This window comes from Schistocerca gregaria, chromosome X (assembly GCF_023897955.1).
Source record: "Schistocerca gregaria isolate iqSchGreg1 chromosome X, iqSchGreg1.2, whole genome shotgun sequence".
Taxonomy (NCBI): Eukaryota; Metazoa; Arthropoda; class Insecta; order Orthoptera; family Acrididae; genus Schistocerca; species Schistocerca gregaria.
Window position 1 is genome coordinate 624,559,928 of NC_064931.1, and position 489,709 is coordinate 625,049,636.

Genomic DNA, 489,709 nt, shown 5'->3' on the forward strand with positions numbered 1-489,709 from the left:
GACCACAGCACCTCTCTCCAACCGGTACGCTCTACTTTACCTGGCATAGCTGACTTAGTGTGGTGTGATGAATCGACTGGTACATTGCAGCCATTCATTCCTAAGCCCCTACAACGCCAGGTCTTTGACAAACTACACACATTAGCACACCCCAGTGTCAAATCTTCCACCCGTCTGGTTGCTGAACGGTTTGTCTGGAGAGACATGCGCCGCGACTGTCAGTCTTGGGCAAGGGCATGCATGTTGTGTCAACAGAACAAAGTTTCCAGGCACACTTCCCCACCCCTTGGCTGTTTTGCCCAACCGCCAGGCCGGTTTCACCATGTTCATGTTGACCTCGTAGGCCCTTTGCCCCCCTCCGAGGGTTTCTGTTACTTGTTTACAGCTATTGACAGGATGACTCGGTGGACTGAGGCTGTGCCTATTCCAAACATTACCTCTGAGACAGTAAGTCAAGCATTCTTAGATTCATAGATCTCTAGATTTGGCTCACCTGTTTACCTCACCACTGACCAGGGGCAGCAATTCAAGTCTTCAGTTTTCTCTGACTTATGTAAAATGTGTGGTATTGTCAAAATTCATACTTCTGCATACCACCCCCAAAGCAATGGGCTTGTCGAGCGATGGCATCACACCTTAAAGTCTGCCCTGCGTTGCCATGAGTCACTATGGACAGAGGCACTGCCCTTCATGCTTCTTGGCCTTCGTGTGACTTTAAAGGAAGACCTCAAGGGTTCCGTAGCCGAGTTTGTGTGTGGCCAACCTCTGGTTTTGCCTGGAGAATTAGTCACTCCCACCCCACTTCCATGGCCCTCTGAACTCCCTTCACTTCTCGAGCGGGTGTGCTTCCACTGCAGCAAAATTCAGCCGCCACCTCCAGCTGCTCATACACCTCCGCGCGTGTACGTACCACGCACGCTAGACTTCAATCAAAGCCCCACTTCGGTCGCCTTACACAGGTCCTTACAAGGTAGTCAAACGCTCTGAGAATAACATGGATCTCCTCATAAAAGACTCTGTAACCGCGGTCTCACTCAACCGATTGAAACCAGCTTTCATTGAGCCTCAGGTGAACCTCCCTGATTCTGCCCCTATTTCTCCCACTCCTGCTTCAAGCGGCCATCAATCTTCCCATACCATGCATTCTGGTATTGATTCTCCACAGCGTGCTTCTCTGCCGAGCACTGCTCCTTCTCCTCGTTCACCTAATTCAAGTGGCCAATCTTTTCAGGGCTTCACTCCTCACAGTCCTCGCAGTCAAACTGCCAACCACTCAGATTCTACCATAGTGTTACCATCTTCGTGTGACAGCTCATTGTCATGCCGTTCAATCCACGCTGGCTCCTCGTTGCCTTCGATCACACTCCCTCATCTGTCAGCTGATCGCCCGAGGTTGTCTCCTGCGCAGTCCAGTGCACCTGCCACCCCCCACTTAGCAGATGCTTCCCCCTGCCGCTTTAAATTGAGCAGAAGTGCTGCATGTTGCAATTTGCGTGCCTTTGTTAGGCTGACGAAGTGCTGGCTGGCGAAGTGCTACACCTCCACTCCAGGACGGGACGTCGTCTTCAGCCGCCGGCGTCACTTGCTGACTTTGCCGTCGACGTACCTGGGTTGCACCCTCCGGTCTCCTACCAGTCGACCGCTTCCGCCTGATGCAGAAGAACTGTATGTTACCTTCCTAACGTCTCAACCCCCCCCCCCCCCCATTTACAGGAATGTGCTCCATACTGTGCAGGGGAGGCTATGTAGCGTAGAGCGCCATAAATATCGATATTCGTTCAGTGCGTAAGTGTGCTATCTTTGAGGAGATGGCTTTGGGGCAGGATGTTGGACGCTAACGGCAGTCAGCCTCAGGACTCGTATCTGTGTAGAAGCTAAGTGTGAATAAATCTGTATTTGAGAGAATTCTAGTTGTTTACCTACAACTATTCTATATTCCTTCCCTCAACTCAAAAGTGAGTTTAATTACATTATAACTAATTAATGGAAAATCTCATATAAAGATGTGAAACAATTACTAACAAAGAGATAGAGGGGCTGGCCAGTACTTACCTCAGCTCAGTACAGCCGATAGAAACACAAAAAACAACCGAAAATTTAAGCTCCTAGCTTTCGGAATAAATGTTCCTTCATCAGGGAGGAGAGAGGGGAAAGAAAGGGAAGAAGGGAAAGTGGATTTAGTTACTCACAACCCAGGTTATGAAGCAACAGGGAAAGGAAAACAGGGAAGGTAGCAAGGATGGAGGCAGGCCGACAACATGACAACAACGACCCGTGTGCAAAGAGGAGATAAGTGCCATACGTGACTAGTCATGGCCCAGTTCAATAGCAGTTTCATAACTAGCTATTTGGATAGATACATCTACTCTAGTTACTTCACGTGCAATCTATATGTAGCACCAACTTGTGACTGGATATACCAAAGAAGATTCATTATTTCGTATGTTGCCCTTTACTTGTGACCTGTCTGTGTAATTGTCAAAGTTAAGTATTGTCTCTTTTCATTTTGTAATAAAAATCATTAATATGATTCCTAGACTGGACATAATACACATTTCAGTTCCTAATACACATTTCACTTAGTTCGCCTTAGAAATTGTTCAGTGGGGTAGGAGCAAACCACCAATATGTAATTTATGTTCATTTTAAACTATACTTTATTAGCTGTTAAATGTTTTGTAGTTGTTGTAAGCTGTTGAAGATATGTGTTCCTGGTAATGGATGGCTTTCAGGACCGAAGTCAGTACTTTATGTTGTTATGAAGACTGTTCTTATTTCAGATATTGATCCATGAACTGTGCTGATTGTTTGAAATAGACACGTGCTATCTATGGCAAATTTCATTATGTAATAAATATACTGAGCTGCAGTATGTGAGAGACCTCTTATGTAGGATGGGATTTTATTTTCTAAATTTTACATTTTAGTTGGACAAAGCAGCTAGCAGAAGTAATTTGCTCCCTTAAGCAGCACTGCACAATACAGTGAGATGTTTCCCATGCAGGCATCAGTAAGAAATATACCATATGGTGTGGTAGTGAGCCAGTGGAGTGAGGAGATGTGAGACATGAGAAAGAATCTTCCCTAGTGATCTATACAGTGGTGACCCATCAGTACTCAAGCATGGGATCTAAAATTTTGCCTTAATAAATATTACAGATCAGAGCTCACCTTTGGCAGAGTAAACGCTAGGACGAGCCTAGTTGTCATTAGAGCTCTGATGCAACAACATCACTATGGAGTAAACCCATTAATTGTGAAAACAAATGAAAATTATTCCCCTACCAATCACATGCTGTATGATGCTCTTATCAGTTGGTGATGGGTTGGTAATCTAAGTCTGTTCTCTATACTAGTTATCTGAAATATGCTCTCAATTTTTTGTAATTTTTTTGGTGAATTGCTTCAACTATGTAATCACAAACTGTTTCACTGTGTTTGTTTATAAAGTCACCACAATTACATCCCAGAATTTATTACAAATAAATTACTTACCAGCACTCTCAAAGTTTAGTCATACAGGTCACCTTCTCACATTTCCAAAATCCAAAGTGCTACAAGAGCTGCTTTAAGGGACTACTTCAATGAGAGATCTATGGAGAATGGGTGGGGGAAAGTCCTACATGCAACTGATTAAGGTAATCCAGGGAAGGGTTGACTTAACTTTTGCAGTCTCGAGGGGGAAGGAGTGCCCAATTGTACTGTACTGTCTATGCCACTTTCTATGGACTCATGTCTAAATTGAGAAAAATTTATGGAGGTTTGGTACCATGAGGGGATCTTGTAAGAAGTTACTACACCCAGTTCTTTGAACACACCTTTTCTGGAAGTTTTTGCATTAACACAATGAATAATTCATATAACCAGCTTCTGGATCAGGAAAATTTCAGTTTGCCTTAATGAATTACCAGAAAATAGAATACTTTATGATATTGAGGAATGAAATTAAATAAATTAAGGTATGCCAGTTTTTTTTTTTAATAAAGTATCTTTGTGTTAAAACATTAACATTGCAAACAAAGATTTGTTTACAATTTTCAGCAGCTTTGGTGTATGATGTCCCCAACTGAATTAACTATCAAGTTTTAATCCCAAGAGTTTAACACTGTTTGCCAACATGTCATTTTATTCTATGATTATTTTGAGTGGATAAATCTTACAGGTTCTGAACTGAATACAACAGTTGCAACAACTGCTCATTTTTTCCCAAAATTCTTCTTATGAATTTTTTTTTATTTGCCAAGATTGCTATGTTAATACATTAGTGGATTACTAGTTTTGGCGATATAAATTCCCATCTGCAGATCTACAAAAGAAAATACACCAAGTGTACAGGCTTAAAGCAATATGAAATATGCAGTACGGCACACACAAAAACTCAATGACAAAAACTTATGTGTTCATATAGCTGGACAGTGGTAGGTACATCCTACAACTAATGGAAGCAGTCTGTTGCTAGAATATATAAAGTGCTGCAAGATAATACATTTCATAAAAGTCTGTTCATATTGTAGAGTTGCTAACCAGTCTTTTAACAAAAGTAATGAGAAATGAGAAAGCCAGTGTGAAGTACTGAATTAGTAGTGCAGGCCGGTAGCAATAGTGTGCCAACATGCAGGTCAAAATAACATGTGTGTAAGGGTATTGAGAGATGAGGCTAGATGCTCACAGTGAAAAACTGTGCCATAAAGCAGAAATAAATGTAGCAGGTGTGTCGATGCCACCACACCAGGGCTAGTTTTTTCTTCTGGGTGATGTAACTAGGTGCCGGGGCTTAGTGAAACTAATGCACCTCAGACTGACAAAAATATATCCTAATTTTGAGGCAGAAGCACTCTCATTACCAGAGTTCAACAGCAGCACCATGATGCCATGATGTCAGGTCCAGTCAGGAAGATGACACTGGTCTGCACCTGTTGCCTTCAGCACTAAGTTCCTCGGGTCTTAGTGTCACAGAACCATCAACCTGCTAACTGTACCTGCTGCCGCCAGCACTGAGTTCCTTTCCTGGGACTTAGTGTTACAGTGCAAGCTGCCATCCCACACCTGGCAGAGAGCAGTAGGTCAAATCCTGTACATAGCAGTCTCCGCGCCACAGCAGTGGATGTGTGCAGAGCCATGGTGTTACTCCAGGTGCCATTGCCAATTGAGAAGTAGCACACCGCTGATCTCACAGCCGTGACCTACAGAGACTGCTGGGTGCCCACAGATCTGCCATCAGCAGCACAGGCTGCCTGCACAGCATCTTCTCACCAGGCAGAATCCTCTGTCCATAGATCAGTGCTGAACTGGGTCAACAAAGTGAAGTGTGTTCTGCCTTGCTGAACCACAAGAAAGCATGTATCAAAATTTTAGAACGCGTTCTTCATTGTCAGCAGTGTTTTCACTGGGCCCTCTGGCCCATCAACACCACCACTCACTGCTCAATGTGCAACTGAACTCTACAGTGTGATGCCAGGGGAGGCAACATCATCACAATCAACAGTGGAGAGTGTACCCCCACCTCTAATGCAACATATGAGTCACGGCCTACAATATTGTAATTTGAGGTGAGTGAGATTATTTTCTTCTTTTGTGGTGACAATAAAGGAGTCGAGAATTAGGGGAATGATAATAACAGGGTTACTTTTATACCACTGGAGGAACCAGTGGACATTTTGGACATGTGACAAGACAGTGTAGAGTGTCCATGTGGTTCATGATTAGGCAAATGAAATAAGTTGGTGGTATAGCTAGCCACAGAAGAGTCTACCTGGTTTATTGTTGGATTGTTATTTCTGTGTAGTTTCGGGAGTGTAATTCCGTGTCATGAAAATGAATAATGGTAAGGCAATGGCAAAAACAGAGACACAAGATTGCAACAATGTGGTCTTTTGTGAGTAAGGTAGCTCAGTTACGGGCAGAGAAAATAGTTTCAGATAATAAACTAGTGGAGAAAAATTTCGTTATAGAAGTTTAAAAGTCACAAACTGATGTAGTGGATTCTGCTGTTGCTAACCTTGTTTCTCTCTTTTCTGGATGGTTGTCTGAGGATGTGTTAGTATTTGTGGAGGTTCTCTGGTCATTGGCTGAGTTGGTAAGATAAGTCATTATTACAGATAGCAAGGTTACATTTAGCAATAAAAGTGAAGTCATTTGCACAGTACACAGAGGTGCTGCACTCGCGGTACAAGAAAGATTGGGAGAATGAGGACAGGCAAAAGTTAGTAGAGATTCATACTGCTGTAAAAAGAGTGATGTGCAAAGCATACAACCACTTCCACCGTCATACCTTAGCAAAAGCTCTTGCTGAAAACCCAAGGAAATTCTGGTCTTATGTAAAATCGGTGAGCAGGTTGAAGGCTTCCATCCAGTCACTCACTGATCAGTCTGGCCTGGCACTGGAAGACAGCAAAACGAAAGCTGAAATTTTAAATTTAGCATTTGAGAAATCTTTCATGCAGGAGGATCATACAAACATACTACCGTTTGAGTCTCATACAGATTCCTGTATGGAGGACATAGAGTACCTGGGGCTGTGAAGCAGCTGAATCGGTTGAAAATAAATAAATTGCCAGGTCCTGATGGGATTCCAATTCGGTTTTACAGAGAGTACTCTACTGCATTGGCTCCTTACTTAGCTTGCATTTATCATGAATCTCTTGCCCAACATAAAGTCCCGAGCGACTGGAAAGAAGCACAGATGACACATGTATATAAGAATGGTAGAAAAACGGATCCTCAAAATTACAGACCAATATCTACATCTACATCTACATCTTCATTTATACTCCACAAGCCACCCAATGGTGTGTGGCAGAGGGCACTTTATGTGCCACTGTCATTACCTCCTTTTCCAGTTCCAGTCGGGTATGGTTCATGGGAAGAACGACTGCCGGAAAGCCTCCGTGCGTGCTCGAATATCCTTAACATCGGTTTGTTGCAGGATTCTCAAACATATTCTCAGTTTGAATATAATGAATTTCCTTGAGACAGAGAAGTTACTGTCCATGCATCAGTATGGTTTTAGAAAGCATCGCTCCTGCGAAATGCAACTTGCCCTTTTTTCACATGATATCTTACGAACCATGGATGAAGGGTATCAGACAGATGCCATATTCCTTGACTTCCAGAAAGCATTTGACTTGGTGCCCCACTGCAGACTCCTGATTAAGGTATGAGCATATGGGATTGGTTCCCAAATATGCGAGTGGCTTGAAGACTTCTTAAGTAATAGAACCCAGTATGTTGTCGTCGATGGTGAGTGTTCATTGGAGGTGACCGTATCTTTTGGATAGGGTGGATAGCAATGAGCGGCTATTTGCTGATGCTGTGGTGTACAGGAAGGTGTCGTCGTTGAGTGACTGTAGAAGGATACAAGATGACTTGGACAGGATTTTTGATTGGTGTATTGAATGGCAGCTAACTCAAAATATAGATAAATGTAAGTTAATGCAAATGAATAGGAAAAAGAATCCCATAATGTTTGAATACTCCATTAGTAGTGTAGCACTTGACACAGTCATGTTGATTAAATATTTGGGTGTAACAGTGCAGAGCGATATGACGTGGGACAAGCATGTAATGGCAGTTGTGGGGAAGGCGGATAGTAGTCTTTGGTTCATTGGTAGAATTTTGGGAAGCTGTGGTTCATCTGTAAAGGAGACTGCTTATAAAACACTAATACGTCCTACTCTTGAGTACTGCTTGAGCATTTGGGATCCCTATCAGGTCAGATTGAGGGAGGACATAGAAGCAATTCAGAGGCGGGCTGCTAGATTTGTTACTGATAGGTTTGATCATCATGCAAGTGTTACGGAAATGCTTCAGGAACTTGGGTGGGAGTCTCTGGAGGAAAGGAGGCATTCTTTTCATGAATCACTACTGAGGAAATTTAGAGAACCAGTATTTGAGGCTGGCTACAATACAATTTTACTGCTGCCAACTTATATTTCACAGAAAGACCACGAAGATAAGATAAGAGAGATTAGGGCTTGTGCAGAGGCATATAGGCAGTCATTTTTCCCTCGTTCTGTTTGGGAGTGGAACAGGGAGAGTAGACGCTAGTTGTGGAATGAGGTACCCTCTGCCATGCACCGTATGGTGGATTGTGGAGTATGTATGTATATGTAGATGTAGATGTACATATAGACAGTGACTTAAAGATCAACTCAGATGGGGACTGAGACAAAAATGTAAGAAACAGAACAACATAAACTTATTCTGTGAGCAGTTGCTTGTGGTTTCCAAAATACATAATGAACCACCAAAAGACTTTGTAGATTGGATTAGGAAACTGAATGTATATACTTATGAGTTGATGCAGAGTGAGGAGGTACATGAAGTTTTCATGCAGGAAGTTGAGCAAAGTTTTCTTGGTGCTTTTCTAAGAGGTTCAACACTAGGGTGTGTGCTGGAGCACCTGAAGATCTCAACACATTTCTTGGATTAGCTTTGGAGTATGAGGAAACTAATGTGTCAACAGGTGTGAGGGATCAGAGAAATGTGTTCGTGTCAAAATGCAGAGGCAATGCTATCAGCCATGAAGAGGTAATAGGGATGGTGTGGACTCCTGCTGATTTAATAATGGTAATTGCAGGAGTGGTCTGGTGGGTAAGAAGTACCAGTTAAGCTTAAGAGGGAATGCCAGAGCTTCCAGAGTAGTTTCCAGTAAAGGTGTATGCAGTAAAAATGAATACCAAGGCAGAATATGCCATAGTGAGTGTGGTAGATAATAGGGAGTATAAAGTTTTGTTGGACACAGGGATGCATGTGTCAGTGATCTCAAGAAAGTTAGTAAGTAGGAGGCATTTGAATCCACTACATTAATAGTTGCATGGAGTAGGGGATAATGTTATACAATCATTGGCGTTAGTAATAATTATTTTTGTTTATTTTGTACAACCAAGTTTGGGCAATGTGTGGAAGTGGTGTCTTATGCAAGCGGGGGCTATAGCATGATCCTAGGATTGGGCTTTCTGCACTAATATTATGTTGTGATTGACCTACAGTGATGTATAGTGCAGCCTAGTGGGAACACATTCTGACAAGGGCAGCTGTTGTCAGTGTTGATCTGTAATGGGGAGCATCTGGTGTACAGGAAAATCCAGTTGAACCATGAGTAATGACACTTAGGCTTAGTGTGCATGACTGTGTGTCAAGTGGAACCAGGAAATCACTGTGGGTGAATGCAAAGCCTGACTTACCAAATGATGTGTCATGTATAGTGGAACTGCTGGAGTATACTGAGGTATTGTATGCAGAGGGTTGTTTGGTGAGGCGTATTGTACACATTCAAGAGAGGGACAGAGGAGAGGTAGTACCCATAAATGTGGTTAATTTTGGCACTGTGGAGGTTAAGTTGTTGAAGGGAGAATTTTTGGATACAGTGGAGATTTCGGATGAGGAAGAGTGCCATACGGAAGGTGTAGGTTATAAGAGGGCACAGGTTGCTGTTAGGACTGGAACTAAAATGTAGGAAACAGGACAATGTGAAAGTGTTAGGACTGTTCTGCCAAACACCAGCAGGTAATAGTTTTGTGCTGACAATAAGAGACAATTTTTCTTATTACATTGAGATAGTGCTGATGTTGGAACAACAGACAGTGACATTCATGCAAGCATCAGTTGATAGGTGGGCACTGAAGTTTGGGGTGCCAGAGACAATAATTACAGACTACGGAATGATCATAATGTCAGACCTGATAAAGAGATGTATTATTAAAAGTAAAAAAAATTAAGAACTAGTCCAGTTTACCTGCACACTAAAAGAAGGACAAAATGAGGTCATTGGGGAATTAGGAAGATGCTTAGTTATTATTTGAATGCCAACTATTTGGACTGGCACACATATACTTAAAAAAAACAAAGATGAATAATGAAGGAATTATCTGAATGGTATGGGAATCAGTAGACATAATTTATACATACAGACAAATGTACTATTGCAGTTTCAGACAAACTTAATGATTTATTCAAGAGAAAGAGCTTCAAAAATGGCTCTGAGCGCTATGGGACTTAACATCTGAGGTCATCAGTAACCTAGAACTTAGAACTACTTAACCCTAACTAACCTAAGGTCATCACAAACATCCATGTCCGAGGCAGGATTTGAACCTGCGACCGCAGCGTTCGCGTGGTTTCAGACTGAAGCACCTAGAACCGCTCGACCACACCGGCCAACAAAGAGCTTCACAAATAAAGGAAGTCCATAATGTGTTGGTCAACCTCTGGCTCTTTTGTGAGCAGTTATTCAGCTTAGCATTGGTTGATAGAGACATTGGATATCCTTCTGTGGGATATAGTGCTAAATCTTGAGCTGGTTGGAGGGCCTTGCCCATTATGCTCCAAATACTCTCAACTGGAGAGAGATCTGGTGATCTTGCTGGACAAAGTAGGATTTGGCAAGCACAAAGACAAGCAGCAAAAACTCTAATTATCTTGCTGAAATACACTCCTGGAAATTGAAATAAGAACACCGTGAATTCATTGTCCCAGGAAGGGGAAACTTTATTGACACATTCCTGGGGTCAGATACATCACATGATCACACTGACAGAACCACAGGCACATAGACACAGGCAACAGAGCATGCACAATGTCGGAACTAGTACAGTGTATATCCACCTTTCGCAGCAATGCAGGCTGCTATTCTCCCATGGAGACGATCGTAGAGATGCTGGATGTAGTCCTGTGGAACGGCTTGCCATGACATTTCCACCTGGTGCCTCAGTTGGACCAGCGTTCGTGCTGGACGTGCAGACCGCGTGAGACGACGCTTCATCCAGTCCCAAACATGCTCAATGGGGGACAGATCCGGAGATCTTGCTGGCCAGGGTAGTTGACTTACACCTTCTAGAGCACGTTGGGTGGCACGGTATACATGCGGACGCGCATTGTCCTGTTGGAACAGCAAGTTCCCTTGCCGGTCTAGGAATGGTAGAACGATGGGTTCGATGATGGTTTGGATGTACCGTGCACTATTTAGTGTCCCCTCAACGATCACCAGAGGTGTACGGCCAGTGTAGGAGATCGCTCCCCACACCATGATGCCGGGTGTTGGCCCTGTGTGCCTCGGTCGTATGCAGTCCTGATTGTGGCGCTCACCTGCACGGCGCCAAACACGCATACGACCATCATTGGCTTCAAGGCAGAAGCGACTCTCATCGCTGAAGACGACACATCTCCATTCGTCCCTCCATTCACGCCTGTCACGACACCACTGGAGGCGGGCTGCACGATGTTGGGGCGTGAGTGGAAGACAGCCTAACGGTGTGCGGGACCGTAGCCCAGCTTCATGGAGACGGTTGCAAATGGTCCTCGCTGATACCCCAGGAGCAACAGTGTACCTAATTTGCTGGGAATTGGCAGTGCGGTCCCCTACGGCACTGCGTAGGATCCTACGGTCTTGGCGTGCATCCGTGCATCACTGCGGTCCGGTCCTGGGTCGACGGGCACGTGCACCTTCCGCCGACCACTGGCGACAACATTGATGTACTGTGGAGACCTCACGCCCCACGTGTTGAGCAATTAGCAATTCGGCGGTACGTTCACCCGGCCTCCCGCATGCCCACTATACGCCCTCGCTCAAAGTCCATCAACTGCACATATGGTTCACGTCCATGCTGTCGCAGCATGCTACCAGTGTTAAAGACTGCGATGGAGCTCCGTATGCCACGGCAAACTGGCTGACACTGACGGCAGCGGTGCACAAATGCTGCACAGCTAGCGCCATTCAATGGCCAACACCGTGGTTCTTGGTGTGTCCGCTGTGCCGTGTGTGTGATCATTGCTCGTACAGCCCTCTTGCAGTGTCCGGAGCAAGTATGGTAGGTCTGACACACCGGTGTCAATGTGTTCTTTTTTCCATTTCCAGGAGTGTATAAGCCAGGATCTCTTGCAATGAAAGACAACAAAACGGGGCATAAAATATCATCAACATACCATTGTCCTGCAATGGTGCCATGGATGATGACCAAAGGGGTCCTGCTATGAAATGAAATGGCACCCAAGATCATCACTGCTGGATGTCAGGCCATATGATGGGCGACAGTGAAGTTGGTATACCACCACTCTCTGAAGCATCTCCAGATATGTCGCAGCCCGAAATCTTATTGACTTGAGTAGAATTGTCTTGAGTGATGAGTCCCTCTTCAAACTGAGCCCCACTGACCAGTGAAGACATGTCTGGAGTTGCCGAGTACAGTGGTAGGATGTCAACCTAACTGTCATCCATCATATGGCCTGATATCCAAGAGTGATGGTCTGGGGTGTCATTTCATTTCATAGCAGGACACTTTTCTTCTCATGCACAGCACCCTTACAGTGCAGCAATATGTTGACAATACAGGGTGGCCTGTTTTGTTGCCTTTCATGGCAGACCAACCTGAGCATATGTTTCAGCAAGATAATACCTGCCTGCCCATGGTAAGTGTTTCCATTGCTTTGTGTTTGCCAAACTCTACCTTGGCCAACAAGGTCAGTGGGTCTCTACCCAGTTGAGAACCTTTGGAGCATTATGGGCAGGGCCCCCCAACTAGTTTGGGATTTTTTGATCTAACATGCCAATTGGACAGAGTTTGCACAGTATCCTTCAAGAGGATATCAATAACTCTATAATTCAATACCAAGCCAAATAACTGCTTGCATAAGGGCCAGAGGTGAACTAACGCCTGACTGACTTGCCCAGTATGATCCAATTTTTCTGAAATTGTAACTGGTTGTTTGTCTGCACACGTACATCACATTTGCTGATTTTCATCCTGGTTCAATTATTCCTTCATGATGTTTTTTTTAATTTTTTTTAATTTTTTTAATTTTTTATTTTTTTTATTTTTAGAGTACATTTATGCTTTGTAGTGAGTGCGTATAACTCCATACTGCACACCAGCAAAGGGTTGTTGCCATTTGAGGTGGTGTATAGCAAGAAGGTGCCATCACCTTTCATCGTGATTAGACAGAAAGGAGGCACAAATGGATAGTCAGTCACAAAATTTGCAAGGACGGCATGGAAGAAGGTGATAACATTATCCCAGTGTAAAGTAGGCTAGTGGACAATGTTGTTGACTCTATATACTCTGAATGAGAAAATGAAAATTTTTCCAAGCCCCGTACCAAGTAACTTAAATCATATCACCAGTAAATATGAGGTTACAGCAGTTGCCAATGGGGTCAATGATGTGCATTTCAGGTGTCTACAACCATTCAAGAGTGCACCAGAAGCATTACACAAGAGGTATTGAGGAAGTTGAGGAAGGAGACAAGAAAGAACAAACATTAAAATGAGGAACAGGAAGTTGAGGTCCCTGTACCTCATCATCAGTATTTGTTGAGGCTGAGGAAGTAGTTAATTTTTATGTTGTATTTTTGTGATTTTGGGTATTTTTCTGTCAGTGTGTTGTATAAGTTATTTCAGATAACATTACATGTTTATGTTAAGTGTGACCAGCAGGCTTCTGAGGGGAGGGAAGGTGATAATGGTCCCTTCCTCAGGTTGCCATAGGTAAGAAGATAAGAAGAAGGGTACTACTTTTGGCAGTGCTGTTCCTCTTTGCCAGGGGCAGAGTGAGGGTGCTCCAGGATCATCACCTGGATCAAGTAGTTCTATTTTCCAGGTAACAAGACATAGCATTATCGAGTCACAGATGGTCACTGGGCTTAGTATTTAATGTATGGGCATTGCAAAACAAAATAAAGAGGATGGAGGAGGTATTTTTGGGGGTACAACTATTAGCAAAGAGTAACAGAGTGCTTAAAATGGCTCTAAGCACTATGGGACTTAACATCTGAGGTCATCTGTCCACTAGACTTAGAACTACTTAAACCTAACTAACCTAAGGACATCACACACATCCATGCCCAAGGCAGGATTCGAACCTGTGACCGTAGCAGCAGCACGGTTCCAGACTGAAGCGCCTAGAACCGCTCGGCCACAGCTGCTGGCCAGAGTGCTTATGGAGATATGAAAGCTACATAGGAAGCTGCTCAAATCATATGCATGATTGAGAGAGCAGGTGCAAGATGTGATTGGAATGGTGCTGCAAAAGACAATGAGGGTAAGAAGGGGGTGGATAGTAGGCAGAAGTAGAATGCTGAAGACCATGTTCAGGACATGAAATGCAAGATTTGTGCATAAATCAAACAGAACAGCAGAAGCCATGAGGAGGATATCAGAGGTGAATAAAGTAACTATGGTGTGGCATTATACACATGTTGGGAACTTGAAGAATAGCATCTTCAACAACACATGTGTGCTTCAACAGCTTACTAAGGAAATCGGATATTATTCCAGAGCCTCAGCTAGCACCCTAAATCAGAATTTGGAGGCAGTTCAAGCATGGATGCAAATATTAGATGTAACAATAACAATGACAAGACTATTGCAGTCACTGGGGATAGTATCTTGGACACAAGAATGAAGTTGGCTAATTTGCAGGAAGCCATTCATCACGCACTATGTGGGCAGTTAAGTATGGTTTTGCTGTCAACTGAGCAGTATCTGAGGGGGTTGAGAATGCTGCAAGGAGAATTACTGCCAGAACTGCAATTAGGAGTCAAGCTGAGCAACCAGAACTTGCCATTCTACTACCATGGAACAACGGTGTGTGTGACAAAAGATAATGCATGGTTGTACTTATCACTGAATTTGCCAATACAATAGCCAGTAAGCATGCATTGTTTAAATGTTTCACAGTACATGCCTATTCAGAGAAGCTCATGGCAGTTGGGAGATTCATGGAAGTAAGAAAGGAGGGGCTGTTACTATTGGCAGAAAGTGAGTATTAACACAAGGTCATACCTGAATGTCAACAATGCCAGAGCAGGGGCTTACCATAAGCCCAACTCATGAGATTGTGACCTGTGGAAGTACATGCATCTTGCAGTTGTTCGGGGATAGAGCAGTTGGGTTCTCCATGCCAAAAAGCTGGTGACAGAACCACAGCCATATTTTCAGAGACTGTGTTTGCATTGAGTGTACTCAGTATACGATGGCATAGAGGAGTTTACTAGTTGCTATGAGCAGGAAAAGCTCATTGGAGCAAGAGATTTGGAATTACAAGACAGTGGATTGTTGTGCAGAGAGACCATGTATGATATCATGGGTCCTACATTTCATTTACCAGCTACAATGATGGGAGTTATTCTCTTGGATGTTACACAGCCACTGCTGTACTGATCAGACAAAGTTCAAGAGATGTTGGCCAAACGAAACCTTACCTTCCTATGACACCTGGGAGCCAAGTGTGGACCCTTCACTAAGTCAGTTGATAGCCACATGGGAGATGTGGATCACTGCACAACAGTTTTTGCAGCTTGTGGAACAGTACTGGGATGGTACATGACAGGTAACCATGAACTTCAGTGTCATAATTCCTAGCACCAGTGCAACTCTGATTTTGATCTGCCTATTTTTTATGTATCTGAAATGATGACCCATGTAGAAACCTGTCAAGTGAGCAAGGGACAAAAAATTGATTTTGAAGCTGGAGATTAGCATTTACTTGTATAGTAGTTAAGAATAGCCAATGCAATAACAAGAACTAGGTTTACAGATTAAGGGCAAAGGTAATTTCAATAGAGGAACAGGCCAAAGCCAAACCCAAGGGACCAGATCGTGTCCTTGGAGGGGATAGTGCATTGTCGTTATCCAGTCTTTTAACAATCACAGTAAGAAGCAGTGTGAAAGCCAACATGAAGTACTGCATTAAGCTGCAGACTGGTAGCCACAGTGTGGCGGCATGTGTGTCAAAATAACATGTACATAAGGGGATTGCAAGATGTAATGAACCAGGCTTGGTGGAAAACTGGACCATACAGCATTAATAACCATAGCGGATGGATCCATGTGACCACAACAGGGTAAGTCTCTTGTTATGGATGCAGTGACTAGCTGTCAAGTCTTGGTGAAATAAATATGCCTTGAAGCAATATCAATCTGTCTAAATTTTGATGCAGAAGCATTATTATTGCTCGAGATGAGCAACACCACAATGATGCCAGGACTATGTAGGACTGTGATTTGACTGGGCATCACCAGCAAGAGCCATGGGACTGGGACCAGGCTGTGATTGCCAGCACCAGTACTAAATTCCTCAGGACTTAGGGCTGCAGCACTGTCAACTTGCCATATGCACTTGCTGCCATGAGCACTGAGTCTCCCACTTCCCTTTTGGGACATAGTTCTGTCTCATTCCAACCAGAGAGCAACAGGTCAGCCTCCACACACACAACTGTGTCCACACTGCTGCAGTAAATATGTGTCGAGCTGAGGGGCCATTCCAGATGCCATTGCCAGCGAAGAAGTAGCACATCCTTGACACCGCAACTGTGGTCTAAAGAAGCTGCTAGACTTCCACAGGCCTACTGTCAGTAAAGCAGGGTGCCTACACAGCATTCTGTCACCAGGTCAAAAGCTAGCATCCATACCTTAATACTGCCCAGAGTCAACAGAGTGAGGTGTGTCCTGCTCTGCTGAGCTACAAAAAAGCATGTCAAAGCTAAATAAAGTATTCTTTATTGTTCGCAGTGTTCCCACTGGGTCCTCTGGCCCATCATCATCACTGCTCACCCCTCTGAGTGCAACTGCATACATCAATATGGATGGATACAATCCAAAGTCAGAATGCAATAATGAATACATGTAATGAAATCTATATGATGTTTGCAGCCCCAGATTATAACACATAAGCCATTTAAATCAATATATGTCATAGCTGACAACATATGCTTTCCCCAACTATGAGTTAACCAAGTTGCTTGGTAAAAAATTGAAATACTCATATGTCTTTAAAAATCCCATCAATGTAAAAAATTGCTATGAGTTCACAAAGTTCTTTCAAAGTGCTCCTGTATCACATTTTCACTCTAGTGTCCTTTTACACAACTACACTAAGGAAAAAAAACATTGCAGCACAAAGAAGGAGTTGTGTGACATAAATGAAAGTTGGAAGGTGTATTTCTACATCTGAAAGATGATGTCTATTCAGGTTTCATGCCAGCTGCGTAAGAATGGCACTCTAGCACCGCTATGAGGATGCAAATCAGGTTTGCTTTAAATACACTCTGTAATAGCTATGAGCATTAGTTACCTTTGAGATTGGATGTGGTGAGGTGATGTTAGTCAAGAATGCCTTGAAGATGACAAAGATGCTATTATCAGCACATCACTGACTTTAAACAAGGTCATGTAATTGAGCTGTGGCAAGCTAGGCATCCCTTCCAAATACTGCAGAAAGACTTGGTAGAAATGTAGCCACTGTACATGATTGGTTGCAAGGGTGATCACAAGAAGACTGGGCACAGACAGCCACAAGGCACTACCGGAGGGAAGAATAATCATGTTCAGAGTATGGCTCTGGCACAATGTACTTCATCTCCAGCAGCAATTTCAGCAGCAGGTGGCACCAGACAAACACAACAAACTCTTGCAAGCTGATTACTTCAAGGACAGCTCTATGCCAAATGCCCTGTAACTTGGAGTCAACCAACCACAAACAACTGCCATGTGTGACTTCAGTGGTGTCAAGTGAGAGCTCATCGAAGAGAAGGGTTGAGGCCTGTTGTATTTTCTGATGAATGCTGGTTCTTCTTTGGTGCCAGTGATGGCCATGTGTTGGTTTGAAGGGGGCCAGCTGAGGGCCTGCAACCAACCTGTCGGTGTACTAGAAATATTGGACCTACACCTGGAATTATGACCTGGGTGTGACTTCATATGACAGCAGGAACACTCTCGTGGTTATCCCACACATCCTGACTGCAAATCTGTATGTCAGTCCTGTTATTCAACCTGTTGTGCTGCTTTTCATTAAAAGATTCTAAGGTGTACTTTCCAACAGTATATCACTTGCCCACACACTGTTAATGTAACCCATCATGCTCTGTAGTGTTGACATGGCCCTTGGCCTGCTCGATCACCACATCTGTCTCCTGTCCAGCACATATGGGACATCATAGATTGACAACTCCAGTGTCATCCACAACCAGCATTAACCATCCAAATGTTGATGGACTGAGTGCAACAGGCATGGAAATCCATCCCACGAACTGACATCCAGTACCTGCACAACACAATGCATGCACATTTTTGTGCTTGCATCCAACATTCTGTCAATTACACATGTTATAAATATGGCAGAATTTCACATTTGCAATGGATTTTATTGCACATACATTATCCTGTGATCTTTCAATATTAATCACTTAAATAAGTCACCTAGACAAAGATATTTCTGAAATTTCAGTACTCTACACTAATTATTTTTTGGTGTAGCAATTTTTTCCATCTGTGTGATGTATGTACAAATGTACGTATAAATGAGCTCTTAGATGTCATTAAAGATAATTTGTTATCCACAAAAAAGCTTAGACAAAGAGAAATAGGACTTAATTGAGCTACCTGAAATGCCTATGTCATTTAACTATTTCGAATTTAACAACAATATTTACTATCAAGTAGGAGGATTAACAATGGGTAATAGCTTAGCTGGTACATTGTCAGAAATTTCTGTCAACCATTTAGAAAATAAATAGTTTCTCAAATATATTTGTGTCATGGCAAAAACATTATATTACAAATGATGTGTTGATGGTGTAATAGTCCTTTATAATGGTACTGTTAATAAGCCACATGACTATCTACTGATGCTGAACATCAGAGATTCCAGGATAAAGTTCACTTTAGAACCTGAAGGTGACATCTCTATAAACTGTTTAGATCTAACTGTTTCTAAATTAACTATTTGAAGGGTGGGCATCATTGTAGCCTACCACAAAAGTTTAGGTAGAAATTTAAAAAATCAACGTATTTAGTATCCCGTCCATTCACATTCTTAGTAGTTTTGCTTTCTGACCTGATCCCACACAGGCATCATTGGTTTACAGCTACTTTCAAGAGTAATTGCACATGTGTCAAGACTGCCTGCAATGGCTTGCTGCTACAACAATGAGTAAACTACTGTGCTAACCTACAAGAAGGAGAATGCACCACCAACAGACACACACAATAACACCTTGTTCCTAGCATTTGTAAATTATTTAAGCTGTCAAAGATAGTACTTAGGTCTTCACCTGTCTCATGTATGTGACAGAAAATCATGTAGCATTCACCAACAGAGTGATGTCTATAATTATAACACACAGTAAGAAAACATTGTCATCCCAAGCTATTGACTCTCCATGACATGGGACAGTTTTCCAACAGTAGCTATTAAAATGTTCAACTATTGAAATATTAAAATGAAGTTCATAGACTTGGTGAAATTTTGGGGAAAGATGTTGCAAAATCCATGCCAAAAACCAATGTAGAGTTTAAATGAGTTATTTGATAGTGAAATAGCAAATTCCTCTCCCTAAACAATGCACTACCATAACAAATGAAGTGAATATGTACTTGTTAAAATTTTCTCACTCTATATATCATTAAGCGTTATGATATACTTATGCAAATTTGTTCTGTATTACTATGCATACTTATGCTAATTTGTTTTTGTATTATGACATTTGTGTACTCTTAACCTCATAACACTGATGCAGTCTGTCCAGTCTTGAATGATGAACAATGTCTGTGTGGCTACGGCTAACCACATATTTTTCTCAGTTTAGCATTCAGAGGCGATAATCCTCTCAACTAACCAACAAAGTGTTGACTAAAGTTTGAGTAGATGGCAGGAGAATCACAGTGCAGTACTTGTGCCACATATTTACAATACATGCTGATCTTCCATGCATTATTGGCATTATTCGTGGAAGTGTAATGCATTTCTCTCTGTAGTTCTTCTTTATAGGGTTATTTTTGGTACATAATTGTTCATATTTATGTGTTGCCCTTCCATAAATCTACAAGTACACTGCTTCTTATTTGAATAGCATTTTCTATAAGTCAGACTGATTTCTGTGTGGTTTGTGAAACTAACTGCTGCCCTTCTTCTCCATCCAGTATGTCTCACCAAAAAAGAAAAACAGAGGAAGAATTTTACTCAATATAAGTTGACCAAATTCCTTCTAGTGACAACAGTGTTGACAGTCATGAAAGTGATAATAATGACCTGAAATTCACTACAGTTTGTGCAAGTTCTAGTCTAATTTACAGTCATGTGTTGAGCAGTAGTGATTCTGAGGATAACAGTGAAAGTGATGAAAAAGTGAAAACAATGCAGTGCTGCTCACTCTTCTATCAAGTGCTGGCCATGTGCCATTATTTATTGGACAAATTGGTCTGGTTGCAGAAATAAAGAACAAACAGAACCTACAGCCAGTTGACTTATATTGTAAGGTTTTAATTAAACATTTATAAACTACATAGCATTCGAAATCAATATGTATGCAACACAGACAGGCAGATCTTACAGCTCCCCAACAAACATGAAATAAACACTTTTACTGGAACAGATCTTCACATGGGAACCACTAAAAAACTTAGCTACGGAGATTACCAGAGCACTGATCCTCATCTTAGTGAAAATTTTTCATTTATTTTTTTCTATCCCTCCATAGACAATATAGATTGTATGGATGTTGTCAACAAGTACATATATGTGATACAGGTACTAAGGTATATAAATTGCATTTCCTAAACATAAACTAAAATTATTTGTCTTACTGTGTTTCATGATTATACTTGATGTACTACTCTGTTACTGAACATACCAAAGAAAGCCCCTAGTTCAGTACTTAAACAGTCACATTGTCAATGAAATTTTACCTACTTTCCAAATAACTTTTTAGGCTATGTCTGAAGGCATGTATTTCACTTCTGTCTTTTATATTCAGTGGAAGTTTGTTGAATAGTTTAAGTCCATTGTATAGTGTATAGTACACTATTCTGTGTTTTTGTTTTTTCTGCTCAAATGCAGGTGGTGACTTGATTTGGTTTCATGTTCATGTAGGGAACTGTTAGTTGGGTACTGATTGATATTTTTCTTTATGTGAATCACTGTTTGAAAATTGTATTCACAGGTAAGTCAAGATTCCCATAGATTTAAAAAACTCATCATATAATTATTAATTTTTGTCATCATTCACTTGCCGCAAAAGACCAATAAGGTAAAATCCTAATTGGTTTCTCTATAAATGTCGACTGTGTAGTTTACCTCTAATGGCAATTCTGTTATATATTTGTAATATATTTTGTATGATGTGATCTGTTAAAATACATCTACTATATTTCATTTTTAAAAAAGAATAAAATAAATCTATGAATATTTCTACGTTATCGGCCGTCATCTGTGACACTTTGTAACATGCTGTATCTCTTTACATACAATTTGTATAATTCTTCCATGATAATTACTTGGTTCATATTAATGTTGATGTTAAATTACCTTTGTTAATTCTAATGCTATACAAATGTGGGACACAATTACATTATTTCTAATTAATACCATACCTTCTGATGGTACCTCTCAGCATTTAGCATTTCTGTTGTACTCTAGGTCTAGTCATGAGCTACTCTATCATAGCCAACATGGCATTACATCATGAAACCACATTAAATGGCATGTGTCTGTTTTATTCATGCCATATGATTTCCAAGTTAAACGTACATTATGGTTGCATATGTGGCATGCTCCCTCCCCCCCCCCCCCCCCCCCCCGCCCCCATGAACCATAGACCATGCCATTGGTGGGGAGGCTTGCATGCATCAGCGATAAAGATAGCCATACCATAGGTGCAACCACAACTGAGTGGTATCTGTTGAGAGGCCAGACAAACATGTGGCTCATGAAGAGGGGTAGCAGCCTTTTCAGTAGTTGCAGGAGCAACAGTCTGGATGATTGACTGATCTGGCCTCCTAACACTAACAAAAACAGCCTTGCTGTGCTGGTACTGCGAACGGCTGAAAGCAAGGGGAAACTATGCCCGTAATTTTTCCTGAGTGCATGCAGCTTTACTGTGTGGTTAAATGATGATGGTGTCCTCTTGGGTAAAATATTCTGGAGGTAAAATAGTCCCCCATTCGGATCTCCGGGTGGGGACTACTCAAGAGGACGTCATCATCAGGAGAAAGAAAACTGACATTCTATGGATCGGACCATGGAATGTCAGATCCCTTAATTGGGCAGGTAGGTTAGAAAATTTAAAAAGGGAAATGTATAGGTTAAGGTTAGATATAGTGGGAATTAGTGAAGTTCGGTGGCAGGAGGGACAAGACTTCTGGTAAGGTGAATACAGTGTTATAAATACAAAATCAAATAGGGGTAATGAAGGAGTTGGTTTAACAATGAATAAAAAAATAGGAGTGTGGGTAAGTTACTACAAGCAGCACAGTGAATGCCTTATTGTGGCCAAGATAGACACAAAGCCAATGCCTACTACAGTAGCACAAGTTTATATGACAACTAGCTCTGCAGATGATGAAGAAATTGAAGAAATGTATGATGAGATAAAAGAAATTATTCTGATAGTGAAGGGAGGCAAAAATTTAATAGTCATGAGTGACTGGAATTCGATAGTAGGAAAAGGAAGAGAAGGAAACATAGTAGGTGAATATGGATTGGGGGTAAGAAATGAAAGAGGAAGCTGCCTGGTAGAATTTTGCACAGAACAGAACTTAATCATAGCTAACACTTGGTTCAAGAATCATAAAAGAAGGTTGTATACATGGAAAAAGTCTGGAGAAACTGACAGCTTTCAGATAGATTATATAATGGTAAGACAGAGATTTAGGAACCAGGTATTAAATTTTAAGACATTTCCAGAGACAGATGTGGACCCTGACCACAATCTATTGGTTATGAACTGTAGATTAAAACTGAAGAAACAGCAAAAAGATAGCAATTTAAGGAGATGGAACCAGGATAAGCTGACTAAACCAGAGGTTGTACAGAGTTTCAGGGAGAGCATAAGGGAACAATTGACAAGAATAGGGGAAAGAAATACAGTAGAAGAAGAATGGATAGCTTTGAGGGATGAAGTAGTGAAGGCAGCAGAGGATTGAGTAGGTAAAAAGATGAGGGCTAGTAGAAATCCTTGGGTAAGAGAAGAAATATTGAATTTAATTGATGAAAGGAGAAAATATAAAAATGCAGTAAATGAAGCACGCAGAAAGGAATACAAACGTCTCAAAAATGAGATCGACAGGAAGTGCAAAATGGCTAAGCAGGGATGGCTAGAGGACAAATGTAGGTATGTAGAGGCTTATCTCACTAGGGGTAAGATAGATACTGCCTACAGTAAAATTAAAGAGACCTTTGGAGAAAAGAGAACCACTTGTATGAATATGAAGAGCCCAGATGGAAACCCAGTTCTAAGCAAAGATGGGAAAGCAGAAAGGTGGAAGCAGTATATAGAGGGTCTATACAAGGGCGATGTACTTGAGGGCAATATTAAGGAAACTGAAGAGGATGTAGATGAAGATGAAATGGGAGATATGATACTGCATGAAGCGTTTGACAGAGCACTGAAAGACCTAAGTCAGAACAAGGCTCCAGGAGTAGACAACATTCCATTAGAAGTACTGACAGCCTTGGGAGAGCCAGTCCTGACAAAACTCTACCATCTGATGAGCAAACTGTATGAGACAGACGAAATACCCTCAGACTTCAAGAAGAATGTAATAATTCCAATTCCAAAGAAAGCAGGTATTGACAGATGTGAAAATTACCAAACTACTAGCTTAATAAGTCACAGCTGCAAAATACTAATGCATATTCTTTATAGATGAATGGAAAAACTGGTAGAAGCTGACCTCGGGGAAGATCAGTTTGGATCCCGTAGAAATGATGGAACATGTGAGGCAATACTGACCTCACGACGTATCTTAGAAAATAGATTAAGGAAAGGTAAACCTACGTTTCTAGTATTTGTAGACTTAGAGAAAGCTTTTGACAATGTTGACTGGAATACTCTCTTTCAAATTCTGAAGGTGGCAGGGGTAAAACACAGGGAGCGAAAGGCTATTTACAATTTGTACAGAAACCAGATGGGGTATGAAAGGGAAGCAGTGGTTGGGAAGGGAGTGAAACAGGGTTGTAGCCTCTCCCCCATGTTATTCAATCTGTATATTGAGCAAGCAGTGAAGGAAACAAAAGAAAAATTCAGAGTATGTATTAAAATCCATGGAGAAGAAATAAAAACTTTGAGGTTTGCCGATGACATTTTAATTCTGTCAGAGACAGCATTGGAATTGGAAGACCAGTTGAACGGAATGGACAGTGTCTTGAAAGGAGGATATAAGATGAACATCAATAAAAGCAAAATGAGGATAATTCAAATGTATTCGAGTTAAATCAGGTGATGCTGAGGGAATTAGATTAGGAAATGAGACAGTCAAAGTAGTAAAGGAGTTTTGCTATTTGGGGAGCAAAGTAACTGATGATGATCAAAGTAGAGAGGATATAAAATGTAGACTGGCAATGGCAAGGAAAGCGTTTCTGAAGAAGAGAAATTTGTTAAAATCAAGTATAGATTTAAGTGTCAGGAAGTCGATTCTGAAAGTATTTGTATGGAGTGTAGCCATGTATGGAAGAGAAACATGGACGATAAATAGTTTGGGCAAGAATAGAATAGAAGCTTTCGAAATGTGGTGCTACAGAAGAATCCTGAAGATTATATGGGTAGATCACATAACTAATGAGGAGGTATTGAATAGAATTGAGGAGAAGTGGAGTTTGTGGCACAAATTGACTAGAAAAAGGGATCGGTTGGTAGCGCATATTCTGAGGCATCAAGGGATCACCAATTTAGTATTGGAATGCAGTGTGGAGGGAGACCAAGAGATGAATACACTAAGCAGATTCAGAAGGATGTAGGCTGCAGTAAGTACTGGGAGATGAAGCAGCTTGCACACGATAGAGTAGCATGGAGAGCTGCATCAAACCAGTCTCAGGATTGAAGACCACAATAACAACAACAACAACGCGGTATTTTATTGTAATTCCTCAAATGTCTTATAGTAGGTTTGTATTTAATTTTATTTTAAAGGTCTATCTGTTATTGTATTTTGACTTTGGATTGCATCTTTCAATATGAACAGACTTTTACAATATTTATTATCTTAAAACACATTGTATGTTTGTCTTGTGACAGAGTGGTTTAAATCACAATATAATGTAACTATAACTGCCCAGTTGTATGGCTATGTAATTTTTTTGTCACTGTATTTTGTGTAGACCCTACAATCTTTTTTGTAATGCATTTAGCCTGTAACTGTAGCATATTCTCTTTTATAGATCTGAAAATGGCTATATCAACTGTTGAAAATAGTGATCAACTAATATGTTAACATAGTGATCTTGGCAAATAAATAAAAGTTTTCATAAGAAGGCTACAGTACAAATTTATATATCACCCCCTTGCACTGACTGAATATGTCAAATAATCTCAATTGAATTAACTGTGTACAACCTTTTAATAATGTCCACAAAAGCTTTATCAGTAGCTCTCTCTGAAACTACATTTTATTCACTGTATATGTCAATGCCTGTATCATCTACAAACAAAACAAATGTATCATCTGGTAATTTTATTGTCGAAAATTTGTTAATATAAACAAAAAAAGGAATTGTTCCAAAAAGGAATCTTGTGTGACACGCAAGTAGTTTGTTTCCATTTGGATAAATATCAACAACTTAATGGAGGACTCTTCCATATTGAGATTTTGCTTCAAGAATTTCATAGAATTTTATGTGATCTCAGAATATTCTAATTTACTTAATTTGATTTGATTTATTATTGGTCCTGTAGATCATACAATTTCTACAGTAAAGCACATCATGATATAGGACAAGTCAATTTGAAAAATTATGTTAAGATGGTATATGACAAGAGATGACAGTAGTGGCACATAACTCACATAGCAGAATGCATACATGATATATAGACAAAATATAAAAAAAAAAGGTGGTGTATGATGAGAGATGATGGTGGTGCATACTGCACATAGCAGAATACATATAAGAGATACAGACAGAATATGAATAACAAACAATAATTAAATTATCTTACTAAGTAGAAATATCTACAATTGAATATACAGCTTATTACAAGTAATTAAAATATTGTGGCACATAGTTCACATAGTAGAATACATATATGAGATACAGACAGAATATAGATAAGATACAATTAAATTATCTTACTAAGTAGACACATCTACAACTGAATAAACAGCTTATTTTAATTAATTAAAATTTTGTTTCAAGAAATTCATGTACGGAATAGAAACAGTGATTTAGTAGCAATTCCTTTAATTTAATTCTCATTATTTTTGGGTTTTTGCTTGTTTTTATGTCTGTTGGGAGGTGGTTGTATGTTTTAGTGCCCATACATTTAACCCCATTCACATATAATTTTGTGTTGTGGGCTATAATTTGTAACTGTGTTTTGTTTTTGGTGTCATGTGTGTGGCTGCCTGCATTTCTGTCGAGGGCGTCCAAGTGCTGTACCTGTAAAACAAGCTAGTTCCAATATATAGAGGCATGGCAGTGGCAGGGTTTTTCGCTGTTGAAATAGTGGTTTACAGTTTTCAGTTAATTTTTTTTTTCATTTCATTATTCTTATTACTTGTTTTTGTAACCTGAAAATTGTGAGAGAATCAGAGCTATTTTCCCACAAGATTAGGCCATAGCTCGAGACAGACTCAAACAGGGCATCGTACACCAGCTTCAAGGTATCTACACTGGCTGTGTCTTTTAATGATCATAATAGATAGCAGGTTTTACTGAGCTTTTATGACAATGCCTCAATATGTGATTTCCAATTTAGTGTGTTACTGATGGTAAGTCCAAGAAATTTGGTGTCCTCCCTGTTCATAATGTCACCTTTGTCAGTAACTATAACTGCATTGAAGGGGGTTAGAGTTTGACTAGTATGGAAGTTCATACTTACAGTTTCTTGAGTGTTTATGAGTAGTCTATTTGCTTCAAATCCTACTGTAAATGACTAGTAGTATCATTAACTGCATCTTGCAATGTGTCACCTCTATGGGTTATCAGGATATTTGTGTCATCTGCATACAGAAAGTAGCTGACATTTGGTATGTGTTCTGGGAGATCATTTATGAACAATATGAAAAGAACAGGGCCAAGGACAGATCCATGAGGGACGCCATTTGTTGTATGTAGTATATCTGACGTGCAGTGCCTGAATGTCTCTGATTTTCTTATTTCTACATATTGCTTTCTTTGACTAAGGTGGCTATGGAGCCAATTGTGGGCCTCACCTCTAATCCCATACTTATGGAGTTTCATAAGCAGCAGTTTGTGGTCGACCATGTCAAAGGCCTTGGACTGATCAATAAATATACCGACAGCAAGTTATTTATGGTCAACAAAACTTGAGCACTTTTCTAGAAATGCATACAGAGCATGTGTGATGTGTAGTGGACCTATTTTTCATAAATTTGTATTGAGAAGATGTGATTATGTTGTTAGCATTTAAACATAATTCTAATCTAGTTAACATACAGTATTCAAATATTTTTGAGAAGGCAGATAGTATGGCGATTGGCTTATAGTTTATCATGTCCGTTTCCTCTCCCTTCTTGTAGAGAGGTATAATTTTAGCAAGCTTTAGCTGGTTTGGAAATGTTCCCTCTAGAAATGACGTATTTATGATATTTGACAGGGGTCCACTGATGTAATTTGAACACTTATGAAATAAGAAGCAGGTTATCAGATCATGTACTGCAGAATAAATCTTTTTGACTCTTTTTTTTAATAATATCTTCAATTTCATGTGGTGTTGTAGGAGATAGGAAAAAGGAGTTCAGAGGAGTATTATTTTTGAGACAAGAGTGTGCAGTGTTTTGAGAGTTAATCAGGAGATTTGTGGGAAGAGAGTGAACAGTATTTGAAGAGTTGGTTAGGAGATTTGTGGAAATTTCTGAAAAATAGCTGTTGAATTTATTGGCAATTTTATGTGCATTTTCAGTCTTTTGTCCTTCTATATTTAGTGTGATTTTATCCTCTATCCTTAAATTTCTACCAGTCTGTTCATTTACTATACCCATGGTCTTACATTTGTTGGAAGAGCACCTAATTGTTTTATCATTATGAGCTTTTTAGCCCATTTGATAACTCTCCTGTACGTGTTTTTGTAATTTTTATAGTATACTTGAACTCTTTGGATTTGCCACTGTCCAGTTTGCTAAGTCTGTACAGCAGGCTAATTTTTCTGACAAAGTTTTAATACCTTTTGTGACACAAGCATTCTTTTTTTTTTTTGTTAGTGATAGTCTTTGTTTTCTCTGGGAAATGGCAATTAAAGTAATATTCGAATATCTGCAGAAAATTGTCATATTTTTGATTTGTTGTTGAGGAAGTAAATACACTTTGCAAGTCTTCTTTCTCTAAGCTAAGTACAAAGTTGTTTATGTTGCTATCACTGTTTAATAACTGTTTCTCCTGTTGGGAGTACATTGAGTGGTGGATTAAACTATATTGTTAGTGCACTGTAATCTGAAAAACCATCATCTATAATTTTTACAGTGCAATCAGTGTTAGTAGCAACCTGACCAAGACAGCTGTTTAATCTCGTAGGACCTATAACTTTCATAGGTTGAATGAGATGATTAAATTTACTAATTGGGACTTTTGAGCAGATTCTTCAAGGAAATCAATGTTGAGATCACCACATATTATTATATTCTTTGTGTTGTTGTGACAAGCTTTAGATTAGATTAGTTTTTCGTTCCATAGATCTGTGCTGAGAAGATCCTCAGGGATGTGGCCTCTTGCAGTTTTCCTACGAGAAATCATTGGAATATACCAGGAGATTCTAATTTATTGTCTAATGAATTCAGTACAGTACCAGAGCACCTATATATAAATAGCCTTATCAATGTCAAAACTTTTTAGAAATTGCAACTTCATTGTTGAGACGTTACTTGTGGTCAGTCACATGGTTAAGAAGCTGCTCATATATGAACTTTTCTAAAATTTTTGAAATAAAAGACAAAACTGTGAATAAAATACAATATGAAGAAAACAATCAGCCACTTATGTGGGATAAGTAACTTACCTTTCTCGAAAAGATGTTGGGTAGTAGCAGTGGCAGCTCATGTGTATACATTCTGGGTATTAACAAATTTTTAGGTTCAAATAAATATGAGTGTGACATTAACAGCATTTTCTGTATAACAGTTATCCTTATCAACATATTTATACAACTACAGCCACTGCCAATAATAATAATAATAATAATAATAATAATAATGATAATAATAATAATAATAATAATAATAATAATAATAATGATAATAATAACAGCAAAAATGATAATAACAATTTTATAACTTGTTTGAAAAAAGAGAGAATTGTTTTTGTGGAATTTTGTTGTTTTGTTCATAATTGTACATAATTAAGTACAGTTTAGAGCAAAAAAGATATGGTGTTTAAGCTTTTGCTACTCTCTGTTCCACATTTTTGTGTAAGTGGGAGTTCCCATGCTTTTTTATTTTCTTGGGCAAATGTACAAAAGCCCTAACACATGTATTAGTTAACAAATTAACTTCTGGGCTGAAAATCAGACATTCTTATGTTGCAACAACGCAACTTCAGCTTATTATAAACTTCTTTGTTAAATATAACTAACATGTCCCACTTTACATGCAGTGCATCAGTTCTGAAGCTTGTCACATCTGACCGCCACACAGTACAAGCATTGATAGAAGCTGAAAATCTTCATGTCAATAGAAAAGAAAAACAATATGTGACAAAAAGAATTACCAATGATGACAATGTTAAAGATTTCAACAGTTTGCTGTAAAGCCTCAATGGGGTGAAAAAAACAGCATTACCTTCAGTGATTTTTCATCAGATTTTTATTATTGCTTCAATGTCTCATGTCCAGAAATGACCTTTACAGTAAATGACTGCAAAAAGATACAAAAAAACTGTATAAATCATGAAGTAAAAACAGCAAGAGAGAAACTTAGACTTTTCCAATATGGGATGATAAATAATAACAATAATAACAGACTAAAGGTAGAATTTAAGAACTATCAGGATTACTATAAAGATCTTCTGCTAGAAACTAAAAGTAAATATGTAGCCACAATGTTAAGAAACTCTACTAACACAGGTTTAGCTGTTTGGAAAGTAATAAATAGCTTTAGGGATTGTAAGGACAGATCAACAAGTGATTTTACTATAAACCATAAAGGGCATATCATGAAATGTCAATGTCAGATTGCAAATGTTTTTGATGAGTACTTTTCTTCTCTTGTAAAATCTGTCAATGACCATTTTAAGAATCTTCAGCATAGATATATGGGCATTCCAATCAAACAAAGCATATACTTGGCCCCAACCAATAACAAGGAAGTCAAAAACATAGTAATGTCATTAAAAAATACAAAATCAGCAGGGTCTGATGGATTGTCTATCAGTACACTGAAAAGATGCATAGACAACATATCTGATGCCATGGCCACAGCAGTAAATGATGTAATTGCACCAGGTTGTTTCCCAGATAGTCTAAAGACAGCACATGTAACCCCGATTTACAAGAAAGGTGATAAATCTAAAATTGAAAACTACTGCCCCATCTCAATCTTACCTGCATTTTCTAAGGTAGTTGAGGAAGTTATTTATACTAGACTAATGACATTCCTGAGTCAACACAATTTAATATTCGAAAATCAGAATGGCTTTATGAAAAACAAGTCAACATCAGTAGCAGCAGCACAATTAATAGACAAAATAATAACGGCCATAGAGAACAAGGAGTATGTAACTGGAGTATTCCTTGATCTAGAAAAAGCTTTTGATTGTGTCAACATCGCCATATTACTTGACAAGCTGTGGAACCTGGGTATCAGAGGAACTGGCTACGAGCTAATGAAATCGTATATGAGCAACAGCAAACAATTTGTCTTGCTTAAAACAAACAGTGGGTCGTACAAACCTAAAATTACTGATATCAAATATGGAGTACCTCAAGGTTCTGTCTTGGAACCCCTTCTTTTCTTGATTTATGTTAACAATATACAGTATTGTTCTCCTAACTGTACAAAAATATTGTATGCAAATGACACATCAATAGTGTGTAAATAAAAAGACTATGACAGTCTGGAGGTACTGTGCAATAGCATAACTAATGAAATTTTAATGAAAACTGTCTAAATGTAAGTGCTTCAAAGACTGCAATGATGGAATTTAACACAAGGAAACAAATAGGATTTGACATGAAATTATCCATAGGAAATGACACTGTAGAAAAGGAAAAATGGACAAAGTTCTTGGGAATTACAATCCAGGACAGCCTCGAATGGGATACATATTGATTCCTTAGCATGTAAGGTGTCGAAGAATGTATTTGCTATAAATATGATTAGCATATATTGTAAGGACTCATGGGTACTAAAAACTGCTTATCATCCCCTATTCTCATCAAACTTAAACTATGCTGTAGAAATATGGGGTGCAACAACTCAAGCCAACCTAAGTACATTACTAATACTACAGAAAAAAGTTATCAGAATTATCTGTGGTGCCAAACCTCGAAATCATGTCGGAATCTGTTCCCAAAATTAGGTGTGCTTACCATTATAGGTGTATACATATTGAAAGTTACATTGCTTGTGAAAACAATAAATCCAAATTTCAACTGTGACCTGCACCAGTACAATACAAAGCAAAAGTTCAGATACCATGTAAATAGTCACAGAACAGATTTATATGAAAAAAAATGCACTTCATGCTGGACTGAAGCTAGCCAATGGCCTACCAAAAAGTCACACAACCCCTCCTACTAACAAATTAAAAGATCAGCTAAAGAGAATTCTAATTGAAAACCCTTTTTATTCCCTAGATGAGTATTATATTTGTATGAAAAGTGCTTCATAAGTATGTCAAGCTCATAGTTTTAAGTAACCTACAACTAATATAATGTTGATAAAAACAATATTTGTAATATTGTGATTGTAAACTACCAAATGCAAACTCCATCAAAATGTAAAATTTATTAATACAAACAAATCTTTAGTTTGTAATTTATAAACTGACGTATTCAGAAGAATAATCTGAATGATCTCCTCAAACTGTATTATTTCTAGGGACTGTAGCTGATTATTCAATGTTGAATAAATATTATTATTATTATTATTATTATTATCGTTATTATTATTATGTTCACTAGCAGTCACCCTTGTTTGATTTTATCACTTTCTCAGCCAATGGTTCTGATCTGGGAGCCCCTAGTTCCTTTGCAGCTAACATTTCCTGGTAGTTTTCTTTTCTGTTAGCACTTAAAATGGATTCAACAGAGTTCATGTTGACACTGCTCATGGAAGCTGATTTCTGCACAGTTAACAACCAACTCCAAACACCAACTGCTGTTTGGGGAAATGATTAAATTCAAGTAGTACTGTCTACCAACATGGTCACTTGACTAGAATACAAATGAGGCAGTGAGAACCATAAGGGCTAAAATCACAGCATCATTGATCCCACATTTAAGTGAATATCAGAGAAACCAGTGAGACAGCTTTTCACGAATGTTCACATATGCAATGTGGGTCTACAGCACAGATAATTCTGACCCACCATAAGAAGCTCAGATGTCAGAAGCACGAATAAATGCTACAATCTCACAATCAATGACAATGTGTTTTATGATTCTTTGTACCTCAAATGGATTACTGTATGATCAAATCCAAACCTTAAAATCTATATCTATATCTACATCTACATCCATACTCCGCAAGCCACCTGACGGTGTGTGGCAGAGGGTACCCTGAGTACCTCTATCGGTTCTGCCTTCTATTCCAGTCTCGTATTGTTCGTGGAAAGAAGGATTGTCGGTATGCTCCTGTGTGGGCTCTAATCTCTCTTATTTTATCTTCATGGTCTCTTCGCGAGATATACATAGGAGGGAGCAACATACTGCTTGACTCTTCGGTGAAGGGCTGTTCTCAAAACTTTAACAAAAGCCTGTACCGAGCTACTGAACGTCTCTCCTGCAGAGTCTTCCACTGGAGTTTATCTATCATCTCCTTAACGCTTTCACGATTACTAAATGATCCTGTACCGAAGTGCGCTGCTCTCTGTTGGATCTTCTCTATCTCTTCTATCAACCCTATCTGGTATGGATCCCACACTACTGAGCAGTACTCAAGCAGTGGGCGAACAAGCGTACTGTAACCTACTTCCTTTGTTCTCGGATTGCATTTCCTTAGGATTCTTCCAATAAATCTCAGTCTGGCATCTGCTGTACCGGCGATCACCTTTATATGATCATTCCATTTTAAATCACTCCTAATGCGTACTCCCAGACAATTTATGGAATTAACTGCTTCCAGTTGCTGACCTGCTATTTTGTAGCTAAATGATAAGGGATCTATCTTTCTATGTATTCACAGCACATTACACTTGTCTACATTGAGATTCAATTGCCATTCCCTTCACCATGCGTCAATTCGCTGCAGATCCTCCTGCATTTCAGTACAATTTTCCATTGTTACAACCTCTCAATACACCACAGCATCATCTGCAAAAAGCCTCAGTGAACTTCCGATGTCATCCACCAGGTCATTTATGTATATTGTGAATAGCAACGGTCCTATGACACTCCCCTGCGACACACCTGAAATCACTCTTACTTCAGAAGACTTCTCTCCATTGAGAATGACATGCTGCGTCCTGTTATCTAGGAACTCCTCAATCCAATCACACAATTGGTCTGATAGTCTGTATGCTCTTACTTTGTTCATTAAACGACTGTAGGGAACTATATCGAACACTATATATACTATATCCCATTCAGAACCCCACAAAATATGATTTTGTTTTAGTATGTAACTGTAACATATACTGGCATCCAATCTACTTTTAATATATAATGAGTGAATTAGCTTGTCTGAGGAGTCTGTGGTACCATCTAGTGGGATTTATGCTAAGTGAACAGGGATAAAAGTCTGCTACAGTGTGCTACCACCTTGGGGCATTGACATAAACTTGTAGTTGAGCCGTAAAGACTAATTGTGCAACTGTGAGCCGTGCATGTTTTTTTGTCAAATGCGTTGTTGTGACTCGCTGATCATTCGAAGTGCCGCCGCGCGATTACGCGCGTCGTCTACATGCGGCGCTGTCTGCCAGCCATGCAGCAGCCGCGCCACCTAACCGGTCAGCCAGCCAGTGGCCGCTGGACTTGGACTCAGTGTTTATTCGAATGTTACCTTGTTCACATGTCTTGCTTTGTCAACTTGCTCAGTGACTTATATGTGTTCAACTTGACGTTATAACAATTGGCGACGAGGATGGGATTTTTCCTTTTCATCGTTGATCCACAGGTTTCCATTGCTACTGCCGAGCAACTATTGCAAGGTCTCATTGAACAGCAAACGCTTCTAACATCGGCGATTCGCGATTTCGTCGCGGCATCAAATGCGGGGCGTTTCTCGTCGTTGTCTATACCCCCTTTTCCTCCTCAAGACGAGACGGCGGAAGACTGGTCTGATTACGAAGAACGTCTTCGACAGCACTTCTTGGCATTTCATGTCGCGGACGAATGAACATGTAAGTCTCTGTTCCTTTCATGGATTTCACCTTAAATGTATCGGTTGTTGCCGCAATTGGCTCCTTTGAAAGATTCTGCGTCTTTGTCCTTTGCCTTTCGTGTTGCATTTTATCGTTGTCAAAAACAACCCCATCAATCCTATCGCGTTTGGGCTGCTGAACTTCACGGCCTCAGTCGAAAGTGTCAATTTGTTACTGACGTTCCCAAAGAATCCAATGCCGATTCCATGACACGGAATGCTATTATCCGGTCGGCGCCCGATAAAGAGATTCGGCAACGTGCCCTTCAGTTGGCAAATCCGACTCTAGATGAAGTCCTATCCATCGCGCAGTCTTCTGAAATTTTTCGCGCCGCTGGGGCGCAAATAGAGGCGTGGGGTGACGTAGGGGAAATACAAACCACTGTGCGCTGTTGACGACGCGTGCGATGCATCCCCGTCGGCCGACGTGGCCGCTGTGCGCTCCCACGCGCAGCCTCGGCCTAACCGTAAACAACCCTCTAAGAAACTGCAGCAAAACCCACGGCAACTTCCTTCATGTCCACGGTGTTTTACGAAACATTCAAGAGAGGACTGTCCCCAACACTGGGCCGTGTGTCAGAATTGCAAAAAGAAGGGTCATGTGTCTGCCGTTTGCAAATCCGCCCGCATACATGATGTTCATGACCGTGACGCTGATTCTGCTTCTGTGTTGTCTGTCAATTGCACCTCCTCCCTTTCAGGAAAGTTATTCCTCACTGCCCAAATCCTTGGTCGAGATGTTCGCATGCAGGTGGATACCGGTTCTTCTGCCACTATAATTAATTATCAGACGTATCTTCAGTTGGGTTCTCCAATCCTGTCACCTGTCACTCGGCAATTACGGACGTACAATAAACAAAAGATTTCTCTCTTGGGACAATTTAATGCTGAGGTATCTTACAAATCCGTCGTTCGCACTGTTCCCATATTTGTGGTCGACCAGAGCGAGGCAGAAAATCTTTTTGGTTTCGATGCCTTTCGCGTTTTGGGGTTCTCCATAGATGACTCATTCAATATCGTCTGTGATGCTATCCTTTATGCTCAACTGGATTCCTTGTCGACGACATTTTCGTCCCTTTTTTCTCCAGAGTTAGGCCGTGCAAACGACTTTGAAGCTCATATCACGCTCAAACCCACTGCTCGGCCTAAGTTTTTTCGGGCTCGGCCCATTCCTGTGGCCCTTTGTGATGGGGTAAAACGGGAGCTGGATCGTCTCACTACTTCAGGGGCCTTGCTTCCTGTCACTTCCAGCGTGTGGTCCTCTCCTGTCGTTGTCGTTGCTAAGCCTAATGGTGATATTCGTCTCTGTGGCGATTTTAAGGCCACTGTAAATGCACAATGCCTCATCGACACTTATCCTATGCCCCGTCCTGAAGAATTGTTCTCTAAACTTGTGGGTGGCCAGTATATTTCTAAAATTGACCTGTCGGAAGATTATCAACAACTTTCTCTCGACGCTGCTTCCCGGAGGTTTCTGGTCCTTAACACGCCTTTCGGCCTCTATCAATTCCAACGATTGCCTTTCGGAGTTGCCAGCGCCCCTGCTCTCTTTCAGCGATTCTTGGAACAATTATTGCCCCGTCCCTGGCTGTATAAATAACATGGACGACATTATTGTTACTGGTTCCACCACTGAAGAACATTTTCGGAACCTCAGCACACTTTTTCATGTCTTACAGACTGCTGGTCTTAAGTGTAATCTTCAGAAGTCAAAATTTTTTCAGGTATCTATCACGTACTTGGGGGTTTCAACTCTCTCGGGATGGTATTCGGCCCCTTAAGCAAACTGTCGCTGCAATCGATGCCATTCCTCGCCCTACATCTGTCAAGGAGCTGCAGGCCGCCTTGGGGAAAATAGCATACTATCACAAGTTTTTACCGTCTACTGCTTCGGTGGCTCAGCCGTTGCGTCACCTGTTCATAAAAACGTGCCTTTTCACTGGTCCGCGTCATGCGATGCGGCTTTCCAGAAATTGAAGACTATGCTGAAACAGGCCCCGTGCCTGGCTACTTATCAACCTGACCAACATCTTGTTCTTGCCACGGACGCCTCTCAATACGGGGTCGGTGCAGTCCTTGCGCACCGTTTTTCTGACGGCTCTGAGCAACCGATTGCTTATGCCTCCAAAACACTCACGGATGCCCAACAAAAGTATTCTCAAATTGAAAAAGAAACTTTGGCCACTATTTATGCTCTTCATAAGTTTGGCGTTTTCCTCTATGGATCCAAATTTCATCTTGTTACGGATCACAAACCACTTGTTTGTTTCAACCATCATTGTCACTTCCCGACAAGGCTGCACACCGCCTCCAGTGTTGGGCTCTTTACTTGTCTCGTTTCAATTATGAGATACATTTCCGACCAACGGCTCAACATGCGAATGCTGATGCACTGTGTCGCCTTCCCATGAGTCCTGATCTGGCATTCGATAGGGACGAACTTTTTTCTCCTGGATGTTGCCGAGCAGTGGGTTGTGGAGGGATTCCCTATCACCGGGGACCGGCTGGCACCTGCTACGGGTTCTGATCCTACTCTCTCCCGGGTTTTACGCTGTATTTAGAAGGGGTGACTAGCTCGTCCGTCCGCTAAGACTTCTGACCCATTGCGGAACTACCACGCTTTGCGCTACTGCCTCACGGCTAGGGATGGTGTAATCCTCCTTTCCACCGACAATGCTTCGCCACATGTTGTGGTACCCGCATCTTTGCGTGCTTCGGTCTTGCGCCTCCTTCACCAAGGGCACTGGGGTGTGCCTCGCACAAAATCTCTGGCGCGCCGTCATGTGTACTGGCCTGGCATCGACTCTGAAATAGCACACATGGTCGCTGCCTGCGGCCCTTGTGCGTCACAGGCCGCTACCACAAAGTCACCTTTGTCACCGTGGCCTTCGCTTGAGACGCCCTGGGAGTGCATTCATGCTGACTTCGCGGGACCTTTCTTAGGTACTTATTGGCTCCCCGTAATTGACGCCTACTCTAACTTTCCTTTCATTGTCCGTTGCATGTCGCAGGAACCGCAGCAACCACAAGTGCTCTCGACCGCATTTTTTCTTTGCAAGGCCTTCCCTCTAATCTTGTTACTGATAATGGTCCGCAATTTGCCTCTTCCGAATTTGCGGATTTTTGTGCTCGTCACGGCGTTATGCATGTCACGGCCCCTCCATTCCTTCCACAATCAAACGGTGAGTCTCAAAGACTGGTCCACTCATTTAAGGTTCACATGCGGAAACTCCTGACTTCTTCTGCTGCTGATGATGCGCTTCTCCAGTTTTTGGCTTCTTACCGTTTCACCCCAATGGGCGACAACAGCCCGGCGGAGCTCTTACATGGCCGACAGCCCCACACGCTGCTTTATCTTCTGCAGCCTTCCACCTCAAGGCCGCGGGTGCCTTCGCTTGGATGGTTCACTGCCAACAACCTTGTCTGGGTACAGGGATATGGCAGGCAGGCAAAATGGAGTCCGGGCCGCATCTTAAGACACTGTGGCCGACGCCTGTATGAAATCCAGACACACGGGTCTTGCAGTGTCATTCGGACCAGCTTTGGCCTCATATGCCGGCAACGCCTGTTCTGGATGCCGTTACACCACCTTCGACTCTACCTGACACTCGGGATCTTGGCATCTTGCATTACTCACACCGCAGCCCTCCCACCTTCATCTCGGTGCCAGTACAAGAATGGACGCCACCAGGAGAAAGAAGTGCCCATGCAGGAACTGGATGACCATCATCTGTCGGAGCCGATCTACTCTCCTCCTCCTCCTCCTCCTCCTCCTCCTCCTCCTCCTCCTCCTCCTCCTCCTCCTCCTCCTCCTCCTCCTCCTAATACGGACGCCGACACATCATCCATGTCTCCTGTTATATCAACTGGACTTGCTGCAATGGGCAGATTGGTGAATGGGGCCCCAGCCGATTCGACCCCCTATGTCTCCTGTCATCTCGACCTGGTATCATCGGGGACACTTCCATCCATACGGTAAGCCTCCTCGTCGAGACTTTACGACCAGTCAAACAACACCTATGGATATTAGCACTCCACAGGCCACCCCCATCAAGACCAGTGCAAAAATTTCAAAGTGGGGAAAAGTGTTGTGACTCGCCAATCATTCAAAGTGCCGCCACGTGATTACGCACATCGTCTACATGCGGCGCTGTCTGCCAGCCATGCAGCAGCTGCGCCACCTAAGTGGTCAGCCAGCCAGTGGCCACTAGACTTGGACTGAGTGTTCATTCGAATGTAACCTTGTTCACATGTCTTGCTTTGTCAACTTGCTCAGTGACTTATGTGTTGTCATTCTGAAATATGTGTTCAACTTGATGTTATAACATGTCAATATATTTGACCCAAAACGCAATTACATCTCGCCAATTGGGCATGTGCAAAAGCTCCATAAAACATGCAAAACTGAAGATGTGTTTGTGACCCTAATGCCAAATTTGAGGCTAGAGGAGTAACAATGTACCATAGTACAGTAGATTTAGTGCTGTGTACTTCAGATTACTGCATCCACATTATGTTTAATAACATTCAAAGAAACATAACTAGTAAATCCACAAGGTTTCAAAAGTTAGGGTGTTCACTTCCTCTTTTGTTGTTACACAACAGACACCACTAAGTAGTAGCAGTATGACCACCAAATTGGTGATATTAACAGTGATATATTATCTACTTAGTTTACCCAAAAAGGCAAGGAAGATGGCCAGTTATAGTATCGTCCTGGCTTTCATCTCAAGTGATTTATGCTTAACCACATAAAATACAAGTTAAGAGAATTGAAATTTTTCCTCCAGTATAATAATCCAGAGCCTCAACTACTGTATCATCCTGCTATGTAAAAACACAGCATTAAATAACTCTGTAAAAGTAAATGCAAGAAAAATGAGCCTGGGAATAAAGCTATACCAAGAATGATAACAGAATAATTTGGAGGGTTGGTGGACACTGAAGATAAACTGTCTTTACTAAAAGGACAGACCAGCTATGCTACAATAATTTCAATATTTGAATTATATTTAAACAAATAACAGCAAGCAATGGTTACAATCTGGCCTCAATGGACTCTGTACTGTGCAATAACTGGTCTCCACTCTTCTTTACTCCCTGTGCAACCCACCATCTCTGTATGTCAGTAAATAGAGAATAGCTTCACATTTAGGAAAATTTTCAATGTGGCTTGAAATCTTAAATGTAGGAACTTAAAATCTTTTTACATGTACAACACTGACACATTTCACCTGATAAGCGCAGCACGCCAGCTTTGGGGAAAAGTGGAATATATAGAATCACTTGTGATTGTGGAAAACTTTATCTAGGCCCATTTCGCACGACAATATCAGTCTCCTTGAAGGAACACCATGAGAGTTGGATATCCAGAAAAGGAGACTCTACCTTTGCAAGTGAAGGCCACAGTCACATGTTTGTGTGGCCAGAGACATTGAGCATAAATGTTTTAAATGTGTGTGCCTTTGGCACACAGTATTTAAGTTATAGCCCAGCAAGATGTTACAGCCAACGAATATAGATCATGTTACACATGGTCAGATCATTGGCAGATTAAAATCTGTCTACAATCTATGCGAGTTTGCCTGAAAGATGCCTGTTTTGATTTCATCACTCTACAGATGGTTGAAGGAGGAAAGAAACATTAAATTGTAACATCAACATGGTTGACCACATGTGTTAAGGACCCAAAGGTGTTCAGTCAGCACAGCAGCAACTGCCTTGAATAGAGACCTAGTGATAGCCTCTGGGCCATTCATTGCCCACCAAACAATGTCTTGTCAGCTTTGAGAGGTCGCTCTGTGTACTTGTAAACTCACCAGATACATTGCCCTCAGATAAATACAGTGGTTGGCTCAGGAACTGAGGGAGAATCGTAAGATGTGTATTGGAACAGTGGCACAAATGGACTGGAATTAGAGCAAGGGGCAATGCAGCAAGTTCATAGTTTTGGAGTCACCAGCAGATGTCCTGTAGGTGTGCAGAGATGAAAAGCAAAATTGTTACAATAAAAGGACACCATACAAGGATCAACTGAATGAGGCAGTGTAATTGTTAAGATAGTGACCTCATACTTGGTAGGCTTTGGTTTTCTGTGTCCAGTCATCCTGATTTTAGTTTTCTGTTTTCCTAAATCATTTTAAGACAAATAGTGGGATGGATCCTTCATCAAGAGCATAGTCAACCACCTGTCCCACCCTCTTAAAAGCATACTTATATAGTTCTGTGTATGCATATTTTAGCTATTTATTGTCACAATATTACGATGACAAATACAGTATCTTTGTAAGATTACCTGTGAATGAATAAATACATAAAAAATAAAATGTGGCATACTCTGTACAAGACTACAGAGGTCAGCCTGTGGTGTACATTCCCATTCTCCAATGAAAGCCTTTGAGAGTTCTTGGAAAGTCTGTGGTGGAAGAGGATAGCCACAAACATGTATTTTAAGCATGTTCCACATACACACTGACACATTGCAGTATTCCACCTGTACAGTTGACAACCAGTCTCTCACAGCAATGTCACAGGTACTTACATACCACGTGACAAGTCTGCATCACAACCACAGCCACTAGGTGGCCCTAGCTGCACCACCAGAGGTTGCAGACTGGGGGGGAACCTATTTGCATCCACAGCTCATGTGAGGTAAAGTAGTTTCTCTGATATCCTACCACACAGTGGTATTTAGGCCCGCACTCTGCTATGCAGTGGCAGTTCACTTCAAGCCAGAGCTTCAGACGGGTATCTGCTCCATTATGACACTGTTGCCTGGTGCTAACCATCTTCCTCCTTGATGGACACCGCCTGACCAAGTACAAGACTTGAGCAAAGGCAGTTGTGGGTGTCAATTGTGTTTGGTTCATTGGAGCAGATGAGCACACTATTTTTTTCCAGTAAACTACATTTGTGGAAATTTTGTGACTTTAGTTCTGTCTACTGTGGATTCTTTAGCCGCAACAAGGTTTATTTAGGACTTACATGTAGGCCAATAGAACTGGTTAGTAACTTGCGAGGGCCATCATCAACTTTTGTGTTCAGTGGCTGAAACTTTGAATATGACTTCACAGCTTCTTATCACCCTGCAATACATGCAGCATGCTTTTCAATCCATGGCCCATGTGGTGACCACATTGTCTCCAGGGCCGCCTAGTTCTCCAATCACATCTTCCATGATGATGTTCTTCACTAGAGCTTTGGTATTCCCACCTTTTGACCGCAAACTCGGATCATGGGTTAACTACATAGTGCACAGGGAGCAACACTTCTTGGTCCATGGCTCCCTCTGGTAATAAGCAGCAGCTTGAATTCTTGTTAGCTTACACAAGACCTGAGATATAGGAACTGGTACAACAACTGAATCCGAAAGTTGAACTCCACACCATTCCTTATGACTGGGTCAAGACCTGTGTGCGTGCTTATTTTGATTTCCAAGTGCACATCGCCATGACCCACCATAAATTCTTCAGCTACCACAAATTCACTGAACAATCCTACAGGTAATGGATTGGCCAGATTCAGGGCCTCTCACAAGATTCATTTCATGTGCCAGAATCTGTCCTGCCAAAGGTCTTATGCAGCCACCTCAGGGGCAGATGTGATATTGGTGGACTTCCTGGGTGATACACTTCAGGAGGACTTTTTAAAATTAAAGGCCCCCCCCTCTCATGTTTGTTTCTCATCAGGGCTTTTGAGCAGTTGGTGCATTCTGTGAGAGCACTGCATGACTAGTCTCAGGTATTTACCACTAGACTCATCCATCATTGCTGCCACGTGCCACAACCCTAGCACTGTCCCCAACAATTGCTGTCCTGTAGCCAGTGTTTTCATGTCACATACCCATAATCAATGTCATTATCAGTGGGCAAAATGTACAGCGTGTGGTAAATCAGGTCGCAGGATGGAAATTTCAGTCCAACAAAACGTTGGTAGACTAAACATATGTTGATCTGCCATCTGGTGAAACAGTGGCTGGAGACAAGCCTATTCCCAACGTCACTCATGTACAATCAGTGTTTCCCCCCCTCCACTATGAGTCTTTCCCTGGCAGTCTCCATTGCTGGTGTCTCTCAGCTTGCAAATTTACATGGGTTCCTTGACCAAAATCATTGATTGGCACTCCTACCAGCAGGTAGGTGCCCTGCCCTCCAGCCTATGGCTTTCCAGATGTGATCATGTGTAATGGCATCGTCCATTTTTTGGGCCAATTCATGGCTACCATCCAGTATGGTGCCCACTCCATCAAGGTACACATCATAGTGGTGGAGTTCCTGGGGGTTGTACATTTATAGGGTGTGGATGTATTGAGCATGCTGGGCCTTAAGAGCCATGATTCCACACCTAATGTCCATTTCCTCAGCATGTTATAGCTACTGGAAAATTTGTTTACCCATTTAATTAAGTGTTTTTGCCAACCAACTGAGGCTTCAAAGGTTTTGAGACCATATAACTCTGCTCCCATCTGCTGTCCCCAAATTTTCCACAGTGGATAATGTGCCCTGCACCCTCTGTGACATGCTGTGCTTTGAACTTCAGCATTTGTGAGTGAAAGGCATTCTTACCCGAGTCTCTAATAGTCTGTGGGCAAGAAGACAAATGGCCCCTTGCAAATCTGTGGGGATTTCTCAAACATGATCAACTCCCAATCCATGGTAGAAACCTCTTCAAAGAACTGGGTATACTGACTACTGCCTCTCAGTATATTTACTCCTTAATAATGGAACGAAAAACTAATCTAATCTAATCTAATCTAATCTAAATCTAATCTAACTCCTACCCCATCCCTAAAATTGATATTTTGATCCAATTCATGGATAGTATTATTTCTTGCCAAGATTGATCTGAAGAATGCCTAACTCAAGCTCCCCTTGGATGCGGATTCCTGACAGAAACTGGTCATCAGTACATCATTTGGCCTTTATCAACATAACTGCCTCCTAACTGGAATAGCCAGCAGCCTGTCCATTTTTCAACATTATTTAGAAACTCTGATAAATGAAGTTCCATGTGCAGAAAAGTACCTAGGTGACATCATCGTCACTGACACCAATGTTGTGGACCTTGCCAAGGACTTAGACATTGTTCTCCATTCTTTGAGATGCAAACCTTCAGTGCAATAAGGACAAGCACAGTTTTGTTTTTGTTGAGCAACTCAAATAATTGGGTCACATATTCAGGGTAGGAGGCATTTGTCCCACCACATAATATTTGGAGGTAATTGAACTGTTGCCCCTGCCCAGTGATGTTAAATTATTACCAAAAATTCATTCCCTGAGCAGCAGCCATAGGGGAAGCCCTCCACAATCTCCTCTGGAAAAATGACAAGTGGAAATGGACTCCTGCATGTGCCAAGGCTTTTGGGGAACTGAAACAGACCCTCCTCTGCCCCTCTTGCCTCACTGCATATGATCCCTCCCTCCCACTCATTCTTGCTACAGACACATCCAATTATGGGGTAGGTGAGGTTTTGTCCCATATTGTCCACAGAGTGGAATGGCACATTGCTTTCATTCCAAAGACCCTTCATTGGCCCAACACCATTATAGCCAAATTGAGGAGGACCCACTGGCCATAATCTTCAGCCTCAAAAGTTTCTCAATCACATCTATGGGAGACCATTTACGTTACTCACAGATCAAACGCCACTGTTGCCACTTTTTAACACTTCCGCATTCCTTCCCACTAAGACAGCGCATCACCTTCAGCATTGGGGGCTATTTTTGTAAGCCAGTAACTATGACATCCAATACTGCTCCACCAACCAGCATCCTAGTGTGGATCTTTTGGCTCACCTCTACGTCAGGACCCAGATTTTTATGGGAACCTGGAGGTGAGGTTTAACTTGGACAGTGAGGCAGAAGTTGCTCTTGTTGCTCTTGTTGCTCTTGTTGCTCTTGTTGCTCTTGTTGCTCTTGTTGCTCTTGTTGCTCTTGTTGCTCTTGTTGCTCTTGTTGCTCTTGTTGCTCTTGTTGCTCTTGTTGCTCTTGTTGCTCTTGTTGCTCTTGTTGCTCTTGTTGCTCTTGTTGCTCTTGTTGCTCTTGTTGCTCTTGTTGCTCTTGTTGCTCTTGTTGCTCTTGTTGCTCTTGTTGCTCTTGTTGCTCTTGTTGCTCTTGTTGCTCTTGTTGCTCTTGTTGCCTCCCTCTAGACCCATCGCTGGTGGCCTGACACTCCATGAATGACCCAGTCATTAGAAAGCTTTTGCACCTGGTCCAGTAGGGGTGGCCTGCAGATTGCTTCAGCCTCACTGACCTAGATGTCCAAGCTTACTGTTGTCTACTCTGTATGGCACTCTCCTTCTACAGGGTGCGAACCAGGTGAGTGAAGAAGGCGGGGGGGGGGGGGGGGTTGTCATCAGGCATTTGACTCATCTGCTCATCTACTGGCAAGGTATTGATGCAGCAATCACTCACCTGGTGGCCATGTGTGCCAACTGTCACTGCAAGAAAGCCACGTTGCCAAGCCACTTCTTACCATGGCCAGATCCTTTAGTGCCTTGCTTTCACCTCCACCTGGATTTTGCTGGATCATTCCCAGGCCATACCAGACTCATGGTGGTGGATGCTGGTACTGGTTTTCCCTATGTGTGGTACCTCTTCCAATCATACCATTCGGACCTTGGCCATAATCTTTTCCATCAAGGGCTGCCAGAAACTCTGTTCATGGGTAATGGGCTTCAATTTACTGCCAATGAATTTCGTTCCTTTTGTGAAGTGAAAGGCATTCAGTTGCCTCCTACTGCCCCATTCCATCTGGCTTCCAATGGTCTAGCAAAACATTTTGTTCACATGTTTAAGACACAATTAGCAAAGCTCCTTCCCCATCACCCTCTAGATGAAGCCATAACATTATTTCTTACTTCCTATTGTTCCACATCTCAGAATGGAACCTGCCCTGTTGAGAAATTGCAAGGTCAGCCTGACCCATTCAAACTCTCCCTCATTCATCCACTGATCTCTCCCCTATGACTCCACAAACACCTTCACCTTCAGTATGTTCTTTGGGATCCTGTTTGGTCCCTCGTCCCTCCTTTTTTTAAAGGGGGGGGGGGGATCATGGCTCCTGGTGATGGTCACAAAACACCTTGGTAGGACCACAGCAGAAGTCACCCTATCCACCAATATGGTCTGCTGTATGCATGTTAACCAGTTATGGCAAAGTGTGGGCACCATTACACATATGGAAGACTTTCTGCCTGTTGCTGTTCCGGATTCTTGAGGACACACACAACCACAATATGGCATCCAGTGGTCCTCCCATGCACCCCAGCACCTGATACTCCAGTCAAGCCCATATTCCCGGAACTGACACCCATGGATGTGGACAGCATTGTGGCCACCTTGCTGCCTGCTGGCAATGTCTGGGAACCGCCCAAGGATGTCAGTATGGCTGTACTCTCTCTGCCCCGGCCCTGGCTGGGGGGTTGGAGGAGGTGGAGGGGTGAAATGTTGCAACATTTTGCCTGTATGGCCGGCAACCTGTCTGACACAACAATTTCATGGATTGGCTATATGACATGCAACCACTCTGCAACAGAACACAGTATTGCAGCAGTTCCACTAGGAGGCCCTAGCAGTGCCATCAGGGGTCAGGGACCAGGGTGGAGGGCACCCATTTCCATCTGCAACCCATGTGATCTAAAATAGTTCTTCTGAAATTCTGCATCACAACAGTATTTAGACATGTGCACTGTCAGGCAGAAGCAGTTCATGCCAAGCCAGAGCTACAGACAAACATCCACTCCACTACAGTACCATTGCCTGGTACCGACCAACAGCCTCCTTGACGGACACCACCTGGCCTCTGTAGCTCTGGCAATGATCCAGTCTCCACAATTGAATGTCATAACCGGGTTCACCAATTCTGGTAGAATGTTGACTGTATCACTGTACATGTACTAAACGTATACTCTTGTTGAACTTGGATGTGCAGCTGTAGAACTTTGTAAATAATGGTTTAAGGAAATCTTGAACAAGTATGAGACTTTGAGTTGTTGAGCAAAGGTCTTCAGCTTGCCAGTAATTTTTGAGTGTTTATTATGTTTGGTTCATCAGAGCACACGAACATACTATTTTTTCAATAAACCATATTTGTAGAAAATTAGCAACTTAAATTCCACCTATAGTGGATTCTTTTTGTGTGATGGGGTTCAGTTTGTGACTCACCAAAATGGAAAGCACTGAGACACAGGTACTCACTTGATTTGATTTTGATAGGGAAGCTAAAACAGCTTTGGTCTAACCCACCACAGCCTGCACTAAAACCGAATATATCTAGTAAAGCCAACCATTGCCCTCAAATAGTGCAAGGAGTCCCTTTACCAGTTTTTGTTAGACACAATTTCTTCAAGTCTAGTTGTCCCGAAGATTCTGTATCTTTTGCTCACCAGTGCCATGCATTCAAAGGTTAGGTGTGATAAAGTTTCTTCATCCTCATCACAGAACCTACATTTAAGGTCTTCTTCCCTTATACCCATTGTGTGTAGAAGTTTTTTGAAATTCCAATGGCTGATCAGTCCAGTCATGAGTTTAATCTCTTTCCTGTTCAATCTCAGGATTACAGAGCTTCTTTTAAAAACATGGCTTAGGCATCATTACCTTACCATGGTTTTGTTTATGGAGCTAGGTCCAATATTCTATGTGTTGTTTCCTTAGCCGGTTCTGTAGTTCTAGTTTGATCATAGCCTTGGTGTATGTCATGACATGTTCTGATCCAATAAATGGAGTCATCGCCCCCATCCTGGCCAATCTGTCAGCTTGTTCATTGCCACAGATACCTGAGTGGTCAGGGACCTGAACTACATTTACCTATTGCTTCCCGCTAGCTCCACCAGAGCCCTGTGGCATCCTGCAACAATCTTAGGTCTTGTTGCAGGAGCTGCCAGTGATTTCAGGGCTGCCTAGCTGTCTGAATAGATGTAGATGCTACAGTCCTTATAGCACCTACACATATTCTCCTCCACACATGCCCTGATTGCAGTAATTTCAGCTTGGAATACTGAGTCCAGTTTTCCTAGAGAGATTTATGTATTTATTTATTTATTTATTTATTTATTTATTTATTTATTTATTTATTTATTTATTTATTTATTTATTTATTTATTTATTTATTTATTTATTTATTTATTTATTTATTTATTTATTTATTTATTTATTTATTTATTTATTTATTTATTTATTTATTTATTTATTTATTTATTTATTTATTTATTTATTTATTTATTTATTTATTTATTTATTTATTTATTTATTTATTTATTTATTTATTTACACGTCAAGTTCCGTAGGACCAAATTGAGGAGCAAATCTCAAAGGTCATGGAACGTGTCAGTACATGAACTTACAACAAAAGTAATAACAGAGAAAACTAAATGTTCATGAACCTGAAAAAGTCAGTTCATACATTTAAGCGAACGTTATCAACAATACAATAAGAATTAGCTTAATTTTTCAAGGAACTCCTCGACAGAATAGGAGGAGTGACCCATGAGGAAACTCTTCAGTTTCGATTTGAAAGCGCATGGATTACTGCTAAGATTTTTGAATTTGAGTGGCAGCTTAATGAAAATGGATGCAGCAGTATACTGCACACCTTTTTGCACAAGAGTTAAGGAAGTCCGATCCAAATGGAGGTTTGATTTCTGCCGAGTATTAACCGAGTGAAAGCTGCTTATTGTTGGTACGACAGTAAGGAATATACATATTGAGAGGCCAATGTCAAAATACCCAAACTCGTGAAAAGAGGTCGGCAAGAAGTTCGTGAACTCGCACTACTTATTGCCCGAACCGCCCATTTCTGAGTCAAAAATATCCTTTCAGAATGGGAAGAGTTACCCCAAAACATAACACCATATGACATAAGTGAATGAAAATAACCAAAGTAGACTAATTTACGTGTCGAAATATCACTCACTTTCGATACCGTTTGAATAGTGAAAATGGCAGTATTAAGTCTTTGAACAAGATCCTGAACGTGGGCTTTCCACGACAGCTTACTATCTGTCTGAAAACCTAGGAATTTGAACTGTTCAGTTTCACTAATCATATGCCCGTTCTGTGAGATTAAAATGTCAGGTTTTGTTGAATTGTGTGTTAGGAACTGTAAACTGAGTCTTACTGTGATTTAACGTTAGTTTATTTTCTACAAGCCATGAACTGAGGTCATGTACTGCTCTACTTGAAACCGGGTCAATGTTGCACACAACATCCTTCACTACCAAGGTAGTGTCATCAGCAAACATAAATGTTTTAGAACTACCCATAATACTAGAGGGCATATCATTTATATAAATAAGGAACAGGAGCGACCCCAACATTTATCTCTGGGGCACCACCCACTTGACAGTACCCCACTCAGATCCCACATCACGGCCGTTATCAACATTGTGAATAATTACCTTTTGTTGTCTGTTGCTAAGGTAATAGGTGAACCAATTGTGGGCTACTCCCCTTACTCTGTAATGGTCCAACTTCTGGAGCAATATTGTGTGATCAACACAGTCAAATGCCTTAGTTAAATCAAAAAATACGCCAAGCGTTCGAAACTTTTTGTTTAGCCCATCCTGTACCTCACAAAGAAAAGAGAATATAGCATTTTCAGTTGTCAAACGACTTCTAAAGCCAAACTGTACATTTGATAGCAAATCGTGTGATATAAAATGATCAATTAACCTTACGTACACAGCCTTTTTGATAACTTTTACAAACACTGATGGAATAGAAATAGGTCTAAAATTATCTACATTATCCCTTTCTCCCTTTTTATAAAGCGGCTTTACTACTGAGTACTTTAATCGCTCAGGAAACTGACCATTCCTAAAGGAAAAATTACAAATATGGCTAAATAAAGGGCTAACATGTGCAGCACAGTACTTTAATATTCTACTAGACACTCCATCATAACCATGAGAGTCCTTAGTCTTCAGTGATTTGATTATTGTCTTAATCTCCCTCTTGTCTGTATCACAGAGGAGTATTTCAGACCTCAATCTCGGAAAGGCATTTGCTAAGAAATTTATATGATTTCCTGTAGATACTAAATTTTTATTTAATTCACCAGCAATGCTCAGAAAATGGTTGTTAAATACTGTACACCTATCTGATTTATCAGTAACATAATTATTACTGCAAACTGACTTTATATTGTCAACCTTGTGCTGCTGACCAGACACTTCCTTCACAATTGACCATATGGCTTTAATTTTATCCTGTGAATTAGCCATTCTATTTGCATATCACATACTTTTTGCCTTGCTAATAACATTTTTAAGCACCTTACAATACTGTTTGTAATGGGCTACTGTAGCTTGATTGTGACTACTTCTAACATTTTTATATAATTCCCGCTTTGTTCTACATGATATCCTTATTCCACTAGTCAGCCAACTGGGCTGTCCATTACTGCTAGTACCCCGTTTAGAATGTTCTAATGGAAAGCAACTCTCAAAGAGCATGAGAAATGTGTTATGGAAAGCATTGTATTTATCATCTATATTATTGGCACTATATACATCGTGCCACTCTTGTTCCTTGACAAGTTTTAATCCAACAGCAATAGAGAGTTTTTCAAGTTTCCTACGTAGTTTGTAAGTAAATATGACATTGGTTAGAGTGCAAAAACCTTTTATTGTTAAAATGTGTGCATCATGGTCTGAAAGGCCAATTTACCCTTTTACTAACAGAATGCCCGTCTAGTAATGAAGAATGAATAAAAATATTGTCTATGACTGTGCTACTGTTCCCCTGCACCCTAGTTGGAAAAAACACAGTTTGCATCAGATCATATGAATTTAGGAGATCTACCAACATCCTATTTTTTGCACAGTCATGTACAAAATTAATATTGAAGTCACCACATAGAACTACTTTCTGGTACTTCCTACAAAGTGAATCAAGAACCCCCTCTAGCTTAAGCAAAAATGCTCTGAATTCGGAGTTAGGGGACCTATAAACAACAGCAACTAGAACTTTAGCTCCACTAAATTCAATTAATGCTGCACAACTTTCAAATATCTGTTCAGTGCAGTGTCGTGATACATCTATGGACTCAAATGAAATACTGTTTTTTACGTACAGAGCCACTCCCCCACCCCGCAAGGAACTCCTTGAGAAACAGCCAGCTAATCTGTAGCCTGGTAAAGGAAGCCTCTGAATTATCAAATTATTTAAGTGGTGCTCTGATATACCAATAACTTCAGTTAACATCTATTAGCAGTTCACTAACTTTATCTCTAATACCTCTCATATTTTGATGAAATATGCTAATTCTTTCTCTACTGGGAAACATTACATCCTCTGGAGGTGAGCCCTTAGTTAGAGGCACTTCCTTTAAGCAGGTATACCTATCAGCTGACTTCAGTCTAGAAAAGGTGCAGCTCTAACACCAACTACTATAGGAATTTTTCCATGAGTGATACCACCACCACCACCACCACCACCACCACCACCCACTACACTGTCACCTATAAGCTTAGCCAGCCTCCCTTTCCCATACCTATTGAGGTGCAGACCATGCCTAATGGAACCCCATCTACTGATAGACCCAACTGGCACCACTGAGATGTGATCCATGCCCTCCGCCATCAGTGCCCTCCCCAGCTCCACATTAACGCGCCTAACAGCCACATTAAGGTGAGGCCGATCATGACGCTGAAACAGTTGCATGAAATGCACATTAGTACCACCAGTTTGAGTAGCTATCTTAACCAAGTCACCACTGACATCATATCCCCTGTCCCTATTGAGACTCTTCCCTGCTCCACCCACTATCACTACCTGATCCTCTTTTGTAAAATTCTTACATAACTCCCCTAAGCTTTCAGTCACCTGAACCAACCCTGCACTAGGCTTCACAATGATGCCCTCCAGTCTTGGCTGAACCCCGTGCACCCCTGCCCCAATGCCTTGGTCTGAATTCGGCCATCGGTGAACCAAATAATGTCCCCTGTATGGTGTAAAACTGTTTTTTCCCATTGCTCCCTGCTCTCAATTATTACATCGTAAGGCTTGTTGAAGCAGTTGGGAGTTATTACATAGTCGGCCAGCATTTCCTCAGCCATTCCTATGTTTACCTCACTCACTATCTTAGTATGTAATTCTGGATATCACAATGAGATCAAGTTTTTACCAGTTTTAAGTCTGAAGGCCCAGCTGCTGCCTTCATCTTGACCCAAAGGTGTAGTGGAGGCATGTCCAGCATGGCTTCCATCCCGGTAGTTGGTGTGCTGCTAATTCTGCCTGTTATGGCTAAGCAGGCCAGTCTCTGCACCTTAGCAAGCTACTTTCTTCCACCCACTACAGTACAGTAGGAAATCCTAGGTCTAACCACCATGATGTATATCCAGTGCATACCTCTGGCACTTAGGCCTCAGTTTTTACCACAAGCCCTTCTGGTGGTGGCTAGAGTACCTTTTGCCTTGGAGCAGATGCTCTTAATGTGAGGGGTCCATATTAGTTTCTCATCTAAGGTTACCCTTAGATATTTCACTATCCCCTTCACAGGTAGACTTTCATTGAAGAGCTTTAGACTCCAACTTGAATATTGGATAACACTTCTTCATCAATGGCATCAAAACAGTCTTCTTATGACTAACCCTTAGACCCTGTTTAATGTGCCAGTCTTGCACAATGTCCAATGCACCTTGTGCCATATTTCTAATTGTGTCAGCAAATTTGCCAGGTATCACTACGACAAGGTCATCTGTGTATCCTTGGCAAAAACATTGTCTGGAATTTAGTTCCTCAATGAACTCATTCACCACTATATTCCACAATAAAGGGGACAGAGCTCCTCCTTGTGGTTAACCTCTAGTGGTGTTAATTACCATCTTTCATTCATCATGGTAGCCTCTACCTTCCTTCCACTAAGCATGGCCCTGGTCCACCTACATATAGTGGTCCCTAGGTCATGCACCTCTGCTGCCCTTACCGTGCAATCGTAGGTTGTGTAACTGAAGGCCCTCTCAATGTCCAGGAAGATGCCTAGGGCTATTTCTTCGAAGTGAAATGCTTTCTCCACCTTCCCAACGAGCTGGTGGAGATGTGTCTCACATGATTTACCTGGTTGATATGCATGTTGGTTTGAATGTAGAGGGGCCCCTAATTAGCCTCCCTCTAACATATACATTAACCAGTTTTTCCAATGTTTTAAGACTGAAGAAAGACAGACTGATGGGTCTCATATCCTAATATAATATAATATAATATAATATATAATCAACTCTCCCTGGTTTTGGAATGAAGACAACCTTCACTGCCCTCCAAGCATTAGGAATGATTCCTACTGCTAAGCCAACCCTGAATAACCTGCATAAGATTCCTATGAGATTCTCTCCTGCCTGTTGTAGGAAAACTGGAAAGATTCCATCTGGGTCAGGCGACTTGAAAGGTTGGAATGTTCCCACCGCCCATTGGATTTTATTGAAGTCCACACACTCCTTGGCCAATTCCCAGTCCTTTCTTAAAGTGCCTGAGAACCATTGTCTCTCTGGGGTCACATTTTGGTCCAGCAGGGCATATTGAGGAAAGTGAGTTTTGAGATGATGTTCCAGCATCTCATGTGCTGTCTTTGTATATTCCCCATCCTCCTTCCTCAATGTACCTCATGGATTGGTTGGGACTCTAGTGAGGATTCTGTGGATTTTGGCTTGAGCAGCCATGCTCTCCACTTCCTTGCAGAATACCTTCCAGGGTGGCTCCTTTGCTTGTCTAATTGCAAGGGTTGACAAGGGCCCCACAATATTTTGCCCATTGTCCTTTATGTCTCACAAGATTAAACAGACTTTGTACTTGTTTTCTTTGCATTTCCAAATTATTATTCCACCAAGGCACACTCCTGTTTGTGCACTTCTTGGTGAATGTGCAGCTGTCCTGATATGTGGTCACTATGGCAGAGGCGACAGCTTCTGCTACTTCCTCTAGCTCTACTGGATTCTTTATCGAGATTTTAATTTCTGATAAGCTTAAGTCAATGTCCCTCCTATATGTCTCCCAGTCTGTTTTCATGGGATTCCTCTAGGCCATGGTCTGTCTGATTCCCATTTCAACCTTGAATTTAATGTACATGTGGTCCGATGAGGCTGGCTCTAACGCCACATGCCATTGTTTGACATAGTTGCCCATCATCATGGAACTGAAGGTTATGTCAATTACTTCTTCCCTTCTGCTATTTCTGAATGTAGGTTCATGCCCCTATTCAGGACTTCCAAGTTGTTATCTAAGAGAAATTCAAGAAGGTACTCGCCTCTACTGTTGGTGTCCTTGCTGCCTCACACTAGGTTGTGGGCATTGGCGTCACATCCAACCAACGGTTGATCACCTTGCTGATGGCAAGCTTCTATCAGTCTCCTCACCTCCAGAGGAAGAGGAGAGCTGTCTTTGTAAGGAAGGTATGCTGATGCCAAAACAATTTCCCTCACGATACCTTCCTGACATTGCTGCATTCTGATGGTCACTATGTCTCTGGAGCAGAAATCCATCATTAACATGAAAGAAATGCCAAAATTCCATTTCTTACATAAATGCATGTCTTGACTTTCTTTTATTTCTAGTACTTCTGCAGATTAATCTGCAGCACCTCCAGTCCCTGCCTTGCTGCCATAATTGCCTTTGAGGTCTTTGATAACTCTAATGGTGACCTTCGAGAACCCTAAAAACAATTTCAGGTCTTGCTCTCGCATCACCTTCAGTGTCTTCTCTCCGACCTCCACAACCAGGGTTTGTCCTTCTGGTACCACCTTCTGATTGATTACTCTCCAGTCCTCTGTCAAGAGTTTTAGGTTCTGCATCCCTATTTTTTTGAACAGAGTCTTAGGGGAGACATCCAGTGTCTGATGTGCCGTCTTTGTATATTCCCCATCCTCCTTCCTCAATGTACCTCCTGGATTGGTTGGTACTCTAACGAGGATTCTGTGAAGTTTGGCTTGAGCAGCCCATATTGATACCTTTGCGGTCTTAAGAAGCTCTGCTACCTTATTGACCTGCAGCTTCACATCCTCCCATGGGGATATCATGGACACCGTCTCCTTAAGCCATTCCACCGTGTGCACCCCACCACAGATCAAAATGACACCATGAACTAGATAGACCATCCTGAAGTTGGGTCCTGGAGTGCGTCCCCCCAATCTTTTCAAAGAGGGCCATCTGTAAAAGTTCCTCCTGCTGTGAGGTGACAGCTACCAGTGGATAGCCTTCCTGGATAACTGCCATCTTAAAGACTGAGACAGTAGTACTATAGGTCTGTTTCCCTATTTCTTGCCTCAGCGTTTTCTGGGCTCACTTATCCAGGTAGGAGGGAGTCTTGGATTCCTCCCTTATCCTCTAGCTGCCTGTCTTCAAGGTTGTGGGGTCTGCAGACCCCTTCCACCTGGCACAGTTTTTTCTTGGGGGCTCTGAGGCTCAAGCCCTTTCAATTTCCTCCTCTTGTCTTGGGGAAGCCATTCTTCCCTTTCTTTTTGTCTCTGTTCCCTGAGGAGTTTCCTCCTCTGAGCCCCAGACAAGGCTTTAATCTTGATCTGGTCCAACCTCTCAGTTGTAGTTCCCACTTCTGGCACAGGTCTAGACCCTGATTCAGTAGTGGTAATGCCTTCCATTGGTCCTGAACACAATGTTTTTGTGTCTGAGGTCTCAGTTTGCCCCTCAGTTTGCTTTAATTTATTTTCTATAGTTGTGTCCATCTTGGTCCCATGAGATTTGAGGATCTAAATGGTCCACACCACAAATATCCCACATGGTGTAAGGCTACTTACTCAGGGAGGTCGCCCAGTATCCCTGAGGTTCCATTTACAACATATCTTTCCATGTGCTGGGCACCCCTCAGCATGTATTGTGTCACACCTTGGGTTGGGAAAGGCAATTAGATAAGGACTAGGAGTGGATAGGGAAGATGGGACATTGTGGGATACTCCTAGTCTGATCCATCAACTAAGGCCTTTGCGGCAGTAGGTCCTCTACCTTTGGCATAGTCCTCAGCATCACACAGGTACACAAGCCTCTCCACCTGCACGGACAGTGCTTTGTCGAGCTGGTGTCTCCCGGAGAGGCTGGTACTCACTTCCTTCTGATGGGTCACCTGAGACTGTAAGACATAACATGAGCCATAGATGGTGGATAATTTTAGTTTTTGCCTACATTGAAAGCAAAGATCTCAAGCCATGCAATGAGATCACAGGTACTGCCTGTACTAAAATAGATTTAACATACCAGACATTGATACATGTGTTTCCTAGTCCTTCTGAACAGTGTATATTGTTAAATGCATACATCTACAATACACCTCACACACACACACACACACACACACACACACACACACACACACACACACACACACACACACACACACACACACAAAAAAAAATATGTTTAAATAACTTTCTTAAGAGTGCCACAGCCTTGTGTCAAATGGAAGATGCCCTTTATTAAACAATGTTTTAATGTGTGGAAGCTTCAGACCAGTACGGAATATTTTACCTGTGTTAAAAGAAAAGTGAGCATAAAAGAGACAAGTCTGTCTAATGGCAGAACTCGAATGCAAGTGCATAGCTATCTAGTGGAAATTAATTAATTTGTCAAAAGGAAATCATTTTTAGTAATGATGGGAAGAGGTAAGTTTGGAACATATCAGGAACTATATCTTGAGACAGAAAATGTAATTGTTTATAAGGAGAAGTGAGTAAAACATGGAACATTATGAATTGCTGCACTATTGTTAATAAACTTTGCTAATTCTTAGAGGAGTACACTTTACTTTCAAATATTGACACAGAAGAGGAAAGTGCAAGTGTTAAGGATGTCAGAGAAAAGTGACAAAATAAAAGCAAGAAGATTTATTTTAAGATAGTTGCAGAAAACACTGGGAAGAAAAAGATATCAAAAATACATTAAATATTCGAGATTCATTGTGGTTTGTATGAGCAGCAAGCCAAACTATTTCTCATAATATGTAAGACAAAATATATAGCATGAATTTTGCTGTTCCAGTAACTGACAACTGGAAATTGACCAATACTTTTCTGTGCATTCAACTGTGAATTGTTTTTAAAAAGTTAGACTAAGCTCTGTGAGGGCCAAGCTCTTAATAATTGATTTTGAGTTGAGGTTAATAACTGGCCATTTAAAACATAGTTGTACCAGTACCATATCTGAAAGTGCAAAATTTTATATCTATAGTTTTATTAACCTTACATAAACCAATCTGCTCCCTTTGGAAAGAGTTTGTTTTACAGGATAATTAGTTCCTGTAATTAATGAGAGAACCATTGTCAACTTGTTGCAGATCAGTGATCTTCAAGAGTACCAGAATGCCAGCTCCAGAGAGCTTCCTTCACAATAGTGGCTACACGAAATTAGACATAAGTGACTTCAAACCCACCACTATATTTGTTTATACAGTGTAAAAACAGAATCTTTAGGCTAGATAATGAACAAACATGGACAAACTAAATGAACATTAATAGCATTTTCTACAAGATATAAGTAACAGTACAGCTCTGAATATCAATTACATTAGCAGCACACAAATCTCTCATGCAGTGAGAGTTTTACTGTCATACAATATAATGGAGCAGTGTTAACATTAGAGTTACACATTGAGTAATACATTTGTGTCCAAAAGTAGAGCAACAAAGCACTATTTCCCCGCCCTGTATCTAATGCATGATATATTCACAGAAAATGTCGTCTGATATCTGTACAATCATCTTCTGCACGGAAGATGGCATTCTGGTCAATGGACAACCTCATTAGTAATGACATTAGGACACCTATCAAATGGAGTAATGCCTACTGGGTAGTCCCACATCCACAATCACTGTTCAGTCACAGATGGTGCAGTATGGCACAGAGAAGACGCCTACCAGACTCTCTGAGGTTGAAGGCCACAGGAAAAATGGAAGCAGGACAACTGCAAACTGATGTGGTTCAATGGCTTAATGTGAATCATTCCATTGTTTCTCGACTGTGATTACAGTTTATAAGAGACCGAAACTGTATCCCTAAGACCAGGGCAAGGCCAACCGTGCATGACATCTGAAAGAGAGGACTGTTATTTGGGTGTAAGGGCATTTCATTACCACCTTAGTACTGCAGGACAACTGGCATCTGACCTTTCAGCATCACTAAATGTGATGTATGGTGTACAGAAGACTTTGGCAGAGTGGCCTTTATTGTCAGAGACCTGCTGTCTAGAGTGGAGTCATCAATATTCCTCCTGGATGGTACAATAGTGGGCCAATTTGCTATTTATAGATGAGTCCTGATTTGGTCTGGAGAGTGATTCTTGTCGGGCTTGAATCTGGACGCGACATAGAACATGATTTCAGAGTCCAAACATTGTGGAAAGAGACTGCTATACAGGAGGATTCCTAATGGTGTGGGCAGGGATTATGTTGATTGCTGGAACACCTTTTCATGAAATTGTATAGGTGAATCAGCAAGGTTTAACTGCTGTCAGGTATTGTGACAAGATCTTGGGACCTCAGTACAATTTTTGTGAAGTGCTGCATGCCTAGACTTCATATTGATGGATGATATTGACCTCATGGAAAATAGGTGGTTGTTTTTTTTTTTTTCTGGAAAGGATAATATTGCTCCCATGGTGTGGCCTGCTCGCTCTCCCAATTTGAATCACTTACAGCATGCCTGGGATGCACTAGAGATATGGGTTGCATCATGTCAGCACCCATTAACCATTCTTGAAGATTTGTGAGCAAGCCTGAAGAAAGAATGGGTGTTACTGCCTCAATAAGAGATTGATGACATCATTCACAGCATGCCTCATTATTTATAGGGCTGCACTGCTGCCAGAGACAGTCTCATCCCATACTGCACACATAAACCAGAATCAGAATGTGTGTGCAAATCTGTAAAGCTAGAAAAAATGAACATTTTTGTCTTCTGTTATACATGTCATAGTTATTTATGTTGTGTATCCTTTACATTGATTCTACTTTATTGTCACCTGTTTATACTGTTTTGTGGCAAAATAAAGGCAACTTTGCTAAATTTCTGTTTTTTGCTTTAATTTTGGACATCAGTGTAAGACAATTTCCCACTCTTTTCCTGTAGTTTGACATTGCAATAATAATTTTTTTAAATACTTTCAAGGAAGTGTTAAACAAGATTACAGACAACAATAACTTTTGCTAGAACAAGTGAGATTACTGATAGGACTTGCTGTGAAGCATAAATGTAGCTTACATTTAACTGACAGCAACAGTGAGTTTAGAACCAATACAGAAGTGATATCATTGACTACACTGAAGTGCTAATCAGCATTATAAGTAATGAACTCCAGTTAAGATACACAGCATCATATGCAACAAGCCTTTACCACCATAAACATTTTGTTACAAGTACCTCTGCTCACTTACTGTTAGCATAATCATTTTTTCAAACATAACTGAATTACTTGTCCAGATACCAGCTTTTAACAGCAAACATTTAACCATTAGTAACTATCATTGCAGTAAACCTTTGTAGCTTTTATATATTTATTTCTAAGTATGCATATACCTTGTATTCATTGTTCTGTAAGAGTGATTGGAAGTGTGTATTCTGCATTGATCATCTTGTTCAGGTATACAGAGAAAAACTAGCTGCCAGATAATGTCATAGATACATTCATTCAGACTGGAAGCATTCTACATTAATCTTTGTTGATCCATTATGGACTGTGGGGACAATTGCTGACATGTATTTCTTGATACAATAATATACCAACAGCAGAATGTATTGTAGAAATTTATTTTAGCAACTTCTTCTGTGCAACCAGTTTCGGCATTACATTGATGCCATCTTCAGGCCCCACACACATTGTCGTAAAATTGCTATACATGGTAGGACCCATATAATTGGGTCCATGAATCAAATCACTGTGCAACAGCTTTTGGTGGCCAGGCAACACAGACTGGGGAGGTTTGCAAACATCAATGCTACTCAGCAGCCACCTGGCACCAGCCAATCACAGAGAGTCCTGGGATCAACTCAGAGAGCCTGTAGAGCATCTGTAGCCATCATGGAGCACACTAGCCAAACTCCCAGTCATAAGACACCAGAGCTAACATGCTACTTGGTCACCAAGGATGTCAACACCATTAGCTACTGGTTTGGTGCCTCAGCATTCCACTACAAAGACATCACACACTGTCTTTGAGGTGTGGGCTGCACCTGAAACTATAACTGTATTGATGTATGAAGTCATTGGTCAATAAATAAAGCACAGACTACTTAAGCATTCTTGTTACTGCTCCTGCTGCAGTACTGGAGAACCCATCCCACATGCAGTGTTGCAGTTAGAAATAGCTGAGGTGCAACACTGTTGTCAGAAGGGTTATAGCCTGTGAGGAACATAGTGGAGTGATGATCTGCAGCAACTCTTCCATGTTGCAAGTGAAGATGAACTGTTTTCCATGTGGTATGGGTGGACACAGTGTCTAATTGCCCAGATCATACTCTAAGGGATTAGAGAGCCATATTGAGTATTCGATTTTTAAAAGTGGGTGTCTTTAGTATTTTAAATGTTACAGTAAGGAAGCAGATGGAGATTTACTAATGGTTATGCATACTCAGCACCAACCATGAGTTCCATTGTGTAGTAAGAATTAGTTTTATATGTGTTCAGTGGCAGGAAACCCACTGACGTGTTGGTGAATAGATCCTTTCTTGTCCAGTTGTCTTTTTTCTTGTGGATTTAGGATTTGTAATGGATGAATCAGTGGTTAAGACCTTACTGAATTTGATAGTGCAAATGTAGTCAGATGGACAGTATAGAGCCATGCAAGCAATTTGATGCATCAAGAATGATAGAAGGGAACATTTCTTGTCCATTATATTGGTACCCAACCAGTTCCACTACCTAGTCTCTACTTCTTCAGATTAAGCAGATATGATATGTTGGCACTCATAGACAACCTGTTACCAGCTGCAAAGTTAGAATGTTTGTAAGAAGAAGAACAAGTTAAACAATATGTTGTTAAGAGGAGGAGAGTCTATCAAAAACCATGTGGACAGAGTTAGGAAGCTAAATGTCAACAAATACAAGTTGATGAGTAATGATGGTACAACCAGGTCTTCCAGCAGGTAGAACAGAGGGCATTAAAGATTCAGCTGGGTTGTTGCCCAGTGTAACAGGTACAAGCAGAATTCCCTACAAACTTAATGACACCATAGCTATTACAACTGTGTTAGAGGAGATAGATGCAGTGGACCAAATTTGGAATAGGAAGGAAATTTTAACCACGGTAGTTAATTGTTACAGCTATGGATGGATTGGCCACATACAGTGGGAATGCTGTGAACTGCAGTGTAGGAAATATGGCTAAATATAGCATTAGGAACAGGTATTCAGGCAGAATTCTAGCAGAGAGTGTGAGTGGAGAATGCAGGGTGGGTACGGTAACCCATTGTTAAGTGAAAATGAAAGAAACATAGGTTTTTATTGGACATGGGATCACAGGAGTCCATGGCAAGGTTGGACCTCATGCAGATAGGAGGTTGGGCCCACCATGATGTGAGCTAAGTGGAGTGAATGGGAATTATGTACACTGTATTGTTTCAGCTGTATCAAGTTTTCAGATGGGGTCAAAAATTTCACAGATTATATGGAAGTTTTGTCTCATGTAGACAGTGGTTACCGCACAAGCTTAGTGTTACATTTGTTGCTTGAGTATTATGCTAGAATTTCCCTTGATCAGTGCATGGTAGAACTCAATAGGACGCTGTTCCATTTGAGAGAAACTGTTGACACATCCATACTGTCACAACATTCATCTCCATCTCAAAGAAAACCAGCTAAAATGTGTGGAAGGCCACTAAAGAGTAATTTGCATGATAATGTACCACAAGGTACAGGGAAACTACTGTGGTTAAGCAGAGGAACCACTATAACAGCAAATGCAAATTGCATATCGGGGAGCCACTTCAGGTAATTGCAAAATTAGATACAGCATTGTGTTTTGTATGCAGTAGTGTAGTGTGAATCCAGAAGATGGATGGTGGGCAGGTAGTACCTGTTTTGATATATAATTATGGGTTCATATATGTGGAATTGACCACCTATTTCGATATCTTACAGGAAGGAGATTTAGACAGAGTGGATTCAGACCTTGAGCTTAAGCAATCCAGCAGTTCAGCTGCATTACAGGAGAAAACAGCATACTTCTTGGAAGAAACAGAGAAGATGGTGATGGAGCAGTCATTTTTTGAATATGGGGATCTTATTAATCCTTGTGGGTCTTTCCCTGCAATCCCAGTGACACAGAACAGAATTCCAACTGGGAATAATCTGCATGTGTACTGTATGCAGTACAATATACATCACTAGTGATGGAAGAATTCATCAACTCACAGTTACGACATGATATTATTGAAGAAAGTTTGGGAGTGCCTGTGATGAATCCCTGACAGAAACGTTCAGATGGGATGAGTGCATATCACTTTTGTTGTGACTATTTGTGCTTTAACAAATGTACAGTTATAGATGCATATCTTAATCTGATTATAAGAGGAACATTGAATAACCTGGGGCCATTGCAGATATTTTCCTAACACGGATCTGCAAAAGGCTGGTAGTTAGAGGCAGCATCAGAGAATCATCCAACAAGAGTATTTTCATTACTACCAGACACTGTCAGTATCAAAGTATGCCATTTGGTTTGAAAAACACACTCGTGCGTTATCCCTCCCTATGAAAGTTCCACATTGAGCAGCAGTGTGCTCCATTACGCATCACTGAGAAATGCTTCATTGGTCACACTTCTCCATGCATGGCCCACTGTTAAGATTGTAGGCTGCCTCTGCAAACACATGCTTCAAACCACAGTGACTGGCCACCCAGAATGTACAGCAACACCAGCTACTGGTTAAATTAACTATGCAGCCTTATTTAATGCCACTACTGACGTCTACAAGCTAGTTCTCATCATGCTATGTCCTACTCTGTCTGCCCCAATAGCTGAACAGTCAGTGTGACGGACTGCCATCCTAAGGAGCCCAGGTTCGATTCCCGCTGGGGTCAGGGATTTTCTCTGCTCAGGGACTGGGTGTTGTGTTGTCTTCATCATCATTCGATCTCCATCGCCCAATGTAGCATCGAATGTAATAAGACTTCCACCATGGTGCCCAGACCTGCCCCATAAGGGGCCTCCCGGCCAGTGATGCTAAATGGTCATTTCCATTTCCATTATGTCCTACTCCACAATTCAGGAGTGTTACGCTGTTGGTGGAGCTGTTTGATGTTTATTTGGCTGTGCTCTGGTCTTAGACTCTGAATGCTATACAGGAACTTGGACTTCAGTGTTCAGTAGGCTTAATATTTCAGTGGACTAGTGATTTCACCAGAATTCTGCATTTCACTTTTGCTTCCTGGACATTGGTATAATCACCATCATTTTATATAATTTTCCATGAAGTGTTCAGCTACAACTTGGCACTTGGTAACAGAATTACTTGTATCAGTGCTGTGTCAATAAACTGTAGAGCAGCGATATATTTATTGTGTCATTCTTGGTTATAACACAATAAAATGGTGATGAGCCAGCAACCATCTACATTGGAAGCTCTACTCACACAACTTATTCATCAGCAGGACGAGAACCAGAAACTGCTACTGCATACCCTCCAGTCACTTCTTCAAAGCTTACTGCGGATGCAAGCAACACAGCATGTGCTGGCTTTTGCTGCCTTCGATGAGGCTTTAGAGGATTGAAAAGCCTATGAATCAAGATTACTGGAGAATTTCCATGCATTAAAGGTAACTGACGCCAGCCTCATGAAATCTTTGTTTTTGTCTTGGTCAAAACTTGAGATTAACTGGCTACTGTGCAAATCGGCCCCCTTATCGAAGCCTTCAGAGCTTACGTTTTCAAATATTTGTTTGCTGCTGACTAAATATTACCAGCAACATACCCATGTTATTTTCTCCTGGGTAACATTTTACCAATACAAAAAACAGCGAAACCAGACTGATACAGACTGGGCCACAGAGTTGCAAGGTTTAGGATGAAAATGTCATTTTGTTACCCCTATAAATAAGGAGTCATATGCAGAAGAAATAATCAGGGATGTGATCATTTGGGGTACTCTAGACAGGCAAGAAACTTGAGACGTGGATCGACATAGCAGCTATTAATGTAAACACATCTGAGCCAGCAGCCAATAGCCACACCAGTGGTGATTTGGACATAGCAGCAGTACAGGCAGGGATGCCTTACCGTTAACCAACAATGTCCTCCATCCCACTCAAACCAATCAAGCGGGTCTTGGGTATCAGAATGATTGCCGTCATGTCCGTATTGTTTCAGAAAACATCAACGTGAAGACCATCCAGACCAATAGGCCTATTGCCAAAACTGTTCTGCCAATGGCTATTTAGTTTCTACATGTCATAAGGCCCGTCAGGCAAGACAGCCTCTTGCCCACCAGATGGATATTAATCTGATAGCTGCTATAGACCATCAGGAGACCTCAAATAAGCTTTTCATAGAAGTGCAAATTGCAGATAAACCAGGTCAGTTACAAGTAGACACTGGTACAGCCATGAGCATTCTGAATTATGGTACCTATTTGAAACTTGGACCTCCTCCCTTACAAGAAACAAAGAGAAATCTAATGGTGTATAATAAACATACCATCCCATGACATGGCCAAGTTTGAACTGCCAACAACATATCATAATGTCACTTGCCACATCACCTTCTTATTCATTAACATTGATTCCACTGAGAACTTGTTTGGACTTGACTCCTTTCAGGCATTTGGATTTTCAATAGATGATTCTGTGAATATGGTGCCTGAAGATGTTCCATACTCAGACACAGAGACACTGTGCCAGGACTATAAGGACTTGTTCATCCCAGAACTCAGGACTGCAAAGTATTTTGAGGCACACATTGCCTTGAAACATAATGCACATCCTTGGTACTTTCAAAGCCCAGGCACTTCTTTTAGCTCTCAGAGACCAAGTAAAGGAAGAACTGGATTGCGTAATGGCAATTGGAGTTCTAGAACCTATTCCTTCTAGTCAATGGGCTACCCCATTAGTCATAGTGCAAAAGCCATAGGAGAAGATCTACTTGTGCAGCAATTTAAAGTGACTTTGAATGTCCAGGCAGAGATTGACACATATCTCATTCTGAAGCCGGAAGAATTAATGTCAACATTAAAAGGTGTAAACTTCTTCTCTGAAAGAGATCTCATGAATGCATACCTACAACTTCCCTTGATACAGACTCTCAACAGCTTCTTACACTTAACATGCCACACAGACTTTATCACTTGATACACCTAATGTTTGGGACAGCAAGTGCCCCTGCCATTTTTAAATGGTTTTTGGAACAATTAGCACTCAAAGTGGACAGATGGATAAATGACGTAATTGGATTAATGACATCATTGTAACAGGGAGAACCACGGAGGAACGTCTTTGCAGCCAGCCACTGTGGCTGATCAGTTCTAGGCGCCTCAGTCCAGAACTGCACTGCTGCTATGGTCGCAGTTTCGAATCCTGTATTGGGCATGGATGTGTGTGTTGTCCTTGGGTTAGTTAGGTTTAAGTAGTTCTAAGTCTAGGGGAATGATGACCTCAGATATTAAGTCCCATAGTGTTAGAGCCATTTGAACCACTTTGGAACACCTTCACAATCTGAAATCTTTATTTAGCATCTCAAGGAAGGCTAGCTTAAAATGCAGAAAAGAAAAATGTTGTTTTTCCAACTTCAGATTGAATACCCCGACCACATCATTCCAGTTCAGGCATTCATCCTCTGGATAAACATATCAAAGCCATAATCAAACTTCCCAGACCAACAATGCTTAAGAAACTTCCTTCCTTTCTGGAGAACATATTGTATTATCGAAAGTTCTTACTCACAGCAGCAACAAAAACTGTCCACTTGTCCCAGTTTTGCAGAAAAACGGGTGTCTTTCCAGTGGACACCTGCTTGCGAGTGCATCTTCCACAGGCTGAAATCCCAGTTGTTGACAGTTCTGAGCCTCACAGGTTTTGATCCAACAAAACAGATAGTTATTGCAACAGACACATCTGATACAGGCTTCAGAGTGGTCCTGGCACACAGGGAGGTTGATGGCGCTGAGCACCCTGTGGCCTTTGCATCAAAAACATTGACTGGCACTCAGTGCAGGTACTTCCAAATAGAAAAAGAAGTACTAGCTATCATCTTCACATTAAAGAAATTTCACAGTTTTGTTTCTGGCACAAAGTTTCACCTTTTCACAGACCATAAACTGCTGATCTTATTCAATCCAGCAGCAAAGATTCCAGACAGGACTGCTCACTGTCTCCTGCACTGGGCTTTGTTTTTGGCACACTGCCAGTATGAGATTCACTTCCACAATGTGACTGAACATGTCAATGCTAATGCCCTCTTCTGCCTCCCATGAGGACCCAATCCAGAGTTCAACAAAGAAGAAATTCTGTGTTTTTTTTCACATAGGCGAAGAAGTACAAGCCACCGTAATTTTTTTTTTCTTTTCTTCCCCCCCCCCCCCCCCCCCCCCCCCCCCCCCCCCCCTGTTACCAGCCCCTTGGTCACAGTTGCAACCGGTAATGACAAGTTACTTCAAAAAGTGCTGAGTTACATGCTTTGTGGATGGCCTGAATGACAGTCTCCCAAGGCTTCCGAGGCATTATGTCAGTCCTTTAATGTCCTCCATCAGCTCATGCTGATCAGCAAAATAATTGTACTTGTTTCCAATGAGAAACACTCACAAGTAGTCACTCCTTATTCTTTACATTGACGCATCCTGAAACTATTGCATCAAGGTCACTCGTGGGGTATCCAGAACTAAACTCCTGGCTTGCAGGTTCACTTACTGGCTGGGCCTGAATGAGGCAATTGAATGACTCTTCCAAACATGTCCATCCTGCCGAAGCCTGCAGAGAGCCACACGTCATTCATTTGCTTCTTGGCCACCATGTGCTAGGCCTTGGGAGTGGGTACACATTGATGTTGCAGGGCCAGTGTTAAATGACATGTTCTTGATAGTGATTGATGCCTACTCCCAATTTTCATACAATGTTTGCTACAGTGCCATGTCAACCACCAACACCATCACAGCCTTAGAAACAATTTTTGTGACTGATGTTCTGCCAGAAATGCTCATAAATGACAATGGTCCACAGTTCCATAGTGAGGAGTTATGTGGCTTCTGTGCCCAGCATGGCATTTGTCACATACCAATGCCCCCCTTCCATCCACAATCTGATGGGTCCACACTTTCAAAACTCACATGAAGAAGTAACTCCAGGATCACTCCTCTGATGCATCACTAACTTTTTTTTCTGAGCAGTTACAGGTCCACACCCACTGCAGACAAAAGTCTTGTGGAACTTCTCCACGACTGGCAGCCCTGGACCCTCTTGAGCCCGCTCATGCTGACACCATGGCCAACACCACCATTACCAGCTTCCAAGTTTTGCCGTGGAACCTTGGTGTGGGTGAAAGGATTTGGCCAGCAAGCAGCCTGGATTCCAGGAACAATCGTCCAGCACCAGTGCCAGAAGGTTTTCTGGTTGCAGCTTCCAGACCAGAAGATTCTGCTATATACCAATCAACTTTGTCCCCACCTAGTCCTTTCCGTCCTCCTCTCTGTACCATCGTTATGAGTTACCTAGTTCCCATCCTGCCCCAAGCCACATACCACCAGAGTTATACATACCTTCTGCCCACAGTCAGCTGACTAACACCACACCCCAACAAGAGCAACTTATCCCAGACGTGGCCCAGCCCCAGAGGCTGCCCTTCCCAGACCATGAGAGGTCGCCTGGTAACCTAGCATGAGTAATTCCAGATGAAGATGAAGACATGCCGCTGGCTCCTCCTGCTCTGTTGCTGATATCAGCTGGGGTGTTATCATCCATATGCCCCTGTGCCCTGAGTCCCTAATAATGCTGAAGACTTGGAGGAGGACCCCATGGTTCATTCGCAGCACATGCTTCCCCAAGGGGGAAGGGGTGTGGTATCTACCACTATTAAAGCTGTGCGCTGAGCAGTGGAGTGCTCCATTATGTGTGGTCATGAAACACATTGATGGCCACAAATCTCTGTGTGCTGCCTGCTTCTAACATCGCAGGATGCCTTTGTGTGCACACGCTTCAAACCACAGCAATTTGCCACCCATAACACTCAGGGATTGGCCATCCAGAATATACAGTGATCCCAGCTGCTGGCTCCATTAGCTATGGAGCCTTATGTAATGCCATTACTGACGTCTACAAACCAGTTCTCATCATGGTATGTCCTACTCTGGACCTGCTGTTTGATGTTGATTTGGCTGCGCTCTGGACTTATACTTTGAATGCTATACTGGAACTTGGACTTCAAAATTCAACAGGGTTAGTATGTCAACAGACTAGTGACTTTGCTGGAATTCTGCATTTCACTTGCAGTTCCTGGACACTGGTATAACCACCATCAATTTACGTGATTTTCCATAATGTGTTCAGTTACAACTTGGTGCTTGGTAACAGAATTATTTGTATTAGTGTTGTGTCAATAAACCATAGAACGGTGATATATTTATTGTGTTATTCCTGGTTATAACAACTGGCCACATGTCAGTGGCTATTGGACAAGATATTTCAGATATTAAAACCTAGACAATATGTGGTATACTTAGATGATGCAATTGTCTTTGCCAGTAACATGAGAGAGCATTTATTGTGGTTGTTGGAAGTGTTTGTGCAGCTGTGTATGACACACCTTATCCTCAGTCTGGAACAGTCTCTTTGCACTGGATGAAGTACAGTATTTAGGAAATTTAGTCATGGAGTCCAGATGGACCCGAGGATAATGAAAACCACACAGTATTTTCCAACACTGTGTATGGAAAAGTGTTGCAGTCTTTATTTTCCTGGTGAGTTATTACTGAAAGTTTGTAACAAAATTTGCAGAAATAGCATTACTGCTCACTCATCTACTGAAGAAAGGAATGAAATTTCAGTAGCCAGTGAAGTACAAACATGCACTGATGTGTTCAACCAGTCCAAGCAGATGTTAACACATGGACCAATATTAGTTTTTCCCAATCACAAAAGGAGTTTGTTCTATCATGTGAAGTGAGTGACCATGTGCTCATCTGTGTATTAAATTAGGAAATGGACAGGGCAGAACATACAGTTACATATGTCATGCCAGTTAACCCTGCAGTAGTTGCACACAGACTGTTAGTCTGCATGGATGAATTTTTTTTTTTTTTTTTTTTTTTCATTTTAATCTTGTTGGGCCCATGTATCACATAACCTGTGTACCTTCCTACAATCAGCAGTACTACATTACTCCTTTTTTTCATTTGTATTTGAGTAGCAGTAGTGAAATGGTCAACAGTTGTGGATTCACAGTCCCACGCAAGCAACAGCGTTCTGTATAATTTGCGGTGTTGGCTTTAGGAGTATTAGTAAAAGCTAAGCCATTATGGCCATATTACTGTTAATTCTCAAGGGGTTTCTTATTATTGAAGTGTTACCATTTATTAGTTACATTGTATAGTTAGAACCAGGTTAGTTAATTATTTTATTTATATATTTTTTGCAGAATGGATGCAGATGAAAGTGTGTGTGAAAGAATTAGAAAGTTGCTAGCTGAGGTTCTGACAGAAAGTGATCAGGAAGGTGACTATAATGGCTAATGTGAAGAAAGTGTAGATGAGGTAGAAGAGCAATCTGAGAATTCAGATACACAACAAGAGGTGTCTTGATGATGAAGATGCCATTGACATCACAGATGGTCCAGTAATGAAATCCTAAACTCAGATTGGAATGTATACCGCAGAGACAGGCTGGACAGTGAAGGGCAAGGCGTGTTTATAGCGATAATAAGTGCAATGGTATCGAAGGAAATTGACGGAGATCCAAAATGTGAAATGATTTGGGTTAAGGTCGCACTTAAAGCAGGCTCAAACATGGTAATTGGATGTCTCTATAGGCCCCCGGGCTCAGCAGCTGTTGTTATAGTTCTGGGTGGAGATTTTTATTTGCCTGATATAGACTGGGAGACCCAAACATTCATAACGGGTGGCAGGGACAAAGAATCCAGTGAATTTTTTTAAGGTTCTTTATCTGAGAAGTATCTTCAGCAGTTAAACAGAGAACCGACTCGTGGTGATAACATATTAGACCTTCTGGTGACAAACAGACCCGAACTCTTTGAAACAGTTAATGCAGAACAGGGAATCAGCTATCATAAAACGGTTACTGCATCAATTATTTTAGCCATATATAGAAATATTAAAAAGGTAGGAAGATTTTTCTGTTTAGCAAAAGTGACAAAAAGCAGATTACAGAGTACCTGATGGCTCAACACAAAAGTTTTGTCTCAAGTACAGATAGTGTTGAGGATCAGTGGACATAGTTCAAAACCATCATACAATATGCATTAGATGAGTATGTGCCAAGCAAGATCGTAAGAGATGGGAAAGAGCCACCGTGGTACAACAACCGAGTTAGAAAACTGCTGGTGAAGCAAAGGGAACTTCAGAGCAAACATAAACATAGCCAAAGCCTTGCAGACAAACAAAAATTACGCGAAGCGAAATGTAGTGTGAGGAGGGCTATGCAAGAGGTGTTCAATGAATTCGAAAGTAAAGTTCTATGTAGTGACTTGGCAGAAAATCCTAAGAAATTTTGGTCTTACGTCAAAGCGGTTGGTGGATCAAAACAAAATGTCCAGACACTCTGCGACTAAAATGGTACTGAAGCAGAGGATGACAGACTAAAGGCCGAAATACTAAATGTCTTCTTCCAAAGCTGTTTCACAGAGGAAGACTGCACTGTAGTTCCTTCTCTAGATTGTCGCACAGATGACAAAATGGTAGATATCGAAATAGATGACAGAGTGATAGAGAAACAATTAAAATCACTCAAAAGAGGAAAGGCCGCTGGACCTGATGGGATACCAGTTCGATTTTACACAGAGTACGCGAAGGAACTTGCCCCCCTTCTTGCAGCGGTGTACCATAGGTCTCTAGAAGAGCGAAGCATTCCAAAGGATTGGAAAAGGGCACAGGTCATCCCCATTTTCGAGAAGGGACGTCAAACTAATGTGCAGAACTATAGACCTATATCTCTAACGTCTAACGTCGATCAGTTGTAGAATTTTGGAACACGTATTATGTTCGAGTATAATGACTTTTCTGGAGACTAGAAATCTACTCTGTAGGAATCAGCATGGATTTCGAAAAAGACGGTCGTGTGAAACCCAGCTCGCGCTATTCGACCACGAGACTCAGAGGGCCATAGACACGAGTTCACAGGTAGATGCCGTGTTTCTTGACTTCCGCAAGGTGTTCGATACAGTTCCTCACAGTCGTTTAATGAACAAAGTAAGAGCATATGGACTATCAGACCAATTGTGTGATTGGATTGAGGAGTTCTTAGATAACAGAATACAGCATGTCATTCTCAATGGAGAGAAGTCTTCCGAAGTAAGAGTGATTTCAGGTGTGCCACAGGGCTTTTGTCAAAGTTTTGAGAACATACCTTCACCGAAGAGTCAAGCAGTATATTGCTCCCTCCTATGTATATCTCGTGAAGAGACCATGAGGATAAAATCAGAGAGATTAGAGCCCACAAGAAGCATACCGACAGTTCTTCTTTCCACGAGCAGTACGAGACTGGAATAGAGGGGAGAACCGATAGAGGTACTCAGGGTACCCTCCGCCACACTCCGTCAGGTGGCTTGCAGAGTATGGATGTAGATGTAGATGTAGATATGTTGAAAAAGATCAGATTATGAAGTGAAATAAACATGTACCTCCAAAAAATGTGAAAACCAGATCCAAAAACATAACAACTCATCTTCCTGGTGTAAGGCCTACTGTAAAACATCTGAAAATGTAAACTGAAATTTGAAAGCACTTTTTTTACTGATGATATTATCAGCACAATAGTAGAAAGCACGAACCTGTTTATCGAGTCCCATAGGGGTAAATTTTCCAGAGACTGGGACTGCAACACTATGAATACAAGTGAAATTCAAGCTCTAATATCTGGCTGGAATGGTGATGTCTAACCATCTAAATGCACACAATCTGAGGATGACTGATGGCAGAGGAGTAGAAATTTTCAGGCTCACCATGTCACTATCCAGATTTCACTTTCTCCTCAGATCTCTGAGGTTTAACGACAAGTTAACAAGAGAAAAAAAGATTGAAATATGACAAGTTAGCTCCAACAAGAAATACTTTCGACATATTTGTCCAGAATATCAAAACAGTGTATACTCTTTTTGCATACATCACAATAGATGAGAAGTCATGAGGGATTTCAAGCCAGTTGTCAGATTAGACAGTATATACCTAGCGAACTGAACAAATATGGAACAAAAATATTTCCTCTTTGTGACGCCAAGACATATTACACTATTGATATGGAAGTGTATGTCGGAATGCAACCAGAGAAGCCATATTATGTAAGTAATAATCTAGCTGCTGTAGTTCAGAGACTGTGCACCTCCATCAATGGAACTGGCAGGAACACCACAGTGGATAACTGGTTTACCAGTGTTCAGTCAGCTGGAATTCTGAAAAATTATTTTTGGCTAACTTTATTAGACAAAAAAGGAGAGTGGGGGGATTGGGACTCGCCACTTGAATTTATTAAGTCAAGCAAGCATCAAAAGGGTTCTAATATGTTTACCTTCAGAAAATCTTGCACTCTTGTGTCGAATATTCCTAAGAAAGGCAAAAATGTTGTACCAGTATCCAGTCTTCACCATGATGACAGTGTTGACATGAAGACAGTCAAAGCAGAAATGATAGTCACGTTTAACACAATGAAAAGGGGCAAAAACATGTGTGACAAGTTGTGTGCTGTCTACAGTTGCACAAGACACATTTGCCATGAGTACAGCTGCTGCAAATGTACAAAATATCTCAGATTGGAACATGAAAATGTTATTTGTTCAGAATGTTTAAAAATGGAAGACTGAACTATATAAACTGAAGAACTGTTGCAACCAATGTGTGTCTTTCATCCTGTTATAATAATAATAATTATTATTATTATTACATATATTACCAGCCTTTATCAGACCCCATGAAGCATTTATGACTACTTGTTTTTCCTGTTCTTCCAGTACTCTTTCATTCATTAGCTAAAAGCCCTCTTCCTTTCTTTGGTCCTCTTTGGCCTTTAGGTGCTGTCTTCTCTGACATTACTTCCCACTTGTGTATTTTGAGTCTATAGACGCTTTTGTCTGAATCTACATGTGCTTTTTCCAGAGCAATTTTGATTTGTGCCATCCAAGGTGTAGTACTTTTGAGCCTTTATATGTATCTGAGTATTCTGTTGGCGAGTCTGGTCTGTGGGAGTCTGCTGATGTGCCTGTAAAATTTTAATTGCCTTTTTCTTATGTCTGCTGCAAGGTTGGACAACTTCTCTGTGGTGTCTCTGAAGTGAAGCTTGTACCCTTCGTCTGTGAGTTTTGGTCTAATGATATTTTCCTAATAATTTTTCTTTCCTCTGTGAGGATTTTCTCTAGGTCACCCTTGGTGTGTAGCGTCAGTGTCTTGCAGTCATGTAGCACCTCAGGTTTGATTACAGTATTTTAGTGACAAATTTTGATGCAGGTGGACAGTCATTTTTTCTTGTAGATATCCTGTGTTTGGTATCTTCAGTAACCTGGTGCCCTGCATGATTTTCTCCTTTCCTGTCAGTTCGAACACTTCTCCCAGGTATTTAAAATGTGTTACTCTGTTGATCTTGCCACATTTTGTGTTTAAATTCAGTAGGTTGAATTTCATGCAGAGGAACTTTGTTTTTTGGGACAAGATCTGTAGCCTTGCTTTTTCTGCACACTCTTCGAATGCTTCTACCTGCCTGATTGCTGTGATTTTGTTGTCTGCAAGTAGTGCCAGGTTGTCTGCGAAGGCTAAACAGCCAACTTCCAGTTCATAATTGAGTTGTCCTAGTCGCACTGCCTTCCAGTATCCTTGTAAGTTCAGCTCTTTCTCCCATTCTTTAATGACTTTGTCCAATACTAGGTTGACGAGGAGTTGTGAGAGACGATCACCTTGACGGACACTTGTCCTAATCTTAAAGGGTTCAGAGATTTCCCCCCCTAAATTTAACTTTTGATGTGTTTTTCAGTGTCCATTTGATCAGTCGCAGTGTCTTGTTGTCCAAACATTGTTCGTCTAGGATGTTTAACAATGACTGTTGGTCAACTGAGTCCTATGCTTTCTTAAAGTCAATGAAAGGGCATATGACTAGAGTATTTCTGAGGGTTTTGATTTTCAGCATAGTCTTCAAGTTGAAGATTTGTTCTGCACAGGATCGACCAGGTCAGAAGCCCACATGGTACTCGCCAATCTTGTGTTCCAGCTGGCCCTGTGTCCTTTTGAGTAGGCATGCTGAAAGGTTCTTGTAATTGATTTGAAGTAGGGACATTCCTCTGTAATTTTTTGCGTCTGTGTAGTCACCATTTTTACATAATGGATGAATCAGTGTGCACTTCCAGTCATCTGGCAGCTTTTCTAATGTCCACATGTCTGTGATAATCTGTGTGAGTTCTCTAAGTGAGTTTGGTCCGAGGTTTTTCAGTAGTTCAGCCACTATACCATCTCCACCAGATGTTGTATTGTTTTTTAGTTTGAGGATGCGTCTGTGGACCTCCTCTTGTGTCGGGGGATAGAGAGTGTGTGTGCTTCTCTGCTGGTTCTTCCTCCAGAAATCTCTCTGTGGGTTCTGGGAAATTCAGAAGTTCTGAGAAATACTGTGCCAGCACCTTGCAGTTATCGTAATTTGTCAGTGCCAATTTTCCATTACTTTTTCTGAAGCAGACATTCAGTGGTGTGTATCCTCGGATTTGCCCTACAAATGTCCCATAGAAATCTCTTGTATTGTAGTAATGGAAGTTTCCCTCTATGGAGTCCAATTTTTCTTTCATGAATTTTCTCTTGGCTTGTCTGATAATTTTTGCGGTTGTTTTGTGTGTTTCGTTGAATGCCTGTAACATTTCTGGGGACTTTTTGTTATTGTATTTCTGGTATGCAACTTTCCTTGTGGCCAGTGAATTCTCACAGTCAGTGTCCCACCAAGGGTGTTTGGTGTTCTTCTTCAGAGGAACGATGTCTTGTGCTTTTTCTGTGATTTTTCGGTGGAAATTTTGAGTCATTTACATGTTGTTTTTCCCACGCTTCTTTCACTCCAGAGTCTGTGATCTTCTTTGCGTCAAATTTTGGTAAGGGTATTTTCTTACTGGAAGTTCTATTTGGGGTGAATTGGGCTTTGACAAGTGTGAGGTAATGATCCGAGTCAATGTTGGCTCCCCTGCGTACCTGGATATTGTGGATCTCTTTCTGTACTGGGTATGAGACTGCCAAATGCTCGATTTGCAACTCACCTAACTCCTGGACTGGTGAGCACCAGGTTTTCTGAGGGATGTCAACATGAGCTTGACGTTGTTCTGTTCCCAGAGCTCTATGAGCTGTGTGCCATTTTTGTTAGTAAATTTATGCGCTCAAAAATTTCTGACTGTTTTCATGTGTTGTTTTTCTCTGCCGATCTGTACATTCAAGTCACCCAGGAGGAGTTTGACATCATCTCTGGGGACTTTGGACATCACTATCTTGAGGGTCAGCCAGAATTTTCTGTGGAAAATGGGTTTTTCTCATTACTCTCGGTCGTGGGGGCATGTGCGTCGACAATGTGTACTTTTTGCTGGTGCTCTGAACCCGCATAGTCATCAGTCGGTTGTTTACTTCTGTAACTCCTTTTATGGATTAGACTATGGTCTTGTGAACCATGAAGACCATCACCAGCAGTGGAGTGCCTTTGGCAATGTGCCTGTTAGTTTTGCTTCTGAAGATGTGGTATTTGCCGTAGTCCATGGTGTCTTTGTCTGTGATGCATGTCTCCTGGTGTGCAACGATTAGAATCTTCTGTCTATCAAGTTCTGTCACAAGGCTGTGCACCTTCGAGGCCATATGAGAGTGTTACTGTTAAGAGTCCCAAAGTATGTTGTTGTCTCGAGTGGGAGTTTGCCAGAGAATTCTGATTTACTCTGTTTTCTGAGCCTGGGTCCCCCAGAATCTGAATGCATTTTCAAAAGTGAAACTGACAAGTGCATTGCCACAGGCTTCACTACTGGGGATGGCCTTCATGGTTCACAAAACTGTAATTAAGTCCATAAAAGAAGTTACACCAGTAAACAACTGACTGATGACTATGTGGGTTCAGTGCGCCAACAAAAAGTACACACTGATCAACACTCACGCCACCACTAACCAAAGTAACAAGAAAGACCCACAGGCCACAGAAAAATTCTGGTCGACCCTCGAGAAAGTGACATGCAAAAGTCCCCAGAGATCATGTCAGACTCCTCCTGGATGATCTTAATGCACAGTTGTCGTCTGCTGGTGGATGGATTGGTTAACACATGGGGTATTGCTGTTATTACTTGCACGAGCCATGGTTACTTGTAAGCATCCCCGTTTTCATATAATAAATTTGTGCAGTGCTAAATCTGGTAAATAAATGTCGTAACATATTCAGAAACTTACCATTTGTGAGTTAACAAACATTGCACTCTCAGTTAAATATATGGCCGAAAGAGTCAGCCTACAGGAATTGTGAAATGAGCCCTGTTGTCCAGGATCGCATGACACAAAGGACGCAGCTTCACTACGAGATGGGGAAATTCACAGGCGTCTATTGTCTGTTGAGGCCTAAGCACTGTAGTGTGCAAGTGAGACAGACGAGAACCTACATCATAGGGAAACCCAGTAGAAGCCATTTGTGACCAAGGAGATGTAGCAGTATTAAACATGGCGGACCTAAGATCGGCTATAATGGGAAACATTTCTGGAAACTATTTAATTCTGTAGTAATGCAGGGAATAGAGCCACAGTAATTTTAATCTACCATCCTTCATAAAATTTCAGGGTGATCCTAATAAAACTTGAATATTGAGCATATATATAATAGTTTTGGATTTACTGTTAAACTGAAATTAACAAATATTGTAACAAAGACCTGAAATGCTAAAGTCTGATCGCTTTGGTCGATCTTAACGATCGATATTTCATACAGAAGAGCATCATTAAAATGACAAACGTTGTCAATACCAACTCTGTGACTTTATTTGTTTGAAAGATATAGTAAATTTAAATTATCAGTATTTTCAGTTAAGCATCAGATCACCATTTCCTCCACACAAAACATACTGAACGATGACAGCATGACACCTTATTGAATCATTAGCTACAGGACTCCACACAAAACATACTGACTGATGACAGCATGAAACCTTATTGAATCATTAGCTAAAAGAATATCTGTTGTTAAGTTTAGTGCATAATAGTTACTTTTGTTCTTTATTTATTCATCAGAAAGCACACTGATGCAAGGCTATTGGCTGTGACATTCATAGTTAAGAAGGAAATTGTATTGGTTCTATGTAAAAGAATTTAACAATGAATATTATTATTACTTTATTTAGAACGTGAAAGTGGTTAAGCTTTGGTTATTTAAATATATTACATTTTAAAATAATGTAGAATAAGCTGTAGCCAATCAGATGGATGGCTTCAGGAAAGGGAACTGCCCTAGTCAGCTCAGCGAGGATATTCAACATGCAGAAAACGTGGCCGGGGACAGGCAGAAAGACAGTGCTGGTGCAGACGCGAAAGCGGATAGTTTGGCTGGAGACACCATAGGGTACAGTTCGGATTGAGACATGATAGCAGACAGTCGGTCTTTAAGCAGTCAGGAAGTGAAACAGCTTAGAAAATTTTGCATTGTGTGGTATCGCAGGACTTTGTCTCTGAACAGCAAGCAGCTGGGTGCCTGGTGTGAACTCTAACTTTTTGCGTAGATAACTTGTATTTTGGGATGAGATTGTGAATGATCGAACTGTGTCAAATGGATATGTGCTCTAGTGTAACAGTAACACTACATACAACGACTTTTGCAATTAGTTTGCTTTCTGAATAAACATTATTTTAACTAAATCGCAAATGTGTGGGCTACATCATTTACCATTTAAGGGGCATTAATTTTATTCCCGATATTATTATTACTGTTGTTATGTATTATGTTAACTTTGTATTTTGCAAACTTGTCATCAGACAGGCGATTTAAGCAAAAGGTCACAAGTGTCTAATTTAGGGCGCGTAATGTGACACTTGCGGTTCAACCCCTAGATGAGTTGGAGCCAAGACATTTCGACGACGAGGAACTGCATGTGAGCCTGAAAATCTTTGGGATGTTGGCTCACACATTTTAGTGAAACTGGACATAATTTATAGCTTTATAAAAGGTATATACTTAGCACATTAGAATTAAAAATAGTAAATTGCTTTTTCTCATTTACTTTGATTTATAAGTAAAAATCAACAATGTTTATCCCCATGTGGACTGACAGTCTATAGGAACTACTAATGGTATGAAACATGACAGGACTATGGCAGGGTTAAATAAAGTAGAAATAAATTCTCTGTGACTGAGAAATATGTGCTGCGTCTCACATATTGAATAATGTATCTTCAATGTCATTTGTGTGACTGAATGTTTAAGGTCATAATAGACCGTATAACTTTGAAATCACTATTAGGATTTAAATTTCTAGCCAATGGCTAAATATGCTGGGCAGTGACACTCAGAGACTTTGATTTTAAGGTGATTCATCAGTTCATCAGCCTTGCACATCACATGGAAATGTTGATGGCCTGAGTCAGGAAACGTGTGTGTTACATCGCGTAGCTATCACCTCTATGGGATGGCAAAAGGTACAGGTTGTTAATTTACAAGACAGCCATAGTTCATTGTGCATGACGGTTTATTATGGAAACAAAAAATAGCTCGGAGTCCATATTGTGGTACCATGTACACTGCAGAATGAAGTGTTAAAACAGATACATGATCATGTATTGGCAGGGCATGGAAATCATAGAACAACATAGTGATGTATAACTGAAGATGTATAACTGAGTGGGCACATAATTCAGGATATTCTGCTGTGTGTGCGGAACTGTGTCCTACATGTGCAACAAGCTGAATTAAGTCATCAGTGCATTCCACTGCAGAGATTACTAGAGCCCAGCAAACTACTTGAGATTATCAGGTTGGACATCTTAGATCCTTTTGGCCAAATACTGGCAGGGAATCATAATGTATTAATAATCAATAATTTTTCTCTCTATTTGCCAATGGTAGCTATTTCAAATCAATGAGTCAAGATGATGGCACAAGCCACTGTTAATAACTGGGTTTTGAAATTAGGTACATTGATTACAAGTCAGGATACCAATTTCATCTCAGAATTAATGAATCAGCTCTGTCATTTGTTACACATTAAATAAATTAAGAACAAATGCATTAGACCTGCAAACAAATTGCAGAACAGAATGGGTTTAGCTCATGATAAGGAAGATATTGTGTCATAATATCAGCTGTTATCATGGTGACTAGTGTACTCTGTAACCTTACATAGTAACTGTGTACAATTTGAAAGTGCATGAAAGAACAGGAATCCTATTATAAAAATTAGCGTATGAATGGAAGGTGCCATCACGATTTCAGACAGTGAAATCCAAATTGAGGGAAAATGGAGTATCAGTGGAAATTATGAGAAAATCTTAAGAATAGTATGGCACCAAGTGGAAAAGGTAAACATGAATGCCACAGAACAGCAGGAGCAAATGGGACAACAGAATGCCAAGTTACCTATATACTGTGTAGGGTAATGGGTGATGTTAATGAGCCCTCACACCTCAAAAGTGAAAAAAAAAAAAAAAAAATACACTCCTGGAAATGGAAAAAAGAACACATTGACACCGGTGTGTCAGACCCACCATACTTGCTCCGGACACTGCGAGAGGGCTGTACAAGCAATGATCACACGCACGGCACAGCGGACACACCAGGAACCGCGGTGTTGGCCGTCGAATGGCCCTAGCTGCGCAGCATTTGTGCACCGCCGCCGTCAGTGTCAGCCAGTTTGCCGTGGCATATGGAGCTCCATCGCAGTCTTTAACACTGGTAGCATGCCGCGACAGCGTCGACGTGAACCGTATGTGCAGTTGACGGACTTTGAGCGAGGGCGTATAGTGGGCATGCGGGAGGCCGGGTGGACGTACCGCCGAATTGCTCAACACGTGGGACGTGAGGTCTCCACAGTACATCGATGTTGTCGCCAGTGGTTGGCGGAAGGTGCACGTTCCCGTCGACCTGGGACCGGACCGCAGCGACACACGGATGCACGCCAAGACCGTAGGATCCTACGCAGTGCCGTAGGGGACCGCACCGCCACTTGCCAGCAAATTAGGGACACTTGCTCCTGGGGTATCGGCGAGGACCATTCGCAACCGTCTCCATGAAGCTGGGCTACGGTTCCGTACACCGTTAGGCCGTCTTCCGCTCACGCCCCAACATCGTGCAGCCCGCCTCCAGTGGTGTCGCGACAGGCGTGAATGGAGGGACGAATGGAGACGTGTCATCTTCAGCGATGAGAGTCGCTTCTGCCTTGGTGCCAATGATGGTCGTATGCGTGTTTGGCGCCGTGCAGGTGAGCGCCACAATCAGGACTGCATACGACCGAGGCACACAGGGCCAACACCCAGCATCATGGTGTGGGGAGCGATCTCCTACACTGGCCGTACACCTCTGGTGATCGTCGAGGGGACACTGAATAGTGCACGGTACATCCAAACCGTCATCGAACCCATCGTTCTACCATTCCTAGACTGGCAAGGGAACTTGCTGTTCCAACAGGACAATGCACGTCCGCATGTATCCCGTGCCACCCAACGTGCTCTAGAAGGTGTAAGTCAACTACCCTGGCCAGCAAGATCTCCGGATCTGTCCCCCATTGAGCATGTTTGGGACTGGATGAAGCGTCGTCTCACGCGGTCTGCACGTCCAGCATGAACGCTGGTCCAACTGAGGCGCCAGGTGGAAATGGCATGGCAAGCCGTTCCACAGGACTACATCCAGCATCTCTACGATCGTCTCCATGGGAGAATAGCAGCCTGCATTGCTGCGAAAGGTGGATATACACTGTACTAGTGCCAACATTGTGCATGCTCTGTTGCCTGTGTCTATGTGCCTGTGGTTCTGTCAGTGTGATCATGTGATGTATCTGACCCCAGGAATGTGTCAATAAAGTTTCCCCTTCCTGGGACAATGAATTCACGGTGTTCTTATTTCAATTTCCAGGAGTGTATATGCTTGTTAGGAAAGTCCAAACCAAGTGGTTAAGATGAACTCACTGGTGAATGTACAGTTTCCGCTTCCTACTCGCACCACCGCCATCCATGTTGGACATGTTTGACCCTTTCAGGGTGTCCTGGAGGCTTTATCACTGCTATCAGCATTGGTCTCTGAAGAAAGTGAGGGAGGAAGAGTAAGAAGGGAGAAGAGGGGTGACAAGATTAGCAAGCCACTCACATGCAGCCTATGTGTACTTTCCAGAATGAAATTTTCCCTCTGCAGTGGAGTGTGTGCTGATACGAAACTACCTGGCAGACTTGGAAAGTTCGAGATCAGGTACTGGCAGAAGCAAAGCTGTGAGGACAGGGTGTGAGTTGTGCTTGGGTAGCTCAGTCGGTAGAGCACTTGCCCACAAAAGGCAAAGGTCCCGAGTTCGAATCTCTGTCCGGCACACAATTTTAATCTGCCACGAAGTTTTATGTGTACTTTGTCATACCCACTAAGATCAACAGATAGGCCAGCATAGAGATGACCTGGTTTCATTTTTCCCTTCCTTAGGCAATGACCCCATAAAGATGGCCAGGAGAAGCATCATGCTATGATTCTGCTGCACCTCTAGAGCTACAGATGGATGGGTTGTCTGCAGATAAGAAGACTCACGCATGCACAAAAGCTGTGTTAATGCCAGAATGTGCACACTATGGTACACCCCTCCATGATGTTCCAGACATTCTTGGTGACATCTGAAACTTAACTATTCTTCAGGGAAACAGATGCATGGGGATGCCCACAGAACATCCTTGGCCACTGCCCATATTTTCAAGGATTATGGTTCTGAACCTAACATATCCTTTACTATATCTACCTGATAAACCATCTGAAAACCTGCCAGCCAAGAATCTAACTTAGCTAAATGCTACCTTGATACCTTTATATTTAGCAATACTCAACAGGAATCAACAATGACTCATGGTAATGCGTATTTCAGCCTTGGAAACTTTCTTAAACTTAGCCACTGCTTATGTAGCCATCAGTGGAGAATCATTTGCCTACCTGATCTTCCAGTCAATTACCTACCAAAACAGAGGGCCAAAAACAAAGTGTAAGCATAAGTGACAGGACAGTCTGGGTGTACCAGTCACCATGTTCTCAGTATTGGAGTGTTTAGTGAAGAACAGCAGACAGTTATAAAGTGTAAAAGCTGTAAATATTGATATGGGAGAGAGTGCACTGCAAGGGCAAGGAAGATTGTAGAAACTGAAGTACAATGTCGTTTTCACCTGTTCACTTGTTCGGCATCAGCCAGGAATTTATAGGATTGGATTCTCCCACTGGAGGAAGAGTGAAGTGGGCTAAACAGCAAGCAGGCTTTCACATATGGACAAGTAATATGCAGGCCAATCGCAGCTTTAATTCTGCAGCAGGGGGCTATAACAACCCTAATGAAAGCTGTCATCAGGTAGCCACAAATCAGCCATCCTGTATTCTGTCATTGGTGGCTGGCTGTATTGCTACATTTTATAGCACAACAAAACATTTACACAGTGCAGTAAATGATGAGAGACTATCTCCTATGGAAAGAAACCCAGGCAGAGAGAGTATAGATGCTTTTGACTCGGCCAACAAAATCATTCTGCTTCCTATATTTGACTGGTGCACTCTCCTTGCCAGTCACCAGTTGACTGTATGGCAAGATACATAGGCCTCATTGAGCAGCATCACAACATCAACTACTAGTCAGAGCTACTGGTTTATAAGCCACCAACCAATCTTGATGGTTGTAGTCTTTGAACAGGGCCAACCACGACAATGCTGCTCAGTGGCCACCATTACCTGATGAAATGGCCATCACCAAGTGTACCATATTCAGCCTGGAGAGCATGCATGCTTTCTGCCACCTATTGTGGGGCATGAGTGATGCACAACAATCAGCTGGTTGGCCTTGTGGCACTAGAGCTGACATTATTTTACTAGCAATGACCCTGCCAACTTTGCACTGCCTTCGCATTTTGCCACATGTATGTCACACACTGTCTGTGAGACAGACTATACTAACAGCCACCACTGAACTGCTGCTGGGAGTCAACAGTCAATAAGTTAAGAACAAATTGCTTGTGCATTCTTGACACTGGACTCACCACAGTACTGGAGAACCCACGCTATATGCAGCACTGGAGTGAAAAGGCTGTGTGTTAAGATTAAATTAAACTTCCACAAACATATTATCTACAGCTCAGTGGCTATATCCAATTAAATGATTGTCACTAAGAATATATTAGCACAACATAGATGAGGATAAGACTAAACAATATGAAACAATAACGACAGGAACAGTTTGACAAGTCATTCTTCACCTTGTTCCTAAATGTTGGTTTTATAGTTTGCAGTGCCCAAATAAGCTTACACATCATACGGCCTTTTCCATACTGTGAAACACAGAGCAGAGTATGAGATGGTGTTGCAGGGCATTGCATGCTTTATATGGGACTTATTGTTGCTTTATGATGAGCATTATTTAAACAGTTTAGGTAGCTTTGTGGTTTTCTAACAATAACACCATCTTTCAAGATTATGATTCCCATATTCATTGTGAGAGGTCTGTACAGACGTGAACTGACGAACATGGTGACCCATAATATCACTAATTTGAACATTATCAATCATTTGTAGTCAGTTTAGGAGTAGAGAATCTGGTGTGGATTTGCATCTCATTTTCACTGAGAGAACTAATTGCTACAGTGGGTGATTAATAATACAAAATTAGGAAACCGTACACGAGATGTATGCACACATACTATGAATTTCAGTTACAATTCATTATTCATTATGTTCATCGAACTTTTCCTGCTTTCTTGTTAACTATTATACTTATAACTTCTGTTACAAATAGTGTTTACTTTAGAGTATGGTATGATTAGCTTACCAGAAGTGTTTCAATTGTTTCATTCATCCAACAAACATAAAATAATACTGTGTATATAAAGATGTCAAAGAATGTTTCATGTAGATAACAGTCAGTATCTATATTTACTCAAAAAATAGATATTAGCACTTGTGATCAGGGAAGAAAGCAGCTCATATCAGAATCTAATTTTTCTAACCTATAAAGGTTTAAAATGTAGCTGTAACTGCATCTTAATAAATAGGGAATACAATAATTTCACTGTACTGCTTAATTTAGAGAGAACACTGCCTTCTGATTCATAAAACAAAATTTGTTATTGGATTAGAGCAATGTGTTCAATATATTTTAAAAGTTCATGGGTCTACAGTGAGTATAATGATAAAGAATGACATATTAACCCAGTTTAAATGTATCATGTTCTGTATACCTGTGCTTACTGATATTTTTCATAACATATCATCTGCATATCCACTGTAAACTAACAAAGAAAAAAATGAACCGTAAAAAGACTGATTTATTTATCACTTGAGATACAAAAGCCTACCATTAGTGAGGAGCATAAAGAAAATCAAAGATCTAGAATAGGCCTGGTTAGTCCTTCTCCTTAAAATTTCCATAGTACAAACATTATCTGTGAAAATGTCTTTTTTATATAATAGAAATTTAACACTGGTGGTCATACACATATATCTTATACTACCCAGTAACATAATACATAATATTCCCCTTGTACTGCACAACAACAAAGCAGGATCTAAAAATTTGTAAAAAAAAACTTTACTAATAACTGTCTTTAAGAATAACATCCAATCAGTAAATATGAAGGTGGGAAATCAAAGAAATATATGTTTGAGTTACCAGAGTAAGTTCTGAATATCAAAACTGTCTGATGTGGTTTTCAAACTACAGGAACAATAATTCAAACTCTTATCAGCAGATGACTACAACACAAAAGTTTTCAAAAAGGCACACATACTAAAATTACTTAACAAAGATTAATATGTACAGAAACTTGGTAAAACAAAGATGCATCAACAAAATCTCAGTTCCACACCCCTCTCCCCCCCCCCCCCCAAAAAAAAACAATAATGTAACACATAGAAATGAAGATAATACTGTCGGCAATATAATCTATTATACATAAACCTTCCATCTGTAATGGATTTCACATCAGTAACTGCATGGATCATTAGTAGATTACCAACAATTAAAAATAAATGTTCCTTATTTTCACATGAAGAAGTACATGACACAGAGTCCCTAAATGGTTCTGTCAAATAAACAAGGATTTTTATTCTCAGTTTTGATTACAACATTTTGCGATAATTGTTCTCTCCAAGAATCAAGGTAGCAGTTCCTTGCCAATAAAATCATACTGTCCATAAGCCCCAAGAGGCATAAACTGAGTGGGATGTTCTTCCTCTGTCTGAACATGTCTCTTCCTGCGCACTGGTTTAGTAGAACCTCGGCAACGTAGAGCAAATTTTAGTTCTGCAGCCATCTCAGAGCAGATAGATGACTGCAACAACAGAAAATCAAATACATTGTAACAGTATTTTATTATAATGACTTCAAGATTTAAAAATCAGTATAATAGTTTTAGCTAAACATAAAAAAATAAACAGGTTGAAGGGCAGCATAATTTCCGTAACAGTTTATGTAAAAAGAGTGTTTTCTAAAATTCATTATGTGTATACATCTAAGCCTTCATTAGAAATGTAAAATAAACATTTAAACATTGTCTTCAATGCTCACTGCTACAGGAATTATGCTTTGTGAAGTACCAGTCCTCATTCACCTAATACATGAAATAGTTAACAGTGACTATGTCAGCTCAATGAATGAACTAAATAACTGAGATAAGAAATTTAATTTAATTTCTTTATTAATGCAAAATATTTACAGATTAAGGGACATGCCATTTGTTTATTAATTCATAAACAAAATCTATTAATAAACCAAATTTATCAGAGAACAAAACTTCAATTGTCAAGCTACGATTCAGTGGCATCAACATCTACCTTAACTTAGTTAAGTTTCTCGAATAAGATCAATTGTACATTACAGATTCTTGTTTACTGTGATCTACTGAATGCTTTCTTATTTGTTTTTTTTCTCAGAGTATAGTTTTCATTTATTATTAATACAATAAATTCATGAGGTATTGTGAACACATTTTTGTAAATACATTTTATGAGAAAGACACCACCACATACTGCCACAAGAAACTTAATAACTTTAAGCTTTGTGAGGAAAAAAACTAACATATGTCATTTATTTTCTGTTTGTGATGGTGAAAATGAGGAACCTAGAATGTGATATAGAAACTTGTAGAGACGGTACATCATACTATGAAAAATGAAGAGATGAGAAAATAAAATCACACAAACAGAAATATAAGGATTCAGCTTTCAACCCAACTCAGCCTTTTTATAAACTGAGAAAGTTAGTTCTGATTAGTATTAACATGCAGTTGTGGAGGGACATGCATAAAAATCCTTTTAATCATTCTTTCAACTAATGAGAAAGAGTATGTTCCTCAGTAGGGTTTCTATTAACTGTGTACAACATTGTGTTTTGTGTTGCCCTTAAAGTTGCAGTGATATCTTCAATATGCATTATTTTATCTGTTCTAACTTAATTTTGTATACACACAAAAAGCACAGAGGCAAATGATTTAGTGCCTTATGTGACGAGTACAAAATGTTCACTTTCCGATAATCATCAGACTACAGAAATATTTTATATTTACTGCTGAATTAAGTAAGACTTTACAGATAATTTAAATTGTAAGATGTCTGATGGCAGTTAATATTATGGAAGTTTTAACCTCAGAGGTTGACAACATATGACTTGGAAACAATTTGTGTCAAATTCAGGAACAATGCTTACTTTGTTTCACATACACATTATATATAGATATAAGAAAAATGAACTGTATTGCAACCACTTATGAAACATCAGTATGTATAGTGCTAAATTAGTTGAAGGACAAGTCTTTGCTATTCTCTCACTAATAAAAATTTGAAGAAATTGAAAATTGTAACTAAATACAGGTAGGATAATATTGGATATGGAAAGAGCCACATGACTGTTCAGAGGTATATATGAATTAAGGTTTCTGACTGGTAAATGAAAATTTGAGACCTAAAATCAGGACACTTGAAAAGGTATGAAAATAGTTCTTACAGCTGGCATTAAGAATGTGTGACTTTTGGACAAATTAGGTAAATTATTTAAAAGACTGACTGTATTACACATACATTCACCAAATAAAAATCTGCAATAATTTAATCAAAATCTTATGTTTTCTCTAATTGCATTTTATTTGTGTAGCTTTCAAACATACAGTGGAAATGGACAATGTCCTTTATATACAGACACTCATCTGTACAAATCTGTTCAAAACAGAAGATATATATCACAAGCAGAAACAAGAACTTTTACACTTTCTGTCATTACAGATTAAATTAATTATCTTTATACAACATTCTACCTGCTAAAATTACTTATAGTTGAAAAATTAATCCTTTATTTTGTTGCCAGCAGTATTTGTAGCTAACAGTACGCCTGATACAAAGCTTTCTGCATTGTTTTGGCACCTATATTTTAGCCAACCAATCACTTTTGTTTTCCTTTACATATTCTTTGAAGTGCCAGAATGCATATATACCTCCTATTCTTACCTTGACTTCTTATTCCATTACTCAAAGTATATGCTGAAGCTCACATGTAATGTGAGTAGATTTAACATGGGAACGAGTAAGTCAGTTACACAAAAGACATAAGATACATCTGGAAGAGTAAATGTAAATAACACTTGTCAAGGACACTCTTCAATGTATTTCTATTATTTAGGTATGTATTTATAAACAGAGCTCTAGGTAACAAGAGAAAACTAATATTATCACTTTTTACAGACCATTTCTAGTCACTGCATGAATTACTATATCCTTATGGTTTTTACTTCAGGATCTTCGTATTTAGCCTTATGAGGATAAAGTGCATAAATGTTTAATGTTCGGACCATAAACTCTTTGATTTTCTTAAATTACTGCTCATAGACACAGAAAAGAACACTTAAGAATGAAACAGATTAAGAAAAAACTTCATGGCATTGCCAGACAACTTAAGATGGTTTATAGGGAGGTTAGTGGGAAAAAAAGGACAAATGAGCACAGAACTGATACATAAAGTTTTCAGAACAAACAGACAAGCAAATAAGTAATACAGAAATGATGGAAAGCAACATACAAATTAAATAAGCATAGTAAAAGAAACATTTAACAGTTGCTCTAAAATCAACAATAAACAGAACACATGATGCACACACTATTATAATGAACAAGAAATGTCAATGAACTGTGTTATTCTTTATTAATATCCTTTACTTTGTCCTATAATTGTCACAGAAAACTGAAAACATTAAACGAAATGTTTACTTTATTGTAAACTGCAGTACATTCCTCCAAATATTAGTAGATGGGCTCTGAGGCTTATTGCACAGACAGAAATATCTTACCAGAATATTTTTCATCTGCATGTTGGCTAATGTGCATTTTAACTATTTTGAGTATTCTAGCAATGCACAAGCTAAGATTCAGTTAGAAAATGTAAGGTCTGTCAAGTCATTCTGTTAATGCACATTAAGAATTTGATAGAGCATACTTACAAAACATAAGAGTAAATGTGCCATCATGTTATTTTAAACTATTCTTCTGGTCCACAATGTAGGAACCTTACTTATTTAGCTTCTTGCAAAGGGGTGTGGAGCTAATACTTAAACAGGATACCATAACACAAGAAATTAAAGTAGATTTCCTTCTCAAGTTGAGTGTTACAGAAATCATTTTCTTTATTCATCATGATTAACATATGCATTTAATCTAAACATTACTGCACAATTAAAACTGTAAAGAACCGATCAGATATGAAGATCTGATTGTCAGCTCCTCAGCTGCTAAAGGATGCTTTACCAACTGAAGTATGCCTCCCACTCTACAGATTTTATTTTGGTTTTGTATCATCTCACACTATACGGGCACAAAATATAGAACCACCACGTACACTCTGTCCACTAACAGCATAAGAAAATGACTGAAATTTAATCTCCAGTTGTCAGTTAAATATTTTCCCAGTACTGGAAAAAATGGTTTAAAAAACATATCATTGTCTTTGCTATCAATTTATCAGAAAAGTACATCTCACCTGTTGTTTGACATCTTTCCATATCTTTATGTGTGATTTGCAGTTCTTGCAGGTCAAACAAAAAAATTAGGTGAACTCTACTTTGGTGAAAATTAATGAAGTAGTACTAAAAAGTAAAGAAGTATTTTTCTACCATGTTAAGTTCTTGCAAACTATCCTTCTTTCAACTACAAACTAGATTTTTTTTAACTACAAACAAAATGCATTTTGCTTCCATAGAATAACTGAGGTTCAACAATGCCATAATAATATTAAGCTCAAATCTAACAGTAATGGCAATAAAAATAAAAATTCATGAGATATTTAAAGACAGTCAAAACAAGTCTAAGTCCTATGGAATATTCTCTGTACACTACTGCCAGCATAACATCTCTCTGTAGACAGCTGGTTCCAGTCTCACACTATGTGCTTTGTCCCTTATATAAGAAAAACACTGTTAGACAGAAGAAATTTCATGAATAATATTGGAGCTGGAGCAGAAACATTATCCACCCTATAGCCAATAGAGGAACTGCAACATGCATATGTTCTTCAAGCAGAACATGACTTTGTTCAGTAGACATAATATGCTGCATCAGTGAAAGGTTTCTTACAGCCAATGGAACAACTTTCATGACAAAAAGACTGATAGTTCTTATACTAAGATGCTGCAGAAATATGATTGTAGTAGGGTAGGTAGCAACTAAAATGTGACTACTTGCATGACAACTGAAATTATAATTGCTGTTACTGTTGCTGCTATTTTGGGGCTGATGACATGAAGCAATTTCATAGTTAATAATATTTGCTCATATGAGCTAGATCATGATATATAAATGCAAATTCATCTGTATCTGAAATTCTGATATCAAGCTAACATTCACTCATTGATGATTAACTATAGCCTTTTCTGTGAAATACATGGGAAATCATCACAATTAAAGACAAAGCCCCATGGAGCACCTTATGATAAAAACAGTATGCCTACTGTAGAAGTGAAGCATCTCTGTGTGAGTGATTGAATGCCTACATTAGACATATTTCATTATCTCTGCACCTATGCATTACTTACAATTTCACAAATACAGCAAACAAAAAATTGTAAATATTTCCTGTGAAATGTAAAATGAAAGTATTTACTCCTTTCAAATTTAAAAATGACTCATTAAATTTCAACTGTGCCATGCCTTGTTATGAATGTAAGTGAAAGGTAGTAAAGGATGTGGTGGCAGGGGTGGATTCCAACAAAGAGGAAGGTTTGAATATTACATTGTACACACAAGCTTACTTACAATCGATAAAAATATTTATTCTGCTTTTACTGTATTAAAATTTTATTGCAAAACAGAAACAAAGCTACTTGAAGTTGACAGGTACGTGGTACCTACCTTACTGTAATGGTTATTCCTTTGTACAACACACACAGGAAGATATTTCAAAGTTTGATTACAAAAACATGTTTTGCTTGAAAGTAGTGAGCAGCTAAGTATCCTTTTTTACAATAAAAAATGCAAACACGGAGAATGTTAAATAATGCAGTTCATTACAACCAGTAACAGAAACCAGAATTGGGCAATAACACCATGCAAAAGCACTCGCTAAATTGGGAGCTGTCAGAATCTTGGATTCTGTTTTTAAGAATACTTAAGAAATGAACATTCTGCTCATGACGTAAGATTTAATATCTTTGGCTTCAGTGTTGTATTTGGAATTACACATACTGTTTGGTACTGAAACACCTGTGATTCTTCTTAAATCTATTTTCATTCATCAGAGCTAAATTTAATTTCTTTTTTTTTTTCTTGCATTAATTCTCCAACAGAATTACTATTTGCATACTAATTTGACCCCAACAGTTGTATTTACAATTTTAATAAAACTGTATAAGATCATCTATCTAAGAGCAGTTTTTATTTGCCATTACAACTTGAATGCTGTTGTACTAATTTAGAGGAAATACTAACTCTTCCTATTAAGTATATGTGTTGGATACTGGATAGTGATGTCCCTGAAGAAACATATATAAAGGTTTGCAATGTTCTCAGGTGTGAATTTCATGCACATAATGTGTACCTGTGGTTTAGCCATAAGGATGTATCCTTTTAATCAAACTTTTTCCATTCTACCTGATAAGTAAATCTGATAACCAAAATATTAGTAATGACTTTACAGAGATAGCAGGTCATGCTACAACTGAGGCAGAGTTTAAGGAAATCTTCTTGTGTTCTTGGATATATAAAATAAGCTGATAACAGTTCAACCTAACATTTATAAACTTCTGAACATTTCACTTTCAGACAAAATACTCACTGGTTTTATTTACAATTTTGTGCACTGCTTTACAGAAAAACAAACTTTATTTTTTACACTGAGGTATAATTCACCTATTAGATCCACTGGTGACAATTTCATAAAATTTTCAGTTTAACAGTAATCTAATGGGTCTAATGTAATAGGATGATGGGTAAAAGGTTATTAGGAGAAAATAAAAATAGACAAGAACTGTAGAAGATTTCCTTAACTTCATTTGTTGAGAAAGCCTTTGATTAGAGAGAATATTTGTTTGGAAGGAAGTACCTGTGGGCTTCATTTAAGATCTTCTACAGAGTATTACTGAGTTGTATAAATCCGTGAGGTATATTTTGGACTAGGCTTCTTCTGTTGGATCTGTAAGCAGTAGTTCAATCATTTAAGACCAGGTGAACTTAACAGTCATTTAACGGGTTTAATTTAGTGGAAAGGTGGCTAGAACAATACTGGGTATAAGCAAAATCAAATAGAAATTATGCTACAACAAAATAATGATGGTAAGTATGACTTATTTTTATTCCTGTCATAACATCACCAAGGTATGGAGTAACTGTACCAACCATAATGAATTTTGTACTAGCTAATTCATGAATTCCTGTGTGTGTCATACATAAGGAATGATTCTTCTAGTTAACTGCATGCACATAATACAGAACTACATTATCATGTGCGTCTTACAACTTATTTATAGTTAGACAGACTATATGTCAACAAAAGTTTCTTGCTTTTTTCCTTTACTTTTACATGCTGTACAGTGTCAAACTTATATAACTGAGCAGTTTTATTTGTTAATAGATATTTATCAAATAAGTAACAAGATGCTAAAAAAGAGGTCTAATTTTATAAATAGGGAAATAAAATAATTTTAAAAAATCTTGAAGGGTACAGCAGAATAGAAGTCACTAATGTGTTTTTCATATAAGTGCGATTTTTTAAAAAATATATTCAAAGTTAATTTATGACTATTGCTAAATGTTGATCCAGTCACACATTTTACATAATGATCAAAGCATCTTTCTGGTAAATAAATGAGAGAATATCTGGTATCTATACTTTTGTTTAACTGCAACCAAATAGTGTGAGTAATTAGACAGATATTGAATATATATGTCAAATTCATATATTTCATTATTTTTGGATACTATTTCTTTGGCTGATCTGGAATTTCTTAATTGTAAATCATAATTTTGTCTCATGTGTCACCTGGAACTTTACTTGTTAAGTATGTTCGGATGTCTCATTTTGTGAAAATGATTTGTTGAGGCATCATTGTTTGTTCTGTTACTAACACAGTACTGTGTTTACTGTTATATTGATGTTTACAAGCTCAACTTATTGCAATCATGGTCTTGCAAATTAATAGAACAATATGAATTTCTCTCATCTTATAATAGTAAAGTTAGTAGGCTGAAAACTTTTCAGCTCTTATGTGGTCAGAATCCACATGTCAACTAATGAAATCTGTGACTAGAAATGTTACAAATGTTTCCAGTTGGGAAAAATTTTGTATGCTACGTTTACACTGTGTAGAATAAAAATTATAGCCAAAATTTTAATGGCTTGAATGAGCAACTACTATTTCAAAGATGCTGCATAAAATTTGTGGAATATGGAATGTTAATTATTAGCTTATACTGTACCACTGGCTGTTCAGCTGCATGTGCATTTCCAGACAAATTTGAAACTTTGTTGACAAATCTGAAACATTGTTGAGTAGGCTTCAGACAGAAAAGTTATATAAAAAGACTATTTGTGCTCACTCCAACATAAGTATAAGAGATGATGGCAGACTTGCCATTTCTTTGAAGGAGTTGGTATCTACAAGCAGCCTAGCATTAAATTTTAGCAAGCACAGTAGAGTAACAGAATCTGCTGCAAAAAGTACAGACAATGTTGTAAGCTGTATCAGTTATGTTGGCACAGAAAAGTTCATTTTAGACTTGGGGATATCTGAACAGCCAGCCATTTTGTCTCACAGCCAAATTTAAATAAAACCTATACTGCGAAAAGAGCCAGGAACACTGTCAACAAAATATGAATACATTTATTCCAGAATGAATGAAACTTCTTGGTCATTCAGCAAGCAGTGTTTGGTCCAACTACAGCACTTTTGTATGAGAATTAATGAGTATATTCAACAAATGTTTCCCCTCCAAATACAGTAGAACAAACTCTCAGACAGCTAAAGTCATCAAGGATTACAAACATGGAACTGTACATGGAAACAAAGAACAACTATTATGTGAGGTTTCTCATATATGTAAGCAAATACAAAACAATATTTGACAGAGTTGTTAAAAACAGAATGCAGCACACTTCTGAAGAATATAAATTTACTCATGTATCCTCTCATGAAGTGGTTAGCATTAAAATCCCTAAAAAATGTGAAATGTATGGACTGGAATTAAATTCCAACAAAAGCAATCAAATCAGGATTTGCACACCAACTTTGCAACATAAGAAATCACTCATTTGATGAGTGTTACTTCCCAATTAGCTGAAATATGTGAAAGTTTGACCTATTCAAAAAGGGGCTGACTGGCTGTGACAGTAAATTTCCTCCCAGTATCAAGACTACCAATTTTTTCTGAGGTATCTGAGAGGACATCACATAACCAGTTAGGAAAGTATGGGGTGTCCATAATCAAAGTACAAGTTTCAAAATGCCATAGAAAGAGAACCACTGCTCAGAATGATGTCAAATTTGAACACCATATTATTGACAGAGGGGAAAATGTCATAGGAGAAAAAGAAAAATTTTACCAATAGACAGTGCTTTAAGCACCAGAATATATTGACAGATGTATGGCACACAACTGATCTCAGTTTGTGTGTGAGATGTCCATCATGACTGCCTCCATGAAGGATCATGTGCTCCTGATAAAACTCTTTTAAAAGAATGGTGACTGTGTGTCAGTAGCCCTGTAGAAGTTCCCCACACTCCAGGCTACAAAAAAGGCATTGTCTGATGTCTGCTAAGGGTCTGCAGAAAGAGATTACAAAATTTGAAAAGCTGGTCCTTTTGTACTGCAATTTGGTGAAGGGAGGAAAGTAGCTGACCTAATGTCTGTCAAAGATGTGAACACAGCACTGCAGAGGGGGTCTAGTGGTGGTGTGCAAACATGGAGTGCACAGGGAATTGCACATTGAACAGGATGGATGGTGTATAGGGCAGCCCGAACCACAACCATCATATTATGATTCATCTGTCATTTGTAGCTGATTCCATTTACACTAAGACACTTACAACACCATCTATTGCTGAAATACCGATTTTTTGTTTTTGTTACATGACATTTCCACCTCTGCGAGTAACATGCTGTTCAAATTTGATGTCATTCTGAACAGTGGTTCCCAATCTAAGGCATTTTCTAACTGGAACTTTGATTGGGGACACCCTGTATTATAAAATGTAAATTGCAGAAAATACAATAATTAATAAGCAGTGTAGGAGTCTTCACAAACAATTTTAAGTAGTGGTCAGTGTTACTGATAACTGAGAAGTTTGTCTATGGACAGACTTTTGATAGTACTAACCACATGTTCTAAAAATATATCAGGAAAAAGTTTCTGGAGACGGTGAGCAATAAGTAGGGACAGGAAAATTTTGTGAAAACGACAACATGAAATATAGTGCAAAACTAAGGGCTTGTAGCAAATTAACATGAAATCATCTTCCTTACAAGATTTTAAGAAAATTTGTAATTTTGCTGAATAAAAATTTTATAACTGTGAAGTTGTCAGTTTACTAATATTTCTAACTGATAGTTATTGTATGTTAAAAATGCAGTTTGACTTCCAATCTTTCTCAAGTCTTAAGATTGTGTATAATGTTAAAGTGACAGTTCAACTACTGAGTAATGAACTTTGATGTGATGATGAAAACAACACTGAATAAATAAATAAATAAAAATCTCACCAAATTTGCCAAAAATTAACACCAAATTTGCCAAAAAACAAGCACTAATTTGGTGAAAACAACACTGAATCTGGCAAAACTGCAGAAAATTTGGAGGCAAAAACAACCAGATTTTTCAAAAACAGCAGCAAATTTTTTAAAGACATATTGGATTAAAAGGAGACCTTGAATTTGGCAAAAAAAACAATGGTGAATTTGGCAAAAATTACATTGAATTCATCAAGAAACACACAGACTTTGGAAAAAAGAATCTGGAAAAAAAGGCATGTTGCAAAAAGTAACACCGAATGTGCCCAAAAATAACATCAAATTTGCCACAAAAATAACATTTAAATTGTCTGTAAAAAAAGAAAATAAATAAATAAAAATAAATAAATAAAAAAATTCCTGTCCATACTAAACATGGCAGAAAACATGCCAGAGACACAAGAAGGGATAATCATCAAAAGATGAAGTATGTGATTTAAGAATTATTGTTGAAAATCTGAACCAGACAAATCATTAAGTGCTGTTCGGTGATTTTGTTATGAACCCTGCTATGTATCAACATATCTATGTGCTGATACTGCCACTGACCATAAATCAATTAGTGTAAGTGTTAACTTCATGAGAAAAATCACACTGTAACTAAATGAAAGTAAGAGCTACAAAAATATCAAAATTGGTGACAGACTACATATGAAAACAGAAAAATGAACAGCTCTAAAATCAGTAACAAATGTTATTGGATTCACACATGAATGAACATACCATAAAAATTATGAATAGTATTAAGCCACTGAACTTAAGATAAGATGGAACAAGTCATGATCTGAACTGGGTTTGGTTATTTTGATCTGGGCTTTGAATGACTCAGGAACTTTTACTATTTGCAGATATTTAATGCTCCTCTTTTTCTTCAGACAAAAAACTGTGAGTGTCAATTTCTAGACATTATTTTGGGTTGTTTTACATGCTGCATTCACGACAGTTGAACAAGTCAACTGAACAAACAAAATCAAGAAGCCAAAACTATTTCTTTAAGTCAGAGTGCATAATTTTTCTGACCTCAGACATGGAAGTGTGTACTTTCAGATGTAGGTGTTTGACTTCACATTTCAACAGTTGGCAGAGAATGACAAGGAAATATTTTAACTTTCTTGTATTTTCACACAGATTCTTCAAAATTAAATGAGTCATGGCTGGTTGTTCATGGAAAATTCACTATGTACATAATTGTTTGAAAAGTGTTAATACAATTTCAGGCTTTAAATTTTGAAGCAAGGGAAGTTAATATCAATGAAAGAAATAACTGAACACCAGTAGTTCTTGTTTCATTAAAAGAGTATCTTTTTATGTTTACCTTAATAATAAAAAGAGAGAAAATATAGATATTTGATGTGAAACCAGATTGAATACCAAACAGCAACTGAGAAACAGAGATAACTTATGATTCCTAAAGTGACACCTTCACTCCACCAAATTGGAAATGAAAATGGTTTTCTTTGAAATTGAGTCTACAACTCAGAAAAAACTACAAAGAGAAAGTCCATCAACCAAGGATCATAGTGTGATCAGATGTAAGGTTAGTGATAATCTAGCTCATTCAGTGTTGTTGCCATGATCCTGTTGTATGTTGCATTCACTACTGTTGAGTCGCAGGACAGTGGGCCTATGTCATATGTCTGTCTGTCATGCTCATGTGAAGTTTCCATACATGCTTTAAGTTTCAACCCATTCAGATATACCAGTGAACTCATTTCTCCCACTGAATTTCACAGTACTAGATTTCCACCTTTCACTACTAACTGCAATGTAGTCTGGGCTTTACCAGCTTGTTTATCATGAAGTTTCATTGTGTGGCACAAAATTATGGAGTGTGTACTGATACTTTGTTCCAAGCTTTTGCAAGTTTATAATTTAAGGAATTTAATTTTTTTTAGATCAGTCATAATAATGTATACGCAGCTTCAATACAGTTTCCACAAATCAGTGCTTGCATGTTGGCCATCTATGAGTTCTGATTGTTGATTATTTGAATTATGGTAGAAATATGAAACAGTGGTTACTTATCTCTCCCCACTTAGTGAAGACAAGAATAAAAGACTCTTGTCACTTGGCAAGTTTTGTTGTATATGCAGCCTAAGTAACTAGTGATCCGAAACTGTTATTTCAATTGTATGGTGAAAAGAATTGTTATCTGTAAACAGTGGTTTTTTCTTGCTACATAAATGGAGTTAATAAGAGTAAATTGTGACAAGTAATTTTAGTGAACTGAGTAATGTTAATTATGTCCCTCAGCTACTGGTTCAAAAATCAAGCCAATTGCATCTGCTAATGCTTAAATTGGTGAAATAGAATTTTATGACACTACCTTCTCATATTGAAGTAGAATAATATATATTTTTTAAATCTGAGTTCATAGTGCTGAACAGGTCCCCTGCAGTTCATCTGTGCTACAGCCCTGCCTACATATGACACATATGGCCAGGGTTTGGAGGCAGAAATGGCATACTGATGGAATAGAACATATTTAATTTTGGACATACCATACAATACCCCTTTAGGAATCCAGAAAATTTAGAAAATATTGTGGTCCATCCTTACACCACTCATGCTTCCAACTGATATAACCTATTCCATCAGAAGCAGGGCCACATTCAAAATCAGCCACATCATTTTACAGCATCATTCTAACAACTGCATAAAATTTTACATGGACATGACTAGCATCCAACTATACTCTTATTATTTGTCACTATCAAAGTGTGCCCAATGATAAGTTTGGCCACCTACTGGTAGAAATGCTGTTCACAGCAACAAGGTCAGCTTGAGCATCTGCTTCACTGTTTAGGCTATGTAGTGGTCCAACCCCTTGTCCTCCTTTGCTCCCACCACCCCACCTCAGTCTTTTAGTTTTCCTGGCTTCAGTCAGCACTAGTCCCTATTCTGGATTTGCCTCAGTCTTTGATCCCACCTCTATCTTTGCCCCCTTGCACCCACCCCAACCCCTCCTCACCCATTCCAACTTCATATTTATTAGCTGTCTAGGCCTATGTACCGTCATTCATCAGTGGTCCTCTATCTTACCTGCCCCCCCCCCCCTTTTCCAGTCAAAATTAACTTCAACAGCACTAACTGGTATGCAACATGCAACTGACCCTGCTTACATCTGAATGGGCATTCAGTTCTCACATAATTCTCTTCCCTTACTGTCTTTTAAGTTTCAAGCTGCCACTGACTTTCCCTACCCCTACCCATTGGCACCACCATGTTTATCTCTCTCTCTCTCTCTCTCTCTCTCTCTCTCTCTCTCTCTCTCTCTCTCTCTCTCTCTCTCTCTCTCTCTCTCTCTCTCTCTCTCTCTCTCTCGATGGCTTGTACAATTTGTGTGATCTGATATCCTATTAGGCCAAATTGTAAAGAAATGAGGAAAAACATTTACACTGGAATTAGACAAGATATCTTCACATTTTATACTCTTTCTCAGTACAAAGTGAGAGTCCAGGTACAGTAAGTGAAGGAAAATATATTAATTTACATGTATTTCCTTTCATGCTGTCTGAATTTAAATTGTTTAAATTATTTGCATTTTATTTTTTTCTTAAATATAAGCATTTTCTACAAGCTGTTTGTATACTCCTCTCTACTCACATGTAATAAAAATTCATTAATTTGATATGCAAAAGAAAAGAACTGAGTTGCACATTTAGGACTGTGATGAATGCAATTTAAATGACACACCATGCAGGAAAAATTATCTCCACTTAAACATATGACAATGAAGGGGCAGGTGGTGCACAACTCTCAGACACTCACTTTCAACTTTCAATGAAGAAAGCTGCTGTACAGTACTGAAGGAAAATATTTACATAAGTTTTTTTTTTGCACCAGTAATAATTTTCAGAATGTTTTTAACTTATACAAAGCAGTATGATATTCAACAAACTTGTTAATCCTAAATACAAACATAAATCATGTACCTACAGTTATTAACATTGGCAATGATGGATGATTACCAAGCAAATTACTTTGACAAGTTGAGATAATACGTGGAAAAACCATATGACTTTGATGACAGAAAATGCAACCACTATAGTAGATGCATTTAAAAAAACAGCAGTGATATAGTACAATATATTTTTAATGTTGTTAAATTTTCCATGAAATGTGGGGATTCCATTTGTGGGGACATATAAAGTACAAATACAAGACAATGTTACAAGACTTCTTTGTCAGTGCACAACAAAGTACTACAAAATACTGAATTTCTTTACATCTGAAAGTTCACAAAAACAAGGCTCAATGGGATAATTGCATAGTGGTATTCTAAAGACTTGATGTTAAAGTCACTTTTTTTTGCTAGGGAATAAAAAGAATGTATTGATCTGGTTGGTTGGAAGTTAAGGAACTAAACAGCGAGGTTATCAGTTAGATATATGTACTGAAGCGGCCTGCTAAGTGAAAAATGAATACAAGGACAGTTGCAAATTTCCACAGTTGCTTCTTACCATGAGCCAAAAATCGAAAATAATTCACTGGTTACAAGACAAATTCATGCAGATAAAAATTGGCTCTGAATCTATTGAAAGCAGAGAAATAACAGTAATCATGATGTACTACTGTAATATTGCTATGCATTTGCAAATCTGCATTATTGAGATTCCTATTATACAAAGATTCTATTCTCTTTTCATTTCCCAACACAATATCAAATATAAGCTGCCAGTCTTACTGTAAAAAAGAACTTCACTTATTGCCATCTCACTACTGTTTCTTTCATGTAACGGTTTTCTGGCATGGTTATCCTCTTGCTAAATCTAACAGTAATATTTTTTTGACATTTGCATTCACTAGCAACAGCTAAATATCCTTGTGATAACAACATTACACCTGAGACAGTGCAAAGAAACTATCTGCAAAACATGCATACTTGCTACAATACAATGTTTTAGACGTATTACAAAATCAGCTATAAAAAGGGTGCAATTCATCAAAATATCCACAGTTATGGATATATTAATCTAATTTTAAAACTTCACATATTGCTCTTCCAGAAGTACTGCTGAATTTACTGGTCAAATACTCACTTTCCATTCCCCAGTCACTCAACAGGCAGGTTGCAACAAAGACATGGCACATCTAAGACTTACCAAATACTTCCATAAAAGAGATAAGCCACTTTTCCAGTGTATTTTATAATGCTGAATAATTTAATACCAATTTAATACCAAACACTATGTGGTTATCTGATAGAAGAAAGGCAACCACCAAATAATTTAAATAATGGTCGTATGAATTTGAAATAAGTCCTCTCTATATTGCAGTGCCAGCTATTTACTGTTTAGCTATCCATATGAATGTATATGTCATTCCGGAATTCATTTTGTGACTTCTTCTTACTTGTAAACTGAAAACGTACATAATTTCTCTCCTTCCATATTTTTATTCTGTCATAAATAGTGGTGCTTCAGGCACATTTCAGTTGGATTTAAATCCTTTGCAAATCTAAATCTATGTGAGATATCTCTGTTACAGACTTCGTTACATCTCACCTAATGTGTAAAACCATCATTAACTGGAGTAAAATAAGTTTCATTTACTACAGAATTTCCAGATAACTTAGAACCTCTGTACCCTGCTAAATCTCTTAAATGTTCCTGATTTTCTCATTATTAATCCTGATCAGCACACATTTATACCATTTCCTATTGTCATTGCTGTATACTGCTTTGTGTGGACTATCAGTTATCAAAGAAAAATATATGTTTATCTGTTTTTCATCGTGACGTGTATACTTCTCTCAAGCAATTAGTATCGTAATTCACACAAGTTACATATTATTTTTATTTATACCAACATATTTATTCATACATTATTAACAAATGCTAATGATTTTTTTAAGGAAAAAGACCTTTCTTTTATGTATCTTGCAGAATGTTCCTCACCCTTTCTTCAACAGCTACTTTTCGTGACTTCCAGACAAACTCGCAAACAGCAATCACACAAGCAACACCCATGCCACCCATCAGCACAACAAAAACACCTCCAACATTGGCCAGTCCAAGCTCGTTTGCTGTGCTGCTGCTCTTGGAGGTGTCATCCTAAGGAACAACATAAAAACTGATATAATAGAACTCATAATTTTGGATAAAAGAGGATATTAAACAGCGTATAAATTTGGATCTTCACATTTAATGATTTTCTGACAGGGAAAAATTACACATAGTAGGGCAGCTGGAACTTCATGTGTACATTTTTTGTAATATGATAAGGTGAACTTTTGTATGATGTAACAGTTAATGCATCATATTAATCAACAAAATTTTATAACCCAATTGAGAAAAATGTTGACGTTGTAAGAGACAAGGGAGCTGGCTATCACTTGTCTTCAGGAGGTGAAACTCAAGGTGCAGGTTTAATGCAGACACTTTAATGTGGGATTTGGCCAATAGAATAAACAAATGAGAAATTATACTGTCATGAGGAGGAAAGAGTTGAGGGGGAACAAGTCCCACTTTCCCCTCATAGGGCTGGGAGTCTATACCCAGTGATCTGTGCTGCTGTGAAAGCACTGGTGCGAGGTCATAGCAATTGCCAATACTATCTGTTGTTGTGGGTGTCATACTCCAATTCTGTGATGAATGAGGACTAGTGCTTCACTCAGTTCAAAATCCAAAAACAACAATGAATGCATGGTAGAAAGCAAAGTGGAGTACACAAAGCATCCAGTAAATGGTGTCAGGCAATTGTTTGTTGAGATTGGGTTGTGTCCTAAATGAGGTAGAACAGGGCTGACCCCAGACCAGTATCATACACAACCATAGTTCAAAACAACACCACCTCAAGCTGCTATGTTAAAGTGTTCACATAATAATAAAATCATTTGAAAAGAAAAGAACGGGTCTGAGAACTAAACATTCCTTCAGAGAGGAAAGAGAGACTGGTTGGGAAAGTTGGAAAACAAGGACAGCAATTTAGATAGGGTCTAACCAGCATTTTTGTCCATATGGGATTTTAAAAAAATTGGGTGACCTAAGGAAAAAACAGAAAAATTGAACAGTGAAATTGCATGGTATGATTGACACTTCTGAGATAATTATTTTGTTCCTGATTTTACTACTTCTTTCATTCATCAGCATTTGATATCATAAAAATTCCATTTTTAAATACTTGAAGCTTATCTTAATCTTAAAATGAGATCACATTTGTGACATTTTCCCAGTTTCATTATTTTTACACTACTTGAATTCATCAGATAATGATTCTGATTATTTAGCACTTTCAGAAATATTTGGTGTTTTATGCTCACAATTTTGAAGTAACATTGTGGGATTTCTTATTCTTTTCAACAGTTTTTTATTTCCAAGAGCATGTTCAATTAATCTTTTATAGTTAATGTCAAGAAGAAGATAAAACAAACTAAAGTTCAAGAGCTAGAAACGCTCATAAAATTAATAATAAGTTTGGAGTTATACCATAGATATTCAATTTATTATAATGACTGTGCAACAAATTACAGTGTAAATGTTGGCTATTACATACTCGACATGTCCCACCACCACGTTTTTCTTTCCACCAGCGTGTTTTCAGTATGTGCAACTTTCCCTCTTCTTGCAACTTCAAAATAGCTCCGCTTATAGCAGTGCGATATGGAGAATCTGCAATTAAATTGAAACTGTATGTTTTGAATTCTCTATTTTAACAAAGAGTGATGGCAATGAAAATAATCAATTATTGACAAAATTATTTAATTGGGTAGATGACAAACCTATTCACCAAGCGGTGCCAGAACACACACATAAATTGCAGTTGTATCAGGCAAGCTTTTGGAACCAGTGGCTTCTTCTTCAGGCAGAAGGGTTGATGGGGAAGGAAGAGATGTGAAGGAAAAGGGCGGGAGAGGTCTAGGAAAAGGGGTAGTTTTCGGGAAAGTCACAAAGAACTGCGGGGCCGGGGAGACTTACCATAAGGGATGAGAAGGAAAGACTGGGGACTGCATAGGACGAGATTTGAAAATCTGAGAGTTTAAGGGTGGAAGACAGCATAACATGCAGGCAGAGATTACTGCTTGAATATCATGTATGAGTTAATAAGAGTGAAACGCTACGTGCATTGTACATAACAGAGATGGAAGGGGGTGGTGGTGAAAAATAGACCGTTAGGACAATGAAATGTGTAGTAAACTAAAACAGAGTGAAGGAAAGAGTAGTTACAGTGAAGAAATGCTGATATGGAAGAAATTGATGCAAATTAAGGCCAAGTTGGTGGTGAGATCAAAAGGATGTGTTGTAATGCTAGTTCCCACCTGGGAGCTTCTGAGAAACTGGTGTCTTGGGGAAGAATCCAGATGGCGTTTGTGGTGAAACAGGCACCAAGGTCACGATTGTCATGTTGTAGAGGCAGATTTCAAATGGTTTTGTCATTATTTTGATTGTTACTTTAGTATATTTTGTTACATTAAATTGATTGTTATGGAAGTGGTAGGGTACATGTGTAACGAATAAAATATCCCAGAACTAGAAAGTGTATGTGTAACTAATTAATGGAAAATCTCATATAAAGATGTGAAACAATTACTAACAAAGAGATAGAGGGGCTGGCCAGTACTTACCTCAGCTCAGTACAGCCGATAGAAACACAAAAAACAACCGAAAATTTAAGTTCCTAGCTTTCGGAATAAATGTTCCTTCATCAGGGAGGAGAGAGGGGAAAGAAAGGGAAGAAGGGAAAGTTTCCCTTCTTCCCTTTCTTTCCCCTCTCTCCTCCCTGATGAAGGAACATTTATTCCGAAAGCTAGGAACTTAAATTTTCGGTTGTTTTTTGTGTTTCTATCGGCTGTACTGAGCTGAGGTAAGTACTGGCCAGCCCCTCTATCTCTTTGTTAGAAAGTGTATGTGTAGGTAGATTTATCTGAGGCAGTTAAATAAAGTGTCCGAAGTCACCCCATGGATTGGGGTGACTACGGACATATGTGTTTTTTAAATCTCTGTCCGAAGTTACAGTATATAGAGGGCAAATTCGGACCGTTACTGCCTTTTTTAATATTTTATGTGCATTTTATTTGATTTTGGTGACATTTTACACATTTTAATGTAGCTCTTTGTTACAAATAAGTGATATGGAATGAAATAATGAATTTTATACATTACAGATAAGTTCTGCACGAGCTCATTTAATATTTTCGCGTAAGCAAACAGAAAGATCTTCTGACTGTCGTTTGAGGAATAAATGCACCCATTTTTCTCCTGGCGAATTATTATGAAATTTCTTCTCTTTTCGGCAGATTTATCAAGGTAGCCTTTAACTAAATATCTAATATCCAGTTTAGTCAAGAGAAATCCCCTATGTGCAGCTGTGAAGATACCTTGCTTCAACGGTTCTTCTTCTTCTTCTTTATTCAGCACTGGCTGTCCTCCCATTTTCTTGGGATGTGCTTTCTGCACTTTATTTTGTAGGGTTGATTTAGGTATACCATACAAATCACACGCTTTTCTGTACGATAATTTACCACTCTGAATATCATGAAAAGCTTTATCTAAAAGTTCAGGGTCATAATTACAGCATACTGTAGCACCTCTTCTGCTCTTATACATTCTTGGCATTGTCTGAAATCACCCCACACAGAACACAGTTTTACAAAAACTGTCATTATTTTATAACCTTGCCCGAGAAACTTGACAAACTTTTACAGAAATTGTCTCAATGCTGTTAACTACTGAACGCGTCGACAATTAAAGTTACAACAACTTCCCATTCGGTGCAACAATAGAAAGTTTCCACTTTACGATAATGCATGGATTTTTAACACTGAGACTGTTCGTCAATTATTCACCTAGGGAAACAATTGACGCAAAATAAAAGTTGTCAAAAGCAATAAATGCAATCTTGTGCTTAAAATAACTGTGCATGGGTGTTAACACAAGTAACTCTTTGTTTCTATGCAGTGGCAAAGAGCAAATAAACCATACTGTCCGAATTCACCCCTGTGTCCAAAATCATTGACAGTACATGTTTTGCCAGTTACAAGGCTGTTATAGGTGGTGGTAGGAAGGTGCATAGGGAAAGTCTTGCAGTGGGGACGCTCACAGGGGTAGTAGGCACAGGGTAGGGAGATGGGTGCAGAAGGAGGATAGGAAGTGACAAGAATATTGCAGAGATTGGGAGGGCAACAGAAAGATATTGTAGGTGTCAAAATGTAAGTTGCCATCCTTTACCTCCCATACAGCCTTGGCATCTGAGGGAAACACATTTGTTTGGACGCAGACTCATTACAGCAATACACCATCATTCTCACTTCAATCTTCACTACACGTAATTACCCCACCAGCCTAATTAAAAAGCAAGTTTCCTGGGCCACCACATCCAATCCTGATACTGCCCATCCCTCCAAAAAACAACTTTGGAGCACACCACTGCTGACATTGCTGGTCTGGAATGTGTTAATCAGCAACATCGACAGGGCCATGACTTCCTACAATCATGTCCTGAAATGAGATCCATTCTGTCTGAAAGTTTGACCACCACACCTAGAATAGCTATCCATCACCCTTCCAATCTCAACAAATACTCTTGTCAGACCCTATGCTCCTTCTGCACCCATTTCCCTGCCCTACGGCTCCAACCCCTGGGACCATACCCACTGCAAGACATGCCCTATGCACCCTCCTACCAACCCCTGTAACAGCCCTTTAACTGGTAAAACATATACTATCAAACGGAGAGCCACCTGAGAAATGACACATGTAATATACCTGCTGTTATACAACACTGTATGGCCTTTTACATCGGCATGACTACCACTAAATTATCAATTAGGATGAATGGGCATAGGCAGAGGGTGTATACTGGCAACTCACAATATCATGTTGCAGAGCATGCTCTACAATATGACAATTGTGACCTTGGTGTCTGTTTCACCACACACACCATCTGGATTATTCCCCAAGACACCAGTTTCTCAGCAGTCAGCAGGTGGGAACTAGCACTACAACACGTCCTTTGTTCTCGCCACCTACCTGGCCTTAATTTACATTAATTTCTTCTGCTCAGCATTTCTTCACTGTAACTACTCTTTGCTTCACTCCGTTTTAGTTTTGTACATCTTTCATTGTCTCATCAATCTATTTTTCACCACCCCCTTCCATCTCTGTTACATACAATGTACTTAGCTTTTCACTATTATTAATTCCTGCACAATGTTTAAGCAGTAATCTCTGTCTGCATGTTATGTTGTCTTCCACCTTTAAGCTCTCAGGTTTTCAAATCTTGTTCAATGCAGTCCCCAACAATCAATCTCTCCTTCTCATCCTGTATGGTAAGTCTCCTCTGACCCACGGTTCTGGGTGACTTTCCCAAATCTACCCCCTTTCCTAATCTCTCTAGTCCTTTCCCTTCACCCCTCTTCCTTCCCCTTCAACCCTTCTGCCTGAAGAAGGGGCCACTGGCTCCAAAAGCTTACCAATTACAATTGTCTTTTATGTTATTGTTTTGCTGCTGCTTGGTTGGGCCACTGGCTCCAAAAGCTTACCAATTACAATTGTCTTTTATGTTATTGTTTTGCTGCTGCTTGGTTAATAGAATTTTTATCTACCCAGTTAAATAAAAGGGTGATGACAGTATGCTGCGCCTATAAAAAACTGAAAGAAACTGATGGTATTACACTATAAGATTAGTAGTAAACTTCCAGAGCCTGCCAAATCATTTTAATATCTAAGCACTATGAAAAAAATAAAACATGGTACAAGCAAGTTAAATAAGTAATTGGTAGTGCCACTAGAATACTCTGATTTGAAGAGAGGATTCTCAAAAAGTGTGATATATCAGTAATCAAAATGCATACAAGATATTAATATGACATATTCTAAAGTACCCCATCAGTGTTTGGAATTCTTATCTACTAGGTATGACAGCAGACATCAAAGGTATTCAAGAACTGTTAGGATCGTATTTCATATCATGGAATAATTTAAATGCTCAGCGAATTTAAAAGAGAATCTTTGAAAGAATGTGATTATTCAACAAAGTCTAGCCAACATTTCTGTTGCTTGTGTTATGTATGCTGCATAAGTGCCACAGGAGTAAAGTAAGAGAGATTGGGAAACATACTGTGGCATACAGACAGTCGTCTTTCTCCCACTCCATATGCAAATGTGACAGGACAGTAAAATGTTAATATTCATATAAAGTACCCTTCATCATACATTCTACAATATCTTGTTGTGTATAAATGAATCTGTGCCAAATATGTTGTTCCCACATCCCACCTCAGATAAATGATGCACAAGCAATTTGAAGAATGATGTTACATTTGACCATGCCATTACATTAGATGCAGACAAAAGGGGTACACAGATTCTTCCCCAGTAAGGGGGGTGGGTTGGGGTGGGGTGTGGGGGGGGGGGGGGGATGGGAAGGGGGGATGGAGTTGGGTAGTGGCTTTTAAAAATGCCACTGGGAATGGCAACCCCATCATAATACCATCATATACATGGGTGTGGTTCTCTGTAAAATAGGAGAAGTCTCCTCCCACCATTGGCTGGATAAAGGGCACCAGTAAGGAAGGATGTAAGTTGTATGTAGTATCATAGGTTATCAGTATTGCCAGAGCTGGTGCCTTGAAGCTTCTTGTGGGTGCTGTGGCTTTGAACATTGCCACCAGTGAAGAATCTTTGGGCTGCTGACCAATGGGGAGTTCCAGGATGGTGTTATAAGTGGCGATCACCTGGGTGTCAGTCTCTGCTGCTACTTCTACTTCTATATGTAGTTCTCTGCTTCTAGTGAGAGTTCTGTGTTGCTAGTTGGTGCTAAACATTACTCCAAGTTGTTGACAGTTAGCTCTGCTGGCAAACATTCAGTGCATATAGATGCATGCCCAGTGTCAGACTTCTGCTTATTGTTAGTCACTAACAAGTTTTCAACAATGTAGCAGTTCTTCAGAATAAGTTGAGTGCATTACATTTATTCAAACTGCATTTGTGTCAAATAATCTTTTGCTTGCCTGTCCAGATTCCTATGGCAATACATTCTTTGCCACCTTCCACACATTTGTCATTAGCGACAAGGGCATTACGGTTGCCAACGTACAACACAGCATTGTAGTTGTGATGATGTTTATGGGGCGCTCATCAGTGCCCATAGAATACACAATTTTTACACTGTGCAATTTTTTACACAGTCCAGTCTACCCACTCTCACAAATGGTGATGATTAAATGATGAGGACAACACAAACACCCAGTCCCTGGGCAGGGAAAATCCCCAACCCAGCTGGGAATCAAACCCGGGACCCCATGATCCAGAGGTAGCAACGGTAGTTACCTGACCATGAGCTGCAGACGTACAACACAGCACTGCAGTATTAAACTGGAATGCATTCTTATCATTTCTCTGCATATAGGTAGTCTGCTGATAACAAACATAGGATATGTTATTGTACAATAAGGAACAGCAGCTTTTATCACATTAACTGTGCCTTCCTTTAAGAAGATTTCACTAGATTTCTTTACTGACTTCACTGACAAGACAAAGGACAATTTAACTTTATATGTATACATGTAAGAGGTACACATATATCAGATATTTTAATCACATAGTAAAATGATTTAATGTAATCTTTACACTCATGATAGCATTCAACAGATACCAAGCAGGCTACCTATGAAATGTACTCACTGTCTTCCCAAACCAGAAATCCAGTACATTCTGGACATTCATCTTCAGACATGTATTAGTCATGTTTATGAGAATGCATAATTCCGACTCCCTGTGAAGTCTTAACATGGCTGCACATCGAGCTCCCACTGGAAAGATTGTCTTTATACACTAGCACATTCAGGCTACTGCATGCAGCCTACCTCCTCAAATTAAGCCAACACCTCCACAGTCATCTCCTCAATCCTCAAGCCATTATCACTTCAATATGCTTGTCATTTTGTGTGCACTCTTCTATCACACCAAAATTATCCATCCAGTGATATATGCTGCAATTACGAATTCATGTCTCACTCTCAAATTGTGTCCTATGGGATACATCCTCTTCCCAACTGCATCAGCACTTCGGTGCTTGAAGTACAGACTGCTCTTATAGTCTTCTTTTTTTCTGTTATGATTTCATTGCTTTCTCTTGTTGTCTCCTGATATTCACAATTTTCCTGTTTATATTTATTTATTGTTACTATTTTTAATGTTTCCCTGAGTTCATTTTTCCATTTCTTGCTTTCTTAATAACTGTTCATTTTCTGGCTTATCTCAGGTAACTGCTTGTTCTCTTCTTCTTAATCCTGCGTACGAATAACCTCTATCTATCCTGTCTATATGAACCCCCTCTGTATTTCTGTACTGCTGTTCTGCTACCTTCTCCTTCCTACTCTTTGCAATCTCCCATAGCCTTTCTCTCTCCAGTCCTTAATTACTACCAACAACATGAACCACACAATGTAACACCAAAAGGGTCTCTCTCTCTCTCTCTCTCTCTCTCTCTCTCTCTCTCTCTCTCTCTCCCTCTCTCTCTCTCTCTCTCCCTCCCCCCCCTTTCCCTCCCTGTGTATACGCATGCATGTGTGTGGGGGGGGGGGGGTGGGGGGGGGGGGGCACGCACATGCAGAAATGTGACTAAAAACAGTTACAGGCACTTTGTGTCCAATCACCACCACCCTTTATCTGTTTCAAGTATCATTTATTTGAGATGACAACACTTTGATCCAGACTTACCTTGGACTTATTTTGAACTCCTGTGGTTATAATGTCATTACAAATTTTATCGAGTTACTGGTTTTTGCATGAACTTCTCTTCAGACTGTTTAGCTATGTTACTACAACAGCTGTGCTTGCATTTGAACTGGGAGATAGCGATCACCACATGTACTTGCTTGAAAGTGTTCCAGTAAATACATTCTGCATAGTTAGAAAATTGGTGATGAGATCAAATGGCATCAAGAATAGATGTGGAACAGCAACAACAGCATTGACACAAGCTATTGTACCAACAGAAGAAGCAACTGGAACAACAGAAGAAGCAATAGCAACATCAGAAGCAACAGGAACAATGTTAGAAGAACCACAAGCAGCTGATGGACGCAACACATGCAAATCAGCTACACTAATCCCTCTGTATACGTCTGGTGCCTATGTTCCCAGTTTTGTTGCAATCTAGCAGTAAACTAATGGTTTATGGTATAAGGGGCGTTTGAACAGTCTGTGTAAAAATAAAAACTAGTTACGTGTTTGGGGTAAACCTTTCTCATTTTTTGACATAGTGCGGGTAAGCTACTACAAACAGCATAGTGAACGCATTATTGTGGCCAAGACACGAAGCCCACGCCTAATACAATAGTACAAGTTTATATGCCAACTAGCTCTGCAGATGATGAAGAAATTGAAGAAATGTACGATGAAATAAAAGAAATTATTCAGATAGTGAAGGGAGATGAAAATTTAATAGTAATGGGTGACTGGAATTCGAGTGTAGGAAAAGGGAGAGAAGGAAACATAGTAGGTGAATATGGATTGGGGCTAAGAAATGAAAGAGGAAGCCGCCTAGTAGAATTTTGCACAGAGCACAACTTAATCATAGCTAACACTTGGTTTAAGAATCATGAAAGAAGGTTGTATACATGGAAGAACCCTGGAGATACTAAAAGGTATCAGATAGATTATATAATGGCAAGACAGAGATTTAGGAACCAGGTTTTAAATTGTAAGACATTTCCAGGTGCAGATGTGAACTCAGACCACAATCTGTTGGTTATGACCAGTAGATTAAAGCTGAAGAAACTGCAAAAATGTGGGAAATGAAGGAGATGGGACCTGGATAAACTGAAAGAACCAGAGGTTGTACAGAGTTTCAGGGAGAGCATAAGGGAACAATTGGCAGGAATAGGGGAAAGAAATACAGTAGAAGAAGAATGGGTAGCTTTGAGGGATGAAATAGTGAAGTCAGCAGAGGATCAAGTAGGTAAAATGACGAGGGCTAGTATAAATCCTAGGGTAACAAAAGAGATAATGAAATTAATTGATGAAAGGATAAAATACAAAAATGCAGTAAATGAAGAAGGGAAAAAGGAATACAAATGTCTCAAAAATTAGATCGACAGGAAGTGCAAAATGGCTAAACAGGGATAGCTAGAGGACAAATGTAAGGTTGTAGAGGCTTATCTCACTAGGGGTAAGATAGATACTGCCTACAGGAAAATTAAAGAGACCTTTGGAGAAAAGAGAACCACTTGTATGAATATCAAGAGCTCAGATGGAAACCCAGTTCTAATCAAATAAGGGAAAGCAGAAAGGTGGAAGAAGTATATAGAGGGTCTATACAAGGGCGATGTACTTGAGGACAATATTATGGAAATGGAAGAGGATGTAGATGAAGATGAAATGGGAGATATGATAATGCATGAAGAGTTTGACAGAGCACTGACAGACCTGAGTCGAAACAAGGCCCCGGGAGTAAACAATATTCCATTAAAACTACTGACAGCCTTGGGAGAGCCAGTACTGACAAAACTCTACCGTCTGGTGAGCAAGATGTATGAGACAGGCAAAATACCCTCAGACTTCAAGAAGAATATAATAATTCCAATCCCAAAGAAAGCAGGTGTTGACAGATGCGAAAATTACCAAACTATCAGTTTAATAAGTCACAGCTGCATAATACTAACACGAATTCTTTACAGATGAATGGAAAAACTGGTAGAAGCTGACCTCGGGGAAGATCAGTTTGGATTCCGTAGAAATGTTGGAACACATGAGGCAATACTGACTCTACGGCTTATCTTAGAAAATAGATTAAGGAAAGGCAAACCTATGTTTCTAGCATTTGTAGACTTAGAGAAAGCTTTTGACAATGTTGATTGTAATACTCTCATTCAAATTCTGAAGGTGGCAGGGTTAAAAAACAGGGAGCGAAAGGCTATTCACAATTTGTACAGAAAGCAGATGGCAGCTATAAGAGTCAAGGAACATGAAAGGGAAGCAGTGGTTGGGAAGGGAATGAGACAGGGTTGTACCCTATGCCCGTTGTTATTCAATCTGAATATTGAGCAGGCAATAAAGGAAACAAAAGAAGAGTTCAGAGTAGGTATTAAAATCCATGGAGAAGAAATAAAAACTTTGAGGTTCGCTGATGACATTGTAATTCTGTCAGAGACAGCAAGGGACTTGGAAGAGCAGTTGAACGGAATGGACAGTGTCTTGAAAGGAGGGTATAAGATGAACATAAAAAAAAGCAAAACGAGCATAATGGAATGTAATTGAATTAAGTCGGGTGATGCTGAGGCAATTAGATTAGGAAATGAGACACTTAAAGTAGTAAAGGAGTTTTGCTATTTGGGGAGTAAAATAACTGATGATGGTTGAAGTAGAGAGGATACAAAATGTAGACTGGCAATGGTAAGGAAAGTGTTTGTGAAGAAGAAAAATTTGTTAACATCGAGTATAGATTTAAATGTCAGGAAGTCGTTTCTTAAAGTATTTGTATGGAGTGTACCCACATATGGAAGTGAAACGTGGACGATAAATAGTTTAGACAAGAAGAGAACAGAAACTTTCAAAATGTAGTGCTACAGAAGAATGCTGAAGATTAGATGGGTAGATCACACAACTAATGAGAAGGTATTGAATAGAATTGGGGAGAAGAGGAGCTTGTGGCAAAACTTGACTAGAAGAAGGGATCGATTGGTAGGACATGTTCTGAGACATCGAGGGATCACAAATTTAGTATTGGAGGGCAGTGCGAAGGGTAAAAATCATAGAGGGAGACCAAAAGATGAATACACTAAGCAGATCAGAAGGATGTAGGCTGCAGTAGGTACTGGGAGATGAAGAAGCTTGCCCAGGATAGATTAGCATGGAGAGCTGCATCAAACCAGTCTCAGGATTGAAGACCACAACAACAAAAGTCTCTTTTTAGACTTATACACTTTGTCCAACACTGTTCTAATTTGTTGATCCCTTCCAAATAATAGGAATTGTCCAAGTCTGGAAAATAGCTATTAGTTGCTGCAATCAACTCCTCATTTGAATAAAATCTTTGTCCCACCAGCCATTTCTTCAAATCGGGGAACAAATAGTGGTTCGAGGGACACAATTCTGGAGAATAGGGAGGATGTGAAATGAATTGGAATCTTATTTCCAATAATTTTGCAACCACGGCTGCTGAGGTGTGTGCTGGTGTATTTTCGTGATGGAAAAGGACTTATTTGCAGTCCAATCGCTGGAGTTTTTCTTGCAGCTCGATTTTCAGACTGTCCAATAACAATGAATAATATGCACCTGTAATAGTTTTACCTTTTTCCAGATCGTCCCTTGTGAATTCCAACAGACAGTCGCCATAACCTTTCCAGCTGAAGGAATGGTCTTTGCCTTTTTTGGTGCAGATTCTCCCTTGGTAAGCTGTTGTTTAGATTGTTGTTTGGTCTCAGGACTATAGTAATGTACCCATGTTTCATCCACAGTGACGAAACAATGCTTAAAGTCCTGTGGATTCTTCAAATGGTTCAAATGGCTCTGAGCACTATGGGATTTAACATCTGAGGTCATCAGTTCCTTAGAACTTAGAACTACTCAAACATAACTAACTGAAGGACATCACACACATCCATGCCCGATGCAGGATTCGAACCTGCGACCGTAGCAGTCGCACGATTCCAGACTGAAGCACCTAGAACCCCTCGGCCACAGCGGCCGGCTGCGGATTCTTCCTGAACAGCTGCAAACAATCCTTGCAACACTTCACATGATTCCATTTTGAATCAAGCGTGAGCAATCGCGGAACCCATCTTGTGGATAGCTTTCTCATGTCCAAATGTTTATGCAAAATATTATGTACCCATTCATTCGAGATGCCCACAGCACTAGCAATATCATGCACCTTAAATATTCTGTCATCCATCACCATATCATGGATTTTATCAATGATTTTTGGAGTCGTAACCTCCACAGGGCATCCAAAACGTTCAGCATAACTTGTGCCCATATGGCCACTCCAAAAATTTTGAAACCACTTATAAACTGTTCAAATTGAAGGTGCAGAATCACTGTAATGTTGATCAAGCTTCTCTTTAGTCCCCTGTGGCTTTTTGCCTTGCATATTCTTTTTTTTGTCCATTTTTCGGCAATCACTCAACTTCCTTGATGCACACGAATGCCAAGCACAAAGAAATAGACCAATATGGCTGAAACGTGGTGTGCCTTCTTTCCAAAGATGCTATTAACTATACACAACCTCGATACGTGCTGGTGGTGCAATCTCTCGGACTTTGCATGGATGTTTCAAACTCCCCTTGCAACTACCTTTTCTGGCCTATACCAGCATAAAGAACTGCCCTTTTACATTGCAAGTGCACCAGTACTGATCCAATGACATTTGGAAAAACTGATGATGTAAGTACTATCATATGTCTACATCTACATGATTACTCTGCTATTCACAATAAAGTGTCAGGCAGAGGGTTCAATGGACCAACTTCAAGCTGTGTCTCTACCGTTCCACTCTTGAATAGTGGACGGGAAAAATGAGCACTTAAATTTTTCTGTGGAAGCCTGATTTCTCTTGTTCTATTGTGATGATCATTTCTCCCTATGTAGGTGAGTGGCAACAGAATGTTTTTGCTGTCAAAGGAGAGAACTGGTGATTGAAATTTCATGAGAAGATAAGATCCCACTGCAATGAAAAATGCCTTTGTATTAATTATTGCCACTCCAATACATGTATCATGTCAGTGGCACTATCTTCCCTATTTCGCGATAGTACGAAATGAGCCACCCTTCTTTGAACTTTTTCGATGTCATCTGTCAGTCCCACCTGATGTGGATCCCATACCGCACAGCAGTACTCCAGAATAGGGCAGACAAGTGTGGTGTAAGCGCAGTCTTTTTAGTAGGCCTGTTGCACCTTCTAAGTGTTCTGACAATGAATGACAGTCTTTGGTTTGCTCTACCCACAATATTATCTATGTGATTGTTCCAATTTAGGTTATTTGTAATTGTAATACATAAGCATTTAGTTGAATTTACAACTGTAAGATTTGTGTGACTTATCGTGTAACCCAAGTTTAGCGGATTTCCTTTAGTATTTATGTGAATAACTTCACACTTTTCTTTATTCAGGGTCAATTTCCACTTATTGCACCATACAGATATCTTATCTAAACCATTTTGCAATTCATTTTGGTCACCTGATGACTTTACAACATGGTAAATGGCAGCATAATTTGCAAACAATCTAATAAGGTTACCCAGATTGTCTCCTATATCATTAATATAGATTACGAAAAATGGAGGGCCTATAACACTTCTTTGAGGAACACTGAATATTACTTCTGTTTTACTCGATGACTTTCCATCTATTATTACAAACCGTGATCTTTCTGACAGGAAATCACAAATCAAGTTACAAAACTGAGGCAATGTGCCATAGGCACACAGATTGGTTAGAAGAAAATTGTGAGGAATGGTGTCAAAAGCCTCCTGGAAATCTAAATCTATACATAATCTATTTGGATGACGAAGTTTTTCTTGGGTCCAATAAAAAAGAATAGTTCTCAAATCTGTATCTCTAATTCAGGAAACTGTAGACAACTTGGGTCAAGTGCAGCTTACAAAAAGCATATTTTTCCAAACAGAAGTAGAATATCTAGGCCACCATGCTCAATAAAGATGGTATCTGTCCTATGGAACAACATTTAGAAGCAAATGAAAAGATCCAAATACCCAAGAATATAAAATGAGTGACAACCTTTCATGGGTAAAAAAATGGTTATGTGAAATTTATTTCACTTACAGCTACCACTGCCTATGTGCTAAACTAGCTAGGAAAGATGGAGAAACAGTTAAAGTGGGCAACAGCCTGTGAGGGGGCCTACAATAAACTATAATGTTTACTAGAATTAGAATGTTCATAATAAGCCATTCAGTATATTTTGATGCAGTGGCCCTTGTCAATATTAATTACCAACACTTAGTCTACAATTATGTATGACTACTTGAAGCAATGATACTAGTAGATTTATTTACAGGTGTGTAAATGCAGAATTCTTTTATGATCATTAGATATATTTTTACTGAAAAGTACAGCTACTCAATGAGCAAGTCTTGAAAATCACTGTCCATGAGTTCATCAAGTGTGTAATATTCTTGCTCTTTTAATAACATTTCTAAAACTTTTTTAAAATTGTGTAAGGCAGTCAGATGAGCTGCTTTGGCAAATTGTTGAAGAATTTCAGGCTCATATGTTTATGGATATTGCATGTGTGAAACAGTCTTCAGTATGGTAAATCTATCATGTGGCTACTTCTGGTATTATGCAAATGAACATTTTCCTTAGTATAAATTTTCTTTGGCATAAATTAGTGAACTACGGATGTAAAAGGTGGGGACTGTCATAATGGTATGTCATCTAAAATGACTTCTACAAGTATCTCTTAGAGGCAAACCTAGAATACACCTAACAGCTTTCTTCTGCAAGTCAGCTCTGTTGCATTTTCCCACAACAGTATTCCATATTGCAGCTGTGAGTGGAAGAATGTATAATAAGAGTATAGTTGCAGATTCTTACTGACATTCTGTCTTAATTTGTGTAGTAAAAATATCATTCTTGCTAGTTTGCTGCTTAAGTAATTTGTGTGTCCATCTCATGGTAGTCACTTACTGATCAAAACCGAAGTAATTCCACATTTTTATTCTCAGACTTCATTGCTAAGGGACTGAAATAAAGTTCTTCTCGTTTTGTTTTGCTTATGGACAACTGGTTAGCCAGACACCAGTGATTAGTCATCTCTATTTATAAGTTTACACCTGTTGTTACCAGTATGATATCAGCAGCATAGATCATGTTCTCACTTGGAATATGACTTGAGAAACAATTTGTATAAACAATCAAGAGAAAGGGTCCAAGAGCCAACCCCTGTGGGATTCCACATTTTATTTTATGCATCTATGATGCCTGATTATTTGCTTATACTTTCTGTGTGACACTATGTCAAAGACTTTCCTCAAGTCTATAAGTGTAGCACATGTAGCTTGTCTCTTTTTCCAACAGCATCACATATCATATCTAACATATTTCCTGTTGCTTCCACTGTTGACAGATCTGATCTAAAGCCAAACTGGTTTGCAGTCAATAACCTGTTGTTTTCAAAAGAGTCACATATTTATGTATACAGATTTCCATTATTATTCACACAACTGAGATTGGTCTATGGTCACTATGGAGGCACATTCCTCCTTTCTTAAACACTGACAGTCTAACAGTGATTTTAAGTGCTACAGGGAAAATACTATCTGCCACAATTCTGTTGGCTAGAAAAAGCAATGGAATTTTAATTTCATCTGCTATGCTCTCTATGATGAGCTGCTTATTTCATAATAGTGCCCTGTTTAAGAATTTCCAAACTTGTTAATTGCTTTGCTAATATTGTAAGGAGTAATTTTAGACCATGAGATTGTAGTTATATTTTTTTGTTTGGGGTACAAGTGTCTCAGCAATTGAGCTGTTGTTGCAGCTTGAATGATGACAGCTTGTACAGTTTGCGAAGAATTCATCCAATACATTTGAGTCAATGGCAATGGTATTACCTTTCTTGGATTGATTTATTTCACTTTTAATTACATTCCATGCTGCATGACTACTATTTTTAGATTTCAAAATATAGCTATCATTTCTTTTAAACTTGGCTATTTTAATTTCAGTTTTGTAGACATGTTTGAGTTTTGTGTATATTTTCTAAACTTCACCACTATTCACAGACCTTTCTTTAGCTATGAGAAGCAGCATTCTTATTATATTCACTGTCATAGTATTCCATATTTTCAGTATTTTGTGGTCTACATTTAACAATTTTAATATTGTTTTTATATATGGTTGGACAGTTGCTATTTAGTAAATGCTGAACAGTGCCATAGCAACAAAGTAATGAATTCATCAACAGATCGCTCAGTAGTCAAGTTAAAGGAGCAGTTCACTGATTTGAATCGCCTCATCATATTTTCAATGAGGGTTGTGTACTTTACAAAGGTTTTGGTACATTCAAAGAGTGACTGTCTTATTTTTGGACATAGTTCTTCATTATCAGATGCCCTAATTTAACCACACTACATTCTTCTACAGAGTATTTATTCTCACTGGTGATTATGTTGTCTAGGTATGATCCTTGCCTTGTTGGTTGTTCATTGATGCAGTACAGATTATGTGATTTAAATGAATTTATTAAATGAGATACATTTTTTTCATTTTTCCCTTAAGCCTATGCTATTTCTCCAGGCTTGAAGTTTGTGATGTCTATAACTTGAAACTAATTTTATTAGTATACCTACAAAAGCTTTTTCATCAGTTCCTGGTGTATGACAGAACGGTATTAAATGAACAGCATAACGCCACCTTATTCCTATTACCATTTACTCCCAATCAGTCCTCAATCTAGGTAGCCGATGCATCCCCCTGTAGTACAAGGATCGTCTTGTCCCAAAAGAATGCCAAGGAAGTGTAAACATTGATTGTTTATTTTAATTTCAGTTTTGTAGACTTGTTTGAGTTTTGTGTACATTTTCTAAACTTCACCACTATTCATAGACCTTTCTTTAGCTATGAGTAGCAGCATTATTATAGTATTCACTGTCATAGCATACCATGTTTTTAGTGTTTTGTGGTCTGCATTTAACAACTTTAATATTGTTTTTATATATGGTTGGACAGTTGCTATTTAGTATATGTTGAACAGTGCCTCAGCAGCAAAGTAATGAATTTATCAACAGATCTCTCAGTAGTCAAGTTAAAGGAGCAGTCCTAAATAGGGATAATTCAGTATGCACAATAGGTTATCAGAGCAGGAATCACAGCACTGATAGTTTGTTACTCAGTAATTAGTGCCACTAAATCTATTGATAGCCCATCAGTTATTGTGGCAATTCTGATGCATTTCATCTCCTCTAAGCTATTTCTGTAGTGTTTGACAGAGGGGATGGCTTTGTTTCCTTACAAGTTAGCAGTACAGAATTTCATGCAAAACTTTCCCACAATTCCATCAATTCCCTGTTGTGGACTCTCTTCCATTTGCAAATACAAGTCCTCCATCTCCTACATCAAAGTAAATGGAAAATGTCCTGTACAAAAACCACTGTGTGGTGACATGTGTACTGGATGAGGTTGATGAGGACATGGAGCAACAGATGTGTGTACCCAACGTGCCAAACATCAACTGGCTCCTGAAAAGATATCTTCCAAATGGAACAAGATGTATTTGGACTCTGCAGTGCCTTTACGCAGTACAGTGAGGCTCACAGTATTGAACACTTGTCTGAGCCTCTTCAGCCCTTATTTGGTAACAAGAAGGTGGCTTTCTGTTTCAGTCCTACTGATTTGTCTATTTATAATTCTCTCTGACACTTTGCTTCAAAAGTACTGTGACACCAAAGGAAGTTTTTTAGAGGTGCAATTAAAAATAAAAGAAAAAATTAAAAGAGTGCAAAATGGGTTATGGTAAAGTTTTGATTATTACACACACATTTTTGGACTTACTTGGTGGCATGGCAATTCCGTAGCCTTTTGAATCCAAAAGTCCTCCTACTTGGGTCAGCTCACAGTTCCGTTCAATAACATACTCTATTGATGTTGATTCCATTAGAAAAGCATAACTGCCTTTTCCTTTCACAACACGGTCCACTCCTTCAACATTTGAGCTTGTAAAAACGCTTGGACGAGCAGACTCCATGAATGACCACATCCTCTGGTACGTTGAAAAATTGGAATCCTAAAACAAGATGTAGATATCCTTGAAATCAAGTGTAAAGTGGTAAATATGTTAAAAATGTTCCTGAAATTATGAAAGTTTTGATGTACCATCATGCACTCACTACTAAAACACTTAAATAAGAATAAATTTAACAGACAAACAATACTGAAAATTGACATACAGTGTTGCTGTGTGTAATTATGTTATGAATGGATGTGTCAAATAGCCACACTGTCAATAATGCTGCTAGATAAGTGAAGTAAGTGATTACAAAACCCTCAATATGCCAGTTATTTAAAGACAGTTACCCCACAGTGAACATGAATATGCACCCAAAATGCCACAAAGACACATCTGAAAAGAGCCTGAAGGAGATTAAATCATTGAATTCAATGGCAGCTGATCAGTTATTAGAAATTCACTTCAGTGATTCCAATTGTATTTTCTTCTAATGTTGAAAACTTTGCAAATATAATGGAATGTATGGGTGTTAGAAGAGACTGGCACAATACTATGTGAGTTGATGCAGTATCTGACCTCAGCTATGTAAGAACCACTAAGAATTGTTATGCACCATTAGCCATGAGAAAGTTAGTGTCTGCCAGCAATATAATATAACATTATGTGAGCCAGAGATGGACATTAGTCAAGAAGGTGCCGATAGGAAAGTGTAGGAACGTTTTTATCTTGTCAAGAAAGCAAAAAAACAAACAGTTTTTCATGTAAGGAATGTGAAAAATGAGTGATGAAGGGTATTTTGTTTGTCAAGTGCAAATACTGGTTGCACTAAAAGCGTACAAAAGTGAACCTAAAATTCATCAGTGATGATGTTCCATGGACATGCTACATTTGTTTATGAGTTGGAACAGCCTATCTTGTAAGTACAGTGGACTCAAAAAACGAAATTATAAAGTTGCTGCAAAAGGACATTGAGGCATTAAATACTGAAACAGTGACTATAAAAAAAGAAAAAGATAGATTAATACTGGGAAAACAGGCATGTGCTTGTCTGGAGGTGAGTGACACACACTGTCAATCAGAAGTGGTTTCAGGTGTAAGAGGAACTGTTGGTGCCAGTTATTTTATATCCACGACAACCACTTTCTGAGTGAAAGTTGTGATGATGCGAACTGCATGCAGTGGTCATTTGGAATCAAGTACTTTGCAAAAGGCCATTTCTCACAGCAACACATATGGAATTTTATCTTCAGTGGGCCAAAAAATATAAAAACTGGACAGTAGCTGACTGGAATCATGTAGGGTGGTCTGACAAGTTAGAATCTTGGCGTATTTCAATTACTGTAAGGCTCTGAGTGCACTGACCATCCAATAAGACATTTAACCCACAGTGTGTGGGGGAGGTAGTCCATGCCGGAGGTGGTTCTGTGATTTTTCAGGTTGTTTTTTGTAACTACACCTAGTCCCACTCACTAAATTTACCATGAGCATAATCTGATAGGTTTATTTCAATATTCTTGGTGTTGAAGTGTTGCCCTTCCTCCTCTATCTTCATGATGAGCATGCTCTGGAGTTTCCCATCTTCCAAGATGACAACAGTTATGTCCACAGGGCTGCATGCACACATTCCTTGTATGATGAACACTTAGGTAACCTATTGTAGCTTGAATCGTCCACCAGATAACCTAATTTTAATCCCACGTGAAATGGATGAAACTATTGGAAATGTGTGACAAAACCTAGTAACCAACATCTTCACTATTTGATAGCTCTATGGGATCCAAACATCAGAGCAACTTCATTTGAACATGACATAACTAAAGGAAGTAGTGGACACTCTTTCTCACAAAACACATACCATTACCACAGCTAGAGGTGGTCTTATATGGTATTTGCATGATGTTTCCTGTGGCTGAACAATTTTTTGTCTGGCATGCTTACATTCCATCATGAGTGGGGTTTCAACTATCTGTTCTAGGTAGTCTTCAGAAAAGGCAGCTAGTAATGTTTCACAGAGTATCATGTCACATCAACCAATGGCAAAACTACAATTTCCCTAACAAACAGTTGGATGATTAATGTCCCCTCTGATGATTTCAGTATGATCGGGGAACTTATGAAGTAGCAAACTGGAGTTTCTCTGCAGCTTTTTGTTACATCTGGGGGTGTGCATGGTGGCCGATGCAAGGATCCAGTTATATGTTTATGCTCTCCCTGCTACCCAGTCTGCCCCAAACAGTCTCACATGCAGCTTCAGTTTCTTTCTCAGTAGATTTGGGTTTCTTGTCTACACCACATCAATTTTCTAAATATCACTGATATCAATTTCAGAGCTTTAACCAGCTTTCTGTGCCAACAACTTTACCACAGTAGTAACACCGGCTCCTGCCAGATCACCGAAGTTAAACACTGCTGTCCTGCGCTAGCACTTGGATGGCTGACTATCCTGTCTACCGAGTGCTGTTGGCAAGTGGGGTGTACTCAGCCCTTGTGAGGAAAAATGAGGAGCTACTTGACTGAGCAGTACTGGCTCTGGTCTCGGAAACTGAGATATGGCCGGGAAAGTGATGTGCTGACCACGTTCCCCTCCATATCTGCATGCCTGTGGACTGATGATGACATAGTGGTCGATTGGTACCGTTAGGCCTTCATGGCCTGTTCGGGTAGGGTTTAGTTTAGTTTTACCCAGTTTTTTGTACATAGTATTATGTGACCTCCAAAGCTTTTCAGGAGTACTTCAAATTCTGGAACTTTGATGCGATGCTTTTGCAATCTACCATGAGGATTTTAATACTCTTGCCTATGGAGGGAGTGGGGAGGACACTCCTTTCGTCATACACTAACACTTCTGGACCTCCTACAAGTGTTGTTTTCTGGGCTGGATGGAGAGTCACCTAATCTAAAAAACCTAAATAAGCACCCAACACATGGTCAGCTACCTGGGCAGTAGTCTCTGATGTATAGCTCACATTTGAGCCATTTAGGGGAATCATAGAGTTTTCAACCCTATGGCATATGTCTAGGAAGTCACAGTTTAGCTTGTAACAGGACCTTCAAAGGTCTTCTGCTCAGCTATGAGCGTGGTGGTGATGATCAGTTCTAGGGGCAATGCTACAGACTGTAAGCTTTGTAGAAACTGTTAGCCATCCTGGTACTCTTGACCTTCTCTGCTATGCAGTAGAATGATCCAAGTATGACCTCAGAGCCTAGGTGCCAGGCATTTTTTGTTCCAACATGTGCCTTAATCTGCAATTGGTTGGATACTGTTGCCTCAATGACTGTCAAAACAGTTTTCTCAGCATGTCAATGAAGCCCCAGACACACAGACTGAGTGCACAAGATGTTCCTCCCTACCCCTCGCTGCAATTTCTCATTAGTCACCTGATGTTTTAAGTGCCGTTGATTAATAGCCCAATACCCTCTTGCATTTGCCTTCCCTTAACACAGGATAACCAAGTTTTCTAACAAGTGGATTGAGTCTCACTGGCCTAGTTTTGGTCTCAGTGGAAGACAGAGCCTCGAACTTGTTGACATGGAGGAAGGGTTAACACCTTGATTTCTCCCTGGTCCCTGTCTCTCCTGTAAGGGGCCCTGGACCTGCCATCGGCATGGCACTCACAATCGAGTGGATGGTTAGTGATAGATTCTTTACTTTCTGTAGAGGAGATAAAATCAATGAGAGAAGATAGTACTTGGGGTACCTCTGGTGTCTCCGATACATGACTCTTGGTAGCCCTCCTAACACACCTATTTGCAGCAGCTTCCAATTTGTTGATGGTAGTCAGGGGGATTTCCAGCTGCTTATGAACATCAGTTAACTCATTCTGCGGCTGAGAACTGCATACACAATGGTGCTGCACTGTGGCTGGTGCAATATTTTACAGAACAGTAAACAAAGCTTGCAGATCCTCTTTTCATTTATGGCTCTGGTGTGCTATATGTTTTATCAATTGCCTTTAAAAACTGGAGTGATTAATAGCTGAAAAGAGATATCTATTGTGACAACTGGAAAACCTCAATAAAATTAGTAATTAGTAATTAGGTTATGTTCACTAACAAACTAGAAAATAAAATTAATTTGCACGTTGCTGATGCGCCGGCCTCGCGCCGAGCCAAGCGGGTTGCGTAACCAGCTGGCTAGGCGCCCAGCAGGCAGTGCAGCACTATGCTTTGTTAATTTTTTCGAACTGTTGCATCCTTGAGCCCCCGGTTCGAGATGTACTCTTGTCCAGTAAATGGCTGATGCTACAGATCACACTTTATTAATAATTATAGTACAAAGTTACATCACCAGTTAGAGTTACATTTTCAGCAAGTACACCAAGTCTTTTCATCCATACATGTAGGTGTGCATGTCTGCTGGTGCGCCGGCAAGAGTGAACCATCCACTTCCAGTATTCCCTGTGCCAGCATCGAGACTAAAATTAACTCTACATCCACAGAAAAATATAGGTCCATTCAATATAACACTTTGTGTGGTTCCATTTGTGCCAAATTTATTTTCGAGGCTTAATATGTGTTTGTATCCAGGCATGCGGTGAAAAAATTAACAAAGCATAGTGCCGCACTGCCCGCTGGGCACCGAGCCGGCTGGTTATGCAACCCGCTTGGCTCGGCACCAGGCCAGCGCACAAGCACACGCGCACACCTAGAACAACTAGTGTGCGCGTCCGGCATAATGCCAGCATGCTGGTGCCTGCAGAGTATAAGTCCCTTATCATCTCCGTTACGTAACCAAGGTCTTTCGCTCCCTATACAAGTGGACAGTGCACGCCAGTGGAATCATTCCGCTGTGAGCTTTATCTGCAACAGCATTGAAGCACTATGCCGCGTCGACGTGTGTATCGTCAACGCCACCACCTCATGCCTGTCTACAAACACATATTAAGCCTCAAAAATAAACTTGGCACAAATGGAACCGCACAAAGTGTTATATTGAATGGGCCTATATTTTTCTGTGGATGTTGAGTTAATTTTAGTCTCGATGCTGACACAGGGAATACTGGAAGTGGATGGTTCACCCTTGCTATTGTTCGATGTCTACAAACACATATTAAGCCTTGAAAATAAACTTGGCACAAATGGACCCGCAAAAAGTGTTATATTGAATGGACCTATATTTTTCCGTGGATGTCGAGTTAATTTTAGTCTCGATCCAGGGAATACTGGAAGTGGATGGTTCACCCTTGCTATTGTTTGATGTGAGACTGCCTAGAACAACTAGCATGCGCATCCAGGATAAGCCATTTTGACCAAAAATAAATTTTATAATGTTGAAAAACTAACATCGGCGTGTACCCTATATTTTTACTGCTATGATGATGGTGATGATATACACTTCTGTCAAAAGAAAAAAAAAAACTAAATAGAACATGATATGTTAGTAATAATATATGCTACAGTAACTTTAAATCAGCAGCACTCATTTACTACCAAATACCTTACACCCGACACACATTGTTTCAAAAAATTCTTAAAAATACATATATAACATTTGGGAACTATTGTTTTTGAATGAGGGTACTCTCATCTCAAGATTTTAAAAAGCACAAATTAAGTTTGCTATTAACAATAAAACAAATTTTTCATGGCACCCACAGCTGTTCAAAAACACACAATATATCAACATATACACAAAGTATGGCACAACAGATAAAATATTACGTGAAAATGGCATGAACAGCAGAACAGTAGACTATAAAATTTTGAACTGTACTTTTCTGCCACATATGATCATACACAAAAGGAAAGCCAAAACTTGGCTTATATATTTAAATAAATGGGTGAAATGTACAGATCTGTTTTACTTAGCTAAGTTTGCGGCACCCTCTACACTAGTGTGTCAAACTCAGTTTACACAGTCAAAATTGTGAAAATTGTGGAGCACTGAGAAAGCACGTCTTCTGGTTATGGCAGTTAACAATGCACTGTTACTGTTTTTTAATGTTTGGTGGTGAAGCAGATGATGGTGATAACGATAATGATGCTGATGCTGGGTACCTATTTCAGCCAGATACAGATAATGATTGTGTCGGCCAGCTAAGAACTCAACTTGTGTAAGCTACACCCACACTTCAATAAGGCACCTTACTCAACCTGCTCCAGAGCAGCTCATTTATGAGCTATGTACACACTTGCTCCATAGAACAAATAAAAACAGGAATTGTACAGTTTGGTACATATATAATATATGGTCAAATATATTCCGATACTGCAGTGCATGCATGTCCAAATGAACAGGCACTGTGGAAACTACAGCTGTTCTGAAATAGATGAAATGTATTCACAATCGTGAATATGGGAAACCTTCAGCTGCATTATGGAATGGGAAAACTTCAGCTGTATTATGAAATGGTCCAACACAAATTTTCAATTTGGTCATTCCATTTTGCAGCTGAAAGTCGGCCATATTCGCAACTGTGAATACAATTCATGCATCATTTCTATTCTGTGCATTCATATCAGATTTACATCCAAAGAGTATTGCTAGTTGTAAAGAAGAATGATGGAGTCTAATTTTGAATTTTTTGCATGTGAAGTAAAACTGAAGTATGCTCTGTTAGCTGCTGATTATTTTGCCTTGATATTGATGTAAAAGCTATGGTACTCACAAGAGATGTTTTACAAGTATTTAAAGATGCCCATTCCTTAGAATATAAAATTAATGGCTATTAAAGGTGCCATTCAATTTCACTAGCTACTGGTGACCATAAACTCTTTTCCTTTCTCATTGATTTGCTATACTGTTTTTGTCCCACTTGCTGTAAATGCAAACTGCATCAAGGAAGGAAAATGAAAGGACGATTTAGGTGTAACAAATTGTCAAAAATGTCATCACTAGATAAGGAAGTCAAGCCGAAGGAGAGGGAAGAGAAGTAGCTGCAGTATTTTCAAAGGAAGTATTCTGGCATTTGCAATTAATCAATTTAGAAAAACCACAAGAAATTTGAACCCCACTGCTCTATAATGAAAGTCCAGTGCTGTAAACTCTTGTCCATATCAGTAACGTATGACAATAAAACTTTGAGTGTTTTCACTGACCCATTATCTGTGTGGACAGCACCTACTTTTATTAATCTTGGTTGATGATTTTAGAATTCTCTGTTGGGCTTTCCTGGTATTAGATTGAAGGATATTGGAGACTAGGCATTTCTTTGTGTGATGCCAGTTTTGACCATGGAATACTCAAAATCTCCTTCACAGATTTTTCCTTTGCAGAATATTTGTCAAAGACATGTCGGTTATCCAAACCAGCAACTGAAATTCTTGAAATATTATTGTCATTATGCAGAATTGGTATTTTACTTATTCACAGATTGAATAGATAGCCACATTATACAAAATCCACATTTTAAATATTTCTTTACTTTGATTACACATTTTTCTATCTTAATTCAACTGCACCATTTAACTTTTTACCAGCCTTATGATCAAAGAGGAAAAAATTGTAGGGAGTTTAAAACGGTAAGTATTTATGTAACATAAAGATTAATAATTCAATATTTTTTTGCTGTGAACTGAAATAACTCACCCTAAAAAATGCTGCTGTTGATCCACCTCTGAGAGCACCATATTTTATTTTTGTTTGTTTTGCTAAGTCTTCCGCACTCTCAATTGGAGAATCCATTCGCTCAACAGTAAGGAAAGCTGCTAAGTTGGCTGTGTAGGATGATATCATAATTAAGGTAAAAAACCACCACATTCCAGCAACCATCCGTGTTGAAACTGCCCTAAAAATATATGATATAGTCACTGGTACAACAGCATAATGAATGAACCTAAAAGTTAGATACACACTCAGGAGCAACTGAATTAGAGTTACTTTCATTGCTAGAGGGTTCCTCCCACTATGGCACATTGTGACTGGACTGGAATGTCATTGTAACTTGTCCTGCCAATTGGTGTTTCATCTGAGCACAAGATGAGAAAGATACATGCTATTGGTGCATTTACCACACATTTTAGATGCTCAGTGCATATGACATTATCTCTAGAGCTATGCAGCATTGAGCTTTTCACGTGGCCTCATATTGAGAGTTACCGATTCAGAGAAAAATTAGTGCCACTAGTGTCGGCTGCCATGGGCTACAATGTCCTGATGATAGGAATTTCCAGCACGTATCATTGATTTTAACAGAAGATAGATGGGTGAGAGTGTGGAAAGTTACTCACCCAGTCTATGAGTAGTTACATCTTTGGTTTCTGCATGGTACTCCATAGACACAGGGTACTGTGCAACATATTTACAGCTGCTCACCATACATCACAGGACATAAAGATAAGTGTGAGCACTGGAAGACTGCCAATCATAGAGAAAAGTCATGGTACAAGTCGGTACAAACTAATGACAGAGTATAAGCATATTAAAACTCACTTTGGCAGAATGGTAACAGTCAGGTTTCTGATTAAGTTGTTCTCATGTGTTGGTCATTTACATGGGACCAAATATATCCAAGATTGTCCATGACCAATGAATGATACAAAAATCAACAGTGTAATCATGTGCACCATTTGTTTGTCTATAGCTCTTTCCTGTCCCTCTCCCCATCCTACCCTCCACCAAATGTGACTTGTGCCTACAGTAACACAACTCAGCACTGTATTATTCCTAACTTGTTCAGTGTAGGTTGAAGAACTCCCCTTCAGACATGAAGGTGTTAACAAGGCTCACTAAGGAGAAATGAGGTGCTACATGTTACTAGATAGGTGTCTCTAATTCAATTGCTCATCAGTAAGTCAAAGTTGCAAAGAGTCTTTCAAAGAAAATAAAATCAACAGAAGTGATCTGTTAAAATAAGATGTTTTAAAAGGTTGTACTATCTTTAAATATTGTATTATCATCATTATGCATTACTAAATTTCTGGTATAGTTTTAGGCAACACAAAACTGTGGTGCAGAAATCACCTACGAGACTATTTCTCTGCCAACACTGTCTTCCTTTTGTTACAAACAGAAAGGAACAAACGAGTATTAATTTAAAATGATAAGCAGACTTTCAAGAAAGCTTAAAATAGGTTATGAAGTGTGGAAATATACTCCAGATGTTCATAATTTTAATCTATTTATTATTATTATTATTATAACTGATCTCTGTAATCATTAAATATTTATTTTCATAAAATTATAACTTGGAATGGAAGTTCACATGCAATAATAGCTTGTGTGGGCAATATATGCTAACTGATCAATTTTTCAACAATTTTTATGATATTTCTCAAGAACAGAAATGACAAGTTATATCAATACTGTATATATTATGTCAGTGTTTTATAGTAAATAGGAAAATTACCTAGTACAATTATAGCTTTTACATTGTGAGTAAAAATGTGTGAAACATGCTACAATGTTCTACAGAAATAAAAATTAAAAGGGGTAGAACTGTAAGAATGCAAAAAATACTGGTTGGTTATTTTACAAAGGTACTTGTAAACATTATTATCATTAAATGTGAAGTTGTTACCATGGATACAGCTTATGACCAGTTACATTCTACTGATCAAATTATTTTACATTGTCACATGAATAAGATGATCCTGAAATGGTTCTAGACACTTTTCCTTGACAATATAACCATAATTCTTTTCATAAAACCAGTTGTTAAAAGTATCATGGAATTAATAAAGCATGGATAATATATGCAGTTTCATGAACTCAATTCTGTGGGAGTGTCTCTATTTAAAATCTTTTCTTATCAAGTCTGTTGTGAAGCCACATCAAAGGATGTAGCATAACCTTACTTGGGAGCTATATCAGAACCTTGCTGCATCAGGCTACCAATCGTGAACCATAGTGAATTCAACAGACTGAACTGGTTCTCCAATACATCAGGCTCATCATTGCAAGGGTGAGGATTGTCCCACTCATAAGGACTGAATCTGCAAGGAAAAATAATAAAATATCATGCAAAAATGCAGAGTAAGCACGACCTTCGGAGCAACAGCATACAAAGTTCCACTTCGCCCCACTGAGTGAGTTCATTAATTAACAATTAAATTATGATTCAGGATAATATTCTCATTGATGTATAACCATGACATTTTTGAATGCACAGAAATCTCTTTGTGTGACAAAGGTTCCTATTAGTCTAAGTAAATATGATGTAATAGCTGGCACCAATGTTGTAGAGATCTGTGAAGTTGTGGAACTTTTTGTGTTGCTTACGAAGGACGTGCATTCTAGAGCTTACTTGGGCAAGAAGTCACAACCCTGTTGCATTAATGAGCCAATGGCGAACCACATGCAGTTGAGTAGAGTGAACTGATTCTCCAGGTGATCTGGATCAGGGTTGCAAGGATGGGGATTCTGCCATTCATATGGAGTGAACCTGAAAAATTACTTTGTGCTATACACAGCACCATAGTTACCTTCTACAGTAATACTTTAATTATTAGATTCAGCTCAACACTCTTCAAGGGAAGAATTAAACAATAAACAACAAAGTAATAAAATATTAACTGCAAAAGATCTCTATGTGCTATTGTGAGGTACAAATAAACTTCACCTGAATTACATTATTTATAAAGAAAACATTACTTCCCTGAATTTTGTATTTTGTTACAATTATGTTGCAGATATGGTGAAGATGCCTTCTTATTTAAGATTATTCATCCAGCTTTCCCTTCAAAATATGAAAAACTTACGAAGTCTCCTTTCTCTGCTTTCAAAATGAATGTATATATCCCTTGACAATAATCATTAATAATACTGTATGTGTACTATAATCAGATTAATAAGAAAATAACATGAGCATAAAAATGCATAGCTTCACTCTGCTTAATATCTTTGTTAATATGCGCATGAGGTAGTAAGAAATAAGGCCACAAAAGCTATGAAATGTGGTTGAACAGCGCTCATAAAAAAAGTAATCTTTAAAATTTTTAACTTTACCTATTGTCAATGGCAGGCAGATATACTTTTCAATTGTGATTTTCAAATGCAGCAAAATACATGACTCACAGAGTGGAAAGTCATTCTTTGTGTGTTGCAGAAAACAGATAGAAAGGAAAAAAACATATGTAGTTCATACCTGTCACTAAACCACTTCAATAGTGCATACATTTTGAATTCCTACATTTCAGTAGTATTTTCAGAGGCCAATGACACACTGTGTTTCACTTAGATGCGATATGTACTGAACTTGGCTTTTTCTGCAAGTCAAAATGGTAGAGTTACTGCGGATCTTGAATGAAGTGCTGGAGTGTCTCTATAAAGTACTTCCTGCTAAGTTTTTAACAAAAGTATATCACAAATTATCTGATGCTGAAGGCATAAAATGACTTTTCTATATTAGTCCATTTGCTCAAGCACTAGAATGATACTGCTGCGTTCCTTCTCATAAGAAATTATGTAGAAATTGACATAATGGATGATAGATAATAATGTGAATGGAAGATTAAATTAGAAGAATTCATGGTGAGCCCTGGAAGAGGCCTTCATTCAACAGCAGATAATGATGACAATGGTGATGAAGATGATTAGCACAATACTGTTCTTTCATTAACAGCAACTTCACACCTCACTGCTCACATGTCATCTACTGAATTTATTTAATTCCTCTTAAATATCTATGTTTCTTCATATTCATTTGGTTGCATAATATAGACACACACCCATATAATAATAATAAAAACATTGTTTAAACTTGATGTACACTCAGAAAGATGAAAAGATTATAATTAGCATTGAAAGAAAATAGAAATATTTACTACAGCTAGCAGTAATAAAAAAGATGCAGATCTGCAGAAATTTAGTTTCCAAAAACAACTATCCCCTTATCAAAAGCTAAGGGAAAAAAAACAAAAAGAGAACATGTAGGAAGCAACAGGTGTTACACATTGAAGATATGTTATTCATAGTCCCTAGTGAGGCATTAGTCCTCTCTTACTTACTTGCTTGCTTCCTTTCTGTCACTGCCACCACACTTAGCTTTATTTCCCTTTACTCATCTTGTAAAAGATCACAGTCAAAAATATTTCATGTATGTGAGAGTAACTTTTAATATTAATTACTTTTAGTCAATTATTTCAGCATCTCTCAATATGTTCCACATACCTAATTGGGGGAGGGGAAGGGGAGGGGGGAAATCCTAAAAAGCAGATTGACTGAGTGGAGGTATAAATTAATGAAAAGAAAAAACTATTGTTAGCAGTTTTCTACATCCATGGAACACATTTACCATGATATCAGATAGACCATCACATTACAGGTTAAGGATGAAAACATAACAGGTATTTACATACTTACAGATGTAGTCTGACATTTGCTCTGATAATATATGCTAATTATAAACAAGAGTTAACAATATATCACATATGTCACATGCTTAAGGAATAGTCATATTTTGCTTATAGTTAAAAGACTTAATAAGTGCTTTACATTAGTAAGAGAGTATCTACCTGAAAAAAATCTGTAGCTTTTCAGCATATTTTTCACCTATTTCAACCACATATGTATACTGACAACTATTGAGTGGTAATGGTTAGATTAGATTGGATTAATACTTGTTCCATAGATCATGAATACAACACTTCGTAATGATGTGGAACGTGTCAGGTTAATGTAAGATGTCTGTACAAGATATTACATTACACAAAATATTTGTTGAAACTAATGCTTAAGTTAGTTTTTTTCCCTCCCTTAATTTATATCTAAAAATTCAGCCAATGAGTAGAAGGAGTTGTCATCTAGAAATTCTTTTAATTTATTTTTAAATGTTGGTTGACTATCTGTCAGGCTTTTGATGCTGTTTGGTAGGTGACCAAAGACTTTTATGGCAGCATAATTTACCCCCTTCAGATTTAACCCTGCATAGTGAAGATCATCCTTTCTCCTGGTGTTATAGCTATGCACACTGCTATTACTTTTGAACTGGGCTGGATTATTAACAACAAATTTCATAAGTGAATATATATACTGTGAGGTTACTGTGAGGATCCCTAGATCCTTAAATATATGTCTGCAAGATGACCGTGGGTGGGCTCCAGCAATTATTCTGATTACACGTTTTTGAGCAATGAATACTTTTCTACTCAATGATGAATTACCCCAGAATATGATACCATATGAAAGCAGTGAATGAAAGTAGGCATAGTAAGCTAATTTGCTGAGATTCTTATCACCAAAATTTGCAATAACCCTAATAGCATACGTAGCCGAACTCAGACGTTTCAGCAGACCATCAATGTGTTGCTTCCAGTTTAACCTCTCATCAATGGACACACCTAAAAATTTTGAAAATTCTACCTTAGCTACAGACTTCTGTTGAAAGTCTATATTTATTACTGGAGTTGTGCCATTTACTGTACGGAACTGTATATACTGTGTTTTATCAAAATTTAAAGAGAGTCCGTTTGCTGAGAACCACTTAATAATTTTGCAAAAAACATCATTTACAATTACATCACTTAGTTCTTGGTTTTTGGATGTTATTACTATACTTGTATCATCAGCAAAAAGAACTAACTCTGCATCTTCATCAATATGGAATGGTAAGTCATTAATGTATATCAAGAACAGTAAAGGACCTAAGACCGAACCCTGTGGGACCCCATGCTTGATAGCCCCCCCCCCCCCCCCCCCCCCCCAGTTTGAGGAATCAGCTGTTGTATTAACATTACATGAACCACTTATTTCAACTTTCTGCATTCTTCCAGTTAAGTATGAATTAAACCATTTGTACACTGCCCCCCTCAAACCATAATGATTTAGCTTATCTAAAAGAATTCCATAATTTACATCGTCAAAGGCCTTTGAGAGATCACAAAAAATACCAATGGGTGATGTCCAGTTACTCAGAGCATTTAATATTTGATCAGTGAAAGCGTATATATAGCATTTTCTGTTGAGAAGCCTTTCTGAAAACCAAACTGACATTTTGTTAGTACTTTATTTTTACATATATGGGAGGCTACTCTTGAATACCTTACTTTCTCAAAAATTTTTGATAGAGCTGTCAGAAGAGAGATTGGGCGATAGTTGTTGACATCCGACGTATCCCCCTTTTTATGCAATGGTTTTACAATGGCATATTTCAGTCTATCTAGTTATTGTCTACTGTATGGATGGAGCACATTTTAAAATAGGCACTCTTTCTTACAGTGTTGCTGGAGATTTCCACTCACAGTCCAAATGTCTGGATTGAAAAAGTGACTGACAAAATTCACTTAAAATAATTTTTTGCATTTCCAAAGTTGCCTACACACCTGCTTCATACCTGTGCAGAATTGGTTAAAATATTTTGTTAAGAACAAAATACTCACTTTCTATCCTATACAGAATTCTGGGTGCATTTGGAAATAATTTCTCTTTTGTGCTGTTATCTTGAATACCACCAACCAGATGAAAATAGTATTTCACAGAGGCTCCTCTCCATACCTTGACCTACTTTCACCCCTTGGAGAATGTATATAGAGTGTATAGGGTGCTTGGAAATTACCATTACAGACTTCTAGGATTAGCTGATGTCACTTAGCTTGACACCTGTCCTACCTTCATGACCTGGTCCGAGCCTCATTCACATGTCTATGAGCATTAGACATTAGAGCAACATTTGCAGCATACACCAACATGACCCTTCTGTGTGACAAAGCTTGCAGTAAAGGAAGAACTGTTCGTTGCCTTTATAAAGATCACTATCCACAATGCCTGACTCCTTCGCATACCCTTTTTGCCCCATTTACACAATGGCTTTGAGAAAGGGGTACCTTCACTGTCAGCAAGCATAACTGTGGTGATCCAAGGAGATGCCACACTTATGAATTGGGAAAATGTTTGTGAAAACTTATTAAGTTTCCTTCTTGTTTCTTTTGTTATTAATGAATGTAACTGTAAAACAGGTTATGTACTAAGTCACATTTAATAAATTACTTGAAAAAGTCATTTTATCAACAAGTTTTCAAATGGTTGTAGCACAGAACACAGGTTCTTATTCAAAATACACTATGTGATTAAAAGTACCCAGACACCTGGCTGAAAATGATTTACAAGTTTGTGGTGCCCTCCATCAGTAATGCTGAAATTCAATATGGTTGTGGCCCACCCTTAGCCTTAATGATAGGTTCCACTCTCGCAGGCACATGGTCAATCTGGTGCTGGAAGGTTTCTTGGGGAATGGCAGCCCATTCTTCACGTAGAGGTGCCCTGAGGAGAGGTATCGAAAGATGCAATCACCATCCCCGAATTGCTCTTCAACAGTGGGAAGCAAGAAGGTGCTTAAAATATCAATGTACGCCTGTGTTGTGATAGTGCCACACAAAATAACAAGGGGTGCAAGCCCCTTGATGAAAAACATAACCACATCATAATACCACCGCCTCCGAACTTTACTGTTGGCACTACACATGCTGGCAAATGACGTTCACTGGGCACATAGCCGCACCCTGCCTTTGAATCGCCACATTGTGTACCATGATTTGTCACTCCACACAACATTTTTTCCCTGTTCAATTATCCTATGTTTACCCTCCTTACACCAAGCGAGGCATCATTTGGCATTTACAAGCATGATGTGTGGCTTATGAGCAGCTGCTTGACCATGAAATCCAAGTTTTCTTACCTCCCGCCTAACTGTCATAGTACTTGCAGTGGATTCTGATGCAGTTTGGAATTCCTGTGTGATGGTCTGGGTAGATGTCTGCCTATTAAACATTACAACCCTCTTCAACTGTTGGCAGACTGTGTCAGTCAACAGACAAAGTTGACCTGTATGCTTCTGTGCTGTCCCTTCACATTTCCACTTCACTACCACATTGGAAACAGTGGACCTAGGGATGTTTAGGAGTGTGGAAATCTTGCATACAGACGTATGACACAAGTGACACCCAGTCACCTGACCACGTTTGAAGTCTGTGAGTTCCAAGGAGCACCCCATTCTGCTCTCTCACGATGTCTAATTACTACAGAGGTCAGTGATATGGAGTACCTGCCAGTAGGTGACAGCACAATGCACCTAATATGGAAGAACATATGTTTTTTGGTGTGTCCGGAAACTTGTGATCACATAGTGTATTATGTACACACTCCCCTCTACAAGTCCTAGAAGTCTGCAATGGGAATTTCTGAACACCTTGTATAGTAGACAATGGTTTAGTCAGATTCCATGGGTTGTTCTACAGAGTTCCACAGTGTAGCAACATAAACCTTCCTGACATAGCCTTGTACTAAATTAGAACCCTTGTTTGAAAACCTAAACACAAAACAATGAAAATTTCATTCTGTTATCAAAGATAACCTATTTCTGAACATTATATTCTACTGCAGTGGCATATCAAAATACTTTCTGAAGCAGATGTTTTCAGGCTGACTGGATACTGAGTATGCATGAAAATTTTCCAATTATCACTTCCCAGAGCAACTTGTTTTTAAATGTAATATTATATTTTATTCAGTGATGAAATATCAATTTTGTACAGCCGACTTTGCTAGCGATGGTTCACTGTCTACATACGCTCTCATTTGCAGAGACGACAGTTTAGCATAGCCTTCAGCTATGTCGTTTGCTACGATCTTGCAAGGCGCCATATTAAGTTACTATAATAACTTCAAGAATGTATTCTGAACAGATAATATTGTGAATCATGTGCCATCAAGAGAAACTTTCATCACTAATGGATTAAAGTTAAGTATCAAACTAATTATGTCCGCTTTCTGAATTCTCATTCCTTGTCATGTTCCAGACCTCACGTCAGTATAGTTCTTCCCTCCTCACGCTAGCCTACTTGAGCTAAAACACGTGCATTTCAGGCTCCACTCTTAACACAGTGTTGGCTCTTCTGATAACAAAAAAATCAGCTGTATTTAAACACTACTAACTAATCTTCACTAACTGATGTGCTTTACTGCTGTCAATAGTTCCACTAAAAAGCCTTGCTATGCATCTGCTTCAGCATTGTATTGCATTTACTGGTTTTAGTGCAATTATTAGTTCAAAAAATGTTCATAATGATGCATTTTATTCAAGTAACAGTTTGTTTAAAGCTCTGTAAGTTTGAGAACAATCTGTGTTAGGCACTTCATTGACCTACATTATGTCATTCATTGGAATAGTGCAAATATAATAGACAGTAGCTGGAGTCTCTATTACTCACAAATAAAAAATATGATTTATAAAAAATCCAGAAAACAAGCCAACTTCATGAAAAATCCCAAAACACTTGTAAGTAAAATTCATATGTGACCATACCTTGTTTCTGCATCTGTAGCCATGAATAATGTAAAAAGTTTGGTTTGAAAACCATAGTGGTTTACTAGGTATTGTCCTATTACAGGTGGTATGCTATGCTTTCCTCTGACATCTGAATTAACTTACTCATCAAGTTATTGGCGGGAGTACAGTTTAATATGACCTCTGACCCTGGTGCAACTTGGCTTTTTTCACATTAACATACCTTGCCAGATAGGAAGGTTTTGATAAGTGAGAGATGAATTTCCTACAGCTGACTAGGAATCAAACTCTCAATCTTTGGATCTTGTTCTTGTACTTTATGACTGATCCACAAAGAAAGAATGCTTGTACTCTTCTGTAAATCTGAAGAAGATACCTAGTCCTGAATTTTATTTCAGTGCATTACTAATGTATGACTTATATAATTTTTAACACATTTTGTTTGTTAAAATGGGGTGGGGTGGATTTTGCTTTATGGTGCTCAACATCAATGTTACTACTGCACATTCTTGGTTAATGTACATGTGCATGTATTTATATTTACTTGTGAAATGGGACAGTTAGAAAGAATTATTACTGACTTGCATATAGTTTTTAGGACATCCTTCTGGAGCTCAACATTCTTCAAACTTCTGTGTATGAAAAAATGTTTAATCTCAATGAATTCATGATTCCTCACAGGAAAATATGTATAAGCCAATCAGCAATCAGAGAAATGCAAGCAAATGCCATTTCGATAGGATCATGAAACCTGATTTTTGATGGATGACTCTGGCCTAAATCACAAACACACTGGCAGCAATGAACACCTCGGGTGTAGCACTAAGAATGAGTATCATAATGAATTTTATTTAAATTAAAGTTTTTTATAAAAATATTTAAATTAGTACACTAATAAATAATAAAAGTAATTACCTGGCAAGTATAAATAGCAGGACTGAAACTCCTAGGTAAGCAGTTGCCATGTATATCCATACATCCAGAGATAAGGGAGACAAAAATGAAAACAAATTTGGTGGCTGTTTTATTGGTTTGCGATAGAGTATACTGATACCTGCAAATAATCAAATTTAAGTTAGATACACACCAATTTTATAACTTTTGCCATTCAGTAATGTTTTCTCACAAATGAAGTGAACATATATAAATAAAACAGTTAAGTTTATAATACGTGTCCCATAAATACAGTGTATATAGGTGCAATGAATGAGTCAAAAGCATCCAGTTCCCACTGACAGAGTTCTAAGTCAAGGTTCTCAGATTCATGTATGCTCATTAGTAGTGTGCATGTCATCATCTCTCCAGGTAGCACAGATATTTATAATTCAGAGACTGAATGTAATTAAAGCAGAACCAAAATTTTGATAAGGTACATTAGTCAAAGACATTACTGTCTTATTTATGCAGTACAGCACAAAAAATTTACCTTTTCTAAATTATTAAATCATGGCAAAACAAAAATTAACTGTAATGTAGTAGCAACAATTGGATGTTGAGAAACAGTCATAAAATGAGAGACTATATGATACATGAATTTGGATGGCAATCATTAAACAAAGGTGTTGTTATGTAAACAAAGTCGAGTGGGGAGAAGGGGAAGGAAGGAAAAGGAAAGGTGATTTTCATTGTAACAGGTTCTTATAATGAATTTCAATCACCAAGTTTCTCCTCAGAGTGTGAAAATATCTTGTTGTTGGGCACCTACACAGGGAGATATGATCACCACAATAACATAAAAGAAATCATGGAAAGGTTTAAGTGTCATTTCCCCATATACTGTTTGAGATTGGAACAGCAGAGAAATAGCTTGAATGTTATTCAATAAAGCCTCTCCAACACACTTAATTGTGAACTGCAGAGTAATCATGTACATGTAGAGGAGATGTATATTTAGATGTAGATGTAGACTACATAGTATTAATATTTTCTCACCATTTCCATTCATACTGACTAGTCAAAATTTGTCATAGGAGCTTGTGCACACTTACTGGTAGCCATGTTTGCATATTGTAGCCATGTTTGCATATTTGAAATGTGCTTTTAATTAATTGCTTCTCTCCCGTTTTTGCCACAAAACCTCATTTAAAGTTTCCCTCATTAATTTCTTACTTTTCTAAGCCATCTATTTCTGCCTTCTATAGGTCACGATAACACTGCAACTCTTATTAATTATTGTCCTCCCTTGATCTATCTGTCTGAAAAAAAGAAATCATCTTCAGTGTAACACTTCAACAGAGCAATAGATTTTGTTTAGATGTATCTGTATGCAGTATGATGAAAAGCTGAAGTTTGACTGATGCACAATATCTCTGTTGCGATTGCGAATATAAAACTGTATCTGATAGCAGGATTTTTAATTCATAACATTTGAACTTGCTGCTATACTTCTTTTCCTTCAATGTTTGTCCCATTTGGGTAGGGTCAACTAATAATGACTGACTATCCATCTACAATTTACTAATTATTTTTATTCTGTGGCTTGAAGCTCACCATTTTGCCACCAATATCAGTTACTGTAATGAGGGAAACTCAAATACTCCACCTTTCTGTATAATATGTAAATTTTGTTCTGCATATAAATTCATACTTCACCATATACCCAACTGTATATTGTGTTTCTGAGATGAAATGAGAAGATAGCCTAATATTTGTCTATACAAGGGTAAAAAACTTAAGGAAACCCATACTCAGTCTGGTTTGTGAACCAAATCATTAATTAATATTTTTGCGACAAGTTGAAATTCTGCAGGACTCAAGCTCAGAACCCTTATCTTTATTGGACAGTACACTATTAATCCCCACCCCCATGAACCATGTACCTTGCCATTGGTGGGGAGGCTTGCATGCCTCAACAATACAGATAGCCGTACCGTAGGTGCAACCACAGCGGAGGGGTATCTGTTGAGAGGCCAGACAAACGTGTGGTTCCTGAAGAGGGGCAGCAGCCTTTTCAGTAGTTGCAGGGGCAACAGTCTGGATGATTCACTGATCTGGCCTTGTAACACTAACCAAAATGGCCTTGCTGTTCTGGTACTGTGAACGGCTGAAAGCAAGGGGAAACTACAGCCGTAATTTTTCCCGAGAGCATGCTGCTTTACTGTATGATTAAATAATGATGGTGTCCTCTTGGGTAAAATATTCTGCAGGTCAAATAGTCCCCCATTCGGATCTCCAGGCGGGGACTGCTCAAGAGGACATCGTTATCAGGAGAAAGAAACATGTTCTACGGATCGGAGTGTGGAATGTCAGATCCCTTAATCAGGCAGATAGGTTAGAAAATTTAAAAATGGTAATGGATATGTTAGAGTTAGATATAGTGGGAATTAGTGAAGTTCGGTGGCAGGAGAAACAAAACTTTTGGTCAGGTGAATACAGGGTTATAAATACAAAATCAAATAGGGGTGATGCAGGAGTAGGTTTATAATGAATAAAAAAACAGGAGTGTGGGTAAGCTGCTACAAACATAATAGTGAATGCATTATTGTGGCCAAGATAGAAACGAAGCCCATGCCTACTACAGCAGCACAAGTTTACATGCCAACTAGCTCCGCAGATGACAAAGAAATTGATGAAATGTATGATGAGATAAAAGAAATTATTCAGGTAGTGAAGGGAGACGGAAATTTAATAGTCATGGGTGACTGGAATTGGAGGTAGGAAAAGGGAGAAAAGGAAACATAGTAGGTGAATATGGATTTGGGGTAAGAAATGAAAGAGGAAGCCGCCTGGTAGAATTTTGCACAGAGCACAACTTAATCATAGCTAACACTTGGTTCAAGAATCATGAAAGAAGGTTGTATACATGGAAGAACCCTGGAGATACTAAAAGGTATCAGATAGATGATATAAAGGCAAGACAGAGATTTAGGAACCAGGTTTTAAATTTTAAGACATTTCCAGGTGCAGATGTGAACTCAGACCACAATCTATTGGTTATGAACTGTAGATTAAAACTGAAGAAACTGCAAAAAGGTGGGAATGTATGGAGATGGGACCTGGATAAACTGAAAGAACCAGAGGTTGTACAGAGTTTCAGGGAGAGCATAAGGGAACAACTAACAGGAAAGGAGGAAACAAATACAGTAGAAGACGAATGGGTAGCTTTGAGGGATGAAATAGTGAAGTCAGCAGAGGATCAAGTAGGTAAAATGACGAGGGCTAGTATAAATCCTAGGGTAACAGAAGAGATAATGAAATTAATTGATGAAAGGAGAAAATACAAAAATGCAGTAAATGAAGCAGGCAAAAAGGAATACAAATGTCTCAAAAATTAGATGGAGGACAAATATAAGGTTGTAGAGGCTTATCTCACTAGGGGTAAGATAGATACTGCCTACAGGAAAATTAAAGAGACCTTTGGAGAAAAGAGAACCACTTGTATGAATATCAAAAGCTCAGATGGAAACCACGTTCTAAGCAAAGAAGGGAAAGCAGAATGGTGGAAGTAGTATATAGAGGGTCTATACAAGGGTGATGTGCTCATGTACTTGAGGAGAATGTTATGGAAATGGAAGAGAATACAGATGAAGAGGAAATGGGAGATACGATACTGCATGAAGAGTTTGACAGAGCACTGAAAGAACTGAGTCAAAACAAGGCCACGGGAGTAGACAACATTCTATTAGAAGTATTGACAGCCTTGGGAGAGCCAGTGCTGACAAAACTCTACCATCTGGTGAGCAAAATGTATGAGACCGGCGAAATTCCCTCAGACTTCAAGAAGAATATAATAATTCGAATCCCAAAGAAAGCAGGTGTTGACAGATGTGAAAATTACCAAACTATCAGTTTAATAAGTCACAGCCGCAAAATACTAACATGAATTTTTTACAGACGAATGGAAAAACTGGTAGAAGCTGACCTCGGGGAAGATCAGTTTGGATTCCGTAGAAATGTTGGAACACATGAGGCAATACTGACCCTACGACTTATCTTAGAAAATAGATTAAGGAAAGGCAAACCTATGTTTCTAGCATTTGTAGACTTAGAGAAAGCTTTTAACAATGATGTCTGGAATACTCTCTTTCAAATTCCGGAGGTGGCAGGGGTAAAATACAAGGAGCGAAAGGCTATTTGCAATTTCTATGGAAACCAGTTTGCAGTTATAAGAGTCGAGGGGTATGAAAGGGGAGCACTCGTAGGGAAGGGAGTGAGACAGGGTTGTAGCCTATCCCCGATGTTATTCAATCTGTATATTGAGCAAGCAGTAAAGGAAACAAAAGAAAAATTTGGAGTAGGTATTAAAATCCATGGAGAAGAAATAAAAACTTTGAGGTTTGCCAATGACATTGTAATTCTGTCAAAGACAGCAAAGGAATTAGAAGAGCAGTTGAATGGAATGGACAGTGTCTTGAGAGGAGTATATAAGATGAACATCAACAAAAGCAAAACGAGGCTAATGGAATGTAGTCGAATTAAGTTGGGTGATGCTGAGGGAATTAGATTAGGAAATGAGACACTTAAAGTAGTAAAGGAGTTTTGCTATTTGAGGAGCAAAATAACTGATGATGGTAGAAGTAGAGAAGATATAAAATGTAGACTGTCAATGGCAAGGAAAGCGTTTCTGAAGAAGAAAAATTTGTTTAACTCGAGTATAGATTGAAGTGTCAGGAAGTCATTTCTGAAAGTATTTGTATGGAGTGTAGCCATGTATGGAAGTAAAACATGGACGATAAATAGTTTGGACAAGAAGAGAATAGAAGCATTCGAAATGTGGTGCTACAGAAGAATGCTGAAGATTAGATGGGTAGATCACATAACTAATGAGGAGGTATTGAATAGAATTGGGGAGAAGAGGAGTTTATGGCACAACTTGACAAGAAGAAGGGACTGGTTGGTAGGACATGTTCTGAGGCATCAAGGGATCACAATTTTAGCATTGGAGGGCAGTGTGGAGGGTAAAAAACATAGAGGGAGGCCAAGAGATGAATACATTAAGTAGATTCAGAAGGATGTAGGTTGCAGTAAGCACTGGGAGATGGAGAAGCTTGCACAGGATATGGTAGCATGGAGAGCTGCATCAAACTGGTCTCAGGACTGGAGATAACAGCAACAACAACAACAAGTCATTGAAGGCTTCATGCATTGTTCTCTTCACAGCCAAATGCCTTTCATTCAATATGTCTCTATATCTATAGCTCTCTGCTTTGTTTTACACCTATTATGTGGTAATCCCCGCTTTTTGGAGTTTCTTTACATTGAGTGAATATCATGGAGGATCTCTCCCATCACATAATGTTCTACTGGGTACATATCTATTCAGTGCTTGGTCAAGTATTCTTTCAAAATTGAATCATTGATGCTCTATGTGCTCCTATCCTGAGCTACAAGTTTTAAGTTCCTCACTGAGATATGACACTACTGCTTCTTCATCTAGTTTACTGGACATATAAATATTGCTACTTATTTTAGATGGCCTTTGTGCTTCGGTAATCATTGTTGTTACACCTGCCTCATGGTCACTGATACCAATTTCGATGTAAACATCCTCAACGAGGTCAGGTCTCTTTGTTGTCATTAGACCTAACTTCTATCCATCATGGGTGGCATCCTGAATCATGTTTTACAGGTAGTTCTCAGAGAAGGCATTTAGTAATTTTTCACACAATGTAATGTCATTACCCTCACAAAACTGTAACTATCCCAGTTGATTGTTGGATAATTAAAGTTATGTCTGATGATTATAGTATGATTGGGAATTTACCCACTATTGGACTGAGGTTTTCTCAAAAACTTTCTCCGACACTTTGTTGTGAAGGGTTTGGCAGTTAACCACTAGGATTTTAATACTATCACCTGTGGGGAGACACTTCTTTGGATTTTGCACTAATATTTATGGGTCTCCTACAGTTGTCATTATCTGGACCAGATGCAAAATTGCTTAATCTAAAAAAAAAAAAAAAAAAAAGACATGTGTGCACCCCACATACAGTCAGCTACCTGGGTAGCAGGTTCTGCACATCTGGTCCACTTAGGTGGACCCTACACTTCTCAAACCTATGGAGCAAATGCAGGAAGTCAGAGCCTAAACATCAGAGAATTTTTGCAATCTCTGGTTCAAGACTTCCGTTCAACTCAGAACCAGGGACCATGATCTAGTATGGAGACAATGCTCCAGGTTGTGAGTTTCTTTGAAACTATGTGAGTGAAGCTGGTATTTTTGAGCTTCTCTGACAGACACTAGAATGGTCCAAGTATGACCTCAAGACCAGACATCAGGTATCATGTGTCCCATCCCAATGTGTGCCACAATGTGCAGCTGGTTACATCCTGATCCCACAATAACTGTTGCGATAGTCTTTTTCAACATGTTGAATGAGGCCCACACACATACACACTGAGTGCAATTGGTGTTCCTTCCGATACCAGTCATTTCCCTAAGTAGCAGCATAATTCTCCACACATTCCAACTGCCAACGATTATTAGATCCTAGTCCTTTGTGTTTGCCTCCCCTTGACAAGAGACTCAGTACATTTTACAACAGGTGAAGTGAGTCTCACTGGCTCAGTTTCAGCCATGGGTGCTGATACCCCAGGGCAAGACAATATTCAAGGTCAAGAGGTACCACAGAGCTCAACTATCAAGTATCTGAGAGTAACACTGGATTGGACCCTTTTCTCATTCATGCCTCAATCTATTCTGTCATCTATTGTATTGATACCTGAACAGATTCATTACTGTCATTTTTGAAGATCAAGATTAAAGTTTCATTACTATGGTACAATTTCAGTGTGCATCGCGAGGTGAAAAGCCTTCTGCCCTACAGGCACCTTGGTTCACTGATATGAGAGCTTTAGGGCTTGCACAAACCCTTTATGCTCAATTGTCATGTTTAGCAAGTGAAACTAAAACTGACAGCATGCCTGGGAAGGGGGCATAATCATGGAACTTTGATGGTAGTGAGGTTTTGTTTCAAAGCCAGGACAGACACAACACCAGCATCTAGGCACTGAAAGGAAAGCTGCATACCATTAGGTTCCGCAATCATGGTAATATCTGTCAGGCTACTAACACATCTAGTTAACAGTTAAGCCTTAGTTTCATACAGCAATGAAATTGTGACTAGCACTTGCAGTTGAAGAAAAGCTAGGATGCTGTGTGGTGTGCTGGACTGCAGAACTGAAGGATTAAATTGACAAAAGAAACAATAATTAAATGTTTTTGCTTTCCTTGGTTACCCTCCTTCCTTCCTGCATCTTAATATTCAGTACACACATTCATAGTTGGTTGAGAAAAAGTAAAGAGTTTTATTTTGTAACTGGTTAACACAGTGCCCAAAGTTAATGATGTACTATGTTAATATGATGATAGAAATAATGAATCCTGAGGTTTATAATATAAGTAATAATGTGAAGATGATTAATGATAAAGGTTAAGTGAACAAGTTGTATCAGAATATTCTGTTTTGAGCAAAATGACTAATAAAACTTTTTATTTTGTTTTACTTTCTGCTATTACCTCCAGAAAGCAGCAAATGGTAGTCAAGTATTAAGGGATGATAATTTACCACAACACATGAAGCTAATGAGCATAAGGATTATAATATGACTAATAATGTGAAGATGAAGTGCACAAGTATTAAAAGATCCTTTATAATTTATGTGTGTAACTTTCTGTCGTTATTGTCAGTATATGCAGAAAGATACAGGTATAACAAAGATGGTTATGTAGTGAGTTACCAGTAAAAAAAAAAAAGTTACTTCTGCAGTGTTGAAATAAGAAAGCTTTCAGTCATTCTGCAGCCCCTGCGAACACAATGCTACAAGTAGAGGACCACATGGCTAAAACGCATGGTCTTGCACACACCTGTCATATTTTTTATAAGCAATACCACTCAAGAACATGTTGGCACCACCCCTCCTTCACACTCTCTTCAACCATAACATGCATGGCAGCCATTGCTGCTGCGTGTCATTACCAGCCATGCCTCCCCACCTACTACTCGCAGCACACTAGTGTCAAGTTTTTAACCGGGAGTGGAATAGCTGCAACAGGTGAGCACCCTGCTGCCTCATGCCTCTCATCTCACACCTCAGTTCAGTAGAAGCTATGATAACTATCAGTGTTCTGTGAGGATCATAACTGTCAGTGCCCCAGCCCCATGTGACTTGAACTCTGATAAGCCACACAACAATTAAGATTTCTTGTAATTCTTACCTTCCTATTTTGAAGTTTACATTTAGTAAGTAAGACCTAAATACGCACTTGCTTTGGTTACTGTATTATGTGAAATGTCAACTATCACACCTGTGCGTGCTATTTGGAATAGCATGTGCCATAAATTTTTCATGTACATCTGATGTAACAGAACAACAATAAATTGTTGTAGTGTGTGTAAGCATATTGTTTTGTTCATGTTTTAGGAGTAACACAGCATTGTTTAGCTGTTGATGTGTTTTGTATCTCAATTTTTAAGCAACTGAAGGCAGTAAATTTGTGTTGGCATGGACCAACATAAATAGAATTTTGTATTTTTTAATTGTGCACCATTTCTTGCTTTTCTGATCTGAACTTTTGTATTTTTAAGTTGACATTCACAGCTTATCTGAAAACAGTTTATTAATGTTCACTGCATTTGAGTGACATGTAATTTTTCATGAATACTCAAAGTAATACTGGACCCTCAGTATGTTCCTCCCCAATTCCTAAATGCACATGTGTAGGATTCAAACAGATCTTATGAATATTGTGTGTGTGTGTGTGTGTGTGTGTGTGTGTGTGTGTGTGTGTGTGGAGGGGGGAGGGCATTAATTTTTACAGGTTAACTTCATTTGCCACACTAGCTAATTATGTAATATTACATAGTAATACATTCATTGTTACCTCTACAAATATTATCATTCTCATGTCGGCTGATTTGTGGGTATGAATAGTATTTGTAGTGTGTACAGTAATTGGAGTTGAGAAATCAGTGAACAGAGCAGCACTATCTTTTTACATTACAGAACAAATTCTTGGCTAGAATGTATAAACAAGACAGTTTTGTAGGTGAATGACAAACTGAATAAGGTTGTGCTGTTTTAAACAGATTGCCCTGGTATTCAGGACGACTCAGTTTTTAATAAACATCTGGCCATTCTGATGTATGTTTTCCTTGGATTTCCTAAATTGCTTCAAGTAAATGCTATGATGGTTCTTCCTATGCGGTCATAGTTACGTACTTGACCCACTCTTGTTGAACTAAAGCTTTAAGTATGTAAATGCCTGTATAAATGATACATAATTTTTTATCTAGTTTGAAACTGTAACCCATGATATGTCCAGTGTCTTTGTAGATGTGTGTCCACGGATGAATATAATTACTACTACTACTACTACTTACTACAAATACATTTTCTTTCCTTTCCTGGAAAAAAATCTCGAACACTATCATTGTCTTTCAATATGACAATGGCCAAGTTCAGAGGGCTGTACAGATATATTCCTGATTTGTCAAACACTCAGGACACCTTAAAGCACCTTGAATGGCTTGCTAAATCACCTGATCTTAATCCCATAAAAAATACCTGACTCCATCTGGAACAGCAGATGAAACATAATCACCACCATTCCCACAGTTTCGTAGCTTTACTGTTTACAATTTGGTGACTTCAGCAGGACAGGGCATATCTAAAGAAACTTGTGGACTCAGTTCCTCACCAAATTGAAGTCATTATCAAGGATAGAGATGGTGTTACATGGTATTAGTATGATGTTTCCTAAGGATGACTAATTTCATGCCTGATGTGCTTAGCTGGTCATATTGGAGTACATGTTTTCCCTTGTAGGTCTGCGACTTTATTGCCATGGGTAATGTTTTACACTCAGGAGGCTTGAAAAGCAATCACTTTGCAAATACACTACAAATTTCATTTTCTTGATAAGCCTTACACTACTGCTAATTAGAGTCTCCTCATCATACAGTGCTACCCCACATCACAAAAAATTAAACATCTACTAAAAATGTAGAAATCACTATGGAGCACTGATGTAGTGATGACAGCCAACCTATGGGCCATTCAAGTTAATAGTCACTGCTTAAGTTGATGACCCAGTGGATGAGCTTGCTGCTCGTTACAGTACAATTAATTTTAACACTTACTTTTCAACTAACCCCCACCTCAAAAACAAACTCTCTTTGGAACTGTAGCTCAAGTAAATCCTTCTGTTTGACATGATCCCTGGCCTGAAATCACAGTTTTTCTACCTCTGTCCCTGGTTCTCCTTCCGTCACTGATCCTCCATCTCTTCTTTCATCTCTTGTTCTGATTCAATCCCTCACATTTACTGGTTTTTGAGTTTCCACTTTCTTTCATTTTTTCTTATTATTGTCTTATAATGTCTACTTTTATTCAGTTTATCTTCTTCCTTTGTTTTTTTATCCTCCTTCCACCTCCCCTTTCTCTCTCTCTATACTATCCCTTGCACTATCTCAGTGTTCCTTGACTAGTCCTGCATAAAATATATGTTCCTCATACAAAATTAAATCTACAGGACCAAATTAAAAACTCAGATCAGATACCTTTTTCTGTACTGGTGCATAAATGCTTATGTTTCATGGCCCTTAATTACTGCATCTCTGTGGTTACATGCATCCTCTCTACCATGTTTGCTTGTCTAACTTATTCTATTTTCCTCTCCTCTACTCTTCCTTGCTCCATTCCCCACACCCCAAAATTTATTGCAACCAATCACAGTACAGCATTTGAAATCCATTTACATCTGTGTGTCTGCTCTGAAGAAAGGGATTATAAAGCCTAAGTTGGTCATAATTAGTACTTTTCATAAGCCATTCCACCACTACTTTCAGTTGGTGTTATGACTTAGTATGTAGGATGAGCACTAAAAGCATATGCAGTAATATAACACTTGTAAATAGTTCTCTCTAATTGGGATATTAACACTATACAAAAGATTTGCTTCAAAAAGTAATTCATGTGTTTCACGTTTGAGCATTAATGTAAGTACCACTCAAGATCGAAACTGAATCATATCATATATTGAAAGGAGGGGGGATATCTTGATGACCAGTACTACAATGACACAAGCATCTTAAACAGGCAACAGATTGAATCTAATGAATGAAGGCACTGTATGTATGAGCTTGGACAGGAACTCTGCCAAATAATTTGTGGTTGTGTGCACACCAGCTTCCATGTCAGAAATGAAGAAGGATCACGCCAAATGCAACATGAACAATTACTTTGAAAAGAACTAATAACGATGAAAGCACAACTTAAACAAATTAAGTGAACTCTGAATAAACTGCATTTTCAGATGTCAGGTCCGTGTATGCAGTGTAGTTTCTCATTCTGACATAAGACAATAATAAATTGCAATTAAAATGTTGAACTTCTGAAATATTTTAGTGTGCTATAACATCATAGTATGTTTTGGGTGGCCTTGTTACGTCTGGAGAGGGTAAAGGATCTAAATATGTAAAGGTTAGGGCACAAAAATAAAAGCACAACTTACCAAGATTCATGAATGGCATCGTGAAGTCCACTGCTTGCTCTCGGTCATATGTAATTGTCAGATCAGCAATGGCTAAGTCAGCTTTCTGAAATGTCATTAACTTTTATTACTATGACTGTCACAGAAAATAAAATTTAAAATGGTGTGACACAATTCATTACCTGATCAAGGAGTTCTTTCATCATTCCATCCCATTCCTTAGTTTCAGAATTGTATGATCCATATCTACCATCAGGTACTAGTTTGAATGTGTAATTGAAACACAATATGTTTGCTATCTCGTGTATTAGGTCTATTCCATATCCTTCAAACTGAGCATTTCCTGTAAGTTTCTCACTTGACTCTTTCCTCATGCAATATGGAGAACTCTGCAATTCAAATACACATGAAACTGTACTGAAAAACATCCATATGAATCAGTATATAAGCAGATATAAAAGGTATTTGCTTGCAAATTAAGTACATACTAAAGAAAAAGATAAGTCTAGAAATCAACCTTGTATAAGCTATTCAACGATCACATGTCTGAAGCACAAGGAATCATTTTACACAGTTTTTTTTTTAAATTCATAAGTTCCCTTTAACAATGTTTAACATGGTATACAATGTCGTAAAATGTTTAGTTCATTAATTATCCTTTTATAGTTTCATTTTCTCCTGTTAATACACACAAGATTAGTAAAATCAAGCAATGGAAAATCCAGGATGGAATGTAACAATATTATGAGAAGAATAGTGGCTACTCACCATGTGGCAGAGGTGCTGAGACACAGATAGGCACAACAAAAAGACTGTTAGAAAGTGAGCTTCCAGCCTACGAGCCCTTCTTCAAAATTAGACACACACACGGCATTTGTGGTTTTGTTGAGTGAAAGCTCACTTTCCGACAGTCATTTTGTTGTGCTTATCTGCGACTTAGAGCATCTCCACTATACAGTGAGTAGCAACTATCCTCTTCATAATATTGCAAGATTGGTACAGTAGTGTTCATGTTTAAAAATAATTAAAAAACAAAGAAAGAATTTGTATTACAGTCATGTGTTGTACTATAAAGGTAATAGATGATGAAACCTCCAGGCAGAATAAAACTGTGGGCTGAACCTGGAACATTGCCTCTTACAGGAAATGTTCTGACTGACTGAACTTTCAGGCACAATATACAATTCAGCTTCACAGCTTTACTTTCACCAGCACCTCTCTCCTACTCTTCAAACATTGCAGAAGTTCTCCTGCATACCTTGTTGGACTAGCACTCCTGGGAGGTATGAAGGTATGATTTTGCAGGGAAACATTATCCATGGCCTGGGAGATGGCTTTTAGAATGACTTTTTCATTCTCTGGAGTGTGCATTGTTTCGAAACTTTCTGGGACATTAAAACTGTGCTCTGGTCTGGCACACAGATTCAGTCTACCAAGAAATTTTGATACAGTGTGGATTTTGCTGCAGAGGGAAAAGGCTCATTATGTTATCAGTGGCTTTTTATCAGCTCACTCAGATACTACAATAAACACTCAAATTTCCCCCCTCCCCCTCCCCCCCAAAAAAACCTATACAAACTTTCTTTAAAAATCAGTTTACAATTTCAAATGCTGCTAATAAAAGTAAATTTTAATGTTTTTAGATGCTCAAATGTTTCATATATAATGTGTGATCAGTTAGGGACAATCAGTTACTGAGTTGGCTTCCCCATGCTGACATTATATTACACAGGACTTTTCCATTAAATTGAGTCTTTGTAAAGTTGAAAGCAATATAAAATATTTACCCAAATGCTATGTATCAGTACAGCTCAGTTCATCATCATGCCACATCTATGTATTAAGTCAATACCTAAGTGAATTTTGTAATTAAGCATACTTTCAATTTTTGCTCTTTAATATCCCAAAATTTTGAATACACCTCTTGTGTCTATTATGTGTTATCAAATTTATAGGAAGTTACATCAGAGTAAGCAAATCTTTTTCAACTTTTGAAAGGAACATTAACTTAGGACTATTTAAAAGAGCAGTGAAAGTGGTCACCAAGAAAAATAGTTTTGAAAGTCTCTCTCACGTATTGCAGTGACTGTTATTAAAGTGTAGCACATGTCTATCCCCTTCAACAAAAACCCACCAATGAACAGAAAATCAGCTATGTGTGTGTTTTTTATGATGGTAGCACAAGCTTTTATTTACAACCATTTCAATTTGCTTCTTCAATAAACAAATAATGTTGTGCTTGGAAACTGAACTTATATTCTCAAAGAAGTCGCTTAGAGACTTCCACTGGCCTTCTAGATATGTCAGTGGCTTTCCTAGAATAGTTCAGGCAAAGAGTTCTTGGAAAATTCAGAAATGAGAAGCACAAATTAATATTTAGTTAATATTTTGGATAAAAATAAACTAGATAAATTGAAATGTTGCCAGCAATTTAGCCTCTAAATCATCTGCACCCAAAGAAACTTTAAAAGTAAATAATATGAAATAAAAATATGATAATTTATTAAATTTATGCAATAATGTGAGATCTTTATTGTATTGACTCACTAAACAATAAACAACTGACTCTGTTACTTTGTGCATGGTATCACGTTATCATTTTATGAACAATCATGGACTTTTCATTACTATTACAACAGTACTGCAAAGTGTTCATTCTCTTCATGGAATATATGAGGTATGTTAGATAATATTTTAAAAAATGGATTAAATGAAATTGGTCAAATCATCTTTCAGTAATTTCTGTTTAGCTAGTGACATTTCAAGCTTCAAAGTCTCATGAAACAAGATTCCATAAAATAGTGACAAAAGTGTTTGAGACACAGACTGCCGTGCCTTTTCTAAGTAATAACCTAATGGTAAAAGGGAACAAATATCGACTGCAAATATCACAATCTAAAAATAAATATTAAATTAATGAATACCATTCTAAAGTAACCTTCTGTAGATCTTACTTTGATATAGAGTGGATCAGTTGAATAGAGTTTTTGTTTCTCTCACACTGTAACAGTTAATAAAAATTTGTACATGAGATAATGATGCTGAAGAAGTCATGGGCTTTCTTGCTAGCAATATGATAAATGAAGAGCTCATGTGTGTAAATATTGTGAAATGATGATGGGAGCAAATCTATCCACAAATGATGTCCATCTCAATTATAAGAACATCATTCATGCATACAGGGTTGTCATTTTCTCATATACACAGGACATCTCAACCACCAGTTACTGCCAAATCTTAAGCTTGATTCAGTAATGGATCTCCTTTAAGTATTTAATCTGTCATGTCATCATCTATATTTGTTGTGATGCTAGTAAGTACTTTTCTTGCATTGTACCCAAACTGCATCAGTATTAGAGATTACCAAATAACCATTCTTTCCTCAGTAACAGCATTCAAAGGATTAATAAAGCATTATAGTGCACAAACATTTTTCGGCTGCTTCCAGAAAGTATTCAGATATATAGTAAACTATGTGTTAATACTAGGTATAAATATTACTAGTTTCTCCAAGACAATTTAAATTTTGAATTGAATTACATCTCAGCTCAAAATAAAAGTTGTGAGTACTGAATTAAAATTATTGATAACAGCTGCACCATGTACAATCTGACACATACACAAGGCATATTACGAGTGCTTTGAATAAATTGGATAATACCTTGTAGATAGTGAAGTTCTTATTTGGGCTTGTTAGTAAATTTCCAAGACTTCTTTAACTTGCAGAATTTTAAATGCTTGATTAGACCTGATATAACATACTTTTAGTATGTGATCAAACCTTATAGAATGAGACAAGGACTGTGCAGGCTCAAGAATACTTTCTGCCCAAGTCATTGCCATAAACTTGTTCAAAAATTATGGAATAACAGACATTGTACAGTTCCTTCTATGAAGGTGACTGTGACACTTTAGGAGTGGGGATTCTTCCATGTAATATTTCTCGATCCAGAATTCTTATATCAATTGGTGAACTCTTGGATGTTACCACACCAAAGTGTCTAAATAAATAAGGTAAAAATTTCACATAAAATTAATGTGGCACCGCTAACACAGATCACTTTAAGGGCCACTTAAACCTTCATACATTACAAATAACTTAAAGATTTGTGAACATTTTGTGCTAAATGTGATCAAAGGTCATCAGCTGTAACATTTTATAATATGTTTATAATCCACACTTTTCCTTGTTCCTATATTACAAATATGTTCACAAATTAGCCTATTTCAAGTGTAAGTGAAATACATTTTATTGTTTTTACTGCTTTGCAGTTTAGCATGAAATTAAGAGTATGTAAAAACATTTAATGTCTAAAATTTAGAATACCAGCTAATGTCTCACCTTTACATACACAAAATACATGAAAGCAGTGTTATAAAACTGTACTGTCACATGTAAGTGCATAAGAGCTGATCCTCAGCAAGATACACATAATCTGTAGTATTAGGCCTGCCACTTGGATAGCATCCAGAGGTTCAGTATACAACATGTAAGTGATTTTCTGATGTTCAGAATATTATGCTAAAGTATTACACATCCCACAACACTACAACCTACTATTTAGAATGTTAAAGATACGGCAGAAAAAGCATAGACCCTAATACTTTGTAACATATTCAACAGAAATCCCAAGGAAGTTCAGTAAGTCCCATTGTCTCAGTAATTTATACTTGAATAATAGAGCACAGAATTTATAAAGTATCCATTTACTGCCTTACATTGTTATTTTTCAAAAGTTCACGCATTATTCATTTACTTTTGCAATGTTTTACACCTAGAATATAGTACTTGATTAGTTAAGAAACCATAGTGAGTGAAACTGTGCAAAACTGCACCATGACACACTTTTGTGTGTGTGTGTGTGTGTGTGTGTGTGTGTGTGTGTGTGTGTGTGGTGTAGAATACAGCCAGTGTTAAAAGCAAATAAGCTGTAATGCATGTTTGTCACCTGGTTATACAGACTGAATAATGCTATCTTGTACACCTAAGATACTGTGACATATATATTCATTTCTATTTGACCCACTAAATTACTGGAGCTTGAGTTGAAAGACAGAATAAACAGAATGTCATTGGTTTCAGTGATCATCCACTAAAACAACAATGGCACAAGTTTTGACAAATCAGTTAATGATTTTTCATTAAACTAAGACTAAGTTTCATTCCAGGCTCTAGCAGTTGGTGAAGTAGTAGGTCAAGAATAAATATGATAATGATTTAGGTGAAGAATACCAAGCTATGTTATGCTCTGCAATCTAGGTTAAGGAGGTTTAGGAGGCTGACCTACAATCAGATAGGTGAACTGTTACTTACGGTGGAGAAATGAGTATTGGAGATGCTACCCCCAACAAGGCCATGCAAAATAAAACATTGTGGCATTCAAATCAGCCCACATATTGACAAATGTTCAATTTCTATTAAATGTTTAAGTTGTTCCTCCAGGCACCATATGCAGTATCTTGAATTGTTTGGCTATCATTTAGAAAATCTTGTGCAGTCAAGGTGTCAAGATAAGAAAATGAATGCTTAAAACAATTTAAGTCTTTGATAGCAGTGCGTATTTTCAGTGCTTGTAAGAACAGAATCTTGAAGAAAGAAATAAGAAAAGTCCTAAATAATTACAAATAAACAACCTACTATACTCACAAGAATTGTGGTAACAACAAATGTCTTATTTTGTAGGCTCTCAACAATCTGTGTGTAGACTTCACCATATGTTCGAGTGAAGTTGACACCTTCAGTAGAATTCCAGGTACCAATCTTCTTCAGACCATCTTTATTGAGTTCAACAATGTCTAACAAGAAGTTACTACGGAATCCCTGATTATCAAATTTTATGACACCTGTCAGACCTTGCATTTCAACCTAAAACAACACATGGTAGTGCTCTGTAAATATTAGTGTAAGATACATTATGAATTTAACATGCAAAATATATTCATAATCTGTTAATTTGATTTCAGTTTTTTGATGAAATGCCTTGATTGTAAGATTGTTGTTAAACTGTAATAATAAGGAACGATTAAAAAGTTTCCATTTGAATGACACACAGTCCACAATTGGTATGCCAACCAGGCAAAATCACTGTGTGCAATCAGGCAATCTCCCTCTGATGCACCAGGTTGAAAATACCTGTTTCGTAAAACCCCATGTCTTGCTGTGCAAAGAAGTCTGTAACTGCCTGCTGCACATCCTCATATGACAGGACAACCCTGCAATGCTGTTTTTAAGGGACTGAAGGCATGATAAGCACAAGCACATGGGGAGTATCAGGACTACAGGGAGGCTGCCAGAGTGTCTCCCACATTATTTGGGACAACTTCTGTGTTACAATGTTTGTGATATGGGATTGACCAGCATCTTGTGTGAAATTGCCGCCAGCATGTAACTTGGTGCACCATTCCACAATGTTAGTTTTTGAGACACATGCTGTCCCTTACACAGTCTTCAATCTTCGATGTATGTCCATCGGTGTTTATCCTATGGTAGTCAAGAAAAGAATAACAGCACATAGGTCCTGTCTGGACACTAATGTCGCCATAATTCATGTTTCCGCATTTACTGCCTGCACCTCGGAAAGACACGAATGCCACACCAGATCCTTGACTATTTGTAGGTGCTTATATGTCCACGTTGCAGTCATGGTAAGTTGGATATATGCTGCAGCAATGCCTTCAGATGGAAACTTTTTGATTGTCCCTTATATTTTGAAACTTTTTCATTTCCCTGTCTTCAAAAGTAGTTCAGTTACCTGTGACAAATTGTATTGGGTTCAAGTATGAAGAGAGCAAAACATATGAAAAGTTAAGTGAAACATTTAAGGGCATCTAACTTTAAATACACTCTACTTTCTGATATTAAGTTAAAGGGCAGATGAATATAATTATATGTTCAGACTGCCTTCACAGTCTTCCAATTACTTGTGTGTAGACTGAACACTCTATAGTTGTCTTACAGTACCATCTGTAAGATATAATGCTGTTAATTTTTCCTCTCAAGTTTCAGTACATATTTTAAAAAATCTGTATATTTCAAATATGAAAACTTGTATGTAACAATGACAGCCTACTTGCTCCTAACAAGTTATTTACATCACAATCATAAAATTTATTTCTGTTTCTCATGCTGTACAATTTTGATAACAAATACAAGACAATAAAATTCTACAAAAGGAAGTGAACTTACAATTTTCATATAATTGATTAAGCTGTATCCATGTTGCCATGTATCAACTGCATCACAGCTAAGAGGCTTAATGTCAATCCTTTGACTGCTGTCAAGGTCATGAAGGGCCTTGGCAAATAGATGAACTGCATCATACATCAGCGCTGTTTCTGTCTGTCAACAGAATATTAAGCTTTGAATTAACAAATTAATATTCACGTTTATTTATATGTAAAAAATTAATAACTCACTGAACATCTTATATTCATACTCACTTCTGTCTAAATGAAAAAGTATATTTTAATTCAGAAATGAATGTAGGTTGCACTTTACATTTATTGGCAATATGAAACTGTATTACATTTTAGATAGTGGAGGCAGAGTTGGTGTTTCAAATCACAGCATTATAGATGCATGTATCATCAAAAAACTTGCATACAAGACTTAGGCTTCCATTCTGCCGAGGATGAAATACAGTTCCTAGATTGACAGAGTGGTGTACAACTTTTGTGTGCATTAAATGCAATGTCGAATTATAAGGAACTTTTCAACTCTATGATCGTGGTATTTTATTGCAAATATCAGATGAAGAAATGGGAGCATTCGCAGTTTTAAATTAGTTGTTGACATTTTCTTTAATTACTTTGTATTTTATAAGAAGACACGTCTTTTCTTATATATTTTACGTAGTGCTTAATGCTCCTTCAAACGTAATGTCATTAAAGTTTGAAGTAATTACACACCTTACAACGAAGCAAGCTGGAACTGATACCATCAGCTCATATTTCACTCTTGCCAAACAATCGATTTTTTCCCCATTTATATTAGGTTGGTGCATATCGTCGCGTCATCCCATATGTTTAATAAACGCAACAGATCCACATAACAGACTTTAGTCATAAATAATATATTCTCCTTCACTATTTAAAACACAGTCTTCTACCGCTGAGGTCTCTTCGATTCCGCGACTGTGGAAGTCAAGTGGTTTTGAGTTGAAGAACTCGTCGAGCCATGTTCGGTGCGCATTTTTCATCCGGAATGGAAGTTCCTTGAAGATTATTCGACAAGGAGCGGAAAATGTGAAGATCCGAGGGCGCACGATCAGGTGAGTATGGTGGGTGCTGAATGACTTCCCAACCAACACCCATATAATGTTTTATGTCAGTCTAGCAGAATGGGGGCGGTCGCCTTTAAGATTATTCGACAAGGAGGGGAAAATGTGAAAACCTGAGGGCGGATGATCAGGTGAATATGGTGGGTGCGGAATGACTTCCCAACCAACACCTGTATAATATTTTATGTCAGTCTAGCAGAATGGGGGTGGTCGTTATCGTGGAGCAACATCACGCAGTCTTCCTGGCCGTTGTTCTCGGATTGCGTCTGTAAGATGTCTCAGATGTTGACAATAAATGACAGCAGTGATGGTTACACCTCGAGGGAGCAATGCGTCGGTGTTCCATCAGATGCATAACATTATCTTTTATGGGTGCGTGCAGATCTTGGTAAGGGGAAGTGCTCCTTTGTTTGGGCTCAACCATTCCTTCCTTTTCCTTATGTTACCGTAAGGACACCGTTTCTCGTTACCAGTAACAATACAGCATAGGAATGTTCGGTGTTGTTCAAAAGCCAACTGATGAAGCAGAGATGCACATATGGACACTCACTGGTTGTTGACTAATGGAACGGGGTACAGAACCACTGCAGGCAAATATCGCACGATGGTGGATAGATAACAGTTCATCATATCTGCCAGTTCTCGTGTAGACTGTTGATTGGTTGGTTGTTTGGGGAAGGAAACCAGACAGCGAGGTCATCGGTCTCATCGGATTAAGGAAGGAACTCGGCCGTGCCCTTTCACAGGAACCATCCCGGCATTTGCCTGGAGCGATTTACGGAAACCACGGAAAACCCAAACCAGGATGGCCGGACGCGGGATTGAACCTTCGTCCTCCCGAATGCGAGTCCAGTGTGCTAGCCACTGCGCCACCTCGCTCGGTCGAGTAGACTGTGCTCCCTTGTATTGATAGGATATGTACATCGTAATGTATATTTTCTGACGAAATACATGCAGTATAAAGTGTTTCTCGATAAATAAACTACTGGCATGGATCATTGTGCATTAATGCGTTAAAACGATTTTCATCTAACCCCGAAGGTCTTCCTGAACGTGATGAGTCATTAATGTCATAACGATCCTCCTTACACTGAGAAAAACGTTTTCTTGCAGTTCTCTGTCCAATGGCATTCTCATACACGGTGCAAATGTTTCTAGCTGCCCTTTCTGTTGTCACCCCTTTACTGAACTCAAACAGAAGTATATGTCGGAAATGTTCCGATGTCCACCACTTGGCACTCCATTTTATATCCTCCACTGCTCCACACATCATTTTCAAATAACAATACGACAACATGTAAACTCAACAGCAACAGTGAAGCACAAATACAAAATGACAATCGTGAAAAATAAACATACAGCAACCGGAATACCAACATGCAAAACAAAAACGCTACGAACTTATGCATCAACCTAATATTTCAGCTGGGGTATACTACATTTACTGAAAACTGCAAAAAACCTATAAATAAAGCATTCGCACTTAGATTTATTATTCTGGCTTTTCCTTTCAATGTACTGATTCCATGAGTGAAACTGGTTTTGCTATGGATCATGTTAATTAAAAAACATCTGAAAACTTTGATACAATTACTATACGAGACAGAGAATTTACACTGAGATAATCAACAGGATCCGAAGTAGCGACACTGTTAATTGGAATGCACACATTCTACTCTTTCTGATAACATGTTTTGATTTGCCGTACAAAATCAAATTAAAAGATATATGTAGTTAAAGTTCGCTATCAACGATACTTACTATTGTCTTCTGTGTCATAAGACCTATTTAACTCTCGATTTCATGCATATACTTTTGTAGATCTAATTTTTCTGCATTGAATGATATCCTTCATTAAGCAGTTAAGCCACAAATTTAAAACTTGATTAAAGTAATATAATGCATTATCTATTTGAATATGGTTGCCACACGTGTAGCTACGGAATTCCCAACTCGGATGTATACTATGGTTCTGTTGTTTTTATATTTTTGTAGACCACAACATATTTCATAAATCAACTTACTGTTAATCCTTAAATCCCACCTTATGTAGCAAAACTTAACATAGCCATTATTCAAATGGTTATGCAGTTTCTGAAATAACAACTTATTCATACGTCAGTCTTTAAAGTCAGACGACATTTAAAATATTCAACTGCGACCGACTAGTAGCTGCGTAAAATCTATGTTGGAGTTCGCAGTGAGCCCCAATTGAGCGAGAAATGTGCAACACCTACAGGGATTGGACAAAAATACGGACACACCGCAAAGACTGCTTTGTCGGATTTGAGCACTGTCGGCACCTGCGCAGTGTTTTCGAAAGGCTCCAAGTGGCAGTCGTGGTCACAACAGTGTTCTGTGTACTTGTCAGTGTGTTATGCTGGAGCTAAGTCAATTCGAACGCAATAAACAAGTCCTCAATCAGTCTTGGTTGTCCCGTACTCTTCCCCTTGCAAAGACAGATAGTGTCTTCAAACTGATGAAAGCATCTACGGATATTGTTAATCACTTGGAAGATTACAATGGAACTCAATACGAAACACACGTTGTATTTTAACAACAGATGCAGTCCTTGCAAGTTGTGTGCACTGATTGCCCTCTTTGCTACTAGCGCGTTCTAACGGAAGACACAGGAAACAGCGCTTGTGCACTGGTGGAAAAACAAAACTGTTTTGAGTTGCTGTTTCAAATGGTTCAAATGGCTCTGAGCACTACGGGATTTAACATCCGGGGTCATCAGTCCCCTAGAACTTAGAACTACTTAAACCTATCTAACCTAAGGACGTCACACACATCCATGCCCAAGGCAGCAATAGAACCTGCGACTGTAGCAGTCGCGCGGTTCCAAAGCGCCTAGAATCGCTCGGTCACAGCGGCCGGCTTGCTCTTTCATTTGATGTGATTTGTAATTGAAAGTTGAATGCAATAAATGCCGTAGAGCCCTAAAACCTCCATATTCATTTTGAAACACCCGGTATTACTTTTTAATAGATGTGTATTATAGAATACATTAGGATTTTTCTCGGTTACATTCAACGGTGGACTTCGGAAAATGCGAGTGAAATATTAAAAGTCAGTAGTATAGCCCTCCTCAGTATTAAGCGCTTCTGAATGCATCTTGATGAACACGAAGGGTCCAATCAGTAAATTAAAGTTCAAGGAACGGAAAATCGTGAGGACAATACTAGGGCCAATAAGAGAAGAAGATGGCATCTACAGAATCAGACACAACAGTGAGCTGTAGCCTAGCATCTCCAAAAAGACGTAATCACATCTATAAAGAAAAGGCGACTGGCTTTCTATTGATATTTCATTCGCATAAACACCTGCAGACTCACGAACAGGATCTTCACCACCACAGTTAGAGGGAAAGCCTCTAAGAACAAATGGACTACCACAGTGAAATCAGATCTAGAGCAACTTGAAATTCCGTTAGAAACGATATAGGACTGCTCCAAATTCCGGAAGATCATTCTACAAGAGATGTTCCCAGTGTGCCTTATCAGAAAAAGAGCAGAGCGAAGTGAACGGAGGAGAGGGAGCTTAGTCACAGCTAGAAAATGGAAGCTTTCTGGGCTAAGAAGAAACAGAATACCCGTGTAAAGTGTCGAAGCGAGCAACGCACAATTACCCAGTCAGATTTTCATAAGATTTCAAAGTGGTGAAAATATTGCCAACATGTTTTACATGTTCACCAGTGTAAAACTGTGCACTTGACGAAACGCAGAAAAGTAGTATCTTATTGCTGCAACATCAATAAGACGAAGATGGAATCAGTGAACTCGTACAAATGCCTGAATCTAAATATTTGTAGGGTGTAAGTATGCTGTTTAGGTTTTTATGTTGGTAATGCCACGTAGCGCTTTGTACGAAAATCACTGGCTGTGCTGTGTGCAGTCTGTGGCTGGCTTTGACTGTTGTTTGCTATTGTAGTGTTGGGCAGTTGGCTGTTAAAAGCGCGTAGCGTTGCGCAGTTGGAGGTGAGCCGCCAGCAGACGTGGATGTGGGGAGCGAGACGGCGGAGTTTTGAGAGCGGATGATCTGGACGTGTGTCCATCATCATCATCATCATCATCATTTAAGACTGATTATGCCTTTCAGCGTTCAGTCTGGAGCAAAGCCCCCTTATAAAATTCCTCAATGATCCCCTATTCAGTGCTAACATTGCTGCCTCTTCTGATGTTAAACCTATTACTTCAAAATCATTCTTAACCGAATCGCGAATCGAGGTACCTTCTCCTTGGTCTGCCCCGACTCCGCCTACCCTCTACTGCTGAACCCATGAGTCTCTTGGGTAACCTTGCTTCTCCCATGCGTGTAACATGACCCCACCATCTAAGCCTGTTCGCCCTGACTCCTACATCTATAGAGTTCATTCCCAGTTTTTCTTTGATTTCCTCATTGTGGACACCCTCCTGCCATTGTTCCCATCTACTAGTACCTGTAATCATCCTAGCTACTTTCATATCCGTAACCTCAACCTTACTCATAAGGTAACCTGAATCTACTCAGCTTTCGCTACCATACAACAAAGTTGGTCGAAAGATTGAACAGTGCACAGATAACTTAGTCTTGATACTGACTTCCTTCTTGCAGAAGAGAGTAGATCGTAGCTGAGCACTCACTGCATTAGCTTTGCTACACCTCGCTTCCAGTTGTTTCACTATGTTGCCATCCTGTGAGAAAATGCATCCTAAGTACTTGAAACCGTCCACCTGTTCTAACTTTGTTCCTCCCATTTGGCACTCAATCCGTTTATATCTCTTTCCCACTGACATTACTTTCGTTTTGGAGATGCTAATCTTCATGCCATAGTCCTTACATTTCTGATCTAGTTCTGAAATATTACTTTGCAAACTTTCAATCGAATCTCTCATCACAACTAAGTCATCCGCATATGCAAGACTGCTTATTTTGTGTTCACATATCTTAATCTCACCCAGCCATCCTATTGTTTTCAACATATGATCCATAAATAATATGAACAACAATGGAGACAGGTTGCAGCCTTGTCTTACCCCTGAAACTACTCTGAACCGTGAACTCAATTTACCGTCAACTCTAACTGCTGCCTGACTATCCATGTAAAGACCTTTAATTGCTTGCAAAAGTTTGCCTCCTATTTCATAATCTCGTAGAACAGACAATAACTTCCTCCTAGTAACCCGGTCATATGCCTTTTCTAGATCTATAAAGCATAGATACAATTCCCTGTTCCACTCATAACACTTCTCCATTATTTGCCGTAAGCTAAAGATCTGGTCCTGACAACCTCTATGAGGCCTAAACCCACACTGATTTTCATCCAATTGGTCCTCAACTAATACTCGCACTTACCTTTCAACAATACCTGAGAAGATTTTACCCACAACGCTGATTAAAGAGATACCTCTGTAGTTGTTACAATCTTTTCTGTTTCCATGTTTAAAGATTGGTGTGATTACTGCTTTTGTCCAGTCTGATGGAATCTGTCGCGACTCCCAGGCCATTTCAATTATCCTGTGTAGCCATTTAAGACCTGACATTCCACTGTATTTGATGAGTTCCGACTTAATTTCATCCACCCCAGCTGCTTTATTACATTGCAATCTATTGACCATTTTCTCCACTTCTTCAAATGTGATCCTATTTCCATCATCATTCCTATCCCATTCTACCTCGAAATCTGAAACATTACTGATCGTATTTTCACCTACATTGAGCAACTCCTCAAAATATTCCCTCCATCTGCCCAAGGCATCCACAGGATTCACCAGTAGTTTTCTTGACCTGTCCAAAATACTTGTCATTTCATTATTACCTCCGTTTCGAAGACTGCTAATTACACTCCAGAATGGTTTTCCAGCAAAATGGTTCAAATGGCTCTGAGCACTATGGGACTTAACATCTATGGTCATCAGTACCCTAGAACTTATAACTACTTAAACCTAACTAACCTAAGGACAACACAACACCCAGCCATCACGAGGCAGAGAAAATCGCTGATCCCGCCGGGAATCGAACCCGGGAACCCGGACGCGGGAAGTGAGAACGCTACCGCACGACCACGAGATGCGGGCTGGTTTTCCAGCAGCTTGACCCATAGTCTCCAACCTGTTTCCAAAGTCTTCCCAAGATATCTGCTTGGATGCTGCAATTATCTGTTTGGCTTTGTTTCTTTCTTCAACATAACTTTCTCTGTCTACCTGAGTTCCAGTATGTAGCCATTTTTGATACGCCTTCTTTTTCCTTTTACAGGCTGCCTTGACTGTGTCATTCCACCAAGCTGTTTGTTTCATCCTACTTTTACACAATACTGTTCCAAGACATTCTTTAGCCACTTCTAGTACTGTTTCCCTGTACCTTGTCCATACCTTTTCCAATGACTGAAATTGACTACTTTCAAGTAACTGGTACGTTTCTGAGATCGCTGTTATGTACTTGTGCCTGATTTCCTTATCCTGAAGTTTCTCCACTCTTATCCTCCTGCATATGGACCTGACCTCCTGCACTTTCGGCCTCATAATCCCAATTTCACTGCAGATTAAATAATGATCAGTGTCATCAAAGAATCCCCTGAATACACGTGTGTCCCTCACAGCCTTCCTGGATTCCTGATCTGTTATTATATAGTCAATGACAGATCTGGTTCCCCTGCCTTCCCACGTATACCGGTGAATGTTCTGATGTTTAAAAAAGGAGTTTGTGATTACTAAGCCCATACTGGCACAGAAATCCCAGAGTTGTTTCCCGTTCCTGTTGGCCTCCACATCCTCTCCAAATTTACCCATAACCTTTTCATACCCTTCTGTTCGATTTCCAATCCTGGCGTTAAAATCACCCATGAGCAGAACACTGTCCTTGTCCTTTACTCTAACAACTACATCACTGAGTGCCTCATAAAAACCATCCATCTTATCTTGATCTGTCCTTTCACAATGCGAATATACTGACACAATCCTAATTTTCTTTCTAGATACTGTCAAATCTATCCACATCAGTCGTTCGATTACGTACCTTATTGCAAGTACGCTGGGTTCCATTTCTTTCCTGCTGTAAAGCCCTACACCCCATTGTGCTATTCCTGCTTTGACTCCTGACAGGTAGACCTTGTATTCTCCCACTTCCTCTTCTTTCTCACCCCTTACCCGAATGTCATTAACAGCTAAAACGTCCAGCTCCATCTTACTTGCAGCCTCTGCCAGCTCTACGTTCTTCCCAGAGTAGCCCCCATTGACATTAATAGCTCCCCATCTCATTACCATTTGTTTGCCAAGTCGTATCTTAGGAGTCCCTGATTTGTCAGTTAGAGGTGGGACTCCATCAGAGACAGTAAATTTGTAAGACTGGATGTGATGAACTACTATATATATATTGAGACTTTTGAAGACTATTAGGTAGTTTGAATCTTTTATTTAGATGGCAGAAGTGGCGCTCGCTGTATTGCAGTAGTTCGAGTAACGAAGATTTTTGTGAGGTAAGTAATTTGTGAAACGTATAGGTTAATGTTAGTCAGGGCCATTCTTTTGTAGGGATTTTTGAAAGTCAGATTGCGTTGCGCTAAAAATATTGTGTGTCAGTTTAAGCAGTCATTTATAATTTTTCTAAGGGGTCGGTTCATATGTCGACCCTTAGCCGAGGATACCTCATTGGAATCTTCTGATTTTTTCTTTTAGTTTGTGTAATTAGTGTAGCTTTTGTTTATTGCTAGCGCGTAATTGTAGAGAGAATCTCCTTTGTAGTTGTAGTCTTTCATTGTTGTACAGTAAAACATTTGTGGCAGGCATGTAGATCTGCACCAAGTATTTCGCAGCTGCACTAGCAATTAACGAGATATTATTTTCAGTGCTATGTTAATGTGTTTTTTTTTATTTTGCTCTTCAAATTGTGTTTTTCTGTGTTATCGTGTGAAATATTGCGACAATAATGGCGTGTGAAAAACGTAATACTAGGCTCCAAAGTAAATTGAGAATTTGTCAGCAGCTCGTGGTCGTGCGGTAGCGTTCTCGCTTCTCGCTGTCGGGTTCCCGGGTTCGATTCCCGGCGCGGTCAGGGATTTTCTCTGCCTATTGATGACTGGGTGTTGTGTGATGTCCTTAGGTTAGTTAGGTTTGTGTAGTTCTAAGTTCTAGGGGACTGATGCCCATAGATGTTAAGTCCCATAGTGCTCAGAGCAATTTGAAGCATTTTTTTTTTTTAATTGAGAAATGATAGTGACGACGAGCGTAGCTTATCAGCACCACCGTGTAATGAATTAGCAGATATTCAAAGTAGTAATTTGGTAACTGTGCATATGGAAATAGAGCGGGCGGCAAATAATGGTGTAGCCAGTGGAACAATTAGTGAACAGGGAAGCACTATCGATCGATCGGTCGGCAACAGCTCGCCTCAGGAATCCGAAATGACAGGACACAATCTTGCAAATAGTATAGAGTCAGGTTTTGCGTCCTCACCGTTTTCTCAAATAAGTCAAGACACATTTTCTGCTTTTCAAAATACGAATATTGCCGGTTCAAATGCACTGCCGAATAGCACTGAGGAACATGTTTCAGACACCAGTGCATTGTTACTACAGTTAATGCAACAAATGATACAAAGGCTACAAAAGTTAGACATAACGCTTGAACAAAATCAGAAACAAATGGGACAAAATCTTCAAAAGTTAGACACAATGGAACAAAATCAGAGACAAACAAAGCAAAAGTTAGACACAATGGAACAAAATCTTCAACAGTTAGACGCAATGGAACAAAATCAAGAACAGTCACAGCAACAGCTTCAAAAGTTAGACACCACGCTTGAACAAACACGTGAAGGTTTAACTGCTGAGTTACTTAAAATCGAATCTAAATGTCAAAAAGTCAGTAATGACGTAAAAACACAAATTTGTGAGCATTTTAAACCTATTTTTTCGCGTCATGAAAATGCATTACAAAATCACGAAGCAGCCATAAAAGAACTGCAAACTATTGTTCATGAAAATCACGACACCGTACAAGCTAAAATTGACTCAGCTGCATCTACCGATTCGGTTACGCAACTTGCAAAAACTCAGGAAAACGTAAAGGACACAGTAGATACGATTTCAACACAAATGGACACTCTGAATCTTGGTTCAGGAAAACACAATGAGGAAATCAGTTCATTATCGGAGAAAGTAGCGGAACTTTCGGATCAGTCAACTAACTTATCTACAAAGGTAGATGATGATCTGAATGACACAAGCCCCATAGCCTTCACTGACACAGAAGAGTATGAACAAATTCGAAAATTCAAACAAAATCAAAATCAAATTAATACACAGTACAAAAGAGAAATCCGGGAAGTACAAGATCAGTTGACACAGGTAATACAAGAATTACATATTTCAGAGGACACTCGCTCTCCAATACGGGAAGAGGGACATAGAAATACGGAACAGCCACAAAATAATAACACAGGGCACTTCGGAAATTATGAAAGAAATTGGCAAAGCGCACTGAATTTTGAGATGGAACCGCCGAAACGAAGTAACAATGACCGGTATGCGACTCGCCGACATGATGATTTTGACTATAAGCTCTTCGTTACCAAACATAAGTTCAAAACATTTAAGAGGCACTACAGTAGCAAAAAACAATGAAAACCAGCCACAGACTGCACACAGCACAGCCAGTGATTTTCGTACAGAGCGCTACGTGGCGTTACCAACATAAAAACCTGAACAGCCTACTTACAAGGGTTATGAAATGGAACGATCATGCAAGCTTAATTGTAGGCAGGACAGGTGGCAGACGTCGACCTCCTACAAAGGTAACTGCTTACAAATCACTTGTGCGTCCCATCTTAAAATACTATCCATATCAAATCAGACTAACAAGGTACACTGAACATATACAAAGAAGGGAGGCACGAATTGTCAGAGAGAGTTGTTTGAAAAATGGGAGAGCATCATAGAAATGTCGAAAAACCTGAATCGGCAGACTCTGGAAGACAGACTCCAATTACTTTTAAGGTTTCGAGAAATAGTAAAAAAGTAAAGTTTCGCGTACTGACGCCGATCGACCGCCGTGTCATCCTCTACCTCCATTGTCATCATTGGATGCAATGTGGAGGGGCATACTGGTCTCCGGTTGTCGGGTTTCTTGACCTTGGAGCGCTAGTAATCGTTCGAGTAGCTCATCAGCTGGCCTCACGACGCTGTCTGCTGCCAGTACCAGTCCTCCCATTATGGAAAAATCCCTGGCAGTACCGCAGTAACGGGAATCGGAACCCGGATCTTCCGCATGGCAGTCAGCTTCTCTGAACACTCATATACGGAGATGGACTCGTAGAAACCGTATAGACAGGACAGACTAATTACAACATGCACAGATGCAATAAAGCAGTATTCCTTCTCGTGCTCCATACGCAATTGGAACAGGAAGAATCATATGCTACCATGCTAAGTACTCTCTGCCGTGCACTTAACAGTTGTTCGTAAAGTAAGTGTGTGGACGTAGACTGCTTAACCTAAAACTGTGAACTGAGCCTACGACATCATTTGAATTTATATCCTACCCTACACTGGTCTTTCCAGGCATTTGCTTGACTTGACGGAAGCCACTATTGAGTCTTTAAATCCTGGAGTCCTAGGTTACTATGAGTTTTCGTTGGTGAAGTGTACAAGTTCATACACTGACAGAAAAAAAATTGCAACGCTAAGACGGAGTTGTGCGATATGAACGAAAATTGGTAAGCATGTTTCTATACCTGAAAGAAGACGCCTATTGAGATTTCGCGCCAGTCGCATAAGAGTGGCATTAGTAGCGCCACTATGAGGATGCACATCAGGTTTGTTTTAAATATACGCTGTAACGGTCGTGAGTGTTGGTTAACTTTGAGACTGTATGTGGTGAGTTGATGTTAGACAAGAATGCCTTTAAACAGACAAAGACGCCACTATAAACACCTGACTGAGTCTGAACGAAGTCGCATAATAGGGCTACGGAAAGCTGGATGTTCCTTTTGTGATACTGCAGAAAGATTTGGCAGGAATGTATCCATTGTAGATTATTGCCAGCAGTGGTGGTCACGAGAATGTACGGCTCCGAGAACAGCGGGCTCCGGAAGGCCACAGGGCACTACCGTCGTGTTCGGCGTATGGATCTGGTGCATCGTACTGCATCTACAGCAGCAATTTGAGCAGCAGTTGGCGTCACAGTGACATAAGACCTGTTACAAATCGATTACTTCAAGGACAGCTCCGAGCCAGGCGCCCTGTAGCGTACATGCCACTGACCCCAAACCACCCCCATTTGCGACTTCAGTAGTGTCAAGCGAGAGCTCATTGGAGGGCAGGGTGGGGGTCTGTTGTGTTTTCTGATGACAGCTGGTTCTGCCTCGATGCCAGTGATGGCCGTGTGTTGGCTAGAAGGAAGACAGCTGAGGGCATGCAGCCAATCTGTCTGAGGGCTAGACACACTGGATCTACACCTGAATTTATCTTTTCGAATGCGATTTCGTATGAGAGAAGGAGCTCTGTCACGGTTATCCCACTCACCTGAGCTTCAAATATGTGCGTCAATCTGGTGATTCGACCTGGTGGGCTCCCGTTCATGAACAGCATTCCAGGGGATATTTTCCAAGAGGATAACGCTAGCTCAGATAACACTGTTGTAACCCAACATGATCTACAAAGTGTCGATATGTTGCCTTGGCCTGCTCTATCACCAGATCCGTCTCCAATTGAACATATAGGGGATATATATACCGGATGACAACTGCAAAGTCATCCACAAACAGCATTAGCCGTCCCTGTATTGACTGACCAAGCATAAAAGGTACGGAAGTCCAGCCCCCAACCTGACATCCGGTACCTGTACAACACAATGCTTGCATTTCAATATTTGCAATGTCTTATCTCGCGCTTTCATTAAGCTTTGATCTTGTTATATTAATCACGTAAGTGTGTTACATAGACAAATTTATTCTCGAATTTTCATTACTCTACATTAATTATTTTTGGGTGCTGTGGTTTTTTTTCCATAAGTGTGTTTCTCTGCGTTAGGGGTCTGTTACACGTTGAGTGTTTAACGTTCCGTCAGAAGGGCTGTCACTAGAGGCAGATGTGACACGCATAGGCAAGGAAATAGGCTGTGTTCTTTTCAAAGAAACCCTCCTGGCATAGGCTTTAAGTGCTTCAGGCAAACAGCTGGAAACCTAAATGTGGATGGCTGGACAGGGATTTGAACGAATCTCGTCCAGTATGCGAGTCGAAATCCGACTGGATAATACAACAAGTTTCTTAAACATAACACTTCCTCACTGATAATCGTATGTCTGTAGATTGAAGCTAGTTAGATTTGGGTTTTAAATTCGATTTAATTCATTTTTTAATCAGACTTCTGTGCCATAAAAACTTATCGAAAGGCAAGAAACAGTGAATCGATCTAGTTACTTTCATTTCGTCAACCACTAGGGATCACACGTCGTGCACCATCGCACAAGAACGCGTTATTTTCCTCAAGAGAAGAAATATGGCGAAGTCGTGAAGATACTAACAGTGTACCTGCAGCTCGCAGAGACACATAAGCAATAATTATTTCTACATTCCCTATGTCAAAAATTAGACTTTTAAGAAAGTACAGTATATCTTCGAGCAAATTGTGTTTTAAGGCCTTCTAGCGACCTGTTTTTAGTACTATGATTTTCTACAACATTTCTCAGTTTGGAATGACGGAAGAGACTGGAAATGTTTAAAGAACGTCGTACATTTCGCTATGTATTTTTAATCTCTAAGAAAATTTCAGCGATATGATAGAAACACCTTGAGAATTGCTCAGGCACCACGAGCAGAGCAACTCATAAAATTCCAAGAATGTGTCTTCGTAGTGTATTAAGAACTAGCACTTCCACTCCACAGGTACATTCATGAGCAGCTGAATTGATTGAACCTATCTAGGAGCTTGTGGCATTCCCTTTCGCCTGACGATGCTGCTGCCGCATCGTGGCGTGGGCTCAGCGTTAGCGTTCGGGAGCCATCCTCACCCACTTCCGCTCAACTGTCGTTCACAATCGCGGAGATAGTTTGTACCTGGATGCGCAATCAGGCGGCGATCCAAGTGTGTTCTGTAGGATGCATGGCAAGTGAACGGGGCCCACATAGGCACTGTATTAGTCGTGGAGCGTTTGTCGAACAATTCTGATAAATGTCAGATACGAGTGCATGGTGTACTGTCTTGCTATAGATATGGATGGCTTGCGAAGTGCTTCAGGCGAACAACCGGATGCACAAGATCGGAAAGTCAGTATCATTTACCTGCAAGAGACGACGACAGGTACATCAGGGTTACTATTTCATCCCATATTAACATTACTTGCACAAAAATCCTTCCACCACCAACATGGAAAAGTTTACTGTTGAAAAGCTAGTTGAATCGCATCATGTGATTTTTGGCGTACGTGCATCAACGTATAGCGCTATTCGTCAGTTCAGATGACCTCTCCAAGGGAGTAACATAAGCGTCATGGTGAGATGAGCCGTTTCTCTCCCTCACAGCAGATATCCATGAGGGGCGTTTGAAAAGTCCGTGCAAAAATAAAACTACTTACGTGTTTGGGGTAAACTTCTTTTATTTTTCGACATAGTCTCCTTTTAGACTTATATACTTCGTCTAACGCTTTTCTAATTTGTTGATCCCTTCCGAATAATAGGAATTGTCCAAGTCTGCAAAATAGCTATTAGTCGCTGCAATCACCTCCTCGTTTGAATAAAATCTTTGTCCCGCCAGCCATTTCTTTAAACTGGGGAAAAACAGTAGTCCGAAGGAGCCAAGTCTGGAGAATAGGGTGGATGTGAAACGAGTTGGAATCCCATTTCCATTAATTTTGCGACCACAGCTGCTGAGGTGTGTGCTGGTGCATTGTCGCGATGGAAAAGGACATTTTTGCGGTCCAGTCACTGGCGTTTTTTTGCAGCTCGGTTTTCAAACGGTCCAATAACGATGAATAATATGCACCTGTAATAGTTTTACCCTTTTCCAGATAGTCGATGAGGATTATCCCTTGCGACTCCCAAAAGACATTCGCCATAATCTTTCCGGCAGAAGGAATGGTCTTCGCCTTTTTTGGTGCAGATTCTCCATCGGTAACGCCTTTTTTAGGTTGTTGTTTGGTCTCAAGAGTATAGTAATGTATCCATGTTTCATCCACAGTGGCGAAGAGGCGCTAGTCCTGCGGATTCTTCAAATAGTTCAAATGGCTCTGAGCACTATGGGACTTAACATCTGAGGTCATCAGTCCCCTACAACTTAGAACTGCCTAAATCTAACTAACCGAAGGACGTCACACACATCCATGCCTGAGGCACGATTCAAACTTGCGACCGTAGCAGTCGCGCGGTTACGGACTGCAGCGCTTAGAACCGCTCGGCTACAACTGCCGGCTGCGGATTCTTCCTGAACAGCTGCAAACAATCCTTGCAACACTTCACACGATTCCATTTTTGGTCAAGCGCGAGCAATCGCGGAACCCATCTTGCGGATAGATTTTTCTTGTCCAAATGTTTATCCAAATTTTATGTACCAGTTCATTCGAGATGCCCACAGCACTAGCAATCTCACGCGCCTAAACACTTCTGTCATCCATTACCGTATCAAGGATTTTACCAATGATTTCTGGAGCAGTAACTTCCACAGGGCGTCCAGAACGTTCAGCATAACTTGTGCCCATATGGTAACTCCGAAAATTTTGAAACCACTTATAAATTGTTCTAATCGAATGTTTTTCAAGCTTCTCTTTAGTCCCCTGAGGCATTTTGCCTTTTATAAAGTAATGTTTAATCACCACACGAATCTCTTTTTCGTCCAGGTTTTGACAGTCACTCAACTTCCTTGATTCACACGAATTTCAAACACAAAGAAATAGAGCAATATGGCTGAAACTTGGTGTGCGTTCTTTCCAAAGAAGCTACTAACTAAACATGACCTCGATACTCGCCGGTGGTGCAATCTCTCAGACTTTGCACGGACTTTTCAAACACCCCTCATATGAATCAATTGGCCGTGAGTGCACATGGAACAGCTAACACAGTGATGAAACTGGGGTATTTATGGCTGCAAAAAAGGCATGTATTTGTCTTGGGGCATGCGTCGGAAAATGCACTGACGTGCAAAACTGAGAGAAGGAAGTAACTTTCGTATGATGTGACTCTGCCAAGTAATGTAGCTCGATGAAACTTGGACCATACACAGGAAGAACTGCTACAGTGTAGTACGGAAGGTAATTGGATATGCCATGAGACGAGCAGAAATTACACTTTTATTCAAAGATTGATGATGGCCCCATGGCCATTACAAATGGCGGGTCACTACGGGCGGCAATGCATGCTGTGCAACGTACTCAGATGCTGGCCACAAGGTTTGTAAGATGTTCTTGTGGTAGGGAGTTCCATGACTCCACCAGCGCGGTTGGCAACGCTGAATTGTCGTTGGTGCACGTGGACGCGCTGCAAGATTCTCCATCTGCGCTGTTGAATGCTGTCTCGCATTGTCACCCATAAAAATACAGTCTGAGCCGAATACACCCCTGAAAAGACGCACGTGGCGAAGGAGTACAGAGACACAATAACGTTGAGCGGAGAGTGCACCGTGCTTAAAGGTTTGGAGGACAGTATGCCGAAGCAGCAATATGTTTACCCACACCATAACACCGGAATCACCAAAACTATCACGTTTGACAGTGTTACTCGGTGCATTACGTGTTCTCGCCTCTCGTCCTATGAATATTGGTGGTCCAGATGTTATGGAGTGGGCAGGCATAATACATAAGGGTACTCCAAAATCTTTGACGCTGCAGTCACTGGGCAATGTGACACTGTACTCCTTCCCATGTGCGCCTTTTCAGGAATGCATTCGGCCCTGACTGCATTTTTATGAATGAAAATGAGCGACCGCATCGAATAGCACAAGTGAAGGAACTCTCGAAACGAGAGGATATTCGTTGAGTGAACGAGTGTTTCAGTTCTCCCGGCATAAATACCGTCTAGCACGTGTGGGGTGCGTGGGGATCCGCTTTGCAGCACATTCAAGTACACCAATGACCATCCAGCAGCCGTCAACGACTTTGGTGGAGGAATGGAACGCCCTACCACAAGAACTCCTTACAACCCTTGTGGCCAGCATGGGAATACGTTGCGCAGCATACATTGCCGTCCGTAGTTATCACATGCTCTGTTAAGAACCATGTCTCTATTCAGAGGGCAGTCATAAATCGCGGTGACTTCAGTGTAATTATTGTGTTTATTTCTTCGTCTCATCGTCTCATTGCGCTTTCATTTCAGTTACAGTGTAGCAGTTCTTTCTATGAGTGATCCAGATTTCACGAGCTATTTTACTTGGCAGTGAAACATCATACAAAAGTTACTTTCGTCCTTAGGTTTTGAACACCAGTGTAGGAAGGGTAGAGACTTACGTTCGTTCCTTGACGGGGTAACGAGGCTTAATAAGAGTACGGGAAGGAAGCAGCCGTTGTCTTATTTAAAGAAAAAATCAGGATAAATTTCTACTATTATTCTCCAGAATGTGAGTCCTACAGTGTCACCTATACTAACGTTCGAAAGTTAATAATAATCAGAAAACGATGAAACAGAGATGAGACAATATCAATAATCACTCTTAATGAGCTGTGGCCGAGCGGTTCTAGGCGCTTCAGTCCGGAACCGCGCTGCTGCTACGGTCGTAGGTTCGAATCCTGCTTCGGGCATGGATGTGTGTGATGTCCTTAGGTTAGTTAGGTTTAATTAGTTCTACGTCTAGGGAATTGATGACCTCAGGTGTTAAGTCCCATGGTGCTTAGAGACATTTGAACCATTTTGAACCCTTAATGACCGTCCAAATACCCTCAGATACCAGACTTACACTCTTTGTATGGGGAAGTAGTATTCCATGATTTTTAATGGGCCTTTCATTCAAAGATGTTGAAACGTTATGTATTACACACGTAATATTTCAGTCGTGTCTGCACATTCATTATGAGTAGAGTATGATGCCACAAAGACTCCCTCTGGTCCCTACTTTGAGAACCGTCCAAGCAGGCCAGGCATAGATATCGGCACTGTTGGAGATACCATCATGTTTCATGTCAGGTCTTTGACAGCGGTTCGAACCAATAAAAGTTTTCACTTGGCCAGTACAAGGTCTACCAAGAATATACAGTTACAGAAATAGTTTTGGAAGAGAACAGTTTGGTGTTGATGGTGTCCTGGTGTCGGGAAGCATGTCATAGGATGTACTTATGAAGCTCTTCATTTCGGTAGCAGATGGGACGAATATTGTTAACACCTTAATGAACAGAGAAGTACTGCAGCTGCATATCGGAGATCTTATAGGAGCAATTGTTCCGACTTCCTGTTCGAGAGTGATAACTCTTGCCAATATTGAGCTGCCCTAGTAAATGAATTTTTCACAGTTGAAGATACGCAGCGGGTAGACTGCCCAGATGTGTCTATGGACCTGAGTCGTTAGGAGTATGTCTGTAGTGGATTGGGGAGACGAATTGCAGCCTGCCAGAGACCAGTTCCAGGTTCGGCGTAGCTCTTACACGGGAGTGGGATAGACTCTCCAATAGGCCTCTTGAACAACATCACAGTCAGTATGACACGTTACTGCCGGACGGGCGTGGCACTTAGCGGTAATAACATCCAAATTAACTGCCCGTTACTGCGAAAGCAATTTCCCGGTTTTATTACTGTTTAAAAAATGCGTTTATCTTCGATTTAAAAACTTTTATAATTAAATGTTCTGGACGCTTTTGTACGTTAAGTGTCTTATGATTAAACTTAACGTTTTTCGGTAACCTTCCAGAGACGTTGTCGAGCAAATATGCTCCCATTTTCGGATCATGTTTAGCTCTTGGACACAAGTGTACATGGATGCTGACTGCGAATCAGAAACGAAAGGGGGGGGGGGATATTATCAGAAGTATATTGCCCCCCTCTCCCTCCCCCTCCCGTTGCCTTTCCAGACATAATCGTTAATGAAATTCTTACATGCAATTAGGGACTGAAAAAATTAGTCTTGCTTGTGTTTACCGGTTCTTGTGAACAATGGGTAGTGTTTTAGTGTCTTGAAGCAGATCAGACACAGACTGTAGCCTCGGTATTCGTTACTGAACCCAGTTTTTGTAGAATTGATATCACTTAAGGTATTACAATTTTGTGCGGAATTCATCCGTTATAAAAGGTTACTACTTACCCTTATTGGACCCATGTCTGCTTTCCGGCCATAGCTGCCGTAGCCCCAATCACGGATAACTTTCTTTATTTCTGGCTTCTCTGGATCCACAAGACGAAATGCGGTGATATTAGTACCGCCGTATTTGAATTCTTCCAGGTCGACACTATGAAGATCCTGAAGCAAAGGTTATGTTTAATTTCAAGGTTTTGTACATCTTGTGCATTGTTGCCATGAGTAATCTAAACACAAGCTCTTAAAAAAGGAAGGAAAAAATCACTTAGAGATAAACTAACGGCAGTGACAATTACTCAACCACTGAAGATTATGTTTTTACTTTCATTTTAGAGTCTGTCTAATGAAAACGAAACAGATGGAAACAAGGGTGGCAAACTGTTTATTATTTCAAAAGTAGTTGCCATAATTGTTAATCAGTTATCCCACTGTGAGACAAGACGGTTAATGCCTTTAAGTAAAGGTGTTTGCGGTTGCCTACGGAAACATGATTGTTTCCCGGCGTGTACCTCTTCGCTCGAAGCAAATCGGAGGCGAATGTCTTTCTTCAGGGTTCCGAAAATATGTAAATCGTAGGGGGAGAGGTTGGAATTGTATGGAGATTGTGTAAGGGCTCCCCAAAGAAACTTTTGCAGCGTACTCGAAAAAGCCTTAGCAAGAGATGAGCCCGCCCACACACATCCTCTTACACATCCTCCATACAATCCCAGTCTCTTCCCATGTGATTTCCATATTTTGGTGGCCCTAAAGGAAGACATTCGTGGCCGTCGTTATGCTTCGGACGAAGAGATGCACGCCTGGGTATAATCATGGTTCCATAGGCAACTGCAAACATTTTCCCACGAAGGAATTGACCAGCTTGTCCTAAAGTGGAATAAATGTATTAACAGTTATGTCGTTGACTTTTGGAATAATAAACAGTTTACTTTCTTTATCCATTTATCTCGTTGTCATCTGACTGCACCTTATATTTTGTGAAACATAGTACATACTCGTATTCCAAGCTAAAAATCTTGAAAGTTTTTTATCTGCAATTGGATGCTAGCGAAGGACTGAGTGTATACTCGGATGCAGTTAACCGTGGGATTCATAATGTCTGGACATACATGCCAGCAATGAAGAAGTGATCAAATATGTCTGTGTTAAAATTACTTAGAACTGAGAATAATGACAAGCTGCACAAAGTATGCAGATACTCTAAGACTACCTTTTGTTTTTTCGTAACATGCTTTACTGTTATTATGGTTAACAGAAGAGTTTGTGAATTCTCTAAAGTTTGTAGCAAATCAGTAAGTGCTCTTGTTCTCAAATACTGGATGAATGTAGTCAGGATATTTGTAAGCGGTGTGTTACGCTGCCTCAAGACATATGTACAGTTTAAAACTATAATGCTCTACTGGCCATTAAAACTGCTACACCACGAAGATGACGTGCTAAAGACGCGAAAGTTAACCGACAGGAAGAAGATACTGTGATTTGCAAATGATTAGCTTTTCAGAGCATTCACACAAGGTTGGCGCCGGTGGCGACACCTACAACGTGCTGACATGAGGAAAGTTTCCAACCGATTTCTCATACACAAACAGCAGTTGACCGGCGTTGCCTGGTGAAACGTTGTTGTGATGCCTCGTGTAAGGAGGAGAAATGCGTACGATCAAGTTTCCGACTTTGATAAAGTTCGGATTATAGCCTATCGCGATTGCGGTTTATCGTATCACGACATTGCTGCTCGCGTTGGTCGAGATACAATGACTGTTAGCAGAATATGGAATCGATGGGCTCAGGAGGGTAATACGGAACGCCGTGCTGGATCCCATCGGCCTCGTATCACTAGCAGTCGAGATGACAGGCATCTTATCCGCATGGCTGTAACGGATCGTGCAGTCACGTCTCGATTCCTGAATCAACAGAGGGGGACGTTTGCAAGACAACAACCATCTGCACGAACAGTTCGACGACGTTTGCAGCAGCGTGGACTGTCAGCTCGGAGACAATGGCTGCGGTTACCCTTGACACTGCATCACAGACAGGAGCGCCTGCGATGGTGTACTCAGCGGCGAACCTCTGTGGAGCAATGGCAAAACGTCATTTTTTCGGATGAATCCAGGTTCTGTTTACAGCATCATGATGGTCGCATCCGTGTTTGGCGACATCGCTGTGAACGCACATTGGAAGCGTGTATTTGTCATCGCCATACTGGCGTATCACCCGGCGTGATGGTATGGGGTGCCATTGGTTACACGTCTCGGTCACCTCTTGTTCGTATTGACGGCACTTACATTTCAGATGTTTTACGACCCGTGGCTCTACCCTTCATTCTATCCCTGCGAAACCCTACATTTAAGCAGGATAATGCACGGTCGCATGTTGCAGGTCCTGTACGGGCCTTTCTGGATACAGAAAATGTGCGACTGCTGCCCTAGCCAGCACATTCTCCAGATCTCTCACCAATTGAAAACGTCTGGTCAATGGTGGTTCGTCACAATACGGCAGTCAGTACTCTTGATGAACTGTGGTACCGTGTTGAAGTTGCATGGGCAGCTGTACCTGTACACGCCATCCAAGCTCTGTTTGACTCAATGCCCAAGCGTATCAAGGCCGTTATTACGGCACTAGGTGGTTGTTCTGGGTACTGATTTCTCAGGATCTATGCACCCAAATTGCGTGAAATTGTGTTCACGCGTCACTTATATTATAATATATTTGTCCAATGAATACCTGTTTATCATCTGCATTTCTCTTTGGTGTAGCAATTTTTATGGCCAGTAGTGTACTTGTCTTATTGTGATGAACTTCTCACATAATATAATGCCTTTTAATTAGCAAATTACGTCAGCAATTTCATTTTTAAAAATTTTGTCACTATATGAACTACCGAAAAATAAATTTTCGTGTCCCTGGAAGCCTTGAGATAGGCAACCTGCAACTGGGTGTGGGTACTGTGCTCGTTGCTTACAAGGTTAAGTCCCCAACGCACCCTCTTCAAATTTTGTGGTAAGATGGCCCAGTGGAGAGCCCGTCAAAAATTGAATAGAGATGAAGAGCGAATTCAGGGAAAAGTTGTAATGAACTGTGAAAAAAGAAGCAAAACAGAATCAGTGAACGTTCCTAGCTCAACGGTGCGCAACATCGAGCGATATTGAATAGCCCAATATATATATATTTTTCAAAATAATGAACTGTCCGTCCTGGCATTGAAGTGTCTGTTCGCTGTATTCGAACCGCTTTGGAACTTTTGTCTCTTACATTCCCCTTGTTGCAACATAGTTCACACGGGTTTTTCTGTTGTTTCCATTTCTGTCAGAGGTCTACGTAGCATCTCACCTGCTCTCACTATTTATAACATTCGCCGGCAGTTGTGACCAAGCGGTTCTAGGCGCTTCAGTCCGGAACCGCGCTGCTGCTACGGTCGCAGGATCGAATCCTGCCTCGGGCATGGATGTGTGTGATGTACTTAGGTTATTTCGGTTTAAGTAGTTCTAAGTCTAGGGGACTGATGACCACAGATGTTAAGTCTCATAGTGCTTAGCGCCATTTGAACCATTTTATTATAACGTTTACTTGCGATGGTAATATATTTTTACCAAATAACTCATATTCTATAACCAATGTATAGTACGACAATTGCCAAGACTACAGAAGGAGAACAGACACGTCAAACGACAAGACGGAAAGTTCATAATTTTGCGAAAAAAAGGGCGCGAGGGAAGCATTAACACGGATCTCCGGCTTTGTAGCCGAACACCGTGACCACACAATTACAATGCGGTGGTTCTTACAATTCTTTCGTTGTTGCACATATTGTGCTTGGACCGTTCACTGTTTCTATTTTGCTTCTTTTTTCACAGTTTAGTCCACCGTTTTACTGTTTTCACCCTTGATCTGTGTTCAAGTTTTGACGGGCTATCCACTGATCCATCTTAGTAATACAGATGATTAGCAGAGTCCATATGTTTAAGATGTTTGGAAGTGATAGGACTTCAGTAAGGTTTTGTAACCAGATGGGCACATACCAAAATTTAGCGCTGCAAGATATACTGAGGCGATAAAAGTCATGGGATAACGATAAAGTACAGATATGTACAGATCGCTGTGGCACCGCGAACACGAGGTATAAAAGGGCGATGTATTGGCGAAGCTGTCATCTGTTCTCGGGTGATTAATGCTAAGAAGTTTACGACGCGATTATGGCCGCACCGTGGCAATTAACAGATGGTAGTTGGAGATAGGCTATGGGACGTCAGTTTCGGAAATCATTAGGGAATTCAGTATTCCGAGATCCACAGTGTCAAGAGTGCTCCGGGAATACCAAATTTCAAGAATTACCTCTCACCACCGAAGGCCTTCACTTAACGACCGAGAGCAGTGGTGTTTGCTTAGAGTTGTCAGTGCTAACAGACAAGCAACACTGCTCGCAATAACCGCAGAAATCTATGTGGGACGTACGACGAACGTATCAGTTAGGAAAGTGCGGCTAAATGAGGTGTTAATGGGCTACAGAAGCAGATGACTGACGCGAGTGCCTTTGCTTACAGTACATTACCTACAGCGCCTCTACTGGCCTCGTGGCCATATCGGTTGGACGTTAGACGACTGGAAAACTGTGGTCTGGTCAGATGAGTGGCGATTTCAATTGGTAAGAGCTGATAGTAGGCTTAAAGTGTGGTGCCAACCCCACAAAACCATGGACACAAGTTGACAACAAGGCACTGTACAAGTTGGCGGTGGTTCCATAACGGTGTGGGCTGTGTTTACGTGGAATGGACTGCATCCTCTGGTCCAACTAAACCGAAAATTGACTTAGAATGGTTATGTTCGGCCACTTGTTCTCAAACAACGGTGGAATTTTTACGAATGACAGTGCACCATGTCACTGGATCACAATTGTTCACGACTGATTTGAAGAACATACTTGACAATCGAGCGAATGAATTGGCCATCAATATGGCCCGAGATGAATCTCATCGAACATTTACAGGACATTATCGGGAGATCTGTTGGTGCACAAAATCTTGCACTGGCAACATTTTCGCAGTTATGGAAGGCTATAGAGGCAGAGCTACTCAATTTTTCAGAAGCGAAGTTCTAACGACTTGTTGAGTCCATGCCACGTCGAGCTGCTGTACTACGCCGGGCAAAACGAGATCCGACACGATATTAGGAAGTATCCCATTACTCTTTTCATCTCATTGCACATTTACATACGGTTACTGAAGCTCAAGGTGAAATTGATTTTATTGCGACTTTGGGCGAAAGTTGTCAAGTGATAACATAACATAGGACGTAGAGTGAGAACAGCGAGGATTTGCAATGTGCCGTTTGAGGACCGGCAGACACATTTTAGGACGCTTATACGAAGTATGCCATTGTGTACCAGTTAAACAGAAGCAATGAGCCACAATCACCCACTTGAATGTGAACAACGGCATCCACGTATTACGGTCTGATCTCAGAAAACATGCACCACCTTAGGTAGAAATGGACACCAAGGCGCTACTTGTTTATGAGGACCAGCCCAGGAAACGTGTCCTGTGTGTCGACACTGTTTAGTTCCAGGCATAATTTCCACAACTTAAATCCAATAAACCTCCCACATTGAGTGGTATCTCAACAAAGCGGGTCTATCTGTATGTTGCGAAAAAAATGGAAACTGTGAATATCCGTCTCCTGTAAGCGAGATACCGGACATGGTGTCGATAGAACTCGCCCCAAATTGTCTATGTGTACAATGGCCCAATCATCTGCAACAAACGAAGTTCGTACTTTAAAGGAAAACCTCGCCATTTCTCAGCCGTTCGCAGCGCATACGAGACACAGTGACGAAACATCGCTCCCTCAATCAAAGTCTGATACGGTAACCAAACATTTCTCTTCCTAGCTTCACTTATTCTAAAGTTTTCCTTTAACGGCTAAGTCGATCTTATAGGCAATGTTGTTTGAAAGTTTATCCATAATTAAGAAACCTCCATCTACGTCTAAGAATCCTCTTATCACAGTCCAGCCAAGGTTTGGAATACAAAGAGCGAGAAGGCAAACACTTGAGAAATACGCGTAGTGTCAATCTCTTGAGTGATCAAGGACCTACAACCGACGATCTGTAGAAGACGCACAAGGAATTTATACGGGCACTCACTTCTTAGAAATCGTCTCCTGTCTCCTGTCTTCATAGTTCAAACCCCAGACCTCAAATATGGCCCCAAAATAGAACAGGCTGACGATGTACTCTCCTAATCGCATACAAGCTTATATTTAGCAGAGTTACCGTATGACATCAATCAATCTTCACAGAATCTCGGTGCCTATGTCACGATTGCAATCGTGACATAATATCTGCGAGTTATAAATTGACAAATTTGTATTGTACGAGGTCACTACAAGAAAAAAATTAAAATATGACGGGGTCTGAATGTGTTTTAAATATAGGCACTGAAGCCGGAATGGCGACGTTATATGCTGAACTGCTCGCGATGTGCCCTCGATCCCTCGGGAAGAGGTATTGCCTGTAATTTTCGTAGCATTCGCATTTTTAACACTAGTACATGCGCACCTCGGATATCAACATGAAAGCCATTCGAAAGTCCTTTTTCAGAGAGGAAATGATTCATTTACTTCCCAATTTGCGCTCGCCATCCATCGTCGCAGGTGATTTTAATTGTATGGCCCATCAGTGCGAACAGACCCCAAATTTTAATTGCTGTGCAGAACTGGTATCTCTAATTCTTAATTTGCATTTACACAACTTTTGGCGAGAGCACCACCCACATGAAATCGCCTATAAATACATCTCAGAACGGGCAGCAAGTCGATCTCTCAGTATTTATGCCGAGAATGATTTGTTTAAACACGTCACTTCAAGTGAACACTAACCTGTCACTTTTCCTGACCACTCCACGTAACACCTTGTAATCAGTCAACGAAAATAACCGTTTTACGAAGAATGTGACATATGGTGTTTTAATTTAAGTCACCTCATCAACGTTCAATTATATTTAATTATCATGGATTTATGCAGTGCTTGTAATGCAAATTCTTCGAATTTCTAAACAGTCATAAACAGTATGTGCATGGTCTGTAGAGTTTACCGTACTCCCGTGGTCACCCAACTCCCCGGATTAAAACCCAATCGAGAATCTGTCGATTGAGCTGTTGGCTTCATGGATCCTCATCCGAGAAGCCTGGCGCAGGCGTTGTGGTCGACATGGCTCGATATCCATCTTTCCAGAATCTCAGTGACTCTTTCTGCACGTCCGCGCTGCAAAAGGTGGTCATTCAGGCTTGTGACAGGCGGTAACATTTATGTGAATGGACCGTGTAAAAGGGTATAAACGGAGGGCAATAGATAGCGCCACATATCCCGAGCTCACTGACTGTTGAGTCTTGCTCACTCGTCTCGTATAGGGTGCCTAAAGGATGCTGCATTCTCGGAATGCTATACAACAATTCAAGCAAATAACATTAGCAGTGTTATTTCTATAAAGCAAATTGACAGAACTTTAATGTACAAAGGCGTCTCAAGCGATGGTTGACATGCAACATAAATCTGAGTCCTGGCTGTACACAATGTTCAGGCAAGTCTGACACACAGTTTGTGGATCACTATTAACTGTTCTCATAGCACTCTCTGCTAGGCCGTGCTAATACTCCGCGAGTACTTTCCACTAATGCCCGTATACTGAGCCGATCTGAGCGGCCAAGGCTGGCAGGAGCGCCGCTTATAGTTACTTGGGCTTTAGGGCGCTCCGACCGCTACGGTCGCAGGTTCGAATCCTGCCTCGGGCATGGATGTGTGTGATGTCCTTAGGTTAGTCAGGTTTAAGTAGTTCTAAGTTCTAGGGGCTGATGACCTCAGCAGTTGAGTCCCATAAAATGCTCAGAGTCATTTGAACCATTTAGGGCGCTCCTGTCGTTGTGCGGTCCTATTGCGCGCACCATTGGCCGACGTCGTTTCACCGCCTTCTCTGGTCTTGCGTTCTTCGTCTTCGTTCCAGCGCTTGTGGTTTCGCCAGAACACTGACTAACCTAAAATTTATTTGATGACAAGGGAATAAGTATGTCTTTCATGGCGAAATAAAGCGACATATCCCAACTGATTACACGGGGGGAGGGGGGGAGTGAACAAAAATATGAAAAGACCAAAAGCACAGCACATTAGATTACCTAATACAGGGGTTGGAAAACCGTTGGCATTCTAAACGGCTTCCATTCGTTTCAGAGTGGGTAAATACAGGTCTGTGCGGTTTTCAATGGAATCTTATATCTGCAAAATAGTGGAAAGAGCAGGTAACGATGATGGAGGTGGTTAAGGATCATGCACCCGTATCTCCAAAGAAGACCATAAAGGTTCAATAATATTGAGATCTTGTGACTGTGGTGGCCAGCATAGATGTGACATTTGATCCTCGTGGTCACAAAACCTGTCCTGGATGGTGCTAGATGTGTGAATAGGGGCCGGCCGGTTCTAGGCGCTGCAGTCTGGAACCGCGCGACCGCTACAGTCGCATGTTCGAAACCTGCCTCGGGCATGGATGTGTGTGATGTCCTTATGTTAGTTAGGTTTAAGTAGTTCTAAGTTCTAGGGGACTGATGGCCTCAGAAGTTAAGTCCCATAGTGCTCAGAGCTACTTGAATCATTTATGTGTGAATAGGGGCCCTGAAGTCCTGAAACATAGCATCACCACTGAGGAACAAACACAACACCATGGGATCCACCTCATCAGCCAAAATGGACGTATAACCCTTGGCAGTAATTCGGCCTTACAGGATAACGACGTGGCATGTGGAATACCATAATACAATTATCCAAATCATCATCAAAGCCTCGCCATGTTTCACACTTGTGACGTAATCTCTGTCAGAAGTTGAAAACAGTACGAAATAAGACTCATCTGGTCAAATGACTTTCTTCCATTGCTCCATAGCCCACGTTGACACAACGTTTTCCTGTTATGGGAAATAGCATTACTGACGTGCGGCTTTGCAGTTCCAGCTCACCCTGCAATTCCGTGCTTCTGCAGCCCTCTTTGTGTTGTTTTGGTGCTGAAAGGATTCGTTAGTACGACATTCAGCTCTGCAGCGACTTTTGCAGCTGTCGTCCACTTATTTTTCGTCACAATCACCTTCAGTTACAATCAGTTACGATCACCCAACACGCACTTTCGTTCTCAATGTGACAGTGGTCCGATGTTGCACTACATGGGAACATGAGGGCGGACATACTGGTCGTCAAAGTTCCAGTCGGCCACGTCTGACTATCACAGAAGAAGATCGCTGTACTGTGTGTGTGTGAATTCCTAAGGGACCAAACTACTGAGGTCATCGGTCCCTAGACTTACACACTGCTTAAACTAACTTATGCTAATAACAACACACACACACACACACACACACACACACACACACACACACACACACACACACACACACAACACACACACACACACCCATGCATGAGGGAGGATTCGAACCTCCGGCGGGGGAGGGGCCGCGCAGTCCGTGACATGGCGCCTCAAACCGCGGGGCTACTCCACGCAGCGCTGTATTGTGCACCAGACACATTGTACCCGCTTCACGATGCCCATCATTGCAGTCATCCACACGACACAGATACACACTTGACACTTCATAACAGATCGGAGGCAGACAACGACAAACTATCTACACTATGCTTTTCTACATGACGGAAATGTATTTCCGCGTCTGCTCGCAGCGCTCATTTACTGAGTAAAGAACTAAATTTGACTTGCGGTTTCCGTATTCAAATGCTATCTAATGACGTTAAAAATACATATCGTTTTATTTTTAAACAGCCGCTCCTGGTTGAATATGCCTGTAATTAGAAAAAAATTAGCAGTATTAATGACTAGTGTAGTACACGGAAGTGACGGGGTACTTATGTATACCAATCTAGTCCATCTCTTCCTTCCCCCTCTCACTGGCCACCTCCTCCTCCACCTCATCTTGTACATCTCCTTCTCCCCTACTGTCTACCTCATCCACTCCCACACTCTATCCATTTACTCTTGCCTCTCTCTCTGTTCATCTCCTCCACACCCTCTCACTGTCCATCTGATCCTCCCCCTTCTCTCATCCCATCTGCTCCTCCGCCCTTCGTCCATCGTATGCTCCACCTCTAAGTCCACCTTCTTCTTCCCTGTTCCTCTGTTCATCTCTTCCTCCCTCTTACCATGTCCATCACCTCCTTCCCCTCTCCCTGTTGATCATCTCGTCCCCTCCATCATCTCGTCACCCCTAATAAGTCCATCTCTTCCTCCCTTGTGTCTCTGTCCTTCTTCTTCTCTCCCTCTGTCTGTCTACCTGCTCTGTCTCCCTGTACATCACTTCCTGTTCCCTCTGTCTATCTATCTCTTCCAGCCCCTCTTTCTGTCCATCTCCTTCTCTTTCCTTTCTTTGTCCATCTACTCTTCCTCCCTCTCCTTAACCATCTCTTCCTCTTCAGTTTCTCTGTCCATTTCCTCCTATCCTCTCTGTGCATCCCTTCCTTCCCCTCTCTGCCTACCTCCCCCACCCACTCTTCTCCTCTTCCTTTCTCTATCCATTTCCCTTTTTCTGTCCACTTCTTCCTCCCACTCTCTCTGTCCATCTCCTCCTACCCTTGTCTGTGTTGATCTCCTCCTTCCCCTTCTCTGTTTGTCCATCTCCTCTCCCTCCTTCTCCATTGACATTATCAGCCCCAACCCAGTGGAGGTTGCTGATTGTTACGACGACAGTTTTTTTCCAGATATTAAATAATATGTGTCGAAATTCGAAATCGATGCAGGAGTTTAGGAAGAGCTTTTTACACGCGGCTTTGCCTGCGTTTGCGCTTGTCACATATGTTTAGTAGAAAATTTAGTCATATTTGTACACATATTTCGCCCTGAAGTTTCATTGTCACGCAGCTCAGTGTTTATGTCCTCATATCTCCTGAACTATTCGTCGCACATTCATATAATTTTGCAGGTACATCCACTGCTATATGTGGCTACTGTCTGCGAAAAGTGTTACAAACGAAGTTAGTAGTAAAGAAGGAATAAATTAAAACGTTATGCACGACGAGCCAGTTTTCCACGCATCTCCGTGTTTCTGACATTATATCTCGTGAACTATGTGTTGTAAAATCATGTATTTTAGCAGGTACACTCCGGGGTATATTTGAATACTGTATGCAAAATGTTTCCCGAACAGAATTAGTAGTAAATGAGTAATAAATTATAACTTCGCATCTGATGTGGCAGTTTTACTGCATGAACAACGAAAATGTAGTAAGCGATAAACCTTTTTCCTTTTTTCGTTTTGTGGTATCGTGTAGGTTTGAAACTATGGGTAAAGTTAGTTGCAAGTCAGGAAATGCTTTCATTCTCAAATGTTGGATGAATATAATGTGGCTATTTACACGTCGTGAGCTACGATACTTTTTCACCCTCAGTCCCACGCTGGTTCATACCCTCCCCAGTGATTCTTTCCAGACAGTAAACGATACGTTTGGTTGAAATCAGTCCAGTGGTTTAGAAGGAGAATTGGAACATGCATATATACACATATGTAAACATCCACAGTTATAATTTAAAAAATATTAAGGTCCCATGACACCTTACAAAGAAATGTTAACAATAATACGTTTTCATATTGATATAAGTCTTATATTTTAACATTACAAGACTAATTATATTATAATAAAAATCAGTATTAAAAATCAGTATTTACCAATGAGGTTATTAGGTAGCTGTGGTAATCACTCATCATTCCAATTTGTTGTGCTTGCTTGAGTACGTCGTATATCCGTGATGTGGAGCAGTCGAGCACAATATGAGATTCTGCCGAATTTTTTATTTGTTTTAGCAATGGCCTGAAACAGAAAAATTTGCTATCATAGTATCATGTTTCTATGACTAAAGAAACTGTAATGTTTTGTTTCTGTATTTGATAGTCTTGGAAAATTGCAGCATGCGACCACAGACAGGAAGAAATATTAATACCCTTAAAAACAAGTTGGATGCTTCGCGAAAGATAAGTAGTTCAAATGAAATTTATCTGAAATCTCCAAAAACGAAAACTCCTTGCTAATGAAAATTGCGCGTATGTTTTGTTGTATGTCTCTTACATTGGGTCGAGCTCTGCCACTACACTAATCATCCATCACGACGAAAGAACTACCAGAGTCATTTTTGGTATATGTCAGATTTATTTATATAAACAAGTGACTGCTTTCATAAATGAAACAGCTGGGAGAGTTTACGTTTCTTATTTTGAGATATGTTATATATGTAATTGGTCTGAAGAGAAACACGAAGACGATATACTGTTTGATACTGAGTTCAAGAAGAACAACATTCACTTCCAACGACGTTCCAATGTACTCAATATTCACAATATCACACTTCGCTGATTGTGCTCAGTTACTGATTATAGCAATCCATCCTCCATATTGACAATCCTTTTGGTGCACCAAACTGATAAATTAATTTATTACCTTCAAACATATTTTGAAATCGAAGATAAAGTCTTTGCCTGACCTCTTTTTCATTTTGTTTATGTTGTGGCTTTTTTTCTGCATTTTGGGTAAGTTTCATATCATTGGAAGTATAACGTTTTGAACCATCTTTATTTTTCTACTTTGTAGAAAAAGACTATTTAAGAGGGGGAAAGAAAACATAAATGAGAACACTATATGAGCATGGGGTATGTTATTGATGGTTGATCATCGACTGTATTTTGTGTCAAGCAGGACTGCTGCAATTTTCTAAGCCGTCGCCTACAAGTTTGACAATTGCACATATGTAGTCACTGAAAGAGACTTCATCTTACCGACGACTCTGGGCATACAAGATGAAACAGAACTCCAGCGAAAAAAGTCCGAACGTGTGAGCCGTGACAGTGATGCTTACAGCCAGTCAGACAGAGGCACGGTGCGTTTCGTATCAGTGAGCGTGCTCTCCGTCTGTAGTACGGGTAAGGCGTGCGATCTGTCTGGGTTTGACAGAGGGCAGATTGTGATGGCCCGGAGGCCCTGCACGAGCATTTCGGAAACTGCACGACTTGTTGAGTGTTCGAGAAATGCTGTCATGTGTGTCTTCATCACGTGGCGAAACCACGTCCAGACGTTGTGGGGTTGGGAGGCCACCACTCATTACAGATGTCGTACATTTTTAAACAGACGCAAAATCCCCAAGATTGGCGATCTTTTACAGAAGCTCGAAATTTGCCGCGTAGTTCATGCGAGATGTTTATAACAGTTTCCACAACGAAACTTTGTCTCGCAGCCAGGCAGAAAATCCAAAGAGATACTGGTCGTATGTGAAGTATGATAGCGGCAAGAAACAATCAATGCCTTCTCGGCTCGATAACAATGGAGATACTATCGAAGACAGTGCTGCCAAAGCAGAGTTACTAAACACAGCCTTCCGAAATACCTTCACAAAAGAAGACGAAGTAAATATTTCAGAATTCAAATCGAGAACAGTTGCCAACATGAGTAACGTAGAAGTAAATATACTCGGAGTAATGAAACAACTCAAATCACTTAATAAAAGCAAGTCTTCTGGTCCAGACTGTATAACAATTAGGTTCCTTTCGGAGTATGCTGATGCATTAGCTCCATACTTAACAATCATATACAACAGTTAGCTCGACGAAAGATCCGTACCCAAAGACTGGAAAGTTGCACAGGTCACACCAATATTCAAGAAAGGTAGTAGGAGTACTCCACTAAATTATAGGCCCATATCGTTAACGTCGATATGCAGCAGGATTTTAGAACATTATGAATTACGTCGAAAGAAACGGTCTATTGACACACAGTCAACATGGATTTAGAAAACATCGTTCCTGTGAAACACAACTAGCTCTTTATCCACATGAAGTGCTGAGTGCTATTGACAAGGGATTTCAGATCGATTGCGTATTCCTGGATTTCCGGAAGGCTTTTGACACTATATCACACAAGCGGCTCGTAGTGAAATTGCGTGCGTATGGAATATCGACTCAGTTATGTGACTGGATTTCCAATTTTTCTGTCAGAGAGGTCACAGTGCGTAGTAATTGACGGAAAGTCATCGAGTAAAACAGAAGTGACTGCAGGCGTTCCCCAGATAGTGTTATAGGCCCTTTGCTATTCCTTATCTATATAAACGATTGGGAGACAATCTGAGCAGCCGTCTTCGGTTTTTTGCAGATGACGATATCGTTTATCAACTAATAAAGTCAACAGAAGATCAAAACGATTTAGAAAAAATATCTGAATGGTGCGAAAAGTGGCAGTTGACCCTAAATAACTAAAAGTGTGAGGTCATCCATATGAGTGCTAAAAGGAACTCGTTAAACTTCGGTTACACAATAAATCAGTCTAATCTAAAAGCTGTAAATTCAACTCAGTACCTAGGTATTACAATTACGAACAACTTAAATTGGAAAGAACTTATAGAATATGTTGTGGGGAAGGCTAACCAAAGACTGCGTTTTATTGGCAGGACACTTAGAAAATGTAACAGACCTACTAAGGAGACTGCCTACACAACGCTTGTCCGTGCTCTTTTAGAATACTTCTGCGCGGTGTGGGATCCTTACCAGATAGGATTGACGGAGTACATCGAAAAAGTTCAAAGAAAGGCAGCACGTTTTGTATTATCGCGAAATATGGGAGAGAGTGTCACAGAAATGATGCAGGATTTGGGCTGGAAATCATTAAAAGAAAGGCGTTTTTCGTTCCAACGGAATCTTCTCACGAAATTCCAGTCACCAACTTTCTCCTCCGAATGCGAAAATCCGGTCGTGGTGGCCGAGCGGTTCTAGGCGCTACAGTCTGGAACCGCGCGACCGCTACAGTCGCAGGTTCGAATCCTGCCTCGGGCATGGCGTGTGTGATGTCCTTAGGTTAGTTAGGTTTAAGTAGTTCTAAGTTCTAGGGACTGATGACCTCAGATGTTAAGTCCTATAGTGCTCAGAGCCATTTGAACCATTTTTTTGAATACGAAAATATTTTGTTGACACCGACCTACATAGGAAGAAACGATCACCAAGATAAAATAAGGGAAATCAGAGCTCGAACGGAAAGATATAGGTGTTCATTCTTTCCGCGTGTTATACGAGATTGGAATAATAGAGAATTTTTAAGGCGGTTCGATGAACCCTCTGCCAGGCACTTAAATGTGATTTGCAGAGTATCCATGTAGATGTAGGCATCGTAGGCTGGGCAGACTGTTAAAACAGGACAGGCAGTGAACTGTGGCGGAAGTAACATCAGACCTTAATTCTGGGCAGAATACAAGTGCGTCTGAACACACAGTGCACCGAACACTCCTAGTGATGGGCCTCCGTAGCCGACCACCTATGCATGTGACAACGTTAATACTATGACATAGGCAGCTGCGACAGAAATGGGCACGTGACCATAAGCACTGGTCGCTGACGCAATGGCAGAGCATTTCATAGCGGGCGGCGGCTCTAATTTGCTTTGGGAAACATTCACGTGGGCATCTGTGGGTCCAGTGTATCTCGTGCAAGGTACCATGACGGCCAAGGAGTATCGTACACTGGTTGCAGACCACGTCCACCCTTACATGATGATCATGATTTCCGACGGCAGTGGCATTTGTCAGCACGATAATGCGCCACGTCACGAGGCCAGGAGTGTGATGGAGGGGTTCGCGGGACGCAGTGGCGAGTTCCCGTTGATGTGCTGTTCCCCCAACTCACTAGATCTGAATCTGTTCGGACACATCTGGGATGTGATTGATCGTGGCGTCAGAGCTAATCGTCCCCCTTTCCGGGAATTTATGGGAATTAGATAACTTGTGTGTGCAAATGTGGTGCCAACTCCCTCCAGCGGCTTACCAAGGCCTCGCTGCTTCCATGCAACGACGCGTCGACGCTGTTATCAGCGCCAAATGTGGACATATCCGCTATTAGGCAGGTGATCATAATATTCTGACTGATCACTGTAAAAGTTAGACACAATTTGTGAGAGCAGACACCTTTGACAACTAGATGGTGGACTAGTCCAAGGGATGGACAATCAGGCAAACAAAAGTAGTCCATCGAAAAACCACATTTTATGAGAGTAGGAACGAAGCGAGAATTATTTCAGAGAGCGTTCTGGAACAATTTCCATTGGAGGAACCAGTGTAGGATGGTATAATTTTGATAAGAAAATGGCCACTAAAGTGTCTTGTCTGACTTCACAAAAAACCAAAATGTTATGAGTAGGAGTGATATACCGTTCTGTAAACGATAACAAGATGGAGCTTCGCTGAGGTAGGGTCTATGTTAGACGGCGGTCCACTTTAGTTACACCATAAGCTTTGTATTAGTTCATTTAAAAAAAAATGGTTCAAATAGTTCTAAGCACTATGGGACTTACCTTCTGAGGCCATCAGTTCCCTAGAACTTAGAACTACTTACACCTAACTGACCTAAGGACATCACACACACCCATGTCCGAGGCAGGATTCGAACCTGTGACTGTAGCGGTCGCGCGGTTCCAGACTGGAGCCCCTAGAACCGTTCGGCCACCCCGGCCGGCTATTTCTTCATTTGATGTTAAGTCTGAATACATACAATCACATAGGCAGTGATTTTAATTGGTGGTTAAAAGTGTGATTTTGCTGGTGACAGTGTGTGCATGTTTAGTTATATTTAGGTTAATTGAACAGAGATTATGGTGCATCATATGTTGTCCCCCAACCAAATGTCGGTAAGTTGGAAGATGTTAATTACCTAGTTGTGGGTCAGTGTTGTGATAGATTATCGCTGAAGGTCCGGGCAATCGCAGAGGGTGGGCTTACTGGTAGTTGGGAGCTCCAATGTTAGGCGCGTAATGGGGCCCCTTAGGGATACGGCGGCTAAGGAGGGGAAGAAATCCAGTGTGCACTCCGTGTGCATTCCGGGAGGAGTCATTCCTGATGTGGAAGGGGTCCTTCCGGATGCCATGAAGAGCACAGGGTGCAGCCAGCTGCAGGTGGTGGCACATGTCGGCACTAATGACGTGTGTCGCTTTGGATCTGAGGAAATTCTCTCTGGATTCCAGCGGCTATCTGATTTGGTGAAGGCTGCCGGTCTTGCTTACGAGATGAAGGCAGAGCTCACCATCTGCAGCATCGTTGACAGAACCGACTGCGGACCTTTGGTGCAGAGCCGGGTGGAGGGTCTGGATCAGAGGCTCAGACGGTTTTGCGACCGTATTGGCTGCAGATTCCTTGACTTGCTCCATAGGGTGGTGGGGTTTCGGATTCCGCTGAATAGGTCAGGAGTTCACTACACTCAGCTGGCAGCTACACGGGTAGCGGAGGCTGTGTGGCGTGGACTGGGCGGTTTTTTAGGTTAGAAGGCCTCGGGAAAGTGCGGGATGGGCTGCAATATCAAAGGGTGCTTGGCAATTACAGGACGTGCTTGGATCAAGGAACAGTCGGAATTATAGTTGTAAATTGTTGTAGTTGCGCTGGAAAAGTCCCTGAGCTTCAAGTGCTAATAGAAAGCACAGAAGCTGATATCGTTATAGGTACAGAAAGCTGGCTAAAGCCTGAAATAAGTTCTGCAGAAATTTTTACGAAGTCCCAGACGGTGTTCAGGAAAGATAGATTAGGCAGAATTGGTGGTGGAGTGTTTGTGTCTGTCAGTAGTGGTTTATCTTGTAATGAAGTCGAAGTAGATACTCCGTGCGAATTGGTATGGGTGGAGGTTATACTTAACAGCCGAATTAAGTTAATAATTGGCTCCTTCTACCGACCCCCAGACTCCGATGATACAGTTGCGGAACAGTTCAGAGAAAGTTTGAGTCTCGTAACAAATAAATACCCCACTCATACGGTTACAGTTGGTGGGGACTTCAACCTACCCTCGGTATGTTGGCAAAAATACTTGTTCAAAACCGGTGGTAGGCAGAAAACGTCTTCCGAGATTGTCCTCAATGCTTTCTCCGAAAATTATTTCGAGCAGTTAGTCCACGAACCCGAGCGAATTGTAAATAGTTTCGAAAACACACTTGACCTCTTAGCCACAAACAATCCAGAGCTGATAGAGAGCATCATGACTGATACAGGGATTAGTGATCACAAGGTCGTTGTAGCTAGGCTCAATACCATTTCTTCCAAATCCATCAGAAACAAACGCAAAATAATTTTATTTAAAAAAGCGGATAAAGTGTCACTAGACGCCTTCCTAAAAGACAATTTCCATTCCTTACGAACTGACTATGCGAATGTAGACGAGATGTGGCTCAAATTCAAAGATATAGTAGCAACAGCAATTGAGATATTCATACCTCATAAATTGGTAAGAGATGGGACGGATCCCCCGTGGTACACAAAAAAGTCCGAACGCTATTGCAGAGGCAACGGAAAAAGCATGCGAAGTTCAGAAGAACGCGAAATCCCGAAGATGGGCTAAAATTTACAGACGAGCGAAATTTGGCACGTACTTCGATGCGAGATGCCTTTAATAGGTTCCACAACGAAACATTGTCTCGAAATTTAGTAGAAAATCCGAAGAAATTCTGGTCGTAGTGGCAAGACGCAGTCAATACCTTCGCTGCGCAGTGCCGATGGTACTGTTATCGACGACTGTGCCGCTAAAGCGGAGTTATTGAACACAATTTTCCGAAATTCCTTCACCAGGGAAGACGAATGGAATATTCCAGCATTTGAAACACGAACATCTGCTAGCATGAGTTTCTTAGAAGTAGATACCTTAGGGGTTGCGAAGCAACTCAAATCGCTTGATACGGGCAAGTCTTCAGGTCCAGATTGTATACCGATTAGGTTCCTTTCAGATTACGCTGATACTATAGCTTCCTACTTAGCACTCATATACAACCGCTCGCTCACCGATAGATCTGTACCTACAGATTGGAAAATTGCGCAGGTCGCACCAGTGTTCAAGAAGGGTAGTAGGAGTAATCCATTTAACTACAGACCTATATCATTGACGTCGGTTTGCAGTAGGGTTTTGGAGGATATACTGTATTCAAACATTATGAATCATCTCGAAGGGAACGATCTATTGACACGTAATCAGCATGGCTTCAGAAAACATCGCTCTTGTGCAACGCAGCTAGCTCTTTATTCGCACGAAGTAATGGCCGCTATCGACAGGGGATCTCAAGTTGATTCCGTATTTCTAGATTTCCGGAAAGCTTTTGACACCGTTCCTCACAAGCGACTTCTAATCAAGCTGCGGAGCTATGGGGTATCGTCTCAGTTGTGCGAGTGGATTCGTGATTTCCTGTCAGGAAGGTCGCAGTTCGTAGTAATAGACGGCAAATCATCGAGTAAAACTGAAGTGATATCAGGTGTTCCCCAGGGAAGCGTCCTGGGACCTCTGCTGTTCCTGATCTGTATAAATGACCTGGGTGACAATCTGAGCAGTTCTCTTAGATTGTTCGCAGATGATGCTGTAATTTACCGTCTAGTAAGGTCATCCGAAGACCAGTATCAGTTGCAAAGCGATTTAGAAAAGATTGCTGTATGGTGTGTCAGGTGGCAGTTGACGCTAAATAACGAAAAGTGTGAGATGATCTACATGAGTTCCAAAAGAAATCCGTTGGAATTCGATTACTCGATAAATAGTACAATTCTCAAGGCTGTCAATTCAACTAAGTACCTGGGTGTTAAAATTACGAACAACTTCAGTTGGAAGGACCACATAGATAATATTGTCAGGAAGGCGAGCCAAAGGTTGCGTTTCATTGGTAGGACACTTAGAAGATGCAACAAGTCCACTAAAGAGACAGCTTACACTACACTCGTTCGTCCTCTGTTAGAATATTGCTGCGTGGTGTGGGATCCTTACCAGGTGGGATTGACGGAGGACATCGAAAGGGTGCAAAAAAGGGCAGCTCGTTTTGTATTATCACGGTATAGGGGAGAGAGTGTGGCAGATATGGTACACGAGTTGGGATGGAAGTCATTACAGCATAGACGTTTTTCGTCGCGGCGAGACCTTTTTACGAAATTTCAGTCACCAACTTTCTCTTCCGAATGCGAAAATATTTTATTGAGCCCAACCTACATAGGTAGGAATGATCATCAAAATAAAATAAGAGAAATCAGAGCTCGAACAGAAAGGTTTAGGTGTTCAAATGGTTCAAATGGCTCTGAGCACTATGAGACTTAACTTCTGAGGTCATCAGTCCCCAGAATTTAGAACTACTTAAACCTAACTGACCTAAGGACATCACACACATCCATGCCCGAAGCAGGATTCGAAACTGCGACCGTAGCGGTCGCGCGGTTCCAGACTGTAGCGCCTAGAACCGCTCGGCCACCCCGGCCGGCGGTAAACTTCTTTTGTGTCGTGCACAAACTGTGCGAATCATTGCCGGCAGATCTAAAACTATATTGTCGGTTCATTTCTAAATCCCGCGTAGAAGAACAACAAAGTGACGGTAATAGTATGTGCACGTAGCTGAATCACTAGGGTGGAATTGACTTGTCGGTCGGAATTAGTCTCAGTCGCGCAAGCTCCTTGAATTCTGGAGACTGCTGTTGTCATATTTGAATAAATGTTGTGACGTATGTACGCCAACTTAACTGGAGGAAAGCGGCCTAAATAATATATCTAATTTTACTAGACTAATTTGTTGTTTCTTTAATGGTGTACAGACAGCTTCTGAAGAGTTGCGTTCATGCCAGCTTGAACCAGGTTTCACGTGTGGGAGAGCAGGGTGAGAATATCGGCATCACGGGAAAGGGCAGGTAGGTTCACAGTTCAGGTATGTGCGACTGGGCTTCAAGTAACGCTGCCTCAGATGGTAGGTCTGTGTTGCAATTACGAGGGTAATCCCAAAAGTAAGGTCTCCAATTTGTTTATAAGTACATAGACCTGTTTATTTCTACAATGGCTTACATCAGTTTACAGCTTGAACATTTAGCTATTTTTCGACATAATCACCATTTCTGTCGATGCATTTTTGTAGACACTGTGGCAGTTTTTGTATGCCCATGTCATACCAGCTCGCCGCCATGCTGTTCAGAAAGTTATGAACCTCTTCTTTCACCTCGTCATCGGAGCTGAATCGCTTTCCGGCCAAATGTTGTTTTAACCTATGGAACAGGTGATAGTCACTGGGCGCCAAGTCAGGACTATAGGGTGGGTGAGTGATTATGTTCCAATGATACTGTTTCAGGAGAGCAACGGTTTGCCGAGCGAAGTGTGGGCGAGCGTTGTCATGGAGAATGTGTACGCCCTTGCTCATCATTCCTCTTCTCCGGTTCTGAATTGCCCATTTGAGTTTTTTCAGAGTCTCACTGTACCTTCAGCGTTAATTGTGGTCCCAGTGGGCATAAACTCGACCAACAATACCCCTTTTCGATCCCAGAAAACGGTTGTCATGACTTTACCGGCAGACTGTGTTTAAATTTCCGCGGCTTTGGCGAAGAAGGATGCCGCCACTGGCGTGATTGTTGCTTTGTAACAGGTGTAAAGTGGTATGCCCAGGTTTCGTCATCCGTGACAATTGAGCCCAGAAAGTTGTCCTGTTCGGCTGCAAGGCGGTGAAGAAATGGGTGGGATGCATCAACTCCTTGCCACATGTGGTCCTCAGTCAGCATGCGTGGCACCCATCTTGCGCACAACTTCCGGTAGTTCAATGTTTCCGATAAAATTCTGTCAGCGGTGCTTCGGGAAACCTCAGGAATCAAGGTGCATAGATCATCCAGGGTGATCCGCCGATCTTCACACATGCTTTGCTCAACCTTCAACACTGCCTCCTCAGAAACTGACGGTCTCCCGCTACTTTGTTCGTCGTGAATTTCGGTCCGACCAGCTGTAAACTCTCTACACCACTTACGAACATTTTTCACATCCATGCACGACTCACCATACACTTCAGTCAGTTGGTGATGGATTTCAATCGGCGCAGTGCCCTTTGCGTTCAAAAACCGAATAACTGCTCGCAATTCGCACTTGAGGGTAACATCCAACGGGAGCTCCATTCTCAACGGCTTCCAAGCCAAGACTGAGCGCCTCAGCGCGGCGTGCGCATGTTCACACACAGCGCGTGAAGCACTCTTCATAACAGTGTGACCAACTACCACACAAACAGAGCTCTGTACTAATAAAAAAATAGGAGATCTTACTTTTGGGAATACCCTCGTAAGCCACACACCCCTGTTAGTCCTCCGCTTACAGTGTCTGCTAGGTTGTTCTATATTACGTTACAGAAGTGAATTTTTGGCTGGTTCTTCCTCTTGCTTTAAATCGATATATGTACAGTGCTGGTATAATTAATCTATGAAGTTACGTGTGGCAGACTGTTATTCTAATTACAATCAAAATTCATAACCAAGGGGAAGTAAACGATGTTCTGTGTCATTCAGGCATATTTTCTGAGTATCTTTGTATGAGGCATCCTTAGTCTCTGTTGATTTGTTGCAGAGTAATAATGTAATTATGATTTATTCGGTTGTTACCGTAATTACCTTTGTCTCCATTGGAATACGTTCACAAAAGCGGAAAAGCCTATAAAGGATGTTTCTCGTAGGTGTCTACGTACAGGTGCAAAAGTACCGTGACCTGCTTGTGCCGCCCCGGCCGCTGTGGCAGAGCGTTTCTAGGCGCCTCAGTCTGGTACCGCGCTGCTGCTACGATCGCAGGTTCGAATCCTGCCTCGGGCATGGATGTGTGTGATGTCCTTAGGTTAGTTAGGTTTAAGTAATTCCAGTCTAGGGGACTGATAACCTTAGAAGTTAAGTCCCATAGTGCTCAGAACCATATGAACCATTTTTTTGTTAAGTCCCACAGTGACTGTTCGACTATCAGTGGCGGTTGCTATGTAAGAGCACAGGAACACATAAACACCCTAACTTCTGATATTTGCGGTTTTATTGGTTATTTTTCTTTGAACGCTGTTAAACGTAACATAGATGCAATAATCTGAAATATACACACTTAAATCTACCGCGCTGTGCAGCATTGCTACTGTAGACTCTGTAAAATTTGGCATCAGTGTCGCTAGCACATCTTCAGTAGCGCACGTTTTGAGGAGCTTTTGCGCATGCGCAACTAGCGTAACGTAATTGCTTTATAGGTTCATGGCGTGCACTCAAAGTTTACATCAGTGCCACCAGATGGTAGCACTTTGCACCAGACATACATCCCCGTTCGCTAATGCCCCTATATGATAGCACATTCTTCAGATACGTCAATTCACTCACTATATCGTAAAATTAGATCGGACGCCAGTATATGTTATAGTTGGAAAACCCAAAACCTATTTTGCGGGTTTCCGAATGTGTTACAGTATATTAAGCTTTGGATTTTATCATACATTTCTCAACAACGAAAAGGATAAAAACCTTTCTTCGAAATACAGTGACGGAGAATAGGCTTTCAGCATTGGCAACACTTGCAATTGACAAAAAAGTTGTGAATGATACAACATACTCCAATCATAACGTGGTCGAGACATTTGCGCGATTTAAAAGTAGATGCATGGCTTTTCTTTATGAATATGCAGTTGGTCATGCAGCAGTACAGTTTTCTCTATTTAACGTGTAGCTGCAGTGCAGTGTAACGTGTATTAACATTAATTTTTGTGTTCAGTAAATGGAAGGACAGGAAATTTCATAAGAGGAAATTATGTTATTTTTCTGCTTCAGAAGATGAGACTTGGTGAAGAGTAATACTTTAGTAATACCGTATTAGTACTTGGCTGACGAAACTGAGAATAGCGAAAGCTTCACAGTATGTCGTTCTGGTCCTAAACCGTACTTAATTATGTATAAAACAACAACATTCCATAAAACCAATTCTTCCTTTCGTCAGACATGTTATGCATCATATTATTATTATTATTATTATTATTATTACTGGATGCAGCTGCAGTTGTATCAAATTGTTAAAATCGTAACTGTTATACAGCATGTCATATTTCACACTTCCAAATTTGTTATAGTGTAAAAATTTGTGGCCACCCAAAATGTATACTAACGAGCCGCCACTGTCAACTATGCATCCATAGCCATACACCATACGGTAGCTTTAGGAGTTCAGATGTAGATGTAAATGTCTGCGAAGAAGGAAAATTTTGCAGTTATACTACTGAAAATATTCTTGGAAAACTTAAAGCCAACAGTTCCGTGCGACTTAATGTACTTCACCATTTGTAAAACACCTCTCTCCTATAAATCGATACTTTGAACAGCGGTCAGAGAGAATTACACCAAAATGCAACATTTCGATATCGATAAGTTTAAAAGTAAATATCTTAAGCAGGAAAGGGAGGAGAAAAAATGAGGATGATATTAGTTGCAGGGACTTCACATTTTGCGAACCCATCATCTGTGTTGACATTTATGTGCCTGCACTCCTGAAATGTAATGGACGATAAAGCGGATATTCATCTACTTACATGAATCTCAATCTATTTGCATAGAAACTTGGGGAATATTAAAAATGAATTCCCTGAAGCAGTAGTACTACAATAATGAAGTTTAATTCAGATGTGAAATAAGTTCTGCACAGTAGACGACCATAGTCACATATGGACAAATTTTCTAGTTTAACTATGTCAGTATATTTCGGAGCTCAAACAGATACAGGCGGTTCTGCAGTCGTACTTAGAGAATATGACAGAGGAGTAGGATGTTTGCATCGAGCTATATTCACTCGTTGTTGCAGCTTTTTTGGCAATGCAGAAGGGCCCAGACACTGTTCCATCGAATTCTTCACATGCTCAATGGATGACAGGTTTGACGATTGTGAGTCTATGGGGCTATTACGACTGTCTTGAAGGTATTTTCAGTAGTATAACTGCAAACGTTTCCTTCTTCGCAGGCATTTACATCTGCATCTGAACTTCTAAAGCCACCGTAGGGTGTGTGGCTATGGATGCATAGTTGGCAGTGGCGGCTCGTTGGCATACATTTTGCAGTATGTATGTGCGCAGTTTCGTGTTTGTCGTATCCAACAGGTGTATCTGTATTTGAGCGCAAAGGCGTTAGCTTTTCTTTCACGTAGAGTATGTCCAGATCGTAGCTTGTGCCTTACTAAATGTCGGATTATTTTCAGTCTAAAGAGTTAGTGTTGATGATGGCATAACTTCGAGCTTTATGGTCCAAAGACACCAGGCGAGCTACTGCCTCTTGTAGTTCAGCCATAACAGAAACGCTATGATTGATATTCTGCTCTTGTAGCCGGTAACAATAAGTAACATACTACGCTGTCGAATACTTGTCTTCTAGCTCATGCTTTTGTATTCTGGTATTACGTTATCCTACGTAACTTGTACATTGCTTCCTGAAGTCCTTGCTAGTTGCAGTTATTCACGATCATCGTGCAGATCCAGTATAAATAGTAATACTCCTATCGCGATAACCGCGGTGTACAAATGATATCAGGAATCGATGAAGGTTTAATGATTCACAATTACGAAGAGGGAGTGTCCTACCTGTTTGGCAGTTAGTATCACGCTTTGTTAAACTGCGTTAATTTAATGCTTTCAATAGAATTAATGAGAGAATGGTGACAGATACGAGTATTCTCAAACTTCTGAATGCATCTAAGGTTAATTTCACTATGACTGTCTTTTCTGACTATCGGAAATCTGTCTTTTCTGACTATCGGTCATAACGTACTAAGTTTATTCACCTACTTTATTACGTGTCGGTCCCACAGTGCCGCTAATAAGACACCCTTTCATTTACTACACACACATTTTATTTAATACTTTCTTACAAAATAGATTTGACTGTAAATCATTAAATTTCACGTCCATATTAGCACTTCAGCGGGTTGGGTTCTTTTATTACTTTCATAACAACGTATCTTTCATCTCTTCTTTTAACACAAATTCGCAACTATATTAAAAAATTTACTTCTGTTTCTCACAGACGCCGAGCCACCATCACATCTGATCCGCTACAAAATAAGAATACCACAGCCTACTAGCAGAATAGTGGCCTGGTATTCCCATAGCGACATAGCGACGCCATACTAGGTCATTCGTTAACACGGGAGCTGTTCTCACGGCAGCTCAATGGGTACGACCACTCGTTTGTCATCGGTTTCCCTTGAGGATACTCGTTACTATGGAAACTGTCAACATTTTATCTTCAAGCTTTGTCACTCTCTCAAACAGGTATAGGCGAAAGAGCTTCAAGTCTATGTGGTATATACCGCGCGGGATTAGCCGAGCGGTCTTGGGCGCTGCAGTCATGCACAGTGTGGCTGGTCCCGGCGGAGTTTCGAGTCCTCCCTCGAGCATGGGTGTGTGTGTTTGTTCTTAGGTTAATTTAGGTTAAGTAGTGTGTAAGCTTAGGGACTGATGATCTTAACAGTTAAGTCCCATAAGGTTTCACACACGTTTGAACATTTTTTTTAAATGTGGTATATACCCACTTACACCGTCACAACGCTGCGCGCAGTGTACGGGTCCTCTGAGAACCTAACTTACAGATATTTCTGTAACCTTTCATAACTTGAAATTCAGATTTTACTTGAACACACCGTACCCAGAAGCTTTGAAAAGTCAAAGCTAAATGTCAATATTTACTTCAGTTTCCTCCACCTGATATTTACTTCAGTTTCCTCCACCTGATTATGGCATTCCTTTCCTGTGGCTAACGCTTCAAGTGTGTTCTGCGCCGACGCCTGCGTTGGGGAGCGTGGTCTGTACCCTTGGAGCAATGTTCAGTGCCTCTGGTATTTAACTGCCGGCGTATCGCTTTACTTCATTCGAACATGTTTACGTCCGAGATCAGAAATGCATGCGCCGGCGGTAAAATGGTGGTCCTAAGCGGCTCAATAATTATCTGAGACACTTTAAAAAACTGGAGACGTAAGGGCACAAAACCGTTGGGAATGTGTGGTGCTATTTCCTTTGCGTGACGACTTCCCACTACGAGATGCACGTACATTTCGAGAACCCAGAAGTTCTCCGCATAACAAGCTGAACTTTTCTTACAAACACACCGACTGAGGTAGTAGAGTGTAGAGGTGCCTCTTCGTTTCCATTGTACGTGTCGCATGCTAAATTTAGTATTACTTTCTTAAATCACTCAAAGGTAATGCAAGAAACAGTTCGAAACTAAGATTAAAGGAATTCAAATCACGGAGGCGTGTTCGCCGACAAGCCACAGAGAGTCGTTTTGAAGAAAGCATCCACCCAGGCATGCAGCAACCCGAGCCAGGCAACTCTCGCGTGGAATGCTGCCAGGAACCAATGTTTTTCATCCGTACTCTGTACACCACGGCTACTACTAGCAGAATCTATCACGTCAACGACAAGCTGAATATTTCTGACGGCATCGTGTCACATTGCCAACATGAAGCACACTCATATCAACAACAATGTTTGGCACGCAAAAGTATTGTCATTGCATAACAGGCCATCACTCGGTAACGGGAATGTCTTCTTTTGGCACATTACATGCTTGTTGATTGTGGCTCCTCTGATAACTATTTAGACCGATTCTGGAGCCGAAATCGCTTCCACAAATTTATGCTTATACTGATCACCGCAAGCTGACGGTTGATTCTTCGAATGACCAGTAATTCCTCCGTTGCTTGCCGCTTATCGATTTCATGCATATGAAGTTCCAGTTCGTTCGAATATCGTGCATCGTCATGAACAAACGGACACCTCATTGTCGATAACATATTGTAGCTTCTCATTTTTCAGTACTCATCAATCATTTATGCATGCTGCACTTCAGCGCTTCTTTATACTCTACATGCTGTTCTCCCTGGATACCTTGTGCGTCCTTTGCACCCAAGCAAATGATTTGCTTGGGAAGACGACACTCCGTTATACGAACCACATGACCAGCTGACATTTGATTATTTCCGGCTCAATGCTGCTGAATTTGCTTCTTCGAGGACAATGTTGTTTGTTCATCGATTCTGCCATTGTATTTTTAAGGATTTTTTCCATGTAGCTCTGATGAAATTCCTTGAAAAAAATTTCAAGCCTCCTACAGGTGGCCGTAATTTAGGTTTAGTATTGCAATATACTGGAATACGTACAGCTTAGTCCGAATGCTGACGTCATGATTATAGAAAGTTCTTTCCTCTAAGGGACCGAAAACTATTCTGGCCCATTTTTTTATTTGTTTGGCTTGGGTTTATTGAACCCTGCTGCCAATAGTTTGGTATGTATGTATGAATATACAGGGTGATTGCGTGATAATGTTAAAGACTTTCAGAGATTATGGACAAGGATAAATGTACAAAATTGAGGTAAGGTTATCTGTACCGGAAACGAACGAGTCGAAAGTTATAAGCAGCGACCTCTGATAGTGGAATACGTGTACCGGTACTGTTGTTGCTAAGATGTAGGGTAGGCAACTTTCAGAGGTGGTAGTATGGACCAAAGCAAGAAAATGGTCTCTAAAAGGCATACCATAAGGGCTATGAGCACTTCTTCACATTCAAGAAATCGTTCACACAGGAGAACCGTGCAAACATACCGTCATTTGACTGTCGGACAGACTCCCGCATGGACGACATAGAAATAAGCATACCTGGAGTAGAGAAACAACTGAAAGATATGAAAACAACTGAATCACCAGGTCCGGGTGGAATCCCAGTACGCTTTTACAAAGAGTATTCTAAGGCATTGGCCCCTTACCTAGCTTGCATTTATCGTGAATCTCTCGCCCAGCACAAAGTTCCAAGAGACTGGAAAAAAGCATAGGTGACTCCAGTATATAAGGAAGGTAAAAGAACGGAACCGCAAAATTACAGCCCAATATCCCTAACTTCTGTTTGCTGCAGAATCCTTCAACATATTCTCAGCTGGAATATAATAAACCTTCGCTCGTGCGAAACTCAGCTCGCCCTTTTCTCACATGATATACTGAGAACTATGGATGAAGGGCAACAGGTAGATTCCATACGTCTAGATTTCCGGAAAGCGTTTGACACGGTGCCCATTGCAGGCTGTTAACGAAGGTACAAGCATATGGAATAAGTTCACAGATATGTGAGTGGCTCGAAGCAGAGACAATGGTATCATCAGGTGTGCCACAGGGAAGTGTGATAGGACCACTGTTGTTCTCTATATACATAAATGATTTGGTGGACAGTGTGGGAAGCAGTCTGCAATTGTTTGCTGATGATGCCGTGGTGTACGGTAAGGTGTGAATTTGAGTGACTGTAGGAAGATTCAAAACGACTTAGACAAAATTTCCTGTGATGAATGGCAACTAGCCCTAAATATGGAAAATAAGTTAATGTGGATGGGTAGGAAGAAAAAACCCATAATATTCGGATACAGTATTGCTAGTGTCCTGCTTGACAAAGTCAAGTCGTTTAAATATCTGGGTGTAACACTGAAAAGCGATATGAGGTGGAACGAGCATGTGAAAACTGTGGTAGGGAAGGCAAATGGTCAACTTCGGTTTATTGGGAGAAATTCAGGAAAGAGTGGTTCACCTGTAAAGGACACCGCACATACGACGCTGGTGTGAGTATTGCTCGAGTGTTTGGGATTCGTACCAGGACTGATTGAAGGAATAGATCGAAGCAATTCAGAGGCAGGCTGCTAGGGTTGTTACCGGTAGGTTCGAACAACACGTAAGTCTTATGGAGATGCTTCGGGAACTCAAATGGGAGTCCCTGGAGAGAAGGAAACGTTCTTTTCGAGAAACACTATAGAGAAAATTTAGAGAACGGGCATTTAGAGCTGACTGCCGAACGATTCTGCTGACGCCAACATAAATCGCGCGTAAGGATCACGAAGATAAGATACGAGAAATTAGGGCTCATACGGAGGCGTACGGACGGTAGACTACAGGGTAGCCTCCGCCACGCACCTTACGGTGGCTTGCGGAGTATGTATGTAGATGTGGATGTAGATGGAGATATATTTCACACTAGCGAAGATGAACAAGTGCATATGGCTACCCAGGTATGCATTTTAGAACACATGTTTACTAGACTTTTTTCTTGTCCTAGTACATACCACTTGTGCACGTTGCATACCCTACATTCTTAGAAAAAACGGTATCGTTACATGTATTCTACTGTCAGATGCATCAGAATGATTTTCATCTACATCTGCATTTATATACATACTCCGCAAGCCACCGTACGGTGCGTGGCGGAAGGTAATCTGTATCACAACTAGTCATTTCCTTTCGTGTTTCACTCGCAGTTACAGCTAAGGAAAAACTACTATCTATACGCCTTCGTATGATCCATAATTTCTCGTATCTTATCTTCCTGGTCCCTACGCGAAATGTATGTTGGCGGAAGTAGGATCGTTCTGCAGTCAGCTTAAAATGCCGGTTCTCTAAACATTCTATAGGGATTCCCAATTGAACACCCAAAGCATATCCCTAACACCTGCATGCTAATCGAACCTGCCGGCAACAAATCTAGCAGTTCACCTCTGAATTGTTTCAATGATGATAAGGTTTGGTTTGTGGGGCTCTCAGCGGCACGGTCATCAGCGCCCGTACAAAGTTCCAGTTGTTACACAGTCCGTATTTTTACACAGTCCAATCTAGCCACTGTCGCGAATGATGATGATGATGATGAAATGATGAGGACAACAGAAACACTCAGTCCCCGGGCAGAGAAAATCCCCAACCCGGCCAGGAATGGAAGCCAGGACCCTGTGATCCAGAGGCAGCAACGCTAGACACTAGACCACGAGCTGCGGACGAATTGCTTCTCTAAAATTCTCCCACACTTCCTTAAACTTCTCCCAATAAACCGAAGTCGACCATTCGCCTTCCCTATCTCAATTCTCACATGCTCTTCCAATTCGTATCGCTTCGCAACGTAATGCCCAGATACTTAAACGACGTGACCGTGTCAAACAGGACACTACTATTGCTGTTACCGAACATTACGGGTTTATTTTTCCTATTCAACCGCATTAAGATACATTTTTCTATGTTAAGAGCAAACCGCCATTCACCACACCAAGTAGAAATTTGGTCTAGGTCATCTTGTATCGACCTACAGTCACTTAAGTTCGACACTTTCCTGTAGACCACAGCATCATCAGTAAACAACCGCAGATTACTGCCCACCCTGTTTGCCAGATCATTTAGGTATACAGAAAGTAGCAACAGTCCTATTACACGTCCCTGGTGCACTCCTGATGTTACCCGTGTTTCTAATGAATACTCGCCATTGCGGACAACATACTGGACCCTATTACTTAAGAAGTCTTCGAATTAGTCGCGTATCTGGGAGCCTATTCCGTATGCACGTACCTTCGTTAACAGTCTGCAGTGGGGCACCATGTCGAATGCTTTTCAGAAATCTATAAATATGGAATCAGCTTGTTACCCTTCATCCATAGTCCGAAGTGTATCATATGAGAAAAGAGCAAGTTGGGTTACGCATGAGCGGTGCTTTCTAAAGCCGTGCTGATTCGTGGACATTAGCTTTTTGATCTCTAGGAAATTTATTATATTATAAATCAGAATATTCTCTAGAATTCTGCAGCTAACCGATGTTAAGGGCATTGATCAGCAATTTTTGGGTCCGTTCTTCTACACTTCTTATATACAGGGGTCACCTGCGCTTTTTCCAGTCGCTTGGAACTTTGCCATGGTCGAGAGATTTGCGGTAAATGCAAACTAAGTAATGGTTCAAATGGCTCTGAGCACTATGGGACTGAAGGGCCTAGAACCGCTCGGCTCTAAGTAAGGGGCCAATGACATAGAGTACTCCTTATAAAAATGAAATGGGATTCCATCCGGACCCGGCGAATTATTTATTTTCAACTCTTTCACTTATTTCTCTACGCCAGGGATGGTTATTACAGTGTCACCCATACGGGAATCTGTGCGATGTTCAAGAGACGGTACGTTTGTAGGATTCTCCTGCGTGAACGATTTCTTAAACGAGGAATTTAAAACTTCGGCCTTCCTTTTGCTGTATTCTACTGCCAAAAAAAGACTGGTCAACGAGTGAGTGAATGGAAGCCTTAGACATGCTTAGCGACTTTACGGGGGACCAGAATTTTTTCGGGTTGTCCGTCTGATCTTTCGCCAAGGTATGACGGTGGTAGCTGTTGTATGCTTTACGAGTAGATCTTTTCACAGACGCACGAATCTCTGCTAATCCTTAGGTGCCGTCATTTGCATGTCCTCTTTTGAACCGAGAGTGTAACAGCCTTAGCTTCCTTAGCATTTTCCGAATTTCCTTATAAAAACCCCTGCGGCACTCTTCCGTCCTTAATCCACTTCTAGGCACATATTGGTCCAGAGCACGATTTACAACCTATTTAAACTTTGCTCGCAATCCCTCTGTGATCCTCATTCTGGAAATAAATGATTGCAGTACATTGTCTAAGTGAGATGCTAACAACAGCTTATCTGCTCTTTCTAGCAGAAACACTCCCTTTGTCCTCTTGACTAGTTTATTAACTTTCGTAACCATAGTCGCTATGCTATCACGATCAGTAATCCCCGTCTCTATACTGACGCCATCGATGAGGTCTGGCCTGTCTGTAGCTACAAGATCCAAGGTACTTCCATTGCGTGTTGGATGCAGACTTAGCTTCTCAAGACAGTTTTCGGAAAACGTGTTCAAAAGTACTTCACAAAATTCTCTCTCTCTGTACCACCTGCAGTGAATCCATACACGTCTCAGTCTATTCTCAGAAGGTTAAGCTCACCCCTAACTGGTAGTGCATGATGGGGGTATTTATGCACAACTGACCATAGACTTTCTTTGAATTACTCTAGAACTGTCACAGTGAAGTCGGGCGGTCGGTAAAAGCATCCAACAATTAACTTGCTTTCACCTAGACCTATTATACGCAACCAGATAACTTCACTATCTCATTCAGTTTCAACCTCAGTAGAAAAAATATTTTTGTAGCATGCAGTGAACACTCATCCTGTTACGGCGTCTAATCTATCCTTCCGATAAACATTCCAAAACTCGCTAAATATCTCAGAGCTCTTTACTTCAGGTTTTAGCCATCGCAAGACCCAAGAATAATTTGAGATTGAGAACTTTCAGGGAAGGCAGTAAATTCGAGAACTTTGTTACGAATACTTCGAGATTTTACTGATACAATTTTTACAGTCGATCTGTCTTTGCTCTGAACGTGCCGTCGCCTATAACTTCGATGTTCTGTAGCGTCGTTAGATGACGTTTCTGGAGATGGGTTGCCATGTTAAAACCTGATCTGTAATTCCCGTCCGCAACCTCTAAAAATATGTAACATGAATTGTGAAACATCCTGTATACGGAGAAATCGCAATATAAATAGTTAGAACAGTGATGATATATTATTTTACAATTTCCACATAGGGGCACTGCTTATAGCTAACGAATCTATGCTAGATCTCAGATTCAACGTTTGCACTTATTAATAAGTGCCTGTCGACGTATTAATAATACTGCTGTCAAAGTAGGGAGAATGTTCTGCGCTCTACTGAAACTCGCCATTTATTGTGATGGTAAGAGACACTTTTTGATAAAGTGAGGCACGTTGGGATATGGGGCTTCTTGATGCTGATTGTAGACCAATGCTTTTATTGTCATTTAAAAGCATGTAGAATATCCAGTAGAGCATATTCTGAGTTGGCCAAAATTACTTTTCTATCAGTGTACTGGACGTCAAGAACTCTAGTTGAAGAAAACCATATCCTGGTCCTTCATATTTTGAGGTCTAGTAATCCTCCGTCAGTCCTTTACCCAATTTCTAGATCTGGTGGTGATGATGTTACAATATGGATGCTTGCAGCAAGAAAAAATGAAAATAACGTGGGAGCAATTCCACATTCCTGTTTAACACTTGTGACAATTTGAAACGATTTTCCTTGTCGGTTACTGGAGTGACTAATGTCCTCCATGAAGGAAAGAAGCAAGGAAGATTAGGGTTCAACGTCCCCTCAACAACGAGGTTATCAGAGACGAAGCACAAGTTCATTTTCAGGTTATCTTACAACAGCTGAAGAACCTTACTGTATTCCTGTTAGCAGCCAAGTGCTGATTTATTCGTAGCTACTTTTGGAAACACTAAATTACACTTATGAAAAAAAAATCCCAACACCAAGAAGGAGTTGTGCGACATAAACGAAAGATGATAGGCGCATTTCTTCATCTGAAAGATGAGGTCTGTTCAAATTTCGGGCCAGTGGCACAAGAGTGGAACTAGTAGCACCACTATGATGCAAATCAGCTTTGCTTCAAATACACGCTCTAACGGTAGTGAGGGTGACTTACTTGTGAGACTGGACGTGCTGAGTTATGTTAATCAAGAAAGACTTTAAACCGACAAAGACCTCATTATCGATGCCTCACTGAATTTGAACTAGGTTTTGTAATAGGGCTACGAGAAGCTGGATGTTCCTTATTCGGTATTACAGAAAGAATTGGCAGGAATGTAGCCACTGTACATGACTGCAGGCAGCGGTGGTCACTAGAATGTACAGAGCTCTGGATGTCCACGTCTCACTATCGAGAGGGAAGACCATAGTGTTTGGCGTATGGCTCTGGCGCATCGTAATGCATTTGCAGCAGAAATCTGAGCAGCAGTTGGCGTCAAAGTGGGACAACGAACTGTTAGAAATGGGTTACTTCCAGGACAGCTCGGAGCCATACACCTTGTATCTTGCGTTCCACTGACTCCAAAACACCGGTATTTGCGACTTGAATAGTGTCAAGCAAGAGCTCGTTGGAGGGCAGGGTGAAAGTTTGTGATGTTTTCTGATGAAAGCTGGTTCTGCTTCGGTGCCAGTGATGGCTGTGTTGGTTAGAAGGAGGCTAGCTTAGAGGCTGCAACCAAACCTTCTGTGTGCTAGACACACTGGACTTACAAATGGAGTTGTGATCTACTGCGCGGTTCCGTATGACAGCAGGAATACACTCGTGGTTATCCCACGGACCCTCACTGCAAATTTGTACATGAGGCTGGTGATTCGACATGTTTTGCTGTCAATCTTGAGCAGCAGTCAAGGGGATGTTTTCCAACAGGATAACGCTCATACGCGTACCGCTGTTATAACCCAACATGCTCCACAGGGTCTTGACATGTTACCTTGGCCAGCTCGATCACCAGATCTTTCCCAATCGTGCACTTATAGGACATCATCAGACGAAAACTATAGCGTCGTCCTCAAACAGCATTAGCCGCCCCAGTATTGACCGACCAAGTGCAACGGGCATGAAACTCCATTCCACAAACTGACATCTGATTATTAATGTAGCAGCATTTCACATCTGCGATGGCTTATCTCGCGCTTAACCTGTGACCTTGCAATGTTAATCACTTAAATATGTTACTTAAACAAGTGTATTCCTGAAGTTTCATTACTCTACATTAATTGGTTTTTGATGTTGTGATTTTTTTTGCATCGTTGTGTGTCTGTCTACAATTGAGCCAGACGAAAGAAAGAACATGAGAAGTCTACAACTAACAGAAGTCATGTGTCAAGACTCAGTACTAGATGTAGTCCAAACACAAGTTTGAAACAAAAGATGTGAATGTGACAGATTTTCGTGGGCAATTGTAGGACAACACTGGTATCACAGATGTAAGGTCCATCTTTTTCTCTGAGTATAATGAATGTGTCAAGTATGTTCTGCGCCATATGGATGACGGCAGCCAAGTGAGATGGAGCCGTGAATAAGACACTGAACTCGCATTCGATAGGAGCCAATATTTAGCCAACAGGCGAGATAAGAGCTGGTGGTGCAGAGTTTCTGATCGCCATTCTGTGAACTATTCTGTGGGCGTTAGGAAAGCAATGTATAGCTCCTCCGGCACACCCATGACACCATTAGAACACTGTAGAGCTGAAACAAAGTTTCCTGTTTGAAAATTAATTTAGTTTCCCATCCGACAGTGAGTCAGGTGTCTCAACCAATTCGGTACCTCGGTCTGTAAGTATTTGTGAGGGATGTTTCTCAGTCCACAGAAGGACGAAAGTCTTCAGTTACTTTGAAGAGGTGTAACCGCTGAAGAAGTGTACCCGCATGTATGCATCATGTAGCGACGTGGGAATTCACATAATTGCCTCTATTAATTACTTATATCTAATAAATGGAGATTTAACCGCTTATGACGATGTATACTTAGAAAAATCTGTACAAAAACTTATACAGAGTGTCCTAGAAATTTTGCGGTAAACTTCGAAGGTTTGTAGTGCAAGTCTTGAGGAACAAACTGGGGATAGTAGTCCGTGTCTGAAAAAGTCATCCAAAGACGCTATGGAGCATCGAATTTACAGGAGTCGGCTCCTGCCTCTGGGTCACCCCATCGGCTGCAAATGTATCTTTGTACGCTGACGAAATGTATGCTGAGCGTCTCGCAATGTCTTTCGTTACTCAGCGTTCGCGACTGATTGTCACAATCGTCAACGGAGAAGATGGAGCTACCTGCTGCATAGACAAGCTTTGTCTTCCGTGAATGCGATGCTCTGTTGGCTCAGTGGATGTTTCAGAGTCGGGTTTCCATCCGAAGTTTATTTTTCTCCTGGAATTTTCTAAAATATCCCGTTTTTTCGGTATTCAAAAGAAAAGTAAACTGTGTCAGCGAAGTCACATTTGCTGCTGAAGTTTTGGGCTAACGGCAGGCGTCGACACCTATAGTTTCGACGCTCTGTAGCGTCGTTGGATGACGTTTCCAGACACTGGTTCATGTCCTCAATTCTTTCTTCAAGACACTCTACAGCCTCTCGAAATTTACTGTAACATTTCTGGGACACTCTGTAGAAATGCCCAATGGAGAGAAAGTCTCAGTGCTAAAGTTGTATGAAATTCCCATCGAATAATGTAATGTGTGACACATATACCAGGAATTTGGAGCTGAACTGATTATCGTACAGTGTCGTGAGTGAGAGGTTGTCGTCGACTACATCAGACACGAAGCAAGCGCCTTACACTACACAGGGTGAATCAGAACATCACCGACAAACTTTCAGAGGCTGTTCATGGATACCTTCTGAGTCTTTTGGTACATGGACTAACAGTCTCTGGCGGCTCGTTACAGAGTAATAATGTAATTACGATTTATGCGGTTTGTTACCGAAATGACTCTTGTTTCTGTGAAAATATTTTCACACATTGAAGAAGCCTGTAGTTCACAATGATAAAAATATACCACACGCAACACAGAACACGGAGTAACACAGTAACCCTCAGACGAAACACGTACGCTTGTACCAAAATGTGTCCAGTCTGTTCTGACAGTGTACAGCACAGCACCTGACAGACGCAGAACGGTTCCCTTACAGGTACTGTTCGAAATTTCGACCACCGTGATCACGGCAGAGTGAACAGCGGCGTGCCATCGACTGTCCTACACGCCCAAGAATTCCAGAAGTTTACTACTTCGGAGGCTACGATAATCCTAAGAACCAGGTTCGTGAGAGCACCGACTGGAGTCTCGCAAAGTAGGCCCTTCATATGCCACCAGAAGTAGTAGTCCATTGGTGCCATGTCTCTTGATAGAACTGGCCACGGAACAGGACCATTGCGACAAATCCATTGTCGTCCAAACTGTACTTCAATGTGGTACGGTTCCAAACATCGAATGCAAAGTATGCAGGCTCTGTTGTAATGAAATCACATAAGCTGAGCTATTCTCAGTGGCACATCTTCTAGGAACTGTGGGAGGACACGCTGAAGGAAGTAAACAAGGGCTAATCACACAGTTGTTGACAAGACCAGCCCATACACTCACAACAAACGTCTGTTGATTGGTTCGACACACCATTGGGTATGGATTTCTGTCATCTCATACATGGCTATTCCTACTGTTGAACATGCCCTCTCTTGCAATCATAGCCTTGCCTATAAACAATACGAGAGCAAGAAAACTTTTTTCTTGGATATTGCTGTAGGAACGGATTAATAATCATCACTCTAAATGGGAAGTCCACTGGCTGTAATGATTCTACATTCTGTGGATACGGGTGCAATTGATGTTCATGTAAGACTCTCAAAACAGCAAAGCAGTAGACTGACTTGAGTTCAGTTCGTGCAACGCACCGACTACTAGAGACAGGATTGTCATGAATCGCGTGTAATACATTTTGTGACCTCCCCTTCTCTCTTATCTCCGTTTCCTTCGCTGATCTGTCCTCTTCTTTCTTCCTTCTTCGTACCGCGGCTATATCTCACGGATTACATCGCAGAAATGTAGTGAGAAGGGGCGCATGTGTGTGGTGGTTCACGACATCGTAGTGCTGTGTGGGAGCATCACTCGTGCCTCTGGTTTGAGAAGACTGACGACTGAAGTACGAACATTTCTCAAAAGAAAAACAGGTATGTACTCTCTTTTCTTTTAAAACTATAAATAGTAGCGTAGCTAGTACTATCTATCGTTCTACTAAACTGAATGAGCGCGACACCACTGATAAAGTTTCAACCTCGAAAGAAGTTTATTAATACCAATTAGCTGAAATAAAAAAAACATCCAATCAAGAAGTCACTCAAGAGTAATTAGTGTCTAATGTGTGTGTATTGGTCATTAATACTTAAAAGATGGTTTCAATAAGTCTATCACTGTCCGTTTATGAGTTACTAAGCAACGTATCAACAAGCTGTCTATGCAATGATTAATATTTGTCGTATCCCGACAGTAAATCGCTACTGGCTTGCTTTAAGCATCAAGACGATTACTATGTCGCTCATATAAGTCTTTGATAGTTATTATGAAGCTAATGTTCGTAAATTGCGGTTAATGTTACTGAATCGCACACACAATGATAAGGCCCGATATCCAGCCGCGTATCTTAAACTCCGCCGATATTTGAGAATTCGCGCGCGATTTGTTTGCAACAAAGTCGGGCCGTGGTTCCCTAGAATAATTTTTAAATCAACTGCGGGTTGTAAATTAACAATTCTATGCCCATTCATGAAAGTTACAGCAGATCAGCTCTCGACGACTACTTGATCGCGTACTCGAGCAACACGGAAGTTTTTGTTTTTACAAAGAGAAAATATACCATGCATAATGGAACAAGGTTAGTTGCTATGTCAAAACATATTTATATCTATCTCATTAAAACTAATTACCTATTAAATTTTGCACATAATTAAATTCTTTGCTCTGTAAATAATCAATAAAATTTACAAATGAATGACATGTATAAAAAAAATCTCAAGTTGATATGATGTCATAGGTCACTACTGGTTTCGACTCCCCTACACTCACGTGACGCAAAGTGGATCCGACTAATAGAACATATACGTGTAATGTAAAAATTTCTGCCATACCCGTTGTTCTGGTATGTCTTACACAGTCAGTATTTTGCATTCCAATACGGAAGGATCCAGTTTATCATAAAACTCTATGCACAGACGCAAAAGTGGTTGCCTTCGGTGCGGAAACAGCTCAGCTCAGCATATCGTCGCTGTGCTGCTCCTCCGTTGCCGGCCGCGGTGGTCTCGCGGTTCTAGGCGCGCAGTCCGGAACCGTGCGACTGCTACGGTCGCAGGTGCGAATGCTGCCTCGGGGGTGGATGTGTGTGATGTCCTTAGGTTAGTTAGGTTTAAGTAGTTCTAAGTTCTAGGGGACTGATGACCGCAGCAGTTGAGTCCCATAGTGCTCAGAACCATTTGAACCATTTTTTTTTTGTTCCTCCGTTGCATTTAGCGATCCCATGCAAGAGGTTCATATCGCCCATCTCTTCATCAATAAACTTGTCCATAGTACTGCTGTGTATCCATGTTAATACACAACTAACACCACCGGAAAACAAAAACCTGGGCAGACCGAGCACTACTGAATCCAAACTTGAGCGCAATGAGATAAGGAGGGCATTTCTGTAGTCAACAGCAGGAACCGTGAGCGGACGGAAGCAAGAAAGCGCATAACGTAGACCTTTGCACTGTTGGCCACATTTTCAGTCCAATACAGGTAAAATGCTAATTGGGGCAAGAAATCAGACGAAATGAAATATCGCTATAACGGGCCATTGGAGACTGTGGATCCCTTGCACCAAAGAACTCAGAAGTTATCCCTGAACAACCCCCGAAAATTTGTCTGTGGAGCTCTGGTTCAGCCTTTATACGTCTGCAGCAGTCAATAGGATACGCTGTCCAACGTGACATCAGAATTTAATTTAAGAGCTACTAGACGTGCTTCTGAAGGACCAGTGTTAGTTTCTGTTGGGTATGAGGATAGTAGACTTTTGCCTAGCATATATTTCAAAAATTTCAGTGAGCCTATTCAATAATTTCAACATACTTATTAATAATGTGTCGTTTGGCCCACAACATAATACACGCCATAATATGACGTTCTGAAAAGGAAAGGTCTAGACTAGCCGCAATAAGTTTAATATCGTTTATTACGACAGCTGTATCGGTTTAAATGCCGTTCTCAAGTAACGTCTAGTTTCATTTGACGACCATATTGCAATATAAGCAGTATGGACGTCAAATGAAACAAGATGTCACTTGAAATTGGAAATAAAGCCGAAACAGCTGTAGTAATAAAGAATATTAACCTTAGTACGGCTAGCATGGAACTTTCCTTTAAAGCAAAGAAAAAACTTCGGAATAAGTTTGTATCAAAATGCCGACAAACCAAGGGAAACAAATACCCACGAAAGAAAAAAGTACATCTAGGGTTTATAATTTTTACGATAACACACTAAAAAGTTGTCACTGAACAATATATATAAAACTTTTAGTCACATCAATAAAAAATGATTAATTCAGGATGATTTCCTCAAGAGATTAAAATGTACTATTAGGGCTGTCCACAAGAGAGGTGATCCCTAACAGTTTCTTTCTTCAGATAATGTTCCAGAGTGTTTGGTAAGTCAATTCCTGTCCAAATTGTCGTAGCTATTGATACGTGTACTGGACACATAGGAATATCTTTAAGTATACATTATCGCATAACCAAGGGATTATTTCCGTGTTAACCATAATATTCTATTCTAGAAGTTATGTTTTTATGGAATACCTGTTTCGGCAAATGCCTATTTCGTTCTTATTTAACAAAAAATGCAGAAAACTGCACCATGGTGTGCAAGCAATTCATAGAAGGACGCTACATCACCTGTATTGAGAGAAATTGCGATGACGTCCCACAAGATTTCATCCTGGGCCTCTCACTGCTCTTTCTCCGTGTTAGGAGCGACCTAACATTTCATTTGAATGAAGATACAAGATTTCTCCCTTTTGCCCACGATTGCTGTAAAACTGAACATAGAAGCATTAAAAGAAAAACAGAAAATTATGTTTTCAGACAAAGCACATACTAGAACGTTTGGCTTTATCTAAAATGACCTACTCTGATGTTGGCGTCGATTGCATGTTCTCCTAGTTTTCGTCCCACATGTCGCCGATATTCAACCCAGTTCGTCTTGGTGGTGCTAAGGCGGCTTGTGTCTGGGTTGAGTTGAACTGCCGTTGAGAATAACTCGGGAAGGTGGTTAGTAAAATGCGCATGTATGACCTCTGCTGAAGTTAGTTTTGGGATTCCATTAAAGAGACAGATATCGAGGACATCTGGCACACTTCTGTTGCAAGGGTAGGTGGTGGGTTTGGACATGCAATCATTCTGTTGCCTTTAGTAGGATGCGGCCGCTGTGCGTGATTGTCCTGGAGTGCTGCAACGTATACGTTACAGTACCGCCAACAGTATTGGTCAGAAACAACCAACTGAAGCTCCCCAGGGCTTCATACCCGTTCGAATGTAGACTGCGCTCTGTACCGTAGATGAGTGGAAAATGAGGGGATATGACTGTGTGGAGTGTAACTGTTTGCTCAGTTTGAAATGTGTGTTAGCCGCGAAAGCGTCGTGTGAGGGTCTCCGTAGGACGTGTTTGTAGCCAATTTGAAGTTTTCTGGCCTAATGAAATGATAAGATTCGCGGGTCGAAGTAGCAGATTTTGTACAGAGTTCGATGGATTTCTTCTTGATGATGTGATAGATGGATGGTTTCCTAACGTGTGTGTTGAGAGTATAGTGGGCTGCGTCCGTTACAATACCGAAAACATTGTTCTGAGCAGACTGTTTACTGAGTGCGTCGACAGCCACTGAGTATACTCCGAACTATACAAGATGACCGGAAGTATGATGGCACGTCAAATAGTCAGTTTCGCGTTGTCAGAAAGTGCGTCACTCTAGAAGAGCGGATAAAATAGGTAAAACAGACAACCCTTATTGGCCATACTATTTATGGCGCGACCGGCAAGTCATTCTCTTGTCTATGGTGCGACAAATATATCTAAACCAAATTCTTTCCACAAATATTGTGAGTTGGCAGTTAGGGAGCAAGAGCCTGGAGCTGAACAGAGTTGCTTGGCTCTTGTTATGATTGATTTTCATCTTTCTGACAGTGCACCAATTGATGATTTTGCCCAGATGTCTCCGGACGTACCTAACAATGTAACTGAGGTTGTGGCAGTACTAGAATTGTGCAGTGTCATCAGCGTACAGGGCTGTTTTCTCTCCCACCTCCTAGGCTATGGCGATGATGTGGATAGAATACAACACAGGTCCCAGAACTGAACCCTGTGGTACCCCATCCAGCACGGGTTTTATACTGCTGCAATGCTGCCCGTATCTGACGAAGAACGCCCCCATCAGGAACGAATCAAGCATCTTTAGGATATGTCCTAGACAACCAATGGAATTCAATGTACATATCAAGCCATCATTCCAGACGTGATAAAAACCTTTTTTGTGTCAAGGAATACACCCCCTGTGCCCTCCTCCCTGACTCTTCGCTGTAAAAATACACTCGACCAAGCGCAGGGCCTGAAAGATAGTGGTGTGCTCGGCGCGGAGTCCATACTGTCTGTGGTAGAATTTCTTAAGTGACTACACTACAACACGATCCAGAATTTTAAGAATGAAATAAAGGAGTGAGATGGGTCTAAGATGGGCATATAGTTTACAGGAAATTGCAGATTTTGCTGAGGCTTGGAAAGGGTAATAATTATAGCTGTCTTCCACGCCAACTGAAAATAGGATAGAGAAGTGGAAGTGAGTAGGAGGGGAATGGCTTGGAGAAGGAGATGTTTGAGAAGAGGAGCCCGAATACGATCGGAACCAAGTGCTTTGTGGTTGGCCTGACGTTTGATAAGAGCACACACAGTCACCTCATCCAGTGCGTCAAATATCCTATCCGCCCGTTCTGCGCTCAGTTGAGTTACGCGCCCAAGAAACAATGTTCCCTGCCGCTCACTAGCATCATTATTGAGGACTTAAGATGGGACTAGTTACTCGAGCCATCTGGCCATAATTTCCGCTTTGACGTCGTCGGCGTTGGCTAGATCGTGTTCACTGTGGAGCGGAATTACTAAAGTGGTTGGCTTCTACCGTTGCTTAGTCAAAGCAAAAATTTTCCCGAGTCTGTCGTTAGTTTCTGCGAATCCAAGCATTTCATGCTGGCTGCGAACTCTGCGCTGGCTCAGAGCCTTCTTGACATGGACCTTAAGATGCCTCAGCGTTCTTCGATGAGCAGGGTCGCAAAATCGCTACCACTGCCGTTGCGTCGTGCGTTTGGTAACGACGAGGAAAAATTTGGAAATCTGTGGTAAAGTCTTATGGGACCAAACTGCTGAGGTCATCGGTCCCAAAGCTTGCGCACTACTTAATCTAATTTAAAGTAATTTACGCTAAGGACAACACAAAGACACTCATGCCCGAGGGACGACTCGAGCCTCCGACGCGGGGAGGCGCACGGACCGTGAGAAGACGGCCTGCGCGCGTCTACCCCGCGCGGCAGCGATGAGGTGATTGATTTCTAGAGAAAGGTCCCAAGTGCTAAGATCGGTAGCTAGCTAGCCTGCCACTACTCTCGCGATAACAGGCATGGAGGACTTGCATGAAATACATAACAGCCGAGGCCAATTCACTTCCAATACGAGCTTGTGGGAGATCCTCTACGTATTGCCCTACCAACTCATTATAATGTTTTATGACAGAAGTAGGTGTCTCCATCCTATCGACGTAGTCTTAGACACTGGCAAAGTCTAGGACAGTCAAATTATGGTCAGAGTTTAGCTCATTATTTACAGAAGCTGAAGTCCGCAAATTCAAGCTTTTCATTAAAAGAAAATGTTCATATGTGTGTGAAATCTTATGGGACTTAACTGCTAAGGTCATCAGTCCCAAAACCTACACACTACTTAACCTAAATTATCCTAAGGGAAAACACACACACCCATACCCGAGGGAGGACACGAATCTCCACCGGGACCAGCCGCACAGTCCATGACTGCAGCGCCGCACACCGCTCGGCTAATCCCGCGCGGCAAGCTTTTCATAACATAGATGTCCTGAATATCTGGTCTATACTGCGAACTGCGAGGAATATCGGTCGATTCGCCAGGCACCACGATACTTCATGTCACTGACTGAGACACCGATCTCATAGAGGCTGCAGAAAATGCGTCAGAAGCTATCAGTGCTGTCCTTCCGTTAATATAACCTGGTGCCCAAGATTAAGGCAACAAATAGAAATTTTGCGGGGTTGCGTTTAATTTGTCACATAACAGTATAAATAGGTGATAGTAAAGTAGACACAATGTAAAGAATACAGATCGTAAGTAACTGCAACATGCATAAGGGTATCCAAAAATGTACTTCGTTTTTCCCAGCTTAACGTATTTGCACATACATTCCGACAACTGTTTAATGTACTCAGTAGGGGTGTGACCACCTCTTGCAGCAATACAGGCCTGACAACGACGGGGCATGCTGTGAATGATGTCACAAGTCTCATGTTAAGGCAATAACGCCCATTCTTCCTGCAGAGCTGCTCAGAAGCCTTGGAGAATGGTTGGTGGATGCTGACGTGACGCAACCCGTCTCCTTACTGCATCCAAGACATGTGCTGTGGGATTCGAATCGAGGGAGCGAGCAGCCCACGCCATACATGCAATATCTTCTGTTTCCAAGAAAACATCAACTACCCGTGCTCTATGAGGGCGAGCATTATCGTCCATTAGTATGAAGTGTGGACCCACAGCAGCTCGGAGCAACCGCACATGAGGTCCCAAGATCTTGCACGATACCTGACAGCTGTTAAAACTTTCCGATTCACTCGTAAAATTTCATAAAGACGTGTCTGTGTGGTCAACATAAACCCTGTCCACAACATTAAGAATCCTCCTCGATACTGGTCTCTTTCTGCAATGTTTGGGTCCAGAAATCATGTTCCACGTTCCATCCAGATGTGAATCCAGCGAGAATCATTCTCCAGACCAAATCGGGACTCATCTGTGAAGATAACATTGGCCCACTGTTCGACCGTCCAAATGACAGGTTGACGACTGCACTCTAGACGATCCCTTCTGTGAAGTCGCGTCATAAGTACACATACAGCAGGTCTCCAACAGTAAAGGCCACTCTGCCGAAGCCTTATGTACACCGTTTGCCTCGATGCAACACGTCCAGTGGATGCTGCGAGATCGGATGCCAGTTTCAGTGTACCGTTGTGTCCTTACAGCCAAATAACAGTCATCTCTTTCTGATGTCACACGTGGTCAGTCCTGCCTTGGTCTTCGGGATACAGTGTTGGTCTCTATAATCTGTCGCCACATCCTAAAAACAACAGAACGGTTCACATTAAGCCATCTGGCCACATCAGTTTGCGACTGTACTGCTTCCATTCTTCTTATGACCCTCAATCGCAGAGAGGCTTCTCTGTGCCACACTGCACCGTCTGTGACTGTGTGTACACAGATTGTGGATCTGGGACTACCCAACAAACACTACACTGTTTGATAGGCGTCCTGACGCCATAATTGACCGGACTGCCATCTTCTGTGCAGAACATGATCGTATGGACATCTGTTGACAGTTTGTATGATTATACAGTGAATTAGACACAGGACGGGAAAATACGGTTTGTTGCTTTAATTTTGGACTCCAGTGTACCTTACCGATTACTTCTCGAAAAGGCTGCGAGGGTGTGAATACCAGTCGTTACAAGACAGACTATGTGTGGTATCGATAGCTACGTTGCCACAACGTAGGTGCGCTCTGCTAGGTTGGCACTACGACACCGACACCGACGACAGCGCCCTCTAGCCGGCGCTGTGCAGCTCTACGAGCGCCGCTCCGGATTCTGCCCGTTTGAGTTCGAGTGGATGACCAAGCTACATTGTTTCTGCTTCATAGTGGGCGATCGTTTGTAACTTGATGTACGGCTTCGCGCCTACGTGCTCATCTCAGCCGAATTTAAGTACATGGTAAAACCGTTTTTATTTGCAGTACCAGGTGTTCTACCTCACCTGCTCCTCCTAGCTTCCTACATTTGGCCTACCCTCAGTTTTCAGGAGAAGACCCACGCGCCGCCTTCCAGGCGGGATACAGAACTATGCACAAAAATGGCTGCGTTTCTCAGTGCTTGTACGTAGGCAACTTCAGAAAGTAAGTTACACATATCTTTCCACGCTAAGATCATTGCGCATCAAGAGTGCTGCATTTTCGCATTGTCAAAAGACAGAACCTCTTCCAGTTCCATGCAGACATTGTTATGCTGGGTACTGAGAATAGGTGCATCTTAGGGTGCGAATGAAATGACACGGCAACTGAAAACGTACTCCAAGGCTGAAGTACGCAGGACAGTATGATTCTTGTGGGCAAAGCGTAAGAAACAAGAGGCGTAGAAAATTAAGCAAAGACGGTCTTCTCCTGCATATGACAATTTAACACCCCACACATCGCGCACAACACAAGCTTTGCTTCAACGTGTTCGATGGGAGATTTTGAAGCATCTTCCAGATTTTGAACCATTCTATTTCTTCCTTTCGGCAAGCTGAAAGAAGAACACCTGAGGGAAAGAAATTTTCCAACGTTGAGGACGTTCACACAACGGTTCTCGAATAGCTACATGAACATGGAGCGGATTTCTGTCGTCTAGGAACAGAACGACCGGTAGAACGTTCCGACCATTGTTTGCAGAGACCTGGTGACTTTGTTAAAAAAATAGTATCATCTGTCAGTGTCACTTTGACGTGTATTGCAGCACTCAATAAAAATTACTTGGTCTGCCATAATAATGTGGAACTTACTATTTTAAGTCTCCTCGTAGATATAAATATTGAAGACTTAGCTCTTACAATGAGGTAGTTTTAACGAGACTTGAGACGCGTGAGACACTGTCGGACGCAGAAACGTGTAATGAAAGAAATAGCAGCTTACCGATAATCTGTGCCTTCGCCTAGCTGACGCACGGCTATCGGGAACTCGGAAGGCCCGTGGGCCTTCAGCAGCTCCTGCAGGCGCACCAATCCTTCATTGTTCTCGTAGATAATTGTGAATGACTTCCAGCCCCATGCTCTGACCAAGTCTACGTACGCCTGGAACAGAAATATTGGTATCTGGCACAGAAACTAACATATTTTGAGTTGCGGAACAAAAACACTTACTTCTACAAATCTAAGAAAAAGCACAAATGTAACACTAAATTAAAAATTCTAGTTTGATGAAAGTTAGTCAAGGCACACAGCAAATGGTGCGATGTGGATAAGGTACACCACAGTAAGAATTAATCCCACAACTCAAATTATATTGGAATTTGCAAAATGCAAAATTTAGTTCAGCGAAAGTAATCTAAGCTGTATGACTGCTTCGAGCAACAATCGAGTGCAGTACTGTTAACAACAGTATCTAAGGATGAGTTCCTTAGCAAGTGAATACAATTCTTCTCGAAAAAAAACACGTCTTAGGGCGGCAAGGGTCTACGAACAGAATCCGAAATACAGTTTATGGGATTCTCTCGGGAAATTGCACATGTCACTCCATGCACTGAATTGTTTACTAATGAAGATATTTGTACCTGAGATGACCCTTACAAAGGAGAGGGTTGTCGTTTCGTAGGATGAAATCATCACCGACTTTGTCGTCACAGAGACATACATAAGCATCAAGCATGTCATCTCTATATACCTGCTCAGTCCCGATTAAATTTGGAAAGACATGGAAGTTTTTCCTCCAAATTTAACATACACCACCTTACACTTAAAAATTGTCTAATTTAAGAAATGTTTCTTTATACAGGTAAACGTAAGAAACGTTACCCCTCCAGTGAGTATAGGAACATGTTTCATTTCATTATCGTCCAGGGAGTTACAACAACGAGCTGTAACTTTTTAAATAGACCATTAATCTCTTTTATCGTGTAGCTAATGTATTTAAACTAAGGGTTTACACATTATTTCAATCAAAATTATTTCATTTTTAGTTAGGGAACTAGGAACGTTCACAGTTTTAGGGATGGATGCTTCATGCTGCGTGTCTACACAATTGGCTGTGTTGGTAGCTAATCTGGTAGTGGAGTGTTATTTACACCACTGGTCATTAAAATTGCTACACAAGAAGAAATGCAGATGATAAACGGGTATTCATTGGACAAATATATTACACTAGCACTGACATGTGATTACATTTTCACGCAATTTGGGTTCATAGATCCTGAGAAATCAGTACCCAGAACAACCACCTCTGGCCGTAATAACGGCCTTGATACGCCTGGGTATTGAGTCAATCAAAGCTTGGATGGCGTGTACAGGTACAGCTGTCAATGCACCTTCAACACGATACCACAGTTCATCAAGAGTGATGACTGGCGTATTGTGACGAGCCAGTTGCTCGGCGACCATTGACCAGACGTTTTCAATTGGTGAGAGATCTGGAGAAATTCCTCGCCAGGGCAGCAGTCGAAAATTTTCTGTATACAGAAAGGCCTGTACAGGACCTGCAACATGCGGTCGTGCATTATCCTGCTGAAATGTAGGGTTTCGCAGGGATCGAATGAAGAGTAAAGCCACGGGTCTTAACACATCTGTATGTAACGTCCACTGTTCAAAGTGCCGTCATTGCTAACAAGAGGTGACCGAGACATGTAACCAATGGCACCCCGTACCATCACGCCGGGTGATACGGCAGTATGACGATAACGAAAACACGTTCACCGTGATGTCGCCAATCACGAATGAGACCATCATGATGCTGTAAACAGAACCTGGATTCATCCGAAAAAACGACGTTTCGCCATTCGTGCACCCATAAGGTGCCTGTCATCTCGAGTGCTAGTGATACGAGGCCGTTGGGATCCAGCACGGCGTTCCGTATTACCCTCCTGAACCCACCGATTCCATATTCTACTAACATTCATTGGATCTCGACCAACGCGAGCAGCAACGTCGCGATACGATAAACGGCAATCGCGATAGGTACAATCCGACCTTTTTTTAAGTCGGAAACGTGATGGTATGCGTTTCTCCTCCTTACACGAGGCATCACAACAACTTTTCACCAGGCAACGCCAGTCAACTGCTGTTTGTGTATGAGAAATCGGTTGGATACTTTCCTCATGTTAGCACGTTGTAGGTGTCGCCACCGGCGTCAGCCTTGTGTAAATGCTCTGAAAAGCTAATCATTTGCATATCACAGCATCTTCTTCCTGTCGGTTAAATTTCGCATCTGTAGCACGTCATCTTCGTGGTGTAGCAATTTTAATGGCCACTACTGTAAGTCAGTTTTTCAGAAGACTGACAATTTTCTTGGATGCACAATTCTAAACGAACTGTGCGCGAAAAGGAGCAACAAGCTGGGTGTGATTTTTATACCTCTTGCGAACAGAAACCAGACTGTCGCCATGTTTTTTAATTGTCTGTCTACTATGTTACTTGTCTGATTCCTGTGTATTTTATCAGCATTGTCAACCCTTTGCTTTATGTTTTAACTTTCCACAATTTTCCGCCGTTTTACAATTTAAGTCACTTTTTTATCGCCTGCTTTTATTGTTTTTTCTCTTCTTCTTACGTTTTAAAAAGTCTGTAGGCTGCAGAGCAGCGTACCAAGCTGCTGCCAGTAAAGGGAAAAAAAGGAGGAACAAGCTTCGGCGATGCGTTTTTTGAAGTCGCCTAGGGGTTGTAGATTCGGTAATATTCGTATGATTTTGGAAAAAAACGATATTTCTTTAAAAGAGCCAGTGACTGGTTTATTATAAACTTTTGTTTACTTCTTGACAGAACTATTTTCTTTGACACATTTGCGATCTGTTTTGGCCATAATTGTCATCATCAGATGCGATAAGAAAAAGATTTATATTTAAATCTTAAAGCAATTAGCAATATTTTTACTAGGTCTACACGCGAGCCAAGTAAAGTGCCAATTAAATACATGGGAATTATAGGTAAAAGTGGCATTTGGTGAATATATGTTCATGCACTGTGAAACTAAATGTAAAACCAGAAATCAAGGAATTATATAGATAGAAATAAGTGTACTTTTCTTTCCCTAGGCTTACGGTAGATGCGTATGTACTGTATAAGTCAATCTCTACTTTTGAAAAGCGTAAAGTATGACAAATGTAACGATAATATCACAATCAGTTACTAGAAAAATATAAAAATAGAGTGCAGGTTCTTAAATCAATAAACTAATATTTAAGAACGGAGTAAGGACTTTGCTATAAAAGTAACAAAAAAGCAGTTCTTATAGTAACAATTTCCGCCCGCTGACGGCGCTGCACTTCTGAGCGCTAGATGTCTACGCCACTGCCCAAAACTTAGAAATGAAATGAAATGTCCTGTGGTTAAAGACTCCAGTCGGGTAGACCAGTCGCTTGGCACAAGTCGGTTTGGTTGACGCCACATGGGCGACCTGGGGATCAATGAGGATAATATGATAATTAAGACAACAGAATTCCCCGTCCCTGAGCGGAGAAAATCCCAAACCCAGACGGGACTCGAACCCACTCACCATTTTTTCTTTTTTTTTTTTTGTTATTGGTAGTTGTATTTGCTCAGAGCGGACGTCTCATGGCACCCGTTCTAGTTCATCTATGATCCAATCACTCAATTTTTTTTTACTACGGGGGCAACCAGCCCTTTGACAGAAAACTCTGAATTACCATGACGGCTACGGAGGTGGACAAAGGTTAGACGAGACGTTACGGAGTGGACGGCAAGGGAGGCATCCTGCTGTAGCTCGCTGGCAATCTTCTTGCGGCTGCGAGCCGGCCGCGGTGGTCTCGCGGTTCTAGGCGCGCAGTCCGGAGCCGTGCGACTGCTACGGTCGCAGGTTCGAATCCTGCCTCGGGCATGGATGTGTGTGATGTCCTTAGGTTAGTTAGGTTTAAGTAGTTCTAAGTTCTAGGGGACTAATGACCACAGCAGTTGAGTCCCATAGTGCTGAGAGCCATTTGAACCATTTTGCGGCTGCGAGGTGCATTTACATTCTCAGAGCAGATGCTAGCATCAAGTGACGGCACGGCCCGAACTGCAGTGAGTCGCTTAGAAACCCCAACATCAATTGGAGCATGTATGTAGAACTCAGTGACGCCCTAAACTGAACTGATCGTCATAAATATTAAAATATGCATCTGTGGCAAACTTGTTCTACTCATTGAGGAGTTTTTCTGGTTCACTCCATTTCGTAATATGAATCTCACGTTCTTCCAAAATGTCCAGCCGTTTGCTTTCTTATAGTTGCTCGTCAGCATTATCAATATTATATCTCTTTTCATGCGTCTGGAAACCTAGCACGTCCGGACGAAACAGCTTTTTTCTCAACCACTGAATGATATTTTACACATTCCAGATTTCCCATATTAATTATTCATATTTCGCAAGTGATTATGCACTATTGTTTATAATTTATCTGATTTCGTGAACGTAATTTTAACACCATTTCTGCAGAATATGTGCTCTGTTCTATTTAGTGTTTTGCCTGTATATTTCAGAGCGTCATACTTTATCGTTTGTACATATAGTTTAGTCCTCTTCTTTACATTCTTTTTAATTTTGTTATATATGATATTTACTATTTCGGGGTCATATTCGTTTGCAAAGGCGAGCTGTCTTGAATTGCCGAGTTCTTTCTTCAATTCTGCTGTACATAATGGAAGTCGTATTATTCTATATATCATTGAGTAAGAGTATACTTGTTTCTGACGTATTGGTTGATTGGAATGAGCTTTGACAATCAAGACCGTATTTGTCGCCTTCCTAAATATTTGAAATGCATGGCTGCCATTTTGTCACAAGCTCTCATATCTAGAACATTTATCTTTCGGTGTACTTCATGTTCTGTAGTGAATTTCTTCTTACAATGCGTACTTCTCAATCTTTTATCCATGTTTTCAGTTTTCATTTTGTTGCCTCTGTAAATAATGACTCAGTAATCAACCTATCTTTTATAGTATACCGTGTTGCTAACAATGTCCGGATTCACCTCCAAAAAAGTCTTCTCTATGTGGTTAACAAAAATATCTGCTATTCTTGCCAATGAGCAGTTTCCTATAGTAAGTTCATCGCCTTGTTCGTAACATTTATTGTTCACAGAAAATAGTTACATAACGGAACAGTCTGTAGCATATCTATCAGTTCTACAACTTTAACTTGGCATAGGCGTTTGTTGCATGGAAGGTTTATTTTTATAATATAACTAAGGGTTCTTCAGTTCTAATATTGGTTCGTGAGTTCCCGATATCTCTTCAGGCGAAAGTAACACCACCTGGAATCTCGCTACCTTTTATTTCTTGGTCGAAGGTCGCACTGTTATTAATATCCTAGGTTTTTTCATAAAAATTGCTTTCAATATTTCGGTGAGCTCCCTATTAATTTTATATGTAGGGCAGTCTGTTTTATTAACTATCGGCGTGGTTGATTTCTTTTCTTTATGCAGTTTAATTTGTGCCCTCAGAAGAGGTGTAGGTGTGTTTATAGACTTTAGGTACTTTCTATCTTTATGTGAAAAGAGAAAATTCAAATTATCTGTCTTCTTGTTCAGTTCTTCCTGGAATCTCTTTGTCGGTCCTTTTTGACCCCTGCAACATTATTCTTCATAAAGAATTCTTCTGTCTTTTGAATTCAATCGTTGTAATTGTGTTCACGATATTAGATAATATACCTCTAATACACCTCCTAAGGGTCGTCAGTCTTATTTTCTCTGCCGTTTCGGTAGATATTTACAATCTCGTTTTTGCATTGTGTAGCTGCAGTCAGCGCAGACAATTACTGCTCGTCACGTCTATCATGCGGCCCCCAGTGTCACCAGAAAGTGTCGGTTTGCTTCCCATTACAAACAAAATTATTTTTAAATCCCAATTTTACGTGTCCATTCCATAGTGTGTCTAGTCAGATGTTTGTTTTGTCGATGTGTGTGTGTGTGTGTGTGTGTGTGTGTGTGTGTGTGTGTATGTGTGTGTGTTAACAAGAGCAGTAAATAAAACACGAAAACACGACACCGCGCGGGTTAGTCTTGTCATGGTCCGCGCTGCTCGCCCCCCCCCCCCCCCCCCCTCCACCCGTCCCGTTGGAGGTTTGAGTCCTCCCTCGGGCATGGGTGTGCGTGTCTCTCTTAGCGTAACTTAGTTTAAGTTACATCAAGTAGCGTGTAAGCTTAGGGACCGATGACCTCAGTAGTTTGGTCCCATTAGATCTTACCACAAATTTTCCAAAGTAAAACACGAAGAATGAACAATAAAAGCAGCAGCGATTCAGTAGCTCTGCTTGCTTGGCGGTAGCAGTTAGCGAGGGCTGGAGTAATGTTATTCATTGTATTCTATTGGCCCTATTCATACACACCGATAAAACAAATGTCCCATTAGACAAATCTGGAATCGCTCTATCGAATGAGCACGAAAATTCTGCTTTAAAAACCATTTTGTTTGCAACGAGAAATAAACCGACTCTTTTCGTCGGCAGTGGGTGTCGCACGAAAGGCGTGATGAGCACAATTCGTCTGGGGTGACTCCAGCTACTCAGTGCAGAATATTACATTTCAAATATCTGTCGAAGCAACAGAGAAAATGCGTCTGACGACTTTTGGCAGAGTCACCCTGTATAAACACGAGTGCATCATAACGTCAGAATAATAAATATGGGAAATCGGGGTCTATAAAATGTCATGTAGTGGCTGCGAAGAAAGCTATATCTTTTTAAGCTTACCATGCGCGGATGCATAAGAATCGGTAACTGTTTATTCAACTTAAAAAGTTGCATTGGCGTGATATGCTGGTCCTTTAGCGTGAGATTTAAAGAGCACGTCTATGCCGGAAGTAGCAAAGCACTAGGCTTGCGTATGCATGAGACGGGACATAATATTGGTAGGACTGACGAGCAACTACAAATTTGATATTAAGTTGAAAAAAGTGAACGATTAGACATTTTAGGAGAAATGGAGATTTATGTTATTAACAGGAAGGAACCAGACAAAATCATCAATGAACAGAATAAGTTTGTAACAGATGCATGTTTTTATATTTATGATCCTCAGTTCAGTTTAGGGAGTCGTTGGGTTTTATATACATACATGCTCCAACTGGTGACGGGGCCTCTCTGCGACCGAATGCTGTACTGTGCTGTCCGGGCCGCGCCGTCAACAGGCTATTTTCCTGTGTTAAAAATATGTTTTGGACTGTTGTTATTCTCACAACATATCTGTTATTTTAATGTAATTAAAGCTTAAAAAATCATTAAATATCAAGGTCTGGTCACGTGATATAAAACGGTCCGTTATTGGTTGAATCTCTGGCGACGTCACAGGCCAGGAAGAAGACTGAGGTATACTGGTGTTACAGGAGCGTTAGCCAAAGTTACGAGGTTTTTATGTACTTTTACTGCGAAAAGTTTACCTATATAGAGATGAAGAACGCAATTACTACTTTTAAGTAACAATAGAAAGGAATTTGGCGAACGTCGATAGTTGAAGCCTTGCAAAGTTGATGCGTTTATTCTCCACCCATCTAGAGCGGCGATATGTGCAACGACGGACGTTCTTTTTCCTGCACCCTGCAACATCATTAAACTCGTTCAAAACTAAGAAACTGTAAAACTTTTGCAAATGGGGTAATATATTGTAACTAGATAGTCGACTATTAGTGATGAGCTAAGACCAAAAGCACAACAAAATTATTCTTGGCAAAACTTAGTGCTGACTTCCTGTGTAGACGACGCTCAGAAGAGACAATACATCTACTAGGCGTTCCGTGGCGCAACGGATAGCGCATTTGGCTTCAGTGAAAGAGGTCATGTGCTAGAATCCTGGAAGAGTCACATATTTCAAAAAGTTTTACATCAAATACGAAACTGGCATTAGCGAGAACTCATTGTAGCAGTTGTTTCGATTGCGGGATGTATTACATATAGATTCACATTAATATTAGTCTGAGAAACGGACAACAGAGGACAAATGGATTTACTTTGCGAACAAACAATTCACTTTTTTGGAAAGCATTGCTAGTGGCGAAGATATTACCATACGTCCACAGTATAATGTGGTGTAGGACGATGAAGTTGGACGGAGAGATATACGTACAATAAGCAGGTTACGCAAACGTAAGGGCTGTGATGTTTGTGAGTGTAAACTAACGTTAGCGTCTGAAGCAGACTTATTTCATCTTTATGTAAGACGGTGAAATGAGAAAGTTTAAACAATAAGGATCCTACTTAGACAGTACGAAGATAAAACCATTGTTTCTAAAAAAGTAAAAAGTGTGTGGTCACATTAACTAGAAAATATATTTTTTGAAAGTGATGTGTGATGAAGTTTTGTAATTGTGATTCGATTTTCATGTGGGACGACAGTCAAGTCGTTTTATAAAAATGTTCTTTTGGGTGAGGTTCTAAACAGCGATCTATGGATATTGTCTTATAACATTCGGCGGTTTAACGCTCTAACAACTGAGCTATCGAATAACTGAGGTGTAGTTAGGTAAAACGACAATATGAAATAGGTGTTTAATTTCGTTAAATGACGCTATACTTCGTTTTAACAGTGGAAAAGTATATTTTGGAGATAAGTTAATGTTAACTTCACAGGGCAACACATTTTTAAGTATGTGAGTGAACTTCGTCGACGTGGTTCCAATTTTCCGGTACAGTGCATCCACATTTTACGCACCTTCTCATTTCTGGGACACTCAGAAACGGCTTTTAAGGAGTTTTTGTAGGTGTATTTGTACTGTGTGGTATTACATACCATTTTAATACATTTTCCGGGACGTAAATTCCAAAACGAGACATTACTGTGAATTACCGTTATGACAGTAAGAGCAGCGAGCTAACCAGTGATGTGACGGGCACCACATGATTCGAATGGGGCGTTTCAGCGGGCGTTCAAATTATTTGAAATTCATTTCCGCTTTTATTAAAGAATACTAAAATTCAAGAGGAAAAAAGCATGATAGGAGCATAAAAGACATAATTAATCATTTAAGTCTGTTTCTAGATAATAATCAAATAACCTATTGCTAGCATCTGCCCAACAAATGAAAACGCACCTAGCAGCCAGAAGAAGAGTACCAGCGAGTTACAGCAAAATGCCGCCCTTGTCGTCCAGACCGTATCGTCTGTCTAAGTTTATGGGCAGTAGCTTAAACATCTAGCAGCCAGAACTGAATCGGTATCAGCTGCCGGAAATTTTTACTATAAGGACTGCTCTTTTGTTTCTTTTATTGTGATGACTTTATTCAGTTCCAAACATATGGTTTTATTGATATTGCGAACTGTACTCTATTTTTGTATTTTACGAACAACTGAATTATTATTGTAGTATTTATCATTATTATGGTTTCCGGTTGTAAGGATTGTCTTACACAGAGCGAATGCATCTGAAGTAAAGAGAAAGGAAAGAAGAGTACACTTAGTTGTACCTACAGTTCACAATTCCTTGAGTTTTGGTTTTACGTTCAGTTTGAAAACACATGAACATGTGTTCACCGAATTTTGCTTTAGATATGATCCACATGTATTTGGATTGCACTTTATTTAGTTAGGTTGGTTGGTTAGTTAGTTAGTCATGAGTTCCATTGATCAAGCAAGATTAGTTCACAAGAAGAACTAGTAACATTATTGATAATTGCTTTAAAGTTATAATATAATGAAGAGGCAAAGAAACTGGTAAATCTGCCTAATATCATGTAGGGGACACACGAGCGTGCAGCAGTGCCGCAATACGACGTGGCATGACTCGACTAATGTCTGAAGTAATGCTGACAGAGCTCCTGCAGAGCTGTCCATAAATCCATAACGAGGGGGTAGAGATCTCTTCTTAACAGCACGTTCCAAGGCATCCCAGATATGCTCAATAGTTTTCACGTCTGGAGAATTTCGTGGCCATTGGAAGTGTTTAAACTCATTAAACTCAGAAAAGTGTTCCTGGAGCCACTCTGTAGCAATTCTTGACATGTGGGGTTTCGCATTGTCCTACTGGAATTGGCGAAGTCCGTCGGAATGCACAATGGACATAAATGAATGCAGGTGATCTGACAGGATGCTTAAGTACGTTTTACCTGCGAGAGTCGTACCTAGACGTGTCTTTGTCGCTTCAGTGTATAAACTTTTTTAATTTTTGTAGCATCTGCAGATGACCATTGTGGCCTAAACCGGCAAGAAACAAATAAAACTTTATACACATGATTCTTTATATATCCACAAAAAAATCATATGTTAAGTTACAGAGAAAAAGCCTTATGTGAAACATCCGGCAAGTATTCGTTTCGCAGGTGCTGGATGAATGGAAATCAGTTTAAAATTTTCGTCGCATCAAAACACACTTGCTGCCACTTTGCAAGTTAACTCGAGACTCATTGTAGATATGACTGTCACCCACTAGTTTGGATCCTAGTTGCTACGGTGGCATGTCCACTGCAAATGCTTCCTCCTATCATGAGTGGTAATTCGTCTTTTTTGATCTTCAAGATGCTTTCAGCCTACATGTCTGTATAGTACCACACTTACTATGACTAAAGTAAGGACAGATCGTAGTTGGAATGGAGTCATGGTGATATTCCTTCATCTGTGCAATAGCAAACATTGGCCACTGGAGTGCGGCGAGGCACTTTCCACACTGAATACCGAACCTTAGGTAAGAAGTTGTCGCTTTAGTCTGTGAACAACAGGAATACGGTCGCTTAAGCGCCTGGCCAAGCCATTTCCGTTTGGGATTGACCTGCTTCCAACCCGCCAAAGGCGATTCATCGCTGTTGATACGTCGATAACACACTGCCAAATTCGCCATCCCTTGCCATGTCTTGCTTCACTCTGCCAGAACTAACTGCCATGTTGCAGACAAATACACGAGCACCTGCTATGATACGAGTGAAATTAACCACCGTTGGTAAGAAATTTTGTGGTAAGTTCCTATGTGACCAAACTGCTGAGGTCATCAGTCCCTAAGCTTACACACTATTTAATCTAACTTAAATGAACTTACGCTAAGGACAACACATACACCCATGCCCGAGGGAGGACTCGAATCTCCGTCGGAGGGAGCTGCGCGAACCGTGTCAAGGAGCCTGAGACCGCGCAGCTACCCCGCGCGGGTGGTAGGTATTTGCTTATGTATTGTAGCACTATGCTGGTAGTTCTCTCAACCTCCGTGTTCATTGTTTAAGGGGTTTCACAGCTATTGATGTTTATGCTATCCGTTCTAGTTTATTTAAATCACTGTAATTTATTGTGTCATCTAACTTGATGATCCTCAACTCCTTTAAGCGATTAGGTCCCGGCGACAGTGAGGTCATTAGAGACGACAACTGGCTGAGGCGTTAAAATGCGGGAGGAAAATGGTTCTGACTTGTAAAGTGAACCTCCCTTCTCTGAGCTTCAACTGCGGAGGCCACTGAAGATTAGAAGAAAGTATATAATTACACCTTTCTGTCTTACCTCAAGCTATAAGTCGGATAGGCCTTTTCCTATCTGATTTTGGTAATTAATGATATGAATAAACACAGTATGTAAAGATTATATAATAACATAATGAAATTATAGTACAACATCTCACTGACTACAAATTATGGCTATTAAAGATTATACCGTGAAACTGTACATCCTGAGAATAATATAACTGCACAAGTCACTCTTCCTGTGAGAAATACCACGCGTTTCCTTCCAGTTAGCAAGTGCTGAGCTATCTAATTGCTAGTCACTGCACGCACTGCAAGCACTGCACGTGTTACTTACCCACAGAAACTTCCGGTAGAAATTGTGACGTTCAAAATCATACCATTCTTTTTCGTTCAAGTTTCTGGTTCAGTTTCTAATGTAGTACGTAACATGCGCTGACTCAGACATCTCACGCCTAGGGTTGTTGCTAGTGCAAATGCTCACACTCTAGGACGGGTTATGATGTAAGTTGATATGTGTAAAATTATGTGGGAGGAAGACGATCCTACCTCGTGGCACCATAGCCTGCCGAACACCATGGTGCGAACAGACGTGTAATGCCTTCCACTCCTTGTACTTTATTGCTGATAACTTCAGAACTCCAAAGACTGGATGATATCATACTATTGGCCATTAAAATTGTTACACAAAGAAGAAATGCAGATAATAAACGGGTATTCATTGGACAAATATATTATACAAGAACTGACATATGATTACATTTTCACGCGATTTGGGGTAGCAGTCGAACATTTTGTGTATCTAGAAAGGCCCGTACAGGACCTTCAACATGCAGTCGTGCATTATCCTGCTGAAATGTAGGGTTTCGCAAGGATCGAATGAAGGGTAGAGCCAGGGGTCGTAACACATCTGAAATGTAACGTCCACTGTTCAAAGTGCCGTCAATGCGAACAAGAGGTGACCGAGACGTGTAACCAATTACACCCCTACCATCACGCCGGGTGATACGCCAGTATTGCGATGACGAATACACGCTTCCAATGTGCATTCACCGCGATGTCGCCAAACACGGATGCGACCATCATGATGCTATAAACAGAACCTGGATTCATCCGAAAAAATGACGTCTTGCCATTGCTGCACCGAGGTTCGTCGCTGAGTACACCATCGCAGGCGCTCCTGTCTGTGTTGCAGCGTCAAGGGTAATCGCAACCATGGTCTCCACGCTGATAGTCCATGCTGCGGCAAACGTCGACACGCTGTCGAACTGTTTGTGCAGAGGGTTGTTGTCTTGCAAACGTCCCCATCTGTTGACTCAGGGATCGAGACGTTGCTGCACGATCTGTTACAGCCATGCGGATAAGATGCCTGTCATCTCGACTGCTAGTGATACAAGGCCATTGGGATCCAGCACGGCGTTCCGTATTACCCTCCTGAACCCACCGATTCCATATTCTGCTAAGAGTCATTGGATCTCGACCAACGCGAGCAGCAGTGTCGTGATACGATAAACCGCAATCGTGATAGGCTACAATCCGACCTTTATCAAAGTCGGAAACGTGATGGTACGTATTTCTCCTCCTTACACGGGGCATCACAACAACGTTTCACCAGGCAACACCGGTCAACTGATGTTTGTGTATGAGAAATCGGTTGGAAACTTTACTCATGTCAGCACGTTGTAGGTGTCGCCACCGGCGTCAACCTTGTGTAAATGTTCTGAAAAGCTAATCATTTGCATATCACAGAATCTTTTTCCTGTCGGTTAAATTACACATCTGTACCACGTCAGCCGGCCAGGGTGGCCGAGCGGTCCTGGGAGCTACAGTCTGGACCCGCGCGACCGCTACGGCCGAAGGTTCGAATCCTGCCACGGGCATGGATGTATGTGATGTCCTTAGGTTAGTTAGGTTTAAGTACTTCTAAGTTCTAGGGGACTGATGACCTCAGAAGTTAGGTCTCATAGTGCTCAGAACCATTTGAATCATTTTTTTGTAGCACGTCATCTTCGTGGTGTAGCAATTTTAATGGCCAGTAGTGTATATATTTCAGGTAATAAAACTTAACTAACTTCACTTGAATTGTACTGGATTGCGGAGGATTTAGTCCGTCTTTCTTTTTAACACATGGTCGTGCTTATTATAACATAATATCAGATACATAAAATCATAAATAATACGGAGGTAACTTATGATAACTGAAAGTGCCTACGTAGCAAATGAGAACTATGAACTGAGTAACTGATAACAATGTAATTCGATAAATAAATATGAATGAAAAGATTATGAAACCAACTTCTGAGAATCATCAGCATGCTATTATTTCGTAGTCTAAGGAAACAGATGTAACCTTCCATGGAGAAAATAGCTAATATTGAAAAATGATTCAAATGGCTCTGAGCACTATGAGACTGAGGTCTCACATAGACTTAACTTATGAGGTCATCAGTCCCCTAGAACGTAGAACTACTTAAACCTAACTAACTTAAGGACATCACACACATCCATGCCCGAGGCAGGATTCGAACATGTGACCGTAGCGGTCGCGCGGTTCCAGACTGAAGCGCCTAGAACTGCTTGGCCACAGCGGCCGGCAATATTGAAAACATCAGTGAACTGTTTACAGAGATATCCTGAAAATGCTAACTATTACGGCTGATAGCAGAGAAATGCCATTGCAATGATGTACCTTTTGACATAAAACGCAGATCGGACTGCTTTCTCATTTGGGAGTAGGGATTTAGGTTAAGATTATGTATCATCTTGGTCATTAAAATCTTTGATTTGTTGCAACGCTGTTCTGTAACAATACAATAATCCGTTCTTGTATTACTCAGCTGTTGAGATATTGACTAAATTAAACAATATGTATTAAAATTTCATTAGAAAACTGACTACGGAAAAGCGTAAAACATTAGGAGGCCACACGTCTTACATGAGGTTCGAAAAGATGAACTTTCAATCTCATGTGATCCTCTACGACCATGAGAACCTAAATAAAGGCTGGTAAGAACAGTCTTTAGACCGTTCTGTACTGCGTACAATAGAGGAAAAGTGCGGAGTCGAAGACTATATCAGCATGGCACTGCACCCGGTCATAAACAGCACCTGTGAGGCATTTTTTTGTGGAGAATATTATTCCTGAAATGGACTGTCATGCCCATAGTCCCGACCAGAACCTAACAGAACTCGTGTGGGATGAGTCAAAACGTTGACTTCACTCCAGATCCCCACGTCAAACACAGCTATCTTCTCTCGTTTCGGCTCTTGAGGAAGAACGGGCTGGCATTCCTCCACAGACATTACGACACTTCACTGAATGCGCCGCCAGCAGAGGTAAAGCTCGTCATGAAGGCGTGGGTGGACCCTCACCACATTAATGACCACTAACAGGTGTTCAGATACTTTTGATCAGTCTATGTACGAGTGTGTGTTGTGTGTGTGTGTGTGTTTGTGTGTAAGTGTGTGTGTGTGTGTGTGTGTGCACGCGCTCTGATATCAGGGGAAGTGGAATCATTGTTCAATGTTTAATTCTCGTGGCCATCGACGTATACACTGAGATAACAAAAGTCATTTGATTGTGGTATGCACGTATATTGATGGCGGAGGTGTTGTTTGTACTCAGTTAAAAATGGCTCTGAGCACTATGGGACTCAACTTCTGAGGTCATTAGTCCCCTAGAACTTAGAACTAGTTAAACCTAACTAACCTAAGGACATCACACACATTCATGCCCGAGGCAGGATTCGTACCTCCGACCGTAGCGGTCTCGCGGTTCCAGACTGCAGCGCCTAGAACCGCATGGCTACTGCGGCCGGCTGTACTCAGTTAATTCACGTGAAAAGGTTTCCGACGTGATTTTGGCCGCACGACGAGAAATTAACAGACTTCGAACGAGGAATGGTAGTTGTTGCTGCGTTCCATTTCAGAAACCGTTCAGGAATTTAATATTCCGAGATCCTCGGTGTCAAAAGTGTGTCGAGAGTATCACATTTCAGGCATTACAAAAAATGGTTCAGATGGCTCTCAGCACTATGGGACTTAACATCTGAAGTCATCAGCCCCCTAGACTTAGAACTACTTAAACCTAACTAGCTTAAGAACATCACACACATCCATGCCTGAGGCAGGATTGGAACCTGTGACCGTAGCAGCAGCGCGGCTTCGGACTGAAGCGCCTACAACCGCTCGGCCACAGCGGCCGGCTTCAGTCATTGCCTCTCTCCACGGACAACACAGTGGCCAAATGTATTCAGTTAACGACCGAGAGCCGTGTTGTTTGCGTAGAATTGTCAGTACTAACAGGCCAACAACACTGGTTGCATAACCACAGAAGTCTATGTGGGACGTACGACGAGCGTATCCGTTCCCACAGTGGGGCGAAAATTGGAGTTAATGCGTTATGGCAGCGGACGACCGACGCGAGGGTTTTGCTGACAGCATGACACCGTCTTCAGCTTCTCTCCTGGATCCGTGACCATATCGGTTGACCTTAGACGACTGGAAAACCGTGGCCTTGTCAGGTGAGTCCCAATTTCTGTTGGTAAGAGCTGATGGTAGGTTTCAAATGTGGCGCAGACCCCACGAAGCTATGGCCCCATATTGTCAACCAGGCACTGTACAAGTTTGTGATGGCTCCATAATGGTGTGAGCTCTGTTTGCTTGGAATGGATTGTGTCCTCTGTTCCAACTAAACCTGTCATTGACTGGAGATGGAAATGTTCGGCTACTTGGAGACCATTTGCAGCCATTCATGGACTTCATGTTCCCAAACAACTATGGACGGTTTATGGATGACAATGCAGCAGGTGTGCGGGCCGCAGTTGTTTGTGATTGGTTTGAAGAACATTCTGGTCAGTTTGAGTGAATGATTTGGCCAACCAGATAGTCTGACATGAATCCTATCCAACATTTATGGGACATAAATCCATGCCAAATGGAGCTACTGCACTACGCCGGGAAAAAGGAGGTCCGATACGGTATTAAAAGATATCCGAAGGTTTTTGTCACCTCAGTGTATATTTCAACTGATTTAATAACAGAAGGACCATCTCGACTGTCCACTGCTGTGTAATGTAAAACAGAAGCTTACTGACCTTGGACAGGGCTGTGGGGTGCGGGTAGAGGTTGACGAGGCAGCTCTCTCTACGGAGGCGATAGTCCCAGCGCGTCTCCAGATGGGGGATCTCCATGGTGTCACAGATGGACTGCACGTGGCTCGCCGTCTGGCCAGATTGGGGCCCAAAGATGGCCGCCACGCCGCTCCGAAGCAGGTGGCACACTGCACAGTAACATAAACATAAACACTGAACTTTTTTTGGGTTGAAGTACTGCGACAAAAGCATGGAAAGAATAAGTAAAATCAGTTATCTGATGGCGTTATGTCATGTAGAGTAGCTTTATGATTACTGAAATATAATTAAAGAGTAATCTAATTGTATCAATATATTGGAACACTTACATAAAGTTGCCAGGTGTAACGATGAACGCGGTACCAAGAGTAAAAATAGTGCTAACATTTTAAAAATGTCTCTACGTGATTCCTCGGATGGTGACGACAAAGAAAAGCAGTATATTGTTTTCGTTTTACATCTTTAACATTTGAACATTTCAGTAACAAAAATACAAGTGGATCGTAATCATCTAGGCGTATGGACGTCCTTGAGTGCATTCAGCTGCATAGCACAGTCAGTTAGTGCTATCTTATGAACATAAATGACGTGTAATTAAGTTCTGAACTATGGGCGGGTGCTCATTTACCTACCATAAATAATTCTCTATCAAAAATAATTATGTGTCAGCAGAACGAGAAATGCGTTGTTTCCATGCTACGAGTAGTAGCATCACATTTTTCTTTTTCTAAATTTGCCTTCGACATCACGTCCATATACCCAATTCACTAATTATATGGAAGTGCCAGTTTGTTTTTGCTCGGAAAAGTTACACCATAAGAATTTTTTTCTCTTTCGTTTACAATCATCTTACACATCTTAGAAACATGCAAGTTAAAGATTGCGCGAACTAACGATACATTAACAATCTACACCCATGTCAAGGCGGAAATTTAACCCGAGGTATTCACTTTTGACTTCAGTGAAGAAGTCTGAGGACATGGAGGTTGGTATAGATCAGTGTCCATATAACGTAGGGAATCACTATGTACGATAGTTTATACAGACAGATATCACGAGGATTTCGGATTCAGGTCGTCAACAGAAACACAAAAGATACAGTACAACGGAATATATTGACATACGTATAAATTACAAAAACGTAGTAAGTACGTGATGGCATTCCTAAAGAAACTTCAACTTTCTGAAATTGCGGAAGACCGTATCTTCATCTAACTTAACTATTCCGTGAAAACAAAAATAAAGATAATTAAGGTGTAGCTTTCCGTCGACAACGACGTAATTGCGAACTGAACAGAAGCCGAGGTTGGACAAGTATAAAGATGGAAATCGAATATGTCCTTTTCAGTGGTATTATCCCAATATTCGACATCATTGATTTAGAGAATACATTCGACCACGGCATAATACTTCAGGAAATTTTACCTTTTCTGAAAAACACAATTCTCCGATAAGGGATGCAAATTCTGCAGACTAAAAGATGATGGAATGGCGTTTCTTTATTCGACGGAAACCCATCAACCTTATTCCACTTGCCTCCACGTAACCGATGCGCAATCTTACGTCGACTGGTGCGACATCATGGCGTCTTATGTATCACTGCCACTTATATTACTTCCCCGTTTTGTTAAATAATTCTTTGGTATCTGATTCGCGGATGACTGACATGATCGCTAGGTAGTACGGTGTCGACATGGGCGTTACGAAGGAATGATGTTTTCTCAGAATAAGAACGATTAACGAATTTGTCTATCACGATACCTTATCACCATAAGTCATCGTTCTAGGGGGGGCATAACGTTGTGCTAATCGCATAACTGATAATTTGAGTCTGCAGTACGCGGTTGGTAAAGTTCGTCTGAAACTGGAATTAGTTTTTCGCAGAAATCGAATGGCGATTTTCATATCATTGTGATGGAGATTAATGACGCATGTAGAAGACTAAAGCAAAGGCTATTTTCCCCAAATTTTTTGACTATATGCTGAATTTGCATGTAAATTAGCAGAAATCTGACACCAATTTACAGTGGTAGTCTCTGCTGTTGTCTTCTTAATCAGCGCACCAAACAAAAAATTAGCCACCCCTACGAAAAATCACACGAATACCTCATAGCATGCCTCTAGTTTTGATAATAGCCTCAAGAGGGTCCACAGGTTTCTTCAAGTATGTCATATTCAGCAGAAGCGACTCCTTGATGATTAAAAACCATAGAGCCATCAAACTGCGCGAATGTTGACTTGCCATTTTAAACGCTGTTCTGGAGTCCAGGACATTTTCTATGGGATTAAGATCGGGTGATATAGCGGGCCATTCGAGATGAGACATGGTATCTGTGGGTTCGTCAAATCAGGAACGTGTGCGCCCAGCCCTATGAACACGGCTGTTCTCATCTTGGAAGACTCGAGTGCCAACAGAATGCTCATCATGAAGACGTATAAGAAAAAGCAACACTTGGTCACCGAGAACGTTGAAACAAACTACCTCTTCCACGGTGACTGTACACTAAATGAGGGGGCCCAAGTCGTGGTGTGAAAAATACCATGAAAACATCACAGAACCACCTCCGACCGGAACTACACCCTCCGCACATTTGAGTTAAACACCTCATGGGGGCATCAATGCAGTCGACGCCTTGCATTATTTGACAGTTGGCAAATTCGAGTCTCGTCGGACTACTCTACACGCCACTAGTCAGCTGCTGTTCAGTTCCCACGTTGTTTGGCCCAATGAAAACAGGCATTTACATGTGCCGCTGTGGGCAACGGCTTCTAGCGTAGTACATGACTACAAATGTCCATTTCTTGCAGTTACCTTCACAAAGTTCACACGAAAACTGGTTGGATGGACCTACATTCTTTGGCAGCAGCATGTGCTATCGCGTTTGAAACAGAATGTTATTGAAAAGGCATAACACTCGTCTCCTGTCGCTATCGGTTGGACCCTGTTCCTGACAGCTGTCCGTACGCCCTGTTACACGGCTGCGAATGGTTGATCATTCCTAATAGCCACGTTTTACTGCCCGTGTTGATGCACCAACAAATCGAGCAACTGCACTATGGTGTGGTCATGGATACGTCCAAACTTGAAAGCTCCTTTTTGCCATTCTGTCACTTCTCCACGTCGACCAGTCTTAATGCACTGATTCCACATAACAGATGGGCACATACAAACCATTTCGCTACCACGTCTTACGTGAGTGGTGAATGTTCAAATGACCGCCTAGTACCAATTCTTTGCCATCTACCGTTCTCCGGGCAGACCGGTATTCTTGTTGAAGGGGGTGACTAAACTCATTCTCACACGTAAAGAGCAAAGCCTCGACAATGAATTAAAGATATTGGATTTTGAATTGGGGTGTTAAACGCGTGAGAGACAGTCTCCACCAATCTGCACTGCACAACAGAAGTATACTCCGCAAGCCACCCTACGGTGCGTGGAGGACGGAACTCTGTACCACTTGCTTCCCAGTTCCTAATTTCTCGTATCTTGTCTTCGCGGTCCGTACGCGGCATGTGTGTTGGTGGTAGCAGAAACGTTCTGTAGTCAACTTCAGACACCGGTTGTCTAAATGTTCTCAATAGTGTTCATCGAAAAGAACGTCGCTTTCCCTCCAGGTATTCACTTTTCCATTGCGACATATAAATTTGAAATTTGGCTCAAAGGTACCTAGAAACTTCCTCTGTGATAATGCGAGACCGCTCTCGGGCTCGACGCTTTAAACAGCTAGATGTCGACACACGCATTAAAGAGGCCAGAGCTCAGACGTTCGTGTGAGGTGTAATGTGGGTAATGTGAATTAACGATGTCACGTTGGCACCAAATTTCACAGAAATTCTGTTCAACGCCACTATCGACGTGTCGCACGATGGGAAGGTCGTCACACCGCCTCTTACCCCCATTTCATCCCTTTTCTTGACACTTCCACGACGGAGGTTAGAACAGCTACGGCCAGCGTTGAAACCTTGTATGTGACCAAGGAAAACATTTCAGACACACCGCTGTGTAGAATCTACATGAAAAGAGCTCCTAGAGTGGCATAAAGGGAATCAATAAAACCACCTCTTCTCTTGAGGCGTTAACTCCCACACATTTTGCAGTCGTAAACGGCAGTTCACATTGCGATGAACAAAGGACTTGACAACCTTTGATACGGATGACACTATCGTACGTTTCAGACCTTGTATAAAGGCACTGTGGGCTGCATCCCCAATGAACGTGATCGCAGCCCTTTGGTGTGCAGGGCGACCTTAAGTTTTGCTCTCGCGTACAGGCTGGAACCACAAGGGACCGTTCAAAACCGTTCGACAAAACTAGAACGTGATCGAAGCAGCAAAGGATGGTTATGCTTCTCAAGCCTCCTGTTTCCCGCTCTCCTGTGGCTTGATCATGAGGGAGTGAAACTTTAACATGTGCGTGAGTAAAACGGCAAAGGCTGCTCCTGGGACCTAGGGTGGGAAAGACAAACCGGTTAAAACTGATACCGGTATTTTAGTACCGAATAATCGGCGTTTTTTAAATTTGTTTGGCTTCGGTTATAACAAGTGTTTTATTTTTTACTAATAACCGGGTAAAAAAACCGCAGTGTCACTTAGGCATAGTAACATTCCTTAAATATTTGGTTTTTAAATGAACTAAATAAAAATAAATTTTTTCTGCATAAAATTTCCATTGCTTTGAAATATTGCGTTGTAATAGACAGTGGGAAAAGCTTCAGTACTATTTTAATAACGCCTACAGCAACGAGCAACAAGCACATTGCGTAAGAGTTGGTACATCGTTGCTGAGACAGTAATGTACCTGTTACCATGTAGCGTGGCCTATTAGAGGGTATAAGCGCAAGAATTGACCCATATGATATACATGGTAGTTCCTCACTATCGAAGTCGAACTTCAGATGTGTTACAGAATGGCGCTATCCCTAGTCTGGAAGTATTTTACATAATATGATATCAACACTCTATTTGCTTTAAAAGATTAAAAATGGGAGGAGCCACAACAAACCAGTAATATCATATAAGTATTAAACTTAAAGCTTAACAATTCATTCGTAGTTTAAGGTAAAAATAGAAAGTAGCTGATCTGATGCCTGTGTTTGCATATTATGTCTTCATCTGCTTGTAGCTCTTGAAAATGAGCAAATTAACATGAAAAATAGTTTTTCAAGCTCATTTTTAACCCTTTATCGTTGACTATTCGTAATGTCCAAATAGTGGTACAATTCTTAATTAGAACATGATTTTTCATCAGAGTATGAATAAATTAGAACCGATAAGAGAATACTGGTGGTATTCAACCACTTGTCACTTTACGAGAAAAGAAGCGATCGGTGGATGGACTAAATTTTCTTTTATTTGCTTATATAATTTAATATTTAGATTTTATGTGTCTCAAAACTGAGGGAGTAAGAATTTTTCAGTCTTTGTTCGACTCCTGTGTTTATTACAGGAAATAATCGGAATAAAAAACCGAAAATTGGTTATTTCAGAAATCGGTTATTTTGTTATTTTGAGTGGTATTAACAGTCAGGTTAAACTGTTGTTAAAAATCGATATAACCGAAAACCAGTTGTTTCATTGACAACCGCCAACCCTACTAAGACTCCCAGTTCGGTAACACCCTCGGTACGACCCATGCAACTACACTACTGCCATTAAAATTGCTACACCAAGAAAAAATGCAGATGATAAACGGGTATTCATTGGACAGATATATTACACCAGAACTGACATGTGACTACATTTCCACGCAATTTCGGTGCATAGATCCTGAGAAATCAGTACCCAGAACAACCACCTCTGGCCGTAATAATGGCCTTGATACGCCTGGGCATTGAGTCGAACAGAGCTTGGATGGCATGTACAGGTACAGCTGCCCATGCAGCCTCAACACGATACCACAGTTCATCAAGATTAGTGACTGGCGTATTGTTGCTCGGCCACCATTGACCAGACGTTTTCCATTGGTGAGAGATCTGAAGAATGTGCCGGCCAGGCTAGCAGTTGACCATTTTCTGTATCCACAAAGGCCCGTACAGGACCTGCAACATGCGGTCGTGCATTATCGTGCTGAAATGTATGGTTTCGCAGGGATCGAATAAAGGGTAAAGCCACGGGTCGCAACACATCTGAAATGTAACGTCAACTGTTCAAAGTGCCGACAATGCGAACAAGAGGTGACCGAGACGTGTAACCAATGGCACCCCAAACCATCACGCCGGGTGATACGCCAATATGGCGATGACGAACACACGCTTCCAATGTGCGTTCGCCGCAATGTCGACAAACACGTATGAAACCATCATGAAGCTGTAAACAGAACCTGGATTCATCCGAAAAAATGACGTTTTGCCATTCGTGCACCCAGGTTCGTCGTTGAGTACACCACCGAAGGCGCTCCTGTCTGTGATGCAGCGTCAAGGGTAACCACAGTCATGGTCACCGAGCTGATAGTCCATGCTGCTGCAAACGTCGTCGAACTGTTCGTGCAGATGGCTGTTGTCTTGCAAACGTCCCCATCTGTTGACTCTGGGATCGAGACGTGGCTGCACGATCCGTTACAGCCATGCGGATAAGATGCCTGTCATCTCGACTGCTAGTGATACGAGGGCGTTGGGGTCCAGCACGGCAATCCGTATTACCCTCGTGAACCCACCGATTCCGTATTCTGCTAACAGTCATTGGATCTCGACCGATGCGAGCAGCAATGTCGCGATACGATAAATCGCAATCGCGATAGGCTACAATCCGACCTTTATCAAAGTCGGAAACGTGATGGTACGCATTTCTCCTCCTTACACGAGGCATCACAACAACGTTTCACCAGGCAACGCCGGTTAACTGCTGTTTGTGTACGAGAAATCGGTTGGAAACTTTCCTCATGTCTGCACGTTGTAGGTGTCTCCTCTGTAAAGCTAATCATTTGCATATCACAGCATCTTTTTCCTGTCGGTTAAATTTCGCGTCTGTAGCTCGACATCTTCGTGGTACAGCAATTTTAATAGCCAGTAGTATATATTGAGCCAGTTTCAGATTACCTGTCAAAGAACAGGGGAGCTGGAAAAGCAAAAGCACTCGTTTTTGTTTCAGATAGCGCTCCAATTTGGTCGAATGGTTTTGAACGCTCCCTTCTGTTTATACACTGTACACCAGAGCAAAAGCTGTGGTCGCAGTGCACTTCAGAGAAGTGGTGCAATCACGTTCAGTGGGACTGTTAGTCCACGATGGCCTTAGAGAAGGGATGAAGTGTCAGTGGAGTGTAAGGAGAAGGGTTGGAGTGTCCGTGGGGTGTCATTACAGTCAAAGATGGTCAAGAACGTTGACCTGTTGCTCATTGCCCTTCAAATTGTCGCTTTCGACCGCAAAATGGTTTTCATTTACGTTTTGTTGCCACGCCGTTAGGTGCTTTAATGTCGTTTCTGAGAGATGGTGTATGTGGAACGTTTTCCTCTTTCATCGATAAGAAAACCGCATGATTTCAATGATGGCTGTCGCGGTTCTAACCTCCAAGACGGAGAAGCCGAAAGGAAGTGTGAAAGTCGCAGCACTCTTCGTATAGTGTGGCACATCGACTGTGGCGTTGGTCTGAATTCTTCTGAAATTTTGTTCCAGTGTGACATCATTAACCCACCCAACACCTCAGATGAACGTCTGAGCTCAACTTTTTACATATGTGCCCACACCTTGCTGTTTGACGCGTAGCCGAGCTCGAAAGGTGAAATCGCAGGGCGCCACACCTTTGCATAATTTCAGAGGAAGGTGGTTTGAGCCAGACTTCCCTCTTACACCTCGCAATCGGGAAATAATTACACGGTTTCGAAAAAGTGATCCTTTAATTTTGGTTCGCGGGGTATATTATTAAACGGTTAACGTGGGGAAGAGTCCCAGTTGCAGGTAGCCTAACTAAGGGGCGACAAAAATTTGTTGACCGAATTTAAAAATTTAAAATGCTATCATAACATATTCATTAATAACTATAAACTTACGTTACTGGTTTAACAAAATAAATCAAGTATTACAGTTAGAATCTGAGTATATGCCGCGAGGCAGCGTAACTGACGAAGCGCAAATTACTCAGAATGTGTTAATCCAGTATTTGAGAATGAGAGCAGTTAGCAAATATGCTTACATGGATGGATATGGTGTCTGTTCTGCAGCCGTCTAGAACGAAATTAGAATTGTATTAATACCTTCAGCTGGTAACTGGCGTTGATATATATCAACGGGGACAGGTGGAAATGTGTGCCCCGACCGGGACTCGAACCCGAGATCTGCTGCTTCCTTAGCAGACGCTCTATCCATCTGAGCGATCGAGGGCACAGAGGATAGAGCGACTGCAGGGTCTATCTTGCCTCCCGCGAGTCCCACATTCCCACCTTGTATGTCCACACACTACATTCGCAGCGTCCCACCCCAACACACTCATTACTAGTGGAAGACATTCTGACGAAGTCCGGTAAGAGTTCGGGGAATATGTGTGCATCCGCACAAAGGAAGATGGTCATGGCCGGTGTTGCCTGAACTATATAATTATATGGATATCCGAAAGAACAGACACCATATCCATTTCTTCTACTGTGCGGATGCACACATATTCCCCGAACTCTTATGGGACTTGGTAAGAATGTCTTCCACGACTAATGAGTGTGTTGGGGTGGGACACTACGAACGTACTGTGTGGACATTCAAGGTGAGAGTGTGGGTCTCGCGAGAGGCCTGCGCGAGATAGTCCCTGCAGTCGCGCTGTCCTCTGTGCCCTCGCTGGCGCAGATGGATAGAGCGTCTGCCACGTAAGCAGGAGATCCCGGGTTCGAGTCCGGGTCGGGGCATACATTTTCACCTGTCCCCGTTGATATCTATGAACGCCAGTTAGTAGCTGAGGGTATTATTACAATTCTAATTCAGTTAGGAAATGGTTCAAATGGCTCTGAGCACTATGGAACTTAACATCTGAGATCACCAGTCCCCTAGAACTTAGAACTACTTAAACCTAACTAACCTAAGGACATCACACACATCCATGTCCGAGGCGGGATTCGAAACTGCGACTGCAGCGGTCGCGAGGTTCCGGACTGAAGTGCCTAGACCCGCTCGGCCACAGCGGCCAGCAGCAGTTAGCAACTTTGAACAACTTTACACATTATTTCTAACCTTTACAACACTTTTCCTCCCCGACACACATGGTAAAATTAAAAAAAAAGTTTATCGCTTACAAAATGTTCACTTTTCATGTAGTAGAAGTGCAGAATCCGACATGCCGTTTTAATCTGTTATTTCTTTACTATTTACTCTATTCGCAATGAATGTTGCATGCAGTATCCACTTATACCACTCAATGTAACTGTACAATTATATGCTTGTACGACGAGTAGTTCGGAAGATATGACGTTTTATACGTGGCAGTTCGGAGGTGGGGTTTTACTAGTGATAAAGAAATGCTGAAGTTTCACGACGATTTAAATAATGTGGAAGAGCACAGGCGATTTTGGTAGTCGCAGTGTAATGCCTACCTCTTTTGGAGGCATGGAAGCTGTCCTGTGGAGATATCTTCTCGATCTGTGCAGAGAGCCGTGATCGGGGCAGCACGCTGCGGTCGGCGTTCAGTCGGTCTACGGCGTACCGGAACGCCACCTCCTGCCGGTCGTCCGCCGGGTGGAACAGCCCCCCTGTCGCACCAAGAAACGCTCAGCAATTACATGTTCACAGTACACGGTAGTAGAATACAGTGATAATAAACTTAAACTGCTATTGCTGAGAAAGACTCAGAGACAGAGAGAGAGAGGGAGAGAGAGAGAGAGAGAGAGAGAGAGAGAGAGAGAGAGAGATGGTAAACATAAAGGGCCTTTGTTAGATCGGCTGCACTCTTCTTGAACTTACGATGCTGCTGAGCTACGTTTGTATGCATCCAGTCATTTAGCAGTCTATGACTGCATAAGAGTGAAACCTTAGCTTAATTTAGTTTAGTTTAGTGTCCTGCATTGCACATATTCTGTCGATCATATTCGCAACAACTCGCCATGGTGTGGAAAGTGTCAATAGTTTTACCAATAACTCACATTATCCTTGTGACAGTATTACTAGAAGCTGACCACTTACACGAATGGATCTTTTAAATCTTACTTTACTGCAGAATTTCAAAAATATAACCTAACCGCATACAACCTTCTTCTTCTATCAACGATTTCGGCCATCTGCGGACTTCGTTATGTGACTGCCTCATGATTCTGTCTTCTTTCATGATTTTCTGTCTATCAGTTCAAAAATTCATCTAGGGAGTATAAGGAGTTGAGTTGTTATGGAGAGACGATTTCACTTTGTTTTTAGAGCATAGCTTCAGTTCACAAGGAAAGTGGACGAATGCTTTTGTAGCTGCATAACTTCCTTCTTTATGTGGAACAGTAAGGTTAAGTTCATTATAGTGGAGGCCGTTTTGTTCTTAGTGTTACATTTATGAATGATAATATTATTTTCAAATAATACTTCATTGTTCATTATAAATTTCGTAATACAGTAAATGTATTGTTGAAGCTGTTGCCAATATGCACCTTTTTTTTTAAACACTTGGGTGCATGAAGTTCAAGAGTGGACACCAGATATTATCCGTACAGGATCTTGGATATCATGAATTCCTTTTGTCTATGAGTAGAACTACCCACGAAAATTATTCCTTATAACATCAGTGAAAGGAAGTACGCAAAGTAAGCTACAGGAATTTTCAGCAATCCATTTGATTTATTTCCTGTTCCCCTGCTGTTATCTGTAATTGATTATGAAAAATCTTACCTCGTACAGAACAGAGCAATGTGTGTAAGTTAAGAAATTGATTATTTACCGAGTAGCAGTTAATTCAGCTTCTGAATGTTTTTCACTGTCGCTACCTAGTTTGAAGTGAAACTTCTAGGAATTTCTAAGAAAACTGCCAAGAAGCATTACGTTAGCTACAGTGGGCCAGTAAGCGTAGTGTGGTGACATATAAGTTATAGCAATATGTGCATAAAATGATTGCGAGACAGGGTAGCTGTGCTCAGCAAGAAGTGCATTGCTCAGCGGTAATGGATGGAGTGGGAGGGGTGATGTCACCCCATCAGGGAAGAAAATCCATGTTATGAGCTATGTGAATTGGGGCTGGGTAATAGGTGAACTAATGCACCCCAGCATCGTATTAATAGCTTTGAGTTTTGAGACGGATCATTCTGAGTCCTGACTCTCCACCAAGACGCCACGGCCATGTTAGACGATGTGGTACCATCAGCTGCAGCCACAATTTCGAGACCAGATTGAACTAGGTGCTTTCTGCCTAAGTCTCCCCTGTCAGACTTCATTCAACAGCGCCATCAATCTACTGTCCGTACCTTGCGCCGCCAGACTTCTGCCAGAGGACAGTGGGTCTTGTCCCGAGCACGGCAGTCTTCCCTCATCTCTGTGGTGGGTGTGAGTTGGGCCATAATCTCCTGGGAGCGGGCGTTCAACAACAAAATGCAGTCGCAGCCAAAAGAAGAAATGCTCTGCTGACGTCAGGGTCTTAGGCCACTAAGGAATAAGGGGAATAGCTCACAATTGGTTCACCTCATACTTTAGCAACAGGCAGCAAAAGGTCATTATTCACAATGTTGATAACGGCTGTGATGTGGGATCTGAGTGGGGTACCAAGTGAGGGGTGCCCCAGGGATCAGCGTTGGGGTCGCTCCTGTTCCTTATTTATATAAATGTTATGCCCTCTAGTATTATGGGTAACTCTAAAATATTTATGTTTGCTGATGACACTAGCTTGGTAGTAAAGGATGTTGTGTGCAACATTGACTTGGTTTCAAGTAGTGCAGTACATGACCTCAGTTCATGGCTTACAGAAAATAAACTAACGTTAAATCACAGTAAGACTCAGTTTTTACAGTTTCTAACACACAATTCAACAAAACCTGATGTTTTAATCTCACAGAACAGGCATATGATTAGTGAAACTGAACCGTTCATATTCCTAGGTGTTCAGATAGATAGTAAGCTGTCGTGGAAAGCACACGTTCAGGATCTTGTTCAAAGACTTAATACTGCCATTTTCACTATTCGAACGGTATCAAAAGTGAGTGATACTTCGACACGTAAATTAGTCTACTTTGCTTATTTTCATTCACGTATGTCGTATGGTATTATGTTTTGGGATAACTCTTCCCATTTTAGAAGGATATTTTTGGCTCAGGAACGGGCGGTTCGGGCAATAAGTGGTGTGAGTTCACGAACCTCTTGTCGACCTCTGTTCACGAGTCTGGGTATTTTGACATTGGCCTCTCAATATGTATATTCCTTATTGTCGTTTTTTGTTACCAATATTAGTTTATTTCCAAGAATAAGCAGCTTTCACTCGGTTAATACTCGGCAGAAATCAAACCTCCATTTGGATCCGACTTCCTTAACTCTTGTGCAAAAAGGTGTGCAGTACACTGCTGCATCCATTTTCAGTAAGCTGCCACTCTAATTCAAAAATCTTAGCAGTAATCCACGCGCTTTCAAATCGAAACTGAAGAGTTTCCTCATGGGTCACTCCTTCTATTCTGTCGAGGAGTTCCTTGAAAAATTAAGCTGATTCTTATTGTATTGCTGATAGCGTTTACTTAAACTTATGGACTGACTTTTTTTCAGGTTCATGAACATTTATTTTTATCTGTTATTACTTTTATGTTGTAAGTTCATGTACTGACACGTTCCATGATCTTGGAGATTTGCTCCTCAATTTGCTCCTACGAAACTTGACGTGTAAGTGAAAAATAAATAAAAAAATAACAGCTCACCGATGGCTGCTCGGTCTCACCTCAGCAACAAAGGACACTGACACGTGCACCTCATCGCTGGAGCGGAAGCCAGTCGCCTGCGGAACGTCGCCGGCTTGCCGCACCAGAATGATATGTGACTCCTTCACATTGTCGAGGAAGAGATGTGTAATTGTAGCTTAATAAAATATTTCTCTCGACGACCAGTCTATCACTCCAACGCTCACCTAGAGAGTGGCGCCAGAAATCGGCATCACACCGAAAAACTCATTCATTGCTTTTCCTGCTGTTGCAGTTCTGTTGGGCTTCATTATGTTGCAAACATCAGCAAAGGGGACTATTTGTGTTTTGTAAATGTAAGATGGAGAGTCATTTATATATACGATATTGCATTGCCTGTGTTTAAAAGAGCGGTGCATTGTTCCTTCGGAGATGCACGCATGTATGAAAGAGCAGGCACTGCAGCGAGTTCAGCCGTTAGGAAATACGTATAGTGTATTCGTAGTTGAGAATACGAATAACTATCAGCTGTATAAGGGAATGACGACAATGAAAAATTGTGTCGAACCGGGACTCAACCTGGATTTCCCACTTTTCGCGAGTGGTCGCCATAAGTGCTTTGGCTATCCGTGCTTGACTCACAGCCGGACCCGAATTTCAATACGTCGTCGTCCCTGCGTCACAACTTGCTCATGCATGTCCGAACGAACGTATCGTTCTTTTAACAACACATACACTGCAGTATCGTATTTATCCACCGATACCAGGCAGCGACTTCCAAGTAAAATGTCCTCCCCTGTACAGGAATTACATAATGTGTGTACGACTACAGGTTGTGAAGTAGGAGCAACGATATATGGAAGTTTGGGTCTGGCCGTGATTCGCGTATGGATGGCCAAAGTGGTTAAGGCGACCGCTCGCGGAAAGCGCGAAATCCAGTTTCGAGTTCCGGTCCAACAAAACTTTTCACTGTTGTCATTCCCTTCTCAGCTGAGGTTTATTCGTTATCGCAACTACGAATACATTTCATGTATATCATTTATATATAAATACGAGAACAAGAGTGGTCCCAAAATGGTGCTATGAGGAGCGACAGTAGTAACTTGTCCCCACTTGAAAGAAGATGCATTATGAGAGCTGCATGAGCTGCCTAACATGGCTCTTTGTTCCCTGTCAGTTAAATATGAAGTGAACTATTTACTCATATTTTTAGATACACCAAAAGAATATTGATTTGCATTCTACTATTGTATTTTTACAGTTAAATGGCTTTTGAAATAATGGGAAACGGTGCCATGAATCAGTGTAATATGAATGAAGAAAGGAAGTGTCCATGACTTTTATGAAGGAGCCCACGTTGTTTCTTGGCTTGAGCTAAATTATCAAAGAATCATATTCACTATGGTAAGCCCCATCCAGCAATAACACGCCATTACTGGAAGCTGTACTTAGAAACGTGTAAATTTGGACCAGTGGAAGTTTGTTGACTGGAGATTAAAATCTTGTAGTGGAAATGAAATCAGAAAATGGTCAACGATAATCTGCTCGATCAGGAAGCATGTAATGCCCAAAAATTTATTATTTTATGTGCTTATGATAGATGTCAGCGAGAGAGGATGAGTGCACAGACTAAGAATATTTGACGAATTTCTAGTGATATTTGATGGTTAGGAAGTTGTGTCAGACACGCACAGTCATTTTAGAATGTAGAGGGTTTTCCGTAGTGAGCGAATATTGGTTTATCGTAACAAGAATTACAGGAATGATTTAAAACTTTCGCAATGCAGCGATCTATGTGTAAGAATTACACGTAGTGAATAATATGTGTAAGGGGCATGTTATTATGTATTGACATGATTAATCCCGCGATCTTCTCAAATACATAATACTCAATGAAAGCCGTCGCTGTGGATTAGTTATCAGTCCAATGACGGACAGTGCTCATCTTAATGTAGTACATCCCAATCAGTTAATCGATACTAAAAGGATGATTGTGTCGCTCCATGGGGTAAAGTTAAGCTTGTGGGCCTTTATTTTATCGAAGCAACTAGCGAATTCCGTCGAAGTTGTACAGTGCTGACTGATAGGTCACTAAACCGATAACAGGCAAGCAGACTAAGAAATTAGCAAACAAGAAGAGCTGTTAGCCATAGTGGCATTGGAGAAATCACAAGCTCAGAGAAGCAAAAGTTAGAAAGTCCTTGTCACTTAAGAGACCAGTAAGTGATTTCCTTTGGTTTATGATTTAAATTCTGAGAGAAAGCTTCAAATACTGCTAAATTTTACTATAATCTCCTTATATCGACCTGGTCTGTCCATAAGGCACGTCATTAACATTCAGTTTAAGACTGTGGCAACACTCTATAGGAAAGTGTTCAGTAAATTACCTTAACGGCAAAGATGAATGGTTTTATGTACAAATAAGTTACCATAATGGAAGGAGAGGGGTGAATGAAGAATAAGAATGTGATACACTATTTGAACAAAGATGAAATTCAGCTGCACAAAAATCATCATCAGCTCTTACCAACTGAAATCGGGGTTCATCTGACCAGGGCACTGCTTTCCACTTTACTGGTTTCGACAGTTTAATTATAAAATTTTTAATGCCCAGATCACATTTAAATAAGGTGATTAAAATATGATGACGAGCTGTCGGTTTGAAGAAACAACTACTTTCAGAACTATAAAAAAGTCAAATACAGAAAACTGACTTAGAAGAACCTCTTTTCTATACAGTATTGAGGACAGCACACAGTACAAAGGTGAAACCTAATGCTTTCGTAAAAAATTGCATTTTATGACATTGTAGGTACAAAGCCATCATATACACTGACATGAATAAAGTCGTAGGATACCTCCTAATATCGTGCCGGACCTCCTTTTGCACGGTGTAGTGCAGCAACTCGACGTGGCACTGGCTCAACAAGTCGTTGGAAGTCCCCTGTAGAAATATTGAGCCATGCTGTCTATAGACACATCCCTAACTGCGAAAGTGTTGCCGGTGCAGGGTTTTGTACACGAACTGACCTCGCGATTATGTCCCATAAACGTTTGTTAGGATTTATGTCGGGCGATTTGGGTGCCCAAATCATTCTCTCGAATTCCCAGAATGTTCTTCAGACCAATCGCGAACAATTATGGCCCGTTGACGTGGCACGTTACCATACATAGAAATTCCATCGTCAGATGGGAACATGAGTCCATGAATGGCTGCATATGGTCTCCCAGTAGCCGAACGTAACAATTTACAGTCAATGATCGGTCCATTTGGACTAGAGGACCCAGTCCGTTTCATTTAAATACAGACAACACCATTAAGGAGACATCACGACTAGCTTGCCCAGGGCCTTGTTGACAACTTGGGTGCATAGCTTCGTGGAGTCTGCGGCGCACTCGAACCCTACCATCAGCTCTTAGCAACTGAAATCGGGGCTAATCTGACAAGACCAAGGTTTTCCAGTTGTCTATGGTCCAACCGATATGACCAAGAGCCTAGGGGAGGAGCTGAAGGCGATGTTGCCTTGTTCTCAAAGGCACATGCGTCGGTTGTGTACTGCCATAGCTCATTAACGCCAAATTTCGCCGCAATGTCCTAATGGATACGTTCGTCGTACGTCCAACATTGATTTCACGCAGAGCTGCTCGTCTGTTAGCACTGACAACTCTACGCAAACGCCGTTGCTCTCGGTCGTTAAGTTAAGGCCGTCGGCCGCTCCGCTGCGTTGTCCGCGGTGAGAGGTAGTGACAGAAAATTGGTATTCTCGGCACACTCTAGACACTGTGGATCTCAGAATATTAAATTCCCTAACGATTTCCGAAACGGAATGTCCCAAGTGTCTAGCTCCATCTACCATTTCACCTTCACAATCTGTAAATTCCTGACGTGCTGTCATAACAACATCGGAAACCTTTTCACATGAATCACTTGAGTACAAATGACAGATCCGCCGATGCACTGCCCTTTTATAACTTGTGTACACGATAATACCGTCTTCTGTATACTCGTATGTGCATGTCGCTATCCCATGACTTTCGTCACCTCAGTGTATACAAAATGAATGTGTACCGCAGTCGAATTTACAGTGTTACACCGACAAACTTTTTTATGCTTTTAATATAGCCTACCTTGCACCTATTCAATGTTGGCTGAGTATAAACTGGGTGTTGCAGTAAAAACCATCATGCAGTACCTTGCATTTGTGTAGAAAACAACATGAATAAGAAAGTTGATGGTAACAGCATCAACGAAATTGATCCAGGCTGTACACATGTAAGAATGGACAAAAGAAACAAAAACCTTAGCAAAATTTTTCAGCATACCAGATAATCTTAACTTCAAATGACTGAAAGAGGCAGTATTAAAAAGCTAAAAACCTGTTGTACATTGTTTAAATGCCAACACTTGGCGTACTGAACAAATATCCCACATAACTGTTATTTGAAAATGAATACACAAATTCCAGTGTTATACCTATTATTTTAAAGATACCATACTCGTACAATATGCAGGTTGAAGAAATTGGTCATATCAGCAAAAAACACATCAATAATTAACTTGCAATTGTATGAAAGGCAGCGAAAAAAGCTTTAATGCAACGGCACAAAAATTGAGAGCGATTTTACACCATTAAGAAACGAACCAGATAACAGTAGCAAATGGAACCTGAAGTTAAAAAGCATTAACAAAATAGGGGGAAGAACATACAATGATTGACAAAATCGTAGTCAATTATAAAATACAAAATGGCCATCGCTAAAGCACGAAACGTATCGACAATGAAATAAAATGCTTCACGTCCACCCGGACAGGCTTCACGATCCCCATTCAGTGTCAAAACTTAACTGACCTCTGCACGCACTCTTGCAGCCATGAAAGAACTACATCCATGTTCCGTACATATTCACAGGACATGTACATTAGTATGTTCTGCAGAAACGATTAGCATTTCAGTCACCTCGGTTCAGCATGTGCCCTGTTGTCTAGTAGGCACAGGGTCCGTCATGGGCCCTGATAACTTGTTCCTTGCGTGATAGTATCGAAGTGTATCAGGAGCGAATAGTGTGATATGGTGTAGCCATCCATGGTGCATTCACCTGGTTCCAAAGTTCATCTGTGGTGGTTGGCATTGGGTCACAGTGCTCCACTTGTCGTTTCACCATTTCCCACTCGTTTTCGACTGGCGACATGTCTGGTAATCTGGCGGGACGGGGGAAAAGACTGACATTCTGTGAAACCAAGAAGGCACTTATTGGTGCAGCAACATGTGGTCGTGCATTGCCCTGCTGAAAAATGAAGTCTGGGGTGTTGTGCAGAAAGGGTATGGCTACGAGTAGCAGGATGTCATTCGCGTAGGTAACACTGGTCACAGCGCTCTGGACACGCACCACCTGTGATTTCTGGTTGTACCCGATAGCACCCCACACCATAAGGTCTTGGGTTGGCGCTGTATGTCTTGTGCGAATGCAGTCACTGTGATCTGCATCTACATCTACATCTACAGCCATACGCCGCAAGCCACCTGTCGGTGTGTGGCGGAGGGTACCCTGAGTACCTCTATCGGTTCCCCCTTCTATTCCAGTCCCCTATTGTACGTGGAAAGAAGGATTGTCGGTATGCTTCTGTGTGGGCTCTAATCTCACTGATTTTATCCTCATGGTCTCTTCGCGAGATATACGTAGGAGGGAGCAATATACTGCTTGACTCTTCGGTGAAGGTATGTTCTCGAAACTTTAACAAAAGCCCGTACCGAGCTACTGAGCGTCTCTCCTGCACAGTCTTCCACTGGAGTTTATCTATCATCTCCGTAACGCTTTCGCGATTACTAAATGATCCTGTAACGAAGCGCGCTGCTCTCTGTTGGATCTTCTCTATCTCTTCTATCAACCCTATCTGGTGCGGATCCCACACTGCTGAGCAGTATTCAAGCAGTGGGCGAACAAGCGTATTGTAAGCTACTTCCTTTGTTGTCGGATTGCATTTCCTTAGGATTCTTCCAATGAATCTCAGTCTGGTATCTGCTTTACCGACGATCAACTTTATATGATCATTCCATTTTAAATCACTCCTAATGCGTACTCCCAGATAATTTATGGAATTAACTGCTTCCAGTTGCTGACCTGCTATTTTGTAGCTAAATGATAAGGAACCTATCTTTCTATGTATTCGCATTACATTACACTTGTCTACATTGAGATTCAATTGCCATTCCGTGCACCATGCGTCAATTCGCTGCAGATCCTCCTGCATTTCAGTACAATTTTCCATTGTTGCAACCTCTCGATACACCACAGCATCATCTACAAAAAGCCTCAGTGAACTTCCGATGTCATCCACCAGGTCATTTATGTATATTGTGATGCCGATCCCCCTGTCCGCGGCGAACCAAAATGCGCCCATCATTATCAAATAAACAGAACCTGGATTCGTCTGAAAAAGCTATTAAGCAAGGTGGCGCAGTGGTTAGCACACTGATCTCTCATTCGGGAAGGAAACGGTTCCGGCCATCCTGATTTAGGTTTCCCGTGATTTACCTAAATCACTTCAGCCAAATGCCGTGATGGTTCCTTTGATAGGGCACGGCCAGTTTCCTTCCCCATCCTTCCCTAATACGAGCTTGTGCTCCGTCTCTAATGATCTCGTTGACGAAGGGACGTTAAACAAAAAAATGGTTCAAATGGCTCTAAGCACTATAGGACTTAGCATCTTAGGTCATCAGTCCCCTAGATGTAGAACTACTTGAACCTAAATAACCTAAGGGCATCACACACATCCGTGCCCGAGGTAGGATTCGAACCTGCGACCGTAGCAGCAGCGCGGTTCCAGACTGAAACGCCTAGAACCGCTCGCCCACAGCGGTCGCCAACGTTAAACACAAATCTTCTCCTCCGAAAACACTATCTGATGCCATTTCAGTTGCCAGTGACGTCGTTCCGTACACCATTGCCATCTAGCATATCTCTACACATTCGCCAAAAGTGAGCAGAATAGTGGACGACACCCACGTAACCCATGCTGTAATAAACGGCGACGGACTGTCACCCCTGATAGTGTATGATGAGTTCCACTGTTGCGCCAGAGCCAAGGAGGACGCAGATCTATCCTGCAATGCCATTTCAATGAGCTGTCGATCTTCTCGGGGAGATACCTTAGGGGTTGCGAAGCAACTCAAATCGCTTGACACGGGCAAGTCTTCAGGTCCAGATTGTATACAAATTAGGTTCCTTTCAGATTACGCTGATACTATAGCTCCCTACTTAGCACTCATATACAACCGCTCGCTCACCGATAGATCTGTACCTACAGATTGGAAAATTGCGCAGGTCGCACCAGTGTTCAAGAAGGGTAGTAGGAGTAATCCATTTAACTACAGACCTATATCATTGACGTCGGTTAGCAGTAGGGTTTTGGAGCATATACTGTATTCAAACATTATGAATCACCTCGAAGGGAACGATCTATTGACACGTAATCAGCATGGCTTCAGAAAACATCGCTCTTGTGCAACGCAGCTAGCTCTTAATTCGCACGAAGTAATGGCCGCTATCGACAGGGGATCTCAAATTGATTCCGTGTTTCTAGATTTCCGGAAAGCTTTTGACACCGTTCCTCACAAGCGACTTCCAATCAGGCTGCGGAGCTATGGGGTATCGTCTCAGTTATGCGACTGGATTCGTGATTTCCTGTCAGGAAGGTCGCAGTTCGTAGTAATAGACGGCAAATCATCGAGTAAAACTGAAGTGATATCAGGTGTTCCCCAGGGAAGCGTCCTGGGACCTCTACTGTTCCTGATCTATATAAATGACCTGGGTGACAATCTGAGCAGTTCTCTTAGACTGTTCGCAGATGATGCTGTAATTTACCGTCTAGTAAGGTCATCCGAAGACCAGTATCAGCTGCAAAGCGATTTAGAAAAGATTGCTGTATGGTGTGTCAGGTGGCAGTTGACGCTAAATAACGAAAAGTGTGAGATGATCCACATGAGTTCCAAAAGAAATCCGTTGGAATTCGATTACTCGATAAATAGTACAATTCTCAAGGCTGTCAATTCAACTAAGTACCTGGGTGTTAAAATTACTAACAACTTCAGTTGGAAGGACCACATAGATAATATTGTCGGGAAGGCGAGCCAAAGGTTGCGTTTCATTGGCAGGACACTTAGAAGATGCAACAAGTCCACTAAAGAGACAGCTTACACTACACTCGTTCGTCCTCTGTTAGAATATTGCTGCGCGGTGTGGGATCCTTACCAGGTGGGATTGACGGAGGACATCGAAAGGGTGCAAAAAAGGGCAACTCATTTTGTATTATCACGTTATAGGGGAGAGAGTGTGGCAGATATGATACACGAGTTGGGATGGAAGTCATTACAGCATAGACGTTTTTCGTCGCGGCGAGGCCTTTTTACGAAATTTCAGTCACCAACTTTCTCTTCCGAATGCGAAAATATTTTGTTGGGCCCAACCTACATAGGTAGGAATGACCATCAAAATAAAATAAGAGAAATCAGAGCTCGAACAGAAAGGTTTAGGTGTTCGTTTTTCCCGCTCGCTGTTCGGGAGTGGAATAGTAGAGAGATAGTATGATTGTGGTTCGATGAACCCTCTGCCAAGCACTTAAATGTGAATTGCAGAGTAGTCATGTAGATGTAGATGGTGTGGGTAGTACGACCTGACCCATCTCGTCGTGTTCTACGGCCTCCCGCGAACCATTCTGCACACACCCGTTGCACTGCCGAAAAACTTCGTCCCACACGAGCAGCAATTTCTCAGAGGGATGCACCACATTCTCGCATGCCAATAATGCGCTGTCTTTCAGACTCACTGATTTTTCGGTAGGGTTCGCGCATACGCCTGCGAGGCATCTGTACGTCTGCTCAAGTCACACTGATCCATTACCTTCTGTCTGTAGTGACAACGAACGCCACAGGCATGTGTTACGGGTATGTGGTGTAGCCCCGCGATATCGATATTCACCTTAAACAAGCTGGTCGACGTGATTCAAATGCTAATCATTTCTGCAGAACTTACTAATGTACATGTCCTATGAGTATGAACGTCCTGTCTCTTGCCGTTCAAGGTGTTCTGTTTTTTGAACATGAGTGTAAAAAGATAAAGAAAGATCGTTTCTTCTATTCCTGATAATGTCAGGCTTTACTAATAATCTCTCATCTTCAGAAGTTTGAAATAGGCGCTAATCATAGGTAAGCCGACATCAAATAAGGATCAGACGATAGTGTTCTACGAAGACTCGGCAAAATATAGATAAAAACAGTATATTAAAAACATATGTACAGAAATTGAACGACAGAGAAGTGTAACAGGTGTGTTTAAACAAATTTAAAATAGCTAAGCATGGAACAACAATGTACCTTCATTACCACTCAGTAGTGTCATATCACAAAAGAAACAAAATATATAAGATGAGTAGCAAGCAGCAGAATGTCAAATTGCAAATCACGCATAATATACGAGACGAATGTCAACGAACATATTGAGGACATGGCGAGAATTTGTCGTGACTATATACAAAGTAGGAGCGTTACTGTTGACAGGACCTTAATAAAAGTATGGAACAGTGGGAGCCTTATAAAACGACATAAAATGGTTAACATGAATATGTATATAGACACTTAAACTTTGGATCCAGTGTTAAACAAACAAACAAGTAAAAAATATCATTAGACGTAAAGCGAGCTATGCAAAGTCAGGTAAAACGTTCTATTTTGTTATGAGACAATGGTGGTGCCATGGGCCAATGGAGATTCGTTGAAGTTTTCAGTATTTTGGAGAGGAGGCTGGCCCCCAGAAGCGAGTTTGCAGAAAACCCAATTAACTGAACTGCCCTCGGGGTACGCTGCCTGAGAGTGGAGACCGCTGACCCGGGAGCGTGGGAGAGGCTTCAGCACCAGTTTACAAGTTCACTTCGTGTGGATCCCTTGCCTCTAGCTCATTTATTTATTTGTTTATTTACATGTCAAGTTCCGAAGGACCAAACTGAGGAGCATTTGTTGAGTAAGTGCTCATGAAAACGGGTCTTCTAAGCCGTCCCTGTCTGTCCTATGTAAAAACTAGGACATCTGTTGTATTAAATTTTATATATCCAACATTTGAAATATTTGTCGATTGTAACTCTCCCATTATGTATGAAAAACAGCTTCCATTTTCATCTACACGATTACTCTGAAATTTACCATTAAGTGCTTGGCAGAAGGTTTATCGAAACACCTTCAAGCCATTTATCTACTGTTCCATTCTCAAACGGCGCATGGGAAAAACGTGCTTTTACCTTTCTGTACGAGCACAGATTTCTCTTATTTTATCATGATGATCGTTTCTCCAACAAAATATTTTCGCAGTCGGAGGAAAAGTCAGTGACTGAAATTTCACGAGAAGAATCTGCCACAAAGAGAAACGCCTTTGTTTTAATGATTATTCAGGTATCACGTCCGTGCCACTATCACCCCTATGTCGAGATAACAGGGAACTAGCTGCTCGTCTTTGGTGCTTTTCGGTGTCCTCCGTCAGTCCAAACCGACGCGGATCCCAAATCGCGCAGCAATACTGCAGCAGACTGAGGACAAGCTTGATGTAAGTAGTCTCTTTGTTAGACCGACTGCATTTTCTAAGTGTTCTCCAATATATCATAGTCTTTTGTTTGCTTTCTCCACAATTATCTACGTGATCGGTCCAACTAAAGTTACTTCCAATTGTAGTCCCTAAGTTTTTAGTTGAATTTAAAGCCTTTAGATTTATATGATTTATCGAGTAACCGAAATTTAGCGGATTACTCCTGTTTCCTTTCTTGGATATTGGTTTGGCCTGTGCATCTTTCCAGTCTTTAGGTACAGATCTTTCGACGAGATAGCGGTTGTGAATGATTGATAAGTATGGATCTATTGCATCAGCATACACTGAAAGGAACCTGATTGGTGTACAATCTGGAGCGGAGACCTCGCATTTATTAAGTGATTTAAGACGCTCCGATACACCGAGAATATATACTCCCATGTTACTCATGTTGCAGGTGTCGTTGATATGAGATCTGGAATATTTACTTCGTATTCTTAGTGACATTATCAGTGGTAATATTGTCTAAACAACGTAGACATCCGATATGAAAGAGATTGTAAAATGTTTCTTCATAGTAAGGTCATCTTTAGTAGGTAAAGAAGAATCAGTGTTCCTATTAGTTTTCGCTTTTTAAAGTTCTTGTACAAGGGTTGCCTGATACCCGTTGTTGATGGCAATATACTTAAGATTATTAAGTTCAGTGGCACTAGAGAAGGTGTTAGGGGGACCTCAAACATAAGGTCAATCAAAGCATAAAAAAATACCAGTTTGCGCCTAAAAGTGTGACAAGAAGAATCATGAATATAGTTATTTTTCGTAGTACGTTTCCTCTAGTTATCAAAGCTAATTTTTTTCGTCTATCAAACGCAATTTCAAGTCGATTAAGCTAAATTCATGACACTGATTTTCTATATTGTATGCAAATTTGATTTTTCATCATATTCAAAGGATATGTGAATGACTTCATATCTCTTTGAGACTCTGAACTGCTACCACCCGAAAATCAGATTTACGTACGAAACAAAAAATCGATGTCATGAACTATAAAGCTATACTGGTTTTCATTTACTAGGGTTTAGTCAGCATTTTTATGAGCTACAGGCAAGGGTTCCACACGAAGTGAAGTTGTAAGCCCGTAATGGAGCCTCTCGTACGCTGCCTGGTCGGCGGTCTCCATTCCCTGGCATCGTATCTGGAGTGCAGCTCACTTGCGTTTTCTCCAATGTCTCATTCGACGGCCGACCTTGTCTCCAAGATACTGAAAAATTATATATCACAAGGAGTAGCTGTGACTATAACGTTCTTATCTTCCGTTATTCTCACAACAGTCATCTTATCTCGTGTACAGATTATAACATGCCACTGGAAGTAAGTTTGGAAAAGGGGAGGGTGCTGGGTGTCGTAACGCCTACTCAGTTCTATATTTGCAATCACTGTTGAAACCACGCTACGGCATCCGCTTGCTCATTCACCTTTAATCAGTGATGTAATTTTTGGTCAGCAGTTTTCATTGTCACATTGTTATCCACAACATGATACAAGCCCGGCAGTCTACCGTGATACACTAGCCAAGCCTTAGAATGAAAGGAGAGTGGAGTAGCAGCTTACCGATGCGGATGACTTCCGGCAGCGCGCTCGCCAACGGCAGCAGCGCAAGGAGCGCCACCAACATGGCGCCGCGCTGCTGCCACCCTCCCTACGCCTCCAGCACCGCCTGCAACACACACACACACACAAGGGATTGAAGCAAATTAATGTGGCCTTCGGGTAGCGCGGGGTGGGTCAAGCTTCCCTCTCCCTCTAGGTACTTACAACCACAGAGATGCTGGTCGCTTCGTGCAACTTGAATTGTACGATACAAGGGGAGCGAAATATGGAGTTATCTGATTTGCCTAAAAATAGTAAGTTTTATGTTGATGAACCAAAGCTGTGTCTTTCTGATTCGACTTTGAGGAATATATATATATATATATATATATATATATATATATATATATATATATAACCCGCACCATATAGCAACACGTCACAGCCTGATAAAACACCTGTTTTCTTTTCGTTATTGCCGACACTTATTGTGATGAAACTTCCTGGCAAATTAAAACTGTGTGCCGGACCGGGACTCCAACTCGTGACCTTTGCCTTTTGCGGGCAAGTGCTCTACCAACCGAGCTATCCATGCACTACTCACGCCCCCCCCCCCCCCCCCCCCCCCCACACAGCTTTGCTTATTGTGATGCTTCAAAGCACCGTACAACACCAAGCATATTTTGGAAAGTTTGCAGTGGAAAATGTAGCCACTGGGCAGTTTACATTTGGCGTGTTTTGCGCAATAAATTTCTGCGTACGAAATATAGCTGACGTGTAGAAACGGTTTTTAGCGGTGGAAGGAAAGTAATACCCCTTGGAGATTGACGGCCACGAGGTTGGAACCTACGAGCCACAAGTGCGGCTATTGCCTTCTGCTATGTGGAGTTCAGAGAAGCCTCCAGTTCCTCTTTTTAGTATCCTGCGAATAGAAACCGAAAATTGAAATGAAAGAAAAACCTAATGAAATGAAAAGAAATCGGGAGTCACCAGCCCTTGACACTAACCATAGGTTTTAAGGATCCGTACCTCCAGTCAGTATAAATGGAACTCTGATACGTAGGATCACTTTGTTGTCTGTCTGTCTATCTGACTGTTAAGAGTCCTTTTTACAGGAACGGGGTAGAGATATCAAGTTGAAATTTATTTCACATTCTAAGGTCTATGGCCACTTGTCGATGTAAAAAATGTATGTTATTTCGTCTATGATATCAAAGGATACGGCCATTTACGTCACATATGTTGATACTAACAAACTTAAGTCTCAAGACCTGTAGGATACTTGTTGGTTCACAGTATAAGTACAGGAAAAACGCCGAAAATTGTTAATTTGTAATTATATCACACGGAAAAGAGATTTTTGTCTTTACTCAGGAACTGGTAGACTCATTAAATTGAAACTTATGTGACATACTAAGATCTATGACCCCTTGGCGATGCAAAAAATTTAAATTTAACAATAATGCTGTCAAAAGATAATGCCATTTACGTCACATATTCTGATACCCGCACACTCACTCATCAAAACCTACAAGGAACTTCCTGAAAGTAGGCAAGAAGCTTGGTTTCACAGTACAAGTAAAGGAAAAAAAATCCGAAAACTCTTGTTTATAGTTAATCATACAAAAAACTACTTTTTCTGCTAGTTGTTATCCGACTGTCCGTCTGTGAAGAACATTATCTCTATGCCACGTACTTGTCAAAATATGTAAGATTCTAGGTGAATGCAATGAAAAGATACGGCCAGTTATGTTACATGTTTTGACAGGTACGTGACTCAACTTCTGAGGTCATTAGTCACCTATAACGTAGAACTAATTAAACCTAACTGACCTAAGGACATCACACACATCCATGTCCGAGGCAGGATTCGAACCTGCGACCGTAGCGGCCTCGCGGTTCCAGACTGCAGCGCCTAGAAGATGCCTTCCCGTCCTTCGCCACGGCAAAGGCTCCTCAACTTACTTCTAAGCTTTGTGTTTGCGCACAAATTGGTACTGCGTTACACAGAGTGCCGTACCGTCATCGTCGTCAACTTGACGCTTCCGATTATGCCTGAAAAAATCGATTTTTCCGATACGTTCGATACCACTGGCAATAACAGAACACCTTGTACTATAGAAAAGTTTTCCGTTCTCTACTTCCTAAGGGTTAATTCGCTCTGGGCGCCACGGAGCGGAACGTCAAATTAGTCGATAAGGCATTTAAAATGGCGGCATCCACTCAAACAACCAAAATAACGGAACGGAGCAGGACGTCAGCGTCTAGGATTCTCGGGATGAAAGTTTTGCCATCGTCGTCGGAAGCGGGAGGAGAGCCGCGTTGTCTTCTAACATCGAAAGTTACCCCATTATCGCCGCTCACACTCACGTTATAGTGGTGGATTTTAAGCGTTTTCCCCTTCTTTATCTTCATTTAACCGTCTGCTTTTTTTAGTGAAACTTTGCCAAGATTCCATGAGAACTTACAATGGGTGTTCGCCACAAAAGAGACACAACATGTAAACGCGAAAAAGATTTGCATTTTACAATCCCATGACAAAGGAAAACCTACAATTTGCATAAATAAGAACATAAACTGATGAAACGGCTTTCATCAAAAATTCTTTTTAACAACAAACATGAATAAGAAGAACAGTTATTTTGACGTTATCTGGTATTTAGAAAGAAAAAAAAAAGCATAATTAATGTTCCGGCGTATCGGCAAGTGCCGGCACGACGACCAAGGACGGAAGAGCAGAGAGGGCTGTGAGACGACGTCAGCCAATAGTACGCTGACAGACCCCTCTCTAGGATGACACCGAAACAGGAGCGGCATCTAGGCCAAGAGAATACAAGCGGCTCTCGACCTGGCCGCACCCGAGTTGACGTCGAGCCGTCCTACGAACGCTACAGCAGTGACTTACGAACTGCATTGTTTTGCTTGCATTGAAATTGTATAAACTTTAGTATATTGATTGCATGATTATTTGCATGTCGCCATTTGCTTGAGACACAACTTTGTGAATACGGAAAGTTAAGTATTGTTATTTATCTTACTGTAATAAACTCTATTAATACCATTTGCTTGAATTGTTGTCTAGCGATCCGAGAAAGCAGGTTTCTTAGGCATCTTATAATAGACGACTGTGTTGAACACAACAATTAACAAAATAAAAAGGCGCTAAGTGTTTCATTCAAAAAATTGTTAAATATGTTTCTACGTACATACAGCGTTAACTCATAAGTACGAGGTTTGGAGCTTTAATAGTGGCAACTACACTCCTGGAAATGGAAAAAGAACAAATTGACACCGGTGTGTCAGACCCATCATACTTGCTCCGGACATTGCGAGAGGGCTGTACAAGCAATGATCACACGCACGGCACAACGGACACACCAGGAACCGCGGTGTTGGCCGTCGAATGGCGCTAGCTGCGCAGCATTTGTGCACCGCCGCCGTCAGTGTCAGCCAGTTTGCCGTGGCATACGGAGCTCCATCGCAGTCTTTAACACTGGTAGCATGCCGCGACAGCGTGGACGTGAACCGTATGTGCACTTGACGGACTTTGAGCGAGGGCGTATAGTGGGCATGCGGGAGGCCGGGTGGACGTACCGCCGAATTGCTCAACACGTGGGGCGTGAGGTCTCCACAGTACATCGATGTTGTCGCCAGTGGTCGGCGGAAGGTGCACGTGCCCGTCGACCTGGGACCGAACCGCAGCGACGCACGGATGCACGCCAAGACCGTAGGATCCTACGCAGTGCCGTAGGTGACCGCACCGCCACTTCCCAGCAAATTACGGACACTGTTGCTCCTGGGCTATCGGCGAGGACCATTCGCAACCGTCTCCATGAAGCTGGGCTACGGTCCCGCACACCGTTAGGCTGTCTTCCGCTCACGCCCCAACATCGTGCAGCCCGCCTCCTGTGGTGTCGCGACAGGTGTGAATGGAGGGACGAATGCAGACGTGTCGTCTTCAGCGATGTGAGTCGCTTCTGCCTTGGTGCCAATGACGGTCGTATGCGTGTTTGGCGCCGTGCAGGTGAGCGCCACAATCAGGACTGCATACGACCGAGGCACACAAGGCCCACACCCGGCATCATGGTGTGGGGAGCAATCTCCTACACTGGCCGTACACCTCTGGTGATCGTCGAGGGGACACTGAGTAGTGCACGGTACATCCAAACCGTCATCGAACCCATCGTTCTACCATTCCTAGACCGGCAAGGGAACTTGCTGTTCCAACAGGACAATGCACGTCCACATGTATCCCGTGCCACCCAACGTGCTCTAGAAGGTGTAAGTCAACTACCCTGGCCAGCAAGACCTCCGGATCTGTCCCCCATTGAGCATGTTTGGGACTGGATGAAGCGTCGTCTCACACGGTCTGCACGTCCAGCACGAACGCTGGTCCAACTGAGGCGCCAGGTGGAAATGGCATGGCAAGCCGTTCCACAGGACTACATCCAGCATCTCTACGATCGTCTCCATGGGAGAATAGCAGCCTGCATTGCTGCGAAAGGTGGATATACACAGTACTAGTGCCGACATTGTGCATGCTCTGTTGCCTGTGTCTATGTGCCTGTGGTTCTGTCAGTGTGATCATGTGATGTATCTGACCCCATGAATGTGTCAATAAAGTTCCCCCTTCCTGATACAATGAATTCACGGTGTTCTTATTTCAATTTCCAGGAGTGTATTTATTTACGGCTCGTACAAAATAGATACGTGTTTCAAAGTTTACTGATCTTCAAAGTAGTCATCAGCAGTGTGTATAAACCGTTGCCAGCGATGTGGAAGTCGTAAGATACTCTGAGCAGTGACAGTTGTGTTGACAGTTCGAGTGGCGCGGTCTGTTGCCCGACTAATTTGTAGCAGTTCTGAAGCGAATGCCGTGAAGGATTTCCTTCAGTTTAGAAATCGAGTCGAACTCACGAGGGCTTAAGTCAGTGGAGTGCAGTAGGTGGTATAACACTTAGCAGCCCCATCAGTCAAACAAATCAGTAACAGTTTGCACTGTACGTGCTTGAGCATTGTCCTGGAAAATGATGGTCAGGTCTTGCAGAAAGTGTCATCACTTCGGTCTCTAAGCTGGTCGTAGGTTGTATTCCAAAAATGATCAGCATAGAGACAGAAGTGATGGCGTACGTGGAGACAGTGTTTGCGCGGCAGTTGCCCACATAGTGTACTGAGGCGGAATAGGGGGAACCAGCCCGCATTCGCCGTGGCAGATGGAAAACCTCCTTAAAAACTATCCACAGGCTGGCCGACAGTAAACTGCCGGGCGGATTCGTGCTGGGGAGCAGCGCGTTCGACTGCGCGGTTAGCAACGCCTTTAATTACTATTAACAATAACAATTTCCACACCTTCCATCCCACTGTGGTGTGCCCCAAGGCTCCGCCCTCCCACCTCTCCTTTATCTCTTCTACAGTGCCAATATGCTCAAACCACACCCACCAGGCCCTCCTTCAATACACTGATGACACTGCTTTTATCACCCTCTACCCTACACTCCTTAAGCTCCAACTGTCCCTCCAAAGCCACCTCTATTTCAACCAATGGTTCCACAAGATCAACTCCTCCAAAACCCAGGCAATAATTAATGGACGAACAACTGCAGTTTTCCCCCTCAGTGATTTGTACTTCACCACTTGCAACCGTCCTGTCCAGTTAAATAATGTGCTAAAATACCTTTGAATAACCGGCAACTAACATGCAAACCTAAAATAGTAACCATCCAACCGAAAGCCCACAATAAACTTAAACTACTACCTGGTCGAACTTGAGAATTAAACGCCTCCACTATTGTCTACACCTACAAAATCTTGCTCCGATCCCCCCCCCCCCCCCCCCCCGTCCTCGACCTTCCCTACCATATGCAAATTTCGTATGAACATCTGCTCCTACTACGTTTAATCAGTCTCTCTAAATCCTTGAATGTCATGCATTCCACATTGTTTTCAGCATCCGTTTACCTTCCCCCACGTAGATCATCTAGCACCCAATAATATTTCCATCCCTCCTCGCCCACATCGAACACTTCGTGTAGCCTATGTTATCTGAAAACTAGATTCCAATAACATCATCGTTTCTCCTCTGATCACGAAGCTCGGTATGCTGCCACGCCTTTAGTAACACATCTAATCATATGTACTGCTACAAAAACTCCTTAACGTATCCCAACTCTACTTCCATAAACTCTTTCTACCTAACAATAAAAATCAATCCCAATATTTATTTATCCTACCAACTATAACTCGTCCCCACCTATACTGCTCCTCATCAGGGCTCGCCCTCCCCCCCGTCCCCCATCCCTCTCCATTTCTCCCCATACACTCTGCCCTCCCTCTCCCTATCTGCTATTCTCTTGATAGAGCAGCTCTGCCCACCTGTCAAACTCCTCCTCACTTAATATCTTTCCACTGTCCACTCCAGCACCCAATTTTATCTCCATAGTTACTACCAGTGGACCCCTATATCTTTCACCCACACATTCCACCCTTAGAGAACACCCCATTCCACCCAGTACAGATCTTTCAGTTTTTGGTAATGGTGCGGTGCTTCATTTTAATGAACATCTCCACCCTTTTCAACGTGTTTTAAATATCTATTTTATCTTTACCTTTGTCTTTTTTATTTTAATGTTAAAATATGAATAAGAACAACAATGTAATTTAGTAGGAGGAAACATTCATCTTCTTATAGATTTTCAAAAGTTCTAGAATTTGCATCGTTATTCTTGTTTGGTGTGTTTGTTTATATTGTTAAAGCTTTTGTCCGAAGTGTGGGGTGTTGTACCGCTGACAGCCCATATCGAGCCCACAGGGAGCGAGGGGAAGAAATAACAAACTTAGACTCCGTCCGAACATCCATCCAAGTGCTAGACAATCCCGACAGCTCTACACTTCTGTGATCTGACGGGAGCCGGTGTTACCACTGGGAAAAGACCGCTTGCAGATGATAACGCTAAAGGAAAAAAAAAGAAGCCGCATCTGGTCGCAAGTTGTAAGTTTAAGTTCCCCATAGATATTTACTTAATCGTGTAATCATACAGTAATGGGCCTTTCTCCCTATTTATGCGAAGACGTGACATTGTTTTTACCTTTAGGGTCAACTGCTAATCACTGTACTAAGTGTGGATCCTCTAAAGGTCTTCCTACATTTTGAGAACTTCCGTACGTCACCCTGACACTGTTCATGAGACTGATACAAAGCCAAAGCTCTACGGTGTCAATAATAGGATTCATAGCTTCATTTCAGTTCAGTATGTTGCTGTTGGTACAGCTGTTGCTACTGCAAGGTCTACGTATACGCACTGAGTGGTAATAAATCATGGGAAGGACCTGTGACACTAGTCGGTCATTGTCTGAAGAACTCTTTGCGGTGCATGTATCTCCTCACGTTCCTGGTAGAAATGATTTCTATATCTACATCTACATATACACTCTGCGAACGACTATGAAGTGCCTGATGGAGGGTATGTCCCGATAACCCAGTTATTACGGGTTTCACGTTCCATTCACTTATGGAGCACGGGAAGAATGATTATTTAACTGCCGCTGCGCGTGTTGTGATTAATCTAATCTTGTCCTCAGAATCTCTATGGCAGCGATATATACGAGATTATTGTGTATTCCTAGAGTCATCATTTAAAGCCCGTTTTTGGAACCTGGTTAGTACACTTTCTCGAGTTAGACGGAAACTATCTTCAAGAGACTTCCAGTTCAATTGCTTCACCATCTCTGTGACACTCTCCCGCGTGTCAACAGATCTGTGATCATTCGTGCCGCCCTCTTCTTTATACGTTCAAACTCCCCTGCTAGCTCCATCTTGTACGGGTCACACGCACTTGAGAAATTTACGTAGCTTGTGTTCTTATGGCTAGCCTTACTGCCTCTGGATCGCGGAGTCCCGGGTTCGATTCCCAGCAGGACTGGAGATTTTCTCTGCCCGGGGATTGGATATTTGTGTTGCCGCCATCATTTCATCATCATTCGTGACAGTGACTAGATTGGATTGTGAAAACAATTGGATTGTGTCAAAATTGGGACTCTGTACGGGCGTTGATGGCTGCGCAGTTGAGAGCCCTACAAACCAAACATCATCATCATCAACACATGAGAAATATTCTAAGACAGGTCTCACGTGGGATTTGTAAGCAGTCTGTTGGTCCACTCATTGGATTTCCTTAATATTCAACCAATAAACCGAAGTCTGTTACCTGCTATACCTACGACAGAGAATATGTATTCGTTACATTTAATGTCCTTAGTGTTACACCTAGGTATTTGTATGAGCTTACAGATTCCAAATCTGGACTTACTGATATTGTCTTTACAGGATACTAGGTTTTTTCGATTTATAAAGTACGCCATTTCCATACATTGAAACTGGTGATGATTTGATGAGGAGTAGCCCTTTTTTCGCCTTGTATAGTTCTGCAGACGGGACGTGACTTCAGCTCGCTAAATATTTTTAGTGGTCCTGTGTTTGAAAACATTGTCTGTGCGTTACTAAAGATCTATTCTTTACAAATTGTTGATGTCGGGAAATGTGAGTTTCTGTGTAATCTTAGATATACTATGTCCTATGCGCATTGCATCGATTATCATCCCACGTTCAATGTCGGCTAAATCATGACGTAGTGCCATATTCACTACAGACGCGACTGCAACAGACTGCTCGCTTATCGTGTCTACAATTGCGCTACACACAACATGTATCCGCAATAGTCTCGCGTCATACTCTTCACATCTTCGACTGGGACAATCATTTTCGTTACATTAGTAGCCATTTAAAATGAGAGCGAAAGTGAATGTTGAGGTATCTGTAAACAGGTGCTGAGGTGATTTCAGTATTGCTTCGAAAACTAAAACAGACAAATAAACAGAGCTAATAATTATCGATTCATTTACAGTCAAGCTCAATGATGATATCAATGTCGGCGTGGACACTTATTTCCTAGTCGCCGTGCATTGCTTTTAATTCGTAGAAATACTTCTGTTTTTCTGCATCTTACCTGCAAGACGTGGGGGGCCGTCGTCGTTTGGGATATAGGCTTCCGTAGTAACTTTCTGTTGACGGCCTTCGATGTCTGCTCCTCTGAAGTGTTTCAAGCAGCAGTCACACGTGTTTTGCTGAAATGCAAAGACTGCATCTGTAGCCTGTTATCTGCAACTCTCTCGTTAGTAGCTGACGGCCTGAAAATGATCAACAAGAAACAAACTTTAATCCACATAATTAGTAGCATGGCGCAGCAAAACACAATCGCTATAAGAAACTTGCACAAAATAAAATGAAAGCATAAAACTGTAATTTCATTTGTTGCTGATATCAGTCAGTCTCCTAAATGCAATCACCGATTGTACACGATTCAGATGATATCCCTACTACTGTAAGTGCAGCCAAAACTCTGTTGAGAGAGAATCTGCTTTGAGAATAAATGATGAAGTGGTGTTTCAGTGTATTATCTGTTCCTTATGTATCCATCTGTGACTCGATAATAGATTATACGACGGGACAGAAAACACCATGTGTAGAGTAACTCATAAGAAAAAGAAAAAATAACGGTTGGTTAACTGTGGATTTGGGAGGAAAGGGGACGAAATTCCGACTTTTCCTCAAGCTATTTAGGGAAAGAGAGAGAAATATATCTAGATGGCTGGACGGGAATTTGAACCCCACTACTTCCGAATGTCAGTCTCGAGTCCGAACACTACTCCACCGCACTCGGTTTCGACGTCAGATTTGGAATTAACGTTTCTTTAAAAAAAACTGGTTTTGCTTGAGAACGCACACGTTTAAATACACGTACAAGCTCCCAAAGATGCACTCATTTTGCGTCTCGCACAGGGAAACGGTTCTCTCCGCCAGGGTTGCCTGATCGTGTTGACAAATACCTATCCAGTCACTACTACGCATTAGTCGGTGAACAGGAAAAACACATAACTTAAACAAAACAAATACTTTATTCATGAATAATAGAACTTAATTTTGAATCACCGATAACGCATACGTTTCGAAACTACCTCATTTGCGAATGAAAACTGATGAGAGCGTGGTCTCGAGCGCACTTCTATCATTTGTGACGCGCACATTATGCGTAACTTTTTAGAATAATTCGCTCTAGATCAGTTCCGTACAACAAATATAATCGTACCAACAATTGATACAGCACATCAATGGGAGTCAGCAAACAGGGCAGAATACTTAAACTTGATGAAAACTCGAACTGCAAGAAGGTTATTACTGAGCTGTTCAAACAATTATGTTCAACTGCTATTTCTCTTTAAATAATTGCTAGTTTTTGAAACAAATGAATCAGCCTCCTAACATATTTTTCCAATCTCCACTCTATATTATCTTACGGAAAACTTTACTGCGATAACTCATCACTTAGAAAAAAGAATTGATCGTACAAAAGGGAACAGTAAGGATAATATGAGGTGTTCACTTGAGTCATCTTGTACCTCTTCAACGAATTAGACATTTTAACTGCACTTTCCCAGTATATATATTCACTAATAAAATTCGCCATAAATAATCCATCACAATTTCAGAAGAATAATGATGCCCATAACTACAAATCAATAAGAAAAATGATCTTTATTGCACAATATTAAAGCTATTGGTGAGTCACAAAGGAGTTCAGTATGCAGCAGTAAAAATTTCTGATCAATTGCCAAACAACAAAAACTGTCGTTCAGGTAACAGAGCAAGTTTTAACACAACAATAAAATCATTTCTTTTCGAAACTCCTTTTATTCCATAAACAAATTTATGTTTAAAAACTAGTAGCCTTTAAAAAAATCATTAGTTTAAACTGTAGTTGCAAGAGTAAGACTGAAAACTGGTATGTTCATTAATGTTACAGTTATGTTAAAACTAATCATGCATATAAGTCCTATAAACTGACTAGTTCTTCAACACACAGATTTAAAAAATCGTTAAAAAGATCTATGGAACACGTCACTAACTAACTTTTGTTTCATTACATTTTGTCATATTAATTCTTAGGCTACGATTGTCACTGGACGCTGTAATTAAGAACATCCGTAATATAAAAATTAGATGTATTGTGTGTACATTAACTATCAACAAAACATGGTTCAAATGGCTCTGAGCACTATGGGACTTAACATCTGAGGTCATCAGTACCCTAGAACTTAGAACCACTTAAACCTAACTAGTCTAAGGACATGACACACATCCATGCGCGAGGCAGGATTCGAACCTGCGACCGTAGCGGTCGCGCGGTTCCAGACTGAAGCGCCTAGAACCGCTCGGCCACTCCGGCCGGCAACTATCAACAAAATTAAAACCTCTTCCACCAAGTGTAAAGATTCTAAACAAAGTTCACTGAATGGCTACATTTTTGGGAGGGTAGGAAACAATGCGTAGTAAACGTATTTTTTATTCTTATAGAAATAGGTTCAAATGGCTCTGAGCACTATGGGACTCAACTGCTGTGGTCGTTAGTCCCCTAGAACTTAGAACTATTTAAACCTAACTAACCTAAGGACATCACACACATCCATGCCCGAGGCAGGATTCGAACCTGCGACCGTAGCAGACGCACGGTTCCGGACTGCGAGCCTAGAACCGCGAGACCACCGCGGCCGGCTATAGAAATAGGCCTTTGTATTTTGTGATTAAGCACAAGTTTTGTGTGGTCCTTTGCTCTTTTATTAATACTCAGTCTTTTCTTCTTTTTTTTTTTAGACGGTAACGTAAACGTAAATTTTTTTCTCCACCGAAAACACTTTTCGCTATCAGTGGTCTGTTTTAATGATGAGGTGATTACGGAAAAACAAAAGAGCATGCTGAGATGGTGCCCCTTGAACTCCTTTTCAATTCTGTGGCTTTCACATAAAGCATATGGTAGCCACATCTTGCGTAGGCAACTTCAACGCTATTCGGGCAAGGTTATTGTCGTGCTTTCTCAAATAGTACTCCGCCTGTAAACAGCACTAAAGCCATCATGCGCTCATGCTACTTACTTTGCTACCCTCTTACAATAAAAAAATACAGTAATTTATTTCTTTTGATACATAACACACCACGGCATTTAACACACATACTGCAATTTTTTTCCAAATATAAGAAATTAAAAGTTAATTTACAAACACAACGTTTCAATAACAGCTAACAAAAGGTGAATAATTTTCTAGCAACTAAGAACACCCCTACAAACATGTGCTTAATTTAATGTTACACACACTGACATAAAGATACAAGAATTATGATACTGAACATTTTATATTCAAGCTTCGACGATAATGAAGAGCGTTGAATTGGTCCAGATTTTACTTCTGTAGTATCTTGCTTTGTGGATGAGAAATATAGCAGAAATGTCACTGATTTGCGTTAGACTCCTTACTGACAATACGTTAGGCCACCCAGAAATTGGATTCTGTTCATGACTCCTGGTAGCAATGTATGCAGGTGCCATTATTAGAAAGCAAGTCGCTTCTTGCGATTACATCGTGAAATGGCAATAGTTAATTAATCGGAAAAAGAATAAATAGAAAGCCTGTTTCCATTTCCTATTATACAGGATACAATACGTTTCTTTTTTTCCTTATGCGGTGGTTCAAGTGGTTGAAATGGCTCTCAGCACTATGGGACTTACCTCTGAGGTAATTAGTCCCCAAGAACTTAGAACTACTTAAACTTAACTAACCTAACGACAACACACACATCCATGCCCGAGGCAGGATTCGAACCTGCGACCGCAGCGGTCGCGCGACTCCAGACTATAGCGCTCGGCCACCCCGGCCGGCTATGCGGTGGTGACTGATGCACTAAAACCGGTGGCAATAAATAGTCATAATTGCGTACCTATATTCACTGAGTTCATTCTGGTGTCAGTGATGAAATACAATATAGAACAGAAATTTGTTGTTCAGTTTCATATTGAAGCGCACTGAAAATTCGTTTTTTAATTATAAAAAGCATTTTTTAACAACGTGATTCGCCCTAACAGTGTTCTTGAGAGCGAAGTGATGTGCCTATAATTTATTTACGTAGTTAGTTTCCACTTAAGAAAATCTGTTGACACCAAATATGACAATAACAGCATTTCCTTGTCCATCGCCGGTAGCTGAGTGGCCAGCGCGACATAATGTCAATCCTAAGGGCCCGGGTTTGATTCCCGGCTGGGTCGGAGATTTTCTCCGCTCAGGAACAGGGTGTTGTGTTGTCCTAATTATCATCATTTCATCCCCATCGACGCGCAAGTCGCCGAAGTGGCGTCAAATCGAAAGACTTGCACCCGGCGAACGGTCTATCCGACGGGATGCCCAAGTCACACTGCAACGTTTACTTATATCAAGGTATCTTTATGGAGTAGCAAATAAACTGCATGATAAGGAATCGGCCAATTAAAACACGAAACTTTACAGCAGTATGGAAAATGAGGATAAACAGTACATGTGCCTCCTCCATCAGTTACTCTCTCCAAATAACTTACACAGTTAGATAAAAAAGTGAAACACCAAGAAAACATGGTCGGGCATCAGTGTAACTTCTTCGTACATGTACACACCACTGGTGGTTGTGTAAAATATTAAGAGTGACAGGTAGAATGACAACCACAAAACGTTAGTGTTGCTCGTGTTTAGTGTTGTTACCACTCCTGGTAGGGGATATAAGGGGCGAGAACAGCGTCGGACATTGAGTGATCACTGTGAAGTTCGCTGAGATGCAAGACAGCGTTACTTGCGTCTGACAGAGTTTGAAATAGACCTCTTTGTTGGTCTCCGTTCAGCAGGCTGGTCGAATTGTGGAATGTGCGCATCTGTGGGGCACATCGATGTGACAGTGGTCTGATGCTGGACTACATAGGAAGGTGTTGGTAGGCATATTCGTCGTCAAGGCTACAGTCTACCACGTCCATTCACAACAAGGGACGACCGCAGCACCAAGCGCATCATAATCCCTTCACATCAGGGCGTGCCAATCGAGAGCGGGTCACGAACTCACTACAGTATTCTGTGTCATCCTGCACTATGGTCGGAGACTAGCAGCAGCCCGACTACGGAGTTACCATCCCATGTGTAGGCTATGTAGACAAATGGGTGTGTTTGGAGTGGTGCCGTGACTGGGAAGTATTGACTGCTCATGAATGGCATCATCACACTGTGTTTAGCGATGAATTGCGGTTCTGCACAACATTGGATTGACCAACAACAGGGCGTATGGTGGCGATCTGAAGGGGGTCTTATTCTTCCAATATTCTGTAGAGGCACAGCGGTGTACTCCTGGCGTCATGTTGTGGGATACCATTGGATATAACTTGATCTCTCAATTGGTAATGATTGGGAGAGTTCCAATGGCACCAGCTCAGAAGACCGCTGCGCTCAAGTAACAAGGAACAGATACTAAAATTGTGGACCAGCTTGTCTTAGGAGAGGATACAATGGTTTTATGTCTCCTTTCCAAACTATACTACTGGCCATTAAAATTGCTACACGACGAAGATGACGTGCTACAGACGTGAAATTTAACCGATAGGAAGAAGATGGTGTCATATGCAAACGAATAGCTTTTCAGAGCATTCACACAAGGTTGGCGCCGGTGGCGACTCCCACAACGCCTATCGCGATTGCCGTTTATCGGACCGCGACATTGCTTCTCGCCTTGGTCGAGATCCGATGACTGTTAGCAGAATATGGAATAGTGGGTTCAGGAGGGTAATACGGAACGGCGTGCTAGATTCCAACGACCTCGTATCACTAGCAGTCGAGATGACAGGCATCTTATCAGCATGGCTGTAACGGATCAGCAGCCATGTCTCGATCCCTGAGTCAACAGATGGGGACATTTGCAAGACAACAACCATCTGCACGAACAGTTCAACGACGTTTGCTGCAGCATGGACTGTCAGCTCGGAGACCCTGGCTGCGGATACCCTTGACGCTGCATCACAGACAGGAGCGCCTGCGATGGAGTACTCAACGACGAACCTGGGTGCACGAATGGCAAAACATCATTTTTTCGGATGAATCCAGGTTCTGTTTACAGCATCATGATTTTCTCATCCGTGTTTGGCGACATCGCGTTGAACGCACATTGCAAGCGTGTATTCGTCATCACCATACTGGCGTATCACCCGGCGTGATGGTTATGGGGTGCCATTGGTTACACGTGTCGGTCACCTCTTGTTTGCACTGACAGCACTTTGAACAGTGGACGTTACATTTCAGATGTGTTACGACCCGTGGCTCTACCCTTCATTCGATCCCTGTGAAACCCTACATTCCAGCACGACAATGCACTACCGCATGTTGCAGGTCCTGTACAGGCCTTTCTGGATACAGAAAATGTTAGACTGCTGCTCTGGCCAACACATTCTCCAGATCTCTCACCAATTGAAAACGCCTGGTGAATGGTGGCCGAGCAACTAGCTCGTCCCAATACGCCAGTCACTACTCTTGATGAACTGTGGTATCGTGTTGAAGCTGCATGGGCCACTGTACGTGTACACGGCATCGATGCTCTGTTTGACTCAATTCCCAGACATATCAGGGCCGTTATTAAGGTCAGAGGTGGTTGTTCTGGGTACTGATTTCTTAGGATCTATGCACCCAAATTGCGCGAAAATCACACATGTCAGTTGTAATATAATATATTTGTCCAATGAATATCCATTTATCATCTGCATTTCTTTTTGGTGTAGCAATTTTAATGGCCAGTAGTGTATATCAGTGCATTCATCTAGGCTAGAAGGGGTGCAACATTATAGTGACAAGTGGGCTCATATCGCCAAGTTCTTTGTAACTTTGACTCGAATTGTAACTGTGCTATCATAGATCGATAATACACCACTTGTGTCCCACAGTTGGTAACGGCAACGAAAGTTTCTGTCAGAGGTCGATAGCGGTAATGCAGGACCTGGCGGACCCGATGGAGCACACCCATTGAGCCATATCTCCAGTGTCTCCATGCCGTGAGCTCTCTCTCTGCCGCCGCAATATGAGATAGTCGGAGACAGCCCCACACCCTTTCCGCAGCGAGGCACGGCCCAGCGCTGACCGAACCGACTCACATTCCCTACTGGAGGGGACACAGTCCAGACGTGTTAGACATGGCTCTCATCAAGGGCATAACTACGACACTCGACGTTGCCGTTGAAAACGATCTGTCCTCAGATCACCAACCCGTTATACTGTACATTCAAGAAACACTGCAGCACATGGATCAACGCAGGATGTTAGACTACAGGCGCACGAATTGGACGCTGTTCAAGGAAACGCTTGAAAGTCGTATCCCACCCACCCACGCGATTAACGATGCAGCTCAGATTGATGAGATAGTTGAAATCCTTACCAGCGCCGTCCAAGACGCAATTGCCGACACCATACCGATCCGCAGACCACAACAACACAGTGCTGCCCTGCCCTAGGTGATCCTGGGCCTTATCTCAATGAGGAACCGCCTCAGGAGATATAGGCAGCGTACCAGGCGCCAGCACTTCAAACAGCACATGAACAGGCTCTAGGGAATAATCCAGGACAAAATACAAACATTTAAACACAACAGTGGAACCAGAAACTCGAAGGGCTGGACACCACGCGACCTGGCGTGTGGCAGATGGCCCGACACTTCACCATGAGACACTGTACACACCCACGCTACAAAGGCCTGACGGACCGGCATATTCTGCGGAAGAAAAAGCCGCAGCGTCATGCACACCGAACCTGGATCCCTCAGACCCAGCGTTCACACTTGCGACCAACCAGGTCACAAGCATCCTGGCGCAAGTAGCGACAAGCTAGCACAGCTGAAGTCAAATGGGCCATCATGTATACCACCGCTAGGAATGCCCCCTAGTCACGATGGCATTCAAAACCGTATCCTCCAGGTGTTCACGGACAAATGAAATGATTGATATGGCTCTAAGCACTAGGGGGCTTAACTACTGAGGTCATCAGTCCCCTAGAACTTAGAACTACTTGAACCTAACTAACCTAAGGACAGCACACACATCCATGCCCGAGGCAGGATTCGAACCTACGACCGTAGCGGTCGCGCGGTTCCAGACTGTAGCACCTAGAACCGCCGGCTTCACGGACAAAGCAGTAGACTACCTCACACACATCACCAATGCCATACTTAAACACCAACACTTCCCCGCCTTTTGGACGACGGCCATGGTCCTGATGTTCAGGAAGCCGGGGAAAGACCACTCGCTCCCACAAAATTAACGACCCATCAGTCTGCTGAGCGCGCTCAGCAAGATCGATGAGAAGATAATACTGAAACGACTCACCAGGCACTGTATCACAAACAACACCCTGACACCGGAGCAATTCGGTTTCAGGAATCACCACTCAACAACACAACAACTCCTCCGCGTGGTTGAATCCATAACACACGGATACAACACAAACGAAGCAGGATTCGAACCTGCGACCGTAGCTGTCGCGCGGTTCCAGACTGTAGCGCCTACTACCGCTCGGCCACCCCGGCCGGCAACAAAGTACTCAGAATCATAAGCAACGCTCCGCGCTACACACGCACCGCGGACCTTCACCGGGAATATCGGCTAGATATCATCTTGCAGGTATTCAAAAAGCTCTCCACATGACTGTACAATAACACGAGACACTCGCGCAACCCGTTTATCCTTTCTCTGGGTAACTACGACCACAACCATACTTGGAAACACAATAGGCCAAAGACACTATTGGCAAGGAACTAAACATCTATGGTCCATAGCACGCTAACACGACAATACTGGCGAGCCCCTGCAACACAGCTACTACTGGTAACCCCAGATGCTCGACACGCCGAAAAACAGGCAACCGCAGGGAAACCGTACTGTACACAGCATGCAACCCAGCCACACACACACCCTACACTGTGAGCTGATCTATGACCGATCGGCCACTAATGTATGACGACATTGAACTGTTACAGGGACGTAGCAACTGCAACAATCCCCACAACGAGCTTCCGCAACGACAGAGGTAACGATGCACGATACCTCGCACTGTCGCAGAGGTTTTTTTCCCTTGGCGCTTGCCTTGGCACTTTTTTTCCTCTGCCCTTACAACCGCTACCCTTCGATCGCTTTCGTCCACTTTGTATCTCCTGATGGACCATGTTAATGAGTAATCTTACCCAGACGCATGGAAAACATCACAGCCCACATCCTTTGACTCCTGACCAAAAACTAACATGTTATACGGAGGTGACAGTAGAACTTTCGGTTTGGTCACCACGTTGGTGTGGGCGTGGAGGGGCCCCATCCTTAGTCAAAAAGCCCAGTCGCAATGGAGCCGCCACCAAGATGCAGCCCAGCCACTGTCACTTGTGCATTAGTTAAGAGAGCCTCACCCTACGATGCTCTTGTTTCCATTGTATTAGCTGGACTTTATTGCTACAGGTTCATTTTTAAAGAGTATTCATACGCTTTGAGAAAGCTACAAGTTAATTAAGGCTTCTGTTTACTATATTTACTTCTTCGCTAATCATTTCTGCTCCTGTCCAGCTTTCCTACGACGACAGCTGCTACATCACTCTGTAGCGCACCTCTCCTTACCATTGTGTACGAAGTAGTACACAACAGCAATCACTGAAATAGCTTCACACATCTTATCAACCGGTGAAGTTTCATTTCGTTGCCTCCTCCTCCCTCTGCATACTTCACTTTCTTTTGTCAGGCAATTCCTAAGCTCAAATACTTTGAGGTTGAGCTTGGAGTGACTAGATAACACAACAGCACAGAAACAGTGTGAAAATACACACTCAACATTTTATATACACTTGACTTCAATATTTATCATTTGTACGGCGCTTCTTTGCAGCAAAAAACCACTTGAAAATGGCCTGATATAAAGGCTTAAACTGTGAATCTGTGAAGTTACCAACAGTAGCTGGAGCAGTTTCTCATTGACCTAATCGTTTACATAATCTGCCTCCGTATCTGAGTGGCCAATGAAGATGGCTGCCATGCGGAGGACGCGGGTTCGATTCCCAATACTGCCAAGACTTTTCCTTGATGGGAGGACTGGTACGGGGTGTAATCAGAGTCGTGATGCCAAATGAGGAGGTATGTAAGCAAGTAGTAGCGGTTCCACGGTAAGGAAAGTCTGCAAAACGGCAGGAAGAGCTGTGTGCTGTCCACATACCACTCCAAAACGCACATACATGACGCTGCAAGGCAAAGGAGGACACGGCGGTCAGTAGACATCCCTTATACCTCCACAGCCTGGCGAGGAGCTCGTTTCCTCTATCATTTACATATCCACTGAGGATGTGTACGTGTACGACGTTACACTCAACGTCCGACCATGTCTCCTGGGTGCTACGCCCTTTTCCTCAGGCAGAGTATTATCGCTCACAATTTAGTATAATAATATTGTGGAAACTGTCTGGATATACTACCAGATCCTCATACACATGGCGTCTGCAACATGTGGATTTGCATTCTTTTGTGTGATGTTGTTATGAAAATTTTAAATTAAGTATGAAACACTTTTTTATTTTTTATACAAACCAAGATAGTGCAGAAAGCCAGTGCATACGTCAGAACTCCCAAAACATCAGAGACAATATTGCACGGAGACCCAGCGAAGTTCTGGACTCATATCCGAGAGAAATGGGTTCAACACCCAACGTGAAATCCAGATTCAGGTTTTCTGTCGTTTCCCTAAATCAATTGAGGTGAATGTCGCTGGGATGGTTCCTTTAAAATAGACACGACCGATTCCTCCCCATTCATTTCCTATCCGTCTCTAATGATGTTGTTTTCATTGGACACTAATTTCCTTCCTTTCCACTGTCCTAGATCCAGTTCAAAAAAATGTTCAAATGTGTGTGAAATCTTATGCGACTTAACTGCAAAAGTCATCAGTCCCTAAGCTTACACACTACTTAACCTAAATTGTCCTAAGGACAAACACACACACACACACACGCCCGAGGGAGGACTCAAACCTCCGCCGGGACCAGCCGCACAGTCCACGACTGTAGCGCCTTACACCGCCTAGATCCAGTGTCGTGATGTCCGCAGATAATAGTAGTAAGAACATTCCTATTGAAAAATAAAACAGCAAAGTGGTTTACAGAATGTTTGAGGAGGAACAGCATTTCGGTACCTGGAACAGTCCCTTTATGGATATACCTCGCGAGAAGGGAGACTGAGAAGACGTAAAATACTACTGAGTATTCGTCTTCTCTTCGCATTGTACACGATATTAACATAAATTATCACCAAACGTTTGGGAAAAATTTAGTTTTAATCAAACGAAGGAGCAAACTGACATTATATGTGGATATAACGTAACAGTCCATTTCGCAAGTTGTGAATAGAGTTATAGAAGGGAGAAACAAGTATGAATTACCATTTAAAATGAGAATCATCGATTCTGTCAAAATTTTTGATTCAAGTGCAACAGAATCTGTATTATAAGAAAATCTGCTTAGTATACTGAAAAACAGGTACATCGATGCTACAACGTCCTGTAGACCTCATTATGATAGAAAGGAATCCAGGCTTGGGTCAGGCCCCCACTCAAGTAGGTTGCGTGTCACCAAAACTATTCTCAGCAGTCATAGAGAAAGTTTTGACATACGAAGGACGAATATGTGTAAATGGAACGTATCTGAATCACCTTTTTCCTTGTTGACGTTGTGCTGCTTGCCTCTAATGCTGGTAAACTTCAACAGAGAGTGGAAGAACAGAAAATTAAAAGTAACTTAATTCTTTAGGGAAACTAAACAGTCGTTTCAAAACTAGCTTTACGATTTGTCTGACGCAGAATGTTTCTAATGAGAATGAGTCACCAGTTTTCATTTATACGGTATGACGTAGACTTACAATGCGAAAATAATTCAAAAACTGCGGTTTGCTCAGAAGCCAATGGAGAAACAGATATCTAGAATAGCTGAGAGAAACGGAAAAAAAGGATCGGGTAACAGGATGGTGTGGAATATGTAATTATGAGTGTTATCCGGAAAGAAATCAGAATGAGTGGAACATGTAAACAGGAAAACTGATAACAAATACCCGTAGGAAGTTATTTGCTGGAATGTAAGAGTGAGGAAAGACAATATCACGACCTAATGGACATGTGGTACATCGCATTTAAAAATATGCAGAAACTATGTGGATGTGTATGACTGAAGACCGTAATAAGTGGATAAGCCTGAAGTAATCCTTCATTTAGCATTGTCTGATGAATGGCTGCTTCGTAGAACGATCAGTTTATCTGGCGAAGGACACCTCCCAATGCAGAAATACAAAAAGACCGGTGATATATAAATATTGTCTGCTGCGATAACAATTTCCTCAGATTTGTGATCCTACCCACTGTCGTAGCCGACGTCGCAAACGCAGGACTGTGCGGTGGAGCTCAATTCTGAGATAGCCAATTCGAAACATGGCGGTGGAAAAAAAATTCACAACCGGTATTTGATCTGCAAGGGGAAGAGTGGTGGAAGCGTCCGGTTCCTGATCACCAAACGATGTGACAATATCCTGGAATCAATTCTTAATCATTCCACAGTCTCTAATGGACGTGTGGTTTGTAACACCGTTGGTAGTGATCATCCCGTAGGATGGGGACGCTAACATCGACAACACCAGTGATCTGTTAGGGAGGAGTAGGCTATGTGTGATGCGAAAAGTGGCAATTCACCGTGTACAACAAAAAATGTGAGGTCCTCCACATAAGTGCTAAAAAGAAAGCCGTTACATTTCGGTCAGACAATAAACTACACATATTTTAAGGTTATCGGTTCAACTAAATACCTAGAGGTCGCAGTTACGAACAATTTAAACTACAAACATTGCTTAGAAAATATTGTGGGGAATGATAACCGAAGACTGAGTATCATGGGCCATACACTTAGAAGGTGCAAAAAGTCTACTGAAGAGATTTCCTACACTACACTTGTCCGTCCTCTTCTCTAGTATTGCTGCACGGTAAGGGATTCGTACCAGATAGGACTGACGTGGGAGATCGAAAAACTTCAATGGCTTCAGCTCGTTTAATATTATAACGAAATATGGAAGAAAGAGCCTCAGATATGATTAGCTAGAAAGTTAGCAGTCATTAAAATGAGGCTTGTTTCATTGTGGTGAGATCTTTTCACGAAACTTCAATCATCATCTTTCTTCTCGAATGCAAAAATAAAGGGTAGTTATAATCAAACTTTTTTTGCTTGAGCCAGTGTAGACGGAAAATTATTTACTGTGTGGGTACCCAAGTTTATAGGAATGATTTTCAAACTGGGCGCTGCAGGATTTGCGTTGTTAGCAGTGTTAGTGCCAGTGTTAGTTGACATTATACTGGCATGGAGACAATGGATTGAAATACAAGCATCAGCGTGATTTACAGCTGCAGACAGTCAATATTGATCTGGGAAAGGTGATCAGGGCTTTACTGGTAAAGCTGTTACATCCAAACAAAAGCAATGGTGCTTCCGGTCGTCGCGATTATCGAAGCAGTAAAGGAATACGGATTGGTCGTCTTTCCGCTCCAGGATTGTAGAACATGATTCTGAAGTTAACTGGCGATCTGGGAAACACTCCTCAGTGAGGCCGACAGCCAATTGCGCCACAAATTGTTGAAGAAGTTATTTTTGCCATGAGTGAGAATACTGGATTCACTGTGCGATCTTCAAACTGTGCACGAACTGTGTACGACAACCGAACGTTCCGTTGTCTATCGTTGTTTCGGGCGACAGTAGAGCAATCTCTTGTGCCGTTCCAGGCTGTCGTGAATGTAGATGGTCGACACACTGAGCAAAGTTTGTAACCTGGAACGTAAACATGGTACGCAAATACTAAATGCTGCTCTCTCATGTGCGAATTAAAATATGTTTCTTTCAGTGGTTTATTACCTCTCTTACGCCTGTCCTTACAAAAGTTTTCACAAGGTTTTATTGTCCTACGATCACAAGCTCTTCATGGGGACCCTCTGAAGTAGCGAAAGTTTAAATATACTGACGCTGTATTTTATGGACTCCGACTAGCGAAGGGAGAAATGGCCATCGTGATGACATAGGAGAAATAGAGCTCGTACGGAAAGATTTAGGTGCTCATTTTTCACAAGGGATATTCGAAGGTGGAACGGTAGAGAAAAAGTCTGAAAGGGGTTGTACGGACCTCCTGCCAAACACTTAAGAGTGAATTTCAGAGTAATCATATAGATTTAAATGTTTCGGAAATAGGTTCCACCCTCTTCCTCCTCCTCGTTCAAAACAACACAAACACAACAAAACACTGTTATATGTACTCATCACAGCCATCCACACGACACAGATACACAGTTGATACCCACTTGATTCTTTGCAACAGATTGGAGAAAGGAAACGAAAAACGTCTTCCACCTTGCTCAAGACGGAAACGCAGTATTCCCGTACCTGCTCCCAACGCTTATTTAGTTAGTACTTAAGGCTATCTGGGTGTGGCTAGGGCCTTCTCTCAGGTAGACCGATGGCCTGGTGCAAGTCCTTTTTATTAACGCCTCTGCGGTGACTTGCGTGTCGTCATAATGAAGTGATGATGAGGAAAACATAACACCCAGTACCCGAGTGGAGAAAATCTCCGACCCGGCTGGGAAATCTAACCCTGGCCCCTCGCATGGCATTCTGCGACGCTGACCACTCAGCTATGGAGGCCGACATTTCGTTAGTATGAGACACTTTGATTAAATGCGAATACCATCAAAGCTTCTTTTTGACTTTACTAGGTGATGAATATGTTGTGATATTTGACTGTGTTCGTTCCAAAGCCAATCTGCACCACGAACTAGTTCATGTAAGAAAAAGAAAAAAAATGGCTCTAAGCACTATGGACTTAACATCTGAGGTCATCAGTCCCCTAGACTTAGAACTAATTAAACCTAACTAACCTAAGGACATCACACACATCCATGCCCGAGGCAGGATTCGAACCTGCGACCGTAGCAGCAGCGCGGTTCCGGACTGAAGTGCCTAAAACCGCTCGGCCACAGCGGACGGCTCAGAAAAAGACAGTACTATAATTTATCAAGGAAATTAGTCCCTACAGTTTTATTTAAACATTATTTCTACCTGGGTGTTGACACGATGCAGTTATCCAACCTGCTATACTCCAGTATTATATTATTTCTCGGCGTAGAAAGCGATGTTTTAGTCTACACAATCACACAGTTTACACCGACCTGTATCAATATACTGTCAGGATACTGATCGCTATAAACTATGAAACTGCGCAGACCAGATGATGCTGTCGGTCTGATGATAGTACCATACTTGTCTGTGATGTCCTGTAGTTGCATGATAGGATGCAATGAGACTATTAGCCGTTCTTCAAGTAATTCACCTTCCTTCAGAACAGTTGCATATTGTAGCAGCATGAGGCAGGCACAGAAAGAATAACGAATGTCCATACATGTTTTGTTGAGAAATCTGGAGATTTTCAGACTGTGGCAGTTGACCGCGTTCGCTGAAGTGAAAGTGGAGGAACATTTTTATAACGTCATAAAGAGATATTATTGTCCTCACGATGTCCATCTGCAAATAACAGGGTACGGTTATTAAAATTAATAGATCAATATTTATCTTGTAGTCACCATTACATTTGCTGAAAAGACGCTAAGTTGAGTAGCTTATATTCGAGGACATAGAGATGTTCTCCACGATAGTACTATCTGTCCTTTCACGTTTACCCTGTCTTTGAAACCCAGAGGTCCTATTTTGTCGTGCAACTTAGAGTTCCTTGTGGTCTGGAATTGTGTTTGCCCTCCACCCCAACATCCGAATACAGAGCAGTAATTACATAATCAGTTACGTAATTACTACAGCGTGGGTTGGTGTTGCAATGCAATCAGTCGTCTGTCAAGGTCTTTAAGACAGTGTTCTATGCGTCATGGCTTAGCACGACACACCCAAAATTTTGAGCAGAATCACAATGAATAGTTTACGGGTGCAGTGGGGCAGCTTCTTCGTGCAAACCTCTAGTTTGTCATTCCAGGAGGCACTTGTAGAAAATAGTTACCACTGAGTTGTTTTTGAATTTCGATTAACGCCAAATCTACAAGAGATAAAAATTGTACTGAGAGTCGGTTTTAAGTAATCGCAGCTGTTCAACGAGTTGGCTGCAAAAGATTCGACAGTAAAAATATATTTTAACGTTGTTGCACATTTCACCATGTTTGCTGAAGTGAAGGCAGAGGAATATTTCTATAACGTCGGGGAGGGATACTGTCTAGAGCTATTCCTATCTGACCCGTAATGTTACTCCTAAAGTAGTGAGTAAAATAGACAAAATGAGTTAACTTTATTACAGATGCAACTTCAAAATTTGTAGTCTTTAACGTAAAAGTGATAGAACAATAATATTTAGGAAGATCTGTGGCATATGGAAGACAATGTGAACGTACACAGAAAAAAGTTAATTTCATTGTTTAACATGTTATGCTTTTATTGACAGTATAAGATGGCGAACAAGGAAAATCGGGTACATATTCTTTCTAAGTACTGAATTATATGTACTCAATCATTTCTGCCTCAGTGTGATCACACACTGGTAGTAACCACACTACATATTTAAGAGACATAACCATGCACAAGACGAGGTTGAAACTCAAGAAATCTTCTTTACGAGACAAAGACGCTATCCCAATACCTTAGAGGGTAGGCATAAGATAAGAAAGAGCATGAAAGTTTTTATGACCCTGAACTAAAGCAATTTGGGACGCTGGGGTGCGTTTCTTACAGAGCCAAGAAATATAACGAAGGTGAAAAAGTTTGTAGCTTGAGAACCTAAAATCCCAGTGGAAGAGATTTATAATACAGTACAAGGCATCCCTATATCAAAGACTAATTCAGTATTACACTGGTGCACGAACTGTAAGGTCGAAAGTAACTTTCGCATGATGTGTCACTTAGAAAGCAACACAGTTAGATGAAACTTGCAGCATACATACTGCACAGTATAGTAGAAAAGGTAACTGAAAAAATACGCAATGAGACGAACAGAAATGACACTTCTATTCAAAGTCAATAATTAAGACGAAATCATCTTAATTGATGATGGTTCCCCGGACATTAAAAAAAGCGGGACATGATTCTTTCGTAGGGTGTGCGATCACCACGGAGAGCAATGTATGCTTTGCGTCGTGCTGATATGCCCACCATAAATTGGTAGGGAGTTCTCGTAGGAGAGCGTTCCGTTCCTCCACAAGTACGGTTGATGGTCTTCGGTGCATGTGGATGTGCTGTAATACACCTCTCCAACGCATCCCACACGAAGTCGATGGAACAGATGTCGGGGGAACGGGAAGGACATACCATTCGCCGAATATGCTCTCGTTCCAAGAGCTCCTCCGCCTGCATGGTTACAGGCGGTCGCGCATTGTCATCCATATGAAGGAAATCAGAGCTGAACGCACCTCTGAAAGATGCACACGGGGAAGGACTAAAGTATATAGTGACGAGTGTGTGTTCCATGTTCAAACATTTTGAGGTCACCACACCTATGCAACATTATGTCTCCGCAAGTCAATATTGTACAATAATCAGTTTCGGGCCTGCGCCCATCGTCAGATGGCAGCGAGTTTCTCGTACAAATTTCACATTTTTGTGTTGAAGAAAGGTTTTTCATTATACCGAGTGATAAAAAAGTCAGTATAAATTTGAAAACTGAGTAAATCACGGAATAATGTTGACAGAGAGGTACAAATTGACACACATGCTTGGAATGACATGGGGTTTTAATAGAAGAAAAAGAAATATAAAAGTTAAAAAAAATGTCCGACAGATGGCGTTTCATCTGATCAGAATAGCAATAATTAGCATAACAAAGTAAAGACAAAGCAAAGATGATGTTCTTTACAGGAAATGCTCAATATGTCCACCATCATTCGTCAACAATAGCTGTAGTCGAGGACCAATGTTGTGAACAGCACTGTAAAGCATCTCCGGAGTGATGGTGAAGCATTGGCGTCGGATGTTGTCTTTCAGCATCCCTAGAGATGTTGGTCGATCACGACACAGTGGCGACTTCAGGTAACCCCAAAGCCAATAATCGCACGGACTGAGGTCTGGGGACCTGTGAGGCCAAGCAAGACGAAAGTCGCGGCTGAGCACACGATCATCACCAAACGACGCGCATCTGTCGGACATTTTGTGATTTTTTTTGTTCTGATAAAACCCCATGTCATTCCAAGCACGTGTGTCAATTTTTACCTCTCTATCTACATTATTCCGTGGTTTATTAAGTTTTCGAATTAATACAGACTTTTTGATCACCCGGTACTTCCCAGTTTGGGGGTCTGGAACATTGATAAGCGACATACTGAACGTATGATTTTTTTCTATTTATTCACCGAGATTATGGACAGGCGTTTTTTTTATTCTAGTCAGCAAGTCGCTATGTACACCGGTGTGCAAGGTTATTCCCAAGTACCTTCTGGCTCCCAGAAGACGGGCGCGCAAAAACTGCAAGAAATACAGAAAAATGATACATATCATTGGATAGAGCATCTCTCCAATTTTCGATTCGTAATCCATGGCATGGGGCAGCTGCACTAGGGGGAGATGAGTCAGAAGAAGCAGACAAATCATCCGTTCCATGCTGTCGCATTGAATTAGTTCGCAACAGTAGACAGGCAACCCAATCAACATATTTCCAAAGCGGATTTCTGTCGCGCGTTCCTCGTAAATTCGTGTCACTGAAATGCAAGCAGATATTGACATTTGCTGCGTCACAGACGGCGCCCATGGCGACTACCTGTAACGTGAGTTAAAGACTTGAAGAGATGTCCTGCTCTGTACATTGATACGTGTCTACTTTCTCTGTGTTTTTAGTTTTTACGCAGTTCCTCTTATGAAATCTCAGAGGTACTTACGAACAACCCTGCATGTCTCAAAACAGCTGCAAGTTTGTACGTGTGAATTTTCCTTGCTTCAGCCATGGAGGTGTAAACTCTAGGACGACCCAGCATAAATTCCTGTGCTATACAGAACATGTTCACCCATACTACAGTTCACCCAAAATGCAATTCTGGTATCAACAACAAGTCCAGGTAGCCTATCCATTGCTATAGAAACCCTATCAACATTTTGCCACATCAAAAATAAATCCTTCTCGAATGCAAAGTATTATCCGCAAAGTGATTTTATTTATTCATTTCCAAATTACAGCTGTTTATTCTTAGAGACAGAATCCCAACATTTTCATACACAGCTAGAAACAGTTATAACTGCTTGTAAATTCCCTAGTCGTTGCCACGAAACTACATTAAAGGTGCCATAGTTTCATCGCAATACCAGAATTCGGAATTGTACAATGCAATGAGAGTAATGTTACAATAGTAAGTTATACTTCCTCCAAATGTCAATAGTATTTTCTAGACCTTACTAAAACGTTTGGCTGATCCAGCTGAACTACTTTGATTATTATTGACTCTACATTTAAAAGAAAATTTTTTGTAAAGCACAAATAGTCATACACAGTCCTAAATAAGTTTTAACGTTAAAATTAAGTGCATGGTGCAATGAGTCAAACAAAAACTTTTTGTTATGAATGATTGCTTCCAAAAATAGTGTTAACGTAGTTAATTTCAGATGTAGCAATTTTTTTTATCTGAGCACTGTTCACTTTTGGAACTGTAGTAGATTACTTATGAAGTTCCATTTTTTTCAGAATCATTACAACTGCCACTCTAGCGTAATGCAGTTTTGTTCCTTTGTGGCCCACTTACGTGAACACACATCTACTTCACAATTTAGGTTTTCACTGTTCGTTCTCATTAATGCAATACTTTAATATAACAAGTTATTTACCTGGTAGTTTCACAGCTGAAAACGTTTCGGGATATAGGAATTGAAAATTGGTAGTTAATAATGGTTCAACAATAACCGTTCCTATGTTAAAAATTATAGGCATATATAATTCATAGCAATTTATGAACAATCAGTTATAGAAGTAATTTTCTTAATTTGATTCAGTTCAGGCGACACAACTGCATTTCATTACGTTGGTCATTGACTACCAGGTGCAACGCTTTCATAATGTTCCTCCTTTCACGCAGTTAGAGCTTCCTTGTCCGATATTAGCCATTATTTTTCTGTCTGGTTGTAGTGGTTTACTGATTCTGAACAAAAAACTTCATATCGACGTATGCCCTATTCCGAATGGCTGGCGAGATAGAACACATTTAATATCACTTTTGTACGTTTTTCGTGAATAACTCGAGAACTGCACCCCCCTGCGAAAACTTGTCACAGTACAAAAATAAACTATATTAAATTTCCTACAAAAAAGGTCGTATTAATTTTTTTGTCTATAACTAATGGTTTGTGCGAAGAGAGCGAGAGAACGTCGAAAAACTCTCTCGACGCGCATGCGCTATATCTTACGTAGTTTCAGTAGGCCAATTTGAGGTAGTTCCCCGACTTGATAGACTACAAGCGTCTCGTATCAAACTGTTCATCTCAACTTGCTCCCTCAATGTTCTACCTCAAATTGGAAAATAAGGTGGTTGGTCTAACACTGGAATGCTGCACTTAGCTGAAAACCTCTTACCAGACAATGCGGTATGAGCCGGGGCGTTGTCTTGATGCAGAACCACAACTTGTTTCTCTACAATTCTTGTCGTTTTCTCCTTTTTTATTATTTTCTCACTTAGTCGGGCAAGAACCTCAAGGTAGTAATGTTAATTAGCAGTTTAACCTTCAGGAATCAAGTTAAGATACGCAATTCCATGGTATCGAAAATAAAATCATCATCGCTTTGAATCTTGCTTTGGCCATCCAGCTTTTTTCACTCTCAGTGAAGTTGGGATCTTCTAACGCATGGACTGGCACTTCGTTTCCGGATGATAAGTGAAAAACCATGATTCATCACATGTTACTGTTGTTCACAAGAAATTAGGCTCATTTTAAGTTGTGTTCAAAGTATCAATAGAAATGCTTTCACGAGCTTCTTTTTGGTCAATGGTGAAAATTTTCGGCCCGGTTTTGTCTTGTTAAGCTGGTTATGCAAAATTTGCCTTAGGCATTATATGTCAATTCATACAGTTTCAGCAGTTGGACCGAGCGGGGTGGCGCAGTGGTTAGCACACTGGACTCGCATTCGGGAGGACAACGGTTTAATCCCGTCTCCAGCCATCCTGATTTAGGTTCTCCGTGAATTCCCTAAATCGCTTCAGGCAAATGCCGGGATGGTTCCTTTGAAAGGGCACGGCCGATTTCCTTCCCCATCCTTCCCTAACCCGAGCTCGCGCTCCGTCTCTAATAACTTCGTTGTCGACGGGACGTTAAAAAACACTAACCTAACTTTCAGCAGTTGGTTGGATACTCAGCCAACCGTCAGATCGAACCCGATTACCTACTATTTCGATATTTCCATCCAGTTTTGACGTTGTAGGGCTACCCGGGCGTGAGTCATCTTCAACACCTTATCGGCCATCTTGGAAACGCTTGAACCATTCAAAACCCCGCGTATGTGATAAACAGCCTTCACCGTACAATTCTTTTAGTAAAAGATTGGTTTCAGTAGCAGTTTTTCCAAGTTTCATGTGCAACTTCACGACAAGTCGTTGCTCTATTATTATTCTTGCCAATTTTCCCGCAAAACAGAATAACAGGTCTTACAGAAACGAAAGCCACGGCCACATTGATTTTTCTGCAGACACCAGAGACGCCACATTCAATTGAGAACGCTTCACGTTTCACGGCTATTGGTGTTTCATCTTTGGCCCATGCGTACTTATTATCTGGCAGCAGCAGTCCCGTTATTTTATAGCCACCCCGAGTATACAACAAGTAAAAATAGTTTATTTTCCCGATGAGGCTAGTTCTACAATTAATCCAAACATACATACAGTAAAAAATAAACGGTAAACAATATTCTTAAAAGTATTGTTGATTGGCTTACAGCAAATGGTCTCTCTCACAACTTCAAAAAGTCGCTACATCTTCAGTTACGCACATCAATTCTCAGTGTAACACATGGTGATGAAACAGTAATTATGGTGGAAACTTAAAAATATTTAAGTGTACGCATTGATGAGAATTTAAACTGGAGAAAACACATTTTGGAACAACTTAGTTCAGCCACATTTGCACTTGGATCATTGCAAATCTTGACGAGAGACAAATCTGTTAAGTTAACGTATTTTTCTTGATTTAAGTCAATAATGTCATACGATGTAATGTTTTGGGGAACAGATCTTTGTTGTTCAAAATCGGGCTGTAAGAATAATATGCGGTGCTTACTTACGATTATGTTGTAGACATCTGTTTAAGGAGTTAGGCAGTTTGACTATTGCTTCACAACACGTTTATTCCCTCACGAAGTTTGTTGTAAATAACACTGCAATTCGAAAGGAACAATGACGTACGTATTCGATGAGATTTCGGGATTGCAGCCGGATCACGTTGACTTCTTGCCACGATATTTCGGCTGGCAATCGTCCAGCCATCTTCAGGTGAGTGTGCGTCACTGGAGACTGCAAGTTCCGGGAGTCAGCTTTATAGCAAAAATTGGCGCGAAAACGCATGCGCATTGGCCACCGTCACAGGAGCGTCCTCTGTCGAAGTCCGCGCCCTCTGGAGCTACTGTTCTATCTTTGGAGCGCAGGCACATGCGTAAAGGTGAAAACTACATGTCCGCCCTCTGTCGGAATGCGCGCCCGCGTCGCTAAAACAGACGTCAGATGTCGCTAGACGTGTCATTTAGAATAAACCGTCTTCTCTCAGAGGAAATTAGAGAGATCACCGGGTCCCAAGCCTTGTCCAGTTGAAAACCGCCGTCACGATTTATAAGATTTTGCGCTAGGCGTATCTCCACAGATTCTTTAATAACGGAATCCCAAAAAGTTTTCGCTGGGGCCAAGATTTTCGTGGCCGAAAATTCCATAGCGTGTCCTGTGGTAATACAATGCTCAGCTACGGCCGACTTACTGGGCTGCAAAAGGCGAGTGTGGCGTTCGTGTTCAACGCACCTTTCATGTACTGTGCGCGTCGTCTGACCGATGTAAGCTTTGCCACACTGGCAAGGAATTTTATAGATTCCGGCCTTCCGCAGACCCAGATCGTCCTTTACCGAACCGAGAAGGGCACTAATCTTCGCCGGTGGCCGGAAGATTACTTTTACTTGATGTTTCCTTAGGATCCTGCCTATTTTAGATGAAAGGTTGCCGGCGTATGGAAGGAACGCCCTGGACCTGAAAAGCTCCTTATCTTCTTGATGTGAGTGGTCACGTTTCTTCCTTTTTAGCGCTGCTCTAATCTGATGTGGAGAGTAACCATTACCTCTGAACACCGACTCTAAATGTTCCAGCTCCTTTGTAAGGCTGTCTCCATCAGAAACAACATGAGCCCGGTGCACCAACGTTCTAAGGACACCAGTAGTTTGTGAAGGATGATGACAACTCGACGCTTGCAGGTAGAGGTCCGTATGTGTGGGCTTACGGTAGACAGAATGCCCTAATGACCCGTCCACTCTCTTGGTAACCAAGACGTCCAAAAACGGCAAGCAACCATCCTTCTCTATTTCCATCGTGAACTGGATGTTATTGTGGATTGCATTCAGATGCTGCAAGAACCGTGACAGTTCTTCTTCACCATGGGGCCACACTACAAAAGTGTCATCTACGTACCGCCAGAATACACTCGGTTTAAGTTCTGCCGAATCTAGTGCCCTTTCCTCAAAGTCTTCCATAAAAAAGTTTGCTACCAAAGGCGAGAGAGGACTTCCCATGGCAACACCGTCAGTCTGCTCAAAATACTCGTTATTAAATAAAAAGTAGGTTGAGGAAAGGACGTGATGGAAAAGTGCTGTTATGTCGGCCGTGAACTTATTGCTGATGAGAGACAAAGAGTCCATAAGAGGAACCTTAGTGAAAAGTGAGATGACGTCGAAGCTGACTAGTAAGTCAGTTTCACTGAGCCGAAGTGACTTTAGTCTACTAATAAAGTCAGCCGAATTGCGAACATGATGCGCACACTTCCCCACAAAAGGTCTCAGTAGAGAGGCGAGATGTGTCGCCAAATCATACGTGGGGGCGTCGATATTACTGACGATCGGCCGTAAAGGAACCTCTTTCTTATGGATCTTCGGAAGACCGTATAACCTGGGTGGCACAGAACTGTGAGTTCTTAGTCTTTTCGCCACTTCTTGCGGAATAGAAGAAGAATTCAGCAGTGCTGATGTTTTCCTTTCCACTTTCGCTGTGGGGTCTTTGCCAATCTTCGCTCCTACGCCGAGGACCCTGCCTTTAACTGATTTTATTAGTGCTGTTGAGGAAGCTGTAAGACCTCTTCCTAGTGATACTGCAGAAGAAATTAGACGTGAAACCTGCCGTGCACTCACGAAAGCTCCACGTCAGAAGAGCAACATTTCTGCCATGGAAAGGGCCGCATTACGAAAGCTACGAGAAGATCCTCATACAGTGATCTTACCAGCGGATAAGGGAAACGCTACAGTGCTTTTGCCACGTGAGGTCTATAATCAGATTTACAACTTGCTGAATGAACCAATGTATCGGAAGATTGGCAAAGACCCCACAGCGAAAGTGGAAAGGAAAACATCAGCACTGCTGAATTCTTCTTCTATTCCGCAAGAAGTGGCGAAAAGACTAAGACCTCACAGTTCTGTGCCACCCAGGTTATACGGTCTTCCGATGATCCATAAGAAAGAGGTTCCTTTACGGCCGATCGTCAGTAATATCGACGCCCCCACGTATGATTTGGCGACACATCTCGCCTCTCTACTGAGACCTTTTGTGGGGAAGTGTGCGCATCATGTTCGCAATTCGGCTGACTTTATTAGTAGACTAAAGTCACTTCGGCTCAGTGAAACTGACTTACTAGTCAGCTTCGACGTCATCTCACTTTTCACTAAGGTTCCTCTTATGGACTCTTTGTCTCTCATCAGCAATAAGTTCACGGCCGACATAACAGCACTTTTCCATCACGTCCTTTCCTCAACCTACTTTTTATTTAATAACGAGTATTTTGAGCAGACTGACAGTGTTGCCATGGGAAGTCCTCTCTCGCCTTTGGTAGCAAACTTTTTTATGGAAGACTTTGAGGAAAGGGCACTAGATTCGGCAGAACTTAAACCGAGTGTATTCTGGCGGTACGTAGATGACACTTTTGTAGTGTGGCCCCATGGTGAAGAAGAACTGTCACGGTTCTTGCAGCATCTGAATGCAATCCACAATAACATCCAGTTCACGATGGAAATAGAGAAGGATGGTTGCTTGCCGTTTTTGGACGTCTTGGTTACCAAGAGAGTGGACGGGTCATTAGGGCATTCTGTCTACCGTAAGCCCACACATACGGACCTCTACCTGCAAGCGTCGAGTTGTCATCATCCTTCACAAACTACTGGTGTCCTTAGAACGTTGGTGCACCGGGCTCATGTTGTTTCTGATGGAGACAGCCTTACAAAGGAGCTGGAACATTTAGAGTCGGTGTTCAGAGGTAATGGTTACTCTCCACATCAGATTAGAGCAGCGCTAAAAAGGAAGAAACGTGACCACTCACATCAAGAAGATAAGGAGCTTTTCAGGTCCAGGGCGTTCCTTCCATACGCCGGCAACCTTTCATCTAAAATAGGCAGGATCCTAAGGAAACATCAAGTAAAAGTAATCTTCCGGCCACCGGCGAAGATTAGTGCCCTTCTCGGTTCGGTAAAGGACGATCTGGGTCTGCGGAAGGCCGGAATCTATAAAATTCCTTGCCAGTGTGGCAAAGCTTACATCGGTCAGACGACGCGCACAGTACATGAAAGGTGCGTTGAACACGAACGCCACACTCGCCTTTTGCAGCCCAGTAAGTCGGCCGTAGCTGAGCATTGTATTACCACAGGACACGCTATGGAATTTTCGGCCACGAAAATCTTGGCCCCAGCGAAAACTTTTTGGGATTCCGTTATTAAAGAATCTGTGGAGATACGCCTAGCGCAAAATCTTATAAATCGTGACGGCGGTTTTCAACTGGACAAGGCTTGGGACCCGGTGATCTCTCTAATTTCCTCTGAGAGAAGACGGTTTATTCTAAATGACACGTCTAGCGACATCTGACGTCTGTTTTAGCGACGCGGGCGCGCATTCCGACAGAGGGCGGACATGTAGTTTTCACCTTTACGCATGTGCCTGCGCTCCAAAGATAGAACAGTAGCTCCAGAGGGCGCGGACTTCGACAGAGGACGCTCCTGTGACGGTGGCCAATGCGCATGCGTTTTCGCGCCAATTTTTGCTATAAAGCTGACTCCCGGAACTTGCAGTCTCCCTCCTTCACCTCACTCACCTCCTCTCCGAACAACTCAATTCCCGTCGTTCCGCCATCTTCCTTTCCCTCGACCTCGAACGCGCATATGACCGTGTGTGGCATTCCGGTCTCCTTTTCAAGCTCCAAACCTTTGCTCTTCCTCTCAACTATGTCCGTCTGGTCGCTTCCTTCCTTTCCCACCGTCCTTCCTATGTCACCATCCACAACACTGATTCCTACACCTTCTACCCCTCCGCCGGTGTGCCCCAAGGTTCCGTCCTTTCCCCTCTTCTCTACCTCCTTTACACGGCAGACATGCCTCCACCTGCACCTCCCCTACACCTTCTCCAGTACGCCGATGACACTGCCTTCCTTGCCCTCGCTCCCACCCTGCAACGCTCCCAGCACCTTCTCCAATCCTATCTTGACCGGTTCACCACTTGGTGTAACCAGTGGTTGCTCAAGGTCAATCCTTCCAAGACCCAGGCGATCATTGTAGGCAAAACCACTCGTTCCTTCCGTCTCCTTGATTTCTATCTTACTATTTATGGCCGTCCCATCACCCTCACACCTACTCTCAAGTACCTTGGTGTCACCCTCGACCGTCGCCTCTCCTGGAACCCACATCTCCGGACGATCCAAGCCAAGGCACGCTCCCGCCTCCGCCTCCTTAAGCTCCTTTCTGGCCGTACATGGGGTCTGGACCCTTCCACCATCCTCTACACCTACAAGTCCCTCATCCGTCCTATCCTTTGCTATGCTCATCCCGCCTGGATCTCTGCCCCTCCTACCTTCTACAAGTCCATTCAGATCCTAGAACGCCATGCGCTCCGCCTCGCCTATCGCATCCGTCTCCCTTCCCCCACGCGGATCCTCTATGACCTGATTCCCTTCCCGCACCTCCTCCTTTTCCTCGAACGGTTACGGATCCTCTACACCTCCCGCAAGCTTGATCCTCCACACCCTCTTGTCTCTCCCATCCTCTCCCACCCCAACCCGCTGCCGCGCCTGCATTCCTATATCCCACCTGCTCTCCATCTTTACACCCTCCACACCCTCTCCCTCGGTGGCTTCCGTCAACTCCCCCTCCCTGATGATGCCCTCCTCCCCTCCATCTACCCCTCCTACCAACTTTGAGCCTTACCTTCCCTCTCCTCTCCTTTTCCTGTGGGCACCCTCTCTCCCTTCTCTCCCTCCCTCCCCTCCCCTTTCTCCTTGGGCTTCCACTCCCCCTACCCTCCCCCTTCTCCTCCATCCCTCTCCTCCACTGGCATCTTCCCCTCCCCCTCTCTCTCCTCTTCCCCACACCTTTTCCCCTTGGCAGGCCACGACTCTGCTGTCTTCCATCGGTTACTTTCATCGTCCTACGCCGAAGACCATCGCATGTGTTTGTGCCTCGACTCTCCTGCAGTGTGTTTGTGTTTCGTCGTTTGTGCTCCGCTGGTTCACGTGTGGCCATCTGCCATCTGCGTTTGTGCACCGTGTTTCTCCGCTTTTATCCATTGTGCTACGCACGTGACCGACTCCGTTTTAACTCTGTTTTGTCTACTGTTTGTACCCCGCCGACTTGATTGTTTTTATATCTCACTCATCTCTGTTCTGTGTATACTCTGAGGCCGAAGAGCGGCATACTTGGTCCGCTGCCGGCCTACCTGTTTGTCACAGGTATTAAAATCACAATAAAGGAAAAAAAAAAAAAAAAAAAAACTTGCAGTCTCCAGTGACGCACACTCACCTGAAGATGGCTGGACGATTGCCAGCCGAAATATCGTGGCAAGAAGTCAACGTGATCCGGCTGCAATCCCGAAATCTCATCGAATACTCAGTACGCCGGGAAAACTTCAAGAATCACAATGACGTACGTAATTACACATCCAGGAGAAAAAAAGTCATTCATTATTCTACATTAAGGTTGGCTTTAGCGTAAAAAGTAGTGCACAATGCTGCCACCTAAATTTTTGATCACGTACCCAGTGATATAAAGTATCTGATAAAAAGGAAAGTTAAATTTGAAAACAAAATTTTCTTTTGGACAATTTCTTCTCTTCCGTAGAAGAGTTTCTATTTTTGTAATGTGAACAAGGTGATGGACACTGATTAACAATTTATATCTGTATTTTAAAAAGTAGAAAAAGGGTAACGAGTTCGAGTCTCGGTCCGGCACACAAATTTAATCTGACAGGAAGTTTCATATCAGCGCACACTCCGCTGTAGAGTGAAAATTTCATTCTAGAAATGGTGCATATAATCGACGGCAAGTGAAACAAACTTCATTAATAGAAAACGTAATGTACAAGAATGTTTAATTTTGTGTTTGCAGCGACACTCTTACATTATACATTTCAGCATGAAACGATATAGAACCAGTCTATGTAATATGTAAACGGACCACTCGCAAGGCAATAGCTCTGTATGGAAGTACGCACAGAGAAATAAAAACAGCACACTTAACTCAGTGGCAGACAATCCTTTACTTAAAATTAAAACAGCCTAGAAAGTATGAAACGAGATATTGTTTATCTGAGTCACTGATTAAGAGGGCAACCATGAACGCCTTTCCTAATTTATAACGTATGGACTGTGCATAGAAACGGATACTGTAGAAAACTGAACAACCGTTTTACTATGGTACCAGAAAAGTTTTTTTTTTTCAATTACACGTTTCTAATAACCATCTGCGCCTAGTGCGTATTCATTCACAACACATTTACTCTTCTCAGACATCGTTCATTCTCGGAATGCTGCTATGCGTTTATCAATGAACGCCATCCTTGAGGCCGTCTTTATTAGACGGAAAAGAAACATTTGTTTTATCGACAAAATCGATTAGACGATGTCTTTAGAGCACTGAAAGTTTTGGTAATTGTAGCTCAATGTGTATTCGGACTAGTTAATAGACGAAAACCACTTTGCCACGTTCTCTGTCAGGAGAATACATGGATTGCGGATTTAGAGTGATTCTTTTGTCATTGCAAGTTGTCTATAGAGGGAACCAGTTGGCTTTGAAATCTATAGCATGTAAATTTGGAATTAATCAGTATAGCTGAGTGGAAAAAGAAAACTGCAAATACGGACATAAAAATATAGCTTTTTCCCCTCGAGATCTTAATCAGAAGACTTTCCCACCGTCCTCTATCATCAGGGAAGCAAGAAAAATAACAACAAAAAATCGCACAAACTCTTTCCAATAAGCTGTTTTTTTATGTCAGCTCACTCATGACAAATTTTCGCTCTCTTGCTTAGTGTTTGTTTTTTGGAAAAGGAAAGTGCCTTAAAGCAAGGCTTGTTAATTGCAAAACTTGATGGCCATCATTTTCATTGCAGGCTGAAAATCTCAGAATTTGTTCAATGGCGGTAAAACTCATTTCAAAATCATACAGTTACGACTGGAGTAAGCGCGCAAGCCTTTCCTTAGTTGCATGTAATGGCGCTTTCTATAACAAATTATTCTCTTCTCGGTAATCGAAGCAATTTTCACATGATGTAACTACGCAACTGATCGTATGTTCTTCTATATTAATATATCTCTATTCTTTGGAGTTTCGTGTAGACTGTAAAATGAAGGAATGAAGCTTAAACTTTACCATCTCGTTGCCGCCGATGTCATATTAGCTGGAGAATTAGATGAAGGACGCTAGGGCGTTATTAGCGGCTGTGACGGATTTAAGGAACTATACCGGCTTTCTTCTGAAGTGATTTAGATTACACGGAAAATCTTAATGATGATAGACGGTGGAAGGTTTGAATCGTTAATGCAAGTTAAGTGTCTCGTTTGGACACTAGAGCAAATGCATGAAACCAAGTTTCATGAATAATAACGACGTTTTCGTAATTTTCTTCCTTTTGGTAATACGAGAGCGTTTGAAGCAAGTTGGCTGTTCATATATTTTCGAATTCAACTCTCAGCATTTCCAGAGCCCAACAAGTATTAGATTTACTAAAATAAAGATTTAAGGTGATGTTATATTCAGTGTTGTTTAGGAGGTCAGCAATTTCAGCTCTAGTAGGGTAGCATCTTATTTCAGAATCCTTCATTATAAACCTTTTCAAAGATAAACTTACGTTCAATGTACAAAGCATATGGAGTACTTCCGTTTATTTATGAAGTAACAAGAGGTTCTGTTAGGTTTTATTTGAGATTTGTGCATTACATAAATGTTTCTTTTAAACTTTAAGTATCTGAGGTGTAAAGAGATCATTGTAGTACCTTGTAATGGATTTTCGTCCGATTGATTTTCACTGAAAAACTCCATCCAGGAAAATGTTTCAGCAAGATGGCCCATCTTCGTGGTTTATCGTGTGTAATAATTTATGCATTACATAAACGTTTCTTTTAAACTTTATGTATCTGAGGTGTAAAGAGATCATTCTAGTACCTTGTAATGTATTTTCGTCCAGTTGATTTTCACTGGAAAACTCCATCCAGGAAAATGTTTCAGTAAGATGGCCCATCTTCGTGGTTTATCGTGTGTAATAGCCAAGTGGCGACGGTGAATCCTCGTATACCCACAGATCACTCGTAATTAATTTCCAGTTTACATATTTACTTTTAACATAGGATCATAATCATAATTTGATGCCATGACATGCATATGGAAAGGGGCTGCAGTCTCTAAATAACGGATAACTTTCAGTAGCATCACGTGGACCTGAGTTTGAAAGCGGGTGGCAGAATCCGCGCCGTTGCCTTCTGAGACGCGGTGGCTGCCGCGGCGCGTCAGACCGGTCGATGGCAGGATCTTCTGATTTCCGTCTGGCTGGGGAAAGGAAATTACGACGTCTGGCCGGAGCCGTCAATATCCGCCGACAGGCCTATTGCATTTGGTGATCTTCCCGCACACATCCCAGCGTCCTGAAGCCGTAGCGAACGAGAAACATAAGCAACACAAAAGAAAGAAAGACACTAGTTAAAATGATTCCACATTCGACATCATCTTTGCCAACACACTTTACGTATAAAGGATAATGATACTAATTTCCAGTTAATCGATTTCCTACGAAATCCACCTGCATTGTTACGCTTGCCTTGCGTTAGTTATATTCTATTGTACTGTATACCAGCTAGGTACAAGCCAAGACATCAGATTCAGGTAGAAGTACACAGCGATTCAAAGTGTGTGGAAGTCTTTGTAACTCTATATTTTGTAACACCGAGCATAAAAATATGACCTCAGCTCTGTCCCAAAGCTTTATGGCTCACGTCGACGCACAATGTAGATACTCTGGCGTCAGTCCTATTCTATACAAATCCATTCAATCAGTTACGGTGAGATGGCGTTGATGCAGCAAAAGTCGCTGTGAAAGGAGGGTCGTATTCGTTACCTGTCAAGGAAACGGCAGTAAGAAACCAATTTCCCGCGGATTTGGCGAGAAGTGTGGTCATGTGTTTCGTGGTTGTATCTTCGAGTGATGAAAGCCAATTCATCTTTCTGGCAGATGTGACCTTAGGTACCGAAGGACATTCGTCTTACAATGAATTAAGGTTCGTCTTACGGAAAAATGAACTTCCAGTCCTCTTCTTCCACTATTAAGTGGCAGCATCAGTCAGTGTACGATGATTTAAAGGTACATGTGTAGTGTCCAGATCTCTAGAAAAACAATTTAAAAAAATGTGTGGCTGGGGCCTCACGTATGGTAGACCGTTCGCTGGGTGCAAGTACACTCCTGGAAATTGAAATAAGAACACTGTGAATTCATTGTCCCAGGAAGGGGAAACTTTATTGACACATTCCTGGGGTCAGATACATCACATGATCACACTGACAGAACCACAGGCACATAGACACAGGCAACAGAGCATGCACAATGTCGGCACTAGTACAGTGTATATCCACCTTTCGCAGCAATGCAGGCTGCTATTCTCCCATGGAGACGATCGTAGAGATGCTGGATGTAGTCCTGTGGAACGGCTTGCCATGCCATTTCCACCTGGCGCCTCAGTTGGACCAGCGTTCGTGCTGGACGTGCAGACCGCGTGAGACGACGTTTCATCCAGTCCCAAACATGCTCAATGGGGGACAGATCCAGAGATCTTGCTGGCCAGGGTAGTTGACTTACACCTTCTAGAGCACGTTGGGTGGCACGGGATACATGCGGACTTGCATTGTCCTGTTGGAACAGCAAGTTCCCTTGCCGGTCTAGGAATGGTAGAACGATAGGTTCGATGACCGTTTGGATGTACCGTGCACTATTCAGTGTCCCCACGACGATCACCAGAGGTGTACGGCCAGTGTAGGAGATCGCTCCCCACACCATGATGCCGGGTGTTGGCCCTGTGTGCCTCGGTCGTATGCAGTCCTGATTGTGGCGCTCACCTGCACGGCGCCAAACACGCATACGACCATCATTGGCACCAAGGCAGAAGCGACTCTCATCGCTGAAGACGATACGTCTCCATTCGTCCCTCCATTCACGCCTGTCGCGACACCACTGGAGGCGGGCTGCACGATGTTGGGGCGTGAGCGGAAGACGGCCTAACGGTGTGCGGGACCGTAGCCCAGCTTCATGGAGACGGTTGCGAATGGTCCTCGCCGATACCCCAGGAGCAACAGTGTCCCTTATTTGCTGGGAAGTGACGGTGCGGTCCCCTACGGCATTGCGTAGGATCCTACGGTCTTGGCGTGCATCCGTGCGTCGCTGCGGTCCGGTCCCAGGTCGACGGGCACGTGCACCTTCCGCCGACCACTGGCGACAACATCGATGTACTGTGGAGACCTCACGCCCCACGCATTGAGCAATTCGGCGGTACGTCCACCCGGCCTCCCGCATGCCCACTATACGCCCTCGCTCAAAGTCCGTCAACTGCACATACGGTTCACGTCCACGCTGTCGCGGCATGCTACGAGTGTTAAAGACTGCGATGGAGCTCCGTATGCCACAGCAAACTGGCTGACACTGACGGCGGCGGTGCACAAATGCTGCGCAGCTAGTGCCATTCGACGGCCAACACCGCGGTTCCTGGTGTGCCCGCTGTGCCATGCGTGTGATCATTGCTTGTACAGCCCTCTCGCAGTGTCCCGAGCAAGTATGGCGGGTCTGAGACACCGGTGTCAATGTGTTCTTTTTTCCATTTCCAGGAGTGTATGATCGCTTGCAGTTCGTTCGGATCTCATCTACCACTGCGTGGAACATTCCAGCTACACGGCGGGCTGTGAAAGGCACTCCATAGGTAGTTTTCGAAATATTGTCGATATCTAGTGTGCCCGGAAATAGCATGATGTCTTTCTTGCAAATACAGCCAGAAGTCAAGTAAATTCTTGTGTCCGTCACGACAGAGGTAATGGACTGCATGTCCACGTATCCAGGTGACGGAGTTGGTTCGAGTCTTGGGGTAAAATGTCTTATCAGGAAACAATAACGTGCATGCAGATATATGCTCCGGCCTAACTCGCAAGAGATAAGCCAGCATCTGCCGCACAAGGTGCCAAACCGGTTCCGCCTCTCCACAGCTGAGGCGGTGCTCGTCAGAATCTACTGTATTACAACGCACACAATTGGGAGATTCTGCCATGTTGATATTGTAGAGACGTTCTTGCGTCACCAGCTTCCCATTAACGACTACGTACCATTGGGAAACAACATCGGAATCAAGCATGGCATCGTGTACAGTTTTCCACACCACGCGCCACCGTACGTCAGGATATTTTAGTTCGACCACATTGAGGGGGCGGCGTTGCAGCATGTCGTTATATAGGCGCCGAGTTGTGGCCATTCGTGGTGTCGTGAGCGCTACACTGCAATAATTTTGTTCTAAATAGAAACGTCCTACATAAAAGAGGGGCGTTGGGATGTTCTGTAGTGGCACGGGCGCTCTTAGTGAAGCAGGTCGTACGCCGTCAGAAGCAGACTCGTGAGGCTCGTAGGACAAAGGTGCAGCAAACATAAATGTGAGCTAATATTAAGGGCAATGGGCCTATCATGGACGTTTACTAGGCCGAGACCACCTTTTTCCGTGAGGAGGGTAAGAGATACGTATCTGGTCTTCAGTAACATACCAGCGGTGACGAAGTATCCCAACGCTGCCATAATGCTACGAGCCAAGGATATCGGAATGGGTAGCGTTTGGGCAACGTGCGGTATGCGGGACGCAAGAACCACTCACCTACCGGGGTTATGTAGCGTTTTATTCAGTCAGTAAGATCGTCATGCTTGCTAATCCATGCAATCTGCTAGAGGCGGTGTTGCCAAATGTGTTCTTCGTTTGGTTAGCTGAAATCGTACAAAAATCCACGAGAAATCATTGGACGGTAGCGAGGATCCATCCTGCATTCATTCACCTAGGTGGGCTCTTGTTTGCGGGTACTCGACGAAAGAAACATTCCGAAAATCTGTGTGACACCCTACCGCCTCACAGATATAGTGCTGCAGAGTGTAGTGGTGTAGAATAATAGTTAAGAGACATTCATAACGTGCAGAAGTTAAGGGTTCGAATCTCCTCAGGCCCACCGTTGTAGCCGAGCGGTTCTAGGCGCTTCCGTCTGGAACCGCGCGACTACTACGGCCGCAGGCTCGAATCCTGCCTCGGTGTCTGATGTCCTTAGGTTAGTTTGGTTTAAGTAGTTCTAAGTTCAAATGTCTCTGAGCACTATGCGACTTAACTTCTGAGGTCATCAGTCGCCTATAACTTAGAACTAATAAAACCTAACTAACCTAAGAACATCACAGACATCCATGCCCGAGGCAGGATTCGAACCTGCGACCGTAGCGGTCGCTCGGCTCCAGACTGGAGCGCCTGGAACCGCACGGCCACTCCGGCCAGCCTAGTTCTAATTTCTAGGGGACTGAGGAACTCAGATGTTAAGTCCCATAGTGCTCAGAGCCATTTGAACCATTTTCGAATCTCTTCAAGTGATTTGAAATTTTTATTTGACATTCGTTTTTGAAATTTCTTTGATTATTATATGGATGCAATTAATTTCTTTAAATGTAATTTTTTTTGTAATTTATACTTCTTTGTCTACTTCATTTTAATCATCTCGTTTCATCTATCTCCATTCTTTCTTCTTTTTATTGTTTTATCCATCTGAATATTTGTGGAAGTGATTTGGACTATTTTTATTCGTTTATCATAACACTGAAACATTTGAAATTGGTCATCTATCGGTTGAAGATCAAAATACAAAGTAATATATTTCCACTACTGTGCAATGGTGTCAAAACTGTATTCATCATTACAAGATGTGGGTGTTCTGAATGATAATCGTCATACAAATATTTAAAACTTGAATTTTTGTTGTAATATGGAAAAATAACACCCTCCTTTAGAAACCTGGAATTCCGATGCATTGATTTAAGCAACACAGGGGATATTGATTCTGAGAGGTATAGCTCTCTTCCACAAATGCTTTCGTATCACGTACAGTTCTACAATGTGAGTATCCTGTAGCGACAAATCAAGGGATGTATTTTACCGAGTTTAGTTTTCAGACTTAATGTAAGAAAGTCGGATTAACTTGACTTATGCCCAGCCAATTACCAATGGCCCTCGAGCTGGTAGGAGGATCTGCCGACAACCTTAACAAAAACATTTTCTTCAAATTGAATGGTCCGCATGTAGCGCTGTCGGTCAGTGTCAACCTTGCTCACAGCAAAATTTTCGGTCTTCCATAACCGGCTATCAACCACTACAAATGTTTTAGCACATGTAATAACGCAGTTCGGACCTCTTGCAGTGTAAATTGTTCCGGCCTTCAGTGCATTTTGAACGGCAGCACCGTACGCTAAATGTGTGGAAGTGTGTGTCATCCCTAACTACGCCATTGTCCCATCGCACCTCATTCCGTGTAAATTCGCAGCTAAAAGAACCCTTCTGACAACGATCTGTTACTTCAATACCATTTCCCCAAGCGAAAGACTACTTCATAAAAGTCTGCTACACAAGCTGAGAGGCGTACTGCCAGCTGTTCTGACACCGTAGGCGGTAGTGCACGAATACCAGAGTTGGTGGCTCGGGTCGATCCCTGCTACCGTCAAATCAATAATTTTTGTATCACTGTCTTTTTAGGTTTGAAGAAACTAAACGAAGAGCACACTTGGCCACATCACATCTGGCAGGCTGCGGGCGACGACCTGCTGGCTAATTTTGATACTAAATCTCTTAACTCGGAAACGGTGCGACATATTGAACGTTTTCCTTAACAGTTTTTTCACAGTGCAGCCTCCCCAAAAACGTTGCAAGCATTTCATACTGCTTCTGACCGCCTTGTCTAGAACAGGGGAAATGCAAACTGTGCGCTGTCTTCAGAAGAATCACAATATCTTAAGTTCTCCAGTAGTTTTAAGGGCAAACGTATATACTTAAAGGCCCAGTGCTTTAAGTGAAGACTCCCTCTTTTAGAATCGATGAAAATGTCGGGTTAGGAACTTCAAAGTGAAGGTCAGACATACCAGTACCAATTTATAACGCGTGAGGACAAATGGTTCTAATGGCTCGAAGCACTATGGAACTTAACATCTGACGTCATCAGTCCCATAGACTTAGAACAACTCAAACCTAACTAACCTAAGGATATCACACACATCCATGCCCGAGGCTGGATTCGAACCTGCGACCGTAATAGCAGCGCGGTTCCGGACTGAAATGCCTAGAACCGCTCGGTCACAGCAGTCGGCCTCGTGAGGACAGAATGCCTAGCTACAGTTAGAACTTACAAGCCTCCAGTGTAACAGGTAGTTGAGTGATAAGTTTCATCATGAAGTAAGTCGTGTAGGCTCGAATAAAATTTTTCTTCAACATAAATTTCCACAACTTTTCAAGTTTGCAGATACGACTACGTCGATGGCTGGACTTACATATTTGCGCTATCAACTTTTTTTCACAATAAGGAGAAATGAATCAACCCACAGAAGCTCACTGATAGACTTCAATTTAGAAGATTATCTTCGAATCAGCAGTGCTCAAAAAGTGGTAACAGATCTTGATGCATTAATGAAAAGCAAAACAAGTCCGCCCCTGGTAGGTGAGTGGTCAGCGCTACGGAATGTGATACCTAACGGCCCGGGTTCGATACCCGGCTGGGTCGAAGATTTTCTGCGCTCAGGGACTGGTTGTTGTGTTGTCATCATCATCATTTCATCCCCATCGACACGCAAGTCGCCAAAGTGGCGTCACCTCGAAAGTCTTGCACCGACGGGAGGCCCTAGCCACACGTCATTTCCATTTAACAGTTTAAATTAGTCCGAAGGTGAAATTCGACATATGGATGATCAGTCATAACAAATATCGCGTTTAGCACTTAGCTGCCCCATGTTTTTCGCCCCATCAGCAAAAAGAAATTTGTTTCGTTTTTATTGTCATTTTTCAACACGAAAGATCAAGAAAGGCATTAATCGGCCCCCGTGAAATGACACTCGCCGTAGAACGTTTAGCGGCCGTAGAACATACCGGTTGACAACAGTTTCTCGTGCCGAGCTGCCTCGTTCCAATCGGCCCTCCCCTTCCTTCCCCTAGGCAAGGCAGTGGATGCACCGGTTCCGTAAGATCACCGAAGTTAAGCGCTGTCAGGCGTGGTCGGCACTTGAAGGGATGACCACCCAGGCCGCCATGCGCTGTTGCTATTTCTTGGGGTGCACTCAGCCTCGTGATGCCAATTGAGGAGCTACTCGACCGAATAGTAGCGGCTCCAGTCAAAGAAAACCATCATAACGACCGGGAGAGCGGTGTGCTGACCACATGCCCCTCTTATCCTCACCTGAGGATGACACGGCGGTCGGATGATCCCGATGGGCCACTTGTGGCCTGCAGACGGACTGCTTGTGCTTCCTTCCCCTACCAATTCCATTACTCGCCGTGTACAAGGCGAAAACTCATTGCTGAGGCATAACCGCGAGCTAGCTCCCACGAGCAGATCCGTAATACTACGTGTATTTTACCAACATTTGTACGTTTGCAGTGACGTTGTTTCATGAAAAATCCGTGCTGTAACGGACAGAGTAACGGACGACAGTAGACGAAGGGATGATGTGCGTACTCGCACCGCGGATGGCTCAGGCGGCAGGAAGCTTGCTGCAGCAGCGGCGCTGCAAATGACAGACACATCCCGCCCGCCACGTCATATCGCGTGGCTTGCCCCCTTGGCTTCTACGGGGTATAAAGGAAGGAGGAACACGACGACGATAGGATTCCTTGCTTTGTGCGCTAAATGTTCCACCTCTCACCTACTAGCCATACTTGCGCCGGCATACGTCACAACGGGTTCGGTTTATATGCTGGACACACTCCAGATTGTTTTCGTGTTACGTTGGACGCTTAGCTTTTGCACTGTACATGATTTTGATTTCCGATAGGAAACTCAGTAAATGTTGTACATATAAAGTGTTTTGTATCCACATTACAACAACCTCTCCATTTTAAATTAACAGCAACCTTTACTCAGACAGCTTAAACTCACTTTAATAGGTTTAATCACTGATTAGCAGAAAAAAGTATTCAAAGGTCAAAAAAAGCTACAACACTAAGCATATATGGGTATCTCACAAATAGGGCATCACTACGAGCAGGGTGCCAATAGCTGAAGTAAAATTACAGAAATGTAAAAGCGTGACTTTTTAAATCTCACGAGTAACATATCAGTGAATCATAACAGGAAACTCATTCTACTACCTGCGTTGAACAACTTGCATGAGTCATGAAATGGAGTGATTGCGTAGACTCAGCGGCAGATTTCTGCTCATTGGTGCGATACGGGGAAAATGCAGTCGACTAACCACGTGTGCGTCCCATATTACAAGGGGAGGGTCTGACATGCGGGCCACCGATTTTGATCAATTGTTGCAAGGACGTGCTATATCAAATACAAAGACACAGGTGATTCGGTTTTTTCCTACATTCTCCCGATTTGTTGAAAAAATGGAGGTCAAAGTTGATGATTCAAAATCGTATTTTCAAAGCTATACATCGAATGATCTTCCAAAGTTAAACATTTTTATTAATATTATTTTGTATATGCTGAATCTTGTGAGCTCTGCCGTCGTTGATGGTATTTATATTAATATGAAATGCAGCCCAAGTTAATAATCTTCGAATTATTAGCGTCTTTGTGTTTTTATGCTGTTGCTTGTGTACCCGTCGTTCTACGCGTCTACTAGAGCAGAATCGGTGGTCGAGCGGTCGAGACGTTAGACTACCAGTCGACTAACCCGAATTCGATTGTTGGTCGTGCCTTTTCTTTGCTTCGATGTTTTTTTTTTTTGTACATCTGATAATATTCTTATTATCAGAATATTTTTCTTTGCCATTTTTCGAAGTGAAACATCTGGAGGTGTGATTAATGCTCAAATAAGTACATATAATGCATTTACAGTTATTTTCATCGAGAGACATAGTACAAAAATACACCTAAAGTATATTATTGTGTAATCCTAACTGATATTCTATTCGTGAGCGTTTTCATAATCAGTGCAGTGAAACTAATCATAGAAAGAGGCAAAACGTAAATATTTCTCTCACCATCCTCAACACGTGAACGAAATCTCGGCACATTGACGCATGCTCCGGTACATTGTTCGTGTAAAACATATGTGATTCACGTGGGTAAACACGGTTCTATCAGATTCAATATGGATGCGTATCAGGTGTGTAAATGTAATACCTTGAAAGACAGACGGGGACGAATGTTTATGTATCAACCCATGAATTTTGATAGCATCCACCCTGTCTTGTAATTATCTACTCTGCCGTGATGACGCATAATTTTGAAGTCATGTGATGAAATCCTTTACCTGCTGAAAAAGTAAACGTCACACAATCGGCAAAGAGAGGTACATTTCAATGGTATCACTTTCACAGTGCTGGTCGGTTGAGCATCATCACATACGGCAGTCCTATGAAGTGGTTCAAATGGCTCTGAGCACTATGGGACTTAACTTCTAAGGTCATCAGTCCCCTAGAACTTAGAACTAATTAAACGTAACTAACCTAAGGACATACCACACATCCAAGCCCGAGGCAGGATTCGAACCTGCGACCGTAGCGGTCACGCGGTTACAGACTGTAGTGCCTAGAACCGCTCGGCCACTCCGGCCGGCGCAGTCCTATTATAACGCGTCATGATGTCTGTTGTGCAGCGAGCTACGTTAATTTAAGTATTAACTGTATTTTTCTTACTTGTCACTTCTTCCGTGTGTTTTTGCTTTTGGAAATTTTAATTGTCGAATGCTAGTAATAGTGTTCCATAGATTTCTCGTTTGTTTTGAATACAGTCAGAGAGAGAGTCTCTTTAGTCAGCCACAGTGCCAGTAGTGTTAGTGTTAGTGTTTGTTTTGAATACAGTCCAGAGAAAGGTAGTGCTACTTTCATTGTTTTCTACAAGAAATGTCTAGTAACCACAGTTTAGTCAACTATCAGCCGCCTTTAGTGAATTAGCAGTCTAGTTAAAAGTTGATTAACTCTCTACAGTAAATTGATTTTTTAGGATGGATAGGATGTGTGACTGCTGTGTACAGATGCAGGAGGAGCTGGTCACTGTTCGCGAACAGCTGAACGCGTTGATGGCCGCAGTCAGCCGTCTTCAGGCTGCTGCCTCGGAGTGTAGCGGCAGTGGGGAGTCTGGTGCGTCGCAGGGTACACCCCAGGTGTTACATGCTTCCCTGATGTCGCGACATCTTCGCGGGTACCGGGCGCGGTTGGGCCACCCTCTATCCAAGGGGAGTGGCGGGTTCAGTGGCGTTCGCGGCGCACGAGGCGGAGGGTCAATGTGGAGGCTGGCCGTGTGACATCGCCCACTCTGCCTGTGAGTGGACGTGTGGCCACTCCTTCAGCAAGGTCCGAGCAGGCACACGGGGGGAGTGGTTTAGTAGTGAATAGGGAGCTCCAACGTTAGGCGGGTGATTAAGCCCCTTAGGGAAATAGCGGAAAGGTCGGGGAAGAAGGCCAGTGTTCACTCTGTCTGCTTGCCGGGGGTCTCATCCGAGATGTGGAGGAGGCCCTGCCGGCGGCGATGGAGAGCACTGGCGGCACCTGACTGCAAATTGTTGCTCATGTCGGCACCAATGACTCCTGCCGTCTGGGTTCAGAGGTCATCCTCAGTTCGTACAGGTGGCTGGCGGAGTTGGTGAAGGCGGAAAGCCTTGATCTCGGGGTGGAATCTGAGCTAACTATTTGTAGTATCGTTCAAGAACCGATCGCGGTCCTCTGGTTTGGAGCCGAGTGGAAGGCTTAAACCAGAGGCTCAGACGTTTCTGCGGAGATCTGGGGTGCAAATTTCTCGACCTCCGCTATCAGGTGGAGAAATGTAGGGTCCCCATGAATAGGTCAGGCGTGCAATACACTCAGGAAGCGGCTACAAGGGTAGCGGAGTACGTGTGGAGTGCACATGTGGGTTTTTTAGGTTAGAGAATTCCCCCCCCCCCCCCACCCCCTAGGGCCGGCAAGACGCCTCCGGAAAAGCGGCAAGGTAGGAGTAGGCAAAATGCTACAGGGAATAACAATATTAATGTGCTAATAGTAAACTGGAGGAGCGTCCATAGAAAGGTCCCAGAACTGCTCTCTTTAATAAACGGCCACAATGCCCACATAGTATTAGGGGCAGAAAGTTGGCTGAAACCAGATGTAAACAGTAATGAAATTCTAAACTCAGATTGGAATGTATACCGCAGAGACAGGGTGGACAGTGAAGGGGGAGGCGTGTTTATAGCGATAAGAAGTGCAATAGTATCGAAGTAAATTGACGGAGATCCGAAATTTGAAATAATTTGGGTGAAGGTCAGGGTTAAAGCAGGCTCAGACATGGTAACTGGATGTCTCTATAGGCCCCCTGGCTGAGCAGCTGTTGTGGTTGAGCACCTGAAGGATAATTTGGAAAGTATTTCGAGTAGATTTCCCCACCATGTTATAGTTCTGGGTGGAGATTTTAATTTGCCGGATATAGACTGGGACACTCAAACGTTTATAACGGGTGACAGGGACAAAGAATCCAGTGAAATTTTATTAAGTGCTTTATCTGAAAACAACCTTGAACAGTTGAACAGAGAACCGACTCGTGACGATAACATATTAGACCTTCTGGTGATAAACAGACCCGAACTATTTGAAACAGTTACCGTAGAACAGGGAATTAGCGATCATAAAGCGTTACTGCACCGATGATTTCAGCCGTAAATAGAGATATTAAAAAAGGTAGGAAGGTTTTACTGTTTAGCAAAAGTGATAAAAAGCAGATTTCCGAGTACCTGACGGCTCAACACAGAAGTTTTTTCCAGTACAGATAGTGTTGAGGATCAGTGGACAAAGTTCAAAACCATCGTACGATATGCGTTAGATGAGTATGTGCCAAGCAAGATCGTAAGAGATGGAAAAGAGCCACCGTGGTACAATAAACGAGTTAGAAAACTGCTGCGGAAGCAAAGGGTACTTCACAGCAAACATAAACATAGTCAAAGCCTTGCAGACAAACAAAAATTACGTGAAGCGAAATGTAGTGTGAGGAGGGCTATGCGAGAGGCGTTCAATGAATTCGAAAGTAATGTTCTATGTACTGACTTGGCAGAAAATCCTAAGAAATTTTGGTCTTATGTCAAAGCGGTAGGTGGATCAAAACAAAATGTCCAGACACACTGTAACCAAGATGGTATTGAAACAGAGGATGACAAACTAAAGGCCGAAATACTAAATGCCTTTTTCCAAAGCTATTTCACAGAGGAAGACTGCGCTGTAGTTCCTTCTCTAGAGTGTTGCACAGATGACAAAATGTTAGATATCGAAATAGACGAAAGAGGGACAGAGAAACAATTAAAATCGCTCAAAAGAGGAAAGGCCGCTGGACCTGATGGGATACCAGTTCGATTTTACACAGAGTACGCGAAGGAACTTGGCCCCCCCCCCCTTTCTTGTAGCGGTGTACTGTAGGTCTCTAGAAGAGCGTAGCGTTCCAAAGGATTGGAAAAGGGCACAGGTCATCCCCGTTTTCAAGAAGGGACGTCGAACAGATGTGCAGAACTATAAACCTATATCTCTAACGTCGATCAGTTGTAGAATTTTGGAACACGTATTATGTTCGAGTATAATGACTTTTCTGGAGACTAGAAATCTACTCTGAAGGAATCAGCATGGGTTTCGAAAAAGACGCGCTATTCGTCCACGAGACTCAGAGGGCCATAGACACGGGTTCCCAGGTAGATGCCGTGTTTCTTGGCTTCCGCAAGGCGTTCGGTACAGTTCCCCACAGTCGTTTAATGAACAAAGTAAGAGCAAATGGACTATCAGACCAATTGTGTGATTGGATTGAAGAGTTCCTAGATAACAGAACGCAGCATGTCATTCTCAATGGAGAGAAGTCTTCCGGAGTAAGAGTGATTTCAGGTGTGCCGCAGGGGAGTGTCGTAGGACCGTTGCTATTCACAATATACACAAATGACCTTGTGGATGATATCGGAGGTTAACTGAGGCTTTTTGCGGATGATGCTGTGGTATATCGAGAGGTTGTAACAATGGAAAATTGTACTGAAACGCAGGCGGATCTGCAGCGAATTGACGCATGGTGCAGGGAATGGCAACTGAATCTAAATGTAGACGAGTGTAATGTGCTGCAAATACACAGAAAGAAAGATCCCTTATCATTTAGTTACAATATAGCAGGTCAGCACCTGGAAGCAGCCGGCAGCGGTGGTCTAGCGGTTCAGGCGCTCAGTCCGGAACCGCTCGACTGCTACGGTTGCAGGTTCGAATCCTGCCTCGGGCATGGATGTGTGTGATGTCCTTAGGTTAGTTAGGTTTACGTAGTTCTAAGTTCTAGGGGACTGATGACCACAGATGTTAAGTCCCATAGTGCTCAGAGCCATTTGAACCATTTTTGAACTGGAAGCAGTTAATTCCATAAATTATTTGGGAGTAGGCATTTGGAGTGATTCAAAGTGGAATGATTATATAAAGTTGATCGTCGGTAAAGCAGATGCCAGACTGAGATTCATTGATAGAATCCTAAGGAAATGCAATCCGATAAGAAAGGAAGTAGGTTACAGTACCCTTGTTTGCCTACTGCTTGAATACTGCTCAGTAGTGTGGGATCCGTACCAGGTAGGGTTGCCAGAAGAGATAGAGAAGAGCCAACGGAGAGCAGCTCGCTTCGTTACAGGATCATTTAGTAATCGCGAAAGCGTTACGGAGATGATTGACAAACTCCAGTGGAAGACTCTGCAGGATAGAGGCTCAGTAGCTCGGTACGGGCTTTTGGTGAAGTTTAGAGAACATACCTTCACCGAGGAGTCAGGCAGTATATTGCTCCCATCTACGTATACCTCGCGAAGAGACCATGAGGATAAAATCAGAGAGATTAGAGCCCACACAGAGGCATACCGGCAGTCCTTCTTTCCACGTACGATACGAGACTGGAGTAGAAGAGAAACCGATAGAGGTACTCAAGGTACCCTCCGCCACACAGCGTCAGGTGGCTTGCGGAGTGTAGATGTAGATGTTAGTTTGGCCACCCCATGAATGGAGTATCAGGAAAAATTTATTTTGTTGCACATAAAGTCTCACAATGTGATTTAAATACGATTGATACAGTTGGGAGGTCAACTGTCTCGATTCTAAACACATGACGAATACGTTTCCAAACTGCCTCTGGAAAATTTAAACTTCTTGAGTTACCCATGGACCGAATTTTTCATTGGGTTCTTGCAAACACAAGAACACTGTCGGCAGCAGTTTTCCGGATACAGTAATGGAACACTGCGCAGTGTACGAGTGTGTAACTTTATTCACACTATCAGCTGCAACAAAGTTTTCTTCACGCCTCGATGTGTCAACGTACATTTTATATTGATACGATATTAACATTCTGTTTGGTTGGTGTTTATGACAAAATCTCGGTCATAGGCTGCAATCAAGGCTTTGATCTGTCGTTGAAAGGGCTCGGCAGCTTCAAGTGCTTTTTCAATCGATGTCACTTCTTTCTAGCAAACGCATCTTGTGACATGACGTTGGCATCGTCTATGTATCGCTTTGAACCTCTTTGCCCACGATCATGATGCACTCAACTGAAAATCACTCTCCTCTCATTGATACTGCGTACGTGCTACTATCGCCCATTGCTGAAGAGTTGTTACTGTAACGTGTTTTGCACGTTCTTTGGCGAATCTTTTTATCGACAGCATTTAACTAATCAACTCTCGATCCTCCCTTTTGAATGTCTGTTTCCCATCTCTTCAATAAGTTCTTTATCGTTCAGCTTGAAGTTGCTTCTCTGGTCTGCAATGTTTTCAGACTCCAGCTAGGATGTCGCTGACGACCAATGGGACTTGCTTCCACACGTTACGTCTCTTTGATTCTGATTCCTACCCTGAATCTTCATCTTCTCGCCTGATTTCGCAGGTGATGGAGTTGATTCATATGAATCGTTGGTGATACTGGTACTTGCAATATAATGTGGAAGAGCTTGGTTTCATTGTCATAGGCAACATCTTCGACTGCTACATAAATCATTTCTCAGTGGCTAATCCAAAACAGTTGACACATTTCTTTGCTGTTTAACCGAGTTCTTTCAGAGATTTTAGAGCAAAGCCATTCTGTCGAAATAAATCCGAGAAAACTTGTGTGGCGTCAGTGAGTTCTTGTTTGCTTTCTTCGCTCATGTTTTCACCGATATAGGCATAGCTGAACTTCAAATTCCGCTGGCGAACTTGTCGAAGGTTGTCGATTCCTCACCATTTCGATAGTTCACTTACACACGTCGACAGTGATATACAGCAGTTTGATCGAGTTGCATTCACTCGCCAAGGAGCTCTCATGTGGACTCTGAATTCGTGAAGAGCACTGGATAGCAGACCGCCTCGATCGCCAACTCGATTTGTTAGACGCGTAGATTAGATTAAGTTTTCATTCCATAGACCAAAAAATGGGATGATTATTGTGAGTATGGAACATGTCAGAAAGTATAACACAAAAAATATAGAACTTCTGAATATAATGCTCTCTTCCCTGATCATTTGCCAAGATATGTCAATACATTACAATAAACTGGAAATGCTAATATTTACAGAATTAATACAGTGTCTGAATGAAATGTTGCTATGCTCTTTTGCTAAACTCATCGTACAAAAAACACCTAATCTTGACTGCTGTGACCAAGTGCTGTAAATACTGAAACCAAACGCACACCGTGCGACTGTCGCCGACGGAGGTTCGAGTCCTCCCTTGGGCATGGGTGTGTGTGTGTTGTCCTTACCGTAAGTTAGTTCAAGTTAGATTAAGTAGTATGTAAGCTTAGGGACCGATGAGCCCAGCAGTTTGGTCCCATAAGACCTTACCACAAATTTCCATTTCCAAACGCAAATTTTCACTTAAGGAGGTTTAACAGTCCGTGTTAAAATAGTCATCTGTAGAGTAGAAGTAGTTTCCTACCAAAAAGTCTTTCAATCTCTGTTTAAAATATGCTTTATTTGAAACCAAGTTTTTAATGGTTCCTGGCAATTTACTGAAAATGTGTTTTCCTGAGTTATGGACCTCTTTTTGGTTCAAGGTAAGTGATTTTAGGTCTTTATGTAGATTGTTCTTATTCCTAACATTGGTAGTATGTACCGGTATTGAGCTATTGTTTGGAAACAGAGGCATATAATTTGCAACAAATTTCATTAAGGAATAAATATACTGAGAAGCGGTGGTTAGAATATCTGGTTCCTTGAACAGGTGTCTACATGATTTTCTCGAATCTACACCACAAATGAGTCTTACTATACGCTTTTGCACTCTAGAAACTTCTGCTCGGTTTGACGAGTTACACCACCATAATATGATCGCGTATGACATAATAGAATGAAAGTATGCAAGTTTCTTTTATCTTTATATCTCCTACATCTTACATCATTCACACATCAAATACCGACTTATTTAGGCGCTTCAGGAGTTCTGTGGTATGCTCTCCCCAACTGAATTTTTTAATGAGTTGTAACCTTGGAAATTGAACACTGTCATCCTCTTCTATCTGCGTGTCTTCATGTGTCATATGCATGCTGGAAGGCAATCTCTTACAGTTTCTGAACTTTATAAAGTGGATCTTTTCAAAGTTTAATGACAGTGAATTAGCTTTAAACCATTTACTAATGCCAGTGAAAATTTGAACAGCAGCCATTTCTAAATCTGTACTTGACTTGCTATTGAAATGTTTGTATCATCTGCAAACAAAACAAACTTAACATTTGGCTATGTAACAGACGGGTATCATTAACGTACACAAGAAAAAGCAACGGACCCAAGATGGAAACTTGAGGAACACCACAAGTAAATAATTCTCAATCAGCTGAAGACATTGCTTACCCCACTGGTATTTCGCAACAACACGCTTTGTTTCCTGTTAGTTAGATAAGACTCGGACCATTTTGCAGCACTGTCAGTGACACCATAATATTCCAATTTACTTAAGAGAATGCTGTGATTCACACAGTCAGGGGCTCAAAGGCTTTTGGCAGGTCACAGAATTTTTATATAACGAATTAAGTACATACTTACTATACGTGTAAATAACCGAACTGTGACATGGACAACATATTATTTGCAGTCAGATGATTAAGAAGACGCTTGGACACAATCATTTCAAATGTTTTTGAAAAAGACGAAAAAAGTTAAATTTGTCGATAGTTTGGCGGTATCTCTTTATCGCCCTTCTTGTAAAGAGGCTTAACTTCAGCCGTGGAATGACGAGTAGTCTACCAAGTCTACAGCACAAGAAACAAAAACGTTAATAATTCGAATATGATTAACTTTTGATATCATAGTATATTAATAATAAATGTTTGTTTTTCGACGATGTTTCAATGTATAGCATTGAAAATACGATTTTCCGTCATCAGATTTGACCGCGATTTTTTCTAAAACAGGTCAGTGTCCAGAAAAAAGCCGAAAAACGTGTCTTTTCTATTTTTGATATAGAACGTCCTTGCAAAAGTTGAACAAAATCTGTGACCGACATTTCAGATCCTCTCCTTGTTAGAATAGGCCTCAAGTGCCCGAGACTCATACTAAATAGGACTAACTGGGGACAGTGAATGTGTGTAGAGGATGGCCGCACGAAAGGCTCAGGTTGGTTTACCTCACGAGAGATGGTCACGGAAATGTTTAAAACCTTGAATTGGCAGACAGCTGGAGAGAGACGCCAGTTATCCCATGAAAGCCTACTCTGAAGGATACGAGAACCACTATTACGCGAAGAATGTAGAGATATTCTCCGTCTCTAAATGTCACTGACGCAGGGATCGTGAAGGCAGGATTAGACTAATTACATCACCCACAAAGCCATCCATATAGTCGATTTCCCCACGCTTCATATGCGATTGGAACGATATGAAAATCTACGTGTAGTGCAATGCTAACTACCAACTGTCACGCATTTCATAATTGCGCGCAGAGTATGCATGCAGAAGCTTCTGTGATGCATTCCTTCCGCGCAGGGCTGTAATTGCTGCGACGGAGCAGTTACAGAAGCATGGAGCCGAAGCGTCCCGCCGGCTGAGTAAACGTCAAGTTATCCGGCAAAAGGAACTCACCGTTGACCCAGGACGGAGTGCAAACAGAAGCCCTCTCTAAAGTGCGAAATCGGTCTGGCGGCAGAGGAGAGATCAGGCACGGGAGGGCAATCGACGTATCAGGGCCTCTCGGAGTTTCGCCGAGTGGCAGGCTCACTTCCTGCGGAGCAGAGTTTGCGGACAAGTTTGTCGCTGTGAGTTATAACACTTGTCTCCTGAAATTGATTGGGTTAAATGCATTAACTGGTCGGGGCAAATCCCATGGCCTAAACATATTTCCTAACTGCGGCCGCGTTTTCTGCTTATTAAATACTCAACATCAGCTAAAACAATTTTTTATATTCTTTTAGCATTTTCCGATTTTCTGAACTAGAGGAATTTGTTATCTTTACTCACTTACTTACTTGCTTTATATGTGGCTAGGTCGTTATTGACTATACGCCTGCTATACGAGCCTCTTTCATTTCTTTGTGTCGATTGTATTACTTGCCTCTTTGATGTTGATGTGCCTCTTAGCTGTGTGCTCCTGGATGTTATATCGCCATCTAATTCCGGGTCTTCCTCTTCCACTATTGACCTGGAGGATGCTCTTCTAGATAGTCTCCATCATTCTTGGTGTGTGTCCAGCCAAATTAAACCTTCTCTTCTTTGACATTTCAACGACGTTATGGGGTCTGTAGAGCTCTCATAATTCTCCATTTTTTCTTATTCTCCGTTTCCCGTTGGTTTAATTACATACAGGACTAAAACTTTTCCCTGGTATGCTTCCTTTCTAAACACTCTGTGCAAAATAACTGAATGATCACTTTTTTTTAGACCACATCATTTTCCTCTATTGCGACACATAAGTGTGAAATTGGGCTCGAAGGTGGCTACAACCTTCCTCTGTTATAACGCAAAAGCATGACCTTGAGACGTCTATGTCTGGCTCGGTGATGTGTCAAATAGGTGTCCACACAAGTGAAAGCAGCATCTGACTCAGAATTTTATATGAGACTGAAGTAGATTTGATGATTTTAAAGTGGCAAAAAATTTGTCTCCGTTTGGCTCGGCGCACACGGAAAGTCTGCAGTGAAAAAAAGCGTAGGGCTCAGAATTTTATGTGAGGTTTAAGGTGGGCTTATGATGTAAAATAGGCAATAAATTTCACCACAATTCTGCCCTGCAGCACCGCGGACGTGTTACACGATGCGAATGTCTTCAGACCCCTCTTCTGTTGACAGCTCTGCGATGGAGTTGAGAACCGCGACGCCGATCGTTATAAACATTCTGTTTTCTTATTGGTGGCCGAGGAAAACATTTCAGATACACCGCTGCTCAGAACTGACATGAGAAGGCCCTAGGAGGTGGCATAAATGGTGACAGTGAAAGCACTACTTGCCTCAGCACATTGATTCTCACACATTTCGTGGTCGAAAACGACAGTTTGCAGTGCTGTGAGCCGCCGGACGACGTTCTTAACAACGTTAACACCTCCCGTCCCCTCCCCAGAAGATTCAACCCTTCTCAAAGAACACCATGGGGCTGCAACTCCACTGAAAGCGGTCTGACCCCTATGGGGTTCAGTGCGAGCACAATTTATGGTATAAGTTTAAGTGAAAAATTTAAAACATTTATAGAATCTGGTAGAAGACTTCATTAAAAATAGCAAATATTTTTTCAGACTTTTAAAATGTAAAGTAACTGACTAAATTACGAAGGTGAGCATAAATAACTTAAAGCCCTTCCCACCCACCCACCATGGTATTGCGAATTGCAACATTACGAATGCGGCATATAACAAGTGGGAATTTAGTCTCACATGTACTACATTTTTTTAGTTACATCTGTTTAAAATTAACGTTTTGTCGTACATGTTAAAAAAGTTTTCGGTCGCTTGAAATACACTGCTTGTCACTGAAATTAGCATTTCAGTGGATGCACACAAAAAATGGTTCAAATGTCTCTGAGCGCTATGGGACTTAACTGCTGTGGTCATCAGTCCCCTAGAACTTAGAGCTACTTAAACCTAACGAAACTAAGGACATCACACACATCGATGCCCGAGGCAGGATTTGAACCTGCGGCAACAAAACAGATACGAGTAACTTCATTATCATTCTGCATACAACAAAAGATATTGAGTGAGGTTTTAATTCTGAAATCGCATTTGAAAGAAGGTTCTCGGGGGATCATTTTGATATTTTATGCGTAAGATGGAAAAGCATCAATCAGCGCATGTCGCAATTCGACACCGGTAGGATTGTGTGCTATCGAGACTGTGATTTCTTGTTGTGTAGCAGTTATATTTTCAACGTGCTAAGCCAGGTGGATGTGCCCTATCTTCGAAGTCCCGGTGGCATTATCTTTGAACAAGGTATTGCAGTGATGCAATTTGTCTGTTCTGTACAGACATACCTCAGGTCTCTCAGCTACTGAAAATATCTGGCCATGGGTTGCTGAGAAATTGTTACGTCACCACTAGCCAGCCACGGTGATTAATAAACTCTGAAGTGGAGCTGAAGCACCATGGAATGATGTACGTCTATATTTATATAAGCCAGGTTAGAGAAATTTAGTCTGCCAGAGGTGTCAGCTCTCTGTACTAAATTTCTCCATCTGTAAATCCCCAGATCACCAACAAATTTAATCAGGAATTTCTCTTACTGTAGTGTTTATACCACGAGGTGACAAAAGTCATGGGATGCCTCCTAATATCGTGTCGGACCTCTTTTTGCTGGGCGTAGTGCAACAACCACGACGTGGCACGCACTCAACAAGTCGTTGGAACTTCTCTGCAAAAATATTGGGCCAGGCTGCCTCCGTAGCCATGCGTAATTGCGAAAGTGTTTCCGGAGAGGGATTTTGTGCACGAACTTATCTTTCGATTATGTCTCATAAATGTTCGATGGGATTCATGCCGGGCGATGTGGGTGGCAGTATCATTCGCTCGAATTGTCCAAAATGTTCTTCATACCGATCGCCATCAATTGTGGCCTGGTGACATGGCGCATTGTCACCTATAAAAGTTCCATCGTTGTTACGTAACATGATGTTCATGAATGGCTGCAAATGGTCCACAAGTAGCCGAACATTGCCATGTGCAGTCAACGGTCGGTTCAGTTGGACCAGAGGATCGAGCATATTCCATGTAAACACAGTCCACACCATTAGGGAGCCAGCACCAGCTTGCACAGTGCCTTGTTGATAACTTGGGTGCATGGCTTCGTGGGGTATGTGCCACACTCGAACCCTACCATCAGCCTTTATCAACTGAAATGATGAGTTATCTGACCAGGCCTAGGTTTTAAAGTTGTGTAGAGTGCAACTGATATGGTCACGACCCCAGGTAAGGCGTTTTAGGCGATATCGTGCTGTTAGCAAACGCACTAGTGTCGGCCGTCTGCCGCCATAGCCCATTAACGCCAAATTCCACCACACTTTCCTAACAGATATGTTAATCGTACGTCCCACATTGACTTCTGCGTTGCTTCACGCAGTGTTGCTTGTCTATTTGCATTTACAACTCTACACGAACGCAGCTGATTTCGGTCTTTAAGTGAAGACTGTCGGCCACTGTGATATCCATGGTGAGAGGCTCGGCTCTGAGCACTATGAGACTTAACATCTTAGGTCATCAGTCCCCTAGAACTTAGAACTCCTTAAACCTAACTAACCTAAGGACAACACACACATCCATACCCGAGGCAGGATTCGAACCTGCGACCGTAGCAGGACTGAGCGTCTAGAACCGCTAGACCACCACGGCCGGCATGGTGAGAGGTAATGGCTGCAATTTGGTACTCTCGTCTCACTTTTGACACATTGGGTCTCTGAATATTGAATTCCATAACAATTTCCGAAATGGAATGTGCCATGCATCTAACTCAAACTATCATTCCGTGTCAATGTCTGTTAATTCCTGTCGTGTGGCCATAGTCACTCGCAAACTTAGTCACATGAATCACCTGAGTACAAGTGGCAGCTCCGCCAACGCACTACCCTTTTATACCTTATGTACGCGGTACTACCGCCATCTATACATCTGCATATCGCTATCTCGTGACGTTTGTCAGCTCGGTGCTCTCAACAGGCAAAATATTGTAGATTGCCATTGTAAGTAGGCTGTTTAGGTTTTCTATATTGGTAACGCCACGTAGCGCTCTGTATGAAAATCACTGGCTGTGCTGTGTGCAGTCAGTGGCTCGGTGGCATTGTTGTAATACTCGCCATTGTAGTGTTGGGCAGATGGATGTGAACAGCGCGTAGCGTTGCGCAGTTGGAGGTGAGCCGCCAGCAGTGGTGGATGAGGGGAGAGAGAAGGCAGAGTTTTGAAATTTGTAAGACTGGATGTCATGAACTGCTATATACATTATGACTTTTGAACACTATTGAGGTAAATACATTGTTTGTTCTCTATCAAAATCTTTCATTTGCTAACTATCCCTATCAGTAGTTAGTGCCTTCCGTAGTTTGAATCTTTTATTTAGCTGGCAGTAGTGGCGCTCGCTGCATTGTAGTAGTTCGAGTAACGAAGATTTTTAGTGAGGTAAGTGATTTGTGAAAGGTATAGGTTAATGTTAGTCAGGACCATTCTTTTGTAGGGATTTTTGAAAGTCTGATTGCGTTGCGCTAAAAATATTGTGTGTCAGTTTAAGCACAGTAATTCATTAATTGTCCAAAGGGGATGTTTCACTATCATTCCTTGTGTTCCACTTTTAGTGGCCAGTGGTGTACACTCCAGTGGTTAGTGGGGCGATACACTTAAAAGACAGTCCATATCATTTAAAAGTACGGAATTAACATTTACCTCAACAACGAAAACGTAAAAGGACTTGTGGTGCCAAAGATAACGGAAAACATGGATGCCATAGTAACAATCTACATCTACATGGATACTCTGCAAATCATATTTAAGTGCCTGGTAGAGGGTTCATCAAACCACCTTCACAATTCTCTATTATTCTAAAATCGTATAGACCGCAGAAAGAAAGAACACCTATATCTTTCCGTACGAGCTCTGATTTCACTTATTTTATCTTGGTGATCGTTTCTCCCTATGTAGGCTTGTGTCAACAAACATTTTCGCAATCGGAGGAGAAAGTTGGTGATTGGAATTTCGTGAGAAGATTCCGTCGCAACGAGAAACGCCTTTCTTTTACTGACTTTTACTGCGACTCTCTCTCCCATATTTCGCGATAATACAAAACGTGCTGCCCTTCTTTGAACTTTTTCGATGTACTCCGTCAGTCCTATCTGGTAAGGATCACACACCGCGCAGTAGTATTCTAAAAGTGGACGGACAAGCGTAGTGTAGGCAGCCTCCTTAGTAGATCTGTTACATTTTCTAACAGGATGCAGCGTCATCCACAAACAGTTTTAACCGTCCTGTACTAACCGACCAAGTGCAACAGACATGGAACTCCACCTAACAAACTGACATGCATGTTTGCGTGCATGAATTCAACAGTCTGATGGTTACATGGTTACACCGGTTATTAATGTACTAGCGTTTCACATTTGCAATGGCTTATCTCGCACTTGCATTGCCTTGTGATCTTGCAGTGTTAATACTTACGCATGTTACATAAACAAATGCGTTCTTGAAATGTCATTACTCTACAGTAGTTATTTTTTGGTGTTGCGACTTTTTTCCGTCAGTGAACGACAGCTTGTCCAGTCCCTAGAGAGAATGGTAATACTGTAAAACGGAGATCAGTCAGCGGAACTGATGACCAAAAAAGGAAGTATTCAGCCGTACTGATTCACGTAATATGAACGCATAGATGTAACGTGACCAAGCTGCCATAGCATCGACGGAATGGTTTTTGCATCTTAATGATGGCCGAAGTTTCCACGAGCGTTCTGAGTAAATCTGATTTGATCTACACATGGTTGCTTTCAAAGCGATGGGTCCACACATGTGCAATAAAATGGTAGAAATTCACGCACTGCAACTAATGACGAAGTGAAGCCGACAAAGAACTGCAATGAAATGAGGCTGGGAGAGTATCTCTCCATGGTTTTGTAACCTCAGGTGTAGCATTGCAGTTTGCCTTATGCGACAGAAAAAGTTCCCTATAACCAACTTTACTAGGTGTGGGCATACAAACGGTTCTGTCAGCCTTCGATCAGTATGGCAACTCGGCCTCTTGGCGCCCAGGTTGCTGACCCTGTGGTGGCACCAATCCTCCAAATGAAGTTGGGACTAGTGTCTTTACACATCACAACGAACGCAGCTTCAGACTGAAAGTAAAGGCCCAGAATTCATACAGATTTTCGCCATCGTGCGTATTATCTGAAAACGTTTTGCATCACCCCTGTTCCCAGAACTACTGAAGATAGACGTTGATTGTGGATATTGTATCACAGACACAGTCCCTTTGACTGTTCAGAGATGTCACTAAAACCGGATGAAGATGTAAACAACCATGCGTGAGCAGCGCCTATTAGACGGAGGGAGTCTGACAGCCGACCAGTTCGAGTCGCTCCACCAGGAAGAAGGCACACGGCTTGTGTTGTCTGTAGTTCAACCATGACTAGACGTTCAATACCGCGTATCAATCGCGTCCGCATAGTTACTTTGAGCCAGGAAGAACTCTCAATAAGGGAAGAGTCCAGGCTTCTCGGAGTGAACCAAAGCGATGTTGTTCGTACACGGAGGAGATACAGAGACAGGGACTGTCGATGACATGCCTCGCTCAGGCCGCCCAAGGGCTACTACTGCAGTGGATGACCGTTACCTACGGATTATGTCTCGAAGGGACCCTGACAGCAACGCCACCATGTTGATTAATGCTTTTCGTGCAGCCACAGGACGTCGTGTTACGACTCAAACTGTGCGCAACAGGCTGCTGGGTGCGCACCTTCACTCCCGACATCCATGGCTAGTTCCATCTTTGCAATCACGACACCATGCAGCGCGATACAGATAGACCCAACAACATGCCGAATGGACCTCTCAGGATTGGCATCACGTTCTCTTCACCGACGAGTGTCGCATATGCCTTCAACCAGACAATCGTCAGATATATGTTTGGAGGCAACCCGGTCAGGATGAACGCCTAACACACACTGCCCAGCGGGTGCAGCAAGGTGGAGGTTCCCTGCTGTTATGGGGTGGCATTATGTGGGCAACCATATCGGCAGCATATTGGCGAGGCATTCGTCTTCATGGACGACAATTCGCGCCCCCCATCGTGCATATCTTGTGAATGGCTGCCTTCAGGATAACGACACGGCTCGACTAGAGCGGCCAGCATGTTCTCCAGACATGAACTCTATCGAACATCCCTGGGATATAGTGAAAATGGCTGTTCATGGACGACGTGACCCACAAAACCACTCTGAGGGATCTACGCCGAATCGCCGTTGAGGAGTGGGACAATGTGGACCAACAGTGCCTTTATGAACTTGTGGGCAGTATGTCACGACGAATACAGGCATGCATCAATGCAAGATGACGTGCTACTGGGTATTAGAGGTACCGGTGTGTACAGCAGTCTGGACCACCACTTTTGAAGGTCTCCCTGTACGGTGATACAACATGCAATGTGTGGTTTTCATGAGCAATAAAAAGGGCGGAAAAGATGTTCATGTTGATCTCTATTCCAATTTCCTGTACAGGATACGGATCTCTCGAAACTTAGGTGATGCAAAATTTTTTTGATGTGTGTATTTACGTCACATAGGGATGATGAGCAGGTGCATGATGTTATACAATAAGCTAGAGGGTTATGAAAAACAATGTAGTTCTTCCTTTCTGCTAGTTTTACAATCTGACAGACTCAATACATGAGACAAATCACGAGACTCTGACGTTATTGTCTCGAAAATTTGAGTGGGTTGCTTATCCCGCCAAACTTTATTATTTGTTTCAATCGACACATTTTTACAATATATAGATAATTATTATTTAACATAAATCTTTCTTATCAATTGCCGGCCGCGGTGGTCTCGCGGTTCTAGGCGCGCAGTCCGGAACCGTGCGACTGCTACGGTCGCAGGTTCGAATCCTGCCTCGGGCATGGATGTGTGTGATGTTCTTAGGTTAGTTAGGTTTAAGTAGTTCTAAGTTCTAGGGGACTAATAACCACAGCAGTTGAGACCCATAGTGCTCAGAGCCATTTGAACCATTTCTTATCAATTGACGCATTGTAGGAAAGAAGGGATGGACAAATTCACAATAACGAAAACAAATAAACTAATATTCTTAATTAATAATATCGTTAAAGGTGAATCAAAATTTTTGGCTGTGGCGATGAAGAGCTATCGTGATTTTCGCGTACAGAGCTTAAATGATATCACAGTTGTTGTTGTGGTCTTCAGTCCTGAGACTGGTTAGATGCAGCTCTCCATGCTAATCTATCCTGTGCAAACTTCTTCATCTCCCAGAACCCACTGCAACCTACATCCTTCTGAATCTGCTTAGTGTATTCATCTCTTAGTCTCCCTCTACGATTATTACCCCCCGCGCTGCCCTCCAGTACTAAATTGGTGATCCCTTGATGCCTCAGAACATGTCCTACCAACCGATCCCTACTTCTAGTCAAGTTGTGCCACTAGCTCCTCTTCTCCCCAATCCTATTCAATACCTACTCATTAGTTATGTGATCTACCCACCTAATCTTCAACATTCTTCTGTAGCACCACATTTCGAAAGCTTCTATTCTCTTCTTGTCCAAACTAGTTATCGTCCATGTTTCACTTCCATACATGGCTACGCTCCATACAAATACTTTCAGAAACGACGTGTTGACACTTAAATCTATACTCGATGTTAACAAATTTCTCTTCTTCAGAAACGCTTTCCTTGCCATTGCCAGTCTACATTTTATATCCTCTCTACTTCGACCATCATCAGTTATTTTGCTCCCCAAATAGCAAAACTCCTTTACTACTATAAGTGTCTCATTTCCTAATCTAATTCCCTCAGCATCACCCGACTTAATTCGACTACATTCCATTATTCTCGTTTTGCTTTTGTTAATGTTCATCTTATATCCTCCTTTCAAGACACTATCCATTCCGTTCAACTGCTCTTCCAAGTCCTTTGCTGTCTCTGACAGAATTACGATGTCATTGGCGAACCGCAAAGTTTTTATTTCTTCTCCATGGATTTTAATACCTACTCCAAATTTTTCTTTTGTTTCCTTTACTGCTTGCTCAATATACAGATTGAATAACATCGGGGATAGACTACAACCCTGCCTCACTCCCTTCCCAACCACTGCTTCCCTTTCGTGTCCCTCGACTCTTATAACTGCCAACTGGTTTCTGTACAAATTGTAAAGAGCCTTTCGCTCCCTGTATTTTACCCCTACCACCTTCAGAATTTGAAAGAGGGTATTCCAGTCAATATTGTCAAAAGCTTTCTCTAACTCTACAAATGCTAGAAACGTAGGTTTGCCCTTCCTTAATCTACCTTCTAAGATAAGTCGTAGGGTCAGTATTGCCTCACGTGTTCCAACATTTCTACGGAATCCAAACTGATCTTCCCCGAGGTCGGCTTCTACTAGTTTTTCCATTCGTCTGTAAAGAATTCGTGTTAGTATTTTGCAGCTGTGACTTATTAAACTGATAGTTCGGTAATTTTGACATCTGTCAACACCTGCTTTCTTTGGGATTGGAATTATTATATTCTTCTTGAAGTCTGAGGGTATTTCGCCTGTCTCATACATCTTGCTCACCAGATGGTAGAGTTTTGTCAGGACTGGCTCTCCCAAGGCCGTCAGTAGTTCCAATGGAATGCTGTCTACTCCGGGGGCCTTGTTTCGACTCAGGTCTTTCAGTGCTCTGTCAAACTCTTCACGCAGTATCGTATATCCCATTTCGTCTTTATCTACATCCTCTTCCATTTCCATAATATTGTCCTCAAGTACATCGCCATTGTATAGACCCTCTATATACTCCTTCCACCTTTCTGCTTTCCCTTCTTTGCTTAGAACGTGGTTTCCATCTGAGGTCTGGATGTTCATACAAGTGGTTCTCTTATCTCCAAAGGTCTCTTTAATTTTCCTGTAGGCAGTACCTATCTTACCCCTAGTGAGATAAGCCTCTACGTCCTTACGTTTTTCCTGTAGCCATCCCTGCTTAGCCATTTTGCACTTTCTGTCGATCTCATTTTTGAGACGTCTGTATTCCTTTTTGACTGCTTCATTTACTGCATTTTTATATTTTCTCCTTTCATCAATTAAAACCAATATTTCTTCAGTTACCCAAGGATTTCTACTAGCCCTCGTCTTTTTATCTACTTCATCCTCTGCTGCCTTCACTACTTCATCCCTCAAAGCTACCCATTCTTCTTCTACTGTATTTCTTTCCCCCATTCCTGCCAATTGCTCCCTTATGCTCTCCCTGAAACTCTGTACAACCTCTGGTTCTTTTAGTTTATCCATGTATCTCCTTAAATTACCATCTTTTTGCAGTTTCTTCAGTTTTAATCTACAGGTCATAACCAATAGATTGTGGTCAGAGTCCACATCTGCCCCTGGAAATGTCTTACAATTTAAAACCTGGTTCCTAAATCTCTGTCTTACCATTATATAATCTATGTGACACCTTTTAGTATCTCCAGGCTTCTTCCATGTATACAGCCTTCTTTTATGATTCTTGAACCAAGTGTTACCTATGATTAAATTGCGCTCTGTGCAAAATTCTGCCAGGCGGCTTCCTCTTTCATTTCTTTGCCCCAGTCCATATTCACCTACTACGTTTCCTTCTCTCCCTTTTCCTACTACCGAATTCCAGTCACCCATGACTATTGAATTTTCATCTCCCTTCACTATGTGAATAATTTCTTTTATTTGATCATACATTTCTTCAATTTCTTCGTCATCTGCAGAGCTAGTTGGCATATAAAATTGTACTACTGTAGTATTTGTGGGCTTCGTATCTATCTTGGCCACAATAATGCGTTCACTATGTTGTTTGTAGTAGCTTACCCGCAATCCTATTTTCCTATTCATTATTAAACCTACTGCTGCATTACCCCTATTTGATTTTGTGTTTATAACCCTGTAGTCACCTGACCAGAAGTCTTGTTCCTCCTGCCACCGAACTTCACTAATTCCCACTATATCTAACTTTAACCTATCCATTTACCTTTTTAAATTTTCTAACCTACCTGCCCGATTAAGGGATCTGACATTCCACGCTCCGATCCGTAGAACGCCAGTTTTCTTTCTCCTGATAACGACATCCTCTTGAGTAGTCCCCGCCCGGAGATCCGAATGGGGGACTATTTTACCTCAGGAATATTTTACCCAAGAGGACGCCATCATCATTTAACCATACAGTAAAGCTGCATGCCATCGGGAAAAGTTACGGCCGTAGTTTCCCCTTGCTTTCAGCCGTTCGCAGTACCAGCACAGCAAGGCCGTTTTGGTTATTGTTACAAGGCCAGATCAGTCAATCAGCCAGACTGTTGCCCGTGCAACTACTGAAAAGGCTGCTGCCCCTCTTCAGGAACCACAAGTTTGTCTGGCCTCTCAACCGATACCCCTCCGTTGTGGTTGCACCTACGGTACGGCTATCTGTATCGCTGAGGCACGCAAGCCTCCCCAACAACGGCAAGGTCCATGGTTCATGGGGGGATATCACAGAAAATACAAAATTTCCCAACGCGACTTTCGCATGGAGATATTTAAGAATATTATCGAAAATCTAAATCTAGATAGCAAAAGGCACGAAGAGGTGGCTCATTATAGTGTTGTGCTGCGCCAGTTTTAATTAAAGAGACAGTGAACAGAATACTAAAAAGCAACTGCGTGGTGTCAAAGCCGAGACCTTGGAAACTGGTATAGTACGCGAAAGTAAAAGTGACGAGCACTAATTAGACTGCTGTTAGGCCTGCAATTGGCAATTCTTGTTGTCAGCCAATTACTAGAGCGACAGCCGGCATTGATGTGCAAATGGCTAGCTAGAACTGTCTCTCAAAGAATTCCTGCCATTTTGTGCGGACTTTATTGCAATGACTGTAATATCTCACGTTGAGAAATGAGAAGGAGCGATCTGCTTTATTTGATAATAACACTTCTGAAGCCAAGGTAACATAAATAATTATTTACTTTCGACAATCGGTTTCGACTGGCGTTGTTGTCATCTTCTGGTCTTCAAAAATGTTTGTCACAATACGTGTTCTTGTGAGTGGAAACTTCAACCAAGTAGTCATATTAGGCGAAAATGTGCTACATTTTATGCAGTAGTATGACAACTTGACATGAGATTCCAACTCACAATGAACACGTTTTGTAACAAACATTTTTGAAGATCAGAAGATGACAGCAAAGCCTGTAGAAACCGGCTGTCGAAATTAATAAGTATTTGCGCGATCTTGACTGTAGAAAGATCATTACCAAGTTTTTTCAATGCTTTTGGCAATTGGCTATTAACCCGATTACACTGTAACTAAATATAATAACTGTAGTGTAAAAGGAAGAGACCTGCATCGATTTACGTTACCATGGAGCGCTGAGTCGATGGGCGAAATTAATGTGCCTGAAAACTATTGGCTTCCGTGACCAAGGCCTATAAAGTGTGACAGAACGCTAGGAGTTTGGAACAAGTAGTATTGCATAAAGTTTCATTCAACATTAGAGTACGGACGAGATAAATAACGATAAGCTTTTACTATCTCTCCGTTATGATCCAATATTCCGTCTTGTAATTTATGTAAGTTTATTTGAGTTGGCATTTCTGATTACCAAACTTACGTGACAAGCCAATTGCTGTCTGTCCTGTTTTGCAGTCTACTTACTTTAAAAAAAGGAGAAATTTGCTGCTCTGGGTGAAAATTGTACTGACTGAAAGCAAATGTGGGGCGGGGAGCTTGATTTCTTCAGAGGGAATACATCTGCAAACATAAATCGTTTGGCAATGGGAGAACTGAGGAATTTGAAAAGTGATTGGTAGGACATCCATCTCTTTCACCAGATTTGGAACCTTCTAACTTCGTGTTGCTACAACATCGAAAGGAATGTGTTGCTGGGGAACATTTGTTTCAAATGGAAAAGCTCTGAAAGTCTTCGGTGCGTATTTTATAGACGGCAGGGAATCGCATTTCACTGGAAGAAATGTTGGGCGAAAGGAATTAACCTAAAGGAGAACTGCATCGACAAACAACAGCTTTTTGCTCTCAAGGCTCAACAAGTCACTGCGAGAGAGAAATTTTCGCATTACCACCGCACTAACGCGCTTAATAGTTCGCACTATTTTCTCAATTTTTTTTATATCCACACATTTCCTCAATATCTCTAGAGTCACTGAGTTGTTTTTTTTTGTACGAGAAAAGAATAGGTACCAGCATCGGATATCCCACTTTCGTTCCACTGACTGTACTCGCTCTCGAGAGGACCACCGTTCCAGTCGCTGTCGGTCATCCAGAATCAGATTCTTCGAGGTTTTCCTAAGCAACGCGAGACGCTTGGCAGGAAGGTTTCCTTGAATTGTTAGGCCGATTTCTTTTCTCATCCTTGCACAATAACTTGGTCATCGACAGGAGTTTAAAGCCTATTTTACCTTATTTGCTTGCTTCAATGTACCCTCCATCATAGAACCACGAACATGAGTGTCGAAACAATCATTAGAATATAATTTACTGCAAAATTTGTCCGTTGTTCATCGTGTATCTCTTAAACGATATCTACATCTACAGCTACATCTTTACTCTGCAAACCACTATGAACTGCATAGCAAAAATTACTTCACACCATACCACGTTTAAGTTTTCTTCATGTTGTGTTGAAGTGTAGAGCGCGGGAAGAATGATTTATGAAATGCATCTTGGAGCGTTGTATTCAGTGTAATCCTGTCTGTCTTCGTGTTCCCTCAATACTGTTTGCTGAAATTTTGTACGTAGGATTTCTTGCTATAGTTGGCTCCTATCTTCGAGCAACTGCCAGTTAAGGTTTCTGGGCTTCTTAGTAACGCTATCACATGAGAGAAATAAACATTTTTTCTCCCTGCTTGGCCTACAGCATATATGAGACCAAAACATGACGTTTTTATACAAACCGACTCGCAGTTAGCTGCAAAATATTTTATTTAGCTTGTGCTTGTCGCATTTTCTTACCACAAGCTCGCATGCTTCTGTCTCGTGTATCTGTTGATGCTAGAGTTAATATAGCTTGTCTGAGTGTATGTATGTATGTATTAAACCGTGGACCAAGAAACGACGTAGAGGCTGCGTCCCGCCGTAGCCCTCAGTGCTTCACAAGCCTACAACAGGCTACAACAGTCCACCCACCCCACCGCCGCCCCACACCAGCCCAGAGTTATTGTGGCTCGGTCCCCAGTGGACCCGCCGGGAACGTGTCATACCAGACGAGTGTAACCCAAAATGTTTGCATGGTAGAATAATTATGGTGTTCGAGTACGTGGAAACGGTGTTTGCGCAGCAATCGCCGACACAGTGTAACTGATATCAAGATGGTATCAGTTCTTTCGGAAATGTCCGAAAGAACTGATACCATCGGTGACCATTCAGGGGTCTAGAATGAAATGGTAATTAAATCAAGACCCTACGCTGCCGACAGGCGTTGATATACATCAGCAGGGACAGTTGAAAATGTATGCCCTGTCCGGTATCCGAACCCGGGCTCTCCTGCTTACATGGCAGACTCTCTATCCATCTAAGCCACCGAGGGCACGGAGGATAGCGCGACTGCAGGGAGTAATTCTTTGCACGCTCCCCGTGAGACCCAAATTCCCAACTAAATGTCCACACACTACATTCGTAGTGCCCTGCCCATTACACTTACTCGCGGCAGACGTTTTCGATGTTGTGACAGTTAATACTGATTTGTCACCAGTAGTGAGAACAGTTAGGTGTTACATATGCACACTATCGTGTACTTCATAGGTTATAGCACTATGTTTTACACTGAATGAGCATAGGTTTTCCTAAGAAATAAGGTGTTTTCATCTATAAGAATTATGCAGGTTTCTATATAAAATAAAAAATGGATACATCAAAATAACGAAAAGAAGAGAAAATTAAAAAAAAACTAGACAAGCTTTATTCGTTTGTGCTTCGAATTTTGTATATTTTTTGTTTTGTTTCTTGTAATATTTAGAATGTTCTGTTGTATACTCCGTGGTGTCAAAGAGTCAGTGTCCATGCTAACTTGTATGTGTACATGTTCTGCCTTATTGTGCTATGTGTTCACCGGTAATTTTTTTTAACGCTGCAAACAGTATTTTGTAGTTTTTAAGGACTTTTATTATTACGCTTGATTTTCTGTGGTGTCAGCTATAGTATACCTTGATATACACCACATGTGTGCTCATTTTTAACATGCATGGGCTCGAAGATAGCATTAATGAGACACCAAAACTGATCGCCTAAATAAAATAAATTATGAAAACATACGGCTGCTTGGCAATTTTTCTTTGCAAAAATTTCCATGTGTGCTCACAATAGCACACCAACAGCAAACCAGCTTCGTTTCCGAGATGCTCGTTCCTAGGAGTCGAGCCAATAATTACAATTTGTTCCATGTCAAAGTCGCTTCTGTCAGTGGATATTCGCTAGAATAGCTCCCCGTTCGTATCTGCTCTGTTTATATTCTTTCCTTACTGTGATACGTTCCCGCAACGCCACCAGGTAGCAGGAAATATTGCGGTCGGCAGTGGTCATAATGATTCAGCTCACCAGTATATGTCGTAAGTTGTGTAAATTAGATGTATCTGATTTCTGAAATGATGAAAACGTCAAAACTAGAGTTTTTTGAGCAATCCAGTAGTGTCTTGTTGTTTTAATCCCTATAAGGACACAGGGTACTTGTTTGATCGATGTTTTGTGAAAATCAACACCTATTTCCTTCATCCACTATTTCTTTTGTATATGTTTTATAGCTTTGTAGATTATCACAGTTAACGCAGAATACCTTCTAAACAATTTGTATATATTTTCAACAAGTTAGGATATGCTGACGTTTATAAATAACCATAATTGAAAAAGTAATGGAAAAGATTTTCTAAAATGCTTTTTCAAATTCAGGTAACCTTTAACGAAATAATACAATGTGAAGTAGACAGAATTTTATCAGATTTATATAATATTTTCGCTGTGGCACTAGACCCATTTAATTCCATACATTAAGCTTAAGAACCAGAATAAAAATTACCATATCTTACATTTTAATTTTAAGCAAATTTTTTTTATTTAAAAATATCATCTCTCAATAATTTAATCGCACTTGTAATAACGTCAAGGTCTACCACATAGGTATAGACAATCGAAAGTTACAGAAAAAAATTGTTCACTGTTATATAAACTTATGCAGGTATGTGAACCTAAATTCGAGAAAGTACAGCTTGCAGGAAATTGCGAAATAAGCTTTCTGCAATAATAACTATTAAATTATTTTCTTGTATGAGCTTACTAGGCGGATAAATACATTTTAAGTAATTAAATACATTACTGCTTAAAATAAATTGTATCTCCCCAGCAGCAGAATTCTGCAACGTTACGCGTAAAATTCTGTTGGTGCGGGGGGAGGGGGGGGGGGGGGTGCGGGGTTAGGGGGGGGGGGAGTGTGATATTGTGATATATTTTCATAATCAGTTTTTGATTATCGTAGCATCTTATTTGTTAAACGAAGTAGCGAAATGTAATTAATGTGATGTTGTAGACTGTCTGAAAGTAACTCAACAACAAACTAGTAGAAAAACTTTCGAACCCACTATAAACAGCATCACAGTTAACACAAAAATTCGAATTATCCGTGAAGAACTGATAAATTGTTTCCCCTCAATAGTATGGATTGCTTTTTTTGTAGACTAGTTACCCTTGCATTTTCTTTTATTGAATTTATTGATGTGTGGTGTAGTTAGTATTTATTGCAAACTAATGAACACAATAAATTTCAGTAGGATGTAAACAAAACACTTCACCAAATCGAAAATAAAACAGGAGCAAAGATGATCAGTTACAGATACTGGAAACCATATCGATGCGAACACCTTAAAAAAGAAATCTAACTGCTAGCCACATGGGCAAATAACTCTCCTCGCAGAGGGGCGTGGGGTGATATATAGCCGAGTAGGTGGGGACTGGAACGGTGGCGCAGCGTCGTTATTCTTCATTTGGAAGAGGCGGCGCAGCGCTGCGATCGCACACGCCTCGCAGGCCGGAAATTGGCCGCGCAGCCGGCAGCCCGCGGTCACCGGCCCTGGGGAGGATGCCGTAAAGAAAGCCCCCAGCTGAAAGTCGCACAAGTCGCGAGTAATGAAGAACACAGAAGGAAGCACATCATATAGGTACAGACCTCATCGGCAAATAAAATTGCTGTTGTTGGCCTTTCCTGACAACTTCGGAGGTTATCAAGGATAAAATACAGAGAGTGTACAGATTTCTGTGCACATTGTATAGATACCAGATCGCCGGCTTTAAGAGTCGAAAGGAAACAAAAGAGAATTTTGAAAAAGGAGGTGGAGTTCAGGGAGAAAAATGAAAACTTTGGGGTTTTCCGATGTTCTACATCTACATCCACATCTACATCCATACTCCGCAAGCCCCCTGACGGTGTGTGGCGGAGGGTACCTTGAGTACCTATATCGGTTCTCCCTTCTATTCCAGTCTCGTATTGTTCGCGGAAAGAAGGATTGTCGGTATGCCTCTGCGTGGGCTCTAATCTCTCTGATTTTATCCTCATGGTCTCTTCGCGAGATATACGTAGGAGGGAGCAATATACTGCTTGACTCCTCGGTGAAGGTATGTTCTACTTCAACAAAAGCCCGAGCTACTGAGCGTCTCTCCTGCAGAGTCTTCCACTGGAGTTCATCTATCATCTCCGTAACGCTTTCGCGATTACTATTGATCCTGTAACGAAGCGCGCTGCTCTCCGTTGGATCTTCTCTATCTCTTCTGTCAACCCTATCTGGTACGGATCCCACACTAGTGAGCAGTGTTCAAACAGTGTTCAAGCACTCCTAATGCGTACTCCCAGATAATTCATGGAATTAACTTCTCCCAGTTGCTGTCCTGCTATATTGTAGCTAAATTATAGTTCAAAAGGGTATGATCATCGGCTTTCGGGCCAAGGGTGGAAGCATTTCCGAAAAGGCTATGTTTGTAAAATGTTCGCATGCCGCTGTGGTTAAAATATATCCCGCGTGACAAAATGGCGCTATCCAAAACCGGCGCTGAGGCAAGTGTCGTACACCACGGGTCATAGATGATGGCTGAGGAGACTTATAGAGCGAATCGACGCTCCACTGTTTGGCAGCTGACCGCCCAGATTAACCAAAATGCCACCAACAGTGTCTACTGAACTACCGTTCAGCGAACGTCACTGTATAGAGGCCTCCGCAGAAGGCGCCTGGTACCGCATATGGACATTTACTGAGTGTCGTCAGGTGGCATTTTCAGATGATCATACAATGAAAGCTTTCACGACCGGATGTTTCAGCTGCCGAGAATTCTTCCGTGTTGTATGGCAGTGGTCCATGGAACTCTTCTATTCCTGATGTTTCGTCCAAAGCTACGATGGAAATCTTCGAAGGTCCTCCTGGTAGTGCTAGTCTTGCCGACTGACGACCTGGACGTCGAAGAACGGCCTAAATACCGTGGAAAGTGAGGCGTGGTCTGGATTTCAAGTGATAGCAGAGATGAACCGTGTCAAGGATAAAATATAACTATCGATCATAGTACGTCAAAGATAAAAACTTCTCATCGATTCTGTAGAGCCACTGTGCATATATCGCTGAGTTTCATAGCTTCTTCTTTTCTATTAAAATTATCACCATGTTTATAGATTTCGAAGGTTTCTCTATATAGCAGTGGATAATAGTTCTTCATAGTACATAAAACTTCAGTTTCCGAAAATTTCATTACGTGATCACCCCACTGAAGAGTATATTCCGCCATGGAGACTTGTCTATTTTCCCTAGTCGGCAAAGAGTTTTATGCTCCTTCAACCTTGTATTCACACTTCTCTTTGTAGTTCCAATGTAGATGAACCACGTTTTATGATACATCAGAAAGATGACCGTTGGCGTGCACGACGTGAAACATTTGAAAGCAAACACTGTGCAAAAATCTTCAGAAGGGTCCAGGCCGGAGAAGGGAGCGTTATGGTCTGAGGAATGTTTTCGTGGCATTCACTGGGTGATCTGGTCATTCTGCGAGGCAGAATGGATGAAGACCAGTGTGCACCTCAAATGGATCTGAGCACTATGGGACTCAACTGCTGTGGTCATCAGTCCCCTAGAACTTAGAACTACTTAAACCTAACTAACCTAAGGACAACACACACATCCATGCCCGAGACAGGATTCGAACCTGCGACCGTAGCAGTCGCACGGTTCCGGACTGCGCGCCTAGAACCGCGAGACCACCGCGGCCGGCCAGTGTGCATCTGTCCTTGGGGACTATGTCTACCCGTACATGCAGTTTGTTTTTCCTCGGCACTATGACATTTATCAGCAGGACAATGCAACGCGTCAGACACCTCTCAGTGTACGGGTGTGGTTCGAACAGAACCCGGATGAGCTTACCGTACTCCCCATGCAACCGGATTGAAACCAGTCGAGAACTGTGGGACCACCTTGATTGGGCTGTTGCGTCGTGGATCCTCAACCGAGAAACATAGCTTAGCTGTCCACGGAACTGCAATCGGTGTGGTTCCACATCCCTGTCGGTACCTTCCACAACCTCACTGCCTGTCTTGCTGCGCGTCTCTCAGCGGTCCACTCTGCTAAAGACTGTTATTCAGGCTTTTGACAGGTGGTTACAGTAATGTGACTGGGAAGTGTATAATGGTATGAGGAGTCGAATGAAGACAATAATAGAGAATAAATCAGTGAATACAGTAGGTCTCTCCACGGTGTTTAATGTAAAAGAAGACGCCAAAAAAGGACAATATACAGAATGCTTACGAAATTCGAAGTGCGTTAAGTAAAGCCACAACGACTATTGACTCTGACTGCGCAAAATACAAGCGGAATTGGTTGGGGACGTGACGTGATGTTGACGATATGGATGGTACGAGTGCCGCTATTTTATGTGACCTCCCTTTCATCGGCGAACGCCAGGTTATATATGCGTACAGAAGGAAGTAAACGCCGGAAACTCTGAGTACATAATTTGGTAGACTTCCTCGGAAGGTGATATCATGTAGCACATCTAGGGACAGGACAACAGACCAACGAAAAACACGTTTGGCGGCACAGTATCTGGAGGGGCGCTTGTGTTTCTGCATATCCATTTCATTCTGAATATTTCTTAAGCTGCTTTTCCGGATATTTATTAAAAAAGATTGTTTCTGTGTGCGTCATTTCATTATGTTGTTGAGTAGCAAAGTTATTTTCGGAACTACGTTTTTCTGCATAAAAGTGTGTGTTTGCTAAAAGTTATTGTGTGACTATACATGGTGTAAGTGAACGATGGTTTTAGAGGCCTAGTACATCCATAAAACCCTCATCAAGTACTAAACCCTAGAACACCACTCAAACCCTCGTCAATTACTGAACTGCGTAATTATTTTGTACTGTATTAAAATATACACGCCGGCCGCGGTGGTCTCGCTGTTCCAGGCGCGCAGTCCGGAGCCGTGCGACTGCTACGGTCGCAGGTTCGAATCCTGCCTCGGGCATGGATGTGTGTGATGTCGTTAGGTTAGTTAGGTTTAAGTAGTTCTAAGTTCTAGGGGACTGATGACTACAGCAGTTGAGTCCCATAGTACTCAGAGCCATTTTTTTGAAAATATGCACCATATTATTTACGCTTAAATTATAAGTTCCTAATGAGATACGAACATGTAAAGTATTCACCATGCCTCAGAGCTATATTTTTTTCTCCGAGAGTCCCTACTTCATTTCGTGAATAACAAATGCTTCGTTTTATTTTGACTATCTATTCATGAATCCTTCATTCAATTCTCACAGTAATTATTTCAAAATACTGATATTCCCATAGTTAAATGAATGCTAAGAAAGCATCGAATTGACCTAAAGTTGGATCAGCAGCAGAAGGTACTTTTTTTCATTGTCGGAGGGGATATTGGACTTTCTTTAAACAACATTTTTCCTGGAGCCATTGAATATTACTTTCCCACATCATCATTTTCTCCCTCTACAAATACTACATATGGAACCATTGTCGGTTAACTGATATTATTATCTCTGCTAGCAGAATTTATATTGCCAGGGCATGTGTTACTTCCTGCATTAGAGGCCACTGTGGCCACCGAAATGTCCAAGTCCTAACTACCCGACTGTTGGGGTGTATGCTGCCCATTGCAGTGGCTATTTACTGAATTAGCACACAAGCCACTGTCTAAGGCAACGACTTCCACTGTGTAGGCGAAACTTGCAGGATCACCTGTATCAACATCCACTACAACCTTGCTACTATGCGTGTCATTTGCCTTTGCGTTCTTTGGCGCATTTGAATCAGGATTAGCTAGCAGTTTGGTGATGGTGATCGGCATCTTGATTTTTGTCGCTGGGTGATGTGTGCCAGAGATTGCGACTAGACAGTTGTATTATGTGAAAGATGTACCATTTAGATCTGATAATTGTGAGGACAGCGATCGTGAAAGCGCTTTTCCGCGGTACCCGACTTACTTTGGTAAGTAATATGCACTGTTGGTGGATACTGAATCATGACTAGATCGACGATATGGTCCGTATGCAGTGTCATAAACTACCCCTGGCCTGTATCGACAAGGACCACGTTTAGTTTCCACTTAAGCTGAAGCCGCTGAGAGCAGCCTCCCAGCTTAACACTTGTTAATTTCAAGGAGGAACACGTAACGAACGCGTGAACCTTGACACACTACTGTTACACGAGGAAAAATGTACTACCGCGCACTAAGCTAGCTGCGATGTTGACTCTTCCGTGTTTCAGCGACGAATGCATTGTGTATCTACTTATAATGCAGTTGTCTGAGTGTGCCAGCCAAGCGTCGTCTTGAGTAACTACACGCCTGAAAATTGAAATAAGAACACCGTGAATTCATTGTCCCAGGAAGGGGAAACTTTATTGACACATTCCTGGGGTCAGATACATCACATGATCACACTGACAGAACCACAGGCACATAGACACAGGCAACAGAGCATGCACAATGTCGGCACTAGTACAGTGTATATCCACCCTTCGCAGCAATGCAGGCTGCTATTCTCCCATGGAGACGATCGTAGAGATGCTGGATGTAGTCCTGTGGAACGGCTTGCCATGCCATTTCCACCTGGCGCCTCAGTTGGACCAGCGTTCGTGCTGGACGTACAGACCGCGTGAGACGACGCTTCATCCAGTCCCAAACATGCTCAATGGGGGACAGATCCGGAGATCTTGCTGGCCAGGGTAGTTGACTTACACCTTCTAGAGCACGTTGGGTGGCACGGGATACATGCGGACGTGCATTGTCCTGTTGGAACAGCAAGTTCCCTTGCCGGTCGAGGAATGGTAGAACGATGGGTTCGATGACGGTTTGGATGTACCGTGCACTATTCAGTGTCCCCTCGACGATCACCAGAGGTGTACGGCCAGTGTAGGAGATCGCTCCCCACACCATGATGCCGGGTGTTGGCCCTGTGTGCCTCGGTCATATGCAGTCCTGATTGTGGCGCTCACCTGCACGGCGACAAACACGCATACGACCATCATTGGCACCAAGGCAGAAGCGACTCTCATCGCTGAAGACGACACGTCTCCATTCGTCCCTCCATTCACGCCTGTCGCGACACCACTGGAGGCGGGCTGCACAATGTTGGGGCGTGAGCGGAAGACGGCCTAACGGTGTGCGGGACCGTAGCCCAGCTTCATGGAGACGGTTGCGAATGGTCCTCGCCGATACCCCAGGAGCAACAGTGTCCCTAATTTGCTGGGAAGTGGCGGTGCGGTCCCCTATGGCACTGCGTAGGATCCTACGGTCTTGGCGTGCATCCGTGCGTCGCTGCGGTCCGGTCCCAGGTCGACGGGCACGTGCACCTTCCACCGACCACTGGCGACAACATCGATTTACTGTGGAGACCTCACGCCCCACGTGTTGAGCAATTCGGCGGTACGTCCACCCGGCCTCCCGCATGCCCACTATACGCCCTCTCTCAAAGTCCGTCAACTGCACATACGGTTCACGTCCACGCTGTCGCGGCATGCTACCAGTGTTAAAGACTGCGATGGAGCTCCGTATGCCACGGGAAACTGGCTGACACTGACGGCGGCGGTGCACAAATGCTGCGCAGATAGCGCCATTCGACTGCCAACACCGCGGTTCCTGGTGTGTCCGCTGTGCCGTGCGTGTGTTCATTGCTTGTACAGCCCTCTCGCAGTGTCCGGAGCAAGTATGGTGGGTCTGACACACCGGTGTCAATGTGTTCTTTTTTCCATTTCCAGGAGTGTATAACATGGAGGCGACGAAGCGGTACTAAAACGTGACAGAAAAGACTTTCTGAATGTATGCCTAATGAGGCTATTACATTAGATGTTCCAGATGTCAGGAGAAGAGCAAAATGATTTTTTTTTAAAAACAGGTGCGAAAAAACCGGTTACAAAAAGTGGTTCAAATGGCTCTGAGCACTATGGGACTCAACTGCTGTGGTCATCAGTCTCCTAGAACTTAGAACTACTTAAACCTAACTAACCTAAGGACATCACACACATCCATGCCCGAGGCAGGATTCGAACCTGCGATCGTAGCAGTCGCGCGGTTCCGGACTGAGCGCCTAGAACCGCGAGACCACCGCGGCCGGCCTGGTTACAATTATTTATATTACTATATCGGGGGATCAGAAACAGTGCGAAAAACTTGTAAGGGTGTTGAAGGGCAGGATGGGGTGAGAAATAATAATTAGGAAAAATATTAAATACGTTGTGCCGTTTACGATTTCATTAGCATTGAAGTTAGCCAACCAGACAGTTGTGCGCACAATGGCAAGCGCCCCTCCAGAGACGGTGTCGCCAAACGTGTTTTTCGTTTCGTTTGCTTATATCGTACAAGAGAGCGATATGGGGCGGTAGTACGAATCGAAAACGGGCCAAAGGCTGAATATTCACTTACGCTATCATCTACGCCATGACAACAATGACATCTGGCGTGTCGCTTGAATTTGCGAGCTTAACAGCCTGATAGGCTGCCTTCAATGTTAATTAACTCGGAAACGGTGCAATGTATCGAACGCTTTCTTTACAATTATTTATCAGCATAACCTAATCTGCAACACCTTTACAAGCTTTTCACTCTGTTTCTGACCTCTTTGTATAAAAACATGTCTTTGTTTAATGTTGTTACTAAAAAACTCTAAAAGTACCGGCTCTATTAACTTCAAATGTTTACATGATGCTCTGATAATCATTCAGGCGGACATCGTCTGTATATTTTGTAATATGTATGATATACAAATGTATATATAATATATAAAGGCGATAATTGCTTGCAAAAATTTCTGAAAGTTCTTGACTGATTTACGGCTGATTTCTATACGATACACTAATAAACACTCAGACAGATGTAGGCTGTATATTTCTTTAAACGACAGTAAACAGTGTTTCTGTTAAAACAGACAATGCTTTGCTGTGAAAATGTGCTGTTTCATTTTCTTTCTCACTATGATAATAAGGCTTGTAAACCATTAGACAAACTGTTTTCCCCAAACATATTCTTTCTCCTTATATACAGCTTTAAACAAAAATTACATACACAACACTGTGCTGTTTTGTTATATTCCTCGCCGTCTTTTTCACAGAAAGCAGCAAAGTTGTATTTTTCGCTTATCGGCTGATGATTAGAATACTACTACGGAATCTGAGTTGTTCGACAGTTTGCGATCCTACCTATTCGCAGATTAAAATTGTGCCACTGCCAATGGAGGTGACTGTGGGACTAGATGTTATTGGAAGAGTTCTTAGAGCGTGCAGTGACATCAAATGTACTACGGCCATCTGTCTTGAACTAGTACTGGGTCATGAATGAAGATAGCCAACGAAGAATTATGATTTTCCAACTTAGCAGATCATAAAATCATTTATTCATGAGATCTGATCATGGTGTTCAGAGATCCTTCATGTGTGTGTGTGTGTGTGTGTGTGTGTGTGTGTGTGAGAGAGAGAGAGAGAGAGAGAGAGAGAGAGAGAGAGAGAGAGAGAGAGAGAGAGGCCTCACATGCGGGCCGCAGTATGGCCGATCATTTTGACCTTAACTGTGAAGTGGAGGACAATACGATCAGCTTCTCACGTCAAATTGAATAATAGGCACTCTGTTAGATTCACTTAACTAAGGAGTGGCTCATTTTCTGCAATACAGTGGCGTGGCACAATGTCGCCTTACAAGTGGATAGATAGTTCAACTATCTACCCGTCGCCTTACGATTGTGAATGTGTGTGTGTCTGTAATGCACGTGTATTACTATAATGCATGACTTCGCAATGTCACATGTTTAGAAATGCGTAGTGAAATCCATATAAAATGTAGTGGTGGCTAGGACAAATTTTTGTTTCATGTCCGAGGAAACTCCAAAAAGTAATTTACTCCTCTCACCAAACACTAAAATCAGTGCGCAACAAGAATAGCGCATTGTCAGAAGAGAGTGCAAGTTCTCGGCTGCCTGGAAACACATTTCTGCTGCGGTAAGGATAATTGATGCAGTGCAGCACAGTTTGGGAGAGAAGTAACTCGGTAACTGGAAACGTACTCCAAAACCGAAGCGCGTGAACAATGTAATACTTGGGGGCAACACGTCCAAATTTAACACAGACTCATACTAAAATTCGGGGGGGGGGGGGGTGATGTGGACCAAAGGCGATGTCACATTTAGCTATAGTGAAATGGTGACAACAATTTGAACAAGGCGGCACAGACGCTTGATCGGAAGGGAAAGAAATCAACATTTAGCACAGACGACATTTTCAGGGCAGTCGACGAACTGATTCGCAGCAATCGCTGATTTTCCGACGATGAGGATGTTCACACAGAAGTTCTCGAATGGCACCGAAGCCAAAGAGCGCGTTTCTATCGTCTAGGAGCTGAGCGATTGATAGAACTTTCAGCCCATTGTTAACAGAAACTTAGTGAATACGTTGAAAAACAGTGTCACGTACCTGTGTCACTTTGAAAAATGACTCTGAGCACTATGGGACTTAACTTCTAAGGTCATCAGTCCCCTACAACTTAGAACTACTTAAACCTAACTAACCTAAGGACATCACACACCCATGCCCGAGGCACGATTCGAACCTGCGACCGTAGCGGTCACGCGGTTCCAGACTGTAGCGCCTAGAACCGCTTGGCCACTCCAGCCGGCTGTGTCACTTTGAAGTGCCAGTGCAGCGTTCAATGAAACTTCCATCGACGACCATAATAACGTGTAACTTTTTGAAGTTCCGTCGTACATAAAAGGTCTTCCACGATTTCCATCTTTTTGTTAGTGATTATCGATTACGGAGCCATGCATTTTACAAATTGGGTGAATTTAGCGTTGAGATGGCACAGAAAACTCTCGTGTAATTTATATAATTTATAAGACGCCGTTGTCGTTCCCAACAAAGCGACTGACTCTCACTTCGTTGCAGATAACCCCGGAAAGAAACCATCCTCGCACTCCCCTTCACCTATTTAAGGAAAAGAACGGAAAGCCCATTGCAGACGGCTAGCTCCTACAGAACGCGAGCCCTATGTTCTAGACATTACATCACTCACTATTCTTTAATCTTTCTACCCAACAGTCATATTTCAGCAGCAAAAGTTCAGAAACGAAAGTCACTCTTATTCATAGTTTAAACATAATTTTACACGCAAGCTGAATGTTGTACTGTAAGGATTACCCACAACAAAAGGCTATAAAATTCTCAAGTAAATCTACTAAATAAGCAAATTGTTGATTACCTCAATTCAGTGTTTAGTTTTCGACAGGAATATTCGTAATATAAAAAACGAGATTTTACTTGAACGCAGCGCGTAGTTGGTCGCTTTTTGCCCTTCCAGTGCCGCGCGATAGATGCTGTCACCCACTGTTCGATCGAAGGACGGCAAATTCCCGCTAGCGAGGGAACTGAAATTTCATTAACAGGTTGAGTGAAGATTCTAATTGGAATGAGATTGGTTTCCGGCACCTTCCCGATTCTCGGTCGTTTCAGATGATTGCAAACTCCAACCATATCTGCATTTGTTTTACGTTGTAGAGCCTGAATGATACCTTTTTTCTCAGCAAATAATAACTGATAACTATTTGTATAAACTATTTGATGTAAAGCAAATGATTTAACTTTTCCTGTTTCCTGAGTCACACTAATTTCTTTTAGTTCTTTTAACGAGTAAAAATCTGTTTTTTATAAATGATCTCATGACACGGTTTCCTGTGCTACATTTCCCCTTCCGCGTTTACTGCACATTGTTGGATAAAAAACTGACATGTAAGTAATATTTAACATTTTAGGTATCAGTCTTTTTTGAATTATCAGGTAACTTTGACACGGCAGTACGCTGCTATCTTAAGAGCTGTATATAAGTATTTTACCTTGGCGTAAATATAGCAATGTTATACATTCTTTTTTTATACCTACGTGCAGGCTACATAACGCCGCATCTGGCCAAAAGGAATACAAATCTCAATTTAAACATCCAAGCCTAGCTATATTTAATTTAACGCACTCGAAGATCTTAGGTGTTCGAGTTAACTTAACAATAAAATATCTGATGTAGATGTTGTCGTGATTTAGTGGCATTCCTGTATAGCCACAGACCGCACTATCATAGGTAACATAGAAAAAATAAAATTAAGTAATATATTTGATTTACAGCATTGTTAATCAAATATCTCATATCACTTTGGAAAGCAAAAAATATTATATGTAAAGAATTAATTGAAAGAAAACAGAATGTGTGAAAAGGAAAGATCATCCTGAAAGTAACTATAGTTTTATGAATCATTTGCATTTAGCTCTGTGAAAGATCGGTGGCTGATTTTTATAAGGATAAACCGTTCGGAATGGCAGTCACATGTGTGGTCTGGTGGGTGATCCGTTTTCCTGTCACTGAAACTAACAGAAAGAGAAGTTAAATCAAAAGATCTGTAGGTTCACATAATAAGTAAATCAATGGTTGGTGAATGGCTAATGTTGTTAATTTCAGCACGTAATAATGATTAAATGGGAAAATTATTTGGCGTGACGGTCCACAGTGACTGAAAAAGATCTCAAACTGTTCATAAACAGTTAACAAAGAACAGGCGTTACATGATGACTTTCTCGCGTCTACAATGGTAATAGCTCTCAGCGGATAGTTATCTACGACGGAGATATATAGAAATAGACAACGAATTACGATAACAGTTTCAGTAAATAACGATAAATTAAAAAAAAAAACATTAGGCCGGCCGGAGTGGCCGAGCCGTTCTAGGCGCTTCAGACTGGAACCGCGAGACCGCTACGGTCGCAGGTTCGAATCCTGCCTCGGACATGGATGTGTGTGATATCCTTAGGTTAGTTAGGTTTAAGTAGTTCTAAGTTCTAAGGGACTGATGACCTCAGATGTTAAGAATCGTAGTGGTCAGAGCCATTTGAACCATAGAAAACATTGTTTCACACAGAAAGAGTTGTAGTTGACGATTGTGTATTTTCCATGCTGGTGATTTAGTTTTCAGATATCTTGTGCAGTCGTTCTCAAAAGTGTCCGAACGACCTGAATTGCATTTCTCCTGATTCGTATTCAACCCACATAACGCAGCTGTCTAGCAGGTTCTTTAATCGCCCCTTGGTACAGTCGTTTGATTATTAAAAATGGTTCCAACAAGTCACCACTAGAAAACACTGCTCTGTATTGCACTAACTCAAGATGTAAAGTAATACCACGATACTACAAATATCAGGGAACACCTTATCACAGATAAGGCTGTCCGTAAGGCTTGTAAGCTCACATTTATTGCAATAAATGACATACCTGAAATGTCACCACTCTCATTATTTCGTCAGATAGGTAATGCACGTAGTAAGTTCGTCGTATTCATGATTTCCTCTTCAAAGTAACATACCGTACTTGTTATTTAACACAAAATGACATTAAAAATTTAAGTTATTCACGAGAAGCTAGTTGAGAATGTCTATGAACTTCAAATGACATTGCGGACTGGGAATCGAACCACACACATATCAAATGGCTCTGAGCACTATGGCACTTAACATCTGTGGTCATCGGTCCCACAGAACTTAGAACTACTTAAACCTAACTAACCTAAGGACATCACACTCATCCATACCCTAGGCAGGATTCGAACCTGCGACCGTAGCGGTCACGCGGTTCCAGGCTGAAGCGCCTAGAACCGCACGGCCACACCGACCGGCACCCACACATATCGTTGTTGATTACACACAAAGAGACATCAGCTACCGAATTTTTCTCCACCAGTAGCTCGGAATAATATCCTTCAACTCACAGTGATCTCTCAAATAGTTCTGTGTCTCACTGGGAGTCAAAAACGTCAGATATCGTTAGTGTTGACAACGAATGAAAATGCATTAAAAATCAAAATTGTTAGTCATCAGAAGATCGGTTTTCTCATGCTAGAGCTTGATAATACATAATGAAAACCTTAGCGCCGGGCCAGGATTCGAACCCATTCACGTGCAATAGGTGGCGATGTTGAGGAATCTGCAGTTTCGAACAAACAACAAATTGTAGGCGAGCTGTATTGTTACGAAGGGATCAAATTCCGCGTTAAGGGCGCTCTTAGTTGCATTCCCAGTTCAGAACCAATTTAATCGACACACAGAAGCTCAAATAAAAGATGGAATTAGTGTCCTGTGACCATACATAGCGTTTGCTTCGTCACTAGAAATAAATAGCCAGTATTAGAAAGGTTACTGGTGATAGAGTTTCTACATGTTGCCACTCCTGACTTTATTGTGGTTCAACGTAACGTGTACTTGGTAGAGAAGGAATATCGTGTTTAATGTGAACTTCAGACCACAATGCCATTATACCTTCTTCACTTGGCGTAGCCAGAAGAGAATAGAATCTGCCTCTCCCTATCAAGAATCATCGGCAGAAGTTGGAATCGAACCCAGACCATCAGCATATGAACCTATCATCAATCCAACAGGCCACCAAATGCTCTCCTCATTGACTCATTTCTCTATCTTAACACCGGTGCGGCACACTCGATAAGAATTCTGACACACAGGCTCCCTGTAGTGGTTTGCAGCATGTTCAGTACATTCATTTACTTGGTTGACCGAATCGCTATGAACTAGCTGCCTCGGGTATCCAGTGCATAAATTCGACTCTATTTTGTAATCACCGAAATAAATTCACGTAACTGCCACCTACACAGAATCCAACAGTGTAGGATGCAGAAATTTAAATAGGAAGTGTTCCTTTCCATTGGAGCTACTCTATTGCGCTATCTGTTTGTTGAAACCGTTGTGCAGTACAAAAGAAAAGCTGTAACTGTCTGTATCTCAGAAGTCTTGATCCGGCCATATGCATTATCTCACACCACTGTGGAATGTGGAAGTTCGGGAGGAACTGTTGTAGACTTTTGGAACTGCTGTAGCTAGCTGTGTGACAGCTAGAGGCGTGACGGTAAGTGTCTCGCACTGTCGGTAAGACGTCGCGAGTTCTATTACATTTGCTGCTACTTTTTTTTTTAAACGCAATTCTGCTGTCTGCTGAAGTGATTAGTTTAATGGAATTTTGAACATAATTACCTTCACTTTTCAACGCAGAATTGTCACATGTGGAAAAAGGGCTAACTTCTGTGACATTTTGTTCTTTTCACGTTTTAATAGACGGCCAGGCAGCAGATGCGTCTCGAAGCTTTTGTATTATGTATGGAGAGAGCGCATCGCGCCAGAAAAGTCAGTAAAGTCGTCTGGTAGTGGCATTTTATTCTTATTCAAACCTTGTTTGACAGCTTTAACTCAGAACAAGTTTTATACACGCATGTAGTCAATAAACTGCATGTGCATTGTCAGACTGTTATAGATAACATCAGAAAATTCGCATATATCGTTGATGCTTAATTTCTCATGTTTAGTATTGTTTTAACAACACTAAAACAAACCTTACGAAAATTGTGCACTGTATTATAAGAAATGAAATAAAACTACCCACGATAACCTTTGGACGAAAGTCTGTTTTAATAAGCGTGCCTCTATCGGACCGAATTAGTAAAATACTACTCACTTGGATTTCGATTGGGCCTATGTTTAATTGGTATTCTGTGTCATACTCAACAGGTATGCAAATGTGGCATTTCATAACTAATGTTATGCATTCCTAGAAACCCCAAATTTGCTTGTCAGTAGCGGGAAGAGGTGTTACCTGTTGTGCAGCATTGTAAGTTTTTCACCATTGCACTATGAGCTGAAAGTATTTCCTTGCGATTTACTAATCAATTGATTTCCTTCACACTTATCACCCAGGCATGTGAGCCTTAAGTGATGAACAATATTGAATTTCGTATCGTTGACGGTCGATTCGAATTTCTTTAGAGACGCTTGTATCATGAAGCAGCTTGGCAGTCAGAAAGCCGAGATCTATGACCATTAACACAACTTACTGAGTCGAGCTACCAAGAGGATTTGATGTGTAAAGGATTTCTTCTGATTTCGTTATAGAATTTTCTCTGGAAATTCACAGCTCCATAAAATAAACCACAAAAAAAAAGATCACACACGCTAGCCCCTACCACGTTTAGAACTGACGACTCCTTCAACTGTTGCAATATGAGACACGGGCAGTACCACGGGGCTACCGACACAGTGCTGCCAGTACGCCACTCTCATCATGATATTCGTCGCTCAGCCTCATAAAGCATCGTGAAAGGTATTAAAAGTTGTCACTTATGTGAAGAATACCATTTCTTTAAGGAAAAAATTGAATTTTCTGTCTAAGTGTCTTAGTTTACATGAGGGTTATATAGCACGAGTCATTCAAATGGAAAGGGAATATCAAGTGAATTTAGTGAGTCAATTCAGTACCATACGCGGAAGTGATTGCACTGTCAGAGTGTTGCCAAATGTTTGTGACGATGTTGCCAATTCCCAGCTGTGCTAGGAACAGCTCTGTAGCGTTATAGGAGGAGAATCCCGTGCTCGTGTCATAGGAGGATACGGAGAGGAGGCGCGGGGTTTGGTTAGTATGCAGCGTTTTCTCCTACCAGTTGTGTCAAACATTCAGGCGTGTAATCTTCCATCACAATAACAGCTTCCCACAAAATATACACGAATAAAACTTACCTTGTTACTTTGTGACAGAAGATTATTTCAATACAATAAAAAGTCTTTGGAAATCAACTTTGCCCACCTGTCACGAAAAGTAAGATAACAAACACTTTGCACCTCGAAATCGATTGCATCTATGTGCAGTCTTGTGATCATACAAGTAGAATTTCATGAATTGCAAGAAAATGTAGAAAAAATGTTGGTGGGAATGGAAGCTGTAAGAAACACAGTTAACTAATTATACTGTACCACGTAATAATCAATTCATTTGAAAATTCAGAAGAGAAGGAACTAAAAATTATGCCCAAATGGTTCAAATGGCTCTGAGCACTATGGGACTTAACATCTATGGTCATCAGTCCCCTAGAACTTAGAACTACTTAAACCTAACTAACCTAAGGACATCACACAACAACCAGCCATCACGAGGAAGAGAAAATCCCTGACCCCGCCGGGAATCGAACCCGGGAACCCGGGCGTGGGAAGCGAGAACGCTACCGCACGACCACGAGATGCAAAATGATGCCCATTAAGACAGAAAATAAAGGGCAAATGCGGGCACTGTGCTGATCTGCGCTATTTCATCTTCAGATCTATACAAATAATGTATACTAACCAGTGTATTCATTGCTTTCGTAATGATTCCCTCTTGTTTAGTCTTCTAAAGATGAACTGGATCCACACCCATGAATCTGATTGTTTCTTTGTGTCCTTCCATCTACTATCTTTGTGTGTTACTGTTCGGTGTTCAAAAAGCAAAATATTATGCCTGCTCCCATGAGGTATTAAAACGAGGTCGCAAGAAGGCTAAAGAATTATAATCAAAAGACAGTGAGACGCCAATTTGTCTGTCCTCATGGTGTTAAGTCGACAGAAATAGTCGGATGTTATTGCCTGCATCACCGGCATCCCGGCATCCCGTTGTCGTCTTCTCTTATTGAGATTTTCATATTATCCTGAACACAAGACGCCGAGATAAATGTGTGTATTCTCCGTGACGAAACATCCCACATTCCATTCATCCTGTTCCATTCATTACGTGCATCGGCAGCAACGAGTGATAGGAAAGCTGTTGTAAGAAAACGAATAACAATAACAATGGTAGTAATAACAAATCAATAATCAGAGATGTTTACTGCATTACAGACGATTAACAAAATAACTAAGAAAGGCTGAGTGTTTAATTGGTGCACTGCCTAGGTGTTCTTACCTCTCTGTTGCTGAATTCTGTTCGGGTTGTTTGCAGAGAGAAAAGAAAGAACCCTGTAGCCATACATATCGTTAGTACGACGAGATATTATCTATCAACTATCCTTGCCATACATCACGAGACGAACATGGCGTCACTGAGCTGATATTTGAAATACATTTCTGTTTGGTCTCTCTGTCTGTCTGTCTGTCTCTCTCTCTCTCTCTCTCTCTCTCTCTCTCTCTCTCTCTCTCTCTCTCTCTCTCTCTTTCTCTTTCTTTTTCCTTTTATTTTTGGAGGAAAGCTCCGAGAATCGCGAATAATAAGCAAGTAGGCATATAACTTGTTTACATTTATTTTCATCGGGATACATAATGCAAAAATACAACTTTTAAGTGCATTAATGCGTAATTCCAGTTATTTACAGTCTATTCGTGAGCTTGCTCGCATTCAGTGGGGTGAAACCTATCACAGAAGCAAGCAAAACACAAATATTTCTTACACCATGCGCAGCACACAAACGAAACCTCGCTGCACTGACGTGTTGTTCGATATATTGCACGGAAAACATATCTTATTCATGTTCCTAAATACAGCTCTATCAGATATCAGTTTGGATGCGTTCTAAGTGTATAAAGTATACCTTGAAATACGCAGAAAGGCACATAGAGGTATTCGACTGAAACATAGCCATGATCAGGATTCTAACAGGGCTCGATAGCCCCGTCGTCGACCACCCTGACATCTCGAACGGTGACAGTGCTCGTCCGGTTACTTACGTTTACTGGTATCAAAGCTACAACATGAAAACACAAATATGTTAATAACCCGAAGATCATTAATTTTGGAACACATAGAAAGTAAAGCAGTCATCAGTCGGAAAAGTTGTTTGAACACCACAGTGCTTTAATAGGCACGGTCTTGTTGGAGGTGGTATGCCGTTGCTTTCCTCCGACCTTTGAGTTGACTTACCTAGCCAGTTGTCAGTATGGAACCACGTGACCGCTACGGTCGCAGGTTCGAATCCTGCCTAGGGCATGGATGTGTGTGATGTCCTTAGGTTAGTTAGGTTTAAGTAGCTCTAGGTTCTAGGGGACTGATGACCACAGATGCTAAGTCCCATAGTGCTCAGAGCCATTTGACATGTGTGGGGTTCGATTCCCAGTCTGCACTGAACTCTTCTTCATATTTTTTCTAGTTCATACATTCTCACATGTCGCTGCTGGTGTAACAAACTCATATTTAACGTTCGTTTTCTCTAGAATATAACAACGATAGGTGCCGGGTTGTAGTCCGGGGAAGGAAAAAAAATTTATGTTTCGTCTCGTCATTTTAGTTAAAACATCTAGCTTCTGCCGAGAAAATCCGATATGTCACAGTTGATTGTGCTTCGATAACAATCCGATTAGGTTCTGGGTTCCACTCCCTGTCCAGCACAAAGCTTTACCCCACGGTATTTTAAGTAAGTTACTTGTGAAGAAGCAATACGTAACATCCCCCGTAGTTCGTTAACAGGGACAATAGGTGCTGGGTAGGAATTCGCGTCCGTTAAAAATGTTTACGTTATATATTTTAAAGTTGATATTTGCTAACTGATACTGTCTAAAATCGAGGTATATCACTTTCTGTATGCCTAGTCAGGAATGACTTAATTTCCGTCAGTCACGAAATCTTAGTCTGCATGACCTGGGTTTGAATCCATATGCAGAACGAGGCCGTTCGTCGTGCCATTTGAAGTTCATACACATTCTCAACTAGCTTCTCGTGAATAACTTAAATTTTTAATGTCATTTTGTGTTAAATAACAAGTACGGTATGTTACTTTGAAAAGGAAATCACGAATACGACGAACTTTCTACGTGCATTACCTATCTGACGTAATAATGAGAGTGGTAACATTTCAGGTATGTCATTTATTGCAATAAATGTGAGCTTACAAGCCTTAAGGACAGTCTTATCTGTGATAAGGTGTTCCCTGATATTTGTAGTGTCGTGGTATTACTTTACATCTTGAGTTATTTGCGACACAGAGCAGTGTTTTCCAGTGGTGACTTGTTGGAACCATTTTCAATAGTCAAACGACTGTACCAAGGGACGATTATAGGACCTACTAGACAGCTGCGTTATGCGGGTTGTATGAGAATCAGGCGAAATGCAATTCGGGTCGTTCGGATACTTTTGAGCACGACTGTACATGATCTTCGTCTCTGGCTTCCTTCACGTAGGCGAAACCCACGAACATGAGAAACAGCGGCAGTTTCGGCGCAGATCAGACACCATCCTTCCTCTGAACCTCATCTCTCGACAACTGACTAAGAAGTTGGTTAAGAGAACATACGGACTCAAATAAAAGCAGTGAGGTTCAGCACTCTGCGCACCCACTTCGTGAGAAGGTTGATTGGTGATAATTGGATTTTGGAACAGTTTGACTTGTTAATATAGAATCAAAAGGAAAAATCTAAATTATGGAAGTTAACATAATCTGCTTTAACAAATACCTAGCCGTACTCTAAATACAGGTCCAAGTGACTATTTCTACAAAAATATTACTTTTTACATAAGGTCCCCCCTTTCCCCACAAACACACACACATCCAAACGAGGCACGCATGGGATTATACTATCAAACATCAGTAGTGCAAATTTCTTAGGTTTGTGGAAAGTTCTTGTGATCTGATACAAAATGCTTTGTTCCGTACTTCTGTCAGCAGTCATAATTCTTGCTTCCGTGGAATACCGCCCACATTCCTACATATGTAATTATTCTTGGGTCGTTTACATATTTAAAAACACATAAATACACAAGGAGCTTTTTAGCAGTTTATGCGACTTATAGGGTGCTCAGGAGACAGGGAGAGCCACAGTTTCAAGAGAATTCAGACAATGGTCTGTTGACACTTGGACACTTTTATCTCATATGTATTGTGTGCAGGGAATGGTCCTGACACTCAACTTACTCTTTACACAGTCACACATTGTTTATTACCTCGTGACTGATCCAGTGTTCTACCGGTACTCTGAGGGTGAGAAACCCTTCATTGGAGCCTTGATAATTTACATGCTATAGTATAATCATCATCACTTGAAACTGACAGCTAGATAAAATCCTCTTCTGGACTTTCACATGCATTACAGTCTTTGACTGTACTCATTCATATGTTTCCTGCAGGTTTTTTAATGTAATTTACAAACTTCTCGCTCTTTTCTTATCTCTTGGAATCCAACATAAAAGTTCCACGGTCCATCCACCATCCATACACGTGGTTTCATTATCTGCCCACCTCCATATCATTTCATTACTGTTATGTCTGCCAATAATTTTCAACATGCATCTGTTCATTAATCGCAGAGTAGTCATCAACTTTTAAATGGTTTTCGCATTAAAAGTCTGTGTTTAAGTGGCGTAAGTCAATACTGCTAAAATACACTGGTTTTAATTTTTTTTCTTCACAAACACATCGGAAGTGTACTTTTTAAAACCGTATTAGTTTCCCAAAAAGTGCTCGAGGTCATTTACTTATTTATTTTCCTGTCGATACAGTCATTCTCTCAATTGCTATAAATACATGTGGAATTGTCAGACTGATGGGAACTGTTTATTGGTAATTCAATTTTTTTCAGTTCTATCGTTCCGACAAAGCAGAACTATGTCTCACTGCACAGCCGTGGCTGGGCTGGGGTCAGCGCGACACCGGACGTTACTGGTTATCTCCACTTAACACACCCTCCGTCTGCATGAATAGCCCTCTCATAGCGAGTGCTATCACGCCACGATTACAAATTGCCCGCCAGCAGCCAATCAGAGGGCTGTGAATGGTCACGTGAGGGACGCAGGGCGGACTGGCGAGAACGCACCGGCACCAGCGAGACGTTCTATTGTCAGCCAGCGGTCGACGCTACCACATCACCTTCCTTGCACTGGCGCCATACCTTCATCACGCCAACAGCGAATCCTGCACGCCTGCGTCAGTTACGTGTGACGGAACGCACCTTTCGGTCCTGCTTGCGAAAGCAGGTTGCAGTTAGTTACCGCCATACAATTTTGAGGTAAGAGAGCTGGCTATTCGCCTTAGCCTGTAATGAATTGGACATATCCTTAACCTTACTTGGCGCGTAGTCGTGCCCGCAGATACCACACTGCGTGGGTGGCAGCGCCGCTATGCTCCGTCTGCAGATGGCCCCTTTGCCGCGCCGGCACATTCTCTAGGCAAGCGCAGCCGTCGCCTTGCCGTGGCCGAGTCTCTGCCACAGTCACTGCACTCCCCGACGCGGGATGCCGGTCGCCGTGTCTTAGCCTCGCTTTGAGGGTCCAGGCCACCACCTCTGCTGCCTACGCGCCATCGTCAACATCGACGCCGACGCTTCGTGCCGTGTTGACGACCTCGATGACGCCACCGCCTTCAAGCCGCTCCGACTCATCGGGGAAAGTGTTAAGTAAGTCTCGCTGGCCACGCGAGCTTACTCTCATCTGTCGCCGCTTTTCTGCGAGCTGCCGTCGCTGGGAGTCATTCTGGACCGGTTTCAGTTTTGATTTTATTGTGACCACTCTTTTGTAAAAGCTTTTGTCGTCTTTAAGAAATCATTTGTCCCATATTTTGTAACCGTGCCTGATAACGCGCTCTGCGGCGAATCGACCGCAGGAACGGTATGAGGCAGCTGCTGCTGGAAATTTTAACATAGACGCTACCGCTGCTCTACATGAGCAAGTCAGTGTCTTAACTTTTCCAAACCTAGCGTTAGAGGAACAGCTTGCTTAAGCCTCGCGCCTAGGAGAAAATAAACAAACTGCAAATTTTCGGGTAAACTGACTGAAAATGTTACCACCTTTTTATAAATTGTCCAAGATGTAGGATGCACTTGTTCTTGGCTCCCTATTGGATGTGGCAAAACTGAAGCTGTCAGATGATGCACGCACGGCAGAGCGTTAGTTCGACAAAAGAGGAGTCATCTATTACACAGACCGTTTATCCATCTTACTGCAAAAGCCAGATGAGGAGTTTAAAGCTTTTGCCGACCGAATACGAGCAGTATCATTCCACATACTGGCTAGGACGGGATAATACCTATAATGAAATCCTAATTGAAGTGGCTGAATCAAGACATATTGGTGTATCCATTAGAATAATAAATCCTCAGATAGTGGCATCATGTACTTCACTGCACGAGGCAGTTACATTAGCTTTGTTGCGCGAGGAAGCTGGACGTTTTGTTTCAACTCCACATCTACAACTACATCAACATCTACATGATTACTCTGCAGTTCACACTTAAGTGCCTATCAGAGGGCCCACTCTCGAGTGGCGCGTGGGAAAAATGAACGCTTAAATCTTTCAGTTCGAGCTATGATTTCTCTTATTTTATTATCATGATCATTTCTCCTTTCGTAGATGCGTGTCAACAAAATATTTTTGCATTCGGAAGAGAAAGTCGATGATTGAAATTTCATAAACAGATTTCTCCTCAAAGAAATATGCCTTTGTTTTCGTAACTGCCACCCCAACATGCGTATCATGTCAATGACACTCTCACCCCTATTGCGCAATGACACGAAACGAGCTACCCTTCTTTGCACTTTTTCGATGTCCTCCGTCAGTCCTACCTGGTAAGGATTCCACACCGCGCAGCAATATTCCAGCAGAGACGGACAAGTGTAATGTAGGCTGTCTCTTTAGTGGGTTTGCCGCATCTGCTAAGTGTTCTGCCAACAAAGCGCAGTCTTTGTTTCGCCTTCCCCAGAATATTATCTATGTGGTCTTTTCAATTTAAATTGCTCGTGATTTTAATTCCTAGGTATTTAGTCGAATTGACAGCCCTTAGATTTGTGCGATTTATCGTATACCCAAAATTTATCGGATTTCTTTTAGTACCCATGTGGATGACCTCGCACTTTTCTTTGTTTAAGGCCAATTGCCACTTTTCACACCATACAGAAATTCTCTCTAGATCATTTAGTAATTGGAATTGATCATCTTATGATTTTACTAGACGGTAAATTACAGCGTCATCTGAAAACATCTAAGTTTTCCAGTCTTTAGGAACAGACGTTTCGTCAAGTGAGCGGTTGTATGAGATTGATAAGAAAGGCGCTATTGTGTCTGCATACTCTGAGAGGTACCTGATTGGTATACCATCTTGACCAGAAGACTTGCCTTTCTTAAGTGATTTGAATTGTTTGTCAACACCTCAGATATCTACTTTTATGTCACTCATGCTAACAGCTGTTCTGGTTTAGAATTCTGGAATATTTACTTCGCCTTCTTTCGTGAAGGAATTACGGAAAACTGTATTTAGTAACTCCGCCTTAGTGGCACCATCATCGATAGCGCTTTCATCGCTATCGCGCAGTGACGGTATTGATTGTTTTGCCACTGGAGTACTTTACATACGACCAGAAACTCTTTGGGTTTTCTACCATATTTTGAGACAATGTTACATTGTGGAAACTATTAAAATCATCTCGCATTGACGTCGGCACTAAATTTCGAGCTTCCGTGAAACTTAGCCAGTCATGGGGATTTTGCGTTCTTCTGAATTTGGCATGCTTTTTTCGTTGCTTCTGCAACAGTGTTCTGACGTTTTGTGTATCATGGTGGATCAGTTCCGTTTCTTATTAACTTATGCGGTATGAATCTATCTCCGTCCCGCAGTGATGAGCAACGCCTTGATCTTGTAAACACACAAATGGCAAGCGCTGTGGGAAGCCAATCGATAAAGCAGAGCGCAGTCGCGCACCGTGTTGTACCAAATGACAAGAGGTAGGTCACATCACTAAGGAGTTCCCAGAGAATGGGAGGCAAATTTCTCAGCAGCGAAATTCTCCGCGTAATTGTGTGCTAAATGGGAGACAACAGTGGGAAAATGGCAGGGGCGTGGGTGCTGCAAATCCTGTCCAGTATGGAAATGTATATGAGGTCCTACAAGGCAGGATCAGGGAAAGGACTGTCAGAGCATTAGTAGGAACGGGGACTCAAATTAGTTTTGTAACTTTGCAGATGGACGATAAAAAATGGTTTCGATATGAAAGTTATGATTCTCTGCCTCGTGATGACTGGGTGTTGTGTGATGTCCATAGGTTAGCTGGGTTTAAGTAGTTCTAAGTTCTAGGGGACTGATGACCATAGATGTTAAGTCCCATAGTGCTCAGAGCCATTTGATTTTTGAAAGTTATGAGAACATGCAGACGGCATTTCGATATCATTTTAGGGAACGTCTTTATGAATCGTTTTCAGGTGGAACTGTGTGATTTAGTGAGGCAACTCACAGCTTTGACAGTAAGCGCGCACCCAGGGCCGGTTTAAGGCCCGAGCGACTCAAGCTGCTGCTTGGAGCGCCATCCTGACAAGGGAACCTCCCCATCGCACCCCCCTCAGATTTAGATTTAAGTTGGCACACTGGATAGGCCTTGAAAAACTGAACACAGATCAATCGAGAAAACAGGAAGAAGTTGTGTGGAACTATGAAAAAAATGAGCAAAATATACAAACTGAGTAGTCCATGAGCAAGATAGGCAACATCAAGGATAATGTAACTCAGGAGCGCCGTGGTCCCGTGGTTAGCGTGAGCAGCTACGGAACGAGAAGTCCTTGCTTCAAGTTTTCCCTCGAGCGAAAAGTTTAATTTTTTAGTTTCAGACAATTGTCAAAGTTCAGGCACTCACACACAATCAACTTCGCTCTCCAAAATTCCAGGACATGTTCTGATTTGCTTGGACATATGCAGGATTTGACGGTCTACACAGGGAAATATTTGAAAACGTTAAAAACATATGTTTTGACGAAGCACAGGGAAAACTGTGCAACTGCGAAACTGTTGCATTCATTTATTGCAGTTTATGTGACAAACTCTTATGTTTTCATTACTTTTTTGGGAGTGATTATCACATCCACAATAAAACCTAAATCGGGCAAGGTAGAAGAATCTTTTTACCCATTCGCCAAGTGTACAAGTTAGGTGGGTCGACAACATATTCCTGTCATGTGACGCACATGCCGTCACCAGTGTCGTGTAAAATATATCAGACGTGTTTTCCTGCGGAGGAATCGGTTGACCTATGACCTTGCAATCAAATGTTTTCGGTTCCCATTGGAGAGGAACGTCCTTTCGTCTATTAATCGCACGGTTTTGCGCTGCGGTCGCAAAACACAGACTCTAAACTTATTACATTGAACAGAGACGTCAATGAACGAACGGACAGATCATAACTTTGCGAAAATAATGAAAGTAAACTTTTCGTTCTAGGGAAGACTTGAACCAAGGACCTCTTGTTTAACAGCTGCTCACGATAACCACGGGACCACAGCGCTCCTGAGCTCACATTATCCTTGCTGTTCTCTATCTTTCGCATGGACTACTCAGTTTTTATATTTTGCTTATTTTTTTCATAGTTCCACACAACTTCTTCTTGTTTTCTCGATTGATCTGTGTTCAGTTTTTTAAGGCCTATCCACTGTGCTAACTTATAACTAATTCTGAGGGGGGTGCTATGGGGAGGTTCCCTTGTGAGAGGGGCACCAATGGCATCACAGTTGTATAATGTAAACTGAAGGTAGAGAGAGGAGAAAGGAAGGGTAAGAGAAGGAAGAAACTAGTGATGTCGGCTGCATCGGGAATTTATGCGGAATCACCGACGATGAGTGAAAAATGTGCTGGAGAGTGATTCGAATCTGGAATCTCCGATTTGCTAGACAGTTACGTTAACCACTGCGCCACCCGGACACAGTGTATACTGCAGTTGCACGGACTACCTCTGCACGCCTTCCGGCCGACCCACATTCCCACCCAGGGCCATCTGTCCTCAGCCCAGTCCATATCCTCCATGTTCGCTACTTTGAGATTCCCGTAGGAGGTCGAACGTATTGGTGGATTTATTGCCCATACAGGCGAATCTATTATATGAATGCGCAACACGTTCATGTAGCAATTGTATGATTTCTATACACGATGTAACACAGTAGTTACAGCTGCTTGGGAGGCCAAACTGAGAGGAGAGTGGAGGGCGCCCAAGTGCAGAAGTTGTATACATAATGTTGGGTTGGCAGAAGAGCCAACACCGTGTTACTAGAGGAGGCCGAAATCGACGCGTTTGAGCTCACGAAGGCTGGCGTGAGGAGGGCAGAACTATACTGTCGTGAGGTCTGGAACATGACAAGGAATGAGAATTCAGAAAACGGACGTAATTATTTTCATACTTAGCTTTAATCCATTAATGATGAACGTCGCTCTTGACGGTACATAGTTCACAATATTGTCTGTTCAGAATTCATTCTAATTACTGAGTATGGCTCCTTGCTAGGTCGTAGCAAGTGACGTAGCTGAAGGCTATGCTAAACTATCGTCTCGGCAAATGAGAGCGTAAGTAGACAGTGAACCATCGCTAGCAAAGTCGGCTGTACAACTGGGCGAGTGCTAGTGAGTCTTTCTAGACTAGACCTGCCGTGTGGCGGCGCTCGGTCTGCAATCACTGATAGTGGCGACACGCGGGTCCGACGTATACTAACGGACCGCGGCCGGTTTAAAGGCTACCACCTAGCAAGTGTGGTGTCTGGCGGTGACACCACACATAACATATCACATTTACTAGCAGAGTCGGACACCGGTGAAAGTGTTCGAGGGAAGAAAGGTTGAGGAAGCGGGAGCCAAATGATAAGTCGCTTGTGTGCAGCAGTATTCTCAAACGAGTTCTGCACGCGCCTCAGTCGCGAGGAATTTGTGATGTGAGACCTCCTCCACAGGCTCGGAAAGAACCGTGTACGTGGGCGTTAAAAAACTAGCACCCTTGTTAACAATCATCCGTAGTACAGAAAGGGTTCTCTGGATCGATGTCAGGGACCGAATACCGCCAAGATTGAGCTTTCTAGTTGATCCGCTCAGTCAGAACGATATTCTGAACAGGTTGCAGATTCATCTAAAAAGAAGTATTAGTGAAACTAAGGGCGCGCAAGAAGTTTTTCGTTTTGGTTGTCTACAGATAGTTTTGGACAAAGATATACTGAGATGAGGTTGGAATCCATGTGATCCCGTTGCGTGCAGCGAACGTTGAATATAGAGAGAGAATCTAGAAAAAAAACAGCAATCTATCACGAAATCCGTCGTTTTATGACAGCACATCTAGTTTTCAAACATTAAATAGCCATCCTCGGTGATAAAAATTACAAAACAGAGAATCAGGGAGAAATACAGGGTGTTGCAAAAAGGTACGGCCAAACTTTCAGGAAACATTCTTCACACACAAAGAAAGAAAATATTTTATGTGGACATGTGTCCGGAAACGCTTACTTTCCATGTCAGAGCTCATTTTATTACTTCTCTTCAAATTACATTAATTATGGAATGGAAAAACGCAGCAACAGAACGTATCAGCTTGACTTCAAACACTTTGTTACACGAAATGTTCAAAATGTCCTCCGTTAGCGAGGATACATGCTCCACTCTCCGCCACATGGAATCCCTGATGCGCTGATGCAGCCCTGGAGAATGGCGTATTGTATCACAGCCGTCCACAATACGAGCACGAAGAGTCTCTACATTGGTACCGGGGTTGCGTAGACAAGAGCTTTCAAATGCCCCCATAAATGAAAGTCAAGAGGGTTGAGGCTAGGAGAGTGTGGAGGCCATGGAATTGGTCCGCCTCTACCAATCCATCGGTCACCGAATCTGTTGTTGAGAAGCGTACGAACACTTCGACTGAAATGTGCAGGAGGTCCATCGTGCATGAACCACATGTTGTGTCGTACTTGTAAAGGCACATGTTCTAGCAGCACAGGTAGAGTATCCCGTATGAAATCATGATAACGTGCTCCATTGAGCGTAGGTGGACGAAACTAAAATGAGCTCTAACATGGAAATTAAGCGTTTCCGGACACATGTCCACATAACATCTTTTCTTTATTTGTGTGTGAGGAATCTTTCCTGAAAGTTTGGCCGTACCTTTTTGTAACACCCTGTATAAGATAACTTACACCGATCGTAAGTGCAGACATAAACACCACACAGTTACATACCATGTAACAAGAGGCGACATTATTCTAAATGGAAATGAAATGAAATGAGCGTGTGGCATTGTTGGCCGGGAGGCCCTATCCTGGGTAGTTTGGCCGCCAAGTGCAAGACTTATTGCAGTCGACGCCACATTGGGCGACTTGCGTGCCGATGCTGAGGATGGAATGATGATGAGGACAACACAACACCCAGTCCTAGAGCGGAGAAAATCTCCAACCCGGCAGGGAATCGAACCTGGGCCCGCTTGCATGGGAGGCAAGCACTTTAGCACCCAGGTACGCAGGCGGACGATTAGTCCTAAGTTTCAACAATATTAGTGTAGAGCTGACAGGAGTCTAACATGAACTGAAGCACAGTTTACATGGTTGAAGATGAAGAAAAAGTGACGTCAGATCCATGTGGTGCCCTCTCTCGAGGTGCCAGTGGATAGTAACATGATAGTAAAACTATATAATTTAAATTTTTTGAATGTATTGAACAATAAAACCACAAATAATCGTTAAACATGGAAAGCAAATCACTTTCTTTTCTTTATTTCATCCACCCCCACGCCACATGGACAGGGGATAGGCTGTCAGTAGATACAATTTGCCGCTCTTCAGCCACACGAGAGGAACGTTTAATAAAACGTAGTATAAAAGTTGGAAATGCCGGTTGGCAAAATAAATGTTTCGTACAATAAAAAGGGAGCTCGAGTTACATAAGATAAAATATAAACGGTTGATTCGGTGATTAATTAAAATATAGACTCAGATGAATGGAAAATGGGTGTCACACACGTATATATAAAAACAGCTAGACAATTGCATAAAGTAAAACGGAAAGGCCGATGTGTGACTGATTAAAAGCGATACATACACTGATGAGCCAAAACATCAGTAGCTTCTTTGTCCGTCTTGGATGCTAAATACAGCAGTAATTCTGCGTATCAAGGATCCGACAGTTTGTTAGTAGGTTTGTGGAGGTATGTATCTTTAGATATCTACACACAGTTCATGCAACTCGTGTAAATAACAGGCCGCTGATTTGCGTATGCCGTAAAAAAAATGAAATGAGCATGTGGCATTGTTGGTTGCGAGGCCCCGTCTGGGGCAGTTTGGCCGCCAAGAGCAAGTCTTATTTCAGTCGACGCCACAGTGGGCGACTTGCGTGCCGGTGAAGGAGATGAAATGATGAGGACAACACAAAACCCAGTATACGAGAGGAGACAACCTCCATCCCGGCTGGGAATAGAACCCGGGCCCGCTGCATGGGAGGCAAAAGCACGCAACCACTCAGCTAAGCAGGCGGACTGCGTACGCGGTGATGGCACCCGATGGCGAAAACAATGGGTTCTATAAGTTTTAGGTCACGAGAATTTGGTCGCCGAGACCTCAACGTGAGTTCACTATAATGCTCATCAAACCACTGTAGCACGGTTATGGCTCCGAGACGTGGACAATTATACTGCTGAAAGATGACATCGCCTTCGGGGAAGATATCAAGTATGAAGTGATCCAGGTGGTTCGCAGCTGTCATTGTGAGTTCGATTACTACCACAGGTCCCATGCAAGGGCAGGAGCATGTCTCCCATAGCATAATACTGCTCTCACCAGCCTGCGTCCGTGGCACGCTGCACGTTTTGAGCCGCTGACCTAGTGTAGCAAAAATGTGACTCAGCCGAAGAGCCGACACGTTTCCATTGATCGATGGTCCCGTTCCAACTGCAATCGTACTTGACTATGTCCTTGGCTCAACATGCGAACGCTTAGGAGTGGTGTACTGGGAATATACATGTTCAACAATGTACGATGATTGGTGTGTTCCAAAACACTTGTGCGTGCACCAGCATTGTGCTCTTTTCGCAGAGATGCCACAGATCACCATCTATCTTACTTTACAGAGCAGATAAGCCTCCAAAACACACGTTCTGCGAAGAGTCGTGTACATCCAACCATTTACACCTAGTGGTAGTTTCGCTGTCCTACCTCTTTCCGTAGAATTACACGACAGTAGCACATGAACATTCGACCAACTTCATCGTTTTCGTGGTATTGTATCACAGGCTCTGCGTAATAATAATCTGCCCTTTGCCAAAGTCGGTTATCTCGATGGATTTCCCCATTTACAGCCCATATCTTCGCTAGGGACATCCTGCGTCTGTGTGTGCCCCGCTTACATACTTTTGTTACCACTTCCAGTGCTCGCAACGCCAACGGGCGGCATCCAACGTCAAGGTGGGGAGTGATCTCAATGTTTTGACCGATCAGTGTAGATGACTGAAGAGATGAGTGGATGTAGACTACCAAGGAGATGGTTATCTTTCTTGTTTTCTTTATTGCTATTTCATCCCCCACGCGCCATACGAGCCGGGGTGGGGGTCAACCAGTGATACAATACTCGGCTCTTCAGCCAAGAGTATCCATAAGAAGATAGCATGGGTGGTAGAAAAATAACAAAATAAGGGCTCTTTAAATTTTAAGTTAAAAGGATTAATGACGTACAGCTAAATGGATGAAGAGTATATTCAATTTAAAGACACAGTTGCGAAGAGGTGAAATTCTTCTGTGAAAAAACACTGGAGTACTGCACTTTTCACTTAACATCTGAGGGACCTGCGCTGGATGAAAAAGTATTCTAAGAGGATAGAATACGTTTCATAGACATTCGGGGGGCTGTGGGTGAAGAGATAGGGCTATGTTAGGTGGGGAAACTATGGAGATGATAGGTAGGAGGTGAAGCATATAGTGTGTGTGCAGACAGTGGGAAGGGCAGGGGGTGGGGAGGAGTAACGGTGTGTCAAGAGGGGAAAGGTAACGTGAGAACGTAGCATTTAAAATTAAGTCACATGTGTGGAGCCGTAAACATAGCCTTCTCAATGACAGTAAGGTCAGGATAGTAAGTCAGCTATGTTTGCATTACAAACTAATGAAAGAGGATCCATTTTCAGTTCAATACAACACGAAAAATACAATGTTAAAATAATGTACCAAAGTAATTAAAATTTATAGGAAATAAGAAAGGTTCGATCAATCAGGGTGCGTTCTCTCTAACATCTTGTAGCTCGTAAAAATATATTAGCGCTATCTCCGGGTTTACAATATAAATAAAGTGACAATATCGAAAGGTGGCGCATAAAACTTAACAAATAAGTAAAATAAAGGAATGTAACAGAGTGATGGAAAATAAAATATGTTCTGGACTTACATACTCGTAAATCGCGAAACCGACCAAGAAAAAAGATAACCACGTTTTAGTACTATTTTCATGCCCCCAGAAGCAAATAAAAATATAAACAGTGGTATATTAAGGTAAAAGGGCATTCACAAAAAGTATGATGTGCCGACTTGAATTGTCTAAGAAATTTCAGATTCGATATATACTACCAATGAGACCTGTATTATGGCGATAACTGAAACATCGGCAATACATTACGTAATGAGACAGATCTCGTTGTGGGATATAAATCAACAGTGTGACACTTTCAACTGACGTTTAATTTATTACTTAGTGAGATACTGTAGTCTTTCATTGGGCGAAAACAGTAACAAAGTAAATAATAAGAAAGTACTCTAATATTGACCTGTTAATCGGCCAAATAAAGTAGTTGCATGGGAATGGACATATGACATGGCGTAACCAGTGGCCACTCAAAATGAATCCTTTCAAGACACAAGCAACCATCGTAGGTCGTACCACTAGCTCCTTCCGGCCCCTTGATTTTTCCCTTACCCTCTGCGCCTGTCCTGTCCGCCTCTCCCCCACCCTCACTTACCTTGGTGTCACCAGTGACCGTAACCTCACCTGGATCCCTCATCTCCGCTCTCTCCAATCCAAAGCTCACAACTGCCTCCGCCTCCTTAAGCTCCTTACTGGCCAGACATGGGGGTTGAACCCCTCTACCATCCTTCACACCTACAAATCCTTAATCCCTCCATCTTCTGTTATGCAAGTCCTGCCTGGATATCCGCCCCCCCCCCTTTCAAATTCTATAAGTCCCTCCAGATCATCGAGCATGCACTCTGCCTTGCCTTCCATATGCGCCTCCCATCCCCCATGCGGATACTCTATGACCTGGTTCCTTTCCCCCATCTACTCCTTTTCCTCGAACAGATCTGAGACCTCTACACTTCCCGCCGACTTGCCCCCCCCCCCCACCCCCCCACCCCCCCACCCCCACTTCCTCTGGTTGCTACTCTCCTCTCCAACCCCTGTCTGCTGCTGCGCCTTTACTGTTGTGTCTGCCCTACCCTCCACCTCTACATCCTTCTTCTCCTTTGCCAAGGTTGCTTCCGTCAACTCCCCCCACCTGGATGGTGCCCTCTCTCCTTCCATTTATCCCTCCTATCAACTCTGATCCTCACCTCACCCTCCTTCCCTCTGTCCTTCCTATGGGCCTCCCTCTCCTCCACTTTCCACCCTGTTTTTTCCCTGCCTACCTTCCCTTTGACTCCTTTCTCTCCCATGAGTCCTTTTTCTTTCCCCTCCACTGCCTTCCCCACTCCTTACCACATCCTCCCTGCCTCCCCTTTTCTGTGTCCTCTACCTCCATCGGCTCCCACCTTTTTTTGCCTTTCCTGTCCTCCCCCCCCCCCTTTTTTTGCCCTCATCTGTCCAGGTCCTCCCCCCCCCCCCTCCCCCCCCCATATGCCTTCATACTCTATAGTGCAGTGTTTCTGTGAGTGTTCAGTGTTGTGCATCCCAATTTTTAAGTGTTGTGAACAGCTACTATACTGTCGCTAGGTGTGTTTTTAGTTGTTGTGAACAGAAACCAGACTGTCGCCATGTTTTTTAATTGTGCCTTTCTATTTACTATGTGTTTTAATCAGCATCACTGACCCTTTGTTTTATATTTTCTTCGCAACTCTTTTGCCATGTTTCTGTTTTTAACAGTCGCCATTTTATCACCTGCATTTATTGTTATGATATCTCCTAATTCAGTTTTTTAACTTTTTGTAGGCTACAGAGCAGTGTATTATGCTGCTGCAGGGAGAAATCGAAATCCAATAAAGGGAAAATAACAGATGTATGGAACTTAGGTTGGTTGGCCCAATCTTTTTATAAGATGGTCTTTATCATAATGATCTGCTCATTGAGTGAACAGGCGACAGAGGATCTCTTGTGACGAAAAATCTCCAACCTCCCCCATCTATGTGTGATGCAAAAACTTAACATGTCACAATCGAGCTGGAATTGCAAATCAGCTTTGGAGCTTTGGATCAGGTGAGGTGCAAAATTTGATTTTTCTGCTGCAGCCCTCCGCTCGAGCATTTTATGTTCACTGGACCGAATTTAGCCTCTGCGTCCGATTTGTCCACTGTAACACGAGTCGCAATCGGGACACAGTATTTTATATGCTCCCGATTCGTTTAGGATATTTTTCTTATCTACACTATTATCCAAAAACAACCTATAGTTATTATTAGTTGGAAAAGAAGTGATAATTTTATCCTTATTGAAAATTAGTGCAATTATTGTGCGAGTGACCCCGTAGTACGGCAGTGAAGTGTACGTCTTGTTAACGTCTTCACTCCGCGGGTTCGAATATCCCGTAGCTCTGGTTTATTGTTGTCTTATTAGCATTTTTTGTAAATATTAAGTGTATAATTATCACGGCAATTATTCGTTTTTGTGATATAGGTAATTGTGTCAAGTTTTAATTCGTGCTCTTTTTGAGAAAGTTGTAATTTGAACAACCTGTTAAAAGCAACGTTAAAGAAAGCGTTTTTGTGCTGGTGTGCGTGGTTTGAACCATAATTTACTTTGCAGTCCGTATAAGTTTTTTTAAAGAAATATGCCAAAATAGTGTTTACCATATACGTTTTTGATATTTTGGTCCAGGAAATTAATGACCCTTCTATTCCAATTTCACACGTAAATTTAATTTTTTCATGTAACTCATTGAATTTATTTATCACTTACATGATTTCCTCGTCATTACCTATCTGCAAAAGGGTGTCGTCCACATACACCTCAATCAGCAGAAGAGTATCACCCACATAACTGAAGTAATACACAGTTTTTCTCGCTAAATTGGGATTCTCTTAAGGAAGTTATTTTCAAAATGGTTAATAAAAATGGTAGCCACAACGCGTGAGATACCACTGCCCATACTTAGGCCATCTTTCTGATAGTACACTTCATTCTTGGGCTTAAGGTAATTTTAGTTTAAAATTAAAGAAAGCATATCAAGGAACTCATCATCTTCAGCTTGTGATGATTTTTTCTGGACCAGAATGTTTTGCCGAATAATAATCATAATATTCTCAATTGGTACATTTGTAAGAGGTTAACAGTATCCAGGTATACAAATTTCATGTGGACAAATTATTGTCGTCAGTTGGTAACTAGTTTTAATATTAATGACTAACTAGGTAATGTGTTTTCAGAAATTTTAAGCATTTGCGGGCGACTTCAGTAGAAGGACTACCAGAATGGTCAACCACAGACCTCACAGGAAGGTGCTCTTTATGAACTTTAAGCTGTACCCTTAAAGAAGGGATTCGCGGATTCATGACTTTCAGTCGCTGTTATCATTTAGTTTCTTTAATGGCTCTACAGTTAAGTGTTTATCAATCCTGGGTACACCTTACTCACCGAAGAATTCTTTGTTTTGTTAATGTAGTAGGTTGTCTTTATAATGACAATCGAGCTACGTTTCTCTGGCTCCGTGATTATCGCCAGCGTTTCCGTTAGCTGCTGACTTATGCACTTGAGTATCACCATATCCGTCTTGCGACTCATATGTGATCTATTAGACTCCTTTGTGATAATATTCTTCACTATTTTGATAAAATTTAGAAACTTTTAAACTGTCAGTTGCACGTTTCAACTGGGTAATAGTGTCTGAGGATACTACTCAACAACAGTTGGCCGCAGGGATAATTGACCCTTCTGCAAGCCCATGGCTGTCGCCTATTGCCACGATACCCAAAAAGTCAATAAACGGGAACTAATTCTATCGTCTATGCGTTGATATCGGAGCAGGAAATAAGGCCACGACCACGGTACACTGCGTCGACTAAAATCTGGAAGGAGTAGGGAACTGTAGGTATTTTACCACCCTTGATATGTGGTTATCACCAAATTCCGAATGCGCCGCAGGACAGACCAAACACAGCATTTGTGGTTACCTCAGGGTCGTATGAGTTTCTACACATGCCCTTCGGTCTACGAAATGCACCTGCCGCTTTCCAGAGATTCGTTGATTTGTTGCTAAGAGGCTTAAAAGTTACTACGTGTCTTGTGTGTTGATAATATAATTGTTGCGAGAACTACTGAGGAACTTGTGGAGGGCCTGAGAAATGTATTGTCAAGGTTGCAGAGTGCAGAGCTGAGATTAAAGGTAGAGAAATGTTCTTTGGCACAGTCACAGATCTAGTATCTGGGACATATTACCATTTCAGAGGGGGTTAAGCCGGGTCCATAATTAGCAGAAGCAGTAAAGTTTTCCAATACCCAATAATGTGAAAGAGCTGCAATCTTTTCTTGGTCTTGCAATTATTACCGCCGTTTCGTGAATGACTATGCCATGATCTCTAAACTTTTAGCAAATTTGTCAAAGGAAGTTACAGTGTTTGAGTGGACAGAAGAGTGTGCCGTGAGAAATATCAAAAATGTTTTGACCGGTTCACGTATTTTTAAGGATTCTCGGAAACCCCGTTACAAATTCCTAGGACGTGTACAGGGGAGTGAGTACATAATACTTTAAATAGGACACCATGTTCGGAAACGTACCATTTCCGTGCTATAGCCGTTTGAAAACATGTTCGCTTGGTAGGTATACAACAGGGTTGCCATGGCGCAAGGTGGTTACGTGGGATCGGCTGAAGTCACTTGGCTTCTATCCTACCTCTGTAACAAGGTTCGAGCCTCGTTCACGTGTCTGTGAGTGTTAGAGGAACGTGGTTAGGTACACGTCTGCAGAATACCCCGACGTGGTCCTTTTGAATGGCAAAGCTCGTGGTAGTGGAAGAGCAGCTCGTCACCTTTACCAATATTCCCCACAACGGCCGACTCCATCGCATACCATTTTCGCCACAATTACGCACCGACTTCAAGAAAGAATGCCTTCACCGTCGACAGGCTTGACTGTGGTGCTCCAAGGAGATGCCGCGCGCAGGAACTGAAAGAGGCCGTATTGCATGACGTTGAAGAGAACCAGTCAACGAATGCAAGAGCATTTTTTTGGCCATTAAGGTGTGAAACTGTAAAACAAGTGATGTACTGAGTTACGCCGAATCAGTTATTTGTAAATGTGGTAGCGTTACCAACATGTTTTCTAATGGTTGTAGCACGGAAACGCTACGTTGCTGGACATGGGTTGCAATTAAAAATATTATCAACTTGCTCCCCTCTACAAGTCCTAGAAATTTGTAACGGAAATTTCCAAACACCTTGTATACAGGTTTTGAGAGATGTTTTATTCTTTCTACTGACACCTCGGATTACGGTGTTGGTGCTGTTCTTAGACAGAAATATAATGGTGAGCAAAGGCCCAAGGTTTATTCCTCACGCCAGATAAAACAAGCGGAAAGAAATTGCACTACCACTGAGAGAGAGATGCTAGCATCTATCTTTGGGTGAACTGTTTCAAATGTTATTTGTATGGAAGCAAATTTTCTTTGGTCCCTGACCACGCTGCTGTTTTGTGGATGCTCAGTTTTAAGGACCCCAATAGTCGTTAAACTCGTTGGGCGTTAAAACTATCAGAGTATTATTATGAAGTGCACCACAGACTGGACCGTTTACATCAGGCCGAATAGAGAGCACCGAATAGAGAGAGCGAATCACTTCCTGCTTCGTCCACTGCCAAACGTTCCGCGCCGCAAAGGAACTTTTGCGTGTACTGTTGACACAGGTACCATCAATATTAATTGAAAACCAAGGCGACACGAAGTTAGTTTCACTAAAATTGTGAACTGTGCTATAAAAATAATTATCCCAGGAGGAACCCCTGAATATAATTGCGAACCTCTGCCATTAACTATTTGGTACCAACGATTCGCTGTTGTCTGAATCACTTTGCTTGCGTTTGGCGGATTGTTTAGTGTTGACCGTAGCCATAAGTCCTTATGGTTTGTATTCGGTACTTAAACTCAGGGCTAATTTCAAAACTTAAGTGTACAGTTTAAGATCAATGAATAGAAGACTATGGGCAGTGGATTCTTCTTAGTCTTGCAGAGAGAATGATTCTTAACCTCTGTTAAGCCCCTAAGTGGTCGACAATTTTCCATATTCAGAGCTCTTTTCCGTCATTAGTTGCAGGAATTCAACGGAGGTTCATAATTATATTTGTGAAGACAGTCGCTACGACATGTCTATTCTGAACACCGTTGGGTGTGGAGAGAGGCGAACACCAGAATCATGCGCTGAAGTGTGGATGCCACTTGAAATCACTCCGATTATAATTCTTTTGCATATGTGAACTTTGTTCGCAACTGAAATACATTTCGAAATCGCTACAGTACTCGTAATCAAATACAATGTTTATCCTCCTTCTGACTTGAAAGCCGAAGATTTTCCACAATGAAACGAGATATTGTGTTGCTCTATTCGTCATTCCCAAGTCAAGCGCTCAGACTTTGACTATAGTATTTCGAATAAATGTCAATGTGAATTTGAGTGACCTTCCACGGATACTGACCCGGTGGATATGGAACACAGAAGAAGACAATTCCTGTTTAAGTTGCCGTGACCTTTTCAGTTGTTAATTATTAGCCAGTTAAACTTAGTATCACTTTTGGTTTCTTTTATGCACAATTATGTGAGAGAATTTGGTGGCTGATTTCTGATAACTTTAATCTGGTTGCGAATGGCAGACGTCTGTTCGGTCACAAACGCACACGTTGTATAGCGCGGATGTTTCGCAGAAGACACACTTTCTCCGACGAAATTTTAGAAAAAAAGTGAATGAAACTCGTCACATCAAAACTGTTGTTTACGTGCGGAGGTAGCACTTTACTTTGTCTGGTAGTGGTTCCTCGGTTACCTTGCTGTTCGACCACGGGACCCACAATTCTCTGTAGTAACAAACGCAGTAAGTTGCTGTCACTATTAGGTTCCCATCCAGCCTGTGCCTTCAAACGTCAACACACCACCAGTAACCTGCAAACCCCATTCCTGTATGTTAATATGATTGTGGGAGATTATCAGTAAACGTATCTGAATTTCGCGTTCCTTTACATCTGCGAAGTTAAAACTGCTCCTCCGCCTTGGTGAACTGTACAGAACCCGTGGGACGTAAGCCACAAGCTGAAAGCATAGGCGGGCCGCTATCGGTTCAGATATGCACGGACAGGCGCGGCTGAGCTGCGCGCCTAGGTCACCCTCATACGTCACATACTCAGGCGTTCAGCGTGCTAGTCAACTGCCGTTGTTCATCTTACTGATAAAACCGCTCCCATACGTCGATTGCTATTACTTCCCTAGTTTTTCGGAAGCAATTTGTGCTATCGTATTTGATCCTTTTCGAAGGAAACTACTTAACGTCACTATAAACAGCACTGAGATGTTGTTGTTGTTGTTGTTGTGGTCTTCAGTCCTGAGACTGGTTTGATGCAGCTCTCCATGCTACTCTATCCTGTGCAACCTTCTTCATCTCCCAGTACTTACTGCAACCTACATCCTTCTGAATCTGCTTAGTGTATTCATCTCTTGGTCTCCCTCTACGATTTTTACCCTCCACGCTGCCCTCCAATGCTAAATTTGTGATCCCTTGATGCCTCAGAACATGTCCTACCAACCGATCCCTTCTTCTAGTCAAGTTGTGCCACAAGCTCCTCCTCTCCCCAATTCTATTCAATACCTCCTTATTAGTTATGTGATCTACCCATATAATCTTCAGCATTCTTCTGTAGCACAACATTTCGAAAGCTTCTATTCTCTTCTTGTCCAAACTATTTATCGTCCATGTTTCACTTCCATACCTGGCTACACTCCACACAAATACTTTCAGAAACGACTTCCTGACACTTAAATCTATACTCGATGTTAACAAATTTCTCTTCTTCAGAAACGCTTTCCTTGCCATTGCCAGTCTACATTTTATGTTTCTCTACTTCGACCATCATCAGTTATTTTGCTCCCCAAATAACAAAACTCCTTTACCACTTTAAGTGTCTCATTTCCTAATCTAATTCCCTCAGCATCACCCGACTTAATTCGACTACATTCCATTATCCTCGTTTTGCTTTTGTTAATGTTCATCTTATATGCCCCTTTCAAGACACTGTCCATTCCGTTCAACTGCTCTTCCAAGTCCTTTGCTGTCTCTGACAGAATTACAATGTCATCGGCGAACCTCAAAGTTTTTATTTCTTCTCCATGGATTTTAATACGTACTCCGAATTTTTCTTTTGTTTCCTTTATTGCTTGCTCACTATACAGATTGAACAACATCGGGGAGAGACTACAACCCTGTCTCACTCCCTTCCCAACCACTGCTTCCCTTTCATGCCCCTCGACTCTTATAACTGCCATCTGGTTTCTGTACAAATTGTAAATAGCCTTTCGCTCCCTGTATTTTACCCCTGCCACCTTCAGAATTTGAAAGAGAGTATTCCAGTCAACAGTGTCAAAAGCTTTCTCTAAGTCTACAAATGCTAGAAACGTAGGTTGGCCCTTCCTTAATCTAGCTTCTTATGCAGCTATAATTCACAAGTCAGTAAATGAGGTTCAGTCACGTCTGTGTGTCGCCTGGCTGCTGCCTAATGCAAGGACAGTTTTCCCGTATACAATCTAGTATTACAACGCCTACCGTCCTTTCATATATGCTCACAGAAACACCGCAGAGGCATTCACATCTCCAGACCAAAATTTTGTCTACGCGATGCTAAGTTTACCGTAAGTACTGCCGCTGTGACGTATTTTACTGTTAAACAAATTACATTACTATGAGAAGCAATCTGCTTATATTAAACGGAACACTGTTAAGAAATGACTTTATGCACGTACAATTCAAAGGTCAGTAAATCAGATTTAGTAACGTGTGTGTGTCCCCTGACTGCTGCCCAGTATAGGACCGTTTTATGGTAACCTATCGAGTATTACAACGTCTACTGTCACTTCAGACGTGCTCACTGAACCGCCACAGGGGCACTGACATCATCACTAGACAAAATTTTGTCTATTATTATTATTATTATCCTCTGTAACTTACGTTATTGCTAAACAAATTATGTAATTATGAGAAGCAATCTGCCGATTTTAAGCGGAACGCCAGTAACGAATCACTTCACGTCGGTACATTCCAGTAGTTACGCATTTTATTGTGAACAACAGAGTAATCATGTGGATGTTGATGTAGTAAATGACATTAGGTCACGTCTGCGTGTCCCCTGGCTGCTGCCCAGTGTAGGACCGTTCTACTGTTTCTACTGTTACCAATCGAGTATTAAAACGCTTACTGTCACTTGACACGTGCTCACTGAACCGCCAATGGGGCACTGACATCATCACCAGACAAAATTTTATCTATTATAATTATCCACTGTAACTTACATTATTGTTGAAACAATTACGTAATTATGAGAAGCAACCTGCGGATTTTAAGTGGAACGCTGTTAACCGATCACTTCATCAGGTACAACTCAGTAAATAAGATTCAGTCACGTCTGCGTGTCCCCTGGCTGCTTCCCAGTGTAGGACCATTCTACTGTTACCAATCGAGTATTAAAACGCTTACCGTAACTTCACACGTGCTCACTGAACCGCCACAGGGGCACTGACAAGTGTTGCGATGTCGGTGGGTCGAACCAGAGACTCCAAATGGCACAGTTGAAGCCGGGACTCACCGCGCCGTATTTTGTCCGGAGGCTAAGCACGTTCAAGTGCGTCAAGGGGCAGTGCAGAGTGATACAGCGGTATTCGGTAACATTTGTTTATTCCGATAATTTACAGTACTCGATGGGTGAAGCGCAGTGTCGGCGCGCCGCCCATGCGCTGTCCCGCGAGTCCAGCCGTCTCAGCAGACTCCTGGTATTCCGCTTCTGCCGTCATCAAGGCCACCCTGCTGGAAGTCGGCCGCGTTCTCCTGGTCGCTGTCCGCCGATGCGTTGTGACTTGCACCGCTCTGCTGCCCACGATTCCGGAGACTGCTAGAGTCCCTGGTCCTCGCCGCCCTCTGCCCCGTTTGGCCTGCTCTGTCCGACCGTGGAACGGAGGTGGGTGTACTGGTCACCCGTGGCCCTCGAGCCATCGCTGTTCCCAGGACAGGACCGGACTCGAACCCGCGCCATCCTGGATGCTGTGCCGCAACTCGCCGCTAGTGGTGCTGGCTGGATGCCAACACCCACCGCCACCTCTGGCACTGTTGCAGCGCTGCTGTGCCTCCAACGGCGTACTCCTCCTCCACTACACCTGGTGAGAAGCGAACGTGGCCCGTAGACTCGAGTGGAACCGAGGCCCTCCTGGACCCACTGCAGACCACTATTACTGCCTCCTACCGGCAGACTGTGCGATCTCTAAGTTCCAGGCTGCCGTTCCGTCCAGCTCTATCCCTGGAGGCGGAATATAGCCGGAACAAGTACATATAAACGAAGTAAGCGTAGACAACACAGGTCCGTCCTGTCGCTCGACTGACCTGGCACACTCTGTCCCAAGCTATTTTTTTTTCTTTATTGATTTTTAATTCCCCCCGAAGGGGGCGGGCTGGCAGCAGCTTTGTACGCTGCTCGACAGCCTACAGACTTTTTTTTAAAAAAAACGGAAGAAGAAAAGAAACAAGAAAAACAGGCGATAAAACAGTGACTTACAGTGTAAAATGGCGGAAAAATGCGGAAAGTTAAAACAGAAAGCAAAAGGGGTTGGCAATATTAATAAAAGACACAGGAATCAGACAAGTAACATAGTACACACACAATTAAAAAACAGGGCGACAGTCTGGTTTCTATTTGCAAGAGATAAAAACCACACCCAACGACAGTATGATGGCCGTTCGCAACACTTCCCAAAAAACACAACACGGAACACTCACTGTAAAACACTGCACGAAAATGGCGGCACAAAGATGACACTCCCGAGCCAAAGGCAGATGGGGGGGGGGGGGGGGGGGGTCCTGGAGGAGGGGAACACAAGGAGGGAGGAAGGAAAATACGAAAAGGGGGGGGGACCAAGGAGGGAGAGGACTCATAAAGGGGGAGAGGGGTAGGGCAGACGCGAGAGGGAATGAGAAGAGGCAGATGAGGGAAATGTAAAAGGACTCAGGGGAGAGAAGGGGGCAGAGAGAGGGGAGGTGGGGAAAAAAGAGGATGGAAGGGGGGAGAGGGAGCCCGGGAAAAGGACAGAGGAAAGGAGGGGGAGTGAGGATCAGAGTTGATAGGAGGGATAAATGGAGGGAGAGAGGGCATCATCTGGGAGAGGGAGTTGATGGAAGCCACCTTAGGAAAGCCCAAGCTAAAATTCCGGTCTATTTATATTGGTTTCTGCCTTGCTTCTGACGTAGTATCAGAGAGAGACAGAAACTATGCCAGGGATAAATTCCCACACGTCAGCCATTTACAAATCACCACTGTTGGTTCTGGTCTAGTGCCCCACCTCATACGTCGCAATAACTTAAAGCACCGGTGCAGTTCCCTGCCTCATTGTTGCTCCATTGAAAACAAATCATGCGTGCAATATCACAGCTCCGCACTCGTGAGTGCCATGTTTACCTTGCCTGGCCTGCTGGCTGTCGGCTGTTACTACACTCTGTCAGCGGCTCCAGATTTCATCGCCCAACCGCGCCTTCATTGTATTTTGAGCAAATTTCCCTTTCTCTAGACTAGGACTGACACCAGCACAGCTCAAGGTTTTGTCTGTGATGCAACGTTTAACAGAAGTATTATCCTCAGTAACTTATATTATTGTTAAAAAACAACATAATGATGATAAACAATCAGCCGAATTTAGGCGGAATGCGGTAAATGAATCACTTCATGCAGATATAATTCAGTAGCTACTAAATAAGATTCAGTCACATCTGTGTGTCCCCTGGCTGCAGCCCAGCGTAGGACAGCTTAACTGTTACCACTCGAGTATTGCAGCGCCTGCTGTCACTTCACACGTTCTCACTGAGCCGCCAAAGGGACTCTGACATCTTCACCAGACAAAATACTGTCCACTTCTTTTATCCGCTGTAACATACTTTATTTCTACACAATTTATGTAATTATGAGAAGCAAATCTGCCGATTTTAAGCCGAACACCAATAACGAATCACTTCACGTCGGTACATTCCAGTAGTTACGCATTTTATTGTGAATAGCAGAGTAATCATGTAGATGTTAATGTAGTGACAGAGATTAGGTCACATCTGGGTGTCCCCTGGCTGTTGAACAGTGTAGGACAGTTTTACTGTTGCCACTAGAGTATTAAGACGCCTACCGTCACTTCACACAAGCTCACTGAACGGCCACAGGGGTATTGACATCATAACCAGACAAACTTTGTCTATGCGATGCAACGTGTAACAGAATTATTATCTGCTGTCACTTGTATTATTGTTAAAAGAAATTACATAATGATGAAAAGCAATATGCCGATTTTAAACACATCGTTGTTAACGAATCACTTAATGCAGGTACAATTCGGTAGCTAGTAAATGAGATTCAGTCACGTCTGTGAGTCCTGTGGCTGCTTGCCTGTGTATTACCGGATTACTGTTACCACTCGTGTATTACAATGCCCACCATTACTTCACACGTGCACACTGAACCACAACAGGTGCACTGACAACGTCACCAGGCGAGGTTTTGTCTATGCGAAGCAACGTTTAGCTGAAGTATTACCCACTGTAACTTGTGTTATTGATAAACAAAAAACGTGATGATGAGAAGTAATCTGCTGATTTTATGCGGAAGGTGGATAATGATTCACATCACGCAGGTAGAATTCAGTAGCTACTAAATGAGACACAGTCACGACTGTGTGTCCCTCACTGCTATCCAGTGTACGACCGTTCTACTGTCACCAGTCGAATATTACAACGCCTTCATACGTTCACCCTGAACCGCCACAGGGGCACTGACATCATCACCAGACAATTTTTCCTAATTCTTGTTATCAGCTTTAATTTGTATTATGGTTAAACAAAGTACATAATGATGACAAGTAGTCTGCCGATATTTATGCGGAACGCGGGTAACGATTCGCTTCATGCAAGAAGAATTCAGTAGATAGTAAATGAGAATCAGTGACTTCTGGGTGTCCCCTGGCTGCTGCCCAGTGTAGGACAGTTTTACTGTTACCACTCGAGTGTTACAATGCTTACCGACACTTCACACATTCTCCCTGAGTCGCCCCAGGGGCATTGACATGTTCAATAGACAAAACATTGTCTATTATTAATATCCACTGTAACTTATATTATTGTTAAGAAATGTATGTAATTATGAGAAGTGATCTGCCAATTAAATGTGGAACGCCGTTAACGAATCACTTCACTCAGGTTCAATTCAGTGGCTACTAAATGAGATTCAGTCACATCTGTGTGTCCCATGACTGCTGCCCAGTGTACAGTACCTCTCGAGTATTCCAAAGCCAACTGTGACTTTGCACGTCTCACTGAACTAACGCTGGGGCAATGACATCATCGCCAGACAAATATTTGCCTATACGTTGCAATGTTTAGCAGAAGTACAATTCGCTGTAACTTGTATTATTGTTAAAATAATGACATAATGATGAGAAGCAAACTGACGTTTTTAAGCGGATCTCTCTTAACGAATCACTTCATGCAGATACAATTCAACATTTAGTAAATGTGATTTACTCACATCTGTGTGTCCCCAGAAGGTTGCCCGCTGTAGGACTGTATTACTGTTACCTCTCGAGAATTACAACGCCTATTGTGACTGTGCACATTCTCACTAAACTAACATAGGGCAGTGACATAATCACCAGACAAATATTTGTCTATGAGATGCATCGTTCAACAGAACTACTATCTGCATAACTTGTATTATTGTTAAACACATTACATAATGACGTATTGGGTTACAGGAGTTCTGCTAGATATCAGAGTCATACTTGGACGATATTTCGGTAGCGTAACTCGTGACCTTCATCATGTGCGACCTGAGACTACTCCTCGAGTGGACCTGGTTCAATATTTATGCCTGTGGCCTTCCCCCTATATCAGGCGCTCCCTCTGCGGTCCGTGCCCGCTCACTGGGATCTTGTGGAGCATTGCCTTCCCTTTTCCGTCCGCTGCAGTCCTGGGTGTTTTCTTTCCGGTCCGCGCCCATCATTCCCAATTCTGGGAATTCCATCTTCGGTCTGGTGCCCCTTTAACTCTGTATGGGGAACTTTCTCCATGACCACGCCTTCAGTTCATGAGATTATTTGTCACTTTTATCTCTATTGACTCCCTTATAACACTGTCCCAAAATCTGGCGTCTGTGCTATAAACTTGGTTTCTTCATAATTCATGGCATGACCTAGTTCTAGGCAGTGTTCAGCAATGGCTGATTTTGTTGCCTGTCTTAATCGGGTGCACCCCTGATGTTCCTTGCACCTGATATCTACTGTTCTTGTCGTCTGGTCAATGTAGGACATGCCACATTGGCAAGGTATATTATAAATCCCTTGTTCCCGTAAACCCAGGTCGTCCTTGACATTTCCCACCAGTGAGCTGACCTTGTTGCAGGACAGAAAACACACTTGATATTGTGTTTACGGAGGATCCTACTAATTCTGACAAAAATAGAGCCAGCATAAGGCAAATATGCCACCTTCTTTGCTTCATGATACTCCGCTTCTTGGACTTCAGCTGTAGTGGCTTGTTGGAGTGCCATCTCAATTTTTTTCGGTGTATATCCATTTTTGCAGAACCCTGTTTTGAGAACTCCTATTTCTGTCGGTAGACGTTCTTGATCTGACAAGGCGCATGCTCTGTGGACCAATGTCTTAAGAACACCGATCTTCTGTGCAGGGTGGTGACAGCTGCTAACCTGCAGATTTCAGTGTGTGTGGGTTTTCGATACACACTGTGGCCAATTGATCCATCTGCTTTCCTTTTTACTAGTACATCCAGAAACAGCAGCTGGCCATTCTTCTCCTCTTCTAGGGTGAACGTGATATTCGGGTGGCACGAGTTAAGATGTTCCAGAAACTCATTGAGCCTGTCCTTCCCATGAGGCTAGATTACAAAGGTGTCATCTACATACCTGAAGAAGAATGTGGGTTTATATCTGACATTGTCTAATGCGCTCTCCTCATATCTCTTGAAGAACATGTTGGCAACCACAGGAGACAGTGGGCTACCCATAGCTACTCCTTCAGTTTGGTCGTAATATTGGTTCCCGTACAGGAAATACTTGGATGTCAGTGTATGCCGGAACAGGTGCAGCAGGGCACCATCAAATTTTTCCGCAATTAGTTCTAGTGAGTCTCTCAGTGGGACCCTGGTGAACAGTGATACCACATCAAAACTTACCATGATGTCCGAATCTGTGATGCGTAGTTGCCTGAGGTGTTCCAGGAAGTCTTCTGAGTTTCAGATATGGTGAACACATTTCCCCACATACGGAGACAGCAGATGTTTCAAATACTTGGCTGTTGCATATGTAGGTGCTCCAATATTACTGACAATAGGGCGTAGAGGCACCATCTCCTTGTGTATTATAGGCAGACCATACAGCCTAGGTGGCACTGGTGCTTTTGCCCGAAGTTGTCTGATGATCTTCCCAGGCATCCATGTCTCCTTCAGGAGAGATCTGGTCTTCTTGTCCACCTCGTCAGTGGGGTCACACTCCAAAGTTCTATATGCTGGGTCCTCCAGAAGTTGACATGCTTTGTTATCATAATCCACCCACTGTAAAATAACTGTAGCGTTCCCATTGTCTGCTGGCAGTACTATAATACCATTGTCTTCCCGGAGCTTCTTCAGTGCAGGCCTCTCCTCAGATGTGATGTTCGATTTTGGAGTCCTGGCATTGGTGAGTGCTGTGCAAGCCTCTCGGTGGACTTCCTCTGACACATTGGGTGGAAGTGTGGTTGCAAACTGCTCTATTGCACTGACCAAACCTGGAATGTGCACATTTCTGGGGGGCGTTGCGAAGTTGAGACCCTTGCTGAGTACCTTCATGGTTGTATCATCAAACTGTGTGCCACTCAGATTGGTCACAGAACGAGTGTCCTCCATCTGCTGCACTATCTTACTCATGTGGTCAAATTTTGCAGATTGGCATGATGAGGCATTTCTTCTGGCATACTCCGACAAAGACCAGGAGGCATGATCTTCACAGTCCCAGGCTTTCTTTGTTAAGGAGGCTGCCATATACAGATGAAGGTGTAACAGCTCCCTGGCTACATCTAATCTGTGGCGCAAATCTCGAATCCTTTCTCTCACCAGTGCCATGCTTGCACTGCGTTTTATCTTGTTCGCCGCCATGGAGTTGACGTGATGTTTTATTCTGGCAAATACTCGTACCACTTCTTCATCTCGACATCCCAGCAAAAAACTGAGAGAACTCAGCATCCGCCCTTCCCTCTGTCGAAGCTTGTCCAGCTTCTTGATATTCTGGTGCATCTCTTCCCCATAGAGTCTGTTGATGAAATTCTTCAGGCTTTCCCGGCGATCTAATGACATCTTGGGTTGTCGGGTGTTCTGCCGGATATCAGCGTCGTAATTGCACGATATTTCCGTAGCGTAACTCGTTACTTCATCAGGTGCGACGGGAGACTAGTCCTCGAGTGGACCTGGTACAGTATTTATGCCTGTGGCTTTTCCCCTCCACCAGGCGCTCCATCTGCAATTCGCGCCCACTTGCTTCGATGTTCTGGAGCATTGCCGTTCCCTTTTCCATCCACTACAGTCCTGGGTGTTCTCCTCGCTGTCCGCTCCCGCCAGACACGCTCCTGGGTGTTCCATCTTCGGTCTGGTGCCTTTGGAATCCCAACTGTGGTACCAGGCATTCCCCCTGTGGTCCTCACCCGCACACTGTGATCTGCTGGAGCGTTGCTGTTCCATTTACGGTCGGCTGCGGTTCTAGATGTTTCCTCTGCGGTCCGCGCCCGTCAGTCCCGACCCTGGGCTTTCCATCTTCGGTCTGGTGCGCCTGGAACTCTGTATGGAGATCTTTCTCCATGTCTACGCCTTCAGTTCTTCTATTTGAAGAGTGCTTCAACTGGCCCCGTTGCTTCTTCAGCAATTACAGAGCAGGATCCCAGGCTCTACTTAGCTGGTACCCTGTGCCGCGGTTCATGAGTTTATTGGTCACTGTTATCTCTACTGACTCCCTTATAACACTGTCCCAAAATATGGCGTCTGTGCTAGATACTTGATTTCTTCATAATTCATGGCGTGACAGTTCTAGGCAGTGTTCAGCAATGGCTGATTTTGTGGCCTATCTTAATCGAATGTGCCACTGATGTTCCTTGCACCTGATATCTACTGTTCTTGTCGTCCTGCCAATGTAGGACATGCCACATTGCAGCGTATGGGGAAGGGAACGGCAATTCTCCAGAATATCACAGCAAGGGAGGGCGAAGACCGCAGAGGGAGCGCGTGGTGGTGGGGGAAGGCCACAGGTATAAATACTGGACCAGGTCCACTCGCGGAGTCTTTCCCCTCCCCTGCCACTTCATCCCTCTTACTATCCTTTCATCTTTAATATTTAAAAAAAAAGAAAACAGACCAGCACAACATCAAGACCAACACAGCACCCCACTGCAATTTCCTCCACACCCCATCAAGACTGAAGGAGAAGCGCCCCAGTCGTGCTAGAACTTCAACACCAGCCGAGGTTTCAAACTACCGTTATGTGCGAGCGAGCGACTCGAGGAGTAGCCTCAAGTCGCACCTGATGAAGGTAACGAGTCATGCTATCGAAATATCGTGCAATTACGACGTTGACATACGGCAGAACACCCGAAAACCCAAGATGTCATTAGATCGCCGGGAAAGCCTGAAGAATTTCATCAACAGACTCTATGGGAAAGAGATGCACCAGAATATCAAGAAGCTGGATAAGCTTCGACAGAGGGAAGGGCGGATGCTGAGTTCTCTCAGTTTTTTGCTGGGATGTCGAGATGAAGAAGTGGTACGAGTATTTGCCAGAATAAAACATCACATCAACTCCATGGCGGCGAACAAGATAAAACGCAGTGCAAGCATGGCACTGGTGAGAGAAAGGATTCGAGATTTGCGCCACAGATTAGATGTAGCCAGGGAACTGTTACACCTTCATCTGTATATGGCAGCCTCCTTAACAAAGAAAGCCTGGAACTGTGAAGATCATGCCTCCTGGTCTTTGTCGGAGTGTGCCAGAAGAAATGCCTCATCATGCCAATCTGCAAAATTTGACCACATGAGTAAGAAAGTGCAGCAGATGGAGGACACTCGTTTTGTGACCAATCTGAGTGGCACACAGTTTGATGATACAACCATGAAGGTACTCAGCAAGGGTCTCAACTTCGCAACGCCCCCCAGAAATGTGCCCATTTCAGGTTTTGTCAGTGCAGTAGAGCAGGTTGGAGCCACATGTCCACCCAATGTGGCAGGGGTAGTCCGCCGAGAGATTTGCACAGCATTCACCAATGCCAGGACTCCAAAATCGAACATCACATCTGACGAGAGGCTTGCACTGAAGAAGCTTCAGGAAGACAATGGTATTGTAGTACTGCCAGCAGACAAAGGGAACTCTACAGTCATTTTACAGTGGTTGGGTTATGATAAGAAAGTATGTCAACTTCTGGAGGACCCAGCATATAGAACTTTGGAGTGTGACCCCACTGACGAGGTGGACAAGAAGACCAGATCTCTCCTGAAGGAGACATGGATGCCTGAGAAGATCATCAAACAACTTCGGGCAAAAGCACCAGTGCCACCTAGGCTGTATGGTCTGCCTATAATACACAAGGAGATGGTGCCTCTACGCCCTATTGTCAGTAATATTGGAGCACCTACATATGCAACAGCCAAGTATTTGAAACATCTGCTGTCTCCGTATGTGGGGAAATGTGTTCACCATATCTGAAACTCAGAAGACTTCCTGGAACACCTCAGGCAACTACGCATCACAGATTCGGACATCATGGTAAGTTTTGATGTGGTATCACTGTTCACCAGGGTCCCACTGAGAGACTCACTAGAACTAATTGCGGAAAAATTTGATGGTGCTCTGCTGCACCTGTTCAGGCATACACTGACATCCAAGTGTTTCCTGTACGGGAACCAATATTACGACCAAACTGAAGGAGTAGCTATGGGTAGCCCACTGTCTCCTGTGGTTGCCAGCATGTTCTTGAAGAGATATGAGGAGTGCGCATTAGACAATGTCAGATATAAACCCACATGCTTCTTCAGGTATGTAGATGACACCTTTGTAATCTAGCCTCATGGGAAGGACAGGCTCAATGAGTTTCTGGAACATCTTAACTCGTGCCACCCGAATATCACGTTCACCCTACAAGAGGAGAAGAATGGCCAGCTGCTGTTTCTGGATGTACTAGTAAAAAGGAAAGCAGATGGATCAATTGGCCACAGTGTGTATCGAAAACCCACACACACTGAAATCTGCAGGTTAGCAGCTGTCACCAAACTGCACAGAAGATCGGTGTTCTTAAGACATTGGTCTACAGAGCATGCGCCTTGTCAGAGCAAGAACGTCTACCGACAGAAATAGGGCGTCTCAAAATAGGGTTCTGCAAAAATGGATATACACCGAAACAAATTGAGATGGCACTCCAACAAGCCACTACAGCTGAAGTCCCAGAAGCGGAGTATCATGAAGGAAAGAAGGTGGCATATTTGCCTTATGCTGGCTCTATTTTTGTCAGAATTAGTAGGATCCTCCGTAAACACAATATCAAGTGTGTTTTCTGTCCTGCAGCAAGGTCAGCTAACTGGTGGGAAATGTCAAGGACGACCTGGGTTTACGGAAACAAGGGATTTATAATATACCTTGCCAATGTGGCATGTCCTACATTGGCCAGACGACAAGAACAGTAGATATCAGGTGCAAGGAACATCAGGGGTACACCCGATTAAGACAGACAACAATATTAGCCATTGCTGAACACTGCCTAGAACTAGGTCATGCCATGAATTATGAAAAAACCAAGTTTCTAGCACTGACGCCAGATTTTGGGACAGTGTTATAAGGGAGTCAATAGAGATAAAAGTGACCGATAATCTCATGAATTGTGACACGCGGTACCAGATATGTAGAGCCTTCAGTAATTGCTGAAGAAGCAACGGAGACAGCTTCAGCACTCCACAAATAGAACTGAACGCGTGGAAATGCAGAACGATCCGCATACAGACCAGGCGCAGCAGACCGAAGATGGAACGCCCAGGTTTGAGACTGATCGGCAGCGGACCGCAGAGGGAACAGGTGTGGGGATATTTACCACGTCAGACATTTGCTACGCCGGACATTTGCCACGATTTTACCTGCTCCGGAAGGTTGGGTCCCTTGTCTCCCCCTCCTCCACCTCAGCACTTACTGAGTGCTGATTTACTTAACATAGAACCAGAATCTCTTTGGATTTTTCGCCACATTTCTAGAGTGAGTTTCGTTGTGGAAACTATTAAATGCATCTCGCTTTGTAATGCGCACCAAATTACGAGCCTCAGTAAAACTTCGCTAATCTTGCAGATTTTGCGTCCGTCTAAATTATACGTGCCTTTTTCGGTGCTCCTGCATCAGCTTTCTTGTCGTGTTTTGTGTACCATGGGGGATCAGTTCCGTCTATTATTAATTTATTTGGTATGAATCTCTCGAGTGCTGTTGATACTATTTCTTTGAGCTTAGGCCACATGTGGTCTTCACTTACATAGTTTGGAAGGATTGGAGACTGTATCTTAGAAAGACGTCAACCGAATTTTTAGCTGCTGTTATAAATAGATATATTTTACGTTTAATTTTGGTGAATTTTTTTGTTATGGAATTGAGCCTCGCTACGACTGTGTTCACTAATCCCTCTAACCGTCGTGATGCTCAGGAATATTTGTGGCTAAGAGGTCAAGTGCGTTTTCGTAACCACTTACAATTTGAATGGCCTCGTGAGCTAATTGTTCAAAATAATTTTTAAAAAAGCATTTATAACAATTACAGAAGTTGTTTTCTATCTACAATATGGTCTTAAAATGTATTTTTGTCAACATACGGAAGGTATATTGCAGTGACTGCCAACTATAAAGGTATGAGTTGGGTATCTATTTGTGATGAGACTCAAGTATTTTTTGAACTGTTCAGCAACTGTTTCATCTGAGACCGGGGGTCTGTAAAAGGAGCCATTTATTACTTTATTCAGGTTGTCGAATATAACCTCTGCCCATACTAAGTCACAGAAACTATCTACTTCAATTTTTCTTGTGAGCTGGCACACACATTACATTATTTTTCCTTAAGTTGTGCTTCTTGTTTCTATTGTAGTGCAGATCATTACAATTACGGCTTTTCCTTCCAAAACCTGGAATGCTTTCCCTGTGACCCTGTAAATACCAGAGCTAAACAGTGTAGAACAAAAACGTACATTACAAGCATAGAATTCTGTTTTACGTTATTTCCTTATTTCCTACATTTTAAAATTGTATGTCGACTTTAGATGACGTCGATCATAAATGATCTTATCTCTATTAAGTGAACGTATTTTCAGTCATGTTTTGAACATTGCCCCGCTACACTTTAAATGGCTCTTAGCACTATGGGACTTAACTTCTGAGGTCATCAGTCCCCTAGAACGTAGAACTAATGAAACCTAACTAACCTAAGGACATCACACACATCCATGCCCGAGGCAGGATTCGAACCTGTGACCGTAGAGGCTACACTTTATTAACTACTGTTTCGCCGCAAGGGATATCGCATTTTAGAGAGTAAATTAATATGGAGTATGTCGTTCTTCTTTTCAAACATTCACATACCCATTTCTTCTTTCCTTATTGTCTTTTGGGCATGCAGTTGTAGTAATTAAAGTAGACACAAATGCAGTAATCAAAAAGAAATGATTAGGGTACATTCGCATTCTCTTTACATCGTTCCTTTCTTGTTGCTCTCATGGCGATATATTGTTTCTGTCGCAATCAGTAAGCGTGAAAGGAAGCTACCGTAGACAGAGGGATCTATATTTATACTTAGCAGAGCTAATTACATACTGACATAATCGTCGGTATTGCTTTTGTTTCCCAAAAGTTATAAATATTTCTATTTCGGAAAAGAAGCTCTGTATTTGGTCAAGATGTCGAAGAAGAAGGTCCCTTAGGTACTGGTTGTGTGGAGAAAGATGTGGAGACGACGCTTTGAAAGCGGACAGAAGTAGGAATGGCGTCCCTTACCTTAGCGATCGCTACCTCGCGAAGTGGCAAGTGTGTCAAATGTCAGGCGTGGCAAATGTCCGGCATTCGAGGGAACATCTAGAACCGCAGCGGACCGTAAATGGAACAGCAACGTTCCAGCAGATCACAGTGAGCGGGAGACGACCACATTGAAAATGCCTGGTACCACAGACGGGATTCCAAAGTCACGAGATCGAAGATGGAACACCCAGGAGAGTGTCTGGCGGGCGCGGACAGCAAAGAGAACACCCAGAACTGCACCGGACGGAAAAGGGAACAGCAATGCTCCAGAAGATAGCAGCGAGCGGGGGCGGACAGCACAGGGAGCGTCTGGTGGAGGGGGAATGCCACAGGCATAAATATTGAGAAGACGCAAGAAATCCTCACGCTCTTCCCCATTGCAGAGGAACAACGAGATGGCAACAAGCTGTACACCTAAGCAGACAGCCGCCCCCACCGCCAGTGAGAATGGCTCATGGGTGGGCCTGCTAACCGCGAACAGGCGACGTCCGAAGGCACCAGGCCGCCGAGAAGTCGAAGACGCTGCAGTGGCAGAAGGCGGCTCACGAGAGGACAGCAGCAGAGAAGAACCGCACGCATCCGACGAGGCCGCGCTGAAAGAAGCCGAAACGCGTTTCGAGATCGCACTGCATGCGGAGATGGAAGCTGCCTGCCTCATGCTGCGGGAGGCATTCGAGAGCAAGTGGCGAGAGCAAGCGAGCTTGAAGATCCTTCAGTGTCGTCACATATAAATCAGAATTTATGGTGGTTCCACTTGGCATGATGTCCACAAGCAAGAGTCCTTCAGAATCGAAAAACACCGTAGCCATAACTTTTACAGCAGAAGGTGTGGTTCTGAATTTTTTTCCTTGGGTGACTTTGCATGATGTCGCTCCACTGATTGCCTCTTCGTCTCTGGTGAAATATGATGGAGCCATGAGACATCACCTGTCACAGTTCTTGGAAGAAATCCATCTCCACCATTCTCGTCCTTTTCCAAATGTTCGATGCATACCGTTTTCCTTGTTTCTTTTCGAGCCACTGTCAACATCTTGTGAACCCACCTGACACAAACCTTTTTTAACGCCAACACTTTCAGTATTATGTAAACACTTCCTCCCCTATCCCAACGTAGCGTGACAATTCGTTCACTGTGATGAGTCTGCCAGCAGTCACCAATTCATTAACTCTCTGCACATTGTCTGGAATGTGTGCATCACGAGGCCTGCCGCTGCGAGGACAATCTCCAATATTGTCGTGCCCGCTTTCATCACGTAATCTGCTTGCCCACCGACTAACTGAACTGCGATCGACAGCAGCATCTCCATACACCCTTTTTCAACCTCGTGTGGATATTTCCCACCGTCTAGTTTTCACAGCACAGGAATTCTATGACAACACGTTGCTTCTGACGAACGTCAAGTGTAGCAGCCATCTTGAAGACATGCGAAAACATGCTGTGACGGCGCCACTCACGGGAACAGGTTGAACTAAGTTTGAAAACAAGAGGGAAGCATGTATCTACACACTGTAACACTTTCACACATCCAGAATGAAAACTCTATTTTCTTGAAAATAATGTGCATTTATTTTGTAGTGACCCTCGTATAACGCTTACCGTGACATCATACGTTCTCACTGAACCGCCACAGGGACACAGATAACACCACCAAACTAATTTTGGTCTATAGGATGCAAAGATTAACAAAAGTACTATCCGCTGTAACTTGTATTACTATGAAACAAACGACATAATGATCAGAAGCAATCTGCCGTTTTTAAGTGGAACTCTGTTAACGAATCACTTCATGCACATACAATTCAACATATAGAAAAAGAGATACAGTCACCTCTGTGTGTCCCCTACCTGCTGCCCAGTGTAGGCCTGTTTTACTGTTACCCTCGCGTATTACAACGCCTACTGCGACTTCGCACATTCTCACTGAACTGCCACAGAGCACTGATTTAGTCACCAGACAAATTTTTGTCTTTGCGATGCAATGTTTAACAGAAGTACTATCTACTCTAACTAGTACTATTGCTAAACAAATTACATGACGATGAGAAGCAATCTACCGATTTTAAGTGGAACTCTACTAACGAATCACTTCATGCGCATACAATTCAACATTTAGTAAATGAGATTCAGTCACCTCCGTGTGTCCTCTGGCTGCCGTCCAGTGAAGGGACATTTTACTGTTACCTCTCGAGTATGAGTATTACAACGCCTACTGTCATGTCGTATGTGGTCACTGAACAGCAACAGTGGCACTTACATATTCACCAGACAAAATTTTGTCTATTATTGTTATCCACTGTAACTTACATTATTGTTAAACAAATTACGTAATTATGTGAATAATCTGCTGACTTTATGTGGAACTCCATTAACGAATTTATTCATGCTGGTACAGTTGACAACATACTAACTGAGATTCAGTCAAGTCTGTTCGTCCCATGGCGGTTGCATAGCAAAGTACCGTTTTACTGTTACCTCTCGACTATTACAAAGCCTACCGTGACTTCGCACGTTCTCACAGAACCGCCACAGAGGCGCAGACATTTTTACCAAAAAATTTTTGTTTATGGCATACAGCGTTTAACGAAAATACTATACGCTGTAACTTTTATTATAATCAAACAAATTACATAATGATGAAAAGGAATCTGCCTTTTTTAAAAGGAACTCTGTTACCGAGTCACCTCATACACATACAATTCAACATTTAGTAGATTAGATTCAGTCACCTCTATGCTCCTGTATGTTCCTTTGTTGCTCCCCAATGGAGACCCGTTTTACTGTTACCTCTCGAGTATTACAAAGCCTACCTTGACATAGCACATTCTCATTGAACTGCCACAGGGCACTGACACCATCACCAGACGACGTTTTGTTTATGCGATGCACCGTTTAACACAAGTACTATATACTGTAACTTGTATTATTGTTAAACAAATTACATAATGATGAGAAACAATTTGTCATTTTTAAGCGGAACTCTTTTATCGAATCACTTCATTCATATAAAATTCAACATTTTCTAAATAAGGCATGGTCACCTCTGCGTTTCCTCTGGCTGCTACTACGTGCAGGGCAGTTTTACTGTTCCCACTTGAGTATTACAAATTCTTCTGTAATTTCACATGAGCTCTGTGAACTGAAAAGGGGGCACGGACATAGTCACCAAATAAAATTTTCTCTATTATTAGTATCCTCTGTAAACAAATTACATAACAATGAGAAGTAATCGGCCGATTTTAAGTGGAACGCCGATAACGAATCACTTCATGTCGGTACCTTTTAGTAGCTACAAAATGACATTCATTCATTTCTGTGTGTCCTCTTAAGGTCGCCTAATGTAGCGCCGTTTTACGTTTACCTCTCGCCTATTACTACGCCTATCGTGACTTCGCACATTCTCACTGAACCACCACAGGGCACTGACATAATCACCAGACAAAATTTCTTCTATGCGATGGAACCTTTTACAGAACTACTATCTGCTGTAACTTGTATTATAGTTAAGCAAATTACATAATGATGGGAAGGAATCTGTCGTTTTTAAGCAGAACTTTGGCATCTAATCGCGTCACACACATACAATTCAACATCTACTAAATGAGTTTCAGTCACATCTATGTTTCTGTATGCCCCCTTGCGGCTGCCCAGTGTAGAGCCGTTTTACAGTTACCTCTCGAGTATTACAACGCCAACTGTAATGTCACATGTAGTCACAGAACGGCCACAGTGTCACTGACGTTCATCAAACAAAACTTTGTCTCTTATTATTGTCGACAGTTACTTGTAATATTGGTAAACATATTACATAATTATAAGAAATAATCTGCCAGTTTTAAGTGGAACGCCGTTAACGAATCGCTTCATGCAGGTACATTTCAGTAGCTACTAAATTAGATTCAGTCACCTCTGTGTGTCCCCTAGAGACTGCCCAGTGTAGGGCTCTTTTACTGTTACCTCTCGAGTATTACAATGCCTACTGTAATGCCAAATGTGGTCATTGAACCGCCAAAGTGCCACTCACGTTCTCAAGACAAAACTTCGTCAATAATTATCACCCTCTGTCACCTATATTATTGTTGAACAAATTACATAATGATGAGAGGCTATCTGCCTTTTTTAAGCGGAACTCTGTTATCGAATCACTTCATGCACATACAATTCAAGATTTTGCAGGTGAGACGCAGCCACCTCTGCCATTCCGCTCGCTGCCACCCAGTGCAGAGCAGTTTGACTGTTCTCACTAGAGTATTACATATCCTACTGTCGTTTAACGTGAGCCCGAAGAACTGAGAAAGGGACACTGTAATATTCACCAAACAATATTTGGTCTATTATTACTACCCTCTCAAAACAAATTACATAATTATGAGAGGTAGACTACCGATTTTAAGTGGAAGGCGGTAACGAATCACTCCATGGCGGTACATTTCACTATCTACTAAATCAGATTCAGTTGCTTCTGTGTGTCCTTTGTAGGTCGCCCAATGTAGCGCCGTTTTACTTTTACCCCTCGCATATTAATACGCATACCGTGACTTCACACATTCTCACTGAACTTTCACAGGGCACTGAGAAAATCACCAGGCAAAATTTCTTCTGTGGATTGAAACTTTTAACAGAACTACTATCTGCTGTAACATGTATTTTTGATAAACAAATTACATACTGATGGGAAACAATCTGCCGTTTTTAAGCGGAGCTCTGTTATCTAATTGCGCACACACATACAATTCAACATTTAGTAAACGATATTCAGTCACATCTATGTTTCAGTGTGTCACCTGGCTGCTGCCCAGTGTAGGGTGGTTTTACTGATACCAGTCGAGTATTGCAAGGTATACTGTCACTACACATTTGCTCGCTCATTGAACCGCCGCAGTGGTACTGACATATTCACAAGACAAAATTTTGCCTATTATTACTGTTGCAGTAACTTGTATAATTTTTAAAGAAATGACATAGTTATGAGAACAAATCTGCCAATTTTAAGTGGAACTCAGTTAACAAATCACGTCATGCACATAGAATTCAACATTTAGTAAATGTGATTCGGTCACCTCTGTGTGTCCGCTGGCTGATTCCTAGTGTAAGATATTTTTACTGTCACCTCCTCAGTATTACAATGCCTACCGTGACTTCGTTCGTTCTCACTGAATCGCCACAGGGGCACAGATAACATCACCAAATCAATTTTGGTCTATGTGATGCAAAATTTACAGAAGTACACTATTGGCCATTAAATTTGCTACACCAAGAAGAAATACAGATGATAAACGAGTATTCATTGGACAAATATATTATACTAGAACTGATATGTGATTACATTTTCACACCATTTGGGTGCAAAGATCCTGAGAAATCAGTACCCACGACAACCACCTCTGGCCGTAATAACGGCCTCGATACGCTTTGACATTGAGTCAAACAGAGCTTGGATGGCGTGTACAGGTACAGCTGCCCATGCAACTTCAACACGATACCACAGTTCATCAGGAGTTGTGACTAGCGTATTGTGACGAAGCCAGTTGTTCGGCCACCATTCACCAGACGTTTTCATTTGGTGAGAGATCTGGAGAATGTGCCGGCCAGGGCAGCAGTCGAACATTTTCTGTATTCAGAAAGGCCCGTACAGGACCTGCAACATGCGGTCGTGCATTATCCTGCTGAAATATAGGGTTTCGCAGGGTCGAATGAAGGACAGAGCCACGGGTCGTAACACATCTGAAATGTAACGTCCACTGTTCAAAGTGCGTCAATGCGAACAAGAGATGACCAAGACGTGTAAGCAACGGGACCCCATACCATCACGCCAGATTATACGCCAGTATGGCGATGACGAATACACGCTTCCAATGTGCGTTCACCGCGAAGTCGCCAAACATGAATGCGACCATCATGATACTGTAAACAGAGCCTGGATTCATCCGAAAGAGTGACGTTATGACATTCCTGCACCCAGGTTGGTCGTTGAGTATACCATCGCAAGCGCTCCTGTCTGTGATGCAGCGTCAAGGGTAAAAGCAGCCATGGTCTCCGAGCTGATTGTCCATGCTGCTGCAAACGTCGTCGAACTGTTCGTGCAGATGATTGTTGTCTTGCAAACGTCCCCATCTGTTGACTCAAGGATCGAGACGTGGCTGCACGATCCGTAACAGCCATGCGGATAAGATGCCTGTCATCTCGACTGCTAGTAATACGTGGCAGTTGGGATCCGGCAAGGCGTTTCGTATTACCCTCATGAACCCACCTATTCCATATCAGTCATTGAATCTCGACCAACGCGAGCAGCAATGTCGCGATACGATAAACCGCAATCGCGATAGGCTACAATCCGACCTTTATCAAAGGCGGAAACGTGATGAGTACGCATTTCTCCTCCTTACACGAGGCATCACAACAACGTTTCCCAGGCAACGCCGGTCAACTGCTGTTTGTGTATGAGAAATCGGTTGGAAACTTTCCTCATGTCAGCACGTTGTTGGTGTCGTCACCGGCGCCAACCTTGTGTGAATGCTCTGTAAAGGTCATCATTTGAATATCGCCGAATCTTCTTCCTGTCGGTTAAATTTCGCATCTGTAGCACGTCATCTTCCTGGTGTAGCAATTTTAATGGCCAGTAGTGTACTATCTTCTGTAACTTGTATTATTGTTAAACAAATTACATAATGATGAGTGGCTATCTGCCTTTTTTAAGGAGAACTCTGTTACCGAATCACTTCATGCACATACAATTAAAGATTTAGCAGGTGAGACTCAGCTATCTCTGCGATTGCGCTCGCTGCCACCCAGTGCAGAGCAGTTTGACTGTTTTCACTCGAGTATTACATATCCTACTGTCATTTAACGTGAGCCTGAAGAACTGATAAAGGGACACTGTAATATTCACCAACCAAAATTTGGTCTATTATTAGTATCCTCTGTAAACAAATCACATAATTATGAGAAGTCAACTGCTGATTTTAAGTGGAAGGCGGCAACGAATCACTTCATGGCGGTACATTTCACTATCTACTAAATCAAATTCAGTCGCCTCTGCGTGTCCTTCGGAGGTCGCCCAATGTAGCGCCGTTTTACTTTTACCTCTCGCATATTAATACGCATACCGTGACTTCGCACATTCTCACTGATCTGCCACAGGGCACTGAGAAAATCACCAGGCAAAATTTCTTCTGTGCATTGGAACTTTTAACAGAACTACAATCTGCTGTCACTTGTATTATTGTGAAACCAATTACATAATGATGGGAAGCAATCTGTCGTTTTTAAGCGGAACTCTGTTATCTAATCGCGACACACATATACAGTTCAACATTTAGTAAACGATATTCAGTCACATCTATGTTACTGTGCCTCCCATGGCTGCTGGCCAGTGAAGGGCAATTTTACAGTTACCCCTCGAGTATTACAACGCCTGCTGTAATGTCACATGTGGTCATAGAACGGCCACAGTGTCACTGACGTTCACGAGACAAAACTTTGTCTGTTATTATTATCCACAGTTACTTGTAATATTGTTAAATATATTACATAATTATAAGATATAACCTGCCGGTTTTAACTGGAACGCGGTTAACGAATCACTTCGTGCATGTACAATTCAGTAGCTACTAAATGAGATTCAGTCACGTCTGTGTGTCCCATAGCGGTTGCATAGTGTAGGACAGTGTTACTGTTACCTCTCGAGTGTTACAATGCCTGCCATGACTGGCCACGTTCTCACTCAACCGCCACAGTGGCCCTGACGTCATCAGACAAATTTTTGTCAATGAGATGCAACGTTTAACAGAAGTACTAACTGCTGAAACCTGTATTATTATTAAACAAATTACATTATGGTGAGAAGCAAGCTGCCCAGTGTAGGTCCGTTTTACTGATATTTCTCGAGTATTACAGTGCCTACTGTCATGTCACTGAAGCGCCACAGTGGCACTAGCATTCACTAGACTAAACATTGTCTATTATTATTATCCACAGTAACTTATATTACTGTTAAGCTAATTACATAATTATGAGAAGTTACCTGCCGATTTTACATGGAACGCCGTTAACGAATCAATTTATGCCGGTACATTTGAGTAGCTACTAAATGAGATTCAGTCACGTCTCAGAGTACTCTGGAGGTAACCCACTGTAGGGCCGTATTACTTTGGCTCTCGCGTATTACTACGCCTACCGTGACCTCGCACAATCTCAGTCAACTGCCACAGGTCACTGATATAATCAACAGACAAATTTTTGTCTGTGTCACCAGTTAATTTTTCAGTCCGGAACCGCGCGACTGCTACGGTCGCAGGTTCGAATCCTGCCTTGGGCATGGATGTGTGTGATGTAGTTAGGTTTAAGTAGTTCTAAGTTCCCGGGGCTGATGACCACAGATGTTAAGTCCCCTAGTGCTCAGAGCCATTTTGAACCAGTTAATTTTTTTCTATTATTATTAACTGGCACTTATATTATTGTTTAACAAAATACACAATTCTAAGAAGTAATCTGCCAATTTTAAGTGGATCGTCGTTAACGAATCACTTTATGCACGTACAATTCAGTAGCAAATAAATGAAGTTTAGTCACGTCTGTGTGTCCTCTGGAGGTTGCCCAGTGTAGCACCGTATTACTGTTACCTTTGGAGTATTACAACGCCCACTGTGACTTTACACGTTCTCAGTGAACCGCCACAGTGGCACTGACATTTTCACCAGTAAAATTTTTGTCTATGGGATGCGACATTTAACAGAAGTGTTTTTCTGCTGTTACTTGTGTTATTGTTAAACAAGTTATATAGTGATGAGAAGCAATCTGCCTTTCTTAAGCGGAACTCAGTTAACGAATCACTCTATGCACGTACAATTCACCATTTAGTAAATGAGATGCAGCCACCTCTGTGTGTCCCCTTGCTGCTCCCCAGTGTAGGGCGGTTTTACATTTACCACTCGAATATTACAAAGCTTACTATCACTTCACGTGAGTTTACTTAACCGTCAGAGGGGCACTGACATATTCACCAGACAAAAGTTTGTTTATTGTTATTATCCGCTGTAACTTATATTATTTTTAAACAAATTACTTAATTATGAGAAGTAATATGCCTACTTTAAGTGGAACGCCATTAACGAACCACTTCATGCAGGTACAATTCAGTAGCTACTACATGAGATTCAGTCTCATCTGTGTGTCTTCTGGCTGCTGCTCAGTGTCGGACCGTTTTACTGTTACCACTCGAGTATTACAACGCCTTCTCTCATTTCACATGGGCTCACTGAACCGCCAAAAAGTCATTGACACATTCACCAGATAAAATTTTATCTATTATTATTATAGGCCGAACTTATATTATTGTTAATCAAATTATGTAAATATGAGAAGTAATCTTCAGATTTCAAGTGGAACGCCGTTTAAGAATCGCTTTATACAGGTACAATTCAGTAGCTACTAAATGAGATATAGTCACGTCTGTGTGTCCCTTGGCGGTTGCCCAGTTTAGGACTGTTTTACTGTTACCTCTCGAGTATTACAAAGCACACCGTTTCTTCGCATGTCTTATTGAAGCTCCACAGGGGCACTGACATCATCACGAGAAATAATTTGGTCTATGCGATGCAACGTTATCCGTCACTTCAAACATGCTCACTGAGCGGCCACCGCGGCACACACATCAGCACTTGACCACATTTGGGTTATGTGATGAAACGGTTGTCACAAATATTATCTGCTGTAACATGTATTACTGTTAAACAAGGAAGTAATCTGTCGTTTTTAAGCGGAACACCGTTAACGAAGTACTTCATGCTTGTACAATTCAACAGGCAGAATGTAAGATACAGTCTTGTATGTGTGTCCATTGATTACTGTCAAGTTCATGATACACTCCTGGAAATTGAAATAAGAACACCGTGAATTAATTGTCCCAGGAAGGGGAAACTTTATTGACACATTCCTGGGGTCAGATACATCACATGATCACACTGACAGAACCACAGGCACATAGACACAGGCAACAGAGCATGCACAATGTCGGCACTAGTACAGTGTATATCCACCTTTCGCAGCAATGCAGCCTGCTATTCTCCCATGGAGACGATCGTAGAGATGCTGGATGTAGTCCTGTGGAACGGCTTGCCATGCCATTTCCACCTGGCGCCTCAGTTGGACCAACGTTCGTGCTGGACGTGCAGACCGCGTGAGACGACGCTTCATCCAGTCCCAAACATGCTCAATGGGGGACAGATCCGGAGATCTTGCTGGCCAGGGTAGTTGACTTACACCTTCTAGAGCACGTTGGGTGGCACGGGATACATGCGGACGTGCATTGTCCTGTTGGAACAGCAAGTTCGCTTGCCGGTCTAGGAATGGTAGAACGATGGGTTCGATGACGGTTTGGATGTACCGTGCACTATTCAGTGTCCCCTCGACGATCACCAGAGGTGTACGGCCAGTGTAGGAGATCGCTCCCCACACTATGATGCCGGGTGTTGGCCCTGTGTGCCTCGGTCGTATGCAGTCCTGATTGTGGCGCTCACCTGCACGGCGCCAAACACGCATACGACCATCATTGGCACCAAGGCAGAAGCGACTCTCATCGCTGAAGACGACACGTCTCCATTCGTCCCTCCATTCACGCCTGTCGCGACACCACTGGAGGCGGGCTGCCCGATGTTGGGGCGTGAGCGGAAGACGGCATAACGGTGTGCGGGACCGTAGCCCAGCTTCATGGAGACGGTTGCGAATGGTCCTCGCCGATACCCCAGGAGCAACAGTGTCCCTAATTTGCTGGGAAGTGGCGGTGCGGTCCCGTGTGGCACTGCGTAGGATCCTACGGTCTTGGCGTGCATCTGTGCGTCGCTGCGGTCCGGTCCCAGGTCGACGGGCACGTGCACCTTCCGCCGACCACTGGCGACAACATCGATGTACTGTGGAGAGCTCACGCCCCACGTGTTGAGCAATTAGGCGGTACGTCCACCCGGCCTCCCGCATGCCCACTATACGCCCTCGCTCAAAGTCCGTCAACTGCACATACGGTTCACGTCCACGCTGTCGCGGCATGCTACCAGTGTTAAAGACTGCGTTGGAGCTCCGTATGCCACGGCAAACTGGCTGACACTGACGGCAGCGGTGCACAAATGCTGCGCAGCTAGCGCCATTCGACGGCCAACACCGCGGTTCCTGGTGTGTCTGCTGTGCCGTGCGTGTGAACATTGCTTGTACAGCCCTCTCGCAGTGTCCGGAGCAAGTATGGTGGGTCTGACACACCGGTGTCAATGTGTTCTTTTTTCCATTTCCAGGACTGTAGTCTTTCTGATTTCACTTTAATTTTACAACCTTTTCCATCACTTCAATCATGTACATCGCACTTTATTTTTGGTTTTAACATCATCACCAAGACAAACCGCAACTATAAGGTGACCCCATTGTCGCAGGTATTAACTTCCTCGTCACGTATCACTGTTAAGTTAATTATATAATTATGAGAACCAGTCTGCCAAGGTTTAGTGTATCACGTTTGCCAAAAAGCACAGTGCAGGTGCGTTTCAACATTCAGGAAACCAGATTGATTGACACCTCTGTGATTCTTGAGTGGTGCCCAGTTCATGAATGTCTCGAAGATTTTATAATGCCTGTCGCCTCTTCATACATTTACACTGAACTGCCACCAAGGCACTCACATCATTACTACACTGATTTTCAACTATAGGACGTTACGTTTCAGAAAAGTATTATCTGGTGTAACACGTGGTACTGTAATGTAAACCATATAATTATAAGAAGTGATGTGCTGATTTTTAGCGCAACACGTGTACAAATCGCTATGTATATTTCAATATTCAGTAAACGAGGTTGATCTGCGTCCCTTAATTGCCTCCCAATGCAGGACGGACTTTCAGATTTCACTTTCATATTAAAACTCCTAACGGAACTTCACGCGTGTACCCTGCAATGAGACAGAGGCCCTCTCGTCATCACCAGCCGAGACTTCAGCTGTAAGGTGTCCCAGTCCACGCAAGTATTATAAGCTGCAACACGGATTAATGTTAGCCAAACTACATGATTATGAGACGTAATCTGCAGATTTATAACGGACCACCGTTAACAAATGGCAATGTGAAGGTACATTTCGAAAGTCAGTAAATGAGATACATTCATGCGTATGTGTCCTTTGAGTGCTGCTCAATGCAGGACTGTCTTCCAGATTTCACTCGAAGATTACCGCCTCTTCATACGTGTACATTGCTCCACAACTGAGAACCTCACGTGATCAGAAACCCAAACTGCAACTATAAGATGCCCCAGTTCACACAAGTATTATCAGCTGCAACACGTATCACTGTTAGTGATCTTTCATGATTACGACAATCAGTTTGCCAGGTTTTAGTGTAATAACGTCAACAAAAGGGAATGTGCAGGTAAATGTCAGCTTTCAGTAAACGAGATCCATTGACGCCTCTCTTTTCTCTTGAATGGTGCCCAGTGCAGGTATGTCTGTACGATTTTACACTAATTTTACAGTGCCTACCTTCACATCACACGTACACACTCCACTGCCACAAAGGCTCTCACATGATCACCGAGATACATTGATATCAATGTGCCCCTTGAATGCTGCCCAATGTAGACTGGTCATCCAGTTTTTACTTGAATTTTACGACGCTTACCATCGCTTCACGCAAGTTTAACTTACCGTCATTGAAGCGCTGACATCATCACCAACCCAAACTACATGTACATGATACACTGTTCGATTAAGTATTAACTGCTGTAACACGTATTACTGTTAAGGATATTACGTAATTATGAGAAGCAATCTGTTGACTTTTAGCGATATACCATTGACAAAAGGTTGCAGATACATGTCAACATTCAGCAAACGAGATACATTCATGCCTGCGTGCTGTAATTTTACAGCACTTGTGTCACTTCATGTGTGTAACGCTGCGCTGCCCCAGACACACTCACATTATCACCACGCCAAATCTCTATTATAGGATGCCCCAGTCCACAAAAGTATTATCAGCTGTAACACGTATCACTGTTAAGGAAATTACATAATTATGAGAATCAGTCTACCGTGATTTAGTGGATCGTACGTAGTGAAAAAAAGGGAATATGAAGGTACAGGAAACTTCACATGTATAATCGAGGCACTCACTGTATCACAAGTGTAAACTACTATTATACCATATTCACGTTCACACAAGTATTATCTGCTACAAGCAGATTACATAATTATGAGAATCAAACTGCTGATATCTAAAGGAACACAGTTAGCAAAGGGGAATAGGTAGATACATTTCAACATTCGAGAAAGAGAGACACGTTTCCACCTCGGTATTTCTTGACTGTTGTCCAGTGCAGGAATGCTTCGAAAATTACACTCGAGATTTACAGCACCTGCTCTCACTTCACCCGTGCACACTGTACAGCAACAGAGTCACTAACATCTCCAGCCCAAATTTAAGCTATACGATGCCACCGTTCTCAGATTTGTCATCTGGTGTAACACATACTACTCTTAAGCGAATCACATATGTATGAGATACAGTGTGCCGATATTTAGTGGTACTCTGTTACGAAAAGTGAATTATTGTTGTTCAGGTCTTCAGTCTTGAGACTGGTTTGATGCAGCTCTCCATGTTACTCTATCCTGTGCAAGCTCCTTCATCTCCCAGTACCTACTGCAACCTACATCCTTTTGAATCTGCTTAGTGTATTCATCTCTCGATCTTCCTCTACGATTTTTACCCTCCACGCTGCCCTCCAATACTAAATTGGTGATTCCTTGATGCCTCAGAACATGTCCTACCAACCGATCCCTTATTCTAGTCAAGTTGTGCCACAAGCTCCTCTTCTCCCCAATTCTATTCAATACCTCCTTATTGGTTATGTGATCTACCCATCTAATCTTCAGCATTATTCTGTAGCACCACATTTCGAAAGCGTCTATTCTCTTCTTGTCTAAACTATTTATCGTCCACGTTTCACTTCCATACATCGCTACACTTCATACAAATACTTTCAGAAACGACTTCCTGACATTTAAATCTATACTCGATGTTAACAAATTTTTCTTCTTCAGAAACTGTTTCCTTGCCGTTGCCAGTCTATATTTTATATCCTAGCTACTTCGACCATCATCAGTTATTTTGCTCCCCAAATAGCAAAACTCCTTTACTACTTTAAGTGTCTCATTTCCTAATCTAATTCCTTCAGCATCACCCGACTTAATTCGACTACATTCCATTATCCTCATTTTGCTTTTGTTGGTGTTCATCTTACATCCTCCTTTCAAGACACTGTCCATTCCGGTCAACTGCTCTCCCAAGTCCTTTGCTGTCTCTGACAGAATTACAATGTCATCGGCGAACCTCAAAGTTTTTATTTCTTCTCCATGGACTTTAATACCTACTCCGAACTTTTCTTTTTTTTCTTTTACTGCTTGCTCAATATACAGATTGAATGACATCAAGAAGAGGCTACAACCCTGTCTCACTCCCTTCCCAACCACTGCTTCCCTTTCATGCCCTTCGACTCTTATATCTGCCATCTGGTTTCTGTACAAATTGTAAATAGCCTTTCGCTCCCTGTATTTTACCCCTGCCACCTCCAGAATTTGAAAGAGAGTATTCCAATCAACATTGTCGAAAGCTTTCTGTAAGACTACATATGCTAGTAACGTAGGTTTGCCTTTCCTTAATCTTTCTTCTACGATAAATCGTAAGGTCAGTATTGCCTCACGTGTTCCAAAATTTCTACAGAATCCAAACCGATCTTCTCCGATGTCGGCTTCTACTAGTTTTTCCATTCGTCCGTAAAGTTAGTATTTTGCAGCTGTGGCTTATTAAACTGATAGTTCGGTAATTTTCACATCTGTCAACACCTGCTTTCTTTGGGATTGGAATTATTCTATTCTTCTCGAACAAAAGGGAATCGGCAGGTATATTTCACCATCCAATAAAAGACACTCGCTTCAGTGATTCTTGATTGGTGCCCAATGTAGGAGTGTCTGGAGTTTTACAATATCTGCCGTCACTTCACACACGTATACTGCAGTGACACCGAGCCACTCACATCATCAACAGCCCAAACTACAACTATACGATGTAACCGTTAACACAAGTGTTATCTGCTGTAACATATATTACTGCTAAGCAAATAATATAATTCTGAGAAGCAATCTACCGATGTTCAGTTGAACACAGTTAACAAAGGAGAATGTGCAGGCACAGTCGTGCTCAAAAGTATCCGAACGACCTTAATTGCATTTCGCCTGATTCGTATGCAACCCACGTAACGCAGCTGTCTAGCAGGTCCTCTAATCGCTATTTGGTACTGTCGTTTGACTATTGAAAATGGTTCCAACAAGTCACCGCTAGAAAACTCTGCTCTGTATCGCAATAACTCAAGATGTAAAGTAATACCACGATACTACAAATATCAGAGAACACCTCATCACAGATAAAACTGTCCTTAACGCTTGTAAGCTCACATTTATTGCAATAAATGACATAAATGAAATGTAACCATTTCCTGTTCCAGTACAAAAATATTCATAATTTCATTTCAAGCCCTATCACGTGCACACCGGCCTGCTAGTGAAAATAAGTGCATTTTTAATGTCTCTTCATGTGTTGCCAACAATTTCTGGTCAAACACGCATAAATCTTACTGTTGGTGAGTAAACAACTGATACTTAAGCTATATTCGTGGACGATAAAGAAGAAAACGTCCGTGAATGAGTTTCTTAGTTTTGAGTGCAGTTACGAAAGTAATATAAAAGCAACTATGAGAGTTACTGATTTATGATGCTTAGTTTGCAGTCACTTCTGAGTATTATTAGTAACTACGCTCCAGTCCCTAAACCTAGTTACAGAAATGCGAATCAGACGCATTACGTATTCCAGGCCGTAGCAGCTGCGTCTTTGAGACACCAGCTATGGTCACTTCCCAGCCCGCTGTAGGATCACATCAGTTCGTCTTCTTCCTGGTGGTACTGTAACTGAGATTTGGCTACAAGGCAAGGTATGTTTGGCAACCCTGAGATCGACGAGTTACTTCCTGGTGTGCACGGAATTAAGCCTCTAAGTTCACTTGATTTTTCCTGTCATTTCCATTGAATAATCTGAGTTATTATCGCTTGAGGTGTAACAAAATATTGTAAATTTACGGTTTTCAGCCCAAGAAAGCCGTTGCACGTGGAAATCGCAACTGATCTCGTCCTCCAAATAGCGGTTTACGAGTTCCAGTCACTATTGGCCTTGTAAGAGGAAGGCACAACACATACCTCTTTGCTAGGGCTGTGGGGACGTGCTGACCTGTGAAATAGCGTCTGTTGTGGTTCGCGGTTCCAGTCTCGCTGACTGTGCCTTTTTTATCCCTTCTGTGAAAGAGCTATATGAAGTCAGATCAAACATTGATAAGAAAATCGCAAGGAAGTACTTTCAGCTCATAGTGCAATGGTGAAAAACTTACAATGCTGCACAGCAGGTAACGCTTCTTTCCGCTGCTAACAAGGAAATTTTGGATTTCTAGGAATACATATCTTTAATTATGAAATGCCACATTTGCATACCTGTTGAGTATGACACAGCATACCAATTAAAGACAGAACCAATCGAAATTTAAGTGTGTTAGTATTTTACTAATTCGTGCCGATAGAAGCACGCTTGTGTACACATACTCAGGTTTATTAAAAAAGACTTTCGTCGTAAGGTTATCGTGGGTAGTTTGATTTCATTTCTTATAACAAAGTGCACAATTTTCGTAAGGCTTCTTTTAGTGTTGTTAAAACAATAGTAAACATGAGAGATAAATTAATTATCGACGATATATGCGAATTCTCTGATGTTATCTATAACAGTCTCACAATGCACTGCAGTTTATTGATTACATGCATGTAGAAAACGTGTTCTGAGTTGAAGCAGTCAAACAAGGTTTGAAGATGAATAAAATGCTACTACCACCCGACAACCAATGTAGAAAATACTTTTCTGACTATTTTGGCACTATGCGCTCGCCCCATACATAATACAAAAGCTTCGAGATGCATCTGCTGCCTGGCCATCTATTAGACCTGAAAAGAACAAAATGTTGCAGAAGTTAGCCCTTTTTCCACATGCGGCTATTTTGGGCTGAGAAGTGAAGGGAATTATGTTCAAAGTTCCATTAAAGTGATAACTTCAGAAGACAGCAGAATAGCGTTTTAAAAAATGTAGCAGCGAATATAGTAGAACTCCCGACGTCAGACCCACAGTGCGCGGCGCTTACCGTTACGCTAGTAGCTGTCATGTATCTACAGCGTCTCCAGAAGTCAAGAACAGCTCCTCCAGAACTTCTTCATTCCACAGTGCTGTGAGATAATGCATATGGCCGGATCTAGACTTCTGAGAGACATTTAGTTACAGGTTTTCTTTTGCACTTCACAACGTTCCCAACAAATGGAAAGGAACTCTTCCTACTTAAATTTCTGCGTCTTACACTGTTGGCAGTTCTGTGTAGGTGGCAGTTAGGCGATTTTATTTCGGTGATTACAAAATAGAGTGGAATGTATGCACTGGGTCGCCGAGGCAGCTAGTTCACGGCAATTCGGTCAACCAAGTAAATGAATGTGCCGAACATGCTGCAAACCACTACAGGGAGCCTGTGTGTCAGAATTCTCATCGAGTGTGCCGCAACGTTGTTACGATACAAAAATAAGTCTCAGAGCAGAACGTTTGGTGGTCTGTTGGATTGGTGATAGGTTCGTATGGTGGTGGTGTGTGTTCGATTCTTGATTCTGCCAATGATTTTTAATAGCGAGAGACAGAGTCTATTCTCTTCTGGCTACCCCAAGTGAAGAAAGTATAATGGCATTGTGGTATGAAATCTACATTAAACATGATATTCCTTCTTTACCAAGTAGACTTTACGCTCAACCACAATATAGTCAGGAGTGGCGAAACGTGGGAACTCTATCACCAGTAACCTTTCTTATACTAGTTATTTATTTCTACTGACGAAACAAACGCTATGTAGGGTCACAGGACACTTATTCCACTTCCAATTATTTGAGCTTTTGTATGTCAATAAGATTGGTTCTGAGCTTGGAAAGCAACTCGGACCGCTCTTAACGCGAAATTTGATTCCTTCGCGACAATACAGCTCGACTACAATTTGTTGTTTGTTCAAAACTGCAGATCCCTGACGTGTCCACATATTGCGCGTGAATGGGTTCGAATCCTGGCCCCGCACTGAAGTTTTCGTTATGTATTATCAGGCTCTAGCATGAGAGCACCTATCTGCTGGTGGATAATAATTTTGATCTTTAATGCATTTTCATTCGTTGCCAACACTAACGATATCTGACGTTATTGACTCCCAGTGAGACACAGAACTATTTGAGAGTTCACTGTAAGTTCAAGGATGTTATTCCGAGCTGCTGGTGGAGAAAAAATTCGATAGCTGACGTCTCTTTGTGTGTAGTCAACAACGATATGTGTGGGGTTCGATTCCCAGTCAGCACTGTACTCTTCGTCGTATTATTTCTAGTTCAAACATGCTCACATGTCACTGCTGGTGTAACCAACCCACATTTAATGTTCGTTTTCTCTAGAATATAACAGCGATAGGTGCCGGGTTGTTGTCGTGGGAAGGAAAAAATTAATGTTTCGTCTCGTCATTTCAGTTAAAACATCTAGCTACTGCCGAGAAAATCCGATATGTCACAGTTGATTGTGCTTCGATAACAATCCGATTAGGTTCTGGGTTCCACTCCCTGTCCAGCACAAAGCTTTACCCCACGGTATTTTAAGTAAGTTACTTGTGAAGAAGCAATACGTAACATCACCCGTAGTTCGTTAACAGGGACAATAGGTGCTGGGTAGGAATTCGCGTCCGTTAAAAATGTTTACGTTATATAATTTAAAGTTGATATTTGCTAACTGATACTGTCTAAAATCGAGGTATATCACTTTCTGTATGCCTAGTCAGGAATGACTGTTAGTTTCCGTCAGTCACGAAATCTTAGTCTGCATGACCTGGGTTTGAATCCATATGCAGGACGAGACGGTTCGTCGTGACATTTGAAGTTAATACATATTCTCAACTAGCTGCCCATGAGTAACTTAAATTTTTAATGTCATTTAGTGTTAAATAACAAGTACGGTATGTTACTTTGAGGAGGAAATCATGAATACGCCGAACTTACTACGTACATTACCTATCTAACATAATAATGAGAGTGTGTCATTTATTGCAAGAAATGTGAGCTTACAAGACTTAAGGACAGTCTTATCTGTGATAAGGTGTTCCCTGATATTTGTAGTATCGTGGTATTACTTTACATCTTGAGTTACTGCGATACAGACCAGAGTTTTCTAGCGGTGCCTTGTTGGAACCATTTTCAATAGTCAAACGACTATACCAAGGAGCGATTAGAGGACCTGCTAGACAGTTGCGTTATGTGGGTTGCATGCGTATCAGGCGAAATTCAATTCAGGTCGTTCGGATATTTTTGAGCATGACTGTACATTTCAACAGTGAGTAAATGAGATAAATTCATGTTTATGCGTCCATTGACTCCGGCGGAGTGCAGTTCCCTCTTCCAGATTTCACTCGAGTATTAAATCGCCTATGGTTACTTCAAGCGCTCGCACTGCACCGCCCCAAATCTTTCACATCAACACAGATTTGATCTATACGATGCTATGGTATTATATTTCGTAACACTTATCACAAGTAAGCATATTACATAAGACAAGCAATCTGGCCAATTTTAGCGGGACACGGTTAACATAAGTAAATGGGCAGACACGCTCAACAGTCAGTAAATGAGATTCATTCACGCCTATGTGCCCCTTGAGTGCAGGCCGATGCAGGCCTGTCATCCAGGTTCCAGCTGAATTCTACGCCGCTTACCGTCGCTTCACACATGTATATTTTACCACCACTGATGCGCTGACGTCATCACCAGCCCAAACTACATCTGAATCATACACGGTTAGATTAAGTGGTCTATTAAAACCATTGACATAAGGTACATCTCAACATTCAGTAAAGGAGATGCATTCGTGCCTGCGAGTCCCTTGAATGCTGCCTAATACAGGGCCAATTTACATTTTACTGTAATTGTGGAATGCGTACCGTCACTTCACGTGTATACACTGCACCGGCTCAGACGCACTCATCACCAGCCCAGACCTTTACTCTAAGATGCCCCAGTTCACAAAAGCATTACCAGCTGCAACACGTATCACTGTGAAGCAAAGTACATATTTATGAGAAGGTATCTCCTGATTTTTAGGGAAACATCGTTTACAAAACAGAATATACAAGTACATTTCAACATAAGTAGACGAAACACTTTCCTGCTTTTGTGTTCCTCGGCTGCTGCCCAATGCAGGAATGGTCTTACAGATTTTAGAACGCTTACCGTCGCTTTATGCACGTACACATTACTGCCACTAGTGCCCTCACAGCATCACCAGCCCGAACTACAAATATACTCTGCCACGTTTAACGCAAGTCTGCTTTAAAGCGCATTACTGTTAAGCAAATTACATAATTATGAGAAGCAATCGGTCGATTTTTTTCTGAACACCGTTAATAAAAGGCAATGTTCGGGTACGTTTAAACAGTCAATAAATGAGATACATTCATGTTTGTGTGTCCATTGACTCCGGCTGAGTGCAGGACCGTCTTCCAGATTTCACTCGAGTATTACAACGGTAATGGCGCTTCACCTGTGAACAGTGCACCGCCGCAGAGGCACTATGAGCAGTAGCACAAATTTTATCTATACGATCCCATGGTTCACAAAAATATTAATTGCTGCAACTCATATTACTATTCAGCAAATTGCATGATTATGAGAAGCAGTGTGCCGAGTTTTAGCGGAACACCTTTTACAAAAGGCAATACGCAGGTACATTTCAACACTCATTACACGATGTACATTCACGCTGCTTTGTTGCTTGAGTGCTGCATGGTGTAAGATGGTGACCGAAATTTCGCTTGGAGCTTACTTCGCTGGTGTATACCTACCCGCCCTCGTAGCTAGCGCCTAGAAGACCTGTATCGGGCTGTGCTCCGCTGCATCATCAAGAGATTTTATTTCTCCTCAGCTGTGGACTCCTCGCAGGCGCAGCATCTTCAAACACGAGTTCATACGACCTTGAGAAAGAATTTCCAACTCAACCACATAGTCATTGTAACAGCTATAATTACCAAAACACATTATGACTGAAGTCTTGTCATGCGCCACTCTCGCACACTTTCCTCGAGTCTCCACGTTATTTAGAAAAAAGACAGGGCCTGACAGGTAGCTCAAAACGAAACGAGAATGATGAATATTTGTTTGAGAACTGGAATTCTGGGCAGAGACCATTGGCCCAACAGTTAAATTACACACTAACTTCATATCATGGGTGACTTCAGCTGATAACTGAACACTGGTACCTGAAGGTAACAAGGACAGGGAATGTGTCAAATGTAGTTTCTTAGTAAGGATTTTCAAGAAGCAAAATCGAATTATGCACGGTTTTACATGGTATTAAAAAAACACGAAATTCTAAGACAGCAAGCAGACTTTCATGTCGTAGGAGTGAATGAGGATTAAGGAGAATTAATTACGATTTTGTAGAGGAGGACATAGTTGTTGACTGTTATATCTGCACAACGGTGAGCTGACTGCTCACAGCACTGCTCTGGTTACTCTACTTTGCCTGCTATGCTTATATTCTCTGTTTGTTGTGGTTAATTGTATTTACGAGCCTCTGCCTTGCTATTTTTGTGTGATTACTCTTCTGTTTTTTTGGATAGGATGATGGCAGTCCCTCTCTCATGAGCCGAACCTGGAGTAGTAGGCTAATAGTTATAATGATACTTCGTATATGAGAAGAATGACTTTAAATGAAATGCTATGCCGTAATTTGTGATTCTGTAGAAGTTGTTAAATATACTGTGAGGTATTTCATGATTTTAGCAAAGTATATACAACATACTTGGTGGGAGAGTAAACTAGTGTACACAAATTCTAATGTGTCTCCGGGAAACACTGGGGAATTTACGCTTACAAATACTTTGAGAATTTAATGTTTCATATGTTAGGATCTTATTTCTTCGTCTGTGGCTAGTTAAGTGATTTTGATTTAGCACCCCTTGAGAAAAATACTTATTTCGTGGTTTATAGTGGTACATATTATCTTTCCATCGACTTTTGGTACCGTGAAATAGACTGCGTGTACTCTGCCCGTGTCACGTTATACGGCTCTCTTATGGGTATGAGGCTGGTGCTAATGTGAGCTCTTCGCTGGCAGTCGAGTGTACACGCGTGAACTGACGGTATGCGTTGTAAAATTCGAGTGAGATCTTGGACACAGCCCTGCACTGGGCAGCAGAGAAGGGACACAGTGACGTAAATGTATCTCGTTTACCGAGTGTTCAAATGTACCTGGGCATTGCTTTAGGTTAAACTTGTTACTATAAAACCCGGCAGGTTGCTTCTCATAATTATGTGGCTTGTCTTACTGCAATACGTGTTACAGCAGACAGTACCTGTGTGAGCTATGCCATCGGGTAGTTTTAGTTTGAGCTGGTGCTGATGTGAGCGCTTCTCTGGTGGCCGAGTGTACACGTGTCTACCATTGTTCTACTGAAACATGCTTTATTAAAGCGAGCTGCTTCCACAACATCTGGCAGTAGTTACCTGTATTAAACGATTTGGTTTTGACACTGCCCCGGGCTGTGGGTAGTGGTACGAAGATGTACTTGTCCATACTGGTCGCTGTTAGACCATCTTACGGTGGTAGTGCTGAACAATGGAAATTGTGTCAACCTTCTCTAAGTGGCTAATTCGTAAATGTTTTGAGTAATGACAATGATTCTCATCTACGGTTACCAAGGAGGAATGGGAACAACCTTGTAATGATATGCTTTCTTATGCTACTTACAAGGCACGACGTACAGTCAACCTCTATTACCAATGAGACCTCGGTGGGTGTGTATATAGTCACATTTTGCTGTCGTTAATTTGTGAAACCCGCTACTTTTATTCCTTACTCTACTGGCACATCATTAAATGAATTCTATTTTTCTGTCACAGAGCAAACTTGTTCTACTGCTCTCACATTATCAGTTCTATCTTTCTACTCCAACCGCTAATACTGAGTTATTGTTCCTTTTTTACCGCGATATCCATTTTATCTATTCTCCAGTGATTTACAGCAGGGAACGAACCACCGCTTGAGTGGTTAGTTAAGCAAGCAGCCAGTGTTATTTTCTGGAGGGGTTTGCACTTAGCACAAAGTGACAAGCGATCACAGAGGCCCTTAGCTGTTTGTGGCATTTATTTCGTATCGTCTAAGTGCCATGATCTGTCATGCAGCTTTTTGTCTATCTACAGATGTAAACATGTCTTACGTGAACACATATCGCACCCTAGCCCTAGTTGGATGCCGTGGGCCCATATACAAACAACGCAAACGTCTCCGTTAACATTGCAGTTACTATTCTTCGTTCTGTACCTTCTTTCCGTTCCGTTAACAGGCGCTGGCAGCTGTAAATCCTTAATTTAGGGGCCATACTGGTTCTTGGGGTGGAAGATTCATTCCATTCTTATTATAAATCGATTAAGAATGCTTGCATTAGAGGTTGTTTTGTTACCACCCTCCACCATCGGATTACCTAATGCCATGCACTGCTTATTCGACGTATTCCCTATATGGATAACTCTATAGTCCTTGTTCCCTGTACCTTGTCGTTTCATTTGTGTAACACAGCGTTGGTGATATGGAATCATATCTTGCAAACAATTATCGGCGAAAGCGCACATACAAATATAGGAAGCTCTTTTGCTGTGACCGTCACCAGCGAGTCTTTGCGACAATGCGCAATCTAATTTACAATTTACTTGTAGTGCTACGCTCTTTCCAACAGAATCTGATGGAAAATGGGAAGCTAAGGTACCACTCCGGTTTTCTTGCACGAGGAGCTTAATTTGGTGTTGCTGACAGTGATAGTAGAGAGCATTTGGCAATCAGTTCTTATGCCTAATCTAATAACATCACTTCATTTTGTTCCGACACGTATCTTCACAATATTTAATTCACTGAACAGATAAACGCTTATACACGCCACTACAACAGCACTAAAATATTACTCGTCGACTTCGTGTCACTGACTGTGAATTTTTCAACTTCTATTGAGACATCACTAGACAATCGTGTAGTAGACTGATGCTACTCTTAAGCTTGACTACCATAACACTTATCAGACACGATCCTACCGATAATTCTGTGCCCGCATCTCGTGGTCGTGCGGTAGCATTCTCGCTTCCCACGCCCGGATTCCCGGGTACGATTCCCGGCGGGGTCAGGGATTTTCTCTGTCTCGTGATGGCTGGGTGTTGTGTGCTGTCCTTAGGTTAGTTAGGTTTAAGTAGGGGACTGGGACATGTTCATTATCTTCATTTCTTGTATAGGCATTCCCTTCTATTTTTTTTCAGAAAAGAAGCAGCACTCTGAAATACCGTCAGTACAGTAATCTTTCGGGATTATCCTTTTCATTGCCGGGTTGTGCCAGCTGTTTTTCATCTGATTTAATCAGTTTTGGCGCGGACAAATTGGGTCCTTAAGTAGTTACAAGACTAGAACCCTCTCCTAAAGTGACATTTGTGGACACCTGTTTCTGGTTTGCTGAGTAGGGAGCTGCCCCGTGTGGTCCGCAACCCACCAGTTAGCTTAGGATGCTACGTGGCCGAACAGCTACCACACGTCTCTAGTACATAGATCGACATGTTTGAAAACAGATACATCACGTAAAGAACATGTCAAAAAACTATGTCTTAATTTTCTTTAGGTCTTCTGTCAAAAGTGGAATTAGTTGCACTCTGCTTTTGACCTAGCCCCTGTTGACTTTCTATAAGTATGTCAAACGACTGTCATTACAAACCTCATTATTTTTAGTGATATCCGTGAATTTAATACCCTCATTGCTCAGCTTTATCAGCTATAAATCTTTGCTATTTTCTGTAAGAAGAGGAGGACTTGCTGACTTGTGCAACAGTCTGGAACCACTAGCGGTTGCCAACATGCTATAAATATTCCTGATCGATTGTTTCGGTTGCGAAACAACCCAATCTCGGTATATTGTTATATTTGCCTCCACATGAGTACTCACACTTGCGACTTGGAAGCAGAAATGACTAAAAAATGCCTCCTGTGTATTTTCCTGCTGACTTAGCTCTCCTTCAAAATATTACGGGAATTGTTCAACCTGCGAACACTTACTTGGTTGAGTGCGAAACTAAATCCGTACTTTTCGTGCACAACTACTCTACTAGTTTCAAAACATTCCAACTACGGGGTTGCATTTCCCCGTCGTGACACATTGCATTGGCACTAATTTAGGTAATAGCCTATGGTAGGTGCCCTATCATAGTCTATTTTGCGGGGTACCACCGACATGCCCTGACATGGTGACAGTTTCATTTACCGAGCCAGCTTATGCCGTTGTGTCTTCGCCCACCAGCACTCACTGATTAGGATGTGGTGCTGTATTTTGTGTGCTTTATTGTTAGTGTTGTGAGTAAACCGCCATTTCAAATCCACCCACCATCTTCTGGCATAACGTCCGAACGAATGGACAACTTGTTGTATACTCGGCATCAGATTGTAATTGTAGCTGAGATGAATTTAACTGTACTGACAGAAGAGGAGACTGCGTTGCAGAAGGTTACCAGTTGCCTAATAGCATGTGAACCCCAGCCGACTCGTTCTGGACGAAAAGGAACCTTCCGTAGTTTGTTGGACTTAAAGCAAGTGCTCACTAACACCCAAGAACAGTTACGAAGCATTGCTGGTGCCGTAACATTACAATGCACTAAACGAGCGTGGTTTAACGCGTGTGGTATCATATTAAAGGCAATATCCTGTACTTCTGATCAGTCTGATGCTTATCGATGGGATAAAACACTCCACCAATGTACGTTTTTCGCTATCCAGAATCAGGAAATTCTTGTGCGTCACATCGAAAACAACCTTCTGGCCACTAACGGACAGGTCCGTCATGCAGCCACTGAATTAGTGCAGCAGTATGAAGGACTGAAGAGCTCGATCCAGCATGGCTTAGTGATCGTCCACAGGGAACTGTCAAAGTTAACTGCTACCCTAGAAGCAATTAAGGCATTACAGACTTTGTTGTATAACATCCACGCAACGCAGTTGCCTGTCAACACCCTGCCCAATTTTAGTTGGCTAGGATTACAACAGAAGCTCATTCCTAATTTGCTACGAGCCGAAACTTTCTTGCAGACATTAACCTTCATTTCATTGCATTTATCAGCGCCTGTACAAATAGTCTACCCCATACAGGAATCGCCTTTGTCGTACTAATATACTGTTGCCACAGTGCGGTATTCACGCTCTAAAGAAGTGTTAAATGCGCGGATATCACTACCAGTCACTTATACAGAGTGTGAATTTGAATGTCACCGTCTTCATATATCCCCAGGTGCATGGTTGGTTGTACAGCTGCACAGAAACAATTCTGTGCCAAATTAATGATATTCTAATTGTCAGCAAAGACCGTGAAACACACTCGTTATGCCGCTTACGGAATGACCGCTTTACATTCACAACGATTATTACACGTGTTCCACCTTATCACTACGTATTGGTCTTACGCGTTGAGAAATTGCGTTGCTTTTTTGAAAAATCTGAGACGCCGTCTTGCTGTCTCACTGTTGTTGCGGTGCACGAATCTTAGTTCGTAGTTACTGGAAATAGCTTACTGTATTCGGTGTCACTGCCAATTGTAATAGCACTTCTCTGCTAAAGTCATGCATTTATGTCGCTGACTTCCCGGCTAACTTTATCTGACAATGGATTTTTATTTAATTGTTCCTACTGTGATGTAATTATACTCACTGTTAGAATATACGCTCGTTTAAATTGTACAAACAATGCTGGTTTCAAACCTTTTCCGCTGTACTTCCCTGAAACACCTTTTGCGCTGCCACTATCTGACAGCTTTCACATGCTGCTAAACATTTCTAAGGTCCTCCTACTGCAGTCAATTGATGAATTAATAGCTCGGGAAAAAGGTAAAAGTGCTCGAGATTGTGCCACTGCGCACATCGCCGAATGGAATACTCGAGAGAATCTACGCAAAGTGGTTATTCCCAGCGTTACATCTGTTCCACTAACGCTAGTGGCCATTGGACTTATTATATGCTTCACATATACCCGACGGTACTGTAAGCGATTCATGTCGCCAAAGCCAGCTCTGCCTGAGGAATAGCTGTCGAGAGATTATCGAGGGCAAATCTTTGTCAACACGAGGAACTAATCAGGCATGGCCCTCCATTATGATTAAGCATTAGGAATTAAATGTTTATATTTTGTATTATGTTTTCATTTAATATAATTGTACGTTGTACTCTGTAATGAGGAAATATATTAGCTTCTGCTTCAAATATGTTCAAATTATGATGTAGGGCATTATATCCACTTAGTAAAGAACCATGCAGATAACTTGTAATTTATGAACAGTATTTACTTTGGGAAAGAGCAGTGTTACTGAATATTTTGGAGTCAATTGTTCATTATATGTGACTAAATAGTTTATAGTGTATTGTTTAACAATCTTGACATTATAGTCTTGCACGATAAACTGTGCAGCCTATAGGAAATGTAATGAATTGTAAGAATTGATTTGGGCTAAACTAACCCTCTTTGTATTGAAATACTCCGATGAGCCTCCGCTGATGAGCCCTCTGGATGGAGTGTTACAGTCTGTCATAACCTGCGTGACCACTCTACGGCACCCGCCAACAAGCCTCGGGAATATCCGACCGAGGTACTCCATCACTGCACTCAGCCATCGTCAAGGCGGTAGCGCAGCCACTGCCCGACTGACGCATCTCGGCTGTCCCTGGTGACTCAGTACACCGGGGGTCGCCTCGGTGTCATTACGGCGCCGCACCAGCGCACTACAACGACGAGCCACATTTCTCTGTTTTGTTATTAGCTAAAAGCAGCCATCTGAATTATAACTCATTGTAACAATTTTTATGAAGTAAAAGAAAATAATTATCAAACTCTGTACCCCTTACGCCTTTTCAGTAATTTCAAAGATTTTGCTATTGGCAAGCAACACCCCTTAGACTATAGCCCCTCTAAATGTCGGTGCAACCTGTCCAAGGGAGCATTTTTTTGAGTCAATATTCTCAAACATTTTTCATGATGTCGAGTTATTTAAAACCAGTAACCTGCTCCTGCGGAAGGCGGAGGGAATGTGCATTGTGGACTGCCAGACTGATGGGAAAAGTTTATTTGTAATTAAAATTAACTTTCGTTTTTTTCCAATTTTCCTTCCGATGCAACGGAACTGTGTCTCACTGTAAGGTTGTGGCTCGGCTGGGGCCAGTGCGACGCCGCATGTTACTGGCTGTCGCTACCTACACACGCTCAATGCACTTGAATAACTCTCTCATAGTGAGTACTGCTGAAGAGGTAACGCTTTGGCAAAGCGTAGCTGACTAGCTACGCCTGCAAAGTGCCTTCCAGCAGCCAATCAGAGGGCTGTGAAGGTTCACGTGAGACGCTGGGCGGACTGGCGAGAATGCACCGGCGTCACCGAGATGTTCTCTTGTCAGTTAACCCTCGACCCAACAACGCTTGACTTCTTGCTACCCCTTATTTGAGAGCCATTGCCCCTCAATCTGGTCGTCGGTAGCCTCCCACTAGCCGCAGCTTTACGTTTGTATCCCATTAGGCTAGATTTATCGGAATAAACCTTCAGTAAGTTTCTTTTTACATTTAACTGAAATTATTTCGCTCACATGCATGTTCACGTCCCACTTTCCTAACGCCACCGGCGAATCCTGCACGTACAAAAACCCATTATCTACTTTCACGCTCGGTGTTTATTTTTATTACTTACCATTCTATGCAGTAGTTTAGCCTTATTAATTACTTTTCGAGCCTAGTTTCTAATTTAGTCTAGTAAGTTCTTCCACTCGATGTTGAAGAGTATCTGCGCTAGAGACAAACAGTCCAACGTTATCAATCAAAGGAAGGCGATATAAACATGTACCATTAACTGGTACTTATTCTCTATTTTCCTAGTTTGAAGATGTGAAAACGCCCTCTAAGACAGCTGAGAATAGGTTTGGTCATATGGAATCTCCTTCTCTGTCTCTGATTTCTGGCTGTTCTGAGGGTATCTAATGAAAGCTGTAGAATTTACTTGCATATCCTTCAGTGCACCTACATAGATTGAATCGGGGTCTCGTTTACTAACGGCTGTTAGTATAGATTTTGTTGAAACTGAGTTATACGATATCATAAAATCCATGAATCCCAGAGTGTGTGTAAATATTCTGTTCTGCGTCTTACGAATACTCCATTGTTTTATACCCAAATGTAAAGCTACATTGTTTCTGTACATGACTGACAGTGTAATTTTTACTCTATGGAGTTGGTTATAATTTCACTGCATTTCTCAGAAATTACAAATAGAAGGCTTATCGTTTTTATGTCTTTTATGTTCCCTACCTTGTGATGGAGAATAGTTAAGACATTGTTCACATTCTGGCGAATTGTCTCCTATCGCGAACATTGAATTACTAATTTTGCAGCTTCCTTTTGAATAACTTTTCATTTATCTTCAATAACGTTTGTTCAAACATAATTATCTCTGATCACTTACAATTATTTCATATACTGAAATGTTTTACAAACTGTGTGACTAAAAGTCACTGGTTGGGTTGTCCCATTAGTAGATGTACTGCGTATGAGGGCCGAACATTGTGGCTAGATGCTGCATACAGCGAAAGATACGCACGCCGGACAAAAATGTTTGTTACCCACTGGAGGCAGCACGATAATACCGTGTAACAACGTCTCTAGCCTTCGAAACGACCTCTAATCAGCCAGAAACAGAGTTCACACGTTCCTTCAAGTAGACCACATCCAGCTGCAGCCATTAACTGATCAGATGTCGTAGAGCAACCAAAATGTTCAAATGCCTGTGAATTCCTAAGGGGCCAAACTGCTGAGGTCATAGGTCCCTAGACTTACACATTACTTAAACTAACTTAAATTAACTTATGCTAAGAACAACACCTACACCCATGGCCGAGGGAGAACTCGGAGCAACGAGATTTATGGGATGTTGATTGCTAAGTTTCACCAGGTAAACAAATAACCCAAGACATTTTCTGTGGTTTTTCTGATGGGTGATTTAGCTGGTGTCTGTGTGTTCGCCAAATCAGGAACGCGCGCGCGCGCGCGCGCGCGCGTGTGTGTGTGTGTGTGTGTGTGTGTGTGTGTGTGTTCATGTAAGCCTGTGAAAACTGATGTTGTCGTCTTAGAAGACAGGAATGTCTACAGCATTGTTGAGCCACAAATAATTTATTGGACACGGCTGAATATAACTGAGACATCATTCATGGCTAACGCAAGAGCCTGTGGAGGCGGGTCAGATTGAGCTGGCCAGGCGGAGTTAGATCAAGGGCTACCTACTGATATGACAAGTACTATAAGGAGGCGCCGAGAAGTTACCACATTGTCCGGCACAGCACAGGGGCCAGAGTCGTTATATCATCGCCGCAGCAGAAAAGGCAGGGTCACTATGAGTAATGTATGTATGAGAGTTTTGTGACAAAGACCTCATTGTTGTCCTTAATAAACACAAAAGCCACTTTCGCTAGACTAATTTAATGACCCTTATGCAGGCAAACTGTTCACTTGGGGGCATGTTTTGTTTACTTAGGATATTAAGAAAGGGCATTAACTGTCATTATAATTACCAAAATTTATAGGCAAGATGGCGACTTTAGTCCATGTTTAATCAGGTGGTAAAAGCTTTTAGCGTAAAGCGATAACATTCATTTTTAATTATGGTATTTTATGACCCATAAAAATGACATCTTCCAGCCCCCAACGCTCCCACTGTGCCCTATTGGCCACGACGCCCCCCCCCCCCCCCCCCCCGCCACCACCGCCACCTACCTGTCCTTAGCGTCCCTGAGATTGGCATCCTTAATTTGTGCCTCATTCGATCAATACTGCCACCACCATAAAGTGTCTTCAACTTCCAGCACGATAAAGCGTCCAAATGCTATTTACCGATTATCTTTAAAAAAATGTGGTTACAGAACTTAACACCTCAATTAACTTAGGAAATATTCTCTTGCAACTCTAATATCACAGCAAATAACACTGGAATGCACTTTATTTTCCCCTCACACTAACACTGTTCCGTACCGATGGTTTGAAAGAAGTGCAGCGCATAGACCTCTCTGGCTGCCGATGGACAGTAGTAGGTGCGTTAGAGACAGGGGAAAATCAGTGACTACCGGCGCAGGTGGAGACAGACGCTGTTTCTGGATAATACGATGGTATTTACGGTTTTGAAGCTAATTTTTAATTATGTTTCAACATTCCGTTGCTGCTTTACTGATTTCCCCATACTTTTTAAGTAAATACATGTAAATATGGGTTTTGTGACTAATTTTACAGAATTTTTAAGAGGAGAAACGTAAACATGGGTTTCACTGATATTTTCAAAAAAAAAAGTTCAAATGTGTGTGAAATCTTATGGGACTTAACTGCTAAGGTCATCAGTCCCTAAGTTTACACACTAAGTAACCTAAATTATCCTAAGGACAAAACACACACACCCATGCCCGAGTGAGGACTGGAACCTCCGCTGGGACCAGCCGCACAGTCCATAACTGCACCGCCCTACGCCGGCCGCGGTGGTTTCGCGATTATAGGCGCGCAGTCCGGAGCCGTGTGACTGCTACGGTCGCAGGTTCGAATCCTGCCTCGGGCATGGATGTGTGTGATGTCCTTAGGTTAGTTAGGTTTAAGTAGTTCTAAGTTCTATGGGACTAGTGACCACAGCAGTTGAGTCCCATAGTGCTCAGAGCCATTTGAACCATTTGGCAGCGCCCTACACCGCTCGGCTAATCCCGCGCGGCACTGATATTATATAGCTTTTCAGGAACCACACGTAAAATACGTGGCTTTAAATAGCTTTAATAACTATCACCATACAACGCTATTTAAGTTTCAGGCGATTCGTTCAAATTTAATAGATTTTCTTTCATTATTCAAAAATACCTACTTTTACAAGAAGACACACTTAAATACGGAACTCATAATGTGTAACAAGTAACATCACAGTGCATATCTTGAAAGTGAACCAACATATGACATTATTTACATTTTCAGGCTATTCGTTAAAATTTTGTCGGTTTTCTCCGCAAACAGCCAATTTTTCCAGGAAGACACACCACGACAAAAAATACGCAGGAGGGCTACGTTTTACTTAAACGGAACTTATCCCTCTTGCACATCTAGATTGTGATGTAACTGCCGACTCGCATGACACTACATGAATATGCCAGATTTGTAAAATAACTGCTAGAACGCTACTACAGAGAAAGGTACATGTTCCACTCGCGAACCCCGCACTGGACCGGTGGAGCGTTACGTTTCTGCAGCGACCTACCGTACATAACCGTCACTTCCGTTTGCAACTGCTGCCGCTGTCTCTCATTTTAGTACTGCCGCGAATTAACGGTCGGAGTAGTATACGACTAACAACAATGTTTGTATTTACATAAAAACTTCTCAGTGCAGTGGCCCATTAAAAACACGTAAAAAAACAATTCTGTGCTCTGCACAGTGATCTCTGTCATACTGCAGAACCCTCTGTGTGTTCAGCGCAACGCACGTGCCAGAGTGCCTGAATGTAAGGAGAAGCTGCCACGGTCAACGGCTGCTCCCATGAGCACTGCCTTATTTCACCCCACCACACACATCGGGCGTAAAAAGACAGAGGTGCTTTGTGCAACCAGTTGGGACTGTCGACCTTGCCACCGGTAGCCCATACACCCCTTCCCTGCCCCCTTGTCAACGAGATATCGTGCGCTTCTGTCCAGGCTTGCGGTCACGCTTCTGTGAGAGATTACCGCACGTATCACAATTTTAAAAAAATTATTTAGTCATTTACTCCCCCCTCCCTCCCCCCCCCCCCCACACACACACCCTATATCTTCCAGCAGACCGTATGCATGAATTCGCATTCATCCTGAAAGCTTGTACACGTTTTCAGAGATATGTAATTTCATTTGTTTTACGAAAATTTATGTTATGATTTGACAATAAAGTATTTTTCCGTCGATTCGTCAAATAGTCGTCGATTAATGGATAAATGTCACAAATCCGGCATAATCTCTCCTTTCGTTTTAGGTTTTAGTATCATAGTGATCATATATGCACTTTCTCACTCGCAGGAGTCGTCACGCATGTTTTTCACCTGTACCTGGAATCATTCGTGAATTTGGTGTGGGAAGAATGTCTGTCTGATGGTCAGAATTTGTGTGCCTCAAAGTAATTCCATAGCTTTATTCACCGTATTTTATTTATGAGTCAACAACGTAAATTTAGTGTGCTTGTTGTATGTTAATCCACCCATTTATAGACAGACAAAACTCAGGGCAGAATGTGCACTATCAATCCTGTCTCCTCAGTCACGAAGTTCCTAACACTTCATTTACTCTCTGCAATTTGGACTGATAATAATTCTTAGTGTAACGTAATTATATTCTATAAATGAGCAGTTGAAACAAATTGCTAAATTACAAGACAGTTCTGTAGCGGCAGTGTTTAACTTTCTCTCCCACAAGCTTGGATAAAGTTGTCTACTTATCTTGATGCTACATGCGGCTTCAGGTTATTTGTCCAGTGTCATTTATTATGTAATCAGCGTTTAATGGACTTTATATATATATATATATATATATATATATATATATATATATATATATATATATATATATATATATATTGTAGAAAGAATGCTTGTCTGTGGCTAAAAAGGTTTCATCCGCAGAGCAGTGCCATCAATTTATTAACAAGTCAATACTGTAAATTTAGTCTACCTATTAAAATGTCAGTGCACTTATTTATAGGTGCACAACACTCACGGAAGAATGTTGTGACTCGATCCATGATTTGCATCTAATTTAAAGTGCCTAAGTACGTGTTGCTGATTTAGCATAATCAGCGTTGTGACTGCAAATAAAGGAAATGGAGTGGCCTAGTCATCACCAACTGGTTGTGCTTAATCTGTCGCACATTTTATATGACAATAAAAAGACGTACTAAAAACCAACTAATTTTTATTCAAAATCTAGACAGTGCACCAACCACTAGTAATTTACGAAGGTTGCTCATTCGCGGATGGCAAGGCTTTACCCCATATTCTCGCCTTTTGCAATTTCTCTATTAGAAAAGCTTCAGCCATGGATATATAGCTGTACAATGTAGCAGTAACATCGCCTTTTCTTCTTTACTACCCACTATAACATATATATATCGGGAAAACAAAAGACGGAACCTCTGCTGATGCTGAATATCACACGGTGAAAAAAAATCGTATTGTTGTAGATACATTCAAACAGTTCGTTTCTATAGTTATAAATCAGAAGTAAAAAACCAGGTTCTTTTTAGTGGTGGAAGATGTAAGCGTTTCTGCCAGACGTTAGGAAGTCGTAAGTTTCTATGCCTTAAAAATAAAAAATAAAAAAATCTCTCATTTACTGGATCGATATATAAGTCCACTGCAACAATATTTCAACTCTGTGTGGGTCTCCATGTCTTTTTACACTAAAAAAACCAAGACTCTGTCAACATATACAGTCGCAGGGTGTTCTGATGCTGCTTTCAGAACATTTGATAGAGGTTTAATAGTTGCTGCACCCTTTTCAGTAATTATTGCATCTATATTCTGTCATATACACTATGTGATCAAAGTATCCGGATAACCCAAAAACATACAGTTTCCATATTAGGGGCATTGTGCTGCCACCTACTGCCACGTATTCCATATCAACGACCTCAGTAGACATTAGATATCGTGAGAGAGCAGACTGGGACGGAATTCACAGACTTCGAGCGTGGTCAGGTGACTAGGTGTCACTTGTGACATACATCTCTACGTGAGATGTCCACACTCCTAAATATCCCTAGCTCCACTGTTTCCGATGTGATAGTGAAGTGGAAACGTGAAGGGACACGTACAGCACAAAAGCTTACAGGCCGACCTCGTATGTTGACTGTCAGAGACCACCGACAGTTGAAGAGGGTTGTAATGTGTAGTAGGCAGACATCTATCCAGACCATCACACAGGAATTCCAAACTGCATCAGGATCCACTACAAGTAGTATGACAGTCAGGCGGGAGGTGAGGAAACTTGGATTTCATGGTCGAGCACCTACTCATAAGCCACACTTCACGCAGGTAAATGCCAACCACTCCTCGCTTTGTGTAAGGAGCGTAAACATTGGACTACTGAACAGTGGAAAAACGTTGTATGGAGTGGCGAATCATAGTACACAATGTGGCGATCCGATGGCAGGGTGTGGGTATGGCGAATGCCCTGTGAATGTCATCTGCCAGTGTGTGTAGTGCCAACAGTAAAATTCGGATGCGGTGGTGTTATGGTGTGGTCGTGTTTTTGAAGGAAGGGGCTTGCCCCCCTTGCTGTTTTGCGTGGCACTATCACAGCACAGGTCTACATTGATGTGTTAAGCACCTTCTTGCTTCCCACTGTTGAAGAGCAATTAGGGGATGGCGACTGCGTCTTTCAACACGATCGAGCAGCTGTTCATAATCCACGGCCTGTGGCGGAGTGGTTACAAGACAATAACATTCCCGTAATGCACTGGCCTGCACATAGTCCTGACTTCAATCCTATAGAACACCTTTGGGATGTTTTGGAACGCCCACTTCGTGCCAGGCCTCACCGACCGATATCGATACCTCTCCTCAGTGCAGCATTCCATGAAGAATGGGCTGCCATTCCCCAAGAGACCTTCCGGCACCTGATTGAACGTATGCCTTCGAGAGTGGAAGCTGTCATCAAGGCCAAGGGTGGTCCAACACCATATTGAATTTCAGCATTACCAATGGAGGGGCCCACGAACTTTTAAGTCATTTTCAGCCAGGTGTCAGGACGCTTTTGATCAAAGAGTATATTATCCACAAAATCCTAACCCTTTGCAAGAAGCATAAACAGACACTTGGAAAACCACACAGTGTGTTCAACACATGGGTTGTTTGTCTCATCGCAATATTTCTACCCTACACCACAATGGAACACATGGTTTCATCTCCGTCACTTTTAGAAAACAATACAGCTTCACTTAGTTTTTCAGGACGTTACTTAATAATTGAAGACCACGCTCTGAAAGAGGGTTAATTTAATCTCCCACACATCACACGTTGTACTGCATTACAATGCTGATTCAGATGATGAATGTGTATCTCTATTGTGCAAAAGCTGGAAGCAACGTACAAAAGAAATAGTTCGACACACCACAGGTAAACCTTCAGAGAGATACCTCTCCAACACCCTCAGACATCCATTACATTACAGAGCGACCTGCTTTCAAAGTTCCCGTGATATGTAACCTATTCTAAAGATCCAAGACGCCGCCACTTTTGCTCACATGATCATAAAATCACTTCTAGTCACATATTCTAAATTTGTTTGTAAGTGTAGTACAGTTTTAAACATCTAGTGCAGCTGCATTATTTTTCTGTGTGTGTCGGTTTGTTGCGGGGAGCTCCCAGACCCTATTGCACACCTAGAGCTGATGAATCAACCTCCGGACGCTGCCCCGCAGGTACCGCAGATGGATCCGCCTATGAACCCTGTCCTGGACGTAATGTGTGGTGGATCGAACTTCAGGCTCTAGCCCAGACGTAAAGTGTGGTGGATCCACATTCAAGCTCTATCCCAGTCATAAGGTATGATGAATCTTATGCATGATCTATCCTATACCATGGGAACCCCTCTCCTACAACCCGATACACATACATGTAGAAAAATAGCGCAGTTGCGCTGTGTGTTTACAGTTGTACTACATCATGTAGGTTGGAGTGTGTATGGAGGTATATAGAAAATCATTTCTCACTAGATCTGGCATGAAAGTGGGATGGAAGTGTAATGGACAATACTGCTCACACATATCCCCCACCATTCACTATAAGCGGTTTGCTGCGTATTTGCTTGTGATGGTGGATGTTTGCAGGCGATGGAGCTGTTTTCATTCAGGTGGGAAGAGCTGCGATGGGGCTAGTAGTTGACCTGAAAGGAACTAAACCTGCTGCGTTTTAATAGGACTGGAAATCCCATACACTGTCATCAGAAGTTTTAACTGCAGTTAAATGTCTAGCAGTAAGTATCTGAAGTGAGCTGAAGTAGAATGCATATGCCACGCTCAAATTCATTTGCTGGATTCTTATGGAATTAACCCAAACACTAAGAACTGAAATGTCAACTTATGTATGGCAAGCGAGCAGCCTAAAATCCAGTCTGCATGTCACCTAACTAACGCTACAACTCAGACAAGTGTGCATGTACTGGTAGGTTTGTTTCTTTTTTTCTTTTTTTTTTTTTTTCAAAAAAGCTACACATACTCTTCTGACCACTACTTGATCCGGAATACAATATCATGGTCAGCTCACTCTCGAATAGAGTATGGGGGGAAAATGAACAGTGCTGTGATTAAACCATAAATCTCTCCCAACTCTTACTGTAACTCTGAATTGTGCTTGTCTGTGTAAAGCAGCTGCACCAATGTATATGATTCAATCAATGGCGTGTGTTGGAAGCTCTGTTACGCTGTTAGAATTGCATTATGTCTATATATCCCAACTGAGAAATGGACTACATATTTATATCAAAACGATATCCATTCAATGAAGAATCTGGTATCCTAATGCTATCGTATATCTAACGCAGTGATCGTAGTAATAAGATAAAGGAGATAAGAACACGTACAGGGACATATTTATAGACAATCATCCGATATCGATGAAGTGCAGAGGTATCAGATTTTCTTTGTGCAGTGCTCGTATAGGAAAGCGCCAGCCGGAAGGCTTCGTTCGTTGTTAAAAATCCTATATCTGGCGTAACGATCATATAGGAGATTAGGGTATGTACAGAGGCATACACATTTATTTTTGCTTGATCATTACGCATATCACTGGAAAAGGAACAAAGAAATCGATAAAACTGCTTCGACATAGTTCATACTGTGCATATTTAGATGTAGGCTCCTGTATATAAGGCAGGGTAGAGACACCAGTAAGCTACACCGATTTGCAGAGGATTGAGGGTTGGTGGGAACTGGAACTGTATGTATATTAATGTAACTATTGAATCTAAACCAGCAGAAGGGACCTGCTGCTGTTCTATTAAGTCATGGAGTATATCAGTGGAAACGGTACCAATCGTAAAGTATTTGGACGTAAGCATCCGCATGGTGGTGAATTTATCCCTGTACGATAGTGTGCTGTTTCTTCACATTGTAATAGCTCTCTATATAGCCAGTGATGCGTAGAGGGCTAGACAGTCTTCTAACTAATGGAAAAGTTCTGTAGCAACTTGATGGAATTCGGAGAGAATTAGCAGGACTCTGTGACTTGGCTGAGGACATCTGGAAACAACCTTATTCGTCAACATCAGGTAGATGCAAGTGCCATACATAGAAGACTGGAATATTCATGAGAATATAGGGGTTAACGTTACCCTGAAAGGGGTGGAGTTGAATGTTATGAGCCACATATTACTCCCCCACACATGCAGCTTGCAAAGTGACTGAAATGAGAAAATTTGGACTAATAGGAAGGTTTTTTTTACCGAGGGAATTGTGAGAATATGGGGGCATAGGCGATACTCTGACAAAGGTGAGCAGAGACGTGATCTCTTTACCACTTCTTCTATGTGATGTGAACAGACATATTACTCCCCCCCACACACGTCTCGCGAAGTGACTGTACCGAGAAAATATGGACTAATACGAAGGTTTTTTAATGAGAGACATTCAGAAGCAGGAGTTGCATCTTTCGTTTTCTCAAAGATGTTATGGTGGGATAGCTATGAACAGTGGTATTAATGCTGCGTTGTGCATCTGTATATCGATGGTTGAAGTTGTAATGGGGTAAAAACAGTGTCATCCACCAAAGAACAGCCCTCGTACATTAAGGGTGGTTGGTGGTCGATTTCCTTTTAAACTGCGCTGTGAATGGACCTAATAAAAATTAAATGGTTTTCTTAATACGTCTTCTTTTTCATATGAAATGTGCGACTCGTTTAGCACGACCAGTTGCAAATGAGGGGCAACTCTCTTTTCTCTCTGTTTTCAAATACCATATTGACTGTGCTAAACGAGCTGCACGTCTGTAAGCACTTTAAATTAGTTGGAAATCATGCAGCGAGAGACAAAATTCTTCCGTGAGTTTTGTGTGGACTGACTTCTTAATAGGCAGACTAAATTTACATTGTTTACTAATAGATAAAGTCCTGTGAATAAAGTTATGGCACTGTTCTACAGTTCAAAAGTTTTGGCCGACGTTCTTTCCGCACGTCATTGAGGAATGTTACTAGCTGCAGACGAAAGATAATTTTCTTAAATATGTTTGGCAACTCCTAAAAGTGACGCACTGCACTGTGTATGTGATAGATACATTAGGACAATAGAGATGAAACTTGCGTATTCTTTTCCCTAAAAAAAGTAAAAGAAACCATGAAACCTCTATTCACGTGCGCCTTATTGACGAGTTGGTCTCCGTGTTTGGTGCGAAAGTACTTTGCACCGGCAATTACGTGAATTCCGTGATGTATGGGCGTTCTGGCAATTATCAGGTGGAACGTGTGCGTGCTAGGTAAATACAGTGCACTCACACCTACAATTCGTTAATCTTATCTGGTAATGATCCTGTATAATGCAGAAATAGTCTACAGGAAGTATATACAAGCGAGGTCTGTGATAATCTACTTTTTCGGTTTTGATTTTTGTATGCGTTTACCATACATTCGGAATGTTGTGGGAATAATGCACTGTGTTCGCCCCAAAAATCTGCGTGATGCAGACGCTTCTGTAATTCTGTAATCACATTATTTCGTCTCCGTTTCTGTGTATTTAGAAGACGAAACACTTTCTACATCTACATCTACATCTACATCCATACTCCGCAGGCCACCTGACGGTGTGTGGCGGAGGGTACCCTGAGTACCTCTATCGGTTCTCCCTTCTATTCCAGTCTCGTATTGTACGTGGAAAGAAGGATTATCGGTACGCTTCTGTGTGGGCTCTAATCTATCTGATTTTATCCTCATGGTCTCTTCGCGAGATATACGTAGGAGGGAGCAATATACTGCTTGACTCTTCGGTGAAGGTATGTTCTCGAAACTTTAACAAAAGCCTGTACCGAGCTACTGAGCGTCTCTCCTGCAGAGTCTTCCACTGGAGTTTATCTATCATCTCCGTAACGCTTTCGCAATTACTAAATGATCCTGTAACGAAGCGCGCTGCTCTCCGTTGGATCTTCTCTATCTCTTCTATCAACCCTACCTGGTGCGGATCCCACACTGGTGAGCAGTATTCAAGCATTGGGCGAACAAGCGTACTGTAACCTACTTCCTTTGTTGTCGGATTGCATTTCCTTAGGATTCTTCCAATGAATCTCAGTCTGGCATCTGCTTTACCGACGATCAACTTTATATGTTCATTCCATTTTAAATCACTCCTAATGCGTACTGCCAGATAATTTATGGAATTAACTGCTTCCAGTTGCTGACCTGCTATTTTATTGCTAAATGATAAGGGACCTATCTTTCTAAGTATTCGCATCACATTACACTTGTCTACATTGAGATTCAATTGCCATTCCGTGCACCATGCGTCAATTCGCTGCAGATCCTCCTGCATTTCAGTACAATTTTCCATTGTTGCAACCTCTCGATACACCACAGCATCATCTGCAAAAAGCCTCAGTGAACTTCCGATGTCATCCACCAGGTCATTTATGTATATTGCGAATAGCAACGGTCCTATGACACTCCCCTGTGGCACACCTGAAATCACTCTTACTTCGGAAGACTTCTCTCCATTGAGAATGACATGCTGCGTTCTGTTATCTAGGAACTCCTCAATCCAATCACACAATTGACTTTGAGCAATGTCGAAATGTTAGTGTTGATTCCTAGAGGATATTACGGTTCAGTAATTCGAAAAAAAGAAGTGCTGTGTATGTGTGTGTGTGTGTGTATGTGTGTGTGTGTGTGTGTGTGTGTGTCCAGATAGTTTCGATCAGATTTCACACGGCTAGAATGCCTGTACATTTTCGAATAAGATTTCGTAAGCTGAGTGTTAGAGTCTGCATATCCTCTAGCAGCAGCAGCAGCAGCAGCAGCAGCAGCAGATGCCGGTGACGACAGGTCCTCGTGGGTCACACAGTGACCATCTGTCCGTATGCCATGCGTAGAGAAGGGGGAGTTATTTCACACAGAGGATGCCCTTGTCCAAAGCTGAGTCTCTGCTACTTAGAAGGGCTCTGGTGCAGCGAAGAGGGTAGCGCTCTCGATCTGGAGACAATCACTATGCAGATTATGGAACGATATTGTTTTGCATGTCTTTAGGGTGCCACTGACTGTGCCATATCTGTTTCAATGTAGACGTTGTATTATTCGTATACTATCCCGGCAGTTATCCCGCGGTAGTACTAAAATGCGAAGCAGTGGCGGGACTTGCGAACGGGTAGTGATGGTTAGATACGGTAGTCAGTGACAGAAACATTACGCTTCGCTGGTCGAAAGTCGACCTCGAAAGTAGAACGTATACTTTCTGTGTAGAAGCATTACAGCCGTTATTTTTTACAAGTCTGGTATAATCATATAATGTTGACGAAGCTAACAGTTATGTTACACACTAAAAGTGCAAGGGGAAAAGTTCCTTTTAAGACAAGCACAAGCTTATTGCGAATTTCTTATTGCGGTACATCTTCCTGAAAAACGTGGTTATGTGCGAGGAAAATCGATAAAATTTTAACGAATAGCCTAAAAACTGTAAATAGTGTCAAACGTTGGCGTGCTTGCATGGTATGCGCTGTGGCGTTGGTTGTTGTAAATTTGAAGCTCCGTATTTAAGTGCCTCGTCTTGAAAAAATATATATTTGTCGAATACTGGGCGGAAAATTCAATAAACTTTTTTACGAATTGCCAAAAGATTATAAACAGCGTCATTTTACGTGTCTTTCCCGAAAATCGATAAAATAGCAGCGAAACCTATATAAGCGTCTCGTCACAAAAATCAGTTAAAATTAGTCACGAAACCCATATTTATTTGTATCTCCTAACCCTTTAGTGACAAAATTATTTCTAGAAGTTGCAGACTTTTTATGAGCACTTTATTGGGCTAAGAAACCATTCATAAAATCATAGTTTAAATCTTGAAAGTGAGAGTTTAGCCTACGAGTATAAAAAAATTTGTGGGAACTATTGTTCCCACCGAACTCTGGAGTAAGTTCACTTGCTATTTTTTTTAAAAAAATGTATATCCTTTATTTTTAGTACAAAAAGCATGTTAAACATTACATTTTTATTTATATTAGTTCATACTGTCCTTTGAGTTCACTAAGGTGATGTACTAGAAGCATGGTGCTGCACACAGAGGTACACGACAGTTGCTACACATTATTTTTGTTATCTTTTCTTTGTTCTTGGTGCTACATTGGCGGCATCTTCTATTTGTTGTACCTTTTGTAGGCAAATGAGTTCCAATTTTCTCCAGATGAACTTCATCTATTACTCCAGACATGCCTCTTTTTGGAAATGAACGGGCCTTCCTCTTCGCTTATCTTCTACATCTTCTGGTAAAGCGTACAAAATTCTGAAAACCTCATCTGGCATCAGTCCACACATTCTAAACAATAAGAAACAAACAATAACTACGTTGCCTATTGCACAGCCATATGCACTGCACTTAACCCAGGTTCAGTGGGAAAAATAGTTCCCACTAACTTACCTTGTATTATTTACATAATTTTCAGTCAAATCAAGCAAATATACACGAATACTGTCGCCCTCGTAACTATAAAAGTAGATAAATACAACAAAAGTCATTTCACACAGAAAAGAAAGCACACTGTACAAAAAACGCTGTAGCGGTCGAAACAGTGTCTCGTTTTCACGCGGAAACTGCGCTTCTGCATTGATTGACTAACAAGGTAGAAATACAACCGCTTTCGCACACCCGTTGAAAATCTTCATGTATTTAGCATAGTCTAATAGAGATGACAGCACAAGTTAGAAGTGGGAAAACGGATTACCACTGAACTTACAGCGGAAACAAGTAAGTGGGAACTATAGTTCCCACTGGTCACTAAAGGGTTTTTAATTGAGGAAAATAGTTACGAAACACACATTTACATGTAGATTCCTAGAAAGTGAGGGAATTCGGTAAAATAGCAATAAAAAATGTGGTGAAAATTAGACATGAAACCGTAAATAGCATCGTATGTTGCAGAAAATATCGTTGGGTGCTGTACGTTCATGAAAACTAGGCCAATATCACTAGGTGCTATAGTATACTGCAAATTTGCAATATCATCTTCGTTTACTGATTCTGCATGAATGGGGTCCTTATTAAGAATGTGAGTTTTGAGATGCTGGGAGAACACTAACAAGGAGTGGGGCAGTGGTGTGGACAAGGCAATAGGAGCACAATGGGGGCTGTGGTGGCGATACTGGGGGGACGTCATTTTTTTGGTCATAAATTACCATAATTAAAATGAGAGTTATCGTTTTGTGCTAAAAACATTTGAACACCTGGGTAAACATGAGCCCAAATGGCTCACTCAGACGCCATTTTGCCTATAAAGTATGGTAATTATCATGACCATAAATTACCATTATCTTGGCAGTTATAGCCCCTTAATTATGTACTATGTAAAAAACTGTACATGCTCCCTAGTGAGCAGTTTGTTTACTTAAGGGTCATTAAATTAGGCTAGCGCAACTGGGCAGTTTGTTTACATAAGAGAACGTCGGCATCTTTGTCAGAGAATACCCATACGCCCATTGCTATTGTGTCAACCTGATTGCTTCATGGCTGAGACATTATCCTGTTATGGCTTGCCTGACACAAACTGAAGCCTTAGAAAAACAAGAATGGGCCAAATCTATACAAATACTCCTCATTTATAGCCAGAGGTACTGCAACCACCAGCTCCGAGGTGGGATCCACCATGTTCCTCAAGTCTACAAATCTATGTGGACCAACCAGTCTCCACCTGCAAACGCTGCTGCTGCTAGCTGCAGCGCTGCTCCCCGCAATGTGTCCAAAGTTTTGGACTTAGCGCCCTCCACCTGGTGGACTACCTGTGGGTCCATCACAGCCATTGTCAACCTCCTACCCTGGAGGTCAACCATTCGAGCCTGGGGCTGCGCAGCCATTCAGCTGCCATTGCCTGTGTGGGAAAACTCTTTGCTACCTGTCGGTGCTCTTGTGGGTTGACACTGCTGCTGCTGTGAGCCTTCTCATCCCTGCTGGATCCACTGCGTGATACCTCATACCCATGTGTACCCTGTCCTATGCTGGCAGTCAGTCCCTAGTCTGCACTGTGAGCTGCTGCCCACTGCTGTCATCATCCACTGGCCTCTCGATGCTGCAAGCTGGGAGGCTGCATGCTGACAGCTGCACCTTCTCACAGGCCATGTACATCTTATGTCCTGGGGGCGTAGGCTTGTCCAAGTATCATAACAATGCTCATTGATAATGTACAATAAACTAATTTTTTAATAATGATATTTTCATGGCAACACGCCTGATGGCTACAAGGCAGCCACTCACCACTACACTGCTACACCGCCCTGAGTAGTGGTCAACTGGCCTCCCCATCGTTACCAAACCTTTGATGAAGCAGATGGCTCTACTGTCGGAGAAGAATGCTGTGTTGCAAAAGCGGGTGGACACTTTAATGATAGATAATGCACAGGGTAAGATAGCTGGGACGATAAAAGCAAAAGCTTCTTTCAATGTGCGTTTTCTTCTGTGTATTCCATTGTGGCTAGTGTAGTGGCTTCTTTTTCAGGTAAAGACCTGGGAGCTGCTGCTAATCGGGGTAGTCGGTTAGATGAAGGGCATATGCATATGACCAAGTTATGACTGGTGGGCGAGGGAAAGTCATATATCATGTATCATGAGAGGTTGAATAAGGCATGTAAATTTGAAAAATTCAGTAAAATCAATAAACTTCTACGTAAATTTATTAGTTAACACAGAATTAGGAGGCAGGTTAAATTATCCTGAAAGTGGTAGAACAGAGATATGTTTCTAAAAGCCCTTCCACTTGAAGTGCTAAAGACTATATGGGTGTAGAATACAGAGGATTTGCTTACTGATATTAAGGTTGCAACACAACAGGAGGAGATAGGTATAGCTACTTGGATGCAGGATAAACAAAGTATTTTTCCTCAGAAGTGAAGTGTTGTAGGTGTGTACGAATATGTAGACCACATTTGGAAACAATTTTACCAACCATAATGCTGTGAGTGTGGGTTTGTGTGGCATTGGGCACAGATTGTTAGAATAGGATGCAAAATGGGCAATGGCTACATCTACATCTACATCTACATCCATACTCCGCAAGTCACCTGACGGTGTGTGGCGGAGGGTACCCTGAGTACCTCTATCGGTTCTCCCTTCTATTCCTGTCTCGTATTGTACGTGGAAAAAAGGATTGTCGGTATGCTTCTGTGTGGGCTCTAATCTCTCTGATTTTATCCTCATGGTCTCTTCGCGAGATATACGTAGGAGGGAGCAATATAGTGCTTGACTCTTCGGTGAAGGTATGTTCTCGGAGCTTTAACAAAAGCCCGTACCGAGCTACTGAGCGTCTCTCCTGCAGAGTCTTCCACTGGAGTTTATCTATCATCTCCGTAACGCTTTCGCGATTACTAAATGATCCTGTAACGAAGCGCGCTGCTCTCCGTTGGATCTTCTCTATCTCTTCTATCAACCCTATCTGGTGCGGATCCCACACTGCTGAGCAGTATTCAAGCAGTGGGCAAACAAGCGTACTGTAACCTACTTCCTTTGTTGTCGGATTGCATTTCCTTAGGATTCTTCCAATGAATCTCAGTCTGGCATCTGCTTTACCGACGATCAACTTTATATGTTCATTCCATTTTAAATCACTCCTAATGCGTACTGCCAGATAATTTATGGAATTAACTGCTTCCAGTTGCTGACCTGCTATTTTATTGCTAAATGATAAGGGACCTATCTTTCTAAGTATTCGCATCACATTACACTTGTCTACATTGAGATTCAATTGCCATTCCGTGCACCATGCGTCAATTCGCTGCAGATCCTCCTGCATTTCAGTACAATTTTCCATTGTTGCAACCTCTCGATACACCACAGCATCATCTGCAAAAAGCCTCAGTGAACTTCCGATGTCATCCACCAGGTCATTTATGTATATTGCGAATAGCAACGGTCCTATGACACTCCCCTGTGGCACACCTGAAATCACTCTTACTTCGGAAGACTCCTCTCTATTGAGAATAACATGCTGCGTTCTGTTATCTAGGAACTCCTCAATCCAATCACACAATTGATCTGATAGTCCGTGTGCTCTTACTTTGTTCATTAAACGACTGTGGGGAACTGTGTCAAACGCCTTGCGGAAGTCAAGAAACACGGCATCTACCTGTGAACCCGTGTCTAAGGCCCTCTGAGTCTCGTGGACGAATAGCGCGAGCTGGGTTTCACACGACCGTCTTTTTCGAAACCCATGCTGATTCCTACAGAGTAGATTTCTCGTCTCCAGAAAAGACATTATACTCGAACATAATACGTATTCCAAAATTCTACAACTAATCAACGTTAGAGATATAGGTCTATAGTTCTGCACATCTGTTCAACGTCCCTTCTTGAAAACGGGGATGACCTGTGCCCTTTTCCAATCCTTTGGAACGCTTCGCTCTTCTAGAGACCTACGGTACATCGCTGCAAGAAGGGGGGCAAGTTCCTTCGCGTACTCTGTGTAAAAGCGAACTGGTATCCCATCAGGACCAGCGGCCTTTCCTCTTTTGAGCGATTTTAATTGTTTCTCTATCCCTCTGTCGTCTATTTCGATATCTACCATTTTGTCAACTGTGCGACAATCTAGAGAAGGAAGCACAGTGCAGTCTTCCTCTGTGAAACAGCTTTGGAAGAAGACATTTAGTATTTCGGCCTTTAGTCTGTCATCCTCTGTTTCAGTACCATTTTGGTCACAGAGTGTCTGGACATTTTGTTTTGATCCACCTACCGCTTTGACATAGGACCAAAATTTCTTAGGATTTTCTGCCAAGTCAGTACATAGAACATTACTTTCGAATTCATTGAAAGCCTCTCGCATAGCCCTCCTCACACTACATTTCGCTTCGCGTAATTTTTGTTTGTGTGCAAGGCTTTGGCTATGTTTATGTTTGCTGTGAAGTTCCCTTTGCTTCCGCAGCAGTTTTCTAACTCGGTTGTTGTACCACGGTGGCTCTTTTCCATCTCTTACGATCTTGCTTGGCACATACTCAACTAACGCATATTGTACGATGGTTTTGAACTTTGTCCACTGATCCTCAACACTATCTGTACTTGAGACAAAACTTTTGTGTTGAGCCATCAAGTACTCTGAAATCTGCTTTTTGTCCCTTTTGCTAAACAGAAAAATCTTCCTACCTTTTTTAATATTTCTATTTACGGCTGAAATCATCGATGCAGTAACCGCTTTATGATCGCTGATTCCCTGTTCTGCATTAACTGATTCAAACAGTTCGGGTCTGTTTGTCACCAGAAGGTCTAATATGTTATCGCCACGAGTCGGTTCTCTATTTAACTGCTCAAGGTAGTTTTCAGATAAAGCACTTAATAAAATTTCACTGGATTCTTTGTCCCTGTCACCCGTTATAAACGTTTGAGTCTCCCAGTCTATATCCGGCAAATTAAAATCTCCACCCAGAACTATAACATGGTGAGGAAATCTGTACAGAATACTTCAACATTTGCAGCTGATAGAGTACTGATCTTCTCGGTCACCTGTTGAAGAATCGCAGTACTGAGGAGAGTGATAGTCCATGGAGAGCACCTGTTGTCACTGTTCCAGAGATATCAGATAGGAAGAGGATATACAGGTTTTGTTGCGATTACCAATATTTGAACACAAGGACAGTGATGGATGCATATTCTATGCTGAATATATTAGAAGCATGAAATGACATGAATTAATGTAAATACTTCTCCATGATGGATTTAAAGAGTAGGTATCACCAGTAGGAAGTGATCACAGGAGACTGGCCAAAGATCAGATTTACCATTCCGTATTAACATTTTTGATGTTGGAAGACTCCGTTTGGAATTAAGAGTGTGTCAGTCACATTCCAAAGGTTATTAGATGGAGTAATAAGAGGTAAAACTGCTTCAGTGCATGGTGTATATAGACTATGTCACTGTGTTTTCTAAAGATTTAAAGCAACACACTCTACAACTAGAGGAAGTGTTTAAGAGATTGCATTTGGGGTGGTGAATGCTAAGTGTGTAGAAGTGTCACTTTGTCTCCACAAAGGTAAGCTGTCTAGGTCATGTGATTAGTAAAGATGATGTGGAGACTGACTCAAAATTCATATGTGCTATGTGTACTTTATTATCCTCACAAACTGTGAAACAGCTTCAATCATTTTTAGGCCTTCGTAATTACTTTCGAAAATTTCTCAATAGGTTACCAGAAATCGCTAGACTGTTAACACACTTATTAAAAAAGGGTGTAAAATTCCAGTGGATAGCCAACTGCCAAACTGAATTCGAGAAATTGAAAGAAGATCTAATAATTAGCTTGGTATTAATATTTACATATTATGAGAAAGAGTTTATCTCATCCTATGAAGCAAGCAACTAGATTATAGGATGTAGTATACATCAAGATGTGCATAGCAAGGAACACCCATAACATATGCATCAAGGCAGATGAGTAAAGCTGAATGGAATTACTTAGCCATGGAGAAGGAGTGTCATGTATGGTATTATACATTTACACTAGTATGTGGATGGTTGCCGGCCGCGGTGGTCTCGCGGTTCTAGGCGTGTAGTCCGGAACCGTGCGACTGCTACGGTCGCAGGTTCGAATCCTGCCTCGGGCATGGATGTGTGTGATGTCCTTAGGTTAGTTAGGTTTAAGTAGTTCTAAGTTCTAGGGGACTGATGACCACAGCAGTTGAGTCCCATGGTGCTCAGAGCCATTTGAACTATTTTTTTTGTGGATGGTGGAAAATTCGAGGTTATAGTTGACCATGTGATGTTAAAGTGGTTGTTATGGTCGTAAGATCCTTTGAACATATTAACTCGTTGGACATCGAACTTAAGTGACTTTGGTCACAATTTAGTACATAAACCTGGCAGAAAACACAGCAATTCGAATGGCTTAAGCTAAAAGATTGGAGTCTTGCAAGTACTTGGCAGAAGCCTAGCAGAGAAGCAAGACATGCAGCGACTGACGCAGACAGACAGGTTTTCAGCACACATCAACAGTTCGCTATGTATGCACTGTAGATTGTTGTGTAGGATGATGAAGTTTGGGCCATGCATTATGGTTCTCAAACCTCTGAGGGACAGTGTTCAAGGAAGCACAGGATCATGTATTAGCAGGTCATGGAGGATGAAGGTCAACTGCTCGTCGACTAACTGAACAGTGCTGGTGGAGGGCAAGAAGATAGGATGTTGACCAGAAAGTGCTCCTTTGTCCAGGCACTGGTGCTGCTGTGGGCCATCTCTTCCACGCTGGGTCCAGGGGATGATTCTCCACACCTCTTTGCGCCCTGTCCTGTGCTGCCAAATAGTCTCCAGTCATCACTGCAAGCCACCGCTCACTGTTGCAGTCAGTGTTCTTGCAGAATCACTTCCGTCATCATCTGCAGTCCTACAACATTACAAGTTATCAGGCTGCTGGCCGAGGGCTGTGCCTCCTCACAGACTGTGTGTAACTTACGTCCTGGGGAGGTTGACCGCTCTGAATAGCATGACAATTACTGTAGTTGAGGACCAATAACCGAATGTCTTAACAATGGTGTTTTCATGACAGCATGTCAAATGGCTGCTCCATTGCTACCCTGCCTAGAGTGCTGGTCTACTGGCCTCATGACTTCGGCGATCTGGCTTCACCAACCACCAACGAGGTCTGCCACCACACTCTTAGTAGTATATGCGTCATGAAGGCATACAAGAAAGAGAAACAATTGGTCATTGAGAATGTTGTAATAAATTGGTTCAAATGGCTCTGAGCACTATGGGACTTAACTTCTGAGGTCATCAGTCCCCTAGAACTTAGAACTACTGAAACCTAACTAACCTAAGTACATCACACACATACATGTCCGAGGCAGGATTCGAACCTGCGACTGTAGCGGTCGCGCGGTTCCAGAGTAAAGCGCCTAGAACCGCTCGGCCACCACGGGCGGCGAATGTTGTAATAAACATCCTGGTTTACGGTCACAGTATCTTGAATGAGAGCACCCAGATGCAGTACGAAAAATTTCCCCAAAACAGCCCCTCGGGCTTGAACTACACCCTCCACACGCTGCGGGTTAAATGCCTCATTGGCTTCTCAGTGCACACGATGGCTCACATCTTCTGTAAAGAGGCACAACAATCAATGCCTCGTCAGCTATTGTTAAATATATTGTTTGACTCATTGAAATCGTGTGGCTTTTTGTTCCACTGTAATCAATGACCTTTTGCAATGTACCCGACTCTAAACGTCCATTTCATGCAGTTCCCTCCCCAGTGCTCGCTCAGAAACCATTAGCGGTGGATCTGCATGCAATGACAGCAGCATTTCTAGTCAGGTTTGAAACCAATTGTGACTTACCAGATGTGAAACTCGTTCCCATTCTCTGTCAGGATCATTTCCCCACCATTGTTCTCTCTCTCTCACAGACACATTTTTACATGACTGCGAATGGTACACTAGTAGAAACGGTGGGAGTCTGTGATGGTGCACCAACAAATTGGGTAACTTCATTCACAGTGTTTTTGTGGGCAAGTATATATACAACAGTTCATTTGTTTTTTCTGTTACGTTTCCTCGTCGACCGGTTTTACTGGACTGATTCCATAAACTGACTGGCACATACACACCGCTTCACTACCATGACTTACGTCAACCTGGTACCAGATTTACACCGTCGACAGCACTCCAATCGACCAGTGTGCTCCTTTAAGGGGGTGACTAATATTTTGTCCGGCGAGCGTATATGAACAGTCTGTTATAGACAGATGTGTGGTCTATTAACAGACTAAGAATGTGGGATCAGTATAAGAAGCAAACGCCATATCACGTCGAAGATTGCACAAGAATTTCGTTTTAAGAGCTCAACACTGTCAAGGTGGATATTCAATACCACAGAGACAATGTTTCCAAACGTGAAATGTCCACACAGGACCAGTTTACCTGTTTTACGTACAGAATTCATGTTGCCTCCACAGCGCCATAGGGGGTGATCACCAGTCTATTGTGACTTAAATCTCCGCCAATTCTAAAGTGTGGCGTCAGGAAAGCGTTTCTATCAAGATAATGCAGAGAGATATGTACCACAGTCGACGAATAACTCGTGTCCTTTGTTGACACCTTAGTATAGAGCTCAAAGACAGGCATAGGCCTGTGACCATCCTGTAGGTGCCTGCGATGAGGCTTCTACTGCTGCCGGAATGATGGGGCGTGGTGTACAGTGGAGGAGGCCAGTCGGCAGGTTGGGCGCTAATGGAACAATATTAGCAGAACAAGAATTTATTTCATTAAGCTTACAATCGTATATTCTCCTCTGTGTTGGCGAACAGGCTGGCGGAAGCACAGCAGTGCAAGGCATCCGAAGTTGCTGACGTCGTCTCAGCAAACTCCAGAGGACACGACCTTCGTGTTGAGCTCACATAATTATGGCGTTGGGCAGGTGGCAGGCCTGGAGAGAGTGAACACCATAGCCCTCGCAGCAGGCGTCATTGACCAGGACGGACACGGCATTTTACCAGACCACTTCCGTTGACATCGAAGAGATGCGGTCAGTTAAGCTCTCAGCAGCTCTGCATGGAATGGAGATGATCCACAGCGTAGTACTTCCATCAGGGATGGTTGGGAATGCCGATGACTGCTTACAGGTACCATTCGGGGTCAAAAGGGGTTTTCACACCTCCCAAATACTGCGACAGGTGGTCAGTACGGCAAGCAACATCAGCAGGCCGTAGGTAGAAATATCCAACTTTTCTCATTAGTAGTTTAAACGCCGACGGATCATAGCGACGGAATATGGCAGACCATCACAGATAGCCATCTCGGAGGTAAAAGTCATCTTGGCGAACGGTGGCAGTGCACCACAGGTACGTTATTGTAGCTGTGTACTGTATGTTGGGCTGGAGTCGACCGAACGTGGCCTACATTTCCAGAGTCATTAGCGGTCTTTACCAAACTTTATTTTGTAAGAATGCCTTTCAGGGCTTCAGACTGATGCTTTTTCGCTATATCAGCAGGCTGATAGTTGTTCTTGTGATACTTTTACTCTCTCTTACAAAATCAAACGTGATGTATTCTCCTTGCTGCTGTTGTGTTGCTGAGTTTTCGATACAAGTTTCTCTCTCGTGCGAGGTACGCAATCTCTTCCACATTTGTTCGGCTTTCCGCAGTGTCGGCTCTCCACTTGTTTGTCGTTTTGATTGGGACACGTGGCGTTGGCCAGGGCTGGTGCTGCTGCTGTCTAGACAGGACTTTGAGAAAATTTTACTTTTGCCAATAATACATTCTGCTGTGTAACAATCCTCACTTGACTGTGGAATAATGGCGACGCGTAGCGCGAGCTGATGGAAACGTGAGAGTGAGGCGTATGGCCCATGGAGCTATGGATCCTGCGTATCAACAAGGTTAAATCCAGACAGAAGGTAGCTCTTTCATGATCTGGACTTGTGCGTACACGGTCGTAATCACTCCTGGTTATCCAGCAGCAGGAACCAATAACAGGTGCACAGCACGTAGACATTCTTGCAGACCCTATGCATCCCATTCTGGCGTTAAACTGCCCTAATGGAGACGCAATGTTTCAGCAGGACAATGCAGCATCTCACCTTCCTTTGGTTAGTTTCAGATGGCTTTGTATACTCTCCAGTAAATTCATGACTATAGCTTGGTCGTCCCGATCACGCGACCTTAAACCAATTGAGCATTTATTGTACTCTGTCAGTACCTGTGTATACTCTATGAACCCCGCATTAACTGTAAATAAAAAAAGTTGTGGTTAGCACAGCAAGGTGCATGGGTAAATATCTCTCTAGAACTTTTCCACCGCCTCGAAGATTTCATGCATCGACGTGATACTGAATATTTGAGGGTTGACAGGGGAGCTACTAGCCATTAATATCAAGTGCCTTCCCATGCCTTTTGGCCACACAGTATATGTCCCTGACGTTATGGCGGTTATAACATAATTTTCAGTAGTCTTCCCATGTTTCTGATTCACCTCTTGGACTACAAAAGCATTTAATGAAATATTCGAATACTTGTAAATTCCGCCCCCCTCTCCTTCTCCACCCCCGCTTGTTGAGTACTCTGCCATTTGGCATCTTAACTGATGAAGTGTGGTATCTAGCCACAAACTCTCTGCTTTGTACCTACATATTTGCACCATTTTCCTTTGTGTCTCTTACCAAACTTTTGTTCTTGCTTCTCACGTCTTCTTGAAGATAATTAAGACCACTTATGTTTAATTAACATTCCTGTTATTGTTTGATAGAAACTCTTGTTTTCTCTTTAATAGATGCCTCGCCCCATTTGAAATTTTTTCTTTTACTTTATTTGTACCAAGTGTATCTTTTACTGTTTAACTAACGACAGCAGGTGGACAAAAATATGGAAAAATCAAAAACACAACTATCATGTCTAATACGTTGTAGGACGACGATTGATACTCAAAACAGCTTCCAGTCGTCTTGGAATACAGGTGCTGCATGGTTTTCAAGGGAATCTTATACCATTTTTCCTGCAAAACAGTGGGGTGTCTATGACGTGTGGGTGACTATGATGGGGCTGTACAGTGGTCACACACTTTTCTCTCCAAAGAAGACCACAAACGTTCAGTAACATTGAGATATGGCCAGCAGAGATGCGGCAATTTCTCCTCGTGCTCACATGACCGATTCTGACGATACGAGCTGTGTGAGCAGGAGCCCTGTCGGCCTGGAACACAGCATCCCCACTGGGGAACAGATACTATACCACGGGATGATTGGACATTCAAAATGGTCTCATAATGCTTCGCCGTAATGTGAGTAACCAGGGGGCCCTTGGAATACTACGATATCTCTGCCCAAATCTTCACCGAACACTCGGTATGTTTCACTCTTAGAATGTAAACTCGACCGGAAGTTGGAAACAGACAATTACCGACCAAATGACTTTCTTCCATTGCTCCATAGTCCAGGTTTTATGGCTTCGGCACCATGTTTTACTGTTACGGGTATTTGAATTACAGATGGAATTCAAGCTCGCCCTGCATTTCGCTATTATTGAACTCCTCCGTGTTGTTTTGTTGCTGATAGGATTCGCAAATGCGATATTAATTTCTGTAGTGTATTTTGCAGCTGTTATCCCCTTATTTTGCGTCACAATTCTCTTCAATGACCGTCCGTCACTATCACTCAACAGACAGTTTCATCCTTTTTGTGACTTTGCGGATTAATTTTTTTCGCTTTCCCTGTACGCGGTATAAATCTTCGATACGGTGACTCTTCATACATCAAACACTTGGGCTACCTTGGTTACAGAAGAAATCACCATACGAGCACCAAAAATCTGCCCACATTCGAGTTCACATAGCTCCGACATGAGGCACTCACAAGAACACAGGAACTGTTCTGACCACGACAGATACTAGCAACGTTTTGAGGATTTTGCGCAGATGCCGTTCGTGGTTAAATACAATAGCACAATCAGCCAGCTTTGCTAGTATCTGCATTTATTTTCAATCATGCATTTATCGTTGAGTTTCCATATTTTTCTGCAACTCCGCCGCGCGGGATTAGCCGAGCGGTCTAGAGCGCTGCAGTCATGGACTGTACGGCTGGTCCCGGTGGAGGTTCGAGTCCTCCCTCGGGCATGGGTGTGTGTGTTTGTCTTTAGGATAATTTAGGTTAAGTAGTGCGTAAGCTTAGGGGCTGGTGACAAGTAATTGCCCATTTTCATCTACGGATATGTAACTTTCATTTCATCTACATCCACATCCACATGAATACTCTGCAATTCACACTTAAGTGCCTGGCAGTGTGTTCATCGAACCACTTTCACACTATTTCTTTGTCATTTCGCTCGCCAACAGCAACCGGCAAAAATAACGCTTAAGTATTTCCGTGAGATCTCTAATTAATATTAGTTTATTACATTGATCATTTCTCCCTATATAGGTGACTGTCAACAAAATATTTTCGGGTTCGGAAGAGAACGATGGGGTTTTAAACATCGCGAAAAAATCTCGTCGGAACCAAAAAAGGTCTTTGACACAAAATTCGAGTATCATATCCGTAACAGTCTCTCCCCTATTTACGAAACGAGCTGCCCTCCTTTATACTTTTTCGATGCCCTGCGTTAATCCCATCTGGTAAGGACAGCAAACTGCACAGCAGTACTATAGCAGAGGACGGACAAGTGTAGAGTAGGCAGCATATTTAGTGGAGTTGTTGCATCTTCTAAGTGTTCTGCCAATTAAACGTCGTCTTTGGTTCACCTTCCCCAAGACACTATCTATATGATCGCGCCAATTTAATTTCTTTTATTTGGAATCCCTACGTATTTATTCGAACTGACAGCCTTCAGACTTGTGTGATTCGTGTGTAACCGAAATTTAACGGATTCCTTTTAGTACTCATGTGGATGACATCACACTTTTCATTATTTAGGGTCTTTCTGCTAGCACCTGGAGCTCTTGTTCTTTTCCGACACAGCTACGATAGTTTGCTAGTATAATACCCGTGATTCCTACGTCAACACTTGTCCTGTGTTTGACCTGCACGTTTTGAGACTGAAACACATTTCAAGGAACTGATCCTGTGGACTAATTTAATCTGGTATTCTTACCTTCTTCAATCAGCTCCCATAATCTACTTTTCTGTTTTCTTGTCTGACGTATCTGTTTTATTCCCTTACTTTGTATCAACTTTACTTTCCATCTTACGACTCCATGTACACTTGCAACTCGAAAATGGTTGTAGACCACACAACCTGTACAGTTTCAAACGTTATCAGAAATGACTTTATTTCTTGATAAGATAACTTTATACATTTTTTTATGGAAGAATTACTTAAGAACGAACACGTTCTTAATCCCTACAAATTCGGCTAATGTGTTAGCCTTTGTGATCTCTAATAACTTATGCAAGTCTTCCACTGAAGAATCGCCCTTAGGATTTGTTTTCTTTTCGCGTTGCAACTCTTATTACTATCTTGTGTTGGAGTTTGCTGTCATTTGTAATATGCTGCAAAAATCGTCTATCAGCTGACAAGAGCGTGAGTATGGCGGTGCATGGAGTCCAATGATTTTCTAGGAACAGGTTTTGTTTATGTTTGAAGTAAATTTTGCTACTCTGTCCATTCATCTATTTTCGTTTCACAGTTTTGAATTTTATTGTTTATAATGAGGATTACACCTGAATTTCCTCTCAACTCTGTTCCTTTGCAGTAAAGCACGTAATCTGATTTAAATTTATTATGGTTCACCTAGGATTAGAGCCCCAGCATTATATGTATAGTAACAAAATTTTATTTTCACAGTGCCACAACCGCTGATAAAGATGTATGCTAATTATTGAACAGACGAAATTATAGAAAATTGGCTGCAAAAGTGTCCTTTTATCCTTTGTTTCATATTGATACGCATGTACCCATTCATGCAGCTATGGCAATTGACAAAAGAGGGTGAGTAGTTAACATGTCAGCTTGTTGCACTCATTTCCGTGTATTCGGAACGAAGGAGATTAATTGGTACGTTCTGATGAATTCATCAGCAGTTCGCAGTTTGTTATATTCATGTGCTCGTTGTTGGGGAGTTAACACACCATAGTATTTTTAAAATCAGTGCGCTGGAAAATAATTTAGTGTTGTCAACTGCTGAAGGGGCACAGTGGGTCTGACTCTGTGAATGTTGCCTTCCGCGACGCTGCCCAACCTGTTGAAGCGTAATAGCGTAATACAGGAACCGAAAATAATCCAGCTCCTCATTAAGGCTTGCAAAAATCAGGACCACAGGCAGCGCATAAAACTGGAGAGTGTGAGTTTAGCATAGGACAGTCGAGGTCACTCGTGTCGGTCCTGCCATTTATTTTACCGCCTCTCTTACTATATTACGCTAACGTGAACGACTCAGGCATTTTTTTCATGAAAGCAACGACGTAGCGTCATTCGCCTTGTTTTTATAAAGCTATTTTAAGAAACAGTATAGAATATTGTTGTACAGTAAAAATAGCGATCATTTTCAAAGAATATAGCTCGACGTAGCTGGGTTTTTATAATCATTTTGGTGACAGTTCCATGCTTACGGGGACCATCAGCAAATAACATTCGGAATAAGTACAGCAAACTGCTGGACGGTAAGGCGTAAAAGAAAGCAAGAACGCAATAAGGCGTAAAGATACGTGCTCCAGTGTTCTGAACAACTAAGTGAATCTGAAAAACTGTGGGTCGCAGTTCTCATTAATGTAGATTGCTTGAGTTGTTAGGCATCTTCAAAATTTCTTACCTATTTGTTTTGCCTCTTGTTGCTACGCTCAAGAGAACTTACGCAGTTTGAAATTGCATGACGTCGTTCTCCTGGGAAAAACCCAGCTCCATAACATGTTTCAACTTGTTTTACTACCAGTCTCCCTCTTCCTTCTCTATACTGTGCAGAATCCAGAAGTTACATCCACATCTATACTCTGCAAGCTACCATACGGTGAGTGGCGAAGACACTTCTATCATCACAACCATTTTCCTCCATTTCCGTTCTATTCGTGAACAGCGCATGGGAAGAATGACTATCGGTAAGTCTCTGCATGATTCTAAATTATCTGCTTTTGCCGTTGTGTTCATTTACCGTGATTTACCAGGGAGGAGTTCAGTAACAATAACGTGACCACCACCCATGTTCGTCGTCAACGTACAATAACCACTCACAGGCGGCAGGTGGCAGCACTAACAATGGAGGGAATATAAAGCGTATCGGCGGGACACGGAAAATAGTGAAATCATTATCGTAATGCGGGAATGGAGCGATGTATCTAACGCCCATAAGGTTATGGTCATTGTCTTTCGGGACCTGGGTGACAGCGTTTTCGAAGCGGCTAATTTTGTAAATTGCTCCCTTTTTGCCATCGTTAAAGTATACCGTGAAAGGAAAAATGACGCTATTCAAAACTGGCGCTGAGGCAACTGTAGTGCACCACTGGGCACAGATGGCAAGCGTCAACGACGGCTGCGGAGATTTGTACGGGCGAACAGACGTGTAGCTGTTGAGCGACTGACCGCCCAGATGATCCAATGGGCTACGAACAGTTTCTCCTCAATGACCGTTCGGCGAACATTTTTGCGAGTAGGTCTTCACAGCAGGCGCCTGGTTTATATACCCATATCGACAGTTGTTCAGCAGTGACGAAGACTGGAATTTGGACCCCAGTTCCGCAACTGGACGTCCACACAGGTGGCCTTTTCACACGAATCGGGTTTTATGCTCCATCGAACAGATGACCTTTGGCGTGTGCGGTGTGAAACGTCTGAAAGTAAAGGGGTCCAGGTCGGAGGAGGGGCGTTGTTGTCTGGGGAATATTTTCGCGGCATTCGTTGGGTGATTTCGATATTTTGGAATGCATAATGGATCAGTAAAAGTATGGGACTAACCTTGGGGACCATGTTTACCCCTTCATGCACTCTGTTTTTCCTCTGCACGACGAGATCTACCAGCAGGACAATGCAACGTGTTACACGTTGGCAGTATTCGTGTATAGTTCGAAAAGCGCCAGGATGTGTTCACCGTACTACCCTGGCCACCAAAGATAGACTCAATAGAGAATTAATGGGACAACTTCGATCAGTCTGTTCGCGCCATGGATCCTAAATCGAGAAACCTAGCGGAGTTAGCCACGGCACTAGAGTCGGTATGGCTTCAAATCCTTATCGTGCTCAGCTGCCTGTTATGCCACCTGGTGTGTTGGGTGGGCAATGGAACACCACTTGGGAGGGGTGGGAAGGATCTTGGATAGGTTGTCTCGATATGGATCAGTTGTTCCAGCCAGCATGATATTGGGTGACAAGGGGAATGCTCCTTTGTTGCTGATTCTTGGGGGTGGTAGGAGGATTGTGGGTGTGGGTGAGATATGGCATTGGAAATCTGTTTGTGGACTAGGTTTGGGGTGTTTTACCCATCTCTGAAGGACTTTGTGAGGTCTTCAGTATATTGGACAGATGAGTTGTTGCCACTACAGATGTGTTGTCTGCGGGTGGCTTGGCATTTCAACAGCTGGCATACCAACCACACTAAAAAGGCCCTCCAATACAGCCTAGCCACTTGTTCATGACATATCTGCAGTGACAAGAACTGCCCTACCCAGTATGCTGAAGGTTTCACAAAGGCCTTCACAGACAGGCATACTCTCCAAACCTACTTCACAAACAAATCTCCTGTGCCATATTCTCACACACCCCCAATCCTCCCACGACACCCAAGAATCAGCTACAAGGGAGCGCCCCCTCATCACTCAGTATCGCCCTGGTCTGGAACAACTGAACCATATCCTTCGCCAGGGCTTTAATTATCTGTCATTCTGCCCTGAAATGAGGGTTATCCTACCCAAGATCCTTCCTACACCCTCCTAAAGTGATGCTCCACCACCCGCCCAACGTATACATCATCCAAATACATCCCTATACCACTCACACTCCCAGCGCCATCCTACAGGAATATGATCTCTGTGGCAGACCAAGGAGCAAGACCTGCCAAATCCACTCACCCAGCACCTCCTACTCTAGTCCAGTCACAGGCTTATCCTACCATATCAGAGGCCAGGTCACATGTGAGAGCAGCCACGTTCTACACACAAACTATGCTGCAAACACTGCACAGCCTTTTACGTTGTTACAACTACCAACCAGCTGTACTCCAGCATGAGTGCCTACCGCCAAACTGTTGTCAAAAACAAAGTCGATTACCTGGTGGCACAACACTCAGCTGAGCACAACAGGCTCAATTTCTGTGGGTGCTAAACAACCCGAGCCATTTGGATCCTTCCCTGCGCCAACAGATTCTCTGAACTACGCAGATGGGATCTATCCTTACAACTTACCCTCTGCTCTCATAACCGTCCCAGCATCAGTCTCCAATAATCCACCGTCTCCACACCCTCCAACCAACAGTTTCTCCTTCCTCCATTGTACCACCCGCTTCCTACTCACGTGTCCGTGTCACCTTCAGCATGTGCCAGTTCCCGCTGGCCTCCTCAATTATGTCAGACCATATACCTGCCACTCCTTCCTTCCGCATTCCTAGCTGGCAAATTGGCTGCCTCGCTCGGAGTCATTAACCACCGACGTATTGGTATGCGGGGTGAAGAACAAATTGAATTTTTACTTTGCTTATTTTTTCCTTTTTTTACTTTTTTACAGTTACAGCAACATTCTGCACGGACGCAACAGAGGCTGCCAGACTGGAGTACGATTTTAATGGAAATTAAAAAAACTGGAATGAAACCAGTGACAGGGCCAAATATTTGGGTTCTAGTTCCCATTTGTCCTATAGTTTCAATTTGATAAATACAATCAGGTTATCCATCTCACTAATCTTCTGAATGTATGAAGACACTTGAGGACGGCAGATGAAAAAGAAAATTTACGTGAGCGGTGAATAATGTTAAGTATAGAGTTTCTCCTTGGTAGCGGCAGTTCGTTCGGTGACTTGTTGGGAAGGTCCGTCACATCACAATAAAATACCGTTGAATCGCTTCATCTGTAAGCGTAGCAGTTCCGCTAAAATATTGGCAATGAAATAAAGGTTTAAAAAGATGTATGTGATTGGCATTTCGTAGGGAATGTTTCTGCCAAAAACATTATTCGATAAAATACAAATATGGTCGAATTCTGATCTGTGAAATCTAATGTTGCTCTTTGACTGTTGTCGTTAGCAAAAGATGTACCCAAGCTACACGAACGGTTTGGAATATTAACAAACTCTTCCGTAAAGTAAGGATTACTACAGGCTGCATTAAGGCTACGGTACAAAGCAAACGATGATGACAATTCATAAATTTTATTGGGTTAGAGTGAACGATTCTGATTTTGTTTGAAGGAACTAACATTATGAATACCATAAATAAACTACTCACATAATAATTTATTGACAGGTGGACAACAAAACCTCAAGTACGAACTCCGAAATGGACTCCAAGACAAAAAAAGTACCACGAAGGAATTATCCGAAAGGGAAAGGAATAGGCAGATGTGATGTACATGTAAGACATAAAAATGATTACAATTTTAGGAAAAATGAATGATTACAATTTTAGCAAATTGAATGATTTAGTGAAGCGAAGGAGTTTCACAAACCGTGGAAGTTAATAACGCATTGGTCCACCTCTTGTCCTTATTCAAGCAGTTATTCGGTTTTTCATTGATTGACAGAGTTGTTGGATATCCCCCTCAAAGACATCGTGCCAAATTCTGTAGAACTGGCACGTTAGATTGTAAAAATTCCGAGACGGTTCAAGTGCCCTGCCCATAATACTCGAAACGCTCTCAGTTGGGGAGAGATCCGGCTACCTTGCCGGCCAAGGCAGAGCTTAGCAAGCACGAAGACAAACAGTAGAAACTCTCGCCTTGTGTGGGCGGGCGTTATCTTGCTGAAATGCAAGTCCAGGATGGCTTGCCGGGTAGGGTCACAAAACGGGTCGTAGAATATCGTCGATGTACCGCTCTGCTGCAGGAGTGCCTCAGATGACAACTGAAGGAGTCCTACTATGAAATATTAATGACACCCCACACCACCACTCCTGGTTTTCGGGCCGTATGGCGGGCGACAGTCAGGTCGGTATCTCATGGCTGTCCGGGTCGGCTCCAGACACCTCCAGCTGGCCTGAACTTACATTTCAGAGAGAAAAATGCCCACCCGCACACGGCGAGGGTTTCTACTGCTTGCTTTCGTGTTTGCCAAAGTCTACCTTGGCCATCAAGGTAGCTGGATCTCTCGCCAATTGAGAATGTGTTCAGCATTATGGGCAGGACGCTCCAACCAGATCGGGATTTTGATAATTTAATGCTCCAATTGGACAGAATTTTTCATGATATCCCTCACGAATACATCTGACAACTCTGTTAATCAATGCCAAGCCGAATAACTGCTTTATAAGGGCCCTAAGTGGACCAACGCACTATTGACTTGCTTAGTTGTTAAACTTTTTCAAAAAATGGTTCAAATGGCTCTGAGCACTATGGGACTTAACATCTATGGTCATCAGTCCCCTAGAACTTAGAACTACTTTAACCTGAATAACCTAAAGACATCACACAACACCCAGTCATCACGAGGCTAAACTTTTTCCCTTGAACGAATCAACGATTTGTTTTTCTGTGCATATACATCACATCTACAGATTTCCGTCTCATTTGGATAATTCCTTAGTGGTGCGTCGTTTTTTTGTCTTAAAGTGTATTGACTAATTCGGTAAAAAAAAGGGTTATACTTTCAAGGATCGAAAACATTTAGTACTTCTCAAGAAGAAACTCCAAATACCGCAAAAGATATGACGGAGCTGCCTAATCGATGATTTGCTTTTGTCTATGCCAAGAAGAACTACTTTGTTTACCTGTAAGAAAAAAAAAGGTTCAAATGGCTCTGAGCACTATGGGACTTAACATCTGTGGTCATCAGTCCCCTAGAGCTTAGAACTACTTAAACCTAACTAACCTAAGGACATGACACACATCCATGCCCGAGGCAGGATTCGAACCTGCGACCGTATCGGTCGCGCGGCTCCTTACCTGTAAGAGCCAATCAGTGAACACTACGGAAAACTGGAGTTCTTAGCCTAGGCTTAGTCCATATTGTGACAAAGAGATATTTACAAAAAACAATTAAGTATCATGAAAAGGGCGAGTTGTACAGAAATGAAGTCTACTGTGCAAAATAAAGTCGCTACTAATTACTTACTCTCAGCAGCAGTTATGAGTATGTATACCGGTACGTGTGGAAATTGAGAAGGCCAGTAAAGACAGCTCTCAAAATAGAAGCTTCTACAATCCCATCAAATTTGGTTTAACTAACCGTTGTAACGGAAGTATTTTAATCAGTTTTCTTTTTTAGTACGTAACTATTTCTTGCATTTTATTTTTGATTCGTTTCAGTCTACAATAATCTCTCTTATACTTCTTCGTACCCTCCTGAAAAAAGATCCAAGTCCGAACTAAGTCATGAACCTTGTTTAATTTATAACTCCTAAATTATTTACTTATTGATCAGCAGTCGCATTATGTCACTGAAGCTTGTAGTGGTCCTGAACGTCGCTCTGAGAGTGTACTACAGAACGTCTTACAATTATCCTTCATTGCAAACTGACTGCATGGAAATTGTAGTGACCATAACCTGCTTATTATCTTTTATTTACATATGTGCTCTTGCTGAAGCGCAAGGAAGGAAAGTTCATAATAGATTCAGGTCTAACTCTCCCTGGGCACCACTCAAGGGAAGAGATCGTGAGTTGCTCTCTTGAAGAAAGTTGTTAATCCCGGGTCTAATCGAAAGCGAATCCAGTGTCTTAACCACTTTACCACGTCACTCGGTACTGTTTTACAGAGATTTGTGGTTACCAATGGCTACAAAACAAATAGGAAAAGTCAACGTTTTAATACCAATTATAAAATGTTTTATTCGTAGCAAAAATACAGTTTCATTTTGAATAAAATACACATAGAAAGAACTAGCCTCATTACTTACACATAAGGGAGACGTGTTAATGCGTTTTATGTCAGGATGAAGCAAGCTCCACCTCACATCATCATACTTAAAATATGAACACCGTACGTAAATCTCTGAGTGCCTCATCTAAAGAAGGTTCGAAAACTAATTCATAAAAATAAAGCAATATTTCGTTAGTGACTGGTAGCAGCGATGTGTATTTTATATTTCATTTAACATCAAGTCACCGAATTCTATAGTAACTGCAATGGATGAACTTATTTTAAAAGTTTATCTTCCTTGCTCCGTTTCAAAAATATGTCGTTTTATAATATGTTACACCATATATGAAATAATATAAATGTAAATAGACTAGGACAGTACTTTATGAGGCTTTCACACGACCATACACTGTCCGTACACAAAGTTCCGAGACGGATTTTAGTCCAGGCATATAGGCGACGTCAGCGCAGTGGCAGCTTGATCTAGCTACTGTTCACAGCAGATGTACATTCGACCAGTCTGTTGTGAGAAGACAATGTGTTAAGTAGCGGACGTACGAACGTAGTGTCTCAACCAGCTTTGTTGGGTCACAAATAGCAATGGAGCAACATCTCTAAACCAAGTGTTCAAGACACTCTCCAGAATGTTTTGAAGAAGAAAAAAATGTGTGTAAATCTAATCACTAAACCAAGAAATAAAGTATTTACTTGCCTGCGCAAAAAGATGACTTCCCTCAGGAAATCCGTAGCGACTGTGGACCCGTACATACAGAAGACATTACTCCTGCATACGACAGCAGGGAGCTGCATCGCGCCTAGTTCAGGGTGCCTAGCGTCACCTGAAGGGGGCTGCAGATGGCGGCTGCCTCGGAGCAGACAATGGGTTCTCAAAACCGACGCAGTACCTGGAGTGTCCACGAGCATCGTCCAGCGTCGAACAAGGGCCATCGAATTCGTGGCTCGAGATTCCCTCACCCCAGACAACATCTCACTGTCAGTCATTGTCTTTACTGCATGCACCTTGTAATGGTTCTTTATTTACGTGATCATTACGGCACTCCAACCCCAGTTCTCGATACCAGTAATATCGAGCAATTTTACTGCGAAGTAACAGACATATTTTTGTGACAATATTCACATTTGGTTTTATTAATGTATAGGTACTCCAACGTATCGATGTATTACAGTGATATGGTTCTTGTGTGTATTCATTTCTGTGAGACTGTCATAATCTTTGACTTACTTGTAATCGTTTTGGCGTGAATGAGCACAGAGCAGTCTTTGTTTCACTTTGCAGAAGTTAAGTTGTTATTTCGCTTAGTAAAAGAACAGTCCAGTCGTGTGTTTCGTTAAAGTGGAAATTAAATATTGATACAAAACTGTTTTCTTGATGATGTGACAATTAAGAAGTATATGTGAATTTACAAGAAGTTTATTAAAAATAATGAGCGTGAGCACCAAGTCAAAAATTATTTCTAGCATGCCATTGTTCTGATCTGGGATTGTTTGATCATTAAGAATTTCCTGAAAAACGCATTTGTTAGGGCTTCAAATATTGCTAAAATACAGATCTGGACCTTCTAGCAGTCAAAGTGGAATCACCCTAGAATCAACACGATGAGCCATAACGACTTCGACGAAATCTACGTGGGAATCCATTCAAGATAAGTGCAAAATTAATGACTTTTTTTTTACAGTGGCGTCATTATTTCTAGTCTGACGATACCATCCACAGTCAATAACTTAGTTGTTGCCCGATAAAACGAACATATTCTGCGTGAGCAACATTATTAATCTGATTTCTAATCTACTTTGCAAGTGGTGGTATTTTTAGAACCTGCGTCTATGCTGAAGTCTACAACACGCAAGCTACGTTGCTGTGCCTGGAGGCTGGTACTTCTTACTATTCGTAACAACTCTCTTTCTCATTCTAATAGCAGAAAACGACTGATTTTATGCTTATACGTGACTAGATCTCTCATATGTACCGTGGAAGAAACAGAAATGTAATACAATCCATCTCCAATACTGGTACAGAAATTACCCAACTCTTTTGCCCAAGACTCCTATGCCTTTTAGCTAATGAGTTGGCTGCTTGTAACCGTAACAGCGTATCTTCGGATTCCTCGTCACCTTTTCATTAGTTAGACTCATGATTATGATGATTCAGACATAAACTAAGAAGCAATGGTCTGTACTATACCACAATAAGAGGACGTGTAGAACAGCGGAATCGTAATAACTGAATCAAATGACAGAGAAATGACGTGCTCGTATGCCCAACAGAGCCCTCTTTTTTGTGACCGGACAGGTCAGTGTTGCGCAATGATCAGTTGGTGCAGAGCCGTCATACGAAGTGGAAATATGTAACCAAGTGCCACTATACCTTGCCAAGGTGGGATATCGGCATATGCAGAACGTTCGAACGGGGCAGAATGGTTTGTCTACGGGAGGGGGATCTGTCGTTCCGCAACATAGCGGGTCGTACAGGACACACTACTTCAACATGAGGCGTATGTAGAACCAGTGGAGGGAAGAGCCGTACACAGCGCCGACAGGGTACTGGACGACGTAATGTGACCAATGCGCGAGATGACCGCCATCTTTACCGCTTGGTCGTAATGGACACAACGGCTTTGTCCAAAGCGTTGGTGCGATGTTGCAACGGGTGTAGACATGCCTGAGTCGACGGTCTGACGCCATCTTATGCGGGGTGCACTGGTGACACGCATGCCAATGCGTCGGCTACCGTTGACCAAAACCCACTAACGCCGCAGACAGCAATGGGCTCGTCAACGCCGACTCTGGCGTGCTAAGTGGCAGTGTATTGTTTTCGGACGAGTCCCACTTCAGTTTGTCCTACAGTGATAGTCGCATACGCGTTTTATGCCGCCGTGGTGAACTCAGTAGGGTAGATTGTAGTGTTGAGCCTCATAAAGGACAAAAGTGTGATGGTTTGGGGCGCCATTGCCTATAACACGCGATCTCGCCTCCTACGCGTTTAGAGCGATCTGAACAGCTAGCGCTACATCAGGGATATTTTACAACCCAATGCACTGTTCTTCCTGCAGGACGTCCCACATGCTATATTTTCGCAGGACAACTCCCGACCGTATTTGGCGAGGAATGTGCAACCCTTCTTCGAAGAACGACGGATTCCACTGCTTCCCTGGCCTGCCCGTTTATCTGAGATGCCTCCTGTCGATAATTTTTGGGATATAGTCGGTCGACAACTTGTTCGTTCAGGTCCTCCTGAAACACAGTTCATGCTTTGTGGACGTGCATACAAACCTCGTGGCAGAGTATTGCCTAGCAGCATATTCACGCGGTCCTTGATTCCCTACCATAACGTCTAGCAGCTCTGACTGCAGTACATGGTGGTGCTACTCAGTACTGAATTCCCACAGTCATAGTGCATGTACAGGTCTGTAACACTAATCACTGTTGTAGTGTCATGTCCCTAATAGATGGAACAAATTTAATTTTCATCACACCTTTCAGCCTTGGTGTTTCACTTTTTCCAAACAGTAGTGTAGATAACATGAAAGAATAGGCCACGTGAGTGTCCTAAAGTTTCTCAATGAACTCTCTCTCCTCTTCTTCTCCTATTATTTCATTTGTTGTATTAATTTTATTTCCTATAACGTCATAACAAGACCCCATGATACACACATAAAAGAATTTTTGCATCACCTTGGTTCCCGAGAGGTCCGGAACCTGTACAGAAAATTGGAATAGATATCAACATAAACATCATTTCCGCCCTTTTTATTAATCATGAAAACCACACATTGCATGTTGTACCACCATACGGAGAGACCTTCAGAGGTGGTGGTCCAGATTGCTGTACACACCGGTATCTCTAATACCTAGTTCTACGTCCCGTTGCATTGATGCATGGCTATATTCGTTGTGACATAGTATCCACAAATACATTAAGGCACTCTTGGTCCAGATCGTCCCACTCCTCAATGGCGATTCGTCGTAGATGCCACAGATTGGTTGATGACTATTTTTTTGGAAATTTGTGTTACGACCCTATGGGACCAAACTGCTGAGGTTAACAGTCCCTAAGCTTACACACTACTTAATGTAACTTAAACTAACACACACCCATGCCCGGGGGGACCCGCACGGACCGTGCCAAGACGCCCCTGACCGCGCGGCTACACCAGGCGGCTGGTTGATGGGGTCACGTCGTCCATAAACAGCCGTTTTCCATCCATCCCAGGCATGTTCGGGGTTCATGTCTGGAGAACATGCTGGCCACTCTAGTCAAGCGATGTCGTTATCCTGAAGGAAGTCATTCACAAGATGTGCACGATGGGGGTGCGAATTGTCGTCCATGAAGACGAATGACTCGCCAATATGCTGTCGATATGATTGCACCATCGATCGGAGGATAGCATTCACGTATTGTATAGCCGTTACGGTGCCTACCATTACCACCAGCGGCGTACGTCGGCCCCACATAATGCCACCCCAAAACATCAGGGAACCCCCACCTTGCTGCACTCGCTGGACAGTGTGTATAAGGCGTTCAGCCTGACTGGGTTGCCTTCAAACACGTCTCCGTCGATTGTCTGGATTAAGGCATATTCGACACTCATCGGTAAAGAGAATGTGACGGTAAGCCTCCGCGGTCCATTCGGCATGTTGTTAGGCGCATCTGTATGGTATCGTGGTTGCAAAGATGGACATCGCCATGGACGTCGGGAGAGAAGTTGCAGCCTATTGCGCACAATTTGTGGCTGCACGAAAAGCGTGATTCAACATGGTGGCGTTGCTGTCAGCCATGATCCGTAGGTAGAGGTCATCCACTGCAGTAGTGGCTCTTGGGCGGCCTGAGCCAGGCATGTCATCGACAACAGTTCCTCTCTCTCTGTATATCCTCAATGTCCAAACAACATCGCTTTGGTTCACTCCGAGACTCCTGGACACATCTCTTGTTGAGAGCCCTTGCTGGCATAAAGTAACAGTGCGGACGCAATCGAACCGCGGTATTGACCGTCTAGGCATGGTTGAACTACAGACAACAAGAGCTGCATACCCCCTTCCTCGTGGAATGACTGGAACTGATTGGCTGTCGGACTCCCTCCGTCTAATAGGCCCTGCTCACGCACAGTAGTTTACATCTTTGTGCTGGTTTAGTGACATCTCTGAACAGTCAAAGGGACTATGTCTGTGCTACAATATTCACAGTCAACGTCTGTCTTCAAGAGTTCTGGGAACTGGGGTGATGCAAAACGTTTTTTTGATGTGTGTGTTTTCTCAGTGTAACTTAATCGAGAAATGTATCACATGCCTGTGAAACTGAATACAATGGGATACTTCTCCGATTTGTGTTCATAATTCTGCATTTATTCACATTTGAGGTGAGATGCCATTTAAGATAGTAAGTGAAGAGCTTTTTAAATCATTACGAATCCCACTGAATCTATACGAAATGTTACTTTGTTGTAAACTATGCATCATTAATAGTTGGTATGAGTGTTTTGTTCTGTGAATGATAGGTTATTTATACAAAGGACTTGTAAATCGCCATTAAACACTGGATGCCTGTATTGGAGACCGAGTAAGTACCATTTTGAATAAAAACTCGTCTACCGAAAAGTACAGTTTTCGTGTTACAGGGATAAATATTTAAAATGTTGTATTCTACTTTCCCCCCCTCTGTTGAGTGAAAAAGAGCCAGTAACCTCCCGTGACTTTGGTCATTGTCCTGTTACGTATGTAATCAATTAACTACCTTCACAGAAATGCCTAATATTAACTGCTGTTATAATAGTGAAACGGGGTGCTGACCAGCACAGGAATATGAGGCTCTTGATGTGCAACGTAAGAAGTGGATACTGATCGTTGCATTGGTTCCATAAGATTTTTCCTTGTTATACTATTATTTTAGATGCACAAAAGCTTTGAAATATCAAAATGGTTCAAATGGCTCTGAGTACTATGGGACTCAACTGCTGTGGTCATTAGTCCCCTAGAACTTAGAACTACTTAAACCTAACTAACCTAAGGACATCACACACATCCATGCCCGAGGCAGGATTCGAACCTGCGACCGTAGCAGTCGCACGGTTCCGGACTGCGCGCCTAGAACCGCGAGACCACCGCGGCCGGCTTGAAATATCAAGTCATATTTAAAATTGTAGCTATTCGGTTCCCATAGCAAGTCCTGAATGTAAATAAAAGCGTTTAGGGAATATATTACGTGCATCAAATTAAGGATGTCCTATCTCACTTCATTGTAATTGTCTCTGATGATGGTTACCTTCCCAAGACAATGCATTTGTTTCTTCCGTTCCCTTTCTGTCAGTTGAGAACGTGGTTGCTAAATTTGAAAATGAGGGGCCTACTTTTTAACCTGAAGTCTCGTTTTCAAAATTCCCTGTGTAAAGGGACGGCATTTCATACCACTGATGTCCTGAACAGAAATAATTAAAGAGTTACTTGTAATGTAGTGAATAAATGCTCGAAACTGTTAGCTTAATGAATTTGTTACTGAATAGAATTATGACATATGTTATGTTGGCACAGAACTATGAAATTCAAATAGACGCGTCGCCATGTGTATGTATTTGCAATAGTTTCCATTGTATGGAGATGGTTAATTCACGGTCTTACGCTCTCACAAGAATTTCGAATAGCGAACATGTGTGGTTACAAGTCGAGAAAATCTTCAATAGGCAAAGATGACTTGCGATTAAAAAATATTGCCAGTTTGTAATAGCATTACAATAGAGGTTACTTCAACTACGTTTGTGACATTTCATGACATTTATTTAGATAACGCTAAGTACCGAAGCAAGAAAGCATGTTGCTTCAGCCTTTTGTTATTTATTTCACCGTCGGGGATAGTAGCAATCGAGAAGTAGCTTCAGTTGCTGAGCAGAAGTACATTAGTATTTCTACACGAACAACAGTAAGTAATTATATTTTTCGTAAATCTGTTGCGCTTTCCACACGTAATTTACTCAGTTCAGCATTGCTACACTGTATCGATCAGCAGTAAATTGAATACAACCTTAATAGGAAAATTACCTTTATGTAGCATTCTAATACGTGTAAACAAGTAAATGAAACACAAAGTTCGTCCGCTGGTCGTAATTCAAAAGACACAAATACTAGTAGTTTGTTTGTGTGCGTTCTGGGCAAACTGAGTGATGGATTCAGTAACGATAAGTTCATTTTTTCTATACGTCTTTAGCGTTAGTCTGTCAAGCATTTAGTATATCACTTTCAATTTGAATCAGAAAAAAAGACCGGAAGTGGAGTCTGGGATGCAGAAGAGACAGTGATTTACGGCGTAACGTCAAATTTGCGTAATCATTAAGCGCGTATCAACAAGTGGGATGATATTCATGCTGTGATCCATCAAATACTCGTTTAGTAACGCTCTGTTAGTGATATTTTTACCTCCTTTCGTGACTTTTAAAACCGTTCGTTTCCTGATAAAAACCTAAAAGTGACAACAATTCAGTTATGTGTGTCTTATGAAATACACACTTGCTGCAGTATCGGTCTACTCACATAACTTCAGTAGTGGAACCTTTCCCGTATATTTCCTTTGCTGAAATACAGTCTTTACATGAATGAAGTTTAGCTCCACTAATGCCGAAAATCTGTATGCAGGTGAAACCACTGACGGTTCTCTTAACATATCATTTTAACCAGCATTTATTTGTACACATTAAATGATAATGTGGTACTTATTTAGGTATCGGTTTAATTAGGGAATTATATGTGTGTTACCTCATCCATCGCTTGTAATTATCGGTTCCCATTACATCAAATGGAAGAAATTCTCGTGGATTTCAAAAGTAGCTATCAGTTTATCTTGTCACTTCTTGTGTATGAAGAAAGCGGATAAAATTAAACAATCATATATTGTCGTATGGAAGAATCAATATTTCTCTGTCACTGAAAAATGAAAACAGAGAGTAAAAATCATGAAACTGGAAAAGAAACCGATAAACCATCTTCTGTAACGACGCCTACCTAGTTACGACACTGGAATTCCAAGAACAAATGGACGATAGAACAGTTATTAAGGACTTTCTAACTACCGAAAGAGTGTTCTGAAACCAGCACACAAAATGTCACAGAGGATAGAAAGCTAAAAACTGGCAGAATGAGGTCAGAATGCGATGTTTATAGCTTATTTTTATACATACATAAAAAATTCTGGTCTCGAGTTTATGAAATATTGTGCTCGGATAGTCTGAAGGAAATGAATCGTACTTCACAGGGGAAAAAATAGAGCTGATCTATAATATAACAGCTACATCTGTTCATCTAAACTTTAAGTTTCAGTATTGTTTGTGGCAAGGTAACAATATAATCATGTGGTTGATTCTGTATGCCCATGAACGAAACGCACAACTAGGACAGTTAACCGCGCGATTAGAGGCGCCATTTCACTAATCATGCTGACCCTTCAGTCGGAGGTTCGAGTCCTCCCTCGGGCATGGGTGTGTGTGCTTGGATAATTTAGGTTAAGTAGTGTGTCAGCTTAGTGACTGATGACCTTAGCAGTTAAGTCCCGTAAGATTTCACTTGCATTTGAACGTTTGAACTAATAACCCACAGACGTTAGAGATATAGCAGACGATGCTGGCAAGTTACAGCTCAAAGTTGGTTCCATCATGTGCAACACGTGCGATACATACACGGTCTCTTGACCACGAAATACTTCGCAGATTCAATACCCTAAGTCTTCACACAGCTGTTGATATCTTATTAGGTGTTCCGAATGGAAACAGAACGTAGAATCTTGGCGAAAGTAAACATCTGGAGGCGAAGTGAGTCGATAAAACGAACGTGACGAAGGCTCTGCCGGAAGAGGAGTCTATTTGTCGTGCAGGACACGTGCCAACACAATTGGGGCTCTGGCACACGCGCGCTCCTAAGCTACCAACTGCGTCTTCTGTCAGACTCGTAGACTGAAACGTGAACCAGCGCTGCCAGAGAAAATAAGACTACGCGGACGGTGTAGCATCTTTCATTGTTTTGCTTCTTTGAAGAAAGTGGTGTGCCGCCTTCTATAGACCAAGTATTAATGTCGCTCTTTCGGATGATCTTACTGCAAATGATTGTTCAAATTTTTCAAATGGCTCGGAGCACTATGGGGCTTAACATCGGAGGTCATCAGTCCCCTAGAACTTAGAACTACTTAAACCTAACTAACCTAAGGACATCACAAACATCCATGCCCTGCGGCCGTAGCAGTCGCGCGGTTCCGGACTGAAGCGCCTAGAACCGCCCAGCCACCGCGGCCGGCTTCAAACGATTGACATTGGCAGCTTTTAAGCTATGTTACCCCCTGATCGGTATCGGACTTGTATGTATCTTCTAGTAATAGAACATTCTTTACTTGTAACAGAAGTGTGGCACTTGCTGTGATTTTATTTTGCCACGACACGTTTTCATGATTGTAGAGACTTCCCTGCTGTACTAACCGGAAGAAGAAGGATTAGGGAATTGTCACACCTAAGAACGAACTTTGAAGATGAATAGAACGCTAAGCGTACGGACCTGATGTATCTACATGTCAGCATGGCTCCCCCAACAAGGCCATAAGGAAATTACTCCCTATGCTTGTCCATCTGAAATAGCACTCCATGTATAATCATCCAGATATTGACCAGCCGTTGAACTCTTGATTTATCGCTGAGTTAAGAAGATACATAAATTATTTACATTGTTATCTATCTAAATTGTTAGGGATGTAAAGAAAATAGAGTGAAATGTAACAACTACCCAGAATTAACAGATAACGCAACTGCACTTATAAGGCAGCTGATTTCTATACTCTAATCAACTTCGCCGCGAATGCTACGATTTTTCTTTTTAGGAATAAGTGCGAAAATGTTTGTTATTATTTCAAATAAAATTAGAGTGTGTCGAATTTTAATATAACTGAAGCAGGGTAGCTGAGACGCAAGGTTCTATTTTGCACTGACTGCACCAAGCAACAATGTTTCCATTAAGAGAAAGAGTGACACGTTCACTGCTCCATTACTACAACAACTTGTTATGCTTCAGTGTGAGCCATCTTGATTACAGCAAATATTATGATCTGCAGATGCAGATAGCAGAAACGGAAGAACGAGCAAACAGTTTAAGAGAAAATCTAGAAAGAAATAAAAATAGTGCTAAGTGCTCGGTTCCATCAGGATGGAAAAAGTATGGTGTGTTGCTTTTGACGTCCAATCCATTGCACGGATACTATCCAACCATGTGATACTTTTGGGATTTCCCTCACTCTTAAATATGCCTTGTGGTTTGTTTTCAAACTACGAATTAGCTATCTCATGATACATACACTCGTATAATACAGTTTGTACGCTTTCAAAAAACTCACATTTTTCGCTAGCATTCGTTATCTTAATTTTCCTGCATACAGTTCTACGTACAGCCGCTGTAGGTAATTTGGCGGGAGGGCGCTTCGAATATACTTCTTATGTAAACTTGGGCTATAGGCAGACCTTCTATCACATTTCAGAGGAATTGATATCAACAGACATCTGTAAGGATGTAGGTATCGAAAGATCGCGTACAAGAAAAAACGTAATTTTGGTCATATGCAAAGGCTGTCAACAGAACCAGAGTGTTCAGACACTCATGGATAACGCAGGAACCGAGATTGAAGGTATCAGTGCAATAGAAGAAATGCTAAACTCCATTTTCAATTGTTTCATTACAGAGGAAACTCTGCGAAAAGTACCCCAGTTTAATTCTCACACTACTGCAAGATGTCATTGTCAGTGGCGTTGAGAGACAACTGAAATCGGACAAACTGAGTACCCCCCCCCCTCCCCCAGGGCTCGATAGTTGTCCTGTACGAACTTCCATTTGAGTTAGTCCTTCTTTTAATTTTAACTAAAGTAAAAATGCCCAATGGCTGTACGAACGCACATGTCAGACCTTTCTCCAAAAACGGTAGCAGAATCGATACACACTACCATCTATTATCAATAACATCCATCTCTTCCACGTCGACGAACATGTGTTCCGAAGACATAAAAAAAAATTGTTCAAATGGCTCTGAGCACTATGGGACTTAACATGTGAGGTCATTTGTCCCCTAGAACTTAGAACTACTTAAGCCTAACTAACCGAAGGACAGCACACACATCCATGCCGTAGGCAGGATTCGAACCTGCGACCGTAGCGGTCGCGTGGTTCCACCCTGAAGCGCCTAGAACCGCTCGGCCATTCCGAAGACATCAGTCCTGCAGAAACCTACTCACATTTTTCTCTCATCTCATCATGAAAGCCAGTGCCCAAGACAATCCTCAGGATGCCTCTTCTGTAAACCACATGAGTGAGTACTACACTCACACCTAGTAACGAAAGTGCGATTGTATATGGTATCAAATGTAATTTGTAAAAGAATTGAAAATTTCTTGTTAGGGGAGATACAGTACGTTCTCTTGGATATCGAGTCATCGGCAGATGAAAAAACTACACATGTGTGCAAAGGAAGTGAGCTGGTGCTATAGCTGTTTGCATTACATATTAATGATCCACCAGACAGTATGAATAGTAACTTAGACTTTTTGCAGATGATACAATTATCAGTAACAAAATACCAACTGAGACAGCTGCACAATCATATCTTGGCTACTGATAAGATTTCAAAGTGGTGCAAATATTTATTCCTTGCTTTAAATGTTCAGAAATATAAAACTGTGCCCATAATAATAAAAAAAACTCAGAAAGTATCAGTAAGTCATAACTGGAATCTTCCAACTCATAGAACTATTACCCTTAATGATTTGTGGGGATATGATATGGGATGATCTCATGGGATCAGTCATAAGTAAAACAGGTGGAAAACTTCGCTTGATTGGTAGGATACTCGGGAAATGGTTCAAATGGTTCAGATGGCTCTGTGCACTATGGGACTTAACAGCTGTGGTCATCAGTCCCCTAGAACTTAGAACTACTTAAACCTAACTAACCTAAGGACATCACACACATCCATGCATGAGGCAGGATTCGAACCTGCGACCGTAGCAGTCACACGGTTCCGGACTGCGCGCCTAGAACCGCGAGACCACCGCGGCCGGCTTACTCGGGAAATGGAGTCAGTCTACGAAGGAGTTAACTTACAAAATTTTTGTACGACCTAATTTAGAATATTGCTCAAGTGTTGGGACCCATCCAAATAGGAGTACCAGGAAATATTAAATGTATTCAAAGAAGGGCAGCCAGAATGGTCACAGGTTTGTCGGAAATGCTTAGAAATTCGAACAGGCAGTCGCCTGGAAATAAACATGAGTTTATCCGCGAAAGACTATTTAAGAGGTTTCAAATACCAACTTAAGTGAGGAATCTAGGAATATACTAAAGCCCCCATTCGTATTGCTTCCGTTTGGATAGCGAAGACAAGCACTGACTAACGACAGCGCCCAGACACGCATTTAAGCGTTCTTCCCTACCCCTACACGCGAATGGAACGGAAGGAAACACTAACACGTCGTTCAATGGGAATCATTCTCAAACGTACACTTCACAATGGTATACAGAATATGGATGTAGATGTAGATGTAGGGGTAACGACGGATGTAGCTGGCCGTCGGCTAGTGTGAAGGCGCTGGGTATATCTAGAACATTCGATTCACAAGGCTCTAGTTATACCACCCATCTTTGTTTTTCTGAGCGCTCATCTATTTCGTACAGAAACGGAAAGGCAGCAAATCTGTTCTACGAATGCTATAGAAAATTATTGCTACAGAGGGAAAGGTGCGATTATGAACTGATTGACGAGTACGGAGGAATAAAAAACAAATTAACGCTGATGATCCGGTATTCATCTGCAGTGAGCGGTTCTTGACAATAAAGCGTGTGTTGTGCTGGAGCGAATGAGGCCGTGGTGTGAACAAAATAGCTGACAACTGCAGCCCACGAAACCGCCTACGTGTTGCATGCTTCCTCCACACGACATCCAGCATTTAAATTAGACAACACATTCATAACCAGAAAGACGACCTGTATATAACCTGGAGTAGAAACTGACCAGAAATATAATTACAAGAGTAATGGAGACGGTCAGCAATACACTGCATACGTTCGCACGCACAGCTACCATAAATGGCTGGCCACCACCGTCCCGTGCCACGTGCACATCGATAGCCTGTTAGGCGGCGAGCGTATTGGCACGCAGACTTTATGTCGAACGACGCAGAATAACATTGCGTCGATAACAGGTGCGCGCGTTTGAAGGTACCTGTGGCATTCTGTACCACCTCATTGGAGTCATTATATGTCATTCTCTGAGGATACGCGATAGGCATCACCATTAGTTTGGGTGTGAGGGCAAGCTGAGTAAAGAAGGGAAACGTAGTAAATCACAAGAAGATAAATGGTGTCACAATCGCCAACAAGTACAAACTAAATTATTGCAATACGGACAACAGGCAGAGTCAATGAGGTAGTACTGATAATTACCCACAGCGTCTATGCCTCTTCCCAGATATTCACGAAAGTTTGTAAATCCATCATACCAATCGGTACATGCTGCGTTTATTAACAGGACACACCTTATCCTATGCGTCCCGAACGTTGTACTACGAGGCAGAGTAGCGTCATCAAACGTGGGCATGCGGGAGTAATTTCCATTAGGCAGTAATTGATACTCCCCGACGAACAGATCCATTTGTACTTGCCCTACATACGACAGTCAGAGTCTCCCAGACGAGTAGCCTAAAGAAAGATCGGGGGAATAAAAGTCGCAATCTCGCTTTCAGAACATCAGCGCACCTCCCATTGGGAGCCCTGTGGAAAATGGTACGTAGGACGAGTGAAACGGAGCGGTAGGTAGTGAAGTGAAGTACCGAGTGTGTGGAGCTCATACCCCCATGTTAGCTGCACACTTCTTCGTCAGCATTCCCTCCGACAGCGTTACTTAATCGGAGAAGAACAGCCTGTTGCTATATCTTCCAAGAAACAATGTACGGTGGACACTCAAGAGTCAAGATTAAATAACCTATTAATATAATTTTTGTGTTAACATCATGTATAGCATACCTTCAATATAAAGAAACGTCCTGTATGAGCAGCCCAGACTCTAGTATCTTAAAGTCTGAAACACATTTGGAAAGCCGTATGGATGTAGAAATATTCATCTTATGAAACCAATCGAAGAGCGTAGACCGTGGCCACGTTCCACGGCGGTTGCGTTTCGACACCAGAGCTGCTGTTTCTCTCATAATCTCATAACCCCTCATAATCTTTGACGTAAATTTACAAATAGTTGTCAAACTGTGTAACAAGGCTGACGTATCCAGCTGCAAGCAAACAGTATATACACACCAGTAAAAAGTAAAATAAAGTCGTATGACATGAATGGCTGGGAGACCCCAAAGGACAGGTACAGACACCTAATTGTGAACGTTTCTCCTATCTGTCGCGCCCGCAGAAACGTTTCCTTCGCGAAGTATGGGAGCTGTGTGCGTAAGTGTATTTGTTAAGTACAGATGACTGTTAATGTAATAAGTGCGTGTGTGGCGTAATGTCGTGTTCATGGTTATGAGAGAAGATAGAGGTTGAAATCCTGCTCCGGCACAGACCCTAGTCCTTTCGAAGCGCACTGATTTGGCCGCCGAACTTAACGTCCCCATCCAAAGGACGGGTCGCCATCAGTATGCGTTGCATGCCTTCGCTTCATGAAGCACTGCGGAGAGGTTTGGAATTTAATCCAGGACGTTAAGTCAAAGACTGCTGAATAGGAACTTTACCCCATCACTTCTGCAGTTCCCTCTGCCATAAAGGCAAAACGAAAGTGTCGACAGCTAGCGACGTACCCGGACGGCCACCTATCCAACTAGTGGCCACCGCCGAAGGTGCTACACTTCGTGTGTCTGAAGGGAACTGCAGTATCCACTTGGGCACTGCCGTTGACTATACACCAGTAATGTCATCTTATGTCCATAAACAGGGTGTTTGACAAGTATAAACACAAACAAAGGGGAGAATACAGGACAATAAAACAAGAAAATAGTCGTAATAAAAATATGTTCGGAAACCAATGGTTTCCCTGGTACAGCGTAACACGACTGAATACATGAAAACCTTGTAACGGAATCCCAAAAGATCCAAGCTGCAGATTTACACTTGAGGCAAACACATTGCAACAGGCGTTCCACATGGTCACCGTTCTTGTGAAGGCAGGCTTCAGCAGGTCTCATCGATGCCCGCACACGTTCAAAAATCCCAGTCGTGTTCCAAATGCACTGCAAACCATGCACGATACGTTACCGGAGTTCATAGACACTATAAACAAGGTCAAAATACAGAAGCGTTGTTAAATATCTCCACAAAAAATTAAACAGGTTCAAGTCGGGGGATCTGGGAGTCCATGATGTTCACTTTTGTTAAAGATTGGTGCTACTTATTCCCGAACAGCTATATGAAAGTGTACCAGTACACCTTCATGTAAGTAGCACATTCGCACCCTTTCGCTATAAACTATTTTATCCAAACGTAGTCTTAGACAGTAATAGTAATGTAACAATGGCATGACTGCACGTGCAAATGCCGTATCGGGGAAACCATTGGTCTAGGATTATTTGCTTCTTTATTATCCTCTACTCGTCACTTTCATTTGTGGCTAAAACAGTCAAACAGCCTGTATATTCTGTTATATGAGGTAAGCTAACAGTAAACTGCATAACACTGCAGGCTGCATAACACAGGTGCCAACGGCCTTGCCGCAGTGGTAACACCGGTTCCCGTCAGATCACAGATGTTAATCACTGTCAGGCTGGGCTAGCACTTGGATGGGTGACCATCCGGTCTGCCGACTGCTGTTGGCAAGCGGGGTGCACTCAGCCCTTGTGAGGCAAGCTGAGGAGCTACTTGATTGAGAAGTAGCGTCTCCGGTCTCGGAAACTGCCATACGGCCGGGAGAGCGGTGTGCTGACCACATGCCCCTCCATATCCGCATACAATGACGCCTGTGGGCTTGTAAGTAGGCTGTTTAAGTTTTTTTATTGGTAACGCCGCCGCCACGTAGCGCTCTGTATGAAAATCACTGGCTGTACCGTGTGCAGTCTGTGCTTGGTTTGCATTGTTGTCTGCCATTGTAGTGTTGAGCAGAGGCAGCTGGATGCTAACAGCGCGTAGCGTTGCGCAGTTGGAGGTGAGCCGCCAGCAGTGGTGGACGTGGGGAGAGAGATGGCGGAGTTTTGAAATTTGTAAGAATTGGTGTCATGAACTGCTATATATATTATGACTAGTGAGGTAAATACATTGTTTGTTCTCTATTAAAATCTTTCATTTGCTAACTATGCCTATCAGTAGTTAGTGACTTCCGTAGTTTGAATCTTTTAGTTAGCTGGAAGTAGTGGCGCTCGCTGTATTGCAGTAGTTCGAGTAACGAAGATTTTTGTGAAGTAAGTGATTTGTGAAACATGTAGATTAATGTTAGTCAGGGCCATTCTTTCGTAGGGATTTTTGGAAGTCAGATTGCGTTGCGCTAAAGATATTGTGTGTCAGTTTAAGCACATTTGTGTATAATTGTTCAAAGAGGACGTTTCACATAGACCAGTCGTGTACAATTTTTCTAAGGGGACGTTTCAGGCTGAGGATGACATGGCTGCCGGTCGGGCGGGGTTGGGTCTTCATGGTCTGTTCGGGAGGAGTTTAAACAACTGGCGGAAAAATTCTCCTATCAGAGCACAAAAAGGTTAATATGTTGTTGTTTAGTAGATTACTGACTGAAAAGTAGGGTACCGGTTACCTCATTCTACTGTCCTCAGCACTTTTAAAAATGTTCCCAAAAAATTTTGGCATACGAACAAGCAGCTCATCTCTCAATCCCACAAGCTCCCCTATCTGTGACTCGCTCAAACCCACTAGTCCATCGTTGTAAGTCGCTCGTACCCATCCACTCTCAATTGTCCAATCTCACTCACTCATTCGCCCAACTAATTGTCATTACCTCTTTGTGTCTCTCTAAATTTCACTGTCCGCTATCTCACAGTCACAGTCTCCTTCGATCTGTCTTACTAACACTGTCTCGTCTCACTGTGTCACTGTCTCCCTCTTTCTCTCTCTTATTGCTACGATCTCATTCATTCCTTCCCATTGCTGCGGTCTTTTCTCATTGCCACTGTCTCTCTCTTCCTCGTTGTCACTGTCATAGGCTCTGTTTCTCATAATCATTTGCTCTCAAAAAATGGTGCAAATGGCTCTGAGCACTATGGGACTTAACTTCTGAGGTCATCAGTCTCCTCGAACTTAGAACTACTTAAACTTAACTAACCTAAGGACATCACAAACATCCATGCCCGGGGCAGGATTCGAACCTGCGAGCGTTGGGGTCCCGCGGTTCCAGACTGTAGCGCCTAGAACCGCTCGGTCACTCTGGCCGGCTCATTTACTCTCACCCACTTCCACTTCCTTCGTCTCCATATTTCTTTCCCATTCCCACTGGCTCCTTCACTCTTTTCCTAGCACTGTTCTGTCACTGACAACTATGTTGCACTGCCACCGTGTCCCTCTGTCTCGCACTGTCATTGCCTCTATCGTTCTTCCTATACCACAACCACTGTCTACTACCGTCCAGTATTTATTACTTTTACGTCTCTTTGCCACTGTCACTGTATATTCTCTCTCAGCATAAAAACGCACGAATATGTCCGCATGCTAAAATTTTTAAAGGTGCTCAGAAAGGTAGAACGAGCAGCTGGTATATCACTTTCAGTCAGAGTCTTCTAATAAACAGAAAGACATTCGCCTTCTTTGTGCCTCAATAGGAGCATTTTTGCGCTGCTTCCTTCTTTCTCCTGCCTGTCACTATGGTCCAATAAAATTTTGATACTTTACTTATGGGAAATAGAAATAACGCAAAACTATATAATTCTGCACCTCACACCGGATTTTACGCGCACAAAAATTTTGCATGTGGTCTAGTGCTACAACATAAGGTTCCTAGAAGGCTTCTGGTGAAAACGGAGGCTCTTTACAGCATGCATCATACATGTCCGTGCTACGTCACTTTACAAACTACCGGAGCCAACGAGATATACGGACGCTGTAACATTAATCGGTTTGTCTGCCACACTCTGTGAATGCTCGGCTCCATGCAAGACCCACGGGAAATCAGTATTTAATTAAAAGGTGCCGAATAAAAGTTGTAATTTTGTCGTGTGCTATCGAGAACTTCCAAGCATTTAAACAAGCAGTCAAGAATTACTAAATTCATCTGAAATACAGAGTGTACATAAAGTCTGGGAGCACTTTCAATTATTTATTGCACAAGAACCACACATTGTACAGGTATCATACATATGTCATTTTTAAGAGAAACCCTGGAAGTTTTTTTTATGTATACTGCCACAGCGTAGTTTGGTAATTGGCCAATAGTCAGCGCGAGTCGCAAACACGGAGCTGCCGCATCGGTGGATCGGCTGTGCTACAGAAGGGGACAGTTGTTTCATGAAATGGCTTTCCCGATCACCAGATCTCACTCCGTGTGAATTTTTCCTGTCGGGACGCATTAAAGATCTGGTGTACGTGCCGCCTCTACTACGTGGTGCAACAGAGCTCCGGGAGAGAATCAGGGAAGCGACTGCCACAGTCGACGATGCCATGTTGGGACGGGTACGGAAAGTTTTCGATTACCGTATTGACGTCTGCCGGGTCACTCACGGTTCGCATATTGAATGTTTGTAAAAAAAAAAGAGAAAAAAACGAAAGAAAAAAGCCTTCAGAGTTTCTCTTCAAAATGCAATATGTATGACATCTGTACAATGTTTAGCTCTTATGCAGTAAATTATTGAAAGTGTTCCTGGACTTTACGTACACGCTGTAGTTATTCACTCCCCACCAGAGACAGCTGCTGGCACTCGTAATACCTGTAGTGTCACGTGATGTGACGTACACACCACGGTCTGCTTTCTCGTTGGCCTCAATAAACTACATTTTCGCCTCACGCCGTTACGTGCGTATTTTGCTTGTACAAGTAAGATAACTTGCAATCACTGTACCTCAGAAACGGATAAAAGTATCAAGAAAATTTTCAAGTTTGTTCGAGATCGGGATTTTCGGAATATATCATAAAAAGTACAACCATTTGTTGTGCAACAGCCGTTTTGGACACCGCGGCTCGCTTTTTGGGACCCAAAAACAGTTTTTTGAGGTTTTCTCAGGAACTACCCATATACTAAATTGTGCTTCCATAATATCCGTAAGGCGCACCGTAGGCTGCATCTAATTCAAAAACAACCAACCGTTTTGCTCCGTTTGCATAAGCTGGAGGAAGCGTGTAATATTCAAACTCCGATCCTGTACGGTGGGATAGTTACAGTAAAACGATACTTCTGTTGGATATAAAAATGGTCCCTAGCCCAATGGCTATCCTAAAAAATTGACTCTGCCTCTTTGTTGTTGTTGTTGTGGTCTTCAGTCCTGAGACTGGTTTGATGCAGCTCTCCATACTACTCTATCCTGTGCAAGCTCCTTCATCTCCCAGTACCTACTGCAACCTACATCCTTCTGAATCTGCTTAGTGTATTCATCTCTTGGTCTCCCTCTACGATTCTTACCCTCCACGCTGCCCTCCAGTGCTAAATTTGTGATCCCTTGATGCCTCAGGACGTGTCCTACCAACCGATCCCTTCTTCTAGTCAAGTTGTGCCACGAACTCCTCTTCTCCCCAATCCTATTCAATACCTCCTCATTAGTTAAGTGATCTACCCACCTAATCTTCAACATTCTTCTGTAGCACCACATTTCGAAAGCTTCTATTCCCTTCTTGTCCAAACTAGTTATCGTCCATGTTTCACTTCCATACATGGCTACGCTCCATACAAATACTTTCAGAAACGACGTGTTGACACTTAAATCTATACTCGATGTTAACAAATTTCTCTTCTTCAGAAACGGTTTCCTTGCCATTGCCAGTCTACATTTTATATCCTCTCTACTTCTACCATCATCAGTTATTTTGCTCCCCAAATAGCAAAACTCCTTTATTACTTTAAGTATCTAATTTCCTCAGCATCACCCGACTTAATTCTGCCTCTTTATCACCAATAAAATCCGAAGTGTGAACCCTGGAAAAATCCCCCTTTTATGCTAGGGGTTTTTGAACATATTATGTAGCGCATCCTGACGCATGTGTATCTATATAATAAACAGTTACTCTTCACAGCAAGTGTTGACTACGAGGACGTGCTGAAACGTGGTGCCTCTGATTTTTTTTCTGCTCTCAATATCGGTTGAGTTATTACATGTCATCCATATTACTCGGTTGAGTTTCCTGCTGTGCTGACACATGTTGGAATCCTCTGCCGCTAGAGTGCTCTTAACTGTAGCACGTAACATGGCGGTGTGTAACTTAACTATGTTGGTATGTGTGAAACAGCGTGCTGTTATCGAGTTCCAAACCGCAGGAAACGTGCCTCCTATTGAAATCCGTAGACGAATCAAAACTGTGTAGGGTGATGATTGCATCCACATCAACAATATGCGACGTTGGGTTGTTCGTTTTCATCTGTTTCTAAAACACAAAGAACACCATTAAGTGATGAAGCGATGCAAGGAGAGGTGATGTTGTGGCTCCGGCAACAGTGACGGTACCAACAAAGTGGTCTTACATTGGGACAAGTGTGTTATTCGCCAGGGTGGCTATGTTGAGAAATAAATATGCAGTTAGGAAGAATGAAGAACTAAAATGTTAATAAAGTCTGTCTTATTCAAAAAGATTTCAGTGTTTTCACATAAAAAATTCAGAAGCACTAATTTTCAGCACGCCATGGTATTTACAGGTCTTTCTGTACTTTCCAAAGTTTTGAGATCATACGATGCCGATGTATATAACTGCGTCGTCCGGAAGAGAGGACGTTGCACGCTACCTGATGTATACCCAGAGGCATACGTGGCGGTCCTATTGCACTTCCCTGAAGTAGCTGCATGTTTACCTAATTTATACCGTTGTCTCGTTATTGATGACAATGAACTGAGTTGTATTTCTTACAAAACCTACAGTCCAGTGAATCCCTGATCCGATATTCCACATGAACGGTTTATGGGATGGGAGGATGTAGTGTGTGAACACCAACTCAAACGAAAACGGGAGGTAAACGGATAATGTTGGATAAAAAGAGCTCACTGCGTACGCTTCAAAGACATATTTCGTCTGCAGAAGAAGTGGAAACTTTATTCAGTTTGTTTGGGTATAGAAATGCCGCAGCAAAGGAAAGAATATTAAGACTGAGAGTCCCTCAGAAGACGAGATCATTAGGGACGGAACACAAGCTCGCATTAGGGAAGGATGGGGAAGGAAACAGGCCGTAAACTTTCAGAGGAACCGTCCCGGCGATCACCTTAAAGGAATTAGAGAAATCACAGAAAACCTAAATCACTATGTCTGGACGGGTATTTGAGCAGCCGTCTTCCAGAACATTTTTTCCCTGACCAGTGTTCCGTATTTCAGATTTATGCGTTTTAGAAACTTCCATGTAGAAACTTTTCACCGAAAATCAGTTGTATATTAAAGCGACACGTAATATTATACGTAGAGAAATGGTTGAAATAGCCATATGTATGACGCAAAAATTAGCAAATTGCGATTAAAATGGCTCTGAGCACTATGGGGCTTAACTGCTGAGGTCATCAGTGGCCTAGGACTTAGAACTACTTAACCCTAACTAACCTAAGGACATCACACACATCCATGCCCGAGGCAGGATTCGAACCTGCGACCGTAGCGGTCTCGCGTTTCTAGACTGTAGCGGCTAGAACCGCTCGGCCACTCTGGCCGGCCAGCAAATGCAATTAACCTTAAAATCATTTCCTTGCGTTCCAGAAATGTTCCTTATGTAGACGCGCACTGATAACCTCGACGCCCCTAAGCCTCTATCACACACACACACACACACACACACACACACACACACACACACACTGTATGGTCACCAAAGTGGTATAAAGTGCTCTGTTTACTGCAGTATGACATTATGGTAACGTTACAGATATTGGTCAGTAACAGATATCTCAGAGTGACGATGTTCGTCAGCAAGGTTTTTGACCTGTCTTAACGGTTTATACGGTCAAAAAGAATGTGGTTCATTTCTTCGTCTCCTTCACCACAGCTGCAAAAATAAAATGGAATGATATTAATGAGACGGAGGCGTTGTTTGAATCAACCGTGTTAAAACATCAAACGGTATATAGTGTCTAAAACTTACAGTCCGCAGATGACCCATACGTACCAACGTCTGTCTGCTATCCTTCATGTTATTACGATTCAGTGTCTTCTTATCAGTTGTGAGCTTTTACAGCCCTTGTCCAATTTTTTCGCATTACATTCTTGGCTTCGAAAAAGGCTTCTCTCAGTGACACCAGAGTGTTATTAATTGTGAACATGTTACCTAAGATGTCATGACCGTCAAATAATTATTTGTATTTTTCTACTAAGAGTCGCATTTATTTTATGTTTAATTTAACATATTGCAAGCGTTTCAAACATCTTTTGCTGGTCATCAGGCATTTATACATACCAATATAACTTACTTACATATCCCTACGCATAAAAACATGACGATGAGCAAAACGTGCTTGAAACACGCTGCAGTACGTTAAATTTAACATAAAGTAAATGAATGTAAGAATATATTCTTCTTTGCTACTGCGAACATAATTCTTTGTCATTTAATTAACTAGTGTAGTAATATGTCTTTTACACAAGAAACTAGTCTGTCAGCAAATGTTTCTCACCATCAAGTACGATATTAAATGGTTTGAGTGTCCTTTCTTCGGTATTTAAGCAATTTGATTACTGATACTTACTGGCACATTAAAACTGTGTGCCGGAGCGAAACTAGAACTCAGGAACTTTGCCGCAATATCTTTTCTTCCAGAAGTGTTAGTTCTACAAGGTTAGCAGGAGAGCTACTGTGAAGTTTGGAAGGTAGAAGACGAGGTAACGGCAGATTTATAGCTGTGAGGAGGGGTCCTGAGTCGTACTTGGGTAGCTCAGTCGGTAGAGCAGAGGTCCCGAGTTCAAGTGTGGGTCCGGCATACAGTTTTAATCTACCAGGAAGTTTCATATCAGCATACACTCCGCTGCAGAACGAAAATTTCATTCTGGCAGTTGATTACCGATTATGTGTTGATCATGATGAAGTGCATCTACTTGCCTTACGGTTGCAATATCCCCATTATATTGATTATAAGTAAATAATTGAGACAGGTTTGTGAGATAACGAGGATCTCATCGTGAAGTGAATTTGTAACTGACGAATAAATAGGTAATTTTCAGCATTTACATTATCCAGCTAAGTATTTTTGGTTGTGTGCTGTGCTCCCTGCCTCAAGCTGAAGGTGAAGCTGTGCTATCAACGACGGTAACTTCCTAAAATTCATCCATGTCGTGCTCTCGGGTGTAAAGCGCTCCAGCTCGTAACGCACAATTTGATCACTCTATGCACGCAATTCAATGTAATGCTTTGAAGAAGGTATTACAGCTGCCCTAAGATTAACGACGCTTTTAAGGTGAGTAAAAGCTTAAGATTCACGGACAGCTTGTCTCGCTTTACTTACTATGAAATGGAAGCTAAAGAGAAGAATTCCCATAACCCTCCACGAGTATGAATGGGGAATTTAATTACTACATGTTTCCCCGGCAGCCCTCACAGAGCGTTGTTTATAGCGCCATTAAAGGAAAGTTCAGGCAACTCCATTCATTTACTTAACGGAGCTATTCGGGGAAAGTGGCGAAGGAAGTTTACACTGAAGGCAATTTTTGGAATATCGCCATTTTATAATCACTGTGAATGTGAAACTTTTGCTTAAAACATGAAGAGTGTTGAAATTTCCACCCTGATGACTTTTTGAATACGGTAGAGTGCAGCCAGTGAGATCATAGCGTGTCAATAAAACTGTCATATCAAGCTTAAATGATGTGTTGAAGAGTTCCTTCTCATTTATTTCGGTATCTGTACGATCTTCAATACGAGAATCTCTAGGTACATAGCAAAATATTAAAAACGCAATGCTGGCATGAGCAGTATGGGTTAATGAATGTCTGCGTCGTACCTGATTGTTATTAGTTATGAATTGCTCCATTTTCATCTTACCGGCGGAAACTGAGATAGTCCCTTATTTACAAAATTTCGGTTTTCTATAATTAGATGTCAACTGGCGATTCTCAGGCTTCCCGTACTCTTATATGCATTTTAGAAATTGGTTATAAGGCAAGGAGGAAGCTCTGGTGAACACTTCTAAGTAAGGAAGTGGGGTTACGTTGCGATAAATAGGTTAGATTGCTAGTCAGCGCCAATCCACCTCTCCTGGTAAACATTTTACGTTGCTTCAAATGGTTCAAATGGCTCTGAGCACTATGGGACTTAACATCTGAGGTCATCAGTCCCCTAGACTAAGAACTACTTAAACCTAACTAACCTAAGGACATAGACCGTAGCAGCAGCGCGGCTCCGGACTGAAGCGCCTAGAACAGCTCGGCCACAACTGCCGGCTACGTCGCATCACTAAGTCACGACATTGTGACTGAATCGCTGTTAGGAAGACGCCTAGGTTTTATTTCTTGGTGTCTAGAAATAGATTAGTGAGCACGCATAGTATTTCATGTAGAGCTTGGTATTTCCAAAAGTAAGTTCCCGGCGAATGGCAGTATGCAGGTGGCGAGTACTTTGAGCGTACCGAGATATTGAAAAAAGCAATTTATAATGGAAGAATTAATTTTTAACTATATTCGAGAGCTGTAGATATAGGGGCATTCTGATGCGCACTGAAACTTAGCTCAAAGAGAAGGAAGAAATGTATTAAATACATTACAGATTCCGGACCGGGCTGGCAATATTTGATTTCATATTTAAAACATGCTCCGTTTCTTTTCGCTAGAAAACTGTTGCTGTAAACTAAATAAAACCAAGTATACCTCTGTCTTAAAGGACATTCAATTACAGGTCATAAAAGAAATAGTTCAGTTAAAAAAAAGCTAAACATTTAGAAAAACATTCAGTCCTTTCAAAACACGCACACACACAGACACACACACATTTTGTTTGAAACGAGAAAGAAATGGAAACATTCCATCGACGCTGGAACGTTTCAAACCAAATAATTTTTAAATCACTATTTTACGTCCCCCACCATATTAGTCTAGTGACACATCCGTTTTACCGGTATGTATTAACGGAGACAGTACGACACGAATAATAATGAATACTCCAGCAACGTCTGAGCAGTGGGCTTTCGCATGGCGGTGGCAGTCAGAGCTGGTCAGGGTGATGTTGTCGGTGCTGGAGAAATCGTTATTCCTCGTGCTTTAATGTCGCTGTTAATATATATCGGTAAAACGATTATCGCACTAGACTAATTTAGGACAACTCTTTCGTGTACGAGCTGACTCAAGCTACAGGTTGCAAAAACAAAATTGCCAATACAGGGTGTTTATAAATGAATATCGGGGTTTTAAGGCTTTATAATCTTTATTCTATTAAAATTGCAGTTAAAAATTGTTCGAGTGGCTCTAAGCACTATGGGACTTAACATCTGAGGTCATCAGTCTCCTAGACTTAGAACTGCTTAAACCTAAGGACATCACACACATCCATGCCAGAGGCAGTATTCGAACCTGCGACCGTAGCACCACCGCGGTTCCAGACTGCAGCGCCTATAACCGCTAGGACACAGCGGCCGGCTTTACAGTTATAAATGATATGTCACGTGAAAGAGCAACTCAGACAGTTTTACCAAGAACCTTATAAATGTTCAATGTGATCACCATTTGTGACACGGCACACATCAAGTCTATAGCCGAGTTCTTCCCAAACGTTGATTGGCTTGCTTTGCATGGCCTCCACGTTCACCCGACCTAACGCCACGCGATTTTTTTTCCTTTGGGGCTTCATCAAGGATCGTGTGTATGTGCCTCCGCTACCAGCAGACCTCACTGAGTAAATAAACCGGATTGAAGCAGCTGTTGCTACAATCACTGAAGGCACACTTATCAACGTTTGGGAAGAACTCGGCTATTGACTTGATGTGTGCCGTGTGACAAATGATGCTCACATTGAACATTTATAAAATGGTTCAAATGACTCTAAGTACTATGGGACTTAACATATAAGGTCATCAGTGGCCTAGGACTTAGAACTGCTTAAACCTAACTAACCTAAGGACATCACACACATCCATGCCCGAGGCAGGATTCGAACCTGCGACTGTAGCGGTCGCGCGGTTCCAGACTAAAGCGCCTAGGACCTCTCAGCCACTCCGGCCGGCAAACAGGCGTGAGGATTGTGGCAATCATCACATCGACGCGCTAGGCTGAAGATACCCGTTCGGTATAACAACGTGTCCTGCTCAGTGAAGAAGTCCTCAAGTGCCTGCTGCACATCCTCACCTGACAGCACTTGGAGGCCTTTTTTTAAGGAACTGTAGGTGTAGTAATCGCATGGGGAGAGGTCAGGACTGTAGGATGGATGCTCGAGTATCTTCCACGTGAGTTGGCGTAACTTTAGCGTTACGACGTTTGCGATATGGGGCGTAATCATGTAGCAGCAGCACCCCTTGCCGTTTTTGACAGGTATCCTACCCCATACACATTCTTCATTCTTCGATGGATGTCTACCGGTGTTTACTTTCGGCAGGCAAGAAAAGAATAACAGCATGTTGGTTCTGTATGGATGCATTTGATTATAATACCGCCATAGTTCACGCTTCCATATTTACTGCATGCACATCGGAAAGACACGAATGCCACACTAACCCTTCGACTACATGTGGGTGCTTATATGCGCACAGCGCAGTCACGCTACGTTACATATGCGCTGAGGCAACGTCCTCAGATGGAATTTTTTGATCGTACCTGGTATACTGTATATAAGCTGTCGTCAACGACAAAGGCTGTTTTGAATACCACAGTGCTCTACTAGGCATGGTCGTATTAGAGGTGGTACGACGTTGTCTTTCTCTGACCTGGACGTTAACGGACAATGGTGAGGTGAAAGAATTGAAAAGGGACAGATAATCCTAAGACAAATCAACACACACACACACACACACACACACACACACACACAAACACATGTACGGGCGCTGCCGAGTACAAACTCAGGCTAAGAGTTGCCAGGAAGCAAATTCTCAAGAGGTTTTGAGTTTCTATTTTGTGATGTGTAGGGCAAGTTAGCTTAAACCAAGACTGCTCGAGGGATGATTTACACGACGTCCAGTATCAATGGAAAACAGCAGCAAGTGTGTGTGGGAAGACAGCGTGTTGCATAGCAACTGACGCGCTCAATCGTTGTTGAGCATGCTACTAGTTCAATAAAATTTGACAATCTCAAATTGCAGCACGCAATCTATTGGAAAAACACGCTTTTATTCACAAATGTCTTGATCGGACTTGGTGGATTTCTAAAAATTACGCAGTGTCATCATCAAATGGTTCAAATGGCTCTAAGCACTATGGGACTTAACATCTGAGGGCATCAGTCCCCTAAACTTAGAACTACTTTATCCTAACTAACCTAAGGACATCACACACAGCCATGCCCGAGGCAGGATTCGAATCTGTGACCGTAGCAGCAGCGCGGTTCCGGACTGAAACGCCTAGAACCGCTCCGCCACAGCGGCCGGCTTTCATCATCAGAATCAGTATCTTGGTATATGTCAAGTCATCATATAGCAATCTTCATTGTTGCTTAAAATCAGCTTAACTGACTTTAAGTTACGACTTGACGTTTTAATTTCGTACGAAGAGAATGGTTCTGACGATGAAACAGATTAACTATCATAAATCCACCACGTGCGATCAAGACATTTATGAATAAGAGAACGTTGAATCTTATTCGTGCTTTAACGTTACTCTCGGTTAATATCCGTGAAGCTTATATCGCGACAGACTAATTTGTGAATCGAAGTTGCTCTATAGGCACGAAAATTTAAAATTTCCATAACATTTTGGAAATAATGAGAACCAAAAGGAAATTTTATGTTGAGATTACCATGTGAAACACCCCGTGAGGAGACTTAATTTCGGTTGTCTGCGACAACAGGTCACAAACAACCCAAATTTTACTTTGATATCATTAGAATGGTTTCCTGATATATATGTTGTCCTAAGTGACGTAGACATCCACTGTATTTCGTAAACGGTTTGATGTGTTGAAAAGAAGCTTTTTCGAGATATGTTCGTATGCGACATGGAGATATTTTGTTGTATATTCGTACTCGTAACATTTATGAATCAACTAGTTTTCTTTTAAAATAAAAGGAGTATTTTCTTCATCGGAATTATAGATATTTTACAACCAGGCATAATATATATGCAGTGGAACTTTCCGTAAAACTACGTTGCGAAATTTGGTCAGTGTGGGAACATGGGTAGGATAGCACAAAAAAGTGTCACCTCTGCTGATACGTTAACAGCGTGTAACGGTGCCCTAGTGATTCTTTGCCCTAATATGTAGAACACTACTATGCTGCTATATGTAAAAACCTTCGCATTATGGCGATGTACTCCTCTCGTTAAGAAATTTCGAATTCATTTCAGGAATACATTTAGATCCTATAGAATATGTATTTGCTTTCGTATTTTGGTACGTGAGAAAGTTGTTAGTGTTAGCGACAGAGATAAAAATTTGTTCTTTTTTGTATTGTCGTACAATAATAACTTGTTGACGAAGGTTTCTCGGGTCTCCAGCCAGGTGGTAGCGTTGATATCTCGCGACGTTTCTGGAAGTGTCATACTACCGATCTTCTAGCGAAGATGGGCAAAGATGACCTCGCCAGAAGATGGGTAGTATGACACACTTCGAAATGTCGCGAGATATCAACGCTACCACCCTGTTGGAGGCCCGAGAAACCTTCATCAACTGTTTACGCCGGGAAAGCCTACAGTCACATATACAATAATAACTTGGTTCAAAATGGCTCTGAGCACTATGGGACTTAACAGCTGTGGTCATCAGTCCCCTAGAACTTAGAACTAATTAAACCTAACTAACCTAAGGACATCACATACATCCATGCCCAAGGCAGGATTCGAACCTGCGACCGTAGCAGTCGCAAGGCTTCGGACTGCGCGCCTAGAACCGCGAGACCGCCGCGGCCGGCAATAATAACTTGTGTCGACTACAAAAGCCGTTATGAGATGTCCACGTTATTTGAAAACGCTCTATAAACTGGATGTTTTAAGTATTCCTTACAGACGTCTCATACTAGTAGAGAGCGCCGGCTACTTACTAATCCAAATAGGAACTCGTGAAGGGAGACGAACCTTTTCTGTGCGACAGGAGGAAATATAATGAACAATGTGATCCACAATCATACACCTACTCGGTAAACGAGCTGTGTCACCTACCGTGACTCTGACAATTAATACATCTTTAATCAACTATTTAATTTAGTAATAACACCCAGCGCGTTAGGTACAGATGAGGCGTACAGTGTTCATATACCCCATCACACACACACTGTATCTCTTTGGGTAATCATTTTGTAACATATATAATAATTACCAGAGTCACAGTTTATTACTATCTTGCTTAAATGTAGCAGTAGCACAGAAGTGGATCACATTGTGTTACTTTTTTCTGTAAATCGGAAGCACTCCAACTTGGAATATGCGTTATTCCACAAATAATTATTTACTAAACGATGTCTAGACATTCTAGGAGAATTTAAAAACAGTCTGCATGAGGTGGCCTGACAGGGATGAGAGAGGAGAAGCAGGAAGGGACCATCAGCTAACTGAAAAATGTTATATCGTAAATAGCAGTCAAAGTGCTCCCACTTCCAGTAGCCCATATTCCGTCTGTTTCGTTAGTTGGAGTGAGGTACCTCAGTGCGTAGAGGGACTGAAGTTTCCCAGAAGTCAATGCTACAGCTCGATAAGTGTACGGGTATAGTAGACTCTGGTCAGAGTTGGTCTTTTCGTGCGAGTGTGATGTTTATGTCGCGGAGGAAGACAGTAGAGCGCGCATTGGCAGGCCGTAACTCGTGGTGTGGCGGTGGCGCCGACTGCCCGTGAATGGGCTGCTGCATCCGAAACCCACTCCGAGCCGCGCAGCTCTAGCTCGGCTTTGTTTTTGAGACGTGTGCGGAGGATACACGAGAACGGATTCGGGGTTTCGAGTACGATCTCGCTATACATGAATCCAGTGTCCTACTACTGTGCACCTCTGTCACTGATTTTTCACAGAGACGTGTGGTCTGGATCATTTAAGAATGTTTTTGTATGACTTAAACATCGCTCCCAGTAGACAACGTAGTGTATGAGTCTTAGTAGTTGGAAGAGAAAACACAGGATCCAGCAAATGATCCTCAAACGAGTTTCATTAAAAACTGCAATACCTTTTACATACAACGTATTATTGTTGATACTGAGGAGTAAAATTATACAATTTAACGACGAAAAAAGTAACGCCCGTGAGCTATATTCATCACATGAAAAACTCGAGGACGATGATGTAATTGAGGCTCTTGATAGTGGGACAAAGACAACCAGAAGACGATGAGGAGAGGATGAAATTACGTTATTTTACCAACTTGAGTCACTCTTACACATCTAAGCGTAACTGCATTTGATATTTTTAGATGTTGTAAGAAATTGGCATAATTATTAATCTAAAACATCGACTTCTTCTTAGCTAGGAAGCTGTAAATAGAATAACGATGAAATTACGTTATTTTACTAACTTGAGTTACTCTTACACATCTAAGCGTAACTGCAGTTGATATTTTTATATGTTGTAAAAAAATTGTCATAATTATTAGTCTAAAACATCGAGTTCTTCTTAGCGAGGAAGCTGTAAATAGAATTGTAGGCACCTCACTTTAGAAGCGCACGTATATTTACGTACAATATAAACGCAAGGCACATTTAATTTATAAAAATAGTTTGCAATTTGAATCGATAGATTTAAGGTCTACTAAGAGTGCTAAAGCTGCCGATGAGTTGTACACGTAAACAAAAAAAAAACGCCTTTTGCAGTGATGCACCGGCAACGACTAATGTACACATGAAACAGTTCTATTTAAGAAGAAAAAGCGCCTTGTGAGTGGTATACAAGTTTGCCGGTTATAGCTGTGTGGCGAGAAGCGGCAGAGGCTACGTGAGGTGTGCAACGCAGCGAGACTTGCCTGGCGTAGGCTGGCGGGAGCCGAAGCTGGCTGGTGCGCGCCCGCGACTGCTGCAGCCTCCTGGCTCCAGCGCTCCCCTGGCGGCCGCCGCCGCAACTACCAGGTCGATCGCGCCCCGGCCGCCGCCGCCGCCACCGCCCCCGCCGCCCGATACCCACGCGGTCGCCACGCGTTAACTCGCATCGCTCTATTATATCCTTCGCCACTTTCCACGCCGCAAACGAACGCGGCACACCCGTTCACCGCACATATCGAATCGTAAAAAATGATAGTCACAGTGCGACCCATGTGCTGAAATTTCTCCTTTCTTTTTTTTACCTTTTTCAATTTTTTTACGTATAGATTTCTCCTCATCTGTCACCCGTAGCTGCTGTTAGTTAAAAGTAACTGATAAAGAGGTATTAAAAAAAAAAGAAAGGGTGTGGACACATTTTGTGAGACTAGATTCCAGAATCGAAGAATACCTCTTCATGGAGGTCTTTAGTAGGAGGTCGGCTTTTTATGCCAGTCACCACTATCGAAAACACATTTCGATCACCGCGAAGAATGTTTGGTGGGGAATTCAAATCAAATGGCTCTAAGCACTATGAGACTTAACTTCTGAGGTCATCAGTTGTCTAGAACTTAGAACTACTTAAACCTAACTAACCTAAGGACATCACACTGCCTAGAACCGCTCGACACAACGGCCGGCGGTGGGGATTAGTATCCACATTCCATAAAGCTGGAACGGGGGCAGGCATCGGGGTGGTTTCCTTGTTCTGTTCATGAGAAAAGTGTTCCAAAGATCAGTGTGTCTTAAGTGGGATTTTTTTTTAGAACAATCTCAAAAATACAACGCCTTAGAGAACACATAAAAATCGACACGACATTTGTTTCTCTACTAAGTGCGGAGTGTCACAGAATTGACAGCAATCAGCAATGGGACGCAATACAAGAAACGCTGTGTGAATTGTGGAGAGCTTTGCTCTCAAAATTTTAAGAGCGCTCCTTCCATTACGAATCGAGAAATATCAATAACAGTTGATAGTACGAGAATGTGAGAAGAAAGCCAACTTGATCGAATGGCATCAAGACATCATACACCAGAGGAGGAATGTCCTCGTCACAAGCGTGTTTCGTGAATCTCATGTCGCAGACAACGTATTTGTATTGCAGTGGGCGCTCGTGATTAGCCACTTGCCAAGAATTGCAGAAAGACTAACAGCATGGGGTCTGTAACGGAGATGTGTTCCAGGCAGACAACCGTCATTGAGTTCTTTTGTCGGAAAACCAGAGCATCGCAGATATTCATAGGCGATTGCAGAATGTAAGTGGAGAACTGGCAGTGTACAAAAGCACGGTGAGTCGTTGGGCGAGGTGTTTGTCGTCATCGCAACAAGATCGCGATAAGCTGTCCGATCTCCCGCTTGGCGGCCGATCGCACACAGCTGTGACTCCTGTAATGTTTAAACGTGCGGACACTCTCGTTAGACGTAATCGACGGTAAAATCGTGGCGAAGGTCTTCTGGAACTTCGAAGAGGCTATTCTGTTTAATGATCTTCCTCACAGGGCAACGATCAAGTCTGCAATTTACTGTGTTGCCTTCAGTAAACTGAAGAAACGACTTCAGCGTCTTCGTTGCCACAAAAATGCAAACGAAATTCTGCTTCTCCACGAGAGCGCAAGGCCTCATGCTACTCTGCACATTCGAGAGGAGCTCATAAAATTTCTTGGACTGTTTTTCCTCATCCATCCTAAGAGCTCGGACATCTTCCGACTTCCATTTGTTTGGCAAAATGAAGTATACACTCTGCGGGAAGCAGAACGTGGGTGATGGGCAGGTTATTGATGCAGCAAGACGTTGGCTCCGTACCATGTGGGCAAACTGGCCCTCGCAGTAAGCTGGCATAGGGTCGTCTCACTGAACGGAGATCACGCTGAAAAATTGGGATTTGTAACCAAAAGAGCGGGGAATACTATGATCTTTCAGGGAAAAAAAAGTCTTGCATTACTTATTGAACGACCGCCGTGAGTCGCCTATGAAGTAGATGGCTTTAAAAGAGAAAAGGTCCTCGTTTGACCAGTTCTGGAGTATCGTTCGTCGACGTGAGAGCTTTCCTATTTATAACTAGAATAATAATAGAGAAAATCGAAGGAAGGAATGCGTGCTAAGCCACCACTGTGTTTAGTCAGCGAGAGACCTTTGCAGAATCACCTAGCAAAGTCGAATGGAAGACACTACAAGAAAGACTTTGAGAATCACGTAAAGCTTTATTCTCAAAATTTCTAGATCCAACATTCCTGTACTAGTGAAGAGACATAATTTTTTGCCTCTTACATCTCGCATAATGATCAGGAGGATTACGTAACAACAAAGTCGGAGTATACAGAGCGGTACCATCCGCGAACGTTACAGGATTTTGGGAAAATTAGTCTGGTATACCATTAATTGCAGGGTGGATTACGGAATGCTGGTATTCATATAGAGCAGAATGTTATTAAATTTACAATAGTTTTACTCCAGTAGTATTTATTACTTTCAAAGGATTCGAAGTTCTCTCGTCTCAGAGCTAGCTATGTGATTAGTGGGGCGATCAGTGCTGCTGACAAGAAAACGGAAGGTGATTTGTGACTTGAAAATTGTAACTATATACGCCGACCAACGAGCTTGTGACACGTGTAACAACTTTCCTTACTTTTCTTTTTTATGACTTCATTAAGCGCACCATATACGTAACATACGTGAAAGAAAGACAGAATGTTTCCGAAATGATGATACTTCTCTTTGGGGATCAGCAAAAAGGGAATTTGTATCAACTTAAACTAAGAGCTCTGTCTGGTCTGGAAAGAACTGAGTCGAAAGTGCCAAAACTCAATTTGTTGTGGGATAACTCTGTTTGGGAAGTACGAGAAGCTATGAATCGTCGTTTGTACGATGTAATAGACTGTTTTGTTATATACTTAGGTGCTAACACTTTAGGGTAGGGTATAATGAACTCTTCGGCGACGGTTGCGGATAGGCGAACCGCACCAATGTTTAAAACTGCGATGAGGAAACTCCACTAACTCTATGATGCGTGCACTCACAAGGTCAGTCCTCCTTTAAAAGTCTGCAAAAAAAAAAAAAAAAGAAAAGAAAAGAAAAGAAAATATCTTTCTGGTTACAGATTGAAGAGTACAGTCTAACAGTCCTCGTGGAATGATGTTATACCTCACTACGGAATTATCATACGTTTTCGGCCATTGAGAATCTCCACACTATTGTCGTGAATATCCGCCAAGAGAGACTTCTAGTGGACCTTTGGGATGACGCAGTCAGTGGTTGGTTAACAGGTCCGTACCTACTTTCTCCCCATTCGTGTGC

At 41.8% G+C, this 489,709-nt stretch overlaps 1 protein-coding gene and 1 long non-coding RNA gene across 6 annotated transcripts; one reads left to right on the forward strand and one right to left on the reverse strand.

Annotated features, from left to right (window-relative positions):
* Window positions 1–84,013: 84,013 nt before the first annotated feature.
* On the reverse strand, window positions 84,014–486,460 carry LOC126297822 (glutamate receptor ionotropic, kainate 2). 5 transcript variants are annotated; one of them, XM_049989054.1, is made up of 19 exons: window positions 486,363–486,460; window positions 273,172–273,352; window positions 264,191–264,296; window positions 248,759–248,914; window positions 239,217–239,401; window positions 222,684–222,841; window positions 187,359–187,500; window positions 175,662–175,817; window positions 156,378–156,530; window positions 154,839–155,057; window positions 149,374–149,580; window positions 149,213–149,297; window positions 137,674–137,812; window positions 129,784–129,921; window positions 127,128–127,326; window positions 119,425–119,656; window positions 102,460–102,575; window positions 100,863–101,018; window positions 84,014–85,038 (listed from the first exon to the last, which is right to left on the reverse strand). In XM_049989054.1, the coding sequence occupies exons 3-19, from the start codon at window positions 264,252–264,254 to the stop codon at window positions 84,862–84,864; spliced, it is 2,682 nt and encodes an 893-aa protein (XP_049845011.1). In that variant the 5' UTR covers window positions 264,255–264,296; window positions 273,172–273,352; window positions 486,363–486,460; the 3' UTR covers window positions 84,014–84,861. The 5 variants fall into 5 exon arrangements, with proteins under 5 accessions (XP_049845011.1, XP_049845013.1, XP_049845012.1 ...); XM_049989055.1 differs by lacking the exon at window positions 129,784–129,921 and adding an exon at window positions 129,335–129,472 and having other exon boundaries at window positions 84,600–85,038; XM_049989056.1 differs by lacking the exons at window positions 129,784–129,921; window positions 486,363–486,460 and adding an exon at window positions 129,335–129,472 and having other exon boundaries at window positions 273,172–273,349.
* Window positions 359,050–420,181, forward strand: LOC126297824 (uncharacterized). Its single transcript, XR_007552578.1, has 3 exons — window positions 359,050–359,205; window positions 359,276–359,592; window positions 419,168–420,181. It is a non-coding gene; the product is annotated as an uncharacterized LOC126297824 (long non-coding RNA).
* Window positions 486,461–489,709: the final 3,249 nt, after the last annotated feature.

What these genes read in the sequence shown, in the direction of transcription:
- LOC126297822 (XM_049989054.1), bottom strand. Translation starts at nt 264,254, where the DNA reads ATGTTGGTGGCGCTCCTTGCGCTGCTGCCGTTGGCGAGCGCGCTGCCG. An exon ending in GCTACCTAATAACCTCATTG is followed by an intron (nt 175,818 to 187,358) that starts GTAAATACTGAT and finishes CCTTTGCTTCAG; the next exon opens with GATCTTCATAGTGTCGACCT. An exon ending in GGTTGTGACTTCTTGCCCAA is followed by an intron (nt 127,327 to 129,783) that starts GTAAGCTCTAGA and finishes ATATATTTTTAG; the next exon opens with GGCAGTTTCAACACGGATGG.